Source organism: Homo sapiens, chromosome 7 (assembly GCF_000001405.40).
Source record: "Homo sapiens chromosome 7, GRCh38.p14 Primary Assembly".
Classification (NCBI taxonomy): Eukaryota; Metazoa; Chordata; class Mammalia; order Primates; family Hominidae; genus Homo; species Homo sapiens.
Window position 1 is genome coordinate 97115116 of NC_000007.14, and position 576716 is coordinate 97691831.

At 39.0% G+C, this 576716-nt stretch overlaps 1 protein-coding gene, 4 long non-coding RNA genes and 4 pseudogenes across 5 annotated transcripts, besides 9 other annotated features; 3 read left to right on the plus strand and 6 right to left on the minus strand.

The window, feature by feature from the left end:
- Positions 2241-2320: an enhancer, noted in NCBI's record as "active region_26300". NCBI's record gives its function as "activates an Ori minimal core promoter by ATAC-STARR-seq in GM12878 lymphoblastoid cells {active_cell/tissue: GM12878}" and the evidence as "EXISTENCE:reporter gene assay evidence [ECO:0000049][PMID:35858748]".
- SDHAF3 (succinate dehydrogenase complex assembly factor 3) lies at positions 2583-66648 on the plus strand. The gene is made up of 2 exons (NM_020186.3): positions 2583-2782; positions 65897-66648. Exons 1-2 carry the CDS (start codon positions 2609-2611, stop codon positions 66098-66100), a joined length of 378 nt encoding a protein of 125 aa, NP_064571.1. The 5' UTR covers positions 2583-2608; the 3' UTR covers positions 66101-66648.
- Positions 2671-2760: an enhancer, noted in NCBI's record as "active region_26301". NCBI's record gives its function as "activates an Ori minimal core promoter by ATAC-STARR-seq in GM12878 lymphoblastoid cells {active_cell/tissue: GM12878}" and the evidence as "EXISTENCE:reporter gene assay evidence [ECO:0000049][PMID:35858748]".
- Positions 19240-19391: a silencer, noted in NCBI's record as "fragment chr7:96763667-96763818 (GRCh37/hg19 assembly coordinates)". NCBI's record gives its function as "represses an EF-1alpha promoter that drives an FKBP-Casp9 reporter gene in an ReSE screen in phorbol 12-myristate 13-acetate-treated (for megakaryocytic differentiation) K562 erythroleukemia cells {active_cell/tissue: K562(+PMA)}" and the evidence as "EXISTENCE:reporter gene assay evidence [ECO:0000049][PMID:32094911]".
- HMGB3P21 (high mobility group box 3 pseudogene 21) lies at positions 19900-20446 on the minus strand (annotated as a pseudogene).
- On the plus strand, positions 21273-42345 carry LOC107984034 (uncharacterized). Its single transcript, XR_001745291.1, has 3 exons — positions 21273-21352; positions 27558-27703; positions 42145-42345. It is a non-coding gene; the product is annotated as an uncharacterized LOC107984034 (long non-coding RNA).
- Positions 62348-157472, minus strand: LOC124901704 (uncharacterized). Its single transcript, XR_007060445.1, has 3 exons — positions 157342-157472; positions 65145-65234; positions 62348-62383 (listed from the first exon to the last, which is right to left on the minus strand). It is a non-coding gene; the product is annotated as an uncharacterized LOC124901704 (long non-coding RNA).
- On the minus strand, positions 85532-86355 carry RPL7AP40 (ribosomal protein L7a pseudogene 40; annotated as a pseudogene).
- Positions 154534-155054: an enhancer, noted in NCBI's record as "OCT4-NANOG hESC enhancer chr7:96898961-96899481 (GRCh37/hg19 assembly coordinates)". NCBI's record gives its function as "activates a minimal SCP1, AML or CMV promoter by ChIP-STARR-seq in primed H9 embryonic stem cells {active_cell/tissue: H9 hESC(primed)}" and the evidence as "EXISTENCE:reporter gene assay evidence [ECO:0000049][PMID:30033119]".
- Positions 157473-169059: 11587 nt separating the features above from the next.
- LOC107986826 (uncharacterized) lies at positions 169060-173989 on the minus strand. Its single transcript, XR_001745292.1, has 3 exons — positions 173928-173989; positions 172003-172092; positions 169060-169211 (listed from the first exon to the last, which is right to left on the minus strand). It is a non-coding gene; the product is annotated as an uncharacterized LOC107986826 (long non-coding RNA).
- Positions 173990-213414: 39425 nt separating this feature from the next.
- On the minus strand, positions 213415-450616 carry LOC105375416 (uncharacterized). Its single transcript, XR_001745293.1, has 3 exons — positions 450596-450616; positions 394958-395062; positions 213415-213532 (listed from the first exon to the last, which is right to left on the minus strand). It is a non-coding gene; the product is annotated as an uncharacterized LOC105375416 (long non-coding RNA).
- Positions 282147-282647: an enhancer, noted in NCBI's record as "H3K4me1 hESC enhancer chr7:97026574-97027074 (GRCh37/hg19 assembly coordinates)". NCBI's record gives its function as "activates a minimal SCP1, AML or CMV promoter by ChIP-STARR-seq in primed H9 embryonic stem cells {active_cell/tissue: H9 hESC(primed)}" and the evidence as "EXISTENCE:reporter gene assay evidence [ECO:0000049][PMID:30033119]".
- Positions 285276-286475: an enhancer, noted in NCBI's record as "MED14-independent group 3 enhancer chr7:97029703-97030902 (GRCh37/hg19 assembly coordinates)". NCBI's record gives its function as "activates an origin of replication core promoter dependent on BRD2, BRD4, P300/CBP and CDK7 cofactors, and independent of MED14, by STARR-seq in HCT116 cells {active_cell/tissue: HCT116}" and the evidence as "EXISTENCE:reporter gene assay evidence [ECO:0000049][PMID:35650434]".
- AP1S2P1 (AP1S2 pseudogene 1) lies at positions 322505-323075 on the plus strand (annotated as a pseudogene).
- Positions 397783-397832: an enhancer, noted in NCBI's record as "active region_26302". NCBI's record gives its function as "activates an Ori minimal core promoter by ATAC-STARR-seq in GM12878 lymphoblastoid cells {active_cell/tissue: GM12878}" and the evidence as "EXISTENCE:reporter gene assay evidence [ECO:0000049][PMID:35858748]".
- Positions 460951-461529: an enhancer, noted in NCBI's record as "OCT4-NANOG hESC enhancer chr7:97205378-97205956 (GRCh37/hg19 assembly coordinates)". NCBI's record gives its function as "activates a minimal SCP1, AML or CMV promoter by ChIP-STARR-seq in naive H9 embryonic stem cells {active_cell/tissue: H9 hESC(naive)}" and the evidence as "EXISTENCE:reporter gene assay evidence [ECO:0000049][PMID:30033119]".
- On the minus strand, positions 483818-484145 carry RN7SKP104 (RN7SK pseudogene 104; annotated as a pseudogene).
- Positions 498788-499331: an enhancer, noted in NCBI's record as "OCT4-NANOG-H3K27ac-H3K4me1 hESC enhancer chr7:97243215-97243758 (GRCh37/hg19 assembly coordinates)". NCBI's record gives its function as "activates a minimal SCP1, AML or CMV promoter by ChIP-STARR-seq in naive H9 embryonic stem cells {active_cell/tissue: H9 hESC(naive)}" and the evidence as "EXISTENCE:reporter gene assay evidence [ECO:0000049][PMID:30033119]".

A 576716-nucleotide genomic window follows, 5' to 3' on the forward strand; every position in this document is an offset into this window, starting at 1 on the left:
TGCCATTTTGAGCATTGATTCTCCAATGCTTTGTGGACCCTTTCTACTCTCTTTAGGCTCAATTAATTCCTTTATTTTTTAATTAATTCATTGGCAGAATGTTTTCTCACATTTTTATAAGAGTGTTGGCTCTTGAAAGAGGTATTTATTACACATGTTCTTTAACTCCAAAGGAAACCAGAAAAAAACAAACGGGGACAAGAAATCAATTTTCAATTTTACAGGGATATTAACAGATGAAGTATGGTTAGAAAAAAATTTCCTGAAGCAAAATAACCACGCTGCCATTCAATCCTTGCCATTAATGCAGTTTGTCATAATACCAAATTAAATCCATTTTTAAAAAGTTCTGTGTTTTTTAAAACACATATTTTCCCTAAATTTAAGCAAAAGGAGAAGCTCTATTCAAAGCAATAAATTCTACTTACTATTTGTATGGCACTGTGGTGGGCCCTGAAAAGGATACTAAAATGAGTAAGTACCTGCCTTCAGTAGCTGAGTGTGTCTTGTTTTTCTTTCAGAAAGTTTTTGCACAGAAAGAAGTCTGGGGTCTGTGAGACAATCACACAAATTTCAACATTTCTGCCTCTTCTTCACCAGCAGGAATATGAGGCATCTGACACCGTTAGTGAGTTTCACACATTAATTCAACAGATATTTATTGAGTGCTTACTACAGACCTAGTGCAGGTCACTAACAAATCACAAAATCCCTGCCCCTATAGAATTTGTACTCTAGTTGGGGGATAATAAATGGAGAATAAGCACATGAGTAAATTATGTAAGTAATATAGAGAGAAACAAAGCAGAGGAGGAGCATAAGAAATTCTTGGTTTGGTGAGGTTGCAACTTCAAGCAGGGTTTCAAATAGGGTTGCCAGGGAGGGTCTCATTAGAAGGGGACCTGAAGTATGCGCTGAGTGAAATAAAAGTGTTAGCCAGGAAGATACATTTGGCAAAGCACTCCAAGTAGACGGGACAGCAAGTGCCAAGGCCTCAGTTGGGAGTGTACCTGGCTTTTTAAAATATGAACTAAGAGCTAGGAGGCCAGTGTGGCTGCAACTGGCTAACTAGGGAGAAAGCAATAGGAGAAAATTTAAACCTTTAAGGGCTAGAGACTGGGCTTTACTCTGATGAAAATCCCTGGAGGCTTTTGTTGAGCAGAGGAGTGAAATGATCCGATTTACAGTTTAGATTGTTAAAAGAAAAACTTTAAACAAGTTAAATCTAATAAAGTTTATTTGCACGAGCGCACGTGCACACACACACACGATTTATGAGGCATTCATCAGGCAGCAGCACTTAACAGGGAGAGGTTCAGAGAGCTCTACCCAGCACTGTGGGCAGGCAGTATTTATAGACAGAAAAAGGAAGTGCCCCACAGAAACAGCTTGATTGCTTACAGTTGGGCTAGTCTTATTTGGGCAGGACATTATGACGTATTTGCCTTATATGCACATAGTCTGATCAGTTGGCAGCCTGTGATTGGCTGAAGCTCAGCTACTTGTCACAAGAATATACTCTCAGTTGCAGTTAATTTACATACTAAGTTAGGTTGCAGTTCCCTACATAGCAACTCAGAGTAGGGAGGAAATTTTAGGCCAAATTTAATTTAAATTATGTTGGAGCATGACCAAAGTTGGTCATGACCAGAAGCTGAACACAGATATGGAAGCTAACACAATATCCAGTGGAGAGAGATTGTGGTAGAGTACATGGGGCGAAATGGTTGATTTCTGCATTTTTGTTGGTGACGCCATCAGGATTTGCTGAAGAACCAAACGTGTGACAGGAAAGGACAACACAAGGAGCTGCCAGCTTTGGAAACCAGTTCTACTCTCAGTATTACCTTCGCAAAAGATAGAGCTTTGTAAATTTCTAGATTCCTCGTTCTTATTATCCTAGACTATTTAACCAGAATCTCCAGGGTCGTGGTCCTGGAAACAATACGTTTAAAACTCTTCCCAAGGATCCTTCAGCAGCCAACTTGACTTTGGCTAAGGAGTCCGCCAGCTCTGGGCTCACTTGGGTTGTTTGCAAGGAAGAGCCCATGCCCAGAGTATAAATTGGGAGAACAGCGCTGTGCAAAGAGCGTGGGTTGGTGAGCTAGTGGATGGCGAGATTAATCTCACTCTGATCCCTAAAGCAGGGTGCAGTAATACTCTAAATGCCTCAAATGGGTTGGGAACCATGGAAGGAATCCCGGAGGAGCCCGATCTTAACGAAGCTTTTCTCAGGCCTTTGGTAGGAGGACAGAAACGAAGTTGAATGAAAAAGACAGTGGAGTGGGACTGAGAAATGACAACGGCCCACCACAGACCTCTCTCTTTCAAGGCCTGTGTCGTCAGGACGCAGGCCAGAAGAAGCCACGACGAGGCGCAGGCGCGACTCCACGAGGGCCACGCCCCTCCTAGAGAAGGACCGACCCGTTTTCCGCCCGCAGCGGAGCTTGGGTTTCCGGGAGGACCTGATTGTGCAAGGGACCAAACCGGATAGAGGTCGCGCGCCCTCTTTCGTCTGCCTTCCGGTTCACTAATACGCAAGTTCGCAGAAGTGCGGGAACGCGCCGTCCCTCTGCGCAGGCGCAGTCGGCGGTCGGCGTGGGGCGCTATGCCGGGGCGGCACGTTTCTCGAGTCCGGGCATTGTACAAGCGCGTCTTGCAGCTGCACCGTGTTCTGCCCCCGGACCTCAAATCCCTGGGCGACCAGTACGTGAAAGACGAATTTAGGAGACATAAGACCGTTGGTTCTGACGAGGCACAGCGTTTCTTGCAAGAATGGGAGGCAAGTGACGCTCCCTTCTCTTTGCCCAAGACCTTTGGGGTTCCTCGGTGTCCAGGTTTCTAGTTCCAGTCCCCCATGCGGGGTTAAACAGAGCAGCAACCTGTTCTGTTTGAAATAGCGTAATGCTGTTCAGGTAACACTTTCCAAAGTTTCTCCCACGGGTTTCTCACTAGAGCAGATCCTGTTACTTCAGCGTCCCCAATTCAGTTCAACTTTTGAGCTCCTGCAGATGCCAGGTGCTCAAAGGGTGAGGGTAGGAGGTCACAAAAATGAGCAAGTCGTCGTTAAGTGCTCAAAAACCTCAGGAGCTTTTTGTCCTTTTAAGTGCCTTTGCACCTAGTAAGCGCCCATTAATAAATTAATGGTTCTCTTATTAGTTTTCAAATTTAAAGGCTTATTTCCGTAATTTATTATTTAATCTCAGCGCTTTTGGTTGGGTTTAAATAATTTTCTCACTTGGCTGATACAGAAATCAGGTAACATGAAAAAGATTACAAAAGGTTGGAGATTACAAACTGTGAAGGAGAAAAATGCTGGTGGCAGTTAAGTCAGGCGAAAGTTGTTTCCTCCGGTCTCAAGTCATTGTTACTTCGCCCTGCACCATTGCGCTAAATATTAAACAGACACATGCATTAGCAATAAGTCGTTTGACTTTTTTTTTTTTTTTTTGAGTAAAGGAAAAAAGATATTCAGAGTATTTCGTGGGGCTCGGGGCCCTGCAGGATTGCCCCTAGTTTTCATTTGCAAATATAAATAAATGAATGGAATTAGAGATTGGAATGACAGCTCAGATATTTGAAAGCATGAGTTGGAGCTGATATGAAAATAGAGGTAAGCGGTTCTTCGGCCTAAATAGTTGAAGGGGAGATGACTGAAGTCGGCTTTGTAAAAAAAAATCAAAAGAATGGTTAGGGTGAACACAAACTTTGCACTGACTTCCAGAATTCTTTTTTGTATAATTATTGAAGCTTTTAAGAGCGACATTTAGAACAATCGGGAAATTTAGAACTTTCTTGAAAATCATGGTGTATTTGATGTAATTCGCTTGCCTGAAGCAGGGAAGTTGAAGCTTTTCAGACACAGAGCACTTTATTTTAATAAGGTAATTTGGTTTTGGAGCCTGAAGAACTGGATTCAGATTCAGTCTCTGACATTTTAAGTGTCAGATCACATAATTTTTCTAGTCTTATTTTCTCATCTATAAAATAATAAGTGTTTATGCATCTCAAAATTTACGTATGTAAATGTATTTACAAGCACTTGTGTATTGCTAATTGTTATGAAGCTATAAGATACTGTATTAAAGTATTTTACATCTTTTATGGTAGGTCATTTTGTGGCCGTACAGGAAGGAGAGTAGCTCTCTGTTGGGAGGAAATAAGGTTATTTTAAGAAGTCTTAAAATGTAAGCACATGGAAGCCTCTTTGGGAAAAAGTAGGAAAGAGTAGCAACTCAGAAAAAATTGATAATAGGTTGTAGGAGAGAGAGAGGGTATAAAAAAGAACTGCATAAATAAAAAATGTGTTAGTTGACCTAGTAGGCTTGGTAACTGGGATTGAGCTTTTTAAAACTTGGAATAATTTTAGACATACAGAAGAGTTAGAAAGACAGTAGAGAGTTCCCTACATCCTGTTTCCCCCTGTGTTAGCATCTTACATAATCAGGGTACAGTGATCAAAAACAAGAAATTAACATTGCTACAATGCTGTTAACTACAGACTTTATTTACAATTTGCCAGCCCTTTCACTAATGTCCTTATTCTGTTCCAGGATCCAATGGGGATTCTACAATGCATTTAGTTATTCTTTTTCCTTAATCTCCATTCTGTGACAGTTGCTCCGTCTTCCTATCTTTCATTACCTTGATACTTTTTTGAAAAGTACTAGTCTGTTACTTTGTGGAATGTATCTCAATTTGAGTTTGTCTGATGTTTTCTCATGGTTAAATTGATGTTATGCATTTCATAACATCTCAGTAAGAATACCACATGGGCAAAGTGTTCGCCTCAACACTTAATGTCAGAGGGCACATGATACTAACATGACTTCTTACTGGTGATGATAACTGTGATCACTTGGTTAAAGTAATAATCCACGTGGTGTCTCTACTGTAAACTTACTATTTTCTCTTTTGAAATTAATACATATTTGGGGGTAGGTACTCTCAGGCTTTCAGATGATTACTAGTCTTAGCATTCATTGATGGATTTTGCCATTGTGTTCCAATGGTGGCTCTTTTGTTTCCCTCATTCCTTCTGAATTTATTAGTTGACACGCGTCTGTAGAGAACAGTTTTCCTGTCTTCCCCGACCATTGTTGATCTACTGGAATTAATGAATTGGCAGCTGGGTAAAGATAAATTTAAACGTAGTAATCTCTTTGTATAACATAATTATCACAGTTACAAGGCAGCTTAATCTAAGCCTGGGAGTTAGACGTGGTAGGTTGGATCCTACCAGGAAAGATACTTGAAGAACTGGTCTTTTTGAAAGAGTAGGGCTAGAGAAGATGCTAATGATTGGAGGGGAGAAAAACCTGGCTAGAGAAGTTTTATCACCAGAGAGTAATATACTTAAGACTTCCAAGTCTTTTTCCCCCCCACCTGTTCTTCAAAATATCTAATTTATGATTATGTTATACTAGATACTGCTAGACATGACATGGATTTTTATGCCTTTATTTTTCAGTTAGTGCTCATTACAAACTTGGCACCTGTTGTTTGAATATAACTTAATGGTTACGTTTACATCAAACTAAGAGTAACTGTTGTGGACTTCTAACTTAATATGTAGAGTCTGGTCTACACGATCCCAGTCCCTCACACACATCTAAACTTAATTATGGACTTGAATGGATTCTGAATTTGTTTTACATCAGGGGCAACGTTGGGTATAGTTGCCACTGGAGAAAAGAAAGGGATCAAGAACACTAGAGGCCCCATATTTGGAAGAGAGTTCTCTAATTCTCTTCATTTGTGATCCTGGAAAACTGGCAATATAATAGTAGAGAGAATTCAGCTGGGGGAAGTTTTTGTTCAGGGACCAAGTGGGGCAACGTGGAAGGAAAGTATTTTAAGTATAGAAATGTAAAAGCATGTTTACAGAGTAAATAGTGAATTTATGTAATTTCTCACCATAAGAGAAAAAATTTAAGTTCAGGAAGAGTTTTTGGGAATCTATGAAGGGAGAATGTACGATAACTGGTTTGTAAAATGTGCATTGTAATCTCAACTCTTAGGAGGTAACTATTAGAAGTGAAATTGAGACTCCATAGATCGGGGGTCTTACTACGGCATTTTAAAAGTTCTGACTGTGCTCATTTTTGAGGAATAGTTGTTTAAGGCTTTCTATTTTTCTCTCTGTGCCTACCACTTATTTTCTAGGAAATCAGAATAAGCATTGAAGATTAAATAGATAAAACATGTTGGTGAGAGAATATGAGACAAAGAGCACAGAAGAGTGTGCTCTCAGGAGCTACCTGAAGAGACTTCATTTATTTTTCTTTTTCTGTCCCATGTATTTTTCTGAGTTGTCTCTTGCCTAGTTCCTGTTGTTTTTCTTAAGTACCTGTTCTGTGTCTGTTGTGGAATATTTTTTAACTGTTTTGTTTCTAGAAAAAGGCAGAAACATTTTTCAGATAGTTTTGATCACTTACTATTTCCAGACAATGTGCTAGGCATTTAAGACACAAAAATGAATAATAAATGTATTTTACTTTCACAGTGTTCAAAGTTTAGTAGAAAAGGATAGACAATTGTAATATAGTATGAAAGAGTGTCTATTAAATGCTGTGGGATCAAGGAGTAATGGAGGAAGTTGAAAGCTACACAAGATGGTTAAGTCTTGAGTAGGTCAAATTTACCATATCAAAAAGAGAACCTTCTAGAAAGAGGGAATAACATATGCAGAGGCATCGAGGTAAGAAACAGTATGAGGTTTTTTGGTTTTTTTTTTTTGTTTTTTTTTTTTTTGTTTTTGAGATGGAGTCTTCGCTCTATCGCCCAGGCTGGAGTGCAGTGGCGTGATCTCAGCTTACTGCAAACTCCGCCTCCCAGGTTCATGCCATTCTCCTGCCTCAGCCTCCTGAGTAGCTGGGACTACAGGCGCCCACCACTGCGCCCAGCTAATTTTTTGTATTTTTAGTAGAGATGGGGTTTCACTGTGTTAGCCAGGATGGTATTGATCTCCCGACCTTATGATCCGCCCACCTGGGCCTCCCAAATGCTGGGATTACAGGCGTGAGCCACCGCGCCCGGCCGAAACAGTATGACTTTTTTCCAGGAACTGCAGTGTTGTGTTTGGAATTTAGTGTTTTACGCAGAAGATGAGGAAGAAATAAAGCTAAAGAGGTGGCAGGAGACAGGATATTCTGCTAAGGGTTTTAAGTTTTTATTTTGAATCATTGAAGGCTTTGTAAATGGTGGAAATGACTTAAATTACATTCTAGAAAGATCATGTTAGCAGCAATATAGAGGAATAATTGAAGTAAAAGCCTGATTGAAAGTAGGGAGAACTGTTAGTAGATGGATGTAGTAATCCCAGTCTCAAATAGGTATATACCTAAACCAAGACAGAGGCCTTGAAAATGGAGGATATAGATTTATGAGGTTTTTTTTTTTTTTCTTTTAAAGTAGAGTGGAACTTGACTTGTTGACTAATACAGTATTAGTGAAGGAGAAGAAAACAGAATGGATAACTCTCAGGTTTGGAGCATGATACCAGTAACCAGAATAGTCATATAGGAGGAACAGATTGGGAATGAGTTCAGTTTGGTGTGCTTTGTGCTAAAAATTCTCATGGACAGTTAAGTGAAGATGTTCAGAGAGATATGTGTTGGTCTGATACTCAGGAGACAGATTGTGGCTGGAGACAGAGATTTGGAAGTTATTACCTGTAGTTGGTAGACTAAAGATGTGGGTGGAAGTGCCCCTTTTGGGTATAAGTTGGTCAAAGATAGAACATTAACATTTAGGAGTTAAGAGAATGAAAGTAGTTGTATAGTGCTGGAATTTTTCTTTTCTTTTTTTTTTTTCCATCTGTATGTAGTTGTTCCTAGCTACTGCTGCAATGGAAGTACTTTTTTACTTTTTAAAATTTTATTTTAAGTTCTGGGATACATGTGCTGAACATGCAGGTTTGTTACATAGGTATACATGTACCATGGTGGTTTGCTATACCTATCAACCCATCATGTAGGTTTTAAGCCCTGCATGCATTTGGTATTTGTCCTAATGCTCTACCTCCTCTTTCCCCCCACCCCCTGAAAGGCCCAGGTATGTGATGTTCCCCTCCCTGTGTCCATGTGTTCTCATTGTTCAATTCCCACTTAGGAGTGAGAACATGAGGTTTTTGGTTTTCTGTTCCTGTATTAGTTTGCTGAGGATGATGGTTTCCAGCTTCATCCATGTCCCAGCAAAGGACATAAACTCATTCTTTTTTATGGCTGCATAGTATTCCATGATGTATATGTTCCACATTTTCGGTATCCAGCCTATCGTTGATGGATATTTGGGTTGGTTCCAAGTCTTTGCTATTGTAAATAGTGCTGCAGTAAACATACATGTGCATGTGTGTTTATAGTAGAATGATTTATAATCCTTTGGGTATATACCCAGTAGTGGGATTGCTGGGTCAAATGGTATTTCTGGTTCCAGATCCTTGAGGAATTGCCACACTGTCTTCCACAATGGTTGAAGTAATTTACACTCCCACCAACAGTGTAAAAGTGTTCCTATTTCTCCACATCCTCTCCAGCATCTGTAGTTTCCTGATGTTTTAATGATTGCCATTCTAACTGGCGTGAGATGGTATCTCATTGTGGTTTTGATTTACATTTCTCTAATGACCAGTGATGATGAGCTTTTCTTATGTTTGTTTACTGCATAAATGTCTTTTTTTTTTTTTTGAGAAGGGTGTGTTCATATCCTTCGCCCACTTTTGGATGGGTTTTTTTTTTTTCTTGTAAATTTGTTTAAGTTCCTTGTAGATTCTGGATAGTAGCCCTTTGTCAGATGGATAGATTGCAAAAATTTTCTCCCGTTCTGTAGGTTGCCTGTTCACTCTGATGGTAGTTTCTTTTGCTGAGCAGAAGCTCTTTAATTTAATTAGATCTCATTTGTCAATTTTGGCTTTCGTTGCCATTGCTGTTGGTGTTTTAGTCATGAAGTCTTTGCCCATGCCTATGTCCTGAATGGTATTGTCTAGGTTTTCTTCTAGGGTTTTTATGGTTTTAGGTTTTACGATTAAGTCTTTAATCCATCTTGAGTTGGTTGTAAAGTGTAAGGAAGGGGTCCAGTTTCTGTTTTTTGCATATGGCTAGCCAGTTTTCCCAGCACCATTTATTAAATAGGGAATCCTTTCCCCATTGCTTGTTTTTGTCAGGTTTGTCAAAGATGAGATGGTTGCAGATGTGTGGTGTTATTTCTGAGGCCTCTGTTTTGTTCTATTCATCTATATGTCTGTTTTGGTGCCAGTATCATGCTCTTGTGGTAACTGTAACCTTGTAGTAATAGTTTGAAGTCAGGTAGCGTGATGCCTTGAGCCTTGTTCTTTTTGCTTAGGATTGTCTTGGCTATGCGGGCTCCTTTTTGGTTCCACATGAAATTTAAAGTAATTTTTTTTCTAGTTCTGTGAAGAAAGTCAATGGTAGCTTGATAGGAATAGCATTGAATGTATAAATTACTTTGAGCAGTATGGCCATTTTAGCAATATTAATTCTTCCCATCCATTAGCATGGAAGGTTTTTCCATTTGTTTGTGTCCTCTCTTACTTCTTTGAGCAGTGGTTTGTAGTTCTCCTTGAAGAGGTCCTTTGTGTCTCTTGTAAGTTGTATTTCTAGGTATTTTATTTTCTTTGTAGCAATTGTGAATGGGAGTTCACTCATGATTTGGCTCTCTGTTTGTCTATTATTGGTGTATAGGAATGCATGTGATTTTTGCACATTGATTTCATATCCTGAGATTTTGCTGAAGTTGTTTATCAGCTTAAGGAGTTTTTGGGCTGAGACGATGGGGTTTTCTAAATACACAATCAGGTCATCTGCAAACAGTTTGACTTCCTCTCTTCTTATTTGAATACGTTTTATTTTTTTCTCTTGCCTGATTGCTCTGGCCAGAACTTCCAATACTACGTTGAATAGGAGTGGTGAGAGAGGTCATCATTGTCTAGTGCTGGTTTTCAAAGGGAATGCTTTATCATTTTTATTGTGTCTATTTGATTCTTCTCTCTTTTCTTCTTTATTAGTCTGGCCAGCGGTCTATTTTGTTAATCTTTTCAAAAAAACGGCTCCGATTCATGGATTTTTTTGAAGGGTTTTTCATGTCTCTCCTTCAGTTCTGGTCTGATCTTAGTTATTTCTTGTCTTCTGCTAGTTTTTGAATTTGTTTGCTCTTGTTTGCCTAGTTCTTTTAATTGTGACCGTAGGGTGTCAATTTTAGGCGTTTCTCACTTTCTGATGTGGGCATTTAGTGCTATAAATTTCCCTCTAAACACTGCTTTAGCTGTGTCCCAGAGATTCTGGTACATTGTCTCTTTGTTCTCATTGGTTTCAAAGAAACCACTTTCAGGAACCTCAATCAATCGTAGGCTTGGTCTTTTCACATAGTCCCATATTTCTTGGAGTCTTTGTTCATTCCTTTTCATTCTTTTTTCTCTAATATTGTCTCCATGCCTTATTTCAGTAAGTTGATCTTCAATCTCTGATATCCTTTCTTCCTCTTTGTTGATTTGGCTCTTGATACTTGTGTATGCTTCATGAAGTTTTCATGCTGTGTTTTTCATCTCCATCAGGTCATTTATGTTCTTCTCTAAACTGGTTATTGTGTTAGCAGTTCCTGTAACCTTTTGTCAGAGTTCTTAGCTTCCTTGCATTGGGTTAGAACATGCCTCCGTAGCTCAGAGGAGTTTGTTATTACCTACCTTCTGAAGCCTACTTCTGTCAATTCATCAAACTCATTCTCCATCCAGTTTTGTGTCCTTGCTGGAGAGGAGTTGCAATCATTTGGAGGAGAAGAAGCATTCTGGTTTTTGGAATTTGCAGCATTTTTGTGCTGGTGTTTCCTCATCTTCATGGATTTACTTTGGATGGGGTTTTGTGTGAGGGTCTTTTTTGTTGCTGTTCATGTTGCTGCTTTCTGTTTGTTTTTCTTCTAATAGGCCCCTCTTCTGCAGATCTGCTGCAGTTTGCTGGAGGTCTACTCCAGACCCTATTTGCCTGGGTATTACCAGCAGAGGCTGCAGAACAGCAAAGATTGCTGCCTGCTCTTTCCTCTGGAAGCTTCGTCCCAGAGGGGCACCAGCCTGATGCCAGCCAGAGCTCTCCTGTATGAGGTGTCTGTCAACCCCTGTTGGGAGGTCTCTTCCAGTCAGGAGGCATGGGGGTCAAAGACCCAGTTGAGGAAGCAGTCTGTCCCTTAGTGGAGCTCAAGCACCGTCCTGCGAAAGCCCTCCTTGTCAGCATCCGCTGCTCTCTTCAGAGCCGTCAGGCAGGAACATTTAAGTCTGCTGAAGTTGTGCCCACAGCTGCCCCTTCCCCCAGGTGCTGTGGCCCAGGGAGATGGGAGTTTTATCTGTAAGCCCCTGATTGGGGCTGCTGCCTTTGTTTCAGAGATGCCCTGCCCAGTGAGGAGGAATCTAGAGAGGCAGTCTGGCCACAGCTGCTTTGCTGCGTTACGTTGAGTTCCTCCCAGTCCTTAGTACTGTCAGAGGAAAACAGCCTACTCAAGCCTCAGTAATGGCAGATGCCCCTCCCCCCACCAAGCTGTGTCATCCCTGGTCGACTTCAGACTTGTGCTGGCAGCGAGAAATTCAAGCCAGTGGTTCTTAGCTTGCTGGCCTTCATGGGAGTGGGACCTGCTGAGCGAGACCACTTGGTTCCCTGGCTTCAGCTCCCTTTCCAGGCAAGTGAACGGTTCTGTCTTGCCTGGGTTCCAGGCACCACTGGAGTACCGAAAAAAAAAAAAAAAAACCCTGCAGCTAGCTCGGTGTCTGCCCGAATAGCTGCCCAGCTTTGAGCTTGAAACCCAGGGCCTTGGTGGTGTAGACACACGAGGGAATCTCCTGGTCTTCGGATTACAAAAATCATGGGAAAAGCATAGTATCTGGGCCGGATAGCACAGTCCCTCATGGCTTCCCTTGGCTGGGAAAGGGAGCCCCTCACCTCCCCGCAACTCCTTGCGCTTCCTGGGTGAGGCAACACCCCATGCTGCTTCTGCTCGCCCTCCATGGGCTGCACCCACTGCCTAACCAGTCCCAGTGAGATGAACAGGGTACCTTAGTTGGAAATGGAGAAATCACCTGCCTTATGTATTGGTCTTGCTTGGAGCTGCCAACCAGAGCTGTTCCTATTTGGCTATCTTGCCAGATCCAAGAGAATCCATTTTCTTTTTCTTCTCTTCAAGTAAAGGCAATGATCCCGGTATCACGGACTGACTGTAACTGCTCTTCTTGATTATGTTCAATTCTTTATACTTGTGTGATAATTTAGTTATTATAACATTTTCTTTCCCATTTTATTTTGTTGCATTTGTTCGAGAGGAGGAAATGCTTCAGACTTCAGGTAGCCATTCCTTTGTAACTCTCATGGGATGTCTTTTTCTTATATATGATTTTGAAGTGGATCATCATTTGTATGTATGTATCATATATACACATGTATTATTAAGTGGCATGTCACCTATATTTAGAGTTTCCTTAGTATAATTAGGATTGGATGGGTATTTGGCTAGTTTTTATAAATGTATGCTTCTCTTACCTAATTTGTGGACCTCATTTTGTTACTCTTGAACATCTTGATTTATAGTTTTAGCTTGCAGGAGAAAAGGAATGAATTGCTTCTCTGTTTAGTGAATGGATTGTATGTGTCAGGGATACATTTCCCAAGTATGAGTGGGTCAGTTGGGTCTCAGTCAAATTGTTAATTCTGCATTTTACTCATTGTCGGTGTTTTTGTGATGGTTTATTGAATGGTGATTTGTCACACATATATGTTTTCTACATCAAGTTTTTTTTTTTTTTTTTTTTTTTGACTGAGTCTCCCTCTGTCGCTGAGGCTGGAGTGCAGTGGCACTGCGTCGGCTCACTGCAACCTCCTTCTCCTGGGTTCAAGCAGTTCTCCTGCCTCAGCCTCCCAAGTAGCTGGGATTACAGGCGTCCACCACATCTGGCTAGTTTTTATATTTTTAGTAGAGATGGGGTTTCACCATGTTGGCCAGGCTGGTCTCAAACTCCTGACACCAAGTGATCCACTTGCCTCGGCCTCCCAAAGTCAAGTTTTAACTTTTAAAACATTTTAACCATACTGTGGTCCTTAACTAATGGTTTAAAAAGGGGTACAAGAGAAGATACAAAACAGTTTATCCTTGCAACATAGAATGTTTTCTACTTTTTCATGTCTGAAACACTTGCATTATTAGTGAAGCTTTTAAGATATTACTACTTAGGAATATTTAATTTTTATTGGTGTTATAAAATGTGTTATAACAATGCTCATGATAAAGTAACAAAGTAAAAATTATAGTTTGATCAATATTGCATATATTATTGACTTTATGGTATGTTACTGGAAGACAGGTGTATGTTTCTTTTATTTAAATGATTCAAAATTTTCAGATTTAAAATAATGGTAATAGCATGATAATGTTAATATGCTAGTGGTCATAGTTCTGAAACATTGTGTGTGTAGAGGTATGTGTATAGGTAATGTGCAATCTTAAAATTTGAAGTTTTTGTACAAATTTAAGGTGATAAAAATTATATATGCATGAAAGGAAAATAAAAAGAAATTAAAATTCATGAAAAATATGGGAAAGAATATGTGGATAATATTAATTTTCCTTATTACTATTTTATTAAATAAATGTAGTTTATGGTTGCTTAATAAGAACACTGTATACAACTGAAGTTTTACATAGGGAGTAGAATTAACTGAAAGAGAGCTTCTGATTGTTTTGTTAAGCCCCTGTTTTTCAGTTGGTGCACTTTTTTTTTCCTTTGAGATAGGATCTTGCTCTGTTGCCCAGTCTGCTCTCGAACTCCTAGGCTCAAGTGATCCTCCTGCCTCAGCCTCCTTAGTAGCAGAGATTAACTTTTTTCTTAAATTGAAGTAGTAGATACATATGGCTTAGAATAATTAATTAGTGTAGAAGGGCTTATAATAAAAAGCAGTGTACTCTTTCCTGTTTATCTCTTCAAAGGGGACATTTTTTGTTTTATTTTGGTCTCTTTCATGTTCCAAATGTCTTGAGAATTTTGGTTATCTGTCCATATTTATGAATAAAACAATAAGAAACTAACCAAGAACTATACATATAGATAGGCTTGTTGATTGGGAAATTACTTTTAGGTTAATCTTGCCTGTATTTGCTTCCTGCTCCTGATTTCCTACCTACCTGGTGTTTGAGTTCACTTGGTTTTGGCAGTTTGGCTGTCTCTTTAAGTGTATTCTCTGTTTGTATTCGGAACTGTGGCCTCCTGTGTCTGCTTTGGTTCATTATTTACACTGTTCTGCTTTCCATCTTCAGAAAATCTGTTGAAATTGCTTGGCTGCTAATGGCTCCATTCTTGTTCTCTAGTCATTATGGATTATTCCTTTTAAAAATTGCTTTACTGCTAGTTTAGTCTGGCTTTGGAAGGGAGAGGAGATAAAAAATAAGCTCTCGTGATATCCCCAGTCTGCCATCTTTACTTGGAAATCCTTTCATGTTAAAGATGAAGAAACTAAGGCCTATAGAAGTAAAATGACTTGTTTGATACTGATGCAGGATTTTTTCAGTGCCGCTTTGCCAGCCAGAAATCTCTGGCCGGCAGCACCCCTGCCCAGGCCTCACTTAGTTCTGAGCTGGCCACTAGTCTCTATGCTCTGCCCACCCAGGCTGGCAGGCTGCGCTCAGCTTATGCTACCAGCCTGGATCCCATGTCTGCTGAGGGCGAGCCAGGCACAGAGCAGCAAAGGATATGTGAGCAAGCGAGTGTGGGATCCAGCCATGGTGCACAGCCAGGTGTGCTGGCTGCTGTGGTGGGTCTGCGGTGGGATGGGCAGCTTCAGGCACTGGCTTCGTGCGAGGCTGTGGCTGGACCAGGCATACCACAGCAGCTTCCACCTTGGGTGCCAGCATCAGGATGAGGAGAAGGCAGTGGAGCCCGAAAACTTGGAGATGCGAGGAACTGTGGAGCCCCAAAGGGGGCATTACAGCATGTGAAATCTCGTCTCTATTAAAAATATAAAAACTATCCGGATGTGGTGGTGGATGCCTGTAATCCCAGCTACTCAGGAGGCTAAGGCAGGAGAATTGCTTGAATCCTGGAGAAGGTGGTTGCAGTGAGCCCACACAGTGCCACTGCACTCCAGCCTCGGTGACGGAGTGATACCCAGTCTAAAAAAAAAAAAAAAAACCTTGATGTAGAAAACATATATGTGTGACAAATCACCATTCAATAAACCATCACAAAAACACCGACAATGAGTAAACAAGACAGCTTATTTCTGCTGTCTGCAGCCTACCAAACTGGGGCATGTTACAGCTCTGGCTCGGGAAGTCCTGGGGTCTGGTCCCCCAGAAGGGTCCTAGCTCTTCTTTTGTAGTCCAGCTGGTGGGAGTGTGTCACTGCCTGCAGCTGGGTGAGCTGATCAGCTTGTTCATGTTACAGCTTGTTCATTCCCACTGCCCTGCTCTGGCCTGTGGCTCTTGGGCTGGCCCCACCCCTCCAATGCTTCCTGTCACGTGTGGCCGCAGCCCTGTGATGGCAGAGGGTGGGAGGGCTACGACCATTTGGCAGGTCCCAGGTTCTTGTCCCGCATCCAGGAAGAATAGGGTTATGGGGACAACCACATAGTGAGTAAGGTGGAGAAGAGTTTTATTCCAGTCTCCACACAAGAGGGGACCTGAAGTGGATAGTATTCCCTACCTGAAGGGGGATAGTCTCCACCTGTGTCTGAGTCCAGGGGTTTTTATGGGCTCAGAATGGAGGAGTGTATGCTGATTGGTCCATGGGCAGGCCTGGAAAAAACACCATTTGATTGGCTGAAAAGGCAGGGAGGAAGTTCTCTATCTGGTCATGGACTTTGCCAGGAACTGGCAGCTCGGTTTTCAGGCTCCAGGCTGTTTTTGGCTTGAAAGTCAGTTTCATTGGACCTGCCCTTGTCTGCCTAGGAATTTGTCTGTCTCCTGCTGCTATCAGTATCATATAGCTAGATAGGACAAAAATGTTGTGTTCTTAGTTTATGAAGGTCTAGTCAAGATTTAAAATTAGTGTTTCCAAAAAACTATTAAACTTTTGTGCTGTAAGATGATTACAGATTTTTTCCTTTGAATCTTGCTTGTTTGCTTGTTACAATTTGTCTATTTGATTCTTCAGTTTTTATATTTTTCCTGAGGGAAAAGATATCTTCTTAATCATCTTTTTATCTTCTACACTTCTAGCACAATATCTTGTAAATCAGTGTCTAAATATTATTTAAGTAATAATTTGTTTTTATGTTTATTAGCCTGAAGTGCTAATTGCCTGATATTTCTATTTGAAAGATTGTTTTCAGTAATGAGATGAGAATGGAAATTGCTGGGCTGTAACTGTTAAACTTTTTAAATAATCAGGCACATATTTGTTTTGTGTGTGATTTTTTGAAAGGTTTCTTTGGGCCTTAGTTGTCTCAAGAGGGAAAATATATTTTACCCCTGAATTAGGGATGGACCAAAAGTTCCTTTTTACCTCTTAAGATGTGATTATATTATGAGGTGAGTTAAACTATTGAATCAAATGGCTTGGTTAAATTATAAAGACAAATAGAATGTTTGGGATTAATATGTGATTGGTCACATTAATATGAAAAGAACTTATTTAGCTCAATAGGAAAAAACTTAAAGCTTTACTAAAAGAAATGGGCAAAAGAGACTCTAATAGGTCATTCTGTGATTTACGTACAAAGATGTTAATTGCTGTGTTGCATATCTATAGTAAAGTGAGAATTTTAAATTACTGTAGATATCCAATGATAGAATAATGAAATTATAGCCACATGATGGATGGGTTAGTATGCAGTTATTAGAAATGGTGTTTCAGAAGAACTAATAACATGGAAAAACTGTAACATAATTACATATAAACTTTATCTTTGGATGATAAGATTGATTGTAATTTTCTTCTGTGTACCTCAGATTTTCTTGATTATCTGTAAAAATCAGGTGTTACTTTAGTAATTATAAGAAAGTTATTAAGGACAATTTTTAAAATGCACTGGATGTAGTTAATATTTTTACCAGTCTTTTTCACAAAGGACTTGAGGCAGACATGCTCAGTGAGTCAGCTACTAGCGCCTTATATATACATTTCCTAATTTTGCCTTTAAAATTTTGTAGGTTCAACTCAGACTTTTTCATGTTTAATAAATGTTAATGTCATCTATATATTTTGTATGATTTCTTGTTGAGTTTTGTAAATGAAATAAATGAAAATCTAAACGTGTAGATTCAAAATGTATCTAAGTATTTCTTTTTTACGTAACCGTTAGAAAAAATATTTGGAGTCTATAGGGCTCTAAACTGAGATCAGAAAATCATCATGGTTATCTATTTGGTACCTATCATCAGTGTCATCTATCTGGTCTAGTATTATGTCTTGTTAAGCAATGTGAATAATCTTATGTTTAATTTCTTACAGATCATACTTAAATATTCAATGATTTTCCACTAAATTTGATAAAAATTAAGTTACCATGTAGTAACTGTATTCCATTTTAATTTTTTACCTTTTTCCCCTATGTTTTATAGAAGGTGAATGAAGGCTGTCAGTGAGGTAGGATTGGGAGGGGATATAGGTTAACTGTTGGTTTGTCTTCTTCTGACACATCAATCAGGGAGGGTGGAAGACAGGTAAATAGGCTCCCCTTGGCTTAGAAACCAGTAGGCTTCAGAAAGATATTCTAGGTAGCTATGTGCCACCTTGATTGTGATCATATAGGGTCTGGTAATTGATCTTATAGTCTGGAGTTGGACTTTACCAACATAACCAGAAATGATCAGATTTTTGGCAGCAGACTCACATTACTTAAATTTGTATAACATTGAAATATAAATAAGAATACTGATTTATTTTTTCTGCTGCTAGGGGAGTGGGGGCTTGTGAAGAGGGCTCTCATTTCCAGGAGTTAGAATATTTATATTTACTTCCAGGGGAAACCTTTTCAGATATGTCTCAGAATCATGTATTTTTTTTAGATTTTAGAAAGTGAAGAAGTAATATTTAGTGAATTTTAAGAAACACCGAGTGGGATCTAGGGTGGTACTGTAATCAAATACATTAGTATGTCTGCAGAAAAAATTTGAATATTCACAGTAAGTGGAGTAAATAAAGACTTTATGTACATTTATGTCAGGATTTGCTGCCAGATAAGTTCTGAAAGAGCTTTTGTTTTTAAGAACTTCTTTGACTTCAGGGGATTGTGGACCTCTATTAAGCTTTCTGGGAAACTGAATTAGTGTTTAGAAGGTTGCCTGGTAAACATGGAATTAAAATGACAGGGAGTGGGTAGGCGTGAGAGCTTTTTTCATCAGACCTCACTGTGTCTGCAGTAGAAAACATCCCTTTAGTGATTATTTTTGTGGGTCCTACAGCTTCGTTGCCCTTTTTTCCTGAACAGTACTGAATGCATATTGTAAGTTTGCCCTCAATCCTTTATTTTTAGGTTTACCACCTTCTTTCTGTTGAGGTATTATTGTTACTATTACACGTGTTAATGGATTAAACTACTTCTTACTTATTTTTCCTAGGCCTGAAAAATTTCAGATTCTTCTCTTTGTGTGTAAATTTAATTAGCTTAACCCTAGAGGAGGGAGAATGGTATTTGCCTCATTTACAAGTTTGTGTTCTTCTTTACTCCTAAATCAGTGTAACTCAAAGCATTTCTAAAGTAAATTGCACTTTGCTTTCAGAGCTCTAAAACACTAAAATATTTGTGCTTTATTCGAATAGATTTAAAAATTATAGTATGGTTTATTTTCCTTTAAAAGACATTTCATTGTTATAAACACACAAACAAAAACCCAAGGCCAAAACTGGAATATTATTGTACATGTCATAGGTTAAGTAGGAACAGTTTCTGGACTTTGGTGCAATAACTCTTTACTGACGAAGAGGTCTATAGTTTGTTTAAGAACTATCCCACTTAAAAACCAATCCATACACTTTTCATGCAGCTGACTCCCTCCCCCCTTTCCAAAGCTCAGAATGGCAGCAGATGATACAGCAAACACGTTACTGCAAAAACAGCTACAGCAGCTACCTGGGTGAGATGGCTGCCACCTGCAGCCTCAGTGAATCTGGCTTCACACCACATGCCTTGAATGTGGCCCCTCCCAAAAGTAACATGTTTATTGCCTCACACTTCCAATCATGGGCCTCAAGAGTTTGTGATTTATTTATTTTATAAGCTATAGATATATATAACTGATAACTCTGGATTACTGGTGAATAACCAGAATGAACACCACTTTAAAAGAAAAATGCTGTGACTATCATTAAATGCTTTTATAAGACTAAGAGAAAGATGCACAGAGTGAAAAGAACTTTCGTTTTTGAGACGGAGTCTTGCTGTGTCTCCCAGGCTGGAGTGCAGTGGCATGATCTTGGCTCACTGCAACCTCCACCTCCCAGGTTCATGTGATTCTCCTGCCTCAGCCCCCCAAGTAGCTGGTATTACAAGTGCCTGCCAACATGCCTGGCTAATTTTTGTATTTTTAGTAGATATGAGGTTTCAGTATGTTGGCCAGGCTGGTCTTGAACTCCTGACCTCAGATGACCCGTCTGCCTTGGCCTCCCAAAGTGCTGGGGTTACAGGTGTGAGCCACCTCACCCAGCTGAGAAGATGTTCTTACTTTAAAATGTTTGGACATTTTTGCAAGTTTGATACAGTTTCTGGGTGCTCATAACACCCCTGACTGTTTAATGCACATACTTAAGATTTTCAGAACACTTTTAGAGAAACTGACATGTGATCATATTCTAATTTTGTAATTAAATCTAGTAAGGGCAGAGACATTCTCAGAGAGGTGTATTATGATGTTTTCCCTACTCTGGATTTTACATGGAAAGAGATGCTCAGTTTTATTTCTTCTTCATACCCCCTTCCTTTAACCCTCTCTTTCTCCTGTCTGTCATCCTGTTCATCCTACTCCTCTTTTTTTTTTTTCCCCCCAAGGAACTTTAGCTTTCTCCTTTGCACTGTCAAATTTTCCTGAAGTGGCTACATCCTTGTCATATTTCTCATTGAGCTTTACCCCCTTATTATTGTAAGGCTGCTTTTTGTTATCAGTAAGGGTACTCTACATCATACCTAACATTTTGGTCTTCAGTTAAGATGCCAGTGTTTGTGGATTTGTTCTTAGGATACAACTCTAAACAGAACAAGAAGCTAGCTGGCAGTGATAGTTTGTGGACATTAGGATCCTTCTTCCTGCCTCTCTTAGCTGCTCCAAAATGCTTCATTTCCAGATCATCAAATTTAGATTCCTTTCTTAGACGTTGTCTCTGACCTGCAAGAGGACTTCTTAAAAACCTGCAACACTAATGGGGATCTCTGGATTTTTCTTTTTGTACTTCTGGCCTATACAAAGAAGGGAAAGTAGATCTTAGCCCATTGGTTTCTTGGGGTCACCTTTAGTCATTATTGACTGCATTATTTGCTAGTCCCCATATGTGTGTGTGTGTGTGTGTGTCTGTGTGTGTGTGTGTGTGAGATGTATGTGCGTGCGTGTGTGTGTGTGTGTGTGTGTGTGTGTGTGTATATATATATATATTTTTTTTTTTTTTTTTTTTTGGGAGACAGAGTCTCACTCTGTCGCCCAGGCTGGAGTGCAGTGGCTCAATCTCGGCTCACTGCAAGCTCCGCCTCCCAGGTTCACACCATTCTTCTGCCTCAGCCTCCTGAGTAGCTGGGACTACAGGCGCCCGCCACCACGCCTGGCTAATTTTTTGTATTTTTAGTAGAGACGGGGTTTCACCGTGTTAGCCAGGATGGTCTCGATCTCCTGACCTCGTGATCCGCCCGCCTCGGCCTCCCAAAGTGCTGGGATTACAGGTGTGAGCCACCATGCCCGGGCTAGTCCCTGTATATATTTTTAAAGAAGAATTTGGTAGGTTCATGATGATTAGGATAGATATAAATGTATTTGTCAGAGACTATCTTAAATATGCATTTCTATGCCATTTTCAGTTAATGTTTCACCTGCAATATTTGTCGAGCTGTTAGGACAAAGACTAATAGGAGTTTCTGAAGCTTGATACTCTTATAACTAACTATAACTAATTTAATACCCTTGAGTGTATTTCTGAAGAATTCTTTATAAACTGATTTTTTTTGAAACATAACTTTTAGGTATATTGGCAAACTTACTAATTAAAAGAGTTCTTTTGTGAATCCTTTTGAAAAGTGAATTATCAACCTGTAATTTGTTTCTTTGTGTAAACCTGTATTTGCATAAATCAAATTTGTTTTAAATAGGGTATGTCCAGAAATCTTGATGCATGTATCTGAAAAGAAAATTTCTGTTTCATGTGAAGAATTCCGATTTGGTACTTTCAGTAAGTAAGACCTGCCAGATTATTTTAGTTCCACTTTTTTTTAACAAAATGCTATCAAAATATTCTTTACAGCCTAAATTAAGGGGGTGGCAAGAGTTTATGTAAGATTGAACTATGTACAGTACGCTTCTAAACTGTATTTTCTTAAATAGTAATGGGTAGTGTGAAGTTTTGCAAAGTTTAAGAAGTTATTCAGAAGTTTTTTTCTCTTTTAAAAGCATAACTGGAATCTGAAATTATTTTGCTTTAGCTTAGTCTGTAGTTAAAAAAGTAGATGTATATGGTGCATTTAAATATAATGTTTGTTCACTTACTACTTACTATTGTTTGATTAATATCCAGCAATTTATTGCTCTGTGTAATACTTGGAAGATAGTAATGATAATTCATCTTCTTAGTTTGAATGCTTGAAATAGCCATAAGCAGTTACCTAGTCCTTAATATAATATAAAATGGTAGATTTATACTGAAAATATAAAATAAAATAAAATGTGATTCCTATTGTGTAATATTTAACTGCACCATTTTCTTTAAATATAGGGTTTTGTATTTTGTTTTGTTTTGTTTTTGGTTGTTTGTTTTTCAGGGCTGTCTGGGAGCCTCACTAGTATTTATTATATTCTTTCTTTGGGAAAGTATATACGAACTAAAGCTGAGAACATTGGGAACTTGTCCACATCTCTCACATCCTCTGCATAGCCTACTAGATTTACATTGTCAGTCAAAGGAGAACCCTTTCATGATCTAACATACGTTCTGTTAGAGCCCATGGAAATTAAATCCTTTCCTTGATAACTGAGGAGGGAGTCTGTGGGTTAGGGAACTCTTGGAAATTTCCTGGAAACTAGGAGAAACACTTGTAATATAAATCAGGCCAGCTATATTTGTCCATGACCTTAACAAGTTGAGAGTCAAGGATAATGCACAGGACATTATTAAGTTCAAAACTAGAAAGGAGACGAGATCAGGAGCGGAGGTTTCAAGATCAAGTTCAAGTCAAGGATATGGAGAAATTGTTCAAAATGTAGGCCTTGAACTATGTGAGGGTGTTCACACTATGTTGGAGAGAACTAGACAGAAGCAGCCCAACTGAGTTCAGTTGTTTACTCAGTTATTCAATGTCTACTATTTTTTAGGGGTTATGGATATTAGTACATAGTATCTTTAAGGACTTTATAAGCCTGCCACAAATCAATATGTGATAGGGTGAGACCCATTGTGTCTTAAAGAATAATAGTTGTGAATGCTGGTCTTTTGGCAGCGTGACAGTGATTTGGAGTATGAGTAGTATGAGTACAAGAGGGAAAGCGTCTCTCTTTCTTAGCTGTTGAATTTATGATTATCTACCAATATATCTACCATGTCACTTGCCATTCCTTCATATGCCCTCATTCCATTCGCTTTTTTTTTTTTTTTTTTTTTTTAGATGGAGTTTTGTTTTGTCGCCCAGGCTGGAGTGCAGTGGCACCATCTTGGCTCACCACAACCTCCATCTCCTGGGTCTGAGCAATTCTCCTGCCTCAGCCTCTTGAGTAGCTGGGATTACAGGCACGTGGCACCACACCCAGCTAATTTTGTATTTTTAGTAGGTTTCACCGCGTTGGCTAGTCTCGAACTCCTGACCTCAAGTGATCCACCCGCCTTGGCCTCCCAATGTGCTGGATCACAGGGGTGAGCCAGTGTGCCAAGCCCCACTGGCATTTTTTTTTTTTTCTTGACAGAGTCTTTGTTTCCCAGGCTGGAGTGCAGTGGCACAATCTCAGCTCACTGCAACGTCCGCCTCCCACGTATAAGCAATTCTCTTGCCTCAGCCTCCTGAGTAGCTGGGATTACAGGTGCCTGCCACCACACCTGGCTAATTTTTTGTGCGTTTTTAGTAGAGACAGGGTTTCACCACGTTGGCCAGGCTGGTTTCGAACTCCTCACCTCAGGTGATCCACCTGCCTTGGCCTCCCAAAGTTCTAGGATTACAGGCATGAGCCACCACTGCCCAGCCCTCATTGGCTTTTGAAGATCATTTTATCTTTGAGTTTATTTAAAAAATATGTATACCCATATGAGAGATTACATTTTAAATTTAATATGAGTAACACTTTTAATGATTATCTGACGTTGATTAACATCTAGCCACTTACTCTGTGACCTTGGGTAATTTGATTAACCATTCTAAGCCTTGGTTTCCTCATCAGTAAAATGGGCATAGCAACAGTACTTACCTCTAAGGTTAAGGATTAAATAAGATAGTATATGCATAATAGTTGTCCAGTGCCTTACACGTAGTAAGTGTTCCACAAATGTTAGATATTTTAGCTTTAATGTTGACACAGTATTTTTTTGGTGCTGCTTTGCCAGCTGGGGACCTCTGTGGGCAGTGACACCCCCATCTGGTCCCTGCTTGTGCCCAGGCTCACTGCAGGAGGCGCCTACCCACTAGGTCCATTGGACCATGCCTGGCTTGCACTCTGGCCCAGATCCTGTGCTTGTCACAGGATCCACACTCAGCCTGTGTCTGGGCCAGGTGTTCCCCAGCCTGCCTGTGCTACAGCTCATTCAGTCCCACTGCCCTGCTCCCAGCAGTGCCTCGAGGGCTGGCCTGGCCCTGCCGCTGCATCTCACTGCATGGGGGCGCTGCCCGGTGCCGGCAGAAGGCCACAGTGTTACAGCCTTTTTCCTACCTGTGTTCGGTGGTTCCTGAGTTCTTGTCCTGTGTCCAAGAAGAATGAGGTTACACTGACAACCGAAGGGTGAGAAGGGCAGAGAAGAGTTTTATTGAACAACAGAACAGTTCTCAGTGGAGAGGGGACTCAAAGTGAGTGGTCCCCCACCTGAAGGTGGGTAGTCCCCCACACCCGGAGATGGGCAGTTCCAAAATACGGCTGAGTCTGGGGCTTTTATGGGCTCAGAATGGGGGAGTGTATGCCGATTGGTTTGTGAGTATGCAAAAAAGGCTAAAACAAAGGCACCACTCAAAAGTAGGCATGACAGTGTAAAAAAGCCAATTAGGGAAGGGTGTATATATGTAAAATAGGTGAAGGGTGAGGATCAATCAGAGGAAAGAGCACCAGACAGGAAGAGAGGTTCTCAATCTGGCCTGTAGATGTATCTGAGACTCATAGCTTGACTTTTAGGCTTTAAACTGCCTTTGGTTTGAAATTGAGGTTTCACTGTGGACCTGCCCCTATCTGCCTAGGCATTTGTCTGCCTCCTGCTGCTATCAGTGTGGGGTAGGAAGTAGGTTGACAGGAAGGAGACAAGAATTCCAGGTAAGAGTGCTCTGAAAACAAATTTTGTAATTTTGTTATTCTTAATTAAGTCTTTCTTCTTTCTTATCCTCTGTATGCTGTTAGTTGCCAAATCCTGTTGACTGTTTTCTTTTACGGTATCAGAACTCTGACCTATTCTCTCCATTCCAATTGTCAGTACCTCTGGATGTTTGTAGTTATTTCATGAATAATCTTGCCTTTAGTCTCTTTTAACTGTCACCTTATAAAATACAACTTTGATCATTTTATTACCCTTGTCAAAACCCATCAGTGTTTTCCCATTGACCTCTCTTTAACGTGACATTAAAAACTGTGCAAAATCTGGCCCGAATATATTTTTCCTACCTTTATCTCAATGTTCTTTGTCATGAATTCTATGTTCTAGTCACTTAACTGAGCATTGCTCTCTGAAAGTGGCCTCAAGTTGTTTTGACTCTGACTGTTCATTTGGCTTAATGTTTTACTGTCTTTGTCTGCATGGCCAAACCCTAAAGTGTCTTTCAAAACAACCTTCATATGGTGCTGTCAATTCTTAATTGATTAATTCTTCAAATGGTAAGAAATCTCTATGTCTTAAATTTCCCTCAAGTTGTATTTTTCTCTTTTGGTAGTATTTTTTTTTTTTTTTTTTTTGAGATGGAGTCTCGCTCTGTCACCCAGGCTAGAGGGCAGTGGCGTGATCTTGGCTCACTGCAAGCTCCGCCTCCCGGGTTCACACCATTCTCCTGCCTCAGCCTCCTGAGTAGCTGGGACTACATGTTGCAGGAAGTCAGGGACCCCGAATGGAGGGACCAGCTGAAGCCATATCAGAAGAACATAAATCGTGAAGATTTCATGGACACTTATTAGTTCCCCAAATTAATACTTTTATAATTTCTTACGCCTGTCTTTACTGCAATCTCTGAACATAAATTGTGAAGATTTCATGGACACTTATCACTTCCCCAATCGATACCCTGTGATTTCCAATGCCTGTCTTTAATTTCTTAATCCCGTCATCTTCGCAAGCTGAGGAGGATGTATGTCGCCTCAGGACCCTGTGATGATTGCGTTAACTGCACAAATTGTTTGTAGAGCATGTGTGTTTGAACAATATGAAATCTGGGCACCTTGAAAAAAGAACAGGATAACAGCAATGTTCAGGGAACAAGGGAGATAACCTTAAACTCTGACTGCCAGTGAGCCGGGCGGAACAGAGCCATATTTCTCTTCTTTCAAAAGCAAATGGGAGAAATACCGCTGAATTCTTTTTCTCAGCAAGGAACATCCCTGAGAAAGAGAATGCATCCCTGAGGGGAGGCCTCTGAAATGGCTGCTTTGGGGATGGCTGTCTTTTACGGTCATAGCTGAGGGATGAAATAAGCCCCGGTCTCCCATAGCACTCCCAGGCTTATTAGGACGAGGAAATTCCCACCTAATAAATTTTGGTCAGACCGGTTGTCTGCTCTCAAACACTGTCTCCTGATAAGATGTTATCAATGACAATGCGTGCCGGAAACTTCATTAGCAATTTTAATTTCACCCCAGTTCTGTGGTCCTGTGATCTCGCCCTGCCTCCATTTATCTTGTGATATCTTATTACCTTGTGAAGCATGTGATCTCTGTGACCCACACCCTATTCGTACACTCCCTCCCCTTTTGAAAATCACTAATAAAAACTTGCTGGTTTTACAGCTCAGGGGGCATCACGGAACCTGCCAACATGTGATGTCTTCCCCGGACACCCAGCTTTAAAATTTCTCTCTTTTGTACTCTTTCCCTTTATTTCTCAGACTGGCCAACACTTAGGGAAAATAGAAAAGAACCTACATGAAATATCGGGGGTGAATTTCCCCCGATATCTGGCGCCCGATGTGGGGCTCGAACCCACGACCCTGAGATTAAGAGTCTCATGCTCTACTGACTAGCGCCTGCCATCACACCTGGCAATTTTTTTGTATTTTTAAGTAGAGATGGGGTTTCACTGTGTTAGCCAGGATGGTCTCTATCTCCTGACCTCGTGATCCTCCTGCCTTGGCCTCCCAAAGTGCTGGGATTACAGTCTCTTTTGGTACTTAATGTTATCTACATTGTATTATAGTTACTTATGTACACCTTTTTGCCACTAGTTGATGGTAAGTTCATTGAGAACAAAAACAATGTTCTACTTATCTTTGTAAAATTAATGGGACAGTAGTATGTTTTAATAGATGTTCAGTAAGTCTTTTTCTCCCCCAAAAGAAAAATGAGTGATTATTTTTTGACAAAGACCAAATATGCTAATTACCACAGCTGGATAAAAAGTTGAGCAATGAAATGTGTGAATTGTTGTCTTTTTTTTTTTTTTTTTTTTTTTTTTTTTGAGACAGTGTCTCGCCCTGTTGCCTGGGCTGGAGTGCAGTGGTGTGATCGTGGCTCACTCCAACCTCTGCCTCCCGAGTTCAAGCAATTCTCCTGCCTCAGCCTCCCGAGTAGCTGGGATTGCAGGCGCATACCACCACGCCTAGCTAATTTTTTGTATTTTTAGTAGAGACGGCATTTCACTATATTGGCCAGGCTGGTCTCAAACTCCTGACCTCGTGATCTGCCCACCTCGGCCTCCCAAAGTGCTAGGATTACAGGCGTGAGCCACCGCGCCTGGCCTGAATTGTAGTGTTTATAAAGATTAATAATGTAAACAAAGTCTTAAATTCTGAAATTGTATTTTATAAATATGTGAGAATTTAGGGCATTAGGCTTATTCCAAGCACTTTAATTCATGTCTTTATGTAGATAATACTGTCAACCCATTAGGCATATGATTGTATGCATAGCTGGTTCAGTTTTTAATTTTGTTTTTTTGCTATTTGGCTATTAATAAGCTTTTGTCTTTATAGAACTAGTATCAAGCATCTCTAGTTTCTAATTATTCAGAACAAGTTAAAGTAGCTTAATACTCCTGTTTCTTTTCCGATTTATTATAGGGTTTTAAGTGCCTAAAGTCAGGGAGAGAAAAGGAGACAGTATTTAAGGAATTTAAGATCTTGAAGTGGAAAAGGCCTAGAAGAGCCATAACTGCTGAGTCTTGGAAAGAAAATGAAACAGAGTGTCTGCATGCAGTTTCCTTAAGGTACAAATGAACACCACTATCTTCTCTCAGGAAGAAGGAGCAACTTTACAGGATTATTTTCTTCTTAAATTCTTTTTTTTTTTTTTTTTTTTTTTTTAGACAGAGTCTCACTCTGTTGCCCAGGCTGGAGTGCAGTGGTGTGATCTTGGCTCACTGCTGCAACCTCTGTCTCCTGGGTTCAAGCGATTCTCCCGCCTCAACCTCCCGAGTAGCTGGGATTACAGGCAGACGCCACCACATCTGGCGAATTTTTGTATTTTTAGTAGGAAGTTTCACCATGTTGGCCAGGCTGGTCTCGAACTCCTGGCCTCAAGTGATCCACCCACCTCCACCTCCCAAAGTGCTGGGATTACAGGAGTCAGCCACCACTCCCAGCCCCTTCTTAAATTCTTCTAAGAATATTTACTTTGTTTAAAAACTGGATTAATCTTTTCAAATATTAGAGACTGCTAGGGTAAGCTAATACCCTAGTCTGATACATTAATTTTTTTTTCTTTTTCCATAAGTTATTGATGTACTGGTGGTATTTGGTTACATGCGTAAGTTCTTTAGCGGTGATTTGTCAGATTTTGGTCCACCCATCACCCGAGCAGTATACACTGCACCATATTTGTAGTCTTTTATCCCTCACACCCCTCCCACTCTTTCCCCCAAGTCCCCAAAGTCCATTGTATCATTCTTATAGCCTTTGCATCCTCACAGCTTAGCTCCCACATATCAGTGAGAACATACAATATTTGTTTTTCCATTCGTGAGTTACGTCACTTGGAATGATAGTCTCCAGTCTCATCCAGGTCACTGCAAATGTTGTTAATTCATTCCTTTTTAGGGCTGAGTAGTGTTCCACTGTGTGTGTGTGTGTGTGTGTGTGTGTGTGTGTGTATACCAGTTTCTTTATCCACTCATTGATTGATGGGCATTTGGGTTGGTTCCACTATTTTGCAATTGTGAATTGTGCTGCTATAAACATGCATGTGCAAGTATCTTTTTCAAATAATGAAAAAGATTATCTTTTCCTCTGGGTAGATACCCAGTAGTGGGATTGCTGGATGAAATGGTAGTTCTACTTTTAATTCTTTAAGGAATCTCCACAGTGTTTTCCATAGTGGCTGTACTGGTTTACATTCCCACCAGCAGTGTAGAAGTGTCCGCTGATCACCGCATCCACGCCAACATCTATTATTTTTTTATTTTTTTTATTATGGCCATTCCTGCAGGAGCAAGATGGTATCACATTGTGGTTTTGATTTGCATTTCCCTGATCATTAGTGATGCTGAGCGTTTTTTCATATGGTCATCGGCCTTTTGTATATCTTCTTTTGAGAATTGTCTACTTACATTCTTTACTCTTTTTGATGGGATTGTTTGTTTTTTTCTTACTGATTTGTTTGAGTTCATTGTTGATTCTGGTTATTAGACCTTTGTCAGATGTATAGATTGTGAAGATTTTCTCCCACTCTTGTGTGTTGTCTGTTTGCTGACTGTCCTTTTCTCTTCAGTTTAATTAGGTCCCAGCTATTTATCTTTGTTTTTATTGCATTTGCTTTTGGGTTCTTGGTCATGAAATCCTAAGCCAATGTCTAGAAAGGTTTTTCCAGTGTTATCTTCTAGGATTTTTATAGTTTCAGGTCTTAGGTTTAAGTCCTTGATCCATCTTGAGTTGATTTTTGTATTAGGCAAGAGATGAGGATCCAGTTTCATTCTCTTACATGTGGCTAGCCAATTATTCTAGCACCATTTGTTGAAAAAGTTGTCCTTTCCCTGCTTTACTTTTTTGTTTGCTTTGTCGAAGATCAGTTGGCTGTAATATTTGGGTTTATTTCTGGGTTCCCTATTCTGTCCCATTGGTCTATGTGCCTGTTTTTATACCAGTATCATGCTGTTTTGGTGACTGTGGTCTCACAGTTTGAAATCATAGTGTGATGCCTGCAGATTTGTTCTTTTTGCTTAGTTTACTTTGGCTATGTGGGCTCTTCTTTGGTTTCATATGGATTTTAGAATTGTTTTTTGTAATTCTGTGAAGAATGATGGTGATATTTTGATGGGGATTGCACGGAATTTGTAGATTGCTTTTGGCAGTATGGTCATTTTCACAATATTGATGTTACCCATCCATGTGCATGGGGTGTGTTTCCCTTTGTGTGATCTGTGATTTCTCTCAGCAGTGTTTTGTAGTTTTCTTTGTAGAGGTCTTTCAACTCCTTGGTTAGGTATATTCCTAAGTATTTTTTGTTTTTTTTTTTTTGCAGCTATTGTAAAAGGAGTTGAGTTCTTGATTTGATTCTCCACTTGGTCGCTATTGGTGTATTGAAGAGCTACTGATTTGTGTACATTAATCTAGTATCTGGAAACTTTGCTGAATTCCTTTATCAGTTCTAGGAGCTTGATAACATTAATTTTGTGTGTACATGTAATTTCAGAAATTTCCACATGATGGCAGAAGATACTTATGTCTGGGAAGATGTAACTAAATGAAAACTAAATTTTATCTGAAGTAGTATTTGTCTTTTTACATTCTGACTAGTACATTTCATATTTGAATTGTCTGTTACAGATTTGTTGCCACTTTAACTATTTTATATATATGTTTTAACTAATTTTAAAAGGGAGTAAATATTTTTTCTACTATATACAATGTTAATCCATTTTTGAAGGCTTCATGAGTAATCACTGAATAGTGTTTAAATAATTGGTTTGGTAAAAGTCATTTTTCTTAGTAAGTTTAAGGGATACTGAAGGCATTTATTTACCAGTTCTAGATGAATATATGAAACCCAATATGTGAAATTTTATTTGACTTTATTTTAGAAATTAAGGAATTGGTTCAACATACATTCTTTTGTGTTACCTAGAATTTTGAATGACCACTTCATGGTCTCATTACCATTTTGAATCTTGCTTCCTTTCCCTGTCGCTGTCAAGTGTTCTCTTAAATTTTCTTTGTCTTAATTGAAGAAATTATTTCATTCAATAAACATTTATTAAATGCCTTCCATGTTTCAGATCCTGCTCTATAGCCTGATGATTCATAGTAATTCAAAACCCCAACAGAGAGAGAATCTTCGTTTTCGGGATTTCCCAGTCTTGGAAGGCAGATAGCCATCAAACACATGATTGTTTTTGAGTAAATTTTTGTAGTTCTTACTACAATAAAATATATTTATAATAAAAATTTTAAGGAAGATGCAGCTTTATAGTTAGCAGATTAATTGTGAAATTATGAGTTATATCATTGATGACCTGGAAAAGATAAAAATAGAGATTTGGAAATTTTGTGAAAACTTAAATAGGCTTTCCCCCCCCCACTTTTGAACGCTAGATGACAGATAATTTAGTTTAAAAAGCAAAGAGATAACATGACATTTTTTATTTTTGGCCAGTAATATTCTGGCCTTTTTAAATGTGCTGATGTTTTGTCCTGTCTATTATTAGTTTGGTTGTATAATTTGTTGTCAAAACTGTGACATTTGTGGGAGTAAAAGAAGCACTAAAATCACATCATACACACATTTTTGAAATGTGTATTTATTGACATATAAATTGTGTTTATTATGTTGTTAGAACTATGAAACAGTTCTTTATAACTTCTCAAAAATTTTCCAAAATATAAAACATTTGTATATTTGAAGGCAAAACACTTTTTATTGTGATCGTATAAATGTTACAAAAAGAACATAAAATAATTGTTCTTGAGACATATTTATGTACTTTCTATCTGTTCCTGTCTGTAATACAGTGTCACTTTTTTTCTCTGAAGAATACAGATTTTGCAATTTGGTTTTAATTTTTTTAATTGCCTGATATCTTTTTTGAAGTTACATTTTATGATTAATAGAGAAAACTATTCTGCTATAGATATTGGGATACCAAAGAAACTCAGCAAATTTTGCCCAATGGAGGAGATTCTCAAATCAATATTTTTTTGCATTTAAATTATAAATAGTTAAGCCCAAAGATTTTAATAGGTACCTTTTTTTTTTTTTTTTGAGATGGAGTCTCACTCTGTCGCCCAGGCCAGAGTGCAGTGGCGCAATCTGGGCTCACTGCAAACTCCACCTCCCGGGTTGATGCCATTCTCACGCCTGGCTAATTTTTTGTATTTTTAGTAGAGACGGGGTTTCACCGTGTTAGCCAGGATAGTCTTGATCTCCTGACCTCGTGATCCACCCACCTCAGCCTTCCAAAGTGCTGGGATTACAGGCGTGAGCCACTGCGCCCGGCCAATAGGTACTCTTATTGTCTCCATTTAGATTAGTTTTCTCTGACAGATATTTCTGTAGGATAAAACTTGTCAGATAAATTATCTGTATTTAGGATTATTTTAAACGTTTTGCCAAATTCACATGCTTCAAAATCATAGGCCTTTTCAATTTTCTTCTATTTGGGTATGAATATAAGTATACGCAGTTATAACTAGGAGTTCCTTCAAAAGATTGTTTTCAGAAGTTGAGATAGATACACAATTATAGAATTTCAAAATTAGATCTTGTGCATTATTTGTGCTCTCATAATTCATTGTTTCTTCTTTCAGTAAATTTGTCTTCTAGTTATAAGCTTTGTTTTCAAAAACACTTCATTAAAAGCTTAAGCTTTTTGTTTATTTGTCCAGTACTTTGATTAAATAATTCCTACTGATTTGAACAAAATGCAACCAAAATCTAGGGAACTAGTTTATAAGAAATTTCAGCATCATTGTAGGGTACTTAGGTTGATTTGCAAATTAGTTCTGAAAAGGCTCCAGGGTTTCTAAAATCTATATGATAGGCAGCCCAAAAGGAAAGCTCATGCTGCCATGGGGGAGTGCTTGTGCTCAATAGCAGTCTTGTTACAAAAATTTTATATATTACTCTTACTGTATAAATACAGATTTTTAGCCAAGTGTCAATTTGACAGCAGATTCTGTTTTGATTATTAGAATGTCACAGTTTGGGCATGGTTATAAATTGTGTACGCACCACCAATTGCATGTACATTCCTCTCAAAGACTCTAATAAGAACATTGTTTCTTACTTTGGTACTCTGCTCCACCAAAATGTGTTATCACTGTAAAAAATAATTTTATCTTCAGTGGTGAACTTTTTATTTATTTATTTATTTTTATTTTTATGTTTTTTGAGACAGAGTCTTGCCGTGTCTCCCAGGCTGCAGTGCAGGCTCACGGCAACCTCTCTCACTCCCAGGTTCAAGCAATTCTCATACCTCAGCCTCCCAAGTAGCTGGGATTACAGGCACATGCTACCATGCTCAGATAATTTTTGTAGAGACGGGGTTTCACCATGTCGTCAAGCTGGTCCCGAACTCCAGACCCCAAGTGATCCACCTCAGCCTCCCAAAGTGCTAGGATTACAGATGTGAGCCACTGCTGAACTTTTTAAAAACTGAATTTACAATAACACGATAACATCAGATGTTTCACCTTTAAGAATGAATTTCCAGCCGGGCACAGTGGCTTGCAACTATAATCCTAGCACTTTGGGAGGCTGAAGCGGGAGGGCCACTTGAAGCCAGGAGATGGAGACCAGTCTGGGCAACAAAGTGAGACCTTGTCTCTACAACAATGTTTTAAAAATTAGCCAGGCATGACAGCTCATGCCTGTAGGCCCAGCTGCCCAGGATGCCGAGGCTGGAGGATTGCTTGAGCCCAGAAGTTTGAGGCTGAAGCCAGCTATGATTGCCCTACTGTACTCCAGCCTGGGCGAAAAAGCAAGACCCTGTCTCTTAAAAATAAAAATAAACAAATAGTCACCAGTAGTTTTACTTTGACTCCATGAATTTGATAAACAATTCACCCTGTTCCTAGATTTAATTTAACTGGTTTTTCCATTTGAAGCATCTACTATCACTGATATAAAGCTAACAGCATTCAACTTTTTTCAAAGTAGTTCTTTTGTTAACAGTCTAACAACTATTGCTTTACTTTTTATATGTGCGTAAGATAACCTAGAATAAAAATGAGTGAAATTAACTTAGATGATTAGTGATTTGATCTAAATGAAAAAATTGTGCTTCTCAGTGTAATATGTAAATATATATTATCTGTAGCTATACCTATTGTCTCCATGTACAGTAATTTAAAAAGTAGATTCTGATGCACAATCAGTAGATTTGTGTCTTTTTTTTTTTTTTTCTGAAACAGGATCTCACTCTGTCTCACAGGCTGGAGTGCAGTGGCATGATTTTGGCTCACTGCAGCCTCAACTTCCCAGGCCAAAGTGATCCTCCCACCTGCGCCTCCTGAGTAGCTGGGACTACAGGCGTGCACCATCACACCTGGCTATTTTTTTTCTATTTTTTTTGTAGAGACATGGGTCTCACTATGTTACCCAGGTTTTGGTCTTGAACTCCTGGGCTCAAGCGATTCTTCCGCTTTGTCTTCCCAAAGTGCTGGGATTACAGGTGTGAGCCACCGTGCCTGGCTGATTTGTGTCTTTTGATATACATTTAGTCTGTGAGATTGGAGTAGTCTCCATGTTGCATGTTTATTATCAACTGGTTTTTAGAAATAAAAATTTCAGTTTTTCACTCAAGATACACTTTTTTTTTTAAAGCTTACTGGTGCCAGAAGGGTTAGTTGCAAAATAAAAAGCATTGCCAAACAATACATAGTTGCAGATTTGTACTATATACTAAATGGCAAAACCACTGTAGTAGGAGCAAACTGCACATGTATACCTTGGAGATATTGTGATAAAAAGCAAATATTGCAATAAAATGAGCCATGTGGGTTTTTTGGTTTCCCAATGCATATAAAAGTTATGTTTACACTATTATCTACTAAGTGTGTCGTAGCATTGTCTTAAAATAGAATATACATGCCTTAATTTAAAAATATTGCTGAAAATGCTAATGATTGTCTGTCAGCAAGTCATAATATTTTTACTGATCAAGAATCTTGCCTCAATGTTGACGGCTGCTGAATGATGAGGGGGGTAGTTGCTGAAGTTTAGGGTAGCTGTGGCAATTTCTTAAAATAAGACCACAATAAAGTGTGCTGCATTAATTGACACTTTCAGGAAAGATTGATCTGTAGCATGCAATGCTGTTTGATGGCATTTTATGCACAGTAGTCATTTTTTTCAAAGTTGAAGTCTATCCCCTCAAAGTCCTCTTGCTGCTTTATCAATTAAGTTTATGTAATATTCTAAATCCTTTGTTGTCATTTCAGCACTGTTCACGCATCCTTGCCAGGAGTAGATTCCATTTGAAGAAATCACTTTCTTTGCTCATCCATAAGAGAGAACTCAGCCATTCAACTTTTATAATCAGATTACAGCAAGTCAGTTACATCTTCAGGCTCCACTTCTGAAGTAGAGTTCTCTTATTGTTTCCACCACATCTGCAGTTACTTACTCCACTGAATTCTCAAACTTTTCAAAGTCATCCATGAGGGTTGGAATCAGCTTCTTCCAAACTCCTGTTAATGTTGATAGTTTGATCTGCTCCCATGAATCACAAATGCTGTTAATCGCATCTAGAATGGTGAATCCTTTCCAGGAGTTTTTCAATTTACTTTGTCCAGATCCATCAGAGGAATCACTATCTATGTCAGCTATAGTCTTTCAAAATGTATTTTTAAAATAAGACTTGAAAGTCAAAATTACTTGATCCGTGGGGCTACATAATGGTTGTTGTATTAGTAGGCATGAAAACATTATTAATCTCCTTGTATAGCTCCATCAGAGCTTTTGGGTGACCAGGTGCATTGTCAGTGAGCAGTAATATTTTGAAAGGAATCTTTTTTTCCTTTTTTTTTTTTTTTTTTTGAGATGGGGTCTCGCTCTGTCCCCCAGGCTGGAGTGCAGTGGCCTGATCTCAGCTCACTGTAAGCTCTGCCACCCGGGTTCACGCCATTCTCCTGCCTCAGCCTCCCGAGTAGCTGGGACTACAGGCGCCCACCACCACACCCGGATAATTTTTTGTATTTTTAGTAGAGACGGGATTTCACTTGTTAGCCAGGATAGTCTCGATCTCCTGACCTTGTGATCCTTCCGCCATGGCCTCCCAAAGTGCTGGGATTACAGGTGTGAGCCACCGCACCCGGCCTAGGAATCTTTTTCTGATCAGTAGTCTGAATAGCGGGGTTAAAATACTCAGTAGCTGGGACTACAGGCCTGCACCACTGCGCCTGGCTGTCAGTTGTTTGTTAGTGTGTTTTAAGACTTAATATATTAAGATTAGTTTTAGGTTCTTGGCAAAATTAAGAGGAAAGCACAGAGATTTTCCATATACCTTCTGCCCCAACATATGCATAACCTCTCCCATTATCAGCATCCCCCACTGGAGTAGTACATTTGTTACAATAGATGAACAAACTGTAGGGGTGACGGGAACTTTTACTGCACACTCCGAAGTTTCTGTAGTTGAATCTGTGATAAACTGAAAGCAGACAGATTAATAGGAGAAAGGCATACGGATTTATTATGTGCATATACACGAGAGTCTCACAAAATAAAAGACTCAGAAAGGCCAGATGATTGGAATTTTTATAATATCTGTAGCTGCAGAAAGAAATAGGGGCTTGGGGCTTCTAGGGAGTGGAGGTGAGGACAGACAGGCTTTGGGAGGGTGAGGGGAAGAAATCTAGGGAACAAAGGTTGTCTTGCTACATAGATTAAAATATCTCGGGGAGCAGCCCTCCAAAGAATGGGTAAAGCTGCTCTGGGTGAGGTTGCTAACCTTTAGTCCTTTTTTTTTTTTTGAGTTGGAGTCTCCCTCTGTCCCCCAGGCTGGAGTGCAGTGGCACAATCTCCGCTCACTGCAAGCTCTGCCCCCCGGGTTCCTGCCATTCTCCTGCCTCAGCCTCCCGAGTAGCTGGGACTACAGGCGCTTGCCACCATGCCTGGCTAATTTTTTTGTATTTTTAGTAGAGACGGGGTTTCACAGTGTTCACCAGGATGGTCCCAATCTTCTGACCTCGTGATCTGCCTGCCTCGGCCTCCCAAAGTGCTGGGATTACAGGCATGAGCCACCACGCTCGGCCAACCTTTAGTCTCTTTTTCCTGTGGTACGGTCTTTCCAGATCCATCTTTAGGCAGATTAGGGGTCCTCAGAGAAAACTTCAGCTTGCATCCACTGGTTCCCTGCTGTTCCCCAGTCATGATACCAAAGAGCCTTACTTTGGGGTATCATTTTCTGAGCCCCAATACTACATTGACACATTAAGATCACCCAGAGTTCATCATTTACATGTAGGGTTTACTCTTGTTTTCTTACTTTCTGTGAGTTTAGACAAATGTATAACGACATGTATCCATCTTTATAGTAGTATATAGTATATTTTCACTGCCCTAAAAATTCTCTCTGCCCTGCCGGTTCATCCCCCTCACCAACCTCTGATAACCCACAACTGTAACCCCCAATGGGTTCTACTTGCCTTCTGCCAGATGAAGCCAATTTATCAAGATGGGAATTGCAATAGAGAAACTGTTTCATACACATAGAGCCAACTAAATTGGAGACTGGAGTTTTGGTATTACTCATATCAGCCTCCCTGAAAATTTGGAAGCTAGGGTTTTTGAAAGATAGTTTGGCAGGCATGGACTAGGGAATGGGAAATGCTGATTGGTTAAGTTAGGGATGAAATAATAGGGAGTTGAATCTGTCCTCTTGCATGGAGTCAGTTCCTGGGTGGGAGGTCACAAGACCAGATATCCCAGTTTATGGGTCTGGGTAACACCAGTGGATCCATTAGAATGCAGGGTCTGAAAAATATGTCAAACATCAGTCTTAGGTTTTACAGTAGTAATGTTATCCATAGGAGCAATTGAGGAGGTTAGGAAGTTTATGGCCTCTGACTGCGTGACTTCTGAGCCATTATTTTGTTTATTTATTTATTTATTTATTTATTTTGAGATGGAGTCTCGCTCTTTCGCCCAGGCTGGATTGCAATGGCGCAATCTCAGGTCACTGCAACCCCTGCCTCCCAGGTTCAAGCGATCCTTGTGCCTCAGCCTCCTGAGTAGCTGGGACTACAGATGTGTGCCACCATGCCCAGCAAATTTTTGTAGGCGTGGTGGTTTAGTAGAGACAGGGTTTTGCCATCTTGGCCAGTCTTGAACTCCTGACCTCAAGCAATGGTCTCCCGCCATGCCCGCCATGGCCTCCCAAAGTGCTGGGATTACAGGCATGAACCACTGCATCTGGCCCTGAGCCATTATTTCTTATTTTGTGGCAAATTTGTTAGTTTTACAAAGGTGATCTAGTCTCCAAGCAAGGAGGATGTTTGTTTTGGGGAGGGCCTGTCACTGTCTTTGTTTCAAAATTAAAGTGTAAATTCCTCACAAAGTTAGCTAGACCTACACCTAGGAATGAACAAGGGCAGTTGGGAGGTTAAAGTCACGATGCAGTTGATTAGGTCATATCTCTTTTGCTGTCATAATTTTCTCACTTGTAATTTTTGCAAAGGTGGTTTCTCCACTGATCTGTGTACTCTCACCCTAGTTTTGCCTTTTCTGGCGTGTTACATGTTGGAATCATACAGAATGTAGCCTTTTCAAATTGGCTTCTTGGCTGCTTTTATTTGGTAATATGCGTTTAAGTTTCCTATGTGTCTTTTCATGGCTTGATCATTTCTTTTTAGCTCTGATAAATATTTCATTGTCTGGGTGTACTGCAGTTTGTTCATTTACCTACTGAAGGATATCCTGGTTGCTTCCAAGTTTTGTCAATTATGAATGAAGCTGCAGTAAACATCCGTTTGCAGGGTTTTGAGTGTACATAATTTTTCAACTTCTTTGGATAAATACCAAGGAATGCAATTGCTGGATCATATGGTAAGAGTATGTTTAGTTTTGTTAGAAATTGTAAAGTGTCTTCCAAAGTGGCTGTACCATTTTACATTTCCACCAGCGGTGAATGAGAGTTTCTGTAGCATATCCTTGCCAGCGTTTTGGTGACCATTTTATATTTCCACCAGCAGTGAATGAGAGTTTCTGTAGCATATCCTTGCCAGCGTTTTAGTGACCGTTTTACATTTCCACCAGCAGTGAATGAGAGTTTCTGTAGTGTATCCTTGCCAGCATTTTGGTGGTCTCAGTGTTTTGGATGTTGGCTGTTTTAATTAAGGTGTATAGTGATATCTCGTGTTTTAATTCATGTTTTCCTAATTGTCACATGCATCCGTGTGAAGAGACCACCAAACAGGCTTTGTGTGAGCAACAAGGCTGTTTATTTCACCTGAGTGCAGGCAGGCTGAGTCCAAAAAGAGAGTCAGCAAAGGGTGGTGGGATTATCATTAGTTCTTATAGGTTTTGGGATAGGCGGTGGAGTTAGGAGCAATGTTTTGCAGGCAGGGGGTGGATCTCATAAAGTACATTCTCAAGGGTGGGGAGAATTACAAAGAACCTTCTTAAGGGTGGGGGAGATTACAAAGAACCTTCTTAAGGGTGGGGGAGATTACAAAGTACATTGATGAGTTAGAGTGGGGCAGAAACAAATCACAATGGTGGAATGTCATCAGTTAAGGCTATTTTCACTTCTTTTGTGGATCTTCATTTGCTTCAGGCCATCTGGATGTATATGTGCAGGTCACAATGGCTTAGCTTGGGTTAAGAGGCCTGACACTAATGACTAGTGATGATGAACATCTTGTGCTTATTTTTCACCTTTATATTGTCTTTGGTGAAATGTTGCTCATTTATTTTGCCCATTTTCCAATTGGATTTTTTTTTTCCAATTTTGAGAGTTTTTGATACATTCTAAATGCTAGTCCTTTGTCAGTTATGTGGTTTGCAAATATTTTCTCCTAGGCTGTAGTTTGTTTTTTTATCCTTTTAACACAGTCTTTTTCAGAGCAGAAGTTTTAAATTTTGATGAAACCCAGTTTATCATTTTTTCCTTTTTGGGGTTATTCTTTTGGTGTCAAGTATAAGAACTCTTTACCTACTTCTAGGTCCTGAAGATTTGCTCCTGTTTTGTTTTTTGTTTTTATTTTTATTTTTGATAACTTTATGTTTTACATTTAAGCCCATGATCTATTTTGAATTAACTTTTCCATATGATTTGAAGTTTTAGGTCAAGGTTTATTTATTTTTTGCTTAGGGATATCCAGTTGCTTCAGCGTAATTTGTTAAAAGACTATTTCTCCTGCATTTAATTACTCGGGTACCTTAGTAAAAAATCAATTAGGCATATTTGTCAGTCTAGTGTTTTCTTTCTATTCCATGTCTGTTAGCTGTCACACTGCCTTGTTACCTGTGGCAATACATTAATCCTTAACATCAGAAAGAGTTACTCCTTTCACTTAATTCATCTATTTCAAAATTGCTTTGGCTATAATAGAACCTTATTTTCCACTGTACATTTTATAATAAGCTTGTCTTTATGTACAAAAAACATATCTGGGATTTTGATTGGAATTGCATTAAACGAGGTCAATTTGGGGAGCATTAATATCTTTTCTGTGCTGCATTGCTTCAATTTTAAAATTTAAATTTAAATTAAAATGAAATCAAATCAAGAATTGAGTTCCTCATTCAGTCTCAGTAATAATGTTTCAAGTGCTCAGTAGTCATCTTGGTTTGTGGCTTCTCTATTGGACAGTGTAGCTCTGGACTCCTGTGCATACTGGTCCTTGTTTCTTGAACACCTTCCTTTGATTTAGCTTGGCCAACTTCTTATCCTTTTAGACTTAGCTTAGATGGCACATTTTCCTGGAAACCTTTTCTGCCCCATGCCTCATTTCTCAGCCCAAGTGCTCCCACTGAACTTTGTTCATTTCTATTTATGGCAATTATTATGCACTTGCTGCTCTTCATTATATTGTGTGGTGATTAACTACCTTATTACTTGTTTGCTTTCCCACTAAATTATAAGCTGCTTTAAATCAGAAATTGTGAGATCATCTTTATATCCTTAGCATTTGATATTTGGTGTATATACAATAAGTAACTGGGGATATATGGACAGTAGTATCACATCTAGTTATTTACATGGTGACTACTTATTTTCTAGAATTGTAGTCTCTAAACTTTTGGAGCATATATATTTATATATATTATAAATTCTGAACTGTCTTACAATTAGCTAATATCCGAAGCATGATACATTACCTAGTGGGGAGTGTTCATTAATAAAGTAGATATCAATTTGCATTCCAAGTAGTCTTCTTGATATTTTTGAAAGTTTTAGGTTGTTTTTAGACTTAATTATATTGCCATTTTTTTAAAAAGTATGGTACGTGTGTCATAACTAATGAACTAATATTGACACAGTATTGCTAACTAAAGTCCATTCTTATTCACATTTAGCCTAGTCTTTATTCACATTAACTTAGGTCATTAGCCTAATGACCTTTTTCTGTTCCAGGATTCCACCCAGGAGATCACATTATATTTAGTTGTCATGTCACCTTAGCGCTCTAGGCTGTGAGAGTTTCTCAGCCTTTCCCTGTTTTTGATGACCTTGACAGTTTTGAAGGTACACATAGTCTTTTGTAGAATGTCCCCCAGCTGGGATTTCTCTAATGTCTTTCTCATGAAAAAACTGGGGTTTTGAGTTGGTGGGATGAAAGCCATAGAGGTAAAGTGCCATTCCCACCATATCAGGTGTACATTATTGCCATTGTTTTTACCTCATTAATGTGGCTGATGAGCTTGCACTAATAGTTGGAAAAGTATTCTCCACTGTTATCTTTTGCTTGTGCTTGCATTGTTAATGTTGTCTTCAGAACATTCTTTATGGGCATCTTTTGAAGTTATCTGTCCATTTTAGGGGTTAGTTTAATTAAACTAGATAATATAAATTTAAATCCATTTAACTGACATATCAAACTGTAGCACATATAAATAGCATACATCAAAAGTAAATACAGGGGTATAGGTGGAGGTTTCTTCAGTGCAGGGGAACAGGAGAACTTCTGTTCTTCCCTCATATTATTTATTGCCTGTATTCTACATGTCCTAGACTGTATGTTACACAGTCATGAGGATGCTAAGGATAATCTATAAATATTAATAAAAAAAATTTCTTTTTTAATGTTTTACATATATATTTTTTTAGAGTGAATTATGTTTTTAATTATACTTTTAAGTTCTGGGGTACATGCGCACAACGTGCAGGTTTGTTACACAGGTATACATGTGCCATGTTGGTTTGCTGCACCCATCAACTCGTCATTTACATTAGGTATTTCTCTTAATGCTATCCCTCCCCCAGTCCCCCAGCCCCTGACAGGCCCCTCCCTGTGTCCATGTATTCTCATTGTTCACCTCCCACTTTTAAGTGAGAACATGTGGTGTTTGGTTTTCTAACCAGAAATTTTAAATACGAATTCTGTTATTTTTCCCCTTACCCTAGTGGATTGCCTTGCTGTGTATAATCTCTGTATCCCTGGGGTACTGACATTTGACTCTGGATACTAATTGTCTAGTAGAGTACTAAAAGAATTTCAAAAGTTGTCATTTTACTGGCTTCCTGAGTTGATTCTTTTTTACATTCTCTAGACTTTTTCAAGTTAGACTTCTGTACCTGGTATCCTTGCTGTGACAGTTCCCTTCTATTTCCTGACAAACAAGGTGGGTTGTATATTGGAATTCCAACCTTGTAGTTAGTTAGAACCCTGGGAATCCTTACAGAAATGCAAATCAAAACCACAGTGAGATACCATCTCACACCAGTTAGAATGGCGATCATTAAAAAGTCAGGAAACAACAGGTGCTGGAGAGGATGTGGAGAAATAGGAACACTTTTACACTGTTGGTGGGACTGTAAACTAGTTCAGCCATTGTGGAAGTCAGTGTGGTGATTCCTCAAGGATCTAGAACTAGAAATACCATTTGACCCAGCAGTCCCATTACTGGGTATATACCCAAAGGATTATAAATCATGCTGCTATAAAGACACATGCATACGTATGTTTATTGTGGCACTATTCACAATAGCAAAGACTTGGAACCAACCCAAATGTCCAACAATGATAGACTGGATTAAGAAAATGTGGCACATGCATACCATGAAATGCTATGCAGCCATAAAAAATGATTTCATGTCCTTTGTAGGGACATGGATGAAGCTGGAAACCATCATTCTCAGCAAACTATCCCAAGGACAAAAAACCAAACACCGCATGTTCTCACTCATAGGTGGGAATTGAACAATGAGAACACATGGACACAGGAAGGGGAACATCACACACTGGGGCCTGTTGTGGGGTGGGGGGTGGGGGAAGGGATAGGATTAGGAGATATACCTAATGTTAAATGATGAGTTAATCATGATGAGTTAATCATGGTGTGCCATGAGCACACCAACATGGCACATGTATACATATGTAACTAACCTGCACGTTGTGCACAGGTTAACTTAAAGTATAAAAAAAAAAATACAATCATTGCTAGGTTACTTGTCTTAAAATTTCCTTTTGGGGGCTAGGTTAATTGAGAGAACACTTTTAGCAGGCTAACAGTTACATTTCCACGAATATAGAATATGAAAGCTTTTACCCATGAACCTTTTTTTGTTGTTTAATGTTTCCATTTCTTCTGATCCTATAAACATCTTAGTTTCCCCGTGTTTTTGTTTGTTTGTTTGAGACAAAGTCTCACTCTGTTGCCCAGGCTGGAGTGCAGTGGCACAATCTCGGCTCATTGCAACCTCTGTCTCCCGGGTTCAAGCGATTCTCATGCCCCAGCCTCCTGAGTAGCTAGGATTACAGGTGCCTGCCACCACGCTAGCTAATTTTTGTATTTTTAATAGAGACGGGGTTTCACCATGTTGGCCAGGCTGGTCTCAAACTCACCTCAGGTGATCTACCCGCCTCAGCCTCTCAAAGTGCTGGGATTACAGATGTGAGCCACTGCACCCAGCGAGTTTCCCCATGTTTATGAGTAATTCTTTGAAATGGAAAGATGCATGACCAGTGTCATTGGAAAAAATAATTAAAAAATAATATAGACCAGGATCACTATAAGAAACCCAGTGTATGGACTATGACCTTAAACTGTGATAAAATAGGACTAACAGGAGATTTTTAACTTTAGCTAACTTTTTAGGAACAAACTATTTCATTCTGTAGTTAATTTAAAAATACTTCAACTTATAAAAATTTGATTCATGAAGCTTTAAAATTGTTACAGTGTAAGGCTCAATGTAAATTATTGAAAAATGTATACACGTGTAAACAACCTGTTTTTTTCTTTTTTCTGTTTACTGTTAGCAATTCAATGGTATAAGGAAAGTATACTTGCTGAGATTCTAATTGAACAGAACATAGTATAAAGTTACACATTTTTATTTAAATAAGTTCTCTATTATTTTCCAGCAAAATGGCATACACGTCTTTTAGATTCCTTCAAGTCTGTATTATTCACATAATTAGTGCCAGCCTCTATAACAAATAATTCCAAAGTCTTAGTGGCTTAATATGATAAAAATGTATGTCTTGTTCTTAAAACATAGTTTGTAGATGTTCCTGTTGAGGCAGCTCTCCTGGGGGTAATCTCCTCTAAGCAGTGATGCTAGAATCTAAACTTCCTTAACATTTTAGACTTGTAGCCATGTGTATGACCTTTTAGATTTCCAGAAATATGTGGGTGCTTTTCAAAGCTTTATTCACCAGAGCATCACATTCACCAGACTTTCCTCCCAAGTTTTTTGGTTAGTCTGTTGTTTTCCCCCAATATCCCTTGCCCCAGGCAGCACTGACTAACATTTGCTTTACATATTTTTGTTGAAGTTTCCCAAATAGCCCCCTCAGCACAGGGAGAGTTCTAAGTCAAGCAAGAGAAAGGCAGTCCCTTTGAGCTTGTCCTCCAGGAAATCACCAAATAAGTCATAACAAACAACCCCAATTTTTTTTTTCTTTTTATTAAAGAATAAGGCCTATTCAGTTCCCTCTGGTACTGAGTATGTCTACCAGGAGTGTGGGCTGATGTCTTCAAGGCCACTGGTCATCTGGGGAACATGGAAGTAGATAAGAGTGAGTTAAAAAGCCACGAAACTGTCCTACTGAGATTTAGTTCTTTTTTTCTTGACTAAACATTTACCTGATTGCTGTAAGCTTTCCATTAGTTTCGGGAGTTTCGAGAAGGTTGGTTCTGACAGTATTTGCCAGTGTATTTGTTGCTTTTTGGAGGGTTAGACCATTGGTGTTCTCTACTCCGCCATATTTGCTGCCATCTGATTCTATGATTTTTGTCTGAGGATGGTGCTATCCTGATGACATTAGGAAAGGAAAGATAATGACAAGGATTTGTTAACAATAGGCCAATGGCCACCCTTCGTCTGGGAGGTGAGGAGCGCCTCTGCCCGGCTGCCCTATCTGGGAAGTGAGGAGCGCCTCTGCCCGGCCGTCCCATCTGGGAGGTGAGGAGTGTCTCTGCCCGGCCGCCCCGTCTGGGAGGTGAGTAGCGCCCCTGCCCGGCCACCCATCGTCTGGGAAGTGAGGAGCGCCCCTGCCCGGCCGCCCATCGTCTGGGAAGTGAGGAGCGCCCCTGCCCGGCCGCCCTGTCTGGGAAGTGAGGAGCGCCTCTGCCCGGCCACCCCATCTGGGAAGTGAGGAGCGCCTCTGCCCAGCCGCCCCATCTGGGAAGTGAGGAGCGCCTCTGCCCGGCCGCCCCATCTGGGAGGTGTACCCAATAGCTCTGAAGAGACAGCGACCATCGAGAACGGGCCATGACGACGATGGCGGTTTTGTCAAAAAGAAAAGGGGGAAATGTGGGGAAAAGAAAGAGAGATCAGATTGTTACTGTGTCTATGTAGAAAGAAGTAGACATAGGAGACTCCATTTTGTTCTGTACTAAGAAAAATTCTTCTGCCTTGGGATGCTGTTAATCTACAACCTTACCCCCCGACCCCCAAAAGAAAAAAAAGAATAGGCCAATGGAAAAGTGTCCAAATGGAGATGCGCTGTAAGCGGTTGTAAATATGTGACTGTGGTGAAAGGCAGAGGTGGTCAGACTTGAGATTAGGTTTTGAATTTGGCAATGCTGAAGCTCTGGAACATAGAGGTGTATTGGTGGAAGGAATGACAAATGGCTGCTGAAGCCTGAGCTTTGGAGAACAGTCAGTGTAGGCACAATAAGACTTTTCTTTTTCTTTTTTAAGTAGGAAAATTATTTTTTGGAATTTAATATAAACAAACATTAATTTCTACTTGTTTCAGTTTCTTTGTCATCTCTTAAAAAAAAAAAGTACAGATGGTCCCCCACTTAACGATGGTTGGACTTAAAATATTTTTACTTTTACAGGGATGCAAAAGTGAAACACATTTAGTAGAAACTGTGCTTTGCATTGTGATCTTTTTCTAGGCTAGCGACATACAGTGCAATAGCCTTTTGTGATGCTGGGCAGTGGCTGGGTCCCAATCAGCCACTCAGTCACAGTACTCTACAGTGTACTGTGTTGCCAGTGTTTATTTTGCCTGTCTGTAGGCTAATGTGAGTGTTCTGAGCATGTTTAAGGTAGGATAGGCTAAGCTATGATCTTGGGTAGGTTAAGTGTGTTAAATTATTTTCCTCTATTAGTATTTTTACCTTACAGTGGGTTTGTCAGGACACTACCCCATCATAAGTCAGCAAGCATCTATATAGTCTATGGGACTCGACTTCACAATTAGCTGCTGTTTGGTTGGGATTACACAAAGAATGATTACAACAGTAAGTTTCTCTGCTGGTTTCTTATTATTCATTTTATTATACTTTAAGTTCTGGGGTACATGTGCAGAATGTGCAGTTTTGTTACATAGGTATACACGTGCCATGGTGCTTTGCTGCACCCATCAACCCGTCACCTACATTAGGTATTTCTCCTAATGCTATCCCTCCCCTAGCCCCCCTCACCCTCTGACAGGCCCTGGTGTGTGCTGTTCCCCTCCCTGTGTACATATATTCTCCTTGTTCATCTCCCACTTATGAGTGAGAACATGTGGTGTTTGGTTTTCTGTTCTTGTGATAGTTTGCTGAGAATGATGGTTTCCAGCTTCATCCATGCCCCTGCGAAGGACATAAACTCATCCTTTTTTATGGATGCATAGTATTCCATGGTGGTATGTGCCACATTTTCTTTATCCAGTGTATCATCAATGGACATTTGGGTTGGTTCCAAGTCTTGCTATTGTGAATAGTGATGCAGTAAACATACATGTGCATGTGTCTTTATAGTAGAATGATTTATAATCCTTTGGGTATATATCCAGTAATGGGATTGGTGAGTCAAATGGTATTTCTAGTTCTAGATCCTTGAGGAATTGCCACACTGTCTTCCACAATGGTTGAACTAATTTACACTCTCACCAACAGTGTAAAAGTGTTCCTATTTCTCCACATCCTCTTCAGCATCTGTTGTTTCCTGACTTTTTAATCATCGCCATTCTAACTGGAGTGAGATGGTATCTCATTGTGGTTTTGATTTGCATTTCCCTAATGACCAGTGATGATGAGCTTTTTTTCATATGTTGGCCGCATAAATGTCATCTTTTGAGAAGTGTGTGTTCATATCCTTTGCCCATTTTTTTGATGGGGTTGTTTTTTTCTTATAAATTTGTTTAAGTTCTTTGTAGATTCTGGATATTAGCCAGCTCCTGGCTTCATTGATTTTTTTTGAAGGGTTTTTGTGTCTCTATCTCCTTCAGTTCTGCTCTGATCTTAGTTATTTCTTATCTTCTGCTAGATTTTGAATTTGTTTCCTCTTGCTTCTCTAGTTCTCTAATTCTTTTAATTTTGATAATAGGGTGTCAATTTTAGATCTTTCCTGCTTTCTCTTGTGGGCATTTAGTGCCATAAATTTCCCTCTACACACTGCTTTAAATGTGTCCCAGAGATTCTGGTACATTGTGTCTTTGTTCTCATTGGTTTCGAAGAACATATTTATTTCTGGCTTCATTTTGTTATTTACCCAGTAGTCATTCAGGAGCAAGTTGTTCAGTTTCCATGTAGTTGTGCGATTTTGGGTGAGTTTCTTAATCCTCAGTTCTAATTTGATTGCACTGTGGTCTGAGAGACTGTTTGTTATGATTTCCATTCTTTTGCATTTACTGAGGAGTGTTTTACTTCCAATTATGTGGTCAATTTTAGAATAATTGCGATGAGGTGCTGTGAAGAATGTATATTCTGTTGATTTGGGGTGGAGAGTTCTGTAGATATTTATTAGATCCTCTTGGTGCAGAGCTGAGTTCAACTCCTGAATATCCTTGTTTATTTTCTGTTTCATTTATCTGTCCAGTATTGACAGTGGGGTGTTAAAGTCTCCCACTATCATTGTGTGGGAGTCTAAGTCTCTTTGTAGGTCTCTTGAGAACTTGTTTTATGAATTTGGGTGCATATATATTTAAGATAGCTCTTCTTGCTGCATTGATCCCTTTACCATTATGTAATGCCCTTCTTTGTCTCTTTTGACCTTTGTTGGTTTAAAGTCCTTTTTTTTTTTTTTTTTTTAATTTTTAGTGCAGTGAAATCTCGGCTCACTGCAACCTCAGCCTTCCGGTTTCAAGTGATTCTCCTGCCTCAGCCTCCCAAGTAGCTGGGATTACAGGCACCCGCCACCATGCCCAGCTAATTTTTGTGTTTTTAGTAGAGACAGGGTTTCACCCTATTGGCCAGGCTGGTCTTGAACTCCTGATCTTGTGATCTGCCTGCCTTGGCCTCCCAAAGTGCTAGGATAAGAGGCGTGAGCCACTGCGCCTGGCCTATAGTCTGTTTTATAAGAGATAAAGATTGCAACTCCTGCTTTTTTTTGCTTTCCATTTCCTTGGTAAATATTCTTCCATCCCTTTATTTTGAGCTTATGTGTGTCCTTGCACGTGAGATGGATTTCCTGAATACAGCACATTGATGAGCCTTGACTCTTTATCCAGTTTGCCAGTCTGTGTCTTTTAACTGGGCCATTTAGCCCATTAACATTTGAGGTTAATATATTTATGTGTGAATTTGATCCTGTCATTATTATGCTAGCTGGTTATTTTGCCTGTTAATTGATGCAGTTTCTTCATAGTGTTGATGTTCTTTACAATTTGGTATGTTTTTGCAGTGACTGGTACCAATTGTTTCCTTTCCATGTTTAGTGCTTCCTTCGAGAGCTCTTGTAAAGCAGGCCTGGTGGTGACAAAATCTCTCAGCATTTGGTTGTCTGTAAGGATTTTATTTCTCCTCCACTTACGAAGTTTAGTTTGGCTGTATATGAAATTTTGGGTTGAAAATTCTTTTTTTTTTTTTTTGAGACACAGTCTTGCTCTGTTGCCAGGCTGGAATGCAGTGGCGCGATCGCAGGTCACTGCAACCTCTGCCTCCCAGGTTCAAGCGATTCCCCCTCAGCCTCCCAAGTAGCTGGGATTATAGGCACGTGCCACCATGCCTGGCTGTTTTTTTTATATTTTAGTAGAGACGAGGTTTCACCATGTTGGCCAAGACGGTCTCGATCTCCTCTCCCTCCTCAGCCTCCCAAAGTGCTGGGATCACAGGCACAAGCCACCGCGCCTGGCCTCTTTTTTTTTTTGGAGACGGAGTCTCACTCTGTCACCCAGGCTGGAGTGCGGTGACAAAATCAGGCTTATGGCCTCCTGCTTATTCAACAGATTGTATGGTGGCAAGGTAATTATTATCTCTAAACTAAAGGTGTATTGGTTCATAGTTCTTTTTTTTTTTTTTTTTCAGACAGAGTTTCACTCTTGTTGCCCAGGCTGGAGTGCAATGGCGCAATCTCGGCTCACCACAACCTCCCGGATTAAAGCGATTCTCCTGCCTCTACCTCCTGAGTAGCTGAGATTATAGGTGTGCGCCACAACACCCGGCCAATTTTGTATTTTTAGTAGAGATGGGTTTCTCCATGTTGATCAGGCTGGTCTTGAACTCCTGACCCTAGGTGATCCACCCCTCTCGGCCTCCCAAAGTGCTGGGATTACAGGTGTGAGCCAGCGTGCCTTTCCGGTTCATAGTTCTTTTATATAGCTATGACATTTATGCCCTAAGTCATCTTGAGTTGCGTGAATTCATCACACACACAGTGAATAACTAGTGGTGGAGATTTGAAGTGAAACTGATCTACCAATGTGGGGATGGAGGGATGATAGACTAACATAATTTCCATAATTTGCATCATACTGAAGCAACATATTATTATATAAACAAAATTACATAGTGAACTGAAACTATAGGAAAGATGGCAAGATAAACCTATTAGGGAATATAGTTTGAAATAATGTGTCATGGCTGTGATGAAATTGTAATGGAAAACAATAGCTTGGAGTTCTTTGAATATAACTCACTCTTTAAAAGATTAAATCCCTAGCACTTTGGGAGGCTGAGGTGGGCAGATCACGAGGTCAGGAGATCAAGACCATCCTGGCTAACTTGGTGAAACCCCATCTCTACTAAAAAAATACAAAAAAATTAGCCAGGTGTGGTGGCGGGCACCTGTAGTCCCAGCTACTCGGGAGGCTGAGGCAGGAGAATGGCGTGAACCCAGGAGGCGGAGCTTGCAGTGAGCCGAGATCGTGCCACTGCACTCCAGTCTGGGCAACAGAGCAAGACTCCGTCTCAAAGAAAATATAAAATAAAATAAATTTCTTGACTTCACATCAATTAAGGTATCTCAAAGGATTTTCCTACCTTTTTTTTTTTTTTTTTTTTGCTTGTTTTTATTTTGGTTACCAGTTAGCATTCCATTAGCATGTTTTTTATGGGTATTTATTTGAAAATCAACATTTGACTTTCAAATGTGGAATTAAATGGACTTTGCTGCCTTTTTAATAATACTTTTTTTGTGATTGAAGAATTTAAATGACTAGGTGAGATTTTGTAAAATGGTGTAAAGGAGAAACACCTCCAAATAATCATGTTTATACTAATCCTCACTGAGTATCCTCATTTTCTTGGGATAAACCTCGGTCTGAATTCTGATATTTAGATTTGCAAGCTCATCCATTCAAATTTGTTCAAGTTCTATGTGTTTTTGTGAAACTGAAGAGGTTAATATGCAGAGTGCAAGGCTAAGTTGGCAGTTTGCCTTGTAAAACAGAATTTGTCAGGTGAATTGTGAATACAGGTTTTAGCTGGTCAGTACAGTTTACACATTTTATTCTTTTCCTTTTTTCTTTAATAAATGTGTATCAATGCCTGGTATTGCTAGACAGTGAAGGGATGTGGGTGTCTTGGCATGATCCTGTGTCTTGAGGACTTTGCTGTCAACATCAACAGTAAGAAGTCTGCTATAAAAAAACTTTGTACAAATTGCCAAGAGAGCATAGAGGCAAACCTGGGGCAGGGGTACAGGTGTCCTCAACAATATGACATTTGAACTGAGTCTTGACATCTTGTTCCATGAAGTAAATAAGGACATTCCAAATAGAATATATGGCTGCTGATGCATGGATGGGTATAGAATATTTGGGAATGTAAACCAGAAACTATCTGAGACAAGTCTAAACCAATTAACTTAGTAGTTTTTTGTCAAAGTTAAGGACATGCTCGTGACACAGCCTCAGGAGGTCCTGACATCATATGCCCTAGGTGGTTGGGCAACAGCTTGCTTTATACATTTTAGGGGACATAAGACATCAGTAAATACATGTAAGATGTACATTGGTTCAGTCTGGAAAGCGGGAAGAACTCAAATTGGGGAGGGTGGGAGTTCCAGGTCATAGGGGGAATTCAAAGATTTTCTGATGGGCAATTGGTTGAAAGAGTTTAAAGACCTGAAATCAATAAAAGGGAGTGTCCGGGTTAAGATAAGGGGTTGTGGAGAGGAAGGTTCTTGTTATGCAGATGAAGTCTCCTGATAGTAGCTTTTGGAGAGAACAGATTGTAAGACTTACTGAGTCTGTTCTGTTAGTTTTAAGGTTTCTGTTTTAATGTTAATGCTGGTCAGCTGTGCCTGAATTCCAAAAGGAAGAAGGTATGATCAGGCATGTCTGACCACCCTTTCCCATCATGGCCTGAACTAATATTTCAGGTTTACTTTAGAATGCCCTTGGCCAAGAGAAGGGGCCAGTTAGTTGGCGGGGGGGGCTTAGAATTTTATTTTAGGTTTACAGGAATTATAGGTAGTTTGTAATGATGCTGGTGAAATAAGGAGCCAGATGAAGGACCTTATAGAATAGTAGAAATAATAATTGCTGTCTAAAAGTTATTAATTCAGCATAGAACAATGCATAATGGATTTTATGACTAAACTTAAAATGGATTTTATGTACTTTTTCCACTATAGTGTCTCACTCAGGGCATCAAAATACTAATTTGACTGATCTAGGCACTTTCTTTCTTGACAATGCTTGATAAAATTTTACAACTTTCAGTGATTTTTTTTTTTTTCTTTTCATGCCAAGGCAGTTAAAGAGGAGTGTGTTAGGGTGGATTTACGTGTAACCACCTGATATGGTTTGGATGTGTGTCCCCACCCAAATCTCATGTCAAATTGGAGGAGGGGCCTGGTGGGAGGTGACTGGATTATGGGGCAGATTTCCCCCTTGCTGTTCTCACGATAGTGAGTTCTCACAAGATCTGATGGTTTAAAAGTGTGTAGCACTTCCCCCCTTGGCTCTCTCTCCTGCTGCTATGTGAAAAAGGTGCTCGCTTTTTGTTCATCTTCTGCTATGATTGTACATTTCCTGAGGCCTCCCAGTCATGTTTCCTGTTAAGGCTACCAAACTGTGAGTCAAAGAAACCTCTTTTCTTCAAAAATTACCCAGTCTCAGGTAGTTTTTTTAATAGAGAAGTGTGAGAACAGACTAATACACTACTCAATGTGTTCACCAGGCCTGCTGCCTAGACAGAGCCAATTTATCAAAACGGGAATTGCCATAGAGAAAGAGTAATTCACACATAGTCGGCTGTACAGGAGATTAGTTTATTATTATTCAAATCAATCTCTCCAAGCATTTGGGATCAGGGTTTTTAAGGAAAATTTGGTGGGTGGGGGACAGTGAGTCTAGAGTGCCGATTGGTGGGGTCAGAGATAAAATCATACAGAGTTGAAGCTATCCTCTTGCACTGGGTGGGGGGCCCACAGATCAGATGAGCCAGTTTATCGATCTGGGTGGTGCTAGCTGATCCAAGTGCAGGGGCTGCAAAACAAGCACTGATCTTGACAGAGGCAGGAGGCAGACAAATGCCTAGGTAGATAGGGAAGGGTCCCTAGTGAATCTCTGATCCATCCACAAGTGTTTACACTGGATGTTTTTGTGCAGATAAGGGAATACCTGCACAGGGTCTTGCCTGGGCATGCCCACAGTGAACTAGAGGCCCACGTGCACTGGGGGGAATGGGGTAGAGCCACCAGGAATTCATGCTTTGTGCAGGGGAGGAGCCTGGTCTCTTCAGCTTATGTGTGGGAGCCCTGGTATTCAGTCTGTGAGGTGGGAGCTTGCTGGCGGGACCCCCTCTTTTTGCCTAATGAATTCTGCCCTCATCACCCTTCAACGTGTTCACGTGCCTAATTTTTCCTGGTCATGAGACAAGAACTTGGATTTAGCTGAACTAAGCTTAGAGCAAAAAATCCTGCATCAATCTTAAGTTTCACAACAGTGATATTATCCCCAGGAGCAATTTGGGGGAGGGTCAGAATCTTGTAGCCTCCAGCTGCATGAGTCTGAAATCATAATCTTTTGGCTAATTTGTTAGTCCTACAACAGCAGTCTAGTTCCCAGGCAAGAAGGGGGTTTGTTTTGGGAAAGATTGTGTTATATTTGTTTAAAACTGTAAACTAAATTCTCCCAAAGTTAATTCAACCTGTGCCCAGGAATGAATAAGGATACCTTGGACATGAGAAGCAAGATGGAGTTGGTTAGGTCAGATCTCTTTCACTGTCTCAGTTATAATTTTGCAATGATGGTTTCAATCCCTTCCTTTGGGTTTTATAACACCTTAATCTTAAGGTGTGGGCTAATGAAGATGGAAAAAGTGTGACACCTGCTCTAACTTCTTCCTGCTAACCGGGGGTGTAATTGGGATAGGTGTTGACTCCAAGGTGAGAGGTTTCATACACTTGGCTTTTGTGTTTTCTTCATGCCTTTTACATTTTTTATTATGTTACTTAACTAATTTTTGTTCCCTTTTCTTTTAGCCTATAAATAAATATCCTGTTCATTTCTTACATACTTATTCTTATATTCTCCTTTAGTGAGTAAGCTATCTTATTTGTTTGATATTTTAGTTTGATTACAGATATGTAGACTCTGGGTAACGTGAAATGTGATTGTGATAATGCTACACTCTTTCATTTGGTTAATTAGAATAACAAATGCAGAAGATAACTTGTAAGACATTAGAATATATTTAAATTTTCTGTTAAAATTTGCCTTTCAGGGCTGGGTGCGGTGGCTCATGCCTGTAATCCCAGCACTTTGGGAGGCCGACGGATCACTTGAGGTCAGGAGTTCAAGACCAGCCTGGCCAGCGTGTTGAAACCCTGCCTCTACTAAAAATACAAAAGTTAGCTGGGCATGGTGGTGGGCGCCTGTAATCCCAGGTACTTGGGAGGCTGAGGCAGGAGGATCACTTGAATGTAGTGAGCTAAGATCGCGGCGCTGCACTCCAGCCTGGGCAACAAGAGCGAAACTGTCTCAAAAAAAAAGTATTAATATCATGATCGTCTGCTTTGGATCAGTATTACCCCAAATTGAACTGTGTGAAAGTACTGTCAATTTCAATATATATCAAATATAATTTTTAAAATACTTGATTTGATGTAACTCACTTGATGTTATAATAGATTCCTTTGGAGAGTAAGAATTATGCAGATTGCTATACATTTTTTTGGTGACAGCTATAATGTAAATAATTTGTTATAAAACATACTAATTTTATTTTCTCAATAAATTGGTGATTTTCTAAACAGATTACATCAAAATAGAATTTGAATGCATCATGTCCTTTAGTTTATATAATTTTTTTAAATATAGAATTAACCTGCATTACAGATGAACAGGTAGTTAAAAATCTATTGCTAAATGCAGTTTTTCTGTAGAGTGAAAAGAAAAAGCCTGATTATAAAAAATGTAAAAAAAGAAAAAATTATAGTTTTGAACTCTTTATGTTTTTAATGTCTGCGAGTGAAATTTTTTGTTCTATTTTCTTAACTATTACAATTTAGTTGTTTTTGATGACTAATATTGATAGTAAAATAATTGGAAGAATTTTTTCAAAAGCCTTTTTTGAGTTTTGTATATTAGCTTTATAAGCTGTTTTTTGTTCCCCATCAATTTTTAAATCAGTAGTGTATATACATTCTTATCTAATTGGATCATTGTCATCCTTAGGTATTACAGTTAAACTTATTTTCTTGCTACTTTGCTAGAACCCATCCTCACCTCCATTGAGGTATAAGTGAGTAAGGTAAGGAGTTGGCTAGTTCGTTTTTTTTTTTTAACGTAACAGCTTTACTGTGGTGTCATTGATGCATAGTGAACCACACATATTAATGTGTATACTTGGGTGAGTTTTGAAATATGTATACACCCATGAAACTGTCACCACATTCAAGATAACAAAAATCTATTACTCCAGAAAGTTTCCTTGTGCCTCACTGTATTCTAATATTACTAAAGAATAAATTAAAGGTTATATATAAAACATAAAATGTACAAGTAGTCCATTCACCTAAATGATCAGGAAAATGTATTTTTAAAATTAGTTTTATGAATACATTTTTAGATTAAGTAAAATAAGTTATGTAATATTACCTTAAGTACAATGCTATTATTGTTTCTGGGAACTTTGGGATGAATTTCATAAACAAGAATGTGCTTATTTTCTGTGCTGACTTCTCATTTCTGACATTATGACATTTGATTTGTAAGTGTCCAATATCATGGACATAGAGTTTATAGTAGACAAATATAAAGAATATTTGTGAACTAGGTTTTCTATAACATTTCCTTACTACTTCCTTAGCCAAGAACTTTCTACGTTCTTGCTTTTTTTTCTTTTTATCTTTGCTGTGCTGTGTCACAACTAACACCTTTTTTTGCTCATCTCTGGGAGTCACAGGTGAATCTTGAGTTTGGTTTACAGAGGAACCTGGGGAATTTGACTTCACAGAGGCTAAGCTTCATGGCCACCTGAGAAATTGACTTATTAGTGACACTAGTGTTACTTTCTATTCTTTGCACTCTGTATATCAAAGAGTTATATATTACAAGTGTTTGTGGGCTAAGAAATAGCATGTATAAGCTATCAATCATCTTTGACTTGAAAATCATAAAACCTCGTCAGAATGAGCCCAAGAAACCAAATTTATTATCATTGCCAACATAGGTTCTTTTTTCTTTTTCTATAATATATTCTGTATTAATGACTTGGGCAGATGTGCTTCAAATCCCCAAAGTGTCTTTGAATTTAGTTATTGTAATTCAGGTAACTTTCAGGTTTCTTGTGGAGAGGAGTGTTTTTTGTTTTTGCTCCTCTAGGAGGCATGATATTTTTAATAAGTTCTCTAGGGAAAGCTTGACCAAATGCTCCCAACTTAGGTTTGTTGGTTCAGTGTTGCTAAAGAGAATCTTATAATAATTGAATAAATTTTGGGGGAAAGTTACCTTTTTCTTTCCTAGATAATAATTGGCTTTCCTTTGGTTGTTTACATTAAAGAATACAAATAATTTTTCAAAACTATAAAAAATTACTGTCATTTTAGCTATCCAGGAAGTTGTGAGAATAGTAGCACAATTTATGCCTATTTTAAAGGGAATTTATAATTTTTGTAATTCAGAAGAAAGGCATCAGACTAATTCTGATTGTGACAGCATTTTTATGATTTAACCTAAAATCTTTTTTTATGCTATTGAGGAAATTATTTGTATATAAAATATTTAAAAAGTCAAGTTTTTAATGGGACATGTCATATAGTTTGGTATTTTCTTGAACTCTATACAGTTGATGAGTACCTTAATAATGCTATTTTCATAAAATGTTTTAAACCATTTGGTTTTAGTATTAAAGGAGGCCTAGGCTACATGCTTTTCTAAATAAGAATAGCCTTTTGTGAGGCAACTAATTATCTTTATTTACAGAGCTTGACAGTTTGGATTTTCATATATCATTATTACTTTGGGGCCATTTAGTTGTAATTTTGTTTTAGAAAACACAGATGAGCAAATACTAGATATGTGATTAAACAAAATAATGAGAACTTAGATTTTCTTTTTTAAAGCTTGTGTTCAAATTATATTAATTACAATCTGCAAAATTGCTTTGATCTCTGCTGTTAAGGACAAATGAAATACTGGAGCTGTAATTTCCTTATCCCCAAATTTTTCCTATAGCTATTCCTTCCTTTCTTTCCCTTTCATTTAGTTACTTAAATAATATTTATTATAAAATATCAAAACAGTACAGGGTTGAGGTGTTCAGAACAAAATATGAAAAACTATTCTTCAAAAGTTTCTGGCCATCCTTTCAGCCTCTGTTTAAATTTGTACATGTTTTGTAGCATATTCAAATAGCATATATCCATGATATTTTGCAAGTTGATTATTTTACTTGGGAAGCTTTTCATGTCAGTACATGTTTGACCTTGTTCTTTTTAACTATTGCATGCTCTTTTGTAGTCTAGATGAACTATAGTTAATGTGACCAATCGTTATACCTCTTTCTATATGCATGTATTTTTTAAGGGATGAATGGGTCCAGTAGCTTTTCTGCCTTCATAGTCCTGTTACTCAGAGTCCTCAACTCTCCAAAATCCATTGTTTTCTTGGTTCTTGTCTTTCTGTGACTCTTATCACCTTTCCATATTCAAATCCAATTCTCTTCCAACACTGTTCATTATTGGAATCTTAAATTGTGGCCCATATTTGTTTATTGAACCAGTCAGTCTCAATCTCAATTTTTGTATGTCAGTTATATAAGGAATTTTATGCCACTTTGGTTCTAGCCTGTGGGGAATTTCAATGATTTACATTATAAATAAAAATATTAATGGTACACAAAGTGAATTATTAAATAAAGGTTCACCAGCTATGTGCTAAAGTGACAGTTCTGAAATCCCACTGTTTTGATGAGGAAATTACTGTGAAACCTATTTAAAAATGATTTTGGTATGTCTTACTTGGATTTTAAAAATGTATATTGTAAAAAATTATTATAATAAGATGTTTAAGAAATATTTCTAGAAACAGAAGAAAAACTGGTAAATCAAGGCTTTATCAAAGAACTGTAAGCGGTCCCCTTTTGGGGATTGGTTTTGTGGAAGACAGTTTTTCTGCAGGTTGTAGGGGATGGTTTTGGGATGAAATGGCTCCACCTCAGATCATCAAGCTCAAATCATCAAGCATTATATTCTCATGAGGTGCACATAACCTAGATACTTTGCATAGGCAGTTCACAATAGGGTTCATGCTCCTGTAAGAATCTAATGCCACTGCTGACCTGACAGGAGGTAGAGCTCAGGTGGCAATGCTTGCCTGCTTCCTAGCAGGCTGTGGACTGCACCACTACCTGGGAAGCTTTGTTGAGAAGAAATTTCAAACCTGTAGTTGAAAGTGAGAAGTTATTGAAATAGTTTTAGTTGAATGTTTCTAATTTTAAGTTACATATGAATATGTATATGCATGTGTATATATGCATTTTTTTAATTTAGAGAAATCTCAACCATATAAAATGTAGAGAAAATATAATGAACCACTGTGTACCTATCACTCGACTTCAACAGTTGTCAACTCATGGCCAATCAGGTTTCATCTGTACCCCCACTTATTTCTCTTTCTCCCAGATTTTTAAATCACAAACATAAAATTTTTCTTAGGTATTTTAACGTAGACTCTTTAAAGTCATGACCATACTATTATGTCACCTCCAAAATTAGAATTTTTTTTTTTTTTTTTGAGATGAGAGTCTCACTCTCTCTCTCTCACCCAGGCTGGAGTGCAGTGGCGCGATCTCGGCTTACTGCAAGCTCCGCCTCCCAGGTTGATGCCAGTCTCCTGCCTCAGCCTCCCGAATAGCTGGGACTACAGGCGCCCACCACCACGCCCGGCTAATTTTTTGTATTTTTAGTAGAGACGAGGTTTCACTGTGTTAGCCAGGATGATCTCAATCTCCTGACCTCATGATCTGCCCACCTCTGCCTCCCAAAGTGCTGGGATTACAGGCGTGAGCCACCACACCTGGCCAAAATAATTCTTAATACCAAACATCCAGTCAGTTTTTAAAGTTTCCTGATTGTTTTTGTTAGCAGCTTTTTTTTCTTTTTTTTTTTAAAGACAGAGTCTTGCTGTGTCACCAGGCTGGAGTGCAGTGGCACAATCTCGGCTCACTGCAACCTCCGACTCCTGGTTTTAAGCAATTCTCCTGCCTCAGCCTTCTGAGTAGCTGGGATTACAGGCATATGCCACCACACTGGCTAAGTTTTGTATTTTTATTAGAGACAGGGTTTCACCATGTTGGCCAGGCTGGTCTCGAACTCCTGACCTCAAGGGATCCACTCAGCTCAGCTTCCCAAAATGCTGGGATTACAGGCATGAGCCACTGTGAGCATTTTTGTTCAAATAAGAAAGTATTATAATTAGTCAATACACCTGTTAAATCTAAAATTCTTTTGTTAAGCTCTTTGAGTTAATTTTAGAGTTACAGAAGAGAGTTGCAAAGATAGTACAGATTCCCTATACCTTTCTGCAGCTACTTCCCCTGTGATAGCCTACATAACTACAGTACTGTTATAGAAACTAAGAAGCTAACATTGATGCAATATTATATTGTTAATTAAACTACAGAGTATATTCAGTTTCACCAGCTTTTAGAGGAATTGTTTCTTTCTGTTCCAGGGCCTGATGCAAGATCCTGCCTCACATTTAGTCATCAGAGCTCCTTAGCTTCCTCTAATCTGTAATAGTTCCTTCCTTCCTTTTTCCTTGTCATTGATGGCCTTAAAACTTTTGAAGGGTACTGATCAGTTATTTAATAGAGTGTCCCTTAATTGAACTTTATCTGATGTTTTCTTATGATTAGATTGAGGTTGTGCATTATTGGGAAGAATACCACCGAGGTGATACATCCTCTCAGTGCCTAATTATCGGGAGGTACATGAGGGCAGTGTGACTTACTACTGGTCATGTTTACCTTGATCATTTCATTGAGGTGGTATCTTTCAGCTTTCTTCACTGTAAAGTTGCTATTTTTCCTTTATTACTTCTGAGACTGGCGTTGTTATGTAGTTTTTCATAGTCTGAATCATGCTGATTGCATTCCCATGGTGATGTTTAACACTTAGGTCTCTTGTGTTTCCTGTAAATTGATAATTAGATGTAGAGGCTTACTAGGTGTATTTTTTTGTTTGTTTTTGGTTTTCTTGTTGTTGTTGTTTTGGTAATATGTACTAATATCAGAAGACATGTAATATCTGGTTGTTTCTCTATGTTATTCCTTGAAATGGTTTATTTAGTTTGATTCTAAATGCTGGTAAGAAGAAATCTAATATAGTTCATTTCTATTCTTTAAAAACATCTGTATAATAGATAAATGAGTTCTAAAATTGAAGTAATTTAAGATAATTTATAATTTGATTGTTTTCTTAATGTTATTAAACTGACACTTTTTTAGATTTTAATTTTAGGTTTGAGGGTACATGTGAAGGTTTGTTGCATAGGTAAACTTGTGTCATGGGGGTTTGTTGTACAGATTAGTTCATCACCTAGTCATTAAGCCCAATATCCAATAGTTATCTTTTCTGTTCCTTCTTCCACCCTTATGTAGGTGTCTGTTGTTCCCCTCTTTGTGTTCGTGAGTTCTCATCATTTAGCTCCCACTTACAAGTGAGAATGTGTGATGTTTGGTTTACTAAAAACTAAGCAGTCCTCTTGCCTTGGCCTCCCAAAGCTCTGGGATTACAGGTGTGAGCCAGTGTGCTCGACCATACCAGTAATTTAATAGTATCAATTTGATTCAGACTATAAGCAAGTTTAATATACAGGTAGAGAATTAGAGAGTACAGTGAAGGCATAGCTGGCCTTATAATATTTAATTGTTCTATCACTGACAAACTGGTACTACAGCTTCTCTGCCTTTTCAAAAACTCTAGTGGGAAACAGTATAGCATGAACGTTAGTTTTTTTCTACTAGGAGACTTTAAGACTGTGTTTCTGTAGTTCACTGCTGTATTAATTTCCTGTGTCTGCTGTAATAAATTACCACAGCCTGACTTAAAACAATGGTAGTGTATTCTGGAGAGGCCTAATTAAAGAGTGAGAGGCTCTAGGGAAGAAATCCACATCTTTCAGCTTCTGGTGGATCCAGGATTCCCTTGAATTATGGCCATATCGCTCCAAACTTATTTTTTCTTCATATCACATTCTCCTCTGTATGCCTAATTTATCTCATCCCCTCTAAGAATACTTGTGACCGTATTTTCAGGACCATCAGGATAATCTCATCTCAGAATCCTCAATCACACTTGCAAAACCTATAATATACATATAAGGTAACACAGTTTCAGAGATTAGGACTTGACATATTTTGGGGACACCATTCAGCCCACTGCACCTGCTCTCACCATACTCAAAAGTGTCTCTCTTCGACAGCTTTCTGCTACTTGAAGCAGCTGCTTAACTTACCCTGAGGAAGCACTGCACATTCTCTTTGGTTCAAGAGAGCAATCATAGGGAATCTTCTAACTTTCGGGATAGCATTATTCTTAGAAGCCAGCATAACAGTTTGAAACCAAAGGATGCTGTTAGTTAATGTGTAGTGTAGTATTTTTCTGTTCTGAGTCTCTTCCCTCCAGGTAGATATGCTTGGCGGGGTGACTTAGTCATAAATTCACATTTTACTGCTGCTTCTTCCTATATCTGGAAACCTCCAAATTGTGGTCCTGAAGTTATTTTTATTTTGGCCATTTTTCTCTCTTGCCAGGAAAGGAATGCTGTTGCAAGTACATGGAGTCAAAGACTAGTCGGTAATGGGTGGTGTACGGGCGAAAGGTTGGGTTTTTTTGTTTCCTTTTCGTGAGTCTTTCTACCCAAGATGTTCATTCATTGATCATTTCTCACACATGAAATGTATTTCTACTTTCCATAAGAAACATTATTCCCATAATTATTATAAATTATACCCTAAGTGAAATATTCTCTGAAATTATGCACAAAGTTATGAAAATTTTCAAAAATGGGAAAGTTATGTATTCACCACTCAGATTTAACAAATATTAATATTTTGAAATATTTAGTTCACTTTTTTAAAGTAAATAAATATTAAAAGGTACAGCTAAAATTCCATTCCCCTTTCTTACTCCTCAGAGGTAATCAGGATCCTGATGTTGGTTGTTTCCATGCTTGTTTTTATGTTTTGTACATTTGCATATATTTGTAAATGATATATATATTTTTAAACTTTTAAAAAAGATTTTTGCTTTATTTTTCAACAATTTAACTATCATATGCTTAGGTATAGTATTTTGTATTCTGCTTGGAACTTGCTAAGCTTCTTGAATTTATTTTTCCTTAAAATATTCATTAAAATTCATAAAACTTTATAAAAATAAGATATCCGGCCAGGCACAGTAGCTCAGGCCTGTAATCCCAGCACTTTGGGAGGCTGAGGCGGGTGGATCATGAGGTCAGGAGATTGAGACCATCCTAGCTAACGCAGTGAAACCCATCTCTACTAAAAATACAAAAAATTTACCTGGGCGTGATGGTGGGCATCTGTAGTCCCATCTGCTGGGGAGGCTGAGGCAGGAGAATTGTGTGAACCCGGGAGGCACAGCTTGTAGTGAGCCGAGATCGCGCCACTGCACTCCAGCTTGGGCAACAGAGCGAGACTCCGTCTCAAAAAAAAAATAAGATACCCATTAAAATTTATTTTTCTGCTAAGGCAGTAACCTCTTTTCTTGGATTCCACTTAAACTTACGGTAGATCTTTTGGCATTGTTTCACAGATCACTGATCTTTTACTCATTTTTTAAATAGTTTTGTTCTGTTTAAAACTGGATAATTTCTATTGCTGTATTTTCAAGTTCATGAATCTTCATCTCCAGTCTACTATTAAGTGACATTTAAAAAATTCCAGATAGTGCATTTTTGAGTTCTAGAATTTATTTGGTTCTTATAATTCCTCATTCTCTGCTGAGATTTATCTGCCCCATTTATGATGACCGTATTTTCTTTTACATACTTAACATTTATAGTACCTGCTTTAAAATCTATCTCTGCTTATTCTAATGTCTGAATAATCTCAGGCACTGGTCTCCATTGATTGCCTCTTCTCTTAACTGTGTTTGTAATAATTTTTAATTTTTTTCCTGGACACTGTAAATGATACATTGTAGAGACATTATTCTAGATTTTTCCTCACCCAAACGGAAACTCGGTGGCCATTAAACAGTAACACCCTCTCCTACCTCCTCCCAGCCCTTAGTATTATCTATTCTTTCTGTCTATGAATTTTCCTATTCTAGATATTTCATGTAAGTGGAATCATACAATATGTCTTTTTATGTTTGGCTTCTTAGCATAATCTTTTTAAGGTTTATCCATGTTGTAGTATGGATCAGAACTTCATTCCCTTTTAAGGGTGATAAATATTCCATTGTATGTGTATACCACATTTTGTTTATCTGCTTGCTGGTGGACATCTAGGTTATTTTCCAAATGTCGTCTATTGTGTATACAAGTATGTGTTTGAGTTCCTGTTCTCAGTTATTTTGGTAATATACCTATGAGTGCATTTGCTGGATCATATGGTAATTCTGTGTTTAACTTTCTGAGGAACTGCCAGTCTTTTCTGCAGTGGCTATACCATTTTATATTCTCATTATCAATGTATGAGGATTCTAGTTTATTCCAACTGTTATTTTTCTGGGGTTTAAAAAATTATTATAGTAGACATCTTAGGGTGAAGTGGCATCTCATTGTGGTTTTGATTTACATTTTTCTAATGGCAAATGATTTTGACCATCTTTTCATGTACTTGGCCATCTGTATATCTTTGGAGAAATGTCTATTCATGTGCTTTACCCATTTTTAAATTGGGCTATTTGTCTTTTAGTTGTGGTTCTTTATATATTCTGGATAATAAACCCTTTTCAGATACGATTTGCAAATTTTTTCTCATTTTGTAGTTTGTCTTTTTACTATTAGGTGTCCTTTGATGCACAGAAGTATTTAATTTTGATACTGTCCAGTTTATTTTTGTTGTTGTTGCTTGGGCTTTTGGTGTCATATCTAAGAACCTATTGCCAAATCAAAGGTCATAAAGATTTACCTATATATTTTCTTCTAGGATTCTCATGATTTTAGCTCTTATATTTAGGTCTTTGATTCACTTTGAGTTAATTTTTGTATATGGTAGAAGATGGGGTGTCTAACTTCACTCTTTTGCATGTGGAAATTCAGTTTTCCCAGCACCAGTTGTTGCCTAGATTATTCTTTCCTCCACTGAATGGATTTGACATCTTTATCAAAAATCAATTGGCTATATATGTAAGGATTTACTTCTGGACTCCTCATTCTATTGGTGTTATATATCTATTCTAATGCCAGTGCCACACTTTTGTTTAATGTGGCTTTCTAGTTAAGTTTTGAAATTGGGAGTTGTGAGTCCTCTGTTTTTGCTATTTAGAGCTCCTTAGTTGTCCATTTTTGTAAATGAATAATTTCTTAAAGCCTGCTTTTTAGATTTTATTTTTTGGAGTTTCATCCGTGTTGATACATAGACTTGTAGCTTATTTGTTGTGACATCTTTATTATCATCTGAGTAAATTTCAGTGTATTTGACTTTTCTATTGAAGTACAATTATTTCCATTTTTTTTTTTTTTTTTGCTTTAACAATCAACATTCTTCTGCATGATACTTGTTCACATGTTTTAAAGTTTCTTTAGGATGGTAGGGTGATTTTTGCCTTGCCAGGAAACCTTTGGCAGTGTTTCGAGACATTTTAGATTATCAAGACGGGGAGAGGGGTGTTACTGCCATCTGGTGGTCAGAGACAAGAGATGCTGCTAAACATCCTGCAATGCAGACTCTCACTGACCCCTCCCCACCCCTACCCCCCCTACACACACAAAATAGTGCCAAGGTTGAAAAACCCTGCCTGCCCTGAAGCATATAGAAGTGGAATTGATAAAACTTGAAATGTTTTCATCTTAATAAGTGGATTTCTGTAAATCATGGAAAAAATATTTTCTCCATAGGTTTGGAATGTTTGGAATTAAAGTTGCTCTGGCAATGCTGCCATTCCAGCAATTACAAGCAATTTATATATCTCAAGCCAGATCAGGTAGCAGCATTATCCAGAGTTAGCCAGTTCATTCACTTTAACTTCATGAACTAAAATACTTTGGCACTTTGTCTGCTTAAAAGATTAATTTTAGAGTGAGTCTGTTTCAAAACAGTGGCACTTGTGCAGATGGGGATAGTTGGAATATTAGGCTGAATGTACTTAATAAGAGCAAAATTAGAACATGAAAAAGTTTTTCTTGACACAGATGGTTGTTAAACATTGAAGACTTAAAGGTTTAAGAAGTTTTTCTCTAGTATATTTTAAATTAAAATTGTAATTGAAGACATAGGAATGAATTTAGACTCACTTGAAGATGTGTTACATGTCACCGTGGAATACTGTGCTGCCATAAATAGGATGAAAGCATGTCCTTTGCAGCAACATAGATGCCATGATCCTAGGCAAATTAACACAGGAACAGAAAAATAAAATTTTAAGTGGGAGCTAAACATTGAGCACACATGGATGTAAACTGGGAACAGCTGACAGCATGGACTACTGGAGGGTGGTATGGGTTGAAAAGCTACATGTTGGGTATTGTGCTTACTCCCTGGGTGACAGGACCTGTACCCAAACTTGAGCATCATGCAGTTATTCCCATCTAACAAACCTGCACATGTACCCCTTGTATCTAGGGGATATATGTGCAGGTTTAAAATAAAAGTTGGGGGAAAAAAGACCCATGGTTCCTGTTTGAGAATCCGTTGAAAGCTATGGCCCCAGAAATGATGTCCGTACTTGTGTAAATACAATTTTGCATATGGTTTGAGGTGGTTTATGCATGCTTCTGAAGCCCATCCAGGGACTCACCACTCTTTACTTATATCCAGGTTAAAAATTTTGCTAAAAGTTGGTTAAAACACTTAAAGTGCTAAAAATAGATATACATGAAATGATCAATGAATTGTATCTTCACAACTATATTTATATCTCCTTAACCAAATGCTTCTGCATTTACTGATGAGGAAAAATAGGTGACTCAGAATTAGAATTCAAGTCCTCTAATGTTAAATATTATTTAAACTTTACATCTATAACCTTCATTCTTTATCTTTTTAGGTGTATGCAACAGCGTTATTGCAACAGGCTAACGAAAACAGACAAAATTCAACTGGAAAAGCATGTTTTGGCACCTTCCTCCCAGAAGAAAAACTTAATGACTTTCGTGATGAACAAATTGGACAGTTGCAGGAGCTGATGCAAGAAGCCACAAAACCCAATAGGCAATTTAGTATTTCTGAGTCTATGAAACCAAAATTTTAGTCTATACAACAAAGCTTAATAAGACATGCAAAAATTTAGAACCCCTACTTTAACTGTCATTGGTTTTTGAAATATATTTAAGCTTTGAAAACACCTGTTATTAATGAAATACTCTTTTATTTTGGATATTATGATTGCAGTATATGGATCAAGATCACTAGTGACAATTGAAAAAAACTATTGGAATAATAGCACTTGTATGAAATTCAGTTTTGGAACTAAACAGCAAATTTCTAGAATTTTGCTGAAAATGTTTTAAAATGCTATTCTCATCCAGCCATATTAGTCTTCTGGCTTTTCTTTAGCTTCATCAAATAAGCATGTTGTGATAATGATAGATGTACAATTCCAACAAGGTTATTATTTTTTAAATACATTGTCATTCTGAACATTTTATCACTTCTAGTTTAATAATACATACATGATTTTTCTTCTGAATGTCTCTTCTCCCTGCATCACTGTTCATTCACAATGAAAGGTTAGGAAGAAGCTTTAAAATTCACTATTTTACTATCAATCATTTGTATAATAAACTATACAAAGTATAATACGTTTCCTCCAGTGTTTGTTTGTTAATAACAACCCCTGAAATAATGTGTAGCTACATTGAGACTCTCATTTATCAACTAATAGTTGAGGACATTACAAATCAACTTAAGTATAAGAAACTTTCCTAAGATCTCAAATTTAAAAAACGGTAACCCCATTTACAACATAAAATGTGGATTTTAAAAAATATTATGCTAAATGACTTGTATCTTTAGTTATTGAAACCTGATTCCCAGTGTGATACTATTAGGTGGTAGAGCCCTCATGAATGGGATTAGTGCCCGTATAAAAAAAAAGCTCCAGGGAGATCTCTTGCCCCTTCTACCATATGAGGATACAGTGAGAAGATGTTAAAGCAGAAAGTGGCCCCTCATGAGACACTGAATCTGCTGGTGCCCTGGTCTTGTACTTTGCAGTCTCCAAAACGTGAGAAACAGATTTCTATTTATAAGCCACCCAGTTTAGGGTAATTTGTTATAGCAGCCCAAAGAGACTAAGACAGTTAGTTAGTTAGGAAGGCTTACTCCAAGATTCTGAAACGATCATTTTTTTAGATGTACTTGCAATTTATGTCATCTCTTTAGAAACTGATACATGTTTTCTCTGGGTTGGTGTCTCATGTGTTCTCTCTTTGTATATACCTGCTAGGGCCACCTTAGTCCGTTCTTCCATCCTTTTTTTTTTTTTTTTTGAGTCAGTCTGATCTGTTGTTGGTCTTTCTCGTTGAGAAAGATGATAATCAATAATTATTCCGTCTGTGTTATAACAGGCTTCAGGGATACAACAATGGATAAGACGAAGCTCCTGCCCTCAAGAAGTTTAAAATCTAGTCGTGCATTCAGGAGCCCTCGTTCAGCATGAACAAATACATCTGCAAACTCTTTACAGCATTATCCTTTTCATCATGCCTAATATAAACCTAATACTTCTGAAGACGCTGCTTCGCTGTAGTCTTGTAAAGTGGGCCACAACTCCCACTTTACAAGAGACCCATCCTATTGTCCCTTTCAACCCATCACTATGCCACCCTCGCTTAAGAACTCGTTCCTTTGTGGCTTTTTTTCTTTTAGGGTATACTTCCCTTCTGTTCGTTGGCACTTGACTTAACCTCAAATCTTGCCATTATTTTGGTGACTTAGTATTTATGTCGTTTACTTAACCAGCAGACAGAGTTATCTGGCATTATTCACTTTCATTCAACCACTCACTCATGCCATGGCTACACTTAAACCTTCACTCTGTTCAGAACTGTTTTGCATCTGAAATTATGAATTTCAATATCCTGTGCTTTTGCCACTATCTCTTAACAATATAATCAGTTTCTTACTCCCACTGCACAATTCATTCAACAGATACTTACTAAAAACCTGCATTTGCCAGATGTCATTCTAGGTATTAGCGATATAGCACTTTTAACAAAGACAAAAAGTCTGCTACCCCCATGGAACTCACATTCTAAAGGAGAGAAATAAAATATGTAGGGTGATAAGTACTATTGAGGAAAATAAAAGCAAGGATAGGGAATAGGGCTATGGTTCCAAAATTATAAACTGAGATTCCCTGGGCACCTCAGAGAACTCAGGGGTGCTGCAGGATATTTTAACTTTGAGGAAATCACAGTCACATTTGTGTTTGCTGGACACCACACACATTACTAGTGCAAGGATTTTCAGTTTTACAGTTATATTGCCACATTCTTTTTAATGACAGATCTTTGTGAAGCTGGGCTTTTAGTGGTTGCTGTGATAAAAATGCAAATATCACAGAAGATGAGTGAGTAACAGAAAATGTAGGTAGTGTTGGTCAATATGATTACAGTGTAAGCTGCATAGTGTCCAACAGGTGCTAAATTGTTTTGGCACAAATAAGTTGTTTGGACTACTTAATAAACAAAACTAAGTTTTGTTTGCTGTTTTGCCTAGATGTACTGTGCAAATACTGGGACACCAAGTTCGTGAACTAAAAGTTTGGGTAATAGGGAGTGGTCTTTAACAGTAAACTGATACATAAACTTATCAGTCCTTTGACTACTTGGTGCCTTCAATGTCATTCTACTAGTGCTTTTATTTCCATTACAGACTCCCTAGTTTCTGTGATCCTTCACTTCAGCCAGCCACTGAGCAGTACCTTCCATGTCTTTTTTTTTTTTTTTTTTTGAGACAGAGTCTCGCTCTGTCGCCCAGGCTGGAGTGCAGTGGCGGGATCTCGGCTCACTGCAAGCTCCGCCTCCCGGGTTCACGCCATTCTCCTGCCTCAGCCTCCCAAGTAGCTGGGACTACAGGCGCCCGCCACCACGCCCGGCTCATTTTTTGTATTTTTAGTAGAGACGGGGTTTCACCGTTTTAGCCGGGATGGTCTCGATCTCGTGACCTCGTGATCCGCCCGCCTCGGCCTCCCAAAGTGCTGGGATTACAGGCGTGAGCCACCGCGCCCGGCCCCATGTCTTTTTCTTTTACTTCACCTGCTGCTCTAGCCAGGGTAACCACTCACTTGCCAAAATCAATGGGATATTAATCACTGTAAGGTTGATAAGTTGAAGATTTGATAGTATTACTGTCTTCTGCTTTTAAACCACTTCTGCTTTTTATACTGCCTACTTCTCCTTTAGATTATAAATTTTCTCCTCCCTACCCCCACTTTTAAAAATATGATGTTCTGTGGGATTTCATCCTCAGGACTCTCACATTACACATTTGTTGCTTCAAATATTAGCTCTACTCTTAAATCACTAACACCAACCTAAATCTCATTTTAAAATTTTTAATTTTTGTGGATACATAGATGTATGTATTTATGGGGTACATGAGATAATTTTAATACAGGCATGCAATGTGTAATAATCACATGGAAAATGGGCTATTCATCCCCTCAAACATTTATCTTTTGTGTTATAAACAATCCAGTTATACTTATTTTTAAATGTACAATTATTGACTATAGTCACCTTGTGCTGTGAAATACTAGGTATTATTCATTCCTTATTTCACTTAACATACTGACCTCCAGTTCCATCCATGTTGTTGCAAATGACAGGATCTCATTCTTTTTTATAACTGAATAGTACTCTATTGTATACCACATTTTCTTTATCCATTCATCTGTTGATGGACACTTACGCTGATTCCATAACTTGGCTATTGTGAAGAATGCTGCAATTTGAGAGTGCAGATATCTCTTTAGTATACTGACTTTTCTTATTTGTCATCTGTATCCATCAATGGGATTGCTGGATCATATGCTAGCTCTATTTTTAGTTTTTTTAAGAACCTCCAAACTGTTCTCCATAGTGGTTGTACTAATTTACATTCCCACCTAAGCTGCACAAGGGTTCCCTTTTCTCCACATTCTCATCAGCATTTGTTATTGCCCGTCTTTTGGATAAAAGCCATTTTAACTGGGGTGACATGCTATCTCATTGTAGTTTTGATTTGCAGTTCACTGATGATCAGTGATTTTGAACACCTGTTTATATGCCTGTTTGCCATTTAAATGTCTTCTTTTGAGAAATGTCTACCAGATCTTTTGCCCATTTTTAAATCTGATTATTAGATTTTTTTCTTATAGAGTTGTTTGAACTCCTTATATATTCTGGTTATGACTCCCTTGTCAGATGGATAGTTTGGAAATATTTTCTCCCATTCCCTGGGTTCTCTTCACTTTATTATTTCCTTTGCTGTGCAGAAGCTTTTTAATGTACTATAATCCCATTTGTCCATTTTTGCTTTGGTTGCCTGTGCTTGTGGGGTATTACTCACGTTTCTGTCCAGACCAATGCCCTGGATATTTTCTTCAGTGTTTTCTTATGGTAGTTCCACAATTTGAGGTGTTGGATTTAAGTCTTTAATCCATTTTGATTTGATTTTTGTATATGGTGAGAAATAGGGGTCAAGTTTCATTCTTCTGCATATGGATATCCAGTTTTCCCCGCTACCATTTATTGAAAAGACTGTCTTTTCTCCCATGTATGTTCCTGGCACCTTTGTCAACAATAAGTTCACTATAGATGTGTGGGGGTTTTTTGTTTTTTTCTTTCTTTTTTTTAAACAGAGTGTCACTGTCACCCAGGCTGGAATGCAGTGGCATGATCTTGGCTCACTGCAACCTCCACCTCCCAGGTTCAAGTGATTCTTGTGCTTCAGCCTCCTGAGTAGCTGGGACTACAGGCATGTGCCACCATGCCTGGCTAGTGTTTACATTTTTGGTAGAGATGGGGTTCCACCATGTTGATCAGGCTGGTCCCGAACTCCTGGCCTCAAGTGATCCGCCCGCCTCAGCCTCCCAAAATGCTGGGATTATAGGCATGAGCCATTTTGCCTGGCCAGTAGATGTATGGAGATGTGTGGATTTATTACTGGATTCTCTATTTCTTTCCATTGTTCTATGTGTCTGTTTTTATTCCAGTACCATGCTGTTTTGGTTTCTATAGTTCTGTAGTAGAATGTGAAGTCAGGTAATGTGATTTCTCCAGTTTTCTTCTTTATGCTCATGATAACTTTTGCTATTCTGGGTCTTTTGTGGTTCCACATAATTTTTAGAATTTTTCCTGTTTCTGTGAAGAATGGCATTGATAGGGATTGCATTGAATCTGTTAATATGGACATTTTAATGATATTGAGTCTTCCAATCCATGAACATGGAATATCTTTCCATAGTTTGTGTCCTCTTCAATTTTTTTCATTGTTTTATAGTTTTCATTGTAGAGATCATTTACTTCTTGGTTAAAGGGTTAATTCCTAGGTATTTAATTTTATTTGTAACTATTGTAAATGGGATTAAAAAAAATTTTCAGATTGTTCACTTTTGGCATATAGAGATGTTACTAATTTTTATATGTTGATTTTGTATCTTGCAGTTTTACTGATTTTTATCAGTTCTTGTAGTTTTTGATGGAGCTTCTTAATCTCATTTGTGAACTTCAGATCTGTGTTTGAGACTGACATTTCCAACTCATGTTTAAAATCAAATATACTTCTCTTCCCTTTTCAGTGAATAACAACATATGCGCAATGACGAGTTAATGGGTGCAGCACACCAACATGGCACATGTATACATATGTAACAAACCTACACATTGTGCACATGTACCCTAGAACTTAAAGTATAATAAAAAATAAAAATAAAAAAAATAACATGTACACAGTTTACCAGTTCAGATTTTTGCAATTTTGCTTCGATTTCACCATTTCCCTACAGGCCTCTTCCTCATTATTCAGCAATTCTGACAACACTACATGGTGGATCACAAAATGCTCATAGTTCTCTACCACTCCTTGTACCCATGCCCTTTGCAAGGTAACTTTGCAGTGCCTATTAATCTGTTTTTCAGTTATTCAAATCTGCAGGCCTTGTGACTTGATTTGCTCAAAAGAATGAGGGAGTAATATTATGCAAACTTAGGTTCTGGGCCCTCAGAGCCTTGCATACTTCTGCCGGCACTATTGGACATCTGTCCAACTGCCATGTGAGCAAACTAGGGCTGGCCTACCAGAGGATCAGATCATGTGGAGCAAAGGTGAGTCATCCTAGACCAGCCAGCTCTCAGCCAACCACATTTATATGAGTGAGCTTAGCCATGACAGCTAATCCCAGTCCAAATTGCCAATTACAAGCTAAATTAATGGCAGTTCTTTTAAATCAGTACATTCTGGGGCAGCTTATTATATAGTTAGGGCTGATACACTGTACTGCCTTACTGTCTCAAAATCACTCATTCCCCCTTTTCTGACTATTAGTCTGATACTTTAGACTTACAATTTTTTTCTGTAGCAATCTATATATGGCTTTCTTGTCTCCAGCCTGTTTTTTTAGTATGTTACTTGCAGCCAGTCACCTTAGTGATATGCAAATCCTATTTCCCTGCTTAACATTTGGAGTGGAGGAGGGTGTTTGGATTGTACTTAATGGTAGTGATACATGGCACAATTGGCTTCTTACCATTGTACTTGGTGGTTGAGAGGAATCTGATACAGCTTATTGAAAATAAATTGGAAATATATATTAAGAACTTTAAGAACATTGGTACTTTTTGAACCCGTAAATTTTATTTCTAAGATTCTATCCTAAAGAAAAGATATTCAGGAATGTGCAGTTTTTCACATAATCATGTTATTAAAAATGATATTTGAGTGAATTTGGAACAGCAGAACTCCCCCAAATACTTAAAAGGTTAAGTGAGTTGTGATGACATGTATAACGAAGTAGTTTAAATGTAGGTTTATGAAGAATTTTTAATGACATGGAACATTTCCTGACATTGATAGGTGAGAAAATGATGCTATGAAATATATGGGATTTTAAATAAAATTTTAGATTTTCTTTTCAGTAATGTGGCAAACAATGCTAATCTGAGCAGTTCTGCTGAAAATGAAAACTTTTAGGTAGAGTAGAAAAAGTATTTTTTAGAAGCTTCTAGGAGCTGGCAATACCCTAAGAGATTAATTATAAGGCCAATATTGCTAAGTGAAACTGGCAAAGCCTCTTTTACCCTAAGATGAATTTCTACTTTGGTTTTGATGGTCCTTTGGGACACAGTGGGCAGAAGACAAAGCACAGAACCCACGTAAGTTGGAGAGTCATAAACGGTTTTTCCAGAAAGACAGGACCCTAAAGACTATATATACCCTCAGGGTTAGAGTGAGCCAGAAGAAAACTTGCTCCAGTACTTGTACAGAATTGCAGGCTATCCTGGATTCAAGTCATCTGTGTACTAAAACAAAACTTAAGCTATAAATTTAATATATGGCCCCAGAATGAGTACCTGACAAATGTAAACAAGCTTTTGAGGATACTCGGGTCACAGATAATTTCCAGAAAAGTGAATCCTCAAGTTTCAGTAAACAAGCAGACTCCACATGGAAAGCTAGCACCATGACTAAGAGGCAGCAGAGACAGACCACCAGAAAACTCAGATATTGGAATTAACACATGTATAATATAAAACGTGTTCACATGTTTAAACTTAAAAGTTATTTGGAAATATCTGCAAGAAACAAGGCATTATAAAAAGTAGGCTGGCATATTTGAAAAAGAACCAAATGGAACTTCTTATAGAAGTAGAAAATAGAATAACTAAAATTAAAAAATTAACCCTAATGGATAAGTTCAAAAGACAAGATGGACTTGAAATAATGAGAATTAGTGACTGCAATACAGAACCAAAAGAAAGTATCCAGAATTCCGCATGAAAAACAAACTTGAGAATATGAGAGGTGGTTAAAACACAAGAGTGTCATGTATATCTAATAGTTTCAGATAGATACCGAGGCAGAACCAATATTTGAAGCTATATTTCCTGAGACTTTTTCAAATCAATGAAACACATAGTCTATGGATTTATCCTAAGCAGGATAGATATAAAATCCTCATTCTTAGACATACCGTATTGAAGCAGCAGAATGCCAATAACTTGTAAAAGCAGCCGAAACAAAAGTCACAAGGGAACCTCAGCTAGTACAGGACAAGTCCCTGGATGGCTTTGGTGACCCAGCTATTCTCCACTTTCTCACTTGTAGTTCTTGTAGAAATGTGCCAGGAATACAACATCCTAATAAAGAATTGTCCAGAACAGCCCAGGCTCTGTTCCTGTCCCTCCTGGAACAGGGTGTCCTTCACCACTTTAACCCAGCGGCCCATGTCACCTCCTAGGGGGTACGGCTTTCAAAATCCAGGGGCTCTCCGTGACAGTGCAAGTAGAGTATGCACAGATGAGTCCCAATCTGCCCTAGGCAGCTTTCCTCAGCCTTTGGAGACTTGCTTGTCATGAATCCTGGGCTACTGTTTTTCCTTACTGCCTACCTACAATTAATAAGACGACTTCATGAAACATGTGTGTGAATGTCCTGTCTCACCAGACTCTTGGAAGTAGTAGAGACTGCAGTGCAAGATGCAGTGGGCTAAAGTGGTAAGCAGTGCACAGTGAATCTTCCTCACAACTAATCTTAAGCTGACTTCTCAAGAACAATAATGGAAATCAGAAACCAGTTGAATGACTATCCCTAATGTGTTGAGAGAAATAAATTCCATTTTAAAATTATATACCTAGCAAGTGTATTTCAGGAATGAAGGTAGAAAAAAGATAGTGTCAGACAACAAAATATGAGCAAGGTTGCCACCTGCGGATTCTCACTAAAGGAAATTATAAAGGATGTGGTTTGAAAAGGCTTTCGATAAAATTCAACAACTCTTCATGTTAAAAACTCTCAATAAAGTAGGTATTGAAGGAACATACCTCAAAATTATAAGAGCCATCTATGACAAGCCTACAGCCAACATCATACTGAATGGGCAAAAGCATACTCTCTCTCTCTCACTACTCCTATGCAACATAGTATTAGAGTCCTGGCCAGAGCAACCAGGCAAGAGAAAGGGCATCTAAATAGGAAGGAGGAAGTCTATTTCTGTTTGTAGATGACATGATTTTGTATCTAGAAAACACCATAATCTCAGCCCAAAAGCTTCTGAAGCTGAAGCAACTTCAGCAAAATCTCAGGATACATAACATACAAAAATCAGTAGCATTCCTATACACCAACTACAGTCAAGCCAAGAGTGAAATCAGGAATGCAATCCTATTCACAGTTGCCACAAAAAGAATAAAATACCTAGGAATACAGTGAACCAGGAGGTGAAAGATCTCTACATGGAGAACTGCAAAACAGTGCTCAGAGAAATCAGAGATGATACAAACAAATGGAAAAAAATTCCATGCTCATGGATAAGAAGAATCAATTTTATTAAAATGACCTTATAGCAGCCCAAAGCAGTTTGTACATTCAATGCTATTCCTATTACACTACCAATAACATCCTCACAGAACTAGGAAAAACTATTTTAAAATTCATGCAGAACCAAAAAGGAGCCCAAATAGCCAAGGCACTCCTGTGCAAAAAGAACAAAGCTGGAGGCATTACACTACCCGACTTCAAACTACACTACATGACTACGGTAGCCAAAACGCATGATACTAATACAAAAACAGACATATAGACCAGTGGAACAGAATAGAGAGCCTGGAAATTAAGCTAAACAGCTACAACCATCTGATCTCCCACAAACATGACAGAAGCAAGCAATGGAGAAAGGACTCCCCATAAGTAAATGGTGCTGGGATAACTGGCTAGCCATACGCAGAAGATTGAAACTGGACTCCTTATACCATATACAAAAATCAACTCAAGATGGATTAAAGACTTAAATGGAAAGCCCAAAACTATAAAAGCCCTAGAAAACAACCTAGGCAATATTATTCAGGACATAGGCACGGATAAGGATTTCATGATGAAGATGCCAAAAACAAATGCAACAAAAGCAAAAATTTACAAATGGGATTTAATTCCAACTAAAGAGCTGCACAAACAGGGAGCCTACAGAATGGGAGAAAGTATTTGCAAACTATGTATTTGACAAAGTTCTAATATCCACTATCTGGAAGGAACTTAAATCTACAAGAAAAATACAACCCCATTAAGATGTGGACAAAAGACATGAGCAGACACTCTTCCAAAGACGATGTACCTGTGGCCAGCAAGCATATAAGAAAAGCTTAACATCATGGATCATTAGATAAATGCAAATCAAAACCACAATGAGAAACTATCTCACACCAGTCAGAAGGGCTACTGTTAAGAAGTCAAAAAATAACATGCTGGTGAGGTTATGGAGAAAAAGGAATGCTTATACACTGTTGGTGGAAGTGTAAAAAGAAAATCTGGTACATATACACTGTGGAATACTATTCAGCCATAAAAGAGAATGAGATCATGTCTTTTGCAGGAATGTTGATGGAGCTGGAAGCCACTATCCTTGGCAAAATAATGCAGAAACAGAAAACCATATGCCACATATTCTTATTTATAAGTGGAAGCTAAGTGATGAGAACACATGGACACATGGAGGGGAACAACAGACACTGGGGCCTGTTGGAGGGTGGGGAGTGGCAGGAGGGAGAGGATCAGGAAAAACAACTAATGGGTACTAGGCTTAATACCTGACAAAGTAATCTACACGACAAACCTCTATGACACAAGTTTACCTAGGTAACCTGCACATATACCTCTGAACTTAAAAAGTTTTTTTTTAATAAAAAAGGATGTGCTTTATTTGTGTAATGAGAAGAAATAAAATACCAATTAGATTGTAAAAATGGATGACTCTGAAGGAGCTTTTATTATATTGAATATTGATGTTTCATGGGGTTAAAAATGAGAGATTTAAAAATATACAGGAATAATACATCAATTGGTATGGTAATGATTGAAGGAAGTGCTTTAAGTTTAGATGGTGTGAGAAGTGAATAAAATGTACTGATTAATTGTAAATATAGATGTGATTTCTAGTGTAACTACTACAAATGACTGCTATATAGAAATGAATATTTAACTTTCAAGCTAGTACAATGGAAAAATGAAACAGGAAAAATAATTATAAAATAAGAAATAGAAAAAACCATAGAAGGAACAGAATAAGTAGAAAAAAGATATTAACAGATGTAAGTATAGATGTAATTTCTAGTGGAACCACTACAAATGATTGTTACATAGAAATGAATATATAACTTCAAAACTAGTAGAGTGGAAAAATGAAATAGAAAAAAATTATAAGAGAAATAGAAGGAACAGAATAAGTAGAAAAAAATGAGACAGTATTAGTAGACATAACCAAAATGTGAGTAATTACATTAAATGTAAATGGACTGAGTTATCCAGTTAAAGGCAGATTGTTAACTGATTAAAAAATGAAACCAATTATATACTGTTATAAAAGACAACACCTAAACCATAAAATACAAACATTTGGAAAGTAAGGTGATGGGTAAAATTATACAAACCAAAAGGAAGCTGATGTAGATATATTAGTATTGGAAAAAAGAAATTGCTAGGGAAAGAGTCATATAATGAAAATTTCAGTCCACTAGGAAGGTAATTCAAAATTGACGTTACTGACCAGGTGCAGTGGCTCACGCCTGTAATCCCAGCACTTTGGGAGGCCAAGGTGGGTGGATCGCTTGAGGTCAGGAGTTTGAGACAAGTCTGACCAACACGGTGAAACCCAGTGTCTGCTAAAAATACAAAAATTAGTTGGGTGTGGTGGTGCATGCCTGTAATCCCAGCTACTTGGGAGGCTGACTGAAGCAGGAGAGTTGCTTGAACCCAGGAGGCAGAGGTTGCAATGAGCTGAGATCATGCCACTGCACTCCAGCCTGGGTGACAGAGCAAGATTCTTGTCTCAAAAAAAAAAAAAAAAAAAAGTTTGGCATTACCTGGTAAGTAAATGATTAAGCAGCCTCATATTTGAGGATGTTAACGCAATTCAAGGTAACCCATGTGTCAAAGAAATGCTCATCTAACCTAAAATATAAGTGGAACTGGACAGTGGTGAAAATACTTAAAATGTATGTGTTGCAGCTAAAACAGCACTTGGAAGAAATTGATAGATTTAAACGTGTCTAGCAGAAGGAAAGACTAAATGAAAGAAGCATATATCTTAAGTTATAGAAAAACAACACAAAATAAGCTGAAAGAAACTAGAAGGCAATAAAGACGAGCAGAATTTTATTTTAAGGTTTTATCTTTGAAAAAGATTTCTAACACTGATAAACCTCTGACAAAGTTAAGGAAAAAAGCAGGCACACATATCCTGTGTCTAGAATGAAGAAGAGGACATAAATATTCCTATTATGATGTTAAATATATTATTATGAATAACTTAAAACCAATAAGTTTGTAACATGTAGAAGAAACTGATGAATTTTAATAAAAACATAGCTTACCGAAATATACAATAGTTCAATAGCCGTCAAAATAACTGAATCAATAATTTACAATATTCCCAGAAAGAAAATTCCATGCCTAAACAACTTATTTGGTGAGTACTAACAAGTATTCAAAAAGTAATTCCAAACTTAAGCCTTTTCAGAAAAGAGGGGTACTCCTTAACTATATGGGCCCAGCAAATACCTGAAACCAAATGAAGTATGAAAAAGGAAAATTACTGGCCAATTTCACTTAGGAACATAGATTCAAAATTCTAAACTAAGTATTAGCAAGACAAATTCAGCAAAGGATGATTCATCAGGAACTAGTTGGGTTTATGCCAGGAATCCAAAGTTGTTTTTACATAAAAAAATCAATTACTATGATCACATAAATTAAAAGAGATTTAATTATGACCATCTCATTAGATGGAGAAAAAGCATTTGCTAACATTCAGTATCCATTCATGATAAAAATGCTTTTAGCAAACCAGGTATAAAGGCCACTTTATCAATGAAAGGGTTTCTACTGAACATCAGCAGCAAACATGATGAATCGTTGAAAGCTTTGTCTTTAAGATTGAGAAAAAGACAAAGATATCTGTCATTTCTTCTTCTGAATTCAAAACTGATGGTCTCTGAAAATGTAATTGTATATGTAGAAAATCTAGAAGAATCCACAAATTTCCACAAATTCAGATGAATAAGAGAAGTTTGCTGGATGCAATAATTGCTATCAATTGAATTTCTGTGTAGCAGCAAAAAGCAGCATGAAAATTTGTAAGTATTTTATCAACAAATATTAAATACTTAGAAACCAATTTAGAAAAAGATGTTAAAAATTCTCTGGAGGGAAAACCCCTATTCTCCCTGGGACAGAGCACCTAGGGGAAGGGGCGGCTGTGAGTACAGATTCAGCAGACTTAAGCATTCCTGCCTGCTGGCTCTGAAGAGAGCAGCAGTTCTTTGAGCACAGCGCTTGAGCTCTGCTAAGGGACAGAACTGCTTCTCAAGTGGGTCCCTGACCCCCATGCCTCCTGACGGGGAGACATTTCCCAGCAGTGGTCGACAGACAGGAGAGCTCCGCCTGGCATCTGGCAGGTGCCCCTCTGAGACGAAGCTTACAGAGGAAAGAACAGGCAGCAATCTGTGCTGTTCTGCAGCCTCTGCTGGTGATACCCAGGCAAACAGAGCCTGGAGTGGGCCTCCAGGAAACTCCAACAGACCTGCAGCAGAGGGGCCTGACTCACAGAAGGAAAACTAACAGAAAGGATGAGAGCATCAACATCAACAAAAAGGAGGTCCACACAAAAACCCCATCTGAAGGCCACCAGCATCAAAGAACAAAGGCAGATAAATCCAGGAAGATGGGGAGAAACCAGCGCAAAAAGGGTGAAAATTCCAAAAACCAGAATGCTGCTTCTCCTCCAAAGGATCACAACTCCTCACCAGCAGGGGAACATAACCTGATGGAGAATGAGTTTGACAAATTGACAGAAGTAGGCTTCAGAAGGTGGGTAATAACAAACTCCTCCGAGCTAAAGGAACATGTTCTAACCCAATGCAAGGAAGGTAAGAACTTTGAAAAAAGGTTAGGTGAACTGGTAACTAGAGTAACCAGTTTAGAGAAGAACATAAATGACCTGATGGAGCTGAAAAACAGCACGAGAACTTTGTGAAGCATACACAACTATCAATAGCCGAACTGATCAGCGGAAGAAAGAGAATCCTAAGCAAAAAGAACACAGCTGGAGGCATCACGCTACCTGACTTCAAACTATACTACAAGGCTACAGTAACCAAAACAGCATGGTACTGGTACCAGCACAGATATATAGACCAATGGAACAGAACAGAGGCCTCAGAAATAACACCACACATCTACAACCATCTGATCTTTGACAAACCTGACAAAAACAACCAATGGGAAAAGGATTCCCTATTTAATAAATGGTTCTGGGAAAACTGGCTAGCCATATTCAGAAAACTGAAACTGGACTCCTTCCTTACACCTTATACAAAAATTAACTCAAGATGGATGAAAGACTTAAATGTAAGACCTAAAAGCATAAAAAGCCTAGAAGAAAACTTAGGCAATACCATTCAGGACATAGGCACGGGCAAAGTCTTCATGACTAAAACACCAAAAGCAATGGCAACAAAAGCCAAAATTGACAATTGGGATTTAATTAAACTAAAAATTTCTTTTGCTGTGCAGAAGCTCATCATCAATGTGAACAGACAACCTACAGAATGGGGAAAAAATTTTGTAATCTATCCATCTGAAAAGGGCTAATATCCAGAATCTACAAAGAACTTAAACAAATTTATAAGAAAAAAACAACCCCATCAAAAAAATGGGCAAAGGATACGAACACACACTTCTCAAAAGATGACATTTATGTGGCCAACGTATGAAAAAAAGCTCATCATCACTGGTCATTAGGGAAATGCAAATCAAAAACCACAATGAGATACCATCTCACTCCTGTTAGAATGGCGATCATTAAAAAGTCAGGAAACAACAGATGCTGGAGAGGATGTGGAGAAATAGGAACACTTTTACACTGTTGGGGGGAGTATAAACTAGTTCAACCACTGTGGAATACAGTGGCTATTGCTCAAAGATTTAGAACCAGAAATACCATTTGACCCAGCAATCCCATTACTAGGTATATACCCAAAGGATTATAAATCATTCTACTATAAAGACACATGCACACATGTTTACTGCGACACTGTTCACAATAGCAAAGACTTGGAAACAACCCAAATGCCCATCAATGATACACTGGATAAACAAAATGTGGCACATATATACCATGGAATACTATGTAGCCGTAAAAAAGGATGAGTTAATGTCCTTTGCAGGGACATGGATGAAGCTGGAAACCATCATTCTCACCAAACTAACACAAGAACAGAAAACCAAACACTGCATGTTCTCACTCATAAGTGGGAGTTGAAGAATGAGAACACATGGACATAGGGAGGGGAACATCACACACTGGGGGTGTGTCAGATGGTGGGGGGCTATGGGAGGCATAGGATTAGGAGAAATACCTATTATAGATCACAGGTTGATGGGTGCAGCAAACCACCATGGCACGTGTATACCTATGTAACTAACCTGCATGTTCTGCACATGTACCTCAGAACTTAATTTTAAAAAATTAAAAATAATAATTGGAATTAACTATACTAAAAAAAAATTTCTGGAGGAAATTGTAAACTTTTTACTTAAAGACACTAAAGAAGTCTTAAAGGAAGTGGCACTCCACAGTCAAGGATTAGAATATTTAATATTGTAAATACCTTGTTTCCAAATAGTCTGTAGTTTCAACACAGTCTTCATCTAATTTCTAAATGTTTTTATTTTTAATTGACAAGCTTATTTTAAAATTTATATGGAATTGTAAAGGGCCAAGGATAACCAAGTCACCCTTAAAGACAATATAATCAAACTTACCCTACCAGATGTCAAAATATAGCTTTAATTATTAAGATATTATAGCCTTTTATTATAGGGTGCCTTGACTTATGGCAATGATGTACTGCAGTATAGTGGAGAAATGACTAATTTTCAATAAACTGTTCTGGAAAGTGGTATTTTTCTAGGAAAAAATAAACTTTGGTATCTCAAATTGGTTATAGGTTTCTTAAAGATCAAAATATGAAAGGCAGTATTACAACACTGCAAGAAAATAATACAGAGTATCTTCAAAATATTGGAGTAGGAGAGAACTTTTAAAATAAGACAACAAGTTCTAAAGAACAAAATGAATAAGTCTGATTAACATAAAGCTTATTATTAAAAGTAGTAAAGAATGCAGACACAAGCCTCAGAGTATAAAAAGATCGTTGCTACACATATTAATGGCCAACAACATCTGAAGAACTCCTATAAATCAATGAAAAAGGGGTAAATTCCAATAGAAAATGGGCAAAGATATTGAACAGTAAGTTCACAAATAAGGAAATTTACATGGTCAGTTAACAGAAGAAAATCCTTGGCCTCATTTGTAATAGGGAAACTTAAATAGAAATTACAATCAGATTACATTACACAACTTCCAGGTTTAATAAAATAAAGTCTGACAATAACAAGTGTTGACAAAGATAAGGAAATAATAAAAACTCTTATCCTGCTGGTGGGAGTGTAGATTAGTATAATGTCTTTGGAATACATTTTGATATTCTCTAGTAAATTTGAAGATTATTATGCATAATACTATTGCATTTTTCATGTTACTGCATTCATGGTATTACACTGTAGTATGATGGTTGAGTACAGACACTTCTGCCAACTGCATTGATTTGAATTCCATTTTCCTAGCTTTTTCACCTTGAACATGTGACTTGATTCATAAAAGTAAAGTTTGTCTCCCCACCCCAAAACCAATTTTTGCTTTCATAGTGTTGTGAGCATTAAATGAGCTAGTCTGTGTGAAATGTTCAGAACAGTACCTGGAATGTAATAAACACTACAAAGCATTTATTATTGTTATTGCTGTTACTATTACTTTGCAACCCACAAAACCAGTTCTAGACAATTTTGTGCATGTGTGAATTAGGGTACTATACAAGAATGTTCATATAAGAATTATTTTAGCAGCTTCAGTTTTCTAGGGTTTTTATGGTTTTAGGTCTTATGTTTAAGTCTTTAATCAATCTTGAGTTAATTTTTGTGTAAGGTATAAGGAAGGGGTCCAGTTTCAGTTTTCTGCATATGGCTAGCCAGTTTCCCTAACACCATTTATTAGCTAGGGAATCCTTTCCCCATTGCTTGTTTTTGTCAAACCAGAAACAATGCTAATGTCCCTCAATAGTAGAATGGAAAAAAAGTTATGATATAGTCATATAGCAGCAAACCTGAATGAACTATTATTTTCATATACACTGAAGAAAGAAGTCAAATAAATATGGTGTGAATGCATTAGTACAAAACTGAAAAACAGGCAAAACAACAATATCGTGAGGAATGCAGGTATTCATGGTAAAACGTTAAAGAAAGCAAGCAAATTACTATCACAAAAATTAAATAGTGGTTAACTCCACTAACAAGGTTGTGACTGGAAATGGGGACATGGGGTCTTCTCGGATCCTGGGGGGCAATGTTTCATATTCTAAGCTGTGTTATGTTTATATGAGTGTTTATAATTATTCTTCAAATTGTATGTATATGTCGTTGACTTCCATTTTTAAGCTACTAAAAACTTCTGGAGTGGAAAAGATAATTGTTCAAAGTGTGGGCATGGGAAAGAGAGATAAAGTGTAATCTCTAAATGGACAGTCCAAAGGCATTTGGAGACATTTGCTCAAGATCAAGGAAAGAAAGAGTGGACACGATATGGAACCCCTCCTCCTTCTCCCAATGCATATTGAGCCTTATAAATGACAGTGTTTTACCATTGAGTACAATGGTGGATTTTTAAAAAATACAAATTGCTGGGTGCCCACCCTGAAGAAATGGTGTAGGATAGAGCCTAGGCATTGGTAGTTTTTTTTGTTTTTTGTTTTTGAGACGGAGTCTCGCTCTGTCGCCCAGGCTGGAGTGCAGTGGTGCGATCTCGGCTCACTGCAACCTCCACCTCCTAGGTTCATGCCATTCTCCTGCCTCAGCCTCCTGAGTAGCTGGGACTACAGGCACCCACCACCACGCTTGGCTAATTTTTTGTATTTTTAGTAAAGACGGGGTTTCACTGTGTTAGCCAGGATGGTCTCGATCTCCTGACCTCGTGATCCGCCCGCCTCAGCCTCCCAAAGTGCTGGGATTACAGGCGTGAGCCACCGCATTTGTAGTTTTAAAAAAAGCTGTCTAGGAAATTCTGATGGGTTTCTGGGCTTGACTTTCACTGCTATATTAAAAACAAACTAAACCAACAACATACCTTGAGTGAGTAAAACTAAAAAAATAGGAAAATAATTATTTCAATTAAGGATCAACCACAGGTTCTTTCATTTATAGTGATTAGCTCCCTTTCAATGTAATCCAACTCCCCCCAATTTTGAATTATTCATAACACTTCAAGAATTTGGTTAATATGTCATGTAGGAATATATCTGCTTAAGAGGGAAAATTGACCTAATGGTTACTTTTGTGATTGTATTTGTTGCTTTCATTTTTTATAAAGCTCCTTATTTTCCAGCTCTTGGCATTTTATGTTGATGTGTTTCAAAAAATTGGTTTTACAATGAACAACACTTGAGGGTTGTTTGCATTTTCCTTTTGTTAAGAGACCTGATAGAGGAAAGACTACAGGACCTTTGTTATATCAACTTGATTCCTATAAAATTATGGAATTTCAAGAGGCTGTTAAATGTATCTAGTTTAACTACATTTTTTGCCCTTTTATTTTCAGAACTTATTTGATCAAGGAATGCATTTTGACTCTCGAGATTAATGAATTTGAAATATAAATTCACTTATTCCAACTAGTTGAGTATTTTAGACATCTTTAAGTCTGACTTACAGAAACATGCAGAAGTGCTGGGGTCCGTTGGCAGTTATGGGCTTTAGGAAATGTATTATTTTTGTACAAATTGTAAGATTAGCTTATAATGTTTTAGCAAAGAAATAATAGAGTTCAATGCTAGATACCTGAAATAGTACACCCTTTTCAGGATTTCAAAATATAGCCGTGCGAAAGCTGAAAGGAGCTGAATGTTGAATAATTGTTGCTAAGCAACATTAAAAGAATAACTATCTGCATAGTAATGGCATATCTAACAAATGCTGCCACTCACATTAGATGACTGAAAGGAGAACAAAGCACCAGGCTACAAGAATAGTAAAATTTTACATTTAAAATGTATATCATAATGAACTTGTAAGATAAGCTCACTCAATAGCAATTTGATTTTAAAATATGACTAAACAAAAAGATTATGGTAAAAACATTTGAATGAATGGGATTTGGATTAGATAATATTTTAAACCGACTAATCTAAAGTAGGGAGAAAGGCAACATTGTAATACTTCAGTAAAATAGTATAGTGAATATCTTCAAAATATTGCAGTTGTTCTCAAAGCTTAGCTTTATGAAACATGTGAGGGTACCTTTATGTCTTCTAGACCCAAAGACACATCTCACATTGTTTAACTCTGTTGCCCCAATCTCAGTCTTCTTTTAAAGGAGAATTTGTATTATTTTAATTATTTTTATGTACAGAAAACTCAACAGTGTACATTTAACCATTTGGTGGCAAGTTCTTTAGCCTTTGGCTTCTCCAGCTTGGCAATGTGAGCCAGACTTGGGACCCAGGACGTTGCCTCCCCAGTGATGGGGAATCTCATCATATCTGTCGTTATAATTGATCCTGATAGCTTCCAACAGTTTAGCCAGAGCTCCTTTGTTGTGTGTGAAGGCTACAATGGTGCAGGTCTTCCTGTGGACTAGATGCCCCAGTCTTGCCTTTCCCTTGATAATGCAGTAAGGGGCCCTCATGTTATGACACAGGGCAGGCAGGAAGACACCAGCTCGATGGGATCCATGTCCTGTGCAGTCACCACCAGCTGAGCCTTCTTGTTCCCCACCAAGGTGGTGATGGTGTTAATTCCTGCTTGAAGGACAGGTGATCTCTTAACAGAGACATATCCTTTGCCAGCAGCTTTCTTCTTAGCCCAGGCCAACAGCCTCTGCTTCTTCTCTTGCTTTTTCTCTGGTCAGTGGCCAGCTTAAGAAGCTGAGTAGCTGTTTGGCGGTCCAAGGCCTGGGTGAACTGGTTAATCGCCGGAGGCGCTTTCAGCCACTTACAGAGGATGGCTCTCTGGTGCTGCAACCTGATACAATGGGGCCATTTCATAAAGTAGGTGAGCTCCCTTTTGGGCTGGATGTCCTGTCCAATGCCAAAATTCTTAATTCTTTTCTCAAACAGGGGATTCACCACTTTCTTGGCCACCTGCTTCTTCCCATTGGCCTTTCTTTTTGGCATCTTGGGTGGCAGGAGGAGAGAGCCCAATCTCAGTCTTTCTATAGAGAATGCAAGTTCCATAAGTCAGAAAGTTTGTTTTGTTCTCTGATGTTTGACCAATACTTATAAAGTGCCAGCCACATTGCAGGGACTCCATAAATATTAGTTGAATAAAATAATATCTAAAAATAGTATAGTAGTCAGTGTTCATTCTGGAACAAACGATCAATTTGAATACGGAAAGTTTAATATAAAAAGTATTAAGTAGGGAAGTAACTGTAAAACTGTTATAAAGCTGTAAAGAGAACTCAAAGGAATACCCTAGGGATAAGGCAGAGTACCCACAGAAGAACAAACTTGGAAAGAGAGGCCCTTCCCAAGGTTGGGATTCAGAACCTAGTAGATAGCAGAGGCATTTGCTGTGTTGCCCAGGCTAGAGCTAGTGTATAGTTGCTAAGCAAGCAGGAAACTACCCTCTGGCAGGTGTGATGGTGCTGGCAGGCAGGCAGGCTTACAGAGGAATTGGGAGTTTGGAGATTCTGCTCACTGGTAAGGCAGTGTACAGATGGATATGTAGTGTGGATATCTGGGCGTCTTAACAACCTTTTGCAATGCAAGCAGGTTGAGGATAGTAACAGGCACACAGAGGGTATGAGGCCTAAGGAAATGTGTGGCTTGGAGTGCACAGTGTTTGTGTCTAGAGTTACACAATAAGCAACTCAGGTATGGATGGGCAGAGGCTGATAGCCAGGTAGGCACTAAGAGGGAGTCAGGGCATCTGGAGTTTACTTGTGAGCAGGGTGCCCCATAGCATGAGATGTTCATTGATAATGTCCTGAGTGCCAGGTGAGGTGATCACCAGTCCAGGCCAGGCTACAAGCTTGGCAAGAGACTACACATCATGGACATGCAGGTAGGCGGAGTATGCTGGTGTCCCAGCACACATGCTGCTGGCATCTGTGCAGTAGGAACAAAGGAGAAGCAAAAATGGCAGCACACTAGATAAATCCCTGCTTTTACAATGATCCTCCAGCACTCTCCACTGATAAAGCTAGATATTTTCTCACTACAAAGGAAAAATATTTAAATCTCCATCATCACAGAGCTGGTAAGGCAGAATCACTTTGGAGAAGAGAGGCAATAAACTGACATCAAGCACATGTAGTTAACATAGAATGTATGCCACATACTGAGATTTATATTGGTTATTATTAGATTACATATAGTATATAGCTATTCATCTATTATATAGATCATGTTACATAAATTATTTAAACCTCAATTTCCCTATGATTTGCTATTTGTTTTATAGATGAATAATCTGAAGCTTAGAGGAATGAAGTAACTTGCTAGGTGTCGAATAGCTGATAAGAGCAAGAAATGGGATTTCAACCTTTTTAGTTTTCCTAGCACCTATGCCTTTAACCATTATCCCATTACACTTCCTCCCAGAGGAAAATGTTATTGAATTGCTAAAGGTAACCTACTGGCTCAGCACCTATTGGTTGTGTCCTCATCAAGTGACACTTTAGACACTTGCTTTTCAGTGGTCTTACCCACTCAAAGGTTCTCATGTTGCTCGTAGGGTGCCAAGCATTCCTTTAGGTACCTCTGCGTCAGTTCCTCATAGACAAGCACCCCATACTGGTCATCAAATAGTGATGCCAATAGGGTTGTCCCAGTAGAGTCCCCTGTGTAGGGAGATAGTGCAGGCATGGCAATCAACACTAGATGATAGTAACTCTTCCAAAAGGAGACTGCAGGGCAAATTTCCTGAGATCATGTAAATGGGCCCTAACTCTGGACACAGTTAATGGTACCTTTCAAATTCAGGAATGAAAAGAAACACCTGTGGCTGGGCGCGGTGGCTCACGCCTGTAATCCTAGCACTTTGGGAGGCCGAGGCAGGCGGATCACAAGGTCAGGAGATCAAAACCAACCTGGTGAACACTGTGAAACCCTGTCTCTACTAAAAATACAAAAACATTAGGCAGGCATGGTGGTGGGCGCCTGTAGTTCCAGCTACTTGGGAGGCTGAGGCAGGAGAATGGCATGAGCCTGGGGGATGGAGCTTGCAGTGAGCGGAGATGCACCACTGCACTCCAGCCTGGGCAACAAAGTGAGACTCTGTCTGCAAAAAAAAAAAAAAAGAAAGAAAGAAAGCAAGAAAAAGAAACACCTGCTTACTCAAAGTACCACACCAAACATCCTCACATTTTGTTCTTAGGATTTTGGTCTTAGATCTTTCTTACTCCATTCCCCCTGTGGGTACTCCATCAACTCCTTTGGCTCTCTGAACCATGTATTTGATGATATCCAGATCTCTCCCCAGGCTACATCTCTCTCATGAGCTCCATACCTCTGAATCCAAGCATTCCTTACATATCTACCCCTAGCTATCCTAAAACCCAAAGACCATAGTTCAAAACTCCACTCATTCAATTGCCCTAAACCTGATCACCCTGTCTGGGCTTCTTTTTATGAACAATCACCTAGCTGTCATTACCAGAAACTGGGTGTCATCTTTGATGTCTTTCTCTTCCTTACCTCTGCATGAAATATATTCCTATTGTTCCCTCCCCACCTTTATTCAACCTATCACCAAGTCTTGTTTATTCTATTTAATAACTCTTACATTCACTCAGTTTTTTCTATCCACATTTTCACTTTAGTTCAACCTATTATCTCATCTGGATTTCCCCAATATCTTCCTAACTTCCTCTAGTATTGACCCCTCCAATCTGTTCTCTAGAGTGCCATGAGGGTAATTTTTCTCAAATTCAAATCTGATTATGTCACTTCCTTGCTTTAAAAACCCTTCAATGCTATCTTGTTTAAGGTAAGTCCAAACTCCTCAATGCATATCGTTAGATGCTTTACGATCTAGCTTGAGTTTACCTCTTGAATCACTTAGAGTTGCTAAAAGAAACAACCATAGACAAATTAAACAGTTTGATTGAACTAAGAAGGACTTGCAAATCAGGCATTCCCAAAACCAAAATAGGTTCAGAGAGACTTCAGCACAGCTCTGTGGTAGAAGATGATTTATGGACAGGAAAAGGAAAGTGACATACAGAAAATGGAAGTTGAGGTACAGAAACAGCTGGATTGATTACATCTTCGTGTTTGCTTTATTTGAACATGGTTTGAACAGCTGGCTGCCTTCAATTGGCCAAAACTTCTTGATTGAAACAAGGTTAGGTTATAATCTGTTTACACCTCTGGTTTACAGTATTTCTCTGTATGGAGAAACCTTTAAGCTGAACTTAAAATACGTGAGAAGGCAGTTTTAGGCTGAACTTGACTCCAGTCAGAAGACCGAAACTACTCTCAAAAGACAGAAACTACACCAGTCATTTTCATTGACAGAAGATGAAAAGTTGTTTATTAGTTATGAAGAACTGATAAAGCAAAAGAGAACAATAAGATGTCATAGAGGTAGCAAATGCAGGAAGAAGCTATCAATTCTAGGGCTGAGGGAATAACGGGAAGAGGTTAAAATTATTAAACTTTAAAAGTGTGCCCCGAGTAGCTGAAATTCAGGCCTCTGAGGAGAGGGGCAGTGGACAGCTGGTGTGTCTTAGGTGGAGTGAGTATGATGCAGCTAGTTTTGCAAATGTTAGAAACTGTAAATTTGCTTCAACTGCTGCTACTAGAATGGGCGGCAGCTTCTAGAGTGAAAAGAGCCTGGAGGACACTGATAGGAATAAGAATAAGAGGCAAACTGGAAGTAACAAGGCTTTTCCTTCTCCAATCCAGTAGTTTTCCTCTAGTATCCCCTATTGGCAGAGCCTAAGGAAACCATCTGGCAAAGCAGGAATGTAGTTTGTAGAGTCCTAACACCAGCATCACAAAGCTAAGTTAGAAGAGTGGGTTTGAAGCTAAAGGACAATAACTCAGAAACTGGCAAAATCCATCCCTTTAGCTATTCAGCACGCTCGCATCCTTCTATGTGTCTTACAAACAACAAAAACAACTCTATGTTTTCACTTAGAAATGCAACTATCCTTTTTACAAATGAAGACGTTCTCATCCTTTTCTCAAAATGAGGAGCCTAAAGTTACAACAATAAGAGCATCCACATCCATAAATGATTTATCTCTGGGCTATGATAACTACTCCCAAAGTTCAGTCACAGTTCCATCTGAATATTTGGTCACCTAAAGAGGAAATAGTAAACTTACCTGCCAACAAAATTTGTGAAAATTAATAAGGGGAAGCATATGAAAGAAAAATTTGTATTTATATGTACAGAGATGAACGCTCACTTATACAATAAACAGAAAATATATACATTAGTCATTACTTCTATAACTAGTCCCAAGGTAATAGTTTATAACTTTCTTCTTTCACTACCAATCCCTTGTCTCTTTTGTTCTCAGCCGTAACTTCACCAGATCAAAGTTGTCTTTACTGTTGTTTTTAACCTGGTGATGTTTGATGTCTCAAACTCTCATTCTGAAGGACCTGAATCTTCAGTGGACCTGCCCTTTTGAGGCGGAAACATTTCTGGGTTCCAAACATAGTCCTCCCAGCTCCGGTGTAGGCAGCAACCCCATTTCCTCTTAGTAAACAGAGTCAATCATCCCAGCCAGTTGATTAACCCCATCTTTGCCTGTTGGATCAGTAGCATGAAGAACCCCAAATGGCCAGGTGGTAGCCCTAACTTCTAATTCAATAGAACCATCATTGTGTCCCCTGGTAGAAACATTTTTCCCTTGGAACCATGTCTTCTAAATTGGCAAAGTTCAAAGCAAAAATTCTGCAAGTACGTTACTAATAGTGAGGGGAATTACATGCAATTCTGCATGTTGATTTCTGGGTCCTTCTATCCTGACTTTGGGAGAGACAGCAGCAAATATTGGTCACTAATTCAAACTATAAACTTCATCCTGTAAAATAGAACCCCATACTTTCAGGGCATTGTCTCCAAACGCACCATAACTGAGTCTTCACTAGGTTATTCTAGCATTCTACTAGATCAACTGCTTCTAGGTGATTGGTGCTGGGAGATTAATCAACACCATGGGCATGAGCCCATTGTGCACTTCTTTAGCTCTGAAATGAGTTCCCTGGTTACCAGCAACATTTGTATAATCACATAATTCTGAGTGAGGCAATCCATAGGTTCACAAATTGTGACGCTGGCAGTGTATTATCAACAGGGAAGCCCAATTCATATCCAGAATACATACCTATTCCAATGAGGATAAATCCTTGCCTATTCCTCATAAAGAAGAGACTGACGGAATCAATTTGCTACCAGATATCTATCTAGTCTCCTAGCGGGTACTGGCACATCAAAGGGCTCAGCATTGATCTCTGATGTTGATAGATTAGCCTCAACAACAGTGGTATCCATGTCAGCCTTGGTGAGGGAAAGTCCATGTTATTCAGCCCATGCATAGCATCCTGCCACCATATCCCTGCCGCCATGGCCACTTTGTACATAGGCCCATTAAGCACTAGGGTGGTTGGAGAAAGAAGTTGAAAGATATTCACAAACTACGTCAATTTATTCACCTGATTACTGGGAATATCCTCTACCATAGATGTTTGTTTTTTTGAGACAGAGTTTCGTTCTGTCACCCAGGCTGGAGTGCAGTGGCGTGATCTCGGCTCACTGCAACCTCTGCTTCCCGGGTTCAAGGGATTCTCCTGCCTCAACCTCCCAAGTAGCTGGGACTACAGGTGGTGCCACCATGCCCGGCTAATTTTTTGTATTTTTAGTAGATACAGGATTTCAACATGTTAGCTAGGATGGTCTCTATCTCCCTGACCTCATGATCCAGCAGGCTTGGCCTCCCAAAGTGCTGGGATTACAGGTATAAGGCACCACACCCGGCCCGTAGATGTTTTTATTAGGTTGTTTGTGTGTTTGTTTTGTTTGTTTGTTTTTTAGTACAGAAGAGGTCTCACTGTTGCCCAGGCTGGTCTTGAACTCCTGAGCTCAAGCAATTCTCTTATCTCAGCCCCCAAAATACTGAGATAGGCATGAGCCACTGTGCCAGGCCTATAAAAAAACTTTTAATTGTAAATTGACAAGTTATAATTGCATGTAATTATGGGGTTCAAAGTGATTTTTTTTTTTGAGAGATGGAGTCTCACTCTGTAGCCCAGGCTGGAGTGCAGTGGTGCGATCTTGGATCACTGCAACCTCTGCCTCCTGGGTTCAAGCAATTCTCCTGCCTCAGCCTCCTGTGTAGCTGGAATTACAGGCATGTGCCACCATGCCTGGCTAATTTTTTTGTATTTTTAGTAGAGACGGGGTTTTACCATGCTACTCAGGTGGGTCTCGAACTCCTGACCTGGTGATCCACCTGCCTCAGCCTTCCAAAGTGCTGGGATTATAGGCATGAGCCACCATGCCTGGCCCAAAGTGATATTTATGAATATAATATGGAATAATTAAATCAAGCTAATTAATATGTTCATTATCTTTAATACTTATTTTTTGTGGTGAGAACATTTGAAATTAACTCTCAGTGATTTTGAAATGTACAATAGGTTATTTTGCTATATTCAGTCTGCAATGCAATACATCTAAAGGAAAAAGAAATATTTCTTCTAATTGAGGCTTTGTTTTCTTTGACCATCATCTTCCTCATTCCTCCTGTACCACCCCCCCACCTTCACCCCCGGTAACTACCATTCTATTCTGTGCTTCTTTGCATTTGAGTGTTTTATATTCTACATATAATAAGAACATGCAATCTTCATCTGTGTCTGGTTTATTTAGTTTAGCATAATGTTTTTTACTTCCATCCGTATTGCCACAAATGACAAGTTTTTTTAACTAAATAGTATTCCATTATGTGTGATACAATATTTTCTTTATCTATTCCTCTGTTGATGGACACTTAGGCTGACTCCATAACTTTCCCACTGTGAATAGTGCTGCAGTGAACATGGGAATGCAGACATCTCTTCAATATACTGATTTCAAGTATTTTGAGTAAATATTCTAAAGTGGGATTGCTGAATCATATGTAATTCTATGTTTAGTTTTTTGAGAAACCTCTATACATTTTTCTATAATGGCCATACTAATTGATATTTCCACCAATAGTGTCCAAGTGTTCCCATTTCTATACATTCTCATTAATACTCATTATCTTTCATCTTTTGAATAGCCATTCTGATACGTGTATGGGGATATCTCATTGTGGTTTTAATTTATATTTCTCTAATTATGAAAAAATGCTCAATATTTCTAGTATCTGTTGGCCATTTGTAGATCTTCTTTGGATAAATGTCTATTCAGTTCCCTTACCTATTTTTAAATCAGATTTGTTTTCTTTGTATAGAATTGACTCTCATATTTTACATATTGACCCCTAATCAGCTGCATGGCTTGCAGCTATTTTCTCCTGATCTTTAGGTTGTCTCTTCACTCTGTTGTTTCCTTTGTTGTGTGGAGGATTTTTATTTTGAGGTAATCCTGTTTATCTCTTTTTGCTTTTATTGAATGTGCTTTTGGGGTCAAATCTAGAAAATCATTGCCCAGACCAGTGTCTGGTAGTTTTTCCAGAATGTTTTCCCCTAGTAGTTTTATAGTGTCAGGTCTTATGTTTAAGTCTTTAATCCACTTTGAGGTGATTTTTACATATGGTGTGAGATAAGGGTCTAATTTCATTCTTCTGCATCTGGATATCCAATTTTTTTCAACAGAATTCATTAAGGACTGACTTTTTCCTATATTCATGGCACCTTTGTTGAAAATCAGTTCTCCATATGTGCATGGGTTCATTTCCAGGCTCTGTATTTTTTCCCATTAGTCAATGAGTCTATTTTTATGCCAGTACCATGCTGCTTTATAATATAAAGTCAGGTGGTGTGATGCCTCCAGTTTTTTTTTTTTCCCTTATGATTGCTGTGGCTATTTGGGGTTTTTGTGGTTCCATATGAATTTTAGGATTGTTTTTTTCTTTTCCATGAAAAATGACATTGAAATTTTGATAGGGATTGCATTGAATCTGTATATCACTTCGGGTATTATGGACATTTAAACAATGTCAATTCTTCCAATCCATAAACATGGGATATCTTTCCATTTATTTGTGTCTTTTTCAATTTATTTTATTAACATTTTATAGTTTTTAGTGTGCAGGTCTCTATCTCCTTGATTAAATTTATTTCTAAATTATTTTTATGGCTACTGTAAATAGGATTGTTCTCTTTTGGAATGTCCATCGTTAGTGTACATAAAGACCTCCAATTTTTGTATGTTGAGTTTGTATTCTACAACTTTATTATATTCTTAAATTAGCTCTTAACAGTTTTTGGTGAAATCTTTGTAGTTTTTCTATATGTAAGTTCTTGTCATCAAACAATAATAATATCACTACTTCCTTTCCTATTTAGATGCCTTTTATTTCTTTCTCTTGTCTAATTGCTTTGGCAAGGACTTCCCACTCTACATTGAATAGAAATAATCAGAGTAGGCATTCTTGTGTTTTCGAGATCTTAGAGAAAAGGATTTCAGTTTTTCACTGTTGAGTATATTTACTGTGGGCTTATCATATATGACCTTTATTGTGTTGAGGTATATTCCTTCTATATCTAATGTATTGAGAGTGTCTAATGACAAAAGATGTTGAATTTTTTTGAAAGCCACTGATTTAATTGATTCTATTTTTTTAAATTATACTTTAAGTTTTAGGGTACATGTGCACAATGTGCAGGTTTGATACGTAGGTATACCAGTGCCATGTTGGTTTGCTGCACCCATCAACTCATCATTTACATTAGGTATTTCTGCTAATACTATCCCTCCCCCACCCCCCACCCCCTCCAACAGGCCCCAGTGTGTGACGTTCCCTGCCCTGTGTCCAAGTGATCTCATTGTTCAATTCCCACCTACGAGTGAGAACATGCGGTGTTTGGTTTTCTGTCCTTTTGATAGTTTGCTGAGAATGGAGGTTTCCAGCTTCATCCATGCCCCTGCAAAGAACATGAACTCATCCTTTTTTATGGCTGCATAGTATTCTATGTTATATATGTGCCACATTTTCTTAATCCAGTCTATCATTGATGGACATTTGGGTTGGTTCCAAGTCTTTGCTATTGTGAATGGTGCCACAATAAACATATGTGTACATGTGTCATTATAGTAGCATGATTTATAATCCTTTGGGTATATACCCAGTAATGGGATTGCTGGGTCAAATGGTATTTCTAGTTCTAGATCCTTGAGGAATCACCACACTGTCTTCCACAATGGTTGAACTAATTTACACTCCCACCAACAGTGTAAAAGCGTTCCTATTTCTCCACATCCTCTCCAGCATCTGTTGTTTCCTGACTTTTTAATGATTGCCATTCTAACTGGCATGAGATGGTATCTCATTGTGTTTTTGATTTGCATTTCTCTGATGACAAGTGATGATGAGCATTTTTTGATGTGTCTGTTGACTGCATAGATGTTTTCTTTTGAGAAGTGTCTCTTCAAATCCTTTGCCCACTTTTTGATGGGGTTTGTTTTTTTCTTGTAAATTTGTTTGAGTTCTTTGTAGATTATGGATATAGCCCTTTGTCAGATGGGTAGATTGCAAAACTTTTCTCCCATTCTGTAGGTTGCATGTTCACTCTGATGGTAGTTTCTTTTGCCGTGCAGAAGCTCTTTAGTTTAATTATGTCCCATTTGTCAATTTTGGCTTTTGTTGCCATTGCTTTTGGTGTTTTAGTCATGAAGTCTTTGCCCATGCCTATGTCCTGAATGGTATTGCCTAGGTTTTCTTCTAGGGTTTTTATGGTTTTAGGTCTAACATTTAAGTCTTTAATCCATCTTGAATTAATTTTTGTATAAGGTGTAAGGAAGGGATCCAGTTTCAGCTTTCTACATATGGCTAGCCAGTTTTCCCAGCACCATTTATTAAATAGGGAATGCTTTCCCCGTTTCTTGTTTTTGTCAGGTTTGTCAAAGATCAGATGGTTGTAGATGTGTGGTGTTATTTCTGAGGCATCTGTTCTTTTCCATTGTTCTATATATCTGTTTTGGTACCAGTACCATGCTATTTTGGTTACTGTAGCCTTGTAGTATAGTTTGAAGTCAGGTAGCGTGATGCCTCCAGCTTTGTTGTTTTGGCTTAGGATTGTCTTGGCAATGCAGGCTCTTTTTTGGTTGCATATGAACTTTAAAGTGGCTTTTTCCAATTCTGTGAAGAAAGTCATTCGTAGCTTGATGGGGATGGCATTGAATCTATAAATTACTTTGGGCAGTATGGCCATTTTCACAATATTGATTCTTTCTATCCATGAGCATGGAATATTCTTCCATTTGTTTGTGTCCTCTTTTATTTTGTTGAGCAGTGGTTTGTAGTTCTCCTTGAAGAGGTCCTTCACTTCCTTGTAAGTTGGATTCCTAGGTATTTTATTATCTTTGTAGCAAATGTGAATGGGAGTTCACTCATGATTTGACTCTCTGTCTGTTAATGGTGTATAGGAATGCTTATGATTTTTGCACATTGATTTTGTATCCTGAGACTTTGCTGATGTTGTTTATCTGCTTAAGGAGATTTTGGACTGAAACGATGGGGTTTACTAAATATACAATCATGTCATCTGCAAACAGGGACAATTTGACTTCCTCATTTCCTAATTGAATACCCTTTATTTCTTTCTCTTGCCTGATTGCCCTGGCCAGAACTTCCAACTCTATGTTGAATAGGAGTGGTGAGAGAGGGCATCCCTGTCTTCTGTCGGTTTTCAAAGGGAATGGTTCCAGTTTTTGCCCATTCAGTATGATATCGGCTGTGGGTTTGTTATAAGTAGTTCTTATTATTTTGAGATACATTCCATTGATACCTAGTTTATTGAGAATTTTTAGCATGAAGGGCTGTTGAATTTTGTCAAAGGTGTTTTCTGCATCTATTGAGATAATCGTGGTTTTTGTCATTGGTTCTGTTTATGTGATGGATTACATTTACTGATTTTCATATGTTGAACCAGCCTTGCATCCCAGGGATGAAGCCAACTTGATCATGGTAGATAAGCTTTTTGATGTGCTGCTGGATTCAGTTTGCCAGTATTGAGGATTTTCCCATCAATGTTCATCAGGGATATTGGTCTAAAATTCTCTTTGTTGGTTCTCTGCCAGGCTTTGGTATCAGGATGATGTTGGCCTCATAAAATGAGTTAGGGAGGATTTCCTCTTTTTCTGTTGATTGGAATAGTTTCAGAAGGAATGGTACCAGCTCCTCTTTGTACGTCTGGTGGAATTCGGCTGTGAATCCGTCTGGTCCTGGACTTTTTTTGGTTGGTAGGCTATTAATTATTGCCTTAATTTCAGAGCCCGTTATTGGTCTATTCAGAGATCCAACTTCTTCCTGGTTTAGTCTTGGGAGGGTGTATGTATCCAGGAATTTATCCGTTTCTTCTAGATTTTCTAGTTTATTTGCATAGAGGTGTTTATAGTATTCTCTGATGGTAGTTTCTATATCTGTGGGATCGGTGGTGATATCCCCTTTATCATTTTTTATTGCAGCGATTTGATTCTTCTCTCTTTTCTTCTTTATTAGTCTTGCTAGCAGTCTATCAATTTTGTTGTTCTTTTAAAAAAAACCAGCTCCTATATTCATTGATTGTTTTGAAGAGTTTTTTGTGTCTCTACCTCCTTCAGTTCTGCTCTGATCTTAATTATTTCTTGCCTTCTGCTAGGTTTTGAACTCGTTTGCCGTTGGTTCTCTAGTTCTTTTAATTGTGATGTTAGGGTGTCAATTTTAGATCTTTCCTGCTTTATGGGCATTTACTGCTATAAATTTCCCTCTACCCACTGCTTTAAATGTGTCCCAGAGATTCTGGTACGTTGTGTTTTTGTTCTCATTGGTTTCAAAGAACATCTTTATTTCTGCCTTCATTTTGTTATTTACCCAGTAGTCATTCAGGAACAAGTTGTTCAGTTTCCATGTAGTTGTGTGGTTTAGAGTGAGTTTCTTAATCCTGAGTTCTAATTTGATTGCACTGTGGTCTGAGAGACAATTTGTTGTGATTTCTGTTCTTTTACATTTGCTGAGGAGTGCTTTACTCCCAATTATGTGGTCAATTTTAGAATAAGTGTGATGTCGTGCTAAGAAGAATGTATATTCTGTTGATTTGGGGTGGAGAGTTCTGTAGATGTCTATTAGGTCTGCCTGTTGCAGAGCTGAGTTCAGGTCCTGGATATCCTTGTTAACCATCTGTCTCATTGATCTGTCTAATATTGACAGTGGGGTGTTAAAGTCTCCCATTATTATTTTGTGGGAGTCTAAGTCTCTTTGTAAGTCTCTAAGGATTTGCTTTATGAATCTGGGTGCTCCTGTATTGAGTGCATATATATTTAGGACAGTTAGCTCTTCTTGTTGAATTGATCCCTTTACCGTAATGTAATGGTCTTCTTTGTCTCTTTTGATCTTTGTTGGCTTAAAGTCTGTTTTATCAGAGACTAGGATTGCAACCCCTGCTTTTTTTTGTTTTCCATTTGCTTGGTAGAACTTCCTCCATCCCTGTATTTTGAGCCTATGTGCCTCTTTGCATGTGACATGGGTCTCCTGAATACAGCACACTGATGGGTCTTGACTCTTTATCCCATTTGCCAGTCTGTGTCTTTTAATTGGGGCATTTAACCCATTTACATTTAAGGTTAATATTGTTATGTGTGAATTTGATCCTGTCATTATGATGTTCACTGGTTATTTTGCCCATTAATTGATGCAGTTTCTTCATACGTCGATGGTCTTTACAATTTTGCATGTTTTTGCAGTGGCTGGTATCAGTTGTTTCTTTCCATGTTTAGTGCTTCCTTCAGGAGCTCTTGTAAGGCAGGCCTGGTGGTGACAAAATCTGTCAGCATTTGCTTGTCTGTAAAGGATGTTATTTCTCCTTCACTTATGAAGCTTAGTTTGGTTGGATATGAAATTCTGGGGTGAAAATTCTTTTCTTTAAAAATGTTGAATATTGGCCCCCACTCTCTTCTGGATTGTTGGGTTTCTGCTGAGAAATCCGCTGTTAGTCTGATGGGCTTCCCTTTGTGGGTAACTTGACCTTTCTCTCTGGTTGCACTTAACACTTCTTCCTTCATTTCAACCTTGGTGAATCTGACAGTTATGTGTCTTGGGGTTGCTCTTCTCAAGGAGTATCCTTGTGATGTTCTCTGTATTTCCTGAATTTAAATGTTGGTCTGCCTTGCTAGGTTGGGTAGGTTCTCGTGGATAATATCCTGAAGAGCGTTTTCCAACTTGGTTCCATTCTCCCCATCACTTTCATGTACACCAATCAAACATAGATCTGGTCTTTTCACATACTCCCATATTTCTTGGAGGCTTTGTTTGTTTCTTTTTACTCTTTTTTCTCTAAACTTCTGTTCTTGTTTCATTTCATTCATTTGATCTTCAATCACTGATACCCTTTCTTCCACTTGATTGAATTGGCTATTGAAGCTTGTGCATGTGTCACGAAGCTCTCGTGACACATCCATCAGGTCATTTAAGGTCTTCTCTACACTGTTTATTCTAGTTAGCCATTCGTCTAATCTTTTTTCAAGGTTTTTAGCTTCCTTGGGATGGGTTCGAACATCCTCCTTTAGCTCAGAGAAGTTTGTTATTACCGACCTTCTGAAGCCTACTTCTGTCAACTTGTGAAAGTCATTCTCCATCTAGCTTTATTCTGTTGCTGATGAGGAGCTGCGATCCTTTGGAGAAGAGACACCCTGATTTTTAGAATTTTCAGCTTTTCTGCTCTGGTTTCTCCCCATCTTTGTGGTTTTATCTACCTTTGGTCTTTGATGTTGGTGACCTACAGATGGGATTTTGGTGTAGATGATCTTTTTGTTGATGTTGATGCTATTCCTTTCTGTTTGTTAGTTTTCCTTCTAACAGGTCCCTCAGCTGCAGGTCTGTTGGAGTGAGCTGCAGACACTCTTTGCCTGGGTATCACCAGCAGAGGATGCAGAACAGCAAATATTGCAGAACAGCAAATATTGCTGCCTGATCCTTCCTCTGGAAGCTTTGTCCCAGAGGGGCAGCCACCTATATGAGGTGTCTGTTGGCCCCTACTGGGAGGTGTCTCCCAGTTAGGCTACACAGGGGTCAGGGACCCACTTGAGGAGGCAGTCTGTCCATTCTCAGAGCTCAAACGCTGTGCTGGGAGAACCACTGCTCTCTTCAGAGCTGTCAGACAGGGACGTTTAAGTCTGCAAAAGTTGTCTGCTGTGTTTTGTTCAGCTATGCCCTGCCCACAGAGGTGGAGTCTAGAGGCAGTTGGCATTGTTGAGCTGGGGTGGCCTCCGCCCAGTTCGAGCTTCCTGGAAGCTTTATCTACTCAAGTCTCAGCAATTATGGACGCCCCTCCCCCAGCCAGGCTGCTGTCTCACAGATCCATCTCAGACTGCTGCACTAGCAGTGAGCAAGGCTCCATGGGCGTGGCAGACACCGAGCCAGGCACAGGAGAGAATCACCTTGTCTGCCAGTTGCTAAGACCTTGAGAAAAGCACAGTATTTGGGCAGCAGTGTCCTGTTTTTCCAGGTAGTGGGTCACGGCTTCCCTTGGCTAGGAAAGTGAAAACCCCTGACCCCTTGCACTTCCCAGGTGAGGCAACACCCTGCCCTGCTTTGGCTCGCCCTCTGTGGGCTGCACCAACTGTCCAACCAGTCCCAATGAGATGAACCAGGTGCCTCAGTTGGAAATGCAGAAATCACCCGTTTTCTGCATCAATCACGCTGGGAGCTGCAGACCAGAGCTGTTCCTATTCGGCCGTCTTGGAATGCCCTCAAAGATGCTGAATTTTGTCAAATGTTCTTTCTACATCTAATGAGATGACCACATGGTTTTTGTCTTTTATTCTGTTAACATGATGTATCACACTTATAGATTTGTGTATGTTGAAACATCGTTGCATCCCTGGGGCAAATTCCCCTTGATCATGGTAAATTATTTTTTAATATGTTGTTGAAATTAGTTAGCTAATATTTTGTTGAGGATTTTTACATTGATATATACTGAAGACATTGTCCTGCAGTGTTTTTGAATGTGTTTTTTTCCTTGTAGTGTCTTTCTCTGGTTTCGTTATCAGGGTAATGCTGGCCTCATAAAAAGAGTTTGGAAGTATTCCTGCCTTTTCCATTTTTTGCAAGGATTTGTGAAGAGTTGGTATCAGTTTTTTAAGTGTTTGGTTGATTCTGCAGTAAAGCCATCAGGTCCTGGGATTTCCTATGATGGAAGACTTTTAATTACTGATTCAATCTGCTGCTCATTATTCATCTGTTTAGATTTTCTATTTCTTCCTGGTTCAGTCGTGGCATATGTGTCTAGAAATTTATTCGTTTTCTGAGTTATCCAATTTATTGGCATGTAATTTTTCATAATAGTCTCTCATGATCCTTTTTGTTTTTGTGTTATTAGTTGCAATGTCTTTTTCAGTTCCAAGTTTGAGTTCTCACTTTTATTAGTCAATTATCTTTTCAAAAAAAATTTATTTTCACTGATCTTTTGTATTGTTCTTCCAGTCTCTTTCATTTATGCTCTAATCTCTTTGTTTCCTTCTGCTGACATTGGGCTTAGTTCTCTTTTTTTATTTCCTTGAGGCATAACATTGTTTATTTGATATCTTTTTCGATGTGTTTATTGCTATAAATTTTTTGCTTAGCACTACTTTTGCGCATCCCATGTTTTAGTATGTTGTGTTTACATTTTTCTTATTGATTTCTGGTTTTTTACCATTGTGGTCAGAAAAGGTGCTTGATATTTTTAACTTTCTTAAATTTGTTAAGGCTTGTCTTTTGGCTTAACATATGATCCTGGAGAATGTTCCATGTGCAGTTGAGAACAATGTGTATTCTGTTCCCGTTGGAGGGGATGTTCTGTATTATCACTGTTAGGTCTATTTGGTCTAAAGCATTTTTCAAGTCTGATGTTTTCTTATTTTCTGTCTGGATGTGTCCATTATTGAAGTCCTATACTATTATTGTGCTATAATCTCTCTCACACACTTCATATCTGTTAATAGTTTATATATTTAGGTGTTCTGATGTTGTGTACATATACATTTACAATTATTATATCTTCCTGATGAATTGACCCCCTTGCAGAATGTTGTCTTTATCTTTTTACGGTTTTTTATTTGAAGTCTAGTTTGTCTGCTAAGTATAGCTACCCATGTTCTTTTGTGGTTTCTATTTGTACAAAATCTTTTTTCATCTCTTTACTTTCAGTTTATGTGTCCTTAAAACTGATATCAATTCCTTGAATGCAGCATATAGTTGGGTCTTGCTGTTTGTCTATTCAGTCATTATGACTTTTTATTGGATAATTTTATCTATTTACATTCAAGATAATTATTGATAGGTAAGAACTTATTACTGCCATTTTGTTAATTGTTTTCTGGTTGTTTTATAGACTTTTTTCTTTTTTCCTCTTTTGCTGACTTTGTAGTGTGATTGTTTTTCAGAGTGGCACACTTTAAATCCTTTATATTTTTGTTTTGTGTATCTAATACAGATTTTTGCTTTGTGGTTGACATGCTTTGGATATTTTTTGATAAGCCATCAGTTGAAATACAAATATTTTCACACCATGCCCATTCTGAGAGATCTATCCTCATACTTCTCCAGACCTTGCTGTCACTAATCTTCTAATCTTGTTCTTTCCAAGTCCCTGATCATCAGGCCCAAGTGTTAACAAATCCCCATAAATCAATATAGATACATTCTTTTGTCTACCTTCTGATGCAAAGTGATCAATCAAATGAACTGCTTGAAGTTTTGCCCATTGAGATAAATTTCTATTACTAATGCCCTTCATTACCAATCCTCTCAAGAGGGATTATAATGCTACAGCCATTCACTTCTGGTGGGTACTAATATACTGTATAGAGACATCTACAAACCAGTACTGACTTTTTTCCTTCTTAGTCATAGGAACTCCCATGGGGCCTTAAGTGTGGATTGATTAAAAAAAAAAAAGAGGGAATGCAACAGAAGTGTCAAAGAAATCTGAGCCATCTAGTTATAGAACTTGAAAATAGATGGCTGCTGTATATATTCAAATTATGGCTCAGCAAATCAGGTAACACCCAGTTTTTTATAGACACGCCAGGTTGCATGCTCACTTGATACAGTTAGCATTTAGTCTATACCACTGCCTCATAGAAAAGATTGTTTCTCAAAATGAGGATAGTTATCTGCTGAAGGGAGTGTGACTTTGCTTCAACCCTAGAAGCCTATGCTGTGATTTTTCTTATTTTGTCTGTCAGAGACTCCATACATCATTTCTATTTGCTACAGCCATTTTATGTCTCATTGGATCTGCTAATCATAAGTCCCAAGTGGAAGAATAGCTTGTGCTGCAGTCTTGACTTGCTACAGAGCCCTTTATTGCTTTGGACCACACTCAAAAGGTGGCACCCTTATGCAATACCCTTAAAGAAACATTTTAGACAACAGAAATGTAATAGAGTTGATTTGACCAAAGATTATTTCATGAATCTGGCAGAACTCAGGAGAGGTTCAGAGTGCACCACCACAGCAGCGTGGGCAGTGAGGTTTATGTGGAGGGAAGCCAAAGACATTGATTGGTTTCACATGGAAACCATCTCAGAGGTTAGTTGGCAGTTTCTGATTGGCAAAGTCTCTTGTTTCATTTTACTGTTTACATTGGGCTTTGGTCTGCTCACAGAGAAACCTAAAGCACGATGGCTGTCTCAGCCAAGTGACCTATTAGAATTTTTTTAAAAACAGTTATTGGATAAGAGTAGAAGCCTCATATCATCCCTTCCCCTTTCAAACTTGAACTTTATGGTGAAGTTTGTACCATTAGTGCCGCATGCTTTCTTTCTCAGCCCTAGCACTTTGCATATACTGCTCCATATATCTAGAACACATTTTTATCCCTTTTCTGGCCCTTGCGTGCTTTTTGACCTTAGCTATTGCCGACTAAGCAGTCTTTCCTGTCTTCCAAATCTGGGTTAGGTCTCCCTTCTTTGTACTCCCACAGCCCACTTGACTCATTCTTATCACAGCATTTAGCACATTATGTAGAAATTGCTTGGTAAATTGTTTATATCAGCATTTCTCAGCCCTTTTTATCATCACCCATCTAAAGAATCTTTTTAGACATTTTGTTCCTAATCACCATTCCCTTCCTCCTTAAAAATGTAATGACCTGTATATGCTATATATTTTTGTACTGCATGTCTGTGTCTTATATGTTTTTTAAAAAGATTTTCTTCCACCTCCACCAAGAGCCAACTTTCATCCGCTCTGTGGGTGATATTACTTTCCCCCTTTCCGATGCCCCTTCTTGGGAATGCCTGGTCTATAAGCACTCCTGAGGCATATGTTGTGTCTTGTTCTTTGCTGACTTACCAGAGCTTAGCATGGTACTTATCTAGTAAAGACTCAATAAAAATTTTAACAAATGAGTTAGTAGATGAATGAATCAACCTTTAAAGGAGACCAAAGATCACAGATGAAAGCACATTGGTATTCTTACCTTTTACCTTTGATTCCCCTTACAGAATTTGTTAGCCTACGATTTTTATGCCTTTAATTTTTTATACTTTTTCTTCTAAACTTTTTGAAGGGTAGGACCATTCCTCATCCATTTGTCAACCCCTTAGAGAAACATAAATCACAGTGCTTTGCACACAGAAGGTATTCAATGAATATTCATTGAAATACCGCAAGTGAATAAGTTAAGACTTTCCAGAAAATCACCAGTTTTCAATTAAACCCTAAGGATGGGGTCAAAAAATAAAGGTGATTTCAAGAGATTTTGCTTCAAGGGCTGTAAGAGATTTTTTTTTTTTTTTTTTTTCAGACGGAGTCTCACTCTGTCGCCCAGACTGGAGTGCAGTGGCGCGATCTTGGCTCACTGAAAGCTCTGCCTCCCAGGTTCATGCCATTCTCCTGCCTCAGCCTCCCGAGTAGCTGGAACTACAGGCGCCCGCCACCACGCCCAGCTAATTTTTTGTATTTTTAGTAGAGATGGGGTCTTACCGTTTTAGCCAGGGTGGTCTTGATCTCCTGACCTTGTGATCTGCCCACCTCAGCCTCCCAAAGTGCTGGGATTACAGGCATGAGCCACCACGCGCGGCCTGTAAGAGACTTTTCTATAAACCATTGCCTATTTGTTTGTTTCTTCCTCTATGCTCTCTTAGTATTATTTATTTGTGTTTACTGTATATCAAGCTACCAGATAGACTGAGAAATCCCCTAAGGCAAGAACCATTTTTTACCCCGTCTTATATCTCCTGTGCCACACATGGTTTCAGACATCAAAGGAAGTAGTAGAGTAGTAGAGGCATATCCATATTTGAGTTCTCCCTTTGCCTTTGACCAGTTGTGATCTTTGGCAAATTACTTAAATTATTGGTCTCTTTTTTATCATATGGTAAATGGAAATAATAGTAACTATCTCAAAGGAGTAAACATCCCACTTCTAAAGTGGAGTGTACATCCATACTCCTGGGTCTCTGGTCTATGCCAGACTAGGATAATAAAAGGGGACTTTTTGGTAATACAGAGAAGAGTACACATTCTGTTAGCCAGGAAATGCAATTGATTATACTAAGAGGGGACAATCTTAGAATTAAAAATGTTTGTTATAAATGTTTTATCATCAAACTGACCCATAAAGGACCGATTTCCTCCTGAGTCTTATTTTCCTACATTCAGAATCTCAGGATTCAGCTCAAGCTTTTTTCCTTTTTCATTATCCCCCCTCCTTTGTCCATATTGATCCTCTCTCATTGAGCAAATGGGGGGTCACTCACAGTTCCCTCCCCATTCCTATTGTTTTCTGTACTTTGTTTATCCTATTTTTTCCTGCTTAGAGGGCCCTTCACCTGATGCCATTTCCCCCCTCAGTCCCTGACCCCCAACCTCTACTCCCTACTCTAACCCCATTCCAGCTTGGCCAAAGGGCAAAGCAGAGAACTCAGAATGACCAGCTCTGGGGGAACAGAGTCAGAAAAGAAGTGTAACGCTAGGGGAAGAGATAAGAGATTAAAAGATGAGTTGACAATACTTGAATGAAGAAAAGAAAAAGGTGGATTTATGTTTGCTCGTGTAAGAACTTAGTATGGACTAACAGGTGACTAAGAGACAAACAGAAACTTTTTTCTTCTTTCTTGGATTCTGTGAGTGAGCTTAACTCTCAGATACTAAGCTTTGTTGTTTGTTTGTAATGGATTCTTCCTGCTCTTACATATGTTAAGGGCATAAGGTGATGAATACTAAATGAGATAACATCAGTTAGGAATTGTGGTCAGTTTAAAGAAGATAAGTAGGCATTCATTTTTATCGTGTATATTAAGAAAAGGAGGGCTGGGCGCAGTGGCTCACACCTGTAATTCCAGCACTTTGGGACGCTGAGGCGGGCAGATCACAAGGTCAAGAGATCGAGACCATCCTGGCTAACACGGTGAAACCCCATCTCTACTAAAAAAAAACACAAAAAAGTTAGCCAGGCGTGGTGGTGGGCACCTGTAGTCCCAGCTACTTGGGAGGCTGAGGGAGGAGAATGGTGTGAACCCGGGAGGCAGAGTTTGCAGTGAGCCGAGATTGCACCACTGCACTCCAGCCTGGGTGACACAGCGAGACTCCGTATCAAAAAAAAAAAAAAAAAGAAAGAAAGAAAAAAAAGAAGTGGGCGGTAAAGACCTGGTATGGCTGCTTCATGTTGTCATTAGAGTCCTAGGCTGACTGTGGCTTCCTTATGCTACCATGATTCAGCGGGAAAAGGTCTATTAACATAGCCATGTTTCAGGCAACAGAAAGGAGGGTGGATCAAGGACTGAGTCTACATCCCTTCTAAGGAGTTTTCCCAGAACCCCTGTATCCAACTGCTCCTGGCCCGATCTGAGCCACACACCCACATCCACAAAGGAGGCTGAGGAATACAGTCTTTTAGATGAATTCACTGTCATTTCTAATACAAAAAGGGTTAAGTCCTGGGTTCTGTTAAATGAGAAGCAATTGTCTGTCTCTGCTACAACATTAATGCATTGAGCCAGGCACAGGTAAGTGCTCAGTTGAAATTAATACTTAATTATTGGGTACTTAATGCTTATTGAACAAATGAGCAAATGGATGGAAACATTTCCCTACACACATCAGAATTAGAAATGGCCAGTAGTTCCTTATTTCATTTGAAAGCTTATAGGCTTTGCTTACACATTCGTAGCCACTCAATTTGAATCCTAAGTTCATAAGACATAAAGGAGGCAGCTGCACACTGAAAAGAGCCTTACTACTTGCTGCAGTATTGCATTTCTCTATCTGAGGGCAGGCAGAGCAATAGAATGAAAGACTTAGGACCCTATTCTAGCCACTGTCCTTTATTTTCCTGCTTCACCCATGTAATCATCTCTCTGTAAGCAAATAAGTCCACTGAGTTTCAGTTCTGTCTCCGTTTCTGTTTCCTCTGGTACTTTGTTCAAACCATTTTCCTCCTGTATAGAAAGCCTTCTTGCCTTCCTCCTCTCCTCTCCATTGATGCCTCTTCATTTTTAGAGACCTGCAGCTTCAGGGTCCTTACCATGGGCCAACCCATTCTGCTTTCTCTGTCTCCATCTGTCTCCATGCTGATCTCTGTCTCCTTCCCCGGAATTTTTCTAACACTGCCAAACACATTAAAAGAGACTAATTCTTATACACAAACTTCTTGTCTGTCTTTCTTTTTGTAGCTTTCACAATATCTCAATACCTATCAGATGGTCCATAAACATATTTTGGCCAATTATCCCATTGACTATTAAAGCCTAAGCCATGTTGATGTGATAAGTGGTAGCCAGTGAGAGTCAGGGTGAAGCATTTTTACTTTGGCAAAATGCATAGGGACTGCTCCATTGTACTGGTTTTCTTCCCTCCTCTGCTGTGTAAGCCAGGCTCTTGTGAAACATTTCTTTCTCCCAAAGCTTCCTTGTTTTTGACTGTTTTAATGTTCATGAGGCCAGAGAGGTCTCCCAAATTATCCAAACATCTCACAGCAATGGGGTCCCAAGAAAGAGCTAACCATGGGCCTCAATTTCCTTTCCTCTTCCATTGGTTGTCTGACTGCCTGACTGAAAACCTCAGGAGATGATCAAAGAATCATAAACAAGTTGTAGGAAGCTTTGGGGGAGTTTGAATTTCAGGCAGAAGCCTTTAGAAACAAGTCTTGAACCTTACAGTGTGTAGATGAATACCTTTCATTCAGACCTGGGTTTTACATAGGAATTAAAGCCAAACTGAAGTAAAATGTTCAGAACAATCCCTTCAATGCGATAGACAAAAGGTTCTAATTTTATTGACCCAGGGTTCTTAATGCAGAAAGAGTCCCCTCTACCCAATAAAAAGATGCATATTTAAAGGAACTGATTGGCCCACAGAATTTAAGTAGTCAGGAGCAAAGAGTAGGGAAAAGTATCCCACCATACCTGAGTTGGTTATAACGGAAAAAAATCCCTGCTGCAATAGCTTGCTGCTTGTACTGATGATGCTAGAGACTGGACAATAGACACTGGAGTTGCCCCAGAAAAACCAAATACTTTTGTCATGCCCACTAAAAGATCTGATGGCTTTTCCTGTGGGCTTCATCACCTGGTCACCTGGTGCTCACTTCTGCCTCCAAGTCTCATGCAGGTGGATCTGCTTGGCAGACCCCAGGTGCATTGTTACTAGAGTGGGTTCCTAGTTTGGACTGTTAGTCAAACTTTCAAGGCACAAACTTACCACCACAACATTTAACTAGCTCTTAGAAAGGATACAGAAGAGACAGCATCCAGAGCAACAGTGTCTCAGAAGCCTTCGGTGCAGCTTCTGATGTCCCCAGGCACATACATTGGGGCATGTTTTGGTCACAACAAATGACAAGCTGAAGTGAATGTGGATCACATCAGCATAGGAAAGTCATAGAGTTTAGGATCCCTGAAGCCTGAAGTCTCAGCTAATCCTCAGCATTCCAAAGGCTGTATGCCATGCTTCCATTCTTTAGTGCAGCTGCGGTCCATATATTACAGTTTACACAATGAACCATCTCGACAACTAGGTACAGTACTTAGGAAGGTCTTAGAAGGCTTATTTAGCCACAGTGGATATGTCAAGAAGTTCAACTACAGATCAAACTATGTTCAAGCATCCCTAAAACTAAGAGTGACAGTCCAGCTGTTAATTCTTATCTTTCACCAGGTCACATATGGAATTCTGGCTGAAAGGGAGTCTGGGAATTGCAGTTTTGAGCTTTTCTGACATCAGTGGCCCAGGAAGTCAAATAAGGAGGTTAGAATAGATGTTGTGTGGACCAAAACACTGACCACTTAAAAGCAAAAACAAGGTAACCTAAAAACTCCCCAGACTTGGTGTCTGGCGATGGGCCACTAAAACTACTTGCACTAAGTTGTGACTTTGGACAAATTACCTGCTCACTTTGGTTTTCAGCTTCCTTAGCTGCCACAAGAGAGATTCAGACTGTATTGCTTTAGCAGTTAGTTCAGCTGTAACATTATATAATTCCATAATTTGGGGGCAAATCTATTCTAAATCTCCGAGCTTTAGCACTGCAGAAGACACATGACCAGATAGGCTATGTGTAATTGATACCTTTGAATTAAAATATCATGCCACGTCAGACTAGCTCTTATCTCTGTGCTATTTCCAGATTTGTGAAGTATTTTACTCACTCTTATTCTAATATGACTTGTATAGAAGTCACTTGGTTTCAATTCACATTTATAATATTCAGTTTTACAAGCCTAAACTCTCTAAGCATATTTTATATTATTTTGAACGCACTTAATTTCTGGAAAAATTTTATTAATAGCATTACATACAAAACAATTGTGTTGGGTGGCATTTTATCAACTTGAGGCAAAAGTGAAACTGCCTGTATTGTCTGCTTGGGCTGCCATAACAGTGAAGTTAACAGAGTACAGAGTTGTTGGCTTAAAGAGCAGAAATTTCTTTTCTCCTAGCTCTGGAGGCTGGACGTCCAAAATCAATTTTACCTTAATTATTCCTTAAAGCCCCTATCTCCAAAGACAGTCACACTGGGGGTTAGAGCTCTAATTTTTAAACTTGGGTGGGGGACACAATTCAGTCCACAGCACTGCCTCAATGGGACCTAAAAACATGATGAAGAGAAGAACCAGATCATTACACCCTGAGTCAAAATCCATAAAGGGCCTGGGCATGGTGGTTCATGTCTGTAATCCCAGCACTTTAGGAGACTGAGGTGGGAGGATTTCTTGAGCCCACAAGTTTGAGACCATCCTGGGCAGCAAGGTGAGGCCTCATCTCTACAAAAACTTTAAAAGTTAGCCAGCCATGGTGGTATGGGCCTGTAGTACCAGATGCTTGCATGGCTGAGGCTGGAGGATCCCTTGAATTTGAGGCAGCAGTGAGCTATGATGGCCTGGAGGACCGAATGAGTCCCTATCTCTTAAAAAAAAAAAATCCCTAAAGGAACTGTGGTACACAAGTAAAAACAAAACAAAACAAAACAAAAATCAATCATTGAATATCAATGATGTAACCATTTATTTGCTGTTTTGGGATCTATTTGGCTTACCTTTCTTCATCAACTTGTTTCCTAAGTCCTTGCCATAGGAATATCCTTACCTACTTAGAATGATATAAAGATTCAGAAAGAAGTTGAAGGGGCATAATTATTACAGAAGGAGGACTGAGAAAGATGATTTAAGTAATTTAGAAATGAAAAATCCTCTCACTGACAAGTGGTATTCATCTCACTGCAGCATGCTCACCAAAAATCTCAGTTCAGTGTATTTTTATAAACTTAATGAACTGAAACCTAATTATAACAATTCATTTGGTCCAGATTACAAGGATAACTAAGAAGAGATTAAGAACATAAAACTTTTGGGAGGCTGAGGTGGGTGGATCAAGAGGTCAGGAGTTAGAGACCAGCCTGGCCAACATGGTGAAACCCCATCTCTACTAAAAAAAACAAAAATTAGCCGGGTGTGGTGGCACACACCTGTACTCCCAGCTACTCAGAAGGCTGAGACGGGAGAATCACTTGAACCTGGGAGACAGAGGTTGCGGTGAGCCAAGATTGCCCCACTGCAATCCAGCCTGGGTGACAGCAAGACTCCATCTCGTGGGGCAGGGGCGGACCATAAATATCCTTGGCAAATTATTTTGAGTATTTCTTAGGGGCTGTGTATTTTTCTTTGAAGATGAGTTCAATTTTGGAAAACAGTAAAGTTTGGCAAATACAGTAGGTGATTAATTGGACAGTATATATAGATTATGCAACATGTTAATAAATGGACTGACTTCCTGTGCAGTTGAAACCAGTTCTTTTGAGGACATAGTTGGTGAAGCGCATCCACTGAGAGTTTTGTGTTCTGAGTTTTGCTTTCACTGTTCTTCATGGGCCACTCTCTGTTTTTGTTGTTGTTTTGAGACAGTGTCTTGCTCTGTCGCCCAGGCTGTAGTGCAGTGGTGTGATCTCGGCTCACTGTGGCCTCCACCTCCTAGGTTCAAGTAATTCTTTTGCCTCACCTCCTGAGTAGCTGGAACAATAGGCATGCACCACCAAGCCCAGCTAATTTTTTGGTATTTTTAGTAGAGATGGGGATTCGCCATGTTGGCCAGTCAGGTCTCCAACTCCTGGGCTCACGTGATCCCCCAGCCTCGACATCCCAAAGTGCTGGGATTCCAGGCCTGAGCCACTGTGCCCGGCCTCAGCTCTCAGTTTTAAAACTAATAACCTACGTTATAGATCTTGAGTTATTTAGTTCTCAGAATGACCTCCAGCTCTTTTGGCTTTTTCCCCTTGGTTTTATAGCAATGCTAGAGACCAGTGTATGCTATACTTTTGCCTGAAAAGGTCTTAGAGACTTTAGTGACTGGGGAATGGAGAGAATATGGAGAGGCCAGAAGAACCGGGGCTCAAAAGAGCTCTTTGGAACTTTATCAACCCCTGGGGAAAATGAATACAATATGATTCCTTTCGTTTGTTGACCTCAGTGACATGAAAACAAACAAATTGCCAAGCCTTCTTGAGATCCACAGGTCTTCATTTCACACTTAAAATGTGCCCAAAGATTCAACTGTGATGACTTCATAAAGTCTGGGGCTAATCAAATATTTATTATTTTATGACATTGGTTCTAAACTTGTTTTCTCACAAAAATGATCCTAACATAGAAAAGATTGCAGGTTTAAATTTAAGTAGTGTTTTGCTCCTGATGGATTAAAGAAAGGACTGAGAGGGCGTATTTCAGGATTGGGTAAAATAAAGAGTAGGATGAATAGCAGGAAGTGAAAGAGGCTAAATAAAGATGGGGAAAGACTTCAAAATACAGACTAAGAACCTGAGGTTTTACCTGGGAGCATGATGGTACAGAGGAAGGATTTATGGAAAGAACATTCCTTTGCTAATTTAAGGGTTGTCCTAAATGACACGGGAAAAGACAAAAAGGGATGAAAATTAGTAGAGAAGTCTATTAGTAGAGAGGGAGGAATGAATCAGCAGAGCACAGAGGAATAGAAGCTATCTGAAGACTTTAAATTGAACAGGTAGTTTCACCATTTGACTTTTAGCATTCCAGAAAACTGGGATTCTGCTTTTCTTGAAAGAGCAGATTATGTCAGTAAATAGCCTAGTGATTCAAAAGGTGGCTGCTGACTGTTATCACCTGGAACTTGGTAGAAATGCATGATCTCAGGCCCCTCATTTTAAGGGTCTCAGGTAGTTTCCATGCACATTAAGTTTAAGAAGCACTAGGACTGCAATTGGGAAGATGGATTATGATGTTAGAAGGACTGAGTCGAGTCCTACCTGTCATAGTCTTTCTTCTAAAGGTGCCACTGTGGGCAAGTTACTTCATATCATTAAGCCTCAATTTTCTTATTTGCAACACAATGGAAATGTAATACCTACCTCAAAGAGTTATTAGGATGAAATGAGGTAGAACTTGTAAAGCTCTTAACATGGTGCTTGGCAAATAAAAAGTAGTCAATAAATGCTAACAATTGATGTCCCTGACAATGTTGATGTTCCTAGCAAAGGCCTTGGAAGAATTTAAACTTATGTTGAACTTTACCTTTTTAATTTTCAAAATAATTTTCCTAAAGAAGAAGGATGGAAGAAAGGAAGGAAGGAAAGTAGAAGAATGGGGAGGGAAAGGAAAGAAGAAAGAAACGTCTAATTCCCTAAAGAAATAGGCATGTTAAAGACACTCCCCAGATAGCTGGATTGTTCCTTTCCATTTGTGGAAATAATTGGCATTGTTCCCTGGGAGTTCTGCATAAAAAACAGATGAATCAATCTGCCACGGATTGACACCAGCTAAATGAACTCATTTAGCTCTCATTTAGTCCAAATGACCCTCTGCTAGTCAGCTAATCAATCTGACAGAAATGCAATGGTCCTCTTCTGGTCTTACTAGCAGCAAAAGCACCAATGCTTCTCACCATAGGAACCTGTCATTTGGCACTAGTGACTGTTTTGGATCCTATTATTTCTAGAAGACATTAATACTAAAATTATTTAAGGTGAACAGTTTAGGGAGAATTGTACCTTATCTAAGCCAGGTGTTTTTGTTTTTTGTTTTTGAGACCAAGTCTCTCTGTCTCCTAGGCTAGAGTACAGTGCCACAAGCTCGGCTCACTGCAACCTCCACCTCCCCGGTTCAAGCAATTCTCCTGCCTCAGCCTCCTGAGTAGCTAGGATTACAGACATGTGCTACCATGCCTGGCTAATTTTTCTATTTTCAGTAGAGATGGGGTATCACCATGTTGGTCAGGCTGGTCTCGAACTCCAAACCTCAGGGGATCCACCTATCTCAGCCTCTCAAAGTGCTGGGATTACAGGCATGAGCCTAAGCCCGATGTTTTTGAAGGAGTCTATCATTTGACAACAGTTACCTATTTTGAGCAGTCAAACAAATAATTTAAGATAATTCCCTGTAATATTAGAGGTCAGAGCTCTATGATTGTTTTCCTCAATGCCAATATAGGAGGTTATCCCTGTGGATTTCAATGTAGTTGATAATCTGATCTAACTTGCTATGCCAGCAAAATATCACGGTGAATTCCTTTCCTAATGCTGTTCCCTCTGTCTCTGAAAGCCCTTATTCCTTTCATTGTATAGAATTCTTACTTGTTCCTTAGATTAAGTGTCACCTCCATCAAGACTTTCTCAATTGCCTTAGGCATTAAGTTCATGTGTTTACTTTTATAGTGTCTGGTACCTACTTCTGTCTTTTACCATGCATTTCTCTGGATAGTCCTGGCTGCTGGTGTGTCTGCCCCCTGCCCCCGACCCCGCTTTCCTGGGATTGTGAGTTCCTCAAAAGCAGAAACCACGTCATTCATCTCTGTATTCCTAGCACTTAGCCTAGGGAGCCAGCAGTGGACACCTAATAAGTGGTTGCTGACTAATTCAACAAATGTACTAACAGCAGGGTTATTGCTTGGATGGTGTTTTAGTTTCCTAGAGCTACTGTAACTAAGTACCACCAACTGGGTGGCTTACACAACAGAAATATATTCTCCTATGGTTCTAGAGTCAGCAGAGTCATGCTCCCTCTGAATTCTCTAGGTGATATGGACAGGAGACAGGGAAATACTAGGTAGAAGAGGGTGGTTCTGCAGCAAAGGCCTCCCCTCAGGCCTGGATACCCGTGGTCCTAAGTGAGGACATGCATGCCGGTTTTTGTGCCCAAAAGGTTGCCTTTTGGCCTGCCATGCCGTCTATCCTGTCCCCATATAAACCTCAAACTCCAGGCTCCAGAAGCAGCAGATGAGGAGACAAGCAGACAAACAGCAGAACAGCACAGCAGAAAAAGAGAGAAGAGAAGGAATGTCTGAACACCGAGAGGAATTCGACTTGGGGCAGTCAGAGAGGAGTTCAGCCACTGGACGGCCAAACTCCAGGGGAAGATCATCTTCCCACTCAATCCCCCCTTCCAACTCCCTATCCATCCTGCTAAGAGCCACCTCCACCACTCAATAAAACCCCTGCATTCATCCTTCAAGTCGTGTGTGACCCTATTCTTCTGGGACACTGGACAAGGGCCCAGGTACCAAGGAGTCACTGAGCTGGTTAACACTTAAGCTGTCTGTGGATGGCAGACCTAAAAGAGTACCGTAACACTGGGGCTTCAGGAGTTGCAGGCACCCACCCCTAGATGCTGCCATGGGGTGGGAGCCCGAAAGTGTCCACCCTGGTTCCTGCACCTGCCTGTGTGCCTGCTTCCTGTCCTGTAAGGGGTTTGAGCTTGCAGTGGCTGAACAAACAATCACACCCCTGTCACGCATCTCATGAGGGGGGCCAGGGAACTCTCCTGTCTCAAAGGGGAAAATCTATCCCCTTTTTTTTTTTCTCCGGACGGAGTCTCGCTCTGTCACCCATGCTGGAGTACAGTGGCACTATCTCGGCTCGCTGCAACCTCCGCCTCCCAGGTTCAAGCGATTCTCCTGCCACCTCAGCCTCCCTGGTAGCTGGCATTACAGGTGCCCACCACCACATAACTTTTTGTATTTTTAGTAGAGATGGGGTTTCACTATGTTGGCTAGGCTGGTCTTGAACTTCTGACCTCAGGTGATCCACCCACCTCAGCCTCCCCAAGTGCTGGGATTACCTTGTCTCAGCTTCTGGTAGCCTGAGGTGTTTTTTGGCTTGTGGCAGCAAATCTTCAATCTCTACCTCAGTCCTCACACGGCTGTCTCCCTTCTCTGTCCAAATTTTTATCTTCTGAGGACACCAGCCATATTGATTAAGGACCCACCCTACTCCAGTATGATCATGTATTAACTAATTCCATCTGTAATGATGTCATTCCCAAATAAGCTCACATTCTGAGATACTGAAAGTTAGGGCTTCATCTTTCTGGGGGTACATGTCAACCTAAAACATATAGTAAGGATCTTAGGGGAAATCCCACAGCAGGCATGGTCTATGCCTTCCACTCTTATCTTTGTACAATTGAATCCTGATTTAGAATTAAGATCACAGGCAGCTTTAATAAATAGTAGCCAGAAATGGAACATTTCTAGGGAAAAGAGGTGAAAGTACTGTAGCAGGAAATTCATTAATCTCTGAAGTGGTATAAATGTATTTCTCACCCTGAGCTCCCCTCTAATATTAAATCAATGAAAATTAATTAAACTGAAGTCTTTATAATTGTCAGTGGAATGAAATACTATTTATTCTTTACACAGGTTTGACCCAGATATTAGATTCACAGATATTCACTGCTATTTCATGTTAACTGAAATTTCTTTGATAATTTACCAAACTGTTGGCAGCTCAAATTCTAATAACTTTGGTATATAACAAGAGAAAAACAGGTTAATTAATTCTTGAAAATAGCATGGGAATATATTGAAAAGAATGGTGAAGCTGGATGCAGTGGTGCACACCTGTAGACCCAGCTACTTCGGAGGCTGAGGCAGGAGGATTGCTTCAGCCCAGGAGGTCAAGGCTACAAATGAGCTGTGGTCCTGCCACTGCACTCTAGCCTGGGTGTCAAAGCAAGACCTTGCCTCAAAATAAAAAATAAAAAGATAAAAGGATAATGAGATGTTGATAGCCTAAGATGCTAGCAGTATGAGTGTTGGCATCAATGGCAGATGACACCCCCTGGGGCAGACATCAGCCCCTTTGACATTGAACATTGACAGCCTAGCTCTAGTTAGGAGCAACAGAGGATCTTGCAGACCTTGGCAGTGTAACTGCCATGAGGGTCCTAGTGAAATGGGAGAGTTCTCTGGCCCCGCCACAGGAGGTGTGACAGGGGTGTGGTTCTCTGTTCAGCAGCTGCAAGCTTAAACCCCTTACCAGAGAGGTGGCACACAGGCAGGTGCAGGAACTGGGGTGAGTGTTTTTGAGCTCCAGCCCCACAGCAGCGTCTACGGGTGGGTGTCTCTGACTCCCAAAGCCCAAGTGGACACATGTTACAGTGCATTCTTTTAGCCTCACTGTCCAGGATGGCTTAAGGGTTAACCAGCTCAGTGGGCCCTCTGCCTTTTTGCAAAGGCAGGGGGCCAGTGTGACAGCTTTCTGTATCCTGAGCTCTTGTCCAGCGTGTTGGAAGAATTGAGAAACACACAGACTTGAAGCATGAATGTGGGAGTTTTACTGAGTGGTGGAGGTGGCTCTCAGCAGGATGAATGGGGAGCTGGACAGGGGATGTAGTGGGAAGATTATCTTCCCCTGGAGTTTGGCCGTCCAGTGGCTGATTCTCTAACTGTCGCCACCGGAACTCCTCCAGACATTCCTTCTCTTTCTCTGTGTTGTTCTACTGTTTGTCTCCTTGTCTGCTGCTTCTGGAGTCTGGGGTTTGGAGTTTATGTGGGTACAGGATAGGGGGCATGGCAGGCCAAAAGGCAACTTTTTGGGCACAAAAACAAGAATACTTCTCACCTAGGGCCATGGGGATCCAGGCTTGAGGGTGGGGCCTTTGCTGGAGAACCATCCTCTTCTGTAAAACACCACCATACTAAACTAGACCACAGGGGAAGAAATGGCAGACACCAATGGGTAGCAAAGAAATGCTCACATAACACACATCAGGAAAGCAAGAGAGAAATGTGAAGAAAAAAAGAATGAGAAAAGGGAAGAGGGGCTTCTGGGAAAATCATGGGTGCATAATATTAGGGATGATCTCAACAACAGGGTGTAAATGTAATAGAGGTGGCCTTGAGAAGGGCGAGGTTGGGAAGATGTTGGAAGACCTGGCTAAGAAGCCTGTTAGAGGGTGATAATGAGTAAACAAACTTTTTGTCTAGATAATGGGAAGGGTGTAGGGAATATCTAGCATGGCTCTGATAGGGGTTAGAGGTCTGAAGAGCTGGGTGTAGAGAAGGGAATGGCTAGGGAATGTTGCAAGGATGTGGCAGGAGGGCTGTGGATATGCTGACCCAAATGTTCATGTAGGCCAGAGGCAGGGCCATGTGTACTGCTGTGCAGGTGTAGCCCTGCACTAAACAGCAAGCTGAGCAGGTTGGTGGAGTCTGGAATCCAGTCTGGATGCCTCACACTAAGCTGTGGGCCCAGTCTCAAGATGGCATCCCCTTGGAAAAAGCAGGGAGGCTTTTTAAAATCCACAAAGCACAATGTGGGCTAGTATAGCTTTGACCAATAGCATTTTTTCTGGTCACTTTTTGGCCCCTTAGGCACTGATACTGCTTCCATCTTCCCCTCCCATATTTGAAAACAGCTCTCGTTTATCCTCACCCATTCTGTAAAGCCTGTAAGCCTGTGCTTATTTTTTTTCCTCTTTTTTTAAGAGAGGCGTTCTCACTCTGTCACTCAGGATGGAGTGCAGTGGTGTAACAATGGCTCACTGAAGCCTCAGCCTCCTGGGCTCAAGCAGTCCTCCTGCCTCTACCTCCTAAGAACTGGATCTAAGTGTGCCACTGTACCCAGCTAATTTTTGTTTTTATTCTAGATGGGGTCTCGTTATGTTGCCCAGGCTGGTCTCAAGTTCCTGGGCTGTTGTGGGAAGTCAGGGACCCTGAACGGAGGGACCAGCTGGAGCCGTGGCAGAGGAACATAAATTGTGAAGATTTCATGGACATTTATCAGTTCCCAAATAATACTTTCATAATTTCTTATGCCTGTCTTTAATCTCTTAATCCTGTTATCTTCATAAGCTGAGGATGTACGTCACCTCAGGACCACTGTGATAATTGTGTTAACTGTACAAACTGATTGTAAAACATGTGTGTTTGAACAATATGAAATCAGTGCACCTTGAAAAAAGAACAGGATAATAGCGATTTTTAGGGAACAAAGACAATCCTAAGGTCTGACTGCCTGCGGGGTTGGGCAAAAAGAGCCATATTTTTCTTCTTGCAGAGAGCCTATAAATGGACGTGCAAGTAGGAGAGATATTGCTAAATTCTTTTCCTAGCAAGGAATATTAATATTAATACCCTGGGAAAGGAATGCATTCCTGGCGGGGGAGGTCTATAAACAGCCGCTCTGGGAATGTCTGTCTTATGCGTTTGAGATAAAGACTGAGATATGCGCTGGTCTCCTGCAGTACCCTCAGGCTGACTAGGGTGGGGAAAAACTCCGCCCTGGTAAATTTGTGGTCAGACCAGTTCTCTGCTCTCAAACCCTGTTTTCTGTTGTTTAAGATGTTTATCACGATGATACGTGTACCACTGAACATAGACCCTTATCATTAGTTCTGCTTTTGCCCTTTGCCTTGTGATCTTTGTTGGACCCTTATCAGCGGTTCTGCTTTTGCCCTTTGTCCTATTCCCTCAGAAGCATGTGATCTTTGTTAGACCCTTATCAGTAGTTCTGCTTTTTGCCCTTTGAAGCATGTGATCTTTGTACCTACTCCCTGTTCTTACACCCCCTCTCCTTTTGCAACCCTTAATAAAACTTGCTGGTTTTGAGGCTTGGGCGGGCATCACGGTCCTACTGATATGCGATGTCACCCCTGGTGGCACAGCTGTAAAATTCCTCTCTTTGTACTGTCTCTTTTTATTTCTCAGCCAGCCGACACTTATGGAAAATAGAAAGAAACTACATTGAAATATTGGAGGCAAATTCCCCCAATACTGGGCTCAAGTGATCTTCCTGCCTTGGCCTCTCACAGTGCTGGGGTTACAGACATGAGACACTGCACCCAAGCTGATTTTCTCAGTCAGCTTTGATGGAGGTACTTGACATAAACTTAAGAAGGCCTTTGTGCTGTATCTCCATCTCACACTTTCCTATCAGTTACTGCCAAATACTTTCCTGCCTTAATATCCAGGCCTTGTCTTCTTCATTGATTAGAATTTTCTCAGTGTAAACTTGCATGTTGCCCGGCTTAGTTACTCTCCATTCTGAAGAAGCTCTGCATAACATGCACCAACAGCTGGCTTACAGGCCTCAATGAGAAGGAACGGTGTTTGAAATCTGTCTCATTTCTTGGGCTAAAGCTTTCTCTTTTGAGTCTTAGACCCATTGGAGTATTTGTAAAGCTATGAACCCTCCACAAAAGTACACATAATTACACATACATACCATCAGTAGTTTCCAGATTCTGGAAAACTCTTTCATAGCACTCCCTAAGAAGTTAAGTCCCAGCTCTAGAGACCATTTGAGGCAGTTGTAGACTGTGATATGTTGTTTATTGTTATTAATTTTCCTTTTGTAGAACTCATAATTTTGAATATAAACAAAAACTTGATGTCACCAAATGTCTATGGCACCTAGAGACATTTGTGCTTACTGTCTCTAGGTGCATAGTAGAGTATTTTAAGAATACTGTACTATGATTTCTCTCTAATCTGTCTCCTGGTCACCAACTATATTCCCTGAATTCATTTTCTTAACTGGTTTATTATAAATGGCCTCCTCGCTTTTTATCCTCATTCTTACCCTCCTTCATCCCATGTTCCACTTTAGCTTCCAGAGTGATTTTTGTAAAATAAAATTCATGTTATTCCTTGCTTAAAAACCATTCAAAGACTCTCTGTTGCTTATAGGATGTGGTTATATATTTATGACCACTAATCCTTCATAAATCAGTATGTAAAACTAATCTGTGTATAAAATCTGTTGTTGCTCCAACTGAGACTACTTGAGCTCTATCAGAGAGAATGTGGGCTGAAAGGGTCTTGGAATTCAATGTAGATTGGGGAAGAACTTGACGTGACAAAAACATCAAGCCAGGACAACAAAATGGTCGTGTGTTTCCTAGAACTGCAGTGCCATTGTCTCCGTAGTATAAGCAGCAATGAGCAGCAAACAACTGTACCGAAAGAGCAACACAGTGTTGATGGATGGCATTTAGGTGCAAGAATTTATGGGGGAGGTGGGTGGTGGAAGCATGGTGAAGGGGAAGGAGAAGTGTGACAGTGAAGAAAGAGAGTCACTAAAGTGTATGTTGATGAGGGGTTACTGATGTGGGCAGCTGGACTCTTGTCTGCTGGGGCCTCCAAAAAGAGGTTTGATTGGTATTTGATTGATTACATTTGATTGGTGTACCTGAAAGTGATGGGGAGAATGGAACCAAGTTAGAAAACACTCTTCAGGATATTATCCAGGAGAACTTACCCAACCTAGCAAGACAGGCTGATATTCAAATTCAGGAAATACAGAGACCAGCACAGAGATACTCCTCACGAAAAGCAACACCAAGACACATAATTGTCAGATTCACCAAGGTTGAAATGAAGGAAAAAATGTTAAGGGCAGCCAGAGACAAAAGTCGGGTTACCCACAAAAGGAAGGCCATCAGACTAAAAGCGGATCTCTATGCAGAAATCCTACAATCCAGAAGAGAGTAGGGGCCAATATTCAACATTCTTAAGGAATTTTCAACCCAGAATTTCATATCCAGCCAAATTAAGCTTCACAAGCAAAGGAGAAATAAAAACATGTATAGACAAGCAAATGCTGAGAGATTTTTGTCACCACCAGGACTGCCTTACAAGAACTCCTGAAGGAAGCACTAAATATGGAAAGGAAAATCTGGTATCAACCACTGCAAAAACATACCAAATTGTAAGACGATTGATGTTATGAAGAAACTGCATCAACTAACAAACAAAATAACCAGCTAGCATCATAATGACAGGATCAAATTCACACATAACAATATTAAAGTTAAATGTAAACAAGCTAAATGCCTTAATTAAAAGACACAGACTGACAAATTGGATAAAGAGTCAAGAACCATCAGTGTGCTGTATTCAGGAGACCCATCTCATGTGCAAAGACATACACATGCTCAAAATAAAGGGATGGAAGAATATTTACCAAGCAAATGGAAAGCAAGAACAGCAGGGTTTGCAATCCTAGTCTCTGATAAAACAGACTTTAAACCAACAAAGATCAAAAAAGACAAAGAAGGGCATTACATAATGGTAAAGGGATCAATGCAACAAGAAGAGCTAACCATCCTAAATATATATGCAACCAATACAGGAGGACCCAGATTAATAAAGCAAGTACTTCGAAACCCACAAAGAAACCCAGACTGCCACACAATAATAGTGGGAGACTTTAACACCCCACTGTCAATATTAGACAGATCGACAAAACAGAAAATTAACAAGGATATTCAGGACTTGAACTCAGCTCTGGACCAAGCAGACCTAATACACATCTACAGAACTCTCCACCCCAAATCAACAGAATATGCATTCTTCTCAGCACCACATAGCACTTATTCTAAAATTGACCACATAATTGGAAGTAAAACACTCCTCAGTCAATGCAAAAGAACAGAAATCATAACAAACAGTCTCTCAGACCAGAGTGCAATCTAATTAGAACTCAAGGTTAAGAAACTCACTCAAAACCACACAACTACATGGAAACTGAACAACCTGCTCCCAAATGACTGCTGGGTAAATAAGGAAATTAAGCCAGAAATAAATAAGTTATTTGAAACCAATGAGAACAAAGATACAATGTACCAGAATCTCTGGGACACAGCTAAAGCAGTGTGTACAGGAAAATTTATAGCACTAAATACCCACAGGAGAAAGCAGGAAAGATTTAAAATTGACACCCTAACATCACAATTAAAAGAACTAGAGAACCAAGAGCAAACAAATTCAAATGCTAGCAAAGACAAGAAATAACTAAGATCAGAGCAGAACTGAAGGATACAGAAACATGAAAAACCCTTCAAAAGAAAACAAAAAACAAAAAACAATTGGCTGGGCGTGGTGGCTCACACCTGTAATCCCAGCACTTTGGGAGGCCGAGGCGGGCGGATCATGAGGTCAGCAGATCGAGACCATTCTGGCTAACACGGTGAAACCCCATCTCTACTAAAAAATACAAAATAGCCAGGCGTGGTGGCGGGCGCCTGTAGTCCCAGCTACTTGGGAGGCTGAGGCAGGAGAATAGTGTGAACCTGGGAGGTGGAGCTTGCAGTGAGCCAAGATTGTGCCACTGCACTCCAGCTTGGGCGAGAGCAACACTCCGTCTCAAAAAAAAAAAAAAATCAATGATTACAGAAACTTTTTATTCTTTTATTCTTTCTGTACTTTTTTTTTTTTTTTTTGAGACCCAGTGTCGCTCTGTTGCCCAGGCTAGAGTGAAACGGCACAATCTCACTCACTGCAACCTCCACCTCCCAGGTTCCAGCAATTCTCCTGCCTCAGCATTCCGAGTAGCTGGGACTACAGGCATGCACCACCATGCCCAGCTAATTTTTTGTATTTTTAGTGGAGATGAGGTTTCACCATGTTAGCCAGGATGGTCTCGATCTCCTGACCTCGTGATCCACCTGCCTCGGTCTCTCAAAGTGCTGGGATTACAGGCATGAGCCACCGTGTCTGGCTGGAGCTGGTTGTTTGAAAAGATTAAGAAAACAGACTACTAGCCAGACAAATAAAGAAGAAAAGAGAATAATCAAATAGACACAAAAATGATAAAGGGGATATCACCACTGATTTTACAGAAATACAAACTGCCATCAGAGAATACTATAAATACTTATGTGTAAATAAACTGGAAAATCTAGAAGAAATGGATACATTTCTGGACACATACACCCACCCAAGACTAAACCAGAAAGAGGTTGAATCCCTGAATAGACCAATAACAGGTTCTGAAATTGAGGCAATAATAGCCTACCAACCAAAAAAAGTCTAGGACCAGACAGATTCACAGCTGAATTCTACCAGAGGTACAAAGAGGAGCTGGTACTATTCCTTCTGAAACTATTCCAAACAATAGAAAAAGAAGGACTCCTTCCTAACTCATTTTATGATGCCAGCATCATTCTGATACCAACACCTGGCAGAGACACAACAAAAAAAGAAAATTTCAGGCCAATATACCTGATGAACATGGATATGAAAATCCTCAATAAAATACTGGCAAACTGAATCCAGCAGCACATCAAAATGCTTATCTACCATGCTCAAGTCGGCTTCATCCCTGGGATGCAAGCCTGGTTCAACATATGCAAATCGATAAACATAATCCATCACAAACAGAACCAATGACAAAAACCATGATTATCTCAATAGATGCAGAAAAGACCACTGACAAAATTCAACACCTCTTCATGCTAAAAACTCTCAAACTAGGTATTGATGGAACGTCTCAAAATAATAAGAGCTATTTATGACAAACCCACAGCCAATATCATATTGAATGGGCAAAAGCTGGAAGCATTCCTTTTGAAAACCTGCACAAGACAAGGATGTTCTCTCTCACCACTCCTATTCAACATAGTATTGGAAGTTCTGGCCAGGGCAATCAGGCAAGAGAAGGAAATAAAGGGTATTCAAACAGGAAGAGAGGAAGTCAAATTGTTTGCAGATGACATGATTGTATATTAAGAAAACCCCATCTGCCAGGTGCAGTGGCTCACGCCTGTAATCCCAGCATTTGGGAGGCTGAGGCTGGTGGATCATGAGGTCAGAAGATCGAGACCACCCTGGCTAACACAGTGAAACCCTGTCTCTACTAAAAATACAAAAAAAATTAGCCGGGCCTGGTGGTGGGCACCTGTAGTCCCAGCTACTCGGGAGGCTGAGGCAGGAGAATGGCATGAACCCGTGAGTGAGCTGAGATCACGCCACTGCACTCCAGCCTGGGCAACACAGCGAGACTCCGTCTCAAAAAAAAAAAAAAAAGAAAACCCCATCATCTCAGCCCAAAATCCCCTTAAGCTGATAAGCAACTTCAGCAAAGTCTCAGGATACAAAATCAATGTGCAAAAATCACAAGCATTCCTATACACCAATAATAGAGAGCCAAATCATGAGTGAACTCCCATTCACAGCTGCTACAAAGAGAATAAAATACCTAGGAATACAGCTTACAAGGGATGTGAAGGACTTCTTCAAAGAGGACTACAAACCACTGCTCAAGGAAATAAGAGAGGACACAAACAAATGGAAGAACATTCCACACTCATGGATAGGAAGAATTGGCCAGGAGAGGTGGCTCACGCCTGTAATCCCAGCACTTTGGGAGGCTGAGGTTGGCAGATCACGAAGTCAGGAGTTTGAGATCAGCCTGACCAACATGGTGAAACCCTGTCTCTACTAAAAATATAAAAATTAGTTGGGCATGGTGGTATGTGCCTGTAATTCTAGCTACTCAGGAGGTTGAGGCAGGGGAATTGCTTGAACCCGGGAGGTGGGGGTTGCAGTGAGCCAAGATTGTGCCGCTGCACTCCAGCCTAGGCGACAGAGTGAGATTCAAAAAAAGGATAGGAAGAATCCATATCATGAAAATGGCCATACTGCCCAAAGTAATTTGTAGATTCAATGTTATCCCTATCAAGCTACCATTGACTTTCTTCACAGAATTAGAAAAAAACTACTTTAAATTTCATATGGAACCAAAAAAGAGCCTGTATAGCCAAGACAATCCTAAGCAAAAAGAACACAGGAGGCATCATGCTACCTAAATTCAAAGTACAGTATAAGCCTACAGTAACCAAAACAGCATGGTACTGGTACCAAAACAGATATATAGACCAATGGAACAGAACAGAGGCCTCAGAAATAATGCCACACATCTACAACCATCTGATCTTTGACAAACCTGACAAAAACAAGAAATGGGGAAAGGATTCCCTATTTAATAAATGGTGCTGGGAAAACTGGCTAGCCACATGCGGAAAGCTGAAACTGGGCCCCTTCCTCACACCTTATTCAAAAATTAACTCAAGATAGATTAAAGACTTAAATGTGCCGGGCGTGGTGGCTCATGCCTGTAATCCCAGCACTTTGGGAGGCTGAGACAGGTGGATCACGAGGTTAGGAGTCCAAGATCAGCCTGGCTAACGTGGTGAAACCCTGTCTCTACTAAAAATGCGAAAATTAGCTGGGCATGGTGGGGGGTGCCTGTAGTCCCAGCTTCTTGGGAAGCTAAGGCAGGAGAATCACTTGAACCTGGGAAGTGGATGTTGCAATGAACTGAGGTCACACCACTGCACTCCAGTCTGGGTGACAGAGACTCCATCTAAAAAAAAAAAAAAAGACTTAAACATGAGACATAAAACCATAAAAACCCTAGAAGAAAACCTAGGTAATAACATTCAAGACATAGGCATGAGCAAAGACTTCATGACTGAAACACCAAAAGCAATGGCAACAAAAACCAAAATTGACAAATGGGATCTAATTAAACTAAAGAGCTTCTGCACAGCAAAAGACACTATCATCAGAGTGAATAGGCAACCTACAGAATGGGAGAAATTTTTGCGATCCATCTATCTGACAAAGGGCTAATATTCAGAAACTACAAAGAACTTAAACAAATTTACAGGAAAAAAAAACCCCATCAAAAAGTGGGTGAAGGATATGAACGGACACTTCTCAAAAGACATTTATGTGGCCCACAAACATGAAATAAAGCTCATCACCACTGGTCATTAGAGAAATGCAAATCAAAACCGCAATGAGATACCATCTCACGCCAGTTAAAATGGCCATCAAAAAGGAAAGAACAAAGCTGGAGAGGGTATGGAGAAATAGGAACACTTTTACACTGTTGGTGGGAGTGTAAATTAGTTCAACCATTGTGGAAGACAGTGTGGTGATTCCTCAAGGATCCAGAACCAGAAATACCGCATTTGACCCAGCAATCCCATTACTGGGATTATAACCCAAAGGACTACAAATCATTCTACTATAAAGACACATGCACACATATGTTTACTGCAGCACTGTTCACAATAGCAAAGACTTGGAACCAACCCAAATGCCCATCAGTGATACACTGGATAAAGAAAATGTGGCACATATACACCACGGAATACTATGCAGCCACATAAAAGGGCGAGTTTATGTCCTTTTCATGGACATGGATGAAGCTGGAAACCATCATTCTCAGCAAACTAACATAGAAACAGAAAACCTAACACCCCATGTTCTCACTCATAAGTGGGAGTTGAACAATGAGAACACATGGACACAGGGAGGGGAACATCACACACCAAGGCCTGTTGCGGGGTGGGGGGCTAGGCAATGGATAGCATTAGGAGAAATACCAAATATAGATGACAGGTTGATAGGTGCAGCAAACCACCATGACACATGTATACCTATTAACAAGCCTCCACATTATACACATGTATCCCTGAACTTAAAGTATAATTTAAAAAAAATAAGGAAACATTGGACTTGAACTATACTTTAGACCAAATGTGCCTAACAGATGTATACAGAACATTCTATGCAACATCAACAGAATACACATTTTTCTCAAGGGTACCTGGAACTTTCTCCAAGATAAATCATATATTAAGAAGCAAAATGTGCTGGGCCTGGTGGCTCACACCTGTAATCCCAGCACTTTGGGAAGCCAAGGTGGGCAGATCACCTGAGGTCAGGAGTTTGAGACCAGCCTGGCCAACATGGTAAAACGCTGTATCTACTAAAAATATGAAAATTAGCTGGGCATGGTGTTGCATATCTACTACTACTCAGGAGGCTGAGGTGGAAGATTGCTTGAACCTGGGAGGCAGAAGCTGTAGTATGCTGAGATCGTACCATTGCACTCCAGTCTGGGAAACAGAGTGAGACTCCGTCTCAAATACAAAAGAAACAAAACATGTCTGAACAAAATTTTCTGAATATGATAGTATCAAGTTACAAAATCCATAACATAAGAAATCTTGGAAAACTCACAAGTATGTGGAAATTAAACAACAGGCTACTAAATATCTAATGTGCCAAAGAAGAAAAAAAGAAATCAAAAAATATCTTGAGCCAGACAAAAATGGAAACACAACATATCAAACCTATGGGATGCAGTAAAATAAGTTCTGAGAGGCAAATTTATGGCAATAAATTTCTATCTCAAAAAAGAAGAAAAATCTACAATAGATGACCTAACATTATACTTCAAGAAACTAGAAAACAATCGAAGCCCAAAGTCAGTAGAGGGAAGAAAATAAACACCAGAGAAGGAATAAAATATATAGAAAAACAATTTAAAAAAATCAACGAAATCAAGAGTTGGTTTTTTTTTTGGAGACGGAGTCTTGCTCTGTTGCCCAGCTGGAGTGCAGTGGTGCGATCTCGGCTTACTGCAAGCCTGCCTCCCAGGTTCACACCATTCTCCTGCCTCAGCCTCCCCAGTAGCTGGGACTACAGGTGCCCACCACCATGCCTGGCTAATTGTTTTGTATTTTTAGCAGAGACGGGGTTTCACCGTGTTAGCCAGGATGGTCTCGATCTCCTGTCCTCGTGATCCACCTGCCTCAGCCTCCCAAAGTGCTGGGATTACAGGCGTGAGCCATCGCGCCCAGCCAAGAGTTGTTTTTTTTTAACTTAATTTTATTTGATTTATCTTATTTATTTATTTTTGAGATGGAGTCTCGCTCTGTCACCCAGGCTGGAATGCAGTGGTGTGATCTCGGGTCACTACAAGCTCCATTTCCCGGGTTCACGCCATTCTCCTTCCTCAGCCTCCCCAGTAGCTGGGACTACAGGCACCCGTCACCACGCCTGGCTAATTTTTTGTATTTTTAGTAGAGATGGGGTTTCACCGTGTTAGCCAGGATGGTCTTGATCTCCTGACCTCGTGATCTGCCCGCTTCAGCCTCCCAAAGTGCTGGGATTACAGGCGTGAGCCACTGTGCCCAGCCAAGAGTTGGTTTTAAAAACTTAAATTATTAAATTGTTGTATTCACACATTGTCATTGCAGGTATTTATGGGGGTACAATTTGATGCATCAATACATATATGTTACATAATGAACAAATCAGGATATTCAGCATATCTGTCACCTCATTCATTTATCATTTCTTTGTGATGAGGACATCCAAAAGCCTCTTTTTTCACTTTTTTTGTAATATACAATGTCTTACTTACAATTTTTTTGTAATATACAATGTATATTACTTTTGTAATATACAATGTCATCACCTTACTGTGCAATGTAACACCAGAACTTATTCCTCTTATGTAAGTGTAATTTTGTACCCATTGATCAAACTGTCTCCCCTCTTTCCAACATTGGCTTTTTGAAAACAAAACTGACAAATTCTTACCTAGACTAGGAAAAAAAGAGAAGATACAAATAAAGTCAGAAGTGAAAAAGGAGATATTATAAAATCCGTATCACAAAGAATCATAAGATATTACTATGAGCAATCATATGCCAACAAATTAGACATCCTAGAAGAAATGGATAAATTCCTAGACACACATAACCTACCAGTACTGAATCAATAAGAAATAAAAAAAATCCTTCAAAGACCAATGACAAGTCAGGAAATGGAATCAGTAACAAAAATCTCTCATCATAGAAAAACCCAGAACCTGATGGCTTCACTGCTGAATCCCACCAAACATTTAAAGAAGATCTAATACCAACCCTTCTCAAACTCTCCCAGATAATTGAAGAGGAAGAAACACTTCCAAGCATTTTGTGTGAGGCTAGCATTACCTTGATATCAAAGCCAGCAAAAACATTATAAAAAAAGAAAATTACAGTGCAGTAACCTTAATGAACATAGACACAAAAATCCTCAACAAAATACTAGCAAACCAAATTTAACAACACATTAAAATGTGGTTCAACATATACAAATCTGTAAGTGTGATACATCATGTTAACAGAATGAAGGACAAAAACCATATGGTCATCTCATTAGAGGCAGAAAAAAAATTGACAAAACTCAACATCTTCCATGATACAAACTCCTCACACATCAGGTATAGAAATATACCTCCAAACAATAAAGGCCATATATGACAAGCCCACAACTAACTTTATGTTCAACAGTAACAAAGCCCTTTTCTCTAAGTTTTGGAACAAGACAAGGATGCCTACTCTTACCACTTCTATTAAACATAGTGTTGCCAGAGCAATTAGACAAGAGAAAAAATAAAAGGCATCCACATAAGGAAGGAAGTAGGTGAAAGCTTTTCCTCTAAGATCAGGAGCAAGACAAAGATGCTCATTCTCATCACTCCTCTATATAATATAGTAATAGAGGTTTTTGCCAGAGCAATTAAGCAACAGAAATAAGTAAAAGGCATTCAAAAATAGGAAAGGAAGTAGCAAAATTGTTGAAGACATGATCTTATACATAGATAATCCTAAGAACTCTACCAAAACACTATTACAGAACTAATAACAAAAAAATCAATCATGTTTCAGGATATAAAATCAACATACAGGCCAGGCGTGGTGGCTCACGCCTGTAATCCCAGCACTCTGGGGGGACAAGGCGGGCGGATCACGAGGTCAGAAGATCGAGACCATCCTGGCTAACACGGTGAAATCCCGTCTCTACTAAAAATGCAGAAAAATTTAGCCGGGCGTGGTGGTGGGCGCCTGTAGTCCCAGCTACTCGGGAATCTGAGGCAGGAGAATGGCATGAACCAGGGAGGTGGAGCTTGCAGTGAGCTGAGATCACGTCACTGTGCTCCAGCCTGGGCAACGGAGCAAGGCTCTGTCTCAAAAAATAAATAAAATAAAATAAATTTTAAAAAAATCAACATACAAAGATCAGTAGCATTCTTATGAACTAACAAACTATCCAAAAAAGAAATCAAGAGAACAATCTCCCCCACCATTTTTTTTTTTTTTTTTTTTTTTTTTTTTTTTTGAGACAGAATCCCACTCTGTCGCCCAGGCTGGGGTGCAGTGGTGCTATCTCAGCTCATTGCAACCTCCACCTCCCCAGTTCAAGCAATTCTTCTGCCTCAGCCTCCCGAGTAGCTGGGACTACAGGCAGGCACCATCATGTCTAGATAATTTTTGTATTTTTAGTAGAGATGAAGTTTCGCCATGTTGGCCAGGCTGGTCTGGAACTCCTGACCTCAAGTGATCCGCCTGCTTCAGCCTTCCCAAGTACTGGGATTAAAGGCATGAGCCACTGCACCTGGCCAAATAATCCCATTTATTATAACAGCTACAAAATAAAAATGTGTACACTGAGCACTATAAACTGTTGATATAAGAAACTGAAGAAGACATGAATTGAAAGATATTCTATGTTTACAGATTGAAAGAATACTGTTAAAATGTCCATACTACCCCAAATTTTCTATAAATGCAATACAATCAAAATTCTCATGTCATTTTTCACAGAAATAGAAAAACCCTAAGATTCATATGGAACCACAAAAATCCTGAATATCCAAGGCAATCATGAACAAAAAGAAAAAGGCCGGAGACAACACAATACCTGACTTCAAACTATATTACAAAGCTATAGTAATTAAAACAGCATGGCACTGGCATCAAAACAGAAACAGCAGCCAATGGACCAGAATAGAGCTCCCAGAGATGAACCTATGCATTTATACTCAATTGATTTTTGACAGAGGTTCCAAGAACACACAATGGGGAAAGGAAAGTCTCTTCAATAGAGTGCTGAAAAAACTAGGCAATCACAAAAACGACACAGAAGAATAAAATTGGATCCTATCTCACCCCATAATAAAATCAACTAAAAATGGTTTAGGGACTTAAATGAACGACCTACAACTATAAAAATATTAAAATAAAACATAGGAGAAAAACTACATGACATTTATGTGGGCAGTATTTTTTTCGGATTTGACCCCAAAAGCTCAGGCAACAAAAGCAAAGAAAGACAATTGGGATTTTAATCAAAGTAATAGCTTTTGTACAGCAAAGAAATCAACAGAGTGAAGAGATAATCTACAGACTGGGAGAAAATATTGTAAGCAACACAGCTAGTAAGGGGTTAACATGCAAAAACATAAGGAACTCAAACTCAATAGCAAAAAACAAATAACCTGACTTAAAAATGGGCAAAGGACCTGAATAGACATTTCTCAAATGAAGATATACAAATGGCCAACCAGTATATGAAAAAAATGCTTAACATCACTAATCATTAGGGAAATGCAAATTAAAACCACAATGAAATTTTACTTCACACATCTCAGAATGGTATGGCAGCTGTCTTTTTATTTCCATGAAAAATATGAATAACAAATGTTGATTAGAATGTAAAGAAAAGGAAACCCTTGCACACTGTTGATGGGAATATAAATTAGCACAGCCATTATGGAAAATAATATATAAGGTCCTGAAAACACCAAAAATATAACTACTGTATGATCCAGCAATCCCACTTCTGGGTAAATATTCTAAGAGCTTGAAATTACTATGTGTCAAAGGTATTTGCACTCCCCTGTTCATTGCAGTGTTATTTACAATAGCCAAGTTATAGAGTCAATCTAAGTATCCAGCAACAGATGAATGGATAAAGAAAATGTAGATTTACCCAATGGAATACTATTCAGCCTTGAGAAACAAGAAATTCTGCCATTTTTCAATGACGTGGATGAACTTGGAGAACACTATATTAATTGAAATAAGCCAGGAAGAGGAAGACAAAAACCACGTGTTCTCCCTTACATGTGAAATATCTAAAACAATGGAATTCTTAGAAGCAGAGAGTAGAACGCTGGCTTCCAGAGTCTGAAGGGTGGGGTAAATGGGGAGATGTTCGTAAAAGGGTAGAAAGTTGCAGTTAGATGGTAGGCAATAAATAATTATTTAAGATGGCTATGTTAATTAGCTTGATTCAACCATTCCATACCGTATGTATATGTGTGTGTGTGTGTGTATATATATATATATATATATCTCATAACATCACTGTGTACTTCATAATTATATATGATTATAAGCAGAAAATAAAATAAAAATGCAAGCAAGTAATTTTCACTGTGGTATGAAATTTGGATTTTATTCTAAAAGCAAAGGAGAGCCATTGAAGTGTTTTAAGCAGAGGATCAGCTGATATAATTTACCTACTAAATAGATCACTCTGGTACACTTTCTTTTAGATACTAAAGAAAGCATTGTTCATAGATACTGAACCATATACCACAGACTTGCAAAAGTAAGTCCGTATCATTGAAATCTTCACAGATAAGAGAAATTTTTAAATGTGGCAAGTCAAAATAATTATCCTGCCACCTTCATATTTTCCCATATGTAGATTTCTATTGCAAATTTTTATAATCTTCAACCAGTAATATTTCAGCTAAATATAGAAGTATATATTTTAAGTTTCTGGCAAAAACCTAATGACAGTTCACAAGGTAAAAGAAACAATTTCCTAATGATAAACTTGTTGTAAGTGTAAAAACAGGCAAGGCCATTTTTACTGTGTGTCATCACCATGGCCTCAGCAGGCTCCACCAGATGAGGAGCTAAACAGAGGGATGATGGCCTGACTCAATCTTCCCTTCTTCAAAAAGAAGAACCTCCATACTCTTCCTGAAGCCAGATAGACCCTCCTGATCCTTCATGTCTAACATCAACTGTATAACATTCCACACTGTGACCATCTCAGTGGACGCCTTTCTTGACTTCTTACTCATTAGCATTTAGCTGGACTCAGACATTTCTACTACAACAATGCCTGGATCACATGGCATTGACTAAGATTTTAGAATCGAAATCATTCTTCCAGAAAAACTGAATATAAATGAACTTCAAATATAGTTTTTCTACATTTATGTAAAAATGTTTACCTAATTTCAGGTATCTCTTTTGGTGGCATGCTGAAAGCAGCAGTATGAGGAAGGGGAGGAATCAGTTAGCTCAGCTGGCTGTGTGATATTGGTCATGTTTAACTTCTCTGACTCCAGTTTTGACATTTATAGTGTGGGGATAGTAATACCTGCCATACTGGGAGGTTGGGAAGTTAAGAGGCAGTGCATTCACAGTGCTTGGCACATAATAAATGGTGAACTAATAATATCTCTTATTGCTATTTTATTTGCCAACTCTACCTCTCTGTGTAGTTAATAATATCTTTCTAATAATATATAAGTAAGTTATTCCTCTGTATTCCTCTTTGATATATTTGTTCTATCATCTACTTGGTTATACCTCTTTTCCACAAAATACTCTACCCACAAAATAAGTCATCCCTCCCCAAGGGAGACGTCAGAACTCAAATTCTAAGCTTTCTTTACAGGTAGTGTACATTTGATTGGTCTACTGTAAATGGGGCTCTTATTTTTGCTGGTACAGGTGACAGGAGCAGCAGTGGTGGTCATTTTCCAGAGTTCACAAAGTTATGTTTCTGAGGCAGCAGTAGCCCTGGTGACAGCATTACTAGTGGATGTAGTAAAGTCAAGTTACTGCTGACAGAGAAATTTGATGGTGCTGTTTGGTGCTTCATTCCTTAGCTTTGAAAATCCTTTACCTAATATTCCATATTAAGCCCAAGCCTTTTGGCTTTATCTATCTAGATTCTATGTTCTTTTTAGTTTTGTTTTTAAATAAAAACTTTTTAGTTGGAATAATTTTAGATTTACAGGGAAGTTTCAAAGCCAATAGGAAAGTTGGGGAACAATCCACAAAATCACTGTTACTTCTGACACCAAATGCAGATTTCTGGGTTCCCAAGACCACTCTCACTTCTAACACCAGTTGCAGGTCCAGAGTTCACCAATTCTACCATTAGGTTTGATTGTTGATTAAAAGGACTTGTAGAACTCACTGTAATCTATCATGCTCAGAGCCACAGTTTGCTACAGCAAAAGGATACAGACCAAAATCAGCCAAGGGAAGAGATGTACAATGCAGAGTCCAGGAAAGTTTCAAGCACTGATCTTCCAGCTGTCCTTTCCCTCTGGAGTCATGGCCTGTGTTTGCTTCTCCTGAAAATTAAGTCTGATAGTACACACGGAATAGGGCCCACCGGAGAAACTCACCTGAGCTTCGAGTCCAGAATTTATATGGGGCTCAGTCATGTGGACATGGTTGGCCATCCACATGGCTGAACTCACTCTCACTCAACTCAGGACTACTGTCCTCCAGTCATACTGTTAGATTATCTGGTGTGATCCAAGGCCCCCAGGTTAAAAAAAAAAAGAAAACATCTTTATGAGGCAGGACATTCTAAGAGCTTGAAGATTACCTCCCAGGAGCTGACAGCATAGGCCAGACCTCCCTTTAGGCAAGGTTAAGTTCCTTCCAATACACAAATAAATCATTTTTTTTTCAACTTTAAGTTCTGGGGTACATGTGCAGGATGTGCAGGTTTGTTACTTAGGTAAACATGTACCATGGTGATTTGCTGTACAGATTAACCCATTACCTAAGTATTAAGCCCAGCATCCATGAGCTATTCTTCCTGATGCTTTCCCTCCCCCTGCCCCTCTGACAGGCTCCAGTGGGTGTTATCCATCCCCATGTGTCCATGTGTTTTCATTGTTTGGCTCCCACTTGTAAGTGAAAACATGCAGTGTTTGGTTTTCCATTCCTGTATTAGTTTGCTGATAATAATGGCTTCCAGCTCCATCCATGTCCCTGCAAAGGACATAATCTCGTTTCTTTATATGGCTACATAGTATTCCATGGTGATGATACACAAATCTTAATACAAATTTAAATACCTGTATACTTCTCACATCAGTACTGACACATGATCCTTTGGTCTCAATAGCTGCCATTTAATTATCTTATATATTCTAAGCCATGAGCATTATCTCCAGTCACTGCAGCAATATTTTAAGGTAGCTGTTCTGACATTTTATAATTGAGGAAACTGGGGCTCAAAGGTGAAACAAAAACATGTCTGAAGTCACCAAGATAGTAAATCACAGAGTCAGATTTCAGAGCCAGCCCTAACTCCAACGCCTGTCCTCTTTTGCAAAATGGCTGGTTTTACTTTGTGACTGACACACTTGCCTTGGACTCTATAAAGTATAGATAAGACTGATGACTATTGCCTAATTCATTAAACTGTGATTAAACATGTTTTTTAGATTAGTCTAAAACTTTATATTAGTCACATCCCTATGAGCATTTTTAAAAGAAAAAAATGCCTGTTTGACATATTAATACAAACAGCATTAGCATATTGCACAGTCTGTCCTTATAATTTTTGCTTTAACTTTTCTTAGGCTTATTTGAATCTCATTTCTTTCTCCCTTCATGGACTTCAGCTAAGTGCTCATTCTTAGTTTTACAGTGTTTTATTGTCATCTTTTGTCAATAAATAAATCTGGTTTTCTACTTCCTTAGTGAAGGCCAACAAAATTCCAATGTGTTGTTTGGGATTTGTATAAATTCAGAGTTCCTTTGTAATTCTCATTTTGTTTTAGATTAAAAACAAACAAACAAAAAAACATGGACTCCCTCAACCTTGAGGCACTCTCTTCCTGTGCCTCAAGGCCAGAAATGTAACACAAGTCCTTTAGTCAAAAGTGTAACAGACAATTGCTGCTGAGAAAACGAAGCTACAGGAGTGGTGTTCTAAGTACTAGGTGGGCTATAGTAATTAGTAAGTGGTAAGCATTGAGCACCACAGGGAGCTGATAATGGGATGAAACTAATACCATGTCAGACAACAAGAACTATATGTCTCAACGTTTAAAATAGATTTAAATACATTTAAGCCAGAGAGGCTGTCAGAGAAAATCTGCATGTGCACATTTCTAAGGAGATAGCAATTAAATTAACTGCCACCCACTTCATCTTAAGATGAGAAAACTGAAGCATGTTACGCAGCAATATTAATAACAGTAGCAACAATGGCTACAGCTTATTAAGAGGTTTCTGGGTGGCAGGTGGTGTATTAAACACAAACACATTGTATCATTTACTCCTCATGTTAACCCTGAGATAGGCATAATTATAGCCATCCTCTTAAATTGAGGACTGAAGTTTATAGAAATGAAGACACTTGGCCAAGGGTACAAAAATTGCTAAATGATGGAACCAGGATTTGAGTCAATGAAGTCTATGTCTAAACTCATATCTTTTACCACTAGGTACTATTTCCAATCATAGACCCATAGTCAATAATGGAATCATGAGAAGAATCTATCTTTCCATGCTTACAACCTGATAGAAACCAAAATGCCTCATTGTTAATTGTCCTGATATTGCACTGGGAACAACCATGTTGTCTGGAAAGAAAAAGATAAAGTTGGGGCAACTAGTAATCTCTACAGAAGCCTTCTTATGACGGACGAATGGAGAGAAAATACATTTTCCTGGCTCTTCAGCCAAACTTCCATCTTCTGCCAATCCTGTGCCCTCAGGAATATTAACAAGTATTTGTACTAACAGATCTTGAACTTTCCTAAGCAAATAAATGTTCTCAGATTAATTTCCCTTCTCCTTCTCTGCATGGGAACCTCAGATTAATTCTGATTTAGACTCAGCAGTTGTAACCGAGGCCAGGAATAAAAAGTGAGGTTGACGAAGAAAAATTTACCGGTAAAGATATCTTCGTATATAATCCTATCCTCAACCTCCCTAAATACAGACCAGAGAGAATATATTCCCAGGCCAAAAATCTGAGAGGTTTACTCTAGAGAAATTAAATGAATAATCCAGGAAATAGAAAGTTTTATAGTTTATGTGTTAATACTGCCATATAGTAGTTTTCTACACCTAATGACACTTTGGGAGCCACAAACTTAACAATGGGCTTCCCACGAGTGGCTATATTAATATCAGAAAAAATAGCATCTCCACTTCTATTCAACATAGTACTGGAAGTCCTGGCCAGAGCAGTTATGAAGGAGAAAGAAGTAAAAGGCATACAAACCAGAAAGGAAGAATCTAAATTGTCCCTGTTTTCAAATGACATGATCTTATATAGTCATGTGCCACATAATGATGTTTCAGTCCGTGATAGATTGCATATACAATGGTGGCCCCATAAGGCCATAATGAAAACCTTATTTTTACTCTACCAACTAGTTTTGTGTAAGTATACTCTATGATGTTTACACAATGACAAAAATCACTTAACAGTGCATTTCTCATAATGCATTCTACCCTTAAGTGACACATAATTGTATATAGAAAACCATAAAGATTCCACCAAAAAATCTTTAGAACTACTAAACAAATTCAGTAAAGTTGCAGGCTACAAAATCAATGTACAGAAATAAGTAGTGTTTCTGTATAGTAACTATGAACAATCTGAAAAAGAAATGAAGAGAACAATCCAGTTTACAATAGCTACAAAAATAAAATAAAATACTTAGGAATAAATTTAACCAAGGAAGTGAAAGATCTATATACTAAAAACTATAAAACACTGATGGCAGAAATTGAAAACACAGATAAATGGAAAAATATCCAGTGTCCATGGATTGGAAGAATATTGTTAAAATGTCCATACTACCCAATCTAATCTACAGATTTAATACAATTGCTATCAAAATTCCATTGACATTTTTTCACAGAAATAAAAAACCCTGAAAGACCCCAAGTAGCCAAAGCAACCCTGAGCAAAAAGAGCAAAACTAGAGGCATCATACTACTAATCTCAAAATCTACTACAAAGACAGCATGATCCTAACATAAAAACAGACAAATAGACCACGTAGAGCACAGAATGTAGAGCACAGAAATAAACCTCATGCATTTATAGTCAATAGACCTTTGACAAAGGTGTCAGGAATGCACAGTAAGAGGACAGCCTCTTCAATAAATGGTGTTGGAAAAACTGGATATCCACATGCAGAAGAATGAAATTAGACACTTATCTCATGTCATATATAAAATTCAACTGAAAATGGATTAAAGACCTAAATGTAAGGCATGAACTGTACACTACTAAAAAACCAAACCAAACAAAAAACAAACAAAACAGAAAAAAAAACCTCTTGGTATATTGGTCTGGGAAATGACTGTTTGGATATGACCCAAATCACAAACAACAAAAAACAAAAAAAGACAAATGGGATTGTATCAAATTAAAAAGCTTCTACACAGCAAAGAAAACAGAGTAATGAGGCAACCTGTGGAATGGGAGCAAATATTGGCAAACTATACATCTGATAAGGGGTTAATATCCAAAATATACAGGGAACTAAAACAACTCAATAGTAAGACAATAACTCAAACAAAGGGCAAAAGACTTGAATAGACATTTAAGCCAAAGAAAACATAGAAACGGTCACATTTTTAATATATAAAAATGCTTAATATCACTAATCAGGGAAATGCAAATTATAACCATAATGAGATACCACCTCACATCTGTTAGAATAGCTATTACCAAAAAGAAAAGATAGAAAATGTTGGCAAGGATGTGGAGAAAAAGGAACCCTTGTACACTGTTGGTAGAAATTAGTACAGCCATTATGGAAAACAGTATGGGGTTTCCTAAAAAAGTTAAAAGTAAAACAATCATATGATCCAGCAAGAGTATATATCCAAAGGAAATAAATTCAGTTTATTGAAGAGATATCTGCATGCCGCATTCATTGTGGCATTATTCACAATAGCTAAGATATGGAATCAACCAAAGTATGTATTGATAGATGAATGAATAAAGAAAATGTGATATAGATATATACAATGGAATACTATTCAGCATTGAAAAAGGAAATTCTGCCATTTGTAACAACATGGATGAACCTAGAAGACATTATGTTAACTGACATTAACCAGATACAGAAGGTTGAATACTGCTGCATGATCTCACTTAGATGTGGAGTCTAAAAAAGCTAAACTCATAGAAGTAGAGAGTAGGATATTGCTTATCAGGGGCTTGGGTGGGAATGGGAGGGCATTAGGGAAATGTTGATCAAAGGATACAAAGCTTCAGTTAGACAAGAGGAATAAGTTCAACAGATCTATCATGGTGAACTATCACGGTGAATATAGTTAACAATAATGTATTATATACTTGAAAACGGCTAAGAGTAGATTTTAAGTGTTCTCACCACAAAATGTAAGTAATGCATAGTTAATTATCTTGACTAACATTGATACATTGATTCTACAATGTATATAGATGAAAACATGTTGTATACCATAAATATATACAATTTTTGCCAATAAAAATGAGTTTAAAAAGTAGATGCATCATAAGTACAGTTTATGAAGATGATTTAACAATGATGAATTATATGCATACAATGACAATGCAGCTAACTGTATAAAGAAACTACTATTAGATATGCAAAAATATGTTGATGAAAGTACAATAAATATTTTAATTTTTTTTTAGAATAAGATATACTATACAATAAAAGGAATATAGAGAGTCTACAGTTTTATTTAATAGCTAGGTATAGAATTTTTAGTGTCATAGATAGAATATATATCTAAATATTTTTCTTTATAAATTTGTGTTTTACCACAAATAAAACCTTACCATTTTTAAAAATAAAGTTGAGAATTCTTTAGGCCATGTACTCTGATCTTTATCTGATGAAATTAGAAATTAGAAGATGAATTATAAAAACTTAACTGATTAAAATTTAAAGAGTCTAAATAATCCCTGAATCAAAGAGGACATTAAAACTGAAATGACAAGATATTTATAAAGCAATAAAACAGAACACCTCGTATTAAACCAATGGGACTCAGTTGAAGCAGTTCAGAGAAAAACTTATAGGTTTAAAAGTACTTAGTATTAAAGATACAATGCTAAAATAAAGGAATTTTGTATCCATCTTTAGAAAATGAAAAAGCAATAAAAAATAGATAATACCTTTAAGAGCCTGATAGGGAAAGAATTAACACGGCAATAGCAAAATCATACAAGACTATCAATGGCAAAATAAGGAAAATAAGCATGAAAGTGAATGAGATTAAAATAATTGTAACAGTACTATCTGCAACTACTCTGGCAACAAATTTGAAAACCTACAGAAAAAGATTATTTGTTAAAAGATATAAATTAACATAATTATTCCAAAAATAAGTTAAAAATTTCAATGGATCAATTCAATTTAAAAAATTGAGAGTCAAAATTTTTCATTACAAAAGATACCAGAAGCAAATAGCTTCACGAATAGCCAATTACAATGTTAAACAATTCCAGACAAAGCATGAACACTGCAACAATTTCATGAAGCCAGCATTCAAGTTAAACAGCAAAAGCTGATGAAGTCAGTGTAAAAAAGGAAACTAGGTTGGTCGCAGTGGCTCATGCCTGTAATCCCAGCACTCTGGGAGGCTGAGGCGGGCAGATCATGAAGTCAGGAGTTCAAGACCAGCCTAGCCAACATGGTGAAACGCTGTCTTTACTAATAATACAAAAATTAGCTGGGCATGGTGGCGTGTGTCTGTAATCCCAGCTACTCAGGGAGGCTGAGGTGGAATTGCTCAAACCAGGACCCCGGATGCGGAGGTTGCAATGACCCAGCCACTGCACTCCAGACTGGGCTACACAGCGAGACTCCGTCTCAAAACAAAAACAAAAACAAAAACAAAACTGTAGACCAATCTGACTCGTGTAAAAATTCTACATCAAAATATTATCAGGCTGGGTGTGGTGGCTCATGCCTGTAATCCCAGCACTTTGGGAGGCCGAGGCAGGTGGATCTCTTGAGGTCAGGAGCTCGAGACTAGCCTGGCCAACATGGTGAAAACCTGTCTCTACTAAAAATACAAAATAGCCAGGTGTGGTGGCATGCACCTGTAATCCCAGCTGCTTGGGAATCTGAGGCAGGACAACTGCTTGAACCCAGGTGGCGGAGGTTGCAGTGAGCCAAGATTGCACCACTGCACTCCAGCCTGGGCAACAAAGCGAGACTTTCTCACCAAAAAAAAAAAATCAAATTAAATCTAGCCAAATAGGAAAATTATAATGCAATAATACCAAGCAGGATTTTATCCTAGCATGCAAATATGATCCAAAATCAGACTATCAATAAAAATTATGTGATTATACAAATAGAAAACAAGAACAGGAACCAATAAAACTCAAGTTTCCCACAAAAATATATTTTAAAACTATCACAGTTATAATTTATCATTTGACTAGAGATTACATAGAATATAAGATGAGAAAATGAAATCATTGGCATAGCTTTTGAAAAAAAGAAGTGACCTCTTTTGCCGATCATTAAATTTTATCCCCACAAAGTTCTAGAAGGCTTACTTCTTAAAAACTATAAAAATCAAAACTTTAAGTATAAAAATCAAAGGTTATTTATTAATGTGAGTGAATATAAAATATATACAATTTCAAACATCTCTAGTAATATAAGATAGAAAATCTATTATTAATAGCAATAAAGCTGTAAAGTATTTAGATATGAATTTAACAAAAAATGTATAGGATCAACATGAAGAAATTACTTATTGAAAGACAAATAAGAGACATTTAACATTATTAAGTGGGAAAACAAATGATAAAAATTCAATTATTTCAAGCTTTATATATAATTCAATTTTAATTAATATTCCAATGCTTTTTGGGGGGAATATTGGATAAAATTATCTTAAATTTTAATACAAGACTATATGAACAGTCACAAATTATCAAAAATAAAAGCTGTGAGGGGGAAATTTATTAAATAGAGCCACACAATTGAAATAGCATATTAGCCAGAGAAATATATTTAGGTGAATGAGACAAAATAGAGGCTATCATAATACATTGCAGAGTAATTAGAAAATTAATATATGACAGGTAATAGTTTAATTTAGTATGAAAAGGATAGTTTAATAAACTTTATTGATAGCAATGGCTATCTACTTGAAAAAATTAAGTTGGGTGACTTATTTCAAACTATATTCCCAAATATTTCACAGATGAGAAGCTAAGGCATGAGCAGTAAATAATTGCTTTCAGCCACATGGCTGGTGCAGGTGAAGCCAGTGCTTGAGGCTCCTGTGCATCCTACTTCCTGCCTCCTCCGAGTGGCCTGAGTGTGCCCAATGCACTTACATAAGGAATTATGCTTTAGGAGAGTCCCATGTAAAAAACAATGGCAGATGGGTTTCCACCTTTACCTGGGTTCTTTTGTTTTGTTTTGTTTTTGTTTTTATTCCCTATTCAATTTATTATTATTATTATTATACTTTAAGTTTTAGGGTATATGTGCACAATGTACAGGTTAGTTACATATGTATACATGTGCCATGCTGGTGTGCTGTACCCATTAACTCGTCATTTAGCATTAGGTATATCTCCTAATGCTATCCCTCCCCCCTCCCCCCACCCCACAACAGTCCCCAGAGTGTGATGTTCCCCTTCCTGTGTCCATGTGTTCTCATTGTTCATTTCCCACCTAAGAGTAAGAACATGGAGTGTTTGGTTTTTTGTCCTTGCGATAGTTTACTGAGAATGATGATTTCCAATTTCTTCCATGTCCCTACAAAGGACATGAACTCATCCTTTTTTATGGCTGCATAGTATTCCATGGTGTATATATGCCACATTTTCTTAATCCAGTCTATCATTGTTGGACATTTGGGTTGGTTCCAAGTCTTTGCTATTGTGAATAGTGCCGCAATAAACATACGTGTGCATGTGTCTTTATAGCAGCATTATTTATAGTCCTTTGGGTATATACCCAGTAATGGGATGGCTGGGTCAAATGGTATTTCTAGTTCTAGATCCCTGAGGAATCACCACACTGACTTCCACAATGGTTGAACTAGTTTACAGTCCCACCAACAGTGTAAAAGTGTTCCTATTTCTCCACATCCTCTCCAGCACCTGTTGTTTCCTGACTTTTTAATGATTGCCATTCTAACTGGTGTGAGATGGTATCTCATTGTGGTTTTGATTTGCATTTCTCTGACGGCCAGTGACGGTGAGCATTTTTTCATGTGTTTTTTGGCTGCATAAATATCTTCTTTTGAGAAGTATCTGTTCATGTCCTTCGCCCACTTTTTGATGGGGTTGTTTTTTTCCTGTAAATTTGTTTGAGTTCTTTGTAGATCCTGGATATTAGCTCTTTGTCAGATGAGTAGGTTGTGAAAATTTTCTCCCATTTTGTAGGTTGCCTGTTCACTCTGATGGTAGTTTCTTTTGCTGTGCAGAAGCTCTTTAGTTTAATTAGATCTCATTTGTCAATTTTAGCTTTTGTTGCCATTGCTTTTGGTGTTTCAGACATGAAGTCCTTGCCCATGCCTATGTCCTGAATGGTAATGCCTAGGTTTTCTTCTAGGGTTTTTATGGTTTTAGGTCTAACGTTTAAGTCTTTAATCCATCCTGAATTAATTTTTGTATAAGGTGTAAGGAAGGGATCCAGTTTCAGCTTTCTACATATGGCTAGCCAGTTTTCCCAGCACCATTTATTAAATAGGGAATCCTTTCCCCATTTCTTGTTTTTCTCAGGTTTGTCAAAGATCAGATAGTTGTAGATATGCAGCATTATTTCTGAGGGCTCTGTTCTGTTCCATTGATCTATATCTCTGTTTTGGTACTAATACCATGCTGTTTTGGTTACTGTAGCCTTGTAGTATAGTTTGAAGTCAGGTAGTGTGATGCCTCCAGCTTTGTTATTTTGGCTTAGGATTGCCTTAGTGATGCAGGCTCTTTTTTGGTTCCATATGAACTTTAAAGTAGTTTTTTCCAATTCTGTGAAGAAAGTCATTGATGGGGATGGCACTGAATCTATAAATTACCTTGGGCAGTAGGGCCATTTTCACGATATTGATTCTTCCTACCCATGAGCATGGAATGTTCTTCCATTTCTTCATATCCTCTTTTATTTCACTGAGCAGTGGTTTGCAGTTCTCCTTGAAGAGGTCCTTCACGTCCCTTGTAAGTTGGATTCCTAGGTATTTTATTCTCTTTGGAGCAATTGTGAATAGGAGTTCACTCATGATTTGGCTCTCTGTTTGTCTGTTATTGGTGTATAAGAATGCTTGTGATTTTTCTATATTGATTTTGTATCCTGAGACTTTGCTGAAGTTCCTTATCAGCTTATGGAGATTTTGGGCTGAGACAATGGGGTTTTCTAGATATACAATGATGTCATCTGCAAACAGGGACAATTTGACTTCCTCTTTTCCTCATTGAATACCCTTTATTTCCTTCTCCTGCTTAATTGCCCTGGCCAGAACTTCCAACACTATGTTGAATAGGAGTTGTGAGAGAGGGCATCCCTGTCTTGTGCCAGTTTTCAAAGGGAATGCTTCCAGTTTTTGCCCATTCAGTATGATATTGACTGTGGGTTTGTCATAGATAGCTCTTATTATTTTGAGATACGTCCCATCAATACCTAATTTATTGAGAGTTTTTAGCATGAAGGGTTGTTGAATTTTGTCAAATGCCTTTTCCACATCTATTGAGATAATCGTGTGGTTTTTGTCTTTGGTTCTGTTTATATGCTGGATTACATTTATTGATTTGCATATATTGAACCAGCCTTGCATCCCAGGGATGAAGCCCACTTGATCATGGTGGATAAGCTTTTTGATGTGCTGCTGGACTCAGTTTGCCAGTATTTTATTGAGGATTTTTGCATCAATGTTCATCAAGGATATTGATCTAAAATTCTCTTTTTTGGTTGTGTCTTTGCCAGGCTTTGGTATCAGGATGATGCTGGCCTCATAAAATGAGTTAGGGAGGATTCCCTCTTTTTCTATTGATTGGAATAGTTTCAGAAGGAATGGTACCAGTTCCTCCTTCTACCTCTGGTAGAATTTGGCTGTGAATCCATCTGGTCCTGGACCCTTTTTGGTTAGTAAGCTATTGATTATTGCCACAATTTCAGGGCCTGTTATTGGTGTATTCAGAGATTCAACTTCTTCCTGGTTTACTCTTGGGAGGGTGTATGTGTCCAGGAATTTATCCATTTCTTCTAGATTTTCTAGTTTATTTGCATAGAGGTGTTTGTAGTATTCTCTGATGGTAGTTTGTAATTCTGTGGGATTGGCGGTGATATCCCCTTTATCATTTTTTATTGCATCGATTTGATTCTTCTCTCTTTTCTTCTTTATTAGTCTTGCTAGCGGTCTATCAATTTTGTTGATCCTTTTAAAAAACAAGCTCCTGGATTCATTAATTTTTTGAAGGGTTTTTTGTGTCTGTATTTCCTTCGGTTCTGCTCTGATTTTAGTTATTTCTTGCCTTCTGCTAGCTTTTGAATGTGTTTGCTCTTGCTTCTCTAGTTCTTTTAATTGTGATGTTAGGGTGTCAATTTTGGATCTTTCCTGCTTTCTCTTGTGGGCATTTAGTGCTATAAATTTCCCTCTACACACTGCTTTGAATGTGTCCCAGAGATTCTGGTATGTTGTGTCTTTGTTCTCATTGGTTTCAAAGAACATCTTTATTTCTGCCTTCATTTCATTATGTACCCAGTAGTCATTCAGGAGCAGGTTGTTCAGTTTCCATGTAGTTGACCGGTTTTGAGTGAGTTTCTTAATCCTGAGTTATAGTTTGATTTCACTGTGGTCTGAGAGACAGTTGGTTATAATCTCTGTTCTTTTACATTTGCTGAGGAGAGCTTTACTTCCAACTATGTGGTCAATTTTGGAATAGGTGTGGTGTGGTGCTGAAAAAAATGTATATTCTGTTGATTTGGGGTGGAGAGTTTTGTAGATGTCTATTAGGTCCACTTGGTGCAGAGCATGAGTTCAATTCCTGGGTATCCTTGTTAACTTTCTGTCTCGTTGCTCTGTCTAATGTTGACAGTGGGGTGTTAAAGTCTCCCATTATTATTGTGTGGGAGTTAAGTCTCTTTGTAGGTCACTCAGGACTTGCTTTATGAATCTGGGTGCTCCTGTATTGGGTGCATATATATTTAGGATAGTTAGCTCTTCCTGTTGAATTGATCCCTTTACCATTATGTAATGGCCTTCTTTGTCTCTTTTGATCTTTGTTGGTTTAAAGTCTGTTTTATCAGAGACTAGGACTGCAACCCCTGCCTTTTTTTGTTTTCCATTTGCTTGGTAGTTCTTCCTCCATCCTTTTATCTTGAGCCTGTGTGTGTCTCTGCACGTGAGATGGGTTTCCTGAATACAGCACACTGATGGGTCTTGACTCTTTATCCAATTTGCCAGTCTGTGTCTTTTAATTGGAGCATTTAGTCCATTTACATTTAAAGTTAATATTGTTAGGTGTGAATTTGATCCTGTCATTATGATGTTAGCTGGTTATTTTGCTCGTTAGTTGATGCAGTTTCTTCCTAGCCTCGATGGTCTTTACAATTTGGCATGATTTTGCAGTGGCTGGTACCAATTGTTCCTTTCCATGTTTAGTGCTTCCTTCAGGAGCTATTGTAGGGCAGGCCTGGTGGTGACAAAATCTCTCAGCATTTGCTTGTCTGCAAAGTATTTTATTTCTCCTTCACTTAGGAAGCTTAGTTTGGCTGGATATGAAATTCTGGGTTGAAAATTCTTTTAAGAATGTTGAATATTGGCCCCTACTCTCTTCTGGCTTGTAGAGTTTCTGCCGGGAGATCCGCTGTTAGTCTGATGGGCTTCCCTTTGTGGGTAACCCAACCTTTCTCTCTGGCTGCCCTTAACATTTTTTCCTTCATTTCAACTTTGATGAATCTGACAATTATGTGTCTTGGAGTTGCTCTTCTCGAGGACTACCTTTGTGGTGTTCTCTGTATTTCCTGAATCTGAATGTTGGCCTGCCTTGCTAGATTGGGGAAGTTCTCCTGGATAATATCCTGCAGAGTGTTTTCCAACTTGGTTCCACTCTCCCCATCACTTTCATGTACACCAATCAGACTTGGATTTGGTCTGTTCACATAGTCCCATATTTCTTGGAGGCTTTATTCGTTTCTTTTTATTCTTTTTTCTCTAAACTTCCCTTCTTGCTTCATTTCATTCATTTCATCTTCCATCACTGATACCCTTTCTTCCAGTTGATCGCATCAGCTCCTGAGGCTTCTGCATTCTTCACATAGTTCTCGAGCCTTGGTTTTCAGCTCCATCAGCTCCTTTAAGCACTTCTCTGTCTTGGTTATTCTAGTTATACATTTGTCTAAATTTTTTTCAAAGTTTTTAACTTCTTTGCCTTTGGTTTGAATTTCCTCCTGTAGCTCGGAGTAGTTTAATCGTCTGAAGCCTTCTTCTCTCAACTCGTCAAAGTCATTCTCCGTCTAGCTTTGTTCTGTTGCTGGTGAGGAACTGCGTTCCTTTGGAGGAGGAGAGGCGCTCTGCTTTTTAGGGTTTCCAGTTTTTCTGCTCTGTCATTTCCCCATCTTTGTGGTTTTATCTACTTTTGGTCTTTGATGATGGTGATGTACAGATGGGTTTTTGGTGTGGATGTCCTTTCTGTTTGTTAGTTTTCCTTCTAACAGACAGGACCCTCAGCTGCAGGTCTGTTGGAGTTTGCTAGAGGTCCACTCCAGACCCTGTTTGCCTGGGTATCAGCAGCAGTGTCTGCAGAACAGTGGATTTTCGTGAACCGCGAATGCTGCTGTCTGATCGTTCCTCTGGAAGTTTTGTCTCAGAGGAGTACCCGGCCATGTGAGTTGTCAGTCTGCCCCTACTGGGGGGTGCCTCCCAGTTAGGCTGCTTGGGGGTCAGGGGTCAGGGACCCACTTGAGGAGGCAGTCTGCCCGTTCTCAGATCTCCAGCTGCGTGCTGGGAGAACCACTGCTCTCTTCAAAGCTGTCAGACAGGGACGTTTAAGTCTGCAGAGGTTACTGCTGTCTTTTTGTTTGTCTGTGCCCTGCCCCCAGAGGTGGAGCCTACAGAGGCAGGTAGGCCTCCTTGAGCTGTGGTGGGCTCCACCCAGTTCGAGTTTCCCGGCTGCTTTGTTTATCTAAGCAAGCCTGGGCAATGGCGGGTGCCCCGCCCCCTCCCCCAGCCTCGCTGCCACCTTACAGTTTGATCTCAGACTGCTGTGCTAGCAATCAGCGAGAGTCTGTGGGCTTAGGACCCTCTGAGCCAGGTGTGGGATATAATCTCCTGGTGAGCCGGTTTTTAAGCCCATTGGAAACGCGTAGTATTAGGGTGGGAGTGACCTGATTTTCCAGGTGCCGTCTGTGACCCCTTTCTTCCACTAGGAAAGGGAACTCTGACCCCTTGCGCTTCCCGAGTGAGGCAATGCCTCTCCCTGCTTTGGCTCGCGCACGGTGCACTGCACCCACTGTCCTGTGCTCACTGTCTGGCACTCCCTAGTGAGATGAACCCGGTATCTCAGATGGAAATGCAGAAATCATCCGTCTTCTGTGTCGCTCACGCTGGGAGCTGTAGACCGGAGCTATTCTTGTTCAGCCATCTTGGCTCCTCCCTGCAATTTTTATCACCCTGATGCGTTCTAATAAGAGTTCACTATGGCCCGTGAGCCAAATCTGGCCCACTGCCTGTTTTTACAAACAAAGTTTTATTGGAACACACACAGTTTAAATAAGGACATGTAAAAATAAACTTACTAAAACAGAATATAAATCTGGAAAAAATTTCAGAGACTGTAAGCATAAAATAGGAACTAGGTAGTTTTTAAAATTTTACATGTTTGGGCCAGGCACAGTGGCTCATGCCTGTAATCCCAGCACTTTGGGAGGCCGAAGCAGGTGAATCACGAGTTCAGGATATCGAGACCATCCTGGCTAACATGGTGAAAACCCGTCTCTACTAAAAAATAGAAAAAAAATTAGCCAGGCGTGGTGGCGGGTGCCTGTAGTCCCAGCTACTCGGGAGGCTGAGGCAGGAGAATGGCATGAACCCAGGAGACAGAGCTTACAGTGAGCCGAGATTGTGCCACTGCACTCCAGCCTGGGTGACAGAGAGAGACTCTGTCTCAAAAAAAAAAAAAAATTTGTATGTTTGCATTTTGATCATTTTTTAGGAGATGGGGGTCTCACTGTGTTGCCCAGGCTGGAATGCAGTGGCTATGCATAAGTACCATCATTGTGTACTACAATCTCAAACTCCTGGCTCAAACAATCCTTCTGCCTTAGCCTCCTGAGTAGCTGGGAGGTACTACAAGTGCATGCCACTGGGCCTGGCTACCAATACACCCAAAAGGAAGAAATGGAAATACTTGACTATAGAAAAATTTAATACTTTTTGTGTGGTAAGAAACACCACACCCACAGTCAAATGCCAATTGTGAAAAAATATTTGTAATATATATGATGGAAAAAGAGGTTAGTAGACATAATTTACAAAAAGCTGCTGTAAATCAATATGAGAAAGATAACCCAATGGAGAAGTGAACAAGTGCTATGAAAAAGCAATTAATCATAAGAGAAAACCCAGAGGTTAATAAACATGAGATGTTTCACCTCCCTAAAAAGCAGGAAAATGCAAATTAAAGTAATATACATGTATCACTTCTTGTTCATCACAATGGCAAAAATTAACAAGAATGAGAACCTAGTTCTGGCATTTCTTTATTCATGCATTCTTCTATTTAACACATATTTATTAAGTGCCTTACATGAGCCAGGCATGATTCCAGGTGTTGAGGATACAGCAGTGAACAAGAGACAAAAACCTCAGTCCTTGATCGAGACCATCCCGGCTAAAACGGTGAAACCCCGTCTCTACTAAAAATACAAAAAATTAGCCGGGCGTAGTGGCGGGCGCCTGTAGTCCCAGCTACTTGGGAGGCTGAGGCAGGAGAATGGCGTGAACCCGGGAGGCGGAGCTTGCAGTGAGCCGAGATCCCGCCACTGCACTCCAGCCTGGGCGACAGAGCGAGACTCCGTCTCAAAAAAAAAAAAAAAAAAAAAAAACCTCAGTCCTTATGGAGCTTGCAGTTAACTGGGGAAAGTGGCGAAGAAGGTACTCATATTGCTAATGAAAATAGGAAGTGTTATAGCCTTTTGGAAAGGAACTTAATATTTATTAAAATAAACACATAATCAGCTTGAATTCTAACAGTAGACTTGAAGAGATTTCCATCATGTATAGCTGAGTGACAAAAAGCAAGACTCTGGAATGTATATGATTGATTATCACATGGAAAAAAAAAAAAGCAATGACAGTCTCCTCCCCACCACCAAAGCATAGGTCTACATTTATATACATCATTGATGTTAAAACCACCATCTAAGGTGTGAAAACACATGCATGAAACTGTTTACATTGATCAATTGAGGAGAAGTGGAATGGGGAAGCAAAAATCTCAAAAAGACTCAGCATCTACTCTAGAATTTCACATGTGATATCCAATTTATCTAAACACTTCTATATCTGATTTTTTTTTTACTTTCAAGTTTTAAATTCTACTTTCTTTTAGAGTTTTAGTCATTGCTGGTAGATGAAAACTTTTCTTAAAAAAAGTTTTTTACTCATCTATAATAGTTGTACACTAAAATTTTAGGGGTAAAGGTGGTATTTTGATACTTGCATGCAATATGTAATGATCAAATCAGGGTAATTGAGGTATCCATCACCTCAGCTCAAACATCTTTTTATGTTGGGAGCATTACAATTATTCTCTTCTAGCTATTTGGAAGTATACAGTACATTTTTCTTAACCATAATTTAAATATCTGAGGTTCTATATCAATGAGAATTGATGTTCATAGTTAAGCATCTCGGAGTAGAAACTCTACTGGCTATTATCTTTTTTCTTTCTACTTGAATGTTTTTTGAAACATTTTAATAAAAGTCATAAGCATTGATTATGTATGTTCCATATCATAAAAGTATACAGTAAGATGAAGATAATATAAATGTCAAAAATGTAGAGTAGAGTTGGGCAGTTTGGGGGGTAACATAAGGACTTAAATTCCCATCTTTCATAGTTAGGAGTCAGTAGACAATGCCCAAAGGTGTTAATTCAAAATACAGAGTTAAATCATAACTTATTGCTATGTAACCGTCAGAAAATATAAAACCAGAAATAGTTAAAAGAAGTTATCCCTGACATATAACAGAACTGACGTTTGGGTGGGCAGAATTGGTATTTATCTTCTATTGTAAATTGTTTTGTACTATTATATTTTTTTATCAGAAAAAAAAAATTGAAAATGTAATCAGTTACCAGCCAGATAACCTCGAGCAAGTTACCTCTCAATGTCCCAGCCCCCTGCCTGTAAATGGGAAAATAGCAGCCATTTCATAGAGTTGTTGTGAGAATGTATGTGAATTGTTGACCACAATGCTTATGTCATAGTAAATACTCAATACATTGGGGCCACTAGTTTGATTATAATTTAAGAGTTGTAAGTTGGTTCCCCTTTTTAGAGCCCCAGTATTTTCTCCTTATCCTCAACTCTACTCTCAAGCAATTAAGAGCTCTAGTTGAGGGGGGTTTTATTTCATTATCACCAAAAACAGACGACTAGGTATATGTGAAAATGTTAATCATGAATGTGTGGATTTCTTTTTATTTCTTTTTATTTTTTATTGAGACGGAGTCTCTCTCTGTCGCCCAGGCTGGAGAGCGGTGGCGCAATCGCGGCTCAGTGCAAGCTCCGCCTGCCGGGTTCACGCCATTCTCCTGCCTCAGCCTCTCCGAGTAGCTGGGACTACAGGCACCCGCCACCACACCAGGCTAATTTTTTTTGTATTTTTAGTAGAGATGGGGTTTCACCGTGGTCTCGATCTCCTGACTTCGTGATCTGCCCGCCTCGGCCTCCCAGAGTGCTGGGATTACAAGTGTGAGCCACCGCGCCTGGCCGAATGTGTGGATTTCTGACAGGCACATGGTAGTCCTCACATGCTATCTGGAGACCTGCTCTATCTGCTTCTGGCAATGTGAGGGTTCCTCTCCACTATAAGAAACTCAGATGATATGTGGCATATGTGATTTATGATATGTGGTCAAAAAAGGATTGATTTGGAAAAATGTCTACTATATGTTATATGAAAAAATTTAGGACAATATGTATAGTCTGGATTTTTAAATTAAAATAGAAATATAAGGACCCTTATATGTGTATATACATATTTCCTGTAAGCATAGAAAGATTAATTAAAATCAAGAGTTAATTTTATATCACATACTTTCATATAGCTAAATTATTACAAGAAGTGTGTAATAGTTTTATTATTAGAAAGCGCAGTGGCCCACAGCACTCTTTTGAAAGGAAACGTATAGATAAGTGGTCAGGTTTGGGTATGTGTACTCAAGGAGGAAATGTGGGTCAGTGGCTCACAGATAAGGAGCTCAAAAATTTACTCAGAGTTCTTTATTTCCCATGAAATACAGTATTGGTACCAGTTCAGTGCCAATAAAAGTTAATTTGTGAAAAAGAACTATTACTCATTTTGCAACTAAAATTATTTTCCAGATTAAGTCTGTTGCTTCTGTTCTTACCATTGGTAAATCACCTGTTAAGTGTACCAAGCCATGCAAAGACATTTCCTACTGGAACTATTAGCATGCATGTTGCCTAGGAAAGGTCAGTGGAAACATTCTTCATCATTTGAAACGTTACTGTAGGAACCAGTAAGAATACTCTGCCTGAATTATGGAAAACTCTTTCTAGACTTCAAAGGGCTTTTATAGCTCTACTTCTACAGAATCCCCAGTGTTTCTAAGTTGATGAAGTGATCCAAAGTCTGGAGGCTGAGACCATAGAGGTACCTTTGCAAATAAAAGGGTCTTGGCAGGGAGTCATGGGGGAGGCATGTTAAAATCTAAGAGGGCCATGAGAGAGAAATAATCTGCCACTGTCTCCAGGCTACACTCATTTTCTCCACGCATAACCTAGGGTTTCCTCTTTCGGACAACAAGAATGCCAAATGGGAATGCCACATTGAATTTGGTGGTCTTTGGAAGGTGGATGGAAGTGGAAAATGAAGATAATGAGAGGGGAGAAGACCCCTGGAAAAGAGTAATTGGGAAATCACCTACCTTTCTAAGAGTGGAGAGTAGATGCACCATTTAAAAACTCCAGGATATAACCTAGGATTTACAATTGCTATGTCATGATGGTGTCCCTTGGGGGATCCCTTTACCGTAATAACTAGCAAGATTAAAAAAGTATTAGTAAGGTGTTTAGACATTCCGCAATGTATACATATATCAAAATATCATATTTTATGCTATAAACATATAGAATTATGTTAATTATAAAACGAAATAAATTGAGGAATAGACATGCAATGAAATACTGTCAAGCAATAAAAATGAACAACAATTATTCTAAGTGAAGTAACTCAGGAATGGGAAACCAAATGTCTTATGTTGTCACATATAAGTGGGAGGTAAGTTATGAGAATGCAAAGGCATAAGAATGCAATGGACTTTGGGGACTTGCGGGGGAAGGTTGGGAGAGGGTGAGGGATAAAAGACTAAATATCACGTAAAATGTTCACCGCTTGGGTGACGGGTGCACTATGAGCTCAGAAATTACAAATAGAGAACTTATCCATGTAAGCAACATTGTAATAAAATTGTAATAATTTTGTTTTTCTCTATACTTTTCCCATCTAAGTATGAACTGCTAAACACTGTAGCTTAGCTTTCCAGGTGTTTAATCTTTACATAAATGAAATTATTCTTTACATAATTGAGATTAAGAATAATCTCACTGAAAATCTGGAAAGCCTAGCTATAGTGTATAGCAGCTCATATTTAGGTGGGAAAAGTGTAGAGAAAAGCAAGAAAATTATTACCACAAAAGTCAAGTATCAGTTATCCATGGTGGGGAGGGGAAGGTTGTTTTGAGTGTCAAGGAGTAGATGTGGGGGTAGGTAGGGAAGTTATTAGTAAAATAAACGGATTACAGGCGTGAGCCACCACACCTGGCCAATACTTTTTTCTTCCACAACCAAACATAATTTAGAAAACTTAGGAGGAGAAGGAAAGCCTAGTGTTTACCCATATTTTTCCTTACTCTCTTCCTTCTTCATTCCCAATAATCTAGTCCCCCCAAAACCTGAGAACTCAGGATAACCACTAATGTAGTCCAGGCCAAAAGCCAGCTTGAGACTCAGGAAGAATCAATGTTTCAGCTGAGTTCAAAGCCAGGAAAACAGCACAACAAAACACAATGTTCCATTTCAAAGGCCATCAATCAGGAAAACATCCTCTCTTACTCAGAGGTCAGCCCTTTTGTTCTAGTCAGACTATCAAGTAATTGGATGAGGCCCACCCACATTAGGGAAAACAATCTGCTTTACTCAGGCTCCCAACTCAAATGGTAATCTCATTCCAGTCTGAAATATTTGAGGCCAAAGAAAAATACCCAGATAACTCATCACCATGTTGTTCTTTATTCCCATATTCCCTAATGGCCAGCTTATTTTCTCTACCTTTCAGCATTTTCTTGTTTGTCTTACACTGTTTCCAGAGATTTCAGTTGCACTTATCAGGAGGAATAGGGAAAAATATACTTACTCCATCTTTCCAAAAGCAAATATAATTTGAGTTTTGAAGTTAATCTTTTTATCTCAGACACTGAGGGAAAATAATTCAATCACTGGTTGGTCAGAGAGATCATCAACACTAAAAATTCCTCCATTGATTTCACCAAAAAGGTTCTTAGTCTAAAACCCCCAAAACCAATCTCAGGTCACTTTTTCTGTTTTCAAATCTGAGTCATGCTTTTCAGAAAACTTCAGTTTTGTTATTTAAAATGAAACCTCCTTGAGGTCAAGGGCTACTTTTGTATTTCCATGGTTATTCAAAACATACTCGGGACATACTCTCTTTCCAGAGCTAGACTGAGAAAGATCCAAGAACAAGAAGAGCAGGTAGGAGTTTAATAATAATAGCATGGCTAAGGCTAAATACCAAAAATTAGGCCAGATGATTTTTGCAGAGCATCAAATAGTATCTCTAATTTTCACAATATCTTATAAACTGGCAACAATCTCCTTTTACAACTGTGGAATATTCCAAGAAATTAAGTGATTTCTCCAAAGAAACATAGCTTAGGAATAGCAAGGCCGCCAGTTGATTCTAGGATCCAAGGTTGCTCTTCCCTTTACATTATAAAAATATGGAAAGGAAAAGGAGTGGCTGGGCACAAAAATTATGGCAGAAGAACTGGCAGGACTTATTTACTGCTTAGCTTGGGGTGTAATGAAAGAGAATGAACCAAATACAACTTTGGAGTTAAGGTTCTTTGCAGAAAAATGATGGCTTCTTTCAATTACTAATCAGGAAGAGATTTAATAGCAGGAATCAGTGCTTAGGAAAGTATAGGGCAGGCAAAAGAGTAGAAGCTAGCCTAGGTCTCCAGAAATACTTTCCAGATCCCAGTTCTGACCTGCTGGGGACTTACTACTACAGAGACTATCACTGGAATTACTGAGTTCAAAAGTTTCACATGGATTTTTGACTGTGTGTTGGATTATTTCCCTTAACACCTGTATTGTTCAAGGATCAAAACCGTACTGGCATTTTAGTCTTTATATGAAGTTAGTTCCTGGGAAGGGATTAGGTAATTAGTGCCTTATTTTCTGTCCAAAAGCGAAAGACAATTCCTTTTGGAAGGTAAAATGGCTTTTCCCAGAAAACTGAGGCAGCACGAATACAACTAATGGAAAAATACAGTGAGAGTTTCGGAGTGAAGATTTTGTAAACAGACGATATTAAAATTTTGTTATACCTAGTGATTTCTATCAACCTAAATTTCTAAAAATCAAAATATGTAATGGTATCAAATTAAATAATACAAAGAGCTAAAATTGAGAAGCTGTAGTCTCCCCATCCCTCTCTATCCTACACCCACTCCGTATCATGTATGAATTGAAAGTGGAATAACCAAACAATTAATTGTTAATATAATACCAACTAGTAGTTTGGAGATAAGTGCAGGGTTTATTCAGGGGTCCAGGGTTACTATCCCCAACTGATCCATACACCAGGGAGAATGTTGCAACTTCATGATCATGTGGATTCACTTTTCACGCATTTTTTCAATTGTTTGTAGTAGCCCTGTCCCTGAAAACTCCCTTCTGAAGCAGCCTCTGGCTCCTGTCTGTACCTGCTGCTTTCTAGGCTCACTGCATAACCATCGTCCTAGGAATCCCCGCTCCTGGCCGTTTTGGGTTGGAGCTATACAGTTTTCTTAAACTGTGCTTTCTTCCTTCCCTCCTGCATTTTGAATACATCTTTAAATGACTTTTGAGGAAAGGCTAAATTTTCTGTCATTGCTTGTCTGAAAATGGCTTTATTCATGCTCTTCCTTGATTGATAAAGTCATTTTGTCCCCTTAGAATGCACTGCTCTGTAACGTCAGAGAATCAGCATAGGCAGTTAGCCAAAAACTACTCTCGATTAATTTCTGAGACGCTTCCATCCAGAGGGCTGATTGATACGCTTTGAGTGTGTCTATGGTTAGATGTGTCTATGGGTTATAGCTTTTTCCTATTATAGTACATCTTATTAATAGCAAATTTGCCTTCTTAATAGCAAAAGTCACTGTTATGATTTCTATTGTTACGGTTTACTTTTAATTTGATTTTGAGGTCTTTCTCTCAAGAGTGACCATAAACCAAGATAACCACTTTCTAGGAGAGCCCTGACTAGGAGAAAGTTAGATTCGGGTGTATCAGGCAGGTGAGACAAAATGAGGAAGTAAAACCAAATGCATGAAACACAAGAAGGTTATTACTTACAGATCACATAGAGGTTAGGGGTGTCAACAGGAGGCTGACGGGAAGGCTAGAGGTGGCAGGGAGCTCAACCAACGGGTGGGGAGCAAGAGACAGAGAGAAGAGCTGTGGGGCCAGGTCTTTATTAAGGTGCACGGGTGTTAGCCCTTACACTTTCCTCAGGGGTTGTGAATTTTTTACTTTAAAGAAAACACTTGTGAATTGGGGAACTTGTTTACAAGACTCTGGTGTTAACCATTAAGTTTTATCACGGCAGCACCTGTGGAATATGTTGGGTTTGGTTCAATGAGATGAGGAAAAAACGGGCTGTATTGCAAACAACCACACAGGGAGGGAAAGTTTTAACTGGGCCAAAGGTGACAGTATATGACTGGGCTTCAAATAACTTATGGCAGTCCTAAAAATGGGTGCTGAGGCAGCACTTTATTAAACAAATTGATGACAATCCACCTCTGGGTGCCCTGGCATGATATTTTAAATGTAAGACAGTTGTAGCTTGAGTGGTGAAGATATTGACTGCAAGGAGAATAATATCATTCCCAAGAAAGTAAGCATTCAGTATGGCAGTTATGTTGTTGGTTATGAACTAATAATTGAGCAAAGTATATGTAAATATTAGTGGTATTGTGTCTAGCCAAGGGGAAGGAGTGGTTGTGGTTGGAGATGCAAGTCAAGAGGCTGTGGTAGAAAGCTGGATGGGGTTACAGTAGGAGAAGGCACCACAGAGTAGTCAGTCTTCTCCCCAGGGGGCCAAGGGGTTGTTTAATATGAGATAGGTGCCTCCTGGGGAAAGCAATAATCATCATTAATTTAGTAACCTCTATCAGGTTTTCCTTTAGGCATGGAAGTGTAGCGGTGTATTTTAGAAGAGAACAAGGACTATACCAGGATCACGGGCTAAGCAGACAGTGAGTTCAGAAAGAACATTTTAAACGTGTCAATTTTGTGCCTTAGGACAGGCAGCCCATGGGTGTTGCTGAGTGGAGACTTTAGTGTAAGAGGTGAAGTCTCCAGCACAGGGGGCAAAGTCATCTCCAACAATAAGGTCTTGGGATGGTCTTGCAATGTCATCTTAGGCAATGACAGCTGAAGCATTATTTTGGGCCCTTGCAAGCTTGTGTGGGATTGTAGGACTGGGGTATCCTTTTAAGTGAGTACCTACTTAAGTTGATGTAGGCCTCTGGATTGCAAATCAGTATAAATGCCCAAACCAATAGTGATAAGGCCATCAACAGAATGGTGTGCAGCTGCATCTGACAGGGTGTTTTTTGTTTGTTTGTTTGTTTGTTTGTTTTGAGCATGTGGAAGTTTAGATGTAAATGGGTTATCTATCAGATGAGCAAATGCCTGGCCTATAGGAAAATCTATTATTAATGAGTCCCAGGAAAGTATGTGCCTTCCATCTGGCCTCCAGCCCTTGTGGAATGGGGGCAAGATTGAAAATTTATAAAGATAGGCCAAGACCTGGATAAAATAAACTTTTGGGTGTTGTGAGGCGAGAGATTCCCAGATTTTTTTTTTTTTTAAATTTTGAAAGGTACAAGTTTTAGGTAATGACCCAAGGGTTTATAACGAAAGTGAAGATGAGACCAGGACATCCAGTACTAAGAGAGCTCTCTTAGGTTTGGCTAAATGTGTTTTTTTGGGTCCCATTCTTTATTAGGGACATGACGGCTAAGGGATAGAAAGTGGCAGTATTCCACTAAGCTCATCACATATGATAGTTAAGAGTGCCACATGCATGCATAGTCTACAAACTCTTGTTACTGTTCACTCAGTTTATCCTAAGGGGCTTTCCAGATAGTCAAGAGGTCAGGGGGAGGAATGACTTTCCCCAGTACTCTGGCATCTGGCAAGAAACTGGGGACAAGGGAAGCCAACTCCTTCAGGTGGAATATACCAGAGGCCCCAGGTTTGGTTCCATCCTGTATTGAGGCCTCAGTAGCCATGCTGAGCTTGTGGGGCGCTGTTTCTATAACCTAATGCATAATGAGCACCTGGGTATAGAGTGTCACAGGCTCGAGGTCAACAAGAATCTGTATTTTTAGTAGAGGGCAGTGGGTAGACAGTCATTTATTGTTTTAATGGTGTATACCCTGAGGCCAAAAGAGGCAGATTTTTGCATCAGAGGCTCTAGAGCAACTTATAGCCATCAGAAGTGGTTTGGAGATCTTGGGAAGCATGAGAAGAGGTTGCCAAAGCCTCAGAATTAATCTGAGGTTCTCAAGTGCAGAGAAGGAGAAGGGAAATTAATGAGGGCATTAATAGGAGTGCCTGCTGATTTTAATTTGTAAATGGTAAATACGTTGCCTTCAGAACCCAAAAAGTAAGAAAAGATATTGACTTGTATGTCCTTAAAGAGTGTATCATATGAACCTCATTGGAGGAGGACAGCATTGACATAATGCTGTAACTGTGCTCCTGGAGATGATGGATGTAATTAAGAACTTGTCTGCAGAGACTGTGCATGATGACCAAACTGTTGAGGCCTACCCCATGAGTAGCCTGGAAAAGGTATATTGTGTCCCTTTGGCGGTAGAGGCAAACTGCAGCTGAGAGATTGTTGAAGTAGGCACTAAAACATGTTAGCCAGTCTATGAGAGTAAAATATTTAGAAGTTCCTGATTGAATTGGATGAGCAATTTGAACAATATTGGGTATTGGCTAAAGGGACCTTGATGGATGGGACTATAACATTAAGGTTGTGGTAATCCACCATTATTACGTTGGTTTTAAAAATAACAACCATGTGATTCTCAATTGTTTCTTATTGATTTTCTTCTCTCCGGAAACTTTTACTGTCTTCTTTTTATCTTTGGCAGCCTAATATTTCATCAGGATGTTTCTAGGATTTAAAAAGTATATTATTTACTGTATTCAGCACTCTGTGTGCCTTCTCTGTGGCCAGAAATTTTTTTTCTCTAATTTTCCTATTAACTTCTTTCACTCCATTTCCTCCATTCACTTTTCTTGGGGTCACTGTTAGTCAAATGGTAGACCTTCTGATTTCATTTTTGTTTTTTTTTCTTTATTTCATATTTTCTATATCTTTGTCTTCTTGCTTTGTGTTTGGGAACCATTCTCAGCTTTGTTTTTCAATCCGTCTTACTGAATTGTTTTACTAGAGCAATTACTTTAACTTTTTAAAGTTCTTCCTTGTTCTGTAATTGGTTCCTTAGTATCTTGTTCTTGTTTTATGGTTGAAATAGCTTCTCAAGTTTCTTGACTTCTTAAGGGCTTCCTCCCCCCATCTTAAGCTCTGTTTTGTTTCTATAACAATTACGTACAAGGTTAAATAGTCTGGTTTCTTTTCCTTTCATGTAGCTGTGTTTTTCTATATGTCTGGTGATTTTGGTTGTTTATTAATTATTAAGAATGAAGAATTAGGTACTCAGGTCTGACCTGAGCTGTGTGTGTGTGTGTGTGTGTGTGTGTGTGTGTGTGTGGTGTGTGTATGTGTGTGTGTGTGTGTGTTTGTGTTTGGAGGGGTGTCAGTCAGAAGGCTTTAAAGTGAAATTCCCAGGAAGGAGCCAGAAAAGCTCTCAAATTTGGGGTTGGGGACAAATCACACTGCCTTCTCTTTACTTACAGGATAGGGCTAGTTTGAGTCCTGGCTCTGGTTCCTAGCAGCTTTATAACTTTGGGCAAAGTACTGACCTTTCTTACAGTGCAAAACTGTTTTACAGAGCAAGGGCTGCCTCTTCAACATTCTTATATCTCTCTACTATACCTGACAGGGCTAGATATATAGTACCATCCACCATTCCTCCCTTTGGGTCCCTAGTGTACTCGCTTGCAAAACTTATGCCCACATTTCTATTTTCATCTACTCACTTCAGAAAGACCTGTGGGCAGAAATTCTGTATCTCATCAAGTAGTATAATGCTTGACACATATTAGGAGCTTGACAAATGCTAGTTGAATTGATAAATCTAAATTTCAATAAATACTCATTTCAAAGACGTGAAATTATGGAACTTGAGGGAGCTCAAACTTAAACTTTAAAGCTCCTTTAAACTCTTTCTTAAAACTTCAACTACAGTCTACATGTCATGTTGCATTACTTCTGTGGAAGAAGGAAAGATCCATAATGATTAATGTTGACAAAGGAGTAATGAGCTTAAAAAATTGTTAGCTAATATTTATTCATCATGAGATATTCTCCAAAACCATCTCTAGGTTGGTCAAAATGAAGACTCCAATGCAATAAAGAAATATAATTTAATTTAGTTACATTCTTTTTCTAGGGTAGACTATGTTTATCTTATGAATAAATGTATTTTGTTAATATCTTTGCTTCTGCAATTTTGATTTAGTCTTCCAACTGCTGGCCATCCATCATCAGCAATTAAATCAGGCAAAATTCATCACTGAGAAATTATTTACTGAGACTAGACCTAATACCGGGCACTTAATTGTAAAAGTACTTCCTCAGGCTTCAGCTATAGGCTGAATTGTTACACTTTCTATAAAGCTGTGTGCTTGTTCTGCTCTTTTTTTCAGAGTGATTTATGACCCTAACACAATTCAGTTTCAATAACTCAAGTTTCCTAGAACTCCAGTGGGAATAGTGCGAGCCCACCAGCTGCAGATGTCCTGGTTAAGGCTTTCTTCTCACATTTTAATTCAATTATAACCAGATATTTTCCCCCTTGTTCATTCATGTTTAATCCAATATTCACATATATGAAAAGAAAATTTGATAAAGTTGTGAATGTGTTATGTTTATATGTAGAACATAGAAATTGAGGTTAAGTTTATTTTAGCTCTAAGAAACTAACAATTTCAATTTTTACATTTCCATTCCCAACCCTCTGGATCAAGTTCTTATTACATTGTTTGGATTATTACAATATCATCTTAATCAGCTGGTGTGCCTTAGTTTTGTATGACCTGATTGTTTCTTTACACTACTGTTGTAATTGTAATGGGAACCTATTGGATTGTTTTACTAGAAATATTTTCTTTTTTCTCCTATTTTTATTATTGCAACAGGAGCAGAGCAAGGGAAGTGTATGCTAAGATTTTTGTTTTTTTTGGTGGGGGGAAGCCCAAGAAAATCTATTGTAACACTCAATATAGGTTTTAAGTTTCTAACAGAAGAAAAATTTACCTATTCAATGGAAGGTAGAAAAAAAGAAAAAATTAAAGGAAGTGTGGAAATAGAAAACAGAAAGTAAAAAAGCAGAAATCAGGTCAGGCTCGATGGCTCACGCCTGTAATCCCAGCATTCTGGGAGGCCAAGGTGGATGGATCACCTGAGGTCAGGAGTTTGAGACCAGTCTGGTCAACATGGTGAAACCCTGTCTCTACTAAAAAATACAAAAATTAGCTGGGTGTGGTGGCACGTGCCTGTAATCCCAGCTACTTGGGAGGCTGAGGCTGGAGAATTGCTTGAACCTGGGAGGCGGAGGTTGCAGTGAGCCGAGATCATGCCACTGCACTCCAGCCTGGATGACAGAGCAAGACTCCCCCTCAAAAAAAAAAAAAAAAGCAGAAATCAGAATCTGAATGTAATACTAATATAATAATTTGCATGTAAATGTGTTTAAAATGCCAATAAAAAGACAGATGCTCTCAAATTGGATTAAATTATTACTGTGTTGTCTTTAAAAACATATTTAAACCCAAAGGATGCAGAGTAATTGAAAATAAAAAATGTGTATCACAGAAAAATGAACCAAATAATGATGTGGTAACTATTCAACATCATGCAAAACTAATTGAAAACTAAAACAAATGAGATAAAGGAGGACACGTATATATACTGATTTTAAAAGTAGACCCAGGGGGCAGGTGCGGTGGCTCATGCTTGTAATCCCAGCACTTTGGGAGGCCGAAGCAGGCAGATCACAAGGTCAAGAGATTGAGACCATCCTGGCTAACACAGTGAAACCCCGTCTCTACTAAAAATACAAAAAAAAAAATTAGCCGGCGTGGTGGCAGGCACCTGTAGTTCTAGCTATCTGGGAGGCTGAGGCAGGAGAATGGCGTGAACCTGGGAGGTGGAGCTTGCAGTGAGCCAAGATCGCGCCACTGCACTCCAGCCTGGGTGACAGAGTGAGACTCTGTCTCAAAAAAAGAAAAAAAAAAAAAAAGACCGAAGTTTTGATTAATAACACATATGCATATAATAATATAGCTCCAAGTATATAAAGCAGCAATAAATGGATCTATGGGGAAAAACAAATAAATCAATATTTGTGGTTATACACTGCTGTTGGGGTGAAGAAGTTTGGCTGGGGCAACACTAACAGGAAAAAAAGCAGATAGGAAAGAACAAGTCCCTTGTCTTCCTCCTCCCAGGCCCCCTTTAATATCCCCCAGTGACAGAGTCTAAAAGGAAGCCACTAGGAAAAGGAGAAATGTAATTTTACAAAGAGAGTACAGAGGTTAACTGGAAGCTGAAAGACCGTACCTTAACAATCAGCATAACATGGCAGAATACAGGTCTTTTAATAGCTGGGATAATTTTGAAAATGAAGTGTGAAAGTGAGGGGCATGCTCTCTCATATTTGAAAATATAATATTTAAAAAGTTATTTAAAAAGTTTGGAACTTACATGAGAGTAGAAAAATAGACCAAAGGGGCAGAGCCCAGAGATAATCCTTACATAATAAATAGTCAATCTTGACATTATAATACACTTGGCCTCACACATCAATCAGGAAATAACTTTAAAAAATCTCACTGCAATGGAAAACCAGATTATTTTATGGAAAAGAATATACAGTTGACCTTTGAACAATGAAGGGTTTAAGGGTGTCAACCACCCACTGAGTTGAAAATTCACATTTAATTTTTGACTCCCCATAAACTTACCTACTAATAGCCTACTATTGACTGGAAGCCTTCTTGATAACACAGAGTCAATTAACACAGATTTTGTATGTTATATGGGTTATACATTATAACAGTATTTGCAAAAATACAGTATGCTAGAGAAAAGAAAATGTTATTGGCCGGGCGAGGTGGCTCATGCCTGTAATCCCAGCACTTTGGGAGGCCGAGGTGGGCGGATCATGAGGCCAGGAGATCAAGACCATCCTGGCTAACACGGTGAAACCCCGTCTCTACTAAAAATACAAAAAAATTAGCCAGGCTTGGTGGCGGGCGCCTGTAGTCCCAGCTACTCAGGAGGCTGAGGCAGGAGAATGGCATGAATGCAGGAGGAGGAGCTTGCAGGGAGCCAAGATCACGCCACTGCACTCCAGCCTGAGTGACAGAGTCAGACTCCGTCTCAAAAAAAAAAAAAAAAAAAAAAAAAAAAAAAGGATAACAGGAATGTATTTCATAAACTAATTCAGGCTTAAAACATCAAGATTACATTGCAGGTATTTAAATGCAATGGGAGATTTTTTGACCTGATTTATTACCTTTTTACATCAAGTAAAGAAAAACAGTTAAATTTACTATCAGCACCTTGCTTCTTGCTTCTGTTGGCTTAGCCAGTCAACATTTGTTGCTACAATAAGCTTTGTTAAGAAATTCCTATCAAAATAAGGCCTTTCAGAGCACAGCATCTATTCAAAACTTCTGTAGGTTCAAAGTAGTCTGTTTTTGTTGATTATGCTTAACAATATTTTAATTCCACATTTTATCCTAAGAAAAAAAATCTGTACATAAGTATGTATGTATGTTTGTGTGTGACACAATATCTGTAAGACTGACGAAAGCTACAGATTGGAGAATATAGAGTGTTAGTGAGGATGTGAGGAAACAGGACTCTGCAGGCATTGCTATTGGACATTTAAATGGGCACAGCCTTTCTGAGGCTTGGTGAAATTGTATATACAATGACCCTTTGACTCCACAAATCCAAGTCCTCGGTAAATAGGATACGAATTGTGATATTTATTGCAGCATTGCTTATGACAGCAGGGAGTCGGAGGCAATGTAGTTATTGATGACGAGGGAAATCATTTGTAAGCTCTGGAAGAAACAACTAGGGAGTTCTCTGCATCAGTGAAAAGTAATAAACTAGATGCACAATGAGCAGCAACGTGGAGAGGTATTACAAACACTATTGAGGAAAAAAGTAAGGAAGAGAACAGCCTCTATGATATAAAGCATTTATGTAGATCAAGAAAGAACAATCTCTACAGTGCAAAAGAAAAGTCTCTACAGTATATTTACAAAATATTAAATTACACACATTAAACAGAGATACCCATATCTAAAATTACATACAGTATGCATATTTTTTCAGAGATACATACATTTCCAAAAACATTAACATTGGAGGAACAACCAATGTGGGAGAAGGAAATGGGAACGGGAATGGAGAATGACGTGAGAGAAAATAATACGATAAGATACACGTAAGGAACAAAATTGAAAAGTATGCCCTCCAAAAGGACAAATGTGGTAACACAAGCCTCTCTAGGAGAGAGAGTGAGAAAGAGAGAGAGAGAAAAGAAAAGAAATGAAAAGATATGCCGCTCTCCTGCTCAAAATCTTTGACTCTACTGCACAAACTGCATACAGTGTACACTTTTTAATCAGCTACTAAAGGCTTTCCGCCATCTGTTCCAAACTTAGTTTTCTATCTTCTCTCTCTATAGTTCCCAGTAAAGCGACTGCTTACTGTTCTGTGTGTATTGCTTGGCCTTTCTGAGAGAATGTTGCTCACACTAGCTGTCATGTATTGAATATCTATTCTGTGCCTGGAATGGGCCTAGGAGCTTTAACATTCAGATGTCATTGACTGTCCAAACAATGCAATGTGGGTGGCGTTCCTGCCCCAGTACTAAAGATCCTAAAGTAAATGGAAGCTTTGAGAGCCTGGCTGGAGAGTCAGAAGGCTTGTATTATTCCTGCCACTAGCATACCTTATTATCCCCCACCCTCCACCCACTCGCCCCTGTGCCATTTCCGTATGTCCAACTCATATCTACGCTGCAAAGCCTTCTCAAATGCAAACTCTGCAGTGAAGCCTTTCCTGCTGACTCCAAGCAAGTGTGATTTCACCTTTTGTGAACCCCATATTATTTGTTACGTATGTAACTCTTTTCTGTACTTGTTTTATTTTGACTTTTAGATTGTAAACTCTTGAGCACACAAACTGTATGTGGTTCATTTTCTTCTTGAGGCCTTACACATTTTTGCAAGGGAATGTCAAATTTAAGTGAAAAGGGCTTTGGAATTTGGGCATATGTCAATAGAAGCTTTCAGTCTTAGCATTTGAAAGCAGGGGGCACCCAGGCAGAAAACTGGCGAGTTGGGTAGGTCATTTAGGAACTGTCTGTGGCTACAATTTCAAGTGCACCAGGAAAAATATGTGTGGCCCCATCAGCTGTCTGATGCAGGATATTTTACTCATAGCCTTAGGTTTCAAAGTTAGAACACAGATTCAAAAACTCATCACCCTTGGCAAAGATAACACATAGCTTTACTACGGAGGTGGCAATGAAATGACTGAAAGTCAAGTTTTGAAAATGAACATATGTATGTATGTGTGTGTTTTAGTGCCTTTTGTACATCAAACTGTGGAGAGGAGAGAGAATGGAAAGGAGGAAGCAGGGTTCCTGTAGGGCAAAATGTATACTTCACCATGGTGGTTAGGGTAGGGCTTGTAAAGGGAGGGTTGAGGTTAGGGCAAGTTTAGAGTTTCTACAGGCTGAAATGAGAAATTCATAGGCCTCTCTTTAAGAAGCTGGGTAGATTAATATTGGAGTTTCAGCTGGGTCAATGAAATATCATTCCTGTCTTTTCCCACATGAATTCAGAACCAACTGAGAAGTGGACATACAGAAATAAGGTAGAGGTTGAAATCATCTATTACTGATAAAAGCTGAATTGAAGAATGTGGCTTAGATGTGTGCACACCTAACACTCTCTGCCCCTGAATTAGACACATGTCCTTCTGAATGTACCTTCATGGTGATGAAACAAGTACACATCCTGAAGGCAGGCTGGCTTGGCAAGAGCAGGAGGAAGCCACTGAGCCAAATGTTCCTGTTTATCCTCCCAAACTGGTCAATCAGATACACCACTCCCAGATGAAGCAGTGGAGAGAGGAAGTTCCTCCCCATGAAACATGAGTGAGGTGAAAAGGAGATATTTACTTACCCTCCATACCCACAACTAATATCAGTTAAACAGGAGTTGTCATTTTAACAGAGATAAAATTGAAGAATACAGATGTGATGGTTAATACTGAGTGTCAACTTGATTGGACTGAAGGATGCAAAGTATTGATCCTGGGTGTGTCTGTGAGGGTGTTGCCAAAGGAGATTAACATTTGAGTCAGTGGGCTGGGAAAGGCAGACCCACCCTTAATCTGGGTGGGCACAATCTTATCAACTGCCAACGTGGCCAGAATAAAAAGTAGGCAAAAGAACGTGAAAAGACTAGACTGGCTTAGCCTACATTTTTTCCTCTGCTGGATGCTTCCTGCCCTCGAATATCAGACTCCAGGTTCTTCAGCTTTGGGACTCAGATTGGCTTCCTTGCTCCTCAGCTTGCAGACAGCCTATTGTGGGACCTTGTGATCATGTGAGTTAATACTCCTTAATAAACTCCCCTTTATGTATACATCTATCCTATGACTTCTGTCCCTCTAGAGAACCCTGACTAATACAACAGATAACCAGAACTGTTTTTCAGAACCCAACTGAACAGTTGTGCTGCTGATCAATTGACTGCACCTCAGCCCAATTTTGCCCTTCATTTTATGCACTGGAGCAGTGCAGCGGGACCCTGAAAATATTTCTCCTTTGCCAGCTGGCCAGCTGTCAAGCTTTGTCAGAAGAGTGCCCAAGGGATGCTGGAGGAGAAATGACTTTTCTCTTCCTGGCAGCAGTGTCTTCTTCTGGGCAGGCTGCTGTTGTGGGCTCTTTTTCTGCCATGCCAGGCTACAGCAGCAGCCAGGGGCCAACGTCACCTGGACTTTCTTTGTGGGTGACTGCCCCTGGCATCTGCACAGGAGGCCTTGCGGCAGAGTGCTGCCAGCCTTGCAACCCCTGTGAACAGCGTTCCCCAATACACCAGCAGCAAACAAAGCCTCAGCAGACTTCTCTGCCATCCACCGAACCATGGCTGTGCTCTTTCTAATGGGGGACGGATCTCTGGAAGGAGTCTTTCCCAGATCTGTCTCTTCTTTAAATGCTATGTCTCAGCCCTAAGGGCAGTAGCTGCTCCTACAACTGCTATTCTTATATTCTTGAGCATTCTCTTTACTTCTCACTAGCTAATTCTTCCATCCCCTGTTACAGTGAATAATTCTGTGTATTAAATTTTATGTTAAACTTTGCCTGTTCAAATTACTCTGTAGTTTCTGTGTTCTAATTGGACCCTGCCTAATACAGCCATTAATTAGTAATTTTAGCACTACCCCAGTGCATAATAATTATGAAGGAAAACATTACCATTTAATATTTGACTAGCAGGTCATTTTTTCATAATAGTTTCTAAACTCTGTGAAAGACAATTCAAAGCAATATTTTCCATGTACATTATACATTAAGTCATTTAATCCCATAAAATAAAGCATTTCTATAAATTCTCGAAAGGTTGTGAGTATAAAATAGAAATGTGATTTGATAGTGTCTCCAATTTTCAAACACTTCAGTAAAAGACTTTCTGAAAGGTACTAAATCTATGCCATTAAAACCAGTGACAGACTCAATTTTAATCTGCTTGAAAGATTGCCTGGACAGCCATAAATGGTGTATTTCAAACTGTTGCTATCACCTTGGGGATCTTTGCCTACCTGTGGCTAAAATCCTCAGCAGAAGCAGGGATAGGCACTGGTGCTAACCAAGACCCTCCTGAACATCCAAATGTTATCGGGATAATCTCAGTAGTGCCTGAGCAACTTACTTGGTGACTGGTAGTCTCTAAAATTCAGTTGCATTCTCAGTAATCTTGTTCTAAAAAAGCATAGAATGATCATCTATGGCTTCCTAGATTTCATGGATAGGCACTCAAAGACTTTAAAATACTTTAAAAGGCTTTAAAAAAGAACATATATTTGAACATTAGTTTTATTGATAGACAATAAGAACCCAAAATCATAACTTAAAGAATGTAATTCTTGTGAATGGTAGCAAGCCAATAGGTCTGGATTCCAGCCTTAATTCACGGACTACAGACCTTTCGCTGGTTATTTGATCCTCCCCAGGCCTCACTTACTTACACGTATAAAATGAAGAGGCTGATTTATCAGATTTCTGCTAGTGCTAAAGTTTATGATTCTATGAAGAGAAGAGCTTTCTCAAGGCTCTTCACATGCCTCCAATTTAGACTCATGTTTTCTCATAATTCTTTCAGTCTCTGTTAGCTAACTTCTAAACACATTGCTGACACCACATACTCAAAGCTTACTAATGGATTTTGGCTTAGAGTAGTGACTTGACTATCTTTTTCTTGGTTATATGAATCTCTCTCTCTGACCGTAGTTACTTCACGTCATATCTTATCACCCATAAAGCTTACTATTTCTAGGTATGTAACTTCTGCTTTACATTAATCACTTTTCATGTGTGTAGTCTGGTTTCCCAAAATCAAAGCTCAACATCTTTTTTTTTCTTCATGTTCTAGAGCAGAATGCTATATTCACATAACACATGCTTTATAAATATGTGTTGATTCCTACATCCTCTTCTACTAAAGATGAATGAAAATAATTAAATGGTGGAAACCAAATCTTTATCTTTCTGAGATGCTTTGCCTAAGGAAAAACAGGAACAGAAAAAAAGATTGATAATAGTTTTTTTCTAGTAATTTATGTTTTAATTCTAAAAAACTGAAAAATTTAGAACTGAATGAAGTAGAAAAATGTTTTACATTCATCCCCATTCTGTTTCCTAGGATTTAACAATTCAGAGCATAATCTCAGAATCTTCTGATAAATATCCCTAGTGCTTCCTGTAACAACATCTGGAAAAGTGTGAGGTATACTCCATTACCAGAAAGAGGAAGAAAGATAACTCTCTTACTATTCGTCCACTGATAATACAAATAGAATATGGAACAAACAACTACAAAGTAATTCTTCATTTTTCTCAAGTTGTTGCCCTTAGTCCATTCAGAGTCTGCCTGCAATGGACTTTGGAAGGCCTTTCTCATTCCAGTTTCTTTCCTTCTCCACTCCCCACTCCAGATACTTCCCTGTCTGTCCCAGACTATGGAGGACTCCCTCCCTTCTGGAAGGCTCTCAAGGTAATGACACTGGTGCCTGGCTCTCTCCTGGAAGGTCCTGGGAGGTCCTCCTTGGGGGACCTTTTCGGTTTTTCACAATGGAAGCTTTTACACACCTTTCTCTTGCTCATATTAACCAGCTCTCTAGCATAGCTTTGAAGTGTCACCATTCTAAATAAGAAAGGATACCTTACCAAAGAAGTGAGAAATGGAAATAGGAGACGAAGAGGAAGAAAATCAGATCTATTGATCTATCTATCCATCCATCTATTCTATTATCAATTGTAATAATAAATATATAATTCTATAACAAATTCAATATTGTGTAACATAGATACATACATAAAATTATACATAATATACACACATATATAAACATGTTATAGATAGGATTATTCTAAACAAATGTACTAGACATGTTAGTCTACGGCTTGCTTTTTTCACTTAAAACATTACTTTTCACTTACTTTTTTTCACTTAAATTATCACGGATATTTTTCTATGGTAATATATATAAAATTACTCAATTTTTAAAAAGCTATATGTACAATAGCTTATCTAAGCAATCTCCTAAGTATGTATGTTTAGATTAGTTTACACATTTGCTTTGCATATAATGCTGCAATCAAATTGCTGGACTAGATACATGGTCATTACACATTACATATTTATACTGTAAACATTTTAGGATAAATACCTAGAAGTAGAATTGTTGGGTTAAACGATATGCACACTTAAACTTTTAGTTGATACTGCCTACTTACCCTACAAATCTGGTTGTACCTATTCATATTCTTATCAATAGCATGTGGGAACCCTGTCTCATCATGCCCTTATGAATTCAGGATATTTTTAATGTTTTGTAAGATACTTACTAATATGATAAGTGAAAAACAGCATCCTCAAGTCTGAAGTTGCATTTCTATCATTTCATGTGATTTTTAACCATTTGCATTTCTAATTATTTGAAACTGCCTGTTAGTATCTTTTTTTTTTTTTTTTTTTACTGTCCAGTCCATCTATTATTGAAACCATTTTTATTGGAGCTAATCCTCTATCATATTAATGCAAATATACAGATTTATTTTTTTACTTTTAGCTTTGCCTATTATTATTATTTTAATTATTTATTTATTAATTTTAAATCACTTCTGGGAGTTAAATTCAACAATATTTTTCTTTTGGATTTGACATGGTATCTCATGGTAAGGAAGACCTTCCTCCAATATATACTAATGTTTATCCATAAGCTGTTTTTTCTTGTGATTTTTTTATCTACCTGGAAATTATTTTGGAGAAAGATGTGAGAAAATAGAATGTTCTATTTCTTTCTTTTTTCAAACTGGAAAGCCAGTTTTACCACATCATGTATTTTTATTTTCATTTTTTAACTATCGAGTCTCAGATATGTCCTATCATTTAAAAAATATCTTCCCCTTACCACATTGAACTAGGTGTTGTTGTTTATTATTTCTTTCTAGAAATACCAAGCCTGTTATTTATTTTTACAAATTCACTTACCTGTTCTGGCATCCCGTAAGCTTGAGGTCAGACAATACTCAGTCTTCTTCTGTAAACCCCGTTCTTTGGATTTTTTTGGAATCTTGATCTCTAGGAAAGCAATAGAGATACTAAGTATCAGAGGCTTTGGCTGGTTATACAACTTGAGGCCAGTAATATTATCAGAACAATTTATCTTTGTACATTATTCAGGTTAGAAATATATATGATACTTACTTTAATGCTATGAAAAAATATACTTTTGTAATCATTTTAGTGAAAGTTGTATATATTCTTATTTGGCCAGGAAGCTATTTTCAATTTGACATATTTGGAGTGCCAAGTGGGATAATCATTTATTAGATTAATAAGTAACAGTATTATGACAATTGCCATTTTAATTACTTAGTCTTGGAAACCCAAATAGCTCTTAAAAATTGTTTGTTTATACAATATAAATGGGGCATAATATATATAGATCACTCAGTCTAAGTAATCACTGTATAATTTATTTTCCCCTAATTCCCTGGAGTATTATTTTATGAATAACATTTGGTCTAGAATATTGAGATTTTTAAGGAAAACATCTAGGCTGGGTGAGGTGGCTCATGCCTGCAGTCCCAGCACTTTGGGAGGCTGAGGTGGGTGGATCACCTGAGGTCAGGAGTTCGAGACTACCCTGGCCAACATGGAGAAACCCCATCTCTACTAAAAACACAAAAAATTAGCCGGGCATGGTGGTGGGCACCTGTAATTCCAGCTACTTGGGAGGCTGAGGCAGGAGAATTGCTTGAACGTGGGAGGTGGAGGTTGAAGGGAGCGGAGATCGTACCACTGCACTCCAGCATAGGCAATAGAGCAAGACTCTGTCAAAAAAAAGAAAAAAGAAAAAAAGAAAAAAAATTTTTCTTTTTCATTCTACATTACTTAATTTATTTTATCTGCTAAGGTCTGAATTATTGTTTCTCCTGCCAGATTAATATGTTGAAATCCTATCCTTAAGGGGATGGTATTAGGAGGTGGGGGGTGATGTCTTTGGGTGTGATTAGGTTATAGGAGGCAGAGGCCTCATGAATGTGATTACTGCTCTTATAAAAGAGGCCTGAAAGAAATCCCTCACACCTTTGCCAGGTGAGGCTACAGTGAAAAGATGGCCATCTAGGAAGTGAGTCCTCACCAGATACCCAATGCTGGTGTCTTGATCTTGGACTTCCCAGTCCCTAGACCTGTGAAAAATAAGTATCTGTTGTTTATAAGCCACCCAATTTATGATCTTTTGTCATAGCAGCTTGAAAAGATTGAGACATATACTTCTGTCTTTCTTAAGCATTATAAAAGCTTTAGTGATATAATTTTGAAATTCTGATAATCACCTGAGCAAATCTAAGGATCAGAGCAGCAAAAAAAGAGAATAAAGAAATCAGAAGAGTTTTGGAAACAATAATAGGTTATAACAGTTAAAACACAATGTTAGGGAGTAGGAAGTTATTCCTTCTGGCTGCAAATATCCCCTATTCTGTAACATATATATATAAAAGTGTTATTTCAGCTGAAATTAACAATATGAAAAACAGAATGCATTTCACATGCTTTTACAGGAGTAAATTGTGTGTTACGGCAATATCAATAAATAACAGACACATTGATGTTTTCTCTCGTAAACTTTAGAGCTGGACATCTCTGGGTTTAAGTCTCATATCTGACATTGACTGGATGTGTGAACTTGGGCAAGTTAATTTTGCTAAGCCTCATAAAATAAACTCTCACATAATTTTTGAGATGGCACATAGTCTTGGCGTTAAAAATATTAGCTGTTAATAGTGTACTGCTACTAAAGCTTTTGAGATTTCACAGTTACCCAGGAACTGAGGAACCATAACAGCCAGTTCTCATTCACTCAGCAAACTGAAAAAAAAAAAAAAAAAAAAAGTTGTAGAAACCCTTACCTTAGCATATCTTCAGGAACAATCAGCAGTTAATTAAATTTGAAGCTGTTAGACTAAAGTGATAGAGAATACAAGTAAGAGCTAGTGAAAAAATCAGAAGACACAGCAAAAATGGAGATTCACAAAACAGGCTGGGAAGAGATGAGAATTGAAAATATAATGATATTTACTAAGAGCATTTTTGATAGAACAATACTGCTGACTCCTCTAAAACATACTCTAAATAATATTTTTACTTTAAAAATATATTACTTTATTGTTTATTCTTTTTTATTCCACTTTTAGTGTCATTGCTTTAGTATTTTTGCAGCTTTGTTGAGATATAAGAAAAAGTTGCATATATTTAAGTGTACATGATGTTTTGATATATGCATATAGTGAAATAATTGCTGCAATCAAGCTAATCAATATATCCATTTTTTCATTTTTGTTTTTAACTCAATTGCTTTCTTCTGTAACTTTCAAATTATTTTGATCCTCCATTTTCCTTTTGTGTACTCCCCCAACAGAAATACTCATTAGAAGAGACAAACTATGTTGTTTTCTTTTTTCAGCCTTCAAATACCGCTTTCTCTCTTGTTGCCTGTTTTGCTCTTCATGTAAATGGACGATTATTAGATGATTGTGGCAGAGAATATGTGGCAGTGCTGGTTATCACGTGCCTGCTTAACATGCTTTTAATTACAATGAAGATCCCAGTTCTGAGAAAGAAATTTTTTCTTTATTTTATTATTATTATTATTATTATTTATTTATTTATTTATTTTTTTGAGACGGAGTCTCGCTCTGTCACCCAGGCTGGACTGCAGTGGCGCAATCTCGGCTCACTGCAAGCTCCGCCTCCCGGGTTCACGCCATTCTCCTGCCTCAGCCTCCCGAGTAGCTGGGACTACAGGCACCTGCCACCTTGCGCCCGGCTAATTTTTTGTATTCTTAGTAGAGATGGGGTTTCACCGTGTTAGCCAAGATGGTCTCGATCTCCTGACCTCGTGATCCGCCCGCCTCGGCTTCCCAAAGTGCTGGGATTACAGGCGTGAGCCACCGCGCCCGGCTGAAATTTTGTTTTTCTAAAAAATCAAAAGTAAAATGTTTATACATAAAATAAGAGCTACCAAAATTTTAAAAGCTTAAAATTGGTCTCTTTTTAGAACCATAAAATGACTACAGTTTCTTAGTCCAGAAGAGTTAAAAGAATATTAAGTTAAGTAATAGATAGGACTACATACTCTTACAGAGTCTTAGCTACTTAAAAAGCAAATTTTTTTGTGTCTTACACAGAATCACATTATAAAAGTCCCACCTGTCAATTTAGGCGTGATTTTGTAGAGTTTCATCCAAAACATTATTTAGTAATTCCAATCAGAACTAAAATACAGTTTCTATGGAACTTGACAAGCTAATTTGAAAATGTGCAAGAAAAGAGCAATGGTCGAAAATGTACATCACAGGAGCATAATCATCTGAGACAGAAAAAGAAGAAAAAAGAAAGAAGAAAAGGAGGAGGAGGAAGAAGAAGAAGAAAAGGAGGAAGAAGAAGGGGGAGGATGGGAATGGGTATGATTTGTTCTACTAAACAACAAGATTTATAATAAAGTTATAGTGACTTTAAAAGTGTTATAATAACATGGGGACTGATAGAAACCATGGAAACGAATGGATAGTCTAGACACGGACATATATAAAAACTTGATATCTGACAGAGGTGGCTTTATAGATTAGTAGCCAGTATTTGGTGCCAAGACATTTAGTTACCAAAATAGAAAAAAATAAAGTCAAATCCTTACTTCACAGCACACACAAAAGATGGATTAAAGATCTAAAAAAAAAAAAAGAAAAAATATATGACATTTTAGAAAAAATATAGGAGAATACCCTTAAAAGCACAAGATAAAAAAGGTATAGGAAACACAAACTATCATAAAAAAATTGAGAAAGTTGACTACGTGAAAACTGAAACTTTTAACAAAAGATAACATAATTATGGTAAAAAGACAAGCCACAGACTAGAAGAAGCCATTTGCAACATGTACAAGTTTTGCAACATATATCCAAGATATATGAAGAACTTGTATAAATTTTAAAAAAGAGTATACGACTTAATAGAAAAAGGGCAGAAAACACCATCATCAATTCACAGAAGAGCAATCAGAAGAGGAAACACACACACACACACACACACACACAAACCTTACTAGTAGTCATTTTAATGAAAATTAAAATATCTATCAGATTGACAAAATTTTAAAAGTATAAAGGATGATGTGAAGCAAGTGTAATTTTATACACTCCTTGTGAGAGTATACAAATCAATTCAACCACTGTAGAAAGCAATTTGGTAATAGATGGTGAACTGATAATGCCTATTATCCATAAAAGCCTGAAAATCTCCTCGCATGTACAAAACTTAAAGAAAAGCTCACTCATAAACTCAAAGATACATGAACAAAAATCTTCAGGGTCGTATTGGTCATAGTATTAGGTTGGTGCAAAAGTAACTGCGGCTTTTGCCATTGAAAGTAATGGTAAAAGCCGGAATTACTTTTGTACCAACCTAACAGGAAAAAAAGGAGACAAACTGTAAGTCCATCAATGAACCAGAACTATGTATATTAACATAATGTTGCACAAAAAACACATTACACGCTGAGCGCAGTGGCTCACGCCTGTAATCAGCATTTTGGGAGGCTTAGGCAGGCAGATCTCTTCAGGTTAGGAATTCGAGACCAGCCTGGCCAACATGGAGAAACCACGTCTCCACTAAAAATACAAAAATTAGCTGGTCATGGCTGTGCACGCCTGTAATCCCAGCTACTAAGGTGGCTGAGACATGAGAATCGCTTGAACATGGGAGGTGGAGGTTGCAGTGAGCTGAGATCCTGCCACTGCACTCCAGCCTGGTCTGTCTCAAAAAAAAAAAAAAAAAAAAATTACAAAAGAATATTGTAGTATGTTGCTGCTTAAAGTTTTACAATTTTATGAAAAAATATATTGTTTAGGGTTCTATGCAGATGTAGGAAAAGTATAAAGAAATGCACAGGAATGAGAAGCATCTAATTTGGGATGATCGCTGCCTGCTCAGGAAGGAAAAAGGGGAATGTGACAAGCTTAAGCTATCATAATATTTTAGTTCTTAAACTGAATGGTGGCCATCTAGGTGTTCATGATTATAAATCTTTATATCTTTTTATGTGTCTTAAATATTTGATAATAAATTTGTTTTAAAAAAGAAGCAACAATAGGGTAGGGTATATTTTTACCAAAGGCCGAAGTAAAAACTCTTGAGTTGGAATTTATACTTAGAAAAGGGGCTTCCATTTTTCTTAGTCACACTAGAGTGATTGGGGTGGGGAAAACACAGATTTTTTCTCAATCTTGTTTTCTCCCCAACTACTATTATAATATATTATATTACATAGTCTTTGAAAAGGGTAAAATGAATCAGAAACCTATAATATAGATAGTAAATGTGTCCCATAATCCAGTTCCTTCAGAATTTTGCAGACTTTGCTCAACTGTCTTTTTGTTTTGATTTTTTTTTTTTTTTTTTGCTTGTTAAGGGACCTAAGGCCATTCTGATTTCTGATCCTTTGTGAATATGAGGATGTTGATGATGTTTAAAAGCAACTGATGCAGATTCTGAAGGTGTTTTATAAATAAGAGTTTCAAGTGTATATTGAATAATGATATTGTTTAGTGTATTTCAAAGTGACTCCTTTGAAAGATGCTACACTCATTGGATGGAGCAACCATGATACCTCCTGGGCTTGCAATGCCCTTAGGCCTATTGATGATTTTCTGGATTGCAGTTACAGGACAATGCAGAGAGGGAGGTTTGGAACCACACTCTGACATTCATCACAAGCTGGAAAAGAAGTGAATTAATGAAATAAGACTTACAAGTATAACTTTGATTTTTACAAATGTGTGTTTTTTTTAGAGTCTTTTGTCTATATCCTTATATCTTTCAAGCCTAGGTCAAATGCCTCCTCTTTCTTTATTCTTCAGGAAACACAAAGTACCAGAGCACGTTCCTGGTGCAGAAGATGCAACAGAAAGTGGGATGTAAGTGATCTCTATCCTCACAGAGCTTATTATCCTTTATACGTATTGCTCTAATGATACTCACTACATTTTTGTCATTTGTGAACATTTCATTCTACTAGACAGTGAGTTTGATGCCAGCCTTGTTTTCCAATCATCAGTGTTTCCCTATGGAATTTAACACAGCGCTTTACAGCTACAGACAGTGAATCAATGTGTGTCACATCAGTAAATGAATGACTTTTCCCATCATGCTTTGCTGGAGTAATACAACATAGCTTCTCTCCTACTAAATTGGTAGAAACTAACTTAATTATGATATTATGTCTTGGAGTCATATTAAGAAGTTTGCATCAAAGAAACTATTCAAATGAAATGATGGTACAAAAATCAGCCTTAATATTTTTTCCTTGGAATTACAGAATACAATTTATAGCATAATATTAGTGAATCATGTTTGTGTAAAATGGTTATAAATGTAGAATAATATGCTTATTCAATAGGCTTAATATCTATTTAGAAGGGACTATTATTATTTACTAGGAAAGAATATTATTTTATAATATTGCTGAGGAAAAAGTTTTTAAAATTCTCTAAATATATCTTTATGATAGGTAATGCCTAAATGAGAAGAAGTTTTGAAATAATCTCTTACTTTGATTTGGTTTTAAAAATATTTTTCTTTGTGCAAAGACAAATTCCAAGGGTAAATATTTTGAAGAATTAAAAGCTGTAACCTCAAATTTAAAGCACTAAGAAAAAGTATAGAAAATTTGTTAAAATTTTCTTCTACCCGGGTATACTCTTTTGTGATAACTCATCATTTCAGAGGTTTTCACTGCTCTCTCTTTAGCTTTAATTTTTTTCCTTTATATCTTACTCCAATACCTGTATTTTCGTCTTCTCTTTTATCCCAAACTATATTATTTTGGTGTAAATTAATCTGGGTAATGTATAATGAGTGAGGTCTCAAAAATAAATTTTAAATCACTCAACAGGCCCATTTAAATGATTTTCTAGAGGGAGTATTTCATTGAACTCTTAATTTTGCCAAATGTTACTCAGTTTCTAGGAGCTGGGTCAGAAGAAGAGGTATTACTACAATTTTATGATTTTCAAGAATTTAAGGACAGTATTAGTTCGTTACCTATAACACAAACCTCCTCACATACTCATGAACCTCACTCTTTATTTCTGGAATTGGAGTGTTGTGTTTCTGTTTTTTTTTTCTGAGACAGAGTCTTGCTCTGTCACCCAGGCTGGAGTGAAGTGGCGCGATCTCGGCTCACAGCAACCTCCGCCTCCTGGGTTCAAGCGATTCTCCTGCCTCAGCCTCCCGAGTAGCATGCACCACCACGCCTGGCTAATTTTTGTATTTTTTGTAGAGATGGGGTTTCACCATGTTAGCCAGGCTCGTCTCAAACACCTGACCTCCGGTCATCCACCTACCTTGGTCTCCCAAATTGCTGGGATTACAGGCATGAACCACCGCACCTGGCCTGGAATTGGAGTGTTTATTTAAGAACCAGACAATTGTTGGGTCATAGACACCATGTAGCTATCAACTTTCCAGATTGCTGTCTGAGGGGAAAGCTGACAGCAATGGATCTGCACTAGGATTTACCGTGAATTCAGTAACTTTAAAATGATTTTCCAGGCCAGGCACGGTGGCTCACCCCTGTAATCCCAGCACTTTGGGAGGCCAAGCCAGGAGGATTACTTGAGGTCAGGGGTTTGAGACCAGCCTGGCCAACACGGTGAAACCTCGTCTCTACTAATAATACAAAAATTAGCCCGGTGTGGTGGCAGGTATCTGTAATCGCAGCTACTCAGGAGGCTGAGGCAGGAGAATCTCTTGAACCTTGGTGGTGGAGGTTGCAGTGAGCTGAGATCGTGCCATTGCACTCCAGCCTAGGCGACAGAGCAAGACTGTATCTCAAAAAAAAAAAAAATCCTATGGCAAAATGTACCAAATACAGAATGATATATAAAATTCCCCCACTCTGCAGCTGGATGCCCCAGGAGCAGTAAGCCCTATATTCCCTAGAACTCATTTATGACTTTGCCCACTAATTAATGAATGGCTTCTGCAAACTCTCAGAAAAGCTGAAGCCAGGCCATTAATAAACCATAGCTCTCGTTTCCTGAGAGCTCTTATCTAATAGTCAATAGCTCCCTTTCCTTTCCCAGCTGGATTTGAACTTGCTACTGAGTTTTGTAAACTAAAACAACCCAAAAGCTACTCTGTAATTCCTGCTTCTAAACTCAGCACTGGCCACTTTTGGCTTTCAGGGGAAGATCAGAACAGAAGAAATGAATTCCCTGTCAAGAACTGTGAAGGCTCTGAGATTCCACTCTACTTGCAGGCTAATAAGTCAGCCATATACAATTTTATGTATGCTGACAGAACACATGAGACTCCTGGGTCAGAGACTGAGGAGATACATCTTCAGAGATAGTTTATTACTCAAATCATAGCAGTAAACAGAGTATCAGCATTATTTGTGCTGGTTTCCAAGATCCAATTTCCGCAAAGTGATGCAAAGAGGACCAGATGACATCTGCACATGTTGTGTTGCAGGAGAGAAACCTTGAGGTAGGGAACCCAAATCTTTAATAATGTGCAGTAAGTATGCCTGCCCTTTGCTCCAGAGGAAAACACTATCTCTATATTCCAAGACTGTTTGCTATAGAAACATCCTTAAATAGTCTGGAACAAAGAATAGTAAGTACCTTGCTGGCAATATGTGCATAAATGTGAGCAGCTCATGGTGAACTGTCTTTCAACATTCCCTCAGCTGATTCAGGCTGGACTGATAGTTCCATTAAAAAAAATGAAATAAAACCTTTTCAAATATTTCAAAATCTTGTCCTATCCATTTGAATATAAGAGGTTCCATGTCCCTGACTAGTTTTTGTTTCCTCCACATTGGTTTATTTTAATGTTATTATTATGATTTAGAGACAGGGTCTCACTCTGTCACCAAGGCTAGAGTGCAGTGGCATGATCATAGCTCACTGTAACCTTAAACTCCTGGGCTCAAAGGATCCTCCTGCCTCAGCCTTCTGAGTAGCTAAGACTGCAGATGCATGTCACTGTTCCTGGCTAATTTTTAACTTTTTGTAGAGATGGGGTCTCACTATGTTTCCTAGGGTTTCCTCAAATTACTGGCCTCAAGCAACCTCCCGTCTTGGCCTCCCAAAGTGCTGGGATTATGTTTATTATTATGTGTTATTTGTGGTCTCTATCTTCTGTGTTGGGAATTTTCTTTAGATGCTTTATAATTTTAGCTGTTTGCTCATTACTAAGAACAGGAGACTAAATAGCTTATTGGTAGCTCTGAATGCATAGGTAGGGCTCTGTTGACTGTGGTCTTACCTATTGGGTGATTTCATTGAGCCATCTGGAAAGAACAGTTGATGTCAATATGTTTATGTCTTTACTCTCAGCTAATCAGTTTCCCTACATAAATGTCATCCAATCTTCTGCATGGGTGCTAGGGAACTGGCTTCCAGGGTTCTGAGAACCCAGTGGTGAAAACATCACACATACATTTATGCACACATTAACAAAGTCTTTTTGTTTAAATAAAGTACTCTTAATCACACTTCTCAAATTACAAATAAGGTTAGGAATATTTTCCTGCATTTACTGTCAGTGTGTTTTCTCTTCTGTGAACTGACCATGTCATGTTCATGTTTATACTGAGTTGTGTTTTTCTAGGAATTATTTGTGTACTCCTGTTCTGAACCCTGTGTTAATTATCTGTGTGGTATCTTCCTCCAGATTTTAGATTTTCCTTTCCTGCTATCTGCCGCTGCTGAGCATTTTCCTCAATATAGCCTTTCTTCATTCCTAGACTTTTGTGATGTGGCTTTTGGTCCAACACTTCACCAATGTACCAATGTGGGCTCAAGGTCTAGTCCCTAACACCACCCCTATCCCCATGCTCCTCATAGGCCCTGTGCTGTTAGAGGTCAGGTGATGTATGATGCTTTAAGAGCTCATTGCCCTTCCTGCATGGTTCCTACTTTCAGGGGATCTGTTTTTACTGTCTCCCAACTCCTACATTGACTTAAAAGAATATTTTATCCATTTACCCGTTATTTTTCTTGCATTTTTGGGTGTTTTATAGCCAGAGTGCATAGAGATCTCTAGTACATTTTGTTGCTAGAAACAGAAGTCTATAATTTATTTTTCTTCTTTCTAAACGCTGTACCCATTCTTTCTAAACACTGTACCCATTCTTTCTAAACACTGTATCCAATCTGGCTGGAATTTTATAGGAGCATATATTTTCTGGCTAGGAGTTTGAAATGTAAAATTGAGTTTATGCACTAGGTTTTAAAGTTTTTGTTTTTGTTTTTTTCATTTGTAGAAAGGAATGCCTTAGTTATGTTCCTAATTTTAAGGGAATCTATGCCTCATTTTAGTATTGTTGTGTTAGCTAGAGATAGATCTCCAATGTCTTAGTTATAGGTAATCTTGATAAAGTTAGTGGGTAAATTTAATTTTAAGTAAACACATTTTTTACAATAATGTCTTAACCAATGTTTCTTATGATAAGTGTTCTTAGTCTCAAGGTTGTAAGTTGATAATCTTTGGAAATACTAAAACAAAACTTTCAATATTGCAGATATGCACTTTGGCTTTCTGAGCAGTCTAAGACAGAAACTTGAAATTTACTTAATGTTTATGGCAATTGGTATGTACGTATTTCTAACCTTCTCCTTATCTTACAAGACACAATAACTGCCTGATGCTTCTTCTAAAAGCCCCATGTTTCAAGTTTCTCATTCTTTCAAAAGTATCTTCATTAAAGTTCCTTGTACAGTAGTTATATTTTCTAGCAAAGGCTGAGTTAAATAATATTAGGCTTATAGTTATCTGTTCCCATAGGATAAATAGATATACCAAAAGTTGTTTAATGAAACTCCTTCCTGGAGAAAAAAAAGTAATCCAATAGGTTAAGGCAGCTACAAGTCAAAACTCTAAAGTAGCAATAGGCCTAAATGGCACAAGCTCTGAGAAATTACAAGACCAAGCTACTCGTTTAAACAAATCTTACATCCATTTCATTCATAAATTTATCTCAGTGAATTATTACAAGCAAAGGAGAATGTCAAAATTTTAAAATGTTACTTATTTTAATTACATTTGGTTGACATTTTTATCCCGTAAATCATTTCTAACACTGCAGAAATTTTGCCCTCACATTGGTCCCCAAGTAAGGTCCCAGAGGTTCCTTCAATTGCTTATGGGCAACCTAATGCATAAGACTGCACATAAAAGGTCCCTCTATTACTATACAATTAGCACAGTGATAGGTGCTGGTGCTGATGGTGGTGGAGATAGACTGTTGTTACAAAAGACCACCTCTTTTTATGATGTGAAAATGTGCATTCTTGTATGTTGCAGCAACATACAAATGAAGCAAAATAGACTGGTGGATAGTTCTTAAACATTAATGTGCATATAACATATAAATTATCTAACCTCTATATACAATGCAGATTCCTAGCTCTCTATCACCAGAGATTCAGAATCAGTAGATCTGATTTTTGAAAATTTTGAGAAACACTATAATTGGAGCTTACAGTCATGTGCAAAATAATGGCTATTTTAGGCCAAAGATCTGTCAGGGAAAACTTCAAGGAAGTGATGAATAGGATAGGATTGTAAAGCATGACTTGCATTTTTATGTCTGGAAAGGGGAGAGAGAGAGAGTCTTTGACATAAAAAATAATACCATGAGCTAGATACTAGATTTGGAAATGAGTCCTATGAAAAGAAGCAATGAGTATATTCTCCTGACTAAAGCATAGAGGTTATAGTAGCCTGCCGTGAGAAGATCGAAAAGACCAATGGCCAATAAATACTTGTTGGACAGAACTGCTGGCTTCTGGGAAAAGTTTCCAGCCAGTGCAGAGAGAGATTTAAGTGGGAAGGAAATTTTTCCTGAATAACCTTAGCCCTGGGAGCTCATCATCAGCAGACCTGGAGGATTAAGTAAAACATTTTTTTTTCTTTTTCATCCCATTCTCTATTAAAAGCCCTAATCTGTCTCCCTGTCTCTCTTTTATGGATGTCATAAAAGAGATGCACTTCCTATCTTATAGTAATTCAAAGATTCATATTGTCTTCCTTATTAGACTCTAGATTTTATGAGTGCAGGTTCTTAACTTATTCATCATTTTGTTTCTTCACAGTCCATCGTACAATGCTATGCAAAAGGGCAGTATTCATAATATCTGTTTAAACAATCAATTGATAACATAATCACTTCACTATGCTAGGTACTTTGTACATAATATCATATTTAGATTTTTGAAATCTACTACAGGTTAGGTATTGCTATCCACATACTGCAAGGAAGGAAACTGAGGCTTGGAAATGTCAAGCACTTGTCTATTGTCACACACTATTAAAGGGCACAGTCAGAAATGAATGCAGGACTGGAAACTCTAACTGACTTAAAAGATGTACTCTTTCCACTAATGGATGGAACAAAGAAATGAATGAAAGAGGGAATGAGGAGTATAAAGCTAAGCAATTCATCTGAAGGAAATGATACTGAGATTTTAATCAGAATTTCAATCTGCTTATTCTAGAGGTGGAAGGAAGGTAAGCTGGGGATTCTTCAGTTCTGAGCTCTTTGGAAAAAGGTGTGGTCTGCTGGAAGGGAGTGCTAGAGCACAGAATGTATAGTTAGAAGGTGCCTAGAATGTAGGACAGAGCCTACTGGATATTCCATACCTAAGTTGATGGGGAGAGAGACTCAGCTGTTTACAAATGGCATTATGACAATGTGGAAGAGGAAGAAAGCAAGACCTATGATGAGAGTTAGTCTTGAGTGAACGATCACCCAAGTGATTGGTAAAATATACAAATTATCAGGTTCCATAGCCAGAGATTCTGATTAAATGGTCCTGGGGTATTGTGCAGGACCATATAATGTGCAGTCCAGGTTGAGAACTCACTGTCCTAGGATTTAACTTCCTTTCTTGAACATTGGGATTTGGCCTCATTGTTACTACAGCGCTGACCGCCACAGGTGTTCTCCATGGAAATAGGTTACCACTTCAAGGTTACTGGTCTCTGGATGTTGAATAAAACAGTGTGATTATTACTACGAGACTGTTTTGTTCTCATGTGATAGTAGCCATCTTTTTCTGAGCATGTCCTGCATTCCAAGTGATTTTGCTTCTGGGATCAAATTACACAGCCATTGGCATGAGATTGGCTTAGCAAAATTAATGAAAACATAATTAAGCAAGTTTTCCTCAGCTGTGCCATTTGAAGGGTCCTTATAAATTTTTAAATATTAAAGTAGTAACGTAAATTAAGAAAATGATTGTTCGAATTGCAAGTTAGACTTTTCAATTAAACTCAAATTACACCTCTAATGAAGTAGATTGTTAGTGATGATTTCAAATTATGAAGCAATACTTAAAGAATACAGCATGGGGTTTGAAGTGGAAGGCCTAGCTCCAAAACCTGACTTTGTAGTAGTAAATGGATAACTTTGGAGAGGATAGTAACTTGTCTGCGTCTGAGTTTCCTCATTTATAAGATGAGGATAATAATACTTCCTTGCAATAGTGTGATGGTAAATGCATAACAACTGGCTCTCAGGACAGAGTGCTGCTGGTTTGTGGCATTTGCCAGTTTTTGAGGTGCAAATATTCCACCATGGCTGATGTAAAGTTAGTAAGAGAACTGGCTCAAAAAATTCCTAAAAATTTAACACTGGGTTTGTTTGAGTACCTCTGCTTACTGAGATATTATAATGATAAAATAATGCGATATTATAATGATAAAATATGTAAATTAGTGTTTGACCCAAATGTACTCAATATGTACAGTGTTTCCTAATTCTATAGTTTTCAAAAATTTCAAATATTACTATATTGAAAATAAAATTGTTACCATTTGAAAAATAAGATGTTTTACCTGGCAAAAAAGAACAATACTGTTCTGTTAATCTTGAAACTTGAAATGGATTTATGCTCTTCAAAGCTGGGTTAGTCCTAAATTCACCATGTCTCCCATCATGAGTCCTTGAAAATCTATATTTACATATTTGAAAATTATGAGCTCTGTGTGAAGATTTGATTAGCAAATATTTATTAAGCATATTTTGAGTTCCGAGCACTATGCTATACACTGTGTACTATGTTAATAACTTCTTTGAAAGGCAAGATTTTCATGTGTGGAAGTCTTAGATCGTCTTTAACGCTTTCTACTTTCTTCCCAATGACCTTGTCTCCACTCTTGGCATCCAGTGCTTCTCCTTGCCTTTTCTCCTTTCTCCATACATCACCTCTTCTAGGGGCATTTTTTTTTCTGCTAAGGGACATCACTAGAAAGGTAATGGTCAAATCTGACAAAAGAGGATGAGAATGAAGGAGCTTACTGAGAAGCCAGATATTTAGTTGGCAGCATCCCAGGTAGGACCCAAACTATATTTCCTGACTTTAGCAAGGAGTTTGGTGGGAATAGACTGCATCAGTGAAAGCCATTCAAAACCCTTACCTATCAAAGCATCCAAGTTACTCCCTATTTCCTGAGTCCTAAATTCAAGGCGAGAATGAGTTAACAGTCTTCACATTTGCTTTCTTTCTCATGTGGGCCTTTCGCCCTGGGCTTAGTCCCACAGTTCTTGCCATATATGTGAAATAAAATCCAGATTCTTACCCAGGCACAGCCCTGCATAATTTAGCCTCTGACCACTGTGCCACTTTTAACATCAACTTGCATTTATTGAGTGCTCACTATGAGCCAGAGGTTGCCCTGTTCTGACCTGAATTAAGTCATATTATTCTCATAACAAAGCTTTGCAGTTTTAATCTTGCTTTATAGATGAGGAAACTGAGGCCTTAGTTTAAATTTCTTGTCTGAGATCATACCAGTCGAAAGTGGCAGGGCTGGGATTGAAGGTCTAGTGAGGATTTCTTTCCTAAAGGACATGTGGTAAGGATGATACGAGTTCTGAGGATGGCCAAACCTGCTGTCAACGGGGCACGGAGTGTAGCCTTCCATGGGGAGGGGTGCCATGGAAGAGCCAGGAGAGGAGGGCACAGAACATTGCCAACAACTGGTCCAGGAAATGGCGAAATAAAATAAAATCTTTGAAAAAGAGAAGGAAGGATGACGGTGGACTTTGTCTAACATCACGGTTATGGAAGGTATGTACCAAGTGTGAACCAAAATGCAGTTTGACAGACACATGCAGTTAGTTGTCTGTCTCACCATTACTATCCATTTTTAAATTAACATTTATGGGAGACCAGAATATTCCACCCAAAAATATGAAGAATTATTGAGCTGAAGGCAATTAAGAGGAAACAGATTCAGGAAAGCTTTCTGACCTTCAATTGCTGAAAAGCAGGCCATAGGTTGGCCTCTTTTCCTAGGGAGAACAGAGGTTAACACTGAACACAACTTTGCGCTCTTATTGGCCTGGAGAAGGCACAAGAGGAATCTACGTTAACAAGGTTTACTAACCATCCTTTATCGGCCAACTCCTTCCTCAGAGTTGTCACACCTAGAGACTCAAAGTCATTTTTGTCTTGTCACTTCTCTAAATATTCACTATTCTTTGTTGAGGATGTTATATAAGCTAGAATTCAAAGCCATCACTTCGATAAGTCATTCCCTGGGTGTCTCCCATATATGTATATGTTAATCAACTTCTGTTTTTCTCTTGTTAATTTGTCTATTATAGAATTCTGTTTCAACTAAGACTCTATGAGGGTTGAAGAAGCCATTTCTTTTCTTCCCCTACACTTTCTATTGAAATATACACATGGAAAACTGCTCAAGATATAATTTCACACTTGATGAATTTTCATGATGGGAATAGACCCATGTAACCAGCATCCAGATAATAAAATGGGTAATTACCAGCATCTGAAAGCCTCCTTATACCCTTCTCATTTATTTACACCGTCATTCCTCAAAGGTAACCAGCACACCCTACCTCTCTCACTATAAATTAGTTTTTCTTGTTTTTTAACTTTATGTAAATAGAATCATACATATTTAATATTTTTTTGTTTGGCTTCTTTTGCTTTGGCATTTGTTTCTTCAATTCATCCATATTATTGCATGTATCAATGATTTATTTGTTCCTGTTGCTTAAATATACCATGGTTTATTTGTTCTGCTTCTGAGGGACATTTGAGTTGTTTCTAGTGTTTGACTACTATGTATTGTGAGCCTTCCTGTACATGTCTTTTGGTGCCTATAAATATGCATTTTGTTGGGTATATACAGAGGAGAATTGCTGGGCCATAGGATATGCATATGTTCAGCTTCAGTAGATAATGCCAAACTTTCTTCAGAAGTGGTTGTACTAAGTTACACTCGTACCAGCAGTGTATGAGGATTCCAGGTGGTACACAGTGATGGTCTCATTCTTTTTCATTCTGGTGGGTGTGCTTGATACTTTATGGTGGTTTTAATTTACAGTTTCCTCATAGGAATGTTGGGTACCACTGTTTATTGGCTATTTGGATATCCATTTTTGTGAAGTGGCCGTTTAAGCCTTTTGCCCATTTTTAAAATTGGGCTGTATGTTTTCTTTCTATTGATTTGTAGAAGTTTTGAAAATGAATCTTATCAGTCTATTTTGCAAGGATTTAACAATCTATATATAGTTAGCTAAATACAGCTTCTTCATATCCAATGCTAAGAATAGTACTTAATATCTTGTTAATTGTTGAAAAAGTAGTTACTTATTTTTTAAATTGTTGTGTTTTCAGCAGTTTGGTTCCAGACCTTTTTTCCCCCACACATATGGCATTCCTGTACTCAATAATGACAAGTCAGTTATTCTAGAAAACAGCTTGCTTACTCTCTTTCCCTCCCTACCTCCCTCTTTTCCTTTCTTCTCTATTTCTATCTCCCATTCTACCTCATTTCATTCCTTCTCTTTCTTTCTTCCTATTTTCCCACAACAGTTTACATTTATATAAAAACTTTCTAGTGAGTTTCTTTTAGAGAGCTTGTTCTCAATTAATAGGCCACAACCTCTTTTCTGAGAACACTGCATAAATAGCTGGGACTCGAGTTTATGTAAATAATCATATCAGAATTACCTTATGATGTTGCTTTCCAAGCACTATCTTTCATGAGTCATTTAAAACTGCTTTAAAAATTCATTAGACAGAGAGAGACCCAAGTACAAGCTCATTATAGAATTTCAAATGAACCATGTAATACAAAAGGAACATTGATAAAATACAAAATAACTGATAATGGTGTTCTTCCTATGCAGGTATGCTTGGTAAAGCACACCTGATACATAAACATTTAGAACTACATAAAAGATAAATGCTCTTCATTACAAAAGCAATCTCTGGATTACAAAGGGAATCCCAATAATTCACAAAATGCTCTCTTTTGTTCCTCTATGTTCTGTTTGCTTATTCTGTTTCATCTGTCTTTTTTACATAGCAAGCAACCTATGCTTAAAACATAATTTTATTTACCGAAAATGATTTATATATAAACTTATAACAAAATATTGCATCAAATAGATTATCTGTAGAAAAAAAAGAATAGGGTGGGCACGGTGGCTCACGCCTGTAATCCCAGCACTTTGGGAGGCCAAGGCGGGTGGATCATGAGGTCAGGAGATTGAGACCATCCTGGCTAACACGATGAAACCCCGTCTCTACTAAAAGTACCAAAAAATTAGCTGGCCGTGGCGGCGTGCACCTGTAGTCCTAGCTGCTTGGGAGGCTGAGGCAGGAGAATGGCGTGAACCCAGGAGGTGGAGTTTGCAGTGAGACGAGATTGCGCCACTGCACTCCAGCCTGAGTGACAGAGCAAGACTCCGTCTCAAAAAAAAAAAGAAATAAAAGAATACTTCATGATGATGTCACTAGGAGGGAACTTTCTTTCTTTCTTTTTTTTTTTTTTGAGACAGAGTCTCACTCTGTTGCCCAGGCTGGAGTGCAGTGGTGAGATCTTGGCTCACTGCAACCTCCGCCTCCTGGGTTCAAGCAATTCTCCTGCCTCAGCCTCCCACGTAGCTGGCATTACAGGCATGCACCACCACACCTGGTTAATTTTTGTATTTTTAGTAGAGATGGGGTTTCACCATGTTGGCCAGGCTGGTCACGAACTCCTGACCTCAGGTGATCTGCCTGCCTCGGCCTCCCAAAGTGCTGGGATTACAGGCTTGAGCCACTGTGCCCGGCCTAGGGGGGAACTTTCTTTAAATGCTTTCTGTGAGTTGTGGCAATGGATTTCTATTGATTGCTCCATCTTTCCTACTCTAGTGTTATGCAATGTTGGTGAAACAGCAGAGCATTAAAAGAATTCTACCATCCCTTCCAAGGCTGAATCCATATCTCTTTATTGCTAAGTTCTTACCTAATTTAAAAAAAAAAAGCCACATTTGAAATGAAAAATATAATCTCATGTTTAATCTGCTAAAAGAAATGGCCTACGGTAAAAGGTGAGGAAGATGTCTGCATAATTTTAAACCTCCAATTCCAATAGAGAATATATAGAAGGAACACAAAGCCACCTGGAATTTCTGAATGCCGGTGAGAATGCATGATTCATTTGAAGAGTTTTGCTCTAAAGGGGAACAGAGAAATGGGGCGGTAGGAGGAGGAGGATGTAGAGTCGAGAAATGATTGCTTTGAGATGGGAGAATTAACAGTGTATTTGTGTGATGATGGGAACAATCTACTAGAACGGGAAATGATGACGCAAAAGAAAGAAGAGAGAATTGCTGGAGTGACGTCCTTGGAGGTGGGAACTAGGCGCAGGAAAGGGGCTGGCCTTACAAAGGGGAACAGAGTACATGCTTAAAATATGTTGAAGGAATTAATGACTTCACACTGTGGGAACTTATTTTCGCTTCTATTTTTATCACTATATGGGCCCTCAATATGGTATAGTAAGTGATTAAAAGCAGAGTCTTGGGAGTTTAAGAGACTTGGCTTTGAGAACCACTCCCTTGATGTCTTAGGGAAATTATTTAGACTCTGTATGTCACAGTTGATGCATCTGTAAAGCAGACATAATAATAGTATCTCTCATAGGGTTGCTGGTGCTATTAAATGTGACAAAGTATATGAATTGCCTAGCAAAGTGTCTGGCACATAGCGAGGGACCTCAAAGTGGTAACTTCTATTGTCAGCACTGCCTCTGCCTTGGAGCAGCTGTCCTGGGTACCTAGCTAGGAGTCCAGGGTGAATGCCACATGAAGCCCACATCCACCCTGAGAGTAGCACAGCTTTCCCTCTTCTTCCACGGGCAGCTCATGCCACAACAGTGCAGAACACAGCATTCTTTGTTCCAGCCCTGCAGTACTCCGACAATTCTGAAGAAGAAGTTCTGGAGGCTAATTTTCTCTCCTTTTAGAATCTTCTCTAGGTTAGGGCAGATTGCAGGACTGAAGTGAACTGCCAGAGAGCAGAGATGATAAAATGAAGCCAAAAAGGGGTGGGGGGAGATAGGGGGGAGTGGGTTGGGGGATGGTTAGTGATTTACTCCTCTACAGATGTAACCAACACTGCCTTGAGTAGGTGGTCAATAAACAGTTTGATAAATTGATGGGAAATATTATACCACTTCCCAAGGAATTTGAAAGCCCAAGAAAAGGTAGTGTAAAACTTAAAATCAATTAATAATATTAACAAAGATGGGCCAGATTTTAGTGTCTTCATGTAATTGAACAAATATTTACAATTTGCCAAAGTGTATCTTGGCAAAAGTGTAGCCTGTCGATCAAGATACTTCCACAATCTGCTTGTTAAAGGCTTTCACAGACTAAGCAGTAACACCCAAAACACTGATTTAGTTGTGACTAACACTTCACGGCTATTAATTGTGTTGGTTTGGGGGCAATATTATGGAAAAATAAATTATGGTGGTTTTGAATCCATGTTGAACAAAGTTATTAAGTAAAAGGTCCACATTCTGGGGAAATATGGATGAGAAAAGGAAAGCCAGTATTAGGATAATAGAGGAAAGAGAAAATCATTGCCTATCTTTCTTGATTTAAACAAATTGGCATAAGCAGGGGTCATTGAGAATAAAATGACTTCATGCAATTCTCATGACAATATCCTAAAGGCTACAGTCCAGTGATATAATCAATTAGGAGTATTTAACACTTATATTATTAGCTATAATTATAACAAGTTCATCATTCTGGTTTTTGTACTGACTATAGTGCCTGCCAGTCAACAATAATGTCCTTCAATTCAGTAACTGTAAATAGTACTTTCATACTAAGCAATATTTCATTTTTTAAATTTTGCATCTTAAATTTACCAGTGAGGGCTCATTTTCAGTCAATATCTTCACACAGTTATCATCATAATCAAGTCCTAAATTACAATTCTCCGTATTTGAGTTATATGTCATAAATTTTCATTTTTCTGGGTTTGGGCTTTAGCTGTGCTATAATTGTCTTGACTTTTCTCTATATCTTCATATTATATCTTAATAACATGGGACACAAACCACTATACTTTCACTTTAGGTCCAGGACTCACAGTACTGTCTCACTTTAGCCAGTCTCACTTTTTGCTCTTGAGAGACAGCACCCACTCAGTGCTTCATATTTCCTGTTCTGCCTTTGGCTGTGGGTTGAGTCATTCATACATTTATTTATTTATTCACTCAACAAATGTATACAGAGGCCCTATTAGGTTCTAAGAACTCTGCTAACTATTGGGAATGCAGCCATGAACAAGAGATACAGTGTTCTTGCTCTTGTGGAGTTTGTGTTCTAGTGGGAAACCAGGCACCAAACGAGAATATATTACGTGAGATGAGTGTTGCCAAGACATTGCGGGAGGAAGTGAGATTCTGTAATGGGGGACCTGGCTCAGGTCATCTTTGAACTGCAATTTGAAGGCTTGTATCATGACTGTTTTGTCATGGTGTCACATTTGTAGAAATATCAATTTGACTTCCAAAAATAATAAAAATTAAAATTTAATGAGGTTTAGTGACAAAATGCCAAAGAGCAATTTTCTACATAACATGATATGAATAACATTTCCTAAGCACATGCTATGTGTGAGGCATAGTTCCCTTATGGAGTAGAAACTATTAATGCCCCCATTTTACAGATAAGGAATCTATCTATAAGGCCACAGGTATATTAAGTAACTGCTCAAGCTAGATGGTCACATAGCTAGTAAGTAATAAAAATGGAATTTAAATCCAAATATTCTGGCTCTTAACCACCATGTTGTATGACCATGTAGAAGCAACATTTCTTAAAAATCTCTTTCCTGTTCTCTTTTCTCCTTCTACCTTCTACATGTAAAATGCCCAAAAGATTATTCTTCAAATTTAACCCCTGGTTTTCCTGACTCCTCTTCCTTACTTTCTCTAGTTGGGCCTTTTAAATAGGGCCATTTATTGTGTCTCATAAAATGAGTTAGGGAGGATTCACATCGATGCAAAAATCCTCAATAAAATAGTGGCAAGCCGAATCCAGCAGCACATCAAAAAGCTTATCCACCATGATAAAGTGGGCTTCATCCCTGGGATGCAAGGCTGGTTCAACATACACAAGTCAATAAACATAACCCAGCATATAGACAAAAACCACATGATTATCTCAACAGATGCAAAAAAGGCCTTCAGCAAAATTCAACAGCCCTTCATGCTAAAAACTCTCAATAAATTAGGTATTGATGGGACATATCTCAAAATAATAAGAGCTGCTTATGACAAACCCACAGCCAATATCATACTGAATGGACAAAAACTGGAAGCATTCCCTTTGAAACCTGGCACAAGACAGGGATGCCCTCTCTCACCACTCCTATTCAACATAGTGTTGGAAGTTCTGGCCAGGGCAATCAGGCAGGAGAAAGAAATAAAGGGCATTCAATTAGGAAAAGAGGAAGTCAAATTGTCCCTCTTTGCAGATGACATGATTGTATATCTAGAAAACCCCATCATCTCAGCCCAAAGTCTCCTTAAGCTGATAGACAATTTCAGCAAAGTCTCAGGATACAAAATCAATGTGCAAAAATCACAAGCATTCTTATACACCAATAACAGACAAAGAGAGAGCCAAATCATGAGTGAACTCCCATTCACAATTGCTTCAAAGAGAATAAAATACCTAGGAATCCAACTTACAAGGGATGTGAAGGACCTCTTCAAGGAGAACTACAAACCACTGCTCAATGCAATAAAAGAGGACACAAACAAATGGAAGAACATTACATGCTCATGGATAGGAAGAACGAATATCATGAAAATGGCCATACTGCCCAAGGTGATTTATAGATTCAATGCCATCCCAATCAAGCTACCAATGACTTTCTTCATAGAATTGGAAAAAACTACATTAAAGTTCATATGAAACCAAAAAAGAGCCTGCATTGCCAAGACAATCCTAAGCCAAAAGAACAAAGCTGGAGACATCATGCTACCTGACTTCAAACTATACCACAAGGCTACAGTAACCAAAACAGCATGGTACTGGTACCAAAACAGAGATATAGAACAATGAAACAGAACAGAGCCCTCAGAAATAATACCACACATCTACAACTATGTGATCTTTGACAAACCTGACAAAAACAAGCAATGGGGAAAGGATTCCCTATTTAATAAATGGTGCTGGGAAAACTGGCTAGCCATATGTAGAAAGCTGAAACTGGATCCCTTCCTTACACCTTATATGAAAATGAATTCAAGATGGATTAAAGACTTAAATGTTAGACCTAAAACCATAAAAACCCTAGAAGAAAACCTAGGCATTACCATTCAGGACATAGGCATGGGCAAGGACTTCATGACTAAAACACCAAAAGCAATGGCAACAAAAGCCAAAATTGACAAATGGGATCTAATTAAACTAAAGAGCTTCTGCACAGCAAAAGAAACTACCATCAGAGTGAACAGGCAACCTACAGAATGGGAGAAAATTTTTGCAATCTACTCATCTGACAAAGGGCTAATATCCAGAATATACAATGAACTCAAACAAATTTGCAAGATAAAAACAAACAACCCCATCAAAAAGTGGGCGAAGGATATGAACAGTCACTTCTCAAAAGAAGACATTTATGCAGCCAACAGACACATCAAAAAATGCTCATCATCACTGGCCATCAGAGAAATGCAATTTAAAACCACAATGAGATTTCATCTCACACCAGTTAGAATGGCAATCATTAAAAAGTCAGGAAACAACAGGTGCTGGAGAGGATGTGGAGAAATAGGAACACTTTTACACTGTTGGTGGGACTGTAAGCTAGTTCAACCATTGTGGAAGACAGTGTGGCGATTCCTCAGGGATCTAGAACTAGAAATACCATTTGACCCAGCCATCCAATTACTGGGTATATACCCAAAGGAATATAAATAATGCTGCTATAAAGACACATGCACACGTATGTTTATTGCGGCACTACTCACATTAGCAAAGACTTGGAACCAAGCCAAATGTCCAACAATGGTAGACTGGATTAAGAAAATGTGGCACATATACACCATGGAACACTATGCAGCCATAAAAAATGATGAGTTCATGTCCTTTGTAGGGACATGGATGAAGCTGGAAACCATCATTCTCAGCAAACTATCACAAGGACAAAAAAACCAAACACCGCATGTTCTCACTCATAGGTGGGAATTGACCAATGAGAACACTTGGACACAGGAAGGGGAACATCACACACCGGGGCCTGTTGTGGGGTGGGGGGAGTGGGGAGGGATAGCATTAGGAGATATACCTAATGTAAATGATGAGTTAATGGGTGCAGCACACCAACATGGCACATGTGTACATATGTAACAAACCTGCACGTTGTGCACATGTAACCTAGAACTTAAAGTGTAATAAAATCTATATATATAAAAAATAAATAAATAAATAAATAGGGCCACTTAGTGTCTGGGGCTTTTTTCCCATTGTCAATTGAGGCGTTAGTCTGGTTACCACAATTAAGGGTGAGCCCAGGATCTGACCAAGTGAGAGAGAGCCTGCCCCTTTAGAGGGTATGTGGTGAATCAGGTGTGGAGGTGGAATTTTTCTTTTTTTTTTTTTGAGATGGACTCTTGCTCTGTCACCCAGGCTGGAGTGCAGTGGGACGATCTCGGCTCACTGCAATCTCCGCCTCCTGGGTTCACACCATTGTCCTGCTTCAGCCTCCCAAGTAATTGGGACTACAGGCACCCGCCACCACACCCAGCTAATTTTTTGTGTTTTTAGTAGAGACGGGCTTTCACCGTGTTAGCCAGGATGGTCTTGATCTCCTGACCTGGTGATCTGCCCACCTCGGCCTCCCAAAATGCTGGGATTACAGGTGTGAGCCACCATGCCCGGCCTGAAGGTGGACATTCTTGCTTGAACAAAGAGAAGATGTTTTGATGTTTTCACTTGCAAATGCTCTATAATTTTGTCTCTTTTGTGTGTCAGAGAGGAGTCGGAGATATTAGCTATGCTAGGAGTAAGAAGAATGGCCCAAGAAGGAAAGCATGTACCAAGGTCCTGGGCAGAGGGAGCATGGGGTTTATGAGGTATTAAAAGCTATCCAGAGTGGCTAGAGAAGGGTAGGCAGCAAGGTAAAAACAGCCAGATGGTAAAGAGCATTATAAGCTTTGGAAATGATTTTAGACTTCATCTTTTTTGCATTTGGTAAAGGGGATTCATCTAAAAGGCTACTGCAGAAATTAAACTCTCAGTGAGAGTGATGTGGACCTAGATAGTGGTAGGGGGTATCAAGGGACTCAACTATAGAAGGTATAATAAGAAAGATTTGTGATTGATCCAATGTAGATTATGTGGGAGAGACAGAAGCTGAGAATAACTCCCCAATATTTATGACTTAAAAATCTAGGTAGAAGATGGGACCATTCAATGAAATATGGAAGAATGACAGGGGGAATTAGTCTTTTTGGGTTGAGTGCTAACAATTTGTACTCTATCAATTTAGCTAAGCTGGAATGACAGTTCTCAATATCCCCTTTCCTGAATAGTTCTAAATTAGTAGAGGCCACAAGAGCCATTTTGCTTGAGATTTTGAAGGCAGAAGTGAAACAGCAGCCATATTCTTTTTATGCTGGAAGATTGGTGCAGGGGCACCAGTGGCTACTTTAGCTCTTGCATGTTGTCATTTACCTAGAGGTTTCCTTGTTGGCAAGGCTTGCAACTTCTTCACCTCCTGCCAGAGTTTTCTTTTTTTGACAGAATCTGGCTCTGTCACCAATGCTGGAGTGCAGTGGCATAATCTCGGCTCACTGTAACCTCTGCATCCCAGGTTCAAGTGATTCTCCTGCCTCAGCCTCCCAAGTAGCTGGGACTACAGGCATGTACCACCATGCCCGGTTGATTTTTGTATTTTTAGTAGAGATGGGGTTTTGCCATGTTGGCCACACTGGTCTTGAACTCCTGACTGCAAGTGATCCGCCTGCCTTAGCCTCCACATGAGCCACCACACCCAGTTGATCTTTCTTTCTCTTTCTCTCTTTTTCTTTCTTTCCTTCCTTCCTTTTCTTTTCCTTCCTTCCTTCTTTCCTTCCTTCCCTCTTTCTTTCTTTTCTTTCTTTCTTTCTCTCTCTCTCTCCCTCCCTCCCTCCCTCTCTCTCTCTCTCAGTCTTTCTTTCTTTCTTTCTTTCTTTCTTTCTTTCTTTCTTTCTTTCTTTCTTTCTTTCTTTCTCTCTCTCTCTCTCTCTCTCTTTCTTTCTTTCTTTCTTTCTTTCTTTCTTTCAGCAGGGTCTCACTCTGTCACCCAGGATGGAGTACAGTGGCATGATCTCAGCTCACTGCAACCTCTGCCTCCCAGGTTCCCGCCATTCTCCTGCCTCAGCTGACTGAGTAGCTGGGACTACAGGCACCCACCACCACAACCAGCTAATATTTGCTTCAACAGAGATGTAGCTTCTCTTGCAGGTGACTTGCATCAGGCAGATTAGAGGCTGGAAGGCAGTGAGAGAGCAATGTGGGTTCCATGTAGTCCTCATGGGTCCCAGCTAATCATCATGTGTTTCAGTTTCTTGGCTCTCCCCTGCTTCTCATCTACCTATTTTTCCCTTGCTGACTGCAGGCTCAAGCACCAGGTACAAAGACAACAGCCTCAAAGAGATGGCTTAACTCAGCGGTCCCCAACCTTTTTGGAACCAGGGACTTGTTTCATGGAAGATAATTTTTCCACACACCAGGGGTGGGGTTGGTTTTGGGATGATTCAAGCTCTCTGTATTTATTGTGCACTTTATTTCTATTATTATTACACTGTAATGCATGATGAAATAATTCTACAACTCACCATAATGTAGAATCAGTGGGAATCCTGAGCTTGTCTACCTGAAACTAGATGGTCCCATCTGGGGGTGATGAAAGACAATGCCAGATCATCAGGCATTAGATTCTCATAAGGAGCACACAACCTAGGTCATGTGCAGTTCACAATAGGGTTTGTGTTCCTATGAGAATCTAATGCCACTTCTGATTTGACAGGAGGCAGAGCTCAGGCAGTAATGTGAGCGATGGGGAGTAGCTGTAAATACAGATAAAGCTTTGCTGGCTTGCCCATCACTCACCTCTTGCTGTGTGGCACAGTTCCTAACAGGCCACAGAGTGCAACTGGTCCATGGGCTGGGGTTTGCGAACGCCTGGTTTAACCAGTTCCCACAATTGCATGAAGTGTAGTACCTATCATAAATCTCTCATTACCTATTACATCTAGTGATTCTGTTTCTCTGATTAAACTACTGATAAATTGTGTTAGAGGAAGATCAGTTTAGTTTTATTCATACTGAATATGAAGAACTTATGAGACCATGAAATAGAGATCAAATAGGGAGATTAATATTCAGATCTGGGTATCAAAGATGATATATTCAAGACTTATTATAATGTAGATAAAAATACAGTCTTCGTATAATAAAAAATATATCCGTTCTTTGTCCTCCTTCCTGGCTCAGAGCTTCAAAAACCCTTGGAATTTCCCTAAGGAGAGAATGTCTTTGTTATGCTAACTGAAATAGCTCAAGGTGGGTTTTTAGCTTCCAGATGGGGGCTGGTCACAAGAAAGACCAACCACAAACCCCCAGAGTGGGAACTTTGGGCCAGCCAGACCTGCAAGGAGGGGAAGAGGGCTGGAGATTAAGCTCAACAATGCGGCTAATGATTTAGTCAATGGTTGTTACTGAACCAAACCTGAGTCCACTCACCCTGGTGTAGTAAGTCCAAACATTCAAACCAAGGCGTTGCAGTGAGAGAAAGGAAGGAGTCTATTTTCAAGGCACCAAGCAAGGAGAATTAAGCAACTCATGCTTAAGACCCGACCTCTCTAATGGTATGCAAGCAAAGGTTTTTAAAGAGAGGGGTAGATTTTAGGAAAACAGAAGTTACAGGCAAAATTGTAAATCAATGCATACAGGTTATACATTGATTTGGCCTGAAAAGGTGGAATATCTTGAAATGGGGGCTTTCAAAGGTCATAGGCGGATTCAAAGATTCTCTGATTTATTATTGGTTAAAGAAGCAAAACTCTGTGCAAAAACTTGGAATTTCAGTCCTCAGTTCCTCCTTATCTGAGGTCTGTGTGCCAGCAGATGGCATTTTCCATTTGGTAGGGATCTGGGTTTCTGAAAAACAATCCAGGGACATGTGTAAGTGTTATCTTTAGTTTCTATAGAGAGCCAAGCATCTTGTGGCTCTAACTTCTTGGCTATTGTCTTAAGCTATTATTATCTGGTTGCTCATTTACTTCTCAAGGCTATCTAGGTGCCTGGAATTTCCCTTGAAGGAACTCAAGATTTTCCTTAATTTTCATGTTTGGGATGGGGGAAGGAGCTGGCAAGGCCCTAGAAAGGGTCCCTGCTCCATCTCATTGTGCCTATGTAATAAAACACCAATAAAAATTCTGGACATTGGAGGTTTGGAGGAGCTTCCTGGTTGATGAATACACTGACGTGGAAGGTGATGCTCTGAATGCATGGGAGAGGACATGAAAGCTCTATACCGGGACTCTTCTAGAACTTGCCCTATGTGTATTTCTTCTGACAAAGCTGTAATTGTAAGTCCAGTGCTTTTCTGAGTTCTGAGAGTTGTTCTAGTGAATTATCAAACCCAAGGCAGGTTGGTTATTGGAACTCCTGAATTTGTACCCAAGTCAGTCAGAAATGTGGATGGCCTAGGGAACCCCAGAACTTGTGGCTGGTATCTGAAATCAGGGCAGTCTTGTAGAGGACTTTACTCTTAAACCTATGGAGTCTGATGTAACTCTCAGTAGTTAGTATCATTATTAAGTTATAGTAAACCTCGTTGGAGTGGAAATGGAGCAGAGGCCATGGAAATGGCTATTGTAATAAGAAAACAAACATTCAGGGAGACTGTCTAAATCCACATGAATCAGCAACCTTCTGTATGAAAAGTCATGGTCCTCTTTTGATAACTCTGATGTTCACCAGGAAGGGGCTATGGTGAAAGGCAGAGAAGGTACTGAGAGACAGGACTAGCTGGATTTCCTAGGCCAACTAAGAATCCCTAAGCCTAGCTGGGAAGGTGACCGCTTCCACCTTTAAAAACGGGGCTTGCAACTTAGCTCATACTCGACCAATCAGATAGTAAAGAGAGCTCACTAAAATGCTAATTAGGCAAAAACAAGAGGTAAAGAAATAGCCAATAATCTATTGCCTGAGAGCACAGCGGGAGGGACAATGATCGGGATATAAACTCAGGCATTCCAGCCAGCAATGGCTATCCTCTTTAGGTCCCCTCCCTTTGTATGGGAGTTCTGTCTTCACTCTATTAAATCTTGCAACTGCATTCTCTTTTGGTCTGTGTTTGTTACGGCTCGAGCTGAGCTTTTGCTCGAGCTGTTTGCTCGAGCCTCCGTGGAGCAAACTGTTGTTTGCCTCTATTGCAGACCCGCCACTGACTTCCATCCCTCTGGATCTGGCAGGGTGTCCGCTGTGCTCCTGATCCAGTGAGGTGCCCATTGCCGCTCCTGATCAGGCTAAAGGCTTGCCATTGTTCCCACACAGCTAAGTGCCCAGGTTCATCCTAATCGAGCTGAACACTAGTCACTGGGTTCCACGGTTCTCTTCTGTGACACACGGCTTCTAATAGAGCTATAACATTCAACGCATGGCCCAAGATTCCATTCCTTGGAATCCATGAGGACAAGAACCCCAGGTCAGAGAACACGAGGCTTGCCACCATCTTGGAAGTGGCTGGTGGCCATCCTGGGAGCTCTGGGAGCAAGGACCCCCCGGTAACAGTACCACAGCAAGTAGGGTGGTCCTGCTGTTTTGATGGTCCTCCCACCCCCAGGCTATGGGCCTCCTGTGTTATAACACAAACTCTGGACTTCATTCAGTCTCAGTGATATGGACAGGAGGCAAGGAAATACTGGCTAGAAGAGGGTAGTTCCCTAGCAAACGCCCCCACCCTCAAGCCTGGAAAACCACAGCCCTAAATGAGAAGAGGCATTCTTGTTTTTGTGCCCAAATGTTGCCTTTTCCAAGACCACTCTAGCCCACCATGCCCCCATCCTATACCCATAAAAACTACAAACCCCAAGTTCCATGAGCCCAACAGCAGAGGAGCAGAAGAGCGGCACAGCAGAGGAGAGAAGAGAAGGAGCATCTGAACATGGAGAGGAGTTTGGCTGGGGACGGTTGGAGAGATCGGCCGTGGAATGGCCGAACTCTAGGGGAAGATCATCTTCCCACTCCATCCCCTTTCCAGCTCCCCGTCCATCCTGCTGAGAGCCACCTCCATCTGGCAATAAAATTCCCCCACATTTACCATAATTCAATTTGTCCATGTGACCTGATTCTTCCTGGATGCCAGACAAGGACCCGGATACCAAGAGGGCACTGAGCTGGTTAACTCTTAAGCTGTCTGCAGATGGCAGAGCTAAAAGAGGACCGTAACATGCCCACTGGGGCTTCGGGAGTCACCAGTACCCACCCCTAGACACTATCATGGGGCTGGAGCCCAAAAGTGCTCACTCCAGGACCTGCACCTGCTCATCTGTGTGCTCCCCCTCCCATAAGGGAGGCAGGATCAGGGAACTCCTGTTTCACTAGCATCTCAAGTGCTTCATTTCTATGCCGTGAATCTGCATTAACTGCAGGTTATTCACTTTTAGTTTTGTTCTTCCAGCATCCAGTTTGCTCTGGGCATGAATAGCCTGTCCTGTATGGCTGGGTTGAGAGAGCAGGGAGGTTGTGGGAAGGTGGTGGATGACAGGACAGTTAGTATGGGCCGTAAGTTATATTACTTGCCAAACTTTTTCCTCACAAAGTAGTTTGTCTGAGCAAATGTAAAATGTGTTTTCTCAGATAGTTAATTAAGCCAAATGCACAGTGAACAACTCGTGGGCTTTCCTAGAGTCATTTGGGGTTTGCATTCAGCCTTTGAATCTGGGGAGGCTATCCCTTAATAATTTAGTATCTGGGAATGTTACCTGAGAACTAAGACTCTGAGCTACTAATTAGCCACCCAGAACCAAGAAGCTTTCTGTGTTGTTCTTACTATATTCATAAAAGCATAATCATGTGAGCTGATTTTTCAAGGAACAAACACATTTAGCAATATTTCATGATATTCTGTGTGGGCTTTTGCATGTAGGTGGCTGAGAGGCAAGATGTATTTGGATGTGGAATTGACTAAAAAGTGAAGTTTAGAGAAGGAATGTGTGTGTGTCTGTGGTGGTGGGGCGCTATTGCTCTTTCTGAAAGACTTTGCAGTTACAAGAGACACAAATTCCTTAGGTTAAAGGACAGTCAGATGGATGAATCTTAACTGCTTACTAGTCCACACAAACCACTGGGAGGTCTGAAGAGCATGACTGAGTCCTCCCAACCCTAACCAGGATGGTACCCTCTGTTAAAATAAAAGAAAAGAAAACAAAACAAACAGAACTTTAGACAAATTAAATTTAACAGACTTTAATTGAGCAAAGAGCAATTTTCAAATTAGGCCCCTGAAACAAAATAGGTTCAGAGAGACTCCAGGGCTGCCTTATGGTCAGAGATGTATGGACAGAAAGAGGAAAGTGACATACAGAAAATGGAAGTGAGGTACAGAAACAGCTGGATTGCTTACGGCTGGGCATTTGCCTATCTAAACATGATTTGAACAGTTGGCTGCCTTTGATTTGCCCAAATGTGGTAAACGGTACAAGAGTAGGTTATATTCTTTTTACATATCTAGTTAGGTTACATTTACTATGTATGGAGAAACCTTTAGGCTGAACTTAAAATATGTAAGGAGGCAGCTTTAGGCCAAACTTAATTGAACAATTCCCCTCTTTTAGAGGCTGACCAAAACTTTAGGCATTCATGTCACTCTGCCACCATTGTAAATGTACTTATTTGGTCTCAAATCCCACTGAAACATAACAGAACAGTGGGATTTGTAAGGGCTACAAGGACTTTAGGTTAGTTTTTTTGGTAAGAATTAGAGCAAAAGGTACTTCTTTATTATGCTGGAATCCCCTGTTCTCAGGAAGAAAAAAAATGGTTTGCTTTGGGATCTGTATGCTGCCTCGTAGTTTCAACTTGATTATGTTGCATTTGGCATGAGTGATGACATTTTTGTTTTGTCTGGTCTAGTGCACAAGCTCAGTCCAATACAATGGCATCCGATAATTTTGTTTAAAAGTTCTCCACCTTTTTTTTTTTTTTTTTTTCGAGATGGAGTCTCGCTCTGTTGCCCAGGCTGGAGTGCAGTGGTGCGATCTCGGCTCACTGCAAGCTCCACCTCCCGAGTTCACGCCATTATCCTGCCTCAGCCTCATGAGTAGCTGGGACTACAGCCACCCGCCACCACTCCTGGCTAATTTTTTGTATTTTTAGTAGAGATGGGGTTTCACTGTGTTAGCCAGGATGGTCTCGATCTCCTGACCTTGTGATCCGCCCACCTCGGCCTCCCAAAGTGCTAGGATTACAGGTATGAGCCACCGCATCTGGCCAGTTCTCCACCTTTTTGGTCTGAATCTCACTTAGGTGAGAGTGTGACCAAAACTAGGTTTTGGCACTACTTTCAGTTACCATCATTTTGAGTTTCTGGTCTCAGTATGTCATTCATAGGTGACGATGTCCTCATAGTCATGCATTTCTTTGAGATTTTGTCATTCCAGCTGAAGTGAGACCATTTGATATTCTACAGAAAGCTGCATGAAAACATTTAAAACTTTTGAGAGAATACAGTGCACCAGGGAGACTACTGTTATTACTATGAGGAAAATAATACCAAGAGTTTGAAGTATGCTTTTTAGTCAGGGCCTTCATAAACTAAACCATCTAAAAGCAAATAGAGCAAAGAATGAGCTAGAAAAAGAATCTACTAGTTTCAACCAAGGAGCTTGTTAATTCCCTACAGCTAAATCTCTATAATACCCCATATATTTATACATGTACAACAGGAAGTGTCAGGAACTCTACAGATTATTTTGTGTTATACCAGTAAGTATTCCAGAGCGATTGTATTATTTAGCATAACTTTAGCAAGATACTTTTTAAAAGTCTGTTGTAAATCCACAGCATTTGCAGTAGAATCTGATATAAAGCCTATTAGGAGGGACAAATTTCTATTCATTGCGTCATTTATTCCAAATCACAGATAAAGGAAGCTAACAAATGATTCCCACCTTGAAGGGTGAAGGCCTCCTGGCAATGTTCTATTTAACCTAGAATGTAGGTTAACAGGAATGGACCAATGTTCTGTTTCTGACTGATGATGAATCAACAAATGCACCATTAAATTCCTCACCCACACTGACTTTTCATTTTCTTTCTTTTTTTTTTTTTTTTTGATGGAGTCTCGCACTGTCGCCAAGGCTGCAGTGCAGTGGCATGATCTCAGCTCACTGAAAGCTCCATCTCCCGGGTTCACGCCATTCTCCTGCCTCAGCCTCCTGAGTAGCTGGGACTAGAGGTGCCCGCCATCACACCTGGTTAATTTTTTTGTATTTTTAGTAGAGACGGGGTTTCACCATGTTAGCCAGGATGGTCTCGATGCCCTGACCTCGTGATCTGCCTCCCTCGGCCTCCCAAAGTGCTGGGATTACAGGCGTGAGCCACCGTGCCCCGCCTGGCTTTTCATTTTCTATACATCAAGGTATAAGTTTGCTCATGTGTAAGGTTGGCTGTGAAATCTTCCACAAATAAAAGTACGCCCCCTGGGTGCACACAAGATCTCTTTTCCAATTCTACTGTTCATAGGGGCATGAACAAGGAAAAACTTAAGAGAGGTAAGAGGCTCATGATAGCAGAGAAGTCTTGACTTGTTATCTTAGGAAAGCTGTCCATGTCTAGAATGCTATGTGCTTCCAGGGACAAACTCCCCCTGTAACCTTTACCTCAAAGCCTCCATTGGGTGCCCAGTTCTGAGAGTCTGGAAGGGCCCTTCTGAGTTGTGATATTATAGACCCCAGTTTCAAGGTCCTGAAGTTTTGCTCTAGTTTAAGTGGAAAGGGCAGCCTTTCTCTGATGTTGTTTCCAGAAGACTCAATCTTTGGGTTCTAGATTGTTAGGGGTTTAATTGTCCTCATTTGGTAGATCATGAAAAGCTTTCTTTACCTGGTGAAAATACACTTAGGCATAATGCATTAAAGCCTTGCATCATTTATTCATATCAGAATTTAGAAGTAGAAGATACATGAGGTTCTATTATTAGAAGCATAGGCCTTCCAGTGACTATTTCATAAGGGTTCAACTTATGTTTTCCACTGGAAGTGGATCTCATTGTCATCAGTCTGCGTTACCTTTGACCAGGCTATCTAGTCCATTCAGTTAGCTTTGCCTAATATTATTGTATCTGCAATACCTTATTTAACTATTTTACAACTTGCCAGTGAAACAAGTACATTTATTGCTGGAGATTTCTCCAGTAATGCACCATGAAAGAAGTATATTTCCTAATAACTTTTTAGCAACTGTTATAGCATCACCCTTCTTGCATGGGAAAGCTTTTATACAACCAGAAAACATGCATTGAAAATGACAAGTGGGCCAGGTGCGGTGGCTCACACCTGTAATCCCAGCACTTTGGGAGGCCGAGGCGGGCGGATCACGAGGTCAGGAGATTGAGACCATCCTGGCTAACACAGTGAAATCCCGTCTCTACCAAAAATACAAAAAATTAGCTGGGTGCTGTGGTGGGCACCTGTAGTCTCAACTACTCGGGAGTCTGAGGCAGGAGAATGGCATGAACCCAGGAGGTGGAGCTTGTAGTGAGCCGAGATCGTGCCACTGCACTCCAGCCTGGACGACAGAGCGAGACTTCATCTCAAAAAAAAAAATAAATAAAAGAAAAAATAAAAAGAAAATGATAGGTGAATGAAAACCCACCATTAAATGTTAAAATGCTACCATGAGGTAGCAGAAATGTACCCGACATTTTGATTGTATTCCCAGGATTATGAGTTTGACAAACCAAACATTGGTCATAAAACATTTCAGCAATTTAGAACAGTCATCACACCAATATACACATTTTCTATTTGGATCATTGTATTGCTTCCATGATGAGTCAGGAAAGGCATAGCTTTTAGTAATGGAAGCTTTAACCAGAAAGGACCAGATGGTGATCTAAGCTCTCCATTAACCCATGCTTAACACTGAATTTATATCCTTTTAAATACTAGTTTTATTTCTCCAATTCAGGTGCCTAGGTAATTGTACCTGAATTGGAGAAACAGACTGGTATTTAAGAGGATATAAATTTAATAACCCAATCTAATAATTGGGATATCATAGGTAATTTGACTTGGACCATGGAGTTCATTTGAACTGCAAATCACATTTCAGTATTGGCTGATTTAGCATGAAAATCTGGCAGAGTATTCCTTTGGTATTAATTCTTTTCCTGCTGGGTTTGCAGTTTTATAATCCAGTCAATTTCTTCATTAGAGTTCTGGGAATTTTTACCCAATCCAAATGATATGATCCTAAAGTTATCCAAAACCTGTATTCCAGAATGGTCGTCAGGGGTCTTTCCAGGAACCTCCTTAAAGATACAATATTCTAGGATTTTACTTGCTTGTAAGCTTTCAGAAAATGCATTAGAATTAAGCAACTGGCCAGGCGTGGTGGCTCACGCCTGTAATCCTGGCACTTTGCAAGGCTGAGGTGGGCGCATGACCTAAGATCAGGAGTTCGAGACCAGCCTGGCCAACATGGTGAAACCCCATCTCTACTAAAAATACAAAAATTAGCCGGGCATGGTGCCAGGTGCCTGTAATCATAGCTACTCAGGAGGCTGAGGCAGGAGAATTGCTTGAACCCAGGAGACCGAGGTTGCAGTGAGCTGAGATCATCCAGGGCCCTCCAGCCTAGGTGACAGAGCAAGACTCTGTCTCAAACAAACAAACAAACAAAAGAATTAAGTAATTAACTGTGGAAATAAAATGGTCTTAAAAGATAACTTAAATGGTCTTAAAAATAACTTAAAAGATGAAATTCACAAGAAAATTTTATTTCTATGGCCTATAATAATTTAACATAATAACCATAATTATGACTGAAAACATACCAAGACATATCAGAATTTTAGGAACCTCATACAATTTTGGAACATATATTGATAACATTTTCACAAAATATAACTCAAAGAAGGTTAAACCTTTCTTATTTGACAATCCTTTCCATGTAATTTAACATATCAAATAAATCTGTTTATTCTCTCTTTAGGAGGCTTCAAGGGTCTTCTGTAACATCCCAAAGTTAGTTTTCAGTCAAAAAGATTTAATTTTAAATTTGATTTTAGAAAGCTTGTCAAATACGTCAAAGGTTTAAAACAAAACAGGATCAAAGATCACTGTAAAATAATAGTGATTAATTTAGCCTAAGTGACAATTTAAAGTTTTTAAAAAGCAATACTCTGGTTTCTCTTCAGATCATATAAATGTTTCGCCTTTTAAAGTTTTTAAAAAGTGAAAATCTTCATTCTTTCATAGAGAGGAAACTCAGTTTTCCAATCAAGAGACCTAAAAAAGACAGCATGAAACAGAATCTCTCTTCTTCCTTTCTTCTTTTTTTTTTTTTTTTGCATTTTACTCAAAAGGTGAACAAAGATATTTTACTGTCTCTTATTAATACTACATGAAATCCTTGTTCAAAATATAAAACCAAAACTTACTTTTGTATTAGTGTGTTATCAATACTGAAGCTAACTTTAGCAATCTTAGCAAATCCATTCAATCTCAATCAGCTTTTGACCACACAAGATTTCAGTAAACCTTTTATAATTTTCTACAGAACTTCTTTCTATTCTCTTTCTCTTTTCAACTTTCTATATTCACTTAATTTTATCTGTCATTTTTATTCCTTTATTTTGAAACAAACTTTAAATAACTTCTCTTCTAGACAAAATTATTTGTTTCTCAACAAGCACATATTTTCATGCCTTTACAATGTTCCTCACCAAAAACATATATTGCTTTTCTTTATACACTCTGTATACAGAATTATTTCTCTAGTAAACAATTGTAAATCTAGTAGTTTTAATTACATATATTAGCTACAAATTCAACTTAGTAACCCTAATTTCTAGTGAAATTCTAGGAAGTAAGTAATTTTGAACTGTTTTATATCAGTATTTGTAGATGAAAACCATTTCATAATTGTTAAGAAAGAAGTTTCCTGGCAATTTTTTAATTAGCTAATCTAGATATATTTAGCTTTTCTATACCATATAAATATAAGATGCAAAGTATATAAACAAACATATGTTTAATAATTAATGTTTCAGTATTTTAACTTAGAAATGACTTGACATTTTATGACCACCTATTACTTGATTTAACATAACATGAAAACTGAAAAGAACTGTGAAACTATGGCCAGGCACAGTGGCTCACGCCTGTAATCCGAGCACTTTGGGAGGTCGAGGGGGGTGGATCACCTGAGGTCGGTAGTTTGAGACTAGCCTGACCAACATGGAGAAACCCTGTCTCTACTAAAAATACAAAATTAGCCAGGTGTGGTGGCTCAAGCCTGTAATCCCAGCTACTTGGGAGGCTGGGGCAGGAGAATCGCTTGAACCTTGGAGGCAGAGGTTGCAGTGAGCTGAGATCATGCCATTGCACTCCAGCCTGGGCAACAAGAGCAAAACTCCATCACACACACACAAAAAAGAATTGTGAAACTATGACACTGGTACCCTCCCTGACATCTTCTCTGGTTATACTGGGTCCCAAGTACTCATGTGGTTGACTAGGATGACTAGGAAGGGTGGGAATCACCTAGGTCCTGAATTTACACACTGTCTATAGAGCTCAGGATAGAGGACACAGCTGGGAAGAGGATCCCTGGAGGATTCAACGCCTCCCTGAACGGCCAGAAGGCAAAGCTGCACCAGGGAGGAAGGGGCCATTTTGGGCTTTACTCTGCCATCTAGGCACTGAGAACATATCCCCAGGGCTCAGCATGGCCACTTGTCAAGCCCCGGAATCCAAAGGCTCAAAACCAAACACACAGTAAGATGCGTGTTTCAAGGAAGCCCAGCAACCAGCTCTTACAACTTTAGCTTACAAACAAATCAAGTAAGTATCAAAAATATTACAGAAGCAGCAATTTCATAACATTAAAACAGGTATCAGAGACAGCATAAACCTCTCTGACCAGTATTTGAAGATAAAGAAGCCTGAATTATACTAAACTGACAATTCTGAATTCATTCTTATTTTATTTTACTAACAATTTAAAAACCAGCTTTATTTACAAAATACTATCACATAGCATAACACATATAGACATATAGAAATACAGACAGACAGAAGCAGGTCTTTTTTTTTTTTTTTTTTTTTTTTCTTTGAGACAGAGTCTCACTCTGTCGCCCAGGCTGGAGTGCAGTGGTGCAATCTCAGCTCACTGTAACCTCTGCCTCCCAGGTTCAAGTGATTCTCCTGCCTCAGCCTCCCAAGTAGCTGGGACTACAGGCATGTACCACCACGCCCGGCTAATTTTTTGTATTTAGTAGAGATGGGGTTTCACCATGTTGGTCAGGCTGGTCTTGAACTCCTGACCTCAGGTGATCCACCAGCCTCAGCCTCCCAAAGTGGTGGGATTACAGGCGTGAGCCACTGTGCCCAACAGAAGCAGGTCTTATAACTTTCATAAAGAATTCTCATTTGCTGGCTTTCAAACAGTTTTTTTTTCCATTCAGACTATCAATCTTCCAGTGACTTGTTTTATTGCCCTCAGTAACTGTCAGCTAAGCAACTCTAAATTTGCATTTCTAACAAGATGACTCTTAGGTGAAACAAGGGAGAAAGTTTATATCTCAAAATCACGGAGGTAGGCCTCGGGCCTAAATATTGTACCATCATTTGTCTAAACCAAGGGAAAAGGGTAGAGGTAAGGCCCAGTTAAAATTATAAGAAAAAGTTAAATGGGAGAGTTCCCTGACCCCCCTTTGCAGGATGTGTGACAGGGGTGTGGCTCATCTGTTTGGCCACCCATGCTCAAACCCCTTATTGGAGGGGGAGCAGATGGGCAGGTGCAGGAGCCAGGGTGAGTGTTTTTGGGCTCCAGCCCCACGGTAGCATCTGGGGGTGGGTGCCTGCAACTCCCAGAGCCCAAGTGAGGATGTTACACTGCTCTTTTAGCCCTGCCATCTTCAGACTGCTTAAGTGTTAACGAGCTCAATGCCCTCTTGGTACCTGGGTCCTTGTCCAGCATCCAGGAAGAATCCGGTCACACGGACAAATTGAAGGATGGTAAATGTGGGGGACTTTTTTTCCAGGTGTAGGTGGCTCTCAGCAGGATGGACAGGGAGCTGGAGAGCGGATGGAGTAGGGTGGGAAGATGAACTTCCCCTGGAGTTCAGCCATCCTGCAGCTGATCTCCTCTCCGACTGTCCCCAGCTGAACTCCTCTCGACCTTCAGACACTCCTTCTCTGTTGTGCCACTCTTCTGCTCCTTTGCTCTTCTGCTCATGGGGCTTTGGGTTTGGGGTTTATATGGGTACAGAATAGGGGGGTGTGGTAGGACAAAAGGCAATATTTGGGCAAGAAAACGGAAATGCCTGTTCCCATTTAGGGCTGTGGGTTTCCAGGCTTGAGGGTGGGGCCTTGACTGGGGAACCGCCCTCTTCTACCGAGTATTTCCCTGTCTCCTGTCCATATCAAAGGTACCTTAAACAAAAGACTTGTTATGTAAATTTGAAACAATGGTAAGAGTTTCTAGTGACTCAGGCCTCTGTCTCTTCTTGGTGTACAGAGGAACACACCCTTAAAAATGAAGACGTTTGGCCAAGAGTGGTGGCTCATGCCTGTAATCCCAGCACTTTGGGAGGCCGAGGTGGGTGGATCACGAGGTCAGGAGATGGAGACCATCCGGGCTAACATGGTGAAACCCCGTCTCTACTAAAAATACAAAAAATTAGCCGGGCGTGGTGGTGGGCGCCTGTAGTCCCAGCTACTCGGGAAGCTGAGGCAGGAGAATGGCGTGAACCCGGGAGGCAGAGCTTGCAGTGAGCTGAGATCGCGTCACTGCACTCCAGCCTGGGCGACAGAGCGAGACTCCATCTCAAAAAAAAAAAAGAAGACATTTTTCATAGATGTAAATTTTTTTTACAAAAGGATTTCAAAATAGCTAGCTAAATGCCAGGAAGTTATATTTTGGAGACTGATTTAGTTTAATAGTACATCTTTTTAACTTAGCTACTGTTTCTTAGCTAAAATTACTGAGTTCAGAGTGGAGCTCATTAAGAAGAAAAAGCACAAAGAACCAATTCTCTATGCCTGGACTCAGCACTCAGCATAGATAGCTTTGGAAAAAAAAAAAAAAAAAGAAGCAAACTTACTTTACCAGGGGCCTACCTTTTATAAATACTTCATCCAAGATAGCTTTTTTTCAGCCTTTAGGGTATAATAGTAACTAAGCAAAAGGTTAGTAGATTTAATTTTTCTTACCAATCAGTTGCTTAAGCCTTTTATTTGCCTCATATAGTCTTTTTAAAGAGGCAATAAAATACTGAAATCTTTTTAGAAGCTTCTGCACATCAATAAGCCTCCCTGCATGAGACAAATTTGGGAACCTTCATTTTAAATGCATTTCTTAAAGTGCAGTGTTGTTCATTTGGAATGTTTCATAGTGATTTGGTATTGATATGGACAGGAGGCAGGGAAATACTGGGTAGAAGAGGGTGGTTGTCTGGCAGAGGTCCCACTCTCAAGCCTGGAAACCTGCAGCCCTAAATGGGAACAGGCATTCCTGTTTTCATGCCCAAATGTTGCCTTTTGGCCTGCCACATCCCCCTATCCTGTACTCATAAAAACCCTAAACCTCAGCCTCCAGAAGCTGACAAGCAGAGAAACAGATGAGTGGCCGAGTGGCATGGCAGAGAAGGAGAGAAGGAGCATCTGAACATTGAGAGGAGTCTGGCTGGGGATGTTTGGAGAGGAGATCAGCTGTGGGACAGCCAAACTCCAGGGGAAGATCATCTTTCTACTCCATCCCCTTTCCAGCTCCCCATCTGTCCTGCTGAAAGCCACCTCCACCACTCAATAAAATCCCCGCATTCACCATCCTTCAAGTCTGTGTGACCTGATTCTTCCTGGACGCTGGACAAAGACCCAGGTACCAAGAGGGCAGGGTGTAAAAGGCTGTCACCCTGGCTCTCCACTGAGCTGGTTTAATACTTAGCCATCTGCAGGTGGCAACTGCTAAGAGAGCATTAATTGTAACACACCCCTAGATGCTACCGTGGGGCTGGAGCCCAAAAGTGCTTTCCCTGGCTCTTGCACCTGCCTGTCTGTGTACTCCTCCTCCTGAAAGGGGTTTGAGTGTGCAGCAGCTGAGCAAACGAGTCACACCCCCATCACGAGTCCCGTGAAGGGCTCAGGGAACTCTCCCATTACATTATCTTTAGTAAGATTTCAACATTTTTGTAAGCATTTGCTGCTTCCAGGGTCTAATACTTACACATGCAATTGTAAGTATAATTGGAAGGTGGAGTAATCAGTTTTTTAGAAATTAAGAATCCCATTTTTATGTCAAATCTTGGTTTTGGCTCTTAAATCCCCCTGATCAACTTATCCAATGATTTTTTCCTACCTAAACATGCCAGAGAAAAAAATCAAAAGAGACAGAACACAAAAATCTCTGCAAATTTCCAAAAATTGAAGTTTGCACCCCCTGTAGCATTGCCATTTACTGCCAGTTTCTGTTTCATCCAGTCAGATATCCAAGGCCTCTAACTGGATCCAAGCCAGTTACTTTTCAGCTCGAGTCTAGGATTAGACTAGACTAATTAGTCTAGTGTGAATCCCAGCGTGATTGACACAGAAGATGGGTGATTTCTGCATTTCCAGCTGAGCTACCTGGTTCATCTAATTAGTCTAATCCTAGACTCTGTCCAGTTTCTGTCCTAAGGTCCTAATCCAGTTCAGATAAAAAATTTGCTCAAACTAATTTAGATAGCTCAAAACACAAGTCCACGGAGCTTTGGAATCCAAGAGTGAACTTACCCACAATCACCAGTTTCTGCAAGAGAGCAATGAACACAATGGGCCTGGTAGGTATTTTTCTTGGTCTCTTGGTGCTTCTGGGGGTTGCAAGAGGCTCTACTTTGGGTTCCACTTCTAATGCCATCTGTTAAAACAAAACAAAACAAAAAACTTTAGACAAGTTAAATTTAACAGAGTTTAATTGAGCAAAGAATAATTTCAGATTGGGTAGCCCCCCAAACCAGAATAGATTCAGAGCTACTCCAGCACTGACACATGGTCAGAGAGGATTTATGGACAGAAAAAAGAAAATGACATACAGAAAACAGAAGTGAAGTAGAGAAACTAGATTGGTTACAGCTGGGCATTTGCCTTATTTGAATATGGTTTGAAGAGTTGGCTTCCTTTGATTGGCTGAAATTTGGTGATTGATATAAGAAAATAGGTTACAGTCTGTTGAAACATCCAGTTAGGTTATAGTTCCCTATGTGTGGAGAAACCTGTAGACTGAACTTAAAATATGTAAGGAGGCAGCCTTAGGCTAAACTTTCTTAACACCTGTCTCTATCTTCCTGTTCCTCTGTCTGGTCATTATAAGGCAGTATCTTGAGACTAAATATTCACCGGCAGCAAGTAAAGGTAGTGTCCCAGCACCTCACCAGCTCTGTAACTATAGGAAAGTCACCAGTTTGGACTATTTCTCACTCATGTGCCTTGAACCTCAACCCTGCCTTCCCACACAACCACCATCATTGTTCCTCTAGCTTTTGGATGTGGTTGGGGAATAAGGAAGTGGCCTAAAGACATACCTGTTTTCAAATCCTGGCTGTTCCTCACTAGCTGTGTGACTCTATCAGCCACATAGCTTCTGTAAGTCATGATCTCTCTTCTGTAAAAATGGATAAAAATGTGGCCTCATGCGTCTAAGGATTAACTGTAGTAATGTACATAAAGCTCTTAGCACAGGGCCTGAAACTTGCTAGGTGCTGGTAAGTAGTAGCTAATAACTTTATTATTTATATCGTGTTTATGAATGGGCTATTAGTAAACAAGTTTATTCAAAAGGCCACGTGGTTCACAAAGAAGATTATTTATAGAGTGCAATTCAATTGCTTACAGGGCTTATGAGGACATGAAAGATTGAGTTTTTTTTTTTTTTTCTTCTGTGCCACGGTGGCCATAGACTTCTTTTTCTGGCCATGCATTAGGACAAGCATCACGTAGATAAGAAGTGATGGGAGAGATCCGTTCTAAGACGGCTGAATAGGAACAGCTCTGGTGTGCAGCTCCCAGTGTGACTGACGCAGAAGATGGGTGATTTCTGCATTTCCAGCTGAGCTACCTGGTTCATCTCATTGGGACTGGTTGGATAGTGGGTGCAGCCTACAGAGGGCCAGCCAAAGCAGGGCAGGGCATTGCCTCACCCAGGAAGCGCAAGGGGTCAGGGGATTTCCCTTTCCTAGCCAAGGGAAGCCGTGACAAACTGTACCTGGAAAAACAGGAAACTCCCGCCCATATATTGCGCTTTTCCCAGTTTTTCTTAGCAACTGGCAGACAGATTCTCCCCTGTGCCTGGCTCGGCAGGTCCCACGCCCACGGAGCCTTGCTCACTGCTAGTGCAGCAGTCTGAGATTGAACTGCGAGGTGGCAACCTGGCTGGGGGAGGGGTGTCTGCCATTGCTGAGGCTTGAGTAGGTAAACAAAGCGTCAGGGAAGCTCAAACTGGGCAGAGCCCACCACAGCTCAGCAAGGCCTCTGCTTCTATAGATTCCACCTCTGTGCGCAGGGCATAGCTGAACAAAAGGCAGCAGATAGCTTCTGCAGACTTAAATGTCCCTGTCTGACAGCTCTGAAGAGAGCAGTGGTTCTCCCAGCATGGCATTTGAGCTCTGAGAATGGACAGATTGCTTCCTCAAGTGGGTCCCTGATGCCCGTGTAGCCTAACTGGGAGACATCTCCCAGTAGGGGCCGATAGACACCTCATATAGGCAGGTGCCCCTCTGGGACGAAGCTTCCAGAGGAAGGACCAGGCAGCAATATTTGCTGTTCTGCAATATTTGCTGTTCTGCAGCCTCTACTGATGACACCCAGGCAAACAGGGTCTGGAGTGGAACTCCAGCAAACTCCAACAGACCTGCAGCTGAGGGACCTGTTAGAAGGAAAACTAACCAATGGAAAGGAATAGCACCAACATCACCAAAATGGACATCTACACCAAAGCCCCATCTGTAGGTCACCAGTATCAAAGACAAAAGGTAGATAAAACCACAAAGGTGGGAAGAAACCAGAACAGAAAAGTGGAAAATTCTAAAACCCAGAGTGCCTCTTCTCCAAAGGATTGCAGCTCCTCACTAGCAATGGAACAAAGCTGGACAAAGAATGACTTTGATGAGTTGACAGAAATAGGCTTCAGAAGGTCAGTAATAACAAACTTCTCTGAGCTAAAGGAGCATGTTCAAACCCATTGCAAGGAAGCTAAAAACCTTGAAAAAAGCTTAGACGAATGGCAAACTAGAATAAACAGTGTAGAGAAGACCTTAAATGACCTGATGGAGCTGAAAACCATGGCACAAGAACTTCATGATGCATGCACAAGCTTCAACAGACAATTCGATCAAGTGGAAGAAAGGGTATCAGTGATTGAAGATCAAATTAATGAAATAAAGTAAGAAGACAGGGTTAGAGTAAAAAGAAACAAACAAAGCCTCTAAGAAATATGGGGCTATGTGAAAAGACCAAATCTACGTTTGACAGGTGTACCTGAAAGTGACAGGGAGAATGGAACCAAGATGGAAAACACTCTTCAGAATATTATCCAGGAGAACTTACCCAACCTAGCAAGGCAGGCCAACATTTAAATTCAGGAAATACAGAGAACACCACAAAGATACTCCTCGAGAACAGCAACCCCAAGACACATAGTAGTCAGATTCACCAAGGTCGAAATGAAGGAAAAAATGTTAAGGGCAGCCAGAGAGAAAGATCTGGTTACCCACAAAGGGAAGCCCATCAGACTAACAGCAGCTCTCTCGGCAAAAACCCTACAAGCCAGAAGAGAGTGGGGGCCAATATTCAACATTCTTAAAGAAAAGAATTTTCAACCCAGAATTTCATATCCAGCCAAATTAAGCTTCATAAGTGAAAGAGAAACAAAATCCTTTATAGACAAGCAAATGCTGAGAGATTTTGTCACCACCAGGCCTGCCTTACAAGAGCTCCTGAAGGAAGCACTAAACATGGAAAGAAACAACTGGTACCAGCCACTACAAGAACATGCGAAATTGTAAAGACCATCGATGCTATGAAGAAACTGTATCAATTAACAGGCAAAATAACCAGCTAACATCATAATGACAGGATCAAATTCACACATAACAATATTAACCTTAAATGTAAATGGGCTAACTGCCCCAGTTGAAAGACACAGATTGGCAAATTGGATAAGGAATCAAGACCCATCAGTGTGCTGTATTCAGGAGACCCATCTCATGTGCAGAACATAGGCTCAAAATAAAGGGATGGAGGAAGATCTAACAAGCAAACGGAAAGCAAAAAAAAAGCAGGGGTTGCAATCCTAGTCTCTGATAAAACAGACTTTAAACCAACAAAATCAAAAGAAACAAAGAAGGCCATTACATAATGGTAAAGGGATCAATTCAACAAGAAGAGCTAACTATCCTAAATATATATGCACCCAAGACAGGAGCACCCAGATTCATAAAGCAAGTCCTTAGAGACCTACAAAGAGACTTAGACTCCCACACAGTAATAATGAGAGACTTTAACACCCCACTATCAATATTAGACAGATCAACGAGACAGAAGATCAATAAGGATATCCAGGACTTGAACTCAGCTCTGCACCAAGCAGACCTAATAGACATCTACAGAATGTTCCACCCCAAATCAACAGAATATACATTCTTCTCAGCAACACATAGCACTTATTCTAAAATTGACTACATAATTTGAAGTAAAGCACTCCTCAGCAAATGTAAAAGAACAGAAATCACAACAAACTGTCTCTCAGAACACAGTGCAATCAAATTAGAACTCAGGATTAAGAAACTCACTCAAAACCTCACAACTACATGGAAACTGAACAACCTGTTCCTGAATGACTATTGGGTAAATAATGAAATGAAGGCAGAAATAAAGATGTTCTTTGAAACCAGTGAGAACAAAGACACAACGTACCAGAATCTCTGGGACACATTTAAAGCAGTGTGTAGAGGGAAATTTATAGCACTAAATGCCCACAAGAGAAAGCAAGAAAGATCCAAAATCGACACCTGAACATCACAATTAAAAGAACTAGAGAAGTGGCCAGGCACGGTGGCTCATGCCTGTAATCCCAGCACTTCGGGAGGCCAAGGCGAGCCGATCACCAGGTCAGGATATCAAGACCATCCTGGCTAACATGGTGAAACCCCGTCTCTACTAAAACATACAAAAAATTAACTGGGCGTGGTGGCGGGCACCTGTGGTCCCAGCTACTCGGGAGGCTGAGGCAGGAGAATGGTGTGAACCCAGGAGGCAGAGCTTGCAGTGAGCTGAGATCAAGCCACTGCACTCCAGCCTGGGCAACAAAGTGAGACTCTGTCTCAAAAAAAAAAAAAAAAAAAAAAAAAAGAACTAGAGAAGCAAGAGCAAACAAATTCAAAAGCTAGCAGAAAGGCAAGAAATAACTAAGATCGGAGCAGAACTGAAGGAGATAGAGACACAAAAAAAAACCCTTCAAAAATCAATGATTCCAGGAGCTGGTTTTTTGAAAAGATCCACAAAACTGATAGACCACTAGCAAGACTAATAAAGAAGAAAAGAGAGTAGAATCAAATTGATACAATAAAAAATGATAAAGGGGATATCACCACCGATCCCACAGAAATACAAACTACCATCAGAGAATACTATAAACACCTCTATGCAAATAAACTAGAAAATCTAGAAGAAATGGATAAATTCCTGGACACATATACCCTCCCAAGACTAAACCAGGAAGAAGTTGAATCTCTGAATAGATCAATAACAGGCTCTGAAATTGAGGCAATAATTAATAGCCTAACAACCAAAAAGAAATCCAGGAGCAGACAGATTCACAGCCAAATTCTACCAGAGGTACAAAGAGGAGCTGGTACTACTCCTTCTGAAACTATTCCAATCAATAGAAAAAGAGGGAATCCTCCCTACCTCATTTTATGAGGCCAGCATCATCATGCTACCAAAGCCTGGCAGAGACACAACAAAAAAAGAGAATTTTAGACCAATATCCCTGATGAACATCAATGCGAAAATCCTCAATAAAATACTGGCAACCTGAATCCATCAGCACATCAAAAAGCTTATCCACCACAATCAAGTTGGCTTCATCCCTGGGATGCAAGGCTGGTTCAACATACACAAATCAATAAATATAATCCATCACATAAACAGAACTAATGACAAAAAACACATGATTGTCTCAATAGATGCAGAAAAGGCCTCGACAAAATTCAACAGCCCTTCATGCTAAAAACTCTCAATAAATTAGGTATTGATGGAACATATCTCAAAATAATAAGAGCTATTTATGAGAAACCCATAGCCAATATCATACTGAATGGGCAAAAACTGGAAGCATTCCCTTTGAAAACTGGCACAAGACAGGGATGCCCTCTCTCACCACTCCTATTCAACATAGTGTTGGAAGTTCTGGCCAGGGCAATCAGGCAAGAGAAAGAAATAAAGGGTATTCAATGAGGAAAAGAGGAAGTCAAATTGTCCCTGTTTGCAGATGACATGATTGTATATTTAGAAAACCCCATCATCTCAGCCCAAAATCTCCTCAAGGTGATAAGCAACTTGAGCACAGTCTCAGGATACAAAATCAATGTGCAAAACTCACAAGCATTCTTATACACCAATAACAGACAAACAGCCAAATCATGAGTGAACTCCCACTCACAATTGCTACAAAGAAAATAAAATACCTAGGAATATGACTTATAAGGGATGTGAAGGACCTCTTCAAAGAGAACTACAAACCACTGCTCAACGTAGTAAAAGAGGACACAAACAAATGGAAGAACATTCCATGCTCATGGATAGGAAGAATCAATATCGTGAAAATGGCCATACTTCCTGAGGTAATTTATAGATTCAATGCCATCCCCATCAAGCTACCAATGACTTTCTTCACAGAATTGGAAAAAAGTACTTTAAAGTTCATATGGAACCAAAGAAGAGCCCACATTGCCAAGACAATCCTAAGGAAAAAGAACAAAGCTGGAGGCATCATGCTACCTGACTTCAAACTATACTACAAGGTTACGGTAACCAAAACAGCATGCTACTTGTACCAAAACAGATATATAGACCAATGGAACAGAACAGAGGCCTCAGAAGTAACAGCACACAACTACAACCATCTGATCTTTGACAAACCTGACAAAAACAAGAAATGGGGAAAGGATTCCCTGTTTAATAAATGGTGCTGGGAAAACTGGGTAGCCATGTGTAGAAAGCTGAAACTGGATCTCTTCCTTACACCTTACACAAAATTTAATTCAAGATGGATTAAAGACTTAAATGTTAGACCTAAACCATAGAAATCCTAGAAGAAAACCTAGACAATACCATTCAGGATACAGGCATGGGCAAGGACTTCATGACTAAAACACCAAAAGCAATGGCAACAAAAGCCAAAGTTGACAAATGTGATCTAATTAAACTAAAGAGCTTCTGCACAGCAAAAGAAACTACCATCAGAGTGAACAGGCAACCTACAGAATGGGAGAAAATGTTTGCAATCTACCCATCTGACAAAGGGCTAATATCCAGAATCTACAAAGAACTCAAACAAATTTACAAGAAAAAAGCAAACAACCCCATCCAAAACTGGGCAAACAATATGAACAGACACTTCTCAAAAGAAGACATCTATGCAGCCAACAGACACATTAAAAAATGCTCATCATCACCAGTCATCACAGAAATGCAAATCAAAACCACAATGAGATACCATCTCATGCCAGTCAGAATGGCGATCATTAAAAAGTCAGAAAACAACTGATGCTGGAGAGGATGTGGAGAAATAGGAACACTTTTACACTGTTGGTGGGACTGTAAACTAGTTCAACCATTGTGGAAGACAGCATGGTGATTCCTCAAGTATCTAGAACTAGAAATACCATTTGACCCAGCAATCCCATTACTGGGTATATACCCAAAAGATTATAAATCATGCTGCTATAAAGACACATGCACACTTATGTTTATTGCAGCACTATTCATAATAGCAAAGACTTGGAACCAACCCAAATGTCCATCAATGATAGACTACATTAACAAAATGTGGCACATATACACCATGTAATACTACGCAGCCATAAAAAAGGATAAGTTCATGTCCTTTGCAGGGACATTGATGAAACTGGAAACCATCATTCTCAGCAAACTATCATGAAGACAGAAAACCAAACACCACATGTTCTCACTCATAGGTGGGAATCGAACAATGAGATCACTTGGACAAAGGGCCGGGAACATCACACACTGGAGCCTGTCGGGGGGTGGGGGGCTTGGGGAGGAATAGCATTAGGAGAAATACCTAACGTAAATGACGAGTTGATGGGTACAGCAAACTAACATGGCACATGTATACCCATGTATCAAACCTGCACGTTGTGCATAGGTACCCTAGAACTTAAAGTATAATAAATAGTAACAAGAAGTGATGTCTGAGACCAAGCCCAGAAAAATCATTTTTCCTAGACAAATGCTTTCTAGGAAAACTTATCTCACCAGCCAATGAACTATATATTAGAAATGATTTTTCTAGGAAATGATTTCCTACACCTTTTCTAGAAAAATCATTTCCCAGAATAATCATTTCAAGTTTTGAAGATAAATCACTTTTTTTCCTCTAAGTATCTTCCATCATAAATTGGAAATAAGTCTCAGATAGTATTCTTTTTCTCAGTGCCTGTGGAGGTAGTTTTAGTTGCAAGAAGCCAACTCATTTAGCTTACCTCAAGCTAGGATTCCTAAGGCAGTAAGAGGGAGAGGAATCCTGGTCAGGATTCACAGAGCTCTACACAGTCCTGCCTCTCTACCCTAACATGACTCAGCTGCTCTTTCCTTCTCTCTACCGCAATTGCCAGTTGTTTAAATCTTTCCCATTTCAAATTTCCAAAGAAAAAACCCAACTGGTCTAGTGACCACTTTCTCTGTTTGAGGAGAGCTTCTTATGGCATAGCATAGCACAGCATAGCATAGACATAGAACTCAAAATTACAAGCCCCAGATTCTTTGATTCAGTCTTGCACGGAGGTAGAGTTGATGATAGAGGCGGCAAGTCTCAATCAATGTTGAATGAAGAGGCTTGAAGGAACAAAGAGATTCTTGGCCCTGGTGTTCTGTATTCTCCAAGAGCTACCGTTTGCATTTCCTTTTGAGTCAGGAAAGAAGTTTGAAGTCCATTTATAAATCAGCTGCCTTAAAGACACTCAGATTATAAGGCTGAAATGAGGATGCTTTCTTTTCAGATTTCTATCTTTTCTGTATCTTGTCATCATAAAATGAGTGCTGCATAGTCGATTTGCAAGATATTTCCCAAAAACTCTATTTTACCTACAATGGTTTATTGCATATTGCCCTTAACCTTGATTTTATGATACTTGTTTACCTACTGAATGTGGGAAATTACAGTTACTCTTGTGTGTTTGTTATGGAAAATTCTATTTAAATTTACTCATCAACCTTCTAGTAGTTAACCCTTTGACTATTGTTTTACTGATCAACAAAGAGGCCAGAGTAGCTAGAACCCAGTGAGCAAGAAGAGAGAAGTCAAGGATGAGGTTAGAGAGGTCAATGGGTAGGCACCCTTATATATTAATTCAGTCGGTATAAAAGCCTATTTAGACTCCCCTGGAGTTAGGAGTAGGGATGGGGAACTAACACCTGTTTTCTGTATAGCTATGATACAAATAAAGATAAATGATAGGTTTAGTCGAATAGTTTTAAAACTTCTTACCACTTTCACTGCCACTGTCCTCGTACAAGCAACTATCATCTTTGGTCTATGAATTTTTGCAAAAACCTATCTTGGCCAGGTGCAGTGACTCACGCCTGTAATTCCAGCACACTGGGAGGCCGAGGCAGGTGGATTACTTGAGCCCAGGAGTTTGAGAACAGCCTGGGCAACATGGTGAAACCCCACCTCTACTAAAATTACAAAAAATTAGCTGGGCATAGTGGTGTTTACTTGTAGTCCCAGCTACTCAGGAGGCTGAGTGGGAGAATCAACTGAGCCCGAGAACCTGAGGCTGCAGTGAGCCATGATCATGACACTGCACTCCAGCCTGAGCAACGGAACGAGACCTGTCTCAACAAAAACCAAAACAAATAAAACCTTCTATCTGATCTCTTGCTTCTTCCCTTGCCTTCTTGCAGTCTGGTCAACACAACAATCAGGGTGTGGCTGTTAAATAAGTCTGCTTTCTTTCAGTGGCTTCTCATGTCTCTCAGAGGAAAACCTCAATCCCTACATGGTCAGTGTGATGCCTGCCCCTTGACCTCTCTAACCTCATCCTTGACTTCTCTCTTCTTGCTCACTGGGTTCTAGCCACTCAGGCCTCTTTGTTGTTCTTCAGACACAGTAGGAGTCTCCTGCCTTAGGGCTCTTGTACTTCTGTTCTTGCTGTGTGGAGTGCTCCCTGTTAAGATACCTACATGGCTTCCTTCGTCTCCTTTTCAGGTCTGTACTCAGTGGTTACCTTCTCAGTGTGGCTTTCCCTGGCCACTCTGTCCCTCTCCAAGACATGAATCTCTCCACGCCCCTACGCTGCTTTATTATTTTATTTTTTTGAGGTGGAATCTCACTCTGTCACTCAGGCTGGAGTGCAGCAGCACGATCTTGGCTCACTGCAACTTCTGCCTCCCGGGTTCAAGCAATTCTCCCGTCTTAGCCTCTCAGGTAGCTAGGATTACAGGCGCGCACCACCATGCCTGGCTAATTTTTGTATTTGTAGTAGAGATGGGGTTTCGCCATGTTGGCCAGGCTAGTTTCGAACCCTTGACCTCAAGTGATCCACCCGCCTTGGCCTCCCAAAGTTCTGGGATTACAGGCATGAACCATCATGCCTGGCCTCCCTGCTTTCTTTTTCTTTTCTTTCTTTTTTTTTTTTTTTTTTTTTTTTTTTTGAGATGGAGTCTCGTTCTGTTGCCCAGGCTGGAGTGCAGTGGCGCCATCTCGGCTCACGGCAAGCTCCGCCTCCCATGTTCACGCCATTCGCCTGCCTCAGCCTCCGAGTAGCTGGGACTACAGGTGCCCGCCACCACGCCCGGTTAATTTTTTTTTTTGTATTTTTAGTAGAGATGGGGTTTCACTGTTTTAGCCAGGATGGTCTCTATCTGCTGACCTCGTGATCCGCCCACCTCGGCCTCCCAAAGTGCTGGGATTACAGGCATGAGCCACCGCGCCTGGCCCTATTTTTCTTTAGAGTAATCACCAACTAACATGTACACGTTTTACCTGCTTATGTTATCATCTGTTTTGCCTCAGTAGCAGGAGATTCCATTAGAGCAGGGATATTTTTCTCACCAGCTCCTGCCTTGTACTGCTGAATTTCTAGCACCTAGAAGAATTCCTGACACAGTTGGTATTCAATCAATGTTTGTTAAATAAATAAACGAAAATACAGATAACTTTTTCCTTAGTAGAGGATACTGGGCATCCTATTGAATAGTTGATCTTATGTTGGTGGACCCTCAAGGTCTGCGATAGGGCAGTTTATCTCACAAAGATGGCGGCTGTATCAGGATTGAGCCAAGTGGCCCAACTCCTTTGGCTAAAGATAGGGTGATTAAGTCACCACATTACGATTAAGTCAAAGTCATAGGAAAACTGTACGCAGTGAGATAATGTTGGAGTTTCCTTGGATGCTTGCTTGAAAAATGTGGGAGCATTTCAGGGTCCCTCAAGGGCATGAAATTGAGTGCACTTTTAGTCCTGCAGATAACTTTGACTGGTCACAAGCTGATTCACCAAGACCACAGGTAGATCAATTCCCATTCATTCCAACCCCTGGAGAAACAGCTTAGGACTCTTCTGATTCCAAGTCTGGAGAAAGTCTACAGAAAGGAATGTTTTAAGGGAATACAGGAGGACCTTGCTTAAAATACACTCCTTTCATAACAACTTTCATAGCCTCTAGAATGCTGCCATTAGGAATCTATTCCTATTAGAACTGGAAATGTTTTTGTTTTATATAGTATCTTCTTAAGATGCTCTTATGCCTACAGCACATAACATGTAAACAAAGACTGCACTTTGTGGAAAATGTCTATTCTTAAGAGCTACCTCTTACGAAGTTTGCAGAAATTGATCACTGACTACGTGCCTAGAAAGAGGAAAGCAAGAGAAGGTAGTTGAATACAATCAGGAGGGAAATCATCCTGAAACAATATAAGAAAACTTAACTCTCCCAAATAAATATTTCTGCACCTGATACTAGTCATAGGCATACATACAATCCAAACTGCCCTATGGGGAAAGCAAGCCATTTCTGCTGGAATTACTTTTTGATAGGCAAAAAGCAGAGAAGCCTCTTCGTGAATTTTGCTTTGGGACAATCCAGCCTGAGCGACAGAGCGAGACTCCATCTCAAAATAATAATAATAATAATAAAAATACAAAATAAATAAACCTTAGCCTCTAGATCAGAACCAACCAAGAACAAAGGCACACACATACTCTGTCACTTGTGTGTTCAGTCTTTGGTGGAATAAAAGCAGTTTCCAGCAAAGGGAATTTTTTCACATTACATAATAACTGTTTACGTCTAAGAGGTACATGTAACCCCCAGAGGCTTCTGTGTATCTTTTATGTTTTGTATTTTCACCCTGAAGACACGTCTTTGTCTCTGAACTAAAAGAGGCTGTTCCCTGTGGGATCTGAGATGAAGGAAGCCTAGAAATTGGGCACTTGGGCATAGATAGGGCCAACTATGGTAATAAGTTCTTTGGAGGCAGAGAGGGGTGTCTCTATCTCTCTCATACCAGCAGATAAGGATAGGCAGGGAAAGAGGACACCCTGGGGGATAGATAGAGAATTATCTGCAGGATGATGGATTTTGCCTAAAGAAAGGGAAAATTATTTTGTAACTTGATTCCTTGTACCTGAACCAACAGCCACCTCATTTATTTTGAGTCAAAAGTGAGATTCAAAAGCAGTATATTTGAGTAGGAAGTGGAAAAACAGTTTTCCTGGGTTGTTTAAACAATTTTGACCTTTATAATTACTTTAAAAGTAATATGTGTTTTTGCTTAAAAATTTGGAAAATGCAGGAAAGTATAAAGGAAATAAAAAATCATTCACATTCCCATCACATCTTTTTTTTTTTTTTTTTTTTTTTTTTTTGTGAAATGGAGTCTCGCTCTGTCGCCCAGGCTGGAGTGCAGTGGCGTGATCTCGGCTCACTGCAAGCTCCACCTCCCAGGTTCACACCATTCTCCTGCCTCAGCCTCCCGAGTAGCTGGGACTACAGGTGCCCATCACCATGCCCGGCGATTTTTTTTTTGTATTTTTAGTAGAGATGGGGCTTCACTGTATTAGCCAGGATGGTCTCGATCTCCTGACCCTCGTGATCTGCCCGCATTGGCCTCCCAAAGTGCTGGGATTACAGGCGTGAGCCACCACACTTGACCTGCAATCCCATCACATCTTATTTAGATGTTTATCTTTCCAATCTTTGTTCTGTTAATATACATACTTTAAAAATAATGCAATTATGTTCTATATCTTGTTTTATAATTTACTTCTTTCACTTAATTTATCATGTACTGTATATTGCCAACATCTTTGTTTTTCTAAATAATTTTTAACAGCCACATAGTATTTTAATATATGTGGGTATCAATATTTGACTATTCCCCATTTTTAGACATTTAGGTTTTTTTCTATTGCAATGTGAACATTTCCTTTAAATAAAAATAAAAAACTACACGTGCATTTTTAAATAAAGTTACATTTCTTCTTTTTGAGACCTTAACTCACTAAACATTGAAAATGTTCCTTGGCTATTGCCTGAACGCAGGAATCTTTCTTGGCTGTTTTGAAGAGGGGTTTTTAGACAGTTTTTAGGAGAGAGAGAGTTGGGGTGGGGTTATTTAGTGGGGCAGGGCATGAGGATGGTTCTTATTAGTAGTTAGTCATGGAGTTAAATCTTAATGCTTGAGATATTTAGAAGCCAAAGTTATGAGTACATGAACTCCAAGGTAGAGAGGTATGTCTGTGTGTGTGTGTGTGTGTGTGTGTGTGTGTGTGTGTGTGTGTTCACATGGTTGGCAAGTGGGATTGAGTTGCTTGGTGTAAATATGATTTCATCAGAACAAAATTAACATGCTGAGGTTGAAGGTGGGTTAGAAAAATCCTATTCTTTTTCTTTTTTTTTGAGACAGTCTCAGCTCACTGAAAGCTCTGCCTCCTGGGTTCAAGCAATTCTCCCTGCCTCAGCCTTCCAAGTAGCTGGGATTACGGGCGCCCGCCACCATGCCCGGCTAATTTTTGTATCTTTTTAGTAGAGACAGGGTTTCGCCATGTTGGCCAGGCTCGTCTTGAACTCCTGACCTTAGGTAATCTGCCCACCTCACCCTCCCAAAGTGCTGGGGTTACAAGCTTGAGCCACCGTACCTGGCCTGATAAATCCTATTCTAAATTGAATATGTGCAGGTCACTATTTTGCAAGCCACTATTTTGCTTTCACTTAGCAATTCCCTTCTTTCTTTTTCTCTCCCTCCCCCACACCTCCACTGTCACATTGCAGGTAGTGAACATCAAAACTCACAGCAGGAAAGGGATTGGAGCAACTACTTCTCTATCTAGGCCAAGGTCAGTTTGTTACACTAGACCCAGAGTTTCTTGTCTCTGGATCTAAGTGCCAGAAACTTCCTCTTTTCTGAAATATTAGAGTTCACTACTTTAGATACCTTCTTTGTTAAACTTTCCCAGGTCTCTAGTCTGAATGAATTATTCTTTCATGGGCATGCCCACTTATTTGCAATTATTCAGAATTCATTTTCTTTTGTCTTATTTTATAAAAAGTGATTTGTTTGTGTCCCCCAGTGGCTGAGTTCAAGATCCTTGTCTTCTTCATTGTCATGCTTCTTATGCCTGGCACAGAGCCCAACTTAGGTACTCAGCAAATATTTGCAATGACATCAAACAGACGAAATAAAACCCCAGGAGATAAGATAAAGCGCTTGGACTACATATACTTCCTTCACTTTTAATTTCCTTCTGTTTTCTTTTTTTTTTTTGCTCACCTGTTTGCTGTTTCCATTCTCCTTATCAATTACTCAGGGTTAGGATATTTAATTTTAAGTTTATTTATTCAGAGTCTTCGCACTCTAAGGGGGAAAGAAGCTACAAGAACAGAAACCAATTAAATATGTAAGATTAGGTTGATGAATCATGTTAAACATCAACTATAATAATAAATAGAAGAATATAAATATTCTGTGATTCAAATCTCAGCAGATCAAAGGCTGGTCATTTTCTGTGAGTTAGACTTTTTTTCTGGATATGTTCACACATCCAGGTTTACAGAAGAACTGAAGGGAGAGCTGGTATGTATGAGGTTCATTCCTATGTCAGGTGGAAAGGATTTCCTAATGGATATAGATGTGCTCTTTTGTCTGTAGAGAATTTTGCTGCTAGATTTAATTGAATTTGTTTTTTGTACAGTACTTGAAGCCCAAGGGAAATTTTGCTTGTTTAACAAAGAAACACGATTTTATATAAATCTCAAGTGACCTGATAAACACACAGTATAAAACATGTCTAATTCTTAACGCTTAATTCAATTCAATAAACGTTTATGGGACATTCATTATATGTCAGGTGCTCTACAAGATGGCAGGAGACCAGGAAGGAGAAAAGATGGCTTCTGCCCTCAGGAAGCTAACAGTTCGGTATACTCCTATATGTAAATTGCCACCTAATATACATATTAGATGAAATAAGGGCTAGGTAGTGTTTACCTGCCCCAAATACATACTTTACAATAGGAGAACCTGAAGTGCTGAGTGGAGAAATGAAGTTAGCCCACGCTGGATGAGATGGGCAGGCGCTTCTGGGTTGCATTGACTCTTACTACTATGGCCACTCTAGCCCTTTCTAGCCACAGCAAACACTCCTATCGTGTTTCTCCCAGACTTCATCATGCCTCCCACAGGTGGAGGAAGAAGACCTAGAATATGGCGACTCTCTTAAAGGTGCAACTATGCCCTTGACAACTTACAGAAGGAACAGAGGCCATAGTTTTAAACCTACTTTGGATTGTAGATACCTTTGAGAATCTAATAAAAACTTTCGGAGCCTGTCGTCAGAAAACTGCAGAATGTTCCTACAGACAATGCCATGAGCAATTTCTAGACTCCCTGAGGCACACCTGTGGTTTTAGCTGAATCCATCTCTTCCCTTGCACTGACTAGCTCTCCTCCTTCTGAGCTACTACACAAATGAACTAGACAGCTCCTGAAAGCAAGTAAAAGGACTCAGGAAACAGATCCAACTGCTCATGCTCAATCAGTCAGAAAGGAAGCAAATAAGGAATAAGAAATAGTGACTCTCTACCTCTAGGTTGATGTAGAAATAAGTGATTTTTTAAATAGAGAAACTTGAATTTTTAATTATTATAACATTTAAAAATCTATAATGGTAGCAAAATCTTTGCAAATAATGTAAAATAAAAATACGTATGCAATGTCAACAGGAGGTTTTTGTTTGAAATATAATGACTTTTCGGCCCGGCACGGTGGCTCACGCCTGTAATCCCAACACTTTGGGAGGCCAAGGTGGGCGAATCACGAGGTCAGGAGATGGAGACCATCCTGGCTAACATGGTGAAACCCCATCTCTACTAAAAATGAAAAAAAATTAGCCGGGCGTGGTGGTGGGCGCCTGTAGCCCCAGCTACTCAGGAGGCTGAGGCAGGAGAATGGCATGACCCCAGGGGGCGGAGCTTGCAGTGAGCCAAGATCCCACCACTGCACTCCAGCCTGGGGGACAGAGCAAGACTCCATCTCAAAAAAAAAAAAAAAAAAAAAGACAAAGACAAAGATGGGCATTACATAATGGTAAAGTGATCCGCCTCAAAAAAAAAAAAAAAGAAATATAATGACTTTTCACATGGTGGATTCAGGAATTTGTAGGGATAATGGAAAGTAGTATGAATGATGTGTATTATGAAAACAAATACTTATTTGTGATAAAGGAGAGGAACTTTGGTTATTCTATTATTCTTTTCTCTTATGTTCTTATGTTATTCTGTCTTTCCTTTCCCAATCATCCTTGCTTTTCCTTTCTACATTTGAGCTCAAGTTATTGATACAGGAAAGACTAAAGATTTATTAAACTATCAAAAAGAAATAACTTTATCAAATGTCAAGCAAAGTTGATGGGAAAAAAATCCTTTCAAGCTAAACAGTAGTTTGAAAATGTAATCTTTTAGAAAATGGCAAAGACCTTTAAGAAAATAAGCTGATTATTTTGATTTAAATTTGACTCATTATATATATATAGCTACAAACCAAACTCAACCATCATCTGTGTACACTTTTCTTCCATACTAAGTAGAAATATCCTTCATCAGAAATGCGTTAATGAAGAGTTTTGTTTGGCTTTTTAAATGCTGAATTTTGACCTTATGTTGATTTTCTAATTTTCATCTTCTTAGCTGCCCAAAACCAAGGTTATGAGTACAGAGAATTATCAAAGGACAAGTGTGAAAATCCTCCACATTTAAGACCTTATACAGAGATTAGCACTGGAGATAATTTCTATGGACATATTCTATTGCACTGAGTTGGTATACCTGGCAGAATTGTAGCAGTATTTTCATTTGAGTTCTAATCTGTAGATAACAATTGAAAGAGAAAGATGCAATCACCTAGAGAATTTATACTGAGGCCAGAGCCATACTCTGAGTACACGTGGAACATTTATGTGGTCAAAGCTGCCACAGTAATTACAAAAGAAGCGCTGTGGGGCCGGGCGCAGTGGCTCACACCTGTAATCCCAGAACTTTGGGAGGCCGAGGCGGGCAGATCACAAGGTCAGGACATCAAGACCATACTGGCTAACACAGTGAAACCCCGTCTCTACTAAAAATAAAAAAATTAGCCGGGCGTGGTGGCAGGCACCTGTAATCCCAGCTACTCGGGAGGCTGAGGCAGGAGAATCGCGTGAACCCAGGAGGCGGAGCTTGCAGTGAGCAGAGATCGCGCCACTGCACTTCAGCCTGGGCGACAGAATGAGACTCCGTCTCAAGGAAAAAAAAAAAGCGCTGCACTCTAAGGGGGCTGCTGGGAAACAATAAGGCTGGGAGGGGTAAGCTATTGGACTAACTCCTCAGAAGAACATGGATATGACAGAGACTGCTAATACCCCCTCCAGTGCCCAATCTTTTCTCTTTTCCTTTTAAAAATAGAATCTTGCATGTTTTAATTGGATACATAGCCACCTATGTAGAGACTGTTATTTCCCACATTTCCTTGCTCTGGGCATGGCCATAGGATGGGAATGGAAGTACCCTTTATAAGGTAATCAAATATGTTACATTTATAAATGCAGGTTAAAATATCTAAAGGATCTAATTAAATTAGTTTATAATTGGGACCAATCATTAATCAAAAACCTCTTAAAATCCTGTTAAACTTCGCCATATTTGTAAAGTAATACAGCTTGTAAGAAAAAACTTAAAACACCTAGGGTTTTGAGTTTTAAATATATTTATTATCAAATAATAAATTTAGTATTAAATTACTGATGAAAATGTAACTTGTATTCAGGGCTGCAAGCCTGTTTTGGGGTATCCTACACTGTTAACACTTCAGATTTTCAACTAGGCATGAAAAATGAGATGTGACCTTCCAATAGGTCTGAATCACTGGCTAATTTACTGATGCCCACACTTTTATATACTCTATTCATCAAATCCCCAGGCAGATGACAGCTACCCGAGACAAGAGATAATAAATTGTTCTTTACAAAGACAATGGAAGCTGTATACAGTGTCAACTGACTCATCTTTTTGTTGTTGTTATTGTTCCTGGAGAACAAGCGAGGGCTTTTCAGTTCAGAGATCACAGCTGCATATCTCTGAGGTCTTTAATAATTTCAGACTGATCATGGATACCACATTCTTTGATTAACTGACCTTTAGTAAAAAGAGAGACAAATGAATGAAAATGAATATTCTTGGCAGTTCACAAATCTGTTTTAGGCATTGCTTTTCTCATATATGTGAGACAAAATATTGATCAAAATGCATAACTAAATCATGAAGGAATAAAAGAATTTCTTAGTGACATGCCATCGTTTTTTGTTTTGTGTTTTTTTTGAGATGGAGTCTCGCTCTGTCACCCAGGCTGGAGTGCAGTGGCACGATCTTGGCTCACTGCAAGCTCCACCTCCTGGGTTCACGCCATTCTCCTGCCTCAGCCTCCCGAGTAGCTGGGACTACAGGCGCCTGCCACCACGCCTGGCTAATTTTTTGTATTTTTAGTAGAGACGGGTTTTCACCATGTTAGCCAGGATGGTTTCGATCTCCTGACCTCGTGATTCACCCGCCTTGGCCTCCCAAAGTTCTGGGTTTACAGGCGTGAGCCACCGTGCCCGGCCACCATGCCATCTTTTTTGGGAACATGAGCTGGTCGCTTATCTCACCCTAATTCCTAATGTTCAACTAGATTTTAGGGGGTTTCCATTTTCCCTAACACTTCATGACTTAGGTAGAGTTTCCACCAGCCTTTCAGAATATTGAAGCCATCAGAGTGCACCAAGTTTGATTCTGGGAGGCCAAGTTAGTGTGATAGGCTGGGCCTGGGCTTCACCCAGCCACCAGTTGGTAAAAGTGCTGGCTTAGGAGTCAGGAGAAGTGAGCTTGACTCCCAGATCTTCCACTTGCTAGCTGTGTCAGTTTAGTCAAGTCATGTCAGCAATTTGAGCCTGAGTTTCTGCATTTAGAAGAGTTTTTGTAAGAATCAGATGATTTGATGTGTAGGAAAGGGTTTTGCAAACTAAAGTGTGCCATCTAAATATAAGGAACTCTACAGGTTGCAGTGTACTGAATAAAGTCCAGAAAAGCATGATCCATAAGTGGAAATTTTTAAAATGGAGTACAGTACATATATTTAGGTGTGACCTTTACATTTCTAAAAAAGACTTGTAATAGGGCAAAGATAAATTTTGGCTGAATTAGAAAGAAGTGTTTTTAAAAGTCCAGACTGAAGCCTGGGGTGATCAGGTCCCAAGGACTGGAAAAATCTTTTTTTTTTTTTTTTGAGATGAAGTCTCACTCTTGTCCCCTAGGCTGGAGTACAATGGTGCGTTCTCTGCTCACTGTAACCTCTGCCTCCCAGGTTCAAGTGATTCTCCTGCCTCAGCCTCCTGAGTAGCTGGGATTGCAGGCACCTGACACCATGCCTGGCTAACTTTTGTATTTTTAGTAGAGACGGGGTTTCACCATGTTGGCCAGGCTGGTCCCGAACTCCTGACCTCAGGTGATCCGCCCGCCTTGGCCTCCCAAAGTGCTGGGATTACAGGTGTGAGCCACTGTGCCTGGCTGGACTGGAAAAATTCTGAAATATCCAGCTGCCTTCTTATGTAGATAGATGGTATTCTAGAATATCGTAGTTGATGTCATCAAGATGGATGACTATATGCTAATGACTATTTCCAGGCTAAACTTTTACGTTAAGTTCAGATTTTTTTTTTCAGCTATCTGTTGAGCATCTTCCCTGGAGGCTACACAGGCACCACTGTCTTCATCTTCTAGGCCTTCTTCTAATTTCTCCCCCACCCCTGACCACATCTGCCTATGCCTCTGAACAAAACCACTAGAGTTGTTCTTCTAGTCTGTATGTATGTTGGCTGTTGGTGGCTCCACTACAACTAAAACCTAGGATAAACCCCCAGACAATGTACAAGGACAACAGCAAATCAGTTGTGCTGTCAGAGACCAGAAACCCGGGAACCACCCTGCACTGCATTCTTTCCACCACCCCAAATCTATCCCATCAATCACCAAATCTCGTTGACTTTATTTAGATGAAAGACTATCTACATATATTCTAGCTGAATTTTCATTACAAAGCTGTAAATTATGTATTAGCATCTCCATTGTATAAGGGATAACTCTCAGGCTCAAAGATATTAAACAACCTTCACACAAGTAGTAGGTGTCAGAACTGGGATTTTTCCAACTCTTTGCTTTTTCTACTACACCATCGTTTCCTTATATTGTGGATATTATTTACAGCTCTATCTCTTCCCTTGAAAAGAAGCTTCTCCTGCCAGGGCCTCAGTAGGGTTAATCTTCGTATTCTCAGATATAATGTCTAGTACACAGTGCCCAATAAATGTTTGTTGAATTTGAGGAAATAGTCATTTTGTGGTTAAGTTCTATATGCGTGAGTTTCTGTGCTGTTCTGGCACCAGTTTCTTGGTTTGATGTTGAGCTCCTGTAACGCAGGGACCTGACCTTATTTATCTTCATTTCCCTAAGTTCTAGAAATTGGCTAACTCATACATAGCAGGCACTCAATAAACATTTGATAGATCTACTTAAAATACCAGCACATTACCTTCATAGTTTGTGTCTTTAGAACACAGGCTGTTTTCTTCTGGCTTTAACAATCCCCTAGACCAAAGTGGAACTGGTTTAGAGTTTTCTTTAAAAACTAAGTTTTGCCTCAGAGAGCATCTAAAAAGGATAGAACAACACTGACAAAAAGAAGCTGCTGAGAAGATTGATAACACACATGGGCAGCTCTTTTTTGTTTAAAAAGATACTCTTATGATATGGAAGAAAATCTTTAGGATCTAGGGCTAGGGGAAAAGTTGTTTTTTTGGTTTTGTTTGTTTGTTTGTTTTTTGAGACAGAGTCTTGCTCTGTCGCCCAGGCTGGAGTGCAGTTGTGCGATCTCAGCTCACTGCAACCTCCGCCTCCCTGGTTCAAGCGATTTTCCTGCCTCAGCCACCCGAGTAGCTGGGATTATAGGTGCACGCCATGCTGGACTAATTTTTTGTATTTTTAGTAGAGACGGGGTTTCACCATGTTGGCCAGGCAGGTTTCAAACTGCTGACCTCAAGTGATCTGCCTGCCTCGGCCTCCCAAAGTGCTAGAATTACAGGTGCGAACCACCGCGCCTGGCCTAGGGGAAAAGTTTTTAGCCTTCACATCCAAAGCAAAATCCAAAAAAGGAAAATTGCTAGATTAGGCCTCTTCAAAATTCAAAACTTTTGCTCTGCTAAAGATCTTGTGAAGATAATGAAAAGACAAGTTATAGACTGGCAAAAATATTTTCAAACCACATATTCAGCAAAGGACTAATATCAAGAATATATAAAGGACTCTCAATACTTTACAGTAAGACATCCAAACAATCCAATTAGAAATGGGCAGAAAACACGAAGAGACGTTTCACAACAGGATATACAAATGAGCACATGAAAAGCTGTTCAATATCATTTTCATTAGGAAAATGCAAATTAAAACCACAAAGAAATATTATACAATTTTCAGAACACTAAAACAAAAACATAGTCATAATACCAATTCTGGGGAATATGGAGAAACTTGAGCCTCATACATTGTTAGGGGGAATGGAAAATGAACAGCCATTCTGGAAAACAGTATGGCAGTTTCTTTCAAAACTAAACATGTTTAACGTATGATTCAGCAATTGCTATTTATTTATCTCAGAAAAATAAAAACTAATATTCACACAAAAACCTGTCCGTGAATGTTGACAGCAGCTTTATTCATAATAGCCAAACACTGGAAACAGCTCCTTCAATGAGCAAATGATTAAATAATCTGTAGTACATGGGTCCCCAACCCCTGGGCTGTGGACTGGTACTGGTCAGTGTTCTGTTAGGAACTGGGTAGCACAGCAGGAAGTGAGGCATGGGTAAGAAAGCATTAGCACCTGAGCTCCGCTTCCTATCAGATCAGCAGCAGCATTAGATTCTCAGAGGAGTGCAAATCCTATTGTAAACTGTACACACAAGGGATGGAGGTTGCAGGCAAGCAAGCATTACCACCTGAGCTCCGCTTCCTATCAGATCAGCAGCGGCATCAAATTCTCAGAGGAGTGCAAACCCTATTGTGAACTGTACATGCAAGGGATGACGGTTGTGTGCTCCTTATGAGACTCTAATGGCTGAAGATCTGAGGTGGAACATTTTCATCCCCAAACCATACCCCTCACCTTGTCTGTAGAAATACTGTCTTCCATGAAACTGGTACCTGGTGCCAAAAAGGTTGGGGACTGCTGCTGTAGTACATCTATGGCATAGATGTACATATGGTATATGTATGCAATTTTACATGGGCATGCATTACCATAGATGTACTACAGCAGCAGTCCCCAACCTTTGTTGTAATAAAAAGCAACTATTGATACATGAAACAAGTTGGATAGATCTCAAGGGAATTATGCTGAGTGAAAATAGTCAATACCAAAAAATTATATACTGTAAAGTTTCATTTATACAGCATTCTTGTAGTGGCAAACTTTTAGAGATGGAAAATAGGTTTGTGGTTGGCAGGGAGAGGATGGGAGGTAGGTAGGGGTGCCTATAAAAGTAGAATGAAGGATCGTTATAATGGACTTGTTATGTATTTTGACTGTGGTGGTAGTCACATAGATCTACATATGGGATAAAATTGTATAAAATTAAATACACATACAGGCTGGGCATGGTGGCTCACACCTGTAATCCTAGCACTTTGGGAGGCACAGGTGGAGAATCACCTGAGGTTGGGAGTTCTAGATCAGCCTGAGCAACATGGAGAAACCCCGTCTCTACTAAAAATACAAACAGTAGATGGGCGTGGTGGCACATGCCTGTAATCCCAGCTATTCGGGAGGCTGAGGCAGGAGAATCACTTGAACTCGGGAGGCGGAGGTTGCAGTAAGCCAAGATCATGCCATTGCACTCCAGCCTGGGCAATAAGAGTGAAACTTTGACTCAAATAAAAAAAAAAGAAAAAACATTAAATGGACATACAGACACACAGATGAATAAAAATGGCTGAAATCTGAATAAGGTTGGTAAATTACATCAATGCCAATTTCCTGGTTGCGACATTATTCTATAATTTTTCAAGATATTGCCATTGGGGGAAAACAGAATAGAGGCTACATAGAATTCCTCTGTATTGTATGTTACATCTTCATGCAAATCTTCAATGATCTCAAAATAAAAAGTTAAAAAAATTGTCTGAAATGAGATAGAATGATGTTATTCATTATTTTACAGGAAAAGAGAGGGAGGCTCAGATAAAGTAGATATCTTGCCTAAGATCATTCAAATACAGAGTGTAGACAATGAATCTGAACTCAGGTTTCTCTGACTCTAAATTTGTGTCTCTCTTTTTTCATTATTTTATACTTACAGAAATGATACCAGAAATCTTAACTTTCCGTGTATGTTCACAATCGAAATGAACACATTAGCATAGATTGTTCATTTCTTTATAGAGAGATTTAGTTAGTTCTCTAAGGAAAAGGGATGGAATGCAAAGCAGATAAGAGGTAGGACAGGCCTGGGAAGTTGTTGGTGAATAAAATAAGGAAAAACATCAAAGATTATCATTGCTTACTTCACTCTTGCGCCCATGACAAGCTCTGTTAAGCACTGATTTTGGAACCCAGAATCTTTGGAAGGGTGGAAGGTGGTGTACCACGTGGCCTTTGGCCTCCCAGGCTGGAGTTAAAACTGAGAAGTTTAAAGAAGACCTTTTCTTGGCCGGGCGCGGTGGCTCACACCTGTAATCCCAGCACTTTGGGAGGCTGACGCGGGTGGATCACGAGGTCAGGAGATCAAGACCATCTTGGCTAACACGGTGAAACCCCGTCTCTACTAAAAAAATACAAAAAATTAGCCAGGCGCGGTGGCAGCTGCCTGTAGGCCCAGCTACTTGGGAGGCTGAGGCAGGAGAATGGCGTCAACCTGGGAGGCGGAGCTTGCAGTGAGCCGAGATCGTGCCACTGCAGTCCGGCCTGGGCGAAAGAGTGAGACTCCGTCTCAAAAAAAAAAAAAAAGAAAAAAAGAAGACCTTTTCTGCAATTTGCTAAGCACTTTGGAACAGGTAGATGGCTAGAGAATTCTGGGGTTCTTTAGAGTAAAATCCAGGACCATTTGTGTGTCTTCTGGAGACGTAAGTGCTTTCCTGGGTGTTCTGGCAATGTGTGTACTGTTTTTATGAGTTAATCCTCCCTCCCATCAAAGTTTTGATAACCAAGAAGAGCTTTCCATGATGTGTCAGATTTTCAGATAACAGAGGTGGGTGCAATGCCAGTTCCTGTAATCGCTTAATACATACTTGCTGCCTGATTTACAAGGTCATTTTAATCTATCCTGAATATTAAGTAGAAGTCAAGCTGGAATCATTGTTCACCATATCAATATTTCTACAAACTTCCTCTCAAGGTCTAGGGCTGACTCTCCTCCTGGAGCTGGGTTTCATAATATGGAAGGCTGCTGTTTAGATCAAAATACATCTTATCTCTGGGACTCTCAGGTACAATACAGTATAATGAATCTTCAATCTTGTAATTCTTTGACAGTTGATGCAAATTGGGTGTAGTGAGTAGTGAGGAACAGAGAAGAATGTGATTTTATTTTCTTTGAGCATGAAACATAGCTAGTATCCAACTTAAGGTAAATATCAAATATGAATCCCCAGTTCCAACACACACATACACATACATGTGCGCGTGCATGCACTCCGTCTATACTATGAATGACTTAGGTGAAACATGCTTGCCCTTAGGCAGGAATATTATCAAAATTCTACTGTGTCCATAAGAGAGAGATAGTGGAATTTTCTTCAGTTGGTCAATAAAAAGGCTTGCTAAGTAACGTTAGTGAGTAAACAGTCACGTGAGATTGGGTATATCAAGAACTTTAAACAAACACTGACTGAAGCATTTGTAATGCTAGCCAACCTGGGAATTGTGGATGGACGTTGACAGACTGAATAAAAAGATGTCCTGACTTGCAGTTATTTAATGGAGGATTTTGAAGAGTTCTAGGAAGGAAACCTGGAATTTCCTTGTACTTTTGTAACATTTATAAAGTTAACAGTTCCATTTGTTTGGAAGAAAAGTTTATCGTGCCTGAAGTTATGACAGATGAGCTACGGTACATAAAGAGATAAAAGTGATTTTTCTTCTCAAATAACAGAAATATTCTCAAATTGGAGGTAATGGGGGAGAACCACACACACTTACGGGAAAAGGACTGAAAGTTAGTGGAGGTGGTGAAAGCAGCACAGCCTTGTGCTGAGCATTGGAGAGCTGCAGCCCTTTGCTTTCTCAGAGGAATGGCAAATGATACTTTATTAAACTTACCTAGTAGGAACTTGGATGAGATGAGAACTTGAGGCTTTGTGGAGTCCCAAAGTGGGACTACCTCTAACACTACTTAACAAGGTCTACAGCAAAGCAAAGGCTCTCATTCAAGCCATATGGGACCTGAGGGGTTTGTGAGCAAAATGCCGGCACAGATAATAGCTGGATTTGGAAACCTGACAAATTTGGTAGTCTGCCATAAGGCTTTTCTCTCACTGAATAAAACTGTTATCTGACCTCATGTTACCTTTCAAAAAATGTTTGCTCTTAATTTGCAGAATAAACATCTCAAAATGTTTACATTTTAGACTTTGTTTTCCTCATCACGGTGTACTATTTATCTCCTTTGGTTTAGCCAGACAGTATTTGTCACAATCTGTACCGGATGGAAGCTACTTTCCTTTTAATTGCATTACTCTTAATGTCAGCATTTAAGACAAATATCCATCTCCCTTAGACAAATAATTCAATTGTTTTTGTTCTGAATAAATGATGAGGTTTTGGTTTCCGGTGCTTTCTGTCTCTAAAAGGTCACAATCCATAAATTCTTATATATTTAAAGACGAAGTAGCTTACATGTCAATGTGCTGAAGAGTAAAAGAAAGCCATCCTAAGATTTAAAATCTGCTGTAAACAAATCTCAAAGGATATCACCTTCTTCAAGTCAAATTCTGACATGTGATAGCAGTATTTGATAGCTAGGGTACCTAGCGAGCATCTTTGCTATTCCTATGTGAATAATTCCTAGTCCATAAAGGTCTACAAAGTATGTCAAATCTCTTTTAGTTGCAAGGGTCAGGAAACCATCTTGAACTTGTTTAGGCATTAACTGAGACCTTTGACTAAACTATAGGGAAGGCAGAAGTGGGACTGGCTTCAGGAATAAAGAGACTGAAGACTTCATTGCAAATAGTACTTATCTAATACATTTCAGGAATGGCCACTGACAACTTTCAGACTTACCTCTTCAAGCTTCTCCAACAAAAAAGATAGGGCTGTCCTTTCTCTCTCCTCTTATTCTTTTCTTCCCATTTATTCCTCTTTTTCCTTCCTTCCTCTCACTTCTTTCCTTTTTTCTCTCTCCTCTACTCTTATCCTTTTTGATAACTGCAATTACATCAAGTAATTTGGAGTCTGACTGTACAATTCAAGGTTGGTAATTATTTTCTCTCATCTTTCTTAAGATCTTGTTCTATAGTCTTTGGGCATCTGTTGTGGCTGTTGAGAAGTGAATTGTATGCCTAATTGTCATTTTTCTTGTAGGTATTTTTTTTCTCACCTAACTTTTAAGATCTTCTTTTATCTTTGGCATTTCATGCATCTAGTGTGAATTTGTTTCATTTATTATACTCAGGGCTCTTAGTTACTGATCGGATACTTTGTGGCTTCTATAATTATGGGAATTCTAAACTAATGTCCCTTTAAACACTTCTATGTTCACATTCCATTTATTCTTTCTTGATAGACCCTCTTTCAGATTTAAGTTGTTCATTTTTACTTTATCCTCCAAACTTTTGAATTTATCTTCCACACTTTCCATCTTTTTTATCTTGCTATATTGTTTTATTTTAGCTTTTCAGATATGTCTTACAATTCACTATTTTTCTCTTCAGCTGTGTCTAGTCTGCCCTCTAACCTACTCTATGAGTGAATGGCTATATTTTTCATTTCTTGAAAGATTTACTTTTCAAATCTGTTATTTTTATAAAATTCTGGTCTTTTTATATTTCATTTTATATTTTTAAATTATTTTAGGCCTACTTATTTTGTAGTCTCAGTCTAATAATTATTTTTTTGTGAGTTTTCTTTCCCTCCTTTCATTTTAGACTGTGGAAATACTTGTGACCTTGGTTAAAGGGAGTTTAGTCAGCTAAATTTTTCATTTGCTTTTGTTATGCACCTCATTGATTTTATCAGCCTAGTACCACTTTTTATGTTAAGTTCTTGACTTGAGGGTTTTCAAATATTTTTGAAAACCAAACTTTTCATAAAGGCAAAATCATAGTTTCTTAGAGAAGATACCTCTAACCTTAGCTCAGGGTGAAATTGACAAGCTTCTTGTTATTTTCTTGGTTTGCTTGATGAAATTTTTTCTAGTCTACACTCTCAGTGAATATGTAGCTCCTTCAAGGTTCTAAGGAGACTTTTTATGGCAGTCTCAGTTTTAATTACCTGTTTCACAGGCCTCCAGATATTGTTTATCTTCTTATGTAGGTGAAAAATCCAAGAGGCACGGAGCTTGCATTGAATGACCAACTTAGAATTATGGCCAAACAACATTGGTCTTTCCTTTATTTGAATTTGACAAATAGGAACTTTTCTCAGGAGATACGTCACATTTTATTTTGAATTTCTAAATATTTTGTAGAGAAAAGATTTTCAAGATATCTTGTCCAAAATATTGATGAAAAGGGAAATTACAGAATCTGTTTTTTTTTTTTTTTTTTTTTTAACCAGCCTGGATCTATTTGCCTATCTCCTGGATCATGTTGATCCAGCTTAGAGTACATGTTTACCTCTCTGGGTTTGGGGAGGTAATGTGATTATCAGTACCTTCCAGAACCATTTAGTATGAGTGGGGAAACAACCGTTTGTCCCCCTATTCCCTCACCCCAGAAAACAAGGGATAGTCTAATGCCAGAACAGGGAAAACAGTGCTGAGGCAAATGAAATAGCTGTCCACTACAGATGGTTCCCTTGTCTGAGCTTTGTAGATAAGACTGAATTTGCTGGGCCTAGTACAGAGTGAAAAATGGGGAGCCACTTGTTCAAAAAGCAGGAAAAAGTACCATTAAAGGTACTAAAACGTAAAGCTTTTTTTTCATGGCCTCTTTCTTCACTTGTGTTGGCATTTTTTATTTGATATTTAATATCAGACTACCTTGGGCACAAGGATACTCAAGGGGCAGATGCAGACCTTCACAGGTGGGGGTGCTGCTCTGCAACTCAGCACATGTACACCTGCTGCCCAGTTTCCCATCCCACCAGCCACTAGACTGACATGCCTTGCTCCATCCAGGGCTGGGGAAGCTGAGCTAGGTATCTACCCTTCCCATGGACCCACTATACCAACCAATGGCAGATGGGTAACCCCCAATATTATTGTTATCTCCATGACAGGGCATGCAAAGTACCTGATTTGTGGGTAGTTAGGAGGCTTGCCCTGCTGAATTTTCTGCTGAACATACTATGGTGCCGCTAGCCTAAAGTGGGGATAGGTATCTTGAGATGCCACAGAGTATATATGCCCAACCCTGAATCTCCCAACAGTCAAGCGCAGGCTCTTGTGAGGTGAAGTGTGGCAGTAGTTGCTGAGCAGCAGCAAGGAGTGGGGGGAAGGTGGAAGGGCCCTGGGCACCAGGGTATGGGGGAGTAGGTGGCTGACACCCCTTCCTGGGAAGACAGCAGGAAGCATGGCCATAGGTGAGCTGCGACTCTATGCCTCTGGTGTGTTCTCTATTGTTCCATTGGTCTTCACTTACAAATTCAAAGATAAAATTATTAAGAATCTCCAGATAGTGACACTATCACAGGGCCTCCTCAGCCTGCATATGGGAATGCAGCCAGCCCTGGGCTCATCAGGCTGATTATCTGGGGGGTTATCTCTCATGCAAAAGGCAGAGCAAAGATTTGCAACCAGAGCAAATGAACACCAGCCTATCACCTCATTCAGGAGTCTAATGAAGAAATGTATGGCAATGCAGCATGGCTTGAAAACTAATTTCTAGTCTGCAACTCATTGTGAAACTGTATTGAGCTTCCCCATTTAAATTCACATAACCTTGGGTATATCTGGCTGTCTACCTGAAACCTCTAGTCACAAAAAGTGTATTTCCCTCAAAGGTTGAATTCTCATGTCAGAGTAATTTCTACAATTTCTGATTTTGAGATGGTATTCCAGGAACCATCACAGCTTGCATCAGCTTCATTTTCTTTTCCTTGCTTCATAAATTGGTTATATTGTCAGGCATAGGGAAAGTGATTTTTGTTTGTTTAACTCACTCTATAGTTATTTAATGACAGAAGGAGACGATTGGGAATCTCTGATCCCAAATCCCAGATATTAGCTTTAAATATGCAACTAAAATAAAATTGGAGTTCTTAATTCTCTCCCCCATCTCCCTCTTTCTTTCTTTCTCTATCTGACTTAAAGGTAATTGTACAGTTACCCAAAAATGATGACACAAAAAAGGAAAAGGAAATTAACAACTGACAATAAAAGAAAATTGGTAAGGCAGAATGTAAAAAATCTTTTATTTCTTATAAAAATATAACACAAGATATTTTCACTAGAGTAAATTAAGAAAATTCAGAAGTATATAATCTAGCAAGTGAAAGTCCTTTATCACCGCTCAATTTCCCAATCTTATTCTTTTCTTCAGGGGTAACCACCACTAAGAGTTTGGCCAGGTGCGGTGGCTCATGCCTGTAATCCCAGCACTTTGGGAGGCCGAGGCAGTCGGATCACCTGATGTTAGAAGTTCGAGACCAGCCTGACCAACAATGAGAAACCCCATCTCTACTAAAAATATAAAATTAGCTGGGCGTGGTGGTGCATGCCAGTAATCCCAGTTACTTGGGAGGCTGAGGCAGAATTGCTTGAACCTGGGAGGTGGAGGTTGTGGTGGGCTGAGATCGCACCACTGCACTCCAGCCTGGGCAACAAGAGTGAAACTCTGTCTCAAATAAAAAAAAGAGAGTCGGATGCACATTTTTTCCAGATATTTCTCTATGCCTTTACATAGATATATGGTAGGTGGGAAATGTATACCAGAGGGAGAAATCAGGAGGGAAATATATAATAAGCTTTTCTTTGTATGGAAGGAGTGCAGCATCAAATTTAGTTAGTATAGGTAAAATCAACAAGACCTTGCAAGAGACTTAAGGGGAGAAAACAACCAAGGAATGGTTTGAATTATTTTAAGTACAAGTGTTAGAACAGACACAAGCAAGAAAGGGATTTGGCCAACTAGATTACAGCTCTTGGTAAAAGCAGCAATCTCATAACCCATTCTCCATTGCTCCAGCTACATACCATATCCCCAGTGTACAGTAATGACATTCTAGTTTTGGGGGTGGCTACAGACTCCAGTTAGGTTTACTTTGGTAATAGAGTTATTCACTCTATTTCTATCCTTATGTGTGAATGGTGTGGGGAGAAGTTTTGTAGGGGTTTGTGCCATACACACAAAATAATATCAGGAGGGAAAAGGATAAAATGAATCTAACAGGGTTGACACAGGCCTGCTCTAGTGAGCTTCTGGACACTGCAGACTTTCTCTCCTGACTGGCAGAGCTGGCAGTAAGTCATACATCAGGTAGTTGTTTATCTCTATCTTAAGCGCTGATCTACCTGACTTCTGTGTTTCATAAAAATCTAGAAGTTAGAAAACCAGAATTGGGAAAAAGTTGTTTACTCTTCTGGTGCCACAGGTAATGATTCAGAGCACTCTAGGGGTGTGTGTGTGTGTGTGTGTGTGTGTGTGTGTGTGTGGACTTCTTTTATTTCCTTCCCATTGGGAAAGCTGCTTCTAGGAAATTTAATTGACTGAAAGGTCTATACTTTTTCATTCTTCTGTCTTTTCTTTTTCATTTGGTCTACAACATGGATATGATGTCTTGAGCTCCAGCAGCTGCCTTCTGTCATAAAGTGGCCTTAAAGAAGAAAGAAGCCCCGTGGATGGAGCATTCTATCCAGAGACAGAAGGAACCTGGGTTCATGACGGTTTTGGAGCACTCATATCTGTTTTGGACTGCCTATTGTTGTTATCGCTCTTTTTTTTTTTTTTTTTTTTGAGACAGGGTCTCACTCTGCCAACTAGGCTGGAGAGCAGTGGTGCAATCTCGGCTCACTGCAACCTCCACCTCCTGGGATGGGGTTTCGCCATGTTGGCCAGGCTAGTCTGGAACTCCTGACATCAAGTGATCCATCTGCCTTGGCCTTTCAAAGTGCTGGGATTACAGGCATGAGCCACCATGCCCAGCCTGTTGTTATTGTTCTTTAATACATTTCTTTTTTTTTTTTTTTTTTGAAACGGAGTCTTACTCTGTCGCTCAGGCTGCAGCGCAGTGGCGCGATCTTGGCTCACTGCAAGCTCCGCCTCCCAGGTTCACGCCATTCTCCTGCCTCAGCCACCCAAGTAGCTGGGACCACAGGTGCCTGCCACCACGCCCAGCTAATTTTTTTGTATTTTTAGTAGAGAAGGGGTTTCACCGTGTTAGCCAGGATGGTCTGGATCTCCTAACCTCGTGATCTGCCTGTCTTGGCTTCCCAAAGTGCTGGGATTACAGGTGTGAGCCACCGCGCCCGGCTCTCTTTAATACATTTCTTAAATGTTTAATGCATTGTTATTTCAGGTTTCCTGATATATAAAAGCCAAACTTAACCTTTGTACACCATCTGTCTCTTTTTGTTGATGTTCCTTTCTTGTATGCTGTTGGATTAAGGCTTGATGTTATTTTAACTGTGTAGCGTTCCATTTCCTTTCTAATTAGTTTGAAGTTATACACTCTATTTCTGTCCTTATGCTTACCATTAATATTTTGAGGTACATGTTGAAACCATGTTTCTATCTTCCTGTTTAAAATGAATTCTCACTTTTATCCTTTCACTAAACCGATCAGGAACCTAATAATTTCTGACTTCCTTCCTCACACAATTCCCCATATCGACATTATTTACTACTTTAATGTTTGAATATTAGTAAATATTAAGACTCTCCCAGTATTATTATGAAGTTTTATTTTTAAATATCTATTTTATGATATTTTAAGGGCTATATAATGGGAGAGTTACTTACATCTACTCAGTCTATGCTCTTGATCTAACCTACATATAATTATATGATAAAAATGTACATTAAAATGCATTGAGGAAGTAGAGGAAGGGTTAAGAGAACACCACAATAAAAAAGCTGTTCCCAATCCTTTCTTATTCAACTCATCAAAATTTCTTTAGCATTTATGCAAATGTATGTATTCTGTCACTTTCTATTTCTGTCTCTCTGAAAACTGTTCTCTTTGAAGCTCCCTCACATTGCTCTTCTCTGATTTTTTTCTTTTACAACTATAGTCCTCTCTCCACTTTTTACTTTTGTATCTCTTTTCTTGTACCTGTCTACCATGCAAAAGCTCCATGGCCAAGAGACATACACGAATAATTCTTCCATTTCAGAAAAGGTGAAAGGTGTGGTTGTAATTGCCTAAGATTTAATGTACACTTTAATGTCATACACAAATAAGAGAACCTGCTACTTAATAGAATGCCATTATTTGTTCTCATGTAAAATGCAGAATTAAACCCCAGTTTATCTCTTCATTGTTATAAATCTGTTTCATGATTCATGTTCCCTTTAACTATATCTATATTAAATAAATTATTCAAGCATAAAAGGTATTATGTTTGGAGAAACACTGAAATCCATAGTTAAATATGTAGACAATATAGTTCAGAATAAAGGAGTTAGGTAACACCCACCATACCTAACCCATTTCAACAAAGCCCAGCTAGTGTAAATATTAAAGGGAATGCTGCATGCAATTCACAAAAAAATTGCTCCTTTAAATCAATATTATATGTATATGACATGAAATTATTATAAAGTTATTAGATAAAAATACCACAGGGAAAAAATCAGGTAAATAAACATAATTACAAATATAGCATGTACGTATCATTTCCAAAAGAAAAAGTTGGTAGAATCCCACGAAATTGTTTTCTGAGTATAAAAACAGAACTCAACATTATGCCAGAAAAAGCTTTAGAGTTTACATTTCTAAGGAACAGCTCTTTGAAATACACAAATTAATGTCAGCCTACTCTTTGGGTTATGTCTGAGGTGGAGATCCTGAAGTGAAGATACCAGTGGTGAGACTGTTTAGGAGTAATGAGTGCCAATAAGAAGGAGTGACGAGGCAACCAAGAGGCCCTTAGACCTAGGAGTTAAAGTTACATACACACATGTTCTGGACATACAATTAGACACAACTGCTCTCCTATTTAATCAGTGTCAGCCATGTGTCAGATACAGGGCTCCAAGCATAGACTGACATGATATAATGAACTGTGAACATCTTGAGGCCAGGGATTATGCTTCATACTGTTTGTACACAGTAAATGACAAATGTTTGATATTCAAGAAAGAAAATATCAAGGTGCCCCAATAAACAGAAATGCTTCATGATTTACTCAGGGTCAGTCTAGTAAGGCTATTTGCCCAAGTTAGCTAACAAATATTAACCACCTCCAAGAAAAACAGGTAGTTCAAATCCAGTTTTAAAGGTGGAGGACAGCAGGTTTAATATTTCCATTTATAATGTGTTCTTGTGATGGTGGTGTGACAGGAAGGTACAAACGCTTCTTTGTTTGTGTGTATTTTCATATTGGTATGTCCACCAGGGTGCAAAGTTAGTTTAAAATGAGGTTTTTCTGGAAACTTGGTTTTATCTCTAATGGGATCCAAGAAATTGGGAACGAAAAGTGCATTTCTTATTCATGGCAGGGTTGTGCTTGAGACTATTTTCCGTGTGCTTTTTCTTTATGTTAAAAATAAAAGATAGGCTGGGTGTGGTGGCTCACGCCTGTAATCCCAGCACTTTGGGAGGACGAGTTGGGTGGATGACCTGAGGTCAGGAGTTCAAGACCAGCCTGGCCAACATGGCGAAACCCCGTCTCCACTAAAAATACAAAAATTAGCTAGGTGTGGTGGTGTGCACCTGTAATCCCACCTACTAGGGAGGCTGAGGCATAAGAATTGCTTGAACCCGGGAGGTGGATGTCACAGTGAGCCGAGATCATGCCACTGCACTCCAGCCTGGGGGATAGAGCAAGACTCTGTCTTCAAAAATAAAATAAAATAAGATAAAAGATAATAAGATGTACAGGACAAAAAGGGGAAAGGAATCTAAAAGATAAAGATAAAATTGTAGAGGAAAATAGATAAAACAGTAAAAGTAAACTGCCATGGTAAAAGCCATTAATCAAACAACCTAGAACAAAAACAAACCTACAGACTCAAGAGAAAAATAAAACTTATCTGAATGTAAATGGCTAAAAATAGCTGATAAGTACCCAGTACAAAACTAATAACAAGACAGAAAATCTTACATAACAGTATTGGAGGCAAAAGTCCCCAAAGATCAAGGTCCCTGTATTAGGGTTCCCCAGAGAAACAGAACCAGTAGTGTGTGTGTGTGTGTGTGTGCATGTGTGTTTGTTTCTTTTTTGTTTTTGAGATGGAGTCTCGCTCTGTCACAAGGCTGGAGTACAGTGGCACAATCTCGGCTCACTGCAACCTCCGCCTCCTGGGTTCAGTTGATTCTCCTGCCTCAGCCTCCTGAGTAGCTGGGACTACAGGTGCCCGCCACTATGCCTGGCTAATTTTTGTATTTTCAGTAGAGATGGGGCTTCACCATGTTGGCCAGGATGGTCTTGATCTCTTGATCACATGATCCACCCGCCTCGGCCTCTCAAAGTGCTGGGATTATAGGCATGAATCACTGTCCCCGGCCCATTTCTATCTGTCTATCTGTCTGTCTGTCTGTCTGTCTGTCTGTCTGTCTATCTATCTATCTATCTATCTATCTATCTTTATAATGAGGAATTGGCTCATGTTACTATGGAGGCTGAGAAGTCCCACCATCTGTGTCTGCAAGCTGAAGACCCAGGAAAGCCAGTGGTGTAATTCTAGCTCAAGAGCAAAGGACTGCATGTGGCTGACTAAAGGCATCTGGTACTCTCCTCTTCCACAAAGAAGAAACAAAATAGTGAGTAGATAATCACATTTCAAATAGATCATCTAAGAGAGAACACTAGCATTCAACAGAGAAGTGACAGGAAACATCCAAGGCAAGGAAGGAGCAGGAAGCCAGGCATCCTGCTCAGCCAGGATTAGCTGGGAGCGCAGAGAGGTTTCTCAATGTGGAGAAAGAGTGAGAGACCCCCAGTGGTCCATATTTCCATTGAAGACTCCTGCAATCCTATCAATGGGAATGCTCCTCAACCCTCACAGGCCCTGAGACTAACATGAGGAGCTTCCTAGAGACCTCATAATGGCACTGCTCCAGACAGGGAGCTCATGCTGGGTCTCATGAACTCCCCGAGCCCTAAGCAGCTACAGCACAGTACCATTTTGAGAGCCAGCCACCAGATTGCATTCTGCCCTGGGGCCCAATAGCCCCTGCATCTCCACATCCCTGTAGCCCCATTGACATTTCTCATCTGCATCTGCCACTGTGGTTGGCTGCTGCTGCCAGTGCCACAAGGCAAGCCATTAGCAGTGACCTTGCTGTCCCCAGCAGCTCTGCACATTTTCATGCACCCTGAGAACATAATCTCTCGCCTGCAGCTGCCACTACTCCTGGCTGCCACGACTGGGGCTAAAGTACGAGCCACTGTCAGAGACCCTGCTGCCACCAGCGGTGGAACTGCCATGCATTCACAGCTGCCCTGATCAGAGGCTACTCTGCCCATAGCCATGACCTGTGGCCAAGTGTGTGTTCCCCAGGCACCTGCCACTGAAAGCAACCCCACCCTCCCCAGCAGCAGGACCACAGTGCAGCTGCTACTGCATCCACCTAAGCATTTTGCTGAGGGCCTGGGGATCACCCTACCCCTGCAACCACAGCCAGTGGCTGCATGTACCATAAGAGAGCTTGGGGACAGGCCCATGTGGCCCAGATCCTTCTTCCCCCTACAGTGCCTGAGCATGCCATTTGAGGACCTCAGGACCATCGAACTCCTTCCATCACCATTGCCACGTGAGCACTCCTTTTGAGGCCCTGAGGTCAGGCCCACCCAACATGCTGCTACTACTATGGCTGACACCCCCCCAAATGCACCACCTGAGGGACTGAAGACAGGCCCTCCCAGCCTGTCGCAGCCATCACCAACACCAGTATGGTCCATTTGGCAGCCAGAGGGTTGTCCCACCACTGCTACTGCCATCACCCATGCTATGCCTGCTGCCTGGGAGCCCAAGGACCTGCCCATCTGCCTGGTCCACTACTGCCACTACCAGCACATGAACAAGCCACCTGGAGGCCCAAGAATCAGCCCTTCTGGACCTGCTAACACTGGTGCTAGTGTATGCCACCCTGGGGCTCAAGGATAGGCATGCTTGGTCTGCCACTGCCAACAGTGGGGTCTAAGGATTGGCCTACCTCCTGTCCCATCCCCAGTAAAAATGTACCACAGACTCCACTAACAATTGCACCCTAAGGAAATCACAGACATCACTGGTGCTGTTTACAGCCAAAGAAATCACACGGAGATTACACTATTACACATTTTTAGAATCAAAGTCAAAGAGCCCTACACAACCAACACCATAGATATAGCCTCAGGAAATGTCCTCTCCTATGAAAGCAAATTCAAAGGATTGGAAGAAGCAACTGGTACATCAGACATGCAGCTATCAATGTAAGGACATAAGAACTATGAAAAAGCAAGGAAATATGACATGTTCAAAGGAACACAATATTCTTCAGCAACAGACTCCAGTGAAAAAGAAACTTACGAAATATTGGGAAAATAATTCAAAATAATGATATTAAAGAAGCTCATTAAGGTACAGGAGAACGTGAATAAACAATAGGAGAAATTAGAAAAACAATTCAGGATATGATTGAGAAATTTACCAAAGATATAGATATCATAAAAAAGAACCAAACAAATTCTGAAACTGAAAAATCCATGGAATAAAATAAAAAATCAATTCAAAATTTTCAATAGGCTAGATCAAGCAGAAGAAAGAATTTCAGGACTTGACATTTTTGAAATAACATAGTCAGGGCTGGGCACGGTGGTTCACTCCTGTAATCCCAGCACTTTGGGAGGCTGAGGTGGGCAGATCACGAGGTTGGGAGATCGAGACCATCCTGGCTAAAATGGTGAAACTCCGTCTCTACTAAAAATACAAAAAATTAGCCGGGCATGGTGGCGGGGGCCTATAGTCCCAGCTACTGGGGAGGCTGAGGCAGGAGAATGGTGTGAACCCAGGGGGTGGAGCTTGCAGTGAGCTGAGATCGTGCCACTGCACTCCAGCCTGGGTGACAGAGCGAGACTCCATCTCAAAAAACAAAAACAAAAACAAACAACAAAAAACAGACAAAACTAAAGAAAAAAGAATAAAGAAGAATGAACAAAGCCTTTGTGACATATGGGACACCAAAATCAGACAAGGACACAACTAAAAGAGAAAATGACAGACCAATATCCCTGATGAACATAGAAGAAAAATCCTCAGCAAATACCAGCAAACACAATCCAGCAACACATCAAAAAGATAATACATCATGATCAAGTGGGATTTATCCTAGGGATGCAAGGATGGTTCAACACAAGCCAATCAATAAACATAATACATCACATCAACAGAATGATGGGCAAAAACCAAACAATCATCTCAATAAATTCAGAAAAAGCATTTGATAAATTCAGCATCCTTTCATGACAAAAACTCTCAACAAACTAGGCATAGAGGGAACATACCTCAACATAATAAGGGTCATATATGACTAACTCACAATTAACATCCTACTGAATGGAAAAAGCTGAAAGCCTTTCCTCAAAGAACTGGAACAAGACAAGGATGCCAAGTTTCATTATTTCCATTCAACACAGTACTGGAAGTCCTAGCTAGAGAAATTAGGCAAAAGAAAGAAATATAAGGAATCCAATTGAAAAAGAGAAAGTCAAATGACCCCTCTCTGCAAAAGCTTCTGCACAGCAAAGGAAACAACAAACAGAGGGAAGAGACAGCCTGTTGAATGGAAGAAATATTTGCAAACCATTCATCCAATAAGGGACTAATATCCAAAATATACAAGAAACTCAACAATAAAAATACATAAAAAAACTACTAAAAAGTGGGCAAAGGCCATGAATAAACATTTCTCTAAAGAAGACCTACAAACGACAAACAGGTATATAAAAAAATTCTAAACATCACTAATCATCAGGGAAATGCAAACTAAAATAACGAGATATCATCTTACTCCAGTTAGAATGGCTATTACTAAAAAACCTGCGTTCAAACTATACTACAGTATAGTTTGGCTACAGTAACCAAAACAGCATGGTACTGGTACCAAAACAGATATATAGACCAATGGAACAGAACAGAGGCCTCAGAAATAACACCACACATCCACAACCATCTGATCTCTGACAAACCTGACAAAAGCAATGGGGAAAGGATTCCCTATTTAATAAATGGTGTTGGGAAAACTGGCTAGCCATATGTAGAAAACTGAAACTGGACCCCTTCCTTACACCTTATACAAAAGTTAACTCAAGATATATTAAAGACTTAAACATAAGACCTAAAACCATAAAAACCCTGGAAGAAAACCTATGCAATACCATTCAGGACATAGGCATGAGCAAAGACTTCATGACTAAAACACAAAAAGAAATGGCAACAAAAGCCAAAATTGACAAATGGGATCTAGTTAAACTAAAGAGCTTCTGCACAGCAAAAGAAACTATCATTAGAGTGAACAGGCAACCTACAGAATGGGAGAACATTTTTGCAATCCATGCATCTGACAAAGGGCTAATATCCAGAATCTACAAGGAACTTAAACAAATTTACAAGAAAAAAACAACCTAATCAAAAAGCAGGTGAAGGATATGAACACACACTTCTCAAAAGAAGACATTTATGTGGCCAACATGTGAAAAAAAGCTCATCATCCCTGGTCATTAGAGAAATGCGAATCCAAACCACAATGAGATACCATCTCACATCAGTTACAATGGTGATCATTAAAAAGTCAGGAAACAATAGATGCTGGAGAGGATGTGGAGAAATAGGAATGCTTTTATACTGTTGGTGGGAGTGTAAGTTAGTTCAACCATTGTGAAAGACAGTGTGGTGATTCCTCAAGGATCTAGAACCAGAAATACCATTTGACCCAGCAATCCCATTACTGGGTTTATACCCAAAGGATTATAAATCATTCTACTATAAAAGACACATGCACACGTATGTTATTGCGGCACTGTTCACAATAGCAAAGACTTGGAACCAACCCAAATGGCCATCAATGATAGACTCAATAAAGAAAATGTGGCCCATATACGCCATGGAATACTATGCAGCCATAAAAAGGATGAGTTCATGTCCTTTGCAGGGACATAGATGAAGCTGGAAACCATCATTCACAGCAAACTAACACAAGAACAGAAAACTAAACACTGCATGTTCTCACTCATAAGTGGGAGCTGAACAATGAGAACACATGGACACAGGGAGTAGAACATCACACACCAGGGCCTGTTGGGGGCTGGGGGGCTAGAGATAGCATCAGGAGAAATACCTAATGGAGATGATGGGTTAATGGGTGCAGCAAACCACCATGGCACATGTGTACCTATGTAACAAACCTGCACGTTCTGCACATGTATCCCAGAACTTAAAGTATAATTAAAAAAAAAAACAAAAAACAAACAAAAAAAACAAAACAGATGCTGATGAGAATGCAGAGAAAAGTGAACTCTTAAACACTGTTGGTGCAAATATAAATTAGTACAGCTACTATGGAAAACAGTATAGAGATTTCTAAAAAAAACTAAAAATAGAACTACCGTACAATTCAGCAAGCTCACTACTTGGTATCTATCCAAAGGAAAGAAAGTCATTATATCAAAGGGATACCTGCACCCCATGTTTATTGCAGCATTATTCACAATAGCCAAGATATAGAATCAATCTATTAATAAGAAAATGTGGTATATATACACAATGGAATACCATTTAGCCATAAAAAAAGAGTAAAATCCTGTAATTTGCAACAACATGGATAGGACTGGAGGTCATCATGTTAAGTAAAATAAGCCAGGCACAGACATACAAATACCATATGCTATTCCTTGTATGTGGGAACTAAAGGTAGAGAGTAGAATGATAGATGTCAGAGGGTGGAAAGGAAGTATATGTGGATGGGCGGGGGTTGGTTATGACCTATAGAAATAAGTTTTAATGTTCGATAGCAGAATAAGGTGATGATAGTTAACAAAAATGTATTGTATATTTCAAAATAGCTAGAAGAGAGGACTGGAAATGTTCCCAACACACAGTCATAAATATTTGAGGTGATGGATATCCTAAATACTCTGACTTTATCATTACACATTCTACATATGTAACAAAATATCACACGTACCTCACAAACGTGTAGAAATGCTATGTATTATTATTATTTTTTTTTTATTTTTGAGACGGAGTCTTGCTTTGTCACCCAGGCTGGAGTACAGTGGCTCGATCTCAGCTCACTGCAACTTCTGCCTCCCGGGTTCTCAGGCAATTCTCCTGCCTCAGCCTCCCAAGTAGCTGGGACTACAGGTGCGTGCCACCACACCCAGCTAATTTTTTGTACTCTTAGTAGAGACAGGGTTTCACTGTATTAGCCAGGGTGGTCTCAATCTCCTGACCTCATGATCTGCCCACCTCGGCCTCCCAAAGTGCTGGGATTACAGGCATGAGCCACTGCGCCTGGTTTATTATTATTATTAATTAATAATAATAATTAATAATATTATTATTTATTATTATTATTAATTAATAATAATTAATAATATTATTATTTATTATTATTATTATTTTAAACAAAGGCCTCAGAACCAGGGGGCCAAAGGTGTAAATCTCAGTCCAATGAGAACACTGATGACCCAGCTCAAGCAAGTATGTAGGAATAAAAAGGGGTAAATTCCTCCTTCCTCCACCTTTTTTTTTTCTCCTTTTGAGGGCCTCAAGACATTGAATGTTGCCCACCTTCATTGAGAAGGGCAATCTACTTTAGTGAGTCCACTGTTTCAAATGCTAATTTCATTTGGAACAACCTCACAGACACACTTGGAAATGCCGTTTAATTTGGAAACTCCATGGAGCAGTCCAGTTGACATGGTTACCATGCCAGTCCTCTTAACCTTTTTCAGAGAATCAGCTTTCTTGGTAATCTGGACCCCTGGAAAAGTGTGTATATGTACCACATTTTTGTTGTACCCAGGGGATCCCTGAACTCATCTGTGAGCTGGTTAAAGCCTTGGACCCGCCCTCTTAGCAAACTGTCCACATCTTGTCCCCTGCACTCTGCACCACGACAATCAGGTGTCTTTCCTTGTGCACCTCTCCGCCTTATGGCGACATGAGGCACTTGCCACCTCTAAGGGTAAATCACTTGCTTTATTTAGTTCCTTCTCACAAATCAGATGGTGGACAATATAGAGCTAACATAAATAAAATAATGAAATGAACACAACCCTAGACCCCAGAAAGATTATGAACAAACCTTACTGAGTGGGGAAAAAATCTGACACCACTAAAACTTTCTCCAGCCCTACCAGCATTACTATGAAGTGTCTGATTGGTTTCAGGCTTTCACCAAAGTTGATACACACTATATTTTTTTTACCTGTAACTCAAGGGGACAAGTTTGGGATGTGGTCCTTTCATATTCATCCTATGCATACAGTGGTTCCAGGTTGGGTTCCCAGGAAAACAGATGCTGAGACGGAGGTTAGTGTGCAGGCTGTTTATTAGGGAGTCACACTTTGGAAATTAACACCTGTGGAAACAAGGGGTAGAACAAGTGTGGGCACAGGGAGATGTTAAGCTGTGAGGCAGGCCTGAGGACAGCCTCTGCCAATCCTCCAGCTTGCAGTAGAGCTAAGATGGCCCTTCAGAGTTGGCCTGCATTGGGAGGAATTGGCTGTGTCCTTATACTTCCTATCTCCGTCAATCACTGGGTGTTGGCGTCCCAGGAAATACTTGACTTTTGACCAGGTGGCCCCCTGCAGCTGGAGCAATCCCTGAAGCAATCTACAGCAAAAGACTATCTGCTGACATCATTCTTCCAGCAGCGGGGCCACAATCCCTTTTAGAAGGGTGCTTCTCCATGTCCATCACACAAGCTGATCCACTTTAAGTAAGCTTCAATTCACACTAGTTTGGTTGGTTTTAAATGGAGTCTGTTTCAGAAAAGCAGGATTTCTACTCTCAGAACTAATTCATTCAAATAATATTCATAAAATGCCTATGATGTGCCAGTTACTGTTTTAGGTGATGATGATATGGTGCTGAAAAGACTCTACCCTCAGTCTAGTGGAGGACTTAGAAAATAAAAAGATAAGGCAATAAATAACATAATTTCAGATAATGACAAGTGCCTTGAAGAAATTAAAGCAGGGTGAGAAAATAAAAAATGACTGGGTAGGGGTGAAGGAGGTGCTAGCTTAGGTTAGTGGTCAGGGAAGGTGACATTTGAGTAGAGACTTGATTGAAAGGTAAGGCAAGTCCTGTGAAACTCTGGGGCTAAGAGTGTTTCATGCAGAGAAAAGGAAATGTAAAGACCTCGAGCACAACTGAGCTTTGCACATTTAGGGGGCAGCAAGGCCAGCTAGGGGGAGTGATAGAGAAGGGGTAGGGTCAGAGAATCAAGGCCTATGGGGCCAGGGGGCCTGAAAAGGAATGGAGATTCATTTTAAATATAATTGAAAATCCCTGGAGAGCTTTCAACAGCATAGAGACAAAACCTACTTTACATTTTAAAACTGTCTGTGGAGAATGGGCAAGAGGATGTGTGGAAATAAAGATAATGGATTCAACATTTTTTATTGTAGTAAAATATGCGTAACATTGAATTTACTATTTTAAAGTTTTTTGAGTGTACAATTCAGTACATTCACACTTGTGCAACTGAAACCGACCCAATAGTCCCACAGAGGGTTCTTTTGGATAAACGTAGAAATTGACCCCTCTGGTCTTACAGCTTGAAACTCACAACTGTTTTTTTTTGTTTGTTTGTTTTGTTTTGTTTTGTTTTGTTTTTGAGACAGAGTCTCGCTCTATCACCCAGGATGGAGTACAGTGGCGCAATCTCGGCTCACTGCAAACTCTACCTCCTGGGTTCACGCATTCTCCTGCCTCAGCCTCCCGAGTGGCTGGGACTATAGGCGCCCGCCACAACGCGTCGCTAATTTTCTTTTTTGTATTTTTAGTAGAGGCGGGGTTTCACAGTGTTAGCCAGGATAGTCTAGATCTCCTGACCTCGTGATCCGCCCGCCTCAGCCTCCCAAAGTGCTGGGATTATAGGCGTGAGCCACCGCGCCTGGCCAACCCACAATTGTTTTATCTGAATTCTTTCCTCAGGAAATAACCCCCAGGCCTCTCAAAAAGTATCAAAGAACTGAAACTCACCAGATTACTGCATCCAGAGCCAGGCCTCTCATATTGTTTTCCTACTCTTCCCTAGTTCCGGTTCCCTCACACATTGTTACATTTCTTGCCTGCTATATAAACCCCTAATTTTAATCAGTCAGGGAGATGGATTTGAGACTGAGCTCCCATTTCCTTGGCTGCATCACCCGATTAAATCCCTCTTCCTTTGCAATACTCGTCATCTCAGTCATTGGCCTTCTGTGCAGTGAGCAGCAGGCACTAGACTGAAGCCTTGTTGTTTCAGGAACACAACCATCACCACTATCCATCTCCAGAAATTTTCCATCAGTCAAACAGAAGCTCTGTACCTATTAAACAATAGCTCTTCATTTCCCTCTCCCTCCAGCCCCTGGTAACCATTATTCTATTCTTTCTATATGAATTTGACTATTCTAGGTATCTAAGTGGAAGTACACAGTATTTGTCCTTCTCTGTCTGGCTTATTTCACTTAGTGTAATGTTTTCAAGGTTCATCCATGTTATAGCATGTATCAGAATTTTATTCATTTTTGAAATTGAATATTTTATTCCATGTTCATACCACATTTGTTCATCCAACCATCAGTGAAAGTTTAGGTTGCCACAGCTTCCACTAATCACTACACCCTACAAAATGAACTTCATTGTATATTATGTTCATTGTCAATGAAAATAGATAAAAATCCATACATTGTCTTCTTGCTTATTTTGAATTTTGGTGGTCTGTTTTCTTATAACATCAGCTTATCATAATTCATCTCAGGTTGATAAAGATTTTGCACTAGGAGGAGAAGCTCTACATAAAAGTCTTTTCGTTGTTGTCCAAGGAAAAACTTGCTATTTTTTTGTTAGTATTATCTTCAAAATGTACTTTACAGGAATGTTTTTAATTCACTTGCCTAGTTTGTGAGAATTAAATTAGTTAAAATTACAAATATAATTTCTACATCCACTTAATTATTGCACAACAATTCTACAAGCCCACTGCCCTTGATAGAATATTATTTTCCATGTTGGCAGGAATGAGGAGGTGTCCCAGTGACACAGAATGAGGTCTGGCACATAGGAGATGCTCAGTGAGTATTTGTTGACTGTAAAGTTTAATAACATGCAGGAGGGTACCATCTACTTGTGGTATCGTGGGGAACCTCAGCATATCTCGTGACAAATGATCATAGGACATGTGGTCAGAATGAGAATCCCAGTGTCAGTCAGTACATTAATGTGTTGGGGATAATTTCTTATTTTTTTAGATTAAAAGAAAATGTAAATGGAAATTTTAATACTTTCTTCCTATATTCCAATGGATCATCTTGTACTGTGTATCCTTCTTGAAAACTGGTGATTTTTGACTTCAGAGGAAAATTATACTTTACTGAATCGACTTTATTTTTCTCAATTTATTTTCAATTATCTGTTTCAGGGAAATGTTGACTTAGCTTAGGTCTCTATTGTGAGATGTAAATTGTGTGAAATCCTATTACATTTTGTTTATTAGTGATTCTATTTAATGAAGGCAGAACATCTTATTAAACATGACTAAATGATTATCTTTGATAACAGAATTGAACTTAGGCCATAAATGAGTCAATAAATTAATTGCTTGTCCCCACTGGTATTCAAAGAGATGCATCGGATCTCTACGTAAGCTAGAAATGCTTATGGGCCTGTCGGCCAGTAGCATACCAAAATACTGTGTCTAGGCTGTGAGACATGGTTTAATGACCACTTCCAGAGGGTAGCTGCTGGCATTTTCTCCAATGTTCTCTCAGCTGCTGCTGCTTTTATTCAGCTGTGACAGACAATAAAGAACCTTCCAGGACCTACTGCAGCCACGGCCCCAATTATGGCTCAGATGTCATCCGAGGTAAGAAAAGACAATGTGACCACAAGCTTCCATGAGATCAGTATGCATTTCAATACAAGTGCTCTACAGAGATCCTTCCTTCAAAGAAACAGCTAGAAAAGCTCCAAGTCCTTGATGCTACCGCTAATAAATATAAATTCTCTATATTTTTCCCTTTGTTAAATTATGTATATTTAATTTGAATAATCAAGACACTTAATTCTGAGAAAACAAGCGGCCTATTTGTGTCAACCCATTACTTCTAGCTTTATTTCTCTACACATAAAATACAAAGGGCTCCTGACTCTTGTGATTGCTACAGTGAATAGAAGGCTTGGTTTCTTGATGTGGAAGCTACCACACTAGCCTGCCACATGAAATTAGAGCAAGTTAGAGCACTTGTGCATTTCAGTTTACTTATTTGTTGAGCCTAATTATGCTAGATTACTTAGAGAACTGATTGGTCTTTGATCCAATTGAGAAAGGATCCCTCCAAAGCAAACTGTGGCAACATTTGTTTATATCCTGGCAATGTTTTTGAAAAGAGGCCCTTTTAAAGAGACAAGCAAATGTGAAATACAGCATACTTTGTTTTATTTATTGTTTTATTCACTTTCTTTTCTTTTTTGTCTATTTTGTAGAAACAGAGTGTCACTATGTTGCCCAGGCTGGTCTCAAACTCCTGGGCCCAAGCGATCCTCCTGCCTTGGCCTCCCAAAGTGTTCTGATTACAGGTGTGAGCCGCTGCATCCAGCCCCTGTTTTATTCACTTTATTGTGCTTTGCAGATACTATGTATTTTACAAACTGAAGGTTGTGGCAACCCTGGATAGAGCAAGCCTATTGGCATCATTTCTCTCTCTCTTTTTTTTGAGACAGAGTCTCACTCTGTCATCCAGGCTAGAGTGTGGTGGTATGATCTTAGGTTCAAGTGATTCTCATGCCTCAACCTGCTGAGTAGCTGGGATTACAGGTGCATGCCACCATGCCTGGCTAAATTTTGTATTTTTAGTAGAGACAGGGTTTTGCCATGTTGGCCAGGCTGGCGTCGAACTCCTGGCCTCAAGTGATTCACCTGTCTTGGCCTCCCAAAGTGTTGGGATTACAGGTGTCAGCCACTGTGCCTGGCCTATTAGCAGCATTTTTCTAATAGTGTGTACTCACTTCACATCTCTGTGTCACATTTTGTTAATCTTCATAATATTTCAAACTTTTTTTTATTGTTATGGTGATCTGTGATCAGCAATCTTTGATGTTACTATTATAATTGTATTAGGGCATGGTGAACTGCAACCATATTAGACAATGAACTTAACTGATAAATATTATGTGTGTTCTGACTGTTACACCAACTGGTCATTCCTCCAGCTCTCTCTCTCCGTGGGCCTCCCTATTTCCTGAGACAACAATATTGAAATTAGGGCAGTTAACAACCTTACAATGGCCTCCACATGTTCAACTGAAAGGAAGAGTTGCACTTCTCTCACTTTAAGTCAAAAACTAGAAATTATTAAATTTAGCGAGAAAGATATGTCAAAAGCCAAGGCTGACTGAAAGCTAGGCCTCTTTTTTTTTTTTTTTTTTTTTGAGACGGAGTCTCACTCTGTCGGCTAGCTGGAGTGCAGTGGTGCCATCTCAGATCGCTGCCATCTTGGCTCGCTGCAAGCTCCACCTCCCAGGTTCACACCATTCTCCTGCCTCAGCCTCCCAAGTAGCTGGGACTACAGGCGCCCGCCACCACACCCGGCTAATTTTTTGTATTTTTAGTAGAGATGGGGTTTCATCTTGTTAGCCAGGATGGTCTCGATCTCCTGACCTCATGACCCGCCCGCCTCGGCCTCCCAAAGTGCTGGGATTACAGGCGTGAGCCACCACGCCCAGCCAAAGCTAGGCCTCTTGTGCCAAATAGCCAAGTTGTGAATGCAAAGGAAAAGTTCTTGAAGAAAATTAAAAATGCTATTCTAGTGTACACACAAATGATAAGAAAGAAAAAACAGCCTTATTGTTGCTATGGAGAAAGTTTCAGTGGTCTAGGTGGAAGATCAAACCAATCACAACATTCCTTTAAACAAAAGCCTAATCCAAAGCAAGGCACTAACTCTCTTCAATTCTATAAAGTCTGAGAGAAGTGAAGAATCTACAGAAGAAAATTTTATAGCTAGCAGAAGTTGGTTCATAAGGTTAAAGAAATGAAGCCATTTCCATAATATACAATGCAAAGTGAAGCATCAAATGCTGATGTAGGAGCTGCAGCAAGTTATCCAGAAGCTCTAGCTTAGATTATTAATGAAAGTGGCTACATTACATATGCACTACGGAATACACTGAAGCCACAAAAAGAACAAGACCACGTCCTTTGCAGGGACACAGATGGAGCTGGGAGGCCGTTATCCTTAGCAAACTAACACAGGGACAGAAAAGCAAATACCTCATCTCACTTATAAGTGGGAGCTGAATTATGAGAACACATGGACACATAGAGGGGAACAAAACACACTAGGGCCTATCAGAGGGTGGAGGGTGGGAGGAGGAAGAGAATCAGGAAAAATAACTAATGGTAATAGCCTTATACCTGGCTGATGAAATAATCTGTACAACAAATCTCCTTGACACAAGTTTACCTATGTATCAAACCTGTACTTGTACGTCTGAACTTAAATAAAAGTTGTAGCTACATTAACAAGAGATTTTTAATGTAGATGAAACAGCTTTCTGCTGGGAGAAGATGCCATCTAGTACTTTCATAGCTAGAGAGAAGTCAATGCCTAGTTTCAAAGCTTCAAACGACAGACCCACTCTCTCGTTAGGGGCTATTGCAGTTAGGGACTTTAAGTTGAAGCCATGCTCATTGATCATTCTGCAAATCCTAGGGCCCTTGAGAATTATGATAAATCTACTCTGCTTGTGTTCTATAAATGGAATAACAAATCCTGGATGACAGCACATCTGTTTACAGAACGGTTAACTGAATATTTTAAGCCCACTGTTGAGACCTAATGCTCAGAAAAAAACGATTTCCATTCACTGCTCACCCAAGAACATGTTCACCCAGGAACTCTGATGGAGATGTACAAGGAGATTAATGTTGTTTTATGCCAGCTAATATAACATCCATTCTGCAATCCATGGATCAAGAAGTAATTTCAATTTACAAGTCTTATTTAAGAAACAAATTTCATAAGGCTATAGCTGTAATAGATAGCAATTCCTCTTGTGGATCTGGGCAAAGTAAATTGAAAATCTGTAAAGGATTCGCTAGTCTAGATGACATTAGAATATTTGTGATTCATGGAAGGAGGTCAAATATTAATATTAACAGGAGTTTAGAATAAGTTGATTCCAACCTTCATGAATGACTTTGAGAGGTTCAAGACTTTAGCCAAGAAAGAAATTGCAGATATGGTGAAAATGACAAAAGAACTAGAATTAGAAGTGGAGCCTAAAGATCTGACTGAACTACTGCAATCTCATGATCAAACTTGAATGCATATGAAGTTGCTGGTTTTTTTTTTTTTTTTTTTTTTAGATGGAGTCTTGCTCTGTCGCCAGACTGGAGTGCAGTGGCGCCATCTCGGCTCACTGCAACCTCCATCTCCCGGGTTCAAATGATTCCCCTGCCTCAGCCTCCCGAGTAGCTGGGACTACAGGCACCTGCCACCACACCCGGCTAATTTTTTCTATTTTAGTAGAGACAGGGTTTCACCATGTTGGCCAGGATGGTCTCAATCTCTTGCCCTCGTGATTCACCTGCCTCGGCCTCCCAAAGTGCTGGGATTACAGGCGTGACCCACCACACTTGGCCCGAAGACTTATTATTATCCCATCAGCCTTTCTCTCATGGAATTTGGCCTCAAAAATTAAGTAAACATTTAAGTCAAAAGGAGAGTGAGAATATTGCCTTCTAGCCTTTCATATAAGATTTGCTGGTATTTAATGAGGCCTGATTCTGCCTGGCACTGTGCCAATGCCCTTATTTACTGGTGAGAAAACTGAAGTTCAGAGATGTAAAGTTATATGGTCTAGCTCACATAGCTTCTGTGTGGTGAAGCTGGGGTTCCAACTCAGGTCTAATTCCATTAGAGTCTTGCGTCTTTCCTGCCTACTCATATGTACCAAGACTCAGCTAGTACAGGAGTTGGGCAAGGTACTGAGACTACAAGGGGGAATGGGTGGTGAGTCTACTTTCTGGGTATAGTCAAATTCATTTTCATACCTGATCATTCATTCATCCAGTATGTATTAAGCAACTACTACGTGCAGACCCTTTTCTTTTCTTTTTTTTTTTTTTTTTTTTTGAGACGGAGTCTCGCTCTGTCACCCAGGCCGGACTGCGGACCTCAGTGGCGCAATCTCGGCTCACTGCAAGCTCCGCTTCCCGGGTTCACGCCATTCTCCTGCCTCAGCCTCCCGAGTAGCTGGGACTACAGGCGCCCACCACCGCGCCCAGCTAATTTTCTGTATTTTTAGTAGAGACGGGGTTTCACCTTGTTAGCTGGGATGGTCTCGATCTCCTGACCTCATGATCCACCCGCCTCGGCCTCCCCGTGCAGACCCTTTTCTAGGTGCTGGAGAGACAACTAGGAACTATATAGAAATGGTCCTTTAAGAAACCTAGGGGTTGCTAGGAAAAGCAGACAAGTGAATGAGCAATAACATGACGTGTCATACATGCTACTCTTAAGGTATTAAAAAAATCCTACTGGAGCACAGAAGAGGGGAGGATAATGCTTATGAGTGGGGAATGTTTATGTCATATCTGAAGTGGTTGATAAATGAAGGTAGAATGTTTAAATTCTAAAGACTTACCTCTCAGACATTTTACTATTTTTTCTCTAAAATTTATCTGTTTCTTTCTTTCACACACACACACACACACACACACACACACACACACACACACACATCTATGATATATCCTAATATAGCCGGAGACCATGGGAACTGAAGTTTCATCATCAGCTGAGTTAGTGTGTGAATGGGTAGCAAGAGCTCTAGCATCACCAACAGCAGATGACCAGGTCATCTATGCTAAGTAAGAAGGTCTCCTCTTCCATGGCCTTCTCTTCATCAAGAAAAGACTCTAGCCAACCAAACTGTGCTTAGGTTCAGACAACAAAGCTCCTACAGCCCCAAGGAAAAAAGAAAATGGAAACTTCATAGCATCCTGCTATAAAGTTTCTGATCATTTCTTCTTGGATTTCTTTCACGGATTCAGCTTCCCCTCCCCTTTATAGTTACTTATTTTTCTTTGGTGTCAGTCTTGGATGGCACACTCAGCATGTGGGTCCTCTTTAGATGTGCACTCATTTTTAAGAAATCATATTTCAGAAACCAGTGGAAGCTTTATCATTATCCAGGCAGCTCATTCCCATACACTGAATTACATTTTAAGCAAATTGAAGGAAATTTCTTCTCTCAGACACATAATTCTCAAGTTTGGCCTTTGACAAAGTAAGATTATAATGTGATTTCTCCAATAAAAGGGAAACATTGTTTTCATTTTTGGCAATAGCGGAAAAAATGATATTGAATGTTACAATTGAATGTATAATTTTTCTTCCCAATGGATGTATTCTACAAATGAGCTAAATATTTTAAATGTCTCATAAGATTGATAAATGATGGCTAAGTTTATTTTGTGAATAATTTTATCGTCTACCTTATGTTTTAGGAAAAAAATAAACATCTCTCTGGCATAACACTGTGGTATAAACACTATTTGTTTTTCAGAAACTAGATGAAATTTCATGTTTCTGCTTTTCTCATTATTCTTTCATAAAGTTTATATATTTTGAGGATAACTATATTTTGAAGAAAGGTTAAAAATTATTCATCCACTTACCTAAGAAATTACCTACTGGTGAGGATGAGTGCAAATATCTTTAAAAGTAAATAAAGTTGGCAATGTACTAAGCCATCCTGCAGTTTCAGATTCAGTTGTTCTTCTAAAGAGAATGTGATTCTGGCTATGCTGAGAGAGCCTGCAGCAAGTACTTGAAATCCAACTTTGACAGGTTAGCTCTGACATCTCTGGGCTTTGTGGCTCTCCACTATATAATACCACACCTTGTTAAAATGTCAATATAATTTACAATGAACTTACAGAGACAACCAGTAGTAGCCTCAAGGCACATATAATTAAGCATTGCTGCAATAGAAAAAAATTATTTCTCTAAAGCCAAATATCTGCAACAAAACTATCACGCCCATTGGGCAGATGCCTAAGCAAGCTATGTCATGGTTCACCCAAAGCCATATCCTTGTGCTGTAGAAAGTGATGGTCTGGGTTTTATCTCCTATTGGATTAATCATTTGGCCATTTTCCTTTCCTAGACAGAAGCTTTTTATTTATTCCAAGATAGCGCCTATTTTGTAAAAAGGAAAATAACCCACGTTAAACATGTAATAGTCTAACCCATGTTAAACATGTAATAGTCTATTTCTCTACTTACCTCAATATTTCTAACTATAAAGTAGGCGCAGGGTACTCACTTTAAAATCATGGGATACATGGGAGGAAGAGGGAAGGACTCATGCTGGAAACAGCAGAAGGAAAAGAATTCCCTATTGGTTTTTAATATGTGCCTGTCCCAGGTGCTTAATGAAACCTTGTAAATCTTCATCTTCCAAACGACTGGATTCAGTTTTTGGCAAAATAATACATTTTGGGCATCTTAACAGGGACTGCAGGGACATAGGGAGATGAGAAATATATCTCTGGATTTACTCCGCTAAACTTAAAAGTTTTGTTTCTTTTGGAGAAAATCAACCCTCTTGATCATTTTACCTAGACCAGAGTTTCCCTAGGTAAGGTAAAAGTTTCCCTACTTGGCAGTTGAAAAGTACAATTACCACTTACACTATTTTTAAGCTACACAGATGTTAAAATTATCTCTACTCAAAAACTTTGGTGAATTGTTTTCAGATCTTTGAAGCAAAGCTATTGTGTGATTAATGACCTCATTTCTGACCAGTTTTGAATGGTGGAGTCCATGGTCTGTCAGGATGAGAGAAACCAAGATGCTGGTGACACTTCTTTCTCTAGTGCCAGTCTCCATCCTTTAGCTGAGAAAAAGATGATTGCACGGGCATTCAGGGGGTTAGCTAAGATGTTTTGCTGACACAAAAATGGTGTCTGCTTTTGCAAAGGCCTGGGTTACAAGTTATATTGTTTTTCTTTAAAAAATTAGCCCTGGAGCCTGCGGCTAACACATGCCCCTTTTCACTTGAGTTGGCAGGGAATTTTTAAAAGTTTTCTGGTGTGGCCAAGATCTGAGAATTACTTATTTATATTTACCATTTGTATATAATTATATTTAGTGTAGATTTGGCTACAGGATTCCTGTGTACCCATTAGAAAATGGCACTATTCTGACCAACTCTAGATATTTTACCATGAGTATGTTTTATTCCATCAAGTCATTTATGTCTTCAAATTGTAATTTTCCTCTCTTAAAAGAAAGATGTTTTAATTTTATCTTCAAAATCAAAACTTTGTCTGCTCCCTGAATTTTGTTCTTTACAAGTTGGATAGCATCAAAAACCAGCAGTTTTTCTACTTTTTTTCTTCCACTTAAATGATTTACATGTTACAGAAAATATAGGATGGAGGTTTGTCTTCTGCCCTACTCTCCCAACTCCCTGTGATAAAGGCACCGACACAAACAGAAATAAAACCTACTTGAACATTAAGAGTCTTAGTTTAATAGACTTCTCTGGGAATCATAAGAGAATTTCCTTCTAAAATAATGCTGTTTATTTAACAGTGGGACTAATGGTAAACTGAAATTCATTACATATTCATGAAACTGACTTATAGCAAAAGCAAATCTTAAAGGGAAAATCTTGGAACTGAGACTCCCAATATTATAGCTGGCATATAATTTTTTAAACAACTGATTAAGTTCAAAAATTTTATTTTGACCTCTGAATTTGTTATACACTCACTTTGCCTACTCTTAGAAAGTGAAAATTTCCAGATTGTTGAAGATTCTCTACTATAATAATCTAATATCCATAATCTACGGATGTGACAGAAGGATGGAAAAATTGCTATGAATGTGATTCCCTCTGGAGGCAAAAGGCGGAAATGTCTTTAGGAAACAAATCATAAATTTCCTTAGCTGGAGAAAGCGTGAAATATAAAATCTAAACATGAAAAATTTCCACATAGTTGATGTAAAGTTAACTTGATGGGGAAGAGACAGCTGCAAACTAGAAACCAGGGAGGGGGAAAAAAAAGCTAATCTGAGACAGGATAATAAATGAGGAAACTGACAGTTTCATCAAAGGTCAAAGGAAATAGGTAGAAGTGTCAAAGTGTGGTCTGGGATGCTCACATCTAATAGAGGGCCTGGCTGCTCTTGTCATTCCCCTGGGGCTGTAGTGATTGAATGGAGGCTGCTTCCAGTGGCAAGCTAATTCCTCACCAGGGCAAGTAGAAGGATGGTGCAGAAAGACAGAGACTGTCAGGGACTGTTTCAGTATTAGGGAGCTACTGCCATGTAATTGTTTACATTCCAGATCCAGCCTCCAGACTAAAAGTTGACCAAATTATTTATGGAAACATATCAGCGTTCAGTTTCCTAAAGGACCTAACATGTTGGTTTTGCTAAACAACTTATGACCAAAATAATAGAGGGGAGGAAAGGAGAGCAGTCCAAAGCACAGTGCCTCATGAGCTTCATTCAGTAAACAGAGCAATTAACCCCAAATTAAGACTCTATTTTTTGCAAATAAATTTTTATTTTGTTCTTATTAAGCCTCTGTTCATATTTCCACCTTTTAAAAAAAAAAAAAAAAAACTACAGGGTGAGCTGGCAGGAATGATGGGCAGGGGATCCAGAACAAGGAGGAGTCACCAATAGATAGGACCTTCTATCTCTCTCCCCATATCTCTCAAAGATTTACTGTGATCCAATTACTATGTGTCACCAGCAGTCTGTCATTTGATTCTTACAACATACTAGGAAGTAAAACTGGGACTCAGAGAGCTTAAGAAACTTGGAACTTGCTGAAGGTTACACCGCTGTTCAGTCATGGAGTGTGCGAGGGAACTTGAATGGTGGAAACACCAACTTTCCAGAGGTCTCCTTCCCAGGAAGTTGACAGCAGGGGCTCGTGGCCTCTCTGCTGGGACATAGGCAGGGGTCACTGCAGGTGTATCCACATCACTGTCACATGTAACTTGTCTGTTATCAGTAGAAAGGCAATCTTTCCAGCCCTCTTCTAGACCGAAAGGTAAGTAGGGCTGTCCCTTTTTTGCTGTCATCTCACATCCTAGAAAGTGTTATCTAATCACCAGTGCCTACTCTTTGTAGTGATGAAAAAGACACAAGTATAGAAAGTCATTTTATAGGTTATGCTTATTTCCTGTAAAAGGGTTTAATTGCATTCTCCTTTTGCCTCGCAGATGCTAAATAAGGGGTCTTTAACTCTTAGAATAAGTTTGTGATCCTTAGAACACATCCTTTTCTTGTTGCCTCTTAGTTACAGATTATAAGCAGAAATAAGTGAGCACCTTTTTTTTTATAGCTGGAGAGAAGGAAGCAGCGAAATGAAACAAGGACAAACATGTATTCTTTTCAGAAACCCCAGATATTTCCAACTTTCAAGTATGTTCAGGTCATGTGTATTCAGTTTGATACCACAATTGCTAACTATGAAAAGGAATTTTGAAGCTAATATTTTACAAATAAAGGAGAAGGCAAATGATTTTTTTCCCACAAGTTAAAAATTACACAGTATGCTAAGGCTGTATTATAGAATTATATTGAACATGGGAGGCAGAAGCAAATTGATAGATACATTTATAGATGAAAGGGGGTAGAAATAATTTGAGTTTAACTAGATAAAGTAAACTATCTTATCCTCAAATGACTAAGTGTTTAGTCATTTTGCATATTAATGTAGTGATGGATTTTAAGATATGAAACTATAAGATGTTATGAAAATTTTAAAATAAAATTAAAGAGCTTTCATATAAATACATCCTAATATAGATTAGCTTTTTTTTTTTTTTTTTTTTTGAGACAGAGTCTCACTCTGTCGCCCAGGCTGGAGTGCAGTGGCACAATCTCGGCTCACTGCAAGCTCCGTCTCCTGGGTTCACGCCATTCTCCTGCCTCAGCCTCCTAAGTAGCTGGGACTACAGGTGCCCGCCACCACACCTGGCTAATTTTTTGTATTTTTAGTAGAGATGGGGTTTCACCGTGTTAGCCAGAATGGTCTTGATCTCCTGACCTTGTGATCTGCCCGCCTCGGCCTCCCAAGGGAGGGATTACAGGTGTGAGCCACTGCGCCTGGCCTAGATTAGCTTTTAAAAAATTATTTATTTTCATCTAAAGTTATATGTGCTTTCAAAATAATCTTGAGTAACTTCAAAGTATTTTAATTGAATAAATGCCTATTCAAGCATACTTGGTGGAATTAAAACAGTAAAAACATTCACGCCGTTGGCCAAGATTATTTACTTCTTAATGCTGATTTTTGACAACTGACTTTGTAAAACATACTTTATTTCCTATGCCAAGAGAGAGGAACCATAAAAGGAACTAAATTTTGCATAAAACTGTTTATTATTATTTTAAAAAGTTAGGGAAAGGAAGAAAAACTAATAGATTAACATGGACATCTAATCTGCCTTGTGAAAAGAGAAATTTTCCTAAATTTGCTCCATCTTTCCAAGTGAAGTTATACTTTTACATTTTTTTTTTTTTTTTTTTTTTTTTTTGAGATGGAGTCTTGCTCTTTCGGCCAGTCCGGACTGCAGTGGTGCTACCTCGGGCTCACTGCAAGCTCCGCCTTCCGGGTTCACACCATTCTCCTGCCTCAGCCTCCTGAGTAGCTGGGATTACAGGCACCTGCCACCGCACCAGGCTAATTTTTTGTATTTTTAGTAGAGATGGGGTTTCACCGTGTTAGCCAAGATGGTCTCGATCTCCTGACCTCGTGATCTGCCCACCTCGGCCTCCCAAAGTGCTGGGATTACAGGCGTGAGCCACCACGCCCGGCCTACATATTAATATTCTTAAGTGCAAAGTTTTAAGTAAGTTGGAAATGAACATGGTATGAGTTGATGGCAATGTTTTAAATAGAAATCCTCAACCTAGGGCCGGGTGCAGTGGCTCACCCCTGTAATCCCAGCACTTTGGGAGGCCCAGGCGGGTGCATCACCTGAGGTTAGGAGTTCAAGACCAGCCAGGCCAACATGGTGAAACTCCATCTCTACTAAAAATGAAAAAAAAAAAAAATCTGCCAGGTGTGGTGGTGCGCACTTGTATTCCCAGCTACTTGGGAGGCTGAGAATTGCTTGAACCCAGGAGAGGGAGGTTGCAGTGATCCAAGATTGCTCCACTGCACTCCACCCTGGGCGACAGAGTAAGATCCCATCTCAAAACAAAACACAAAAGAAATGCTCAACCCAGAACTTCTAACTTGTCCAATATATACCAGCCAAAAAGCAAAGCTAAGCTGTGTTATGTGCAGAAACGTATATTTACGTGAGGAGGTATAGTTAATGTGATTCTTCTTTTTCTTTTTTTTTTTTTTTTTGAGATGGAGTCTCGCTCTGTCTCTCAGGATAGGGTGCAGTGGGTGATCTCGGCTCACTGCAATCTCCACCTCCCAGGTTCAAGCGATTCTCCTCCTTCAGCCTCCTGAGTAGCTGGGATTACAGATGCATGCCACTATGCCTGGCAAATTTTTTGTATTTTTAGTAGAGACAGGGTTTCACCATGTTGGTCAGGCTGGTCTTGAACTCCTGACCGCCCACCTCGGCCTCCCAAAGTGCTGGGATTACAGGCATGAGCCATGCCATCGCGCCAGGCCAATGTGATTCTTAATGAGCCAAGGAGGTGTGGTATATGGCATAAGGACTTCCTGCCAGTCCTTTTCTGTGCCCTCCAGTTTATTTATGGACTTGTACCCAAAAGAACGCCCATGCTTACTTGCAAATGAACTTTGTCTATATGAATAACAGAAGGAACACCTTCCAAGGCGACATTTCATATGTCTCAGTGGGAGGACAGTGGCATTTCTTTTGGGTACCACTGGGACATAGCAACTGGTTCCCTTCAGTTTATCTAGTGAGAGAACCAGGATGCGCTATGGAGTTTATTCCAAAAAAGAGGAATTTCTTCTTCCTCAGTAAGCCACAAAGGACCCCAAAGGTATCTCTTCCCAATTTTGACAATTTCCTCACTAATCCAGGCTCAGATTAAAGAATTTAGCAAGATGTAGAACAGTGATTCTCAATAAAGAATAATTTTGTTCCACAAAGGCCATTTGACAATATGGAGACCATGTTGTCACAGCTGAGGAAGGGGTGCTACTGGTGTCTAGTGGATAGAGGCAAGAGATGCTGCCAACCCTCTTACAATGCACAGGGCAGTGCCCCACAACAAAGAATTATCAGACCCACAATATCAATAGTGTGGAGGCTGAGAAACCTTGATGCAGACCAAATGGAGGAAGAAATAAAAAGGCAACAGAATACCATATTACCTCAAATAACTCAGGGACCATCAATTTAAAGTAAATTCCAATAGTCCACAGATACACCGTGGGCACCTCCCAGGCATATTGGGGGACCCCCGGAAGGTTGCTGTGATAATTCCTTTTAATGGCCTTATATTTCTTAGGAAAACGTCCCAGCTAGGATGCAGTTTTAAAAACTCATTAGTATCATCATTGTAAATGTCTTCAGTACCACACCACAGAGGAATCATGGTGTGAGCGTGTTTTAAAAAGCAGTCGCTGCTTTGTTTTATGAGAAACCACAACAACAAAATAATGTTTCATTTTTCTACCACATTTTTACAACAATTTTCTCTACTCTGAGGCTGAATATCTTCTCTAAAATATTCAAAGCACAGAGTGTGATTTATAACTATAAAATATCTCTGCTGACTTTAAAGTTCAGCTTTTGTAGTTGCTTTGTTTTAAATTTTTTTTTATTTTTGCATTTCACACCAAATTAGACTTGAGTTGCCCACTGATTATCTTTTAGCTAACATAGCCTTGGTTTCATCATGCAAATAGAAAAAAATAAAGTATTAATGATTTTTTATACCCATATGGACATATGTCCAAATGATTTTTTGAGCTTTAATTTCTAAATGGTAAACATAGCATATAAACACATTTATTATTAAAAAGTCAAAAGCACACATACCTATGAGGCAGAGTATGGGTTTATACTTTTTCATTTTTAATTTTTAAAATAATTTTTGCATGGGAAACACACATGGTTCAAAATTAAGGGCTTACAGATAAAATGAAGTCTCTTCTCCATTCCCAGCAATTCAGTACCCCCCTCTGGAGGCAAATCCTCTCACCAGTTTGTGTATTTGTGGTATTTATTCTTCCCATTATACTCCATGCAGTTACTGACATACACATGTTAATAATGCTAAACTACCATTGTTTATGTCCAAAATGCCAAGGACTTTATATATATTATTTCATTTATTCCTCACATCAGATTTGGGGATTAGAAAATATCCGAGTTAAATATTTAAGAAAGATACAAATTATTTAAGAATTATATGCAATTATAAAACATGAAATATATGAAATTTTATAGGCCAAAAGTAGTCAAATATTAGCAAGTCATATGGTGAGACCTTATATTAGGTTAGTGGGAGATTTTCACTTTCTGCAGCAAGATAGAATATATAGCTTGAGAACTTTTCTGCTATAAAACACCTCGAACTGCATAGCTGAGTTTGCAAGAAAGAAAGGGAAATTCCTGGGAGGCAAGCACAAATTGGGAAATGAAATTTGCCAGAAATCCTTGAAGAACGTTAAAATTGAATGTCCTTAACAGATCAAGAAATAAGGCCCTGGGCTCAAAGGGCCTGGACAAGAAGTAGAATGGAAACCTTCATAAAAAATAGGGGCCTTTGGATAACTATACCCTCAGTAAAGGGGAAGTCTAGAGTAAAAATCTGCCCTTCAGCACTGATAGGCAACAAAGAAATTTGTCCTTCTTGGCCTCAGCTCCATGGGTAGGGAGCAAAATGGGTTTCCTGAGAGTTCTTTACCCCAGGGGTAGTTTTTCCTAGAGTTTGAGATTCATACGTATGCTTCCCACATAGAAAAGGAAATTACAGCTACAAAAGTTGCATAAAAGGCCAGTCAGAATGGCTATTATTTATTTAAAAGTCAAAAAATAACAGATGCTGGTGAGGATACAGAGAAAAAGGACTGCTTATACACTATTGGTGGGAATGCAAATTAGCTCAGCCCCTGTGGTAAGCAGTTTGGAGATTTCTCAAAGAACTAGAAATAGAACTACCGTTCAACCCAGAAATCCCATTACTAGGTGTATAACCAAAGGAATATGAATGATTCTACCAAAAAGACACATGCACTCCTATGTTCATTGCAGCACTATTCACGATAGCAGACATGGAATCAACCTAGGTGCCCAGCAATGGTGGATTGGATAAAGAAAATGTGGTACATATACACCATGGAATGCTATACAGCCATGAAAAAAGAATGAGATCATGTCCTTGGCTACAGTGTGGATGCAGCTGGAGGCTGTTATCCTAAGTAAACTAACAGAAACAGAAAACCAAATATTGCATGTTCTTACTTATAAATGGGAGCTAAATCTTGGGTTCACACAGACGTAAAGACAAGAACAGTAGACACTGGGGACTGCAAAAGGAGGGAGGGAGAGGGGCAAGGACTGAAAAACTATCTGTTGGGTACTATGTTCACTATCTGGGTGACAGGATCAATAGAAGCCCAAACCTGAGCACCATGCAATACACCCTTGTAACAAACCTGCACATGTGTACCCTGAATCTCAAATGAAAATCAAAAAATTCAAAAAAACAGTTGTGTAAAAGGGGCTTGGGGCTAAGAAAATACTTGATTCATCTGTCAGAAGCAAACACAAAATCACCTTTGAGAGAAACCTCTTCAACCCAGTCCAGAAAAGATTCCCTAGGATAAAACTTGACTTATCATGAAATGAATAAAAACATAAGAAAAGTAACAAAGACACTATGAAAAAAACTAAGATTTAAAACAACAAACAGAACTTACTTAAAATAAATGATCATTGCAATAAAAAGTCTCAATGGGAATGTCAAACAGCATGTTATACACGACTGAACAGAAAATGATTGAAATGAAAGATGGAATTGAGGAAAGATAAAGATAGGGAAAATATAAAAGAGAAAGTAAGGTGCATGGAGTATATAAAGAGAGGGTTCAATTTGCGTTGAAAATGAACTGTAGGTGAAAAGAATAGCCAATATATAAAGAAATAATGGCTGAGAATGTCCAGAACAGATAAAAGACAAAAATCTTCATGCTTAGAAAATATGAGTCCCAAGCAGGATAAAAACCTACATAACTCATAGAAAAACTGCTGAAGATTAAGGCCAAAGATCCTTAGAATAGCTAGAAAAATTTAAAGAGAAAATTTGTAATTTGGTGGAGATTACAATTCCAGGAACCAGAAAAAATGGGTTTGTACTCACATCTCTCAGACTCCAAAGCTCATTTACCCTGCAGTTGCTCTATTCTGCTCCCTAGTGTACTTAATTTCTGACTTTTCATCTACTGCTGAGTTATTCTAAGCATATATGAAATGCCCTTGGAAATATTTTTTTCTGTTCTAAACCACTGCTTTTAGTTTTTATTCTCTGCTTCTTAAACTTTAAACGTGTTGTTTATTTATTTATTTATTTATTATTATTATTACTTTTCTTGAGGTGGAGTCTCTGTCTTTCAGCCAGGTTGTAGTACAATGGTGCGATCTTGGCTCACTGCAACCACCGCCTCCTGGGTTCAAGTGATTCTCTTGCCTCGGCCTCCCGAGTAGCTGGGACTACAGGTGCATGCCACCACACCTGGCTAATTTTTGTATTTTTAGTAGAGATGGGGTTTTGCCATGTTGGCCAGGCTAGTCTCAAACTCCTGACCTCAGGTGATCCACCTGCCTTGGTCTCCCAAAGTGCTAGGATTACAAGAGTCAGCCACTGCACCCGGCCTAAGCATGTTATTTATTCATTTAACAAATATTTATTGAGCAACTACTGCGTGCAAGGCATTGTTCTAGGATAAAAAACAAAAACCTGTATAAAGCAAAATAAAGATTGGGAAACACCAGTTTTAATATTGGGCTGCACTGATAGAGGTCTAAACTCAAACCTGTTACAGGTAGTTATTTAGGCACGAGCGGGACAGGAGAGGACTCTCTCCCACCCACTAGGAATGTCAGGTGATGGTTCAGCAATTACCACATTGCCTTCCTAAAAGAGATAATTGACAGTTGGCACCAGGGAGGGCCATTTCCTGATGATTCACACCTATTAACATCAAAATGTTAGCTGAATGCAGACCCTATGGAGAAGAAATTTCCTGGGCAGGTACGTTAAGAGACAAAATGGCAAAGTATGACGTTCCGGGGGTACTTTCCACCGGAAAAGGGAAGAAAACCTCAGATAGGCATGTGTACAACTTCCTAAACACCCCATGCATGCTCAGTTCCTAAGTGTAAGGAGGGCACTGCGTATGTGGGAGGCCCACCTAAAGGAAGAATCATGGCAAAGAGCTGAACCTATAAAGTCCCAGGTGTTTTTTGTTTTGTTTTGAGATGGAGTTTCACTCTGTCACACAGGCTGGAGTTCAGTGGCCCAATCTCTGCTCACTGCAACCTCTGCCTCCCAGGTTCAAGAGATTCTCCTGCCTCAGCCTCCTGAGTAGCTGGGATTACAGGCGCCCACCACCATGCCCAGCTATTTTTTTTTTTTTTTTTGTATTTTTAGTTGAAATGGGGTTTCACCATGTTGGCCAGGCTGGTCACGAACTCCTGACCTCAAAGTGTCGGGATTATAGGCATGAGCCACCGTGCCCAGCCTGGGATCAAGTTTAAATGTTCTCTTTTCTCTCTTGGACTGTGGCACCCACTTGGATATCTTCCAAGTGAACTGTCTTTTTTTTCCTTTTCTAAAGGCTTTTAAAATAAAGTTCCACTCCTGCTCTGAAACTTGCCCTCAGTCTCTTTCTGCTTTATGCCCCTCAGTCGAATACTTTCTTCTGAGAAGGCAGGGACTGAAGTTGCTGTGAACCTGTATGGATATGCCACTGGTAACGTGGATTCCTGCCACTGCTAACAAACCCAGCCTGATAAGTTTTTGTTTGTTTGTTTGTTTGCTTGCTTTTGTAGACAGCCTCATTCTGTTCGCCAGGCTGGAGTGCAGTGGTGCTGAAACCAACCCAACAGTCCCATAGACAGTGTTTTTTCGGATAAACATAGAAATTGACTCTCTTCTGGGCTTAAAGCTTGAAACTTACATATGTTTTATCTGAGTTCCTTCCTCAGGAAAGGACCCTCAGGATTCTCAAAAAGTATCAAAGAACTAAAACTCACTGGGTAATGGCATCCAGACAATGAGATACCAGGCCTCTTACTCATCATGATTGCTTCCTTACCCCTCCCAAGTTCCTGATTTTTTCACAAATAGTTACATTTCTTCCCTGTTATATAAACCACTGATTTCAGTTGGTTAGGGAGATGGATTTGAGACTTATCTTCCATCTCCTTCACTGCAGCACCTGATTTAAAGCTTTCTTCCTTGGCAATACTCATTGTCTCAGTAATTGGCTTTCTGTGCAGCAAGCAGCAGGACTTAGACCGAACCCCTAATGTTTTGGTAACAGTGCCATCATGGCTTACTTGTAGCCTCAACCTCCTGGGCTCAAGCATTCCTCCTGCCTCAGCTTCCCGAGTAGCTGGGACTACTAGTAGCATGTGCCACCACATCTGGCTAATTTTTGTACTTTTGCGGAGACTATGTTGCCAAGACTGGTCTCCAACTCCTGAACTCAAGTGATCCTCCCACCTCAGCCTCCCAAAGTGCTGGAATTACAGGCATGGGCCAGTGTAACCTGCCGAAAAATCTTATTTTTGCTGGGGAGGCGGAAGATATCAAGCTGGGTGAACACTTGACTTTTTAGTTTGGTAAGATGTGCTTTAATTACTTAGTTTATTTGGTGAAAACTGTTTCTCTTCTCTTCCTACATTTTTATCATATAACAGGAATCCCTAGTTTATTCTGCAAAGATACTGGATGTTCTATTCCCATCTCTGTGCCTCTCAATCATTTTGCTTTGGTAGTATCAAAACAAAAACAAAAATAAACAAAAAAAGAAATAGGCTTAACCAAGATTTCAGAGGATAACCATCTAATTTGATCTTTAGCCACATTCTACTTAGTCAAAAAACAGTGATTCTACCTACCCTTTAAAATATATTCCATGTATATATTACCTTGCATTTGTATAAGTATATGTATCTTTAAACACTTTCATATGCATCATCTTAAAATTCATACATATGGACATGTTTGTCAGAAATAAAATTTAAAAATAATTTGATGAAAAACATACAATTTAGACTTTTAGGGGGTAATTAAAAATATATATAATTTTGTAACACAACGAAACAGTACAAATTATTGGACAATAGGAAAAATATTAATCTATTAGTTTCTTTATAAAAGCCAAACAAGTACCTAACATAAAGGTAAATTGTTTCAAATTGAATTTTATAAAACATTTTATTGTGTTGAAGGATGACAGAATCTACCAACTCCAAATATGCTACTTTGGCATAAGTATTATTTTGAGAGCTAAAGGCACTTGAAAGACAGCAGCTGCAAGAGGGGTGCTCTGACCTTTCCTTCTCTTTCTGAAAGCAAGAAATAAAACTCCCATCTTAGAGATGCCCTCTCTATTCCAAGAGGAAACATTCTTATCACCACGGTGAGGCCAAAAGAATTCTGTACAAACAGACCTTGTTAAAATAACTCTTTTCCTCAAGACAGAGCCCAAAGCCTCTGCCTCACAGGCTCATGCCATCGTCTCACCTCAGCCTCTTAAGTAGCTGAGACTACAGGCACACACCACCATGCCTGGCTAATTTTTTCCATTTTTAGTAGAGATAGGGTTTCACCATGTTGCCCAGGCTGGTCTCAAACTCCTGGGCTCAAGCAATCTGCCTGCCTCAGCCTCCCAAAGTGCTGGGATAACAGGTGTGAGCCACTGTGCCCAACTTGAAATAGCTATCTTCTTTTGGTCTCCTCATACATTTTAGTTATGAAACTGGCCCAATTGCCCCATAGAACTGATGTCTATGGTTTCTTTTGAATTAACATAGGAATGGACCCTCCAGTCTTAAAACTTGAGAAAGTTACATTTATCTTATCTGAGTTCCTCTCTCAGGAAATCAACCATCAGGCTTTCGAGATAGTATTAAGGAATTGAAACTTAACAGATAACCCAATCTGGACAATGAGGCCTATCATTATTGCCTAACTGACCACCTGCTTCCTGTTGAACAACTTCTCTTCCTTATCCCTCCCTAATTCCTATTTTCTCACACATGGTTGCATTTCTTCCCTGCTATATAAATCCCTAATTTTAGTCCCTCGAGGAGATGAATTGGAGACTGATCTTGTATCTCCTTGGGTGCAACACCCGAATAAATACTTTTTCTCTGGCAATACTCATCGTCTCAGTGATTAGGTTTCTGTGTGGTAACAGGGCCTAGACTGAACCTCTGGTGTCTCAATTACAGTTATTTTTCCACAATTGCTTCTCTTCATTCTACCCAGCACATAAGCACTTAGGTTTTGCCACATCTTTGGGTCTTTATTTTTCTATTGGGCTCCCAGGTATGTAATAAAAATCTATAAGCTTTTTTCTTGTTAATCTATGTTAATTTAATTCTCAGGGCTACCTGGAGACCAGAAGAGGGTAGAAGAAAAGTTTTGCCTCCCCTACAATGTAAATAAAGGCATAAAATAACATAAAAGGAACATCTTGTGCTTGCCAGCCAGCTTAAGAAATAGAACTACCAATATGTTTGAAGACTCCTGTGTGCTCCTTCATGATGATCTCTCTCTCTCTCCTTTCCAGAGGCAGCCACTATCCTGAATTTTGTGATAATCTCTCCATTCCTTTTCTTTATATTTTAATCACATACATGTGTCTCTTAAACAACATATTTAGACTTTCCTATTTTTGAGCTTGAGATGAACAAAACTATACTTCTGTATTTTTTCTTAGTTTGCTTTTTGAGTTCAAAATTATTTTTCCTGAGATTCAATCATGCTGGTGCATATAGCTGTAGTTCATTCACCTTCACTACTGTATCATCTTTAATTGTATGATTATATTACAATTTTTAAAACCTATTCTACTTTCATAGACAATTGGGCTGTTTTCTAGTGTTTGTTCCTATCATAAACAATGCTAGTATGAACATTCTCATACATGTTTCCTGATGCACATGTGCAAAGATCTCTCTAGGATATATTCCCTGAAGTGGAACTGCTTGGACAAGGGTTATAGGCATGTTCACCTTCATTGGTAGATATACATTTATTTCCCAAGATGTTTGTGCCAATTTATTATTTATTTATTTTTGAGATGGAGTCTCGCTCTGTTGGCCCAGGTTGGAGTGCAGTGGCATGATCTCGGCTCACTACAAGCTCCACCTCCCAGGTTCACACCGTTTTCCTGCCTCAGCCTCTTGAGTAGCTGGGACTACACCGCACCTACCTGCCACCACACCTGGCTAATTTTTTGTATTTTTAGTAGAGAAGGGGTTTCACGGTGTTAGCCAGGATGGTCTCGATCTCCTGACCTCATGATCCGCCTGCCTTGGCCTCCCAAAGTGCTGGGATTATAGGTGTGAGCCACCATGCCTGGCCTGTGCCAATTTAAACTCTTATTTGCTTTGAGAAATTCTATTGCTGCATGTCCTTCCCATTACTTGGTTTTGTCAGGCTTTAATTTTTTTTTTTTCCAGTCTGGTGGCTGTGAATTGGTATATCATTGAAATTCATATGTTCACTCATACTAATGATGTGGAGAATCATTGGCTATTTACTGGCTCTCCATGCTACTCATGAGACATGAGTATTCAATAAAAAAAAATTTGATTCTTTGTATTGGCCTACTGATACACAACATTTTTATATATTACAAAACTAGTTTTTTATGTTTTATTTTACAGGAATCACAAAAATATTTTCCCAAGTTTGTAGTTTAACACTCTTTATGGGGTCTTTTAGTGAATAGTTATTAATTACAATAAGATTAAATTTCTTAATATTTTATTATAGTTTACATTATTTATTTATGAGATCCCTAAGGAGACAGAAGCCTTTCACTTATATTTTCTTCTAAAGTTTTTAATGTTTTGCCTTTCACATTTGAAACAATATATCAGAAATTGATTTTTGTGTAAGGTATGAACTAAAGGTCAATTTTCCATTTTTTTCCTTATAGATGAACAATTATACTAGAACCATTTATAGAATAATCCATTCTTTCCTACTAATTCTGAGTTCTGTTGTGCCATTATTCAAGTTTTTAATATGTAAATAGGTAATTTTCTTGTTTTTCCATTTCGTTTCATTGCCCTATTTATCTCTGCACCAATTACAAAATTTTATTATTACTTTTTTAGGGTAATAAAATTCTTCTTGTTTCTTCATCTTTAGGATTACTTTAGCTCTTGGCTTTTCCAACAGGTTTTTGAATCTAGGATTTTTATTTGTTTAAATCTGTAATTCCAATGAATATGCAGATTTGAAGAAACACATCTTTATATTAACCTTTCCAATATGTTAACATAACATATAAGTCTATCGATTTAGATATTCTTTAATGTCTTTGGATCCAATTTTATTACTTTATTTATTTATTTATTTTGAGATGGAGTCTCGCTCTGTTGCCCAGGCTGGAGTGCGGTGGCATGATCTCAGCTCACAGCAACCTCCACCTCCCAGGTTCAAGTGATTCTCCTGCCTCAGCCTCCCAAGTAGCTGGGATTACAGGTGCATGCCACCACACCCAGCTAAGTTTTGTATTTTTAGTAGAGACGGGGTTTTGCCACGTTCACCAGGCTGGTCTCAAACTCCTGAACTCAAGTGATCCGCCCTCCTCAGCCTTCCAAAGTACTGGGATTATAGGTTTGAGCCACTGTGCCCAGCTTTTATTATTCTCTTTATAGAGGGCTTACATATCTTTTGATATGTGTATTCCTAAGTACCATCTATTTTTAGTTGTTTTTGTAAATAGTAGTACCTTTTACAAGTTTTTTTTAATTTTCTGTTTGTTGCTGGAATCAAGAAATGCAGTTAGCTTTTGTGCATTAATCATATATTGTACCATCTTGACAAATTCCCGTAATTCCTATAATTTGCATAACCCTTTGTATTGTTCATATAGATGGTAATTTTCTCTGTGAATGACAGCTTTTTCCCTTCTTTTTCTATTCTTATACCATTTTCTCTTTGCTAAATTATTTAAGACTTTCAGTATAATGTTGAATACTAGTGATGATAGTAAGTATGCTTGCGCTGTTCCTTACGTTAAAGAATGCTTTTAGCATTTTGCTACTTAATATGTGTTCTCTTTCTATATACAGTTGTCCCTTGGTATCCTTTGAGGATTGATTCCAGAACACCCCACAGATAACAAAATCTATACATTCTCAAGTTCCTGATATAAAAGGGTGTAATATTTACATAATCTATGCACATCCTCCCATATACTTTAAGTCATCTCTAGATTATCTAGAATATCTAATACAATGTAAAGGCTACGTAAATAGTTGTTACACTGTATTGTTTAGGGAATAATGACAAGGAAAAAAGTTTGTACGTGTTCAGTAGAGACACTTTTTTTTTCCAAATATTTTTGATCCACAATTGGTTGAATCCATGGATGAGAAACTCACAGATATCAAGGGCTGACTATATATTGATGAATTTGTTTTGTTTGGATTTGACTATACACTTTCTTTTTCTCTTGTGGTTTTAGTATTAAGTTTACTCATAAAACAATAATTATTTCTCCTTTGTATATTTCTTTAAGGAGTTTATAGAAAAATTGAATGATCCTTTACTTGACTTAGTAGAACTTTCCTATAATTCCATCTGAGCCTGGTGATTTGTGTGAAAAGAACTGACTTCCAGGTTAGTTTCTTTTAATGGCTATAGACTATTTAGATTTTCAACTTATTCTTGAGTTTATTTTAGTGATTTGACCATATTACATGCTTATAATGTTGGTATACAGTTCTTCATAATACCCTCTGCTTGTTTTCTGCAGTGTCTGTAGTTATGTTCTTCATCTTTTCCCCAATTTTTAATTTATGGTTTTGTCCTTTTTACATTTTCTTGTCAATTTGTCAATATTCTCAGTCTTTTTGAAGAACTGTATTTTGGCTTTATATTATTCTATTGACTATTTTCTATTTCACTAATTTTTAGTTTTGTCTCTTAATTCTACACATCTAATTTCTTTAAATTTATTGTTTTTCTCTTTCTAACTTCTTAAAGTTGGATATTTAGCTCATGTATTTTTAGATTATTTTTCTTTTCTGATACAAGTAATCAAGGCTATCACACTGTTTTCTCCTAGCCTCCAAACCACCCTTCTCTCATTTGCTTTGTGATGCTGAGACAGACACTCTTCAAATCACATTTTTCCTTTCTACCTAGTTCCCTGTTAGCTTCTTCCAGTAGCCACTAAATGGAGATGAGGAGACTGGAGAGAAGGAAAGGAAACTGCTCCTGCCAGTTTTGCTTCCTGTTTCTGTAAGTGGCATTTCTGCAATGTTTTTCACTTTGGCAGCAGCATTTGGTTCCAGTTTCTTCTATAGTCTCAGAATTAGCCTCACTGTGTCCCCTCAGAGATACCAACATCAGCTGGCTGGAAGCAGGACTGCTTCCTCTGAACTCCCAAATACCAGCACCAGCTGGACAATACCTTCTTACCAGAGGTCTGGGTCCCACCTCTGCAGAGTCCTGCTCCAAGCTGTTAAATTGGGAGAACCCCCACTCTTCCTTTTCACATTCAGCTCCAGGAGTAGCAGATGCTGCCTGCAACTAGCATCCCTGGGTCACCTCAGAGGTCTCCTTCTGCTCTTTCAGTTGTCCTAAAGCCTCTTTAAACAATTCCTGATGTTAAAATTTTCTGCTTCCTTGAATGGACCCTGACTGATACAGTTATAGGCTATTTGGATTTACTATTTCCTCATAGGTCAGTTTTAGTGACTTGTATCATTCTAGGTCTTGGACCATTCCACCTGTTTCAAATTTATTTCCTTATAGTTGTTCACAGTAGCTTCTGCATGATTTCTGCAGCCTAGGTACTTACAGCACCTTTTTCATTTTTAGACTTCTTTTCTAAAGTGGTAAAACATTCCCTTAATACAAAGACGCTTTAGTTGGATCCTGCAAGTTTTTATATATAATTCCTTCATTTAGATTTGTGGTTCTAACTATTTTATATTTCCATTGTAGTTTCTTCTTTTAACCATGGGTAATTAAGGCATATGTTTAAATTCCAAGTGTAGATTTGAAATATGTAGATTTTTAAAGATACCTTTCTGGTAATTATTATCTAATTCAATTTTTGGGAAGTCCAATATTAAGACATGTATGATACAGGTTTTTGAAATTAGGTGACATTTCTTTAAGTACAGTTCATAATGTATTCTTTAAAAACATTCCATGTATGCTTGAAAAGAATGTGTACTCTCAAACAGGGAGTACAGCATTCTATATATGTACACTAGAATAAGGTTTTAAATTGTGCTGTTCAAATCCTCATCCTTTGTGATTTCTCCTTGCCTACGCTTTAAGTCAGTTACTGAAATATGTCTGATATAATCTCTCACCATGCTGGTGCATTCATTTCATCCTTTTAATTTTGTCAAATTTTGCTCTGTGTATTTTAAGCTATGTCATTGGGTATATATGATGTCAGATTATCTCTTCTTGGTGAATTAAAAATTTCATATATGTGGGATCCCGTTATTTTCATGCTACCTTTGTCTTAAAGTCTATTTTGTTTGATAGCATTTTGCCTATACCACAATGCTTTGGTTGGTATTTGCCTAAAGCATAATTTCCCATCTTTTCATTCACTACCTTTAAATGTCTATTTTTTTCCACGTATGTTGGAGTGTACAACTAAGTTCAATAATCTAATCTAATAATAAAATAATTTGCAATTTTTGTTTTAGCATTTTTTTGCAATTTAATGTATAGAATGAATTTATTAAATTTAATTAATTGGATTGATACAGTTAAAGAATGTTCTGTTGGCTGAATTCTTTTTACCTTAATAATGTAATATGTAATAATTTTTTGTAGTATTTTAATAATAATATATAATAATTTAAAAATAAAATGTAATAAAGTTGTATCTGAAGACTGAGTTAGGAAAAAGTTCCAAAGGCAAATTCCTGGAACTCTAGAAAAAAAGAATGGTGGCAAGTGTCAACAGAACTGATGTGTAAAATGACAACAGGGAAAACTATACAACTGTACCGCTGTGGAAAATAAAATCATATAATTGAGGAAAACTGTTCTATCACATGTCTTACATTTTAAAACTTGTCAGGAAAAGTTACTTATTTATATATTTTAAAGATATAGTGGCTTTATGTACACCTGTACTTTTCCAAAATACAATGAATATGACCAGTATCTTTACAGACGAAGCTGTGACTAAGCTTGTGCCTGAGGGAAAAACTGAAAATCAGAATGTCTGTTTTTTTCCAACATAGATACATTTTCAACTGGAGATTTAATAAGCTTTCTGCTCCTAGTGACTTACCTCATGATGTATCATGTATATTCCCTTATAATCATGATTTTTTTTTTTTTTTTACTTTTCAGGTTTAGAATAAATCTTCACTATTTCCTACCCAATGGCAAACACTTAAGGGAACTCACTGAAGTTTGGATGACTGATGAAGTATATAACAAACCCTGACTTTCCCAATATCCTAGCCCTACATAATGCTTTTTGGTGAAGGTTAAATGAAAAAATTTAAGGCAACAGTATTTGTACTGTGACCATTCCAGGAAGATAGCTCCCTGATTTTAAAAATTCAAAATGGGATATATACTTGAACTAACACATACACTACAATAGCCTTGCTGTAGTTTCATCATAGTTATCAAAACCCACAAATATGTTTTGCCTGGGTAACACGAAGTAGGAGAAATAACCCCTAAATCCTTCATATGCTTAACTCTTACTTGGACATTGTTGCCAATTAATTATGAAGGAGTTTATTTTTTATTTGTAAATAGAATGTATGAGGAAAAGGAAGGAAAGTTTACTTTATACCCACAGGAAAATCAGGCCCAAAGACATATACAGCACGACCAGAAGAGGTAAGGCACAGTTGTCTGAAGGATAATAGAACAGGTTTTTGTTAACTCACTATGTCCAGGCCAAAACCTTCCAACCATGATTATATTATAAGAAACTAGTGGCTGGGGACGGTGGCTCACTCCTGTAATTCCAGCACTTTGGGAGTCCGAGCTGGGCTGATCACAAGGTCAGGAGTTCGAGACCAGCCTGGCCAACATGGTGAAACCCCGTCTCTAGTAAAAACACAACAAAATTAGCCAGGCACAGTGGCACGTGCCTATAATCCCAGCTACTTGGGAGGCTGAGGCAGGAGAATCGCTTGAACCTGGGAGGTGGATGGAGGTTGCAGTGAGCCAAGATCATGCCACTGCACTCCAGTCTGGGTGACAGAGCGAGACTCCGTCTCAAAAAAAAAAAAAGAAACTAGTGAACATTTTTGCTACATTAAAAGTGCTGTTTCCTAAACGAGAGAACACAAACAAAGCCCAAAATATTTCTTTATTTTTACTTAGTTATTTATTTATTTTGAGACGGAGTCTCGCTCTGTCGCCCAGGCTGGAATGCAGTGGCGTGATCTCAGCTCACTGCAAGCTCCGCCTGGTGAAAACCCAAAATATTTCTAAAATGCACATGTTTTCTGACACTTCAGCTAACTCACAATGACTTGGCAACAATTTGAGTTACTAGTAGAAATCTCAATGGCTTTAAACTTTGAGTTTCTGGGATATTTTATCAGTGTAGCATGAAAAAATATATTAAATATATGCATTTAAGTAGTAATCTATTTTAACTCTGTATGTATAGTTTAAAAAAATAGCTATCCTAAGAATGGTTTTGTTTATTGTTCCACATATTTAAAACGTTGTATCTTATGCTTTTTTGTTTACTATGAATCTCTAGGTTCACATGGAGGATATCTAAAAGCTGTAATCTGTGGTCTTGAATTTACATGTTCCCAGTATTTACATCCTGATTCTTTTAAAACCTTGTTCACATTATGTGGGTATCCACAGGAGGTTTTAGGAGAAACTCAACTGGGATTATATATATGCTGAAAAAGATGCCACTGAAGATCAAGTTTAACTTTTTTCTGAGGTATGCTTCCCATGACTTTGGTTGTGTGCCTATCCTAGACATTAAACATTTAGCCACTGATTTGTGGACCATGATAGTTTGCTACAGATCAACCTGGCACACAAACAGAGGTTGGAGCATGATCCACTTTGAATAAAGGAGCTTTGCAGGCCGTTGGTTCAGGAGACCCCCTTATGGCTTGAATAAGGGGCTAAACACACCTTCTGACATTCGTCAAATAATTATGGGCTCTTTTTGCCTCTTGTGGGAAACAAATAGGTTTAGAAATTGTGGCTATCATCTACACAGAAAGCCAAAAAAAAATTGGCATCTTTCCCAGAATAAAATCTTTGCATTGATGCAAGAAACGGACATGTAGTGTTGACAAAATTCCTGAGAGAGGTACCTCTGTCTTAGAATTATGTTGTCTTTCAGTGTGCAGCCAGAGACCTCCCTAGTGAACCCAGTTAACCGAGGTAATATGGTGGACTGTTCCCAGGGCCGTGCCTCCCCACCAGAGGGAAGTGTTATGGTGCCTCTTTCTGACTCTCATTCCCAGTCTCTGAGCCCAGAGCTGTTGAGACATGTGAAAGAAAGAAAACCCCACAAAGAGCTAAAAACAATGAGGAAACCTGAAAGTGTTTCAACATTATTTTGAAGTGAGAATGAAGGGCAGCAGAAAAATCCTCCCATCTCTGTCAGTTTCTACAACCTCACTGACTAGTTTCCAAAGACCCAAATTCCTTCTAGAGAAGGAAGTCAACCAGGATTTGGTCAAAGCCTGAAACAGGAATGTCTACTTTCCCCAGTGGTGAACTTCTTGAAGTATCTAATTCACCTTTACGTCTCTGCAGTGCCTAGTGCAGTATCTTGCTCAGCAAATACTTGGAGGGAGGGAGAGGAGGGTAAAATGCTCTTTCCTTTTCCTTCATCCGCACAGTGAAAACCTTATTTGTGGTATTATCTTAAATCCAAAGAGCAAGGCAGAAGGGCTTGTCTACCTTATGGAAATGGTAGAAAGACCAACTCTCATCGAGAGTCATGGAGAAACGCAGAGGGGTATTTATTAATTTCCAGGTGACTAGCTTAAGTCCTTTGTTGATTTTTAAAACAACCAAATGCTTCTGAGATTTTGTAACTCAAATGAGTTTCAGAACCTTGCCAGTAAATTTCAAAGAATGCACTTATTTGGCTTTTTATCCTCAGAGAAAACAAGAATAGATATCACGCAGGAGCCTTTCACTGCAAATTTTATTGTTAAGCAATAATTTGATAACAACAAAGAATTTTCCTCTAACCTGACTCACATTATTGGAACACTAGAGGAATGTATTCATATGATCACCTGAAGCAGTCAATAGATATTTTTTAAAATTGTATCATAATGAAGAGAAAAGGTCCCACTACTATTTAAATGCTAACAATCACAAGGCTTCTAAGTGCAGTAGGGTAACACTCTCCCTGCTCACTCACTCTAGACAAACAGACAATCACGCCAACAGATTTCATCTAATTGTATCTTTGTATTTTATTTCCGATGGAACCAGAGGTTATAAGAACTAATATTTCTTCACCAATGCAGTATCTAAAAGATAGCTACAATTTGGAATAGAGCTCAATAGAGAGATGGAAAACAAGAAAATCCATGGAGAAATATCAGCCTTTGCTGATGTTTGCTATCACTAAAATAGATGTATAATTATGACACTTACTGGAACACAACCTTAAATGGCACACTTGTCAGAGAGGATAAGCATTAGGTGGATGGTGGGAGAGGGCTACCAACATTCTTCCTAATTTCAACTTGTTCTGAAATTTTAGCCCTGTCACTGAACTTGTGTTTTGTAGTTTCTTGGATTTCCTCAATAGACATGTCAGATCCAGACTTACTTTTGTTGCCTCCCCTCAGTCATCCATCTCTGAGTCTTGGTTGAGATGACAAAGTTGGCAACAGAGTGTCAGAATCTCCCCGTGTTCCCTGAATTCTGCAGAGTTGCTCTCCTACTTGCCTCCTTCCACTGCAGGGGACATGTCCTAAGACTGGCTCCTGGCCCAGTGCATAAGCCCCTGGGAAAAGCAGATGCTCACCTCAGGATCATGCTCTCCCTGTTGGGGACATCTAGGTTTCCATCTCAACCTATTACCTCCAAACTTGTCATCTCATTTCTAGATTTTTTTTCATACTGTTTTGGATTCAGTCTGATTTCACCTTTCCCATGAAGCAGGCTGTCCACCAGTGATGCTCTCAAAAGTATCTACATTTCCAGGACATATTTTACATCCTCAAAGCACTCATACTTACTGTCTCACATTACAGAGACATACACACATACCTTAGCTTTAAACCTACTGAAGACAGGTCTTTATTTTCTTAACATTCCCCTATTCTTATTGACTAGCAGATCTCTTAAGCATAGAACTTAAAACTGTTGGGTAAATACTTAGGGATCTTACTTTATGAAATAGACATGTTTAAAAGTAATGCAGATTTCATTTAAAATACACTGTGAACACTAGCTTTTTCATGAGATCCTATTTTGACTTTTTTTTTTTTTTTTTTTTTTTTTTTTGAGATTGGACTTGCTCTCTCGCTCAGGCCGGGGTGCAATGGCACGATCTCTGCTCACTGCAACCTCCACCTCCCAGGTTCCAGTGATTCTCCTGCCTCAGCCTCCCAAGTAGTTGGGATTACAGGCATGCGCCACCATGCCCGGCTAATTTTTTGTATTTTTAGTAGAGACGGGGTTTCAACATGTTGGCCAGTCTGGTCTCGAACTCCTGACCTCATGATCCGCCCCCTCCTTGGCCTCCCAAAGTGCTGGGATTACAGGAGTGAGCCACCACACCTGTCCCATTGACTACTTTTAAACAAAAATTATGCTCTAACGGTTTTCTTAATAAGTTTAGATTTTTATTCAAAGGGTTTCAAGGCAAACTCACAGAGAATTTGCAACCCCCTGGAAGCTAACTAAATACTATAATAACGATTCATGCTGTGCAAAAATTGTGCCAAATGTTTTCTATATCTACAAAAGACTGTCAGTCTTCTGTTTAGCAACAGAAACCACAATGTTTTACCAATCTATATGTATAACTAAGCCATGCAGTTGGTTCTGTATCTTAGTTTTAAAGGTGATACTAATTGAAGAGTTCTGGATTTTTGCTTTGAATTTTATTCAAATTCCTTGGTTTATAATGACCTAAGCATCTTTCTAGAGTCTAGACTAAAACAGCGTTTTCAACCTTAACACTATCAACATTTTGGACCAGATAATTGCTGCCAGGTGGCGGGTGGCGGGGCTGTACTGTGCATTGTAGGGTGTTTAGCAACACATCTAACCTCTACCCACTAGATGCCAGTAGTACCCACCAATCCTCTGAGTTGGGACACCCAAAAATGTGTTCAGATTCAGGCAAATGTTCCTGGGGAGAAAATTCTATTTTCCTGTGATCTCTGTACCAGCAGCATCACCATAACCTGTTGGTTTATAAAAAATGTAAATTTGATCCCACTTGGACGTAGTGAATCAAAATCACTGGGAGTGGTATTTAGGAAGCTGTCATTTAACAAGCTCTTCAGGTGATTTTGACACATATTGAAGTTTGAGAGCTGCAGAGACCCAAGTCTATTGCAAGACTGGGGAGAATCCCAACATCTAGGTCACACCCTAGACTAATAAATTATAACCACTAGGGGTGGGACACAGGCAACAATAAATTTTGAAGCTTGAGCAGTGGCTCCATGAATTGCCTGGGGACTCTAAAAATGCTCACAACTGGGCCCACTTTCTATTAATTAAACTAGAACCCTTAAGGTAGGATCCAGACATCAAAATTTTTCCCTCCCAAGTACAATGTCGTAAGAACATAATAAGCACTCAGTAAAACCTTTTTTTTCCAAAGCAAAAGCTTATGGAAACATTAAACATTAAAAAACCTCTTCAAAGATAAATATTTATAGGCAAGTACTGAATTCTTATCCTAAGCCAGACAAACCTGTTGGTACCCAGAGTCGTGTTTCTAGCAAATGGAGCTTGCTTACAAATTCTGGAAGCTGTCAATGTGAAATAAGCTATTTTAATATTGCCAGTCACTCAGATAGCCATACACAGAAGGCATGAGATGAAAACATCCTTGCACTGCTGCTGCTTTTCATGGATTAGCTGGGGTGTGTGAAGAATCTGACCGTGGCTCTTCTTTTGGGAGACTCTGAGTGCATTACGCCTACTCCCTATGCACCTGGTTAGTCCTCCTGAGTGCATGCCCTCTAACTCCCTCTGTCCTACCACCAGCTGTTCCCATATCTTGTTTTTTGGAGCTTTTCCTATTTTTATGAACTTTTGGATGCAGAGGATAAGTTGACATTTTGGCAGAGGATCGTGACATACACAGAAATGTCTCTCCATGGTAAATATAGCTCAGTAGGGAAAAGAATCAGCTTGTTCTATGAAGATATTTCTACAGAGCTTGTTGATTTTCTTGATTGCCTGTGCAATGAAGTTTTACACATCCAAAACTGAAAATCAGAATCTATTTATAAAATATTCATAAAAATAAGTATGTTGATGTATGTGTGTGGGTCCTAAAAAATCAATCTAATTGAAACAAAAGGCTAGTTCTAAGAAGAAATCAAGAAGCATCTGTGTCACTTTGTAGTTCTATTTTGGCTTGTTATTATTTTCAGCAGATTCTGTGGTTGTTAAAGAGCTTTGAGTTTATCTGTCAAAGAGGCATGACACAGCCTAATAGAATTGCATATAAGAATCCTGATCCAGAAATTCCTGGTTATGTATCCTTGGAGAGTTAATCTCTCTAAGCCTTAGTTTCCTTATCATTTTCCCAGTGGAGTTGTTATGGGAGACTCCTCCAGCTCCTGCTGGCAATAAACCTCCCACGTTTGACACAGAAACAATAGCCGGTTCAAACAAGAAGCCGTTACATTTCAAATTCTGGAGACTGTTTTCAACATTAATTCAAGTAGGGGGAGATTGGGGTGAGAGATCTTAGTGATCCCAAAGAATCATTATAAGTTATAAAAATAATGACCCATATTGAGACATATTTTTTTCTGAAATCATTTGTGTCATTGTGGTCTTGTATTTGTACAGAAATAAAATTGAGTCTAATTTGTCACCACCCTTTGATTCAGAAAAACCTCAACACCCTCTTCACGAGGGACAGAATCCAAATACTGACAAAGGAGCAGATGCCAAAGAACACATCCCAGTTCAGAGAGCTGTGGATCAGACTGGCCATGAGAGTCATTTACATGGTGTCATGGTGCTTTGCTAAATGTATCTTTTGTTAATTAAATGTTTTAACAACAATAGTCCAGCTTATAGAGTTTATCTTTAGGGACTATTTGGTGGGCTTGATGCTGTATAATGTCTTACATGTTTAGGATTGCAGAAGTCACTTTTAATAAGTAGTTCAAAGCTTGAGTGAACTAAGGATATGAGGCCAACTAGAGAGAGTAGGAGCCTTAATTATATGGCCTAAAGCAGTTGTTTTCAGCAAGTGTGTGGTCTTTAGACAAGCAGAACCAGTAGCCTCTAGGAATTTTGTTTAGAAATGCATATTCTTAGACCCCATGCGAAATCCATAGATCAGAACCTATTGGAGTGGGGCTCAGCCCTCTATGCTTTGATAGGCTCTTCAGATCATTCTGATGTCCACTCAAGTCTGAGAACCACTGCTCTAGTGCTGTGCTTCCTAAATCTGGATGTCCATCAGAATCTCCAGAAGAGCTTGTCAAAAAAAAAAAAAAAAAATCCAGATCAACAAATGATCTCATGCCACTCCTCCAGATTCTGATTCAGTTGGTTTGGGACCAAGACATTTATCTTTTTAAAAGATGCCTCTAAGTGATTGTGTTGATTATCTGGGTTTAGGAACCACTTTATAAACTACCAGATTTCAGTGGCTTACATTTTGGGGGAATAGGGGGAAAAGAAGAAGAAAGAGGGGAAAAAAGGAGAGAGAAGGAGGGAAGGAAAAGTGGGGAAGGAGAGAAAGAGAGGGAAGAAGAGGAAAAGAAAAGGGGGAGGGAGTATGGAAGGGGAAAGAACAGAAGAAGAGAGGATGAAATAGCTTTTCTTTCTTTAAATCAAATACTTCACTGATACACCTATATTTAATAACTAGTTTCAGAATTAAACTTTAAGAATTTACATTAATTGCAAGCTTTTCAACAAAGTCTAGGATAAAAAATGGTTTCCTTTCTCCCAAATTCTTGACTATCACTCATTGTTCAATTTAGCCCTAATTACCTACCAGACTTCATTAGAATATAATTGTCTAACACGCTTGAAATATGTATCTTGGAGTCGGACCCTTAAGGACTTGTCCTTAGCTCTGGAATCTTAGAGTTGGAATTAAAAAATCCTGCCAATAGTTTGGCCTCAGTATTCTCCAATGCCAACTTTTCTCCATTGGAAATACGAGAAGCTGTTCCTCTCTAGTGTTAATTGAAGGCAACGCCCGTCTAGCCCCTCCTCAGCTGAAATCATCTACCATCTTCTCTGACTCCCCTATAATTGACCTCCTTGTGTGCCTAAGAAATTCTATCATGTAAAATGTCTGCAAATGACAGAACCAAAAGCTCTTGCAACACATTTTGAAATATCATAAGAAGAAAAACATTATTTTCCACTCTTAACAAAGTATTACCCTTCTAGTTGTAATTTTAGCTCTGACATTTTATTATGAAATAAAGGTCCCTTTCTAACTCCCTAGACTAGGGGGCTGGTAAACTATGACCTGTTACCTGTTGTTGCACAACCACTGAGCTAAGAAAGGTTTTTACATTTTTAAATGGTTGAAAATGCCAACAAATAATATATTTCATGATACGTGAAAATGATATGAAATTCAAATTTCAGTGTCTATAAGTGAAACATTATTGGAATACAGCCATATTCATTTATTTATTGTCTATGGCAGTTTTTGTGTTACAAAGTACAAAAGCAGAAATATTCAAATGCAACAGAGATCATATGACCCACAAGTTTCAAAAATATTTTCTATGTGGACCTTTACAGAAAAAACATGCCAACACCTGTTCCAGACTCTGAACTGTTGAAGGGAATTGATCCACAGCTATTTATCATAGCCCTAGTTATCTATCCCACCTTGAGTAAGTACCCAACTTCATGTTTTTCATTTTATGGATGCATAATTTGTTTTGCGGTTTTTATAATCCACCTTGCTTCTGAAAGAGCTTCTTCCTTATATCTTATTATATTTTAAACAATATTTAGAATAGCAGCTTTAACAACAATATAAAATAGAGATTTCCAGGATTTGACCCACCTGGTACAAGGGAAAAGTAAGGGGAAGGAAGCCAGGGCTGAAGCTTAATGAGGAGTGGACTTGACTTTTCGCTGGGGCTATTTTCTGCCCTAAAGCAAGGACATCGCTTTTTCTAGCAAAGATTTTTTTTTTTTCTGTCATGAATAAAAATAGCCTTCTTTGTACAAAGCCAAAAATGTTTTTAAAATTACACTTTCAACAGTTTTAACTCATTTTTCATTTCATTGTAAGTTCTTACTTTGTTCCTGCAAAGAATCCAACAGGAACATACTTATCAATCATCTCTTTCAAAGAGAGAGTATTGACATCTGAATTACATCTAAAATAGAGGGAGAGGGGATGAAGGGGAAAGTATGAATCAGTCTTAGAAAAACAACAGTAATTCTAAAGATCTAAAATTACTTGAGAAATAGGGTCATCAAGAAAACATAAAAACCAGCAGCAACCATTTATCAAGATTGTGGCCAGCCAAAGTCTAAAACAAATGAACAAACAAGCAAACAAACATTGTTTCCTAAAAAATTAAAAAAAAAAACATCGGCTGCCTGTGACCAAGATTTTCCTCTTTGTGTTTTTAAAATCATACAGAAAATGAACCAAGAAGTACAGAGTTCACTTTTTAGATTTCTAATAATGATGTGACCTTTGGTTTCAGATCAGTTCTCATAAACATCTATTTTTCATTTTCAACATTACTGGTATCTTCAAACAGTTCTACAATAAAATAATTCACAAGTACATGTAAATGATAGTTCTTTGGCATGTAAAATTGCTAGGCGATGTACTAGTTTTATATGCAAAATTTCATTTTCTTTGCACTATTTTCTTCGTAAATGCCCAGTAGCTTATGAAGGTAATAGAAATCCTCTTCTGCCATCTCAAATTACATGTCACAATCCCAAGAATTAGATGCCAGAGAAAATTGCTACTCAGGAATATTATTTTGATTTTACTTTTAACAGTAAGCATTTCTTTGAATGTAGCCATTCCGTTGTTGATCTCATTTTTAGTGGCAGGGCAAATAAGCATATGTCAAAACATGGTGGAAACTTGTGCTGAGATCTAGATTGAACAAGGAGCAGGTGAAATGTCTACAAATTGTGGATTTTGGAAATGATAAATGCTTCATGGCCTACATGCCAGACAACTTTTAACTGGAGATAAAGCAGCAGGAATAGTTAAAGGAAAACACTACTCTTGTCATTAAAAAAAAAAAAACCAAACCCAAATAGTTAAATGTACTCAGTGGTTAATGTGCAAGGTACTGTGTTAATTTTCTTACATGCTTTATCTTGGTTAATTACCTATCTGATGTCTCTATTTTTGAAATTTTCAACACTTTTGATCCAATGTTCCATCAAACAGCATCTCTTAGTGGGTGCAAATTGGTTAAATAGTTAGGAAGAGCCAAAGGATGCAGCAGTGCCCTTGTCTAGCTCTTCATCCTAATAGTACCCAGTCACCTGGGGGAAGGCAATCTCCAGGACAAGCCCATCGTGCCTCTGATGTCTGTCTAGGTTTTCACACCACAGCACTGCAGAAACAGGGGCAGTCATTTTGCTAGATTTCATGCATTGTTCCCTTCTGAGGATTATGACATCTAGTAATGAATTGGTTAACACTGAGGAGGAATAGGAATGTTGATTTATGGATTTTCTGGAAAAATTGGGAAGTCAGGAAACATAAATTACTTTTTTTTAAACTTTTGTACTCCCTACCCCCAACCCTTGCCCGCAGAAGTTTTAACTTTAAAGCAATGATAAAAATGAGAATTTTAAATTAGGACTTTAGCAATCACTCAAATAGAAAGAGTAAGCTGGTTTCAGAGTTCAGTAGAATTGAGGAAACTTCATATTTATTTTGCTTACTCGAGGATGAGCTCCTGCGGGGAAAGGACCCTAACAATCCCTATATTTATCCATTGCTTACAAGAATAACTAAGCTCATTTTTTAGTATATCCCATGGCTACTGATATAAAGTAAAATCTTACAATAATTTGAAACCTTTTTAATAATGGAGGCATTGGTAATCCTGAATGAAGGGTTTTTAGACTACCTTTCCTCATGTTTGCCTATATTGTTAGGAATTCACCAAGAGGTAAATCACTACAGTCAGAAACCATGGTGAATATCTGCAGACATCAGTTGCCATGAGACATTCCTTGCTTGAAGCCTAAGAGGAGACAAATGTTTAAAATTATTGATTTTTGACTATTATTCATAAATTAGTCTCAAGCTGTCTAGTTTTGACTATTGTCTTTTTATTTTAAAATATTTGATATGTGAGCAATTTTCCCACTACTAAAATGTCATATATTCATGACAGATTTTTTTTTTTTTTTGAGACAGAGTCTTGCGCAGTGGCCCAGGCTGGAGTGCAGTGTCGCAATCTCGGCTCACTGCAAGCTCCGCCTCCCGGGTTCACGCCATTCTCCTGCCTCAGCCTCCCGAGTAGCTGGGACTACAGGCGCCCGCCACCATGCCCGGCAAACTTTTTTGTATTTTCAGTAGAGACGGGGTTTCACCATGTTAGCCAGGATGGTCTCAATCTCCTGACCATGATCCGCCCGTCCCGGCCTCCCCAAGTGCTGGGATTACAGGCGTGAGCCACCGTGCCCGGCCTCCATGACAGATATTTTAATGAAAGAGCCTAAATAAAATGTATGTCCAATGTTCTAAAAAATTACATGACTGTTGTTTGAAGTCAGCTGTGAACCAACACTAATTAGTCTATTTCTTTATAAAACAGAGCTAATCATTACAGAGTAAAAACTACAATATACAGACCAGATATCTTTGGAAGATGAAACAAATCTATAATATCAAGGCAATAAAAAAACCCAAAACATAAAAACTAAAAATGTTGTTCAAAATGTTTATGCTTGTGAAATTTGCATTTTAAAATATTATTGGTATAACTCCCATTTGAAAGCATTTTGTGTTTTTATGCAGTCTCATTAATCATGGCGTAGTGTACAGCTTTGAGATAAAATGAGTCTTTAAGAATGTGTGGGTCTTGTTCTTTAGTTAATGGAGAGTTATGAGGCTTTCAGAATCTGGTCATATTGATTAATCCTTTTAGTCCACACCACTACACTATGGAATAAGCAAGAAGTTACACCCTTCAGATAGGAACTCTCAGTAAGGGTAACGGGTTTACCAAGGTTACAGGGTTATAAATGCTGGAGTCCTTACAAGAAGCCAAGTCTTATTCATAATTCATTCTATTCCATAACACTTCTCTATTGTATAGTAAGAATAGCATAGTCTCTTAAAAGTCACTTCTACAGCTAAAATTTTATGATTCTGCCCTTCAGTTCCCTTATGTCTATAATGGACATAATACTTACCATACTTACTTGACTCAGTATTGCACATGATAATTCACACCAATGGCTTACTTAGGTAGTCAATATTCCAAGAGGGAAGTGGGACCTAATAGCCTGCAGTTTCCATGAGACTTGGAAAAGACTCAGGTGACTGGACCTGGCGGGAAATTTTCAGAACTAACTATTCAAGACACTGAGAAAAAGTAGAGCTCTGATCTCTCAAAGGTTAGAAAAGACTTACCATGTTAGCAGTGATAAAGACTTGCAATATGCAGTAGGTGGGTAGAAAAGAATATTCTATGAGGGCTTTGTGTCAAGTTTTGGAGTTGGGATAGAAAGGAAAAATGTCATAACTAAAAATATCAGTCTGATTAAAATTGTAACATGTGATATGTTATAACCATATTTACAAATGGTCTAGACCAGTAGTTTGGATGCTAAAAAAATTATCTTTCCCTGTGTCCTTTCATTTTTCTTTTTCTTTTTATTTTCCTCTCTTTTAATTTTTTTCTCCCTCATTCTCTTCTTCCTTTCTCTTCATCATTGGATGAAGGAAAGCCCTTCCCCTAACTCATCTGAACAATTTTTAAAGCAAAAGAAGAGTTAGAACCATACTATCTGGGGTGATGTGTCTTGAGACAGCTATAGCAATAGCATCTACAGCCTTTCAAATCAAAGAGTTATAATTATAAGAGGGAGATTGTGCTCAGAGTTGGGGGCACAATTTGAGATACAAGCCACCTTATACCAGTAAGGATTACTTTCAACTCCAAGTAACAGAAAACTTGACAAACTAAAGAGCTTATGCACATCAAGGGTTTGTTTATCTTACTCAGTAAGAATCCATAAATGGGCCGTCCAGAGCTGGAGCTACAGTCCAGTGTAAGTGCGTTAAAGAAGGCAGGGCCCTCTATCTGCTCCGTCGTCTCTAGTGAATAAAGTACCTATTGCTGTCTAACAGCATCACCACACTGTAGGGGCCAAGGGAAAACTTCCCCTTTGTCCTCTGAAGATTTGCTGAAAAATCAACTGACAAAAGGCAGATTAATAGGAAAAATGGCATACAAATTTATTAGAGTGCATGGGGGGAATCATAGAGTGATGACCCCACCACACAATGGGGTACAGATGGTTATATACCTTACTTCTTCTTAGGGGAAAAGGAGATTGGAAAATGTGGATGATTTTAAGGGGGCTAGTAAATTATTTTTAGGGAAATTCAATGGGCTTGAAGAACATACAATGGCCTAGTACAAAGTCTGTTGGGCACACAGAGCAGACAATGGTTTGTGAAAAAATTCTTTCCAGCTGTATTGACAGACTTCAGTCCTTCTCCCCCTGCATATCAGTTCAATTTATGAGAACTTGGGGAAGGGTCCAGAGGTAATTGTTTTCTTCTTTGATGGGTCCAGACTAGGCAGTCGGGGAAACTTCATGCCATGTTTTGAGAGTGAGAGAATTGAGAGATGGGAAGAGAGGAAGGTCAGAGAAATCTTGAGGCTTCTTCTTCAATTCAGCATATCAAAGCACCCTATGTCAGTTTCTGATCACCAACAACACATTTAACAGCTTAAAACAACTCAAATTTATTATCTCACTTTCTGTGGGTCAGAAGGCTCCAAATGTAGTTTAACAGGGTCCTCTGCAGGACTGCAGTCAAGATGTTGGCCAGGCTGGGTCTTCATCCAAAGCTTAATGGGAAAGAGCTGCTTCCAAGCTGTCATGGTTACTGCAGGCGTACCATTCCTCGTGGAGCATTGATTGGACTGAGGGCCTCTGTTTTTTGCTGGCTCTTGGCTGGACACAACTCAGAGTTTTCAGTTGGTTCTTGGACAGACGCTGCCCTATATTCCTTGCCACATGTACCTCCCCAACATGGCCTCTTGCTTTGTCAAAGCTAACAAGAGAGAGTCCCTCAGTGAAACAGATGTTACAATCTTAATCACAAGAGTACTGTCTTAACACGTTTACTATTCTATTGGTTAGAAGCAAGTCACGGATCCTGCCAATACTCAAGGGGAGAATACATGAGGGCACGAAGACCAGGTGGTGGGAATTATGGTTCCATCTTAGAATCTGTCTGCTCTACCCAGCATGGGCACAAGATGGCTATTACACCTCCAGACACCCCATGTCCCAGGCAGGAAGAAGGAGAACGGGGATCTGCAGTACCAGAAGACTTCCCTTACACATCATTGGTCAGAACTGTGTTGCACAGTCAGGCCAGCTCAAAGGCAGTCCAGAAATTCTAGTGTTTTGGATCTACATCTATAGCAGGGGCAGCCAAGAAGCGTTGGAAACAGAGCTTGTTATGTTAGCTAACCCACAGGGCCTGCCACTTATTCCAAAGGAAGACTATTATGGCTGGGCATGGTTTGGAAGAGAAATTGCAATCTTTGAACTGGAAGGAAAATATTTGTGTGACTGAGGTTTTAGTGATTTCACAAATGAGGATTACAAGACATGAGATGACTTGACATGACCACAGTGTGATGTGATTTATTTTTTCTACCTCTCAGGCAGCTGTGGCCTGGAGAAATGAAGAGCTATATATATACATATGGGGGTTATAAAGCAATGAGGTAGGTCCAAAGCACATACCAAAACCAGTCTCTAATTTTCTATTCTATGTTGCAAACATGGTAGTAATGCAAATGGACCTGCATCTTTATTCTTCCTTTACTGCATTGGCCATACTTTTTACAAAGCTAGCAAAGAGGACTCTAGCCTTTTACTGATGCTTGAAGAACCTTAACATTTTTGTAGAAAATATGCCATAAAAATGGAAAAGTTAACTATTTTCAGAATTGGTCTTAATGTTATCATTTCCTTATGTGAACTTTGCTCTCACATACATGCCCTTAGCACTTTACTTTAAAATTAATTACTTGTCCTTAAGCTTTGGACAGACTAGCTCTCAATTCAAAATGGACCATGTTGCAAAAGTCAGCTCTCACCTTACTTTATGCCACAAAGAAATCAGTTGAGCTGGAACCTTTCATGAATGTGGCAGTACTGCCTCAAGACAAAGTTTTCTGGGAACAAAATACTTTATAATCATGAAAGAAAATCAAATTATCTTCCAGTTGTGCTCTCCTTAGGTGTGAACATTGTTGCACAAAAACTAGGCTCAACCTTGCCTGTAATAATTTTTCTCTTTGCTGCACAGTTTATTATTTCTTGATGGAATCAAGTCAAACTCTAGCCATATCAAGGTTCTTTATGAAAAAATAGGATGTTCTGTCAGTTTGAGAGATGAGTGGCAACACAAAAGACTTTAGTTATTCAGTTCTCTGGCTCTTATTAATTTTCCAAAAAGAGCATAACAGAATTTCAAATGAAGTTCTCCAGCTTTTCACTCTATTGATATATTTCTAGTTTATTATCATTTGTGCTAGTAAACTGGAATATATTTATATGTTCTGTCTTTATTAACTAGTACCTTTCTTCCAAAAGTTCAGCACTGATTAAAACGTATTGTTAATACTCGGGGCAACATGCAGACACTACTATCCTGAAACACTAGATCTGTGAAATCTGCTAACTTCTTTCTCCCAGGTAGAAAAAAATGGAACACTCTGAAGTAAAGAGGAAGACTTCCCACAGTGAAAAGAAGAAATGAGGCTGTAAAACAGCAAGAGGTGGCTGGGTGCGGTGGCTCACGCCTGTAATCCCAGCACTTTGGGAGGCCGAGGCAGGTGGATCACAAGGTCAGCAGATCAAGACCATCCTGGCTAACATGGTGAAACCCCGTCTCTACTACAAAATACAAAAAATTAGCTGGGCGTGATGGCGGGCGCCTGTAGTCCCAGCTACTCGGGAGGCTGAACTAGGAGAATGGCGTGAACCTGGGCGGCGGAGCTTGCAGTGGGCCAAGATCGCACCACTGCACTCCAGCCTGGGCGACACAGTGAGACTCCATCTCACACAGCAAGAAGTACACCTGCTCAGAGATTCTTTAGTGGGCAGTAGAATGGAAGGTTTTGGAGTTGGAGGCATAGATGCATTTATTCAGTTGGAGTTCACGTTATATATAAGAGAGATTTGATGCAGATTACAATTCCATACCTTGATGGCTTTTCTAAACTCCTAATTTTTGACATAAGGAAGTCAAAAGGATTCAGGGTAATTCAGGGTGTGTTCTGATGTTACCTAGCATCATATTTCTGTTAGACTCTGGAGGACCTTGTTTTTCTAGCTCCTACAGAAACTCTCTGTTTAAAAAGCAATAAGAATCTCCTCTCAGGTAGTGATTTCTCAGCAAGTTTAGGAAACATTTTAGACAGTGGTAGCCCTTCTTGTGCTACTGTTTGAGTGAATCTGATGGGACCAGTCATCTCTGGGCAGCTCTTCTAGTGACCAGCATTTCTGCAGGCTTCTTCCTATTTTAATGTGTTTTATTTTATTTTATTTTTATTATTATTTTTTGAGACAGAGTCTCGCTCTGTCACCCAGGCGGGAGTGCAGTGGCCCGATCTCGGCTCACGGCAACCTCCGCCTCCCCGGTTCAAGCGATTCTCCTGCCTCAGCCTCCTGAGTAGCTGGGACTACAGGCATGCGCCACCACACCCAGCTAATTTTGTATTTTTAGTAGAGATGGGGTTTCACCATGTTGGCCAGGATGGTCTCAATCTCCTGACCTCGTGCTCCGCCCACCTCGGCCTCCCAAAGTGCTGGAATTACAGATGTGAGCCACCGCACCCAGCCCTTAATGTGTTTCATATGAGCAAGGGCCCATTATGATTTCCGCTCTAAGAAACTGCCACAAAATTAGCAGCTTAAAACAACATGAATTTATTATCTACCAGTGCTGTAGGTCATACATCTGACATGGATCTCCAACCAAGGTGTCCGCAGAACTGCATTTTTCTGGTGGCTCCAGAGGTGAATGAATACACTCCCTTGCCTCTTCCAGCATTGAGATTCCTTAGTTTGTGGCCCCTTCTTCCATTTTCAAAGCCAGCAATGGTGGGTTAGAATCCTTTTCACAGGGCATCACTCCGATCTCCTTCCATTTGTTTTTCACTTTAATGGAACGTTGTGATTACCCCTCCTGGATAATCCAGGATAACATTTTTATTTTAAGATCAGCTGGCTAGCAACACTAATTCCATCTGCAACTTTAATTCCCCTTTGCCATGTAATGCAACATATTCACAGATTCTGGGAATTAGATGGGAACATCTTCGGGGGTCATTATTCTGCCTGATACAGTTCCCGAGTAGTGTTTAAAAACAAGTAAGCCGGGTGTGGTGGCTCACACCTGTAATCCCAGCACTTTGGGAGGCCAAGGTGGGTGGATCATGAGGTCAAGAGATTAAGACCAGCCTGGCTAACACGGTGAAACCCCATCTCTACTAAAAATACAAAAAATTAGCTGGGCGTGGTGGCACGCACCTGTAGTCCCAGCTACCCGTGAGGCTCAGGCAGGAGGCTCAGGCAAGAGAATGGCTTGAACCTCGGAGGCGGAGGTTGCAGTGAGCTGATATCACACCACTGCACTCCAGCCTGGGCAACAGAATGAGACTCTGTCGCCAAAAAAAAAAAAAAAAAAAAAAAAAAAAAAAAAAAAAAAGGGGGGTTTTGATCAGCCAGTCACACCAAAGAGCAGTATTAAACCTGTTTATTACTGAAGTATGAATTCAGCTTTATCAACCAGCCTTGACTCACACTTAGAGGTCAGGATATAGTTTTATGGCCGATCAACTGTCTTTCCCTCTTCTCACCCTTTTCAAATGAATAGAGGAGAGAGCTCCCTCTGTATTTATATCTTCCTACTTTCGGTCGCTAAGAATCCCTGTAAGTCCATGTGACAGAGACTGTAAGCTGTTAATCAAAGTCTGTCCTTTCTTGGTCCTCAGATAGACTACTTTTCCCAGCTTCTCTTTAAGTTAGGTGTGGCCATAAACTGGGTTTCAGCCAATGGAAGTGTATGATTCTTCCAGGCCTGGCTCATAAAATTCTCCTGTATGTGGTCTTCCATATTTTTCCCCCTCAGGAAAGAGGAAGGAGGAATCCTGATTATGGTGGAAATGACCATGGTGACGTTAACATCTAATGGTTTGGCTACCGAAAACTCCTCAATGGCAAATTGTATCAGAGGTGCCTCTGACCTAGAACCCCTGCCTAGGGCTGGTACATAAGAAACAAAGGAAGCTCCTGTTCTAAAAGCTGATGAATGTATGGAACCTCTTGTTTACAACAGCTCAGCCTGTATTCATTAATTGTTTGCTCCTGCATTCTTGTTTTGTTGCACTCTCTCTTGTCTTCTTTACAGTGTATTTCTCCAGCCACATACTCCCTGTGCTATATTCTTGCAGCTGCTGCTGCTGCTGCTGCTGCTGTTGCCTCCCATGCTGTTCTTATTGACTGCTCAGAGTTCTGGACCACCCACTAGCCTATATGATGCTTTAGTGAGTATTAGGAAAGGCATCTTTTTAGGGTGGTCAAAATAAAAGGCACCTTTTCCGGCTGATGTACTCCATGAGTGTACAGCTTGACAAATGGACCAACTTTTTGGTAAATCAAAATGTTCCCCTTTCTCTAGGTAGATGCATGCAGGTGCCAGGGCAAGGCTTGGTGAGCTACTTGCAGGCCTGGATTTGGGCTCCCATGTGCCCCCTCATCTGGGCACTTTGTGTATGGCACACAATGCACAACTCCCTATGGAGGCTCTGCTGGAACTCATCCATGGTGCACTTTCCTTCTGCCAATGCCACTTTCACTCTTAGTACCAATGGGCCCACATTAGGGTTGTGTAAGCCAGGCCCCTGTACCTTTGATGACTAAAGACATTTATTCCATCGGAATCATCTTTTTCACTCTTCTATAGAAAAAACATTTGATAGAAAAATATGGGATTCTGACTGTATGAACATCCCCTCTGGAATTAGAACCTTAATATGTGCTGTCTCCAGGTATTAATGGATGTCTAAATGGAAATATTCAGAATTGGGGAGGTGTAAGGGGTGGGGACCCAGAGTTCATCTGACGTGGACCATTTCCCTTACCTTTATTCTCCAGGAAGATACACTGTTAGCACACTTATCTGTCAAACAGCCTTGTCTAGTAAACATGGCACCTGGCAAATGCACACCAGTTTGGAGCTTACTGGTATTTCTGAATTGTGGTGCACTGTGTCGCCTTCTTCAAGCTCCCCTCAAACACAGGGAAGTTCCCATATGGATTTTCCAAATCGGACATATTTTTGGGGGGAGGAACATGGGGAGACTACATTTTCCAGGCTGTCTTGCAGTTAGGTATGGACAGGTGACTGAGTTCTGACTAGTAGAATGTGGATTTAGAGTAATGTATGACACTCCGAAGCCAAGATAAAGAAAGCTTATCTTTAAAGAGATATCCCTTCAAGATAAAGAAACCTAATTTTTATGAAGTAAATACATATTTCTGCATAAAGAAGGTGTTTGTTTATATTGGAAAGAAGTTTCTCTCGTTGTCTCAGAGAAGAAGAGGGGTAGATACCTGGCTCCTATTTAAGCTACCATTTTCATAATTAGGAGTTCCTCTCCTGTAGTACAAAATCCTTCCTTTTTATCTGTAGAGTCTGTTTTTCCTCATTGTATAAATTCCAAAAAGGGAAATGGATTAGTTCAGTCATTGCTATAAGCAATAATAAGTCTGATCTTTGATCCAGAAACTTCATGTTTACTTTCAGGAAAAAAGAAATAAATATAGATATTTAAAACCACTCCCTTCGATTCCTTTATATTCTCTCCCGGCTTCTGGCTGGATGCAGAATGCTTAGTAGAGGACTCTGAAGTCTTAGGGAAAAGCAGGGCCACTAGATAGAAGAAACCTGTCTCCCAACGTCTGTGAAGAGAAGATACTTCTTTTTTTTTTTTTTTTTTTTTTTTGAGATGGAGTCTCGCTCTGTTGCCCAGGCTGGAGTGCAGTGGCGCAATCTCGGCTTACTGCAAGCTCCACCTCCTAGGTCCACACCTGCCTCAGCCTCCCGAGTAGCTGGCACTACAGGTGCCCGCCACCATGCCAGGCTAATTTTTTTTGTACTTTTAGTAGAGACAGGGTTTCACCGTGTTAGTGAGGATGGTCTCGATCTCCTGACCTTGTGATCCGCCCACCTTGGCCTCCCAAAGTGCTGGGATTAGAGGCGTGAGCCACCACACCCAGCCCCAAAGAGAAGATACTTCTGTTGGTCCATGTTGGACTGCCATGTAAGCAAGAAGTTTTCCTTTAATATTTGAAGCCATTGGGATTTGTTTTGTTAAAACAGCTGACCTAACTTATTTCAAATACAACATGAATCTCAGTTCTCATAACTTGACATCAAAAGCACTGTGTTAGAAGAATTTATGTAAATCTTACAAATCAATGAATATAACACTTTTTATCGTTAGGGTTATTTCCAGATACTATATTAAAAAACTGAAATGATCTTTAAAATATATTATTCAAAATACTTAGCATAATGTCTGTAAATAGAAGACATGTTATATAATAATGATGCTCTTATCTTTTAGGACATTGATATAATAGGTCTATTCACATTTTATTTAAATTTAAATATGTAAATGTCCCTTTTTAAGGAGCAGTTTGGTGTATTATATTGTAATGACATTCAGCCTCACTGCAAAATGTAGCTAATTTAGATCATTTCAGAGAAAATGACAACTGTTCCCTTATTACAAAGAGCATAAACGAGATGATTTCTACTTTTTACTGACTAAAGTTAATCATTGATGTTAATAATACTTTATACTTACATAACACTTTGCTTCAGTGTATTTAATGCCTATTATCACAAATGCTCAAAACATCTCTGTGAGCCAGGCAGGAGACAGAATTTAGTGGACATGTGCGTGTGTGTGTGTGTGTGTGAGAGAGAGAGGGAGAGAGAGGAAGGAGAGAGGGAGAGGGAGAAAGGGAGAGGGGGAGAGGGAGGGAGGGAGAGAGAGAGAGAGAGAGAGATTGAGATTGAGTGTACATGCTTCCTTGGCTATCCTACAGATGTAAACAGATAAGAGGCAAGTCCCTTTAGAGCAGATGTTTCCCCACAAGCTCTGTAGAAACTGTGATGTAGGCATGGAAATGAAACAAAGGTATGAGGATATCAATTGTTCATACTGGCTTGGCTGAAGTGAGAGTCCAGGAGTAAGTGCAGGTGTCTGGGGGCAACAGAGTCTAGGATGTGGCCACAAGTGTCCCATGGACATGGCACCAGAGTCTGTATTCAAAGTATATTAGTCTTGTTGGGTGATCTTGGCTGTGCCTTGCTTCTCTTGGTTCCTACTGTTTTTCAGCACTTCTCAAGTATCTTCATTGATTCTTTGAGGTACCCAATATTCTAAAGCACGCTTTTTTTTTTTTTTTCCCTTAAGTTGTCCTGAGCTGGTTTTTATTTTTGGCAACCAAAACCTCAACTGCACAAAGTGTTCAAAATTATTATTTTTGGTTTAAAAATTTTGTTGAAATGAAAAACTGGTGCCAGAAGAGAAGGGGAAATCTCTAGAATGAAAAGCCTTCTCAGGAAATTTGAGTAGCTGCCTGAGACCTACTTGCCTTGGCGGGTATCGGCCCCAACAGCTGATGTTCTGCTTCCCTGCTGGGACTCCTGGTGTAAAGCTCTGTGAGTCATTAAAGCACAAGGTGTCTCATTCCTGGTCACCCTTTAAACCTCAGTTGACCTCTCACTTTTTCTGGGAAGTGTCCAAAGGCTTCTCTTCTTTCTATTCTACACAGTTTGTGCTCCCATAGCATGCCCTGCATACACTTCATTGTGCTCAGTACACTGCGCAGCTGTGGCCATATTCTCCACTAAACTGGAAACACCTTTGAGAGGGAGCTTGTGCAATGTATCACTATGTCCCCAGGCCTGATACAGGAATTAGAACATAATAGGGACTCAACAAATGTCTACTGAATGAATTTCTCCAAAAGGAATGCCCTTAATATATTCCCAGGAACGCATGACAAATTTTTGAACTTCTATTTGCTCACATTCCTAAACTGGAAAGCTATTTAATACATGCTGTGGCATTGTTTCCTGCTGTTTTTCTCAGCCTGGACTGGCACTAAGTTCTTTTACATGCATGGTCTCTCTGAATGTTAGTGACATCTAAGGACAGAAACTGAATTTGGGATTTTAGAGACATAAAGGAACTTGGGGATTATTTATCACCAACTCAAAATTGTTACCACAAGAAAACTGAATTTGGCAATTTTGATTCACAGGCTTGGGGGCCCATAGCTGGTTAGAAGTCACATCTGTGATGACAAATCTTGTCTCCTGATTTCCAGCCCACTGCACTTGCCCCTAAACTATTTTGCTCTTTCCCAGTAAAACTGTATGTATACTTCCCAGAATATTTGGCTTGTCCCCAGAAAGGGAAGGGTGGTGACTAATAACTTGTCCAAGGTCATACAGCCAGTGAGTGGGAGGTGGGATTTGAAACTAGGAACATCTGATTGCCACACCTGCGCTCATTCCTACTCAGTCATCTGCTCCTACACAGCATACAGTCATTATGCTAGACAGTCCATATTTCTTATGTTATTTAATTTTTAAATAGCACAATAGAAGTAGGTATTATTGTCTCTATATATTGTGCGAATAATGAATCTGTAGCTCTGCGGGGGATGTTGCTCAAGGATACAAGCTGAGATCCAAACTTGGCCCTTGTGACTCAAAAGCTATCATGCAATTAGATGATCACACAAACGGACTGCTTCCTAACACAGAGGAATATTGTAGAAGTGACTTGTTCTCCATCTGAGCTTTTCTACCCTCCACTTACCAAGCCCAGCACTTGCCTGATCCAGTCCTACTTTTTTCTTACAATATGCTCCTTTTTCTACCCTTTCTATCAGTTTCTTTTCCAAACTGGCTCAGAGCTCACCTCCTCCTGGAAACCTTCCCAGATTACCACTCAGGCTTTCACCATATTCCTCTGCCTTTGCTCAAACATTAGAAGGAGGATTTAGATGTCATAGGCTGTTTGCTCAAACCATCAGGCAACAGTCTTTGCAAAGCATCTCAGAAAAATAGTTATTATTACTTAAAATTATCTAGCTTAAGGGCATTTATTCTAAAAATCTCACAACTACTGGTATCAAATTTAAAAATTACAAATTAGAAGTAATTTGGGGATCACATTCTACCCTTTGTACAGATGAGGAAACTGAGATCTGGAGAGGTTAAGATGATGTATAGAGTTATACCCAAATTTAATAAGTGGTTGAATGGATTTAGGTTTGTTTTCTCCTATGGCAGTGGAAAATGCAGAGAAAAACCCAGTTGTGGTCAGTTCTGCAATATTTCTTCACAGGAATAGGGTTAGGTAAAATCTCCTTTTAACTTCTTCTTGTTTAGAACAAATAGGTTTTGCCTACCTCTTTTTCTCTTGTCTCTCCTCACCCCTACTCCTCTCTCTTCCCATTCTCAGTCATGCCTTATTCCCTAAAGAATTTTAAGCAGCTGCCATATAGTCACTGTTTCTCTAGGTTTCCCTTTGATAAGGTTTAGCTCTGTGTTTCCACCCAAATCTCACCTTGAATTTTAATAAACCCCACGTGTCAGGAGAGGGACCTGGTGGGAGGTAACTGAATTATGGGGGCGAGTTTTTCCAGTGCTGTTTTCATGATGGTGAATAAGTCTCACGAGACCTGATGGTTTGATAAAGGGGAGTTCCCCTGCACATGCTCTCTCTTGCCTGCTGCCATGTAAGATGTGACTTTGCTCCTCATTCCCTTTCAGCCATGATTGTGAAGCCTCCTCAACTATGTGAAACTGTGAGTCAGTTAAACCTCTTTCCTTTATAAATTACCCAGTTTTGGGTGTGCCTTTATTAGCAGCATGATAACAGACTAATACACCCTTATAAACACATTTTCTCAGAAGGTATCTTTTGACTCACTGGAATTTGGAACAAAAGCCTTAGCGGTAAAATTATAGCCACCTGCCCTGAGTGCTCTCTAGAATACAACTATCCCTCAGAAAGTCATGACCATAATAAGCGCCTGGCTAAAGGCTCATTTTCTTTTACATATTCCACTATTCATGTTGTTTCATATTCTCCTTTAAATTGACTCAGTTTCCTTTCTAGGGGGATTTATGGAGGTTTCAGGGAGGTCTACATTGAGCTTCCTATAATATTGTTCCAGGCATGGACACAAAAATTTCAAAAGCTCTTTGTAGTATCAACAACAAAAATCAGGCCAGGCGTGGTGGCTCACGCCTGTAATCCCAGCACTTTGGGAGGCTGAGGCAGGCAGATCATGAGGTCAGGAGATTGAGACCATCCTGGCTAACATGGTGAAACCCTGTCTCTACTAAAAATACAAAAAAATTAGCCAGGCGTGGTGGTGGGCGCCTGCAGTCCCAGCTACTTGGGAGGCTGAGGCAGGAGAATGACATGAACCCAGGAGGTGGAGCTTGCAGTGAGCCAAGATCACGCCACTGCACTCCAGCCTGGGTGACAGAGCAAGACTCTGTCTCAAAAAAAAAAAAAAAAAAATCAGTCACATGAACCACCCATTTATGGTTTTTAAAAATCACAACTGTGACTTCCTAATCCCTTTCCATCTTCTTAAAAATATGGAGGTGGCAGATTACCTATAAAAGTTTTTGGCTAGGTGTGGTGGCTTACGCCTGTAACCCAAGCACTTTGGGAGGCCGAGGAAGGTGGATTACCTGAGGTCAGGAGTTCGAGACCAGTCTGGCCAACATAGTGAAACCCCATCTCTACTAAAAATACAAAAAATTAGCTGGGCATGGTGGTGGGTGCCTGTAATATCAACTACTAGGGAGGCTGAGGCAGGAGAATCACTTGAACCTGGGAGGTGGAAGTTGCAGTAAGCCAAGATGTGCCATTGCACTCCAGCCTGGGCAACACAGCAAGACTGCATCTCAGAAAAAAAAAAAAAAAGATATTCCCACACAAATGGGGTGCTCAGGAAGTTCTCCCAATGTTAGGGCCTCAGGGTATCAACAATTAAAGATACAAATCATTTAGTCTACATATGAAGCTGATGTTACATGTTGACTTTAAAGATATAGAAAGTGAAGTTTGCTGAAGTAACTTGTCCAAGGTCACACAGCCAGTGAGTGGGAGGTGGGATTTGAAACTAGGAACATCTGATTGCCACACCTGTGCTCCTTCCTACTCAGTGACCTGCCTCTGTGGTTGAACACATGGAGCTTCTCACGTGTGGTGGATCATTGGATGGGAGCAGCACTGGATCACAGATGACACACCCATGCGAGGTAGCTATCTTTTTTCTTTTCTCCCCAAATTAAAATGACACCAGGAAAGTACCAGTATTAGACTTACACAATATAGACACTTTTCTGGGTTCTGGTAAAAGTAAGGAGCCCCCAAGTTAAAAGCTATTTAATTTAGGGCTCTTTAGTTTGGGGGTGGTCTATTTGTGTGGAGGATTCCTTTATCTGTCGTGACAAGGATGTCTTAGATTTCATATTGTTTTCTTATTGAAAGTTTGTAAGGTCCTGAAATAGGATAAAATGAGATGGCGCAGTGGAAGGCGAGGCATTGATTGTTCTAGGTAAGTGTTACTGAACTTTTATATCATTTTACTATTTTTGCCAGGATAAAATGGATTCCAGAAGATATTCTTTGTATTTCCTCCTATGACAGTTTCTTATAAAAGGAAAATAACATGCATATTTTATATGTTATTGATGTATACATGTATATATTATATATGCATTTATGTATATATGTATATATTATATATACACATTTATGTATATGTGCATATCTATGGAGAATGAAAACCAGAAATACAGAAAAAATTATATATAAAATCATATATACATAATTACATATAAATTATGTGTGTATATATACATATATATACATATATATACACACACACATATATATATGGAGAAAAACTATTCTCATTTTCCACTTTTTTACTCACTTTGAATCCCAAGAGGAATTGCCTCTGGATATAGTATTACTGGAAATAAGGCCACCTGATGACTCAGTCCTCCTGACAGAAAAATGGTTATTTCTGGCTGGGTGCGGTGGCTCACGTCTGTAATCCCAGCACTTTGGGAGGCTGAGGCGGGCAGATAACGAGGTCAGGAGATTGAGACCATCCTGGCTAACACGGTGAAACCCCATCTCCACTAAAAATACAAAAAATTAGACGGGTGTGGTGGCGGGTGCTTGTAGTCCCAGCTACTCGGGAGGCTGAGGCAGGAGAATGGTGTGAACCCGGGAGGCAGAGCTTGCAGTGAGCCGAGATCACGCCACTGCACTCTAGCCTGGGCGACAGAGTGAGACTCCATCTCAAAAAAAAAAAAAATGGCCCAAGCCATTTCTATTAAACATGCAAATGGTAAAGAGAAAAACGATTTGATAAAGCTTCTATAATAGCTCAAACAAGCAGTTTATGAGCAGAGCATTGACAAGTGACAAATGGCACAAGATCTCTACATGGGCAAATTAGCAGCAGAAGACATTTCTATGCACACTGGGCCAACATTAAGTAATTGGACAAACATGATTGCAAAAGATTTCATCTGTCTTAAAGAGAAATAGAGATTATTGTCAGAGTCCAGATAATTGCGTTTATATGGGTAGAGAGATCTCTTCATTAATTCCAAAACTGTGTAGCTAAAATTAAATTAAAAATAAAAATCTCATGAGGGTATTCTATATAGAATCATGGCTAAGAATATACAGAAAATGCAATAAAAAATAAATTACTAAAGCAAGTAAAGGTTTTCTTTCAATCTTACCCAATCCTTATATTAAATTATCTGAGCTTTAATCTAGGATTTAAAATTATTTGCAGCTAATGCTGTTCTTTTTCAGTATACTTCTAACTCATCTTGCCACAGACTCATGTATTATTCAGTGTGTACATGCTTCGAGACAAAGCATGCTCATTGTGAGGAATATCAATACCAATTAGGTTTCTCAGAAAATAAAACAAGGAAAAGTTTGTAAAGTTAAAAACAAAATTGCTTCTTTAAATTCTGTTGGTGAACTGCCAATGGTTTTTGAATCCTATATAAGATGACTTTATTTCTGTTTAAATACACAATAATTTAGCATTGATAGAAAGTGCTTGTGTTTTAAAAGTGTGCTTTTTTTTTCACCTTTGTAAGCTTCTGGACAAAGAGCAGAGGCAATTATAGTCTTATGAAAACACAGTCCAATAAATCTTGAGTCAAGGTAGTAGTATGTTCCTAGTCACCCCCTTCCAGAATGGCACCAGGAGTCTGCTAAATCATGCCTTATAGCTATCAGCCCCCCACCCTCCTTGATCCCCCCACATACGGAGCCAGGCAGGAGAAAACGCTCCTTAGTGGGAGGCTTGCCAGTAGCACAGGCGACAACCCCATTCTGGGCTTTGTCAGGGTCCCAGGAAGCCTTTTCTATATAAACCTCAATGATCAGAACAGGCAGATTTTCTTACCTGTCACTTTCCATTCTCTTGAAGATTTAATATTAAAGTTTCCTCTATAAAGAAGAATCAGTGACATGATAATCACAGTAGTAAGATAGCAATATAGCTGAAATATGGGGGAAAATGTTCTAGCAAAGTGTAACACAAAGCCAGTATGTCTCAATATTATGAGTCTGTATAATCCTGTAATTTAAGTTTTTGTTTTCTACTACCATGGAAATATCTTCGAGAGTGCAAATAAGAAACTAAAGATACAGAAATGACTATGACACAGTCCCTGCCATGAAGAAGATCAAGAAGCCTATCCACAGAGAGGGGCACAATTACCACTGATGTAAATGTCATAATCGGAGTGTTTAAAGTTCTTGTTTTGATTTAAAATTTAATACGTTGAATGCAGTAGATGAAAGAAGTAGGCCAGGCACAGTGGCTCATGCCTGTAATCCCAGCACTTTGGGAGGCCAAGGATCACGAGGTCAGGAGTTTGAGACCAGCCTGGCCAACATGGTGAAACCCCATCTCTACTAAAAATACAAAAATTATCCACGTGTGGTGGTGCAGACGTGTAATCCCAGCTACTCGGGAGGCTGAGGCAGAAGAATTGCTTGAACCTGGGAGGCGGAGGTTGCAGTGAGCCGAGATTGTGCCACTGCATTCCAGCCTGGGTGACAGAACAAGACTGTGTCTCAAAAAAAAAAAAAGGTAATTAACACTGTTGATATTTTCAACTTAGGAAGCTAGTTTGTCTTTCATTAAGGTCAAAGAGTTAGAAATTATCTCTGTCTTCATAAAAATAAATATATACTAAGTGAAGTGAAATAAGGAGAAAAAACTTACGGTCATTTAATGGTAGCATCAAAGAATATTCATGATGAAGAAAGGTAACAGTAACCCCTTAGATTCAGTCCTAGAGGCTGTTGGGTTTTGCTATGGTCTTCTTTCAGGGATGCACTGATTGCATCAGTAATACCCAGAACCTTATAAGTGATCAAAGGAAATAAAATATTTTGTTCCTGTTTGAATTGTGTTGCTTTCTTAGCCATAAAAATTTGAATGAGAACCCATGTGTACAAATGGGCTTTGGATTCCATACTCCTTCCTAATTTCATGCATTAATTGGTGCTATTTTCTTTTTTTTTTTTTTTCGAGATGGAGTCACTCTGTCGCCCAGGCTGGAGTGCAGTGGCACGATCTCAGCTCACTGCAAGCTCCGCCTCCCAGGTTCACACCATTCTCCTACCTCAGCCTCCCCAGTAGCTGGGACTACGGGCGCCTACCACCACGCCTGGCTAATTTTTTGTATTTTTAGTAGAGACGGGGTTTCACTGTGTTAGCCAGGATGGTCTCTATCTCCTGACCTCGTGATCCGCCTGCCTCGGCCTCTGAAAGTGCTGGGATTACAGGCATGAGCCACAGCGCCCAGCCAATTTGTGCTATTCTCTTTTTTGAAAAATCTTATTATTTTATTACTATTACATAAGGCCCTGAGTTTTCTCACATTCGGGGATATATCCTACTTCCAAAGGGGCTGCACATGTGTGCTATAACCTGTATTTTGGTGTATCTGCAGTTTTAAATGAATATGCAATTAAAGTGAAGGTTGACTTGCCATTTTATTATCTTTTTGAGGTAATCACATATAGATTACACAAAAGCAGAATGTTTAAGTTTCAGATTTTAAGTCACTTAGTTTATTATTTTTCATTTTGGGAAGTGAGTTTGAAGTTGTAATGCCATAATTAGATATATGGTTTAACATACAAACACAGGATTTTTAGGATGATACACATCACATAAAATGGGATTAACTGATATTCTCCTTATCAACCACTGACCAGCAAAAAGAAGAATACAATTAACAAAGGTCTGGAAATGAGTAGGAGAAAGGGCAAGGCATTGGTCAATTGTCTGCAAGACCACAAACCCACATGGCCACCCTAATCATTTCTCAAGGTCCACTCCACAGCCAGATATTTGTATCTCTTTAAATACCAAGTTAACAAGTAATTGCCTAATCATGGAAGTATAGAGTAGAGGTTGACTAAGAGTTGACAGGGAATATTCAGGCTTTTTAAGGCTTTGTCTTAAATTGTCAGAGGAGGAAGCAAATTGAGAAGAGGGAAAAGGTCAGATCAATCCTTTCCAAAGAAATTCCTTTTCTATGGGAAAAATGGACTGATCTGACCTTTTTCCCTCCTTCCTGGAACCAGAATTTAGGGATTATTGCTATTCCTTGAGTACTAACAGTTTCCTGGATGGGGTAAAAGATACTCTAGTCTGTCATGAATGGCCCTAACCATATAGTCCTAGATATCCTACATTTTTCCTAATAACAGTGGGAATAATTTTATTTTCTTAATTGTTAAAATCAAAGAGCTATAGATGCCTAAAGCTTTAATTTCAGAACAATGTTTTCATATGAATTTGAAAATTATTTGCTAATTTTCCAATTAGTAGTTGATCATTCACGATAATCAAAGAACACTAATAATGATGTAGGAACCAGTTTGAGCCCCAAAGTATTTTTAGTCTTCAAACATTCTTTGTTAGTTGGATGCTGCCAATTTTGATTTTATCTTTTTCCAACAGCTGCTATCTACAGATTTCACATCTGTTTCTCTAGTATGCCCATAAAAATGTTGCTACTTCCTCTGACTTAAATGAGATTTTAATGAACGTTTCAGGGACAAATCACATGCCTCATAAGACTGCTGCTTCTCCCAGGTAAGCTGACAGCACAACTTTTAATGAGCATAATCAGAAATGAGATGCCGATTCTACCTTCAGAAAGGCAGATCACCATGAGAAGACGATTATTATCCAGCCATTTTCCTAACGAACTGACAAGGAGGCCACGTGCACCAGGAGAGACCTTGAAGAGAGGCTGCTAATTGCCGCCCACCATTCACCCAAGGACGTATGACTAACAGACTCAAATGACAATCAACGAGACAGTTTGAGAGGAGGAAGATTCCAAAGACAGCTTGCCCACCAACTAAGACTGACGGGCGAATAAAGACATTCACTCTGAGCAGAAGCAAAACAAGCATATTCAGATTACTTAAAGGAATTTTTTTTGAAATGTAAAGTTTGGAGGTTTAAAATACTTTGCATCTTAGTTGAATATGGTAGCACTAGCATTTGCGTATGTCTGGAAATTGAAGCCTTGAATTAAAAAATTTTTCTTAAATTAGGATTCTATAAAATGAACACACAAACTGAGTGATACATCAAATAGTTCCAAGTTCACTTTATAAAATATTAAGATCCTTTTTTTGTTTTGAGATAGTCTCACTCTGTCACCCAGGCTGGAGTGCAGTGGCACAATCTCTGCTCATTGCAACCTCCGCCTCCCGGGTTCAAGTGATTCTTGTGCCTCAGCCTCCTGAGTAGCTGGGATTACAGGTGCGCACCACCACACCCAGCTAATTCTTGTATTTTTAGTAGAGATGGGGTTTCGCCATGTCGCCCAGTTGCCCAGGCAGGTCTCAAACTCCTGGCCTCAAGTGATCTGCCTGCCTTGGCCTCCCAAAGTGCTGGGATTACAGGCATGAGCCATTGTGCCTGGCCTAATATTAAGATTGTTTTATTGACTCTTCAGTACTTCCCTTTTCTACCCCCACCATGCATATGCACTTGCCTAAATTTGTTGTAATTATTCCTGTATTTCTAGCAGTTTCTAGAAGAGCCTTTCGAAACTTTAACTCACTGGGTGACCTTGATCAAGGTCATTTGCTTCCTTAACTATAATGGCGATAATTGGCAGAGACTACCTGGAGGTTGCATCTGTATTAATCATTCAGTGATCCCCAGTGAGGAAGGGTTTGGTGTGTTGGCTCCTGTTCCTCTGTCTGGGACCTTAAGACCATAGAAGAGGCAGGAGGAGCTAAAAAACAAACCGTGTTGAAAGAGAAAGACATCGGGCTGTTGCTCACCATTCTCTGCATTCAAATAATGGACAGCAAAGCGTCTGACCCTGCAGTGCCCCCTTTCACCATTACAACCAGAAGTGCAACCCGACTGGAATCAGGCTTATCTTACATTTCTACAAAAGCTGTGATCAAGGATTTTTAATATTGCACTTTAGACTTGGGATCCAGGACACAAAGAAGTAAAATACCTTTAAAGTGTTCCATTAGGATAGATTCAAATGTGATCTTGGCAAGCATGATTAAGAAGACGAAAAGATTTTCTCATCTTGATAAAACTTAACCCTTAAAATGTGGAAGCAAAAGCCATAATCAATTTCAGACAGGTCACAAATCTTATTAAGGGGATTTTAAAAAAATAACATAAGTTTATTATTTAAATTCACGAGCAATATATGTTCATCAAAAAAGTATTAGGAAACATGGAGAATAAAAATTAAAACAAATAGCAAGGTTGCTAAGAGCTGTTTTGGATTATAAAACACTTGGACTAGAAAAATCAGCACCAATGCCTTATTGCTGCATGCTCTTGGTCAAGTCACTTCGTATTTCTAAATATCACTTTCCTTACCTGTAAAGAGACTATAAAATCTAAATTACAGAACTGTTGTGAGAACTAAATTTAATAACATAGTTAATGTAATTATACAATTACTGAAAAATAGCCAGTGCTCCATAGAAGGTAATTGTTTCTGTTATTATATTTTATTATTAGTCACTGTAATCTCACTGATAACTTTGGCTCAACCATGTTTGGCAAGATCGTTATGAAGTTCTAGGATCTCCTGACCCCATGATCCGCCTGCCTTGGCCATTATAAGATTCTAGTATCTATAAAGCTTTTGTACCCATGGGTTATTTTCCATTATTCTAACCACTGAAATAACAAGTGAGATTGATTGTTTCCAGTCCCTTAGAAGACAGAATTAAATGCTGCACTATCTGGAAGGAGTAGGCACTACCTCAGGGAACAACCGACTGATCCTGCCAACTGGTACGTTGATATCATGGCTGCATACACAATCTATCTGACAGGATATAAGAATGTCTATTATATCACAATCCTGCTTGTTTTAAAACTGCTTTCATATACAACATCTCATTTGATCTAATAATACTCCTTTTTCCAAACTCTTCCAAAAGTTCTATACTATGTGCCAAAAAAACTTCTAGTCCTGCAGGATGGTCAAGCCTCTTGATGACCTAATTTTAACTTTCTCTTCCCTTCACACTCCCTAGGTTCCTGATGGATTTATCTTCTTTTGGGTTCTCCAAACGTTGTAGGCTTTCCCATATTCCTTAATTTGCTGATATTCTTTCCATTCCTTAGAATCCATTTTCTCAACCCTCCACCTTGCTGACAAAGCCAGCCCAGGCTCAACTCCAACGCTTCTCTTTTACAATGTTTTGCCTGCCTTCCATATTCAATTCACTAACCAATCTGATCTCTTTCAGGGTCTTTATTATGTCCCACTTCTTTTATAGTATTTTTTTCTTTATTTGTCTCAGTTCTTTTATAAACTATAGGGTCCTTGTGGGCAGGAACTCTCTCTGGGAATGTCTGCGTCTCTCGAAGAGTATTGCTTATAGAAGGAAAACTTTTTTTTTTTTTTTTTTTTGAGACGGAGTCTTGCTCTGTTGCCAGGCTGGAGTGCAGTGGCATGATCTTGGCTCACTGCAACATCCACCTCCTGGGTTCAAGTGATTCTCCTGCCTCAGCCTCCCGAGTAGCTGGGATTACAGGTGTGTGACACCACGCCTGGCTAATGTTTTGTATTTTAGTAGAGATGGGGTTTCACCATGTTGTCCAGGATGGTCTCAATCTCATGACCCCGTGATCTGCCTGCCTCAGCCTCCCAAAGTGCTGGGATTACAGGCGTGAGCCACCACGCCCGGCCGAAGGAAAACTCTTAAACATGCTTACCAAATTAATTTTTTTGATACTTGTGGCAAATTTGTTACTTGATCAGGAAGGCATTACTAACCTTCAGCAGATTAAGAAACTAAGGCTTGAAGCGGGTGAATGAAATGTGTCCTAAACTCCATTATCTGATAAGGCAGACCAAACATGATGTTTAGATTCCTAATCTAGAAGTCTTTCTACTCCACAACACCACCCCTATTATAGCTCTTTACTATAATAGAACAGGTGAAGGTACCAAATGAGTGTAAGTACTTTTCCCTAAGTTTTCTAGTACTTACTTGAGAACAAAGGACTAAGACATACAAAGCAGTGCTTGGGAAGGGGCTGGTCTCATCCTAGCCCAGCAAATCACAACTAAGAATTAAAACAGAATTGGACAAAATCAATGTCACTTCAGTATGTCTACATGCCACAGAGTTGTCCTTTATAGCAATTTTAAATAATATTTATTTAGGTCTTTATTTATTTTTGCCTTATCTCCTCAAACAGGAAGGCACTTGAGGGCAAGGGCTACATTTAATACGTATTTACATCCAAAAATTTGAAATAGGTAGACCTCATGTATCTTATGCATCTCCTTTGTGCAGTTATGTATATTTATAGGAAAGAACAATATTTAAAAAAAATAACTTCGGTGAAAGCAAATTTAGGGTAGCATACTGGGACAGGGGGTAAAAACCTGATTGGCTATAAGAAAATAGGAACAATGCATTGAAATAATTAGCAAAAAATACTAAACCTGCCTCACAAATGGAAGAATGCATTTTAATGTCCTAATGAATAGAAAATCTTGTTCACTCACTTATTTGGTATAAATGAGTTCTGTCTAGAGAAGAGGGAAAATAAAATAAAATATGATACCCCTGTCCTCTCCCCAGGATTCCTTACCACTTCCTCATTTCACAAATACCTTACCTGTGGAACTGCATATTCCCCTGTGCTTAGAAGAGCCTAGTGTTTGGTTTAATGCTGAATTCTTAATTTTTGAACAAAGGACTCACATTTTCATTTGGTACCGGGTCATGAAAACTATGTAGCCAGTTTCACTTATCACCCTTCAAGCCTATAGATGTCTTGCAATCAAGTTTCTTCCAGATCAACAGGGGTATGGGGAATGTCTTGCTCTCTCTCTCAGCCCAACTACAGGAAACACTTTTCTGAAGAAATTTTAAGAGAAAAGGGCCGTGAAATCATACAGAGGTCAACAGTCTCCCTAGAAGCTGATGTCTGGAAAGTCCAGAAAGAATTATATGACTACTGGAAACTGCAAATCCAGACTTCCTGTAACATTTTAAAAGCATTCATGAGAGTACAGTAAAAGATTAGCACTTAAGCATTGTGGGAATCTTCTCATGATATTGTCATTGACCAGAATCTTATTAGAGTGATGTGTCTGGCTTTAGCTCTTTATCTTGAAAACTGAGAAATCTTAAAAGAAAGGGACAGAAATTAAAAGAGTAGGAAATAGAGTCCATTGAAAATGTTAAAGACCTTGGATTAAATTGTCAAGATAAGTCTAAAGTTCATAGCTTCCATCAAGTGTATAAAGAACTAGCATTTGAGCAATTATTTTTCTAATATTGCAAAGGAGATTCTTCTTGAGTGGGATGGGCCTAATATTATGGGAACTTTGAGTGCACTGTATGGCAAGAAGAAAGTCTGTCTTAAACACAGGAGAGCCAAAGCCATTGGAAAGAAAGACCAATATGAATATATTAATTGAAAAGTTATGATGAACAGTATGCCATGATTGAGAAATAGATATAGGTCAAGATGTCCATTTAGAATGTACATTTAAAAATATTATTATTATTGGTTGTTGAGAAGAAAACCAATAGGATCAGTGAGGTTAATCAAGGGAGAAGTGAATGACTAACATGAGAAGAAGGAAGGCAAAGAGAAGCAAAGGGAATTAGTTACTAACATTCAGTTGATTACCTGAAAACACACTGAAATCTCCTGAGATAGGAATGGAATGTTAACAAAACTGAAAATTCTGAAAGCCTTTCTCTTTCTCCTATGTATGCCTCTCTGCTTCAAAACTACCCTTCATTTTCCTGTGTACCTTTCTCCAAAGACTCCCTCCACGTTCTGTCATGAAAGTTGGTGGGTGAGGCTGGTGGTAGCAGCAATTTGTGGTTTCATAGGCAAATCCAGGGTAACAAAGACACATCTTCTTTTGAGATACACCTCCAAGGACAACAGACAGACTTATCCTTTTTTGGTGTCTACTTGGGTAAACTGAAGAGACTTAGATAACCATCTTAGAAAGATATACTGTTTTCCTAGAAAATTTAAGTGTTTTCATTTGGAAGAGGGATGGAGATGAGAGAGGGAGGGAGGAAGGGGAAAAAAGGAGGGAAAGATGGAGGTAAGGAAAAAAGGAAAGAGAGAGAGAGTCAGAGAAGGGATGGGTCAGAGGGGAAAGAGGCAGAGGGAAGATGGGGAGAGAGGAAAAAAAAGGAACAGAAAAAAAGAGAGATTCCATAATACATTAGAAAGTTAATTTAATTCTACAAGTCAATTTATAACTAGATAAGCATTGTTTTTAAGAGGAAATGAACAGCCATTATCAATTTGTGTCTCTTTGATTTCCTTCTCCGAACTGTATTAACTCCTCTTCTCCTTCACAAAAAAGCAGTAATTTAGCATGCCAATAAACGTACATAACCAAAACATTATTTTGAACATTATGCTTATTAATTATCTGGTGATAAATAAGATACAAAGGGAATAGCCTATGAGAGGAATAAGAGATATGAAATGGATAATGATGAAATGAAAGCCTAAAACTGAAGGAATGCTTAAGATGGAAAAGGTAAGATGCAGAGTGAATCAAAAAATAAAAGACAGGAAATAGTATAATAATGTAATTATAAAAGGAAATAAAGATGATTAATTGGGATGAGGCACTACAGAATAAATATAAGATTTATTCTTATGCTTGTATTATATGCTTAGTGAAGATAGCTTTCTTTGCTGGATGTATAAATATAAAACAGAAGTTGTAAAAGCATAGGGAACCTCATGAATCTTGAAATCAGATCAATAATTTACTAAATTTGATTTGGTACAACAACTGAATAAGTCATACCAATTCTTGGCTCTGTGTTCCAAACAGAGTAAAAAATTGCTGGTAATGCAGTTCTCAACTCTCAACAGGCAGTTTCCATCTATTTGACATCATTTGAATCCAAGCTAAAAGTAGAAATGGCATAAGTAGTTGAAAGTCAAAGTACACAGCTTTATTCTCTGCTGCTATAATATAGTTTGGAAATGTATCCGTGAAGGCACTAAAGTCAAAAAATAAGCTCATATTGAAAACATAGATTTTTAAAAATACCACCGTCAACTGTTTATCTATATGAAGTGGTTTTCACAGGCTTTTCCCTTGAAAAATGTCACTGCACCTGTTAAACAAGTGTTCAAAGAGATTTGCTATGAATTATTCCATGAAATGTCCTATGTTTTAGACAGGTTCCTTTCTTTGGTGGGGGTTGGGGGGCTGTGGTATACAAACCTACCTTGACTGATTATATTAACCACAAACTATAACAACAAACAAAACAAATCTTTTGATGTTTGCAGATTCGGGATGGTTGCTCAGCTAACAAGTATTTCTCTAGTAGCCATGTCTAGGGAACTCCCTTCTTTCTGGGAATTGTATTCCCTTCCTCCCAGATTTAGACACATGTCCCAGATGGGAACTGTCCTTTCCTCATGACTGCATTTCCCCCGGGATGAGGTAGGAACCTTACTCTACCTAGTTCAATGAGCTTAATCCTAGGACTCTCCAATAATCACATCTCCACACACCATCCCTGATCTTCACTGACCTTCAGTGACTGTTTTAGATAAGAGTTTAAGAGACAAGTTAGCCAATTAAATGTCCTTCCCAGGTTTTTAACCCTTTGTTAGAGGAAGATAATCTCTCTTCTCCTGTCTAAATACTGTGACGTTGTGAACCTGGAGATGCTGGAAGCTGCATTTGTACTCTTGCAGCAATGTTATTCAGAGATAATGAAGCAAATGTGAAAGAGAAAGAATGCTCAAAAAGTTACATGTGGGATTACCATATGGTCCAGCAATTCTACTCTTAGGCATATACCCCAAACAGTGGAAAGCAGGGACTCAGACAGATTTGTACACCAATGTTCATAGCACCAATGTTCACAATAACCAAAAGGTAGAAACAATCCAAATATCCTTTAACAGAGGAATGTATAAAGAAAATGTGGGTCAACCAGGTCCCCTCCTCACAGCAACATGGCAGCTTCTCTTCCTCAGCACGGTGACTGGCTTCCCCTCAGGACCTGTTGCCACAGGCAGACTTCCTGCACACTGGCAGCCTGAGACCACCATGCAGTTTATGTTGCTTTTTATTAAAAGTTGTCAGGAAAAGCCTCAACTGCAGGAGAGAGAGAACTTGTTCACTTTAGCAGAGAAACCTAAAATGTGCAGATATGCTGTGCTACTGTGAATCAGGGCAATGAACTAACTGCCCTAGAAACAATTCATCATTACATGGAATTACTTAACAAGTATTTTGGCAGTGTGTGTGAACTTGATGTCGTCTTTAATTTTGAAGAGGTTTATTTTATTTTGGATGAGTTCTTTTTGGAGGGGAAGTTAGGAAACCTCCAAGAAAAGGCAATTGCACAGGCTGATCTACCTCAGGAGGAAGCTTAAACCCCACACAGAGTTCTCCAAGAAATTGGACTGACATAACTCTCCTCCTTGTTGATAACTTCTTTTGGCATTTCACACACTGTAGATGGCCCCTGTCTTCATGTCCATGTTAGCTAATGGTGTAAGATGATGTCTTGTCAGTATTACTGTTTTTCTAAGCCACTTCATTCAAGCCTATACAATTTTTTAAGAAGGAACTTTGGTTAATCAAGTGATAAGTTAAAGGACTTAAATATGAATGGGGCAGAAAAAGATGACTTTTCTGGATATTTTAAAGTTTATAGGTCAGTTTCTCTTAATCTGATTATATATGCATATGAAAATGACATCTGTATACATGCAAAATGAAACAATCTGGCAATATACATTTATTACTATATTTGACAAAGAAATTCTTAAATTATAATGTGAAACCTCATTTTATAAAACCAAAGACTAGTGAACATTTCAGTATACATAAGAGTAAAGGGAATTGACATGTTACATATTGAATGAATGGAAACTTAACCTTGTTGAAACTTCAGAAAGCAGATTTACGCCAAAGACTCCTATTGGAAACTACATATCTTAAAAAAGGGGTGGGGAGAATACAGATGATTTTAAATGACTAAATTGGAATGATGCTTTTTACACTAAAAATTATTTCTTAGGTATTCTGAACCTGGAATGAGAAACAGGATTGTTTCATAATAGCAAGCATGTAATTTTTAAGGTGAAGGCACATTTGACTCCTGAAATGAATTTTTGTGGACACAATCACTTAGTTGGATGGGTTTTGATGCCCCAAAATAAAGTGGAAATGTTAATTTGCCAGGGATTCTTCATAAAAGTATCTTACAGAAAACGTGTTGCTCTCTTCACAAAGTGTTGAGTGTAAAGTCATTGTATGAAGTATGAACGTTCCTTCTGCAGTGCTTGTGAAAACCAAATTTATTTTGCTTCCCTATTCCTTCCCTCCATGTAGAAGTGCTACAAACTTTACAGTGGCTTCTTTTCTTTCCATGGCACTGCCTAGTTAACAGAAGTCTTACAAAAATTTAAAAAGAGGCCAGGCACAGTGACTCACACCTGTAATCCCAGCACTTTGGGAGGCTGAGGCAGGCGGATCACCTGAGGTCAGGAATTCGAGACCAGCCTGGCCAACATGGTGAAACTCCATCTCTACTAAAAACACAAAAATTAGCCGGGCATGGTGGCAGGCGCCTGCAATCCCAGCACTCAGGAGGCTGATGCAGGAGAATCACTTGAACCTGGGAGTCGGAGGTTGCAGTGAGTCAAGATTGCGCCACTGCACTCCAGCCTGGGGCACAAGAGCAAGACTTCATCTGAAAAAAAAAAAAATTTAAAAAGAAACTTTTTTTTTTCTTTTGGAGATGGAGTTTTGTTCTTGTTGCCCAGGCTGGAGTGCAGTGGTGCAATCTTGGCTCACTGCAACCTCCTCATCCCAGGTTCAAGCAATTCTCCTGCCTCAATCCCAAGTAGCTGGGATTGCTGGGATTACTGGGATTACAGGAGCCCACCACCATGCCCGGCTAATTTTTTTGTATGTTTAGTAGAGACAGGGTTTCAGCATGTTGGCCAGGCTGGTCTCGAACTCCTGACCTCACCTTTCATATAAAAAAGTGAGAGCTGAATGAAGTAAAAGGACATTAATTGGCCCTAAATGTTTTAAAGCTATATAATTGTCCAACATCACTTTTCTAATTACTTGTAAGTATGTAAACATGTCTTCATGGTTTATACTTTCACTTGTATATGCTGGGATGGATTAAGCTTTGTTGTGACTATGACCAATATTCAGGCCATGTGAGCACTGTCTTATTGCATCGCCAATTAGTTGTAATAAACGTTGAATGTACACACAGAAAAAAAATAAAATGTGGAACATACCTACAATGGAATAGCATTCAGCCATAAAAAGGAAAACTTTGATACATACTGTTGCAGGAATCGGAGGACCAGAGAGACCACAGGGTGAAATAGGAGGATTTATTGAATTCACTCAGACCCAGTGGATTAACATCCAAAGACCTGGCCCAGAACAAAGACAGCACTTGACTTTTATACACACTTCTAAAAGGGGGTGGGCTAGCTTGAAATAAGCTTAAAGTGGCACAAAAGCAAGGATACAGAAGCAGAACAAAAGCAGTTAATCATACTATGACAGGTTCATAACTCAGGCTTACATATAACTCTTGCTATGCGGCCCAGATAGCTGTTATCTAGGCTTGCTCTTGTGCCTTGCATGGGCTTATCTCATAACCTTCACTACGGTGCCTAGGTGGCTGCAATCCAGGCCTGCTCAGGTGTCTCATGATCTTCACTGTGCTTAGATGAAAAACAGTTGTTTCATTTTTTGCTTACTATAAATAATGATGTAATGAATATTCATGTATTGACACACAATTTACCCATGTAACACACCTGCACAGGTACCCCATGAACATAAAAGTTGGTAGGAAAAATAAATAAATAAATAAATCTGGGAGAGAAACACACACATGTACAAAATAAAATAAAATGATTCCTTTTTTGTCAAATTTAATGTTTTCTATATTTTTCAAATTTTGTAAAATGGCATGTAATTACTTTTTAGTTTGACCAAGAGCCAGAGCATTTTACTTTATAAAGGTATTTTAGAAATGGAGTTAGTTTAAAGCATTATGCTAAGAGAAAGAAGCCAAACACAAAGGCAATGTATTTTCTGATTCTGTTTGTATGAAGCATCAAGAATAGACAGATCTGTGGAGACAGAAGGTAGATTGGTGGTTTCCAGGGGCTGGATAGGAGGGAGTGAATGTGGAGTGACTGCTATGGTATGTGGATTATATCTCAATTTTAAAAACTTGAGTCAAAATTTTTAAAAGTAACTGAGGTAGTTTAGTCATTATTAATATTATCCTTCACTGCTACTAATTTAAAATTTCTTTTTTAAAATAGCTTTATTGAGATAGAATGCACAAAATCTAAAATTCAACCCTCAAAAGAAGATGATTTGAGAGTTTTTAGTGTATTCACAGAGTTGTAGGTCACCACTGTCTATTCCAGAACATTTTCATTGCCACTTCTTCCCCCACAAAAAGCCCATATTTATTATTGGTTATTAATTATCCTCCCTTCACCCAGCCATTGAACCCTAAATGACTGCTAATCTACTTTCTATATTTATGGATTTGCCTGTTCTGGGAATGTCATATAAATGAAGTAATACAATACAAAGATTATTGTGACTGAATTCTTTCACTTAGAATAAGGCTTTCAACATTCATCTATGTAGTAGCATGATTCAGTACTTTCTTTTCATTGTCAAATAACATATTGTGTATAAGTATACCACATTTTTTATTTAGCTACATATCAACTGATGGACATTTAGTTGTTTCCTTTTTTGATTACTATAAATAATGCTGTAATGAATATTCATGGATTGGTTTTTATGTTTTTAATTTTTGGGGGATATGTACCCAAGTGTGGAATTGGGGGATATGTACCCAAGTGTGGAATAAACATATGGTAACTCTATGTTTAAGATTTTGAACCAGCCCGGACAACACAGTGAGACCCCATCTCTGAAAAAACCTAAAAAATCAGCCAAGCATGCTGGCACGTGCCTCTGGTCTCAGCTACCCAGGAGACTGAAGCAGGAGGATCGGTTGAGCCCAGGAGTTCAAGGCTGCAGTGAGCTATGATTGCACCACTGCACTCCAACCTGGGTGACAGGGTGAGACCATGTATCAAAAAAAAAAAAAAAGAAAAAAAGATTTTGAAGAACTGACAAATTGTTTTCGAAAACAACTACACTATTTACATCCCCAACATCAGTAAATAAAGGTTCTAATTTCTACACATCATAAAAAAGTGGTTGCTTAACAACACAAATGTCCATGGACAGATTAATAGATAAAATGTGGACTATACATACAACGTAATATTATTTGGCCTTAAAGAGACAGAAGCTCTGATACATGCTACAACATGAAGAACCATGAAAACATGATATTAAGTGAAAGAAGTCAGACACTAAAGTAAAAATATTTTATAAGTCCACTTATATAAGGCACCTAGAAAAGGCAAACTTATAGAAATAGAAAGTAGAGTACAGGTTACCAGGGGCTGAGGGGAGTGGGGAAAGGGGAGTTATTGTTTAATAGAAACAGAGTTTCTATTTGGGATGATAAAGTTTTGGAGATGGATGGTGGTGAGGTTATACAACAACATAAATGTATTTAATGCCACTGAACTATACTTAAAAATGGTAAAAAGGTAAATTTTATGTTGGGTATATTATACAATAAAAAAGTTGCCACTCTAATAACAAACCAAATTTTGACTTTAAAATGTGCAAACTTTAGACTTGGCATTTCTATTCTTAAGAATTTAGCTTAAGGAAATAATCAAGGATGCTAAAGAAAACAAGGGTGTTCCCTCAAGTGACAGGATGTGACATTGAATGTCCAGTGACTGAGGATTCATTACATACATTATGGTTTATATATTTGATCAACTATTATACAGCCATTAAAATTGTAATTTCAAGTGACATAGTAAGATATTCAAGATAGTTAAGGGAAAATGTAGGGAAGAAAAAGAATACATGTAATGAGTTGTCCCTAAATTTATCCCTTCTATTTCTTATAAGAGATTTTTTAAAAAGTATTTCAAGTACATATATGTACATGTCATTGAAATACAGGTTCAGTTGCTCACTGCTTGCAGAGTCCAATTAACAAGAACAAGGTCTAGTCTAAAGTGACTTTTTATTCCAAAGCTAGCTTAGGGGAAGAAGTACAGGCTTCCTACATTAAGGAGACCACTTTGCTTTTGGAGCAGAAAGTGGGGGCAGTGGTGCTTTTAAAACAGGGGTGGAAGTGAGCAGGTCAGGGGTCTGTACAGTTGCTTCAGTGCCCTATCTACTGGGCAGTTTAGGTGGCATCTTCATGGACAGAAATAGGTTATAAAGGTGGCCAACAACTCTAGTGGGCATACTTTGGGTTGAAAAACAACTGTTACCTGTCAGGGCAACCTCCTGGTGGTTAATGTTCCACTCTGGAGTTTCTTTTCTTTTTTTTTTTTTTTTGAGTCAGAGTCTCGCTCTGTCGCGCAGGCTGGAATGCAGTGGTGTGATCTCGGCTCACTGCAAGCTCCGCCTCCCAGGTTCACGCCATTCTCCTGCCTCAGCCTCCCAAGTAGCTGGGACTACAGGTGCCTACCACCACACCTGGCTAATTTTTTGTATTTTTAGTAGGGACAGGGTTTCGCTGTGTTAGCCGGGATGGTCTCGATCTGCTGACCTCGTAATCCGCCTGCCTTGGCCTCCCAAAGTGCTGGGATTACAAGCGTGAGCCACCGTGAACCTGGGAGGCGGAGCATGCAGTGAGCCGAGATCGCGCCACTGCACTCCAGCCTGGGCGACAGTGAGACCTCAGTCTCAAAAAAAAAAAAAAAAAAAAAAAAAAAGAGAGAAAGAAAGAAAATTGGGGGTACTCTTAAACACATACATAAAAAGTTTAGACAATACATCAAGGCATAATCCATGATCACTTCTGGAATGAGATTGATGGCTATATTTACCTGAGTTTTTTTTATTTTCCACTAAATTTTCTACTATAATTATGTAGTACTTCAGGAAAGAAGTAAAAATAAGTATTTTTAAGCAACTTCTTCTCCATTGTACCTAGTCTCCCATTTTCAAGCCCAAGTGAGATTATCATCACTGGTCACACCCAGATGATGGACGGACAGATGCCTCCCTTGGAGAAGACCAAGACTCCAGCTCTAGGCTTTATTTAGTGAGCTTCTTCCTTCACCTCCTTCAGGTCCCCACTCCAATTTTTTTCTGTTGGATTCCTTCATGTTGTGTCTTTGCTTCCTTTACCAAACTGTGAGTTCCTCTTGGGGTAAGGATTAAACTTTAGGAATCTTCCCATTCTTTCTAGGTGCCCAGTGCTGGACTTGGTCCATAGGCAATTAACAAGTGGGTGTCATATCAATAAAATATAGCATATTTGCCTTCCCTCAATAGGTCTGGGCTACAGGGAGCAAGATTTTGTGTGTATATGTTTTCTCCTAAAACACTTCTTGCCTCTTGGCCTCTGTATACTAGCTGCATTGGAAAGAATACCAAAGGTAAAAAAGAAGGAGTATCTGAATGTCAAATTAACAAAGTTTTGGTTTTATAAACAAATAAGCAGTGAGCTGGGGAAGAGAAGGATGTGAATACAGATTGTGTATTCGGGACAATGTTGTGCACATGTCATTGTTTGATGCCTGCTCAAATATTCTTGCTCTTATAATTTAGATTATCAGTGCTTCTCGTTAGGTGAGTTTAATGGATACATCAATGTGTAAAGGATACAAAGTTCTCCTGCATTGTTGTATGTTAAAAAAAATTCAAGCAGGCCGGGCGCGGTGGCTCACGCCTGTAATCCCAGCACTTTGGGAGGCCGAGGTGGGTGGATCATGAGGTCAGGAGATCGAGACCATCCTGGCTAACAAGGTGAAACCCCGTCTCTACTAAAAATACAAAACATTAGCCGGGCGCGGTGGCGGGCGCCTGTAATCCCAGCTACTCGGGAGGCTGAGGCAGGAGAATGGCGTGAACCCGGGAAGCGGAGCTTGCAGTGAGCCGAGATTGCGCCACTGCAGTCCGCAGTCCGGCCTGGGCGACAGAGCGAGACTCCGTCTCAAAAAAAAAAAAAAAAAAAAAAAAAAATTCAAGCAACAATACATCGTTAAATAAACTGGATAACATTTACTGACCCAAATGCACCAGGCACTCTCCTAAGCATTTTAGAGGTATGATCACATTTAATACAACAATAACCCTAAGAGGCAGGTACTATTATTGTCTTTGTTTTATAGATGATGAAACAGACACACAAGAGCTGAGGTTCTCAGATCATGAATAGCTAGAAAATAAGACAGCCAGATCTTAAACCCACACAATCTGTCTTTAGAGGCCATTATGGGAATATTCAAGTGGTAGACATTGTAAAGTCAGTAAAGATCCATACCAGCCTGAGAACTGAGATGATATGGCAGAATGACTTTAATATCTTTGCTTTATACACTTCCATAATTTTTAACAATGAGAATGTAATACTTTTAAAATAAAACTCTTATTAAGTATAAATAGAAGAATTTTGAGGTTTGTATTATGCAAATTACTAAGTAGTTTAACTGTTAACTTGGAATGAACCTACAATTAAGATTTGCTACCGTAAATTTATCAATCAATCATGATATATCCTTTGCACACAGTATGAATGCACTACAGAGTTTAATTTGGAAAACCGTGAGTAATTTCAGAGATGATTGCAGGTTGCTACATGTTATAAGCTGTCATTTGCCATTGTTAAAGGGGTAGATTTCTGATTCAACATTTTGAGAGTTCTAGAGTAAAAAGTAGTTTTAAAGTGCTTATTAAAATATTGAAGTTGGATATGACTGGACTGAGAGTATAATTCTATATTCCTTTATAAGAATATTTAAGGCATTCCTAAAGACCCCTTAAAGCTCTTATATCCAGTTCTCTGGTATATAACATTTTCTTGGATTTTTAGCTCAGCAGATTCTGTCTGGTAGAAAGAGTTGAGTAGTGAAACAAATACCAAACTGGTACGAAAGAGACCTGGTTTTGACTCTGAATCCAGATCTATTTTTCAAGTCAATTCATTTTTCTGTACTTAAGATTCTTCATCTATAAAATGGCAGGTGGCGGTGTGGTTACTGGATGTTCTTTCCAAGATATCTTCTGGCTCAAACTTGTACAATTCTATAAGCCATGTACAGAGATAAGCTGGGTAAAAAGCACGAGACAAAAAGACTATGCAATTACCTTTTTATCAATCAGGACTTTCAATTGCTAACAATGGAATTCACACTGGCTAGCTTAAGCCAATTGGGATTTATGAAAGGATATTAGATACCTCAAAGACTCTCCAAGAGATCTTGAAAAGCAGGTGTGGATGCTACTTGGCAAGGAGCAACATAGCCAGATAGAACATCCAACTCTTTATGCTGCAGATAGTTACAGCAAAAACACCATTCCTACTGCTGTCTGTCGCTACGTGCTGATCATGCTCAGCAGAAGACCTTAAGCCCCATCACTTCAAACTTTCACACTTGACAAGTGATAGATCTCTCTGGGCTCAGTCACCTCCTCATGGGCCGCTCTTCTGCATCCAGACCTCATGCAGGTATATTTCATTACTAGAATCTAAGTTTCATACTCACACCTCTACCTACAAGAGATCCTGGGGGAAAGTTTTTGTTTTTAATTTTCCTTTGGGAAGGCAGACTCATAATGTGGGAATGCATCAAAATGCAGAGAAGATATTCAAAAGATATTGGGCAGGACAAATATCCAGAAATGTTATTCCTGGATAACAAAACTTACATATCCCATAGCAAAATATGTTTTTTGTACTTGTTTTTGAAGCTTCTTTTCTTTAAAACCTTACTATCTCACATTGATCAGAGCTCAGCTGTAGAAAATAGAAACCGTTCTGGCTAATTTAAGCAGACCGAGATTTAATTCAGAGATTTAGTGCTTACATAGTCATTGGGCGGGTTGGAGGGGCCAGCTCGCAGCTGAGCTTTCAGGAATAACACCACCACCCCAGAGGACTGCTGCCTCTGTCACTACTAAAGGAAGCTGAGGAATCTGCTAGAACTGCTGGCAACAAGTGCTTCTGTGATCCGTGCTAACAAACTGGCCTCATTTACTGCCCTCTTGAAAGACAATAAACTAGGGTCTGGATGCTGAAATTGTTATGACAGCTGCTGGGGAACAATCACATGCCTTCATGATGGTGATTGGCAGCAGAAGGAGAAGCAGCAGCAGCAGTTCGACTTCTGTCTTCTGCCATCCAAATCTTATTCAGATGCATCTGCTGGGTAGAATCTAAATCACCTGAAGAACCAGAACTGGCAAACAGTCTGGGAAGGTTTCCTTGAACATTTTCATTTGACGTATTTGATAAAACAAATGACAAAGAGTAGGGGAGCAGAGTGAGCCAATCTGCAATATCTGCCACATTGTGTTGAGCTCTTAGACGGTTGTTGACATTCATTCTTATCCATGAGGTAATGTCCTTCTAAAAAATCTCACAGGAGGTTAGTGTACTGCATTGACACTCAGGATTTCAAAACATGAAGGAAGTTGCTTATGCTTACACAGCTAGGAAATGGAAGAACTAGAATTTGAATCTAAATTTTCTGTCTCCAGCTATAGCAGTCTTTCAACTCCTCACTATCTAGGTTGGGGCACAACCTGGATAAGGCGACACACATACACACGCACGTGCGTGCACACACACACCCATTTATTTGCATGTGGCATATTTTTCTTTTCCTTAGCTTAGTCTTGGGCCCCAGCTTAGATCATGACACAGGAAACACAACTTTTATTGTGTGTTCATTAGTCATTTAATTTGCAGATGCTAACATTGGCAATGTTCCTGCTGTAATGGAACATAATGGAACCATAATTGCATAGCAAAATCACAATGAATCTACTCCCATTTCTGGTCAGAAATATGACTGACAGCCTTGCTTCTGAAATAGTGAGAGCTTCAGATTGGGGCAGCCCAAGATTAAAGCCCATTTTTCCTGGGACTAAAGCTTAATAGTAGATATAATTCAAATACTGTTTCTTATTAAAAATTTAAGTATAATATTTCCTTTTTTTTTTTTTTGAGACGGAGTCTCGCTCTGCTGCTAGGCTGGAGCGCAGTGGTGTGATCTTGGCTCACTGCAACCTCCACCTCCTGATTTCAAGAGATTCTCCTGCCTTCACTTCTTATGAAAGTCATGAATCATGGCCAAGAGACCTGCACCCCATCCTCTCTGAACCTTAGTTTCCTTGCCAGAAAACTGAGTATGACACCATCTGCCCTAAAGAACTTCATAAATTCTTACAGAGATCAGTTACATAATGTGTCCAGAAGTAACCCATCAACAGGAAAATAATAAATGGATATGAGGTGGAATTCCATCCAAGAAAAAATAAGTTCAGTCTTGACTAGCACATACCCAAATAAGTGTAACAACAACAAAATTACAAAAGGATTAAATAATATGTTCACACATTAAATAAAAATAATGGTTGACCATAGGGAAGAAATTTTAGGAATTAAAATTACTACAACTTAATAAGCATCTATAATTTGTAAGTTATATTACATACTTGTGAAAGATAGGAAAAAAGCAAAGTGTTTTTTCTACCCTCTACTCATACAACTCAGTCAACACAATGCTTCTGACACCATATTTCCCAGTGGACACCAGTTGGGTGTCCTCTAATTGAACTGAATTCTTTTCTAATTTGAGACGGAGTCTTGCTCTGTCGCCCAGGCTGGAGTACAGTGGTGCAATCTCGGCTCACTGCAAGCTCTGCCTCCCAGGTTCACGCCATTCTCCGGCCTCCTGAGTAGCTGGGACTACAGGCGGCCGCCACCACGCCCGGGTAATTTTTTGTATTTTTAGTAGAGATGGGGTTTCACTGTGTTAGCCAGGATGGTCTCAATCTCCTGACATCGTGATCTGCCCACCTTGGCCTCTCAAAGTGCTGAGATTACAGGCTTGAGCCACTGTGCCTGGTCTGAATTCTTACACTATCTACATAGAGATAGTGTCAGATTCCACAGGTTAAGGACTCAGTCTCACAATACTGTTCCCTACTTCAGATGCCAATCACAAGTCCCGGGTTGTGACCTGTGCTTCTGACTGTCTATAAACTGGGGGTTCCTATCACCCCCTCCTTGGGTTTAATTTGCTAGAGTGACTCACAGAACTCAGGGAAACAATTTACTTATGTTTACCCATTTATTATAAATTTGATGAACAGCCACATGGAAAAGATGCATAGGGCAAGGTATGGAAAAAAGGGCGAGGAAATTCCATGCCCTCTCTGAGCATACCACCCTCCAGAAACTCCCATGTGTTCAGCTATCAGGAAGCAATCTGTACCCAGTCCTTTTTTTTTAATGGAGGTTTTAGTACTTAAGCATGACTAAATCATTGGCCATTGGTATCAACTTAACCTTCAGCCTCTCTTCTCTCCTCAGAGATAGGGTAGGGGTAGAACTAAAACTTTTAACTCTCTCATCACATGGTTCATTTCCTTGGACACCAGCCCCCAACCTGAGGCTATCTAGGAGACCAACAGGAGTCATCTCATAAAAACAAAAGATACTTCTACCACTCAGGAAATTACAAAGGTCTTAGGAGCTCTGTGTCAGGAAGTGAGGTCAAAATCCAAGTAATAGGACAAAAGATTCTCCTAGTGCCTTTATTTACAAGAGTTTTTGGAGCTCTATGCCAAGAACTAAGGAGGAGAGACCAAATATATTCCATATTATATTGTAGGGGAGTGAGAGATCAGCTCCAACCTCCTTTACTTCTTAAGATGGCTCTTTGGCTGAATCTAGAAACTAAATTGACACCAGGCAGATTAACAAAAGAAAAGCAAGCAAGTTTTATTAGTGTTTACATGTACATGGGAATCTTCACAAGAAAGTGTAATCAGAAGAAGTGGCCAAAGCAAGATGTTTTTATACTTTCTAAACAAGGAATGATACATTTGAGAAGGGATGACAGGACCAAGGGGATCTGGCTAGAAGACAGGGAGTCACTAGGAGACAAATGGGAGAAGGTGGAAAACTAGTGAAAGATAAAGGTTATTTCTGTATTGTGGCACTATTCACAATAGCAAAGACTTGGAACCAATCCAAATGTCCATCAGTGATAGACTGGATTAAGAAAATGCGGCACATATACACTATGGAATACTATGCAGCCATAAAAAAGGATGAGTTCATGTCCTTTGCAAGGACATGGATGAAGCTGGAAACCATCATTCTCAGCACACTATCACAAGGACAGAAAACCGAACACCACATGTTCTCACTCCTAGGTGGGAATTAAACAATGAGAACACATGGACACAGGGCGGGGAACATCACACACTGGGGCCTGTTGGGGGGTAGGGGTCTGGGGGAGGGATAGCATTAGGAGAAATACCTAATGTAAATGGCGAGTTGATGGGTGCAGCAAGCCAACATGACACATGTATACCTATGTAACAAACCTGCACATTGTGCACATGTAGCCTAGAACTTAAAGTATAATAATAATGATAATAAAAAGATAAGGCCAGGCGCAGTGGCTCACACCTGTAATTCCAGCACTTTGGGAGGCTGAGGCAGGCAGATCACAAGGTCAGGAGATTGAGACCATCCTGGCTAACATGGTGAAACCCCATCTCTACTAAAAATACAAAAAAATTAGCCAGGCGTGGTGGCGGGTGCCTGTAGTCCCAGCTACTTGGGAGGCTAAGGCTGGAGAATGGCATGAACCTGGGAGGCGGAGCTTGCAGTGAGCCTAGATCTCGCCACTGCACTCCAGCCTGGGCGACAGAACGAGACTCCATCTCAAAAAAAAAAAAAAAAAAAAAGATAAAGGGTATTTCATTCAGGTCCATTGCAGCCCCCAATTTTCAGTCTCTAGTGACAAGGGCTATTTTATCACCCTGTTATGGGGAGGGTAGCCTTCCCAAAGGAATCTTCATGTCTTGCTGCATGCAGGAAGGAACAAGTCAGCTAGCCCTTTCTGAACTACAATTTCTCCAATGTTTTCAACTTGAAATAATCAACATGCCAATCCAGCAATTTTGGGATGGCACTGTTACCCCATCTGGCATCTATAAGGCTGTAGGCCTTGACTGGACAGTTGGACAACTCTAACTCTGTTTATCTTTAGCAACAAGATGCCTGAGATCAGAGGTTCCCCTTTTGTTCACACCAGCTAAAACCAGTGGGATCCAAGATAACAGCCCACCTGACCTCTGAACGACCTCCAACTTCATTATAATCTAATTTCCATGCTAAATATCACTCTCACCACTGCCATGACAGCTGACAATCACCATGACACCATGACAGTGACTGGAAGAAGCCATGAAAAGATGAAAAGAATGTGGCACTTCAGTTCTGAGAAGTTCACTGCCCATTCCCAGAAAAGACATGAATATTCCTGCCCTTGTTTTTTTTTTCTTTTTTTTTCTTTTTTTTTTTTTTGGGGGGACATAGTCTTGCTCTGTCGCCCAGGCTGGAGTGCAGTGATGCGATCTCGGCTCACTGCAAGCCCTGCCCCCTGGGTTCATGCCATTCTCTTGCCTCAGCCTCCCGAGCAGCTGGGACCACAGGCGCCCGCCACCACACCCAGCTAATTTTTCATATTTTTAGTAGAGACGGGGTTTCACTGTGCTAGCCAGGATGGTCTCAATCTCCTGACCTTGTGATCCGCCCACCTTGGCCTCGCAAAGTGCTGGGATTACAGGCGTAAGCCACTACGCCTGGCCTGCTCTTGCTTTTAATGTCCAATCCCTTGATCAGAGAAATCTTGTATTTTAACCCCATCAACTCTCACAAGTCAAGAAGTTGATTTGTGATCCCTGCTCCTACTTCTCCATTCCTTCTCCAATGAATAAAACTTGCCCCGCTTGATGCTCATTCTCAGTTTCCCATATTGGCTCTGTGACAGTGAACAGGGAAAGATCCCATTGTTTGGGGCAACTGAGTTTCAGTAATAGCATGTCCCTCATTTCTTCATTATTACAATATCACAATGCCTAATCTTGAAATGTTTAATAGAAATAACATTTGTAAGCCACGCATTGCCTTTGAGTCTTTCATGTTTTTTTTGTTTGTTGTTTTATTTATTTTTATTTTTTGAGATGGAGTCTCACTGTCGCCCAGGCTGGAGTGCAGTGGCGCGATCTTGGCTCACTGCAACCTCCACCTCCCAGGTTCAAATGATTTTCCTGCCTCAGCCTCCCAAGTAGCTGGGACTACATGCGCACGCCATCACAACTGGCTACTTTTTTGTATTTTGAGTAGAGATGCGGTTTCACCATGTTAGCCAGGCTGGTCGTGAACACATGATAATCCACCCGCCTCGGCCTCCCAAAATGCTGGAATTACAGGTGTGAGCCACCGTGCCCGGCTGTCTTTCATTGTTTTAATACCAAGTCATATTTATGTAGTACTTTATAATTTTCCCAGTGTTTTCTTTGACATTACTTAATCTTCAAAATCACCAAGTGAGGCAAGTAGTCCTTTCACTTCTCCAACATTCCTACTAATTTTGGTGGCTGTGGCTTCCCTGTTGCCCTGGGGGTAGCAGAGAAACTCCATTGTGGAATCTCATAAAATATTTTTTCATCTCATGACACCTACAGGCATTATTTGAGCACAATAAGATGGCTGAAGCTGTGGGTGAATAAGCAAATTTTTTTTCTGAAGTTCATCAAGATAGACATCTTTCCCTCTCTTCAGTATCTTCTTCCAGTTTCTCCCCTGTTACTTATACCCCATTCTTTTTTTTTTTTCTTTTTGAGATGGAGTCTCACTCTGTCACTAGGCTGGAGTGCAGTGGCCCGATCTCAGCTCACTGTAACCTCTGACTCCCGGGTTCAAGTGATTCTCCTGCTTCAGCCCCCCAAGTAGCTGGGACTACAGGCACACATCACCATGCCCAGCTAATTTTTTTTTTTTTTTTTTTTACAAGGAGTCTCATTCTGTCGCCAGGCTGGAGTGCAGTGACGCAATCTTGGCTCACTGCAACCTCCACCTCCCGGGTTCAAGCGATTCTCCTGCCTCAGCCTCCTGAGTAGCTGGGACTACAGGCGCACGCCACCACGCCTGGCTAATTTTTGTACTTTTAGTAGAGACGGGGTTTCACCATGTTGGCCAGAATGGTCTCGATCTCTTGACCTTGTGATATGCCCACCTCGGCCTCCCAAAGTGCTGGGATTACAGGGGTGAGCCACCGTGCCTGGCCTTTGTATTTTTAGTAGAGATGGGCTTTCACCATGTTGGCCAGGATAGTCTGCATCTCCTGACCTTGTGATCTGCCCCACTTGGCCTCCCAAAGTGCTGGGATTACAGGTGCGAGCCACCATGCCCGGCCTCGTACCCCATTCTTAAGAGAAGGTAGAGTAGATGAGGAGAGCTTTTGCGTTTTATTTCCCATCATCCCACGGAGTGCTCTTACCTTCTGTTTGCGGTCTCCTGGAACAGCTGTTCTGGACAGCCAGCATTATGAATGCCCCCAGATGGCTCTTGGTGCTTCTGGAATCTTGCTTCTGAGGATTTCCCCTTTCTCGAATTCATAGTTGTATTCTGTGCTCTAGTATTCCAACATCCAAATAAGAGGAGTACCAGAGGTATACATATCCCACCCAGCTAACAGGGAAAAGCTAAAAGGCCAAATCTCTAATGACTCTACCCTAATTACACAAAGGATTACAAAGCAGTGAGGCATATGGAGGGGAGAGTGCTTCATGTAACCCAAAAAGTAACTGAGGCAAGTCTCAATTGAGATACAGAGGTTTATTTAGCCAAGGTTGAGGAAGTGTCAAGGAAAAAATATAAGTCACTGAAGCATTTGTGACCTGTGCTTTTTCCAAAGAAGTTTTTGGGAGCTTCTGCATTTAAAGAGGAAAGAGTAAGCAGGAGGGGATAAAAAGGAGATATGCTCATATGTAAGGGAGGGGTACTGAGAATGAAAATTTTTCTTTTTTTAAAAAATTATTTATTATACTTTAAATTCTGGGATACATGTGCAGAACGTGCAGGTTTGTTACATAGGTATACATGTGTCATGGTAGTTTGCTGCATTCATCAACCTGTCATCTAGGTTTTTGTTTGTTTGTTTTGAGACAGAGTCTCACCCTGTCACCAGGCTGGAGTGCAGTGGTGCAATCTCGGCTCACTGCAACCTCCACCTCCTGGGTTCAAGTGATCCCCTTGCCTCAGCCTCCTGAGTAGCTGGGACTACAGGCATGTGCTATCAAGCCCAGCTGATTTTTGTATTTTTAGTAGAGATGGGGTTTCACCATGTTGGCCAGGATGGTCTTGATCTCCTGACCTCATGATCTGCTCGCCTCGGCCTCCCGAAGTGCTCGGATTTCAGGCATGAGCCACCGCACCCAGCCCCATCGTCTAGGTTTTAAGCCCTGCATGCATTAGGTATTTGTCCTAATGCTCTCCCTCCCCTTTCCCCTTTCCCCCTACCCTCGACAGGCCCCAGTGTGCGAAGTTCCCCTCCCTGTGTCCATGTGTTTTCATTGTTCAACTCCCACTTATGAGTGCTGTTTGGTTTTCTGTTCCTGTGTTAGTTTGCTGAGAATGATGGTTTCCAGATCCATCCATGTCCCTGCAAAGGACATGAACTCAGAGAATGAAAATATTTTGAGCAGCAGGGAAGAAGATTGGCTAAGTTGACAGTAAACAACACACAATTACCAGGCAGCAATGCACAAAACAGCAGCCGAGGTCCGAAAAGGATTAGTTGGGAGGTAAGTGCAGAAGCCATAATAACCACCTGGGGAGTTTGTTGGTGATGGACATACCCAGGCCTACCCAGGAGATGCTGATTCAGAAGATATGGCTGGGGTCTGGTTATCTCTGAATTTAAATAACTCTCCAGAAGACACTGATTCACCCTTTTATTAGATGGCCATTGCTCTAACATCCCTAGAGGGTGATACTTCTCAATTTAAAAGATAATGCAGGTAATTATTTCATTTTGAATGTTTGTATCCTTCCAAAATTCATGTGTTTAACTCTCAATGTGATGGTATTAGGAGATGTGGCCTTTGGCAGGTAATTAGTTTATGAGGGGAGAGTCAAGATGAATGGGATGAATGCCCTTAGTAAAGAAGCCCCAGAGAGCTGCCTTGCCCCTTCTGTGATATGAGAACACGGTGAGAAGGCATCATTTGTGAACCAGGAAGTGGGCCTTCACCAAACACCAAATCTGCTAGTGCCTTGATCTCAGACTTTCAGTCTCCAGAACTGTGAGAAATGAATTTCTGTTGTTAATTAGCCACCCAGTCTATGGTGCTTTGAAATAGCAGCCTGAACAGACTAGACGGAAGTGATGACCACTAGTTCAGCCTCCCACACAGCCCAATCAGCAGCCTACAGGCCAGCCCCTGCTGCTGGAGCTGGGTCATTCCACAGGCTCCCTCCTTGACTTTCTACAACACACCCTGGCTACATCTGATTGGTATATCTTGTCATTTAAAAAGCTAGAATGTATTAATGGTCTCCAAAACTGTTTTTCCCTTTTTACTACTTATACTAACAAATGGCTTCAATTTTCTATCACTCAAGTGTTCCTGGACTAAACTTCATCTCTCTCCTAATCTTCCATCTAGTCACTTGCTAGATGCTAGTTGCTTCAACCTCCTTAACAAGTCTCAATTTTGTCTCCTATGTCGTCCTAATAACTGTGCTTTAGTTCAGGCTCTCATGATTTCCTATCTGGATTACTATAGTTATCTCCTGAATTGGTTTCTCCACCTTCTGTTTTACTTTCCTCTAGCCCATTATCCATAAATCTGATCTTTCTACTTTTCCCAACTAAAATGCTTTCATAACTCTCCAATGCCCACAGAATAAAATCCAAGCTTAGCACAAAGAGTCCTGCATGGTCTCAGGGGTCCAATTTAAAATCTTATAACCTAATGAGGGATGCAGCCTGGATGAGAATGGTGGGGATTCTGGCAAACTGGATTGCACACGCTCTATGTAGAGAGGGGCCATTTCCAGCTCTCATTACTCACTGCCACATCAATGCTATTACATCTTCCACTTTTCAGTATAAACTGAATTTATGCACTATCTCCAAAATTTTAATTAAATATAACAACACTATTCAAGCTACCCACTCTTCAAGACTGTGGACTAGATCCAGTCCAGGGGTGGCTGCTTTGTACCCTCTGTTTTAGACCTTCTCCCACCTCCATCTGAATAGGTCTGACGTCCAGGGATTTCATAGCTGGTTAAACCATACGATGGATGAATATACATTACTAAAACCTAATCCAAGAGAAGCAAGAAAGTTAAGTAAACTTTCACCTTCTTGCCCATTCAAAACCCATTTTCTCAGTCTAGGTGCAGTGGCTCACACCGGTAATCCCAGCACTTTGGGAGGCTGAGGTGGGTCAATCGCTTGAGGTCAGGAGTTCGAGATCAGCCTGGCCAACATGGTGAAACCCTGTCTCTACCAAAAAATACAGAAATTAGCCAGGCCTGGTGGTGCGTGCCTATAGTCCCAGCTACTCGAGAAGCTGAGGTGGGAGAATCACTTGAACCTGGGAGGCCGAGGCTGCAGTGAGCCAAGATCACGCCACCGCACTCCAGCCTGGGCGACAGAGTGAGATCCCGTCTCAAAAAAAAAAAAATCAATAAATGATCTCTCCATTACATGATAAAAATTAATCTTTAAAGTTTATCACAAAATTGTTACCTTTGGTATAGCTCTTCACTTCTTTCTCTTTGCTTTATTTCTTACTTCCCTGTAATTGGGAGGCAATAAATAGTCTTCTCTTCCAAGAGAATGTAGGCAGTCATCACAATAAAAACAGATGAGACAAAAATGTCCATGAAGGCTGGGTGCAGTGGGGGATGCCTATAATCCCAGCTACTCAAGAGGCTGAAGCGGGAGGATGGCTTGAGCCCAGAAGTTCTAGACCAGCCTGGACAAAATGGCAAGACTCTTCCTCTAAAAAAATTTTTTTTAAGTCAACAAAAGACTTAAGATGGTAAGGTCAGGTGACTATTTGGAAAGAAAGTTGGAAGAAAGACTCTGGAGGCGGTGCTCATGCCAGTGAGGCTGAGGTCACCTACTCAATTCTCATTACCAGGATCCCTACATGGCAACTTCACCTCTCCACGAAAAGGTTTTCAAATAAGCTGTAACACTAGTCTCCTCAGAAACACTAATTTGAAGAAAATACAAAACATAGATTTCTCCACATTGTTCATTATTCTCCACATTATTCAGTTGCATTATTCAGGGGCACCCCTCCTCTGTCATCCACAGTTCATTTGACATATTATTAACCTGAGAAGAATATCTGTGATTTCTATGTTCTTAACCTTTTTTGATCATAGAACTCTGGAAATCTGAAGACATCTATGGATGCTTTTTCCAGGAAAACACATATGCACACAAACTTTTTAAATATTTACCTGTCAGGTTTAACACATCTACAGTAGCAACCCCATAAGCTACCTAACTTTAGGACTCTCACCTACAAAATACCCTGGTTTACCCCACAGCAACGGTTCCCTATGAGAGACAAAAAAAGAAACAAACAACAACAACAAAAATTCCATGGCGAACACAATGTAAATGCTTATCCTTTAATCTCCCTTAGTCTAGTACCTGAACAGGTCACACACCACTGACTTTCATAGCTGGCATTCTCTTAAGAGAAGCTCCCAGGAACAAAGACCTTTTTTTCGGTGGCTTTTTGTCTGAAGTTTCTGGTTTCAGAAAAGTTGTACTAATATTTAATTTATATGCTTCCAGTGATGTCCTGTTGCAGCCAGACAGAAAACGTATTGTCTTTCATTAGATGGCCCCTGAGTGGAACCTGAGTCATTCTTCCAGTGAAGAGATGAAAAAGAGAGAGGATGAATGACATTCTGGAAGGAAACTCTAAACCTCCCAACATGTTGCTGTGGAATTTGTGGCTCAGAGTCTGGTTCAGTGACAGAGGTTCAGAACATCGCTTTTTATCAGGGGCTGGGTGTGTGTCTCAAACCTGTAATCCCAGCACTTTGGGAGGCTGAGACAGAAGGATCACTGAGGCCAGGAGTTCAACATCAGCTGGGAAACATAACAAGACCCTGTCTCTACAAACAAGCAAAAAAAGAGAAGAAGAGAAAAGAGTTGCTTCTATTAGATCACTTTATGATGTGAGACCCTGGGAAGTTAGACTAATATATCACAGAATGCTAGAAATATATTGGTGAATTGGATTAGAATGTTAAGTGTGTCCTCTTCCCACAAGAAAGCCAAGTTGAGAACCCAGATGAACATCAGGAAGTTGCATGGGACACACCTGGAAGACGAGGAAGCAGATAGTCTGATGGGCAGGACAGGATGCTTCACCTGCTTGTGTGGTCTATCCCACCATGGGAGGGTGGCTGCCAGGGATGAGCAAGTCAGGGAAACTTCTTCCCTGGGTGTGCCGTTGTTTTGTTGTTGTTGTTTTGCCTTTTTTTTTTTTTTTTTCTGAGATGGAGTTTCACTCTTGTTGCCCAGGTTGGAGTGCAATGGCGTGATCTCAGCTCACTGCAACCTCTGTCTCCTGGGTTCAAGCAATTCTCCTGCCTCAGCCTCCCAAGTAGCTGGGATTACAGGCACCCGCCACCACGCCCAGCTAATTTTTGTATTTTTAGCAGAGACGGGGTTTCACCGTGTTGGCCAGGGTGGTCTCAAACTCCAGACCTCAAGTGATCCACCCGCCTCCGCCTCCCAAAGTGCTAGGATTACAGGTGTGAGCCACCTCGCCTGGCCAGGCATGCCTGTTTTTAACTGTGTTCACTATAAAATACAAGCACTCAACACTATTGAGGACACATTCATAACATCTTTAATATGCCTCTGCTGTTAACATTATATGTATCTTCCATCTTTTTGTATCCCAAATGTCAGCTCCTCTCTGAGCTCCCCCAAGGATCTATTTACCCACCCAGATAAAGAACAACGCAAAATTTACTGATGGTCTTGTAAGAGGGACGGAGTGAGCTGCTTTTAAAATCCTCTTTATAGTCTTATAAAAAAATCGGGCTGGGTATGGTGGCTCATACCTGTAATCCCAGCACTCTGGGAGGCTGAGGTAGGTGGATCACTTGAAGTCAGGAGTTCAAGACCAGCTTAGGCAACATGATGAAACCCAGACTCTAAAAAAACCACAAAAAGTTAGCTGGGCATGGTGGCATGTGCCTGTAATCCTAGCTACTCGGGAGGCTGAGGCAAGAGATGGACTGGAGAGATGGAGATTGCAGTGAGCTGAGATTGAGCCACTGCACCCCAGTCTGGGTGAAAGAATGAGACTCTGTCTCAAAAAAAAAAAAATAAATAAAATTTGATTCTAATCAAGCCTCTAGTTCTCACTCATGGTTAGTATGAAATATAGAGGAACATGTTTAACTCCAGGGTAGAAACCAGCAAATTCCAGCATGTGAGAAATTCTGCAAGACAGATATATCAGTTTCTTCAGCAAATGAGTGGCAAATTCAAAAAGAAAAAAAAAATAAAGGGAAACACAAATAAGAAAATTTACAAAGTACATCAAATAAGTACAATACACAAATATTATTATTATTTTTGTTGGGGGGTGGGGGAGGGATGGAGTCTTGCTGTGTCACCAGGCTGGAGTGCAGTGGTGGTCTCAGCTCACTGCAACTTCCACCTCCCGGATTCAAGCAATTCCCCTGCCTCAGCCTCCCAAGTAGCTGGGATTACAGGCATGTGCCACCATGCCTGGCTAATTTTTTATATTTTAGTAGAGACGGAGTTTCACCATGTTGGCCAAGATGGTCTCAATCTCCTGACTTCGTGATCTGCCTGCCTCGGCCTCTCAAAGTGTTAGGATTACAGGAGTGAGCCACTGCGCCTGGCCCACAAATATTATTTAGAATATACTTTTAAATGTATATCTTACCACCATAATGTTCAGCCAAACACAAAGAATGCATACTTTTGAGTCTACAAACCATTCCAAATCCAGATATTGGTTACCTGTGTATGGAATAATCACTGAAGGGGGTGTGATTTCTGGGGTGCTGGTGATACTCTGCATCTTTATTGGGGTCCTTGTTATATTGATACATTTATTTATGAAAATACATTGTATTAGTTTGTTCTCACATTGCCATAAAGAAATACCGGAGACTGAGTAATTTATAAGACAAGAGGTTTCATTGGCTCACATTTCTACAGGCTGTACAGAAAACATAGTGACATGTGCTTCTGGGGAGGCCTCTGGAAGCATCCAATCATGGCAAAGGGGGAGCAGGCATGTCACATGGCAAAAGCAGGAACGAGAGAGAGAGCGGGGAGGTGTTACACACTTTTAAATGACCAGATCTCACGAGACCTTACTGTCATAAGGACAGTACCAAGGGGGATGGTACTAAACCATAATGAGTAACTGACCCCATGATCCAATCACCTCCTGAACTGCCTCTGCAAAATTATGACTGAGACAGTGAGAGAGAGCTAACCTAATCAAATCCATCTTGGCTCTAACCTTTACGCTGTCCTTGTTCCTTCCTGGGTGTAGGCTGAACTAACTTTGGGAGAAACTTAGTTTATAGTTTATCATTTAAAACAAAGATGATAACAGCCCTGACATGGTTTGGCTGCTTCCCCACCCAAATCTCATCTTTAATTTTAGCTCCCACAAGTCTCACGTATTGTGGGAGGAATCCAGTGGGAGATAATTGAATCACGGGGGTGGTTCCCCCATACTGTTCTCGTGGTAGTGAATAAGTCTCACGAGATCTGATGGTTTTACAAGGGGTTTCCCTTTTCGATTGTCTCTCATTCTGTCTTGCTTGCCGTTATGTAAGACATACCTTTTGCCTTCCACCATGATTGTGAGGCCTTCTCAGCCACGTGGAACTGTGAGTCCATTAGCCCTCTATCTTTATAAATTACCCAGTCTTGGTTATGTCTTTATTAGCAGTGTGAAAATAGACTAACATAAGCCCTTTCCCAAAACAAACCTCCTTCTTGTCTGGGGACTAGACTGCCTTTGTAGGACTAACAAGTTAGCCAAAGATTAGAAATTATGGTTTAGGAGTCATGTGGCTGAAGGCTACAAGATTCTGATCCTCCCTAAACTGCTTCTAAGATCAGTGCTTGAGATATTTTGCAGATCCTGAGCTTGATGGATCAGCTGGCACCACTCAGATGGAAAAAACTGGCTCATCTGATCTTGTGACCCCACCCAGGAACTGACTCAGCACAAGAGGACAGCTTTGACTTTCCATGATTTCATCTGCTACCTAACCAATCAGTACTCCTGGCTCACGGCTTCCCCCAACCCACCAAATTGTCCTTAAAAACTCTGATCTCTGGATGCTCAGGGAGACTGATTTCAGTAATAATAAAACATCGGTCTCCTGCACAGCCTGCTCTGTGTGAATTACTCTTTCTCTATTACAATTCCCCTGTCTTGATAAATCAGCTTTGTCTAGGCAGCAGGCAAGGTGAACCCACTGGGCGGTTACACTCCCACCAGGCCCACCCTCAACACTGGGGACTACAATTGAACATGAGATTTGATTGGGAACACAGATCCAAACCGTATCACACATTACACTGTAAACCTATGGTTTATGTACTTTTCTTTATGTTGCAAAATAAAATGTTTTCTTACACTCATGAGGCAATTGGAACACTGATATTTGATGATACCTAGGAATTGCCAGGGTTTTTTTGTTGATGGTATTGGAGTTTTGTCATAAAAAAGTCTTATGGTTCAGAAAGACACACAACTTTATCTAGGTAAAATGTGATGCTCGAGGTTTGCTTTAAAAAGTAAGGGAGGTGGCCAGGCGCAGTGGCTCACCGCTATAATCCCAGCACTTTGGGAGGCTGAGGTGGGTGGATCACAAGGTCAGGAGATCAAGACCATCCTGGCTAACACAGTGAAACCCCGTCTCTACTAAAAATACAAAAAATTTGGCCGGGCATGGTGGCAGGCAACTGTAGTCCCAGCTACTCTGAGGCTGAGGCAGGAGAATGGCGTGAACCCGGGAAGTGGAGCTTGCAGTGAGCTGAGATTGCGCCACTGCACTCCAGCCTGAGCAACGGAGTGAGACTCTGTCTGGAAAAAAAAAAAGTAAGGGAGGTGAGGGGAATAAGTTAGAGTTTAGATTGGCCATGTAATTGATAATTGTTGAAGCCAGGTGATAGTTACATGGGGGTACATTAAGCTATTGTCTAGTATATAGTTGAAAATTTTTCTTAAAAAAGTAATTGTAGAATCCCCAATAGACACCTCTCTTTGCCCACTTCTGTTATAACCCACTGGATTCTTGTCACCCACTGCACAAATAAGGCCAACACAGTGAGACAGAAGTGTTGCAGCAGAGAAAGAGTTTATGGTAAGGCAATTGAGCAGAAGGATGAGAGATATGTCTCAAATCAACCTCCCTAAGAATTTGGAGGCTAGGGTTTTTAAAGATAATTTGGTGGGTAAGGAGCTAGAGAATGGTGCTGCTGATTGGTTGGGAATGAAATCATAGGAGTATTGAAATTGTCTTTGTGTGCTGAGTCAGTTCCTAGGTGGGGGTCATTGGTTCAGGTGGTGTCAGTTGTTCCACCACAATGCAAAGTCTGAAAAAAATATTTCCAACACCAGTCTGACATTTTAAAATAGTGTTGTCTATAGGACCAATTAGAGAACTTACAAATCTTGTGACTCCTGAGCATCAAGCAATTTAGGAGACAATAACTAGTTATCATTTAACTATGCATAGGTCTTAGCAGAATTCAGGTCTTTACCATAATTCTAACCTTGTGGCCTTTTATTAGTTTTACAAAGGCGATTTCAGTCCCTGAACAAGTAGGGGGTTAGTTGGAGGAAGGAACTATTATCATCTTTATTTTAAAGTCAAACTGTAAAGTAAACGGCTCTCATACTTAGTTTCACCTACACCCAGGAATGAGCAAAGATAGTTTGTGAGGTTAGAAGCAAGATGGAGTCAGCTACATTAGTTTTCTCTCTCTGTCATAACTTTTACAAAGGCAGTTTCAATTATTTCTCTCTGCACTTCCTTTGGACTTTCACTTCTCTCCCGTCTTTCACCACTGCTCCCTCTCACGGGATCTACTCCTCTCAGTACAACTTTTTTTTTTTTTTTTTTTTTTCTTGAGATGGAGTCTCGCTCTGTCACCAGGCTTGAGTACAGTGGCGTGATCTCGGCTCACTGCAACCTCTGCCTCCTGGGTTCAAGTGATTCTCCTGCCTCAGCCTCCTGAGTAGCTGAGACCACAGGTGCATGCCACCACACCCAGCTAATTTTTGTATTTTTAGTAGAGACAGGGTTTCACCATGTTGGCCAGGATGTTTTTGATCTCTTGATCTTGTGATCTGCCTGCCTCGGCCTCCCAAAGTGCTAGGATTACAAGCGTGAGCTACTGCTCCCCGCCTCAGTACAACTTTTAATCTGTTTTCTTTCATATGCAGTGAGCTCAGCTAAACTGTCTTAGTATGAGAACCAGCACATCCTACCGACCCTGAGGCCTCAGCCTCTAATCAAATGGGTTTACAAAAACAATCAACAAAGATGGGTCTTTTCCAGGAAAACGGAGGAATCCTATTCTAACTGCCATGAAAAACAATTTTCTGTATTCATTCATTCATTCATTCATCCCCTACCCACAATATGCATAGGTAGGGTTTATCTCTTAATAAATTTGAGAAGTATTGTTAATAGAATCAGGAACATAGTTGTTAACCTTTCCCCAGGGTGGGCTACTTCTACTGATCACTAATATAAACCATCATCACGATCCTTACAAGCTTTGCTGTCAGAAAGCGATCTTCTCTCAAATTGGTTCATCTTTTTGATATCCCTCAATCCCTTCCACACCAGCTATAGTTGTTGAATTTTCCTTTAACTGGGACATTTTGAGTTTGTCAGAGGAGGAAGGGAGAAAAAGCATTTAAGAATAGTCTACTGACTGAATGGGAATTACTGCAAAGAGCTGATGAGGTGAGAATGCCAACAAGCGGGTTTAAGACCAAAACATTCACCCAAGTGAGATTACATTTGTTTTCTGGAAATAGGGGTGGTACAGGATAATTAACTTGACTTGGTCTTGAAACACATTTTCAGCCTAGAAGAAGCACACAAATCGTACTTGACTTAGGAATTAAACAGATGTGATGTGGAGAAAATTAAAACATTTTATCAACCTCTGTGAAACTCACAACTCAGATTGTATGAGCCTAAGCTATAAAACATTGTATCTCATCATCTCAGCTTAGGGGTTTCTGCTCTAGTGTCCCACTGACAGCATGCCCTCAGTAGTAGGGGCCTTCTACTTTTTTGTTTTTGTTTTGTTTTTTGAGACAGAGTCTCAGTCTGTCGCCCAGGCTGCAGTGCAGTGGCGTGATCTCGGCTCACTGCTACCTCTGCCTCCCGGGTTCAAGCGATTCTTCCATCTCAGCCTCCCAAGTAGCTGGGACTAGAGACATGTGCCACCATGCCCGGCTGCTTTTTGTATTTTATTTATTTATTTATTTGAGATGGAGTCTCACTCTGTCCCCCAAAGCTGGAGTGCAGTGGCATGATCTCAGCTCACTGCAGCCTCTGTCTCCCGGGTTCAAGCAATTCTCCTGCCTCAGCCTCTCAAGTAGCTGGGGTTACGGGTGTCCACCATCAGGCCTGGCTAATTTTTTTGTATTTTTAGTAGAGATGCGGCTTCGCCATGTTGGCCGGGCTAGTTTCGAACTCCTGACCTCAGGTGACCCACCTGCCTTGGCCTCCCAAAATGTTGGGATTACAGGCGTGAGCCACCACGCCCGACAGCCTTCCAGTTTTATCATGTCCATTGGAAGGTCTGTAGCCTGCCTCTGTCACTTACTTACACTTCTGCTGTTTCTCCTACCCTACAGATCACCTTTAGTTACAAGGACTCTCAATGACTTTCCTGAGCACATATCGCCACAGCTATCTCCTATTACTGCTCCGAGGCCCTCCCCTAAGACTGTATAGCATAGTCAAAAACAACCAAAGAGCACCTTCCTAATATTCAGGCATGGCATCAGTTTAAGTAATGGCAGAATTCTTTGGAGAAATTCAATGTATCTTAAATGCCCAGAGCATTCATTTGACTCTAGACAATCTGGACAGAAATAATTGTGAAGCAGGTAAATTTTCCTGAGAGTTCAGTACAGGGACTGATAGAGAAGGATATTCTCCAGATTATTGAATATCATAGCTTTGCACTGCTTACAATGAAGCTCTCACACAAAGGCCACTGATGGAGAATAATCAGATGGAGAATAATCCTACTGTGCTATTGATACAACTTATAGCAGCACAGGTGTTTGGAGGACACCTGAGCATATTCATGCCACCTTGAATCAATAGGCAAAGAGATTTCCTCTTTAAGGTGAGACAGTTCTAATCTGGTGGTCATCAGCAACTGTGCTTTGAGATACTTTGAGCTTCCATGTGTAAGAAAGGAAGTGACAGGCTCAAAGCAACAGTTTTAAAGACCCTTGAGAAAGAGTAAGGGCTTAGTCTGCAGCCACCCAGTGGGTGCGATTACCCACGCAGTTCTGTGTAGCTCCTGACGAGTACATGCTATAGTTTCATGTAAGAGGCAGTATGGATATAGTGTTCAGAGCATGGGCTTTTGGTCAGATTACTAGAGTCTGTCAAACCTGCTTTATTTATAAGACAGATGATAACAGTGCCTGTGGCGTTGGCTTTTGTGATATTAAAATGATTTAGTATGTGTAAGCCCTTAGAACAGGGCTTCCTGCCCCATTGTCAGCATTCAGTAAATGTTAGCTATTTTGAATTGAGGGGTGTGGAGTAAACACACAAGAACAACGATGATTTTGGAATGGTGTTTAAAAGAAATTTACAGAAAGATTCCAGAGAAATGTGGTAAAAAATTAGCCTTTAATTTCTGGGTTAGAACTCATTTTAATAAAACAGTATGTCTCAAATGACTGAAGAAAGAATTGTATGGCATCATAGAAAGAACATAAGACTTGGAGGAAAGACGTGGAGGGTTAAGTCCTAAGTTGTCACCAGCGCTGTGGCCTGGGATCCTGCAACTCATCCCTTTGGGCTTATAAGGAAAGTTAATCTCTGTGGGTTGCTTCTAGCTTAAAACTATGATACGATGCCAAGTAACACTTAAATCACTGTTTCTTTGATTAGATGCATATTAAGGTTCAAAAAAGAATTACCAGTCTGGACCCCTGTGCTTCCATTCTCCTCTTATTTAAATCATCTTATTTCAATCTTCTCTTATTTAAATCACCTTATTTAAATCATTTGAATTATCTATTTAAATGTTAATAGGCTTATCTGATTTAATAATTTAATCATACTTATAAGATATAATAGATTAAAAACCAGAACATCTAAGACCTGTCCCCAGACACCTGAGCAAAAAAAAAAGACAAACTGACACTAAGGTAGAATGTGATAAATATTTATCTTAAGATAACAGATCTTTGTCTTCCATCTTCTTTAATAATGTTTATAGTGATAAATATGTCCTGAGTGGGATTTTTCTCCCCAGAAAAGAATTTGTAAAGGCAAAGCCACACTGCTGACCAGTTTCCCTTGTTCCTTACTGCCCACGTTTCCAGACAGCTGGTCAGGGTTATGGCTGTGGGCTGTGGCCATGAAACAGGAGCATGCTGACCCAGGGTGCTGCCTGCCGAGCTAGTGCCCAAACATTAAGAGGAGTTAAATTACTTAACAACAGCAGGGATGGTAGAGCTAAGAAAAGATTTAAGATGATGAACTAAATTGTATACAAAAATATGCCTTCAAGAATAGTCTCTAAAGGGCATTCATAACCGTCTTTCTGAAACCATAAAGAAACCTGACATACATTGATATTTTCTCCAGCTAATTCCCTTGAAGAGGCAGTGCTCATTATCAATTCAAAATTTAAACTGGTGCACTCACCAGGAAGAATAAATGAAATTCTGTAGACATTATCATGCAAATTCCATCTTAAGCTTTCCAGTTGTAAAAATGTTCAGTTGTTTATAACCAGCTTGGCATTTCCATGTAAGATAGGATTTTTAGAATAACAGGACAGATTTATGAAAAATAAACAAGACTAACATGTTATTTAAAATGCCACAAATGGAGACTAAAATTCACCAAAGCTGACATAATATTCCAAAGGCAAAACCTGAGGTGTACATGACAGCTATTCCTCAGGATTACATACATATGATTTCAGACAAATGGCTTAGAGAACCCGAAATCCTTTATTCACAAAGGTTTCACATTTCTGGTAAGAGAAATCCAAACCAATTCAATGGAATCTAGGTAGAGTCTAAACAACACTAGGTACTGTATAGACATAAAAAATAAATATGGCAAAGATTCTACCATTGCTGTAGTGAGAAGTGGGAGGAGAAAATAGACACATAACTGAACTATAAAGCAGACTGTGATAAATATTATAGAAGGCACCAACAAAATGCTTTGAAGTGCTTGTGTTTGAAAAGAGAGAAAGATTAGGTTTGTGGAAATAAAACATTTTGTGTGGAAAAAAGTGTTATTTCAGCTGAATTTTGAAAAATAGGTAGGATTAGGATAGCAAGCAAGTGAATGGGAAAAGGCTATCTCAGGTGACTGCATCAGTAAACGCATAGAGGGGGTTGGAGCATTATCCCACTTGGCTTGAAGGAGGGAGCATTCGAACACCCCAGCATGATGACTGAATACTGAATTGGAGGTGCTGTGCAGAGAACAGGCCCTTAGAGACCGGCTGTTATTATTCTTCATTCTGCAGGCATCGTTCCTCCAGGAATTGTTATGTCACTCATAAGAAATTGAACCATCTTTAATTAAAGCCACCTAAGTTGAACAAAGGAAGAAGAGTGACTAGAGAAGAAATTGATGATGTGAGGAAGAACAGAGATTGATGGCGACATAATGGAGGGGTCAGGAGGAGGTGGGATCCATGGACTGGGGTAGGGGTTCCTATAAGGAAAACCATCACTATTTTTTTTTTTTAAGAGGAGGGGTAAGCAAACTGTTCCTGTCAGTAGCCAGATGGTAAACATTTTAGGCTTTCAAGGCCACATGTTCTCTGTCTCAACTATTCAACACTGCCACTGTATTGTGAAAGCAGACATAAATAAATGAATGAGCATGAATGTATTCCAGTAAAACTTGATTTAAAAAATGGCTAGCAGGCCAGATATGGTCCACGGGCCATTGTTTACCCTTTTCCTTAGAGAATTAGCAAGGAAGAAAAATAAATGTACTAAGATATTCAACAGAGATAAAATTAATTAAAAGCTTTCTTTGACTTTACAGTTAAAAAAGGAGAGTAGGTTATCTGTTAAGAAATGTACATGGAGGACAGAAGGAAATGAAGACATCTTATAACAGCCATCATGAGGTTAACCAGGAATGAAAACACCCAAAGCAGCATTTTGAATTCTTAATGGGGCCAATCAACAACTCTAGAACCAGAAAGGAGAAAGTCTACAAAAGCATTGTTCAATCTGAGACTTGGCTAGTTCTCAATCATTTTTGGTATCTGTTGCATAACTTAGGGGATACAAAGAAGATCAAGCCATTGCATATTACATTGTATTGACAAGAACTTACCACTGTAAAGTTCAAAAAGAAGAGTTTCTTCTTATTTCTACTCACAGGTCTCACTACAAAACCCACTTTAGTGTCATCTGCACAGCAATCCAAACACTGTGAACAGGAGACAAGCAATCAAGCATTGGCTTGGACCCAAAGATGAAACATAAGGTCATGGATAAACTCAAGAATATGCCTCAGCCATCAAGTTACCAGCAATAAGAGAAGAGCCAAGGTTGGAATAAAGGAAGTCAATTCTCTATGTTTTCTTTGTCATCTCAGATGCAGGGAGATCTAACACAGAGGAAACATAGGTTGCTATTTCTCCAACAGTAACTCAAAAGTTTCGGAAGCTATCTAACACAAAGTATTTCAGGATCATAAGGTGAGAAGAGTGAGCAAATAGCAGGCTCTTTCCTTTAGAAAAATAACTTCTTTTTAAAATGACTTGGGCTCTTTACATTTCCTTTAAGGACCACAGGCTAGTTCTGGGCTCCCCACGTACTATGAAGGAGAGTGTCACATGTCAATCAAACATAGCATGTGATGGGAAAGATTGGCAGGCACCAGTGGATAAGCTTCCATTTCCTTTTAATGATACTGTAGAGACATGGACATAGCTTTCAGGCATTTTGATCAGGCAAGCAGTTAAAAGTATCACACTGAGCCTGAGAATCACCATAGCTGGAAAGACAAGGCGCAGTTGCCATCTATTTGAATTTGCTAATTTGCCTAAAACTGACAGAGCAAGGCTTGTCAAAGATGATTATTTGGCACTGTCAGTCTCTCCCTAAGAGGATTTCCATCATTCGGCCTTCAGTCCCTGTTGATCAAGAGCAGTGTGGAGCACAGTTTTTTTCTACATTTGTCACCTCAAACCATTCCTTTGTTTCTCTGAGTAATAATTCACATCTCCACTCCACTGTTAGAAAGTGGGGTTAGAGCTCTCTATGGTAACAGTAGTTGTAGGCATTATCTTAAGCTTTCAGAGTTACCTCTGCTGAAAGACATCAAAAATCCCAGCTTACAACCCAAGTACTGTTCAACACCACAATACCACATGTTGTCTTTCCCTTGTCTTTAGGGGGGTACCACAAGCTTAAGGCCCAGGAATGCCCATCTCAAGAGAGGTCAGAGAACCATGATACACAGTCAGCCCAGGAGAGTAAGGGGTCAGAAGCTCAAACACCGGGGCTTGAGATACCTTATCTGATTAATTGGACAAGATCTGCAGCAAGCAATTCTTCCTGCCTGTCTTCTGATCTTATTCCCAGCCTCCTTTCTCAATAACATTTGCCTTGTTGCTGCCATGTATGTAACATGGCAACATTATTATTATTTGTTCAGTGTTGTAACTACGGAACAATTATGAGTTGGACAGTGTCGCTCAAGAATCCTAAATGAAACAGTTGTCCCAGTTTTACAGATGAGAGACCTCCAACTTTGAGAAGTTGCAACATTTGCCCAAAAACACACAGCTATGGCAGGTTGGTATTTAAACCCAGGTGTGTCTGGCCCCATAGCCTGTGCTCTTATCTAGACATGGGTCAACAGGCCCTGAGGAGTCTGCTCAGTAACTGCAGATTTTCCTCCCAGGAAGGGGGAAGTTTCAATGTGTATACACCCATAGAGACACAGCCAAGTGCCCTGGTATCATAGCAGTGGAGAAAGCAGGTGTCATGAAGAAGTGTTAGAAATCTCATAACAATCAAATATGTGCAAGCTAAGTCTTAACTGGAAAAGAATTAAGTTTGCATCTTTATAATTTACACTAATGAAAGTATTTGCAATTTGTTTTCATTTGCAAAGTCTCACTCGATCTGCATAGCAACCTCAGGAGGATAGCAGAGCAAACACCATTTCCATTTTTCAGATGAAAAATCATGAAGTTTCTAACAGGTTAGAAAATACACTTAAGGTTACATGACTAGTAAATGGAAAAACCAGGATTAGAAACTTCATTTTCCAGTTCTGAGCCCCAGTTTTCTCCCTAATATTAGGAAGCTTCTGTTCTGTGTATTTGTTGCTTAATAGAACTGTGAACAAACTTCTCCCCGCATACATTGTTTCCCCCTCTAGTTCCTGAGAGATGGCATTTACCAGTGCCATAGTCCTAGTCTCAGGGGAATTAGCACACCCTCAAAACATCAGAATAAAACTGGTCTTCATTAGCAAGCAGTAGTTTGATTTAATTGCTAAAGTTAAACAAAAAGTGGGAAATCTTGACTATATTATACCAGTTAAAGTCTATAACTCTATGCTATAATAATTAAAAAAATAGAAACAGCATCGTGAATTTTTTTTTAAAGTTAAGAGTGGGGACAGAGGGCTTAGCCAAAATCCCTGGACAGCAGTATAATGATATGTTTATATTGACTAGTGTCATTGAGAAAATCACAGAAGAACCAGAAAGCATAAATAAGAGTGTAGACAAGCACAAATGCTTGTGAAATAAAAAAGAAAACAGAAGGAACCAAAAATAGATAGAAAGCAAAAATTGAATCTGAATCATTAATCACAGGCAACAATGTACAAGAGAAGAAAATAAGTCACTAAATGCATACCATTATATTATCCTGTTATTCTCCTGGCTTGGGGATATGTCACCAAAGAGGAAAAGAAGTAACATGGAGCAGAGGGACAAGAGGAATAAAGAGGAGAGTTGAATCCTGGAAGCTCAGGAAAAGACACAAAGTGTTCAGTATGAAGGAGACACTCTTTTGAATGATGAGGCATATTTCTCCATTGCTTTCGGTGTTATTATTATTAAATAAACTTGAGTATGAAGGGCTGGGGGAGGACTTTTGACAATCCTAGCTGTCAGTCCCTCTGCCGACAGTTGCTATTTTTTCCTATTGCTATTTCATTCCTTCCCAACTTCTCCCTTCATCTGGTAGGTGACTGAGCTGAGCGGTTCCACCCCCGCAGTGCATGCTTCTCTCTCTTCACCCCTGAGCTGCGATTCCTTGGGAGGAAACCATACTTTCTGCAGAAAGAGAGGCTGGGGTCAACAGAGTCTTCACATAGCATGAGTGGCACTGGCAGGCTGGAGTCCAGAGTAATATGAAGTTTGAATACAGATATTGATGGCAGAAATTGGCAACAAACCCTAGAATCAAATGAACAGTATGGGAGGTCTCTGTTACCCTGATTTCTGAGGGCAAGGGCTATCATCTGCTTTGTGGTCTTAAACGTTTTAGGTGATTATTTTAGAGGATCTAGATCAGTGTAATAACAGTGACACGGAGTTTTACCCTGTAATTACTAAAGTCACTAAATTTCAAAACATTTTAGAAAAGATCTAAAATGAATTGACACTGCACACAAACTTACTTATGGGTCTGTCAAAAGTTTTCAATAAACTACCTTTTCTGAACCCAGTTTATTTTGAAACATGATAAGCCCAGATTTATTTTTATCTAACCTGACACATTCACTTTTGAACTGATCTCCCCACAGCTGTACCATCCACTTGAAGAAATGATAATGCTGTGGATGTCATTGTTCCCAGCTAAGTCTTAGTATGTAGCTCTGGAGGATGCTTCAAATCAGGGCATCGATGCTTCATGGTTGGCTCTCTCTCCCAGGTCCTCATTCCAACCCCCGCAAAAGCCCAATGACTAATGAGACAAATCCAAGTCTTTTCTGAGAACCCTCTGACTTCTGTCAAACTAATAAGCCCTCCTACACTTCTCTTTCTACGTTTATCCTGACAGACAAAAACTGTGGGCAAAAACATCCAAACATGGACTTCCTCTTGTCTTTTAGTTTAAAGGCATGCATTTGTCAGGTGAGAAGTTCCAAGGCAAATTCCAAATTCCCACTGTGATTTTTATTACATTCTTGCAGACTTACAGGTAAAGCTATATTTCATCGCAAAGTTTCCACTTATCTGTTGTAAATAACTTTTCCAAAAGTTAAGCTAGGTATTAACAACAGCATTTGCTGATTGCCAATAATGTGCACAGGACAATAAAATAAAACTCAATCAGCTGGAATTATGATAAAATTATTACATACTAGTTATTATGACATCAACTCTTTGGCTACCATAGGAGTAAATGCATTCAAATAAAGCCGATTTACCTCATTTGCTAATGAAGATGGATAAGTAAAAGCTTCTGTTTGAATTCCAAGACTTACTGTATGTAACAATGGGTTTGGTCTGTGGACCAGCACCATCAGCATCACCCGGTAACTTGCTAGAAATGCAAATCCTCAAGCCCCACCCAAGACCTACTGAATCAGAGCCCTAGGGGGTACGGCGGAGGTTCAGCAATCTGGTTTATAAGCCTTGCAGTTGAATATAATAAAGTCTCCGTTTTCAGAACCATTGGTATAACAGCATTGGATTAAAACTGAAGCAGAAACACCTACCACTTAAAAATTTTACTTTCCACGACTTTCAAAGCAGCACCAGATCTTTAAAATAAGCTTTTCATTGTAGAAATAGCTTTAGATTTATAGAAATGTTGCAAAGATGGTACAGAGAATTCCCATATACCCCACACCCAGTTTTCTCTATTGTTAACATCTTGCATTAGTACATTTGTCACAATTAATGAACCTATATTGACACATTATCATCAACTAAAGCCTATACTTTATTCAGATTTCCTTAGTTTTTGCCTAATGTCCTTTCCCTGTTCTAGGATCTCATTCTGGATGTTATATTACATTTAAATTCCTAGAATATAAAAAAAAATCAGTAATCTCCACGATATAATGTATCTTGATTCTTATCAAAATTAGCCATGGAAATTTCTCCATACTTGCCTTGTATGTGCAATAGAATGTCTGGTGGCATTTAACATTTCTTCTTCTATTATACCTGATAGAAGTTTCAGTTTCAGGATGTTAATTAGGCTGTGCCACATATCACTACTTAATGGATCTGAAATCTTGGGCAAAGGTCACTTGACTAATCATTATTTTCTTTTGCTGCTTCTAAAGCTGTTGAATTCTCCCTGTTATGCCAAATTCCCTTTGCAATTAAATAATTTAGAGAAAAAAAAACTCTCAGTGAAATCACATGGATACCCACACAAGGCTTGATGTTTTATAAAGTGTTCTATTACTGATATAAACTGATATATTTTAAAAATCCTGTCTCTTTAGTTGTTGTCTTGGTTCAACACATTGTTCTTAGCATAATAGTGCAATTTTAAATGCAGTTGTCTGATTTCAGGATTAATATCTCTGTCTCTCCCCCTAGAATGTAAGAACTATGAACAGGGCTTTACCCAGTTTGCCTGCCATTATATTCTCAGAGCTTAGCACAGTACTTGACACAAGGTAGATATTCAATAGCAATTTGTTAAATATGATGAGAACCTAAGAAGGAGATCACATCCAATAAATATTAAAGATATTTAGCTATTACATTAATTTAAACTAATAATTTATAAGGAAGTCATGCTCTGAAGGAACTTGTAATGATTTCTGAGCATTGATCATTCAGCCATGTGCTCCGCTTTTCCTCTCCACTCCTCCCTTCCCCCTTCCATAGAAAGCAGTGCAAACAAGATACCTGATATTGATCTTGCTAGAGAGAGACAAGAATTGCCACAATTTTGTTTTTTTTAAATTGTGACTTCTAAGCGAACATACTAACTTTTCTTAGAAGGAGGTTAATGGCCCATGGCTGCCAACAAGAAATAGTACAAATGAGAAAAATAGTATAAATGAGAAAAAGTGCAATAGAGTACCAGTATCTTCACACCAGCCAGTGCTCAGACCACTTGCTGAAATTCATCATCAGATTTTTTGTGCGTTATATGATCAGAGCATGTTAGACATATTCCAAATAATGTTATATTGAAGAATAATGCACAATAAAACAACAACAAAAATAAATTTAGAGCATGTAATGAATTCTGATGTCTACTTACCAGCTTTAGACTAATAGCTTAGAGATTTCACATAGGAAGTGCTTCATAATGGGATTTTTCTTCATATAGTCAAGTTTTTACTTGCCCAGTGAAAACAACAACTACATTTTAAAAGTTTACCTCCTGGCAAGGTGCGGTGGCATGCCTGTAATCCCAGCACTTTGGGAGGCTGAGACCAGCAGATCACCTGAAGTCAGGAGCTCAAGACCAGCCTGACCAACATGGTGAAACCCCGTCTCTACTAAAAATAAAAAATAAAAAAAATTAGCCAGGTGTGGTGGCATGCGCCTGTAATCTCAGCTACTCAGGAGGTTGAGGTGGGAGAATTGCTTGAACCTGGGAGGTGGAGGGTACAGTGGGCTGAGATCCCACTACTGCACTCCCACCTGGGTGACAAGAGCCGAAATGTCATCTAAAAACAAAACAAAACAAAAAGTTTAACTCCCTTAGTATTTCATTTTAAATGATTTCCAGGAAGTGTAAGATTGTGAATATTCATTTAAAACAATGTTTCCAATAAAATATGACATTATAGAAAACCAGAATGCAATACAACATTTTGGATGATGACTGATGCCCTTAGGGCTTGTGTAAATACAGCACCTCTTATCACCCACTGTGATAAGTTTTACATTATTTGCTGTGAACAAAACTCCCAGTGAGCTATTATTTATTAGGCTAGTTATAAAGGTTGTACCAATTATTTCTGAGAGTATAAAGGTAAAACTGAGTTATTCATTGTTTTTCTAGTCCCAAACCACAAACTCTACTAGGCTGCTTTAGGCATGCAGAACAGAGCAAAGCCAAATAAAAACAAGTCTTCTGGCTTTTGCTGCTCTGGGGAGAAACCAGCACCTCTGCTGCCTTGCAATTCTGAATGTAAAGTAGAATGATAGAAAAGAGTAATGGGTAAGATTCTAGCTGAATGGGACTTTAGAGATCTGCCAGTTCAACTCTTCTAAATGAGGAAACCGAGGCGCTCAGAAGTCCGACTTTTTCAGGGTCACATGTAAACAGCAGAGGCAATGTAAAAAGTGAAGGGAAAAGAAATAAATACTGATGAAACTAAAACTATCTCTTTAACAATACTTAAGTCCCAGACAATGCATTTATTTACTTCAAGTTACATTGATATAATTAAATTGTAATACAATACGAAATCTGTGGATCATTAAAATATGATTCTACCTGTGTAGGGTGGCATGGTAGACAGAATAATATCCCCATAAGATGTTTACATCCTAATACCAGAAGCTCTGAATATGTTACCTTACACGGTATAGGGGACTTTTGCAAATGTGATTGAGTTAACGATCTTCAGATGGGAAGGTTATCCTGGATTATCACTATCTGCATGGGCCCAGTGTAATCACAAGAGTCTCTGTAAGAGGGAAGCAAGAAGGTGAAAGTCAGAAGAGGAGTTATGGCAATGGAAATATTCTAAATCTCTTTTCTTGGAATTCTATTAAAATGGATTGCTTTATGCAATGGTATGAATGCTTGTATGCCACCTCCCCCCAATTTCTATGTTGAAATATTAGCTCCCAGGGTGATGGTATTAGGAGGTGCGGTTCTTGGGGAGGTAATTAGATCATGTGATAGAACTGTCCTGAATGGAATTAGTGCCTTTACAAAATAGGCTCAAGGTAGCTTGTGTATCCCTTCCACAAGCAGTGAGAAGGTGCTATCTATGAGGAATTAGCCCTCACCTGACACCAAATCTTCTAGAACCTTGATCTTGAACTTCCAAGCCTCTAGAACTGTAAGAAAGAAATTTCTGTTGTTTTTAAGCTACCCTATCTATGATTATTTGTTATAGCAGCCTGAACAGATTAAAACACTATCTTTAGCATTAGTAAGGTACAATTCTTCCAATAGGCTGCCTAGTCACATATTAAATATTAATCTTGGATTCTAAAGACAGGGTAGAATTATATATATTGTACATTGTAATTCTTTTCAACAAGATCACATTGACATAGGGTCATTGGCTAGATCACAAGGATTTCAACTAGAGAGACAAGTTCTGTGCCATAAACACAATGTTATGTAGCAATCGTGCAAAGAAAACCATCAGAAAAAGTTTCCAGGTAAAATAATTAGTAGGGTTCAATCCTCTGTTCCATTTATTCTAATTGCCTTCCTATTTATGGAGAACCACTGAGTTTAACTTATTAATGTAAATATAAGCTTTGCTCACCAAGAAAGCTTGGCTAAAGTCCTGACTCCAAAGAATGATGGTGGCCAACTTTGATAAGAGTCAAAATATATACTGGAAATTGCTGATTTTCTTTATATTAAGAAATTTAACTTGAACATATCCATAATTTAGAATTAAGTGCTTGAATGACTGAATCATGCCGAATACCACTTTTAAAGTTGGATTTGCTCTTTATCTTAATTTGAAATAAATAGAATTGTATGAAAATAATAATAGTTGTCTTTCACTGGAGGCCTCTCATGAGTCTGGCACTCTGCTAGATGCCTCATTTATACTTCTCACTTAATCTCCAGGAACCACCTTCAAGAGGGGAACTATTACCTCCATTTTACATAGTAGAAATGATGCTCAGAAGAGGACATAACTCATGCAAGATTACATCACTGGAAAATGACAAATACAGGATTTGAAGACAAAGCTGATTCTAAAAGCTAAATTTTATTACCCATTCCAAATTTTCTTGCAAGACAGTAACCTGTCTATTCTATGTTGTATTTTTGTGCCTAGATACATTCAGAAAGTGGAACACAAGATTCTTGGAGATATGAAGAGTTTCTCTTAGAGTAAAAAATAAATTATCAGATAATGCAGAAGAATGTAGGGCACCTGATTACAAATGCTACCTCCCATAATCACCAGAGAATTTGCCTCCTGTTGGCCTTTCCTTGTCATTGTACGACATAGACGAAATGGTATAAACAGATGAGGAGCTGAAAGCAGAAGATAAAGGTTTGAATCCTTTCTCCTGTGCTTGCTTCTGTGTGACTTTCTTATTTCAAAGAAATTTGAAATTCACATGGAAGGACCTAAAAAATATAATCATATTTCAATACAATATGCCATACTACTTAAATATTAAAATCTCCATTCTATATGTATAGGAAAAAACCTGGAAGGATGTAAACAAATGATTACATAATAGTAGTTTTGAGGAATTCAACTTTCTTGTCTTTAATCTTTATAAAGAAAAGGTATATTGAAATAATAAAGATTTTTTTAAGTGAATCAAATATAGAAATTAAAGAACTTGTTTGGTTAACCTGAAAATTAAGCCTCATTTTATTTTGCCTGCAAAAAGTGGTTAATGATTCTTATCTCACTGGATTTTAAAGAAAGTGAAGTTTCTAGGGTCTTCAAGTAAGGCTTTGAAGTACAATCTTTCCTGGAAGGGAAAGGCAAGGACCAAATCTAAGGAGAGATAGAATTGGGGGAAAATTAGCAAATGCCAGAAAAGGAGCAGGGCTGAGCCTCTTGTAGCAAAGGGACAGGGAATAAACAGCCTGGAATGTTGTTTGGAGGATTAATAATGATACAAAGAAAGCACACAGCACAGTGCTTGATGCAAGAGCTGCTTCTCAAATGGCAGCCATTGTTGGACATGAGTGATGTTCCAGGCATAGTGCAGAATGATGAGATTCAAGCACCACTAAGCAAAAGGCCAAGCTCCATTCAAGATCTTAGACACCTATGCAAGCCAATCAGGCCAAATATAATAGACATAGTCCATAAAGGTATACAAAGCCTGGAGTATCCAGTGGTAAGACAGGGATCCCCCTGGGAATATAAGTTCAAAAGAGAAAGCCTGTCCCTCAAGGCACTTGCAGTGCCAGAAGGAGCCGTGGCCAAAGAGTTCCACACACTTACAGGGAAAATGAGGTGGGGTCAGGAACAAGGCTGACATGATGCTTGCCTGGTAAAAAGCGAACAAAAATTATTTGAATTGCTTCCTCCTAAGATCCAAGAGCCAAGGACAGGATAGAAATTGAAGGGGCATTTAAGTGGCTTGAACTGCCAAAATTAGGAAAATTTTTGAGCTGGTAGCCAAGAAAACAGATGCATATCAATGAATCACTCATCTAGATGAAGAGTTATAAATGATAATGCTGTTGGTTAAGACTTCTGGTCTGACCCTTACCCAAGCCCTGTTTCTCAAGTGACAGGTCTCTCTAAAATACTCTTTGAGAAAACTAGGACACCGGATCCTGTGGAACCGGCTGCAAAGGCTTCACCTCTCTCCATGGGCTTCATCTTGTCTCTCCTCCCCTGAAACAACTCACATTATTGTTAGAAAAAACACAAAAGCAATTTTAAATTTAAAACTTTGCCAACACAAATGACCAGGATGGAAGAGGTATTCTTTGTTTTTAATCATCATAAAAGAAGCTCACATTTGTTAAGTACTTCTTGAACACAGACCATTTCTATCCACTCATTCAGCAGGAATTTACTGGGAGCCTCCAGGCACTGTTCTGAACTCTCAAAGGGGTTCTATTGAACAATACCCATGGGGTTGCTCTTCTCATGGAGCACCAGCTTCTACTAGGGAAGCAGGTAATGGATAATGGAGTAAATAAACAAGAATTTAGATTCTGATAAATACCATGAAGCAAATAGAGCAAGTGAAATTATGATGCTCTAGTTTAGATAGTATGGTCAGAGAGGGCTTCTCTCGGAAGATGGTATTCAAACTGAGGTCCGAGTTAGGCAGTGTCCTGTGAGGTCTGAGGGACCTACATCCAAGGCAGGGCAAGAAGATAACTGATGTGTGCAAGATAAGGCTAGAGGGGATACAAGGGTGACGTGAGGAACTTGGCATGTATTTTCAGTATGGTAGGAGTCGTTACCAGGTTCTACACAGAAGAGTGACATGATTTCCACTTCTAAACTATCACCCAGACTGTTTTATGATGCTAGCTTACAGTGGGCAAGATTAGAGGCAGGAAGACATGTGAGGGTGGCTCCTGCATAGACCAGTCCAGAGGTAACAAAGCCTGACAAGGCTGCCGGAGAGAAGCTACAGAGGATCTAGAGCAATAAAACACAAGCACCATTGGCTCACATGCAAGAGCTGTGGGGAGTCAGTGAGTTTGCTATGGGGTAGAATTGATGGGCTTAATTACAATTGGCTAGGGAATGTGAATGATGATAGAATGATCAAGGGTGACTCCCTGACTTCTAGCTTGGACAGTTTCATGGATGGGATGCCATTTGCTAAGATGAAGACAAATGAGAAAGACATGAATATTTGAAGGAAAAAAATTAATCTGCACAACCCAAAAGATAGATAATATTTTTTCTCCATATTATAGATGAGAAAATACAACCTTCAAGAGGTTGTTAAAAGTCACATAGGTAAATAGAAAGCACCGTGGTGATATTAAATGCAGAGGGGTTGGCTCAAGGGCCTGCCCTCCCAACCGCTCCTGCAGTGGCTCTTCAGTACCACTCATGTCCTTTGCACTTCAAAAGAGACTTACTCATAGCAGCAAAACCCAATAACTTAAACATTTCAGGAGTAAAATTTATTGGTACTTGTGAGAAGTAAATAGGCTTTCTAGAGGAGGAGGGCTAACCTGGAAACTTGAAAAAAGGGGCTAATATGAATCCTTTTCTTGTGAATAATATTTTTCCAGTAGTATTTGAGCTACAGCACCAGTGATATCAATGTCAGTTTCCTCCCAGCCATCTCTTCTTCTAAGAGCGATAACATTGGCCAAAAGCACTGAGCTTCCCAATTCTCTATTAAAGAATTCCAGGAAAATACAAGCAAAGGCAAATGAAAAACACAAAACATCTGCTTTGTCATTAAGTTCAAGTGATGGTTTTCCTTAGGACTATCTTAATTTCATGGGAGCCAGTGCCTTTTTCCAATGTAATTCTTGGCTAGGACCTTTCCCCTAACAGGATATTAAACATGACAATCGCATCTGTCCTTCTACGATAATAGGAGCAAGGGAGAGGCTCAATCAATCACGAGTTCCCAGCACTGTGCTCTGAGAAACCCGGAGGATTATTGAAGGCTGCTCTGAAGATTACTGGCATTAACGTTGGTCAGGAAGAGATGGCTTATCTTGCTGATTGGAACCAAGTGCCTCTTGGCTTGCTGCTCAGAAGGGATTCTGTGTGACCTCACAGGTTGCCACTGACAGTTGCTTTCACTTGGCTGTGGGGGTGGCATTTGACATAAGAACACTGCAGAACAAGAGAACGTTAACAGCACAATTAATAAACCACATTATCTTTTAAAAATAGGGTCTATTTTTACATTTATTCCTGAGTTGCAAAAAGTTCCTCCTTTAAGATGTTGCTGTTTTCACTGATGAAAGACTAAAATTAAATCACCTGCTTCTCCAGAGGATACATTTCTTGTATTCTCATTGGCAATTTAGCCTGCCTCTCTGAGTTGTGACTGGGCAGCACCATGACAAAGAGCAATGCTTACATGTTCTTGCTGTGAAGTAAACCCTAGGGATTAGAGGGATTTAGTGGTAGTTAGCCCATTAAGGAGTCTCACATTTAGTAAATCCTGAGAATGCTAGACTTCAGCTCTTCATCCAGTTTTTGAAGCCTCACACTAAAGGCGTTCTTCAGAGTGGTGAATCCCAATCTTTCTGCAAAGAAATTAAGTTTGAATATCTGGGGGAATTTTCTGGCTCTGGAAATATTGTTTTGCCATCCTGTCCTGGAGCCAAAAATGCTGAAATAGGACTCATTTAAGTGTTTGTTGTGGATCTTGGTCATTTTTAGTTAAAATAAGTTCTTTAATTTTCTTTCTTTCTTTTCTCAGTAATTTTTAGAGACTTTATGGCCAAAGATAATTACATTTCTTAATTTGCTTCATTTTAAATTCATATCCAAGCTTTCAAAGAGATTGGTGTTCCTAAAATGGGTTTTGCCAGCTGTGCAGTCTGTGGGGCCCTTGTACCATCAGCCTGTTCTGTCCGGATGAGGCAGAGCAGAGAGAGAAGCCATATGGAGCTCACATGACGGCAGCTTGTCACAACCAGAGCAACAGCAGCCTTGAGCTGGCTGTGTTGCTGTGGTTTCTCTCAAGAGGCAGCAAGTGTACAGTAATAGCATGGTATGGAAAATAGGAAATACTAGTGACTCAGATGAGATACGTAGCAGGGCAACAAGGAGAAAGTGCACTGAAGATCCAATATAGGCTTCTTGACTGTGACAAGCATGGATATGGAAGTGGGACATAAATATCTCATGAATGGACCATCTGTTGGGGGAAATCCTTCCAACATGGTTGAGAGGATTATATTTTGAACACAAGACATCTTTTGTTAGGCTTCTCTCTGGAAGGCTCTGGCATATATTCACACAGACACAGTGACAAATGCAATCAAAGAGGCTGAGCCACAGCCATGAAGACATCATAGAACTACTTCTGGCTAAAGGGAAGAGCTCCCTGGATCCCACCTGCAAATGTGGATAAGATTGCCCTGTGTGGGGTCAGAGTGTGTGAGGGCAATAATTGGGGTTGGGTTTACACCTGGCATAAGTACAGAATTTCCAGTGTTAGAAAGCAGAGGGTGAAACCTTTCATTTGAAAAAACAATGTGTTTGGGGTAATGGATTTGAGAAATCTGCAGTCTGGAAAGTGATATGTGACATTGGCCTCAAAAGTTGTGAGCTTTATGTAAAAGTCTCTAAGTTCCTCTTTCTAAAGTCAGTTGCATCAATTAAATGCTAAAAATACCACTTTCTACCTAGAAGAGTCAACTGGAATGTGGATTTATGTTGAATAAATCCTGGCTTCACACTTCTTGTCCAACATTTTGGGAATACCAATTGACAAATCTCTCCTGATCACCTTGTTGACAGGAATCTGCAGAAAAAAGATATAATCTATGTAGGCCTTGATTTACTCCTAACTAGCAAGACACTCAAAACTGTTTCAAAACTGGTTTATCATAATTGTTCATTAGCAAAATTTAGCTAAAACTTTGGTCAAATTACTTCTTTATTACCTATTGTATAAACATTATTTTCTTATCTGTTGATCCAGATATTCAAGCAATTATCTCAAATGCATGGAGCAGTTCCGAAAACAAAGGGAAAAGTGACAGACTCAAAAAGAAACTCCAACCTCTGGGGACCCATTTGACTCTGGGCTTGCATATGAGGAATGCCCTCAATTTTGACCCTAAGTCATCAGATCAGCTCATAAAAAATCTGACTTCTTGGTAAGACTCATCATCTAATCAGAACCTGCTGTGTGTGCTAATGAGTGTGTAATCAACATAAAGCCAGTAGTAATTGGACATTCAGTCACATATATTTATGTGACAGGCACTGTTCTAAATGCTGGAGATTGAGTGATGACCAGGACATGATCCCTGCTCCCAACGAGCCCCATTTTATTGAAGGAGATAGAGTAAAGAGTCGTAGAAATATATTGTTCTAAGTGCTACATGAAACCTGAGATCAATTACTTTTCTTTCCAAAAGCCTGAGAAATCTGACACACTCCTGTGTTTTAGAATGCATGCAATACTGGTTGGGAGAGGAAAGAACATACAGAAAGGGTAAGCAGAAGGTGTTCTGATAGCCCCTAAGGTGGTTCCTAGCACTGTCTTAGATGGTCAGAAAAAGCTCTTAGAGGAACAGATCTCTAGTTAGAGACCTACAAGGAGCTAGCCAGAATTGGTAATCCCAGGTATCTCTGAAGTGATAAAGGTAGGACTCAAGTAAAAAAGATTTGGACAGAAGACTTTGAATCTCATTTTTTGTTTTGTTTGTTTGGGGGTTTTTTTGTTTGCTTTTTTTTGTTTTTTTTTGTTTTGTTTTTGGTGAGAGTGCAAACAGTGTCTCTGGACTTGAAAACACTAGGCCCAGTTCACACTGAGGATACTATAAACAAAAAGATTAAGTGAAAGGTTTCATACTGAATATTGAGACCTTCAACCTTCTTTTCCCACTAGGTTCCCAGAACACTGGCAGCCAATCATATTTCTTCCAAGAAGGAGATCAAAAGGTATTTGAGGACCCAGTCCACCGAAAGTACCTAAAGGTACTGAGATGTGGGTTCTCAAGGCCGCAGCTCATCCAGATCACCCTCCAGCGATGACCACACTCAACACAACACACCCATTTGCACAGAACTTCTAGAGCAATGAGGTCTCAGCAGAAAATAGGTGGTACACACTAAAAGGATTAACTGAAGAGACTTTAATGAAGGGATTACTTATATAAAGGTGGAAAAATTTAAAGGAATTTTTTAAAAATGGTGACCAATTCAGGGATGAGCATGAATGGGAAGACCTGAAAGAGCATGGGAGAGAATGTTACCACCAGAGTTCAGTCAGAGCTGCAGCTATGGAAGAGGGGTTGTTTCTGTCACAGCAATAGAACAGTGATTCTCAACCTGGGGCAATTTTCCCCATATGAGACATTGGCAATGTCTAGAAATATTTTTAGTTATCAATACACTGGGGAAAGAAGATGCTACTGGAATCTAGAAGATACAAACCAGAGATGCCACTAAACTCCCTACTATGCATAGTACAGACCCTATAACAAAGAACTCTCCATCTCTAAATATCAATAGGACTGAGGTTAAGAAACCCTGAAATGGAGGAAGAGAGCCACTGGCTGAACAATGACTGGGTAGAGAGTAAGGGAGAATTGATGACTCCGTCTCCCTGTCCGGCTATATTTTGATTTCTTGCCAGTGCCTCCATTGGTTGAACCTAACAGGAAGCCACAGAGCTATGTATCCCAGATGATGTGGTTCATAGCACTCAGCCTCTGGGGCATTGACAGGGTGGAGAATGAGTCTGGAGAGACATGTGGAGAATAACCACATAGACTTCGATTCACTTTTAAGTGCTAAAACTTGAAAATGAGCAGAGAGGCAAGGCTGGAAAATAAACAAAAAAACACTCAATATTCTGAGCGATGAGAGAATATGCATCAACCCAAGAATATAATTAAAAATACTGAAAAAAAGGAAAATTCAGGGAAGAAAAACGCTTGGAAATTACAAGTGTAACAGCAAAAATGAAAACTTTAAATGAGTGGTTTTATTTGGGGCCTGAAAACCAGTGAAATGTTAATTTTTGTCTAGGTTGATGGGGAGCAAAACATACAGCACACAGAACACATTAGACTCGGAATTCAGGAGACAGAGGGGCCACAAGAACATAATCCCTCCAAATTAACAAAATACAGTGGGAAAACTTTGGATCAATTCAAACCATTCAATTGGAGGATGGAAGCAATTTTATCTTGTTCAAGTCCACTGTGGCCTCACTTCATAATTGAGTAATGTATATCCTTGTGTTACACAGTTTTGTTTACTTGTTTTGCCTCTAAGTCTTATCAAAGTGCATAGTTAGGCTCCTTAAGCAGAGGGCTAAATTACATTTTTCTTTTGATTTTGATGTATCTGGCAACGTCCTGACAGCTGGCATAAAAGGAAGGAAAAAATTCTCTCTTTGAGAACCTCATGAACTTACTGAGCGAGATAATGACTGGACAAGTTGGAAATCCTCATCCCCTGGGCTAGGAACTTCAAATCACTGAGAAGGAAAAACAGGCCCTTAGCTTCCCAAGTGGGGACGGAGTTGAGTTAAACAGTTGCCCTCACTCAGATTGTCTCTTTATTGGGCTTACGGAACACATATCCGTTTCTTAAGGAGATAGAGCTATACAAAACACACTGATCAAGATAATGAAAAGACAAGCTGCAGACTGGGTAAAAATATTTACAAAAGACATATCTAGTGGCACTGCTGGTGTAGTAGTATCATGCAAGATCCCCCCTCACAAAAGACATATCTGATAAAGGATTATAATCTAAAACATACAAAGAACTCTTAAAACTCAACAAGAACATAGGCCAGGTGTGGTGGCTCACGCCTGTAATCCCAGCACTTTGGGAGGCTGAGGCGGGCAGATCACCTGAGGTCGGGAGTTCCAGACCAGCTTGACCAACATGAGTAGAGACACCTCATCTCTACTAAAAATACAAAATTAGCCGGGTGTGGTGGTGCATACCTGTAATCCCAGCTACTCAGGAGGCTGAGGCAGGAGAATCGCTTGAACCCAGGGGGCAGAGATTGTGGTGAGCCGAGGTTGCACCATTGCACTCCAGCCTGGGCAATGAGAGTGAAACTCCATCTCAAAACAAAAAACAAACAAACAAAAAAACTCAACAAGAACATGAACAACCTAATTTTTTTAAATGTGCAAAAGACCTGAATGGACACCTCACCAAAGGAAATATACAGATGGGAAATATGCATATGAAGAGATGTTTAACATCATACATCATTAGGGAATTACACATTAAAACAACGAGATAACATTAAACACCTATTATGATGGCCAAAATCCAAAACACTGACAACACCAAATGCTGGTGATGATATATAGTAAGAGGAACTCTCATTCACTGCTGGCAGAAATGCAAACTGGAATAGCCATTTTGGAAGACAATTTTGCAATTTCTTACAAAACAAATGCACTAATGCCTCAAATAGAGCTATGTCACTGAAAGTCTACTAAATATGTAGGACATAGTTTTGCTCTGGTGTGTATGTTTGAAAACATGTATCACATGATTTGAGGGGGACTTATTCTTCCACACTTTTAACACAAAAATTGTTGACATCGAATCAGAGATCAACTATGATGTCCACAGTAGGAGATAGCAGGAAGAGGTTTTACAGGGGCAGTCACCACCCACAGTCGCTCAGCAGTAAGGAGACAGGCCTACAAGAGTGAGGGTTTACTGGATGCCTCCAGTTGAAGAGGTGAGTTAGCAGGACTGCTGCCTACAGTTGGGCCAGTTGGGCTGAAATCCAGCTCTAGTTTCATTTTTGAATTCTTCTAGGCAGACTGCATCTGCCTAGAGGAAGGGTACCTTTTCCTAATTTGCGCCAAGATGTCAAATGAGATAGAAGAGACACTGGTGGTTTCATGATCTTTCATGTGTACCTTTCAATCAGAATTAAGGGATCTGGGGGCTGTATACGAGTAGTTTTGCTGGTGGGACAATGTCTTAGTTCATCTTCTGTTGCTTATGGCAAAATGTCTGAAATTAGGTGATTTATAAAGAACAAAAGTTCTTACAGTTATGGAGGCTAAGAAGTCCAAGGTCAAAGGGCCGCATCTGGTGAGGGTTTTCTTGCTGGTGGGGACTCTGCAGAATTCTGAGTCAGTGCAGGGCATCCCATGGTGAGGAGGATGAGTGTGCTAGCCCAGGTCTCTTTTCTTGTTGTTATAAATCCACCAGTCCCATTCCCATGTTAACCAATCAATCCATTAATCCATGAATGAATTAGTCTATTCATGAGGGCAAAGTCCTCTTGACCTGATTACCTCTTAAAGGCCCTCACCTCTCAATACTGCCACAATCAGGGATTAAGTTTCAACATGAGTTTTGAAGGGGACAAATATTCAAAGCATGACAGTGGTAGATCCATTGCTGTAGTTATAGACATTTCAGGTTTGCTAGCTATTACTATTCCCCCAGTTTAAGCCCAGACTGAGGAGGCCTGGGTAAATGTAGGTCACGTACATAGATTTTCATTTAGTTAAAAGTTTTTATTTGTACTTTTACAAAATCATTTTAATATATAAAAAACTTAGTGTTTTTTAGTGTACAGTTAATTTAAGGTGACTTTTAGACAGGAAGGTACATTTTTATTTCCTCTCCTTAGTCCCCCTGTCTTTTCTTTCTCCAATAGTATCCTGACATTACTATATGTGGGACGTTATTTAACCTGCCTTTAAGAACATGTATAATTTGGTTCTGAAGTGTGGAACAATACACTTTATTTAAAATGTTCAGGACATTATGTAGCTCTAGAGGAGAGAAAAATAGATTTTTTAAAAAAGCAAAGGAGCTAAATACAGCAATTACTTCCAATGACATTACATGCTGCCTATTCAGAGTGTTTTTCAAGAAACACATACATTAAATGTTATGTGTTAAACAGACCCCTGTTCAATATGAAAATGATTAGGGCATAAACATTTCATAAGAGGAAGTTATGATTGAGGACTGAGAATGATATCTCCTGACTTGCTCTGTGGAACAGATAATCAAGTTGTCTTTCAATGACTGAACCTGCAGTGAATGTTTTACTTGGGAAATAAATGAAATTGATTATATATTCTAGACAAAAAAAAAAACACGCTGTAATTACTTTCAATTTCCTCATAAATGTTTTTCCACTAGCAGAGATTTTTAAAATTGTTAGAAATTACAAGAGGATGGGAGCAAGAGTGTTTTAATCATAGGAATTAAGAGCAGAAAAGACCTATTGGGTTGGTCCATCCTTCTTCTTGCCAAGAAGGTACCACATTTATTCTGCTCAGTCCAACCTATAGAATTTAAGTGATGGCCTCCACCACTTTTTTTAAGGCAGTCTTGCACTGATTTCTTTACTGGGTTTCAGAAGATAATGGGAGCTTTAACCAAACTTGCAAATCAATTTCTAAAACTGCCAGTCTTCAAGACAACTCTCTGGCCTGAAAATCATTTTGAGCCAATCCTGTTTGCAGTGCTGATCCCTCTTCATTATCTGCCTTTTTTCATTACCCTCTCTGTCACTAGACCAAAATACAAGTTTCTCTTTCTGCCAAACACTCCCCATAGAATGAGGCAAACCTGGGCAGTCCTATGGCAAGACTGAACTATATACTCGGGTGCTGCTTTCCCCTCTTCACCCCAAGAATGCTTCCCCTCCTTTCAACAGATGACCTACATGAGACTGCTCAGGCCACTGGGCTTCTGTTTCTTAGCCCCTCACTGCTCTGTCCATCTCCCTCCTGGAACCTGCCATTCTGCATGTCATTACTAACTTCCCTCTAAACATTTCCACTGAATGCTTTGGAAACAAATTCTTGGTACCCTCAAATGTCTCCTGTAAAGTCTCCTCTTTCTTTTTAACCTGATTCTCAATTTTGGTCATTTGTATTCCACCTCCATAATTTTTGCTATATCTGTATGCCATTTGTTTGGGTAAATATGGGCTTTCTATTTCAGCTGGGAAACTGACAAGAAGAGGTACATTTTAGCAAATGGAATAAAGCAACAAGTGCCAGGTACTTACATCTCAAAGTAAAGTGCTACCCAAGACATAATAGGATATTTTGAAACTAGATCATTTTTAGTCTTCATCTTCTTCAAGGGTATGAATGGATTGACCATATAGGGCAAGAGAAATTTTCTTCCCTTAGCCTCCGTAGGAGGGATAGGTAGAACAAGATGGAAGATATACTATCAGAAGCAGAAACTGGCGTTCAGCTTTGTGAGTTGCCAGAGAAGGGACCTTCCCCTTATTAAAGAACTCATAGCCACATCTTCCTTTTTGAGGGAACTTTAGGGAAATACTTAACACCTCTCACTGGGAATCTGCCAGATCCACAGGGCACAGATGCAGATTTCATTTGTGGCATTCTACTCCTATTCTCCACTCCCCATGTGCTTCCCCCCAAAATCTGAGAGGAGTCAAAGGTGGCGTGGGATAGGAGGAGGGGAGGAGCTGCCCCAGCAGTTGCAGGGAGGATAGGGAGGCCGGCCTTTCCTCTTCCCCACTTTAGACACCCCAGTCTGAAGCAGCACCAAGATGACAGGGAGAAAGGTTTCCCTTTGAAGCAAGTTTGGAGTTTTGGTAATTAAGCTGTACTGGTACCCTTAATTATTGAACTGACCCTGTTTTTTGGACTGTAAGGGACAGAAAGTCTTTGCATTTTGCAACAGTGTCCAGAAAATGATATGGATTGGCCCAACAGCAGGAGGTCTACAGATTGAGTATAAAAGAATAACTGGGTTGGGGGCAGAAGAGAGAAATGTTTTCGTCTTTCACTCTATGATATCACACTCTTTCCTCATCTCACACTGTTAGCATTTGTGAGGCTCTCTAGAGATCCTTTAAGGCTTATTATCCAGGGCTACATATATACACAGGGCTCATCAAATACCCAGTAGTGAAAAAAAGAGCCAAAATGCTCCAATGTCAAAACCATTCTGGAGGCACAAGAACATTCTATCAATTGGCTGTGTTTAAAGATTCAGAGCTCTGAGTGGAATCTTATCCATGAACATGAACTTAATGGTTTTTCTTAAATTATTTTTAATCAGTTTTTTGAGCTATAGTTTATATAAAGTGTATCCCTTTTAGGAGTACAGTTCTATGAATCTCAAAAAATGTACACATTTATTTAATTACTACCACAATTGAATTATAGAATATTTCTATTAGCCTGAAAACTTTGTATCCTTTTCAATCGATCCCTACTCTCCCCCACCACCAACTCCTGTTTTGGCCTTTCCCATAGCGTCATATAAGTGGAATAACACAATGTATAGTATTTTCTTCCTGGCTTATTTTATGTAGTATAAAGTTTGAAGACTCATCCTCATTGTGTGTATTAATAGTCTCTTTTTATTACTGAGTAGGATTTCATTGTATGTTTATACCATCATCTGTTTATCCATTCATTAGTAAACTGATATTTGGATTATTTCATTTTCTGGAGATTATAAATAAAACAGTTCACCTTAAAATCTTAAAATTTTCTTTAGTTTTGTCTTGAACAGTAGGTTTGGAATGTTAATTACATATATATTTATATATATATTTAGGGAGAAAGAGACATTAATACAAATACATAACTATGAATATGAAGCCTTTTGTCTTTGTACACTGGGATAAAGGAAATAACATTCTTGTTGGAGGAAATGGGCATCTATGGGTAAAAATAAGGTGGCCTGAAATACTTGTTTTAAAAAGAGAAAATATATTTGAAAAGCAAATGAACCCATACAAATACAAATGAGCCAAGTACAAGTAACTAATTAAGAAATATTTTTCCCGCAATTTACCTTTGTCATCTTTATTTTTATCAATGTCTTATGGTGAATTACCTCTAGAACTACTGTGAATTATCAAAAACCACGATATGAAAAGTATGTGAAGAAAACTGTTTCTTTAGAGGCTGATGACCAAATTCTCAAGTATTTGTGTTCAATTTCTAAGTTATTAGGAGTTTGCCCTCTAATCATCAGAATACAAGAAATTATCATTCCATTTGAGTGGGAACTTTTATTATTTCTTAAGACTCAACATTCATCTTTCAGATAAATACAATAACTTTTTCAGTTTTGCTTTGAAAAAGAGAAAAGGATTGGAAATGACCAGCTATCAATTTTATTGGTATTGAAAAGGCTGAGGTGATGGCCTAAATTTGGATTATGTAAAAACAATGGACTTCTAACAAGGGCAGAGGAAATCGAATGAGGAAAAATGTGCTCAGCTATGAGCTCTGCAACCTAGTGATACAGAAAGGGGTAAGGGAAATGCTGTGTAGAGGAGGGCATGGTCCCTGGCTAGGACACCACCCCTGGGCCTGCGCCCACAGACCTAGGTGAGGACAGGTATTTTTTTTTCCTGCCCAAATGTTTCATTTTCCAAGACCACCCTGGCCTGTCACGCCCCCATCCTGTGCCTACAAAAACCCTGAGACCCTAACAGGCAGACACACAAGCGGCTGGACATTGAGAGGAACACATCAGCAAAGGACAGATGTAGGCACACTGGCAGGCCATCAACCAGGTGCAGGGCGGGAACAAGGTGCAGTTTGGCTCATGCGGTTGGAAGAGAGCCCTGGCTGCTGAGTGGCCTGACTCCCGGGGAAAACCATCTCCCTTCTGGCTCCCGCATCTGCTGAGAGCTACTTCCACTGAATAAAACCTTGCACTCATTCTCCAAGCCTACGTATGATCCGATTCTTCCGGTACACAAAGGCAAGAGCGCCAGGATACAGAAAGGCCTCTGTTCTGGTGGTAAGGCCGGGGTCTAATTGAGCTAACACAAGCCACCTAGGAATAGCTAAACTAAAAGAGCACCCTGTAACACACGCCCACAGGGGCTTCAGCTGTAAATATTCACGCCTAGACACTGCCATGGGGTCAGAGCCCCACAGCCTGCCTGTATACTCCCCTAGAAGTTTGAAGAGTGGGGCACTCAAGAAGTAAGCCGCAATCCCATCACATGCCCTGCGAGAGGGACAAGGGAAATTTTCCTGTTTCACTCTGCTTTAAAATAAATTCATCATTACCAATCTCTGAACAATTAATGGGAGATGAAAGAATAACATTCTGGAAAATAGGTGCCAAGGAACAAGTAATAACACAAAGGAGAGGACTTCATCATGTCAATCAAAAATAGTTGGGCTGGGCATGGTGGCTCACGCCTGTAATCCCAGCAGTTTGGGAGGCTGAGGTGGGTGGATAACCTGAGGTCCGGAGTTTGAGACCAGCCTGGCCAACATGGTGAAACACTGTCCCTACGAAAAATACAAAATTATCCAGATGTGGTGGTGCATGCCTGTAATCCTAGATACTTGTGAGGTTGAAGCAGGAGAATCACTTGAATCCGGGAGGTGAAGGTTACAGTGAGCCAAGATAGTGCCACTGCACTCCAGCCTGGGCAACAAGAGTGAAACTACATCTCAAAAAAAAAAAAAAAAAAAAAGTATTGGGCAAATGACGTATTTGTGGCTTGAGAGAACAAGCATCCTCTAAATTCCAGATAATCAGTTTACAATTAAAATCTTAGAGCACAACTTATATGTGTAAGTTGGGGAGTGTCTACATTTTAATAAAATTATTTTTGTCTCTCTATTCTTCTCATCCATATACCAAATAACATGCTTCTTCCATGTAATTTATAGATTTTGTAAAAGAAGTTTAACTCTCAAAAAGCAGAGCATCTCATTAAATATCTACTTAAGAAATTAAATAATAAATACACATAATTAAAACTAAATAATACACATAATTTTCAAGCACATGGAACATTTGTGAAAACTGATCTCAGAAAGGAAGTCTTCATCCATTTCAAATAAACAGAATACTTTCCCTTACCTTAGCGCACTAAACAAATGATATTAAAGTTGCCCTAAAAAGACATTTTTTGCTTCAAAAAGACCAAAAACTTTAAAACAAAAAAGAAAACAAAAAGGGGGGAGAAGGGGAGTAAGATCTTCATGAATAAGCTTTTATATAGCTTTACTAAAGGAATAAGAGAACACTTTAGTATTAATGGGCAATGTGATATGTATGTTAATAGAATGGCTGGTATTGTAAAGATGTTGATTTTCCTCACATCTGCAACATGTACAAGCGGCTAGAGTTTAGAATCCAAAATAGTCAAAGAACTCCTATTAACAACCACAAAAAAAGACAACCTGGTAGAAAAATAAGCAGATAATATGAATAGACAAGTTAGAAAAGATAAAATGCAAATGACCAATAAACATTTAAAAGGAAATCAATTTCACCAGTAATCAGAAAAATTCTAATTACAATAAAGAGATTGTATTAGTCTGTATTCACACTGCTGATAAAGACATACCTGAGACTGGGAAGAAAAAGAGGTTTAATTAGACTTACAGTTCCACATGGCTGGGGAGGCATCAGAATCATGGCAGGAGGTGAAAGGCACTTCTTACGTGCTGGCAGTAAGAGAATATGAGGAAGAAGCAAAAGTGGAAACTCCTGATAAACCCATCATATCTCATGAGACTTATTCACTATTCCCAGAATACCATGGGAAAGATTACCCCTATTATTCAATTACCTCCCCCTGGGTCCCTCCCACAACACAGGGGAATTCTGGGAGATACAATTCAAGATGAGATTTGGGTGGGGACACAGCCAAACCATATGAGAGATGTTATTATCTTTTCATCCTTTTAAATAACAAAAACATTAAAACATCAGACAATATCAAATACTGGAAAGATTGTTAGGAAGTGGATATAATATTGTTGCAGCCCCCCTTAGGAGCAATTTGGCAATATCAGTTAATAAACCTGAAAAACAGGTTTGACTGATTACTGTCTTCCTTAAGCCAGCCATAGGACAACAATAATCATGACAGCTTACATGCCTGGAGTGCCTACTTAGTAAAGGTGACTATTCTAAGACCTTTTTGTATATGAATTCATCCGATTCCCATAACAACTGTGTGGTGTAGAAGCTATTGTTATTCTCACTTTTTGGGTGGGGAAACTGAGGTGCAGACAGATGAAAACCTTGGCCAAGGTCACCTGGCAGAACCAGTCTTTGACATGCGGCTGTCTGGCTCCTGAGCCTGATTTCAACCACTCACCACATGCTGCCTTTCTAGGACAACACTATCTCATGTACACAAAGTTATGAGGGCCAACATATTTTACAGCAGTGAGCAAAATTGGAAGCAAAATAAATGTCTTCGAAGAGGGTATTAGAAAAATGAAATAGGTCTGAATACTGTTTGTGATTAAAGGATGAATTAATACATGGACAGATCTAAAAAAAAATAGTATGATAAGAAAGGGTTTTTTTTTAATACAACTTATAAAAAAGCTGTCTGCCTAATGGAAACTTGGGGTGGGGGAAGGTATGGCCAAGTTACCATGAAGTTTGTAATGAAATATTTTACTTTTAAAATAACATTTTACTTTTTCAAGGTAAATTTTCAATGGAAAGTTTTAAACAATATTTTACTTTTCTAAAATAAACTTTTGATGGAATAATACATATCTTAATCTATCAATAAAAGAACCAAACAGATGCAAACCAAATAGGATTAGTAAAACTGAAGGGAGAAACCATTTTAACCACTAATGTATGTATTTGAAAAAAGGAAAATTCACATATTACGCATGTAATTTTAAAAAACATTAACATAAGGTGAGAATTAATTCAAATACTTATAATTTATTCTGTGTTATTGGATTATAGGTGATGATTATGTGCTTCCTTATTCTGTGATTTTCGAATTTCCAAATACAAAAAGAAATACAACCCAAATAAGAAAGAATAAGCAGGAAAAGGAAGAAACAAAGGAAAGAATGTAAGGGAAAAAAGTACAAAAAATGATGGCTTATATTTTCAAAGCTCACATCTGTTGGGTTTCAGGATGTGCACACACTGGAGGAATACAAAAGAGGAGAATATCATAAAGGTTCTGGTATTAGGAAAATTGGTACCAAGAATGTACCTGGCATGGCATTAAACAGATATGTTTAAGACAACAAAGTCAGTCTGGTGGTTTGCCTTTCTATTTAGTGTGTGTGTGTTTTCTATATTGGAAAAGGAAGAGCAAAGAAGAAATATGCTTAGTGTATAGAATCTAGTATGATATTCACAGGAAACAGAAATAAAGTTGAGCTTTTGAAACTCCAGTTAAAGTTGCATAAAAAAATCTGGAAGTCATAATTAATGCGTAATGTGTCAGGATCAAAATTTGCAAATATCTTGACAAGCTGGAAACCAACAAAATACAATTTATCAAGGATGATTCATTCACTTTGTTGTGTGTGGGGGTGGGTGGGGCATATTTATGTGCTCTGTGGAGGTTACAAAGATAAATGAGAAGTAGTCACTGCCAGGGATGATATAAAAATATTTAGCCTCTAGTATGACAATAGCATTAAGCAATCAGAAAGAAGGCAAAAAACCAACAAGTACTCCCATCCCCATCACGGCCCTCACCCTTAAGAAGCTGGGTAATGTAATAGGACAATAAGAAAATGTATTCACTGCCATGCAATGCAGAACGTCATTGTCACAGAATACTATAAAGGGCTGGGTGTGTGTATTTGTGTGTGTGTGTGTGTGTGTGTGCATGTGCTCATGCTGGGTAAGTTTGAGTATGGAGGAGATGAACCTCAAAGAAGGGATGAAACATCAAGAGACGGAGAAAAGGACATTCCAAAGAGAAAGGACAGCCTGAGAAAAAGTGTGAAGGCAAGAAATTATGGGAATCTTTACCAGAGAATCCAGAATAGATAGCCCAAGGTGGCAGGAAAACGGGTGTATAAAAAACATACATCAGGATTTTGCCTAGATCATGTAAAGTCTGCAAAACAAGCAAATGTGTTTGAATTTAATTATTTAGGTAATAGTGAGTCACTGAAGGTTTCTTGATTTAAAACGAGCAACCAGGCCGGGCGCGGTGGCTCATGCCTGTAAGCCCAGCACTTTGGGAGGCCAAGGCAGCTGGATCACGAGGTCAGGAGATCGAGACCATCCTGGCTAACATGGTAAAACCCCGTCTCTACTAAAAAATACAAAAAATTAGCCGGGTATGGTGGCAGGCGCCTGTAGTCCCAGCTACTCGGGAGGCTGAGGCAGGAGAATGGCGCGAACCCGGGGGGCGGAGCTTGCAGTGAGCCGAGATCGCGACACTGCACTCCAGCCTGGGCGACAGAGCGAAACTCCGTCTCAAAAAAATAAAAAATAAATAAATAAAACGAGCAACCTAACTAGAACCATCAGACAAGTGAAAGTATTCCATCTTGAGCTATCCTCATTATCTCCTTTTGTGCTAGACAGAATAATGACCCCCCAAGGCATCTGTGCGCTAGTTTTCAGAACCTGTGAATATGTTACCTTTGCAGATGCGGGTAAGGTCAAGGGCCTTCTGAAGGGGAGATAGTCCTGGATCATCAGGGTGGGTCCAGTATAATTACCCGAGTTTCTCAAAGCAGAGAACCTTTCCCGTCTGTCAGAGAGAGATACAATTTGAGAAGGACTCCTTCTTTATTGCTGGCTTTGAAAATGAGGATGGGAATCATGAATTAAGAAATGAAGTGACCTCCAGAACTGGGAACAGTCCTCAGTGGACTATACACTTGAAAAGGGGGATCTCAGTCCTGAAACTGCAAGGAATTGAATTATGCCAACCACTCGATGAGCAGGAAACAGATTCTCCCCTAGAGCTGCCATAAGGAAATGCAGCCCTAGGCAACGTAATGGTATCCTGGTGAAATCTGTACTGGACTTCTGACCTACAGAACTGTAAGATAGTAAAAGTGTGTTTATGATGCAAAGTTTGTGGTAATTTGTTATAGCAGAAATAGAAAACTAATACTTGTATATTTTAGGCACTTTGGTTCTTTCAATTCTTCCAATGAATCATACACCCTCCTGCCCCAGAGTCTTTGCATGCATTTTTGTATCTAACGGGTATACCTTGTCTCAGATCCCACCACCTCCACAGCCTTTGCGAAGAAGGTTTCTCTCTCTCTGTGCTTTACGATTGCTACTTTCTCAGAAAAGCCTCCATCAAATCTGAATTCCCACTGTGGCGTTGTATCTCAAAGTCTCAAAGTCTCTTGCTCACTCATTGCAGATGTTCAGTAAATATCTGCATAAGAAAGTAGAATTTGCCAGCAATGGTGTACCTCCAAGTGTTCATTTGCTCACACAAGGTAGTATCCACCAGATTGCTCCTTTGTAAAAGAACTTTTTTATGTCTCTAATTAATAAGTATTCTGTGTGGCAATAATTTGGGACCCTGTGAATGTCTTCTCTCCTAATATTTGACTCAATTGTTTTAGAAGTCATTAATGATCCTTGCTATATTTATTGATATAATTGGACACAAAATTGTAATATTCTACTCTAACTTTTCTTCTATTTATTAGCTGATATTCTGTTAAGAAGAGTATTCTTTCCTCGGCCTTCAATATTGCTACGGACATATATATATGTATATATGCACATATACACATATAGCTATATATATATCTGTATGTATATGTGTGTGTATATCCATATGGCTATAAATGCCATACATATATATATATAGCTGTATGTATATGTGTGTATATCCATATGGCTATAATGCCATATGGCTATATGGATATACACACATGTGTATACATACATATACACACATATGCATGTATATATGTATATTTACACACACATATGTAATAGTTTTTTCCCCCTGAATGTGATTTAATTGTTGTCATTACTCTGATGCTTGTCTCTAGTTTGGCCAGAGCTGGCCCCTTCAAGCCAACTGCTGTGTCCTTTTCATAATATCATGTTAGACTTTGGTTACTTTCTTGCTTCCTGGCACAAATTTTTCCAAGCTCACCTATTTTCTCTGCCTCAGACCTAGAATCATGGAAACTAAAAGGACAAAAAGTGACAATTATCTTATAGAAAGAAATTTACTACAAAAACACAAACTATTTTTGTCCTTATACTGAGTATGGTATAAAATACTTGAGGAAAGTAGGCTTAAAACTGCTTAATAAAAAATTTATATTGAGAAATAAATCTTTACATTTGTATTGAGAAATAAATCTGTACATCAGAAATAAATCTGTACATTTACAGTGAACTCATCCTTGACAAAAGTACCAAAAAACATACATTGTGGAAAAGACACTCTCTTCTATAAATAGTGCTGGGAAAACTGGATCTCTATATGCCAAAGAAAGAAACTAGACCCTATCTCTGGCCATTTACAAAAACAAAATAAAAATGGATTAAAGACTTAAACCTATGACCTGAAACTGTGAAACTACTAGAGGAGCATTGGAAAAACACTGTAGGATATTGGTCTTGGCAAAGATTTCTTGAATAAGATCTCAAAAGCATAGTCAACCAATGCAAAAATGGACAAATGAGATTAGATGAAGCTAAAAAAAAAATATGCACAGCAAAGGAAACAACAAAGTGAAGAGGCAATCTATAGAATGCAAGAAAACATTTGCAAGCTACCCATCTGGCATGAGATTAATAACAAGAATATATAAAAAGTACAAATAACTTAGGAAAAAAATAATCTGTTTTTAAAATGGGCAAAAGATCTGAATAGACATTTCTCAAAAGAAGACATACAAATGGCCAACAGGTATATGAAAAAATGCTCATCATCACTAATCAGAGAAATGCAAATTAAAACTACAATGAGATAGCATCTCACCCCAGTTAAAATGGCTTTTATGCAAAAGACAGACAATAACAAATACTGGCGAGGATGTAGAGAAAGGGGAGACCTTGTACACTATTGGTGTGAATGTAAATTAGTACAATTGCTAGGGAGAACAGTCCAAAAAACTAAAAATAGAACTACCATATGGGCTAGCAATCTCACTACTGGGTATATATCTAAAAGAAAGGAAATCAGTATATCAAAGAGATGTCTTCACTATCATGTATATTGCAGCACTATTCACAGTAGCCTAAATAAGGAATCAACCTAAATGTCTGATATGGTTTAGATGTGTCCCCACCCAAATCTCATCAACAATTGTAATCCAAATTGTAATCCACATGTGTTGAGGGAAAGACCTGGTGGGAGGTGATTGGATCATGGGGGCGGTTTTCACCATGCTGTTCTCATGAAAGTGAGTTCTCATGAGATCCCATAGTGTTATAAGAGGCAGTTTCCCCTGCTCTCTCTCACCTTCTGCCATTAAGACATACTTGATTCCCCTTTGCTTTCCACCATGATTGTAAGTTTCCTGAGGCCTCCTAGCCATGCTTCCTGTTAAGCCTGCAGAACTGTGAGTCAATTAAACCTCTTTCCTTTTTAAATTACCCAGTCTCAGGTAGTATTTTTAATAGCAGTATGAAATGGACTAATACAATGTCCATCAGTGAATTGATAAAGAAAATGTGGTACATACATACATTAATCATCCATAAAAAGAATGAAATCCTGTTATTTGCAACAACATGGATATAACTAAAAGACACTGTGTTAAGTGAAATAAGCTAGACACGGAAAGATAAATATTGCATGCTCTCACTAATATGTAAGAGCTAAAAAACAATTGAACTCATGGAGATGGAGAGCAGAATGATGGTACCAGAGGGGTACCATGAGAAGGGGAGCCGGGAGGTTGGGGTAAAGAGTAGATGGTTAATGGGTACAAAAATACAGTTAGATTTTAAAAGGAGTAAGATTTAGTGTTCTGTAGCACAGTAAGGTGACTATAGTTAATAATTTCTTATGTATTTCAAAATAACTAAAAGAGTGAAATTGGAATGTTCCTAACACAAAGAAATAAGTGTTGAGGTGACAGATACTTCAATTACCCTGATTTGATCATTATGCATTATATGCTTGTATCAAAATATCTCATGTACACCATAAATATGTGTAAATATGATATATCGAAAATAATTAAACACTTAAAAAAATTTAAAGAAATCATTGAAACACCAGAAAAATGGCTCAATAACAGATGGACAATGTGAAATTGAATGAAACTCTGGCTCCACAAAGTTTGCATAAAACTTAAAGTTTCCCTCAAATACTTATTTGAAATCAGTAGCAAACTTGAAAGTGCATCAGAATCATTGGAAGAGCTTGTTAAATAGATTGCTGAGCCCCACCTCCAGGCTTCTCATCCAGTAGGTTTGAGTTGGGGCCTGAGAATTTGCATTTCTAACAAGTTCATAGGTGTTGTTGATGCTGCTGGTCTGGGAATCTTTGAGAACTATATGTTACAGAAGTTATCCCATTTGATTCTTTTGTTTTTCCCTGATATGTCCTTTCCCTGATGTGTAGTCTGTACATCACTGAATTTCAGTCATATTATTCCTAGTACCTACATACTTGTCTGGATAATTATATATTTGTGAGCAGGGAAAACCAGATTGGGGAGGGTGGTGGATTGGGGTAAGAAGCTGGGATTTGTTCATCTGCTGGCCATCAGGGGGAGTGCTGGTCAAGTTTTCTGCTAGAATCCTCTTAGAAGTTGTTAGCTCTTTCTAGGACTCTACATTATTCTTCTCTAATAGGTCCTCACCATCCACTAAATAAATGCGGTAAAAAAGCTTCTATCTTGAAAAAGAAACCACCTCTGGCCCCACATGATTTTGTTCTTTTTTTTCTCCTTTATAGCAAAATAGCTAGAAATATTTGACTTCCTGTCTTCACTTCCGGACTTCCCTTCCCATCTCTACCTTCTCTTGCACTGGGTCACCACCACCTCCATGTCGCCAACTCTATGGCTCATTCCTGGTTATCATCTTACTTGCCCTCCCAGCAGCGTTTGATATGAGTGATTTCCACCCTCATATGTTTCTCTTCTTTGCTTGCTCTCCTCCCCTTCTAACTTCTTGTTTGCTGCATCCATCTCCTTCAGTGCTCCGAAATACCCTAGTTTCTGATATGGAATATCTACTGTTCTCCATGTATATGAACTTCCAGGTGATCTCATCTGGCTTTAAATATCATTGCCATACCACACCATGAATACAATTTGATGATGGCTTCCCCACCCCACCTACTCTCTACTCTTGGCCTAATCTGCCTGATGTGTTATTTACAATCTGATGTACCTAGCATCTCTGCAAAATGCACCTTAATTCTTGTCTAAACTTCTACAGTCTCTCTGACAACTCTTGTATTCCTTCCTCCTGACTTCTCTTTAAAACTCAATAATGAAATATCTTTTTACTTGTATCTTTTCATTTCTTTCCTTCACAAGTGACCCTGTGACTGAATACTTTATTTTTATCTTTTTTTTTTTTTTTAGATGGATGGAGTCTAAACTCACTCTGTCACCCAGGCTGGAGTGCAGTGGCGCTATCTCTGCTCACTGCAACCTCTGCCTCCCAAGTTCAAGGGATTCTCCTGCCTCAGCCTCCCAAGTGGCTAGGATTACAGAAATGCACCACCACGGCCGGCTAATTTTTGTCTTTTTAGCAGAGGTGGGGTTTCACCATGTTGGCCAGGCTGGTCTCAAACTCCTGACCTCAAGTGATCCACCCGCCTCAGACTCCCAAATTGCTGGGATCACAGGCGTGAGCCACTGTGCCCAGCCTGTGACGGAATACTTTAATTTATCCACATGCCTAAGCACATTTTCTATAATTACTCCCAGTTCTTCTCATTGCTTATTCTCTAAATCTCTTTGAGATAAACCATATATAACAAAGAACATAATTTTGTATGGAGTGAAGATAATTTTTAAATATGAAGCAAACAGCAATAAGAGAATCTCTTTAGCAATAAAAAGAATTTCTATGTGTATATACATATGCATTTGTATGTATATATAAATATATGTGTGTGTATATATACATTTGAAAGCCAGAATAGTCAATGCAGTCTTCACTTTGAAAGATTTTTATCCTAAAATTTGAGAGTCCAGGTTTGATGCTTTAAAACTCAATTCGATATGCCTCTTTTAAAAGATTCATCTTTTTACATAAAACTGGGATTATGTATATGTGCATGAAAAATGAATGAACATCAAAGTCTATTCAAAATGTTCAAAGTAAGAGCTTTTTCAGATTACACTCATAGAAGTTTCTAGGCTTTATAGTTCCATTGAGGCTCTAGATAAATTATCTTAATTGAATCTAAGTTTGTAGCATTGATCCACACACACTGGCCTGCAGTGACACTAGTGAAATTTTCTATGTGAAATCAGTCAAGAAATATTTGCCAAATATCCTTTGGTCAGTGTGCAACTGCAGCGATTAAGGGACCCATTTGTTTTTCTTCCTTATTGTAGATGCCATGGCCAATCCCTGGTCTCTGAGAAATGAGGCAGGTCATAAGGCAAAGTGGGCACCAGGTCTATGTCCTGGTGGATTTCAGGAACTGACCAGGTGAAGGCAATGGGATGAAGGAGAAAGGACACAGGGATTTGAGACAGAGATGGTCCATCTCTCTCACTTACTAGCTGGGTTATCTCAAAGATTTTATTTAACTCCCTTGAACTTCACCTGTAAAATAGGAAAATTAAGATTTCATAAGTTGTATAAAAATGGAATGTGAAATTATATAACAGCACTTTGTAAAGGGCTATATCCACATTCATATCTGCATCAAGCCATACATTCGTTCGCCTACCTTTCTAGAGTCACCTAATTTCCACCCACTTCTGTAATAGAGAGTGCACTCTTAAGTTTCATATGTGAAGTTCATATATTGTAAGTGTAAAAATATTCAAGTAATAGCTACTCTAAACTTTTCTTAAGGTGACATGTTTTCCTAGCATGTCATCTTTGTCCTGATTTCTTTATTTACTTCATTTCTGGCCAAAATCACATAAAAGCTAACAATTTTTCCTTATGCCATAGATTAGGAAACAAAGCCAAATTCATCCAGTGGTGTTTTTCTGGTTGGAATTTCCTACAAATGAATACTCTCTATTTTGCTATGATATTCCTAATGCATGCAAATTATGCAAGCCAATGGAGACAGTGAGTAAGATATTGAGAACTAGATTGGCACAAAAACACTTCCAGATTTCACTGGCATATGAGGTTACGTCTGCATCAATACGCACATTTTTTAATACAGCACAGGATTCACCTAATACACACAGGCACTTGTGAAATTTCCCTTCCTCAAGTATTTTAGAGTATTTACAGAGTGACAGTCTCTCTCATGTACTTAGAAACCATTTCAATCATGCTGCTGATCTCTCTGCTTGTGACCCATGGGATTGGAAGCAAGGTAGAAGAGAAAGAGGCTCTCTGGAGCTCTTGTTCTCAGTTCATATCACCCTGCTCTCTTTCTTTGCCTTCTGTCTCTCCCTTACCCCAAACAGGAAACGGTGATGCACATCAGTTCAGACCAAAGAGTCTATTGCTCAAATAAATGAAAAAATACAATGCCTTTAGAACTGGAAAACAAAAACAAACAAACAAAAAAAAACCCCACTAGAGTGAGAGGTAGTAAGACAAGGAAGGAGAACCACTAGGTGCATTGTTGAGCTGGATCCCTGGGACTCAATCCCACTGGGGCCTTTGAAAAAGGCATGTGGAAGCACCTTAGAATTGTCCCTCTGAAGGACAGGAGGCAGAGACGTTTATCCTCTGACTCTTGTCCTTCACTGGTTGAAGGTTGTCCAACCAGTTGGCTGTGTGCTCAAGCTCAGCAACCTCCTGTAGCTTTGGAGAAAGCCCTGAGGAAGAAAAGGGGAGTGACTCCAGTGCAAATGCTAGCAGACGGAGCTCAGAACCATCTACCATGGCTGCCACTGAAACCAGAGGTGGGCTGAAATGGGATATAGGTGCAAAATGCATCTGTTGCAACTAGTGTCAGTGAAATTCAGCCCATTCATTATGCCTGTAACTTCCATGCAATGATAATAAATATAAGATCACTATCAGAATGAGAGATATTAATAGTCCCTACAGCACCAAACACTTGTTCTACCTCAAGTGCTGGATACAAGGAAAGGCAGTATAGGATGATATGTAGATCATGAAATTCTGGGCTAGACAGATTTGAGTCAAAGTCCCTGTTCCACCATTATTAATTGTATGCTCTTACCAGTTATTCATTTACTGAAGCCTCAATTTTTGCATCTGTAAAATAGTAATATTAATGGCTTCTTCATGGAATTCTGATGTGAAGTATATGAGATAACCAGTATAAGTCCCTAGTTCAATGCCAAGCACAGTGCCTGGCACAGAACAGCCAGCCAATAAACATTAGTTCCTTTCTTCTACTTTATGAAGCAGAACTATTTTCCCTCAAATACTTATTCAGATGAAACAGTGCTAATGTCATCCAGAGAATTATAGGTTGAAAGTTGTATTATTCTGTTCTCACACTGCTATAAAAAAAAAATACCTGAGACCAGGTAATTTATAAAGAAAAGAGGTTTAATTGGCTCACAGTTCTGCAGGCTGTGCAGGAAGCATGGCAGCATCTGCTTCCGGGGAGGCCTCAGGGAGCTTTTTACTTATGGCGGAAGGCAAAGGGAGATCAGGCATCTTACATGGCAGGAGCAGGACCGAGGAGGGGGAAGGTGCCACACACTTTTGAGCAACCAGGTCTCAGGAGAACTCACTATCACAAGAATAGCACCATCTGCCGGTGCCAAACCAGGGGTCCCCAACCCCTGGGCCATGAAGTGGTCCCGGTCTGTGGCCTGTTAAGAACTGGGCCACATAGCAGGTGGTGAGTGGCGGGCAAGCAAGCATTACTGCTGGAGCTCCGCCTTCTGTCACATCAGTGGTGGAATTAGATTCCCATAGGAGCGCAAACCCTATTGTGAACTGCACATTTGAGGGATCTAGGTTGCATGCTCCTTATGAGAATCTAATGCCTGACTAGAAACTTTTTAGTTTATCCTGTTAACCACAACTTCCCAGGATATCCTCAACTGTACCCAAGTTTGAAACGTACAAAACTGCCCTACATTGATCCAAAGAAGTTTATTGACATAGTAAAGTTTGCTCAGCAATTCCCAGCAGCCAGCTTTGGAGTCTCAAAATTTCAGACAGTCAGGCTCCATAACATTGGTAGGAATAAACTGAATAATAAAATTTAAAAACCCATTCCTGAGCTTTTGAACCAACATCTCCAGTGACAGGTAGGGCTCGGGGTTCTGAATTTTGTATGATATTATTCTGAATCACAGCCAGGATTGAAAATTTTGATTCAACAAACTACTTAAGAAGCTCAAAAATCAGTAAGATTAAAAATAATTTTAAAATTCAAACATTTTAGCCACGTGTGGTAGTTCACACCTGTAACCCCAGCGCTTTGGGAGGCCCAGGTGGGTGGATCACCTGAGGTCGAGAGTTGGAGACCAGCCTGATCAACATGGAGAAACCCCACCTCTACTAAAAATACAAAATTAGCTGGGTGTGGTGGCACATGCCTATAGTCCCAGCTAGTCCGGAGGCTGAGGCAGGAGAATAGCTTGAACCCAGGAGGTGGAGGTTGCAGTGAGCTGAGATTGTGCCACTGCACTCCAGCCTGGGCAACAAGAGCGAAACTCTCTCAAAAAAAAAAAAAACAAAAAAACAAAAAACCTCAAACATTTTAGTTTGAACTTTGCTTGGATTTCTTTCCTTCATGCTCTAATTTATTTCCTTTATGCCCCCTGCCTCTGTATTTTCCCACTGGAATCTAAGAACTGGAAGAAAACATGACAGATTTTATGTACTACCTTAACTTTATAGCATTTCCCATGTACATTTATTTTATCACTGAATTTTCTATATGATCCTGTGGGGTTACAGACAGAAGCTGAGACTCAGAGGAATCAGATAATTGATCAGCTTCCACATTTAGTGGCAGAGCCAGGAACTCAAACACAGATATTTTTTCAGTGATTTTTAAATTACATTTTTACTGAATCACATGAGTTTCACCTAGTTTTGAAGTTTTAAAGGTTTTTTTCTCCTCCTAGTCAACATTCAGAAAGACCTTGTCAATTTTTTTGGCACAAAACAGAAGCCTCCGGGGCAGAATTCTGACCCAGAGACAAGATAACATGATTCTAATACATTTATTCATAAAAATATAAACTAGACTTATATCAAATGTGTTAAAAAAATCATTCTGCCAACACATTTAATTTAGGTGGAAAATATTTGCTTTGCTGACTGGCTGATTAATCAAATCAAATAATTACAACATTAAAATAATTTGTCAGAAAAGGGTGGCAGCCCTCAAACAAAAATAATCTACTGCTTCTCATTAAATAACACATTAATATAACTCATTTTACTGAATGAGCTGAAATTTTCTGTTTATGTTAATTTATATTTCTCTGAGCCCTTAGTTTAGCAAGAATTTGTAATCATTTTCTTATAAACCTTGTATATTACTGATCTGCTAAGCCTGTGACTCCCAAATGAGGTTAAGTTTCCTTTGTATATGCAAACCATCTTGGCACAAACCCTCATTGACTTTCCGGCAGGGATTAGCCTCTTTCAGTTCATCTCTTCACCCACTGATTTCCAGAAGTTTCCCAGGTCATTGCCTTAAAATTCCTCATTTTTCCTATGCTCTGATTTCTCTTCTTGCTGTCAGGCCATCTTTTCTGGGGCAGATGACCCCTGTGTCATCATCTCACTTCTTGGCCATTGTCTTCCCCTGATACTACCAAAAATAGTTTCAATTCCCTCAATTCCCACACACAACTGAGACTAAACCATACTGTTAAAAAGAACTTACTGAAAGCTCAGAGACTAGAGAAACTTAACAGACGGCTGCTGGAAGTCTCTAAGAGACCATGAGTGTCCCTGCTGTTTCCTGGCAGGCCTCTGTGTGGTAGAGCTGTCAACTCCCTTCTCACCGAAAAGAAGAGTTAGGTATTTCTTCACCCAAGAGTCTAGGCCTGCCTGACTGCCTCCTCTGCCAAAGATAAGGGGAGCTCCTTTATTCCTAAGGCTCATCTTATTTCCTGTTCTAGGCTGATTGACATTGGGAATATCCATTCTCTTCCAGGGAAAATATTAACTCAAAAATAAGGTGTAATCTCATCCCATGTCTAACACAAAGGGTCATGGCCCATATTGTGGCTCATCCAACCTTAAATGAGAAGGGACACCAACAGCCGAATGTAGGTAGTGCTGTGACAACCCAGTTCACTCTTTTTCACAGTATTTTCCATAGCATGAATGAAAAAGAAGATAAGAACTGTCTATCCCATCTCCTAGACCTCTTGAGGGAAAATACTTGAACAAAACTCATTCACATTTTCCAAGAACATAGAGTGTATTTCAGGCACAGGGCAATTTCTGAGTCTACATGGGCCCATTTTCACTATTAACTCAACTTCATTACTACACAGAATGCTGAATGCCAGTCTGAAGCATCTCCTTTTAGGTTAATTCTCAAGAACAATGGGTAGATACTTCCTCATGTCTGCATAACTAGAACAGCTTAACAATGAGCGTTTTCTGCAAGAATCAATTCCAATATCTGCCCTAGAATATTTAAATAGCCTGTACTCTCCACAAGGGCAATTTCCCATCTTTACAGCTTAAAAGATAAGCTATAACCTTTATTTTAGGTAGATAGATCATACTTTAAATTCTGCTACTTTATATGATTTATCAAATTTATTTAATTCCTATTTAAATTGAGATGGGAACCCTTTATGCTATTAAGAAAAAAATCAACATAAGGCCACATGAGTCAGTCTTTTAAAGAGAAATATCAATTATTTTTTCCATAGGTTAAGAAAGGAGAATATATAACTTTATCAGGTATATGAAAAATAGACTCCAGATCTATTATTGTAATCCAAAAAAGAAAGGACTATGAGAAACAAAGTGAAAGTTAAGAGAGAAAGATAGTGATATTAATACAGATTTAGGCACAAGAGAGAAAAAACTTACATACCCATGCATACACATATGCCTACACATTAAAACACATCCCACATCTAAGACTCTCACATGAGTGAAATGTAGCAGAGAAGATGGCACATTGAAACCAGGAAATACACACCAAGATCACGGGTAATAGTGACCTTATCTTCTGGTACACGCCCACTAGACTCAAAAAATCAGGTTTCGGTTTTTGTTTTTCACTGTAGGCACAAATACATACAGCAAGCTATTTAAAGGTAAATCATAATTGATATGATTCTAGACCCCTAAACCAGTACTCATCCTAATTCTAAAAATGTCTTTAAAACCAAAATTGTATTTTTAAGTCCATATTTTAATGTCTTTATCTGCCTCAGTGAAAATTGGTAAGATTTTACAATCTCCTACAAGGTTTGAAATTAGTCTTTTCTCCAGAGAGATAATCCACTTATTTTAGGAACCTAAATTACGTGTTCTACAGCCACTTTAACATTTTTAGCACAGAACCCTAAGTTGAACATGCTCTAAACTTTGTTTCTCTAAGTAGTTCTGCACTTAAACCACTCGAACAAGATAGGCCTTAGAATCTGACAAATCCAGGTTTAAAATCTGGCTCTGTCATTTCCTAGAAATGGGAATTTAACAAACGTATTTAACCTAAGATTGTGTTGTCTTGGCTCTTGTTTTGTAAATTGAAATGATGTGAAGATTAAATGAGATAATGCATATAAAATAACTAGCTGAGCACTAGCACACTTTTTTTTTTTTTTTTTTTTTTTTTTTTTTTTTTTTTTTTTTTTTGAGACGGAGTCTCACTCTGTCACCCAGGCTGGAGTGCAGTGGTGCGATCTTGGCTCACTGCAAGCTCCGCCTCCCGGGTTCATTAAGCTCAACAAAAGATGTGAAGATCTTTGGACAAGATCTTGTGAGCTTTGCTTGTAAAATCAGAGCACAGATTCTGTATCCAGACAACTGATTTGGAATTTCAGTTTCCCAACTTGCCAGCTTACTGGATCTTGGCAAGTTGTTTAACCTTTCCCATCCCGTGTTGTCATCCACAAAACAAGGATCATAGTGTGCTGGGAAAATTAAATGAGCTATATATGTAAAGTACTTAAAATAGAGAATAGAGCCTAGCACACAAAAGAGCAAGTTTTTGGCTGTTACTGAAGAGTCCTTTGCTTAGTGTTCAAGGAAAGTGTACTTACTAAGGTGGCTGGTATACTACCAGTCATGTAATATATGAAGTGGAAGAAAAAAGACCTTCGTAAAGATGTGTGCTAGGTTGGGCGCGGTGGCTCACACCTGTAATCCCAGCACTTTGGGAGGCCGAGGCAGGCAGATCACGAGGTAGGAGATGGAGACCATCCTGGCTAACACGGTGAAACCCCGTCTCTACTAAAAATACAAAAAATTAGCTGGGCGTGGTGGCGGGCGCCTGTAGACCCAGCTAGTCGGGAGGCTGAGGCAGGAGAATGGCGTGAACCCGCGAGGCGGAGCTGGCAGTGAGCTGAGATCGTGCCACTGCACTCCAGCCTGGGCAACAGAGCGAGACTCTGTCAAAAAAAAAAAAGAAAGAAAAAGAAAAAGAAAACTAGAAAAATCCTTGAATTTACGTTTCAAATAATTTGCTTCAGTTCAATACAAAAGATATTATGTGGCCTCTGCTGGTTTGTGAGAACACATCTAAAGAAATGGAGGTATAAGAAATCTGATATCTCACAGGTCTTATCTTCATCCTTTATGTCTTTGGATAAGTGTAGGAGGTTCTGTTGTGGGATAAAACTATATCAAGCAAAGACGCTTAATAGTCCCTCCCTCCCATGCCTATGATTTTGAGCAAAAATATACATGAAAGTAGCCCAGGAAGTTAAGCACAACAAATGGCCAGAGAGAACTCTCATCTTTATTTTCTTACCTGTTCAAATTTTCATATACCTCATTTATTTATTGAACAAATATTTATTAGTTGCCTATGCTAGCACTGGAGTTGTGAGCATGTGAGGAAAAGTGTCTGCTCTTGAGTTCACATTCCAGTTTCAAGAAATGGACAATAATCTCTGTTGCTGTATTATATGCTGAAGTTTCCATTTTTTTCCATAGTATATTTATCTCTCTACCCCATCTGTCTCCCCAATCTCTCTCATGGTACCAAGAATGCTGATTTTCTTCCTCCTGGTCATGTGAAAGCAGAAATCAAGTTTGAAGAATTCCTGACCTATCAGCCAGATGAAGATTCTTAGATGTTCTTCCCAGAAACCAGATAAGTCTAAGCCTCAAGGGATGGAGAATGAGAGGGCTCAGTGGCTACTCAAATGAAAGAAGGTAGAGAGGAACTTGCAGTGGGAAGAAGGGTAAACCTTTGGTCATGAGACTATGTAGCATGGAAGAAAGATCATAGAGGCCACGTAAGCACTTGTAAAGCCCCCAGAGGATATGGATGTACAACCCTATATTCCTGGCACACAGTAGGTGTGCAACAGTCATTAGCTGTTATAATTATTGTCCTCTTTATGGTTTTTCAGTTTTAATCATGACCAGTCCTTTCAGCACTGGGAGTCCTGTGTCAAAAACCCTTCTCCATGGCTGGATCTAGACTGCCAATTATATGCCTCCTAGGCGTTTCAGTTGTCTCTCCCTGCCTCTCTTGGCCACTACCCTCCTGCTGCTCACTCCTCCAGGCTTCCAGGATAACCTGACAAGCCCTAATCAGTTTCTCTCTCCTCTTGGGTTAGAGAAGGACACACTTCATCTGACTGACCCACTTCTTTGTCCTACTGTCGAGCTCTGATCTCTTATTCTCATATGGATGATTTATGTTCATTTCTATACAAAAGTAGGTAGTCTATCTTTAGGCAGGAGTAAGAAGCCTCCCGCAACTAGATCTATTTATATCAATTCAACTTAAAGTAGGTACAAACCCCACCAGAAGAGTAAGCATTCCTTGATATACAAGTCGGAACTATGTAATTAAAACCCAAAATAAAAACCGGCATTGTAAGCATTGTAGTTACCCTCTGTGGCAACACTTGGGATTCTTTGCTGGATTGTGAAGGGGGAGGACCATACAAAGCTCAGGAAGAAATGGTATAATGCTTTTTTTTTGTTACCTAAGTGGGTTAAGCAGTGGGTCTGACAAGTGCTAACAGGACCCATTGTTAAGAAGTAGGCACATAGAAGTTTCTGGAAAAGTCACTCACAAAAGAAGAATGATAGTGTATTAGTCCATTTTCACACTGCTGATAAAGACGTACCTGAGACTGGGAAGAAAAAGAAGTTTAATAGGACTTACAGTTCCACATGACTGGGGAGGCCGCAGAATCATGGAGAGAGGCAAAAGGTACTTCTTACATGGTGGCAGCAAGAGAAAATGAGGAAGATGCAAAAGCAGAAACCCCTGAAAAAAACATCAGATCTCATGAGACTTATTTGCTACCATGAGAACACTATGGGAAAAACCGCCCCCAAGATTCAAATTACCTCCCATCGAGTCCCTCCCACAACACATGGGAATTATGGGAGCATAATTCAAGATACGATTTGGGTGGGGACACAGCCAAACCATATCAGATAGTGTACATCTGAAATAGATTTTGACAGATCTCAAGAATTGAATTTTCCAATTTTCAATTGTAGGAGAGAGGGCAATTTAACTCTCATAAATTTCACTTTATCTTTAATATGCATCACACTTCACAGAGAAGCTGTAAGGATTGAGTCAGATATAAAAGTGCCAAGAACATTGTTTTGCACTTATTGGATACTCAATTAATAGCAATTCCTGTCCTTTCCTTAGGAGAAGGGGCTCAGATATAGTTAGATGCCACCTAGACAATATCTAGGCCCTGGTTGACATTGTTTACGTGGCTCTGGTGGTTGTTAATTATTAATATACCTTGAAATCAGTTCATTTCATTCTACTTCAACAGCTTGAAGGCTGTTAGAGTCAAAAAAGTTTTTTCTTCAAATTAAAAAAGACAAAATATTCAAACTTGGTAAAATGTTTAATGCGTGAAAAATTGTTTCTGTTTCCCTGAGTCATTAAAGGGACAGTGTATATCTCTTTATTTGTACTGGGAATTCTTCCAAATTGCATTAGCACTCAATCTCAACCATTCAGAAACTAATGTGTGGCCCTGATATATTGTTATCTGAGTCAATCATATAGCACTCTACCATAAGCCCAGCAATTGGCTCATCATTATTTAACTTCCATCATGGTCTTTAGCAGGTAATATGCTATACACAAACAAATTATTGTGGTCTTGACATAAAGTGCAAATTCTTTTTTCTACCAGTTTATAGAAAAATTGAGAGAAATATTTAAAGTGTAAGGGTTCTTTGCATTTAAACTTAATGTATTTTGGGTTTGGAAAGAGTGCTTGTCAGGAAATCATTACTGTGCTGAAGTTTGACTCACACATCTATTTCTGTACTAATCTCCCATCAAGGAACAAAATAGTCTTATCTTTACAGTGCCAATCAATCTAATCCATCAGTCAGGTATCATTTTCCATTTATATCTTTATATGGGATTTTCTGTCACTGCTATATGATAGAACCCCAAATTATTGTCTAGAAGTACATGTCGATATATCACTGCTTTACATCAATGTGCTCATTGATGGAAAATTTGATTTTTAAGAAAAAACTTAAACATAAACATCTGGATAAGTGAAACTGTTTTATTGACATATTAAAGAATATGCATTTTAACACAATTTTTGTGTCTCACTTTCTCAGTTTATACTAAGCTTGAAAGAAACTTTAAGTTAAACAAACAGAAGGCAAGAAATATAAGACAAAAGATATTCCTAGTTCTTCCAAGTTATAAATCACCAAAATGATGATTATTTAAACATCTGAAATCTTGCATGCATAAATGGCTGTGGACCTAAGAACTCTTCTCAGAGCCTATGATTGAGCTTGCCACAGAAGTGGTACACCAGGGTCAAAAATAGCAGTCAAACTGGAGCTTTGTAAACAGTAGCTCTCCCCTCTTGCATGCCAATAAGAAGTAAAAATGCAATATGACAGGAATACTCATTTAAGAGATACCCAGCAGGATGCTCATTGACCCAGAATAATTAAATATGCAGTGTCCTGGATGGACAAAATATAGGATATAACTGAAGAGTACTTTGATGAGCTAATTAAATTATTCTTTCAAAAGTGCAAGGAACCAATTATTCACACAATATCTGAGTGGAGTGGCTTGCCTATATGCTTATTTTACAAAAGAAAATGTAAAACAAATGAACAGTTTGGACAAGCTGGTGGAAGATATCTTGGAGGATTGAGAGAATGTTTTGAATGCCTGAAGTCTTATGCACTGTGTATTCATTGTGAACACTAGTGGTGTTTGTTCACACCTGGGATACCTGCCTCAAGGAGTAAGGTTTATATATGAAACTGTGCATTAATACACAGAATGTAAGCATACAGCCATGGTAAAATAGACAATCCTATTCACAGGGAGGAATAATATCTTTGTGAATATAAGCCAATCATTTTCATTCTTCCTGTAAATTTTTGTCCATCTGAAACTTTTTATGTCTAAAGTTTATGACCTCAGAGAAAAGGACATTGTGGGAGAAGTGAGAGAGAACAGACTTCCTAAATACCTTTATAAACTCCTTTAGCATACCAAGATTCAGGACTCAGCTCATACACTGCCCAGAATGCAAAGAAGCTCTCTCTCACTCTCCTAGGGCATAAAACTTGTTTTTGTCTGATAAAAAGGAAATAATGACTTGGAGAGAGAGAGCAAGTTTGCTTTTTTTCTTTTTTCTGGGAGTTTGAGGGAATTTAGAAAAAGAAGATAAGCTGGGAAGAGATAAGAGAAAATGATGAGTCATGTGTCCTCAGAGTGAGGAAAAGCTAAGGACAGTGGAAACCTCTTGTCCTGGCTTTCCCTGTGGGATTTAAGAGGGAGTTGGTCAAGCAGCAACAAATCGGATCACAGTAAGCCAAGTGGTACAGTATAGTTTGTCAGACAAAAGGAGACTTTGATATTTGGCTTTCCTGATCCACTCAGGGTTTGTGGGTAGCAGGGATGAGACCCAGGTGTTCTTGTAGCTCCAGTATAGAAGCAGTTGGCCACAGGGTTGAGAGTTCTAGGGATGTTATAGAGCCCACCATGGTGAGGATGTAGTAGAATGCAGAGAGCCTATAGCACCAGATAGAACTGAGGTGACGCTGAGTCAACAAGGGAGGGACAAACAGAAATCAGATATTGAGTCATGCTAGTCACAGATGTCAACTGCACATGTAAGCAGGACCAGCCCCTGACAAGGGGGCAGAAGGGATTGTACTGGAGCCCCAAGATGCCAGCAGACACCCACCCCGTGGACCTAAATTCTTTTCCTTCACCACAAGGTTGCATTGCAGCACACCCTCACACTCACCCAAGCACTGCTTGGAGGGGGTGGAAGAAATAAAAACCTACATCGTTTTTTTTTTTCTTGGTGAGTCTGAGCATATCCTAAACTAATGGTTTAAGTAACTTAAACTGACAGGATGATATTAGTCTGCTCAGGCTGCCATAGCAAAATGCCATATACTAGCAGGCTTAAACAACAGAAATTTATTTCTCACAGTTCTGAAGGCTAGGAACTCCAACATTAAGATGCCAGCTGGTTCAGTTCCTGGTGAGGGCTCTCTTTCTTGATTGCAGATGGCTGCCTTCTCACCATGTACTCACATGGTGGAACAGGGAAGCTCTGTTCTCTCTGCACCAGCCCTGTCAGATTTGGGCCCCACACTTATGAGCTCATTTAACATTTTTCACTTCCTCATAACCCCTAACTCCAAATACAGTCACATGGGGAATTAAAGTTGAACAAATACATTTTGTAGGGACACAATTCAGCTTATAGCAAGTGTTAAATGTTTGTTTTCTTCCTTCCACCCAGTGGACTGAAATTTTGTTTCAGGGAAACAAAATGGATTATAGACAAAGCCACATCTTCGTTGAAAGAAAAGTAATATCTGAGTATATAAAGAGTTATGATTGTGCGCTGTTTCTTTGTGATTGTACACAAACACAAATATAATAATGAAGCAACTAGCTATTTCCTTAAAATGGGACAGACCCTGGCTCACTAGTGGCTGTGGACAGCCTCAGACCAACAAACTTGAATCAATGCACTGGGCTTATAGTAGTCCATTTTCTGAATCTTTCCATACCTTCAAAATAGTGGCCATGCCCCTTCTGTGCATTCTGTGCATGTATTATGTATTTTTCAATAGATTTGATTGACTGGACAATTATATCAAATGAGTTGTTAATCTACAGAAGTGTTTTTCCAACCCAAATACTCATGTATTTTCTAGTTCAAGGTTAAAGAAAAAAACTGATAAAACTACATGGGGCAATGTAATAATAAGCAGAAAAAAAATAGATCCTGCTGTTTTAAATGAAATATACATAGCCCACAACCTAATTCCATCTGTGATGTTCCCTTTAAGAAATGCTAGGTTCTCCAAAACACTTCGGCAAAGCTGATCTATAAATAAATCATTGGTCTCTGCAGTGGGGATAAGCAAAACCAAGGGCATTCTCTGCATGGCTTTGTTTCTTCCTCATGACATTGTGGGAAAGAGAAAGGAAATGCTTATGGGTATCATGGAATAAAGAGGAGGAGTCCATAAGGAGTCATAAATCTAAATGATTGTAATTCATCCAGATGGAAAATTTGGAGATTCTATTAAAAATACAATCTCTTCATATTATTTGCTGCATTGGTGAGAAATGGAATTCAAAAGCTCTGCCTTCACAAGCTTAGTAATATTAAAATATTTTTCCCTTCAAATCCATTGCAGGCATCATTGTGTATCTCCCAACAGAAGTCCCCGAGTCCTTGAAGCAGGCTCCATGTTATAGTGGGAAAGGTGCGTTGTAATGAGAACCAAGCAATTTATGTTCAAAGCCATCTTTCTACTATTGATAAGTCACTTTGCTTTGCCTCCTTAATTGTAAAGTGTCCCATCAAACTCAACAGGTTACTCTGAGGCTCTAAAGAAACATAAGCAGTCAGATGCAAATATAGATACTAAATAGTATAACTTGTTTATAATAGGCTTTCAAAAGATTTTTAATGAAAGAAGCATATAAACTGGAATAAAAACTTTTAGGCTTTTTTCTACCTGCATGTCAACAACCTCCAAAAAGGATCATTACCTTCAATACTTCCTGCATTTTTACATCAATACATATAAGTCATTTCAAAGATGTGAAAAAATGTGAGCAGATAAGATTAGCTTGGAAATAAAAAAAGAGAAAAAGGAATTATTCACCAAGAAGCAATGACACCATTAGGATGCCCTCTTGTGCCTAACACTGAGTCTAAAGTACTCTAAGAAGCCTGACTGGAGTTAGTGGTCTTATTTAGTTGGGTTTTATTTGGCTCAGTCAAATTGCCATTTTGGTAGACTTATTGCTCAACAGCTGCTCATCTAATCAAGAAAAAGCCAAAACTCAATGAAGAGTCATTTCCTTGCTTCTTTTCATTCCTGTGCAAGTGACAATTGAATTACATTTTCAAAATATTTCATATGCATGAAAATTTAGAACATGCAATAAAGCCAGCTGCAGAAAACTGAAAGTCAGCTCAAAGCCATATCGAGATGCAAGAGATTTATTTTGCTTAGAATGGTCACCTATGGCAACAGCATCTATTTAATTATGTATCCCTCATTGCTTTTTCTGTAAGTAAATGATGTGATATTCTGAGTAAAGTCACTGAATTTCTCCTAGGATTAGTGTCACCTGCAAATACTGCCACTCTATTAATTTAGACAGGCTCAAAGTAACCTCCTTCCCACACCAGCAGTGGATATACTAGGCTAGGTACCAATAGAATTGTGCTTTCTTCAAGCTAAGTTCTGCCAAAGATCACAGTGGGGAAAGTGCTTCCTTATCTGGAGTCCCTAAGATAGAAGATACGCATATGTCAGCATTGTGCAACTCCAGGGGCGCACCAATCATACGGATACCATGCCATTGATGTAGTGGTCCTATAATTCTGCATTTTTATAGGAAGTGGGGATATAGCTTCCATCAGACTTCTAAAAATGTTCCCAACCCTCAATAGTCAAAGACATTCATTTAGATTTCAAAAAAATTGAATAGAAAGCAGCTTATCTTTATATCTGACTTCTCTTTTTCTTCATTATGCAAAAAGACCAGCCTTGCAAAGTGGCTTTCTTGCATTTAGGTTAAAAGCTTCAATTAATAGTTAATTGCTTATTATTCAATGGCAAATTATCCATGTGCTGTATTTGTCAGTTTCCCTGCCTATTTTATTTCTGGCTGTCTTCACTGACAGGTTATAAGCTTGTCCACCAGAAAGTATACATAAGGTCAATGAGGTAAATGTATTACTTATTAATTCTGCTGAAAAACTGAGAGAAGAAGATATGTTAATATAATCTACTGATTTTCAATAGGAAACTCTTCTATTATTTGACATTTCCAATTCTTCTTGTTATTCACATATCTTTTACCACCGACAATTGGAAGGCAACCTTGCCTAAAAGACAGTTATTTATTACACCATACAAAGCATGTGCTTTTTTTCCTGCTTATTTAGCAGTGTGGTCTTTCAGAAACATTTAGAAAAGAAAACATCTTAGCTATCAAATGTACATAAATGGTTGATTAATTATTTCCCATGAAACTAGGCATTAAAGCAAGTAGGTGTGTGTGTTTTGGGAGAATGGAAGTGGGACATAAGATATCAAGCATTCTGTGTAAAGATCAAATAACCCATACTCATTTTACAGTAACTCCTCTTCCTGACAAGTACTAAGTAGCTTCTTGCCTGCATTTTGATACTAAGAAAACAGAGAACTTGCTCACTCACACTAAATAAATGCAGCCCAAAATTTGCTCACAGTGCCAGTCTCTGCTGCAGCAATTCAAAGGAGAATCTTGCTGTTCGGGCAGAAGAAATTCAATCACCTTGTGGAGATAATGAAAAAGCTTCATACTTTTAATCAGATATTGATCGATTACCATAATATTCTCCCATAGCAATAGCTGCAGGCATAAGAAACGGAAAGAATGGAAGAGATTTTTAGGAGAATACAAAAATAAATAAGTATTTGAGACTTAGATACTGCAAAACAACAGCAATTGCTACTCTAAAAGCTTGGTTTCACTCTTGCAGCCCATAATAAAGTCTGTTCTTATTGATCATTGGGTTGCTGGGAGAGTAGGAACATTTGTAGACAGTTCTCCAGTGTTGTTTGTTAATTATCCTTGTCTACTGGATTTCCTGCCAGCTATCCCCAACAGTTAGTGCTATGAGTGGCTCAAGCAATAAAGTCCTAAAACTACAGGTTCTATATATTCCAGAATATATGTTTCATATAATTGTGTTGCTGTTCTTTAAATGGAATCTATGTTTCTCGTATTGTAGAACATGCAGCACAATGTATATAGACTTGTCATAGCTAATTTTGATAAAGAAAAAAAAAACAGGAATGGTCTTTCTTGTCTCAGTAACACGCATCTTTGCTGGTTAAAGAGGCTTCTCTCTGTGTCTCTGACTAAGGACAAGTGAGCCAGCACAGTTGTCTTCATAATAACAGAACAATTTCATTTTTCAAACATTTATAGAGCTCCCACCCTCTGCATAGCACTGTTTAAGGTGCTAAAAGACATAATACTGCATTACTGTCCTAAAAAAGATTACCCCAAGCCAAAAAAGAAGAAAACATTTTTAAATACGGACATAGAAAAATGAATCCTAAGGGATTAATTTTACAAATACGCTCAAAGCATGAATCTGTTAAGAGATTTTGAATTTGTGTAAAAATAAAGGGTAGCAGGATTAGTGCAAAGGGGAGGATGATTGATAAGCTAGAATCTGTGTCCTTATAGGAAAAAATATTACACTAGTCATAGGGGTATAAGCAAGCAGCTTCTAATTATAACATGCTTAAATTAAAGTCATAAAGTATTGCTACAGCTCAATCCAGAGTATCTCTCTTGACAGCCTGATGTGCCTAAGGATAAAAGTTACGTGCAGGGTTAAAATTTAGTAACATCTAAATGGAATGAAGGATTACATTATGGGCTCACTGGAGAAGGTTTTCCCAAAAGTATATGAATACTACAACTCTGGAATAGCTGGGACTTTATAATAGTGCCAGCATTATTCCCAACTTTGAAGGTCTCCCTCCTTTCATTGCTGAAAGATATTTTTTACTCTATTTCTGGATTACCTTTAGTGCTCTACTGAGAAGACATACATTGTAATAGTTTAAAAAAATAGATGTTAGTCTGGGGATTATTAAACTTTTAGATTCACAGGTTACTCATTCATTCCTATAAATGTTTTAGAATCTGGTTGTCACTGTTAAGATGCTCAACCGGCTCTCCTTGCAGACTATGAAGATGGGGATCAATCCAGTGGTACAAGACTAGCCTGTGTAATGTGGCTTGAGGGCTTTACCCTGTCCTGAATATCTCCTATCTAATGTCACATGCAGGTCACCACCATTAAAGTCAATCTTTCCCTTAAGGAAATCTCATAAACTAGAACATAGATATTTTTATAAGAAGTAAGTCTAGGGCATGACATTGCAAATGGCAGAATAGGGAGCCCCAGACTTTCTTCCCTCAATGGACATAATGATTCAACAATAAGACATGAGGTAATTTCTTTTGTGAGAAACCAGAAAACACTAAAAAGGATCCCGTACCCCAAATAAGAGCAAAAGCAGCCACATCAAAGCCAACGGGAAAATTTGGGGCACTCTCTCACCATTATCCCTCCGCTGCCAAAATATCATACAAATTAGAAGGAAAATCTCAGTTTCTGGATTCTCTCGGGGAGGAGAAAAGAAGATCAGAGTGTTTATTCAGCATTTAGACTTTGTGGGACAGAGGAACATCTCAAGGGACAGGCTTCTGTCTCAACAGTCTTGAAGCACTGACAGGACTCACCATACTCTAGATCTTTGGGGGTTGCTAAGAATAAAAAGGAACTAGGCAAAGTGTTTCTTTTCCAGAAGACCCATACCATAGAAGACAGATGCCAGGGGAACAAGAGATTACAAGCTCCTGAAAGAAAAAAAATGTAAAATCTTACATTAGGAATGTACACTCACAGGTTCAAAAAAGATGTATCCACAGAAAAAGTTGAGATCAGTCTCATATAAGCAGAAAGTAGAATGGTGGTTACTAGGGGTTGGGGAAGGGAAAAATGGAGAATTGCTATTCAATGAGTATAAAGATGCTGGTTACTAGGGATTGAAGAAGGAAAAATAGAGTTGCTATTGAACGACTATAAAGATGATGGTTACTAGGGGTTGGAGAAGGAAAAATTGAGAGTTGCTATTCAATTAGTATAAAGATTCAGTCATGCAAGAGTGAGATGAAAAATCTCAAGATGAGAAAGTTCCAGAAATTTGCTATACAGCATTGTATTCATAGTTAACAATACTGTACTGTACACTGAAAAATTTTGTAAAGAGGTCCAATCTCACGGTCTGATCCCTAGACCTTCTAGGGATGAATGGCAGTGAGGACTGAGCAGGGAATTTGGAGATAAGTAGAGCCAGTCCAGGTCTTGGCTCTGGCACTTTCGAACTGTGTAACAAACTATACAGTTAACTCTACAAACTGTAAAGTTAAATAATTTAACTTATTTAACTCATTTCATTAATGGACATCTTGAACAGAAGATCTCCATTTATGAAATGAGTTAACAACTGTACACAGAGCTTCATGTGAGTTTATATAAGTTAAATACCCGAGTTTTAGAGTTGGAAATAATCTCGGAATCATCTCATGCAATGGCTTTCAAATATTTCTTTGCTTTCTATTCCCTAAAAGTACTTTAAAAAACATTGTACTACTTCATTCATATGAAGTTGTCATCTAACGTTTTTCCAATTGAACTGAAGATTGTTAAATAGTCGCGAAGATATACTTTGTCATAGTTAGAATATTGACATTTAAAAATAAAATATTGAATTGTACTTCTATATATATCCAAAGAAATCTAAATGCTACATCATTTTAATACCTATCATCTTTTTTTTTTTTTTTTTTTTTTTTTGAGGCAGAGTCTCACTCTGTTGCCCAGGCTGGAGGGCAATGGCACAATCTTGGCTCACTGCAACCTCTGCTGCCTGAGTTCAAGTGATTCTCCTGCCTCAGCCTCCTGAGTAGCTGGGATTACAGGCGCCCACCACCATGCCCAGCTAATTTTTGTATTTTTAGTAGAGACAGGGTTTAACCATGTTGGCCAGGCTGGTCTTGAACTCCTGACCTCTGGTGATCCACCCGCCTTTGCCTCCCAAAGTGCTAGGATTACAGGCATGAGCCACTGCCGGCTGCCCCAATTTCTTAATTTGTAAGGTCTAAACCTCCAGAAAGGTTTTTTAAATAGTACAATTAGCCTCTTAAATACACCAACTGTTAAACTTTTGCTGCGCTTGCTTTTTGCTTTCTTCTTATGTGTGCATGTATGCCCAGGCGTGGTGGCGGGCACCTGTAATCCCAGCTACTTGGGAGGCTGAGGCAGGGAGAATTGCTTGAACCCCGGAGGCAGAGGTTGCAGTGAGCTGAGATCATGACACTGCACTCCAGCCTGGGCAACACAGCAAGACTCCATCTCAAAAAAATAAATAAAAATAAGTAAGATAAAATAAAACAAAATAATAAAAGAAATTGGGGCAAAAAATTAAAAATACTTGAGCAAGCTTTTCATTAAGTCAGGAAATTTTCCATATTTTTTCCTTAATTTGTGTTTCTTTTTTGTTTTGCTGCAAAAATTTGTCTTAAAATAGTAGTTTTCTAATTGAAAATGTTTAATTGATCACTTGTCACATTTCCTTCCAAAATGTGTTTGTAAACTGAAATAAATTTTTTCTGTGACCAAAGAAAAAAACCATCTAAATAGTATCATATTTTACCAGACTGAGTTATCACTAAAACTCATTAGGATATAATTGACCAAAACAAAATAAAATTGATCAAAGCAAAATTTTTAGAAATAAATTAAGATAAAGCTTTCCCCCATGCAGCTCATATGGCTATCAATAAATATCATTTATTGCCAGAATAATACACAATTCAGAATCAGCTATTTCTATTTTTGTTTTTATAAATAAGTCAAGAAAGGCTAACATTTGTTAATAGATGTTCAATTTAGTGAATTAAATGCTAGAAATCACAAAATTGCCTGCTCTCCAGAAACAAATTAACCCCATCTTCCTTCAGTTTTAACGAAAACAAAGAATTAGGAGCCATCTGACTTATTTTATTTATTTATTTATTTATTTATTTTGAGACACAGTTTGTCGCCCAGGCTAGAGTGCAGTGGCGCGATCTCAGCTCACCGCAACCTCCCCCTACCAGGTTCCAGAGATTCTCATGTCTCAGCCTCCCAAGTAGGTGGGTTTAAAGGGATGCACCATTACACACAACTAATTTTTGTATTATTAGTAGAGATGGGGGTCTCACCATGTTGGCCAGGCTGGTCTCAAACTCCTGACCTCAAGTGATCTGCCTGCCTTGGCCTCCCAAAGTGTTGGGATTACAGGTGTGAGCCACCACACCCAGCCCCACCTGACTTTAAAAGGATCCTGTTAGTCATTTGAGTCATTCATTTTCTCAATTTCTGGGAAGATTACTAAGAAGACTTTTCGAAGACTTATGAAATGACAAATATATATATATATATATTACAGTCAGCCAAACCCGGACTCTACAAAAAATACAAAAATTGGCCTGGCATAGTGGCAATCCTATAGTCCTAGCTACTTGGAGGGGAAGCTGAGGCAGGAGGATTGTTTGAGCCCAGGAGGTTGAGGCTGCAGTGAGCCATGATGGCATCATTGCACTCCAGCCTGGGTGACAGTAAGACTCTGTCTCAAAGAAAGAAAAAAAATAAGAATATCCTTTCCACACTTCCAATATTTCACTCTTCTCTTCTTGCTTTCATGGTGTCCAAAGAGAAATTCAATGTAATTCTTATTTTTGTTTCTCTGTAGGTAATGTATCCCACACTCCTCTCTACCAGGCTTCTGTCGAGATTTTCTCTTTGTCATTGACCTTCTGCAGTTTGAATATAATAGGCCTAGATGTAGATTTTTTTTTTTTTTGTATTTATCCTGCTTGGTGTTCTTTGAGCATTCTGTATCTGTGGTTTTTGTGTCTGTCATTAATTTTGAAAAATTCTCAGCCATTATTACTTCAAGTAATTTTTCTGTTCCTTTCTTTCTTTTCCTTCTGGTATTCTCATTATCTGTATGTTACAGCTTTTATAATTTTCCCACAGTGCTTGGATATTCTATTCCATCTTTTTTATCCTTTTTCCTCTTTGCATTTCAGCTTGGACATTTACCTTAACATTTCTTCAAACTCCCTGATTCTAGTTTTATGGCAGTATAAATGACAGATAAAAATTATATACATTTAAAGATATACAACATGATTTAATATACATTGTGAAATAATTACCACATCAAGATACTTAGCACATTAATTACCTCACATTTTTACCATTTGTGTGTGTGGTAAGATCTATAGTCTTAGCAAACTCAAAGTAACAATAGAACATTATTAGCTACAATCACCATGCTGTACATTAGAGGCACAGAACTTGTTCGTCTTATGACTTAAAGTTTTTACTCTCTGACTAACATCTTCTCATTCCCTCATCCCTGGCATCACCCTTCTCTGCTTCTGCAAACAAACCGATTCTTTCCCCAGCCATTATCCAGTCTATTGATGAACTCAAAGCATCTTTCATTTCTATCACAGTGTTTTTTATTTCTAACCTTTCCTTTTAAACCTTAGAGATTCTCTCTCTGCTTATTTTACCTATCTGTTCTTGCATGTTGTTCACTCTTTCCATTAGAAACTTTAACACATTAATCATAGCTATATTACATTTCCAGTCTGAAAATTCCAACATCTCTGTAATATCTCAGTAAAGTTTTGATTTTCGCTGTCTCTTCCAACTGTGCTTTTTAAAGGTGTATCTTATAATTTTTTGTTTAAAACCAGACATGATATATCATGGGTAGAAAACTGAAACAGGCCTTTAGTATGAGGTTTTATGTGAATCTGGCTTAGAGTGAGTTATGTTTGTTTGTTGTAACTGTGATGTCAAAGGCTACAATCTCCTCTAGTATTTTTGTTTTTGTCTCCCATCAACTTTGTGTATCTCTGGAGACTCATTAAATTGGGTGTGAGGTTTGCAATTCTTTAGCCGTAATCCCCTGTTACCATACAGGAGCCCTGTTGATATGGTGGTAAGTTGTTGAGGAAGGGATGAGTTCCATGATTAGGTCTTATCTTTCAAGGAGCTTGAGTTGGACATTTCCCTTCCCCTAGGTTGGTTAGGCTTTGGTAAAACATCAGTCTGCTGTACTCTAGTAAAATAGTTTCACTTGACAGAAGGCCTCGTTAAGGAGAATTGGGAGTTCTGGGTATATTTCAAAATAGCTACTGCTCCCCTTTTGGATCTTCACTAAGAGAAACTTGTAGGGCTCCTGGAGACAAAACTCACAAAAATTTGGGGACCCTTTTAAGACTGGTCCTCCTCGGAGTTTTTTTAACTTTCAGCTAATTCACACTGAGCCTCTAGCCATTCGTCAATTACTAAAGTGTACCTACCAATACTGGCTTAAGCTGAGAGCTTCTGCTCCTAGACTTCTGCTCCAAGTAATCTGTAATTCTCTGTATCTACCTGTCTGTCTGTCCAGTTTTAGGGGCAGTAGTTTGCTTTGGACCTCAATTCTCTGATGGATCTAAAAAGAGCAGTTGGTTCTTATTTTGCTCAGGTGTTTTCTTGTAAGAATTTCTAAGCTCTTGGCCAGGCGCCCTGGCTCACGCCTGTAATCCCAGCACTTTGGGAGGCCAAGGCGGGCAGATCACGAGGTCAGGAGATGGAGATCATCCTGGCTAACACGGTGAAAGCCCGTCTCTACTAAAAATACAAAAAATTAGCCGGGCGTCATGGCAGGCGCCTGTAGTCCCAGCTACTCGGGAGGCTGAGGCAGGAGAATGGTGTGAACCTGGAAGGGGAGCTTGCAGTGAGCAGAGATCATGCCACTGCACTCCAGTCTGGGCGACAGAGTGAGACTCTGTCGCAAAAAAGACAAAAAAAAAAAAAAAAAAAAAAGAATTTCTAAGCTCTTTATATGTTGCCTGGGAAACAGAGTCTTTGAAATAATATCTTTAATTTTTCATTTCATTACAGTGCAAATGTTGGGTATCTAAGTTATTATGAAGCAAAATGTATGATAAAGAGCATGATTTTCCTTTAGTAAATACATACGCATGAGTTCCATTTTTGAAAATAATTCTGAAATGACTCAATTTTTTAGATACTAATGATCAAATGTTACCTATATATGTATTTAAAAAGCAAGACACTAGAAACTAATCAGTTCTACAAGTATTTTATGTTAACAGGAAGTAGAAATTATTAAACATTTTTATAAGGCAATTTAAGAGGATTGACTATAATTGCTATAAATATTTTATGACATATTTTGATAAAATAGGTTTTAAGTACCTTATTGAATAACTCATACTATGGGTATACGAAATCTCTACAACTTTTATCTGTGGCTTTATCCAATGTAATTTGAAAAATCTGATAAGCATTAAGCATTGCAATTGCAATTAAAGAAGTAACATCATTAACCTATACCACTTTGGCTATTTATGTTAGTCCATCTGTGTTGTTATAAAGGAATACATGAGACTGGGTAATCTATAAAGAACAGAGGTTCATTTGGCTCATGGTTCTACAGGCTGTGCATGAAGCATAGTGCTAGCATCTGCTTCTGGTGAGGGCCTCAGGAAACTTATAAACACGGCAGAAGGTAAAGGAGAGCCAACATGTCAAATGGCAAGAGAGGGAGCAAGGGAGAGAGAGGAAGGAAGTGCTAGGCTCTTAAACAACCAGATCTCATGTGAACTCAGAGTGAAAACAGCACCAAGCCATTCATGAGGGATCCACTCCCTTGACCCAAACACCTCCCACGGGCCCTCCTCCAATACTGGAGGTTGCATTTCAACACGAGATTTGGAGGGGACAAAACATCCAAACCAGAAGAAGTTGCTTTTCTTTCCAGCTAATGAAGCAAGAGATGAACATAAAAGCTGAAATAAAACTGTTCACATTTAAATACATGCAAAAATTCATTTCTAGAATTCAATATATCTTACTATGCTCTCCTTTATTTATTCTTACTAGACATTGCCTAAAGTACTGCATTCTGTCACAGTGGTCAAGAGGTCACAGAGGTAAGGTAATTAAGTAAGTGTTCCATTACCCTCTCGGCCCAAATTCTACAATATATTTGATTTTGGAACCTCCTAACAAGGATCAAAATACCCCAACTCTAATGTTATTTTTCAGTATTACCAGAAAACCATAAGGCTAGCAAAACCAAGATGATCTGTGACAGGTTTATAAGTCATTAAATGAGGTTTCCAAAACAATAAAAATATTTCAATATAACCTTTTATTTTTTTAAAGGCCCTGGGTTTCCTGGGTAACCAGGACAACACACCATAGTAAGATTTAGGATAAAAGTAGAGTATGCTTTTTTTTTAATATAGAGAGAAATCTAATTGTGATAGGAAGTAGAAAGGTACAATCTACATGAAGCTGGGAAAGTATACAAATGGAAGTTGAAGACAAGAAAATGTGTTTCCTTAAAACTACAGAGCCCACATATACCTCAGAAAGTCTTTGTATACCTGCAGAATTGTGCATACATCAATTTGTTAACCACTAGTCCAGTCCAACTTTCACGTTTTAAAAATGAAGAACCAGAAGCCATAGAAATTAAATGACTTGTCCAGCACTACACAATTGCTTTGTGGAAGAACTGGGACTAGAACTTAGGTTTCCTATTTCCCAAGTTGTTCTTTCCAACACGCTATGCTATTCTCATTTTATATATGAGTCATATATAACTTTAAAATCCAGTTTAAAGAGGTTAAGAGTCATGAGGAAGATGACTGTGTGATCTTGGTCAGACTCAGGCTTAGGTAAAACTCCATTTAGATGTAGATTCTTCATTCAATAGATTTTTAAAAATTATGTGTTTAACATATTGCTAAAATACCCAATACTTTTAGAATGAGTAACACCTTAAAAGTTGTTAGCAATTTATATTTCAATGTGAATAAAGTCTGTTTCCACATGGGAAATAAAAGGGAAGAGCAAGCACCCCTTTTTCAGTGATAGTCCAATCAGGAGAGCAGAACCACTACACCGGGTAGAGAATAAGAGATTTATTACATAAAATAGGTCTGAAGCAACTGTGGGGCCAATCACTACCATCCCTGCTGCTATAATTGAGTTACCCTTATCCAGGGCATGGAGTACATGAAGGGAAGTGTGAAAATCTAAACAAACTTTAGGTTATATTCATAAGAAGGAATGTGGAGGGAGGAATAATTTTTAGCATTAATTGCAAAAGCCAGGCTTTTGAGAGAGAAAAGATGTTGGGGATCCCAGCAGCTTGGCTTTTCATATTACATGCAGAGCTCAGAGGCCTAAGAACATAGTGTCTGTGTGGTGATTACTGAGGCAGTAGAAGGCTTGATGACTTTGGCTGTGTTTCTCACTCAAGAAGTATGGAGTGCCTGATTAGATGGGGGAGGGGAATTCAAAAGTTGTGAATAAGGCTTAAGATGTAGGTCTCAGAATCCTATCATCCGTCTACTTATCCTCCCCTCTGGAATGGACTCCAGTGGGGAGGCAATGAGGAGAATACCTAGGTAAGTTTTAGTAAAGTCACAGGGAAAAAGCACTGCTGGGAGATCGCAAACTCAAAGAGAAGCCTCTTTACTAACATGGATCCTGAGTAGCAGAGAAGAAATAGCCAAAAATGTTATCTGGCTGGATGAGGCTAGGAGAAGTCTCAGTGAGTCTTATAAACCCCAGCACAGTGAAGAGAAAACAGCCATGAGTTCCAGAATCCTGCAAAAAAAAAAAAAGAGCTCAGAAAGGCAGAAAGGGGCCTGTAGACAGAAGACTGCCTTCAGTTGGGTCTCACAAACCTGATAAATAGGGCCTGGCGGCCTCAGCCATAAACATCAACACAAAACAAGAGCAAACAACACCTCAGCAGAGGTCAGCAGATGCTGGTGACTACTGGGCACGGATTGACTTATCCATGATGGCTTAATGATAAGACTCCATTTCCTCCCTCTACTGACTCCACTAACTTAGATCACCCCCAGGATAAGGTGAAGGCTGAGGCACAATCTTGATTTTGGGCTGGGCACTTGCTCGCATTTGCCCAAAGGAAATGGAGTTTGAAAACAGAAGTCATTGAATTACATTAACTTGTCAGAATAAACTTTTCTGGCTAGGCATGATAGCTCACGCCTGTAATCTCAGTGCTTTTGGGAGGCTGAGGTGGGAGGATCACTTGAGGCCAGGAGTTCTAGAACAACCTGGGCAACATAGCAAGACCTTCTCTCTACAAAAAGTTTTCTTAAAAAAGTAAAGTGTGAACTTTTCTGGCATCAGCAGAAATGAGCCCAGGAACTGCATTAATTCCAGCCATAGACAAAATATTTACTGTGAATTGTGAACTAAATTGTGTCCTCCCTCCCCCAACAAATTCATATGTTGAAGTCCTAATCCCCAATATGATGCTATTGGTATTCAGAGATGGAATCTGTGAGAGATAATTAGGTTTAGATGAGGTAATGAGGATGGGGTCTGCATGATGGGATTAGTGCCCTTATAAGAAGAGGCAAAGAGACCAGAGCTCTCTCTCCACCATGCAAGGGCAAGGCTAGAAGGCTAGAAGATGGCTAGAAGGCAGCCATCTGAAATCCAGAAAGAGAGCCCTCACCAGGAACTGAATCAGTTGGCACCTTGATCTTGGACTTCCCAGCCTCCAAAGCTATGATAAACAAATGTCTGTTGTTTAAGCCACCCAGTCTATGGTATTTTGTTATAGCAGTCCACACAGACTAATATACTTTAGTTTTACAACTTCTGTGACTTTGGAAATTTTATACCCTTAAAGAGAGATACTACAAAATTATACATCAAAAATGCTTTAATCAATATATTCTCTGTTGCAAGATGCAAAAGTTCCTATTTCCCTTTGCCAATTGCAGTAGTGCTTTTTGTTGTTATTGCTAAAAAATGAAAATGGAAGACTCTGTATTCACAACTGGATCAGAGAGCAGTGTCAAGTTGATAGAAGGTGACCAGAAATTAAATTGAGCTAGAAAAAATTTAAAGCATGCATTCTCTCTTCATTAGGAATCCCCTAAATCCCTGGAAAGCAGATCCCATACGCTGCAATAACATGTAATAGGGATGCAAGTTATTTTATTTGGACATTAAAGGAGAAGGCAAGCTCATAAACTAAGGACTCTAGGACAATTTAGCAGGAACTGTTTGTCTGAATTTCCATGAGGGTTGTATTTCCCTTGGAGAAGCCATGAAAACAAGCGAGTTTTACTCTGAAACAAATTAAGCTGACGTTCAGGGCTCTAAATTTACATAGACATCTTCAAGGCTCTGAGAGGGGTCCTTTCAATGTATTCATACAGTCAAATGTTTCCGTAAAATTTGTAACTGTGTATTATTTTAACTGAATTTACTTATAGCTGCTTTCTCTTTCTACTCTGACTAATCTTCGAGCTTTAGCTCCCCTAGTATCATGTGGCACCAAGGTGGTCATGGGCACTTTTAGTATCCAACTGGGAGAAGCTGAGTTGATAGTACATTTAGTTTGTCTATGGTGAGACATGTTTACGTGGGTCATAATCACTCTATGCATGGGGAGGTTGTTATTTCAAGCAGTGCTCCTACCCTGCCCCCTTACCTGGCATCATGTGACGGAAATGTGGAGTTAGGTTTTGTCGGGAAAATATTGTGCTATACAACATCAAGAGTACATGGGTAGGGAGGAGAAACAAGGTTTGAAGCAGATGAGTCAAAAACTAATCTATGAAAAATTACTTCAATGATCATATACGGAAAATTGTAAAGAGATTCTCCCTGACACCTAGTAAGAATGGAAGCTCTGTCCTATTAGGAATATATACAGTAACGTAGCATCAAAACATAAGATTTTTTTGATAGAAATTTCATGAAATACAATTGATCAAAATTCATTTGTTTGTAAGAAACCAACCGGAGCAACCCTACAAAAAGTGAATACACCTGTGTGGGAGGTTACATATCTAGGCATCTTGACTATCAATAATCTAAAAGACAAACTTTAAATAACCTTTCAATGGAAAAATTGAATTATATTTCTATTATCTGATAAAAATGTCACAGAGTCACTGTGATGTGGAAAATGCTCAAACCAGTTTTTCCTCTGCTCTCACACCACAGCAACAAAAATCATCAACAGTGAAGATGACTTCAATGACAAAACGTAGGGGAGGGTGTTCTCCCCACCAGCAAGTGGCAGGGAACACCATCTACGGTGAACACCAACTAGGTGTCCTCCAGTTCAATTCTCACCCTGTCTAACTGGAGGTAGTGTCAGATCCCACAGGTTGGGGGTTCAGTCCCCAAGACTCCCTCCTACCCCTTGAGACCCTTGGCCTCTGGAACTTCTGACAGACTGGCTTCAAGTTGGGATTCCCATGACCCCCACTTTGGGTTTGGTTAATTTGCTGGAAAAGCTCACAAAACTCAGGAAAACGGACATTTACGAGTTTATTATAAAGGATGTTACAAAGATACAGATGAAGAGATGCATAGGGGGATGGGGACATGGAGCTTCCATGCCCACTCCCAGATGTGCCACCCTCCATGAATCTCCACGTGTGCAGCTATCCAGAAGCTCTCCAAACCTTTTCCTCTTGGTTTTCTATAGAAGCTTCATTACGTAGGCATGATTGATTAAACCACTTACCATTGGTGATCAACTTGATCTGCAGCCCCTCTCCCCTCCCTGGAGGTTAGGGGTGTGGCTGAAAGTCCCAACCCTCTAATCCTGCCTTTGTAACCAGCCCCACCCTGAAGCTGTCAACATTTGCATATAAGACAACACTTTGGAGATTCTAAGGATTTTAGGAATTTTATGCAAGGAAATGAGGTCGAAGACCAAACATACATTTTATAATATCATTCACTGTCATAAGACAAGGTGACCAAAAAATGTTGAAACATTGTAGCTAAATGTTGAGATTAGTATTATTTTGGGCTTTTTGCTCTGTTGTCGCTTTAGTGTTTGTCAGCTTTAAAAATTGTATTTTGTTGTGATTTCTTTTTCTCATTCTAAATATTCATGTTTGTGTCTAATTTTGTGCTGCTTTTCTTAAAGAAAATGCTTTAAATTGTATAAAATTCAGACCCTACAAAGTCTAGGTCTACAAAGTCTGTCCCTGACTAAGAGACAAAAACCCGAGTGAAGAGTTACCTTCATTTCTCCTATTACGATTGGAGCCTGTTTCCTATTTTATGCCTGGTGGAAATAGCTAATTGATGCCTATTTCTCTCAAATGTGTAGCTGTTGAAGAAAATGAAATTAATAAATTAAATCAAAAGGAGAGTCTATGGCCCCTGTTTGAATTGGAAACTAATTACTGATCTTGAAAAAAGAACCACACAAGAGGATATGTGAGTATGTGTATTATTTGGTACAAAGGATAATTTTTAAGAACACAAATCATGCACAGATGTAGTAGGTAAATGCATATTTGTGATTATTTGCAGTTCTGTTTTGAAACCAATTAGTTTTAATTTCATATTCAAAATAATGAATGGCAATGTATTTGAAATGCAATTGACCTGTTCCTACAGAACATACTGCAAAAATAGGCAATGCATTCTGTTGGTTCTGATCAGCTATCTTTATTTACTTATGTTTTATCAGATCACTTTTTTTTTTTTTTTAGACGGAGTCTCACTCTGTTGCCCAGGCTGGAGTGCAGTGGTGCAATCCTGGCTCACTGCAACCTCGGCCTCCTGGGTTTAAGAGATTCTCCTGCCTCAGCTTCCTGAGTAGGTGGGATCACAGGTGCACACCACCATGCCTGGCTAATTTTTGTATTTTTAGTAGAGACAGGGTTTCACCATGTTGGTCAGGCTGGTCTCAAACTCCTGACCTCATGATCCACGTGTCTCAGCCTCCCAAAGTGCTGGGATTACAGGCATGAGCTGCTGCACCCGGGCTTAACAGATCACTCTTTAGGGCTCTACAATTAAGTGACTTTTAAGAAATAAAAAATAAGAAGAAACCTACATGTAGTAGCTAGAAAAACTAAATCATTAATCCTATTTTTAATTCTAGAAAGTGTGGCATTGTCCTTTCCTTGATAAAAATATCTGATTTGCATGAGATAATAGCCTCACACTGGCTTAATAAAATTTAAAACCAGAACAAAAACTATAGTTTATTCAGATTATCACCAAGTAGGTACCACCTGTTCAGAATACTACAAAGTTAGAAAAGGCTCTTTCTTTCAATGCCCCAGGGATGAAGCAATGGCCAACTCATTCATTCAAGTTACCTCTAGTGTTTTTGTTCACTGCTGCATTCCTGAACAGTACATAGTACACTGTAGGGGCTCAATAAACAGTTCTCACTATGGATAACACCAAAGTACACTCACTATGTGAGTACACTCACTATGTATAAGACTGAGGTACACTACAGTTTATGTGAATGGCACCCATTAGAATTATGCTGTTATCAACCTGTGTGGACAAACTTGGTGGTCCTGAAAATTATTTGTTAAATGAATAAATGAAATATGCTGAAAGTCTATGATTTGTCACCCCTGATCCAGATACTAATGACAGGAAAAGGAATAAAGCAGTCCTTCAATTTAAGCTAATCCCTAATTAGCCAAGAGAAACTAACAAAATAGAACATAATAAAATGTTACACATGTGTTTTAGGGTTCTCCAGAGAAACAGAACCAAAGGATATATCCTTTTGAGAGAGAGAGAGGGGAGGAGATTTATTAGAGGAAATGGATCTTATGATTATGAAAGCTGAAAAGTCCCATGATATGCCATCTGAAAACTAGAGAACCAGGGAACCCAGTAGTAGCGTGGCTCAGCTCATGTCTCAATGCCTGAGAACCTGAGGGGCTGCTGGTCCAAGTCTTGCATCCAAAGGCTGGAGAAGCTAGAGTTCTGATGTCCAGGGGCAGGAGAAAATGAGTGCCCCAGCTTCAGAAAACTGAGGGCAAATTCACCTTTCCTCTGCCTTTTTGTTTTATCCAGGTTCTCATAGAACTAAATAGTGACTGCTCACATTGGGTGAGGGTGGATCTTCTTTACTCAGTCCAGTGATTTAGATGGCAATCTCTTCTGGAAATACCCTCCCAGACATAACCAGATATAATGCTGTATCCGTCATCTGGGAATTCTTTAGTCAAGTTGACACCTAAAATTAACCATGACATACCTGCTAATATAGAGATATGAAAAGTTCCATGATCATTATTAAATCTGTCTAAAGAGGTTAAGAAATCTTCCCAGAGGCATTGAGATTTGAACTGGGTAAAGGATTTTGCTTGGCAAACACAGGAAGGAAAAACATTCTACAAAGAGAGAACAGCTTGATACTTGGGTGTATTAGTCCATTTTCACACTGCTAATAAAGACATACGCAAGACTGGCAATTTACAAGAGAAAGAGGTTTAATAGCCTTACAGTTCCACGTGGCTGGAGAGGCCTCACAATCATGGCAGAAGGCAAGGAGGAGAAAGTCACATCTTACATGGATGGCAGCAGGCAAAGAGAGCAAGCTTGTGCAAGGAAACTCCCCTTTTAAAAACTATCAGATCTGTTTCTGGCTGCCAAGATGGCTGAATAGGAACAGCTCTGGTCTACGGCTCCCAGCGTGAGTGACGCAGAAGACGGGAGATTTCTGCATTTCCATCTGAGGTACTGGGTTCATCTCACTAGGGAGTGCCAGACAGTGGGCGCAGGACAGTGGGTGCAGCACACTGTGCGTGAGCCGAAGCAGGCGAGGCATCCTCACTCGGGAAGCACAAGGGGTCAGGGAGTTCCTTTTCCTAGTCAAAGAAAGGGGTGACAGATGGCACCTGGAAAATCGGGTCACTCCCACCCTAATACTGCGCTTTTCCGACAGGCTTAAAAAACGGCTCACCAGGAGATTATATCCCGCACGTGGCTCGGAGGGTCCTACGCCCACGGAGTCTCACTGATTGCTAGCATAGCAGACTGAGATCAAACTGCAAGGCAGCAGCGAGGCTGGGGGAGGGGCGCCCGCCATTGCCCAGGCTTGCTTAGGTAAACAAAGCAGCCGGGAAGCTCGAACTGGGTGGAGCCCACCACAGCTCAAGGAGGCCTGCCTGCCTCTGTAGGCTCCACCTCTGGGGGCGGGGCACAGACAAACAAAAAGACAGCAGTAACCTCTGCAGACTTAAATGTCCCTGTCTGACAGCTTTGCAGACAGCAGTGGTTCTCCCAGCACGCAGCTGGAGATCTGAGAACGGGCAGACTGCCTCCTCAAGTGGGTCCCTGACCCCTGACCCCCGAGCAGCCTAACTGGGAAGCACCCTCCAGTAGGGGCAGACTGACACCTCTCACAGCTGGGTACTCCTCTGCGACAAAACTTCCAGAGGAACGATCAGACAGCAGCATTCGTGGCTCACGAAAATCCGCTGTTCTACAGCCACTGCTGCTGACACCCAGGCAAACAGGTTCTGGAGTGGACCTCTAGCAAACTCCAACAGACCTGCAGCTGAGGGTCCTGTCGTTAGAAGGAAAACTAACAAACAGAAAGGACATCCACACCAAAAACCCATCTGTACATCACCATCATCAAAGACCAAAAGTAGATAAAACCACAAAGATGGGGAAAAAACAGAGCAGAAAAACTGGAAACTCTAAAAAGCAGAGCGCCTCTCCTCCTCCAAAGGAGCGCAGTTCCTCACCAGCAACAGAACAAAGCTGGATGGAGAATGATTTTGACGAGCTGAGAGAAGAAGGCTTCAGACGATCAAACTACTCCGAGCTGCAGGAGGAAATTCAAACCAAAGGCAAAGAAGTTAAAAACTTTGAAAAACATTTAGACGAATGTATAACTAGAATAACCAAGACAGAGAAGTGCTTAAAGGAGCTGATGGAGCTGAAAGCCAAGGCTCGAGAACTACGTGAAGAATGCAGAAGCCTCAGGAGCCGATGCGATCAACTGGAAGAAAGGCTATCAGTGATGGAAGAAGAAATGAATGAAATAAAGCGAGAAGGGAAGTTTAGAGAAAAAAGAATAAAAAGAAACGAACAAAGCCTCCAAGAAATATAGGACTATGTGAAAAGACCAAATCTACGTCTGATTGGTGTACCTGAAAGTGACGGGTAGAATGGAACCAAGTTGGAAAACACTCTGCAGGATATTATCCAGGAGAACTTCCCCAATCTAGCAAGGCAGGCCAACATTCAGATTCAGGAGATATAGAGAACGCCACAAAGATACTCTTCGAGAAGAGCAACTCCAAGACACATAATTGTCAGATTCACCAAAGTTGGAATGAAGGAAAAAATGTTAAGGGCAGCCAGATAGAAAGGTTGGGTTACCCACAAAGGGAAGCCCATCACACTAACAGCGGGTCTCTCGGCAGAAACTCTACAAGCCAGAAGAGAGTGGGAACCAATATTCAACATTCTTAAAGAAAAGAATTTTCAACCCAGAATTTCATATCCAGCCAAACTAAGCTTCATAAATGAAGGAGAAATAAAATACTTTGCAGACAAGCAAATGCTGAGAGATTTTGTCACCACCAGGCCTGCCCTAAAAGAGCTCCTGAAGGAAGCACTAAACATGGAAAAGAACAACCAGTACCAGCCACTGCAAAATCATGCCAAATTGTAAAGACCATCGAGGCTAGGAAGGAACTGCATCAACTAACGAGCAAAATAACCAGCTAACATCATAATGACAGGATCAAATTCACACATAACAATACTAATTTTAAATGTAAATGGACTAAATGCTCCAATTAAAAGACACAGACTGGCAAATTGCATACAGAGTCAAGACCCATCAGTGTGCTGTATTCAGGAAACCCATCTCATGTGCAGAGACACACATCAGCTCAAAATAAAAGGATGGAGGAAGATCTACCAAGCAAATGGAAAACAAAAAAGGGCAGGGGTTGCAATCCTAGTCTCTGATAAAACAGACTTTAAACCAACAAAGATCAAAAGAGACAAAGAAGACCATTACATAATGGTAAAGGGATCAATTCAACAAGAAGAGCTAACTACCCTAAATATATATGCACCCAATACAGGAGCACCCAGATTGATAAAGCAAGTCCTGAGTGACCTACAAAGAGACTTAAACTCCCACACAATAATAATGGGAGACTTTAACACCCCACTGTCAACATTAGACAGATCAACAAGACAGAAAGTTAACAAGGATACCCAGGAATTGAACTCAGCTCTGCACCAAGCAGACCTAATAGACATCTACAGAACTCTCCACCCCAAATCAACAGAATATACATTTTTTTCAGCACCACACCACACCTCTTTCAAAATTGACCACATAGTTGGAAGTAAAGCTCTCCTCAGCAAATGTAAAAGATCAGAAATTATAACAAACTGTCTCTCAGATCACAGTGCAATCAAACTAGAACTCAGGATTAAGAAACTCACTCAAAACCGCTCAACTACTTGGAAACTGAACAACCTGCTCCTGAATGACTACTGGGTACAGAACGAAATGAAGGCAGAAATAAAGATGTTCTTTGAAACCAACGAGAACAAAGACACAACATACCAGAATCTCTGGGACACATTCAAAGCAGTGTGTAGAGGGAAATTTATAGCACTAAATGCCCACAAGAGAAAGCAGGAAAGATCTAAAATTGACACCCTAACATCACAATTAAAAGAACTAGAAAAGCAAGAGCAAACACATTCAAAAGCTAGCAGAAGGCAAGAATAACTAAAATCAGGCCGGGCGCGGTGGCTCACGCCTGTAATCCCAGCACTTTGGGAGGCCGAGGCGGGCGGATCACGAGGTCAGGAGATCGAGACCATCCTGGCTAACAAGGTGAAACCCCGTCTCTACTAAAAATACAAAAAATTAGCCGGGCGTGGTAGCGGGCGCCTGTAGTCCCAGCTACTCGGGAGGCTGAGGCAGGAGAATGGCGTGAACCCGGGAGGCGGAGCTTGCAGTGAGCCGAGATCGCGCCACTGCACTCCAGCCTGGGCGACAGAGCGAGACTCCGTCTCAAAAAAAAAAAAAAAAAAAAAGAATAACTAAAATCAGAGCAGAACTGAAGGAAATAGAGACACAAAAAACCCTTCAAAAAATTAATGAATCCAGGAGCTGGTTTTTTGAAAGGATCAACAAAATTGATAGACCGCTAGCAAGACTAATAAAGAAGAAAAGAGAGAAGAATCAAATAGACTCAATAAAAAATGCTAAAGGAGATATCACCACCAATCCCACAGAAATACAAACTATCATCAAAAGATACTACAAACACCTCTATGCAAATAAACTAGAAAATCTAGAAGAAATGGATAAATTCCTGGACACATACACCCTCCCAAACTAAACCAGGAAGAAGTTGAATCTCTGAATAGACCAATAACAGGCTCTGAAATTGTGGCAATAATCAATAGCTTACCAACCAAAAAGAGTCCAGGACCAGATGGATTCACAGCCAAATTCTACCAGAGGTAGAAGGAGGAACTGGTACCATTCCTTCTGAAACTATTCCAATCAATAGAAAAAGAGGGAATCCTCCCTAACTCATTTTATGAGGCCAGCATCATCCTGATACCAAAGCCGGGCAGAGACACAACCAAAAAAGAGAATTTTAGACCAATATCCTTGATGAACATTGATGCAAAAATCCTCAATAAAATACTGGCAAACCGAATCCAGCAGCATATCAAAAAGCTTACCCACCATGATCAAGTGGGCTTCATCCCTGGGATGCAAGGCTGGTTCCATATACACAAATCAATAAATGTAATCCAGCATATAAACAGAACCAAAGACAAAAACCACATGATTATCTCAATAGATGCAGAAAAGGCCCTTGACAAAATTCAACAACCCTTCATGCTAAAAACTTTCAATAAATTAGGTATTGATGGGACGTATTTCAAAATAATAAGAGCTATCTATGACAAACCCACAGCCAATATCATACTGAATGGGCAAAAACTGGAAGCATTTCCTTTGAAAACTGGCACAAGACAGGGATGCCCTCTCTCACCACTCCTATTCAACATAGTGTTGGAAGTTCTGGCCAGGGCAATCAGGCAGGAGAAGGAAATAAAGGGCATTCAATTAGGAAAAGAGGAAGTCAAATTGTCCCTGTTTGCAGATGACATGATTTTATATCTAGAAAACCCCATTGTCTCAGCCCAAAATCTCCTTTAGCTGATAAGCAATTTCAGCAAAGTCTCAGGATAAAAAATCAATGTACAAAAATCACAAGCATTCTTATACACCAATAACAGACAAACAGAGAGCCAAATCATGAGTGAACTCCCATTCACAATTGCTTCAAAGAGAATAAAATACCTAGGAATCCAACTTACAAGGGATGTGAAGGACCTCTTCAAGGAGAACTACAAACCACTGCTCAAGGAAATAAAAGAGGACACAAACAAATGGAAGAACATTCCATGGTCATGGGTAGGAAGAATCAATATCATGAAAATGGCCATACTGCCCAAGGTAATTTATAGATTCAATGCCATCCCCATCAAGCTACCAATGACTTTCTTCACAGAACTGGAAAAAACTACATTAAAGTTCATATGGAATCAAAAAAGAGCCCGCATCGCCAAGTCAATCCTAAGTCAAAAGAACAAAGCTGGAGGCATCACGCTACCTGACTTCAAACTATACTACAAGGCTACAGTAACCAAAACAGCATGGTACTGCTACCAATACAAAGATATAGATCAACAGAACAGAACAGAGCCCTCAGAAATAACGCCGCATATCTACAACTATCTGATCTTTGACAAACCTGAGAAAAACAAACAATGGGGAAAGGATTCCCTATTTAATAAATGGTGCTGGGAAAACTGGCTAGCCCTATGTAGAAAGCTGAAACTGGATCCCTTCCTTACACCTTATACAAAAATCAATTCAAGATGGATTAAAGACTTAAACGTTAGACCTAAAACCATAAAGACCCTAGAAGAAACCTAGGTATTACCATTCAGGACATAGGCATGGGCAAGGACTTCATGTCTAAAACACCAAAAGCAATGGCAACAAAAGACAAAATTGACAAATGGGATCTAATTAAACTAAAGAGTTTCTGCACAGCAAAAGAAACTACCATCAGAGTGAACAGGCAACCTACAAAACGGGAGAAAATTTTCGCAACCTACTCATCTGACAAAGGGCTAATATCCAGAATCTACAATGAACTCAAACAAATTTACAAGAAAAAAACAAACAACCCCATCAAAAAGTGGGCGAAGGACATGAACAGACATTTCTCAAAAGAAGACATTTATGCAGCCAAAAAACACATGAAAAAATGCTCACCGTCACTGGCCATCAGAGAAATGCAAATCAAAACCACAATGAGATACCATCTCACACCAGTTAGAATGGCAATCATTAAAAAGTCAGGAAACAACAGGTGCTGGAGAGGATGTGGAGAAATAGGAACACTTTTATACTATTGGTGGGACTGTAAACTAGTTCAACTATTGTGGAAGTCAGTGTGGCGAATCCTCAGGGATCTAGAACTAGAAATATCATTTGATCCAGCCATCCCATTACTGGGTATATACCCAAAAGACTATAAATCATGCTGCTATAAACACACATGCACACATATGTTTATTGCAGCACTATTCACAATAGCAAAGACTTGGAACCAACCCAAATGTCCAACAATAATAGACTGGATTAAGAAAATGTGGCAAATATACACCATGGAATACTATGCAGCCATAAAAAATGATGAGTTCATGTCCTTTGTAGGGACATGGATGAAATTGGAAATCATCATTGTCAGTAAACTATTGCAAGGACAAAAAACCAAATACCGCATGTTCTCACTCATAGGTGGGAATTGAACAATGAGAACACATGGACACAGGAAGGGGAACATCACACTCTGGGGACTGTTATGGGGTTGGGGGAGTGGGGAGGGATAGCATTAGGAGATATACCTAATGCTAAATGACGAGTTAATGGGTGCAGCACACCAGCATGGCACATGTATACATATGTAACTAACCTGCACATTGTGCATATGTACCCTAAAACTTAAAGTATAATAAAAAAAAAAACCAAAAACTATCAGATCTCGTGAGACTTACTCACCATCATAAGAACAGCACAAGAAAGACCTGCCCCCAGGATTCAGTCACCTCCCACCAGGTCCCTCTGACAACATGTGAGAATTCAAGATGAGATTTGGGTGGGGACACAGTCAAACCGTATCATTGTGAAAAGATGGGATGACTGGAAGCCGGTACCTGTGAAAAGATGGAAAGACTGGAAGCCAGTGTGCAGTGACTATAATATCGCTCAGGTATAGATATTTTCAGAAATGGCAGGAGATATAGCTAGAAAGGTTGGCTCTGAAATGTAAAGGGACTATAATCTCATTCACCTTTGAATTTCTCAGAGCATCTAATACAGTGACTGATATCTATTTAGTGCTCAGCTGCTTAGGAGGAAGATGGATGGGTGTGTGAAGCCTGAGATAGTTTATTTAAACTAACAACACTGCTGTAGTCAGGTAAGAAGCTTCAATCTTTATCTAATGTTAATAAATTGCTGGCAGGGCGTGATGGTTCATGCCTGTAATCCCAGCACTTTGGGAGGCCGAGGTGGGTGGATCACCTGAGGTCAGGAGTTCGAGACCAGCCTGGCCAACATGGTGAAACCCCATCTCTACTAAAAATACAAAAATTAGCCGGGAGTGGCAGGCGCCTGTAATCTCAGCTACTCAGGAGGCTGAGGCAGGAGAATTGCTTGAACCCAGGAGGCGGAGTTTGCAGTGAGCCAAGATCATGCCATTGCACTCCAGCCTAGGGGACAAGAGCAAGACTTCATCTCAAAAATATAAATAAATAGGCCAGGCGCGGTAGCTGACACCTGTAATCCCAGCACTTTGGGAGGCCAAGGCAGGCAGATCATGAGGTCAGGAGATTGAGACCATCCTGGCTAACATGGTGAAGCCCCATCTCTACTAAAAATACAAAAAAATTAGCTGGATGTGGTGGCAGGCACCTGTAGTCCCAGCTACTCAGGAGGCTGAGGCAGGAGAATGGCATGAACCTGGGAGGAAGAGGTTGCCGTGAGCTGCGATAGCACCACTGCACTCCAGCCTGGGCATCAGAGCGAGACTCCATCTCAAAAAAAAAAAAAACAAAAACAAAACAAACAAACAAATATATATATATATATATATAAATTGCTGTTTATAATGCTCAGAAAATATTTTGTCCTCCTGTGCTTTGAAACATAAATATCTTTGATTTGTATGTTAACAAAGCTGACTTGTTGAAAGAATGTATCACTTGTAAATTAATAATAAAGACTAAAATTACAATTGATTTTATAATAACTCCTTTGTAAGAATTTGTATTGGATTTTTTTTATAATGCCTAAAAATATATTTTCTATTTCAAAATCTTTCTGCAACCTAAAACTCAAACCTTCAGATCACTTCTGGTGCCTAAGTTAGGCTGAATAGTTCTAATTTCTTTGTTTCAAGCTAAAACTCAAATCCAGTGAAGGACATTGGTAATAAAATGAGAAAGGTACAAAATCACACTGCAAAAAGCAGCCTCATTCATCTGGAAAGTTATCTCCTCTCCTGCTGGGCCTGAGACTTCTCACCATAACCCAGAAACACCACACAGCTGAGAGCACCAGCAAGGAGGATCCCAGGATAACAAGATCTTGACCTGCCTGGGTGGCACTTTTTATTTCCCTGGGCCAGAGACTCCACTCTTCAGCTAGGGTATAGCCTGGCCTGGGAAAGTTCCTCCTACCCATTCAAGCAAACCAGCAGGGACCAGCGAGAACCTCAGTGACACTAGATAAACCAAGCAAACCAAAATAACACTGCAAAGGCTCTGAAACATCAGACTGTCAATAGAACCTAGACTACAAAGAAAAAAAGACTGTACTTTTATAAGTAGGCTAGGACTTTGCATGACAAACCTAAATAGGGTGACTACCTGATAAACAAAACTTTTAAATAGGGTTGAGAGTACCCTAGTAGCTAAAATATCCAGGACATAATACAAAAATCCTGTCATGCCAAGAACTAGGAAAATCACAACCTGAATGTGAAAGGACAATTAACTGACACTAACAGGACACTGAGAGGTGACAACGTGCTAGCAGCCCTCACTCGTTCTTGGTGCCTCCTCATCCTCGGCGTCCACTCTGGCCACGCTTGAGGAGCCCTTCAGCCAGCCGCTGCACTGTGGGAACCCTTCTCTGGGCTGGCTGAGGCTGGAGCCAGCTCCCTCTGCTTGCAGGGAGGTGTAGAGGGAGAGGTGTGGGTGGGTGGGTGCAGGCTCAACAGGCCCTGCACTCAGAGTGGCTGGCCAGCGCCGCCAGCCCCGGGCAGTGAGGGACTTATCACCCGGGCCAGAAGCTGTGGAGGGTGCGCTGGGTCCCCCAGCATTGCCGGCCTGCCCACACTGTGCTCGAATTCTCACCGGGCCTCAGCTGCCTCCCCATGGGGCGGGGCCCCCTGCTCTGTAGCACCCAGTCCCATAGACTGCCCAAGGGCTGAGGAGTGCAGGCATGCAGCGGACTGGCGGGCAGCTCCGCCCGTAGCCCTGGCGTGGGATCCACTAGGTGAAGCCAGCTAGGCTCCTGAGTCGGGTGGGGACTTGGAGAACTTTTATGTCTAGCTAAAAGTTTGTAAATGCACCAATCAGCACTTTGTGTCTAGCTCAAGGTTTGTAAATGCACCAATCAGCACCCTGTGTCTAGCTCAAGGTTTGTAAACGCACCAATCAGTAGTCTGTGTCTAGCTAATCTAATGGGGACTTGGAGAACTTTTGTGTCTAGCTAAAGGATTGTAAATGCACCAATCAGCACTCTGTGTCTAGCTCAAGTTTTGTAAACGCACCAATCAGCACCCTGTCAAAATGGACCAATCAGCTCTCTGTAAAATCGGCCAATCAGCTCTCTGTAAAATGGACCAATCAGCAGGATGTGGGTGGGGTCAGATAAGGGAATAAAAGCAGGCTGCCTGAGCCAGCCATGACAACCTGTTTGGGTTCGCTTCCATGCTGTGGAAGCTTTGTTCTTTTGCTTTTCACAATAAATCTTGCTGCTGCTCATTGTTTGGGTCTGTGCTGCATTTATGTGCTGTAACACTCACTGTGAAGGTCTGCAGCTTCACTCCTGAGGCCAGCAAGGCCACAAACCCACTGGAAGGAATGAACAACTCCAGAGGTGCCGCTTTAAGAGCCGTACAATCACCGCGAAGGGCTGCAGCTTCACTCCTGAAGCCAGCAAGACCACGAACCCACGAGAAGGAACAAACTCCGAACACATCTGAACATCAGAAGGAACAAACTCCGGACACACCATCTTTAAGAACTATAACACTCACTGTGAGGGTCCGCAGCTTCATTCTTGAAGTCTGCGAGACCAAGAACCCACCAATTCTGGACACAACACCAACATGAATCAGATGTTGGATTTATCTGGCAAGGACTTTAAAGCAACAATTATGAAAATGACTTAACAAGCAGTTATAAATTATCTTGAAACAATTGAAAATATAGAAATTCTCAAGAAAAAAAGAAAGTTATAAAAAATGAAATTATAGAACCACAAAAATACAATAGCAAATTTATAGAAAGTTTTTTTCTGAATAGTTTCAATAATGGAGTGGAGATGACAAAGAATAAGGTTAGTGAACTTGAGGATCAATCAGTGAAATTTATCCAATCTGAACAGTGAAAATAGACTGAAAAAAATGAAGAAAGCCTCAGAAACCTGTGGGACAATAACGAAAGATCCAATATATTTGCATCATTGGTTTCTTTGAAGGAGAAGAGAAGAAAATTGGCCCTGAAAGAGCATTCTAATAAATAAATAAACTTTCCAAAATTGGTGAAAAATCCAGTCACAGATTCAAGAAGGTGAAAAAACTCTAGGATAAATCCAGAGATATCTATACCAAGACACATCAAAATTAAACTTCTATAAACTAAAGCTAAAGAAAAAGACTTGAAAACAGCCAGAGAGAAATGGCATGTTACCTAGGGGAACATATTCAAATGGCAGCAAATTTCTTATCTAAAAAGAGTCCAGTTGGAAGTGAGATAATATTTTTTAAGTGCTATCAGAAAAGAACTGTCAACAATGAATTCAAAACCATCATTCAGGATTAAAGGGAAATAATGACATTCTCAGATAAAGAAAAACAAACAAAAAATAGTCACTAACAAAAATATCCTGTTTTGAAGTTTTTAAAACAGAAAGGGTATGATAAAAGAAGGAAACTTGGAGCATCAGGACGGAAGTAAGAAGAATGAAAAGAGCACAAATATGGGTATGCACAACAAGATCTCCTTATGAGTTTTCTAAATCATATGTGATGCTTGAAACAAACATTTTAAAATCATCTGATATTATAAACAATGATATCTAAGAATGTGGAGGTAGAGGAACCTAAAAGCAAATAGTTTCTACACTTCACTTGAAGTAATAAAATGTTGATACCAATAGACTGTGATGTCACATATGTATACTGCAATACCCAGAACCACTAAAAAAAATTTATGCAAAGTAATACAATGCAACACATAAAATCAAGATAAAACTCTAACACTGTTCAAGTATTTCACAGCAGGGCAAGAGAAGAGAATCCAAAGATTAAGAAACAGAGGGAACAAATAGAAAACAAATAATCAGATGGCAGACTTATGTCTTAACACATTCAATAATTACTTTAAATATAAATGGTCTACTACATCAATTAAAAGACAGATTGGTAGTGGATACAAAACATGACCCAATTTTATGCTGTTTACAAGAAACTCTTAAAATTCAAGGATGATTAGGTTGAAAGTAAAAGGATGGAAAAAGATATTGCATGCAAACAAAACAAAGCAACAGTGGTTCTATTAATATCAGATAAAGTAGGTTTTAGAGGGAAGAAGATTGTTTCAGGCTAAGAGCATCATTATACAATAATAAAAAGACCAACCCACCAGGAAGATATAACTATCCTAAAACATGTATGCACCAAAAAACAAAAACAAGAAACAGAGACTCTATACGTGTGGCAAAAAGTGAAACAGCTGAAAGGAGAAATGGACAAATAGTTAACCACCACAAGCTCCCTCCTCGGAAACTGACAGAACTACCAGACAGGAAATCAGCAAGGATATAGAAGAATTGATCAACACAATCAACAATCAGGATCTAATTAACATATATAGAATATGCCACACAACATCAGCCCAATATACTTTTTTTCTTTTCTCTGAACACCATGGACTATTCACCAAAAAAGACTATCTTGGGACATTAAACAAAAAAAAAGGATCATATCCTGGGACATGAAAAAAATATGTAAAAATACAACATATCAAAATATGTTGAAAGCACTTAAGTCAGTACTGGGAGGGAAATTTATGATATTAAATGTTTAATTTAGAAAAAAGAAAAGATCTAAAATCAATAACTAAGTTACTACTTTGAGATACTAAAACAAAAAAAAAGAAAAATTAAAATCCAAAGCATGCAGAAGGAAGGAAATAATTGAGCAGAAATCAATGAACTTGAAAACAGGAAAACAGAAAAATAACAAAAAACTTTTTAAAAAGTACAATTAATAAGATTGCCAAATATGAAAAGAGAGGACACAAATCATTGATATTCAGAATAAAACAAGGGATATCACCACAAATCCTGCAGCTATTAAATGGAATACTGTGAACAACTTTACGCTAATAAATTTGGCACCTAGGAAGACATAGAATAATTCCTCAAAACCACAACTAGCAAAACTCAAGCAAGATGAGGTAAGTAATCTGAACAGCCCTTTCAATCACTGAAAAATTTAAATTTGTAATTTAAAATCTCCTGAAAATAAATCTCCAGGTATAGATGGTTTCACTGGAGAATTCTATAAAACATTTAAAGAATTAACATGATTTTTACAAAATATCTTTCAGAAACAGAAGAGGAGGTAAGATTTCCCAACTCATTTTATGAGGCCAGCATTGCCCTGCCACCAAAACCAAATGAAAATACAAAAAAGAAAATCAGCCCATATCTCTTATAAACTTAGAACCAAAAATCCTCAACAAAATATCAGCAAATTGAATACAACCATGTATAGAAAAAATTATACTCCGTAACCAAGTAGGATTTATTCCAGGCATACAAGATTTGTTCAACATTTGGAAAAAAGTCAATGTAAACTATCATACCTACCAGATAAAGAAGAAGAAAAAATATGATCGTATCAATTGGCACTGGAAAAGCACTTAACACAATCTAACACCCATTCATGATAAAAACTCTCAGCAAGTTAGAAATAGAGAGTAACCACATCTTCTTGATAAAATAGTAACTACAAAACTCTTATAGCTAACGTAACACCTAATCGTGAACAGCTAAATACAATATTTTCTAAAATGAGGAATAAGGCAAGGATATTTGCTCTTACTACTCTTTTTCAACATAATACTGGATGTTCTGGCAACTGAAATAAGGCAAGAAAAGGAAATAACAGATATACAGATGGGAAAGTAAGAAATAAAACTGTCTGTAATGCAGATGATATGATACTGTATGTAGGAAATCTCAAAGAATCTACAAAAATTCCTAGAATTAATAGGCAAGGTCAGTAAGGTCTCCGGACACAAGATTAACATATATAAATCAACATTTTTATATACTAACAAAGAGTTTCTATATACTATTTTTTATGGGAATCAACATTTAAAATGTACTTTCATTTTTAATCTTGCCAAAGAAAGTAGAATACTTATATTGGTATAAACTTAACATGTATAGTATCTGTATGCTGAAAATTACAGAATTCTGATTGAAAAAAATCAAATAACACCTAAATAAATGAAGAGGCACACTGTTCTCATGGATTGGAAAACTCAGTATAGTAATGATGTTTATTCTCCCCAAATTGATCTGTAGATTTAATGCAATTCCCATCCAAATCCCAGAAAGATGTTTTGTAGATATAGACAAGCTTATTCTAAAATCTATTTAAAAGGCACAGGCCCTATAATAGTTAAAACACTTTTTAAAAAGACTAAAGTGAGAGCACTCATTTTACCTGATTTCAAGCCTTATTATATTGCTTCAGGAATCAAAAGTATATAGTCTTGGCAGAGGATTAGACACATAAATAAATGGAATAGAGAACCCAGAAATAGATCCACATAAATATGTCCAACCAAGTTTTGACAAAGGTGCAAAAGCAATTCAGTGGATAAACCATAGCCTTTTCAACGAATGATGCTGAAGGCAAAAAAAAAAAGTTGACGTAAATCTTATACCTTACACAAGTCAACTCAAAATATATCACTATCTTTTTTTTTTTTTTTTTTTTTTTTGAGACAGAGCCTCCCTCTGTCGCCCAGGCTGGAGTGCAGCAGCGCAATCTCGGCTCACTGCAAGCTCCCCCTCCCAGGTTCACACCATTCTCCTGCCTCAGCCTCCCAAGTAGCTGGGACTACAGGCATCCGCCACCAAACCTGGCTAATTTTTTGTATTCTTAGTAGAGACGGGGTTTCACCATGTTAGCCAGAATGGTCTCAATCTCCTCACCTCGTGATCCGCACGCCTCGGCCTCGCAAAGTACTGGGATTACAGGCGTGAGCCACCACGCCTGGCCACGATGTTAAACATAAATGTTAAACTATAGAACTTTTAGTGAAAAAACATGGGAGAAAATCTTTGAGACATTGGACTAGAAAGGACTACACTGAGATCTTCAGTTTGACTCCAAAACATAACACACTAAAGGGGAATTGATAAATTAGACCTCATCAAAATCAAAAACTTCTGTTTTGCAAAAGACCACTTGAGGAGAATGTAAAGGCACAACAGCTGTTGACTGGGAGAAAATACTTGCCAACCATATTTCCAACAAACTAGTATTTAGAATATACAAAAAACTTTCAAAAACAATTTTTAGAAATCCAACCAGAAACATAGGCAAAATATATGAATAGACATTTGCCCCAAAGCTACAGATAAAAAATAAGCACATGAAGTATGTTTAACATCATTAGCCTTAGAGAAATACAAATTAAAAACACTAGAGCTATCAATACACACCTACTGAAATGGTTAAAATAAAAATTAATGACAACATCAAGTGCTAGTGACAAAGTAGAGAAAGTGGATTGCTCATATGTTGCTAGTAGGAATGTAAGATGATACCGTCTCTCTGGAAGGAAGTTCGGCAGTTCCTCATAAACTGAAATATGCAACTACTGTATGACCCAGGAATTGCATTCCTGGGCATTTATGCCAAAGAAATGAAGATAGGTTCATAGAAAAATAAGTACATGAGTGTCCATAGCAGCTTTATTCACAATAGCCAGAAATTGGAAACAACCTAGATGTCCTTTGATGGGTGAATAATCTTTGGCACATTCATATCATGGAATACTCCACAGAAAAAAAAAAAGGAATAAACTACTGATAACACAAAACAACTTGAGTAAATCTTAAGGAAATTACACCAAGTAAAAAAGATGAATCTCCAAAGATTAGGATTTTATTTTTCTACTTATAGATCTTATGGTTCTATTTATATAACATCTTTGAAATGACGAAGTAGTAGAGATGAGGAACGGATCAATGGTTTCCAGCGGTCTATGGCAGAGGTGGGATTGGGGGAGGGAGGGAGGTGTGTGACTATGAACCATCAATAGGAAGTCTCCTTCTGGTGATGAAACTGTTCTTTATTTTCATTATGTCAATGCCAATATCCTGGTTGTAACATTTTACTATAGTTTTGCAAGATAGCACCATTGGAAGAAATTAGGCAAAGGATACACAAGATCTCTTTGCATTATTTCTTACAACTACTGTGAATCTACGATCATCTCAAAATTTAAAAATTTAATAAAATAATTACAGAAAACACTAAACATTTTGAAATCAGTAAGACAGAGACTGAACTAAATGACCTTTTAGGATCTTTCCAGATTTTCACAAATCATTTCCCCCACATTTGGCAAGGCCTAAAGTGGTCACCTTGTATCTTTTCCAAGGAATAATTTGTTGTCTCTGTTTCCTATGTAACTTATGAGCTATGGTCCACACTGGGCAGAGGCTGGTGCTGCCACTGAACAGCTCTGTAGTCTTGGGCCCTCACTTTTTCTTTGTGTATCTCTGTGCTTCAGCTGTAACGTAAGAGGACTTAAAGATCTCTAAAGACCTTTCATCTTCAAAGTTCCAGAATTCCAATTGTTTTCTTTTGTATTTAGATTCTACACCCAATAGAAGTTAAAAACTACAGATTTGTAGGCCTTTAACACACTTTCCACATCATCTCCATCTCTGCTAACTTGTGCTTGATTCCCAGGCTGCTCTTACATCACCCGCTCCCCCCACCAACTCCCTACTACCGGGAAATACCCAGTCATTTCTCCAAATTACTGCCTAGAGAGTAATAGTATTTTTGTGGGTATTGAAAACTGAAATATGAGTCCTGAAAAGGACGGAACCGGGAAAAGCAAACCATGGTCTTTATACAGCATTAAGCTACCCCCATTAGACACATGTCCCTCCTTAGTATATATGTGGCAATCCCTTTCTACTTGGGCTTTCACCGTGGAAACAAAACAATCTCAGATCAGATCACAGTTAGAGGACAACCACCTTTGTTAAACTGGATGAAAGAAAAACCCTGTCTCATTACTACCTGTTGTGCATCCTGCTTCCACAATCAGCATGGCTAGCCTCTGCATTGTTGACCTTTTAAAAAATACGGTACATTATTTCAGAAAACCATCCAGCAGATGCTCGCTGTCTGAGGGAATGAGTGAGAGCAAGCGGCCACTGGCTGGATTCTGTTGCTACCACTGATAAAATCCCTGCTGTGATGTAGGTGGACTGGGCCCAGCTCCAGAAAGCCAGTGAGGGGTGATGTTGGGTGACAGAGAACTTGGAACAAAAGAAAGAGGTAGAGGAAAGGAAGAAAGAAAAAAAAGATAGATGAACTTCAGCCCCTGAATGACTCATGTTGCCACATGATATACTAAAGAGAAGCCTGCTCAGGTTTTGTGTTTCGTTGCTATGATTATCCCCAAACTTTCTACTGACTATACTATCTTTTGACTCCTGGGAGTCTCAAGTTTTATATGCTTCTTTTCTCAAGTACCTACATTACATTGATTCAATAATACTACTTTGATTCTCCATTTTGAATTAGATGACAACATATAATTGCAAGTCATTTTCTGTTCAGTCCCAGTGTTAATAGGTAAAATTGCTGAGATTCACATCAAAAGGAAAGAGACATGCTACTTCATTCCCCTCAGCAGTGTAATAATAGGTAAATATAAAGCTCCCATGGATGTTTTAAAATAATGAAACTGACGCAGGAGTGCTGGGAAGGGAAGAGCCTGGTCCCTTTAAATGATAGGAAATGGGGAAGGGAAGTGCTGCGTGAGGAGGGCGTGGTCCCTGGCTAGAGCTCTACCCCCACGGACAGGCACTCTGCCTTCCCGCCCAAATGTGGCATTTTCCAAGACCACCCTGGCCTTCCATGCCCCCATCCTGGGCCTATAAAAACCCTAGAGACCCTAGCAAGGCAGAGACAGAGGCGGCTGGATGTTGAGAGTAGCAGATCCACGGAAGAAGACACAAGCTCCTGGACATCAAGAGGACGTCAAGGGGAGCACACCGGCAGAAGAGTACAGCGGCAGAAGAGCACACACTTTGGCAGGCCATTTACCAGGGGGAGGAGGCAGAGTTTGGCCAGGACAGTCTGAGAGCCAGGGCCACTGAGCAGCCCAAGTCCAAGGGAAGATCATCTTCCTTCTGGCTTCCCCATTGGCTGAGAGCTACTTCCACTCAATAAAACTTTGCACTCATTCTCCAAGCCCACGTGTGATCCGATTCTTCCGGTACACCAAGGCAAGAACCCGGGATACAGAAAGCCCTCTGTCCTTGAGACAAGATAGAAGGTCTAATTGACCTGGTTAACACAAGCTGCCTATAGACGGCAAAGAGAGCACCCTGAAACACACGCCCACTGGGGCTTCAGGAGCTGTAAACATTCACCCCTAGACACTGCCGTGGGGTCCAGAGCCCCATAGCCTGCCTGTCTGCCTGTTCCCCTAGAGGTTTGAGCAGCAGAGCACTGAAGAAGGGAACCACTCCATCGCTTGCCCTGCGAGGGGGACAAAGGAACCTTTCCTGTTTCAAAACTACCTGTAATATGAGGGCCGCAGGTTAAGAAACACAGGATTCTTCTAGAAATGTTCTTTTGGCATAGGGCATTCATAATAATAAAGTCAGAGCTTTTAAGCAGACTACAGCACCCAGCTCAGAGCGTAAGGCATGAGGTGTTTAACATGAGCACCTCTCATGTGCTCGAAGTAGTTCAGATGATAGATCAAATCCCAGATTCACCTCTTGTGTCACCAATAGACTTACCCTTTGTAAACATTAATTTCCTATCCAACAAATTAAGAATAGTAATATCTATGCCTTATAATAGGTGCTTAAGAAATTCTATCTGTGACTATCACTGGATAATTAAGGTAGCAGCAAATGAAATCCAAAACCAGATACATCTTGGTAGGGTTAGTCAAGCATTTTTAGAAAACTACTTTCACATGTATTCTTTCATTTCCATCTCATTCTGTCTTTCCAGAACTAGGGGTAGAAGCTGAGGCATTAATTGAAGGACAGAAACAACAGATAGACAAGAGGGAGCTGGTGAAAGAAAGCTATCCAACCGATGTCTGGATTTATAATGATACCTTCAAATACTGTGTTTTCTTGTTCTCCATAGATTCAGTTTCTCAGTTCTTCCCTGGCTTCTCATTGTAGTACTTATGGTGAGTTGCCTACCCAATAAGCACTCTCTTTCTTTTCTTTATTATCACAACTCTGATTTTCGTAAAGGACAACAAGCCCAGTTAAAAATATCCCCCTCCTCACACCTCCTTGTACAGTTAGCCAGAACTAACAGTAAAGCTTAATTTCAGTTTAGTTAGAACTTGCAGGCAAGTCTTTCCTAAGGTCATTAGTTCTGGCCAATGAGATTTAAGCAAATGCCTATGGGGTAGGTGGACCAAAAAGTTGTGGTTTTTTTCTTGTTCAATAAGGAACAGATGTACCTTCTGCCCTTCACCGCTATCTCACATCTTTACCGCCTGAAATGCAGATGCCATGCCTATAGATGGAGCAACCATCTGGTGGCCAAGGGAACAAGAGCCACACCCCAAGAATGTGAGAACAGGGTTTGTATTACATGCACCTAAATGCAATCCTATTTGATATTTTTGTACAGTCTGATTCCAAGTTCCCTCATCAATGGATAGCTGCTATCTTAGGTGCTTTCTTGATCCCAGAAGCACTCAGAACCAAGAACAATGTTCCAGGGATAGCTGACTAGCCCAGAGGACCAAAGAAACTCCCAGCTCTGTCTTGTAAAGCTCTCATTTATAATGTCATTGTTAATGCTTAAACCACATGTATCTGTTTCTCTACAGAATTCATATTGACTATTCACCACCCATTCAATCCCATTGCTGAGTATATATTCAACAAAAAGAAAGTCAGTATATTGAAGAGAAATTTGCACTCCCATGTTTATTGCAGCACTATTCACAATAGCCAAGATGTGGAATTTACCTAGGTGTCCATCAATAGATGAATGGATAAAGAAAATGTGGTTTATACACACATAATGGAGTATTATTCAGCCATAGAACAGGATGAAATCCTGTCATTTGTAGAAACATGGCTAAAACTGGAGGTCATTATGATTAGTCAAATAAGCCAGACATAGAAAGATAAATATCGTATGTTATCACTCACATGTGGGAGCTAAAAAAGTTCAAAACCACAATGAGATGCCATCGCATGCCAGTCAGAATGGCGATTATTAAGAAGTCAAGAAACAACAGATGCTGGTGATGCTATGGAAAACTAGGAATGCTTTTACACTGTTGGTGGGAATGTAAATTAGTTCAATCATTGTGGAAGACAGTGGCAATTCCTCAAAGACCTAGAACCAGAAATACCATTTGACCCAGCAATCCCATTACTGGGTATATACCCAAAGGAATATAAATTATTCTATTATAAAGATACATGCATGCATATGTTCATTGCAGTACTATTCACAATAGCAAAGACATGGAATCAACCCAAATGTCCACTGATAATAGACTGGATAAAGAAAATGTGGAACATATATACCATGGAATATTATGCAGTCATAAAAAGGAGTGAGATCATGTCCTTTGCAGGGACATGGATAGAGCTCGAAGCCACACCCTCAGCAAACTAATGCAGAAACAGAATACCAAACACCACATGTTCTCACTTATGAGTGGGAGCTGAACAATGAGAACACATGGATACAGGGAGGGGAACAACACACACTGAGGCCTGTGGGTGGGGGAGATCATCAGAATAAATAGCTAGTGTATGCAGGGCTTAATACTTAGGTGATGGGTTGATAGGTGCAGCAAACCACCATGACACATGTTTACCTATGTAACAAACTTGCACGTCCTGCAAAGGGTATCCCAGAACTTAAAATTTTTTTAAAAAACCATTGATCTCATGGAGTTAGAGAGTAGAATGGTGGCCATCAGAAGCTGGAGAGGGTAGGGACAATAAAAGAGGTTGGTTAGTGGGTACAAAAATATAGTAAGATAGAAGGAATGAGTTCTAGTGTTTGTTAGCACAGTAGGGTGACTATATTTATTAATGTATTGTATATTTCAAAACAGCTGTAAGATTTGGAATGTTTCCAACACAAAGAAATGATGTGTTTGAGGTGATGGATATCTTAATTACCTCTATTTGATCATTACATATTGTATATATGTATCAAAATGTCACAAGTACCCCCATAAATGTGTATATTATGTACCAAACAGGGAAAAGTTAGATATTATCATTGTATCACTGTGATAAGTTATGTATCTGTAAACCACAGAAACCCACTGTAGTTAATTTAATATCATTAGCTAAAATGTATTGAAAACTTGATTCATAGCAGGTACTTTTCTAAGTTTTTCATCTCCATTTAATTCTCAGAACAATCCTATGACATAAGAAGCATTAAAGTTGCCACTTCATAGACAGAGAAACACAAGATGGAAAGTTTTAGAATCAGGATTCAGTCTCAAATATACACATACTCTTAGTCTCTTACATTATGCTGGTTCCCAATGGAATATATTGGAAGTGTCAGGAGCTCACAAAACTGATGAGAAAGCTGGTGAACTAGAATTAGAAATGGGCAGGCTCCACAGGGCTAAGAAACAAGCAGGATCATCTGGATTGGGCACTAGTGCCAGAATGAATCAACTCCAACCATTTTCAATCCTTTTCACTCTACTAAAACCACAATTCCAAATGGTCTATCTTGGTCACGTGCCTGCCCTTTGATAAGTCAGAACAGGGAAGCTGATTAACTGTCCCAGATTCTGTGCCTGAGGAGGAACAGCTAATTACCCAGAATTCAAGTTTCCCTTAGGGAAATGGGAAAGAGAATAACACTGAGTGTCGAATATGTACTACCACCATTCATAAATCCCCTCAGCCTTACTTGCCCCGGAAATTTTTCACTAGCTATCTTGCTCCTACCTGCTGACATCTGTGGCCAAGATGTAGGGGTAGGGGTGAAAGGATGGGCTCATTTTCACCCTCCAGACTATTCTCCTCCTTTTAACTCTTATCTCTTCTGCAATAGTCCTAATTTCCATTCTCTGATACCCATTAGAGGGAAATTACAGTTTTCTATGACTTTCTTTTGTAGAGTGATCTAACTTGTCTTCTTCCATTTCAGATAAGCCCACCTCTGCATAAAGAAAAAGTCACTTAAGTGTTGTCCAGAACCAAAAAGCCTTTAATAAGTATATTCACTCAATAACACAAAGAATACAAAGAAGCTTTGTCTTCAGAGATTCTTGTTAGCCAGTTCAATATGAAAATATTAGGTAGAGTTTCTTCTTCTACCTATAGTCCCTAGAAGAAAGCTCACAAGAAATTTTATTCTCTTCTTTCCCAGTGAGGTTTGTTTTTGTTTGGAGATGTATGACATGAATACAAATTTCATAATCATACAGTCCAAAACCCCTTGTTCTGTTTCTGTATGCCTCAAACCTCCCTTCTGCCTAATGCAGAATATTTCACATAGTTGCTTCTAGGTAAGCACAGTCAATTTCTGTGTTTTTCTCAAGCAATGAAATTTTAAAACCCAGTTCTTTAACACTTCTCCACCGGAGTTGATGCTTGGGCTCCAGAGGTTTATCGAATGCCTGTGCACAACTTCCACTCATTTTGTGCTGGCCTGCTACTCCAGGGGTGATCGGCTTCCTCTGTAACCCCTTCTGAGCTGACCATTCATTTGCTTCAGCAAGGCCAGCTGAGTGGCCCACCCTGGCTCCTTTTTTTTTGGTCATTTCCTGAGGATGCCAAATCGCCCTGAAGTCAGTGAGTTCTCTCCAACCTGGGTTACATAAATGGCCAATTTTTGAGGCATGTGGAAGGCTAGCGGCTCTTCTGTCTTCCTTTGGGGACAATGAAGGACACCAAGACATCACTCTGTCCTAACATCCCTTGTGACGATTACTGTCCCGTGGCTCCCACACCACAAAAGCACAGGAAACAGCTATGAGTCTGCTAACTATCGAAAGGCAGGAGCACACGCTCAGCTCAGGGTCCCCAAACTTATCTCAGGGATGGACTTGCCACTCGCATGCCCTCAGCCCAGCCTGCTCTACCACACTGACTGAGGTGGTGGGAGCAGAGGAACAGTGAGACAGAGCAGGCCGATGGAAATCTACATGCTGCTTTTCTTCTTCAGACCTGGGAATCTTCATCTGGTCTGGAGACTGGGTGTACGAGAAGGAGAAAAAGCTGATAGCTTATTATCAGTCTTTTCCAAACTCCAATCAAAAAATCATTCTGGTACTCTGCTTCTTTTGCTGATAATCCCTTAATAGAGGAATGTCATTGGATAAATACAGAGTATGAGAAAAAGTATATCTATTAATACTTGACATATAAAGCCATTATACACACCTAAATACATATGTGTATTATATAATAGAGAGAGACTGTAAGTCTAAATTAATATACAGCCAGTAATCATGGAAAAAAAATGTCTATCACGAAACACATCTGAAGGTTAACCATGTGGCAATTTGTACATCCTTATTATTATTATTATTTTTTTGAGACGGGGTCTCGCTCTGTCGCCAGGCTGGAGTGCAGTGGCGCAATCTCGGCTCACTGCAACCTCCGCTTCCTGGGTTCAAGCAATTCTCCTGCCTCAGCCTCCCGAGTAGCTGGGATTACAGGCACGTGCCGCCACACCCACCTAATTTTTGTATTTTTAGTAGAGACGGGGTTTCACCACGTTGGCCAGAATGGTCTCCATCTCCTGACCTCGTGATCCGCCTGCTTTGGCCTCCCAAAATGCTGGTATTACATGCATGAGCCACCATGCCTGGCCTGTACATCTTTCTTTATGCTTCTATTTATTTGCCAAATTCTCTACTCAGAGAACATATTCTTTTATAACCACGAAATAAGTAAATAATAGTTTTTAAAGCTGCTGTGTTAGTCATAGCAATAGACCACTATATCTACATTCCATGGCACTTAATTGCATTTGTAGTAAAAACAGGAAGAAAATAATGAATAAAAATGTATACAGTAAACGATTTTCCCCAAAAAACCTTTTCCTTTCTGATATTGCAAACAAACTGCTTGAGTTACAAGCACAGGTTGTTTTTATACTGTGTTCTGAGGTATTCATGATGTAGGCTTACATTGCAATCCTATTTGGGAATTAAGACAAATGAGCTAAATTTTTATGTGTTTGTTCCATGTTTTATTTTCACAGACTACTTTCTGAAATCAGTAATTGTCTTGTTCCGGTAAAAGAAAGCCTTCAAATTAGATATAACTTTTTAAGTCTCCGGACGCACCGTTTGTGCATAGAAAGGTTGCTGAGGAGATGTTCTCAGCCAGGATAGGAGCTGATTATATAGATGAAGCACTAGGGACTGAGAAGAGCCAGGGATGGATCCAGGAAGGGTCATGCAGGAGGTGGGGAGGGGACCCCGCTTGCTACCAGCCCACCGCTCCATCCGCCTGCAGTTCACTCTTTGCTCCCATTGTTCTTGGTTAATGTTTTAGAGACAATAGAAGCTGTTACATTTAAAAGAAAAATGCCTGGTAGGCTGCAGTTTGTAAACAAACCAGAACAGCACTATAGTGCTTTTGAATCATTTGGCAAGAGATTGGGGAAAGCATTTGGATGGATTCCAAGAAGCATATTGCTGTGTCCAAATGACTAACTGCCAGTGACTGGTAGTGAATTGATCCGTGTTAGTTCAGGACCTCCAAAGACCTGCTCACAGGTGAAGAATGAGGAGTTTACATCCTATTCCAGACCAGGCTTCTGACAGATCTCCTAGTTATAGAAGGAGGTCTTTTCATGCTTAATCGCTGGTCTTGGTACATAAAACCTATGACATTTTGGGAGACATGACACCAAGTGAAGTTGTTTTTTTTTTTTGAGACGGAGTCTCGCTTTGTCTCCCAGGCTAGAGTGCAGTGGCACGATCTTGGCTCACTGCAAGCTCACCTCTCAGGTTCACACCATTCTCCTGCCTCAGCCTCCCGAGTAACTGGGACTACAGGCGCCCACCACCACGCCCGGCTACTTTTTTTTATATTTTTTAGTAGAGACGGGGTTTCACCTTGTTAGCCAGGATGGTCTTGATCTCCTGACCTCATGATACGCCCACCTCAGCCTCCCAAAGTGCTGGGATTACAGGCTTGAGCCACCATGCCCGGCCTGTTTTTGTTTTTAATCTCCCATGGTTAAGAAAATAACCCATGATAAAAGGATAATCTTTGGCCTCTGTTGGGTACAGAGAACAGGCAAACTACACTGGATGTGAACATGGCATCGTGAGTGTTTTTTTGTTTGTTTTGTTTTTGTTTTGAGACGGAGTCTCGCTCTGTTGCTCAGGCTCGAGTGCAGTGGCGCGATCTCGGCTTACTGCAAGCTCCGCCTCCTGGGTTCACGCCATTCTCCTGCCTCAGCCTCCCGAGTAGAGTAGAATAGCTGGGACTACAGGCCCCCGCCACCATGCCCAGCTAATTTTTTGCATTTTTAGTAGAGACGGGGTTTCACCATGTTAGCCAGGATGGGTCTTGATCTCCTGATCTCATGATCCTCCCGCGTTGGCCTCCCAAAGTGCTGGGATTACAGGTGTAAGCCACCATTCCTGGCCCATGAGTGTTCTACAGGTTCTATGGGAGGAAGGAACATGGCGAGGTAAATGCTGAAACAACATATTTTATCTAAAATCAACTCCAAATCTAGCCTTCTAAAACTCTTACCCTGTTGATAGACTGAATGTAATTTGCTTGAATCCACTTAATCACAGACAACATTACATATTTGCGAGTTATGTAACTATAGACAATTAACTTTTAAGAGATTCTAATGACAAATTCATACTATAGAACTGGTTAACAAACCTTTGAAATACCCTCATCAAAAGGCCACACTCCTAACCCAGCTACTATTAGTGCTTCAATACTACTATCTTAATTCCCAAGTTCATCAATCAGTATAAATGTTAAAATTAGTATTTCTTTGATGAAATGAACTGTGTTTATGATATATGGGTTGCCTAGAAATATTGGACTGATACCTCTATGACTGCATGAAGGTAGCATAAGAAACTGATGAGTCCATCATCCTTCCACCTTAGGATTAAATCTTTTGGCCTAGAATTCCACTCAGTTGTATGCCCACCTCTTAAAGGAGTGTTCTGTTGCCTCAGTCAATCCAAAATTCACCTGAGCCAATCCAAAATTAACCTGAACCTTCTTAAAAACAATAATCAGTTTTGCATTGAAGGGAAGCTTTCAGGCAAAAGTTTTCAATGAAGTACTTAAAAGGCCATAGACTAGAGTGTCTCTTGAGGCCTGACCCCGATCCATCCTTCCTCATTGGGCAGGACTTCCCTTCAGGAACTCCAATAACTCCAGCCAGAGGCTCAGGGACAGAACCTGTATCTCCCTGGGCCTAAGCCCCTAGGGGGAGGGGTGGCTGCAGTCTGTGCAGGCCAGCAGACACAGCCTTTCCTCCTGGTAGTTCTGAGGAATCTGGACAGCTCAGACAAGTGGGTTTCCCCCCAGCAAGACACACCCCTTCTACCAAGGGACAAAGTGCTTCATTAAAAGTGTCCTGTTCCCCGTGCTACCCAACTGGGTGAGACCCTCCAACAGAGGCTGTCAGACACCTTATACAGGAGTGAGCCTATTGGCATCAGCTTGGTGCCCCTTAGGGTCAGAGGTCCCAGAAGAATGAGCAGGCACCCATCTTTGCTGCTCTCCAGCTTCCTTAAGAGACATATCCAGGTGTGGGAGTGAATCAGATGAATAGGGGCTAAAGCCCCCAGCAAACTGCAGCAGCCCTACAGAAGAGGGACCTGACCATTGAAAGAAAAACAAACAGAAAGCAACAACAAGAATCAACAACAACCAAGAAAAGCCCCCACAAAAACCCCATCCAAGGGTCTGCAGTCTCAAAAACTAGACAAACTCAAAGATGAGAAAGAATCAACAAAAAATTGCTGAAAACACAAAAGGCCAGAGTGCCTGTTCTCCTCCAAATGATGGCAATGTCTTTCCATCAGGGGTACAGAACTGGATGGAGGAACAGATGGATGAATTGACAGAAGTAGGCTTCAGAAGATGGGTAATAAACTACACTGAGCTAACGGAGCTCAGTGTTCTAACCCAATTCAAAAAAGCTAAGAAACTTGATAAAAGTTTAGAGGAATTGCTAACTAGAATAACCAGTTTAGAGAGGAACATAAATGACCTAATGAAGCTGAAAAACAGCCCAGGAACTTTGTGAAACATACACAAGTATCAATAGCTGAATCGACCAAGTGGAAGAGAAGATATCAGAGTTTGAAGACCACCTTACTGAAATAAGGCATGCATACAAGACTAGAGAAAAAATTATGAAAAGGAATGAACAAAGCCTCCAAGAAATATGGGACTTCATAAAAAGACCAAACCTATGATTGATTGGAGTACGAGAAGGAGATTGGGAGAATGGAAACAAGCTAGAAAACACACTGGAGGATATTATCCAGGAGAACTTCCCCAACCTAGCAAGACAGGACAACATTCAAATTCAGGAAGTACAGAGACCACCGCTAAGATACTCCATGAGAACATTAACACCAAGACACATAATCATCAGATTCTCCAAGGTCAAAATGAAGGAAAAACTGTCAAGGGAAAGCCAGAGAAAAAGGCCAGGTCACCTACAAATGGAAGGCCATCAGACTAACAGCAGACCTCTCAGCAGAAAATCTACAAACAAGAAGAGATTGGGGGCCAATATTCAACATTCTTAAAGGAAAGAATTTTCAACCCAGAATTTCATATCCAGCAAAAATAAGCTTCATAAGAAAATGAGAAATATAAACCTATTCAGACAAGCAAATGGTGAGGGATTTTATTATCACCAAGCCTGCCCTGCAAGAACTCCTGAAGGAAGCACTAAATATGGAAAGGAAAATCCAGTACCAGACACTGCAAAAACACACCAAAATATAAGGACCAATGACACTATGAAGAAACTGCATCAACTAGTGTGCAAAATTACCAAGTAGCATCATAATGACAGGATCAAATTCAAACATAGCAAAGGTAAACTCAAACATAAATGAGAAAAATGCCCCAATTAAAAGACACAACTAGCAAATTGGATAAAGAGTCAAGACCCATCATTGTGCTGTATTCAGGAGACTCATCTCACGTGCAAAGACACAAACATAGGCTAAAAATAAAGGTATAGAGAAAAATTTACCAAGCAAATGGAAAGCAAAAAAAAAAAAAAAAAAAGCAGGGTTTGCAATCCTAGTCTCTGTCAAAACAGACTTTAAGCCAGAAATATCATAAAAGACAAAGAAGGGTATTACATAATGGTAAAGGGAACAATTCGATAGAAAGAGCTAACTATTCTAAATATATATGCACCAAATACAGGAGCACCCAGATTCATGAAAGAAGTTCTTAGAAACCTACAAAGAGACTTAGACTCCCACACAATAACAGTGAGAAACTTTAACACCCCACTGTCAGTATTAGATCAACGAGACAGAAAATTAACAAGGATATTCAAGACTTGAACTCAGCTCTGGATCAAGTGGACTTAGTAGGCGTCTACAGAACTCTCTACACCAAATCAACAGCATATACATTCTACTCAGTGCCACATGGCACTTATTCTAAAATCGACCACATAATCAGAAGTAAAACACTCCTCAGCAAATATGAAAGAACTGAAAAAGTAACAGTCTCTCAGACCACAGTGCAATCCAATTAGAACTCAGAATTAAGAAACTCACTCAAAACCACACAATTATGTGGAAATTGAACAACCTGCTCCTGAATGACTCCTGAGTAAATGGTGAAATGAAGGCAGAAATCAAGAAGTTATTTGAAACCAATGAGAACGGAGAGACAACCTACTAGAATCTCTGGGACACAGCTAAAGCAGTGTTAAGAGGGAAATTTATAGCACTAAATGCCCACATCATAAATCTAGAACTATCTAAAATTGACACCCTAACATCATAATAAATAGACCTAGAGAGGCAAGAGCAAACTAATCCAAAAGTTAGCAGAAGACAAGAAATAACTAACATCAGAGCAGAACTGAAGGAGATAGAGACATGAAAATCCCTCCAAAAGAATCAATGAATAAAGGGGCTGGTTTTTTGAAAAAATTAACAAAATACATAAACTGCTAGCTAGACTAATAAAGAAGAAAAGAGAGAAGAATCAAATAGACACAATAAAAAATGATAAAGAAAATATCACCACTGACCCCACAGGAATACAAACTACCATCAGAGAATACTATAGACACCTCTAGGCAAATAAACTAGAAAATATGGAAGAAATGGATAAATTCCTGGATACATACACCCTCCTAAGATTAAACCAAGAAGAAGCTGTATCCCTGAATAACCAATAACAAATTCTGAAATTGAGGTAGTAATAGCCTACCAACCAAAAAAAGCCGAGGACCAGACAGATTCACAGCTGAATTTCTACCAAACGTACAAAGAGGAGCTGGTACCATTCTTTCTGAAACTATTCCAAACAACTGAAAAGGAGGGACTCCTCCTTAACTCAGTTTATGAGGCCAGCATCATCCTGATATCAAAACCTGGCAGAGACATAACAAAAAAAGGAAACTTTAGGCCAATATCCCTGACGAACATCGATGCAATAATCCTCAATAAAATACTGGCAAACCTAATCCAGCAGCACATCAAAAAACTTATGCACAAGGATCAAGTCAGCTTCATCCCTGAGATGTAAGGCTGGTTCAACATACGCAAATCAGTAAATGTAATCCATCATATAAAGAGAACCAAAGACAAAAACCACATGATTATCTCAATACATGCAGAAAAGGCCTTTGATAAAATCCAACATCTCTTCATGTTAAAAACTCAAACTAGGTATTGATGGCACATATCTCAAAATAATAAGAGCTATTTATGACAAACCCATAGCCAATATCATATCAAATGGGCAAACGCTGGAAGCATTCCTTTGAAAACTGGCACAAGACAAGGATGACCTCTTACCACAACTATTCAACATAGTATTGGAAGTTCTGGCCAGGGCAATCAGGCAAGGGAAAGAAATAAAAAGTATTCAAATAGGAAGAGAGGAAGTCCAATTGTCTCTGTTTGCAGATGATATGATTTTATATTTAGAAAACCCCATTGTCTCAGCCCAAAAACTCCTGAAACTGATAAGCAACTTCAGCAAAGTCTCAGGATACAAAATCAATGTGGAAAAATCACAAGCATTCCTTTACACCAAAAATAGACAAGCAGAGAGCCAAATCATGAATGAACTCCCATTTACAATTGCTACAAAGAGAATAAAATACTTAGGAATACAGCTAATAAGGGATGTGAAGGACCTCTTCAAGGAGAACTACAAACCACTGCTCAAGGAAATAAGAGGACACAAACAAGTGGAAAAACATTCCATCTTCATGGATAGGAAGAATATTGTGAATGCCCAAAGTAATGTATAGACTCAATGCTATTCCCATCAAACTACCATTGACATTGTTCACAGAATTAGAAAAAACTACTTTATATTTCATATGGAATCAAAGAAGGCCCAGTATAGCCAAGAGAATCCTAAGCAAAAAGAACAAAGCTAGAGGCATCACACTACCTGACTTCAAACTATACTACAAGGTTATAGTAACCAAAACAGCATGGTGCTGGTACCAAAACAGACATATAGACCAATGGAACAGAACAGAGACCTCAGAAATAACACTACACATCTACAATCATCTGATGTTCAACAAACCTGACAAATACAAGCAATGGGGAAAGGATTTCCTATTTAATAAATAGTGCTGGGAAAACTGACTAGCCATATGCAGAAAACTAAAACTGGACCACTCCCTTATACGTTAAACAAAAAGTAAGTCAGGATGGGTTAAAGACTTAAATGTAAAACCCAAAACCATAAAACCCTAGAAGAAAACCTAGGCAATACCATTCAGGACATAGGGATGTGAAAGATTTCATGACAAAAACACACAAAAGCAATTGCAACAAAAGCCAAAATTGACAAATGGGATCTAATTAAACTAAAGAGCTTCTGCACAGCAAAAGAAATTATCATCAGAGTGAACAGGCAACCTACAAAATGGGAGAACATTTTTGCAATCTACCCATCTGATAAATGTCTAATATCCAGAATCTACAAGGAACTTAAATTTACAAGAAAAACAACCCCATCAAAAGGTGGGTAAAGGATATGAACTGACACTTCTGAAAAGAAGACATTTATGTGGCCAACAAACACACACAAAAAAAGCTCAACATCACTGATCATTGGAGAAATGCAAGTCAAAATCACAATGAGATACCATCTCATGCCAATCAAAATGGCAATTATCAAAAAGTAAGGAAACAATAATCCTGGTGAGGCTCTTGAGAATTAGGAATGCTTTTATACTGTTGGTGGGAATGTAAATTAGTTCAACCATTGTGGAAGACAGTATGGCGATTCCTCAAGAATCTAGAACCAGAAATACCATTTGACCCAGCAATCCCATTACTGGGTATATACCCAAAGGAATATAAATCATTCTACTGTAAAGACACATGTACATGTATATTTATTGCAGCACTATTTACAATAGCAAAGACATGGTACCAGCACAAAGGCCCATCAATGATAGACTGGATAAAGAAAATGTTGTACATACACACCAAGGAATACTATACAGCCATAAAAAGGAATGAGATCATGTCCTTTGCAGGGACATGGATGAAACTGGAAGCCATCATCCTCAACAAACTAACACAGGAACAGAAAACCAAACACCACATGTTCTTCCTTATAAGTGGGAGTTGAACAATGAGAACACATGGACACAGAGAGAGGAACATCACACCCCAGGGGCTGTTGGGGACTGCAGAGTGAGGGGAAGGAACTTAGATGATGGGTCAGTAGGTGCAGCAAACCACCATGGCACACGTATACCTATGCAACAAACCTGCACATTCTGAACGTGTATCCCTTTTTTTCTTTTAAGAAGATATTTTTTTAAATGACAAACTTGTCAGGAGGAACAGTAGCTGCAACATTGAACAGAAATGTATGTATATAACACTTTTTCAAAATTAATTTTAAAAAAATTATTTTTTAAAAAGGTCATAGAACCAGCCAGGCATGGTGGCTCATGCCTATAATCCCAGCACTTTGGGAGGCTGAGGCGGGCAGATCATGAGATCAAGAGATCAAGACCGTCCTGGCCAACATGGTGAAACCCTGTCTCTACTAAAAATACAAAAGTTAGCCGGGCATGGTGGCGCACGCCTGTAGTCCCTCCTACTCGGGAGACTGAGACAAGAGAATCGCTTGAACACGGGAGGCAGAGGTTGCAATGAGACGAGATCAGAGGTTGCAGTGAGCCGAGATCTCACCACTGCACTCCAGCCTGGTGACAGAGCAAGACTCCGTCTCAAAAAAAAAAAAAAAAGCCATAGAACCAAAATTCACAGATCTTAAAGAAAAGGTTGAATCTGCTCTGGTGCTCTGGGACCTGTTATTAGCCTTATTGCTAATAAATATTTGTACTGTAACAAAATGTAGTCTAAATCTTGCTTTCTTTGTAACATGCCATCTAGTAGGAAAGTAGTGGAGGAGACCTGAAGTTGTTGCCTACTTTTACCTAGTAGAGGGCACCTGCCCTTTAAAACACACCCACACCCATTGTGAACAACCAAAATACATGATTGGTTTATTTCAAGCACATGTCTTCATCTCAAACATAGTGGCAGAACACTATTTTCTATGCTAAATTTTGGATTGTCCTCAAATTGTACATTTTTTCCCCTTGAGGGTAGATTCTGTACCAATGTCTAAAAGTCACCCTTACTAGCAGATGCCTTACAAATATATATATACCCAAATTCAATTTAGTGTGACTATGAATAATCAAACCAAAAATTATAGAAGAAATTAACACTTAAGATGAACAGACACCCTTAGTAAAGTTAATGTTCTTACAGCAGAGAACACTGATCGCCTTTTTGAAGACTTTTTACATTATTTTCATTTTATAGACAGATCAACATGGCATGAATTTTCCTCATATCAGATGCTGACTTGTAAGCCTAATTATATCCATATTTAAAGTATTAATGAGTTTTCTCATTAGATTTTCCACACAGAGGCAAGGAGAGGGCCAATCTAGTTATTTTCCAGGGCATAAGGTTAAAATGCTCTAAAGTTGATGGGAATAAAGAGAAGATGGTAGCATGTCCAGGTTTATTTTTAGTCCATTCATCTGCTTGAATTTTATGTTTCAAAAACTGAACTACGGCTGGGCGTGGTGGCTCACGCCTGTAATCCCAGCACTTTGGGAGGCCGAGGTGGGTGGATCACTTGAGGTCAGGAGTTCAAGACCAGCCTTGCCAACATGGCTAAAACCCGTCTCCACTAAAAACACAAAAAAATTAGCCAGACGTGGTGGCATTTGCCTGTAATCCCAGGTAGCTGGGAGGCTGAGGCAAGAGAATTGCTTGAACCTGGGAGGCGGAGGTTGCAGTGAGCCAAGATCCAGCCACCGTACTCCAGCCTGGGTAACAAAGCGGGACTCCATCTCAAAAAACAAAACAAAACAAAACAAAAAACAAAAACACACACACACACAAACACAAAAAAACAAAACTGCCAACTACCATCGTACCCTGCAATGTGATGTTTAAGAAGAAGATGGCAGAAGAAGACACTCAGCAAATGCTTGGTGCATCCATCTGAAGCACCTACTTTAGGGCTGGCCTAAGACAAATTATGGCTTAAAACTGGTGACTTTCCAACTTCCCCTTACGTAGCCTGTAAGGGCAAGATGATAGATGCTACTGTCACTATTTTGGTTGATAGATGCCTGTTAATTAGGATAGGTAAACTGATATCTGTGAAAATACTATATTCAACTAAACATAAAATCCTGAGGGCTATTTCTAGTAATTCTCTAAGTGAATTTCAAGCTTTCCAGTATCCCAACTTTAAATTGAAAGCAATAATATCTATCCATGTTATTTTAGTCAGGGTTTTCTAGAGAGACAGAACTGATAGTATACATAGACATATAAAAGGAAATGTATTAGGGGAATAGACTCACTTGATTATGAAGGCTGTGAAGTCCCACCGTAGGCTGTCTGCAAGCCGGAGAATCAGAAAACCCAGTAGCGTGGCTCAGTTTAAGTCCAAAGGCCTCAGCGCCAAGGAAGCTAATGGTGTAATTCTCAGTCCAAGGCTGAAGGCCCAAGAGCTGGGAGGAGCTGCTGGTATGAGTCCAGGAGTCCAAAGGCTGGAGAACCTTGAGTTCCACAGGCAGGAAAATAAAAGCACCCTGATTCCAGAAGAGAAGGAGAATTCACCCTTCCTCTGCCTTTTGTTCCATATAGGCCCCCAGCCAATTGGATGGTGCTTGTCCACATTCAGGGTGGATCTTCCCCACTCAGTCCATTGACTCACACACCAATCTCCTTTAGAAACATCCTCACAGGCACACCTGGGGCAGCCAAACCATTTTAATCAAAAGCAAAACCACCTGAGATTCATTTCAGCAGAAGCGGGATAGGCTCAGAGCCTACAGAAGCATTGAGAATAAACAATGCTTTACCAGCTGAGTATCCCTTAATCCAGTCAAGTTGATAGCCTAAAGCAACCTTTCACATATTGACATCAGATGTGAAGGACTCATTCAACAAACACTTAAAACACTCATTGGGTAACTACTATATTCAAGGCACCTTGTTAAGTTTTAGAAGTCCAAGTGGTTGCAATCTATCAGACTTACAATTAAACCTTAATGGAAAGTATAAAAAGTAGAAAACAAAGGATCTAATTCAAAGAAGGAAAAATAACAGGGATTTGTCAAAAAAAGTAACCCTTTTTCAAATAGTATTTTTCCACTTTTTTGAACCTAAAATGTAGGTCTTAACTTCGGCTGCTCATGAGAACTACTGATGATTTGTTTGTAACAGTGCTGGTCAGTGTCCATGGTCATTTCTTGTCCCCCCTTCCAGAGCTACCTAATTAGAATTTTTTTTTTTTTAAGATCAGTGCCCATGGTCATTTCTTGTCCCCCCTTCCAGAGCTACCTAATTAGATTTTTTTTTTTTTAAGATGGAGTCTTGCTCTGTTGCCCAGGCTGGAGTGCAATGGCATGATCTCAGCTCACTGCAACCTCTGCCTCCCAGGTTCCAGCGACTCTCCTCCCTCAGCCTCCCCAGTAGCTGGGACTACAGGCACCCGCCACCATACTCAGCTAATTTTTGTAGTTTTAGTAGAGATGGGGTTTCACCATGTTGGCCAGGATGGTCTCGATCTTCTGACCTCGTGATCCGCCCGTCTCGGCCTCCCAAAGTGCTGGGATTACAGGCGTGAGCCCCCACACTTTTAGAGGAGTGGGGAACAGGCTTCTATATGCAAAAAAACTCTGTAAGTGATTGTGTTATGCAGTGGGCATTGAGAACCACTGGCCCCAGCAAGGCAACTGGGGAAAGAATGTTAGTTTCCTTTCTCCCCTTCCACCTTCTGAGACTTTGTTACCAAGTTTAGCGTAAGCTCGGTAGACGGGCTACTTGCCAAACCGTCCTTTTTATTTAGAAGATTGGACATGATCCTCAAATCCAAGTTTCCCTCAAATTGCTAATGATTATGGCAGTCAAAAAGAGAAAGAGAAGAACTTAGACTATAGTGTAAGGTGACCGGAAAAATCTGATTAAAGGACAAATGTTCAGTTCAAAGGTGTTTCGAGCTGAGAATAGCATCTCTATTTACTCCTCACGATGTTCATCTCAGGAGGCACTGTACTTTCTACGGTTTACACTCAAATCCTGTAGAGCAGCATTTCTTCTACTGTCTTTCCCATCTTGGGCTTTCTCAGTTTGTACTTTTTCATGAAAGCCACTCACACTTTGTATTTTGTTTGCTGTTATTTTTAATTTAAAAATGGTTAAATCATTTGTTTACATTGTATCTTTGGAGGGAAGCACACCTGGCTTAATTCTTAATTCCCCTTACCATAGGACATTTCCCTCTGAGAAACCCCCAGGTCATAATTATCATCTTTCCCAAAGTTTTTCTTGGTCTTCTTAATAGTACTCCACACGGTTAACACTCCATCTGTTCTCACTCCATTGAATGCAATTTAGATTTTACTGTATAATCACGGGATTCTGAATGCATAATAAATACTGCCTTTGTTATTAGTTATTCCATGCATTTATGATTTGTCTTCCCAAGTAGATGATAAACATTTTGTCTGCTAACTCATAGTTCTGCAAATTCAAGAGAGGACTGTGCTTTGTCAATTTTTACTTATCAAAAACCCCCACGTTCAATTGCCTCGACCCTATTGAGGGTTACTTTTGATTTTGCAAGTAAATAGAAAAAAAGGAATCATTTTCTGAAATCTCTACTTAAAAGCACAAAATTCTCATCATTTTTCCAGGCATTAAAAGTTGCTGCATGAATCCTATTATTTCCCAGAAGAGTATTTTTAAAAAGTATAGCTGACTTACTCTGTACACATTTAAACTAAGATAAAATACCCACCCCCAGCCCCCGGCAACGCAGGTTTTTTTTTTTAAAGTCTATTTTCACAAGTCATAGGAAAACTCAGATTTAGAGATCTCTAAAATCCTGTAGTGGGACATTCTGTAAAATGCTCTTCCAAGAAGATAATTCCACTATGGACTTCATGACACTTCCTTGTGTGGTTAATCACAAACAATGTAGCATGAATCAAGGGTTGGAGAGATTTATAATGCTTCTTTTCCTTGGGACTTTTCAAAGGCATTTTATATCGCCTCATTTGAGGCCTCTATGTGAAAGTTTCCCTTAGAAAAAAGATCACATAATAGCATGATGTTCAGCAAAGATTGTCTGAAATCCACTGAGTTGACAAAAGCATTTTATTTTTGGGACCAAAAAGATTTAATAAACTTCCAGTTGTGCATGCATATAGAGGTAACAATAGATCAAATGACCAAAAAGTCAATTCAGAAAATGGTCTTGCTCTGGTAAAAATTATTTAAATTACAAGTAACAGAACCTACATATACCGTCTTTGCAAAAAAAAAAAAAAAGTGCAATGGGAGAGATTTAATGGAAGAATAAAAAATATATCACTATGCTTTGTGCAATTAGGTGTCACAGCAAAAATAAGCTCAGAAAGAGAACAAGAGACTCCATATCAGAAGTGGCATGTCCTTTCTTCTTTGCCGATCTCATGATATCTGTCTCATTTTGCTTATGGCTTCTTCTGCAGATTGAGGTTTTTTGTTTTGTTTTTTCAGGACTTAGTTTTGCTCTTGTCACCTAGCCTGGAGTGAAATGACACGATCTCTGCTCACTGAAACCTCTGCCTCCTGGGTTCAAGTGATTCTCCTCCCTCAGCCTCCTGAGTAGCTGGGACTACAGGCATGTGCCACTACACCTAGCTAATTTTGTATTTTTAGTTGAGATGGGGTTTCACCTGTTGGCCGGCCTGGTCTCAAACTCCTGACCTCAGGTGTTCCACCCACCTTGGCCTCCCAAAGTGCTGGGTTTACAGGCATGAGCCACTGTGCCCAGCCAGATTGAGTTTTTATATCTGCTATAGACATGGCTGCTTCAATACTTTTCATATCATTTTTTTAGATGATGTGAACTGTAAGATCACATGAGAAAAAATATGAGACTTCCACTTTCACTAATTGAAAATCAGATAGCTCAGACCAACATTCACCCAGATGACATAGAAAAGATGAGAAAAAACTTGTTGGCATCATATAGATAAGAAGATACTGAAGATTTACTAGGTCAAGATTCAGGAGAAGATGAAAAGGCAGAGACAGGCACCTAGCAGTTGGAGATACTTCCCTGGAGGCATCTGTTGATTCCCAAAGAAGCTGCTCAGTTACTAAGCAACACTTTTCTCAGCTTCATGGAATTTGGAAGACAGAAGAATAAGCCAGTTTTTACCAAAGTGGAGAAACTGATAAATCCCTGTGCTTGGATTGGAACCTAAAATGGCTTAACTCTAGAAGTAAGGCTAAATCAGAAGTGAACTATCCCCGATATGGACTATGGCCCAATATCAAGTCATGGAGTTTGATAAAATTTTGAAATTGAATTAAGGTAATACCAGATTAGAGATTACAGTGCCCAAAGGTGCATGGTAGAAGCAAACAAAATATTTTTCAGAAAAAAATCACATTACCCAAACCTCAAATTATTTCTATAAGCACTTTTCCAAATAAAATGCCTGGATCCCATTTATAATAACCAGGTACACAAAAAGAAAAGATGAATATAAATCAGCAGAAACAATAGACAATTAATCATACCAATTGAGGTTGGTCCATATGTTTGAACTAATAGATACAGACTTTAAACAGACTTTAAAAATAACTATGTTGGTCATATTCAATGAGTTCAAAAGAAAACTGAAATATTAAAAAATGCCTAGCATATTTTTTTTAAAAAAGGAGATGAAAATGAACAAAATAGAAATTATAGGGTGCAAAGTTCTAACAACTAAAATTTAGAACTTCATGGATGAGTATAACAACTAGTTAGGCATAGCTAAAAAGAGAATCAGTAAACTGAGAGGTAGGTCAGGAGAAATAATCTAGATTAAAGAACAGAAAAACAAATGAATGAAATGCACCAAAGAGAGGTAATAAGAGGCATGGATAATACAGTGAAAAGGGCAAACATACATTTATCTCCAGACCCAGAAGAAAAGGAAAGAGAGAGGATATTGTACAAGCAATATTTGGGAAGATGACGACTGTGAATATTCCAAATGTGATGAAAGACATCATCCACAGATTTAAAGCAGTCCAAGCATAACAAATGCAAGGAAATCCACACCTACACATATCGTAACAGAAACCAGAAATAATCAAATGTAAAGACATAATCTTAAAATTAGCTAGAGAAAAATATATACTGTTTTCTTTTCTTTTTTTTTTTTTTTTTTTTTTGAGACAGTCTCGCTCTGTCACTCAGGCTGGAGTGCAGTGGCACTGTCTCAGCTCACTGCAACCTCCACCTCCTGGGTTCAAGTGAGTCTCCTGCCTCAGCCTCCTGAGTAGCTGGGACTATAGGTGTGTGCCACCATACCCAGCTAATTTTTTGTATTTTTAGTAGAGATGGGGTTTCACCGTGTTAGCCAGGATGGTCTCGATCTCCTGACCTCATGATCCACCCGCCTCAGCCTCCCAAAGTGCTGGGATTACAGGTGTGAACCACTGCACCTGGCCAGATACACCATTTTCAAAGAGCAGTAATTAGATCAAGAGTGGACTTCTTATCAGACAAAAATATAATTATCTCCTCAATGGGTTGAAAGGAAGTAATTGATTTTTATGCCATTGAAAATATCATTCAGAATTAAACAAAATATCTTCATGCCATAGAAAAAATAGAGAATCTATCACCTGCAAAACTGCATTAAAACAAGTACTAAAGAATGATCTCCAAGTAGAAGAACATGTTTTTAAATGAATCTTAGAGATGCAGGATGGAGTAAAAAATAATGAAATTGTAAACAGGTGGGTAAACTAAATAAATATTAACCACATAAACCAGTTATAACAATGTCTTATGAGGTTTGTTTTTTGTTTCCTTGAAGACAGGGTCCGGTTCTGTTACCCCAGCTGGAATGCAGTGGCACTATCATGCTCACTGCAGCCTTGAACTCCTGGGCTTAAGCTTTCCTCTTACCTCAGCCTCCTGAATAGCTGGCACTACAGGTGTGCACCACCATAACTGCAATTATTTTATTTTTTGTAGAGAGGTGGTCTTGCATTGTTGCCCAGGCTGGTCTTGAACTCCTGGCTTCAAGCCTTCCTCCCGCCTTAGCCTTCCAAAGTGCTGATGTTTAACACACACACACACACACACACACACACACACTCCTATCTGTTTTACAGAGTAATCCATAGGTCAGAATCTAGCTCATTGATTACCCTTACAAGAAGTCTATTAAAGAGAGAAGGCAATGTGTCTTAATTTGAAGCTTATGGAAGTTGTTGAAAAAATGCCTCTCTCCCCACTCCAATTTACCCACCCCTCCACAAGAAACAGAAGGAGGCTGATCAAAGTAATCAAGACTGACTGGCATGTCTCAGCATTCCAAACATATGTATATTCATAAAATCTAGGGAAACGGGGCTCTGACCACTGGAAGTCTGTAACACACATTGTTAGGACTAGCTGAATTATATAATTACTACCCAGGTTGGTCAGGACACATCTCTCACACAAATAAGATGTCTTAACCACCAAAAAAACAGAATATAACATTATCTTTAAAAATTAAAAAATTAAAAGTAAAAGTGTAAATAATTATCTGGAAGTGTTTGCCATTTTTGCAAAAAAATACTTATCTGCATTCAAGTTTGGAAGATTTTGTTTATTAGATCACCGAAGCTATATTCTTTTTTAACTGTATTTTATGTGGCTCAAGCAAAAGCATAAATTCTTAATATTGCAATATACTTACCATAATATAGCTATATAGTCTATTTGCAAAGGAGCAATAGTTATCATTGGACTCATATTACTTTTTCTTCTCAGAAACTTCATTTTTCAAAATAAAATGCTACAGTCATTACAGTGAAAATATAAACAGAACTATTTACAATATAAACACATATATTTACAATATAAACACAAATATAAACAGGAGTATTTACAATATAAACACTTACTGGAACCTACAACTTTCCAAAATCTTTCTCCTTCACTTTTTCCTGTCTAAAATTGGATTAATGTGTTCATTTTCAAAGGAACTTGATGGACAGTACTAAAAGTTTGAATATTGTGAGTGCTTAATAGTAGTTTATAAATGCTGAATACTAAGTTACAGGTGATGCAATAAGCATAACTTCAGAAATACTTCAAGATAATTTTGCCATGCTGCATGCTTTCAAATAAATTAATTAAAAAATATTAACCTAAACAGAAATATGATTAGACTCATCATGTCAAAATTGACTGTAATTTTATGTCTGTTAAACATAAGGTGAAGTTTATCTTCATTGAATTTTAGATAGTAACTAGAGCAAGTTGTCTAAGAGATAGTGTTATACAAAAAAATGATAGGGTAAATTGGTTAACAGTATATAGAATGCTGTTTCAGTGAATGCCACATTTTTGTAAAAAAACTTAGGGTTTAAAATAATAATAAACGAGAATTAATTGAGCTCCCTGGGGAAATAGTTACTGAAATAGTTAATATTTTCTGAAGAATAACAAAAAATAAGATACTAACTGAAGACAATGAATAAAGACAATTTTATTCTCAAACAATTGAAGTTTATACATTTCATGATCATCCAACGACTTCTTAATCGCTTTATGAAAACTGGTTTGAACACTTCGAAATAGACACAGACTTCCTTCTGCAGAGCTATCAATGACAGGGACACTATTAGACGGAGATTGCAGAAAAGCTCTCACCAACTTCAATGTATTTTTATTTAAAATTCCACTACTGACATGTAACCATGACAGCAAAGAGGGCCTTTCTCTAACTGTAGAATAAGGAGATAGGCTCTTTGAGCACAATATCCATCAAAAAGATTAAGTAATGAAACAGGACACATTTCTGTCACTTCTACATCTGCCTGCTGTGCAAGTACACAAGGAGAGAAAGAAGCTGTCAGTTTGAGCAGCATTTTCCAATCTGAGGCTTTTAGGAAAATTACAGGGCACTGAAGAATGACAGTTCACATTAGAGCTGATTGGTGTCACAGCCAAAAGGAGGAAAGGCTCCTTGTCCTTTCACAATAGGGATTCGTCTTCCTTGAGCAAAGCTAATCACCTCCCATACTCCCAAAACTAACGATATAGCTAATCAAAAGAAATCATCCATTGAAGTGAAGTCTTCGTAGGCTCTTGGTTTAGTACAAAATCAATTTTGATTTTCATAAATGCCAGGTAGCTTTGACTGTATTGTCAACATCTGCACAGGTAATGTTGCTGAATACCTGAAGGTTGCTCCAAGTTTCTGTCCTAGAAAGATAGCTCTTGCTCCTGTTAATATGGGTAGATGTTCTGATTCCAAATAAAGTGCAATTTTTCATTATCCAGTGTAGTATCACTTGAGTGATTATATTAAACAGGATAGACTTCTCATCTTTCCCAGTCAAGGAAGAAATGTTTGACAATAGTGGCCTCTTCACTTGGAATCTGTAATCACAGTTCTTGGCATTGCTTCCTTCTGAGTTTTAGCTCAGAGCTAACAGAGAATAACACACATATATTACTGTGTTATTTAGCAAAGGACAGAGAAGAACAAGTGAAAAGTGGTCAGTTTAATATTTTAGCAATGTCTAAATCAATTGTTTACTGAGTATAAGAGGTTTTATCAGTGCAAAATCCTTCAAAAAGTTTTGAGGAAATCTGTCCAAACTAGGGAAGGCAGATTTATACCTAATAAACACATTTAAGAAAGTTGGGTGCCACCTGTTTTTTAAAAAAATTAAAATGGTGGTGTACTTATCAGGCTATTCAGCCTAATTTTTTTATTATTATTATACTTTAAGTTCTGAGGCACATGTGTAGAACATGCAGGTTTGTTACATAAGTATACATGTGCCATGGTGGTTTGCTATACCGATCAACCCATCATCTACATTAGGTATTTCTCCTAATGCTATCCCTCCTGTAGCCCCCCAACCCCCAACAGACCCTGGTGTGTGATGTTCCCCTCCCCATGTCCATGTGTTCTCATTGTTCAACTCCTACCTGTAAGTGAGAACATGTGGTGTTTGGTTTTCTGTTCTTGTGTTAGTTTGCTAAGAATGATGGTTTCCAGCTTCATCCACGTCCCTGCAAAGGACATGAACTCATCAGTTTTATGGCTGCATAGTATTCCCTGGTGTATATGTGCCACATTTTCTCTATCCATTCTATCATTGGTGGGGATTTGGGTTGGTTCCAAGTCTTTGCTATTGTGAGCAGTGCCGCAATAAACATACTTGTGCACGTGTCTTTATAGTGGAATGATTTATAATCCTTTGGGTATATACCCAGTAATGGGATGGCTGGGTCAAATGGTATTTCTGGTTCTAGATCCTTAAGGAATCGCCACATTGTCTTCCACGGTGGTTGAACCAATTTATACTCCCACCAACAGTGTAAAAGTGTTCCTATTTCTCCACATCCTCTACAGCATCTGTTGTTTCCTGACTTTTTAATGATCGCCATTCTAACGGGCATGAGGTGGTATCTCATTGTGGTTTTGATTTGCATTTCTCTAATGACCAGTGATGATGAGCTTTTTTTCATATGTTTTTTGGCTGCATAAACGTCTTCTTTTGAGAAGTGTCTGTTCATATCCTTTGCCCACTTTTTGATGGGGTTGTTTTTTTCTTGTAAATTTGTTTAAGTTTTTTATCGATTCTGGATATTAGCCCTTTGTCAGATGGATAGATTGCAAAAATTTTCTCCCATTCTGTAGGTTGCCTGTTCACTCTGATGCTAGTTTCTTTTGCTGTGTAGAAGCTCTTTAGTTTAATTAGATCTCATTTGTCAATTTTGGCTTTTGTTGCCGTTGCTTTTAGTGTTTTAGTCATGAAGTCTTTGCCCATGCCTATGTCCTGAATGGTATTGCCTAGGTTTTCTTTTGGGGTTTTTATGGTTTTAGGTCTTACATTTAAATCTTTAATCCATCTTGAGTTAATTTTTGTGATTTTTATTTTTTATTTTTTTGAGACTGACTCTCTGTGTCGCCCAGGCTGGAGTGCAGTGGCACAATCTCGGCTCACTGCAAACTCCGCCTCCTGGGCTCAAGGGATTCTCCTGTCTCAGCCTCCCGAGTAGCTGGGATTACAGGCACGCACCACCATACCCAGCTAATTTTTGTTATGTTTGGTAGAGACAGGGTTTCGTCATGTTGGCCAGGCTGCTCTCGAACTCCTGACCTCAGGTGATCTGCCTGCCTCGCCCTCCCAAAGTGCTGGGATTATAGGTGTGAGGCACCGCACCCGGCCTCACCTTAAATTTTATAAAAGTACTAAATGATAGTAGACCCTCAGGCGGTCTTGCTGCAAAACTGAATTCTGTAATACCCTTAGTAAAGGAAGAGAAAGAAATCATAGAAAAATCAAAGTCCCAATTAAAATAGCTCAGAAAACTGTGCAAAAGATATTTGAATTATTTTGTTAAATTCCATTCAATATTAGAAACACATGTATCATTCTAAAGATATCTTCAAAGGTGTAAAATTAAAAGTCTAGTAGCAAGTCTCTATAAATTGCTTGATGGAAAATGGTCAAATGATAGCAACTGAAAAGTAATCTGTTTTTAGATTTGTTTAGCCCAATTCATCTTTGTTTTGGTTGTTTTAACATTCGTAAGGTAAACCTGTCATATGCAGCTGAGAGTATTTCAGTGAGATCACAGTTAATCTGTCTTGGGAAGAAACAAAATTTTCATTTAAATGGAGCAATTCAAGAGACTTTAATAAAAGGACTATTTACAGAGGTGTAGGCAAAGTTTATGAAACCCAGATATAACAAAACAGGAAGCTGCTATGGCTGTAGGCAGGAAAGAAATAAGGGTGTAAATAAGGTCATCAGAACAGAGTAAGAGGTGGAGTCATGGAGGAGAGGCTGCCCAACAGAATAAGTTACAGTCTTAGGGGCCCACAGCCACTGCCAGAACCCTGAAACACAGCAGGGAGGGAATGGTGAAGAAATAATCCTACTTCTTTCTTTTCACTCCAATGTCTTGTTGATGGCTGTGTTAGATAAACTCCACAGGAAACCAGCAGACTAGAGAATCTGGGCAATGCTGCCCCTAAGCATCAACTACACAGGACAATATGTAGGGAATAGAAGGATTGAGAATGAGTCTGAGTAAATGTGGAATAACCAGAGTACAATGTATGTCTATTGATAATTAAGTTTCATAGTACTAGCTGCAAATAAATGAGTAGATATTTCTGCTGATTTGTAGTAATTTCAATGATTCCTGCCTCCAGTCTTTTATGGCCATAGGTTATTTAACTGTCTCTCTATTGATGAATTATTAATTTGTTTCCAATTTAATACTCTTATGAACAATATTGCAATGAACATCCATTACTTCAAGGCACTGCAACAGAGATATAGGAAAGGTATATTTTTAAAGTAAACTTCATTGAAGTATAATATACTTACAATAAAAATAATATCACACTTTTTAAGTGTACATACAGATCGGTGACTCTTAACAATTGTACATACCCTTGTAAATATCATCAAGATATAGAACATTTCTATTCCACAAAAAAGTTCCCTTGCACCCCTTTTTAGTCAATCTCTTCCAACTATTTACCTATTCCATGTGGCCACTGGTCTGATTGTGTCAAATAGATTAGTCTTGTGTATTCTAGGATATTATACAAATGGCATCTTTTGCTCAAATATCTATGAAATGCAAACATATTGTTGTATCTATCAGTAGATTGCTTCTTTTTATTGATGAGAAGTGCTCCATCACACAAGTAAACTCTAATTTGTTTATTCATTCACCTATCAATGTTTCTAATTTTGGCTATCATGAATAAAGGTATTATAAATATTTATGTAAAATTATACACATAGATTTTTCTCTTGGGTAAATACTTGGAAAGACTGAGATATGTGATAAGTGTATGCTTTACTTTAGAAAAATGGCTAAACTGTTTTCCAAAGTGCTGTATCATTTTACACACTCACCAGGAATTTTTATGAGTTCCAGTTGCTTTACATCCTCACCAACAATTAGTCTCACCAGTCTTTTTGATTTTAGTTGTTCTAGTGAGTATGCAGTGTTTTTTGTTTTGTTTGTTTGTTTGTTTTTGAGATGGAGTCTCACTCTGTTGCCCAGGCTGGAGTGCAGTGGTGAGATCTGGGCTCACTGCAACCTCTGCCTCCCGGGTTCAAGTGATTCTCCTGCCTCAGCCTCCCGAGTAGCTGGGATTACAGGCGTGTGCCACCATGCCCAGCTAATTTTTGTATTTTTAGTAGAGATAGGGTTTCACCGTGTTGGCCAGGCTGATCTCAAACTCCTGACCTCAGGTGATCTGCCCACCTCGGCCTCCCAAAGTGCTGGGATTACAGGCATGAGCCACTGTGCCAGGCCCCAGTGGTATATTATTTTAAGTTGCATTTCCCTAACGACTAATGATATTGAGCATCTTTTTGCATAATTTCTTGGTCTTTTGCTGATCTTCTTTGATGAAAAGTCTGTTCAAGTTTTTGCCTTTTTAAAAACTATCAGGTTGTTTTATCATAGTTTTATCACACACACACAAAAGAAAGCATGTTCTCTATAGGCTAGAACTCAGCGGTTAAAGAACATGTGGAAGTTTGGAAATGGTTAGCAATCAGAATGAATCTGTAGGTAAACTGTGCTTACTCCCGTGTTTTATCCTAACCATGGGAGTCTACAAAGAAGGAAGGAGAGACATAAGCTTTGAAGATTGTCATAAAAACAATTAGGCCATATAAGTAACTATTATGTAATTAACACATTGGCTTTCTCTCTGACCAAGGGGGAATTCCTCAAATTATTTTTTTCTCTCCTCTCTCTCTCATGTTCTCCATCAAAAAATAAAAATTAAAAAAGCAAGTTTCTCTAAAGACTCTCTCAGTTTTGACATCTTATGAGTTGATAACGTAATAACCCCAAACTTTAAATTCTCACCTGCCACAGTTTTTAGAACCACAGAGAACAGGCATTATTTACAGATGGAGTAATTTTCTTGTCATGTGGAAACGAGGCTATGTGATTTGCCATCTAGGGTGAAGTACTACGAGCTCAGTTGTTATATGAATCTTTTCTGTGCAGAATTGTCATTTATACTCCTGTCATGTGTGATTTTTTTCATCTTGGCCTTTAAATTTGAGATCTTTGGGTTTCTGTTGTGTTTTTCCCTAAACAAGAGTCAAACCTGTCATCTTTTCATAGACTCACGTACAGACAAGTAGCGATGCTTTATGTAAGCACTTAATGTTCATGCAAAAAAAAATGTTTTAAAAATAAATTATCAGTGGTGGCATTTTGTGTCATAAAGTATCGACTTTGTTTTAGTATAAAAGGATTGAAGATGTTAGTAAATTTTTGATGCTAGTTTTATTTAAAATTTTTATAATTACATTAGTCACCCAAATTCTACCTCCGTTAAATACTGGTTCAGATTACATCCAAACATAGTATTGGGTCATTCTGGGTATTCAATGGTGAAGACATTTTTCTTTTTTTTGTTGTTGTTATAAATTTTAGCTTGTTTTTATTTTTAATTTTTTAAATTACTTTTTAAATTTTTTGTGGGTATATAGTAGGTGTATATATTTAGGGGATACATGAGAGGTTTTGAAATAGGCATGCAGAACCACCATGGCACATGTATACCTATGTACCAAACTTGCATGTTCTGCATGTGTATCCCAGAACTTAAAGTTTAAAAAAGAAACTATATATGTACATATATACATATATGTAAATATGTTTACACATATATTTATATATACATATATGTATATATTTACATACATTTATATATGCATATGTGTATATATTCACATATATTTATATATACATATGTGTATATATTCACACATATATTTATATATACATATGTGTATATATTCACACATATATTTATATATACATATGTGTATATATTCACACATATATTTATATATACATACGTGTATATATTTATATACGCATATAGTATATATTCACTCATATATTTATATATACATATATGTATATATTCACACATATATTTATATATACATATGTGTATATATTCACACATATATTTATATATACACACGTGTATATATTTACATATATTTATATATGCATATATGTATATAGTCACTCATATTTATATATACATATATGTATATATTCAAACATATATTTATATATACATATGTGTATATATTCACACATATATTTATATATACATACGTGTATATATTCACTCATATATTTATATATACATACGTGTATATATTTACATATATTTATATATGCATACGTGTATATATTCACTCATATATTTATATATACATACGTGTATATATTCACTCATATATTTATATATACATACGTGTATATATTCACATATATATTTATATATACATACGTGTATATATTCACATATATATTTATATATACATACGTGTATATATTCACATATATATTTATATATACATACGTGTATATATTCACATATATATTTATATATACATACGTGTATATATTCACATATATATTTATATATACATACGTGTATATATTCACATATATATTTATATATACATATATGTATATATTTACATATATATATATAAAAGAAATAGGCATGAGGAGAAAGGAAGAGCAGCGTGGGTGGTGTGACAGCCCACCTGAGGGCCACACGGGGCAGGGGAGCCCCCACACCCCAGCCAAGGGAGGCGGTGAGTGAGCATGCTACCCAGCCTGGGAAACTGCTTTTTACATGTAACTGTGCAACCGACAGATTGGTAGATCCCACATGTGAGCCCACCAGGGCACCAGGGTCTAAGGTCGCAACCACAGAGCAACACCTAGATTCTCAACAGCCACTCAGCTAGAACTGCCTAAGCCTGCCAAGTTCCCCAGAGGAGGGGCGGCCATCGCCACAGCTGCAGCTGCCTGCTGTCTAAGCTCTTTGGGGATGGTGGCAGCCAACTCTGGGACTCGTAGCTGCCTAACACACTAAGCTCCCAGGGCGGGGGAAGGGTGGAAGCCATCTCTATAGCTCCAGGCTGTACTTTTCCCCTGCTGGAGCCAGGAAGGCTGGATGGCTTGGTCCCAAGAGGTACTACCCACAGCCTAACACACCTGCTGTGGTAGAATGTGGCCAGAGTACCTCCTCAGGCCTAAGCCTGACTCATCCCTCCTCACTCGGTAGGGCATCCCTGCAGGAACTCCAACAACTGCAGTCAGGGGCTCAGGGACAGAATTCTGAGCTCTCTGGGCCTGAGCCCCTAGTGGGAGGGGTGGCTGTAGTCTCAGTAGACCAGCAGATGTAGCCTCTCCTCCTTCTAGTTCTGAGGAATCCAGGCAGCCCAGTTGAATAGGTTTTCCCCCACCACAGCACATCCCCTCCACCAAGGGACAGCCAAAGTGCTTTGTTAAACAGGTCCTACTTCCCATGCCACCTAACTGGGTGAGACCCCCCCCAACAGGGGTTGTCAGACATCCTGTACAGGAGCATATCTACTGGCATCAGGTTGGTGCCCCTCAAGGTCAGAGATCCCAGAGGAAGAAGCAGGTACGCATCTTGGCTGTTCTCCAGCCTCCCTGAGTGACATTTCTAGGCGCAGGAGTGAACCAGATGAATAGGGCCTGAAGTAAACCCCCAGCAAATGCAGCAGCCTGGCAGAAGACAGACCTGACTATTGAAAGAAAAACAAACAAAGAGAAAGCAACAACAACAGCATCAACAAAAAAGTTCCACAAAGACCTCATCCAAGGGTCAGCAGCCTCAAAGATTGAAACTAGACAATCTCACGAAAATGAGAAAGAATCAATAAAAAAAAATGCTGAGAACCGAAAAGGCCAGAGTGCTTCTTCTCCTCCAAATGATCGCAATACCTGTCCAGCAAAGGCGTAAACTGAATGGAGGATAAGATGGACGAATTGACAGAAGTAGGCTTCAGAACATGGGTAATAACAAACTCCACTGAGGTAAAGGAGCATGTTTTAATTCAATGCAAAGAAGCTAAGAACCTTGATAAAAGGTTACAGGAGCTGCTAACTAGAATAACCAGTTTAGAGAGGAACATAAATGACCTGAGAAAGCTGGAAAACACAGCATGAGAACTTTGCGAAGCATGCACAGGTATCAATAGCCAAATCAATCAAGCAAGCAGAAGAAAGAATATCAGATATTGAAGACCATCTTACTGAAATAAGGCAAGCAGACAAGATTAGAGAAAAAGGAATGAAAAGAAACAAACAAAACCTCCAAGAAATATAGGACTATGTAAAAAGACTAAACCTACAATTGGTTGGTATACCTGAAAGAGATGGGGGATAATAGAACCAAGTTGGGAAATACATTTCAGGATATTATCCAGGAGAACTTCCCTAACATAGCAAGACAGGAAATAGAGAGAACACCACTAAGATACTCCATGAGAACATCAACCCCAAGACACATAATAACCAGATTTCCCAAGGTCACAATGCAGTAAAAAATGTAAAGGGCAGCCAGACAGAAAGGCCAGGTAACCTATAAAAGGAAGCCCGTCAGACTAACAGTGGACTTCCCAGCAGAAAACCTACAAGCCAGAGGAGAGTGGAGGCCAATATTCAATAATTCTCAACCCAGAAATAGAAATAAAATCCTTTTCAGACAAGCAAATGCTGAGGGATTTCATTACCAGCAGGCTTGCCTTGCAAGAGCTCCTGAAGGAAGCACTAAATATGAAAAGGAAAAACTGGTACCAGCCACTGCAAAAACACACCAAAATATAAAGACCAATGACACTATGAAGAAAATGCATCAACTAGTGTGCAAAATAACTAGCTAGCATCATGATGACAGGACCAAATTCACACATAACAATATTAACCTTAAATGTAAATGAACTAATTGCCCCAATTAAAAGGCATAGACTGGCTAATTGGATAAAGAGTCAAGACCCATTGGTGTGCTGTGTTCAAGAGACCCCTCTCATGTTAGAAGACACACATAGGCTCAAAATAAAGGGATGGCGGAATATTTACCAAGCAAATGGAAAGCTAAAAAAAAGCAGGGGTTGCAACCCTGTCTCTGACTGTCTCTGACAGAACAGACTTTAAACCAACAAAGATAAAAAAGACAAAGAGGGGCATTGCATAATGGTAAAAAGACCAATTCAACAAAAAGAGATAGTTATCCTAAATATATGCACCCAATACAGGAGCACTCAGATTCATAAAACAAATTCTTAGAGACCTATAAAGAGACTTAGACTCCCACACAATAATAGTAGGAGACTTTAACAACCCACTATCAGTATTAGACAGATCAATGAGACAGAAAATTAACAAGGATATTCAGGACTTGAACTCAGCTCTGGATCAAATGGGCCTAATAGATAACCACAGAACTCTCCACCCCAAATCAATACAATATATACTCTTCTCAGCGCCACATGGCTCTTACTCTAAAATCGATCACACAATTAGAAGTAAAACACTCCTCAGCAAATGCAAAAGAACTGAAATCATAACAAAAAGTCTCTTAGACCACAGTGCAATCAAATTAGACCTCAGGATTAAAAAACTCACTCAAAACCACACAGCTACATGGAAATTTGGCAACCTGCTCCTGAATGACTCCTGGGTAAATAAAGAAATTAAGGAAGAAATCAAGAAGTTCTTTGAAACCAATGAGAACAAAGAGACAATGTACCAGAGTCTCTGGGACAAACTAAAGCAGTGTTAAGAAGGAAACTTATTGCATAAAATGTCCACATCAGAAAGATAGAAAGATCTCAAATCGACTCCCTAACATCACAATTAAAGGAGCTAGAGAAGCAAGCACAAACGAATCCAAAAACTAGCAGAAGACAATAAATAACTAAGATCAGAGTGGAACTGAAGGAGATAGGGACATGAAACTCTTTTCAAAAAATCAATCAACCCAGGAGCTGTTTTTCTGAAAAAATTTACAAAATAGGTAGACCACTAGCTAGACTAATAAAGAAGAAAAAAGAATAAAATAGACACAATAGAAAATGATAAAGGGGATATCACCACTGACCCCACAGGAATACAAACTATCATCAGAGAATACTATAAACACCTCTAGGCAAATAAACTAGAAAATGGATAAATTCTTGGACACATACACCCTCCCAAGACTAAACCAAGAAGAAGTTGAATCCCTGAATAGATCAATAACAAGTTCTAAAATTAAGGCAGTAATTAATAGCCTACCAACAAGAAAAAGTCCAGGACCAGATGGATTCATAGCAGAATTCTATGAGAGGTACAAAGAGGAGTTGGTATCATTCCTTCTGAAACTATTCCAAACAATTGAAAAGGAGGGACTGCTCCCTAACTCAGTTTATGAAGCCAGCATCATCCTGATATCAAAACCTGGCAGAGACACAACAAAAAAAAGAAAACTTGAGGTCAATATCCCTGATGAACATTGATGTGGAAATCCTCCATAAAATACTGGCAAACTGAATCTGGCAGCACATTGAAAAGCTTATCCACCATGATCAAGTTGGCTTCATCCCTGAGATGCAAGGCTGGTTCAACATACACAAATCAATAAACATAATCCATCACATAAAGAGAACCAATGACAAAAACCATATGATTATCTCAATAGATGCAGAAAAGGCCTTTGATAAAATTCAACGTCCCTTCAAGTTAAAAACTCTCAATAAACTCGATATTGATGGAACATATCTTTAAAAAATAAGACCTATTTATGACAAACCCACAGCCAATATTATAATGAGAGGGCAAGCTGGAAGCATTCCCTTTGAAAACCGGCACAAGACAAAGATGCCCTCTCTCACCACTACTATTCAACATAGTATTGAAAGTTCTGGCCAGAGCAATCAGGCAAGAGGAACAAATAAAAGGTATTCAAATAGGAAGAGAGGAAGTCAAACTTTCTCCGTTTGCAGATGACATGGTTTTTTTGTTTGTTTTTTCTGAGACAGAATCTTGCTCTGTCGCTAGGCTGGAGTGCAGTGGTGCGATCTCGGCTCACTGCAACCTCCGCCTTCCAGGTTCAAGTGGATCACCTGCCTCAGCCTCCCAAGTAGCTGGGACTACAGGCACACGCCACCATGCCCAGCTAATTTTTGTAATTTTGATAGAGATGGGGTTTCACCATGTTGGCCAGGATAGTCTCGATCTCTTGATCTTGTGATCCACCCGCCTTGGCTTCCCAAAGTGCTGGGATTACAGGCATGAGCCACTGGGCCCAGCCCAGATGACATAGTTTTATATTTAGAAAACCCCTTCATCTCAGCCTGAAAACTCCTTAAACTGATAAGCAACTTCAGCAAAGTCTCAGGATACAAAATTAATGTGCAAAAATCACAAGCATTCCTTTACGCCAACAATAGACAAGGAGAGAGCCAAATCATGAATGAACTCCCATTTACAATTGCTACAAAAGAATAAAATACCTAGGAATACAGCTGACAAGGGACATAAAAGACCTCTTGCAGAAGAAGTACAAACTGCTGCTCAAGGATATAATAGAAGATACAAACAAACGAAAAAACATTCTATCCTCATAAAGAGGAAGAATCAATATCTTGAAAATGCACATGCTGCCCAAAGTAATTTATAGATTCAATATTATTCCCAACAAACTACCACTGACATTCTTTACAGAATTAGAAAAATGACTTTAAATTTCATATGGAACCATATGTCTTGTATAGCCAAGACAATCCTAAGCAAAAAGAACAAAGCTGGAGGCATCACGCTACCTGACTTCAAAATATACTACAAGGCCACAGTAACCAAAACAGTATGGTACTGGTACCAAAACAGACATATGAATCAATGGAACAGAACAGAGACCTCAGATATAACACCATGCATCTACATTCATCTGATCTTTGACAAACCTGACAAAAACAAGCAATGGGGAAAGGACTCCCTTTTGAATAAATGGTGCTGGGAAACTAAAATTGGGCCCCTTCCTTGCACCTTATACAAAAATTAACTCAAGATGGATTAAAGACTTAAATGAAAAATCCAAAACCATAAAAACCCTAGAAGAAAACCTAGGCAATACCATTCAGGACATAGGCATGGGCAAAGATTTCATGATGAAAATGTCAAACTCAATTGCAACAAAAGCTAAAATTGACAAATAGGATCTAATTAAACTGAAGAGCTTCTGCACAGCAAAAGAAACTATCATCAGAGTGAACAGGCAACCTACAGAATGGGAGAAAATTTTTGCAATCTACCCATCTGATAAATGTCTAATATCCAGAATCTACAAAGAACTTAAACAAATGTACAAGAAAAAACAACCACATCAAAGCATCAAAAAGTGGGCAAAGCATATGAACAGACACTTCTCAAAAGAAGACATTTATGCAGCCAACAACCATATGAAAAAAAAGCTCAACATCACTGATCATCAGAGAAATGCAAATCAAAACCACAATGAGATATCACCTCACGCCAGTCAAAATGGTGATTATTAAAACGTCAAGAAACAGCACATACTGGCAAGGCTGTGGAGAAATAGGAATGCTTTTACACTGTTGGTGGGAATGTAAATTAGTTCAATCATCCTGGAAGACAGTGTGGCAATTCCTCAAGGATCTAGAACCAGAAATACCATTTGGCCTACCAATCCCTTTACCGGGTATATACCCAAAGAAATTTAAATCATTCTACTACAAAGACACATGCACACGTATGTTTATTGCAGCACTACTTACAATAGCAAAGACATGGAACCAACTCAAATGCCGATCAATGATAGACTGGAAAAAGAAAATGTGGTATATATACACCATGTGATACTATTCTGCCATAAAAATGAATGATAACATGTCCTTTGCAGGGACATGGATGAAGCTGGAAGATATTATCCTCAGCAAACTAACACAGGAACAGAAAACCAAACACCACATGTTCTCACTCATAAGTGGGAGTTGAACAAAGAGAACACATGGATACAGGGAGGGGAACAACACACACTGAGGCCTGTTGGGTAGGGGAAGGGAGGGAGAACATCAGGACAAATAGCTAATGCATGCTGGGCTTAAAACCTAGATGATGGGTTGATAGGTGCAGCAAACCACCATGGCACGTGTATACCTATGTAACAAACCTACATGTTCTGCACATGTATCCCAGAACTTAAAGTAAAATTAAAAAAAAAAAAGAAATAGGCATCAATATTAAATAAGCCCATCATGGAGAATGGGGTATCTATCACTTCAAGCATTTATCCTTTGAGTTACAAACAATCCAATTACATTCTTTAAGTTATGTAAAAATATACAATTAAGTTATTATTGACTATAGTCATCCTTTTGCGCTATCAAATAGTAGGTCTTATTCATTTTTTCTTTTTTTTTTTTTTTTTTTGAAACAGAGTCTCACTTTGTTGCCCAGGCTGGAGTGCAGTGGCGTGATCTCGGCTCCCTACAAGCTCTGCCTCCCGGGTTCACGCCATTCTTCTGCCTCAGCCTCCCGAGTATCTGGGACTACAGGTGCCTGCCACAACGCCTGGCTAATTTTTTGTACTTTTTAGTAGAGACGGGGTTTCACCATGTTAGCCAGGATGGTCTCCATCTCCTGACCTCGTGATCCGCCTGCCTCGGCCTCCCAAAGTGCTGGGATTACAGGCGTGAGCCACCGTGCCCAGCCCCATTTTTTCTATTTTTTTATAGACATTAACCATCTGCATCTCCTCCCCAACCCTCCGCTACCCTTTCCAGCCTCTGGTAACCATCCTTGACATTTTTCTTTTAAAATCTAAAATGATGTTTTAGAGAAATATAGACCAAAGGGCTCCAGACAGACTCAGCTGTATAATATTCCACAAGACTCAGTCTATCTTTAAGACCAGATATAAATGTCTCTACATTGATTTCCAAATGACTAGAATATTCTGTCCTCTATATAGGTTACAGCAATCTAGTTACATTGGGAGTTGGTCAAAATATAATATAATCACATTAACCCAAGTATTAAGGAGTGCCTCAGTGACCTCTGCACTCAGGCCAAAGAAGCTCTCTTGAGAAGTTCCCTCCATTGCTGCAGGAGGTGGTCTCTGTCCATACCAGTCACTGCAAACCTGATGGTTCCTGAAGTCTCTGATGTGATTCCATTCATGCTAGAGTTGCCCTTTCCAAGGAAGCCACTGAAAACATTGTTACATTGTGACTTCTCCCACATGATTCTCCTTGGAATGTCTCCAGTATCACAATGTAAACTCAACCATGTTTCATGTTGCTTTGAATTTAAGACTTATGATAGTACATGGATTTAGTATATTAAATGTAATTGCTTTACAGATTTATTCTGCTAAAGCAAATATTTTGCATATGTAATCTACCAGGCACCCTTCTATTATAATTTAAGGCAGTATTCCATTAGTGTTTAAAACATCATGCTTTGTAGGAAATCATTCTAGTTTCACTGACAGCATTCTCTGTACTCAATTTTCTCAGTAGTCCATACCAGCAGAATTATTTTTTTCACGTTGTTCTCGTAATTACAAAAGTGATACATGCTTATTGTAGGACATTTGGAAAATATAGAGAAGATGAGAGTAAATAATAAAAATTGCTTATAATCCCTTTGCCCAGAGATAATAAATTTTAATATTTTGGTGTTTCTCTTATGTGCCTATCATTTTATAAATTTTCACATACATTATTTAGAGCAACCATCATTTCTGAATTCTTCCTCCTCAGCTTTCAAGTTTATATCAGGACACCAATACATTTTCCTCAGCTGAAGAGGAATTGGGAGTTGAAGCAGCAAGAATGAGAGGGAAGAGAGAAAATAGAGCTTAGAATCTGTTTTTCAGTGCTGAACTTATTATAATAAGAAATTAAATGGCCCCCTTCAAAGCCATTCCCAGAAGCCTCTGCTCTCATGATTATTGCCTGCTTCTTCTTTATCATCATGAGAGTTTAATAATACCATTGTCAAAGTTAGCACAGTTATTTTTTATCTCGCATTTGAATAAAATGCCACCTCCCATTTTATTTCGTGGCACTCATGCTAACCCCTCATCCCTTTCCCTGATTCTGGCCCCTCTGGGCCTCCTCCTCTTGTTAGTGGAATCTTCTCCTACACTAGTGATTAGTTATGTCAGCCTCGGGCAGTCCAGGAGAATAGAATTACATGGATTGATGCTTGGTCAAAGACTAACTACAAAATATCCTCTCAACTATGGAAAAATCTACAGATTTTTAAGGTAACTATATCATAGTTAAACACACAGCATAAATGATCTATGAGATCCTGCTAAAACCACTTTAATAAATAGAGCAATTTGTGTTTGGTATAATTATAGTTGCATGTAAATAAAAGTTGTGTCAATCCCCGATGTTTTCTCATGGTAGTTTCATAGTTTGAGGTCTTAGATTTAAGTCTTTTATCCATTTGATTTGATTTTTATATAAGGCAAGAGACAAGGGTCAAGTTTTATTATTCTACATATGGATATCCAGTTTTCCCAGCACCATTTATTGAATAGATTGTCTTTTCCCCAATATATGTTCTTGGCACCTTTGTTGAAAATGAGTTCACTGTAGGTGTGTGGATTTGTTTCTGTGTTCTTTAGTCTATTCCCCTGGTCTATGAGTCTATTTTTATGCCAGTACCATGCTGTTTTAGTCACTATAGCTCTGTAGTATAATTTGAAGTCAGCTAATGTAATTCCTCCTGTTTTTGGTTCTTTTTGTTTAGGATAGCTGTGGCTATTCTGGATCTTTTGTGGTTCCATATAAATTTCAGAATTGTTTGCTGTATTTCTATGAAGCATGTCACTGGTATTTTTACAGGGATGCATTGAGTCTGTAGATTGCTTTGGGTAGTATGGACATTTTAACAATATTAATTCTTCCAATCCATGAACATGGAATATCTTGCCATTTTTTGGTGTCCTCTTCAATTTCTTTCATCAATGTTTTATAGTTTTCATTGTAGAGCTCTTTCATTTCTTTGGTTAAGTTAATCTTAGGTATTTAATTTTATCTGTGGCTATTGTAAATTGGATTACCTTTTAAATTTTCAGATTGTTCACTGTGCACATAGAGAAATGCTACTGATTTTTGTATGTTAATTTTGTATCCTTCAACTTTACTGAATTTATGATTTCTAATAGTCTTTTTGTGGAGTCTTCAGATTTTTCCAAATATAAGATCATCTCATCTGCAAACAAGCATAATTTGACTTCTTCCTTTTCAATTTGTATGCCCTTTGTTTCTTTCTCTTGTCTCATTGCTATAGCAAGGACTTCCAGTACTATGTTGAATAACAGTGGTGAAAGTGGGCATCCTTTTCGTGTTCCAGATCTAAAAGGAAAGGATTTCAGTTTTCCCCCATTCGGTGCAATACTAGCTGTGGTCTGTCATATATGGCTTTCATTATGTGGAGGCATGTTTCATCTATACCTAATTTTTTGAGGGTTTTTATCGTGAAGGGGTGTTAACTTTTATCAAATGCTTTTTTAGCATCAATTGAAATAAGCATTTGGTTTCTGCCCTTCATTCAGTTGATGTGATGTATCACACTGATTGATTTGTGTATCACCTCCTTGCATCCTTGGGATAAATCTCATTTGGTCATTATGAATAATCTTTCTTGTGTATTACTGAATTCGGTTTGCTAGTATTTTGTTGAGGATTTTTGCATCAATATTCACCAGGGATATTGAACTGTAGTTTTCTTTTTTGGGATGTATCTTTTTCTAGTTTTTGTATCAGGGTAATATTGACCTCATAGGATTAAGAACAGTTCTTCTTTAAGTGTTTGGTAGATATTCTGCAGTGAAGCCATCAGGTCCCAGCCTTTTCTTTACTGGAACTCTTTATGATGGCTTTTACTTGTTATTGGTCTGTTTGGTTCAATGTTGGCAGGTAGTATGTATCTAGGAATTTATCCATTTTTTCTAGATTTTCCAATTTATTGCCAGATAGTTGCTCACAGGGGCCACTAATGATCCTTTCAATTTCTCCTTTTCATTTTTGTTTTGTTGTAATGTCTCCTTTTCATTTTTGTTTTCATTAATTTTGTTTCTTTTCATAAATTTTGTTTATTTGGATCTTCTCTCTCTTTTTCTTAGTCTGGCTAAAGTTTTGTCAATTTTATCTTTTCAAAAAATCAACTTTTTGTTTCATTGATCTTTTGTTTTCTTCTTCATTTCAAATTCATTTATTTTTGCCCTGATCTTCATTATTTCTTTTCTACTAATTTAGTGTTTGGTTTGCTCTCACTTTTCTGGTTCTTTAAGTTGAAGTATTAGGTTATTTATTTGAAGTTTTTCTTCTCTTTTTTGTTGTAGGCACTTATATCTATATATAAATTTCCCTCTTAGTACTGGTTTTGCTGCATCCCATATGTTTTGCTACATTATGCTTCCATTATCATTTGTTCCAAGAAATTTTTCAATTTTCTTCTTAATTTCTTCATTGAAGAAAGGGGCATAGTGTTTAACTTCTATGTGTTTGTATAGTTTCCAAAATTCCTTTTGTTATTGATTCTCAGTTCCATTGTGTTCAGAGAAGACATTTGATACTATTTCAATTTGTTTGAATGTTTCATAACTTGTTTTGTGACCTAACGTATGGTTTGTCCTCGAGAATGTTCCATGCTGAGGAGAAAAATGTGTATTCTACAGCCACTGGATGAAATGTCCTGTAAATATCTACTGGGTCCAGTGCAGACTAAGTTCAATGTATCTTTGTTGATTTTCTGTCTGGAAGACCTGTCCAATGCTGAAAGTGGGTGTTGAAGACTCCAGCTATTATTGTATTAGGATGCATTTCTCTTTAGCTCTAATAATATTTGCTTTGTATATCTGGGTGCTGCAGTGTTGGGTACATATATATCTACAATCATTATATCCTCTTGCTGAATTGACCCCTTTATCATTATATAATGGCTTTGTCTCTTCTTACAGTTTTTGTCTTGAAATCTATTTTATCTTATATAACTACTCCTACTCTTTTTTTGAATTTTCAGTCTATAGGTATCTTTATAGGTGAAGTATGATTCTAGTAGGCAAAAGGTCATAGTCTTGGGATTTTTAAAAATCCAATTAGCTACTTTATGACTTTTGATTGAAGAGTTTAGTCCATCTACACTTAATGTTATTACTGATAAGTAGGGACTTACTCCTGCCAATTTGTTATTTGTTTTCTGGTTGTTTTGTGGTCTTCTTTTCCTTCTTCCTGTCTTCCTCTTAGTGACAGTGATTTTCTCTTGTGGTATGCTTTAATTTCTTTCTTTTTATTTTTTGCGTATCTGTTGTATGTTTTTCAACTTGAGGTTACCATGAGGCTTGCAAACACTGCCTTATAACCCATTATTTTAAGTGGCTGACTGCTTAACACTAACAAAAACTGATAAAAAATACTCTACACTTGAACTTCATCCCCTGCTTTTAACTTTTTGTTGTTTCTCTTTATGTGTTATTGTACTGTCTATGTTTGGAAAAGTTGCTGTAGGTATTATTTTTGACTGATTCATCATTTAGCCTTTCTACTTAAGTGAAGAGTGGTTTACACATCACATTTACAGGGTTAAACTATTCTGTTTTTCTGCATGCTTACTGTTACCAGTGAGTTTTGTGCCTCAGATTATTTCTTTTTGTTCATTATCATCTTTTTCTTTCCGATAGAAGAACTCCTGATAGCATTTCTAGTAAGATAGGTCTGGTTTTGATGAAATCCCCCAGCTCTTGTTTTATTGGGAAAGTCTTTATGTCTCCCTCATATTTGAATGATATTTTTGCCAGATATACTATTCTAGGATAAAAGTTTTTTTTTTCTTCAGCCCTTTAAATATGTCATGCAACTCTCTCCTGGCCTATAAGATTTCCACTGAAAATTCTGCCACTGGATGTATCAGAGCTACATTGCATGTTGTTTGTTCCTTTTCTCTTGTTGCTTTTAGGACCCTTTCTGTATCCTTGACATCTAGGAGTTTGATTGTTAAATGCCTTAAGCTAATTTTCTTTGGGTTAAATCTGGTTGTATTCTATTATCTTCTTGTATTTGAATGTTGATATCTTTCTCTAGGTATGGGAAGTTCTCTGATATAATCTCTTCGAATAAACTTTCTACCCCTATCTGTTTCCCTACTCCCTCTGTAAGGCCAATAATTCTTTATTTTATTTTATTTTATTATTTTTTGAGATGTAGTCTCGCTCTGTCCTCCAGGCTGGAGTGCAGTGGTGCAATCTCTGCTCACTGCAAGCTCTGCCTCCCGAGTTCACGCCATTCTCCTGCCTCAGCCTCCTGAGTAGCTGGGACTACAGGTGCCCGCCACCACGCCGGCTAATTTTTTTGTATTTTTAGAGAGACAGGGTTTCATTGTGTTAGCCAGGATGGTCTTGATTTCCTGACCTCGTGATCCGCCTGCCTCAGCCTCCCAAAGTGCTGGGATTACAGGCATGAGCCACTGTGCCCGAAGGCCAATAATTCTTAGATTTGCTCTTCTGAGGCTATTTCTAGGTCTCGTAGGTATGCTTTATTATTTTCTACTACTATTTATTTTGTCTCCTCTGACAGTATATTTTCAAATAGCATGTCTTTAAGCTCACTAATTCTTTCTTTTGGTATGGGGCCTCATGACTCTGCCTGGTGCCCTATCCTATTGTGGCTGAGCTGGTATCCAAGATGTAAGACAAAGTCCTCTTTACTGTTTCCTCTTCTCTTCTTAAGCACAAGGAAGAAGTCACTGTCATTGCTGTGAGCTGCATTGCCTGGGGTTGGGGGTGGCATGGCACAAGCACTCCTTTAGCCACGCTAGCTGGTGTCTCCCTAGGTAATGTGCTACCCTAGTTCATGGCTCTAAGCTCAGACTGGCACTAGGAGTTGCCTAGGAATTGCAGTCCTTGCAGCCTGACTGCCTTTCAAGTTTACATAGGATTCTAGGGCACTTTGGCCTGTGGTGGCAAGGCTTGCGGCGAAACTCAAGTTTTGATCGGGGGATGGAAAATTCCCTCTGACTAGGGTTAATCCAGCTGTTCCCTCTGTGCGCAGGCTCTGGCTGAGCCCAGCACAGCTTTATTCTCTGCCGTGACAGAGCAGCACTGAATTTAATATAATGTCCCACAGCCACTGCACTCTCCCTCACCAAAGTGCACAGATTCTTTCTCCATGCAGCTGCCAAAGGACAGGGAGGAATAGCATAAGTGATTCAAGATCGTCTCTCCTGGCCTCCTCAAGTCCCCTTTTGGTGATATGAAATTAAAACTAAGTATTTTGATTGTTCAGGTAATTTTTGGTTCTCGTTATGGTGCTTTTCTATGTGCAGATATTTGTTAAAGTTTGGTGTTTCAAGTGGGGTGGGGTGGGATTAACAGTGTAGGCTTCTATTCCACCATTTTTCTCCACCCTGCCTTAAAAGACTAACTGGATTAAAACTGGTTTAGTAACTAGTTCACTTAAATTTTTAGGACCACATCTCTAAAAAGGAATACTTTTACTTCTATAGTGGGTTATGGGGTTATGAAACTTGTTTTATCCATTATTTTATCTAATTTTACCCTATGAATTAGGTGTTATTACATTTTAGGAATCAGGGGCTTGGAGAGATTAAATACACCTCTGATGTTCATCTCGACCCCCTCCAATTGGATTCTCATGGTTCTATCACATACAAGATTTTATCAATTTAAACATGTTTTACCCATTCCATTTTGCTTAATTTTTACATAACAGACTCAAATTATAATATTTAATACAGAAAAATTATTTCAATGTTTTATGAAATATTAAAATTGTCTTCTGTTTCTATTCATGCAATTATTTTCATTTGTTTTTGAGTACTCTTCGTGTTCAAAATTTGGCTTTACCTTGTGGCTCATTTATCCACAATATGTTTTCAGTAAAATATACTGCAGAACAATTAAAACTGCTATCAAGTAATTTATTTTCTGATTCATAAATGATATAAGCCTAAAAAATTACTCCTTCTTTAATATCTCTGAAATACCAAAACATTACGAATAACTGCAATACAAGCATGCATACATTTTATCTCATTAATTTGGTATGTTTTTATAGTCTAAAAATCTGAATGAAGCTCCCTTCAAGTTGGTGAATAGCATAGTTTTATTTTCTTTAGGAAACAATCCACTCTTCGAACTGCATGATTATGTCTCTTCCATGAAGACTTTGCCGGCTCCTCACCACCCTGTATACCCTCTTTCCCAGCCTCCCAGCATCTATTCCTGCTACTATGCATCCCCAATACATCCTGGATCCATCCTTTTCTTTCCATATCCAATGCTACCATTCTGACCTAAGGTTCATTAAACTCACCTGCATTTATGCACAGGCTTCCTAACTGGGTCTCCCCAACTCCCACCCCACTCTCCAGCCATTCTTCACTCAGACCAGAGCTATCATTTTGATAGCTTCAACACCTCCCATTGTGCTCAACACAGAATTAATTGCTATTAAATGGCGTCAAGACTCATCCAGCAGCATCTCCTACTACTTTGACCTCTTCTTCCTTTCTCCTCCTCTTCTTTCTGCTCCAGCCAAGTGGACTTTGAGTTTCTCCCTCGCACCAAGCTCATTCTTGACTCAGCACCTTTGCCCATGCTGTTCCTTCTGTCTAGAAAACTCTTCCTTCAGATTTTATTTTGGACTGGTCTTTTCCTTATCATTTAGGGCTCAACTCTAATATCACAGTCTCAGAAAGGCCTTTTTGGAACAACCCCATTCCATCACTCTATCAACTCTGTTTTATTTTCTCATCACCTTTATCACTTTCTGCAATTATCTGGCTTATTGACTTGTTTATTGGTTCATTATTGGTCTCTCCCTCTTAATAAAATGAAGTCTCCACAAAAGCAGAAACTTGTTTGCCTGGTTCACCATTTTATCTTTCCCTAGCACCTAGGGTAGTTAGGGCCTTATAACTTTCGTGGGCCTGCAGTACTTCTGTCTTCCTGGGCTCCTTGCTCCATAAGGAAATTTTTAAAATTATATTTCATGACTCAATTGGTATAAAGACAAATATACTAACATCACATATTATAATTTTTATGTGACCTGAAGTTTAATTTTTTTCTTCTGATTAAAAAAAAAAAGAAAACATTTTTGTGGGCCCTTCACACTGGACCTCCTGTGTCTAACAGAGAAGTCATCTTGAAAACACAGCCTGGGGCATGACAGGTGCTTAGTTATTGAGCAGATTGAATAGATAATGGACACTGGCTCACTTTCTACTCTGCTGGCTAATAATCACTTGGAGTCCTATATTTGTAAACCGAGAAGTAAAGTCAGATCACTTTCCTTTTGTTTTCTCAACTCCTTCCCTGAAGTTCAGTGACAGTTATGGCCTGTGCTATATTACAGTCTTTTATTACACACATCTACTATCTTTTATTGCTTTTGTGCTTGAAGTATTAGTCTTATTTCTGTAACTAGATTATAGATTTCTGCAGTGCTGAAATTTTATTGTATTCTTCCCTTAAGTGTCCACAGGGCGCATGTTTGTTATTTGTCTGATTGCAGTTTTAAATTATCATATGCATAAACATATAGAAAAAGATAAATTTTGGTCAATAAATAGATAATGGTTCAAGAGAGAAATATCAATGGCTTGAAAGGAGGTAGTGGGTATTGTGAAGCAATGCTTCCCAATCTTTTTCATGTCATGGCATGATGGCAAATAGCCCCTTGCACAGCAGATGGGGCTAAATGAATAAGGCTACTTGAAGCCGGAGGTAACTGTTTGAGAGCTCTAAATGACTCAGGCCCTACAGCACCATGAAGGAGATGACTATCTCAACATAACTTGATCACATTTGTGGTATAAGTGCTTGGAAGACCTTCTCTGAGGCTTGCTATAGCTGCTGATGTGGAATTATTGTACAACCTCCCAGTGAGGTGCTAGACATGTCTGCTATTGGCTGGTGAGAGCCAGTTGTTAAAGTTTTAGAAATTTTACCAAAGAGTTGTTAAATATAACCATTATTAAAAATTATATTTAAAATAGAGATAAATTTTCAACAGACCACATTTTACTCTTGTGTATTTCTTACATCTTAGTGTTAATTATGCTTTTGTGATTATTTATGTCTATTGTATTTGCATGGTGGAAACACAATATAGTGGTCGTACCACTACTACTCAGCTCTTCCTGACTCCGTGACAGGAATGTCACATTGGTAGCTTGAAGTTGGCCATGATGGGAGTTTTCACCCAAAGGAATTGGCAAATGCTACAAAGCAGGGCTTTTTCCCTCCTACAGAGCTGGTTGCTAAATGTCTATAACCTCACTGCTGCCCCTATCCACGCCATTCTCAGCAGCTCCTAGACACCACTTCTTCCTTGCCTTGCCCTTTCTAATCCCCAGACAAACACGGGAGCAGCAACAGAGTCACCTTTAGCTTTATAGAAAGAGGCTGGAAAGGACTAGGAGTCAGAAGATGGGGTTCTAGTCTGGATTCTTTCAGACTTTGGGCTAGTCAAATTGCTTCTCTAAAAAATCGGTGATACAGTTTGGATATTTGTCCCTACCCAAATCTCATGTTGAACTGTAATTGCCAATGCTGGAGGTGGGGCCTAGTAGGAGGTGTTTGGATCCTGGGGGCAGATTCCTCATGGCCTGGTGCTGTCTTCGTGATAGTGAGTTCTCACGAGATCTGGTCATTTAGAAGTGTGACAACACCCACCCCCTACGTCTCTCTCTCTCTCTTGCTCTGCTTTTACCATGTGATGTGCCTGCTCCCCCTTCACCATAATTGTAGGCTTCCTGAGACTCCCTACAAGCTGAGCAGATGTTGGCACCACCCTTCCTATGAAGCCTGCAAAACCATGAGCCAGTGAGTCAATCAGTCAATCAAATCTCTTTTCTTTATAAATTACCCAGTCTTCTCATTCTCAGGGTGTTTTTTTTTTTTTTTTTGAGATGGAGTCTCGCTCTGTCACCCCGGCTGGAGTGCAGTGGTATGATCTTGGCTCACTGCAAGCTCCGCCTCCTGGGTTCACGCCATTCTCCTGCCTCAGCCTCCGGGAAGCTGGGAATACAGGTGCCCACCACCACGCCTGGCTAATATGTTGTATTTTTAGTAGAGATGGGGTTTCACCATGTTAGCCAGGATGGTCTCGATCTCCTGACCTCATGATCCACCTGCCTTGGCCTCCCAAAGTGCTGGGATTACAGGCGTGAGCCACCGTACCTGGCCAGTCTCAGGTATTTCTTTACAGGAATCGAAGAACAGCCTAATACAATCAGTTTTCTCATTCAAAAAGAGATATAACTGCATAACATTGAAAGTCCCTTTCCAACCTAAATTTCTATCCCATTTTCTTCTAGTATTCTAGGGTGTCATCACTCACTCTCAGTGTTTGATTTCCAGTACTGTTTACCACCCCTCACAACCCTCTGTTTTCTAGATAGTTTACAGGCCTCCGACAATGTTACAGTGTTGCCTGGGACTGTAGGGAGACCCCCTGAAACTATTGCTATGGAATAAAAGACGAAATGCTCCTGATTATTGTAAATACAAAATTGCATGCAGGATTGTGTAAAGACAATACCAGGTTGGACTGCCAGAATGAGCCAAGAGTGCGTGATGTGCTTTCCCCTGCAGAGAGCCTATGAATGGACGTGCAGTCAGGGAGGTTTCACATCACCAAGATTCCTATCCCAGAAAAGCAGATGTTCATAGCTCTGGGAATCGGACGCGACCCTTGTGGAAAGCCTATAAACGGATGCATGGGGGGCGCCTGTCCATATGGATAAGATAGGGCTATAAACGCCCTCATCTTGCCACGGCTCTTCTAGGCCTCTTTAGGGTTAAGGCATACTCCCTTCTGAGAATTTCTGGTCTAACCAGTTGTCTAGCTTCACGTCCTGTTTCTATGGATTTTTTTGTAACCAGCTTCTGTTGCAATTGTTACTGCTGATTAATATATTGCTAATCATAGGTTATGGATAGACTGTGTTTCTGTTTTAAGGCTCTGTTAGAAATTACTGATGCACACACTATATTGTAAATTCTTATCCCTGTATACTGTACTTCTGCATACAGATGTTATGTTAAAGAATTACTTCATCCCCATGTGACCATCTCACCTCATAATCAAATGACGCTAAATCCCTCACTAACCTATCCCGGCCCTCACTAAACTTAATAATAAATGCTGGTACATCCAGTGCATTGTTGGCACCACAGGACCAGCAGGCAGTGACCCCTCTGGACCTGGCTTTCACTATCTTGTGTGTGTCTATTATTTCTCAACCTGCCGATCCACCTGGGAACAAAGAGAGAGCCCTGTTGCATTGCGGGCTGCTGGCCAGATCCCGCAATATGGGGCCAGAAAACTGTAGCTTTGCTGGCAACATTTCATCACAGTAAAAATTTGATGTCAGCGTGCATATTAGTTAAGCACGTAGGCTTTTACATATGAGACATTTGGACTGAAATTTTCACTCTGTCCCTCCCTATTTATATGACATCAAGCAATTCCCCTCTGTAAGTCTGTTTCCTCATTTGCATAACAGGTAATAAATGGTACTTATCTAATAGGGCTGTTGTAGAGATTATAATGTATGTATAACATGCAGTATGTATTAGTGCTTGATATATGTGGTAATTATTATACCTATTTTTAAAAAATTGTTTAAAGGAAAACATAGTGCCACATGTAGCACCTCATTTGGATGTGTCTGGAGTCTTGAAAGCTTGATGAACCTACATTCTTCTACAAATCAGCCTTTAGACCTTTTCTGGAGGTTGTAGCAGAAGAGCGTACACACTCTTGTACCCTTGATTGATGAACAGTCTTCCTCTCTCAGAAAGATCAGCCTTGTTAGCAGAGTGTACAGCTTTGGGAGGGATGCACATGGAGTGATGAGGGAGAAAGAGGACACTCAACTATCCAGCCAGATGAGCAGAATCAACCCTGGCGATCAATGAGGTAACATGTCACAGCCAGATCACCCTCACATTTGTTACTAATTTTGTTGTTGTTGCTTTTAGCGATTATTCTTTAGGACAGCGGTTTTTAATGGGGGCAATTTATCCCCTGTGGGATATGTGACAGTGTCTGGAGGCATTTTTGGTTTTCAACTGGGGGATGGGATGCTAACTGTTATCTAGTGGGTAGAGGCCAGAGAAGATGCTAAACCTTCAACAATACACATGATAATCCCCTTCCCCCAACAACAAAGAGTTATTTGGCCCCAAATGCGAATAGAGTGAAGGTTGAGAAACCCTAATCTAGAGTAATGTTGTCCAAAAGAACATTCTGTGATGGTGCAAGTGTACTACATCTATGCTGTGCAACATGGTAGCCACTAGCCATATGTGGCTATTGAGCACTTGAAATGTGGCTAATGCAACTAAATAACTGAGTTTTACACTTTATTTAAATTATTTTAAATTTAAATAGTCACAATACAGCAGCTAGTAGCATTGGGCAGCACAGCTCTAAGGGGTCTTCTCTAGGACAGGATGAGAAATAGCTCTTATGACCAAAGATTCCATTCAGAGTGCCCAACTCCTAAGAATTCAATTAGTTCTTAGAAATAAGTTTCAAAAAAGTACTAGAAATATAATTAAGGCCAGGCGTGGTGGCTCACGCCTGTAATCTCAGCACTTTGGGAGGCCGAGGTGGGCGGATCACGAGGTCAGGAGTTCGAGACCAGCCTGGCCAATATGGTGAAACCCCATCTCTACTAAAAATACAAAAATTAGCTGGGTGTGGTGGCATGCACCTATACTCCCAGCTACTCGAGAGGCTGAGGTGGAAGAATCGCTTAAACCCAGGAGGTGGGGCTGCAGTGAGCCGAGATCGTGCCACTGCACTCTAGCCTGGGTGACAGAGTGAGACTCCGTCTCAAAGAAAAAAAGAAAGAAAGAAAGAAAGAAATATAATTAAACTTAAAAAATGCACAGATAAGGAAAAAATCAGAAATAAAAGCAAAAATATTTCACAGTATCTGTCTTTGGTTAGTAGGACTACTAATTTAGATAGATTTTCTCCTATCTAATTACATGTATTTCGATTTTTAAAATGACATGAACATGTGTCAATTTCACAAGAAAACAAATTAAAATTCTAAAAATATAATTCACTAAAAGAGAAATAGTAAGACCTACATGAGATCACCTGCTAATACAATTTGGTTTTGTTGAAAGAGAAATGCCTATTAGCGCCTTTATGAATAAGAAGAGAACAAAAAACTGGGTGCCCTGGCTCATGCCCATAATCCCAGCACTTTGGGGGACCAAGACGGGTGGATCCCTTGAGCTCAGGAGTTCCAGACCAGCCTGAGCGACATGGAGAAACCCTGTCTCTCCCAAAATACAAAAACTAGCCAGGTGTGATAGTGCACGCTTGTGATCCCTGCTACTTGGGACACTGAGGTGGGAGGATTGCTTGAGTCCCGGGTGGTTGAGGCTGCAGTGAGCTGTGATCACACCACCACATTCCAGCCTGCAGAACAGAGTAAGACCCTGTCTTTGAAAAAAGAAAAGAAAAGAAGATAACTAAAAAGTGGTCTATCTCATAACATTCTGAAGGTCTGTGAACATTGGTAGTCAACGCATAATTTTAGTAAATGGAGTAGGATCTATGAAATCAGAGGAATCCTCTAGGCAAGGTGAGCAAGGGGAAGAAGGCACCTTTAATTCATCCTTTATATTTACCGACATGCAGTAATTTGGCTGCGTTCCTCTGCTGGTGTATGTCATACCTGTCCCCAATCCACTACCTCTCAAGCCAAAACTATTCTATCGGTATTAGGTCCTTGGAATCCAGTTCAGTAAATAACCTGGTAAACTAATTTAAGCCTAGGAGTCAAAGGTTAATAGGAAATCAATGTATTATTTCTTTTAGATAATATATATTCATGTCCATGAGACACTTCCATCCTATAATATGCATAGGTCATTTCCATGTCCCATATCTTCTCTGTGAACTGGTGAGAAGCCCATTTAATTCTACTTAAACCATATTGTGTTTTCTTTTGTGATTCCAAAATGTCTAGAAGTTTAAAAATCTTGTCATTGTGCCGATGAAAGCAAGGAGTATCTGCTTACAGAAAGATGGGGTAGTGTGGAACAGTTGGGAAGTGGCACACCCACAGTGGGAAGGGGCCTAGCTCCTAGCAGTAGGTCATCAGGTCAGCTAGTATAATATTTACCTCTTCAGTTGTTTATTATTGTCCCTATTCAATAGGTAGGAAAGTCAAGATTCATTGAAATTAGATAACTTGCTCAAGGTCGTAAGATGTTGAGCCAATTACTATTGCAGTATAACAATCCACCTCAAAACTTAGTGGCATAAAACAGCCATGTTATTAGATTTTCAGATTGGGTGGCATTACATTTGTAAAGGGCTCTTCTGGGCCATTCTCTCACGGGGTCTCTCATGATGCTATGGTCAGACGTTGGCTATAGTGGAACACCTAAGGTTTGGAGTTTGGGGTCCCTCATAGCATGGCAGCCTCAGGACAGTTCAATTGCTTATATAGTGGCTCAGGTTTTTAGCACAAGTATTCTCTCAATGAATGTGAGATCACATCACCTTTTCAGAGCTAGCTTGTGAAATCACACAGTGTCACTTTTGCCACATTCTCCTGGTTACAATAAAGTCACAAATTTACCTATTTTCAAGTGGAGGATAATTAGACTTCACCTCTTGATATGGAAGTATCAAGGAACTAGAACACGGGAGATGGGAGAGATTGTTGAGGTTGTCTTTGGAAAATACAATCTGACATGGATGATTAAGTGCCTACTCAGAATTTAAAACCTGGGCTGCTTCATATCAAACTCTTTGTTCTGCTGCACTAAACCCCATTCCTAAGATTTCATGTAAGTGATAATGTGGTAACTGTGGTAATAATGTGGTAATGTGGTAAGGAAGTAGGCTTCTCAGAAAAAGGTAAACTATTCACAATGGATTAGTTATTAGCATGAAGTTTCAATTCCTTGTGTTTGTTTCATTTATAGATTTCTGTGTGTCTTCACCTATCTTACTCAAAGCTATTCTGTGCTGGGGTATCATTTTCTTGTGGTATATGCTGGTGTATTGATGATTCATTGTTTGCAGAAAATTCTTTGTTTTTCCAAAGCTCTTATTCAAGGTTCACCTTCTGTATTGCAAAGAAGGCATATCTTTCTCTGGAAAACATTTTGAAAAATGCCTGCTACTAGTACTTATTACTGAAGAATTGCATCCTTTTCTATTTGCTCTGCCATCTATCTTGGTTCCCTATGTCTGCATCTATGGCTTAGTTTGACTTTTTTGTTCTTCCTCTGCAAAGGGAAGGCTTGCAAAGCACATGCCCTTTTTGGGTAAAGTGACTTCCTGATGGGAAGCTAAGCTGAACACAAAACTCCATTCAGCAGAAACTCAGATGTCATGTCACATCCTGCAAACACCACAGACACTTCTACCCCTATCATGCATTTCAGCAAAACTACAGTAACATCTTGCCCTAAAATATGTGAAACACAGAAGGCTGGTCCCTAGTCTTAGAATGCTTGAGATAACAAATGAAGTACTAGAAGAGAAACTTGGATACAAGAGCATGGCACAAGCAGTGAGTTACTGGAATATAGACACTCTGAGGTAAGGGGAGGAATTGCAATTCAGAGACATGGGAGCCCAGTAGTCACCCTGGTCTCGTCTGCAGTGTGTAGAACCTAATTAGAGCAGGGAAAAAGAAGAGAGATGACTTAAGATGGTTAAGTAATTAGAAAGCTCTTAATTCTACTTCTATTTGCCTGAATAAGTAAATTTCTGTTGGCCACATTTATCATCTATAAAACCTAGCTAATAATAATCACTTTTTATATTGCTGGCAATAACTGGAGCATAGTCAACATTTCTTTCTTTCCCCACCTCAATTTTTTCTCTGCTTCCTCTCAGGATAAATCTAAGCAATGGGTTGCAACTGAGGCTGTGGTGGGAAGCTTAACCAGCTCTGTCGTGAGAAACTGAGAAGGACAGCTGCAGGGGCTGACATTCGGCATTCACAAGAGGAGAGATGAGAAAACACCACCGGTAACAGCTGGTGAGAGTGGAAATTGAATAGTTACATGTATAAAAATTTAACAGATATAGTGCCCAAATTATGTGAAGATGTGCAAGAATGATCATCGTGGCACTGATTTTAATGCAGTAGTTACAAACTGGAAACATTCTACACGTGTCTTGATAAGTATCTGGTTAGATAAATTATAGCATAGCCATGTGATGGAGTTGTAAGTATCCTTTAAAAAGAATAAGGTAGAATTGTACATGCTAATGGAAATAGCTCCAAGATATGTTGTTAAATGAAAAAGCAAGTTGCCAACATAATATTGTGTAATTGTGTTTGTGTGTATTTCCGTGTGTGTGTGTGCATGTGTGTATTGTGGTATGTGTTTATGTAAGAATATAGTTGGCCCTCCATATCCATGGGTTCTGCATCTGCAGATTCAACCAACTTGGGATAGAAAATATTCCAGGAAAAAAAAAGGTTTAAAACGGCCGGGTGCAGTGGCTCACGCCTGTAATCCCTGCCAAGGCGGGTGGATCACGAGGTCAGGACATTGAGACCATTCCTGGTTAACACGGTGAAATCCCTTCTCTTCTAAAAATACAAAAAATTAGCCAGGTGTGGTGGCGGGAGCCTGTGGTCCCAGCTACTCAGGAGGCTGAGGCAGGAGAATGGCGTGAACCCGGTAGGCGGAGCTTGCAGTGAGCCGAAATCGCGCCACTGCATTCCAGCCTGGGCGACAGAGCGAGACTCAGTCTCAAAAAAACAAAACAAAAACAAACAAAGACCAATAAAAAATAATACAAATAAAAATACAGTATAACAACTATCTCCATGGTATTTCCATTGTATTCAGTATTATAAGTAATCTAGAGCTGATTTAAAGTATATGGAGGATGTGTGTAGGTTATATGCAAATACTATGCTATTTTATATAAGGTATTTGAGCATCCCCAGATTTTGGTATCCTGGGGCATCCTGGACCAATCCCCCCTGGATATCAAGGGATAACTGCATATATAATGGTATATGTATAAAAATTTCCATAAGGATACACAAAAACTGATAATGGCAGGTGATTTTATTAAATGCAGTGGGAACGGGAGATGTGCAGAGAGGAAGACTTTTTTACTTTGATTTCCTCACTTTTTTATTATTTGATTTTTAAATAGTTATAAGCATGTACTACTTTTATAATGAAAATAAAAAAATACAACGATCCTTTTTTTTTTTTTTTTTTTTTGAGACAGAGTCTCACATCTCACTCTGTCGCCCAGGATGGAGTGCAGTGGCGCAATCTCGGCTCACTGCAAGCTCCGCCTCCCAGGTTCACGCCATTCTCCTGCCTCAGCCTCCTGAGTAGCTGGGACTACAGGTGCCCACCACCACGCCCGGCTAATTTATGTGTGTGGGTGTATTTTTAGTAGAGACGGGATTTCACCGTGTTAGCCAGGATGGTCTACGATCTCCTGACCTCGTGATCCACCCACCTCGGCCTCCCAAAGTGCTGGGATTCAGGCGTGAGCCACCGCGCCCGGCCAATACAATGATCTTTAAAAGTTACTCAACACAGAGAGACAAGTAAAAGATCCCAGGATAGCAAGAGCTAGCTAAGGAATTGAAATTTCACAGGGGAATTTTAAGCTCTGAGTTTACAGCAGAAAGTTTTGAGGACATGATTAACATTTATGCCAAACACAAGCAGGAAATAGGGCAGTGAAAATCATGTAAATGACCCGGAGGAGTCCACAGGTAGGATGTTTGTAGAAAATGTCAGATGTTTGTTCATACTCATTTCAGTGATTCAGCCCTGGTTGCCTGGGGAGTTTTGAAAATATACAAAGACCCACTCGCAGATATTCTGATTTAATTGGTCTGAGGAGGGACCAAGCATGAGTATGTTTTAAAAGACCACCAGGTAATTCTTATGTATCCAGGATAGAAAGCCACTCCATGTAACACTGCTTAAAACCCTCAGGATAATCGACAAGCAATTGTTGACCACCCACTACCTGCCAGGTATTGCGCTAAGTGTTAACCTTACGAATGTGAAGTAATTTTAAAAACTTCCTTCCAAGTGATAAGGATATTATAACTTTTCTGTAAATGCAATTTGTGGATGACAAATGAAAAAATAATTTTAAAAAGAAGAGTGATATGTAAAATAATATATACTGTTTTTAATATCAGATAAGTGGAAAAAAAACTATTAATATGTGTAGTGGTTCCTGTATCAACTTAAAAAGAAACTACCTTTTATGCTATAACAATTGTCCAAGAGCTTGCCTAGTACTTGAACCATTTTATTCAAAGTGAGGTCCATGGGCCAGGGACGTTATCATCATGCCTGACAGCCCGTTCAGAATGTAGAATCAGTAGCTCCAGTCAGACCTATTAAATCAGAATCAGCATCAAATAAGATCTCCAGGTGATTCAGAGGCACATCAAACCTTGAGAAGCACTGTGTTACTTCTAAGAAGAACTTAAAATCTTTTAGATCTCCTTGGTCATATCCTTCCTATCGTAAAATTGAATGACTTGCTTTCAGGAGAATCATAAACAGCTTACATCCCAACCATTTCTGTAACAAAAACAACATTAATAAATCACCTTGTTTGCAGTTACTGTGCTGGGCACTATAGCCAATTTCTAAATACAACCCTAAAGAAATATATATTATTGTTCCTCCCATTTACCAATGAGTCCACTGAGATTCATCAAGTCTCACAGCTTATAAATGACAAAACTAATTTTAAATTCAGATCTGATTAACAATGCAGTTGTTTTATTATACTTCATTGTGTTCAGTGCTTATGATAGTGATATTATGTTATTTATTACACTTTTCATTAAAAATGAAATTTGAGTAATCTTTAAAGTTACAGTCATTGCAGAACTATTTAATAACTACAATAAAAAGAGAAGTTGGATTATAATCCATGAGCTGACCAATCACATATATTTCATTTCTCTCTCTCTCTCCCTCTCTCTCATACATATACATATACACACACACACACACACACACACACACACAAAACACACACACAACACACACACATACACACACACAGTTTTAGCTTGTATAGTAATTAGATCTGTTGGTATGTTCAGAAATCTTGCAGTGAAAATTTTCAGACCCTGAAAGGCAGCCAAGAGGAACGTTTTGTTTCAATTGCAATTAACATTAATAAAAATAGTTTATATAAAAACAAGGTGGAACTTTTAATACAGAAAGTGTGCAAAGGTGTATAGACTAGCTTCGAAGTGGATCTTGTCTTTCCTAAATAAATGCCAAAGTAGAAAATCAGTCTGAGATGGAATAAAATCTTTTCATCATCTATCACAAGAAGATGACATTTAATCCATCTCCTTACTTTGAAGACTGATTAAACTTCAGATGGAATTTAGTTAATAAATCATATTAGCACAATGCATCCCTATGGCATATACCTCTTCCAATTACAGAGCTTCTCCTCAATGATCTATGTGAGTTTCTATGTTGGACTTTGGTCTTGAACTCAAGTAATTTTTGTTGGAAACAACTGTTGTTCTGGCCAGGTAAAATCAACCTTTTCTTATTTACTACTAAAGGAAGTAATAGAAGACTGTCCACCGACCACAGAAGTTATGTATTTTCAGCATGGTTGGACCTATCTGGATGTTATATATCTAGTCATGCTGAAAATATTAAAACAGAGAACTATACCATGCTGAATATAAATAATTTAATATTAGGTCTCCAAGACCATCTTAGATTATGCTTCTGTGGTTCATGGTGCCTGTTGAAGAGTTGACGGAATTTGGCATTTGTGTTCAGCCAGTCACCACATCTTTTTTAGTTCTGTGGGCCTGAGAGGGCAAATTAACTAAAAATTAAAGAATAAAAAAAGGTAAAAATAAATAGACCTATCTGACATATGTTGACCTAAGGAAAAAACTAGAGACAAAATTAATGTAAGTAAAGAGTTTATCTGGGCCAAATTTGAGGACTGCAACTGGGAGACATAGATTCAAATTGCTCTGAATATATGCTGTGATTAGTAGCAGTTACAAGTAGGTTTTTAAAGGAAAAAGAAGGGGTAGTTTCTAAATCTGTGTATCAATAGTTTGTGTTAAAATAACACAAGTTGTTGATTAGGTATACATTGGTCTTTGTATTATAAATTCCAATGAAGATAATGAGTGAGGGTTACATTGCACAATCTGTGGTAACATTTTAGATAATTTATCACCTAGTCTGGAAACTACAAGGAAGGAAAGAAAGAAGAGAATGCCTTTAAATAATTGCCCGTGGAGGATCACCTGGACCCTGGGAGGTTAAGGCTGCAGTGAGCCGTGATAGCGCCATTGCACTCCAGCCTGGATGACAGAGTGAGACCCTGTCTCAAAATAAATAATTTAATTTAATTTAACAAATAAAAAATAAATAATTGCCCCTGGGCCTAGGCAGTGGGGACTGAGCGTGACTGAAGTCTCATATTCATGTCTCCCTAGGCCTGATAAATTTTGTGTAAGTCACATTCTGCAGACTGCTCTGAGCTACTTTCTTTCTTACAAAAGAGGTTTAAAAAAAAGCAAAACATATGGCAATTCCCAGTGACTACTAAAGACAATACTCATCCTAAGTGAAAGGCATATGACAAAATCTCATCTAATATTAATACTCCCACACAAATGCAAATTTACAAAGAGTAAATCCAGATTTCAGCTACCTGAGAATTATCTGATTTTCCATTTGTAAAAAAAGAGGGTGAAATTGGCACGGGTATGTTGGGGAAATATAATTAAAAATAAAATGTTCTCCCAACCCAGAAAACCTCTCCTCAAAGGTAGTAGAGAAAGAAAACAGTTTTATTATTGAATAAGCATCAAACCAGAATGCAATGCCTGTCACAGGCAATCTGCTAGGAGATTGCAAACACAGAAAGGAATCTCATCCTTTATATAACCAAACAAATATGACCCATTACCTATGTGTTTTCAAAACAAACAATAACTAGTCTTCAAGCAAGAATACTTTAGTCACACATAGTTCATCCTAACTTTACCTGGCAATTGGGTTTAACATCTAAAGCTAATTGTCTTTACAGGAAAAATAAGCTTCTATGTCTTTATGACAGGAGGTAGTTTTGCACCTTGGAGCAAAGCACCCACCAAAGTTAGCTTCCTCCCCTCCCACACAAACTGGGAGATAGTGGTGTTAGCTCCTTTGATGTTTACATTTCAAAGAGAGGAGAAAATGTTTATAATTACAAAGTTTCTAAAGCATTTTTAAAATAGATGCCCTGAGAAAAAGAGAGGGAGGGAAGATACCTCTTCCCTTATTTTCAACCAGGGGAATCAAACCTCTTAGTTTTGTTTGTATTTGTCTTTTCAGGTAGAATAACCTACCCAGAGAGTCTATTTTTCCCATCTGCCCAAAGGAACAATAAGAACATCTGACTGGGGAGATGAGCTACCTCCATGAGCTAACAGTTTTGTTACTTGCATCAAACCATTTAAATATTCTGGGCCTCAATTTTCTTCTCCATAAAGTGAGGATATTAATAATGCTTACTTCACAAGGTTGTTACAGAGATGAAATAAAATATGAAAAACTAAATGAATTTTAAAGTGCTCCATAAACTGTGAAGCCCTGTACCAGTAAAGCTGTTGCTTGTTGTGATATGCTTTCAGAGAATTTAGAACAGCCCCCTGCCGAGGCCCTCCCATCATTTCTCGATGTGCAAAATTACCATTACCAGAGACTTATTCTTAATTTCCTGAAAATGCAAATGCTCTTGAGCAGCTAACATATTAGCATCATGACCAGCTTATTTTTTAAGAGATGGGGTCTCACTTTATCACTCAGGCTTGAGTGTGGTGGCACTATCATAGCTCACTGCAGCCTCGAACTCCTGGACATAAGCGATATACTGTGTCCAGATTAAAGAGTTTGTGCCTGTCTTCTATACACTCTAGAAATCAGGCTGTTCTGGAGAAGATTGAGCAGTTTAAAGAGATCTAGGGCTCGCTGGACTCTTTAGTTGGAGGGAGGAGAAAAAAAGAGGAGTTGTGCAAAAAATGTAAAAGATAGGACAAGGTCTCCTTCCCACTTCTTTTCAGAGCTAGCCCCGTGCCAAGGTCATGTAGGAAAGAAATTAAGGAAGTTCTTTACTTCCAATGATTCTGGCAACAGATTACTTCCTATTTTTAAGAGAAGACACAGACATACATTCTAAACATTCTTATTGTTCAAATTCTCTCTATCCAAATTACAAAATACTCTATTGTCATTGTTTCTAAGTTTTGAAATTTGTGTTCATTAAAGAGAGGCACAATTATAATATCATGTATGAAAGGAGAATCAAGAGATTATCCAATGCTCAAGAAGGATGTTGTTGCTGTTTTATTAGGCTCAAGAAGAAAGTATGACATTTTCAAAGACATGTGTGGCTTAATAAGTGTCTGTTTTCCAGAAATGCCAAGAAACATTGTGGATCACAGTTTGAGTTTCCTTCTAAAATCCCAACACACCTCATAAAAGTAAAACCCAAACCTGAAGCCAAACAGCTCAAGGTAGGAAGTAAATTTAGAACCTGGGGTTCTGGCATATAGCTCTGATCCAAAACACAGTAGGAGGCTTGCCAGAATGTGGAAAACTTGCTGTCATAAGGAAATAGAGGCAACTACTCAATGACATTGTAATCCAATTTCTGTAAGTTTTATTACATAGGGGGCTGTCAGCATCAGGCTCTGCAATTATGACTCATTGGGTTATTCTGGCTAACATGGAGCATACTATACATATACACAAGCACACGTATACTAATTCTCCTATGGAGACAAGAAGACTGTAAATGGTCCCATGGTAATCTATGAAAAGAAAGAGATGCATGTTTTTGAGCTTAAAAATAACAAGTAAATAATAAGTGACATTATAGACATCTAAGGGATCAGGCACTATTCCATGGCATATATTAATTCATTGGATTCTTATAGCATCCCTATGAGGTAGGCACTATTATAACCTCATTTTAAAGAGGAGGAAACTAAAGCTCACAGAGGTCAACTACTTTCCTAAAGCCACACAGCCAATAAGGAGACAGTTGGGATTCAAATCCAGGCAGTCTGACTCCAGAGTCCAGGATGCTTACCACCCTAATGTATTTATTTTCAGAGATCTTCTAAGCAGAACTTTCACTACTAATCTAGTATTTACTTCCCAATTCACTTCTTTATTTCTCTGGTTCAAGTAATTCAGAGCATACTTTTTTTTTTTATTCTTCAATGTTTAAAGAGTTCTATTTTCCAGCTCACATTCTGGGAATGTGAACACTGCCAGTCCACACAAGTAAAAATATACACACCATCAATAGGTTACTCTATCAGCACGGTGGAATACAAGACGAATTTGATTTTTTGTTATCTAACTAAAGTTACTGATTTATGGGTATCAAACTTATCCTTATGATAGGGTTTGTAACTTTGTCTAAAAGTGATTGCGATACTGGTAAAATATCACCACACTGATGTAAACAAAATAATTAGATTAACAAATTAGGTTCAAAACAATTATTTCTACCCTATCAAATTAACTCTGTCCTAAATGATACCTAAGAAAAAATCATAACTAAAATTATTGTTATTGCTGCATCATTAATGTTGTATTTCCTTAAAAAATTTTATATTAAGTAATATTTTTTTTTGTGAAAGATTTATTAGGAATAAAACAAGCATGTTTATTCTACCCTGACTCTCAATTCTATACTATATTCCTGGGCCAATAAAACACTGTTTTAACAGTTTAAAGGCCATATATATATATATATATATATATATATATATACACACACACACACACACACACACACACATATATATACACACATATATATACATATATATATATACACACATACACACACACATACACATATGAACTTCTGAATGGAGACTTGCAGATCTTCATTTTGTAAAATTCAACACTCATTCATGATTAAAGATAGTAACTGTCTTGGTCCCTTTGTTCTGCTTTGACAGAATAACTAAGACTGGATAATTTATAAAGAGCAGGAATTTATTTTTCACATTTCTGGAGGTGAGGAAATCTAAGATTGAGGTGCCAGCATCTTGCGAGGGCCTTCTTACTGCATCCTCACATAGTGGGAGGTGGGAGGGTAAGAGAATAAGCTAGCAGAATTGTGTGAAGCCTCTTTTATAAAGGCCTTAATCCCATTAATGAGGAAGGAGCCCTCATGGCCTAATTACTTCTTAAAAGGCCCCATTTCTTAATACTAGCACATTGGCAACACTTGAATTGTGGAGGAGACATATTTGAACCACAGCAATAAGTAAGCCAGGAATATAAAGGTTCATCCTCAACCAGCTAAAGGGTATCTATTCAAGTCAGGAGCTAAATAAGGATGCCTGCTATTTCTACACTCTTCGGTGTTGTACTGGAAGCCCAAGGCAATTGGATAAGACAAGAATAACTAATAAGAGAAATAATTATATGGACAGTAAAAGATACACATCATCACTTTCAAATGATATTATTTTCTTACTAGGCCATCCAAGACTATGAACCTTCCTATTTGTCAACACCGTGTGGTGGTGTTACTGTTTCTATTTTCTAGGAGAGTTCCTCAATTTTATCTCCTATCACAGTTTTAATTTCCAGGTGCTTTCTTTTTCTTCTCTGAATAGTCCCCTTTTTATCTCATGTTGCTCCACTTTCATAAATGCAATTGCTTCTTATCTCTTTGACAATATTGTTTTTAAAAGATGTTTTCTTATGCTCCTTGCCTATTTCTATTTCCTGTGGAATTCCCTCTCCCCTCCATTTTGTTTTGGCCTGCATTTTTCATAGTAAAGCCTTCCTCAAATGTCTGGTGATCGTTGGGTGGATTCATTCATATTTAAGGACATTGGATGGAGGCAAAGTTTGTTGACTTGCAGGCTGACCAGTTGGGAACCTGACCATTTTTCAGGAATACTCCCCAGGTAACTCTGAACATCTCTCTCATAGGCCCATGTCTTTCCTCTCATCTTCTGTTTAAGAGGTATTCATCTGACATCTAGAGAGCTGGATGCTAAGCAGGAAAAAGGAACTAAGGCATTCCTCATTCTATATACAGATTCTCACTCAATACCCTGTTATCTGCATGTACCCTCACCCTGTCCTTAGCTGTGCCAGATCCCCCTGAGACCATATCATGCCTCAGAATACTTCTCCAGAATAAAAGGGAACTCACCTCTCTGCACAGGGTTGGGGAGATTCTTTATATACTTTCTATTTTCCAAAATTCGCTTGATATCTCTCAATTGCTATTTTCTTCTTCCCATTATAATCAAATCTAGGTTTAAGGAGGCAGTGGTGATAAGTGCCTTTGTGAACCTGCCATGTTTACCAGAAGTCCATACTCAAATATTAGTTCAAGGAGCCAATTTCTAGCTCCTTAGAACTTTTCAGTATGGATGGATTATTAGTTTTAGAATGCCAGAAGCTCAAATCCACAATATTGCGAAGTGACCAAGAGAAAAAGATGCAGCACCAGAAAGTGTTAAATTCTGAGAAGCTGCAGCAGCCATTGCAAAAACTCTGGCAAGCTCTCAATTTGAATAGTAACAAGACTGTTCAAAAGCCCTGGGAAACGGGTCCAGAAAGAGAATTTCAAGATCTGGTGTTCTTGAATCCTTATCTTTCCCCTTGCACCTAAACAGCAAAGGGCCACATTTAAGAAACTTAAGTTAACTCTATTTCACTAAATTATAAAGCCTTGCCCTGGATTAGAAACCAAGCAGGTCATCTTACAGAGGAAAAGTAGTTCATGCCCTTTAAATCCATTATAATATCAGATGTGTTAGGTGACACCCAAGTCACTATGCTAAGTCTGTGTTTTAGACAACAGTAAGTATTTTAAAACTTTAAGGATTTTAAAATAGAGGCCCAGAGACTACCCTAATTCCAGGTCATTACAATTGGATAAGAGGGACTGCTTTAGTTATCAGAGAGCATGGAGGGGAAAGTATCTGAGGTTACCAGATGGTCCTAAACTGGCAAGCTGGACACAGAGGATGAAAGACATTCTCTGTGGTCACTTTTACCCTTCCTAAATGGTTTATTTGTATTGAAAACCTTTCACTTTCACAGTGGAATAAGTGCCTGGGCCCCAGGTGACTATCCGCAGATCTCTAGAGATAAAGGGAGAGGATTTAGATAATATATACTTTGCATGAAATCAATATTTGTTGGGGAGAGGACATCCATCTCAGCTGGGCCAGGTGCCTCGCTGGCAGCCGCTTAGGGAGGGCACTAAACACGGCAAGCACAGCGAAAATAAGACCTGGATTGAAATCTCCATCTGTGGGAGGAGGAGCCAAGATGGCCGAATAGGAACAGCTCGGGTCTACAGCTCCCAGCGTGAGCGACGCAGAAGACGGGTGATTTCTGCATTTCCATCTGAGGTACCGGGTTCATCTCACTAGGGAGTGCCAGACAGTGGGCGCAGGACAGTGTGTGTGCGCACCGTGCGCGAGCCGAAGCAGGGTGAGGCATTGCCTCACCTGGGAAGCGCAAGGGGTCAGGGAGTTCCCTTTCCGAGTCAAAGAAAGGGGTGACGGACGCACCTGGAAAATCGGGTCACTCCCACCCGAATATTGCGCTTTTCAGACCGGCTTAAGAAACGGCGCACCACGAGACTATATCCCACACCTGGCTCAGAGGGTCCTACGCCCACGGAATCGCGCTGATTGCTAGCACAGCAGTCTGAGATCAAACTGCAAGGCGGCAACGAGGCTGGGGGAGGGGCGCCCGCCATTGCCCAGGCTTGCTTAGGTAAACAAAGCAGCCCGGGAAGCTCGAACTGGGTGGAGCCCACCACAGCTCAAGGAGGCCTGCCTGCCTCTGTAGGCTCCACCTCTGGGGGCAGGGCACAGACAAACAAAAAGACAGCAGTAACCTCTGCAGACTTAACTGTCCCTGTCTGACAGCTTTGAAGAGAGCAGTGGTTCTCCCAGCACGCAGCTGGAGATCTGAGAACGGGCAGACTGCCTCCTCAAGTGGGTCCCTGACCCCTGACCCCCGAGCAGCCTAACTGGGAGGCACCCCCCAGCAGGGGCACACTGACACCTCACACAGCAGGGTATTCCAACAGACCTGCAGCTGAGGGTCCTGTCTGTTAGAAGGAAAACTAACAACCAGAAAGGACATCTACACCGAAAACCCATCTGTACATCACCATCATCAAAGACCAAAAGTAGATAAAACCACAAAGATGGGGAAAAAACAGAGCAGAAAAACTGGAAACTCTAAAACGCAGAGCGCCTCTCCTCCTCCAAAGGAACGCAGTTCCTCACCAGCAACAGAACAAAGCTGGATGGAGAATGATTTTGACGAGCTGAGAGAAGAAGGCTTCAGACGATCAAATTACTCTGAGCTACGGGAGGACATTCAAACCAAAGGCAAGGAAGTTGAAAACTTTGAAAAAAATTTAGAAGAATGTATAACTAGAATAACCAATACAGAGAAGTGCTTAAAGGAGCTGATGGAGCTGAAAACCAAGGCTCGAGAACTACGTGAAGAATGCAGAAGCCTCAGGAGCCGATGCGATCAACTGGAAGAAAGGGTATCAGCAATGGAAGATGAAATGAATGAAATGAAGCGAGAAGGGAAGTTTAGAGAAAAAAGAATAAAAAGAAATGAGCAAAGCCTCCAAGAAATATGGGACTATGTGAAAAGACCAAATCTACGTCTGATTGGTGTACCTGAAAGTGATGTGGAGAATGGAACCAAGTTGGAAAACACTCTGCAGGATATTATCCAGGAGAACTTCCCCAATCTACAAAGGCAGGCCAACGTTCAGATTCAGAAAATACAGAGAACGCCACAAAGATACTCCTCGAGAAGAGCAACTCCAAGACACATAATTGTCAGATTCACCAAAGTTGAAATGAAGGAAAAAATGTTAAGGGCAGCCAGAGAGAAAGGTCGGGTTACCCTCAAAGGAAAGCCCATCAGACTAACAGCGGATCTCTCGGCAGAAACCCTACAAGCCAGAAGAGAGTGGGGGCCAATATTCAACATTCTTAAAGAAAAGAATTTTCAACCCAGAATTTCATATCCAGCCAAACTAAGCTTCATAAGTGAAGGAGAAATAAAATACTTTATAGACAAGCAAATGCTGAGAGATTTTGTCACCACCAGGCCTGCCCTAAAAGAGCTCCTGAAGGAAGCGCTAAACATGGAAAGGAACAACCGGTACCAGCCGCTGCAAAATCATGCCAAAATGTAAAGACCATCGAGACTAGGAAGAAACTGCATCAACTAATGAGCAAAATCACCAGCTAACATCATAATGACAGGATCAAATTCACACATAACAATATTAACTTTAAATATAAATGGACTAAATTCTGCAATTAAAAGACACAGACTGGGAAGTTGGATAAAGAGTCAAGACCCATCAGTGTGCTGTATTCAGGAAACCCATCTCACGTGCAGAGACACACATAGGCTCAAAATAAAAGGATGGAGGAAGATCTACCAAGCAAATGGAAAACAAAAAAAGGCAGGGGTTGCAATCCTAGTCTCTGATAAAACAGACTTTAAACCAACAAAGATCAGAAGAGACAAAGAAGGCCATTACATAATGGTAAAGGGATCAATTCAACAAGAGGAGCTAACTATCCTAAATATATATGCACCCAATACAGGAGCACCCAGATTCATAAAGCAAGTCCTGAGTGACCTACAAAGAGACTTAGACTCCCACACATTAATAATGGGAGACTTTAACACCCCACTGTCAACATTAGACAGATCAACGAGACAGAAAGTCAACAAGGATACCCAGGAATTGAACTCAGCTCTGCACCAAGCAGACCTAATAGACATCTACAGAACGCTCCACCCCAAATCAACAGAATTTACATTTTTTTCAGCACCACACCACACCTATTCCAAAATTGACCACATAGTTGGAAGTAAAGCTCTCCTCAGCAAATGTAAAAGAACAGAAATTATAACAAACTATCTCTCAGACCACAGTGCAATCAAACTAGAACTCAGGATTAAGAATCTCACTCAAAGCCGCTCAACTACATGGAAACTGAACAACCTGCTCCTGAATGACTACTGGGTACATAACGAAATGAAGGCAGAAATAAAGATGTTCTTTGAAACCAACGAGAACAAAGACACCACATACCAGAATCTCTGGGACGCATTCAAAGCAGTGTGTAGAGGGAAATTTATAGCACTAAATGCCTACAAGAGAAAGCAGGAAAGATCCAAAATTGACACCCTAACATCACAATTAAAAGAACTAGAAAAGCAAGAGCAAACACATTCAAAAGCTAGCAGAAGGCAAGAAATAACTAAAATCAGAGCAGAACTGAAGGAAATAGAGACACAAAAAACCCTTCAAAAAAATCAATGAATCCAGGAGCTGGTTTTTTGAAAGGATCAACAAAATTGATAGACCGCTAGCAAGACTAATAAAGAAAAAAAGAGAGAAGAATCAAATAGACACAATAAAAAATGATAAAGGGGATATCACCACCGATCCCACAGAAATACAAACTACCATCAGAGAATACTACAAACACCTCTACGCAAATAAACTAGAAAATCTAGAAGAAATGGATACATTCCTCGACACATACACTCTCCCAAGACTAAACCAGGAAGAAGCTGAATCTCTGAATAGACCAATAACAGGCTCTGAAATTGTGGCAATAATCAATAGTTTACCAACCAAAAAGAGTCCAGGACCAGATGGATTCACAGCCGAATTCTACCAGAGGTACAAGGAGGAACTGGTACCATTCCTTCTGAAACTATTCCAATCAATAGAAAAAGAGGGAATCCTCCCTAACTCATTTTATGAGGCCAGCATCATTCTGATACCAAAGCTGGGCAGAGACACAACCAAAAAAGAGAATTTTAGACCAATATCCTTGATGAACGTTGATGCAAAAATCCTCAATAAATACTGGCAAACCGAATCCAGCAGCACATCAAAAAGCTTATCCACCATGATCAAGTGGGCTTCATCCCTGGGATGCAAGGCTGGTTCAATATATGCAAATCAATAAATGTAATCCAACATATAAACAGAGCCAAAGACAAAAACCACATGATTATCTCAATAGATGCAGAAAAAGCCTTTGACAAAATTCAACAACCCTTCATGCTAAAAACTCTCAATAAATTAGGTATTGATGGGACGTATTTCAAAATAATAAGAGCTATCTATGACAAACCCACAGCCAATATCATACTGAATGGGCAAAAACTGGAAGCATTCCCTTTGAAAACTGGCACAAGACAGGGATGCCCTCTCTCACCGCTCCTATTCAACATAGTGTTGGAAGTTCTGGCCAGGGCAATCAGGCAGGAGAAGGAAATAAAGGGTATTCAATTAGGAAAAGAGGAAGTCAAATTGTCCCTGTTTGCAGACGACATGATTGTTTATCTAGAAAACCCCATCGTCTCAGCCCAAAATCTCCTTAAGCTGATAAGCAACTTCAGCAAAGTCTCAGGATACAAAATCAATGTACAAAAATCACAAGCGTTCTTATACACCAACAACAGACAAACAGAGAGCCAAATCATGAGTGAACTCCCATTCACAATTGCTTCAAAGAGAATAAAATACCTAGGAATCCAACTTACAAGGGATGTGAAGGACCTCTTCAAGGAGAACTACAAACCACTGCTCAAGGAAATAAAAGAGGACACAAACAAATGGAAGAACATTCCATGCTCATGGGTAGGAAGAATCAATATCGTGAAAATGGCCATACTGCCCAAGGTAATTTACAGATTCAATGTCATCCCCATCAAGCTACCAATGACTTTCTTCACAGAATTGGAAAAAACTGCTTTAAAGTTCATATGGAACCAAAAAAGAGCCCGCATCGCCAAGTCAATCCTAAGCCAAAAGAACAAAGCTGGAGGCATCACACTACCTGACTTCAAACTATACTGCAAGGCTACAGTAACCAAAACAGCATGGTACTGGTACCAAAACAGAGATATAGATCAATGGAACAGAACAGAGCCCTCAGAAATAATGCCGCATATCTACAACTATCTGATCTTTGACAAACCTGAGAAAAACAAGCAATGGGGAAAGGATTCCCTATTTAATAAATGGTGCTGGGAAAACTGGCTAGCCATATGTAGAAAGCTGAAACTGGATCCCTTCCTTACACCTTATACAAAAATCAATTCAAGATGGATTAAAGATTTAAACGTTAGACCTAAAACCATAAAAACCCTAGAAGAAAACCTAGGCATTACCATTCAGGACATAGGCGTGGGCAAGGACTTCATGTCCAAAACACCAAAAGCAATGGCAACAAAAGCCAAAATTGACAAATGGGATCTAATTAAACTAAAGAGCTTCTGCACAGCAAAACAAACTACCATCAGAGTGAACAGGCAACCTATAACATGGGAGAAAATTTTCGCAACCTACTCATCTGACAAAGGGCTAATATCCAGAATCTACAATGAACTCAAACAAATTTACAAGAAAAAAACAAACAACCCCATCAAAAAGTGGGCGAAGGACATGAACAGACACTTCTCAAAAGAAGACATTTATGCAGCCAAAAAACACATGAAGAAATGCTCATCATCACTGGCCATCAGAGAAATGCAAATCAAAACCACTATGAGATATCATCTCACACCAGTTAGAATGGCAATCATTAAAAAGTCAGGAAACAACAGGTGCTGGAGAGGATGTGGAGAAATAGGAACACTTTTACACTGTTGGTGGGACTGTAAACTAGTTCAACCATTGTGGAAGTCAGTGTGGCGATTCCTCAGGGATCTAGAACTAGAAATACCATTTGACCCAGCCATCCCATTACTGGGTATATACCCAAAGGACTATAAATCATGCTGCTATAAAGACACATGCACACGTATGTTTATTGCGGCACTATTCACAATAGCAAAGACTTGGAACCAACCCAAATGTCCAACAATGATAGACTGGATTAAGAAAATGTGGCACATATACACCATGGAATACTATGCAGCCATAAAAAATGATGAGTTCATGTCCTTTGTAGGGACATGGATGCAATTGGAAACCATCATTCTCAGTAAACTATTGCAAGAACAAAAAACCAAACACCGCATATTCTCACTCATAGGTGGGAATTGAACAATGAGATCACATGGACACAGGAAGGGGAATATCACACTCTGGGGACTGTGGTGGGGTCGGGGGAGGGGGGAGGGATAGCATTGGGAGATATACCTAATGCTAGATGACACGTTAGTGGGTGCAGCGCACCAGCATGGCACATGTATACATATGTAACTAACCTGCACAATGTGCACATGTACCCTAAAACTTAGAGTATAATAAAAAAAAAAAATTAAAAAAATAAAAAAAAATAATAAAAATAAAAAAAATCAATATTTGTTGCAGAACATCTAAAATCAAGTTCCCTGGTTAATAAAATTCAGGCTGTGCAAAAAAAAAAAAAAAAAAAAGAAAGAAAATCCCAAATTGCTACACAAAAGAACCTGAAAATGACTGTACATAATTCAATAAAATATTTGTTTTTTCTAAAGAAATCATGCAAGGTTTCTTTAAATATCAAAATGCTCTTGAGTAAATAATAAAGAACTCAAATTATAAACCTAGAAGCAAAAATAATTTTGCAGAAACTATCTATTTTATAAGAGAGATTAAGACACTCCTGGAGTGCTTACAGTGGGGAGTTTTAAAAAAGGAAGAAAACAATCCTCTGGCGAATAAAACAGAGAGAACATGATGAAAAATGGCTGGGCACGGTGGCTCACACCTGTAATGCCAGCACTTTGGGAGGCCAAGGCGGGTGGATCACCTGAGGTCAAGAGTTCGAGAGCAGCCTGGTCAACATGGCAAAACTTCGTCTCTACTAAAAATACAAAAATTAGCTGGGCGTGGTGGTGGCCGACTGTAATCCCAGCTGCTTGGTAGGCTAAGGCAGGAGAATTGCTTGAACCCAGGAGGCGGAGGTTGCAGCGAGTCAAGATCGCGCCACTGCACTCCACCCTGGGCAACACAGCGAGACTCCATCTCAAAAAAAAAGAGAAAAGAAAAACAACAGCAACAACTAAACCCTCAAGCCACAGACACAGCTTGCACAAATAAGCACTGGTCAACACTGCATATTAATCCTGAATGTAAGAAGAGATGCTAGGAAAGGATGACAAAGTCATGTAGAATGAGGAAATGTGTGCAGTTCAGCCCCCATTGTGAAGACCTGACACTGAGTCTTCCTGTCTTGTTTGTATTCCCCAGCACCCTATTAGGTGATGATCATTCTAGATACAATTCCTTCAGACTAATTCAGTCTCAGTCGTGACATTTTGACTCCTGAATCACTTTTCTCTTTTCCTTGTTCCTGACAGTGAGCTGTCATTTTACCTGTATTTGGCCTGTTACCTGAACTCTCCATAAGCCACCAAGAAGCAAAGGTAGCAACTACAGTTACTAGGGTGGTTATTGTCTTGGTTGTGCGGGAAACAGGAGCAGCCACACAGACCAATTTTAAAAGGATTATTGTCAGGATATAGAGAGATTATCCTGTCAAAAATCAACAGAAGTTATATTTATGTTATTCACTTGAGGAGAAAGGCCATCTTTTATCTCCCTGAGCACATTTGTTTTCAATGTAAAGTAATATGGAAAAAACGAATGTAGTACTTAATCAATAAGATGAGAAGGAGAATATTTTTGTCCTCTGAAATCTTGCTTCAAAAACATTGTGACCAATACGTCCTATGCGTTTATATCTATTTGGTAGTATTACTATCACTCTTTTGATTTATTCTTATAGAGTAGCAGACAGAAGCAGAGTTATAATTCTGTATTTCAGAACAGTCTATCTTGCTAACAATGAAACAACTCTTCTTTCTCCTTCTTGCACTCCAAAATGAGGGGAATGTTTCTTCCTAGTTTGTGTGATAATGCTATCTTAGATCAGGTTCTCCCTTAAGCAGACCCTCACCCCAGGATTTAGATACAAATGATTTATTAAGGATGTGCTATCAGAAGAGTAAGGGGTAGAAGAAACAGGATTGGGAAGGGGGCCAAGGCAAGCAAGGGTATGTCTCATGGAAGACCCAGGCTCAGCCTGGTCCTGCAGGAAGCTGTAGAGTGAAAATTACCCTTCAAAATTTCTCCATCTACAGGTAAAGGAACAGAGTTTTGGTCCTCCCACACCACTTAGTCACTGGCTGGAAGATGCCCAGAAGGAATAGCAAAGGACTCTTCCACGCTTTTCCAGCTCCCATGCTGGCTCCACTGCCTGAGGGCAACCCTCTGAAGGTCATAGGAGTGAGTTATTAGCAGCAACAAATGGGGAAGCTGGAGGATGGACCCAAAGGAATCTAGGCAGGGCACCGTGGCATCTGCTAGAAAGGGGATTTATGCTTTCCATTACTCTAACCTGAATTAGAAAGTTTCCCTTCTTCTTACATCACTATCAGTGATCCATATTCTATTTATAATCTCCTTTTGAGGATTCTCACTTTAGAGATCTGCTGTTTGACAGTTTAAACTTCAAGACTTTCTCCCATACTGTAGCATCTCTTATCCTGCAGCCTGTACAGTATAAAGCATTGTTATAATCAATCTGTGTCAAAGAACACAGCACAAGCATTCTCCAATCCATAGGTGAAGGGCAAGTTGTGGAATCTGAGAATGGAAACTCTTGAAGGTGTTTTATTAGAGGAAGGACTGGAAGAGAGGAAGATTGAGCTATCTGAAACATGTGTATTGTCTTCATAATGGCCTAGTGCCAAAAGCACCAAAGCTGTGCACTGCTGAGTGTTTGGAGAGCATCCCGAGAGCTTCATGAAGCTCTCACAGATACTTCTCTGCATGACTCCCAGAACCCCAGCTTAGGGTCTGAGTTGGCTCAGGCCCAGGAGAGAAGACAGGACAGAAGCTGGAGTAAATATTCTTGAACCCTTACTACCAAGAATCATAATTCCATCATGGATGAAGAAGACCCAGGGATGCTGGCCTCTTGGACACAATTTGACATCTTATGCCCATACAGCACTCTGTGTTTTTTAAAATAATGAGCCAAATTATGTATAAGCAAATTATACATTTTTTTCACTTATTCTGAGCAGAAAGATCATCCCAACCTGTATATCTCCCTTATGAAAATTATTAAAAGAAGGAAATGGTTATTTTTCCATTGTGTGTATACAAAATCTAGGAAAAACTTGCAGATAAAGATAACACTTGGGGACAATGAATTATTTATTAGCTCTTTGCTTGAACTCTGAAATCTGATCAAAGAGGAACTTCTGACACTTATTCTATTAATTATGAATGACAAATTTTCAAGCTTTCTGCTAAGAGTATTATGTGTTACAAATCAGCCCAATCCCACTTGACTTTTTCCTCTGCATAGCAGTGGGCAGAGAAGCTCTTCCTCCCCTGCTTAGGAGCTTCTCCATGCCCAAATTCTTCCCATCTTTCAAGACTAGTTGAAATGCACTTTCTTGAAGAACACCTCCCAGATTCCTCCCATTGTGATCGATCTTTCCCCAAATGATTCTTCAGTATCTCCATGATCTCACTTTTGTTCTCTGACGTGTGCACTTAGCTATCTTCCTGTCTCTCATACAGATTTTAAGTTCTTATTCATTTTGGCATCCCCATTACACCTAGAAAAAGGCTGTACATGTAGATCTCCTTGAACATTATTGAATTGAATTTACATATTTTAAAAAACTGTTTTGAGCCCTTACAATGTGCTTACTCTGTACTAGACACTGGAAGAAAATGTATATAAAAAGATGAAAACAAAACAGTTCTTAAACTTTTCATTAAGGGTTAAAGACAGCCACATTTTTTAAAAAAGAAAAAGATTATAATAAGGTTTGCTAAATTTCAAAAAAGTACCATAGGAGTCCACAACTCCCTGTGAAAAGGTCAATAGGTGTCATCCCCATAAAAAGGTAACGAATATGAGGCTGATAGATGATGCATGGTAGCCATGGGTGTCTGGACCAAAACAGTACTGTCAGGCTTTCAGCATTCCTTCTACTCTCCATGGGGAGTCTGCACTAGGCAAGGATCAGAGGGTATACCCCTGGGAAAAAGGACACATGGCCAAGAACTCATATAGATTACTCATATAGATTACCTGTTTAAGAAAACAGGATCTTAGACTAGGTAGCGTGAGGGGAAAAAAAACGAAAGAAAGAAAACAGGAACCAAGCCTTTGAATGTGGCCAATTTTAACTTTGAATGTGGGCAGTGCAGGCAGTCCTAAAAGATCCCATGATGCGAATTCAAGGGCCAAAATACATGAAATTCCACCAGTATTTATTGCTTTGAGTTCCTTTTAATGTGGTTATCTGTTACAAAGCAAATACTCTTAATATTTTAACACAGCAAGTAAGCTAATGCATATTCATTGCACTAAGGTGCTTTTCTTCCTTGGGGGAACCATGATCTCGGTGAAAATACTGGGAAGAGATTTTGGTGAATACTAAATACTTTGTGAAGAGTAAAAAGGGGTGAAAAAAGAAGGAAGGAAGGAGTGTTGTGTGCCCAGAGAGAATAACAAAATATAAGATCTAAAGATATTAAGAGAAGCAAACATTGTAGTTTTTTGGAAAACAGAAAGATTAGGGTAATTTGGGGACTTTACAGTAAAGAAAAGCACAGGAAGTTATACTGGAAGAAGAAAAATATCACAAAAATTAAAGTTTTCTCTCTTACAGCAAGTTGGAGAAAGGTGAATTGTGGAAGTGAAAAATAACTATGTAGGAAAATAAAAGAAAAAACAGGCATGTTCACCAACCCTGAGTAGTTTTCCATGAATTCACTTTCAGTAAATTAAATTCTGTTCTATCTCTTCAGAACTGCTACAGAGCTCAAAACACTAAAAGATCAGTATTACTCTGCCCATAGCCTCTTCTGTGGTATTTTATTCTACAAACCTTTAGGGGAATTCTCTTTGTGTTTAAATGGCAGGTTGTAATTTTGTACCTCCATGATGGCAGCTTGAGAGAGAAGAGAAAGCTGTTTTACACTACCTCCTTATGCCAACACTGACGTATCTCAACCTTGTGAGCCCAAAGAATTAGTCACTGTGGAATCTTCATTACAACACAGCTAATGAGTAAATAAAATCAAGAGAGAAGAAGATAATGTGGTTAAATATGTGCTAGGGATGGAAAAACAGAGAGAGGGACATTAATCCCACTTATAGGGTTTGGCTTTAAATCAATTCATATCATGACATTATGAGCAGCTGTTAAACATGACCATCAAAAGTTTCACTAGAAAACTCTTCAGCTTGATACGAGATTCTGAGAGAACCAAACCATGAAAGTACTTAAGTATCATTAACAACAGATTTTGGTAAAATTTTACGCCAGAAGGAAGTCTTTTATAGATTTCTCCACAGGCCATTATTGAAATAGAAATTCAACCATTAAGGTCAGCAAAGATGGGCTTATCCTGTTGCCTACTTCAAAGCTGTCACTGGGTTTTTTGCAGGGACTACTTCTTGCTTGGCCTAAATTCAAAGGCCACTTTCTCAGGGCAGGTGTGTTCAGCAAGAATAGAATTGTATGCACACTCCAAATAGACAATTCTCCCTTAGAAGCCAAAAATGTAGTGCTTTATATCCTTGAAGTGTCAATAAAGGCATGCATTCTAGGCAGTGAAGCAACAGCATGTTTGATGTTTTAAAAAATAGATATAAGCCTTGCAAAAAAAAAAATGGAGACTACTAGACCAAATCAGCCTGTACTTTTCAAATATGTCCAAAAAGTCTTGCTATTGACATTAGCCATCTTGGTGCTGGACTGTCCTAGGAGGAGCTGGCAGCCACCTGGAAGAAGGCCAATGGGAGTGTTGGCATGCATCCTCAAAACACTGCTTTTTAACCCTCTCTTCCCTCCCCAAACCTCCAATCTCACTTCCATCTTTCTTACTGTTAGCCGATAACCTTGCCGCTAACTCCATAGAGAAGTTAGCTCTTAACTTTCTATGGGGGGAATAAAACAATAACCCTCATCTAAATTTACCTGCATCTTCATCCATCTCTTTCTCTTTCCTTTTTTATATTAGTAAACGTGTCCTTCTCCCATCAGAGGCAGTCTCTCCGTATGTTCTCTGGATCTCCCCTTCTCAGCAACATATCTAATGCCTTCCCCATCTCTATTCGCCTTCCAAGGTGAATCCATCCAATCCCGTGACTTCAGTAATCATATAGTCACTGATGAATCCCAAATTTGCATCTGTAAGTGTGACTCTGTTCTGGATTTCTACATGACTTACTTGACAGCTCCACTTGGATGACCTGCTCTCAATAGGAGTTAAATGTGAGTTCCCTACTCAAACATTTCTCTCCCATTGGTATCTCTGACCTCAGCGAAATGCATAGCCCTCCACTCAGATGCTTAAGCCAGTAACTTGGAGAACTCTGTCACACCTCACTGACTTTTGTCTCCATGTCTAAGAATATATTACCAAGTTCCAAATTATGTCTCAGATCTACTCTCTATAATTCCACTATCATTATTATAGAACCATCCACAACTATCACTCTCCTGGACTACTGCAGTGGATTCCTAACTCATCTCCACCATTTATTTCTGCTTCTTTTTTTTCTGCCAATCCATTCTCCATACAGCAGCTTATCTGTCCTTTTTGAAAGAAAACACCATCCTCATTACTCACCTTGAGCCACTCAGTGGTATTTCACTGCACACGAGTGATGCCATAGTGCACGTGTTTCTGGTGAGCTGTCTCTGTGTGCCACTTCTGGCTCATCTCTTGACTCACTCCTAATTCCTTCAGTGACTTTCTTCACTCTGGTCCTTGAACAGGCCTGGCTTTTTCCCACATCATGCACACAGGAGATTTCCCCCTTTTTGTTAGCCTAACTCCTATTCATCCTCAAGATCAGAGCTTAAATATCATTTCATCAGGGGATACTTCAAAAGTATTCCCCAATTTTCATGCCCCCACTCCACACCCACCTTTTCAGTTAGATCCTGCTTTTGGAATACTTTCTGTTTTCTCTTCCTTGTGTTCATCAAAATTACATTGCCATTTTTGTTCATGGCTATTTCTCCATGTCTATCTAGTACAGGGTTTGGCACAAAATAGATGTTTAATAAGTATGTGAATGATGGATGTATGTATGGATTGATGAATAGATGAATGGATGGATGGATGGAGGGATGGATGGATGGATGGAAGGAAGGAAGGATGGACAATGGTATGTTCCCAGCTATCATTTTTGTAGTCAGCAAGTTGGAATATATTCAAGAAACCTCAAAGAATGATTTGAAATTCGAGCTAAAGTTTTCTTTTTAAGACATTTTTTATTGAGTACCAAGCCAAGTTCTACCAGAAAATAATGATGTGAACAGGGAATTAAAATCTTTGTTTCCCAATAAGGACAATGAGACTGTATCATCTGATCTCAGGACAATCCGATCAGGTGATAAACCAACTGAGAGTTTTCCTTACTCAATAACAAAACACCTGCATGGTACACCAGTCCATACCAAACACCAAAATAATGCCTGGTATCTCTCTGAGAATATGCTTTTCACACCTTTGATCAGTCTTTCAATCAATCAAAAAGGGAGAAAGTTCAAATCACATATTTTTCTGCCTTAAGCATTAGAAAGAGCCTTTGTGGATTTCTCTATTTCATCATAGTACTACGTCTCAAAGGGCAGACCCCAGACCACTTGCAACAAAATAACAAGGAAAGTTTATATACAGGAAAGCTCTCACATTCTACATAAGACCTACTTCCGTCTGTGGAGAGAGCCGAGGATTTTAGTAAATCCTCAGATAAACTTGTGCCCTCAGAAATTTGAGAACAATTGGTCTAGAGGTTGTCAGTCCCTGCAGAAGGGCGTATAAAAATGTTTGTTTCAACTGAGCAGCCTCTCAATTCAATTTCTTTTGACCTATCAAAAGAAAATCTGTTAAGAACCACACAACTACAAAAGGCAGCTTAATTTAGGTTATCACACAGCTATGAAAGGCAGCTTAATTTACTTTAAAATTTGAATTTTTTAGAAAGAGAAATATAACATTTTTCACTTCACATGTTACAGTGGTGAAACATAAGACTGGGAGAGGCTGAGACATGGGGCTGGATGTGCACCCAGAGGAAGAGACTCAGTGGCAGAGCAGGGAGAAAGGGCAGCTCGGCAGGCAGGATAGAGAGTCCTTCAGAAAAGGATAATGCGTAAAGCAACAGGAAGTTATAAGAAACAACTATGGTTCCAACAGGTAGTAAAGCATAGTGATAGGAAATAGCAAACAGGAACTATTTAGAGATAGAGATAGACAAATAGGTAGGGAATCAGCAGTCATGTTATATTTACAATAGAATCTGCTGCAGGCCCTTTATCTCAAGCAGTCCTCAAGAAGGCCACACCACAAGTGTTTAAAAACGTCCTCCTAGCAGGTAGATACATGAGCTTTATAGAGTACTGGGTTAATCAGCTTACAGAAAACAAGTGAGTTCTTTGACAGAGTTGGGGATTAATTAACACAGGTGGTTTATTTTCAGCTTATGTAAACAAATTTATTTACCTATAATAAGCATAGTCTACATATTTTGCAAGTAAATGCAATTTATAATAACAAATATCTTTGCAAAACTTTTGTTCATTGCAAGCCTCCCAGCTAAAGGTTACATTCCTACAGGATTAAACACTAATCATTCAACATTAAAGAGAAGAAATAACTCATGATAACAAGAAATGAAACATGAAGAGTTCTAAATAAGACTTTTGCCGGCCATTCTCCTAAGGTGCTGTTTGTTGATATGCTCCAGAGGGCAACGAGACTTACAAATGTCAGACCTCTCTGTTGCTTATCATTGTAAAACTAGTAATCAAATTCTTTTCTTCCAAAGATCTCTCATCAAATATCACTGTGACACATAATTGTTTGTTTGCTTATCCAAGCTCGAACCTCAGATTTAGGCTTAAAATCCTTATTTCTGTATCAGTTAGTAGCGAGCATTCAGCTTTTAAGGGCACGTACAAGAGCAAGGGAAGACCCAGTTCTAGAAGGATCAGAGCATTTTATAGGTTACTAGACAAATGGCTCAGCACTCAACATACACCACTTAGCAGCATGTCTATACACTAACAATGAACTGCCCAAAGAAGAAGTCAAGAAAGCAATTCCATTTACAATAGCATCAGTACAAAAAGGGGTAAATTTAACCAACGAGATGAAAAGATTTATAGACCAAAAACTATAAAACACTGATGAGAAAAAATTGATAAAGACACAAATAAATGGAAAGATAGCTGTGTTCATGGAATAGAAGAAATAACATTGTAAAAATGTCCATACTATTTAAAGCAAGCTACAGATTCAATGCAATTCCTATCAAATTTCAATGAAATTTTTCAAAGGCTTAAAAATAATTCTAACATTTATATGGAACCACATAAAAGCCTCAAATATCCAAAGAAATCTTGAGCAAAAGGAACAAAACTGGAGGCATCATGCTATCTGATCTCAAAATCTGCTACGAAGCTGTGATCAAAACAGCATGGTACTGACATAAAATCATACATATAAACCAATAGAACAGTGATAGCCTGGAAGAGCAGGCAGTGATCACTTGGTGGATGAAAGCAAGACTGCAGACCCAAATGTCCAACAGTGATAGACTGGATTAAGAAAATGTGGCACATATACACCATGGAATACTATGCAGCCATAAAAAATGATGAGTTCATGTCCTTTGTAGGGACGTGGATGAAGCTGGAAACCATCATTGTCAGCAAACTATCGCAAGGACAAAAAACCAAACACCGCATGTTCTCACTCATAGGTGGGAATTGAACAATGAGAACACATGGACACAGGAAGGGGAACATCACACACCAGGGCCTGTTGTGGGGTGGGGGGGAGGGGGGAGGGATAGCATTAGGAGACATACCTAATGTTAAATGAAGAGTTAATGGGTGCAGCACACCAACATGGCACATGTATACATATGTAACAAACCTGCACGTTGTGCACATGTACCCTAAAACTTAAAGTATAATAATAAAAAAAAAAAAGTAGAGCAGAGAGACACAGATAAACTAGGCTCTTGGTGATGTCATCTGAACCTCTGGTCAAATGTGCCCAAAGCCAGCATTACCTCTGAGTTTTTATTTATGTAAGCCAATGAATTCCCTTTTTGCTTAAAACAGTTTGAGTTGGGTTTTTCCATCATTTGTAAATAAAACATTTTAACTGATATAATCAGAATCCATGTATTCATTATTGAACATTTACTGTATGACTGGCATATACTAAATGCTGTAGATTCTGTGGCAAATGATTCATTTGATTCTGGCTCTCATGGACTTACTTCCTACAGTAAAGGAGACAGACAGTACAAAAATAAACACTCCAGTAAAATTGTGATAAGTTCCAGGAAAGTGAAGACTCTAGGTCTATTACTAAGAAAAACAGGTGGCTGAGAAAGAATTTGATTAAGAAGAAAGGGGTGCATTAGTCTGGAGAAGGAGCTTGGGTTGGCCAGGTGAAGTGTGGAGAAAGTACACACAAGCTGAAGATGGGTTTTCCCTTCTCCTACCTACCCTAACCCCTTAATCAGAGCAACAAACTTGTCACAGGGCTAAAAATCCAATCTAATTAAAAGTTACATTATTATATTAGCAAGTTGTACTATCTTCCAGTCCTGATGTTCCCACCTACCAGCAGCACCACCATTGGAACCAGTCAGGCAACATGGACACCCAAGTGACTGGTTTATTCGTCAGTTACCACCACATCAATAAGAGATCCTGCAGTTTTGAAGTGTGTTTCAGGTTCACAAGTTTGTTGTTCAATTTCTGGTTTCCTCATTTCCATGTGACTTTTCCAATGTAAATATCACTTGGAGAAGGAGGGGGCCTATATCCCAGGGCAAGCAGAAGTGGTATCTCAGCTGTTCAGTCTAAACTGATTCTGCTCCATTTGGCAGAGCACCAGCTGTTGGCCTGGCTCATCTCACTCTGGTAGTTGCCAAAACATTCATATTCTGTAGTTTTCTATTCCTCATTTTAATTTTTCCTTCTAGTATGTTTCTTGAATTCAGTGAAAATTGCCTACATTTCCTTCTTACAGTGTGATAGACTACCTTCGGGTCTATGCTTCTCAACAGATAACATATGTGAAAGCCCCAAGGCAAGAGAATTTGGTCTCCAGGATCCATAAGGGTCAATGTTTAGCAAGCAATGAGACTAGAGAGACTGGCAAGTGCCAGACACTGTCCAGTCATAGAGGACACATTAAGGATTCTGCATCTTATCCTAAGGCCAATAGGAAGTCATTGAAGGGAGTTAAACAGGAAATGAGATGAACAAGTCTGCCTTTAAAAAATTACTGATATAGTCTTCCTGCTAAATAAAAAACCAATCAAGGTATTTGTTTCCTGGGAACTTATTTGAGAGATAAAAAATGGGTTATACAAACTGGAGTGGGGCCTACAGGGGCCAGAAACTGGAAGTTATTTTCTTAGAGCTCTAAAAATTTGAAAAGTGAAGAGTTCTTACTTTATTTTACAAGAGAAAAAATAGTGCTGTCTTGGAACATCGACTCAAAAGAGTCAAATTTCAGTTACAGTTTTACAACTATAGGCATTAATCTTTTCATTCCTGCTACTTCTCATGTGACAAGTGAAAATAAGTTGACAGTAAGTTAAAGTGTATAAATCAGTACTTCCCACACCTATGTCAAAGAAAACATCAGGCAGATGCCACTTTCCATAGATAAGATGCTTCTGGACTTCAGGAAGTTAAATTTAATCCGAGTATGATTTCATAAATGTCACTTCCCATTGTACAGTCCCTTTTATTGCTACAGGCACAAATCATTTTTAATAATGAGTAATATGCAGGGTAAAGGACAATTATAGTCCAGAGGTATTACAAATAAAAGGAATAACACAGATAAAACCCCTGCTGCAAGTCCATGAATCCATAAGTTATGAAATTCAATTTGCTTAAAATGTCACCAATTCATCATCTCTAGTTTCTGAGCTAATAAGAGCAGCTCTAGAGAGCATATTCTGATCCCAGGCACCACTTCACCTGGCATGTGATTCTGAGACCTTTTCTCTCCAAATATATGTTTAACTATTCTTTAAATTTTTCTAGGTGTTGTGTAAATGCATTAGTAACAAGCCATCAATCCCCCCCAAAGTGTTGTTTGAAGTACAACAGATTTTGCTGCTTCAAAGTCTTAAACCAATTTTATTTAATTTCTGGGGCATAACATAGAAGGTAGCAAACTCAGATTGAGGTACTTTTTTACTGACTAGTGGCCTTTTTCAGGAAGCCTAATGTATCTAACCACAGTCTTCAGCTTCATGTATTTCCATTACTGTATTTTCAAAATAACACTATAATGGGCCACAGAACCATTAAAAAGCTCACTTTTGAAGGTTACTGAAATCCATTACTGCAATGTGCTTTTCCCTACCAACCTACTGGTGTGGATTGCTATCCCTTGGGCCAGGATTTAAGATTATTGCATGCACACCCAAATAATCCATTAAAAATAATGATGTTAATGAATTAATGTTCATTTTTAAAGGAAAAGCATTAATTTATTTTTTCAAAAAACTGAAAACATTTTGTATTTTGCAATAAATAATATAACCAATTGGCATATATTACGTTTTACAAGTGTTTTTCTATTTCCTACAACAGGGGTATCCAAAAACCCATCCAGAACTAGAGCCATTGTTTGCTGATGTTTTTCACCTAACAGGATACTCAGAAGAATCTGCTAATAAGAGTTACATATATAGGCTGCGTGCAGTGGCTCATGCCTGTAATACCAGCACTTTGGGAGGCCTAGGCAGGCAGATCACTTGAGTTCAGGAGTTCAAGACCAGCCTGGCCAACATGGCAAAATCCTGTCTCTACTAAAAATATAAAATTTAGGCCGGGCGCGGTGGCTCCTGCCTGTAAACCCAGCACTTTGGGAGGCCAACGTGGGTGGATCACTTGAGTTCAGGAGTTCAAGACCAGCCTGGCCAACATGGCGAAACCCCCGTTTCTACCAAAAGTACAAAAATTAGCCTGGCATGGTGGCAGGCGCCTGTAATCCCAGCTACTCGGGAGGCTGAGGCAGGAGAATTGCTTGAACCTGGGAGGCAGAGGTTGCAGTAAGCCGAGACTGCGCCACTGCACTCCGGTCTGGGCAACAGAGTGAGACTCTGTCTCAAGAAAAAAAAAAAAAAAATTTAGCCGAGTGTGGTGGCATACACCTATAATCTCAGCTACTCAGGAGGCTGAGGCACAAGAATCACTTGAACCTGGGAGGCAGAGGTTGCAGTGAATCGAGATCATGTCACTGCACCCCAGCCTGGGCCACAGAATGAGACTCTGTCTCAAACAACAACAGCAACAAAAAGAGTTACATATATAATACCAGTTCAGGGAAAATACATCCCTAACTTGTGTCCTGATAGTTATTCCCCCCCTTTGATCCCATGAATTACTTTACTTGATGTAAATCTAATAAATCCCAGAATCTGGGTTTCTTAAGCCTATGCCTAGCCTTCCTTTATTTAGTTCACATACTGCCTCCTGCATAAGATAACAAGTCACCTGTAGAGATTCCAGAGTCTCTTTTAGTCACCATGTTTTGGGATGAATCCTAAAAAAAATCCCATGAAATTGTGATTTCTAATTGTTTCTCTCAAAATGCACAATAGTCATAAAACTGATCATAAATCAATTTCAACTTCTAAGGTTGGCCAAGAACATTCATAAGCATCAAGAATGTTTGGATTTTGTCTCTATTTTTGCTTTTAAATTAGACAAATAATGTGATTCAGTATACTGGCTCCTTTGCAGGAAAAAGAAGGGGATAAAATTGTGAAGAGACACACAGGATCTTAAAGCTAATGATAATATGCTATTTTTTAAACTCGGTACTGGGTACACAGATGTTCACTGTATTATTAATCTTCATTTATAAAGATTATTTTCTATTTACTCAATATTTTATAAAAAGAGTTTTGAAAACAAAATTAAATACATGGAAATAGTCTCTGTTTCCAATTTCCACATTTAAATTATTAAACCTATTGGAAGCAAATCAAAGACATCTGTTAAATTTTGAAAGCTTGCCGACAGTTTCAGGAAAACCCTGTAAGAGTAATTTTGCCTCTGAAAGACTTTTATCCAAAAGTTGCTGCCAGATGCTATTCTAGTGATACTATGATAGAATACCCTAAACAATATTTGAAGAAAAAAAATCATGCTTCATTTAAAAAATAAACCTTTAAAAACAATCAGGCACCACCTGCCAAACACAGCAAACATTTGTTTATTGCATGCCTTCTGAGTAGCAGATGTAGTACATGTACTATTGCAAATACAGAGACAAATATACAGTCCCTGCCTTCAGAGAGTTTACAGTCTAACAGGGAAGGAAGATAGGCATATAAGCAATTGATTCTAATGCAAGATAACATCAAATAAGTGCTTATCAGGAGCGTGAACAGCCTGCTCTGGAGCTGAGTTAAAGAAGTGGACTGGGGCCAGACACAATGGTTCATGCTTGTAATCCCACTGCTTTGGGAGGCTGAGGCAGGAGACCAGCCTAGGCAACAAAGCAAGATCCTATCTTTACAAAAAAAAAAAAAGAAAAGAAAAGAAAAGAAAATTAGATAGGCATGGTGGCATGCACCTGTAGTTTCAGCTGCTCTGGAGGCTGATGGAGGAGGATTGCTTGAATCCAGGAGTTTGAGGTTACAACGAGCTATGATTGCACCATTTCATTTCACTCCAGCCTGGGTGACAGAGCAAGACCCTGCCTCAAACAAACAAACAAACAAACAAACAAAAAACTGGATTGAGGCCTCCCTTGGAAAATAGTATTTACTATGATTAATTCACAACAATCTAAGGTCAACCCCTCGCTCTTTCAACTCCAGAATTTGATTGTATCAAGGCACCAGATTCAGAGCATCAGATTGATCAGATTCAGAGACAATGGCTCACATTCGCCAACTCTCAAAAGTCTAAAGAATATAAACTAAAGTGGGAATTTATAAATTTGCAATAACAATTATAACTGCTGGGAAGAGTGAATGTCCACATTGCCTGACTGGCATACATTCTTTCCTGAAAGTAAGCTAAGCAGAAAGCCCTGTCATGAGAAAGGTGTTTGGGATACAAGAAGTCAGAATAAGGTCAGCTAGTGATATGGTTATAATGATTTTAAAAGGCATCATTTTGATAACCATATCAAAATTATATGGGGAGGAGAAAGGGGAGGGGGAAGAAAGGAAAGGTGAGAGGGGAGGAGAGAAAATTGTGAGCTTTGAGCAGCTAACTGGTTCACTTGTAGCTAATTGGGAAAGCCAGATATCTCTTAGATAATTTCTTTTTCTTTTGGGAAAGTTTTAAAAACGCAAAGTGCTGGAACTTTCTTCTTTGCCTGGAGTTCCATAACTCTATTTGTGCATTCATATTCAAAAGGTAATCTGTGCATGTTGAATTAGCTTCAAACTGCTAACTGAAAAATCCCCATTGTAAAAAAAAAAAAAATCAACAAGAAAAATTCTTCCATTATCCTCCTAACTCCTGACTCAGGTTAGAGGTGAAAGAAATAAAAATTCAAGGCTCACCAATTGCACACATATTGCAGTTATTCTGGAGAATATATATACCTTAATATACCCCTGTGTAGCAGTCTATTTCAGCTGCAAAGAGAACTATCCTCCAAGGTAGTTCTATACTCTTTGAGAAGAGAAGGGTTGGGGTGAAAGATGGTTCACCATATTTTTTCCCTACCTGGATCATCTATGAGTAGATGGTCCAAGACCATCAGTGAGGTGAGGCCAGTGTCCATTGTCCATGGAAAGGAGGGACAATCTTACCTGCTTGGATATCACCTTGCCTGACTTTGCTGAAGAAATCTGGGTAACTGTTCCAGTCATACTGGATATATGGGGTTTCTGGTGGGGGTTGGGGGAGAAGGATGGAGAATTTAACTACTTTTCTCCTTTATTCCTTGATTTTTTGTTCTTTATTTCCCAAAACTCTCTCCCTTGGTCCTTTCCTTTAATTAACTCCCTGTGTACTTTATGTGCTCTAACATTCCCTTTTCCTGTTGAATTGTCTCTGTGTCAGAGTTACCTTAAGGCTTGAAGATTTCACACCCTCAGGAGCCCTCTGTGTCGTTGGCCTTTCTCTTCTGCCTGGTCACTACTGCTCTATCTCAGTGCCTCCTGGCTCTCCTTGGGAGGCAGAAAGGACAGCCTCATGGATATAATGAAGGGGAGCGGAGGACGGTCCACTCTAGACTGGCTAGCTTTATACTAAAGGAGCATTTTAAAAACCCATGACTTTACCATTATGAGGATGAATTATCTCCCCAATATATCCAGATGGTGCACATGAGAAATGTATCTTCTTCCTATTAATACATCTTGCTCTAGTTCTTGCAAAGTAAAACCTAGCTCTTTTTGTGCTGAGTAGTCACCTTTCCTGTCTTGAATCATATAAAACAACTTTCCGTTTTGCTTTCAATCCATGTTGTCGAATAACTTTTCTCTAACTGCTGGGTTTCTCCTCTTACATTGGTGGGTGTCTGAAAAGCTTAGGGATTTTCAGCTCACTCTGCTACACTTTAAAAAAAACAATACCAACCAACAAAACTTCTTTTGTGTAGATCTATTTTCTGTAATTAAAAGAGACTTGGCTAAATTAATCTAAATTAAAATCCATTTGTTTTATTTCCTTCTAGGAAATATCCAGTGTAACAAAATCATTGACTTTCAAAGCCTTATAATATAGCAGCAGAAGAATAAAGTAAGGTCTTTTGAAATATCCACAGGTACAGTCTTGGTTAAATAAAGAACAGTAATAGTGTTTTACCCAACATTGTTGTGGAGTAAGTTAATTTTCCAGATAGCTGGCATTTATCTTTAAGCACTAAAACCTGCCTTTATATATATAAAATCTATTTTGAGCTCTAATCCTGTAATGCCCCAAGAGCCTGGAAAAGCAAGCAGGTTGTATGTTTTTGCGGCCTTGAGTCAGGTTCTTTAAAGAGTCCCTGTCGCCTGCCCTACTATCGGACTATCAATCATGCCATCTTATGCCTATCAGAGCTTTCCTTTTAAAGATGTACCCATTTTCCACTCAACATATATCTTATAGCCTCTAATTTGTGCTGGGTGGAAAAGTCTTATAACCAAATTGGTTCTAATTCTGTATAAATGAATAGAAATAGTTGTGGGAATTGAGGGAATCACCTGGGAATAAGCGGTATGAGCTTAGGAGTGTAAACTTTCTGTGGTCATCAGAACTTTGTGACATAGATTTTGTCTTGTCAGGACTTTTTTCTTCATTTTTAACTTTTTCTGGATAGTGAAAATTGCTACATAGGATATTTGAATAAATGAGCTGTTGTTATTATTATTCAGCAAAATGCTCTTTGTCACTTTACTCTGTCTTAAGATGTGAAATCTGTCACTTATTGTAAACTGCCCAAAATACTTGTGGAATGTGCCAGGGGGATTATATATCTATATAATAATATAGATATATTATATGTCCATAGATATTATACTATCATATAGATACATCATAATATATCTCTATTTTTCTATATGGAGACAATTTCTCTCTATATATACAGATATATAGAGAGAAATGACTAATCTGTATATAGATATCTATATATAGATATATATTAGTGAGGGTTTAGTCATTTCAGTTCTGAATGATTATATCCTAATAAGCAAAAAGGAAGTTGTTAAAGACAAAACTCATGAAGTGGTTTGTTCTGGTTAATTTACTTAAATTTATATAATGTACTAAGCATTTTCATACCACAATAAACAGACCTGACTGGAGATAACAACCTTTGATGACCAAAAATGTTTTATTGGGAACGTCTGTTTTCATGATGCAGCACAGTTTCCGTAAGTACAAGAGAGTTGTGAGGAGAGGCTGGAGTGATTTGCCATCACATCTCATAGAATTTGTAAAGAAATATTAAAATAAGTTCCTTCTGACAATTGAATTTATTAATTATTTCACTAGAAGAGTTTGCTTATTCTGACTTTTGTTTTCTATTCTTTCGGTTCAGGCAAATCAAGGTTTTACTGTAACAGAAAACAAGGCTACACATTCTCTAGGTACCATGAAAGGCAGAATGAATCCTGTCATTAGAGACAAACTAAATTTAGACGAAGTCTACTTGTATGCACTAATTTGAGAAAGAATAGGAGTGTGAGGAAGAAGGGGAAGTTAATCACACCACCAGTAGACTCACTAATATCTAATATCTACACAGTGGGTGGACAGAATCTAATTATAACAGTGTCCCCAGATTTCATCAGCTAAAGAGACAAAGTTAAGAAAAATTAAAAAATAAAACACCCAGCTTGTCTATGCAGGAGTTGGAGTTAACAGCAATGTTTCTACTTCTCTCGCCATGTTTATGGGCAGACTCTTTATGTCTTCGTATTTGGCTGAACCGGGCTGTGTCTGACGCGTGTTCTTCAAATTCCATGTTTGCATTGGGACTTTTCCTCAGAGTGTCAGCACTGATGCACTTTCTGCCCTGCAAGTGCTTTCTCTCATTCTTTTTGGTCAGATAGGGGTGTACTCATGCTGTGATTCTTTTTGGAAATCTCAAGCAATCTTGCAATTTATAACTCAAGGGAAATATATTGTCTGAATTTTAAAATTAATATAACGTAAGTATTGTTACATTACACAGAAGAGAATTGACTTTTACATTTCCATTTATATGAAAGTGAAGGAAGAAAATCAACTTCTCCCACATCAAATGATAAAATAGAAAAACAATTATATTAATGGTTGTAATTTTGTATTTTGTTGTATCCTAGCTTTTTATTGACTGTAGAAGTTACTGAATTAGTGATATTTTATCTTAAATATTTGTGCATTCAAAAAAGTAACCATTGCATTGATTTATCTGTTATCTGTTATTTTATGCCACCAAATATTCTATCCAGAAATATTGATTTCCAAAGTTAGATGCTGCAGCTGATGAACAGAATAGCAGAATATGTCAAACTGCACTTTTTGTTATTAATGTATTTCAGCATGTGATTTACTTCACTATAGGTCATTAAAAGAAGTTCACTTTTAGTTAAGAAGCCTGATTTGGGGCGGGGTTGAAGAAGGATATCACAAATTATAATTTCTAAAAATGGCTGCAATAATATTTTTTATCCAACCATGCTACTTTTTCATTAAGAGGTGGAGCCTATTTCTCATCACCGTGAACCTGTGATGAGTCTTTGTGATTTCCTTAGAAATTTGAATGGTGTGACTTCTTTTTATTTATTTATTTTTATTAAAAAAAATTTTTTTTTTTGAGACAGAGTCTCGCTCTGTCGCCCAGGCTGGAGTGCAGTGGCATGATCTTGGCTCACTGCAAGCTCTGCCTCCTGGGTTCATGCCATTCTCCTGCCTCAGCCTCCAGAGTAGCTGGGGCTACAGGTGCCCACCACCATACCTGGCTAATTTTTTGTATTTTTAGTAGAGATGGGGTTTCACCATGTTAGCCAGGATGGTCTTGATCTCCTGACCTCGTGATCCGCCTGCCTTGGCCTCCCAAAGTGCTGGGATTACAGGCGTGAGCCACCGCACCCGGCTGAATGGTGTGACTTCTAAGGCTAGGTGAGAAAAGGTGATGTGTATAGCTTTTGCCTGGCTTTCTCTCTTGAGATGTTCACCCTTAGAAACTAGCTACTACTATGTTCTGAGGAAGCCCAGGCTACAAGGAGAAGCCACATGTAAGTGTCCTTGCTAAAATCCTAACCAACAGCCAGAATCAAGCACCACACATGTGAGTGTGAACAAGCCTTCAGATGATCCTAGCCCCAGCTGATGAGTCATCCTCAGCCTCCTTTGAATCTTCCAGCTGAGACTGCAGGCTCTGGAGAGCAAAGACAATTAGTCCCTGCTGTTGTCTGTCTAAATTCCTAACCCACAGAACCCACAAGCCTAATAAATGGTTGTTTATGATATCCAGTTTTGAGATATTTGTTATGCAACAGTATATAATTGTAACAAAAGGACAGAGAAGGAGAAGACCAAATTTTTGCACTGTAACTAAGAATGAATTGCCCTATAAATACTCAGGATTCTAACACAGGAACTTTTTTTCTTCGTAGTGTTTCAGGACTTTTCCTTAGTTCCACAAGGAGAGGGTTCTTTGTCCCACAGCCACAAAAATTTGGGGCTTGAAGACAATTTGAATGGTGAGTAAGACAGGGTTTTATTGGGTGAAAACAAAAAAAAGTGGGGGAAACAGGGACTCTTGCAAGGCCAGAGTCCCTGCTAGAGTGCTTCCTGCCCAGCTGTTCCAATCCCAGTTTCCACACAGGAAGAGAAGGGGCCAGGCTCCTCCCTGCTGCAAATGGCAGGAACTTCTGTGGCTCCACCCTAGTGTGCAGTCTGGTTGGAGTTTTTCCAGGGACCCCCGACCCACCTAGCTGTCTCGACAATAAGTTAAAACTCACCATGGAATACTATGCAGCCATAAAAAATGATGAGTTCATGTCCTTTGTAGGGACATGGATGAAATTGGAAATCATCATTCTCAGTAAACTATCGCAAGAACAAAAAACCAAACACCGCATATTCTCACTCATAGGTGGGAATTGAACAATGAGATCACATGGACACAGGAAGGGGAATATCACACTCTGGGGACTGTGGTGGGGTGGGGGGAGGGGGGAGGGATAGCATTGGGAGATATACCTAAGGCTAGATGACGAGTTAGTGCGTGCAGCGCACCAGCATGGCACATGTATACATATGTAACTAACCTGCACAATGTGCACATGTACCCTAAAACTTAAAGTATAATTTAAAAAAAAAAAAAAACTCACTCAAATTCCCATTATCAGATGAGCAGAAAGTACAGTATCTCTGTTTTGGGGCTCCTGACTTCCTTGGTTCTTTATAGGACCTGGTTTGTCTAGGATTGTCTTCCAAATCTAAGAAGATAGAGTACTGATATCTCATATGTTTCCCTCTGATTGCATTTGCTTGGCGTCTCATTGCCAATTGCTGTCTAAATCTGTAGGCCCATGCCACCCAATGCCTTGATGGCTTAGCCTTCAGCACAAGCAAACACAATCTTTTAAGGGGGGAATAACATGCAGATAACTCTATTCCCTCAGGGCCACATTCAAACAGTATGCCCCACCTAATTTTTCATACTTTCCCATACAACCATTCCTCCCCAAGACTCCTATTACCCTGAAGTTTCTGGATCCAGATGACTTCAGATGTGCCATTTTCAAGCCACAAGAACTATCACTGTTTCCAGCCCTAAGAATCCATTCAGAGGTTGTTTCTTTCCTTTTTCAGTCCTCTAGATAACAGGATTTACTCCCCTCCCCATTTAGGCAATGGAGATTTCTACGCACACTGACTTATTATAGCTACTTGGACTGTCATTGGCCCCATAACTACTAGAAGTTTTCCCATTTCTTACTCTTAATGGCAGAGACCGATTACTGACCTCAGCCAATAAAGAATCTCGGCCAGGTGCGGTGGCTTATGCCTGTAATCCCAGCACTTTGGGAGGCCAAGGCAGGCGGATCACGAGGTCAGGAGATCGAGACCATCCTGGCTAACATGGTGAAACCCTGTATCTACTAAAAATACAAAAACATTAGCCGGGCTTGGTGGTGGGCACCTGTAGTCCCAGCTACTCTGGAGGCTGAGGCAGGAGAATGGCATGAACCCGGGAGGCAGAGCTTGCAGTGAGCCGAGTTCGCGCCACTGCACTCCAGCCTGGGAGACAGAGAGAGACTCCGTCTCAAAAAAAAAAAAAAAAAAAAAAAAAAAAGAATCTCAAGAGGGCTCAGACCTTCATAAGAAAAAAAAATCTATTTATGTCTTGGAGGTGATTCATACTTCCAAAAGTTCTCTGACCATCTCTATCATTAGAATTGCAAGACCAATTATAAATTAAATCTTCAGTTGGGGCACATATAATACATTGTAATTATAATTTTAATTAAAAATATTATTTAGTGAATATTCATTGTGCTCCAGCTTGTATCCTAGACAAATGTTCCTGTTATCTCAGGGATATACTAGATTAGCATTCAGCAAACTATGGATCAAAGGCTAAATCCAGCTTCTTTTTGTAAAGTTTTATTGGAACACAGATAACCTCATTCATTTACATATTGTCAATGACTGTTTTTGCACCCCAAAGGAAGTGTTGAATAGTAGAAACAGAGACCTTCTGGTCCTTTAATCCTAAGATATTTACTATCTGGCTCATTACAGAGAAAGATGCCAACTTCTCTAGCTCAAGAACATTCCAAGCAAAGTAGCTAAGAAAAAAACAAAAAACAAAAACTGTCTTCAGAGAACACTACTGAATTTTGTGGTAAGCACATTAGCTGTTCTAAGAATTTGCTTTTCCTGTCCGCATTCATTCACATGAACACATGGACACCAAATTTTGGAATCTGGATTAATATAAATTCAGTTACAGGCTTGTCATGTTCTTAATGGAAAAAGATAAAAACATATATGAGTTTGAATGGAAGAGAAAAAGAAAACAAGCAAACTATTGTACTGTGGAAAATTAGCCTGAAACCCCAAATTCGAAAACAAAAATTCTCAAAATACCTCAAAAGAACTGATGAATTGCTAAGTGATACTAAAAAAGTCATTCAAAATAAAATACATGATGACATAGTAGCTTAGAGGAAAGAAAGATAGAATAAAAGGCTTTAATATACTCTAATAGGAATTTCAGAAGAATGAAGGGAAAAGTAAGTACCCAAATGTTATCAAGCACTTTAGGGACAAAAAATAAATAAAAAAAATTGATGCTTTCTTCCCTCAACAATATTGCAATCTAGTGAGGCTGTTATATACACACATGCTTCTATAAGAATTCTGCATAAAGTTTTATATAAAAGTATTTAAAAATTATATTAGAAGGAGAAATAATGGATTTATAATAGTTATGTGTAATTTTATGAAGGAGGAGGATTATTTCAGTTTGATTGAAATTTGAATTATCTAAGGAGTAGAGACAGGCAAGGAGACTAAGAGATCTGACATCTTTATCTAAATTTTATTTCTTTTGTTCCCAACATCTCCCTTTCATTCCAGTATTTTTCCTATGTATTAATGTAGAAAGAATATATTCATATTCATGGAAGACTCCAGGCCAGTCTGACCACAACCATAACATTAGAGTCTGTGATTCCACTGTGTTCCTTTCTGCTATTACCAGAAAGAAGTAAGATGAGATGGATTTTAGAGTTAAAAAGTTAACCTGTTAAGTGTGGGTAGAAACAGTGAAGATTACTCCTTACGCATCCTTTTAAAACATTCCAAGTTGTTTGATATGTGGTGCTAATTATGAAACTATTTATAGTTATTTTTAATTTTTCCATATAAACAATAGCAATCAGATTATTTATCTACAAAGAAAAATTTTCTGTTAATACAAAGTAATATAAACACTATTTGAGTAAAATCTTGTTATAAAATTTGAAGGATCTTGAAAAATGTAATTTCTGATCTGCTTACTTGCTATTATAACTCTCCTAATTTCATGCACTTGCTTAAGGAGACAGTGTTTTTGAAGAATTGCCTTTTAGAAATGCAGAATAAATATTAGCCCATCTTGTAATAAAGCAATGTATTCTCTCAGGGCTGGGAATTGTTCTAGTAAATGGTAGAGAATTCAAATATAAGGTACTGTTTGCTTTCCATTAGCTAAATTATTGATTACAAATCAATATACATATGAGAAATAAGACAGAATATTGTTAACCATCCATGCATATAAGCTGTTTGATTTTGTTACAAACACTGCCTGAAATGTAAAGATTTTGTTTCAAGATCCGTTATGAAAAAAATATATTAAATTCCACCAGATTGCAAGGGTAAAGACTATCTTAATTATCACTACTACCTGTCTTAGAGTAGGTATTCAATAAATGACAAATGAACAATTTGCTAGCTTCTTGTCACTTCTCTTTTCAATTTCACAAAATGATACTGTAGAACATTCGTTTAAAGAGATATTGTGTTGAGCGAAAATAGTAATCACATAATTTGTATAATTCTGGGTTAGAAAAAAAGTCAAGTTTTCCCCCCCACTCCATTTTTTTACATCTCTAGATTTGTAAGAGGGCAAAAAGCAAATACTGAATTTCTCAAATTTATTCGATGATGGGATTTTTTTTCCTCTCAGGGAGTAATTATTGGGCAAAAATAGTACACTGTCTTTGCTTGGCTTACCCCAGAAGAAGGCCCTAAGACAAACTTAAGATGCTTATTTGAGAGATGATCCCAGAATGCACCAGTAGATTAGAGTGGGATAGAGATGGGAAAGGGATCAACAAAAAGTAAATCACAAAACAAGTTACTTATCTGGGAAGTTAGACCTTAATTTTGCTGGTGAGCTCTAGGAAACTGCTGGTGAACTCTAGGAAACTGTGTAGAACAGTGGTCCCCAACCTTTTTGGCACTAGGGACCAGTTTCATGGAAGACAATTTTTGGTTCTGTGGACCAATGGGCATGGAGGGGGGAAGGTTTTGTGAGGATTCAAGTGCATTAAATTTATTGTGCACTGTATTTCTATTATTATTACATTGTAATGTATAATGAAATAGTTATACAACTCACCATGATGTAGAATCAGTGGGAGCCTTGAACTTGTTTTCCTGCAACTAGATGGTCCAATCTGGTGGTCATGGGAAACAGTGACAGATCATCAAGCATTAGATTCTCATAAGGAGCATGCAACCTAGATCTCTTGCATGTGCAGTTCACAATATGGTACACGCTTGATATGGTTTGGCTGTGTCCTCATCCAAATCTCATCTTGAATTCCCATGTGTCGTGGGAGGCGCCCAGAGGGAAGTAATTGAATCATGGGGGCAAGCCTTTCCTGTGCTATTCTCATGATAGTAAATAAATCTCATGAGATCCGATGGTTTTCAAAAGAGGAGTTCCCCTGCACAAGTTCTCTCTCTTTGCCAGCTGCCATCCAAGTAAGATGTGACTTGCTCCTCCTTGCCTTTCACCATGATTGTGAGGCCTCACCAGCCTCCTGGAACTTTAAGTCCAATTAAACATCCTTCTTTTGTAAATTGCCCAGTCTCAGGAATACCTTTATCAGTAGCATGAAAATGGACTAAGACATTAAATTGGTACCAGTAGACTGGGGTGCTGCTGAAAAGATACACAAAAATGTGGAATCAACTTTGGAACTGGGTAACAGGCAGAGGTTGGAACAGTTTGGAGGGCTCAAAAGAAGACAGGAAAATGTGGGAAAGTTTGGGGCTTCCTAGAGACTTGTTAAACGACTTTGACAAAAATGCTGATAGTGATATGAACGATAAGGTCCAGGCTGAGGTGGTCTCAGATGGAGATGAGAAACTTGTTGGGAGCTGGAGCAAAAGTGACTCTTGTTATGTTGTAGCAAAGAGACGTGGCATTTTGTGCCTTCCCCAGAGATTTGCGGAACTTTGAATTTGAGAGAGATGATTTTGGGTATCTGGTGGAAGAAATTTCAAAGCAGCAAAGCATTCAAGAAGTGACTTGGGTGCTGTTAAAGGCATTCAGTTTTATAAGGGAAGCAGAGGATAAAAGGTCAGAAAATTTGCAACCTAACAATGTGATAGAAAAGAAAATCCCATTTTCTGAGAAGAAATTCAAGCAGGCTGCAGAAATTTGCATAAGTAATGAGGAGCCCAATGTTAATCCCAAAGCAAATGGGGAAAATGTCTCCAGGGCATATCAGAGGTCTTCATGGCAGCCCCTCCCATCACAGGCCTGCAGGCCAAAGAGGAAAAAGTGGTTTCGTGGGCTGGGCCCAGGGTCCCCATGCTGTATGCAGCCTGGGGACTTGGTGCCCTGCATCCCAGCCACTCCAGCCATGGCTGAAGCAAGCCAAAGTAGAGCTTGGGCCATGACTTCAGACGGTGCAAGCCTCAAGCTTTGAGAGCTTCCACTTGGAGTTAAGGCAGTACACAGAAGTCAAGAATTGGGGTTCAGGAACCTCCACCTGGATTTCAGAAGATGTATGGAAATGCCTGGATGTCCAGGCAGAAGTTTGCTGCAGGGGTGGTGCTCTCATGGAGAACCTCTGCTAGGGCAGTGTGGAAGGGAAATATGGGGTTGGAGCCCCCACACAGAGTCCCTACTGAGGCACCACCTAGTGGAGCTGTGAGAAGAGGACCACTGTCCTCCAGACCCCAGAATGGTAGATCCACCGACAGCTTGCACTGTGCACCTGGGAAAGCTGCAGACACTCAACTCCAGTCCATGAAAGCAGCTGGGAGGGAGGATGTACTCTGCAAAGCCACAGGGGCTGAGCTGTCCAAGACCATGGGAACCCACCTCTTGCATCAGCATAACCTGAATGTGAGACATGGAGTCAAAGGAGATCATTTTGGAACTTTAAGATTTGACTACCCTGCTGGATTTTGGACTTGCATGCAGCCTGTAGCCCTTTTGTTTTGGCCAATTTCTCTCATTTGGAATGGCTGTGTTTACCTAATGCCTGTACCCACATTGTATCTAGGAAGTAACTAACCTGCTTTTGATTTTACATGCTCATAGTGGAAGAGGCTTTCCTTGTCTCAGATGAGACTTTGAACTGTGGACTTTTGAGTTAATGCTGGAATGAGTTAAGACTTTGGGGGACTGTTGGGAAGGCATGATTTTGAAATGTGAGGACATGAGATTTGGGAAGGCATGGTTTTGAAATGTAAGGACATGAGATTTGGGAGGGGCAAGGGGTGAAATAATATGGTTTGGCTGTGTCCCCACCCAAATCTCATCATGAATTCCCATGTGTTGTGGGAGGGACCCAGTGGGAGGTAATTGAATCATGGGGCAAGTCTTTCCCTTGCTGTTCTCATGATAGTGAATAGGTTTCATGAGATCCAATGGTTTTAAAAAGAGGAGTTCCCTTGCACAAGTTCTCTCTTTACCAGCTGCCATCCATGTAAGATGTGACTTGCTCCTCCTTGCTTTCCACCATGATTGTGAGGCTTCCCCAGCCATGTGGAATTTTAAGTCCAATTAAACCTCTTTATTTTGTAAATTGACCAGTCTTGGGTTTGTCTTTATTAGCTGTGTGAAAAGGGACTAATACAATGCTTCTGTGAGAATCTGATGCAGCGGCTGATCTAACAGGAGGCAGAGCTCAGACAGTAATGTGAATGGTGGGGACTGGCTGTAAATACAGATGATACTTGGTGGCTCAGGGAGTTGGGACCCCTGGTGTAGAACACACCCCAGAGTTATTCCAATTAAGGAGATAGAAACTGAGGTTATTTATTAACAAATTTCCAGTAGTACTTGTCGAAGAGTTCTCCTGGGTGAAATCTTTTACTTGTTCCTCCTCATCCCCCAGTCACTGGGGACCTCTGGTCTTCCCCAAAGATGAAGGTTTCTACTGGGTTGGGAAGGGTTCAAAGCTGAGAGAAAGCTTCAAGCCAGAGTTGTTCATGCTTACTCTCAGCAGCCAAAGGGTCAGCATGCCCAGGAATGGTGATTGCTGAAAGGACATGCTGGGTTCTAATAGCATCTTCCACATCTAGTGAACACACTTCAGAAAAAACTCTTAGAAGACACATTTATAACCATACTGAAATCATTCAATATTCACATAAAAGGTGTTGATGTTTATCATGACTTTCTACATGTTAAGAGAGTACAGGCATGTATGGTTACAGTCTAGAATAAATTTTGAACTTAAAAATTAAAAACTTTAAGTTTATTTTCATTATTAAGTGATGAATGAAAATAGTGTTAGTAATCATATATTTGTGTAAAAATTATTATTTTTTAAATTTTATTTTTAACTTTAAAAACTCTTCCCACATAACAATCCCCTCACTAGTTTCCCCTACAATGTTGGTAGGTATGTTTATCAAATAAAGCACAGTCTATTCAGTTTCAAAAAAAATTTTTGTAATTGCTCATAAATGATGCTGAATTATATCAAATAATATTTACCTTCAATTGAGTTGTCCATATGTTTTTTCTACTTTAATTTGTTAGTGTGGGAAATTGTATTCATAGATAGTCTAATATGAATCACCAGTGTCTTCCTTCATCATGATGCATTTTTAAATTACATTGCTAGTTGCTATGTGCTAATATTTGTATTCAAATTTTGTAACTATGCTCATAAGTGAGATTGACCTATGATATTCTTTTCTTGTTCTGTTATTCTGTTTCAACATTAAGGTTCTAGTCTCATAAAATTAGTTGGGGAGTTATCCCACTTTTATTATTCTCTGTAGTAGTTGCAGAAGATAGGAATTGTCTGTTCTTTGAGTATTTAAATAGACCACCTATGAGACCATTTAAACTGCTTTTTTTGTTTGGCTGAAGTATATACTTTACTAATTTAATTTTTTAATGATTATGGGTCTAATGTGGTGTTTTATTTCTCTTAGGGTCAATTTTTTATGGTATACTTTGCTCAGAAAGTCTATTGTGTCTAAATTTTCCAGTTTATTTGCTTAATGTTTTTCATACTATTATATCATTATTTGATGATATAATAATGTATCTGTGTATCTGTGATTATTTACCTTTTTAACATCCAATAATGCATGGTTTAATCTTCTTTTGTCTTCATTAATTTTCCCAGTTTTGATGATGATTTATTCTTTTAATGAACCAGTTGTTGGCTACATTATTCTTGGACCTTTATGATTGTTCTTAATTTCCTTTTGTTGTCATTATCTTTATTAAATTCACATTTTTGCTTTTATTTTTCAGATGTTAATTTAACTACATCAAACTTTTGCGGTTAGTGTGTACCTGATTTATCCTTTCTTATTCTATAAAACAAAACAAAGCAAACAAACAACAAACAAAAACCTTAGTCTTTATATTTTGGGATTTTTGTTCTTACAATATGTGAATTTCCTACAGAAATCTATTGATTTCTGTTTACCATGGATTTGTTTTTACTTTTTTTACCTTTCCAAAATTTATCCAGACTAACCAAGTCTTTACCTTTCCCATTGCCCCGTTAGTGGGTAGTATCATAGATTCTATTTTTAGTTTTTAGTGATTACTCTTAAAATTTTTTTGTAGAGTTACCTTAGAGTCTAAACATTATTAATATATTTACTCTCATTCAAAAACATATAAGGACCTTAGAGCTTTAACTTAGATCATTCCCTTGACTATTATGTCATTATTTATTGTTTAGTATTTAATTCTACCCTGCTTGATATTCCTATAATTAGTCATCCTTATTATGGCTGTTTTATTCTATTGATGCTTATTTTACTCACAGATATACTAATTTATTTTCTAAACATTCTCCCTTGCATTTTAATATTTATTTTAGAAACTTTTATTTTTTCTTTCTAAAATACATACTTGAGTTTTTCCTTTATTAAAGGCATACAGTTGATAAATGTTTTGTTTTATTTTGTCTGAAAGTATCCTTATTTTGCCTTTATTCTATAATAATGTTTTAGCTGAATATAGAGTTTTAACTTAAATTTTATGTTCTGATTGCTACTTTTGTGATCAATCTCCTACAATGGTAAGACATTAGAAATATTTCATTTCAAATCAGAGGGATACTTGCTGCACAACTTCTATTCAACATTTTTTATCTACTATCATAAGAACTAAAAGATTTAAGAATTGGGAAAAAAGGTGTCCCAACTTTATTACTCATAAATGATACAATTGCTTATATAGTACATCTAAGAATTTATAGAAGAAAATGCTAAAAAAAGTAAAAATGCAATAAACATGATAGATATTAGATTAATGTGTGAGAGTAAATTACATCTCTATATCTAAGAAATAAAACATTTGACACATTTGCTGTTGTTGTTTTTACTCTCAAGTAATAATAACTTTTATCACCCCAATAAAATGAGTTATCTTATTATATATCTGTTGGCAGTATGTCTTTGTCTTCCAAAACGACATTTTCAAACTGGATTTAGTGCTCCCAAATGGTACTGGGCCCTAAGCTTGGGAAACAAAAATTCTCACAGGACCTGCAGCACAGGTGCAGCCTGAGACAGTGGAAATTCCCCGCCCCTCCCACCGCCCTCTGACCCCAGCCAGAATCACAGTTTAATTTTCTCTCAGAGGGTTTGTCTCCAGGTCTTAGAGGAAAATTCATTGTCTGTCCATAATCAGCGTTGTCCTATCGAAAAGGATGCAGCACAAGGGTGTAATCATGTGGACTGCGTAACATCAGGACTTAATGGCTAGGTGACAGCCCGTGAAAGCTGATCCACACATGATCTCCCCCAGTGAATACAATGGAAATAGCATTTGACACAGTTTTTAAGGAAATGTTCAATCATGGTTTGGTTGCAAACAAAAGAATCTACTTTAGCTGGCCTAGCCAAACTAAGATTTAATACAGAATATTTTGTGCTTGTAAACTCAGAAACAACACCTAGTCTATAGACTCACTCTGACTAGGAAAACTGTCACTGAAGTTAACAGGTAGTTATCATAGATTTTCTGGTTCCAAAACCAAGCCACCTATGACATGATCTGTCACCTGCAATATGTCTGCCAAAAGAATGGATGCCCAGCATTCTCCGTCTTCCCACTTAACTCTGTTTGGCATCAGCCTTTTGTGTGACTCTATCTGATTTGTGATAGATACAGTTGATCCTCATTATTTATAATTCTGTATTTGTGAATTCATCTACTTGCTAATATTTATTTGTAAACCCCAAGTCAATACTCAGAGTGCTTTTGTGGCCATTTGCAGACATGTGCAGAGAAGCAAAAAAAAATTGAGTTTATTCAATGCTTGCATTCCCAGCTGAAGTTGAACAAGAAGATGACCTGCCTTCTTGTTTCAGCTCTGATGCTGTAAATAAGTATCCTTTTCGTGATCTATTTAGTGCCATGGTTTGTTTTCCATTTTTATAGATGATTTTGCTCATTAAAATGACCCCCACCCCCGACCATGCATGGTGCTGAAGTGCTGTCTAATGTTCCTAAGTGTGAGAAGGCTGTAATGTGCCTTCTGGAAAAAATACATGTTAGATAAGCTTTGTTCAAGAATGAGTTATAGTGCTGTAGGCCATGCATTCAATGTTAATGAGCCAAATATATATTAAATAAGATGTCTTTAAAGAGAAATACATATAAAACAAGGTTATGTATTGATCGATTGACAAAATACTGTGACCACAGTCTCCAGGAACCTAATCCTGTATTTCCCCTAGGAGCAGTGGTTCAGTATTGGCTAAGGCAGTGTTGGTTTGTGGTGAGTTAATAGAACATAACTTTAAAAAATCATGAAAATTAACCATAAATCACATCTGGAATTTTAGCTTCAAGAGTTTCTAGGAAGATGAAGTTTTGAGACATCCAATCTTCACAAAAGAATGGCTGTTAAATGAACCAAGTCATGGATCCCATTTATAGTGACAACAAAAACTGCAGTGGTGGACAGACTCTATGTTGGCCCCTAAAACCCCCTGGTGTTCATGCCTTTATTTAATCTTCTACCCTTGAATGTGTGCAGGACTTCTGACTTGTTTCTAATCAATAAATATGGCAAAGGTGATGAATTATGTCATGCCACTTAAGCCTCTGTCTTGGTAGCAGACTTGGTCTAGAGACCCTTCTTGCTGATTTAATGCAGGAAGCAACTATGTTGGGAAAGCCCGCAGGCAAGGAACTGAGAATGATCTCTCTCTATATATATATCTATATATCTATATATCTATATATCTATATATATATATATACACATATATATATAGTCAGATATAACAGATATATCTATATCAGACTATATATATATATATAAAACAGATATATATATATCAGACAAAGAAGTACAAGAGTCAGGAAATAATGCACTATTCAAAATAGAGTATTGGAATGATTTTTTATGAATATGGAAAAGGATAGGATTTCTACCTCATTCATATACAAAAATTCCAAACAAATCATAAATTTAAGTGTAAAATAAACTTTAATATACTGCAAAATATAGTAATGACCTCAGGATAGAGATAATTTTCAAGAACAAAGCACAATAACCACACACTATAAAGGGAAGGATTGATAAGTATTTAAACTGCAGTAAAATTTTAAGCTTCTCAAAAGAAAAGAAATATCATAAGTAAAAGATAAGCTACAGACCAAAAGATTTTTATGATCCTATAATTATGAAAAATGAAAATCTACATTATATAAAGAGTATCTGTAAAACAATAAGCAGAAGATAAGCAACCCAAAAGCAAAATGAGCAAAGACTATGAACCAGCAATTCACAAAAGATGAAACCAAAACAGTCAACAATATGTAGTGGTAGATTAAAATATTGGTGACAGGCCAGGCGCGGTGGCTCACGCCTGTAATCCCAGCACTTTGAGAGGCCGAGATGGGTGGATCACGAGGTCAGGAGATCGAGACCATCCTGGCTAACATGGTGAAACCCTGTCTCTACTAAAAATACAAAAAATTAGCCGGGCGTGGTGGCGGGCGCCTGTAGTCTCAGCTACTCGGGAGGCTGAGGCAGGAGAATGGCGTGAACCCGGGAGGTGGAGCTTGCAGTGAGCCGAGATAGCGCCACTGCAGTCCCGCCTGGGCGAAAGAGCGAGACTCCGTCTCAAAAAAAAAAAATATTGGTGACAATTCTTCTCTTGCCTATAGTAGTTACATGCACTCATGTCTTTGCCATAGACTCATAGTGGTGGGGTATTTCCCCACCTTATGGATGTTGGACCCAGCTTGCCTTGCTTTGATCAGTGGCACCATAAGCAGACATGTTAAAAATAGGGATTTGAAATATTCTTGAATAACGGGGCTTGCGCTTTTGTTCTCTTGCCTTTGTTGTGAGAAGAGCATTGCTAGCCGGCCCACTGGCCCAAGGAATGTAAGAAACATATGGAACAGATGTGGATCCACAGATTTGCAGCTTGAAGAAGAGTCACACCAATTGGTTCCAGACCAATAAAAGTAAATGATTGCCTCTAAGTTTTGGGGTAGCTGGTTGCCCAATATCATTGCAAAAATAGCTAACTGACATACATATAAAAAGATAATGAACTTTATTATTAAAGAGGGAAATACAGATGAAGGCGCGGCGATTAACCATTTCCTATCCATTCGATCGGCATTATATAACATTGCTGTACAACACTTTGGAGAGTAATTTGACAATAATGTGTAATGTTAAAGTATTATAACTTCTAAGTACATAACCAGGAAATTCTTGCACTTGTGCACAGGTAAAGACATACAAAGAATGTTTATTACACCCTTATTTGTAATAACAATTTTTTAAAGAAATCTATCCATCAATAGGAAAATAAATACATTGTAATATGTTTACGATATGGAAAGCAGTAAAAATGAATAAACTATAGCTATGCATTCTAACATTTTAAAAAATCTTGGAAAAAACATTGAGCAACAAAAGCAAGTTTCAGAAGAATACATACAGTATGACTCTACATATATACTGCCCTAAGTCATTCGGACATGACTGTATTTACAGATAGATACTGGTTTTGCATCTTCACATAACAGTAGCAAACTTGGAGGCAGTGTGAAGAGTGTTATCAGTAAAAATTATTCAAAGAACTTTATTAAATCTTTTATTTCTGAAAAAAAATAAGAGAGGCATGCATAATAAAATGGTAAGATTTGACAAAGCTGAGTGGTGGATACCACAGCTGTTAGTCATGTTATTCTTTGGACATCTCCCATATGCCTTAATGTTTTATTATTTTATTTTATTTATTTTATTTATTTATTTATTTTGAGACGGAGTCTCACTCTGTCACCCAGGCTGGAGTGCAGTGGCACCATCTTGGCTCACTGCAAGCTCTGCCTCCCGGGTTCACGCCATTCTCCTGCCTCAGCCTCCTGAGTAGCTGGGACTACAGGTGCCCGCCACCACGCCCGGCTAATTTTTTGTATTTTTACTGGAGACAGGGTTTCACTGTGTTAGCCAGGATGGTCTTGATCTCCTGACCTCGTGATCCACCCGCCTCGGCCTCCCAAAGTGCTAGGATTACAGGCGTTAGCCACCGTGCCTGGCCTGCTTTATCATTTTAAAAAGAAAGCTTTGAATTATGAGGCAAAAACCCTGTTTGGATATCACCTCTGCCATTTACTGACTATGCAACCCTCACCAAACTCTAAGAGCTCTCTGCACCTTTGTTTTCTCATTTGTAAAATAAATATGTGGAACTGAGACCTTTAAATTCCCTTGCACCATTAAAATTTCAGATTATATTAATTTTTTAAAACTTAAATTAATTGCTTATATGGATCCATTACTCCAGGCAGAATTCAGAATACCCACTTGGACAGGCAAAGCCATCAATAGAGTCCTCTAACCTCAGATGGTTAGCTCAGCTCAAGGAATACAAACTAAATTGTGGGTAGAGCAGTGCCTCATTCCAACATCATGAAAGCTCCGAAAGTAAGAGTGGTCTAAAAGGTTTTCATGACAATAAAATCATTTATATTTTCTGCCAAAGTTGAAGATACACACACACACACACACACACACACACAGAGAGAGAGAGAGAGAGAGAGAGAGAGAGAGAGAGAGAGAGAGAGAGAAAATGAATCGTTATCCTACGGAAAAAAAATAAGAGATCCATATCCTTATTAATGTTTTAAAGAAATCTGTATATATCCTTAACAGGATCCAACCCACAGCCCAATTACCTATTTTGCCTTGATACAATTGAAGGACAACCATGATAATTCGAAAAATGTGACAAGCAGGGATTGGCCATGTACAAAATTAAATTGGTATCATTTTTCTACTGTGTACACAAAGAAAAGCCTTATTCTCAATAATAAGGACACATTAAACCTAAAGATTAAAATGAGTTTCTCTAATAGATTCATGAATTCAGCTGCAATAAAGTAGCATTCTTTTTTCCCTCTAGGTATATTCCCTGTTCTTAACTTCTTTGTTTCAAATTCTTAGGAGAAAATAGAGTCTTTGGCTATAGAATGTATTATGTCTGAATGTTTCCACATACAGTATATGACTAACAAAACTATTTATACTAAACTTTCTGGTTTTTCAGATCTTCCAACATATAGGACTCCTGTTCTAAAATGTGCTTTATGCTCCAATTTCCTGCAAATTTATCTATGAAGCCAGGGAAACTGAGTTACTTGGAATTAACTTTTGGTGGTTTCCAGGATACAGCCATCTGCAAGTACTTATACATGGGTAGTTGATGAAAACAGCTAAGTATGTTGTAGCCATGTGATAAATTTTTTCATGGTTAAGACATTTTTTTCAAGGTGTCAGACTTAAAATATCATTCAATGAGGGAATAATTTATCCTCATTTTGGTTCCATTGGCTGAAAATGTTGAGAGTTATCTGAAGAGTGTACTGTCCCTGTGCATGTTTAAGTCTTGTATGCTCTAAGAGAAGCATACATGATGCAAGTTGGAACTTTACTTATGAGAGGGAACACAACTGTGGAGAGGACCACTGTCTTCTCCCCTGCATGGTGGTGCCATCTTGTTCCACTAATCATTTACTTAGTGGGCAGTGAAAACACACAACATCACACAGCACCTCACAAGAGTGTGAGAAAAAAAAAAACAAAACAGGGGGAACATCTAATGTGCCTAAATTCTTCCAATTGCTAATAGCCATTTATAATTGTCTGCACAATATTCCACATGTTCAAAGCAAAGCAGTTATAGCAAAGGTGTTGAAAGCATGGGTTGTACAGTTGTTACCCTGCCTTAAATTATACCTTTACCACTTAGTAGTTCTGTGGTTGATCTTGTATAACTTACCTAACCTCTTTAAGCCATAGTATTCTCAGTAGTTTCCCAACCCTAAATTCTCACTGCACAATTGCTATTATAAATTTTTTCTACAGCTGATGATATAGTTTAAATATGTTCGTATTTTGCTTTTATATTGACCTCTAAAATTGACCATACTTATTATAATACTTCTACTGATATTCCATAGATAATCTCTACTTTCTCTCCAAAATTTTGACTCCTTCCCAGGACAAATTCATCACACCTCTCCTATGGAAAGGATCAAAAGGAAAATCTCTCACTGCTATATCACAGTTGGTAGCATTCTCAAAGAGAGAGTTTTAGGGAAGAGAAATGCCAAAGGTGGATCCAAGTCTTTTTTTCTGAAAGTGTAATGTAAACATTGCAAATTTTATATTGTCTTCCTATAATTTGTAGAAGAAACTTCTTGGGTGAGGGGAGCACAGAGAAAAATGAATGAATGAACACCTAAAATCTAGGTTATATAATTCAGGGAGAAGTACATACCTTATACTTCTTTTTATAGCTCTCTCTCCCATAGTGCCTACTATAATGCCTATCATTGCAAACATTTGTCAAAAGAACAATGACCAAATGAGGAAGAGCAGGAACAGAGATGTGATGGTGTTGGAAGAAACAACTGTAGCAGAAGATAAGGAGACAAGGCAGTAATGGATTACAAAGGGCACATGTCCCATCACTGACTATAAACCAAAGTAAACAGACTTTAACCTAATGAAGTTTCTTACACCCTTGGTTATGGCATGAGCAGGTGGTGATTTAGCTGTAGTTAGGAGGTAACCAAATGTATTCTTTGGATGTCCCTTTTCCTCTTCTACATTTAATTGGGTCCAACTCCTATATCTGCCCACCTGGATCTTACAGCTTGTTCAACATCTTGACCCATCAAAGCTTTTAGAAACTTCCCATCTTCTCTCATATCCCTCAGTGAGGTGGAAGATTGCAACCCTTCAAACCACAGCCAGAGAGGTAGGTGTCATCTCTGATTTATAGGCTTGCTCTTCATAAAGGAATACCTTTGTTCCATATTTATCACAAAGACATTTTATCCTCTTCTAATATGTAACTACTCACTGAGCATCTGAAGAGGACTAAAGAATAGATGAAGTTAATTGTTATGAAAGGTCAATAGATAAATTTTTCGTCCTGTGGCCAACCACTCTCTTAGCCTTTGAGCCTATACTTCCTCCAGTTATTATTATTCTATACTGAAGAAGGTAAGATACAGCTTGCCAAAGAAATTTTTACCGTATTTGTTGAGCATATAAGTAAGTAGCTCAGGAGATAGAGCAAAGGTAAAAATATAAATCAAGGATAAAATATATGAATATAAAATAGATAAATCTTGGAGATGATCACTGAAACTTTGGGAAGAGATAAGTATTAGTTTGGCTCATGCTTCAGCAAAAGGTTAGTATCAGGAATTGTGCTGGCCCACAGGGCTCGAGTGCACCAGTTGGTGGTTCACAGTTCAGGTCAGCGCAAATTCTATCAAAGAAAAAAAATACACAGAACTTAACTGACCCCTGCCTTTGCACAGATCATTATGCACCGCTAAATATCTTCAACCAGATATACATCAGAAATGAAAGCCAGAGTGAATATTTCACCGACTTTTGGCTGAAAGGTGGTACTTCCATGGCCTCTGGGTCATTTTAGCTTGTTGGCTTAGCTTGTAGAGAGAGTTGTTAGCGCCACTCATGGGTGTACTAACTTGGGGTCTAACTTCCTGCCATTGGTACTGCAGTGAATAATTTTCATTCTGTCTGATTTACTCAGTAGATGGTTAACACAGTACCTTGTGTACAAAAGGTGCCAAATGAGTGATGAATCTGAGGAATTACTGGTCTTTAAATCATTTAATATTATATTTCAAGGGTAAATTTGAATAGAGAATAAAATAGTGGCTCAAGTTATCTTCATAGCTGTTTTCTCAAACACAATTTTAACCTAGATATAACAAACAACAGCAATAGAATGTGTTAGAAAGAGGACTTTTATGGCCGGGCACGGTGACTCACGCCTGTAATCCCAGCACTTTGGGAGGCCGAGGTGGGTGGATCACCTGAGTGAGGTCAGGAGTTCGAGACTAGCTGGGTCAACATGGTGAAACCCCATCTCTACTAAAAATACAAAAATTAGCCGGGCCTGGTGGCACCTGCCCATAATCCCAGCTACTTGGGAGGCTGAGGCAGGAGAATCACTTGAATCCAGGAGGCCGAGGTTGCAGTGAGCTGAGATTGTGCTACTGCACTCCAGCCTGGGCAACAGAGTGAGACTCTCTCTCCAAAAGAAAGAAAGAAAGAAAGAAGACTTTTATATTAAATATAGTCTTTTTTTCCTTATCACTTGAACATTTGATAGCTTGACCTAATCCTAAGAAAAGTTTTTAAAATGAATAATAGTAGTTTTACAGAGGTTGGGCTTTTTAAAGAACATTCTAATTCCCTTAAATCCTCATCTATGCACAACAGGTATTTATGCATTTGAAATATTCATCACAGTCTTGGGTATGTAAACATAAATATAAATGAAGTAATACAGAAACAATTTTCTTGATTACAAGTTATCTTCCATTTCAGGGATATATTCATTACCTTCTTTATGCCTACATAAATGGCTACCATTACTACTGAAACTGCAAAATAGTGTTTTAAATTTTGAAAACATGTCTGTATCCTAACCAATTGGCTGTGGATGAACTTACCAGCTTCTGATTTAGTGTAAGCACGTCTGTGGTTTGTTTTGTCATTCCATTTGGTTTTAGCATATTTTTTAACACTTCCTCATTGCCTCTTGTTATACAAAGACAGCTGTGACCCCAAATGTGTTCACTTTTAAAGTTATGTTGTCTGTCTATGAAAAGGAAACATTCTGAGAAAAAAAAAAGCAAATGTAAATAAAACACAGGTAAAAAAAAATCCTGGGAAAAATTCAAATGGTATAAAGATGCTGAAGTAAGTGTTTTCATGAGGATACTGTTGAGAGTTTTGAGTACATTTCAAGCCCCAGAGAACAAAATACATCGAATATAAAGTGACCATCATAATTATTTTTATGACTAACAACTACATAGAAGTTTAATAAATAAGAATCACTAGAAAACTAAACCAAGATATAAATGTTATTAACATACTGACATTTTCACTACTGTTTATATTTGAATAACTATTGATAAATTTTCACAATTATAAGTGAAAATTAATAAATATAAATGATAAAAAATAAACATGAGTTTGAATTCTTAGTCTTTATAACAAGCATCGTGATCTGGAGCAAGTTATCTAATTTCTGTCTTATCACCTGTAAAATGAAGATGATGAAGCTTACCTTACACAGTAGTTAGCAAGATTAGAGTGCTACATGAAGAACACCTGATCATAAGATTCTTAGTCATAAGAAATTAACCAATTCTAACTAATTTAAGCAGGAATATAATGCGTTAAATGTTTTTAAGTAGCTGTATGAGCTATGGGAGGAACAGAGCAACAAGCTTAGAGGCTACAGAGCCAGAACCAGTGCTCTAAATCAGATGGAGAACAGTAGGAGATTGCATTTTGGAGACAGCATTGCCATTCCCACTTAGCATGGGCACAGTGGTTTGCACTGACAACATCAATACCACCAGGCACAGGATGTTGCCATTAAAACCTCTGCCACTGCTACTTCTGGAAATTGGGTATATCACCTGTCAACCAAGTCAGAATGAATTTTGTATGGCACTTGTTTCTTACAGTCAGCTACAAAGATTGGCATGGGTGTGTCCAATTGAAAGAGTCTGGATCACAAATTTGCCCTTAGCCACAGCGAAATTCGAAAAGTGAATTTCTGACTTCCGTAGTGAGAGGTCTATTTATTAGGTAGAAATTCCCCCAAACATAAGAAGGATAAACAAGGGAGAAGCCAAAGAGAATGAAAAATATCCATTACAGTCCATTGTTTTGGCATCTTAACCTTCTTATGTATTATTCCCTCTTATATAAACTTTCAAGCAACTGTACTCATTATTGTATCCAACTCCATGTCCAGGATCTCTGGGGTATGTTTATTCCTCCTTCACTTCACAATCCCACCTTGAATAATATGTAGCCTATAAATTTTAAAAATTGTCATCAGCATACTCTACACAAAATTATAGGGTCAAAAAGAGTGTAAAAAAGGAAAATAAGTCCAAATATTTAAATACATATATTTGCCACAGCAGTTCATTTTTCTTTGAGTGGAACAGCTATGTTTGATATTTATGATTTTTCTTTTATGATGCACATTTCATATTTTTGTCTTTAAGCCAACAACACAGCTGGGTGTTGTCTTCACCTGAAGAGGTGACACAGAACTTCATTCCTGAGGGATCTGAGTGTGTGGTAGTCCTGTCTGAATGAAGCTGCTTGAGTCATCCATTAACATTTGCCACAGCACATGGAAGAACTGTGAGGTATTCCATGGCGTCCTTGAGTTACCTCCATACTCTGTCCTTTCTTCTCTGCCTTCATTGAACATCAGCAACTCTATTTCCCTTACCTGATCCAAATAAATTTCCCCTGCTATAATATAATACAGAGAGTTCCTGTTAACACAGTAGCAGGAAGAGCTGGGAACTGTGCTGGTTTTCTCCAAGAAACCACATGTAGAGCACCAGCTGCAATGGGAGTCATTACCTTATTATGTGTATAATAATCTATGCACATTCTTTAAGTCCATCTGTCTTCTCTATAGGCCAAATATGTGAATTTACTGGGAATGGGGTGGAATAATTGCTTGAATAGCTGCAAGTTGTTGATGACAGCACTCACCTCTATAATCCTTCTAGAAATATGAAATCGCGGGTGGGCATCTAGGGGAGGGATAGCATTATGAGAAATACCTAATGTAGATGATGGGTTGATGAGTGCAGCAAACCACCCTGGTACGTGTATACCTATGTAACAAACCTGCACATTCTGCACATGTATCCTAGAACTTAAAGTATATATATAAAAAAAGAAATATGAAATCGCTTTGGTTAACTATTATGGTATGGAGATGCAGTTCTAGGGGCTTCCAGTTGGTTTTTCCTACAGTGATAGCCCTCACTCCACAGGTCAATCGGCCAATAAGAGGATTTTGCTAATTACTGAATATGTCTATCTCAACTCTGCCTTCTGTAATTGGGAAAATAGCCAAGAGGTGGATTTACAGACTCAATGAACTCTCCGTGAGATGGATCCAAGCCAAAACTCCCTTAATCGTCTGACTTCCATAAGCCCCTACTCTGACTGGCAAACCACAGTGGCAGAGAACAATCATTATAAAGCCTTTCGGGGATCTTGGTTGTCTCTACAGTGATATATTTTCCAAAGCTTTAGTGAATGGTTATCCCCTGTGCCCACCTGGGAGACAGAGGGAATAGCCGAGCATTGTACATCCTAATAAGTTCACTTCATTCTCATTTCCTTAAGCTTTTGCACACCTTTTTCTTCAAGACACCAAGGATATTCTGGAGTTTCATCTTCACTTAATTCATAAAATGTGAGGGTCCAGATTTCAGTCATACAACCAAGCAAATTGTTAGAGCCACCCTCAGCTGCTTGAGTTAACGTAGTGAAATCAGAATCTCTGGCCGGCACACCCACATCAATAAATTCAGTCTAATCCAACATAATATTCTTTCTACCCTGATCTAACACTTTAGGGTTTATTTCCACATATATTCCCCAAATTTCTGTCAATATAAATTGGCAAAATGTTACAATTTTTGGTGTTTATGGTACTTCTCTTAGATCGTGTTTTTAACCTACCTCCTTGGAATCTGTATTTGAGTGCTATTATAGGTCTAGAAATTATAAGAGGTAGGAAAGAAGAGTTGAGAAGGCTCAGTACTTTCTTGTAAAATTTTAGGAGAATTTATTACATATTCTTCAAGAAAGGTTAACTTCCTCAGACAAGGGGAGAAGCATGTTTCTACTGGGAAGGGAGGCTCAGAGGAATTTGAAATAGGCTCAGATGTCTACATCTCACTCTTCAAGTCCCCCTCTTTCTCCTAAATAATGCCCCAACTTTAAAATGCAATTCCTTGTGAGACTGTGGATCCAATTTGTGTTGTAATTCAGCCACCTGTGTAATCTATACCCTGTGGTACACAAGATAAATGTTTCTTTCAAGGCAGTGATGAAAGCTTTCTAGTTCTCTACCTAAGCTCTGATCTGCGAAATCTTATACTCTTTATTCCCACTATAACTCTCTATTGCAGTAAGTACCTCATCACCCTAATCTTCTATCAACATTGGACTCCAGGTGACCACAAGTGATCATTTAAGTATCCATTTGGCCACTGCATGTCATAGACTACCAGACCCCAATTTATCACTGACGATGGGGTCATTAATGTTTTTATGTCTACTCAGATCAGAGAACCAATTCTAGATTTCCATGAAATTCTGTTGGCCAGTGAAGTAGAGCCAGTGTTAGTATTACTGGAATAATAATTTCAAAAACAGAAATTATGGCTTATAAGAAGGCAAGAGGTGGTAGAAAAATGAAGGTCTGGGAAAAAAATTTAGATGAGAGAAACAGTTACTAATCACTGTAGCCTGGAATACTGGCATTGGCAGAAAAGCCAGAGATGATGGGGAAGTCCAAGAAGCCGCATGCATCCACCAACAGACAACTGCAAGGTGGGCACTTACGGAGAGGCCTAAATTCCACAACCACTGGGACGCTAGAGCTCTGGAAAATGTTTGTAACACACTCCACAGCTGTGATATGTGAACTCTGAGGAATCTTCAATGTCTGCGGAAGCCAAAGTAACTGATCAAGCTGCAACATCTAATCATCTCACAACTGTCTCATAATAACTTCCACTTTATCTCCTCATCCAAATCTTTTCTAAATTACTCTCATTGTTAAATTTTAACTCAGAATTTAGAAGGGATTGATGATAGTGGTGCCAAGCTGACAAGAACCAATCTAGCACAGCAAGGAAATTCTCCTGTCTCAACAATGGGACTGGGAGGAGGGAAAACTCACTTTTTGAGAATTTATAACATCAAGCCAAGCCTCGCAGGGATCTTTGTTTGAATATATGCTGCTCATGTTGGTTAAAAATTTTCTAGTTGGAAATTCAATTTAATGTAGTCCTGTGGTGGTCATATTCACAGAAATAGAATTCTCTTGAAACTCAAGGTATCATTCTTCATAGCTAGCCTTCTCTACTGGCCAAATGAATGAGATAAATGGAGATATTAGGGACATCAGTATCCCTCTCTCTTCCAAGTCTTTATGGCAAGTGACTATTTCCGCAATTCTTTTAGAAATGTGATACTGCTTTTGGTTTTCCATTTTTATAGGAAGCAGGAACTCTAATGATTTCTACTTGGCCCTTAATATCTACCTAGTTCCATAGATCAGGGTGCCAGTCTGCTTGTTGCTGAAAATGTGTATAACTCAGAAGTTTCCAAACTTTCTTGGTGTACAGTGTTCATAATATCATAGTAATTTTTATGTAGTGCCCTTAGACCAAAAGAAATACATAGTAGTTCTGTTGATTAAGTAGTTAAGTTTAAACAACTTAATAAGTATTTATGAACTAACAAGTTACTACCTGTTTGAAAAAAAATACATTTTATTGAAAGAAAAAATCTTTTAATTTTCTCCTTGAAGAAACAAAATCATTTACTAATGGGATGTGTTCATCTTACAGAGTATTATACAACTTCTCAAACCTTGGTATCAGATTAGAAAATGCCACTTTCATTTCCTACTCTCATTCCTAAAATATTAATTTCCCACACAGTGCTTGTTTTTTATCAAACTGCCAAAAATCTTGTTTTGCAAAACTACAACATTTAAAAAAAATAGCACAAATTAATGTAACTCTGAACTACCTTTAGCTAGTAGTTCTCAAGGTTTCTAACAGATAACAAGTTTCACTGTGTTCCTTTCACCAAATTTAAAATGTCCCTCTATGTCCTTGTGGCTCAGGGTGCCTCAGCACAAAGTTAGGAACTCTGGATATAGCTAGTATATAGAATAGGATAGTTCTAGGAGTGTAAACACAAATAAATCTTATTCTTGCCCACTGATTCTTTAAAATATACTTACTTGGAGAAATTTTTCTCCTGTTGCTGGAGTGTTTACTGTGATTCAGACAGTGTCATAAGCAGGCGTAGTAGTCCATTTTCATGCTGCTGATAAACACATACTCGATACTGGGTAATTTATAAAGAAAAAAAGATTTAATGGACTCACAGTTCCACGTGACTGGGGAGGCTTCACAATCATGGTGGAAGGTGAAAGGCAGGTCTTACGTGGCAGCAGACAAGAGAGAAAATAAGAGACAAGCGAAAGGAGAAACCCCTTATAAAATCATCAGATCTCGTGAGACTTATTCACTACAAGAACAGTAGGGGGAACCGCCCCCATGATTCAATTTTCTTCCACTGGGTCCTTCCCACAACACGTGGGAATTATGGGAGCTATAATTCAAAATGAGATTTGGGTGGGGACACACCAAACCAGATCAGCACGTTACATATATTAATGGATTCAGTCATGATAACTCAAGGTAGTAGCTACTATTATTATTCCCAATTCATATACAATGAAACTGAGCCAAAGAGAGATTAAGTCTCTGGCCCCAAATCAATACAGCTAGTAAGTGGTAAATCTGAGACTCAAACCCAGGAAAATGTTTGTCTCCAAAGTCCAACACCTTTAATCACTACATCATGTTTCCCCTTTAATGCAAAGGTAATACTTCTATCCCAATTGAGCAGAGACACCAACAAAAATACCAACACTGTACACTTGGGTATTACCACTGAAACCTCTGCTACCACTACCCCAGAAATTGCAGAGGCAAAATAATCTGCTGTCATGCACACCAGAATGGATCAGATTTGGCGCTGCACCTGTTTCTCTCATCACTAGTTTCCAATGACAGAGCCTAAGTCAAATGGTTAAATTTCTGCACTCTAATGAAATGGAAGATGAGAAAGAGATTTATATTTCTATAATGGGAGGTACAAGCTCAATGGAATTGTAATTCACCAAATATAAGAAGGGTGCTCAAAATATTGAATGTCCAGAAAGAATGGCAAATGCCTCTTATAACATGTAACATTATGTCTTCCATATATGTAGTGATAGACATGAAATATTAGCCATAACAATTGTTGCCAATAATTATATTAAGCAGTGAATGTGTTTTTAATATAATTTCTAGATCATACGGTGGTAAATCAATACCATGCACATTTATTTATGCCCCTGACTTCACAAAATAAACCTTCTATCTATTATTTTTACTCACAGATAGGAATATGTGATGTGTTGTTTCTTTCATTGACATTCACTAAGCCTACACTGTTACAGACAAGAAAAAGATAAAAATATATCAACCCACATGCTTTTGAAAAAGAAAAAAAAAGGTTCTCTCTCCTCCCCACAGTGATTTCCTCTCCTCCACACTTTTCAAAATGTTGGTCTAAATATAGATTGAAATTACTTCCCGGTGCATAACTTATTACATTCCAAGATATTATCAACATATTCATATTCTCTTCAAATCCATATTAATAGAAACTGGTCCAAAATGAGTTATTAGCCATAGGAGATAATTTTAAGTTTTAGCATATCCTTGTAATTGGTGACACAAGTAACTGTGCCCAGTCAGATATAACAGAATTAAAAATTGGGAGTGTGTTTTTGCATAAATATATGCATACTACCTAGAGAAAGAGAAAAACCAAAAACAGGAAAATAGCAAATTTCATATTTTATTGTAAGACTTCAAGAAGCCCAATACTCAATCACACCAAAAGTTCAAACAACTTGGTATTCTGTCTCAACAGGAGCAATAGTAGTTCCTTTTATGATAGGAACAACTTGCCAGACCCACTTGAATTTTACAGATCTTATGTTTTTAAAGCAGGTAGAATATTATCTATAAGAAAATGTTTCACATCTGTTCAAATACCATTAATTAATTTAAAAAATCAAAAGACTATCAAGACATTTTAAAAATGACTCCAAAAATTATTGAGAGCACCATATAACTTGAAAACAACACTTAGATCCCCTTAAAATGTCTCAAGCATATTTATGGTTGCCTGCTTCCTGTGGGATGGATGAGGGAGAAGACTAAATAATTTCTAGAGATTATATAAAAAGGCAAAGGTACATTCATTTGCTCTTCTTCCAGGAGAATCAGGTCTAGACCTAGCTACTCAACATTTATTCACACATGTTCACTTAACATTTAGTTCTTTAGTGAAGAAATAATAACCTCAACAGAACTCCTGTTCCCAAATGTTTTCACATCCTGTTTCTCACCACTCTCTTCCATCTCCTGCCTTCTCTTCTCCTCTCCAACTCCCACATGATTCCCTTGATCTCCCCAGGTCTTCCCTCCACAGTACCATCCTAAATTCTGACTCATTTGCTCCCTTGCCAATTCCTCCAGCAACACCTTTCCTTTCCCCATCCCCACTGTCAAACTTTTCTGTCTTTAGAACCACTCCCTTAGTGGCTTATTCTCTGCTGTTCCAGAAAGCTAAGTAACTAATACATTAATGAAGGATAACTTGTTAGTGGCAAATAACGCTCTAGTAAATTACTCCGGTAGGAAAGTTGCATCCTAAAAGAGAATTCTTGAACCTCCATATGACCTTCCCTGGTTACCCTGGGTGACCTGTCTTCGTTTGTTATCTCTATTAGAGCACTTTAAAATAACATTTTTCTATCTTACATTATAAAATTTTTAAGCATGTCAATCTTTACTCTTAGATTATATGAGAGGGCAGCCACAACTGATCTTGTGTCCCTGAAACACAAAGCAGTGACTCCATTCAATTGTGTCAATAAAGCTCGCTTGAGAAAGCTAAGGCTGGGGCGGAAGTCAGTTTTTCAGAGCTCTCAAGCCATACTACATAGGATGCCTCCTATTCTAGCTTTGCATAAAATCCACTCTGGAATTAGGCAGTAGGTTGGTTTGAGAGTTGGCCTCCCTTGCCCCTTTCTTTCCTCCACAATCAGTATTCACAAATACAGATGTGAAGCTTCTCTTCTCCACCCAGTAAGTAACATATTCAATGTTCTATGATACAAAGGAAGACAGTGAGGGAGAGAGAAAGCAATAAGGTCCTAAAAGCAATAGAAGATAATAGGGAAAAGAAGAGAAGAAAGTGAAGACAGAATATACCTTACAACTTTTCTACTTCTAGGGAGTAGACATAAAGTGACATAAAGTGAAAACATTGAAAATGACATAAAGTGAAAAAATAAATGCTATAAAAATTACCAAATCATTCCTCACTACTTTAACGTTGTTTGGCAAGATGATGTCCAAGAGGCTATTGAGTCATGGTTTTTCTGGGTATGAAAAATGATGTGGTAAGAAATTGTTCCCAAAGAGCCAGTCACTTAACTCAGGAAAATAAAATTCACAAGATGCTAACAGCATGAGATATCATATCATGTTAATATGCAGAAGAGAGTGCTGAAACAATATGGTGTGCTGATTAAATTTTAGAAAATCCCATTGTTAAGAGATTTTTTTTCCATTCAGACAAGTGTTTTGGAGGCAAATATTCACATTCTAAAATTAAAGCTATCAGATCAAATGACAAGATAAAGGCTATGTATTGGTAGTTAACTGATTAAACAAGAAGTGGGAGATTGAGGAAGAGGAAGAGAGAAGAAGAAAAGGGGAGAGGAGGAGATGGAAGAGGAGAAGGAAAGAAAGATCCTAGAGTATCTTGAAGTAATTAAAATATTTTCAGCGGCAGTAATTCTTGATTTAGGTGTGTCTGACATATTAATAATTGTTTTGAACTGATTTAGTTCTTTCTAGCAAATAGTACAAACTTTTATAATATAATCTACATCTGGGGTGAAGGCAAACCTCCTGCTCTGAAAATGCTGAAAATGTGATCAGTTTTCATACATGGCTATGAGGTACAAGAAACATTGAGAAGATTTCTGGAATGTCCATAAAGATCAAGCATTCCAGAAAACTTGGAAACAGCAGATGAAAAAGAAGAAAAGATGTTAGGAAAGTTCTGTGGTTAGAAGGCAATGAATACAACTTGATGTTCTAAATAAACTATCTAGTCAGATCAAAGTAGAAGAGAGAGAATTAACAGGAAATTCATTCGTTCATCCTTTCATTCATCAATAGATAAACATCGGTGTGTTTATCTATTCACTAATTCAACATGTATTTGTCAAAAGCCCTCTGCATACAAAGTCCTGGAAGTACAGTGTTGAATAAAGCAAACACAGCCACAGAATGCACATTTTTCATAGAATACTAGGGTTCTGCTTTTGCTCCAAGAGAGATTATGGAAAAATCATATATTTTCATCTTGTCATTAAATGACAAAGTGTAGCAGACACTTATTGAACCCCTCAGGGATGTTAATTGGACTTCATGTCACTAGGAATGCAATAAATTGATGTTGTAGCAGAGTGTACTGCCATTAATTATAACTGGCCTTTCTCATAAATATTTCAGAAACCATTTGTTATCTGAAAAAAAATACGGAAAGGGAATTTTAGAAAACATTTTTAAGTGAAAGATATATAAAGGGGATTTATTTCCTGTTCAGTCTCAAGATCATTCACATGAATTTTGATGGTGACAAAGAATTATCAACCCTTATTTTCTGTCTCTAAGGATTCCACATTTTAAATGTTGAGTTTCAGAATAAATGGAAAACTGAGAAAATATTTTAAAAAGAATAAATAAACAAAATACAAGAATATGCTTTATAAACCTTCAGGTTGTCATGGCACCCATCACATACTGCTTTCCAGACACACTGCCTCTTGAAGTGATTTTAAATCTCATCTACCTCTTTTAATTTTATTTTGAGTTTATTGTCATAAATTTTAATAGGCTTAGCCCTCAGACCATGTCTACTAAGCAAAGCTTAAAATCTAAGGCCAGAAAGTGCTCACTGATGCTTCTTTAATCTGAAATTCTAACAGTGAAAAACAAATGTGGTATTTCTATAAACACTCTTACCTCCTATTTCTAGTTGGTTTCCAGCTATCTATCCAACGATACTTTTCATAGTCTCAACATGGTGCTTTGTCATCCTTCACATAGGTGCCCCTATTCCCACCTCTCCTTTTCCTGTGCTTCTCCTATCATATGGAGTGACTTATCCTTCACTCTCTACACATCCAGTTTCTTTCTTTGAGGTCTCACTTAAATACTGCTGTCCATGGACCCAATGTCGGGGGCCTAATCAGTGTAACAGTGATTTCTCTATCATCTATGAACACCTGCAGCATTTGTGTCTGTGCTTTGATGCTTGGCCAAATATTGGCAGCATCTGCTCTTCAAAGAGGGTGAACTCTTCCAGTAAATTAATGAAATGTTATAGTACAGAAACACCTGACCCAACACTTAACCCTACATTTTAGAAGGGAAATAAAGATCTTCATACTTTCAGTAAATGCCTGACTTTTCTCCAAACTCCCCTTTTTAAAATTATGACTTTAGAACCCAACAGGAAATGCTAAATCTAAGAGGTAAAGGGTCTTCCGTCCTTTTTCCAAGTAATTTGTTTTTTGTTCTAAGTATGATTTAATTTAATCATTGGATTGTTCAAACTGAACTTTCCCTAGGAAATTATGAAATAAGCAAAGTTTGCCTATAATGCACCCCATCTTTCCTTTTTAACCTAGACTCTAAGTCACTCTTTCTTCCCAGTGATCTCAAAGTAGAACATATACCCACTATCAAGATCTGGTAAACTAATCCACTCCATTAAATGTAGTCTTGAGCCAAGGACCAGGGGAAATTTTCTTCTCTTTGCCAGGCCCCAAATTAATTTGCATTTTTTTCTGGAAAACAGTGAGTAAAAGCTCAGATCTCCATCAAAGGGACATTAGGCAGAAGGAGTTTTCAGTAAAATCACTGCAGTTGCTACTAAAGATAGCACTAAGGAGTGATAATAGCTAAGATTACTTGAATACTTGTTTGTGCTAACTGACTTCATCCTCTCAACCCTTTAATGCAGATTCTACTTTTAATTCCTATGCACTCTTGTCCCACATAGGCCCAGTCGTTGACAACATAGCAGCCAGTGTAACTGTTTAAAACCCTAAATCAGATTAAGTCACTGCTCTGTACCCAGCCTCTCTGAGACTAAAAGCCAAAGTCTTTCACACAACCTATCAGATGGTCCAGGATCTGACTCTCTGTTCCCCACCATGACCTCACCTGCTACTGCATTTCCTTTTCCCGCTTCACTCCAACCTCCCAAGCCTCCCTATTGTTGTCCTTCAAACACAGCAGGCATGCCCCTCTGCCCCCAGAATCTCTGTGCTAGCTGCTTCCTCTGCCTCAGTGACATCTTCCCAAAGAGACCATCATTTTGAAAATTAGAACACTCATCCCCACCTCCATGGTATTCCCTGTTCTCTCTACTTTGCTCTATGTTCTCCCTAGCAATTATCATCATCTTGAGTACTATATTACCTGTTTGTTGATGAACCTATTTATTATATTTTGGTTATTGTTTCATTTTGTTTCCCACTCTAGAATGGGAGCTTCACAAGTACTGGGATTTGTCTGTTTGGCTCACTTGAATTTGTACTGTTAGCACAGTGTCTAGCACATAGTAGCCATTCAGCAAATATTCATTGAATGACTTTATTGAATAATTTGTGAGAGAAACTGAGACATGGAGAGGTTAAGTAATTTGTCTAAGGACACACAGCTAATGAGGGGCTGAAGTGGGATTTAAATGATCTCTAAATAACAGCAGAGTGATTGCCTGTGGCTGAATGCATCAGAAGCAGACTGTCTGCCAGGATTCACATACAAGAAGTTTGTTAGGGAAATGTTCCCAGGTGAGAGTGGGGGAAGCAAGCAGGGAAGGGGACGAAGTCAAGCAAGGGTGAGATCTCAGGCACAGTCCTGAAGAGTGTGGCTTCTACCTAATCCCACAGCGATCTCTGGAATATTAGCTATTCCTCTACTCAGAATAGTCCTAGTTGGACCTAAAGCAAGGGCCAGGCTTTCATGACCCCTTATTTGGCAGTCCTGGGTCTGGCGCTGTGGGATGGGCGAGGCATACATTCTCAGGCACTTACTTCCAGGTCTCTGTTTAACAGCAAATTTGCTCCAGCAGCCTGGCAGCAGTTAGGGGTTAAAAGCTGGGTGTTAGAAGGAAAAGCACACCATAGGGCAGGAGGGTGCAGGAGGGAGCAGGAGGAGAGAGGCACTAATGTACCTCTACAGTGGTTCTTCAATGTCTCTCATGATGCCTAAAGTCATGCCCCAACTCCATATTGTGGCCTAAGACTCCAAATAATCTAGCTCTTGCTGACCGTTCCAATCACATTGTGTATGACGATTCCCTTGTTCACTGTGAACTAGTGGCTCATTGGCCACAGGACCCTTGCACCTGCTGTCTTCTCTGTCTAGAACACTACTCATCTAACTCTTTACATGTCAGTCTGCTCTTGACCTTTTGTGTACTAACCAAAATATCCTCAAAAAAGCCTTCCTTAAGCACTGAACCATCACACTTTTTTATTTCCTCAAAAGTATTTATCACAATCTGTAATTATTTTTGTTCCATGTGTTTATTCATTTATTTATTGCTTGTTTGTTTACTGTCTCCCCACTAAAATATAAGCCCCATCAAGGTAAGGACACTATCTGTCCACTTACAATATCCCTAGTACCTCTCACATTATAGGGGTTAAAAATATTTCTTGAGTGAAAAGAAACGCTGGGAGAGAAATGACTAGCCATGTGAGGTCATAGCTGCATCTACCTACCCCAGAGCCGTTTGAGGAGAGCTTCCAAAAGTTAAATTTGTCCAAATCATAAATGAGGCTAGAAAGATGAAGGATATATGAGTGTGGTTAGAATCACCACATTTCACAGGGTAATTTGGGTATCAGATAAAAGCAGCCTCTCTTCACTCTCAGTGAAGACATCACTTTAAATATGCTAAATCTACAGGCTGAGACTGAGAGCTGATATTAGAAAGGACAATATAATTTTGCTAGGTTAGTTAAAATTACCCAAGGACTGAAGGCAGAGTCAGCCCACAGGAAGTATAGAAAAACCTGTGCTCCCCAGCATCCATTAACTTGCCCATTTCTTTTGTGAATTGGAAGACAGTGTACCAAATGGAATATAGAACTATCATTTTTATCTTTTCTTCTCTCAACCATAGAATAAAAGTAACCCTCCTCCAAAAAATAAAAAGAAATAGTAATTTTTTCTCTCCTTAAAAAATGGGCTGCCTTGACAAATTTTATAACAGATACAAACAGAAACACAGAACATGGATTTTATTTTAAGAATCCTTCGAAGTCAAAGCAAACTTTCAGTTTGTTGTCTTAACTATAAAAGCTTAAAAGATTTGTTAATGTGTTGTCTTATTTGCTGCCAATGAAGGAGTCCCCAAGGTATGTTGTCTATGAACACTTCTAATTTTCCAATTTTAAATATTTCTTTAGAAGGAACACATATGATCTAACAGCATAACTAAGAATTCTTGCTGAGACTTTAGTATTTCTTTACACTCCAATAATGGGATACATGAGTACATGTGGACTAGGCTTCCATCCTTCAATTTCTGCTGCTATTACTCATCATGGCAGGCCATGGCTTGTCCCTGTTACCTATATATAATCAGAGTGGCTACATATTTTCCTAATCATCTCAATCATAATAACAACAATTTAAAAAAACCTCCTTTCTCTTCTTATACCTACTTAAATGTTCACTGTCTTTCTAAGCTCTGTATATAAACATGTAAAAAGTTAAACAATCCAATATCCCTTTATACCAAGAAAATTTTGTAAGATAGGTACAAAGAGGGCTTTAAGGTATAATGAGAAAGGGGTATAATTAGAAAATATTTTCCTATCACATTTCTTTGTCAATAACAACTTTTAACATTTGTTTACCAAAGTAATAAATGTACATGCTGGTTACAGGCAACATTCCCCAGGCCATCCCTTTCTTTCACCAGGCTCATTTCCTAGCTATTTGTTCCAGTTTCATTGTCTCTATAGTGTATTTACAAATGTTTGTTTATTTATATTTTCTTAATATGCATATTTATTAACAGGCATTAATATTTTATATTATGTGCAATACTAATATAAATATATATTATATGCATCGATATTTTATTAATATGAATATTTTATTATTAAGCATTTTTAATATACTTCATGAGCTCTTTGTTTTATCAATGCTTAATTCCTAATATTTTGTATTAACTTCCTGCTATGATTGATGAAGATTTACTGCACTCCACAATCATCTGCCTCCTCTTCCCTCACCTTGCCAATTCTATTAGCTTTTCTTCTTTCTTCACTGGCTACCTTTGCATACTACCTGGATTCCTCTTGTATCACCTATACATAGAGATTTTTTTATTTGCCATTTAATAATATTGAGCTACTGGCCTTCCTATTCTCCTTGTCACCTCTTCCACCCCACCTTTGCCTCTTAACTTGTCATCCTTCTTAACTTCTCTCATCTTTACCCCTAATTCTGTAGTGCCAAGATTAATAACATGTATTCTGTTCTGTAACCATAATCAAGTCTCCTATGTTCTGTCAATACTTTGTTCTAGGAGTTAAAAACCACAAAAAAAGTGTATAGACTTATGACCCATATGCATATTTTCCAATGCAGAACAATCATTAAGATAACATTTTTTTTCTTTTCTTTTTTGGCTTTCCCCTAGAATTACATTGCCTTATTGTTTGTTCTCAATTTAAGAAAAATATCTTCGTTTATAATGTGAGATTTCTGATGCCCTTGAGAGCATTTATTCTTTTTCACAGAAAAGTGTATTCAGAGGTTTATTTTATTTTTAAAAGTAAGTATATAATTGATACACTATAGCTAATTGAAGTTAAAATTCATAAACTTAATTTTTCCTTAGGCTTTTAAATTACAAATCTGAATTTCTATTTACAAGTCTAGCATATTTACACAATGACTTTTAACCTTACTTTTGAATAATGTTTGTTCCATTTACAAATTTAGATAAACCTTTGAATATTTCAATTTTATTGTAAATGCAATATTATCAGTTATTTACTGCAAAATAAAATAGTTTCAACTACTAAGCCATTTTAATAAATCTAATAAATAAAGTTCATAAATATGGTGAATTTTGAGTTTTCTTAAATATTCCAATAGTGTACATAAACTTGTAAGATTTCATTTTGAAATCAGTCTAGGCCGGGCACGGTGGCTCAAGCCTGTAATGCTAGCCTGTAATGCTAGGCCAAGGTGGGCGGATTGTCTGAGCTTAGGAGTTTGAGACCAGCCTGAGCAACTTGGCAAAGCCCTGTCTCTACTAAAAATACAAAAAAAAAAAAAAAAAAAAAAAACTTAGCCAGGCATGGTGGTGCTCCCTTTTAGTCCCAGATACTCGGAAAGCTGAGGCACGAGAATCGCTTGAACCCAGCAGGTAGATGTTGCAGTGAGCCAAGATCATGCCACTGCACTCCAGCCTGGGCAACAGAGTGAGACTCTGTCACCAAAAAGAAAAAAAATCAGTCTAGGCTGGGCATGGTGGCATGCACCTGTAGTCCTAGCTATTCAGGAGGCTAAGGCAGGAAAGACACTTGAGCCCAAGAGTTCTAGATGGCAGTGAGCTATGATTGCACCACTGCACTCTAGCCCTGGGTGACAGAGTGAGATCTCTTCTCTTAAAAAAAAAAATCAGTCTAATTCAATTACTCTACTATAAATTTCAAATTAGTGTCCCACCATTGTCACTCTTACAAGCAGATAGAACTCTAAATGTGCGTGAATTCCTCAATGCAAAAAACAAAGTAATGCTCTGAGTCTTCATTCTTTTCTGATGCTTTCCCACAAAAGACAATTATATTTTCAGTTAAGACCTTACTTTACACAAGGAGAGTGGATGTTGTGTTCTCACCACAAAAATGGTAATGATGTGAGGGAATGCATTTGTTAATTAGCTAGTTTTCACCATTCTACCATGTGTGTATGTGTATATACATATATATGTGTGTGTATATATACAATGTGTGTATGTGTATATACATATATATGTATGTGTGTAATATATATATCCATATCTATCTATCTATCTATCTATCTATCTATCTATAGAGAGAGAGAGGGAAGGAGGGAGGGAGAGAGAGACAGAGAGAGAGAGAGAGAGGCAGTCCTCATTTTATTGTGCTTTGCAGATACTGAGTTTTTTACAAATTGAAGATCTGTGGTAACCCTGCATTGATCAAGGCTATCAGCACCATTTTCCCCACAGCATGTGTTCACTTTGCTTCTCTGTCACATTTTGGTAATGTTTCACAACATTTTGAATTTTTAAATTATTACTATATCTGTTAGCCTAGTAACAAATATAGTAATAATCTGTCATTATCTATATGACAATCTGTGATTAGTTATCTTTGATGTTACTATTGAAGTTGTTTTGGGGTTCAATGAGCCAGGCCCATGTGAGACAGTGAACTTAATCGATAATTATTGTATGTGTTTTGACTGCTCCACCAACCCATTCTCCTTGGGCTTCCCTGTTCCCTGAGACACAACAATATTGAAATTAGGCCAAGTAATAACCCTATAATAGCCTTTAAGTGTTCAAGTTAAAGGAAGAACTGTATGTTTCTCACTTTAAGTCAAAAGCTAGAAATGATTAAGCATTAAGTGAGGAAGGCATATCAAAGCCAAGACTGGTCAAAAGCTAGGCCTCTTCTACCAGTTAGCCAAGTTGTGAATGCAAAGAAAAAGGTCTCGAAGAAAATTAAAAGTGCAATTCCAGTGGACACATGAATGATAAGAAGACAAAACAGGCTGGGCATGATGGCTCATGCCTGTAATTGCAACACTCTGGGAGGCTGGGGTAGGTGGATAGCTTGAGCCCAGGTGGTCTAGATCAGCCTGGGCAACATGGTGAGATCCTGTATCTACAAAATTTTCTTAAATTAGCCAGGATGGTGGTGTGCACCTGTGGGTCCCAGCTACTTGGGAGGCTGAGGCAGGAGGATTGCTTGAGCACAGGAGGCCAAAGCCACAGCAAGCCATGCTCCTATCACTGCACTGCAGCCTGGGCAACAGAACAAATCCCTATCTTAAAAAAAAAAAAGGAGCAAAACAACCTTATTGCTGATATGGAGAAAGTTTTAGTGGTATGGATAGAAGATCAAGCCAGCCACAATATTCCCTTAAGCCAAAGCCTAATTCAGAGCAAGGTCCTAACTCTTTTCAATTCTGTGAAGGTTGAGAGAGGTCAGAAAACTGCAGGAGAAGAGTTTAAAGCTAGCAGAGGTTGGTTCATGAGGTAAGAAGCCATCTCTATGACATAACAGTGCATGGTGAAGCAGTAAGCACTGATGTATGAACTGCAGCAAATTAACCAGAAGATCTAACTAAAATCATTTATGACAGTAGCAAGAGTAAACAACAGATTTTCAATGTAGAGGGAATAGCCTTCTACTGGAAGAAGATGCCATCTAGGACTTTCATGGCTAGAGAGTAGAAGTCAATGCCTACTTCCAGAGCTTCTAAGGACAGGCTGACTTTTTTCTTAGGACTAATGAAGCTAGTAATTTTAAGTTGAAGTCAATGCTCATTTACCATTCTGAAAATCCTAGGGCCCTTAACAATTATACTAAAGCTACTCTGCCTGTGCTCTACAAATGGAACCACAAGGCATGGCAACACATCTGTTTACAGCGTGGTTTATTGAATATTTTAACATGACTGTTGAGATCTACTGTTTAGAAAAAAAAGATTCCTTTCAAAACGCTACTGCTCATTGACAATGCAACTGGTCACCCAAGAGCTCTGATGGAGATGTACAAGGAAATGAATATTGCTTTTATGCCTGCTAACACAACATCCATTCTGCAGCCTGTGGGTCAAGAGTAATTACTTTCCACTTTCAAGTCTTATTATTTAAAAAATACATTTTGTAAGTCTATAGCTGCCATACATAGCTATTCCTCTGATGGATCTGGGCAAGTAAATTGAAAACCTGGAAAGGATTCACCACTCTAGATGCCACTAAGAACACTTGTATTTCATGGGAGGAAGTGAAAATATCAACATTAACAAGAGTTTGGAAAAAGTTTATTCCAACCCTCAGAGATGACTGAGGGGTTCAAGACTTCAGTGGAGGAAGTAACTATAGATGTGGAAATACCAACAGAACTAGAATTAGAAGTGGAGCCTGAAGAGATGACTAAATTGCTACAATATCATGATAATACTTCAACAGATAACAAGTTGCTTCTTATGGAGGAGCAAATAAAGTGGTTTCTTGAGATGGTATCCACTTTTGGTGAAGATTCTATGAATATGGTTGAAATGACAAAGAAGAATTTAGAATACTCAGTAAACTTAGTTATAAACCAGTGGCAGGGTTTGAGAGGACTGATTCCAATTTAGAAAAAAAGGCCTATTGTGGGTAAAATGCTATCAAACAGCATTGCATACTTCAGAGAAATCTTTTGTGAAAGGAAGAGTCAATGGGTATGACAAACTTCACTGTTATTTTAAGAAATGGTCACAGCCACCCCAACCTTCAGCAACCACCACCCTAATCAGTCAGCAGCCATCAACATCAGCAAGACCTTCCTCCAGGATAAAGATTATGACTCGCTGAAGGTTCAGGTAACTATTAGTATTTTTTAGCAGTAGGTATTTTCAAATTAAGGTATGTACACTGTTTTTTAGACATAATGCTATTGCACACCTCATGGACTGTAATATAATGTAAACATACCTTTTATATGCCCAGCAAAATAAAAAATACTGTGTGACTTGCTCTATTGCAGTAGTCACTTTATTGTGGTGCTCTGGAACCATACCTGCAATGTCTTCAGGGTATGTCTGTGCTTCAAAACACCCTGTTGTACATGATAAATACATACAATTTAATCTGTCAGTTTAAAAATAAAATTTTTTAAATAAAATTTTAAAAAGACTTTTTTTTAATCAATTCTATACTTAATCATTTATGTTCCCATGGTTAAATTACACTCATCTTCTTAGGAAACAACTTCTCAGGTAACTAAGGCTATTTTTAGCTACACATTTTACCTGGCAATAAGATACAGAGCTGTAGACATTCATGGTAAATATTCTTACAGTTCACTTATCAAGCTATTATATTATCTCCAGGAACTTTTGGGATTGCCTTCTTATGCTTGAGGTTACATAAAATCATCAGACTTTGGCTGGGGTGCCAGTTGGGAATACTGATGCAAAACACTGAACAGTATTTATACCATTAAAAGAGTTAGGTAGCTCTATTATATATCGAATTCTTCAATTGAGACATATATTAATAGATCTACAACTCCAGTCAAATTGATTGTTTGGATATTGCATCTCTGGCTTGTAAGGTATGTAAATTTTATCTGAGTGAAAAGACTTGTAAACTCAATGGAAACCTACATTCTTTTTATGTACACCCTATTATAGGACTACATAACTCTCAAGGATAGATCCAGTTGAATTCTGGGTACATTTCATTGCTTTGTCTCACTATATGGTCATAGTTTTCAAGTCAGTTTACTGACTTTCAATTTTTTTTCAATATCTTCATCTAATCAAAAAATTATTTTAGGGTTCACCTGTCCTGCCAGAAACATTCTTCCTGAATCCCTTTATCTTTCTATTGTAATCTGGACTTCTGTTTTCTAGAGTAATGCAACTGAGATCTCTTTTCACTAATTTTTTAGGTTGGTCCATTTTCTTTTTCTTGAGGATCACATCTTTCCCCTTGGTTTACTTCATTTTGCTGATGAACATCCTTAAGTGACTCCCAAAGAAATAATATATGAAAATATTTTTTTAATGCACATGTACCAAAATGTATTTATGCTGGCCCTAAACTTCATTTGGCTGGGCTGAAAATCACTTTCCCACAAGATTTTGATAGTATTTTCTTTTACCATTCAGTACTCATGATAAAAAGTCTAATGCTATTCTGCTTTTGTGTCCTTTTCTAAGTTATCTGTTTTTGTGTGTATAATTGTTTCCTTGTTTTTTGTTGTTCATCCCTTAACAATTTGAGTAACTTCTTTTTATCTTAAAGATTATGATATTTCTATCACAAATGTCTGGGAGGATATTTTTATTCCCAGTGGCCTGAAGACACAGGGACTCATTTAACCTGAAAGCTTGTGTCTTTCAACTCTGAGAATTTTCTTGTTTTATGTTTACATTAAATAAAACAATACATTGTATTTAACTCAATATATCTGAAATATTATCATTTCAGTCAATATAAACAATTTTATTTGATAATGTCCCCTCCTCTGAATTCTCTTTTCTGCTTTCCAGGAACTTCTCTTCACCAGATGTTAGAATCCCATAGTTGGCTCTTTATTTCTTTCTATATTTTCTCCCATATTTTTCATAAATTATTGTTTTATTATCATTTTTGGAAGATATTTTCCACATTATCTTTTCCTTCTTTTATTGAATACTTTTAATTTTAGTAATGTTTCCTATTAAGTTGTTTTTAGAGATCTGGTTTTGCTGTGCTGCCCAGGCTGGTCTCAAACTCCTAGGCCCAAGTGTTCCTCCCACCTCATCCTCCCTAGTAGCTGGCATTACAGGTATAAGCCACTGCACTCAGTCTATTTCCTATAACTATTTTTTCAATTTTAATAATTCATTTTATTTAACCTAATATATCAAAAATATTGTCATTTCAATCACTATAGAAAATTCATTGGATATTTTACATATCCTTATACCAAATATTCAAACCTGTGAGTGTATTTTACACTTACTGAACATCTCAATTTAGACTAGCTACATTTCAGGTGCTCAAAAGCTACATGTGGCTGGTGGCTACTATATGGACTGTGGGAGCCTAGAATAACCAAGCTTCTTCACACATAGTAGATTTGAGAAGGGCATAATGTCAAAACTAGGATGCATTTTGTTACTTGCATGTTTAATCTTTTTAGGCAATGCAGATTTTTCTATATTAAGATTAAAAGACAAAGGCTGTGCTGATTTTTCCTCTTTTCCCCTATGTTTCTGCAACAGATTTCTTTGCAGTACCTTAAATGTGCCGTATTGTAAATGATAGGAACTAGCCCTCCCCTGCCAAGGATCCTATATTGATTTTTAAAAGCTACTTTTTATTATCTGATTTTATGTTTTTCTTGTATGATATTCTTGTGTTTGAATACAATAATTCTGGGAATCTCTCTATGGGTACTATCAACCATTATTTTGTTTTGTTTGTTTCATGTTGTTTGTCTTAGCTTTTCTCTTTCATGTTGAAGGCCTTTCTCAAATTTCTGATGGTCCTTGATTGTTTATTTATATTGAATATCAGCTTCTAAAGGCCAGTATCCAACTCTGTGAAATAGGTGGCCTTTGTCACATAGTAAACTTCTTACTAGGGTAGTAATTCATGGACTCTAGCTGCACATTAGAGTCACCTGAGGAGATTTTAAAAAATACAGAGCAGTGGTCCCAGCCCCAGGGAATCTGATTTAATTGGTCTGCTGCAGGACTAAGCACCTGTCAATTCTTTAAAAAGATTATAATTTGCAGATGGAATTCAGAGCCACTGCTTGGAGCTTACAGATAGCTGAACATGTGGAGGTTCTTGGAGAGTGGTGTGCCCAGGGAGGGGATGGAAGTACCATGCCCCTTCCCCCATACCTCATCCTACACGTTCTTTGCAATACCTTTTAAAATAACCAGTAAATGTGAGTAAATGGTTCCCTGAATTCTGTGAGTCATTCCAGAAAATTAATCAAATGCAAAGAGAGGGTCACGTGAATCCCCCACTTGAAGCTAGTCAGTCAGAAGTTTCAGAGGCCTAGACTTGTGACTCTTATGTGTATGGGGGACAGTTTTGGGGGCTGAGCCCTCAATCCATGGAATGCAATGCTATATCAAGGTAGACAGTGTTTGAATTGAATTGGAGGACACCCAGCTGGTGTCTGCTACTTGGTTTGTGGTAAAAAAAATCCTCCACATGTTTGCTTATTGGAATCTTCTGTGTTGATTGTTGTGGTGTAATAGTAGAGGAAAAACAGCTTGAGAGTTTTTCCCTGCACAATTGGTGTTTAAAGTAGGATTTGCTGGAATGACCTTGACTCATTGGAAACGTGGTTTGGGAAGAGAAAGGATAAAAGAGCTGGAGATAACAAATCTTTGATTCCTGAGTGGCCATGTGGTCACCCAAGGTATGAAGCTGCAGCTGTGTTGAGATCAGTTACTAAAGGTAAAAGTTACCAGTGGAATTAAAGATGAATCTAACTCCCAGGGAGCTCGTTCACTGAATGCATAAGGAAATGCAAACTAATAAGAAAAAAGTGAAATATTCAATCTCTTGGTTATTGTTATCTATAAGAGCTAAAATGAAATCAAAAGAGAATACTGGGTTGGACCTTCCTGCAAGATCAATCTCAGATTTCAGTCAGTCTGAGCTGAGGCCACCAGCCTCAAAGCCACCCCACCAAGGGCAGAATTATGCAGTGACAACAGAAAGTATCTGTGAGACCTGTGGTTACAAAGAAGGTAGTCAATACGAGGGAAGGGCAAAACTAAGTAACTACTGAAAACAGGGGGTATGGTGTAAAGGGATTGTTCCATTTTGTAGATTAGTGTCATTAGCTTCCTAAGCAACCTTTACTAAAATGGATTATGAGAGTAACTAATTTAGGGAAGTACCTTTGTTTTTAAATGCTGCAGAGTGGAAGAGCATGTTTGGGGTGATACAGGACCCACAGCTCCCCATTGAACAATCACAGATGGGTATATGTGATCCAGATACACAGAAGGTTATTCCTGAGGGAACAGTCAGCCTGATGGACTGGATAAAAGCCACTATAAGATGTGTTTACCCTGACAAAAGGGACTATCCAACTCCACCTATTAATGTCAAGTGGAACATCCCAGATAAAGCGGCTGATATGCTTTGTATGCAAGCCATGTGAGACTGGCTGTATGATGACAGGGTTACTCACCTGCTGAATATGCTCGTTACCCAGGTTATGGTAAATGCTGTGGCTAAGGGGGCTCCTTCTACATGGGCACCCTATGTGACATTACTCCTGCAGAATCAAACAACAGTTCCAGAAGCCTTATCAAATTTACTGTTTCAGCTTCCCCTCATGAGTCTTATGGTTAATAAAAACATTAGATTAGTTAACAAAGGAATAGGGAAAGGCAAAAGGGATAGTCAAATGACTGGTCGCAGAAAGGTGGAAATTTTTTAAAGTTATTAATAAATAAGGTGAGTAAAGAAAGCATTGATGGGGTGAAACTAAAAGGAGAAAGAAAGAGGAGAGTCATGGAATTCATCCCAAGAGGGTGGAAATCTTTAGATGGTTATAAAAAATGGAATGAATAAAATGGAAATTGATGGGGTTAAAACAAAGGTCCTAATACAACACGATTGAATGTTGGGTGAACCAACAGGAACCCCTGCTGGCCCCCCAACATTAAAGGGCCCCAAACCAGTTTGCTGTATTTCCCCCAATTTGGAAAGATTTAAAAAGCAGTAGGCAGAGACTACAACGAGAAATCTGATATGAAATTGCCTGGGGCAATTGTTGGACAGATTAATGAAGGTAAAGATTGACAAAAAGATCAAGGACCTTTGGCTCAACCCCTGGCTAAGGACCCAAAGCCTTTTGCACAAAAGAGTGTACAATGGTTTGGGGCTGGAGAAGAGAAGTTCCTGAAACTGGAACTTAAAAATGGAAAGGTTGATAGGATTATGTCAACTGATACATTTGAAAATGCTTCATGTGAAGTGGTTGCAACTCTTTTACCTGATTGTATCATGAGAACCAACATTGTATCTTATTGGGAAATGTTTCTTCTACCTAGTTTTGTAAAACAGAAGGCATCTAAATCCAGCCTTCAAGCAATATGAATTGAACTGCTAATGGGAACCAGTAAGATTGCCAGAGCCCACACAGTGCGGAGTAAATACTAGAGTGCTTGCAGGGACAAATTCTCCATTTGATAGCCCTCTGTGGAGTGTTTACTGGGGCTTATGGCAAAATCTTGTGAGCACTTCTCAGAAATGACTACTGAAACTTTAGATTAGAGAGAATTTCAACTTGAGGGGCATTTACTGTCTTGCTATGAAACGTTAACTGAAGCTACCCCTATGACACCCCTCATGCTGTCTCGGGTCGTGTCAGAGAAACATTCTAATGGGGATGGCAGTGCCCAGGAGGGTTCTACAATAAGATGGAAATGGTTTATAAAGGATCGTGCTACCTAGGAAATGTAAAGAATGGATACTTTTGAGAGGGAGCTTCTTTTCCACTAGGACTGACTCTGGAACTGTCTGAGAAACTGCTGGATTCTACAGCACCAGATAAACAGCTCCCAACTGACCAAAGAAGCAAGTGCTGCTTGGTTCATGGATGGCAGTTCCAAAGTAAATGGACAAGATCCTGTTTGGAAGGCAGCTACTTTAAGCAAAGAAAGTAAAAGCAGATCACCTTGGCGGGCTGAATTGTGTGCTGTTTTTCTTTTTCTTTCTTTCTTTCTTTTTTTTCTTTTTTTTTTTTTTTTTTGAGATGGAGTCTCACTCTGTTGCCCAGGCTGGAGTGCAGTGGCCTGATCTCGACTTACCACAACCTCTGCTTCCTGGACTCAAGCAATTCTCCTGTCTCAGCCTCTCGAGTAGCTGGGATTACAGGCATGTGCCACTATGCCCAGCTAATTTTTGTATTTTTAGTAGAGACTGGGTTTCACTATGTTGGACAGGCTGGTCTCTTGACCTCATGATCTGCCTGCCTTGGTTCCCAAAGTGCTGGGATTACAGGTGTGAGCCACCGCTCCCGGCCAAGAAAACTTGAGATAAGTCAAAGGAAAGTCAAGGCTAGTAATGGCTGGAAAGGTAACTTGCACTGTATAATGAAGGCAGCAAAATGCAATAGAATGAAATTCAATCTTAAACAATAGAGAGGGAAGATGAAGGAAAGCCAAATCACTCAGGAGGAAAGCCATAGAACTTTCAAAGGCAGGAATGTTATTCAGTTTCATTGCTGGGATATAAATACTGTGTCTCATACAAATGCCTTTGAAAATGTGTTTTTTTCTACTTTTCATGAAAATTAAAGAAGCATAAATAGCTTGGATGAATATTCATCTAGGTTGGCACCTGGCAGAGAAAAGAGAATTTGAAGTATGGACCAAAATCTAATCGGGAAAATATTACTCTCCCTCTTGGTAGTGCCAGGAGCAATACCACCATTCATGAAGGTTTGAGGCAATTTCTCACTAAGAACTGTCTTCCTCAGTAGACAGCTGTGTTACACCTGCACTGTGCCTTTATTTAAATATAGTGATGACCCTTTACAAACCTTTGGCAGAGAGTATGGCTTTTTAATCATTTAAAAAACCTGTGAGGTTAGAATTTAGTACCTCCATTACCACTTTTGCTCTGTTTTTTTCTGCCTATTCAACCAGGAACAAATCAAGTGGACTGTGGAGGCTGCACATTAAGACCTGTTAACTGTGTTTCCATTAGCCATGGTCCATGATGAAAACATGAGCACATGCCCTTGACTTTGTGGCTAAGAAGTGTCATTTGGGTAAAAACTCCAGGTATGAAGTTGAGGAAGAAGAGAGGTGCAATTGTTAAGAAAAAAAGACTGAGATCATTATACAAGTAGACTTACATGCTTACTGTGTACAGAGTCAGTACTTAATAATAAGTAAATACAGCTCATTGTCTTAAATTGCCTAAGATTTTTTATGTCTATTCTTTCCAATTTTTCAGCTGAGCAGCAGGTACTCAAAACTCAAAGAAGGCTGGGTACAGTGGCTCACACCTATAATTCCAACATTTGAGGAGGCCACGGCAGTAGGACCACTTGAGCCCAGGAGTTCGAAAACAGTCTGGGCAACATAGTGAGACCCTGTCTCTTAAAAATAAAAAAAAATAAACAAACAAACAAACAAACAAAAAAGCTAGCCATGGTGGCATGTGCTTGTGGTCCTAGCTACTCAGGAGGCTGAGGTAGGAGGACTACTTGTGCCCAGGAGGTCGAGGCTGCAGTGAGCCAAAATCATGCCACTGCACTCCAGCCTAGCCAACAGAGTGAGACCCTGTCTCTACAAAAAATAAAATAAAATAAAATAAAATAAAATAAAATAAAATAAAAAAGCTGGGCATGGTGGCACGCACCTGTGGTCCCAGCTACTTGAGAGGCTGAGGCAGAAGGATCACTTGAGCCCAGGAGGTCAAGGATGCAGTGAGCCATGATCATGCCACTGTACTGAAACCTGGGCAACAAAGTGAGACCCTGTCTCAAAAAAAAAAAAAAAAAAAAAGTCAAATAAGACTTAGCAGTAATCACTGCTCAGACAGGATTCCACAGCTTTGCACTCCTGGCTCTGCTTTCTCTGCAACCATGTCTGACAAACCCAGCATGGCTGAGATTGAGACACTCAATAAGCAGAGATTGAAGAAGGCAGAAACACAAGAGATAAATCCACCGCCTTCAAGAGAAACAAACTAAAGAAGCAAACAGGTGAATTATAATGAGCTGTGAGCTGCGAATAGGTACTGCACATTCCATGGGCATTGCCTTCTTATTTTACTTCTTTTAGCTGTTTGATTTGTAAGCTGCAAAGAGTTTGGAACTGAAATAACTGTGCTGCCCCTTTCTGCATGAAAGAATCAAGAACTACTGACAACAAAGTCATCATCTGCTTCTGTCATCTACCTGTCTGGATGCCAGGGGAGAAAAAAGTGCTTACACGCTGGTGAAGTAAGAAGCTGAATAAAACCACACTGAATCTAGAGCAAAAACTAAGTTAATACAAGGTGTCCTGAAGGCTGTTAAAAGTAGTTTAATAAGAATGCCATTTTTTGTTGTTCAAATAATATTAACTATTGGATCGCACAATTTTTAAAATATGCAAATTAAAAGTTCTAAAAAGCCTAAAAAAAAAGTGACCTAGCTTCACATCTATGTATCACCGCTTCATGCCTCAGCATCCTCAGAGACAAGAATTGCTGTTGATGCAAAAATAAATCATTATTGACAATATAAAGTGACAGTATAGGTTTTGCTATAGTTCCAGAGTCTGGGAAGGTGTACATTGTAAAGCATAAATTGATCTTAGATAGACCCTATTTCCATCGACACATTGAGCATTCCTAATCTGAAAATCTGAAATCTGAAATGTCCCAAAATGTGAAACGTTTTGAACTGCAGTATGACACCACAAGTGGAAAATTCCACACTTGGTGTCATGTGACAGATCACAGTCAAAACACAGGTGCACAACACACAGTTTATTCAGCATCCCAAAGGGAAAAAAGACCTTCCTAGCTCCCTTCAGCTGCAATCTATCTTTTTTTGTGCGTGCCCCGATTCCCCCATGCAAACATGCCCTCAAAAGGTAATTAAATGGCACACGTGCAGACGGGATACACCAATGGCAGGTTCCCCATGATGCCTCATATGGACCAAGACCTATATGTGTTACTCACTGTGATTTTTTTGTTTATTCTCTGCTCTGTAGTATACATAAATTGTTGAAATGTCAAAAAGGAGGATTATTCATACCCCAAACCTTAGCATCACACAATATATCCATGTAAACAAACCTGCACATGTATCCCCTGAATCTAAAATTAAAGTTGAAATTATATGTAAAAAAAGAAAATGTCAAAAAGGCCTGCAGATACCCCTATGAGTAACAGTGAGAAGAAAAGGAGGGAGCATTTATGTTTATCTATAACACAGAAAGTCAAGCTGTTAGACAAACTGGAGAGCAGTCTAAGCATGAAACATTTTACGGAAGAGTATGGTACAGGAATGACCACTATATATGACATGAGGAAACAGGATAAATTGTTGAAGTTCTATTGAAGCAATGAGTAGAAGTTAATGAAAAACAGAAAAACGCTGCATAAAGCTAAAAATGAAGATCTCAATCATGTTTTGAAAGGATAGTTCCATCAACATCACAGCGAACATGTTTCATGATCACGTGGTATACTGATCATGAAACAAGCAAAAATATATTACAACAAAATGAAAATTGAAGGGGACTATGAATATTCAAGAGGTGTACTGAAGAAATTTTAGAAAAGATACAGCATTACATTTTTAAAGATTTCTGGTGAGAAAACTTCTGCTGATCACAAAGCAAAGAAGGAATTCATTGATGAGTTTCCAAGGTCATCACTGATGAAAATCTGACACCAGAACAAGTCTATAAGGCTGATGAAACACTATTGTTTTGGTTTTATTGCTCCAGAAAGGCAGTGACTACAGCTGATGAGACAGTCCCTACAGGAATTAAGGATGCAAAGATAGCGTGACTGTGCTGAGATGTGCTAATGCAGTAGGCACACATACTGTAAGGTTGCTGTGGTAGGCAAAAGCTTGTGTCCTCACTGTTTTCAAGGAGTGAATTTCTTACTAGTCTATCATTATGCTAACAAGAAGGCATGGATTACCAGGCACATCTTTTCTAATTGGTTTCACAAACGTTTTGTACCAGCTTGTGCTCACTGCAGGGAAGCTGGACTGGATGACAACTACAAGATTTTGTTATTTGACAACTGTTCTCCTCATTCTCCAGCTGAAATTCTCAATAAAAATAATGTCTATGCCTTGTACTTTCCCCTAAATGTGACTTTGAATCAATGAGAAGCCATGTGACCAGGTTATCCTTAGATCAATTTAAAGAGTAAATATAAAAACACTTTCCTGAACAGAATGCTAGCAGCGGTGAACAGAAGCATGGTTATAGAGGTTTTCAAAAGGAGTTTAGCATGAAGTATGCTGTATTTGCTGTTCCCAACACTTAGAACTCAGTGACTAAACACAGTTGTGCATGCCTGGCACAATCTCTTGACTGCAACTATGTTCAGTGATGATAATGAACAAGGTAGTGACTCTGAAGGGTCCTGTATATTAAGTGAGAAAAAAAAAATGATGTCTAGCCTCCTTACATTTGTAAAAAAAATATACCTTCAGGTCGGGTGTGGTGGCTCACGCCTGTAATCCCAGCACTTTGGGAGGCTGAGATGGGTGGATCACCTGAGGTCGGGAGTTCGAGACCAGCCTGATCCACATGGAGAAACCCCATCTCTACTAAAAATACAAAATTAGTCGGGCTTGGTGGTGCATGCCTATAATCCCAGCTACTTGGGAAGGCTGAGGCAGGAGAATCACTTGAACCTGGGAGGTAGAGGTTGTGGTAAACTGAGATCATGCCATTGCATGCCAGCCTGGGCAACTAGAGCAAAACTCTGTCTCAAAAAAAATATATAGATAGATAGATAGATAGATAGATAGATAGATAGATAGATATACACCTTCAGAGTCCATCAATAAGTTGGAGGAAGTGAATATTTAAGAAGTTTTTAACATGGATAACAAGGCTTCAGCTGTTCATTCAATGACCTATGGTGAAATAGTCTAAATGGTTCCGAATCAAGGTGATTGTAAGAGTGACAATGAAGATGATGTTGTTAACACGGCAGAAAAAATGCCTATAAACAACATGATGAAAATGTGTTATGAGTGTATTGAAGGACTAGAGTAACATGCATTCATAACAGAACAAGAAGTCATATCAGTTTAGAAAATCAAAGGGAGACTTCTAAGACAAAAACTATTGTTAATGAGGCAGGTGGCTAAGATGGAAACCGTCACCATGCTTAAAAAGCCAACCAGCAGCATGACTCCTCATACCACTTCCTGGTCCCTCAACTGCTTCTAATGTTTCTTCTCATCTAAAAACCCCCCACAAAATGTAGTGTACAGTGAGAGACCTTTCAATCAAAACACAGACTTGTAGGCGGAGACTGGAAATCTGCATTGTTTGTTGTTGCTCTTGTTTATCAGCTGACACAGGTATTCTGCTGATGCTGCTACTGTGCTGCTTAGTTACCTGGAACACTCATTTTTTTCACTGTATTAATGGTATGGCATATTTTTTACTTATGTGTGAATAAATATAAGAAAATGATTGCTTATTGGTAGCATAAAAATTCAGAGTCATGAATGATGGTCGTGCAAAACAACCACAAATTATCCGCATGGGTGCCTGAGATAGTGATACCTTTACTTTCTGATGGTTCAGTGTATACCAACTTCGCTGCATGCACAAATTTATTGCAAATATTGTATAAAATTACCTTCAGCATATGTATATAAAGTATATATGAAACATAAATAAATTTTGTGTTTAGACTTGGATCCCATCCCCAGTATATCTCATCTATATATGCAAATATTTCAAAATATGAAAAAACTGGAAATCCAAACATTTCTGGTCCCAAGCATTTCAAATGAGGAAGACTGAACCTGTACTCTCTTTGTGAGCTTTGGTTAAATTAGTCTCTTGAAGCCTCAGTTACCTAGTCAATAAAGTATTGCCAATAATAGTATTCATGCTACAGGGTTACCATGATAATCAAACAAATATGGCATATAAAGCACATAGCACAAGTCTAGCACTTGGTAAGCACCCAATAAAAAATTACTATTGTTATTCTCATGATTATCCATAGTCTTACATGCCCAACCTCTTTGAGTCAGTACTGTGCCTTGTGCTCATCTTGACGAAGAACTAAACTCTTCAGCATACAACAACCGCCCTGCAACACACCACCAAATAATAGGCCCAACTGAAATAATGAGAAAATGCGTTTTACTGAAGAATTTGTGTTGTTGCAGGAAAGAGTGTTTCTCTCACACTAAATGGGAAGGCTTCTCTGTTTTCCCAAGAAATGCATCTCTTGCCTACAGCTGATACAATATACACCGGCTCCCCCGTCAGCATGAGACCCCACTGGTTATCTGAACTCTAAGCTATATTAGTCACCAATATGTCTGGGAGTAAAGTATGGGTTCATCCTGCCTTACCCATATTTCCTCACCAACAATGTCAACGTTCTCCAAAAGAATAACAAGAATCCATATTGTAAGTGAAATCACATTTTAAACATTTAGAAAAGCTTGCTATTGTAGACCAATTCAAATGTCACCTCTCCTGTGAAACTGTTTCTAACAAAGCAGAGCCAGACAGGAGAAAAAGAGGTGATAAGAAGTCAGGAGTCCTGGATCTGCTGATAACTGGCTATGTGGCCTTAGAAATATCCTTTTGTGGGCTGGGTGCAGTGGTTCACATCTGTAATCCCAACACTTTGGGAGGCCAAGGCAAGTGGATCCCTTGAGCCCAGGAGTTCAAGACCAGCCTGGCCAACATGGCAAAACACTGTCTCTACTAAAAATACAGAAAACTAGTCAGGTGTGGTGGCACATGCCTATAGTCCAAGCTACTCAGGAGACTAAGGTGGGAGGATAAGCTGAGCCTGGGAGGTCGAGGCCTCAGTAAGCTGAGATTGTACCACTGCACTCCAGCCTGAGCAACAGAGAAAGACCCAGTCTCAAAGAAGAAAGAAAGACAGACAGACAGAAAGAAAGAAAGAAAGAAAGAAAGAAAGAAAGAAAGAAAGAAAGAAAGAAAAAGAAAGAAAGAAAGAGAGAAATATCCTCTTGTTCATCGGTTTCATCATCTGAAAAAAAGTTTTGGCAAGATTATCCCTAAGACACCTTTCAATTCGAAAATTCCATCAAGGATCTTTCTGAAAATACAAGAAGCTAATATTAAAATAAATCTTTTTCATCTCACTTTCCATGTACCTCTTAAATCCTAGTTTGTTTAAAGTTAGCTATGCCGTAATTATGTTATCTAAACTCATGAAGCCTGTATTCATAAAATATGGGCAAATGCTGCAGGCTTAGATATGTAATAAAGAAAAGGAAAGATACACTTGCTATGGTTTCATTTATAGAAATTGAATGTTGAGTAGGCTAATTTCATATATAGAGCTAACTCTCCCTGGAAACGTTCTTTTAGTGGAGTATCACATTTCCCAAAAAATATTTGAATACTAGATTTTAAAGTGAATAATTATGATATAATCATGACTGCAATTTACTAGGCATCTACTGTATTCCAGGCACTATACTATGTATTTTACAGTGTATTTTCATATTATTATTATAACAATCCTATAATGTTGAACACACACACACACCCCACACACATATGCACACTGAGAATTAGATGCTAAGTTATATGCCCATTGTCAAACAACTGGTAAATGATGGAAACCAAACTATAAACTGGGTCCATCTTCCTGCCACATTTGTGTTATGTTTCATTATGTATGTTCTTATAACTTCTAATTGATTCTAAGTGTGTGTGTATTAGTCACCTATGAATCTCAAAATTTTAAAGCAGCTATGCACTGCATGGCTCAAAGTATTAAAATCTCATGCAACTAGAAGGGATGGAGTAACTGAAATGATTTTTTTGTTTTGTATGCTTAGAATATGCTAATCAATGTTGGAGGAACAAAGTTAAAATGAATGTGCCACTGGAACAAATTTTTAAAATCAGAAATAACTGGACTTCCCCACCCTCTATGAAGTCTTCTTCTAACTGATAACTTACCCTAGAAAGATGATGGAAGAATCCAAGCAGAAGAAAATGGAAAAAGGATTGGCAATACATTTTTAAAGTTTTCTCTGAATCCTAGTTACTGGAAATGCTAATTTTGGAAAAATGAATCCCAAATCTCTTGAATTTTAGTTGGCTAGAAGAGAGAAAGAGAAATGATTGAACTCCTACTTAAATTACTTCCTTATAATTAAAAATCCATTCACCCATAATGCTATTGATTCTTTTCGTGGCTAACATAGATGTAGAATAATAAATTACTATTGTATATATAATTGTTAATCCAGGTAATTGCATCCAGGATAACTCTATTAGTGGAATAGCTTTGTGAGTGATTTTTATATATCACTAACAATGATTCATGCCCTATATAAGACAAGAGAGTGGAAGGCTGCAGGCCTTTATATTCTCTGTTTATAGAATAAGCACCTAGACTGAAATATCAGATTTCTCTATGGTTTGTGCAGTAGTGGCTTCAGGATTTTCGTAAACTTTGAAGATAATTATAATAATATAGTGCTGGATATCTCCCAAAAAAGAACCTATGATTTCTTTTAAATTCTATGTTACAGACTGTCTTTTTTCATTGTCAACGTTTAGAGAAGACTCTCAGGAATCAACCCATCCTTTATCTGGTTTATAAGCAGATCCTCTCATGTCCAAGGTCTTGGACAAAACTTTTTCCCACTAATAACTTTAACCGGTTCTGTCCAGGTTCCTTTATTTTCTTTTTTACTGAAGTTTTCACAAGTTTCCTTAACAAGGTATCTGGTAATATTGTCCTTTCCTTATTCCTTGCTCATAATTTCTTTCAGACAAATCTACTAAAAATATCATGGAGCTTAACTCTAAGATTTTACAACTAATCTATTAATTACCCTTAAACATGGTTGTTAACATGTAAAAGCTATCTGTTTGGTAGTTATGACTATGACTACAGAGCAATTAAACATCTCTGGAATCTACTTATGAACCTGTTCTGGTCAAAACCATAATAATTAATGGCAAAGTTTACGTGTCCTCCTCTGTATTAATATGATGATCAGAGTAGAAGCTCCAGAAGTAATCTCATTACTAAATATGATTAATTTCGTTACTAAGTATATACTATATTAGGAAATTTATCTATGCATGTATTTTATTATTGTTTTAAAGATGGGATGTTTCTGTACCTTTAATAAG

Bases quoted from the DNA above. Each gene is read 5' to 3' on its own strand.
- SDHAF3 (NM_020186.3), top strand. From the start codon at position 2,609: ATGCCGGGGCGGCACGTTTCTCGAGTCCGGGCATTGTACAAGCGCGTC. The intron at 2,783-65,896 runs GCAAGTGACGCT...TTATCTTTTTAG, and splicing joins GTTTCTTGCAAGAATGGGAG to GTGTATGCAACAGCGTTATT.